The 576,716-nt window shown below is 44.1% G+C and overlaps 6 protein-coding genes and 1 long non-coding RNA gene across 9 annotated transcripts; 4 read left to right on the top strand and 3 right to left on the bottom strand.

Annotated features, from left to right (window-relative positions):
• The first annotated feature begins 108,471 nt into the window (after positions 1-108,471).
• On the top strand, positions 108,472-114,110 carry LOC137351456 (procathepsin L-like). The gene is made up of 6 exons (XM_068015904.1): positions 108,472-108,551; positions 108,652-108,733; positions 109,129-109,350; positions 112,699-112,864; positions 113,342-113,444; positions 114,014-114,110. The coding sequence occupies exons 1-6, from the start codon at positions 108,472-108,474 to the stop codon at positions 114,108-114,110; spliced, it is 750 nt and encodes a 249-aa protein (XP_067872005.1).
• Positions 114,111-119,941: 5,831 nt separating this feature from the next.
• On the bottom strand, positions 119,942-126,418 carry LOC137351407 (cathepsin K-like). The gene is made up of 7 exons (XM_068015854.1): positions 126,296-126,418; positions 125,287-125,409; positions 124,865-125,044; positions 123,528-123,749; positions 122,598-122,766; positions 121,036-121,141; positions 119,942-120,038 (listed from the first exon to the last, which is right to left on the bottom strand). Exons 1-7 carry the CDS (start codon positions 126,416-126,418, stop codon positions 119,942-119,944), a joined length of 1,020 nt encoding a protein of 339 aa, XP_067871955.1.
• A 43,763-nt stretch (positions 126,419-170,181) lies between these two features.
• LOC137351406 (cathepsin K-like) lies at positions 170,182-176,980 on the bottom strand. The gene is made up of 7 exons (XM_068015852.1): positions 176,858-176,980; positions 175,849-175,971; positions 175,427-175,606; positions 174,091-174,312; positions 172,809-172,977; positions 171,275-171,380; positions 170,182-170,278 (listed from the first exon to the last, which is right to left on the bottom strand). Exons 1-7 carry the CDS (start codon positions 176,978-176,980, stop codon positions 170,182-170,184), a joined length of 1,020 nt encoding a protein of 339 aa, XP_067871953.1.
• Positions 176,981-199,916: 22,936 nt separating this feature from the next.
• On the top strand, positions 199,917-219,508 carry yju2 (YJU2 splicing factor homolog). Its single transcript, XM_068016565.1, has 8 exons — positions 199,917-200,001; positions 201,496-201,596; positions 208,680-208,824; positions 211,444-211,578; positions 212,769-212,950; positions 213,951-214,077; positions 215,178-215,355; positions 218,590-219,508. Exons 1-8 carry the CDS (start codon positions 199,978-199,980, stop codon positions 218,736-218,738), a joined length of 1,041 nt encoding a protein of 346 aa, XP_067872666.1. The 5' UTR covers positions 199,917-199,977; the 3' UTR covers positions 218,739-219,508.
• Positions 219,509-257,020: 37,512 nt separating this feature from the next.
• On the top strand, positions 257,021-519,908 carry LOC137351758 (SH2 domain-containing adapter protein F-like). Of its 2 annotated transcripts, none has more exons than XM_068016564.1 (7): positions 257,021-257,142; positions 257,965-258,328; positions 347,067-347,196; positions 399,234-399,449; positions 438,327-438,504; positions 460,568-460,687; positions 518,740-519,908. In XM_068016564.1, exons 2-7 carry the CDS (start codon positions 257,996-257,998, stop codon positions 518,924-518,926), a joined length of 1,164 nt encoding a protein of 387 aa, XP_067872665.1. In that variant the 5' UTR covers positions 257,021-257,142; positions 257,965-257,995; the 3' UTR covers positions 518,927-519,908. The 2 variants fall into 2 exon arrangements, with proteins under 2 accessions (XP_067872665.1, XP_067872664.1); XM_068016563.1 differs by lacking the exon at positions 257,021-257,142 and adding an exon at positions 257,375-257,609 and having other exon boundaries at positions 518,740-519,907.
• Positions 519,909-536,513: 16,605 nt separating this feature from the next.
• Positions 536,514-576,473, bottom strand: LOC137351404 (cytotoxic T-lymphocyte protein 4-like). Of its 2 annotated transcripts, none has more exons than XM_068015850.1 (5): positions 576,319-576,473; positions 550,444-550,800; positions 549,718-549,762; positions 540,927-541,031; positions 536,514-537,685 (listed from the first exon to the last, which is right to left on the bottom strand). In XM_068015850.1, exons 1-5 carry the CDS (start codon positions 576,365-576,367, stop codon positions 537,537-537,539), a joined length of 705 nt encoding a protein of 234 aa, XP_067871951.1. In that variant the 5' UTR covers positions 576,368-576,473; the 3' UTR covers positions 536,514-537,536. The 2 variants fall into 2 exon arrangements, with proteins under 2 accessions (XP_067871951.1, XP_067871952.1); XM_068015851.1 differs by having other exon boundaries at positions 540,927-541,028.
• LOC137351405 (uncharacterized) lies at positions 550,457-551,936 on the top strand. Its single transcript, XR_010969503.1, has 3 exons — positions 550,457-550,640; positions 550,753-550,931; positions 551,317-551,936. It is a non-coding gene; the product is annotated as an uncharacterized lncRNA (long non-coding RNA).
• Positions 576,474-576,716: the final 243 nt, after the last annotated feature.

Here is a 576,716-nt window from a genome sequence, read left to right as displayed (position 1 = left end):
GACCAAATGCGGTCTGTGTCTAAAATGGCAGCCCATTGAGGGAGCAGGGATGAAGGTTGCATCTCACAAGTCATCAATGAAAGCACAAGCCATTTACAGCAATGATTCTGACCTCCATTTATTACCAGAGTGGCAGCAACTAATGCAAAGGTCATAATTAATACACCCATGAAACCCCAAGTACATCTAGGAGCTCTTCTTTATACGCTTTCGTGTGCTTCTACCCGGTGCAACCCCTGCACTGGCAGCTGAGTGGAGGCAAGTTGCTGATCTGGCTGTACCTTGGCCTGGGATGACTGGCGGACATCCTCTGGTTGGCTGAGGCCTGGAGGGCCCCAGCTGGCTGAGGGGTTCCTGCAAAGAGAGCTGGGATAATAAAAGCAAAATACTGCAGATGCTGGAAATCTGAAATAACTGAAAGTGCAATAAATACTCAGCAGGTCAGGCAGCATCTGTGGAGAGAGAAACAGAGTTAACGTTTCAGGTCTGTGACCTTTCATCAGAGCCAGTTCTGAACAGAGCTGGGGTCACTGGCAGAGGGGCTGAGGAGCCGCTGTCCACACACGGAGCGCACTAAGGGGTGTCCCCAAATGTGGAAAGCAGACTCTCATCCTCACTTTTAAGGCTTTCTTAAATCTCCAAGCTGACCACAGAAAGATGACGACATGACTTGCAGCAACGGTACCCACTTCCGGTACCACCGCCGAGACCTGCAACAGGCTGACAAAATTCAACCCCGCCATGTCCAGAAACCTCCACCCACTCCCCATGTCCAGAAACCTCCACCCACTCCCCATGTCCAGAAACCTCCGCCCACTCCCCATGACCAGAAACCTCCACCCACTCCCCATGTCCAGAAACCTCCGCTCACTCCCCATGTCCAGAAACCTCCACCCACTCCCCATGTCCAGAAACCTCCTCCCACTCCCCGTGGTCAGAAACCTCCACCCACTCCCCATGTCCAGAAACCTTCGCTCACTCCCCATGTCCAGAAACCTCCTCCCACTCCCTGTGGTCAGAAACCTCGTCCCACTCCCCGTGTCCAGAAACCTCCGCTCACTCCCCATGTCCAGAAACCTCCGCTCACTCCCCATGTCCAGAAACCACCTCCCACTCCCTGTGGTCAGAAACCTCCTCCCACTCCAAGTGGTCAGAAACCTCCAGCCACTCCCCATGTCCAGAAACCTCCTCTCACTCCCCATGTCCAGAAACCTCCACCCACTCCCCATGTCCAGAAACCTCCGCTCACTCCCCATGTCCAGAAACCTCCACCCACTCCCCATGTCCAGAAACCTCCTCCCACTCCCCGTGGTCAGAAACCTCCACCCACTCCCCATGTCCTAAAACCTCCTCCCACTCCCCATGTCCAGAACCCTCCTCCCACTCCCCGTGTCCAGAAACCTCCACCCACTCCCCATGTCCTAAAGCCTCCTCCCACTCCCCGTGTCCAGAAACCTCCACCCAAGCCCCATGTCCTTAAACCTCCACCCACTCCCCATGTCCTAAAACCTCCTCCCACTCCCCATGTTCTAAAACCTCCACTCACTCCCCATGTCCAGAAACCTCCACCAACTTCCCATGTCCAGAAACCTCCACCCACTCCCCGTGTCCTAAAACCTCCACCCACTCCCCATGTCCTAAAACCTCCACTCACTCCCCATGTCCAGAAACCTCCACCCACTCCCCATGTCCTAAAACCTCCACCCACTCCCCATGTCCAGAAACCTCCACCCACTCCCCATGTCCAAAAACCTCCACCAACTCTCTGTGTCCAGAAACCTCCACCCACTCCGCATGGTCAGAAACCTCCTCCCACTCCCCGTGGTCAGAAACCTCCTCCCACTCCCCGTGTCCAGACACCTCCACCCACTCCCTGTGGATAGAAACCTCCTCCCTCTCTCTGTGTCCAGAAACCTCCACTCAACCCCCATGTCCTAAAACCTCCTCACATTCCCCATGTCCAGAAACCTCCACTCACTCCCCATGTCCTAAAACCTCCACCCACTCCCCATGTCCGAAAAACTCCTCCCACACCCCATGTCCAGAATACTCCTCCCACTCCCCGTGTCCAGAAACCTCCTCCCACTCCTCGTGTCCAGAAACCTCCACCCACTCCCCATGTCCTAATACCTGCTCCCACTCCCCATGTCCAGAAACCTCCTCCCACTCCCGGTGTCCAGAAACCTCCGCTCACTCCCCATGTCCAGAAACCTCCTCCCACTCCCCGTGTCCAGAAACCTCCGCTCACTCCCCATGTCCAGAAACCTCCACTCACTCCCCATGCCCTAAAACCTCCACCCACTCCCCATGTCCTAAAACCTCCACCCACTCCCCATGTCCTAAAACCTCCTCCCACTCCCCATGTCCAGAAACCTCCTCCCACTCCCCGTGTCCAGAAACCTCCTCCCACTCCCCATGTCCTAAAGCCTCCTCCCACTCCCCGTGTCCAGAAACCTCCACCCAAGCCCCATGTCCTTAAACCTCCACCCACTCCCCATGTCCTAAAACCTCCACCCACTCCCCATGTCCTAAAACCTCCACTCACTCCCCATGTCCAGAAAACTCCACCCACTCCCCATGTCCTAAAACCTCCACCCACTCCCCATGTCCAAAAACCTCCACCCACTCTCTGTGTCCAGAAACCTCCACCCACTCCCCATGGTCAGAAACCTCCTCCCACTCCCCGTGGTCAGAAACCTCCTCCCACTCCCCGTGTCCAGAAACCTCCACCCACTCCCTGTGGATAGAAACCTCCTCCCACTCCCTGTGTCCAGAAACCTCCACCCACTCCCCATGTCCTAAAACCTCCTCCCACTCCCCGTGTCCAGAAACCTCCACCCACTCCCCATGTCCAAAAACCTCCACCCACTCTCTGTGTCCAGAAACCTCCACGCACTCCCCGTGGTCAGAAACCTCCTCCCACTCCCCGTGTCCAGAAACCTCCACCCACCTCCCATGTCCTAAAACCTCCACCCACTCCCCATGTCCTAAAACCTCCGCCCACTCGCTGTGTCCAGAAACCTCCACCCACTCCCCATGTCCTAAAACCTCCACCCACTCCCCGTGGTCAGAAACCTCCACCCACTCCCCGTGTCGAGAAAACTCCACCATCTCCCCATGTCCTAAAACCTCCACCCACTCCCCATGTCCTAAAATCTCCACACACTCCCCATGTCCTAAAACCTCCTCCCACTCCCCATGTCCAGAAACCTCCACCCACTTCCCATATCCTAAAACCTCCACCCACTCCCCATGTCCTAAAACCTCCTCCCACTCCCCATGTCCAGACACCTCCTCCCACTCCCCGTGTCCAGAAACCGCCTCCCACTCCCCGTGTCCAGAAACCTCCACCCAATCCCCATGTCCTTAAACCTCCACCCACTCCCCATGTCCTAAAACCTCCTCCCACTCGCCATGTTCTAAAACCTCCACCCACTCCCCATGTCCAGAAACCTCCACCCACTTCCCATGTCCAGAAAACTCCACCCACTCCCCATGTCCTAAAACCTCCACCCACCTCCCATGTCCTAAAACCTCCACTCACTCCCCAAGTCCAGAAATCTCCACCCACTCCCCATGTCCTAAAACCTCCACCCACTCCCCATGTCCAGAAACCTCCACCCACTCCCCATGTCCAGAAACCTCCACCCACTCCCCATGGTCAGAAACCTCCTCCCACTCTCCGTGGTCAGAAACCTCCTCCCACTCCCCGTCTCCAGAAACCTCCACCCACTCCCTGTGGACAGAAACCTCCTCCCACTCCCTGTGTCCAGAAACCTCCACCCACTCCCCATGTCCTAAAACCTCCTCCCACTCCCCATGTCCAAAAACCTGCACCCACTCCCCGTGTCCAGAAACCTCCACCCACTTCCCATGTCCTAAAACCTCCACCCACTCTCTGTGTCCAGAAACCTCCACCCACTCCCCATGTCCAAAAACCTCCACCCACTCCCCGTGTCCAGAAACCTCCACCCACTTCCCATGTCCTAAAACCTCCACCCACTTCCCATGTCCTAAAACCTCCACCCACTCCCCGTGGTCAGAAACCTCCACCCTCTCCCCGTGTCGAGAAATCTCCCCCATCTCCCCATGTCCTAAAACCTCCACCCACTACCCATGTCCTAAAACCTCCACCCACTCCCCATGTCCTCAAACCTCCTCCCACTCCCCATGTCCAGAAACCTCCTCCCAATCCCTGTGTCCAGAAACCTCCTCCCACTCCCCGTGTCCAGAAACCTCCACCCACTCCCCATGTCCTAAAACCTCCTCCCACTCCCCATGTCCAGAACCCTCCTCCCACTCCCCGTGTCCAGAAACCTCCACCCAATCCCCATGTCCTAAAACCTCCACCCACTCCCCATGTCCTAAAACCTCCTGCCACTGCCCATGTCCGAAAACCTCCACCCACTCCCCGTGTCCAGAAACCTCCACCCACTTCCCATGTCCAGAAACCTCCACCCACTCCCCATGTCCTAAAACCTCCTGCCACTGCCCATGTCCGAAAACCTCCACCCACTCCCCGTGTCCAGAAACCTCCACCCACTTCCCATGTCCAGAAACCTCCACCCACTCCCCATGTCCTAAAACCTCCACTCACTCCCCATTTCCAGTAACCTCCACCCACTCCCCATGTCCAAAAACCTCCACCCACTCTCTGTGTCCAGAAACCTCCACCCACATCCCACGGTCAGAAACCTCCTCCCACTCCCCGTGGTCAGAAACCTCCTCCCACTCCCCGTGTCGAGAAACCTCCACCCACTCCCTGTGGTCAGAAACCTCCTCCCACTACCCGTGTCCAGAAACCTCCACCCACTCCCCATGTCCAAAAACCTCCACCCACTCTCTGTGTCCAGAAACCTCCACCCACTCCCCGTGGTCCGAAACCTCCTCCCACTCCCCGTGTCCAGAAACCTCCACCCACTTCCCATGTCCAGAAACCTCCACCCACTCCCCATGTCCAGAACCCTCCTCACACTCCCCGTGTCCAGAAAGCTCCTCCCTCTCCCCGTGGTCAGAAACCTCCTCCCACTCCCCATGTCCAGAAACCTCCTCCCACTCCTTGTTTCCAGAAACCTCCACCCACTCCCCATGTCCAGAAACCTCCACCCACTCCCCATGTCCAAAAACCTCCACCCACTCTCTGTGTCCAGAAACTTCCACCCACCCCCCGTTTTCAGAAACCTCCTCCCACTCCCCGTGCTCAGAAACCTCCTCCCACTCCCCATGTCCAAAAACCTCCACCCACTTCCCAAGTCCCAAAACATTCGCCCACTCCCCGTCCAGAAACCCCTGACCACTCCCTGTGTCCAGAAACCTCCACCCATCCCCCATTTCCCAAAATCTCCACCCACTCCCTGTGTCCTAAAACCTCCACCCACTCCCCATGTCCTAAAACCTCCTCCCACTCCCTGTGTCCAGAAACCTCCACCCATTCCCCGTGTCTCAAAACCTCCACCCACTCCCCATGTCTTAAAACCTCCTCCCACTCCCTGTGTCCAGAAACCTCCACCCATTCCCCATGTCCCAAAACCTCTGCCCACCCCCCATGTCCCAAAACCTCCACCCACTCCCCATGTCCTAAAACCTCCTCCCACTCCCCATGTCCAGAAACCTCCTCCCACTCCCCGTGTCCAGTAACCTCCACCCACACCCCATGTCCTAAAACCTCCACCCACTCCCCATGTCCTAAAACCTCCTCCCACTCCCTGTGTCCAGAAACCTCCTCCCACTCCCCATGTCCTAAAACCTCACCCACTCCCCATGTCCAAAAACCTCCACCCACTCTCTGTGTCCAGAAACCTCCACCCACTCCCCATGGTCAGAAACCTCCTCCCACTCCCCGTGTCCAGAAACATCCACCCACTTCCCATGTCCTAAAACCTCCACCCACTCCCCATGTCCTAAAACCTCGACCCACTCCCCATGTCCTAAAACCTCCTCCCACTCCCCGTGGTCAGAAACCTCCTCCCACTCCCCATGTCCCAAAACCTCCACCCACTCCATATGTCCTTAATGCCCCTCCCACTCCCTGTGTCCAGAACCCTCCTCCCACTTCCCATGTCCCAAAACCTCCACCCACTCCCCATGTCCAGAACCCTCCACCCACTCCCCATGTCCCAAAACCTCCACCCACTCCCCATTTCCAGAAACCTCCTCCCACTCCCCGTGGCCAGAAACCTCCACCCACTCCCCAGTCCTAAAACCTCCTCCCACTCCCTGTGTCCAGAAACCTCCTCCCACTCCCCATGTCCTAAAACCTCCTCCCACTCCCCATGTCCTAAAACCTCATCCCGCTCCCCATGTCCAGAAACCTCCTCCCACTCCCCGTGTCCAGAAACCTCCACCCACTCCCTGTGGTCAGAAACCTCCTCCCACTCCCCGTGTCCAGAAACCTCCACCCACTCCCTGTGTCCAGAAACCTCCTCCCACTCCCCATGTCCTAAAACCTCCTCCCACTCCCCGTGTCCAGAAACCTCCACCTACTCCCCTTGTCCAAAAGCCTCCACCCACTCCCCGTGTCCAGAAACCTCCACCCACTCCCTGTGGTCAGAAACCTCCACCCACTCCCCATGTCCAAAAACCTCCACCCACTCTCTGTGTCCAGAAACCTCCACCCACTCCCCATGGTCAGAAACCTCCTCCCACTCCCCGTGTCCAGAAACCTCCACCCACTTCCCATGTCCTAAAACCTCCACCCACTCCCCATGTCCTAAAACCTCCACCCACTCCCCATGTCCTAAAACCTCCTCCCACTCCCCGTGATCAGAAACCTCCTCCCACTCTCCATGTCCTAAAACCTCCACCCACTCCATATGTCCTAAAAGCTCCTCCCACTCCCTGTGTCCAGAAACCTCCACCCACTCCCCATGTCCCAAAACCTCCACCCACTCCCCTTGTCCAGAAACCTCCTCCCACTCCCCGTGTCCAGAAACCTCCACCCACTCCCCATGTCCAGAAACCTCCACCCACTCCCCATATCCTAAAACCTCCTCCCACTCCCCGTGGTCAGAAACCTCCTCCCACTCCCCATGTCCTAAAACCTCCACCCACTCCATATGTCCTAAAAGCTCCTCCCGCTCCCTGTGTCCAGAAACCTCCACCCACTCCACATGTCCAGAAACCTCCTCCCACTCCCCGTGTCCAGAAACCTCCTCCCACTCCCCATGGTCAGAAACCTCCTCCCACTCCCCATGTCCAGAAACCTCCTCCCACTCCCTGTGTCCAGAAACCTCCACCCACTCCCCTTGTCCAGAAACCTCCTCCCACACCCCGTGTCCAGAAACCTCCACCCACTCCCCATGTCCAAAAACCTCCACCCACTCTCTGTGTCCAGAAACCTCCACCCACTCCCCGTGGTCAGAAACCTCCTCCCACTCCCCGTGGTCAGAAACCTCCACCCATTCCCCGTGTCTCAAAACCTCCTCCCACTCCCCATGTCTTAAAACCTCCTCCCACTCCCTGTGTCCAGAAACCTCCACCCATTCCCCATGTCCCAAAACCTCTGCCCACCCCCCATGTCCCAAAACCCCCACCCACTCCCCATGTCCTAAAACCTCCTCCCACTCCCCATGTCCAGAAACCTCCTCCCACTCCCCGTGGTCAGAAACCTCCTCCCACTCCCCATGTCCAGAAACCTCCACCCACTCCCCATGTCCAAAAACCTCCACCCACTCCCCGTGTCCAGAAACCTCCACCCACTTCCCATGTCCTAAAACCTCCACCCACTTCCCATGTCCTAAAACCTCCACCCACTCCCCGTGGTCAGAAACCTCCACCCTCTCCCCGTGTCGAGAAATCTCCCCCATCTCCCCATGTCCTAAAACCTCCACCCACTACCCATGTCCTAAAACCTCCTCGCACTCCCCATGTCCAGAAACCTCCACCCACTTCCCATGTCCTAAAACCTCCACCCACTCCCCATGTCCTCAAACCTCCTCCCACTCCCCATGTCCAGAAACCTCCTCCCAATCCCTGTGTCCAGAAACCTCCTCCCACTCCCCGTGTCCAGAAACCTCCACCCACTTCCCATGTCCTAAAACCTCCTCCCACTCCCCATGTCCAGAACCCTCCTCCCACTCCCCGTGTCCAGAAACCTCCACCCAATCCCCATGTCCTAAAACCTCCACCCACTCCCCATGTCCTAAAACCTCCTGCCACTGCCCATGTCCGAAAACCTCCACCCACTCCCCGTGTCCAGAAACCTCCACCCACTTCCCATGTCCAGAAACCTCCACCCACTCCCCATGTCCTAAAACCTCCTGCCACTGCCCATGTCCGAAAACCTCCACCCACTCCCCGTGTCCAGAAACCTCCACCCACTTCCCATGTCCAGAAACCTCCACCCACTCCCCATGTCCTAAAACCTCCACTCACTCCCCATTTCCAGTAACCTCCACCCACTCCCCATGTCCAAAAACCTCCACCCACTCTCTGTGTCCAGAAACCTCCACCCACATCCCACGGTCAGAAACCTCCTCCCACTCCCCGTGGTCAGAAACCTCCTCCCACTCCCCGTGTCGAGAAACCTCCACCCACTCCCTGTGGTCAGAAACCTCCTCCCACTCCCTGTGTCCAGCAACCTCCACCCACTCCCCATGTCCTCAAACCTCCTGCCACTCCCCGTGTCCCGAAACCTCCACCCACTCCCTGTGGTCAGAAACCTCCTCCCACTACCCGTGTCCAGAAACCTCCACCCACTCCCCATGTCCAAAAACCTCCACCCACTCTCTGTGTCCAGAAACCTCCACCCACTCCCCGTGGTCCGAAACCTCCTCCCACTCCCCGTGTCCAGAAACCTCCACCCACTTCCCATGTCCAGAAACCTCCACCCACTCCCCGTCCTAAAACCTCCACCCACTCCCCATGTCCTAAAACCTCCACCCACTCCATATGTCCTAAAAGCTCCTCCCACTCCCCGTGGTCAGAAACCTCCTCCCACTCCCCATGTCCTAAAACCTCCACCCACTCCATATGTCCTAAAAGCTCCTCTCACTCCCTGTGTCCAGAAACCTCCACCCACTCCCCATGTCCCAAAACCTCCACCCACTCCCCATGTCCAGAACCCTCCTCACACTCCCCGTGTCCAGAAACCTCCTCCCACTCCCCGTGGTCAGAAACCTCCTCCCACTCCCCATGTCCAGAAACCTCCTCCCACTCCTTGTTTCCAGAAACCTCCACCCACTCCCCATGTCCAGAAACCTCCACCCACTCCCCATGTCCAAAAACCTCCACCCACTCTCTGTGTCCAGAAACTTCCACCCACTCCCCGTTTTCAGAAACCTCCTCCCACTCCCCGTGCTCAGAAACCTCCTCCCACTCCCCATGTCCAAAAACCTCCACCCACTTCCCAAGTCCCAAAACATTCGCCCACTCCCCGTCCAGAAACCCCTGACCACTCCCTGTGTCCAGAAACCTCCACCCATTCCCCGTGTCTCAAAACCTCCACCCACTCCCCATGTCTTAAAACCTCCTCCCACTCCCTGTGTCCAGAAACCTCCACCCATTCCCCATGTCCCAAAACCTCTGCCCACCCCCCATGTCCCAAAACCTCCACCCACTCCCCATGTCCTAAAACCTCCTCCCACTCCCCATGTCCAGAAACCTCCTCCCACTCCCCGTGTCCAGAAACCTCCACCCACACCCCATGTCCTAAAACCTCCACCCACTCCCCATGTCCTAAAACCTCCTCCCACTCCCTGTGTCCAGAAACCTCCTCCCACTCCCCATGTCCTAAAACCTCACCCACTCCCCATGTCCAAAAACCTCCACCCACTCTCTGTGTCCAGAAACCTCCACCCACTCCCCATGGTCAGAAACCTCCTCCCACTCCCCGTGTCCAGAAACATCCACCCACTTCCCATGTCCTAAAACCTCCACCCACTCCCCATGTCCTAAAACCTCGACCCACTCCCCATGTCCTAAAACCTCCTCCCACTCCCCGTGGTCAGAAACCTCCTCCCACTCCCCATGTCCCAAAACCTCCACCCACTCCATATGTCCTTAATGCCCCTCCCACTCCCTGTGTCCAGAACCCTCCTCCCACTTCCCATGTCCCAAAACCTCCACCCACTCCCCATGTCCAGAACCCTCCACCCACTCCCCATGTCCCAAAACCTCCACCCACTCCCCATTTCCAGAAACCTCCTCCCACTCCCCATGGTCAGAAACCTCCTCCCACTCCCCATCCAGAAACCTCCACCCACTCCCCGTGTCCAGAAACCTCCACCCACTCCCCAGTCCTAAAACCTCCTCCCACTCCCTGTGTCCAGAAACCTCCTCCCACTCCCCATGTCCTAAAACCTCCTCCCACTCCCCATGTCCTAAAACCTCATCCCGCTCCCCATGTCCAGAAACCTCCTCCCACTCCCCGTGTCCAGAAACCTCCACCCACTCCCTGTGGTCAGAAACCTCCTCCCACTCCCCGTGTCTCAAAACCTCCACCCACTCCCCATGTCTTAAAACCTCCTCCCACTCCCTGTGTCCAGAAACCTCCACCCATTCCCCATGTCCCAAAACCTCTGCCCACCCCCCATGTCCCAAAACCTCCACCCACTCCCCATGTCCTAAAACCTCCTCCCACTCCCCATGTCCAGAAACCTCCTCACACTCCCCGTGTCCAGAAACCTCCACCCACACCCCATGTCCTAAAACCTCCACCCACTCCCCATGTCCTAAAACCTCCTCCCACTCCCTGTGTCCAGAAACCTCCTCCCACTCCCCATGTCCTAAAACCTCACCCACTCCCCATGTCCAAAAACCTCCACCCACTCTCTCTGTCCAGAAACCTCCACCCACTCCCCATGGTCAGAAACCTCCTCCCACTCCCCGTGTCCAGAAACATCCACCCACTTCCCATGTCCTAAAACCTCCACCCACTCCCCATGTCCGAAAACCTCGACCCACTCCCCATGTCCTAAAACCTCCTCCCACTCCCCGTGGTCAGAAACCTCCTCCCACTCCCCATGTCCCAAAACCTCCACCCACTCCATATGTCCTTAATGCCCCTCCCACTCCCTGTGTCCAGAACCCTCCTCCCACTTCCCATGTCCCAAAACCTCCACCCACTCCCCATGTCCAGAACCCTCCACCCACTCCCCATGTCCCAAAACCTCCACCCACTCCCCATTTCCAGAAACCTCCTCCCACTCCCCATGGTCAGAAACCTCCTCCCACTCCCCATCCAGAAACCTCCACCCACTCCCCGTGTCCAGAAACCTCCACCCACTCCCCAGTCCTAAAACCTCCTCCCACTCCCTGTGTCCAGAAACCTCCTCCCACTCCCCATGTCCTAAAACCTCCTCCCACTCCCCATGTCCTAAAACCTCATCCCGCTCCCCATGTCCAGAAACCTCCTCCCACTCCCCGTGTCCAGAAACCTCCACCCACTCCCTGTGGTCAGAAACCTCCTCCCACTCCCAGTGTCCAGAAACCTCCACCCACTCCCTGTGTCCAGAAACCTCCTCCCACTCCCCATGTCCTAAAACCCCCTCCCACTCCCCGTGTCCAGAAACCTCCACCTACTCCCCTTGTCCAAAAGCCTCCACCCACTCCCCGTGTCCAGAAACCTCCACCCACTCCCTGTGGTCAGAAACCTCCACCCACTCCCCATGTCCAAAAACCTCCACCCACTCTCTGTGTCCAGAAACCTCCACCCACTCCCCATGGTCAGAAACCTCCTCCCACTCCCCGTGTCCAGAAACCTCCACCCACTTCCCATGTCCTAAAACCTCCACCCACTCCCCATGTCCTAAAACCTCCACCCACTCCCCATGTCCTAAAACCTCCTCCCACTCCCCGTGATCAGAAACCTCCTCCCACTCTCCATGTCCTAAAACCTCCACCCACTCCATATGTCCTAAAAGCTCCTCCCACTCCCTGTGTCCAGAAACCTCCACCCACTCCCCATGTCTCAAAACCTCCACCCACTCCCCTTGTCCAGAAACCTCCTCCCACTCCCCGTGTCCAGAAACCTCCACCCACTCCCCATGTCCAGAAACCTCCACCCACTCCCCATATCCTAAAACCTCCTCCCACTCCCCGTGGTCAGAAACCTCCTCCCACTCCCCATGTCCTAAAACCTCCACCCACTCCATATGTCCTAAAAGCTCCTCCCACTCCCTGTGTCCAGAAACCTCCACCCACTCCACATGTCCAGAAACCTCCTCCCACTCCCCGTGTCCAGAAACCTCCTCCCACTCCCCATGGTCAGAAACCTCCTCCCACTCCCCATGTCCAGAAACCTCCTCCCACTCCCTGTGTCCAGAAACCTCCACCCACTCCCCTTGTCCAGAAACCTCCTCCCACACCCCGTGTCCAGAAACCTCCACCCACTCCCCATGTCCAAAAACCTCCACCCACTCTCTGTGTCCAGAAACCTCCACCCACTCCCCGTGGTCAGAAACCTCCTCCCACTCCCCGTGGTCAGAAACCTCCACCCATTCCCCGTGTCTCAAAACCTCCTCCCACTCCCCATGTCTTAAAACCTCCTCCCACTCCCTGTGTCCAGAAACCTCCACCCATTCCCCATGTCCCAAAACCTCTGCCCACCCCCCATGTCCCAAAACCCCCACCCACTCCCCATGTCCTAAAACCTCCTCCCACTCCCCATGTCCAGAAACCTCCTCCCACTCCCCGTGTCCAGAAACCTCCACCCACACCCCATGTCCTAAAACCTCCACCCACTCCCCATGTCCTAAAACCTCCTCCCACTCCCTGTGTCCAGAAACCTCCACCCACACCCCATGTCCTAAAACCTCCACCCACTCCCCATGTCCTAAAACCTCCTCCCACTCCCTGTGTCCAGAAACCTCCTCCCACTCCCCATGTCCTAAAACCTCCTCCCACTCCCCATGTCCAAAAACCTCCACCCACTCTCTGTGTCCAGAAACCTCCACCCACTCCCCATGGTCAGAAACCTCCTCCCACTCCCCGTGTCCAGAAACCTCCACCCACTTCCCATGTCCTAAAACCTCCACCCACTCCCCATGTCCTAAAACCTCGACCCACTCCCCATGTCCTAAAACCTCCTCCCACTCCCCGTGGTCAGAAACCTCCTCCCACTCCCCATGTTCCAAATCCTCCACCCACTCCATATGTCCTTAATGCCCCTCCCACTCCCTGTGTCCACAACCCTCCACCCACTCCCCATGTCCCAAAACCTCCACCCACTCCCCATGTCCAGAAACCTCCTCCCACTCCCCGTGTCCAGAAACCTCCACCCACTCCCCATTTCCAGAAACCTCCTCCCACTCCCTGTGGTCAGAAACCTCCTCCCACTCCCCATCCAGAAACCTCCACCCACTCCCCATCCAGAAACCTCCACCCACTCCCCGTGTCCAGAACCCTCCACCCACTCCCCATGTCCCAAAACCTCCACCCACTCCCCATGTCCAGAAACCTCCTCCCACTCCCCGTGTCCAGAAACCTCCACCCACTCCCCATTTCCAGAAACCTCCTCCCACTCCCCATGGTCAGAAACCTCCTCCCACTCCCCATCCAGAAACCTCCACCCACTCCCCATGTCCTAAAACCTCCACCCACTCCCCATGTCCTAAAACCTCCTCCCACTCCCTGTGTCCAGAAACCTCCACCCATTCCCCATGTCCCAAAACCTCTGCCCACCCCCCATGTCCCAAAACCTCCACCCACTCCCCATGTCCCAAAACCTCCACCCACTCCCGGTGACCATAAACCCCTTCCCACCCCCCATGTCCCAAAACCTCCACCCACTCCCGGTGACCATAAACCTCCTCCCACTCCCATGTCCAGAAACCTCCGCCCACACCCTCTGTCCAGAAACGTTCGTCCACTCCTCGTGTAACAAGATCTCCCCCCACTCTGCATGTTCCAAAACCTCCACCCACACCCGATGACCTGAAAGCTCTGTCCCATTCTCAGTGACTATTACTCCATTCAGTTTAGCAGACTGAAGGACGATAACAGAGCATCCACCGTCGCCAGATATGTGTGGCTAGCGAGTGAGGCTTCCTTCAACTTCAACCAACAGCACCAGTCATTCATCTCCTTGTTGGTATTTGTGGGATCTTGTTGTGCACAAATTGGGAAGTGCATTTCCATCCATTGACTGCACTTCAAAAGTACCTCATTGCTGTATAGCACTTCTGAAGGTCGTGAAAGGCGCTATATAAATGCAAGTTTTTCTTTGTTTCATTTAGGGGAGGGGCTGAGGACAACAAGGGTGGGTTGGGTGTCGGGGAGGCAATGACTCGTGTGGACTATAACGGGGAGAGGCGATGGTTGTTAATTTCTGGGGTGGAAGCAATGGATTGGCTAACATCTGCATATTGTGAGCTCCGCCTCTCTGCTCTGGTCCATTGCTTTGTCCCTTTTTATTCTTCCCTCCTCTTCTTTAGATCCCCTCATCGCCCATGATTCTACGAGCCTTCCCCTGCATGAGTGACAATGTGTGTGAAGCTGCAATGAGAGAAACCAGAGATTATTCTAGATGGTAGAAGTCAGACGGATCTAGCAACTTTCCTCATTCATATTTATCTCGCAATCTCAGGAACACTGCAGCAACTTGTTTCTTCTCCTCATTAATTCTGATCCTAATTCCCATCACACTGTGCCTGCTGTTGCTATGGATCTTTCTAATCTACTTATCACACTATCACTGCTGGTTATCACCGTGTGCTTTATCTCCCCCTCCCTGCATCCAGCCAAACAACTGCCTTAACCAGGATTCAATCACGACAGGACTGAGTGCTTTCTTCAGTGCAAATCAGGCGTGGGACAGCTGAAATGCTCTAATGAAGAGTCTGAAATATTTTGATGCTAAATGATCTGCTGAGTGTTTCCAGCTTTTGGTTCAGTTTGTGTCTGTAATGGTCCTTGTGGTGTAGATACCCAGGGTCAGGGTCCATTGGACAACAGGTCAGGGTTGAGTAGTCAATAGTACAGTGTGGATGAAAATTCCATGTTTTGTTTGGTTATGTTTAAGCATGAGGGTCTCTGTTACATAGAATTACATCAAGTCTACAGCACAGAAACAGGCCATTCGGCCCAACTGGTCTATGCTGGCATTTATGCTCCACACGAGCCTCCTCCCATCCCTCTTCAGCTAACTCCATGAACATGTCCTTCTATTTCTTTCTCCCTTCATGTACGTATCCAACTTCCCCTTAAATGCATCTACGCTATTCACCTCAACTATTGTTTGTTGAGTTCCACATTCTCACCACTCTGGCTAAAGACCTTTATGCAGGACTTTCCCTCAGGATGCTAAATAGGCAGAGTAGAGTCCATATATATCAATTGTGGAAGGAGTAGGTTTATGGACTAAGTGGACTTTCCTCAATCTGGCCTTTCTTATGTTCCAATTTCTCAGACTTCTCTCTCCTCTCCACAATGGACTCTGCTTCCCAGTCCAGTTAAACACAACTTTCCACTCGGTTTGATCGTCATCCATCCAAAGGATGATAGGGTGAAATTTCAACCTCTTAGAAACATCTCAATCTTCACTGCTCTGGCTGTAATTATATAGCTAAAGATGGCAGCCATTTTGCACATAGCAAGATCCCACAATTAGGTCAACATCCACTTCATTTGTTTTTGACGGTATTAGATGCCCAGGAGATCGCCCGTCCCTTCTTTCCTTCCAGTCGTACCAAAGGATTTTTGACATCTACCTAAACCAACAGGTCAGGCCCAACATTTAACTTCTCACCCTAACGACAGTACCTCTGACAATGCAGCTCTCACTGAGTCTTTGACTGAATTGCCAGCCTAGATTATGTGTACAAATCCATAACAGCACCTGAACTTCCAACCTCTTGACTCAGAAACGAGTGCTTTCAGCAGAGCCAGCTAATGCTTGGTAATGTTTGGAAACTACATTGCACAGTTTGCCTGCTGTGAAACTAATCTAGCCAATGACAAAGACATCATTTACAGTCGTTCTCTTTTTTTGTCAAGGGCCATAAGTCTATCCAATGTCTTGCCTGAAGGCCTCCCTGCAAGAATGATTCAACCTTCATCATCAAGGAATGACAGAGCATTGGTCTGAGATTCCCCAACCTTGAGGGTAGTTTTCAATTGCAAGCTATGCACTTTCCCACAAGAAGAGAAAACAAAAAACTGGAGGATCAACAGCTTTAATTTAATGGGGCCATTTTGTTTGTTCATGGAGGCTAGGATAACCCTGCCTCCCAATAGCATTCCTTGCCAACCTTGCTGGAAGAATCCCAGTTCGCTCAACATCCTACATCTGGGCAGGCCATGAAGAGGAGGACAGAGCCAAATGGAGTAGTATACCGAGGGCCAGAGGTGACCAGAATGTCCCAGGGTTCCATTCCCACTCTGTCCAGAGTTGGCTGACTAAAGCCAGGGTGACGGCAAAGGCAAAGGTCCCAGCGGACTGAAATACCACAAATGTAACACCTCTGTTTAAGAAAGGAGGAAACTGGAGGCCAGTTAGCCTGGGACATTCTGGTCTGGTCAGAATTAAAGCTACATTGGACTGTGCTTTCATCCAGTAAGCCCACAAGGCTAACAATGAGGGATGGGTGGGGGACTGGCTTCCCCGAAAGGAGACAGTACTCTTTGGGATTCCCATGGATAGGGGTGGGTGGGGCACCAATAAATACAATGCTGTGGAACTATTCAATAGTGTTCCTGGGAAATCTCCTGATTCTCCATGTGGATAGACCCCTCTCTTTGGAGATCCTCCCTCTTTATACCATTCTGACTAATAGCTTGCATCCTATATCCTCAACACATAAGCCACTGTCTACAGCCGGCCCCAGCAGGGAAACGTCAGAAACAGCTGATTTCTGAATTATAGACCGCACCGACAATTAAAACACCAACACCATTTCAACCTGGTACTTACTGAAGGATCACAAGTGCAACACGGCATTTGCCCGTCCTTGACTCTTGCATTGGGAAAATGCTGGAATCCATTATTAAGGAAGTAGTAGCAGGGCATTTAGAAATACATAATACGATTAAGCAGAGTCAATATGGTTTTGTGAAAGGAAAATTATGTTTGACAAATTTATTAGAGATTTTTGAGGATGTAACAAGCAGTGTGAATAAAAGGGAACCAGTGGATGTGGTGTATCTGGGATTTCCAAAAGGCGTTCTATAAGGTGTCACATAAAAGGTTAATACATAAGATAAAAGCTCATGGTGTTGGGGTAATATATTAGTATAGATAGAGGATTGGCTAACTAACATGAAACTGAAGAGTTGGGATAAATGGGGCATTTTCAGGTTGGCAAAATGTAACTAGTGGAGTGCTGCATGGATCAGTGCTGGGGCATCAACTATTTACGATCAATATTAATGACTTGGATGAAGGGACCAACTGTATTGTAGCCAAATTTGCAGACGATACAAAGATAGGTAGGAAAAACTAGTTGTAAGGACACAATATGTCTTCAAAGAGATTTAGATAGGTTAAGTGAGTGAGCAAAAATTTGGTAGATGGAGTATAATGTGGGAAAATGTGAGGTTGTCCACTTTGGTGAGAACAACAGAAAAGCAGATTATTTAAATGTAGAGAGACTGCAGAATGCTGTGGTACAGAGGGATCTGGGCATCCTCGTACATGAATCACAAAATGTTAGCATGCAGGTACAGCAAGTAATTAGAAAGGCAAATGGAATGTTGCCATTTATTGCAAGGAGAATAGAGTATAAAAGTAAGGAAGTCTTGCTACAACTTTACAGGGCATTGGTGAGATCACACCTAGAGTACTGCGTATATTTTTGGTCTCCTTACTTAAGGAGGGATAGACTTGCATTGGCACAGTTAAGAGAAGGTTCACTAAGTTGATTCCTGGGATGAACGGGGTTGTCTTATGAGGAAAGGTTGAACAGGTCAGACCTCTACACATTGGAGTTTAGAAAAAGAGAGGCGATCTTATTGAAACACATAAGATTCTGAGGGGGCTTGACAGGGTAGATGCTGAGAGGGGGAATCTAGAACTGGGGGGGCACAGTTTCAAAATAAGGGGTCTCCCATTTAAGATGGAGATGAGGAGGAATTTCTTCTCTCAGAGAGTCGTTAATCTTTGGAATTTTCTTCCCCAGAGAGCAGTGGAGGCTGAATCATTGAGTATATTCAAGGCTGAGTTACACAGATATTTGATCTACAAGGAGTCAAGGGTTATGAGGGGCCAGCAGGAAAGTGAAGTTAAGGCCACAATCAAATCAGCCATGATCTTATTGAATGGTAGAGCAGACTTGAGGGGCCAAATGGCCCAGTCCTGCTCTTATTTCTTGTGTCCTTATGATTAACCCTCTCCTCGGCAATGGGAAAACTGTCTTGGGTCTTTACTCTTGATGGGTGTCTGGTGACAATGGCAGAATGTGGAATGGGATTGTCAATTGGCCCTACAACATATCAAAGAAGGGCAGGGGAGTTAACTCTGGCATTCTGGCCAATATTTAATCCCTCAATCATTACAAAAATGGATTACCTGGTCATTATCACATTGCTGTTTGTGGGAGCTTGCTGTGTACAAATTGGCTGCTGTGTTTCCAACATCACAGAAGTGCTTACAATCCTAAAGGACTTCATTGGCTGAAAAGCATTTTGGGACATCCTGAGGATCTGAAAGGTGCTATATAAATGCAAGTTTTTTTTGTTGATGGTAATAATGATATTAATGATTTCCTTTGGGGAACTGATCCTGAAATTCCTCGGGTTGTGATGTCGGTGGTTACCTTGGGATGGTGCCCACTGGTGCCCGCTCGCAATGATGCTGCTGAAGTTTACAAGTTCAGGAAAGGACTCCTAATTTAGCATGGGCACAAAAATGCCTCTAGACTTCAGTCCCATGCCCATGGAATGGTTGTCTTTGGTATTCTCTGGGAAGGAATGGGGGTGATGATCATCCAGCCTCCCCATTCACACAACACTTCCCTAAAGTCCCTGAAAAGGGGCCATTCTGCACACCTTTTCAAATAAAACTCTGCACTCTTCAGAGGTCCAGGCCTAGTGTTGCCAACCCTTCAGCACTGTCCTGGAGTCTCCAGGAATGAAAGATTAATCTCTTGGACACTGGTGTGAGCAAAACCTGGGAGACAAATCATGTAGGAATTCAGAAAAAATACATTTTTATTTCATTTTCTTTGAATGCTTGTTCATTCATTATAAAAGTATTGGAGATGTAGATAAAAGGCTGGTTGTTTGGGTGGGGCAGCTGGAGATAGAAGGTCAGATAATGAAACCTCCAGGAATACGTCCAATCAGAGTTGGCGACTCCATCCATGCTGTACACCTGACTTGGACCCTCCTAGTTTTCATTGGTCTTTATGGATGGAAACCCAGGTAAAACCAGGATATCATTGGCATTAAACCAAGGAAACTCCCAGATCAAACCATCCAGACAACCTGCAAATACAACAACAACTTGCATTTATATTGCACGTTTAACCTAGTAAAACATCCCAGAAGATTCACAGGAGTGTAAATTAGACAGAATTTGACACTGAGCTATATAAAGAGATATTAGGACAGCTTCATCAAGGAGGTAGTTTTTAAGGAGCAACCTAAAGGAGGAGAGAGACATGTAGAGGTGGAGAGGTTGAAGGAGGAAATTCCAGGGCTTGGGACTTCAGCAGCTGAAGTCACAGCCACCAATGGTGCAGCAAAGAAAATCGGGAATGCGCAAGAGGCCAGAATTGGAGGGGTGCTATTATCGCGGCGGGTTGTAGGATTGGAGGTTAGGGAAGTGTGAGGCCATGGAGGGATTTGAAAACAAAGCTGCCAGTTTTAAAATTGAGGCATTGCTGGGCCAGGCAGGTCAGTGAGCGCAGAGATGATGGGTGAATGGGAATAAGGTGTGAGCTAGGATATGAGCAGCAGAGTTCTAGACAAGCTCAAGTTGATGGAGGGTGGAATGTGGAAGGCCAGCCAGGAGAGGAATGGAATAGTCAGACCTAATTCAACAGTTGTATTGTCATAGCATGTAACATCCATCATGATCAAACTGCACATCCTGCGAGTAACTACGATCAATGATGCATGGGAGCCGTTAGTTCCATATGAGAATGTGTCTGTCCATTGTAGTGTTTTTCTATTATTTGTTGGCATCTGAAAGAAAGACTTGCATTTATATAGCGCTTTTCACGATCACCAAATGTTTCAAAGCACTTTACAGCCAATGGAGTACTTTTGAAATGCAATCACTGTTGTAATGTAGGAAATACAGCAGCTCATTTGTCCACTCCCACTAACAGCAATAAGATAACAACCAGATAATTTTTTTTTTGTGATGTTGGTTGAAGGATAAAAATTGTCCAGGATACTAGGAATAATTCCCTTGCTCATGGGACCTTTTACATCCATCCCAGCAGGCAGATGGCACCTTGGTTTAACATCTCATCTGAATGGTGGATTCTCCAACAATGCAGCACTCCCTCAGTACTACACTGGAGTGTCAGCCTTGATCTTCGTGCTCAAGCCCTGGAGAGGGAATTGAACCTGGAAACATGTGACTCAGACACAAGAGTGCTATCAATAGAGCCACAGCTAAAACAGAATCTTGTGCCATGTGCAAATTGGCATAAGATCAAGTAGATTAGAGACTGAAATGTATGGCTCAAAGAGTGGTGTGGGAAGAAGGGGTTTTGATTCATGGGGCATTGGGGAAAGAGGGTACAGTCCCATAGGAATGGGCTCCACTTAAACTGGGCTGGGATCAGCATCCTGGCAAATCATATAACCAAGGCTGTGGATTGGGCTTTAAACTAAAACAGTGGGGGAAAGGATCAGGTGAATGGAAATTTAGAAATATAAAGAAAAAGGTCGAGGCAACAGAGCATTGCAGCAATTTGGGTCAAGACAATCAGAGTGGGGCAGCAAGAACAGAGAATTTGATGGTAATAGTGCATCAGCAAAAATGATCCTTGCAAAAAATAGTGGTAAAGAATAAAATTCAAAGCTCTTTATCTGAGTGCATGAAGCATTCATAATAAGATAGATCAACTAGCGGCACAAATAGAGATAAATGGTTTCGATCTAATCACCATTACAGAGACATACTTTCAAGGTGACCAGGGTTGTGAAATAAATATTCCGGGATACTCAACATTTCGATAATACAGACAGAATGGAAAAGGAGGAGGAGGAGGAGCCCTAATAGGAAAGGATGATAGAAAGACAGCAGTGAGAAAAGATCTTGGCTCAGAGGATCAGAGAGTAGAATCAGTATAGGTGGAGATTAGGAATAACAAGGATCAGAAAACACTGGTGGGAGTTTATAGGCCCCCTAATTGCAGTTATACCATTGGACAGAGCATTAAGCAAGGAATAGTTGGAGCTTGTAATAAAGGCAATGTAATAATCGTGGGGAGTTTAATCTTTATATCGACTGGACAAATCAAATTGGCAAAGGTGGTCTGGAACATGAGTTTGCAGAATGCTTTTGTAACTATTTCCTGGAACAATACGTGCGTGGAACCAACTAAGGATAAAGCTATGTCAGAATCTAGAACTGTATAATGAGGCAGGTTAATTTGGTAATCTCAAAAGTAAAATATCCTCTCGGAAAAAGTGATCATAGTACAATTGAATTCCATATTAAGAAGAGCAGGAGAGTTACCCCTTGTGTCCTGGCCAATATTTATCCCTCAATCAACATCACAAAAAACAGATAATTTGGTCATCATCAAAAGGCTTTTTATGGGAGTTTGCTGTGCGCATACTAGCTGCAATGCTTCCTACATTACAACAATGATTACATTTAAAAAAAAACATACTCCATTGGCTGTAAAGCATGTTGAAATGTCAGATAGTCATGAAAGGTGCTATATAAATGCAAGTCTTTCTTTCTTTTAAGTTTGAGAACATGCTTGGTCCAAAACAAAAACCTTGAACTTAAACAAAGCCAATTTCATAGGTATGAGGGGAGAGCTGGCTAAGGTGTATTGGGTAAATAGAGAGAAAGGTTTAGTGGTAAATAAACAGTGGGAAACAGTTAAAGAAATTATTCAAAATGTTCAACAAAAATACATTGCGTTAAAAAAAAATGAAAGCTCAGCGAGGAAGATCCACCATGGCTTATTAGGGAAGTTAAGGATTCTATTAGATTAAAAGAAGAGGCTTATAATGTTGCAAATAATAGTAGTAAGCTTGAGGATTGGGAGTGTTTTAGAAACCAGCAAATGGCAACCAAAAAGTTGATATGAAGGGGAAAAAAAGGCTATGAAAATAAAATATCCAGGAATATAAAAAGAGATTATGAGAGCGTTTCCAAGTATATAAAAAAGTGAAGGGTAGCTAATGTAAATGTTGATCCCTTACAGGCAGAGACTGGAAAAATTATCATGGGGAATGAAGAAATGGCAGAGACATTGAACAAATATTTTGTGCCTGTCTTCGCAGTAGAAGACACAAATTATATACCAGAAACAGAGGGTAACCAAGGGGCTAATGAGTGAGGATCTTACAGTAACTAATATCAGCAGAGAAAAAGTATTAGAGAGACTTAAGGGGCTATAGGTCAACAAATCCCAAGGACCTGATGGCCTACATCCAAGGGTTCTAAAAATGGTAGCTGCTGAGATAGTGGATGAACTGGAGATTATGATTTTCCTAGATTCTAGAATGGTCCCAGTATATTGAAAGTTAGCAAATGTAACATTGCTATTCAAGAAAGGACAGAGAGAGAAAACAAGGAACTACAGACCAGTTAGCCTGACATCAGTCATCAGAAAAATGCTGGAATCTATTATTCAGCAAATCTTAACAATGCACTTAGAAAATCATAGCATGATCAAACGAAGTCAACATGGTTTTATGAAAAGTAAATAGTGTTTGACAAATGTATTAGTTTTTTGAGGATGAAACTACTAGGGTAGATAAAGGGGAGCCAGTAGATGTAGTATACATGGATTTGCAAAAGGCATTTGATAAGATGCCATACAAAATGTTAATACACAAGTTAAGAGCTTATAGAGTTGGGGGTAATATTCCAGCATGGATGGAGGGTTTGGTAAATGGACAGGAAGCAGAGAGTAGGAATAAAAGGGATATTTTCAAGTTGGCAGGCTGTAACTAGTGGTGTGCCACAAGGATTAGTGCTGAGGCCCCAGCTATTTACAATCTACATTAATAACTTAGACGAAGAGAGTGAGAGTAATGCATCTAAGTTTGCTGATTATATAAAGCTAAGTGGGAATGTAAGCTGTGAGGAGGACACAAAGAGGCTGCAAAGAGATAGAAACAGGTTAAGCGAGTGGACACCAAGGTGGCAGATGGAGTATAATGTGGGGAAGTGTGAAGTTATTCACTTTGGTAGTAAGAATAGAAAAGCAAATTATTTTTAAAAGATGTGAAACTTCTAAATGTTGATAAAAGCAAAATACTGCGGATGCTGGAACTCCGAAATAAAAACAGAAAGTGTTGGAAATATTCAGCAGGTTTGGCAGCATCTGTGGAGAGAGAAACAGAGTTAACATTTCAGGTCTGCGATCCTTCATCAGGACTGGCAAAAGATAGAAATGTAACAGTCTTTGAGCAAGCGAGAGTGGGTAGGGGGGAAGTAGAACAAGAAGGAAAGACTGTGATAGGACAGAGGGGGGAGAGATTAAATGACAGATGTTATGGAACAGAATGCAAATGGAGTGCTAAATAGTTGTAGCAAAAGACAAAGTGTGAGCCCAGAGAGAGTGCTAATGGCAGAATAACGAACGTGTGAAAGCAAAATCATGAAAAATAAGTTTAAGACTAGCACATGGTTAATAAATAACATTAAGAAAGAATATATATATAAACAAGTAAAAATAATAAATAAACAAAAATTATTGGGGTTCATGGTCTGAAATTATTGAACTCAATGTTAAGTCCAGCAGGCTGCACCTTGCCTAATCGGAAAATGAGGCGTTATTCCTCGAGCTTGCGTTGATGTTCACTGGACCCCAAGGTTGGGGGGGGGGAGGTCACCAATAACGGGGTGCTTGGTTCCCTGATCTCTTCACAACAGGGGCATCCTCAAAGACATCAGGAAAGATCAGTGCTTCCTGATGAATGAACTATGCGCTGACCCAGGGTGTCTTGTATTCACCTGGGTCAAGGGTGACATCACAAAATATCTAGCCATTGATAGAACACAACAGCTTGTGATTCATATACGCACACATCTTTCTCAAGCAGCTCTAAGTGCAGATAAAGCCAAGAACTCTAGTCCATCTAGCTGAATTACTGCTCTGCCTCATAAAATTACATTTGCGTCCTGAGATATACACTTATGAACAGTAAACTGGCTAATGCTACTCAGCTCATTTGGAAGGAAACAATAGCAGCAACAACAACTCATATGTATACGGTACCTAATGTTGTCTCTAAGCTGAGCAGTCACCCAGCAACTGGAAAGTTCCCACGCAGGCCAAGGATGTGCCATCCGCTTTATGATACTGCAAGTGCACAGTCACACAAAGAATTTAAAGACCGCTGCACTTAAACAAATCAGCCATGCACTACATAAAATAATTATTTGGTATGTTGAGAACACCTTTAACATAGTAAAATGTCCAAAAGTGCTTCACAGGAAAGTTATCAAACAAAATTTGACACTTAGCCACATAAGAAGATATTGGCCAGATGACCAAAAGCTTGGTCAAAGTTGTTTCTAAGGAGTGTCTTAAAGGAAAGAAAATCATTGCAGTTGATTTTCTGGCTACCATTGGACAGATGAGAACGGAATTTGTTTGAACTCAAGGGTGCCATGACATTGACTTCCACAGATAGAGCAGGGTCTTTTTGGGAATGTGGCTGAAGTTTACTTACAACTTTTCACATAGTTCCCTTATCACATCTTTGAGGAATCGCAGGTGATGTAGGCACTGTTCCTGAGTTAGATTCTCAAAGCATCGCATCTTTAGGCACAGTCAGGAACAGAGATCAATGTAGTCCCGGAGGAAGCTTGAATGCAGTGTCATTCAAGAGTTAGCATCGATTTCTTCTCTACATTTTACCCATTTTTGGGCACCCGTTGGGAGTGGGCCAAAGAAAAATCAGCTCTTCTACTTTTAATCCTGTCACAACCATCAGGTTTGCTTGTCCCTGAACAAATTGCAAAATCATCCATCTTGTTTAAAGGAGAAGAATCACTTTCTGGAAGCCACGGATGAATCACACAAATTTGAACTAAAATGATCCATTCATTGTGGAGACTGCAATTTGAGCCTCCTTTAATATGAATTGATAGGTATTTGGTAATTTGACAATATTTGTGTTGTGAATGTTGACTGCATATTTAAACTTGCAAATTATTTGTACAAGGTAGAAATGCACAGGTTTCTTTTGGAATGTTTCACCTTTTTATCAATTCTCTCCCTCACGTTTGGATCCTTCTCCTCATTCGTAACTTGTACCCAGATGTCTGCCAATGCTATTTTATAACCAGCCTCTGGTAGGTACATGAGTGGCTCCATGCAACTCAACCACTGATTTCCCTCACGTTCTGTGGGAAGCAGGCAATCTGCACTGAGTAAAGGAGCTCAATTGGTGCAGGACATTCTAATCACTGGCCTTTTGCCTAAGAATTCCAAATTTTAATCCAGTCCCTACTATGCATTGTGCATGCAGCATAAACATACATATTGATCTCTCGGATGGATGTCCTATTTGTGAAGCTCTAGCAGAATGAAAAAATTCCAAGTGACCTTAGAAACGCCATAATGATCGCAATCTTCAAGAAAGGAGACAAGTTAAACTGTAGCAACGACAACGGCATAGCATTGCTCTCAACTATTGACAAAGTCCTAGCTGGGATACTTCTTAATTGCCTCTCGCCAATTGCAGAGGAGGTCCTTCCAGAGTCCCAGAGCTGCTTCCCACCCACCCGAGGAACAACCGACATGACTCCACGGCAGGCCAACGTCAGGAAAAGTGCAGAGAGCAGAATATCCCTTTGTACATGGCTTTCTTCGTTCTCACAAAAGCCTCTGACTCAGTAAATTGAACTGTCCTTTGGAAGGTGCCAAAGCGATATGGATGCCTAGCTAAGTTCACAAACATCAACCATCTCCAACATGACGATGCAGATAACAGTAGTATGCAATGGCTCCACTACAGACACCTTCCCTGTCAAATCAGGCATCAAACTGGGGTGTGTCATTTCACAAACAGTTTTGTCAATCTTTCTTGCAGCAACGCAACTGTTTATTACTGACAGGCTCCCCCCCAGGTGTGGTAATAACTTATCGTACTGCTGGTAAATGCTTCAACCTCAACCGGCTAAAGACCATCACCAAGACAACAACCACTTTTGTAATAGAACTACAGTATGCTGACGACGCACAAGTTCCTACTCACTCTGAAGAAGAACAACAGATAGCGGACATATTCACCAAAGCCTACGAGAGCATGAGACTTGCCCTGAACACCAGGAAGATTAAAGTCCTCTAACCAAAATATCAAATCCAATGCCTTCAATTGAAATTCTTGGTGAAGTGTTGGAAAATGTCCCTCACTTTCATATCTTGGATGCTTTCTATCCCAAAAAGTTGACATTGATGGTGAGATACACCACCAAATCTAATGTGCTGACTCAGCCTATGGTAAATTAGGTACTGAAGTTTGACAATCATGATATCAAACCCGATACTAAACTCAAAGCTTATCGAGCAGTGGTTCTCCCCAAGCTTCTCTATGGTGCTGAAGCTTGGACAACTTATAGAAAACATATCAAGGTCCCAGAACAACATCATCAACGCTGACTTAAAAGGATCTTGTGAATCAAGTGGGAGGACAGGCATGCCAAGTATAGAAGCCATGATAATGCAACGTGAATGTGAGGAAGAACTTTTTTGTGCAGCAAATGATAATGACCTGGAACTTGCTGGTGGAAGATGAGACAATCAATGATTTCAAAAGGAAATTGGATAGGCACTTGAAGGAAATAAAATTGTAGGGCTACAGGGGTCGAGCGGGGAAGTGGGACTCACTAGATTGCGCCGCGGAGAGCCAGCATGGACTCAATGGGTCCAATGGCCTCCTTCTATGCCTTAAAATACTCCAGGACTCTAATCACACATCAGCTGTGATGGATGGGACATGTCATCAGAATGTCTGACTCAGACTGTCTAAACAGGTGCTCTACACAGAGCTACGCCAGGGAGCCCCTTTATCACAAGAGCCAAAGGAAATTTTAAAGTCAATCTCAAGGCCTCTGTGAAGGTCTGTTCATATCAACACATCGAAGCAGATACCCAATCGTGACCAAAATACGATCTATCATCAAAAGTGATGTCAAAACCTTCCAATCAACAAGAGCAGCACCAAACGAGAACAGTGATGTGTGATTGCCTTTAAGAGTAATGTACCTTTAAGATCTTAGTATGCTAACGAGCCAAGTGTCAGGTTGCATTCATGTGACTACATGCCGCTCTCACTCTGTAACTGTAACACCAAGAGGCAAGACCTGCAAATAGATAGCTCTGTACGGTACGTAGTTGTTAGCTGTTTAATAAACCTGTTTTGAGATCTTCAACTACCTGAACTCCACACATCTCATATATGTTGCACCAGACAACAGAAAAGAAGTATCTCATTGCAGGTGAAGGAGAAGGAAAGAGAGGGCAGCTGCTCAAGCCAACAATCCACCACCAACTCTACTAGCCGACAACTGATGTCCTCACTGTGGGAGAGCCTGCAAGGCTAAGATAGAACTTATAATCCATTTGCAGACCCACAGCTAACACTGACATCTCGCTTCCACCCGCCATCTGCAAGGAAGGATCATCCTCGAAAAGAAGGATTGTCGATAATGTTGATGCAGCATAAAACTGCCATTAATCCGCAAAATCATTCAGAGAGACCTAGGTTTTTCAATTCTGGTTGGATGTAATTCTGAAGGTTTCATCACATGACCTCCTCCCTCCAGATGCCCTGCCCCTAACTTCCCCAATTTGTTCTCCAACATGTCCATTCTCATGGGGCATTCACATGCCAATTGGAAAGCAAACGGACTCTTCATTACTGGATTAACTGTCAGTCAAATAGCCTTTACTTTTCCAACTCCAGCACTTTTATAACTAACGAACAGAAGTGTTGAAGGAAATTTGTTTTTAATTCCCATATGAGTTTTCTCCTGGATTTCTCCCAGTCGTGTCTGAAAAACATAAAATTATAGAATAATACAACACAGAAGGAGGCCATTCAGCCTAATAAGGCTTTTCCTGCTCTTTGATAGAGCTATCCAACTAGTCCCAGCTTCCGGCTCTTTCCCCATAGCCCTTCAATTAATCTGCTTCCATCACCCTTTCAGGCAGTGCATTCCAGACCACAACTCAACTGTGTAAAAAAAAATGTTTCCTCATGCCACTTCTGCTTCTTTTACCAATCACCTTAAATTTGTGTCTTCTGCTTATCAAGTGATCTGCCACTGGAAACCACTTCTCCTTATTTACTCCATCAAAACCTTTATGATTTTGAACACCTCTATCAAATCTCCTGTAAGCCATGTCTGCTCTCAGGAGAACAACCCCAGATTCTCCAGTTTCACCACATAACTGAAGTCCCTCGTCCCGAGGACCATTCGAGGAAATCTCTTCTGCACCCTCTCTGTGGCCTTGACATCCTTCCTAAGATGGGGTGCCTAGAATTGAACACAATACTCCAGCTGAGGCCTAGCCAGTGTTTTATGAAGGTAATCTTCAATTCCTGAAGAGTCCAGGGCTATCCTAGAGGGTTAGCAACCCTTTGAAGCCCTTGCTTCACTGTCTGACAAATGGGAAAATGCCACATTGAGATTGGACATGGAGTAAAGGAAAATTTATTCAACATCCAACTGGAGTTTTTTCAGAGCAGGGAGCCAGTAACAATATAGCATGAGTAATTCTAGATGTTTTGTTACTTTGGCAAATATGTCCATTTGAGTATGTCATTTGGAGAGATTCCTGTAACAATCAGTATCTGACAATGTTATAATTAAGCAACTGGTTTCGGGAAAATTGCCCCAGACAGAGCATTGAAGACAGAGCTGAACTGCTGATTTATAGGACATTTTAAAATTCAAAATAAAATTATTCATTTAGACTTGCATTACAAAGAACCCAAAAACAAGTTCAAAATGAGAATTTTAATATGTTGTCACTGGATGCCTGCAATAGGAAAGTGTTCCATTGCCCTGCAATTCACAGGATGAGCACATAAAGCAGAGAACATAAAGGCTGGCCACTCAGCAGGAGGTACATTGAGAGAACAGTCCAAAGGAAGGAGCTCTTCAAAGATGAGAAAGGAAGGATGGATGCAAGGTAAATTTATATTTCACCTTTCACAACCTCAGGATTACCATAGGAATCAAGGCAGCCAAAATGTTCACAGCAAGGCAACAAAAACAAGAATGAAATAATGACCAAATGATCTGTTTGATTGAAATAAAAACAGGAAATGCTGGAAATACGCAGCAGGCCAACTATTTTATGGATGTTAGTTGAGAGATAAGTATTGGCTGTAATGAGTTCTTTTATGTTGTTTGATACAACATAAATGAGATGCATGGAGTCCAGTTGGTTGAAGATCTCAAAACAGGTTTATTAACAGCTAAGCTAGTATGTACAGTACAGAGCTAAATATTTACAGAACCTTACTCTGAGTGTTCGAGTTGCAGAGTGCCTCTGGCTCTGAGTCACATGACTGCATCCTGCTACTTAAGTCATTAGCATACTAAGATCTTAAAGGGACATCACTCTTCAAGGCAATCATTCAATATCTCCTTTCTTTCCAAAGATAAATCTTGTATGCTAAACGTAAAAATGCATGAACTCAGATAACATCAAAATTATTTACACATGGATAGAAATTGTGAAATTTACAAATATAGAGGCTTAAGGGTCCATATATCGTTTTAGTGGTTTGACAACTCTTACTTGAAGAATTTGAGTCTCAGCTGTTGCTGTTTTTTCTGAGGTTTTTCTCTTTCTGCATTCAGTTTCTGTTGCTCTGCCTTCAGCCTTTTAACATACCAGTAACTCACCTCCTGACTCCCCAAAGCCTGTCCACCATCTACAAGGCACAAGTCAGGAGTGTGATGGAATACTCTTCACTTGCCTGAATGGGTGCAGCTCTAACAACACTTAAGAATCTCGACACCATCCAGGGCAAAGCAGTGTGCTTGATTGGCACTCCATTCACTAACATTCACTCCATCCACCACCGACGCACAGTGGCAGCAGTGTGGACAATTTACAAGATGCACTGCAGCAATACACCAAGCCTCCTTAGACAGCACCTTCCAAACCCACAACCTCTACCACCTAGAAGGACAAGGGCAGCAGATGCATGGGAACATCACCACCTGCAAGTTCACCTCCAAGCCACACACCATCCTGACTTGGAACTATATCACCGTTCCACTGTCGTTGGGTCAAAATCCTGGAACTCCCTTCCTAACAGCACTGTGGGTGTACCAACCCAACATGGACTGCAGCGGTTCAAGAAGGCATCTCACCACCACCTACTCAAGGGCAATTAGGGATGGGCAATAAATGCTGGTCTGGCCAGCGATGTCCACATCACCATAAATGAATAAAAAAACTTTGTTGCTTTTCTCAAGATGACCACCTTTGAGGCCTTGTCATTTTTGGAAAGTTCTGGCACCTCATCTCGAAGAGACAACAGACAATGTTTCAACTCATTCCTCCTCTGCCTTTTCGGGACATTGAGTGTCCTTTGCCTGTCCTCATGCTTTGCATCTGAAGGCCTGGGACTCCAGGTTGAGGACTTGTTGGGGGAAGAGTACTTGGTCTCATGGAAATACCTGTCCATTCTGGCTTGTTGTGGTGCTGGCAGTTCTCTGGAGAGCAGAAGTGAAGGCACAGCATTGTTGTGCTGTTGCTGGGTTTCCAGACTGCACCATTTGATGCTGGTCAGAGTCTGCAAGCAGGTTCTGGTCCTTGGAGATTTCTCCTTAGTCTCTTCTGCTGTAATGGATACATTGGTGACTTCATGGATAGTTATGATGTTGAGGTCCTTACATGCTGGTAGTCTGCCACTTCTGGTCTGCTCATGTCTACTAGGTAGAAAGTTTGTGGTTTCTATGCTGACTTACCATAACTGCATTGCATGGTTAGTGTGCCACTGCAAGGGATGGGTGGCCCGTTATGTGCAGATAACTTGGCAGTTGTCAGTTGTATCATTGATTTCCAATGACTCCGGTACATACCTTTGAGGATTCGGCCTGGTAGAATATTTGCACTAGTGCTGGTGTCAATCTTGACCCTGATTGTATGCTTGCCAGCTTTCCTTGGGCTTATGATGTTCATAGTGGCAAAAGCTTCCAGTTGTTTGACTTCATCAACATGATGTGTCAGGTTCATAATGTGGAACTGTTATTCATCTTCTGTCTGAGAACTACTTCTCTCTGAGTCTTGTCTCAGGTCTGTTTGGCTGTTGACTTTGTGCTTCGGCTTGCATTTACACAGGTTTCTGTTGCTTTCCTTGTTGCTGTTGCCCTGTTGCTGTGCCAGTTTGCTGTTTGGCTGTGTCCTGTTGTGGCTTCTGGCTGCGTCTTTGGAGCCAGATTTCTTGTATAGGTAGGCCCAGTGTCCTTTTGCACCGCATGCCTTCCACAGGTCTCGAAATGCACGGCAACCTCACCGTGAGTCGGACAAACCACAGTTAACACACAGCTTGCTTGCTCTTATTGAACTGGTCATCATTTCAATAATGTTTGCTGCACCTATTGCCTGCAGGTGCTGTTGTCCAGCTACAATTGCTTCATATTTCCTGCCTTCTTCCAGCAGTGCATCAATGCTGTGACCTTTCTTTTTCCCCCAAGAGGTCTTTCTGAAACGCTTCAATGGGTGTTGATACAATCACCAAATCCATTATTCAATCTGACAGTTCAGCTTCTGAGAAGTTGCATTCATTGCCCTTACTACATCATCTACTAATGAACTGGTTTATTGATTCCTGTGGCTGTTGCCTGTAGGACATCAATTCCAGGCGGTAAATTCTAAAATTCACTCTTAATTAGAGTTGATCTTCCAGCACTTTCCATATCTTTGCAGGATCTTTCTGGTCCTCTTCCAATCATCCAGAGGTGTTGATTCTGTGCAATCCCTCATTTCCAATTACTATTAGTATTTTCACAACCTGTTTTTCTGGTTCTACAATTACTTGGTCTGTGAAGCATATCTGCATTCTTTGTTTTACAGTTGGAATTCAGATAGGATATCCAAGGCCTTCCAGTTCATGCTGGGAAATTTGGTATCCATCTTTCTGCTTTTCTTTTGCTTTAAAATTTGTTCTATGACTCTGCACTGTTTCTCATTTAAGAAACTTCTCTGTTATTTCGACTAGCTACTTTGATTGACAGGAGTAGGTGTTTGCTAGCGCTGTGTGTTTATCTTGCTTCCAACACATAAGCCTGTTCTGTTTGCACAGCTGCTTTTTTTAGGGTTTGTTTATGTTGTTCACACTTGAGTGGTTTTAATGGTTACTTTTACTGTGGCTTCATAAATGGAAGCTCTTATTTATGCTTGAGTGGTTTAATGGGTTTTTTAAACTTTGGCTGCATGGATGAAAGCTCTGCAGTGATCGTGTTTTCCCGTGCTTTTTCTAATGTATGCCTCCTTTAATGGCACCGATCTCAATCAGCCTGAGAGGGGAGTCAGGTCTTCTCCATTTTTTCAACAAGCTCTTGAGAAATCAGGAATCAACTTTTTGAGGACTTCAAAGTTTTTATTAAGCCAGTATCCCTCGACTGCAGCCAGTTGTTCTGTGCTCTGTCTTCTACAGCTTGAGATACGTTCCTTTTGTTCTGCACTGTTTGAGCCAGTATTTTTTGAACTTTCTCTCTAGTGGCTGTAGGAAAGTCGTTTTCAGAGCTGTTTTACCTGTGGTTTTCAACGTAGACTTTTTCCTCACCGCAGCAATCATCAGATAATGAGTTCTTTTATGTTGTCTGTTGCAACATAAATGACATGCGTGGAGTCCAGTTGGTTGAAGATCTCAAAACCGGTTTATTAACAGCTGAACTATTATGTACAGTACAGAGCTAACTATTTACAGAACCTTACTCTGGGTGCTACAGTTGCAGAGTGCCTTTAGCTCCAAGTCACATGACTGTATCCTGGCACTTAGCTCATTAGCATACTAAGATCTTAAAGGATCATCACTCTTAAAGGCAACCATACAACATTGGCCATGACACTGGGGTGAAATCACTTGCTCTTCTTCGAATAGTACCATGGGATCTTTTGCATCCACCTGAGAGGGCAGACAGGGATTCGGTGTAACATGTCAACTGAAATACAACAACAAAAATAACAACAACGTATATTTATATTGCTCCTTTAACGTAGTAAGATGTCCCAAGGCACATTACAGGAGTGTTACCAAACAAAATTTGAGTTACATAAGGAGATATTAGGGCAGATGACCAAAAGCCTTGTCAAAGAACTAGGTTTTAAGGAGCATCTTAAAGGAGGAAAGTGTGGAAGAGAGGTGGATGAGGTTTAGGGAGAGAATTCCAGAAGCTAGGGCCTAGGTAGCTGATGGTGAAGCAATTAAATTCAAGGATGCTCAAGAGGCCAGAATTAGAGGAGCACCGGTATCTTGGAGGGTTGTAGGGCTGGAGGAGATTGCAGAGATAGGGAGGGGTAAGGCCATGGAGGGATTTGAAAACGAGAATGAGAATTTTAAAATTGAGGTATTACTTGGCCAGGAGCCGATGTAGGTTACTGAGCACAGGCATGATGGATGAACAGAAGTTGGTGTGATTTAGAACATGGGGCAGCAGAATTTTGTATGACCTCAAATTTACAGAGGGTTTAAGGTGGGAGGCTGACCAGGATTACATTGAAATAGTCAAATCTAGAGATAACAAAGGCATGGTTGAGAGTTTCAACAGCAGATGAGCTGAAGCAGGGGCAGACTCAGGTGATATTATGTGGAAAAAGTAAGTATTAGTGATGGTCCAGATATGGGATCAGAAGCTAGGCAATGACAATCTCCAAATGGACCAGCTACATAAATACTGTGGCTACAAGCACAGGTCAGAGGCTGGGAACTCTGCCATCACCTCTTAACTCCTCCAAGCCTCTGCACCATTTACAAGGTACAAGTCAGGAACGTGATGAAATACTTTCCACGTGCCTGGATGAGTGCAGCTCCAGCAACACTCAAGAGGCTTGACACTATCCAGGACAAAGCAGCCTGCTAAATTAGCACTCTATCCACCAGCTTAAATATTCACTCCCTCCACCACCAACACACAGTGGCAGCAGTGTGTATCATCTACAAGATGTATTGCAGCAACTCGCCAAAGCTTCTTCAACAGTACCTTCCAAACACGTGACCTCTACCACCGAGAAGAACAAGTGCAGCAAGCACATGGGAACACCTCCACCTGCAAGTTCTCCTCCAAGTCACCTGTCATCCTGACTTGGAACTGTATTGCTGTTCCTTCACTGTCGCTAGCTCAACATTCTGGAACTCCCTCCCTAACAGCACTATGGATGTACCTACACCACACGATCAGTAACAATTCAAGAAGGCATCTCACCACCACCTTCTCAAGAGCAATTAGGGATGGGCAATAAATGGTCTTGCGAGCGACACCCACATCCCATGAAAAAATAATAATAAAAAAAGCTCATCCCGGGACAAATATGACACCAAGGTTGCAAACAGTCTGGTTCAGCCTCAGACTATTGTCCAGGGAACAGAGTTTGTGGTGGGGACTGAAAACAATGGCTTTGGTCTTCCCAATATTTAATTGGAGGAAATTTCTGCTGATCCAGTACTAGATATAGGACAAGCAGTCTGACAATTTAGAGGCAGCGGAGGGGTTGAGGAAGGTGATGATCAGGTAAAGCTGAGTGTCGTCAGCGTACATTTGGAAACTGATGCTGTGTTTTCCAATGATTTCACTGGGGGCAGCATGTAGCTGAGAAATAGGAGGGCCACCTCTGATCGGGCAGCACTCCATTGAAGTGTCAGCCTAGATTTTGTGCTTAAGTTTCTGGAGTGGGACTTGAGCCCTCAGCCTGCTGAGAGACTGAGTCACAATTGGCACCTAGGTGTGTCTTCAGGGCAGTGAATGTACAGTTTTCACAAGAAAATTGTTTGAATCACTGAATGTGGTCCCAAGAATACACTGCCAAAAATCTCAGCATCCCAAGTAATAAAGAAAGAAATTTGACTTTATTCAGTCACTTTAAGCCAATGACATTGTATATCATCAGCAGTAGGTTCCACACCACTGACAAACATCTACTGTGGTGACTGATCCCATGACCTGATTCTTATAATGTGTTGCCTCATCATTGAAGACAAAGTCATCAATATGCCTTTCCTGCTTCTCCAAAAAGCACTGAATCATAGATGACCTGCTAGCTGACAGTATAAATCGTTGGAAAATAATAAAACGAGGTGATAAAGAATGTAACAGGCTATTTAAAGTATGCTGATATCATGAAAAAATAAAGCATTGATGCCTGCTGACTTTGTCTGCGATGCCTCATAGTCCGATCAATTCTGAATGGTTAGTTATGTGAAGGGATCCTCATATAAATGTGTCACGCACAAGTAAAAAATATGAATCCAATGAATTATAGCCATATAACCACCAGTGCAGATCATTAGAAAAGCAAGGAGGTTATGATGAACCTTTATAAAATGTTGGTTCAGCCTCAACTGGTGCATTGTGCCCAATTCTGCACACTACACTTTAGGAAGGATGTTAAGGCATTAGAGAGGGTGTAGAAAAGATTTACGAGAATGGTTCCAGGGTTGATGGATTTCAGTTAAATGGATAGATTGGCGAAGCTGGGGCTGTTCTTCGTAGAAAAGAGGAAGTCTGAAAGGAGATTTGATAGAGGTGTTCAAAATCATGAGGGGTCTGGACAGAGTAGATAGGAAGAAACTATTTCCATTAGCGCAAGGGTTGAGAACCAGAGGACACTAATTTAAGCTGATTAGCAAAAGGATCAACAGCAACGTGAGAAAATAGTTTTTGATGCAGCAAGGGGTTAGGATCTGGAATGCACTGCCTGAGACTATGGTGGAGGAAGATTCAAACTGGGGCTTTCAAAGATAATTGGATAATTAGGTGAATAGAAAAAAATTGCAGGGCTATGGAGAAAAGGCATTGGAGTGAGACTAGCTGAGTCACTCTTGCAGAGAACCAGTATGGACATGATAGGCCAAATGGCCTCCTTCTGTGCTGTAACCATTCGATGATTAGGTGGGAGAAAAAGTGTATTGTAGTTTCAGGGCCTAACAGCAAATTCTTGCAGTTTGTTGGCCCCAGCAAGGTAACCTGGTCACCAACACTACATTGTTGGTGCATTGTCTCAGCATGACTCACTTTGTTAATTTAAGCATCAACTTAGCTTGCTTGATAGCACACGCACCTCTGTGTCACAGGGTTATGTTTTCAGGGCCCCACTCTGACTTAAGCACAAATTCTCGTTCACATTTCTGTGCAGTAGTGAGGGAGTGTTGCATTAATGGAAATGCTGAGATGTTGAACTGAGGCCCCATCTGGTGGTTCTCAATGTTGTCAAAGGGCACATTCACACCACAACTGTGCATAGTGTCAGCATCAAGTGCTTGGGCCTTGTACCAACACAGCAATTGCAGTATAAATGCAGCACGAAAGCCATTCAGAAAATGGCATGTTTATAGGGTTTCTAACTCTGGTTAAACATATTCGTAGAGGCATCATCACATGACCTCCTGCCTCCAACTATCCCACTCCCACCTCCTAAGATTTACTGAGTGATGCCCAGTTACAATGGTCCGTACATGGCCTTTGCTGTATGCCGACAGCAGTCTGTTTCAAATGATATCTCCCTTTACTATGAGTTCCAACGCCCTCTGCCCTCATGAATTTATTCATGTCAGCAGACACTGGCAAAAATATCCAAAATGTTTGTGCTTACAAAATGCCATCTATCTTTATTTAAATGGGCATTCTTTATTGCATTTGTGTTTTGCATGAATACAATTAACTTCGTGTACATTCTATCACTCTGATGCAAAATGCACTTTGCAAATTAAATGGACCTCCTTTACGCATAACCAGCCCACACAAGAATACTTCATCAAATCAAAAAATGTAATTAGTCTGACAAAGCCATCTTCCATTCTCTCTAACTACATGACTTGTGGTGCAAATTGGAATTAACTGCTAATGGAAACAGCAAGGAAAGCAAACAGGATAAATATAAAAGCTCACAGGCCTGAAACGTTAACTCTGCTTCTCTCTCCACAGATGCTGCCTGACATGCTGAGTATTTCCAGAATTTTCCGTTTTTATTTCAGATTTCCACCATCTGCAGTATTTTGCTTTTATATTAGGATAAATATCAGCTTGGCTCATTTTGGTAGCGCTTCTGTCCATGAGTTGGAAGCTTGTGGGTGCCAAGTCCTACTGCGGGTGTGAGCACATGATCAGGCTGATGCTTCAGTGCAGTGCCAAGTGTACCTTTGTTTTTGCTGTGTTTGGGATGGGACTGTAAGCTGACTCTCTGCTGCTCAGGAGAATGTAAAAGATCCCCTGACACTATTCAATGAGGAAGAGGGAGTTCCCAGTGTACTGGTCAATATTCCTTCTTCAATCAATCTTGAAGTCATATTGTGGTGGTTACTTATTCACTTGCTGTCCGTAGAGCCATGCTTTGTCAAACTGGCATCTGTGTTTGCCTACAACAATGACTTTACTTCAAAAGTAACTCACTAGTCGTGAGAATTTTGGATTGTCTTGAGAATGTAATGAGACTTATATAAAAGTAGGTTCATCTTCCTACAAACTCTGTCCCCTGTTAGGACTCCATCCTTTGCTTCCCATTTCTCCAGCTCTGTCATATTTGCTCTGAAGACTCCTTTTTTCATCCCAGAGCTTCTGAAACCTCCTTTTTCCTCAGCCAAAGTTTCTCCCTCCCCAGTGATCAAAGGACCCTAAACCATGTTTGCTCTATTTCTTGGGCCTCCTCCACTCCCCCTCTCACATCACCAATGTTCCCCTTATTCTCACCAACCATTTCACCATTGTTTGCATTTCCCTGATCATCTTCCACCATTTCCACCACTTAGAAAATAGTCCCACATTTCAAGAATATTTTGCCTCCCTCCTGAGCCTTTCAGAGGTTTGATCCTTGCGACAGTACACTTGTTCATTGTTCCATCACCCCTACTTCCAGCTGACCTTCCCTGGCACCTTCCTGTGTAATGACAGGATATGCAAAGCTTATCCATTTTCTCCCTCCCGTGACATTATCCAGAGCCTCAATCACTCCTTCCAACTGAGACAGCAGTTCACATGTACTTGCTCCAATACTGCAATCACTGTGTGGGCTTCCCTACATGAGAATCTTCAGCAACGTTGAAGCAACGTAACAGCAAGTGGACGTGAACTGGCAACTTCCCGTTGGAGCTTAAAAACATAGAGCAAAATATAGCTTTAGGAACAGACATCCATTCATATTAATGAAGGCCAACATAAACATATTTATCAAGCAGACAGGCCTAAAATCAGAATACATAAACAATTTCCATTAATTATTTGATTGGGGTTGATACTGGATAAATGCCTCATTCAATGCATTCTAATGTATACATCCATGTAGACAGCATATAAGGTTGCTTTCCATAAACATGGACTGCAGTGGTTCAAGAAGACAGTTCACCACCACCTTCTCAAGCCCAATTAGGGATGGACAATAAATGCTGTCCTATCCAATGATGCCCACATCCCATGAATGAATAAAAAAAATTATTCTGGCAATCATTGCTGAGGGCTTAAAGCAGAATGTTCCTATGATAAATATTGGCAGGACACAGGGAGAACTCTCCAACTCTTTGAATAGTACCATGGAATCCACCTGACAGGATAGACGGGACCTCAACTATAAAATCTGGAATTGAAAGCTAGTCTCAGTAATGGTGCTATGAAACTATCATTGATTGCCATAAAAATCCATCTGGTTCACTAATGTCCTTTAGGGAAGGAAATCTGCTGTCATTACCTGGTCTGGCCTACATGTGACTCCAGACCCACAGCAATAGTGGTTGACTCATAAATGCCCTCTGAAATGGCCTGGCAAGCCATTCAATTGTCAAGGACAATTAGGGATGGGCAACAAATGCTGGCCTTGCCAGTGACGTCCACATCCCTTGAAATAATTTTTGAAAATGAACTCAAAGAGATGAGAGAGGAAAGCCACAAAATTTGACCATATAGTGCCCATATTTTTGCCCTTATGGGTGCCGTTTCAGATTCAAAATGGCATCTGCATCACGTGCACACACTTCTGATGCGGGCCATGCCGGATGCCATTTTAGTGAGATCATTAGCATGGGCACTGGGACCACGCGCCAGAAATATGCAGCGCAGGCAGATCATGACATCAGTCAGCTTCTAATGCTGATTTGATACCAGCGGTGCCATTATGACCTCAACACCTTACCTGATGCCCTGTCTTAAGCTCACACTGCTGAATGCAGGAAGGATCCCCCCACCAGGACTATTTAAAAGGGATCATCAACCACTCTCAGATTAGTTGCTCATTGATTCCTTCTGGCTGTTGCTGATTTAGGGCAGTAGTTCACAAACTGTTTTGGTTGAAGAACCCCTTTTCAAATGGGTCAGCAATCATGGACCCCCATCTAAATTATAATAGTATAGAATACTCATAATATGCACACATTGCATGTAAAGTGTGTTTTAATAGTGCTTTTAATAAAACAGACATTTACTTACAAACTGCAGAAGTGGTTAGCTACTCAACCAGAAGAAGCCAAGCTTAGTTTGATGAAAATGACACGGAAGTCCAAGAGCTTCTTTAAAAGAAACACTCCTGATACAATAGATTACTTGCATGCCCTGAAGACCAGGCTACAAAAGTTGCATTTAGGGAAGCCTGCAGCCTTCTGCAAAGCAACGTCTGACTCATCCAAAACAACTGGTGGACAGCACTCACTGTGGGGAGGCAGTGGCATAGTGATAATGTCACTGGACTAGTAATCCAGAGCCCAGCCTAATGCTCTGGGGACATGGTTTTGAGTCCCACCACAGCAGAGTACAATGGTAACCATGAAACCACTGTTGATTGTTGTAAAAATCCACTTGGTTCACTAATGTCCTTTAGAGAAGGAAATCTGCTGTCCTTACCTGGTCCGGCCTACATGTGACTCCAGCCCCACAGCAATGTGGTTGAATGCCCTCTGAAATGGCCTAGCAAGTCACTCAGTTGCATCAAACCGCTAGCACTGTTGGTGTACCGACATCCCAAGGACTGCAGCAGTTCATGAAGGCAGCTCATCACGACCTTCTCAAGGACAATTAGAGATGGGCTTAGCCAGCGTACAAAGCCTTGAGATCTGTCTAAGGACCTTCCCACCAGATGCAGGTACCACTAAAGTCTTCAGATGGCCCAATGCTGCTCGTTGATAAAAAATCCATCTTGCTCCAATGATCAGAAGACTTTGAAAGCCTATTTGGTGACCAGCATATAGTGCAGGAGACATCCATCACAAAGGTCTCCCAGAGGGAAGTGATATTTGAGCTGGATGAAGCACCGACACCTGATGAGATCCAGATCACTGCAGCACAATTAAAATCAAACAAAGCCCCCGGAATAGAGGGGATGCCAGCTGAGGTCTGCAAATAGGGAGATATAATCCTTCATGGGCTTACAGATCTGTCTACAGCAATGCTAGGAGAAAGGGTCAGTGCCTCAGGACCTTGGAGATGCAGTGATTGTCTCCCTCTCCAAAAACAAGGGACAGAAGTCTGACTGGTCAAACTACAGAAGTATCACTTTACCCTCCATTGCAGGCAAAGGTTTGGCCAGAGTGCTTCAAAAGAGACTTCTTCTGACAATAGCTGAAGAAAGCCACTCTGAAAGGCTGTGTGATTTAGACCCAATAGGGGGACCTACAGGCATGGTTTTGTGCTGAGACAGATCCTGGTGAAGTGTAAAGAACAAAACATGGGCCTGTACGCTACTTTTGTAAATTTCACCAAGGTGATCAATACAGTCAGATAAGACGGACTTTGGAAGATGCTATCTAGATTGGGGTTCCCTCCAAGGTTTCTCATCATTCTCCATCAACTACACGAAGGCCAGAAAGGTCAGATCAAGAAGAATGGAGCCCTCTCAGACTGGTTCCCTATCTCCAGTGGTGTTAAGAAAAGGTGTTATTGTGTTATTGATTTCTCAGCACAAACATACCAAACATTCTGAGGATGAATGCTATGTTGAAACAGCGGCAACAGAGCGAGAGAGATAGAACAGGACAAGCAGGTAGTTCAAAACAGCGACGCAGAGAGTGAGGGAGAGAGCAGGATCGGCAGGCACTTCAAAACAGCCATCCTGTTCAGGCCACCAGAGTGGAGTGACCTCGTTCTGAGGAGAGAGAACAAAATAATCAAAGTGTGATGTCACAGGAAAACTGGTAAGTAATTGGTTGGTCAGTTTTTTATCATTTATCTTTCAAAACTTGGGTAATGATACAAATTGTAAGGTTTTATTTACTAATACTAGTTACGCTTAGTAGATTGGGTAACAGCGAGAGAGTTAATTAAGGAAGTACGTAAATTAACTAATAGCATAAGTAACAATGGCAGGATAGGTGTTCTGTTGCAGTTGTGGTATGTAGGAGCCTTTGGATGCCAAGGCAATCCAGGACAAACACATCTGCAGAAAGTGTAAGCAGCTAGAAGAATTCCGGATCAGGGTTATTGATCTGGAAGCCGAACTGCAAACATTGTGCAACATAAGGGAAGGGGAGAAATACCTGGACACTTTGTTCCAGAAGATGGTCACTCCTCTTAGAACAGGGTCATCTGTTTTGGTCAGCAGTGAGGGACAGGAGGATGTGATCGTAAGTGAGGCAGGTAAAGGGACCGAACAGACAGTAGTGCAGGAACCTCAGATATTGCAGTTGTCAAACAGGTTTGAGGTGCTCTCAACCTGTGTGGACGATTGCAAAGTCTGCAGGGTGAATGAGCAGACTGGCCATGGCATTGTGGTACAGGAAGCTATTCAAGTGGGGGGAGCAAAAAGGAATGTAGTAGTAGGGGATAGTATAGTGAGGGGGATTAACACTGTGCTGTGCAGCTGAGAGCGAGAGTCCAGAAGGCTGTGTTGCTTACCCAGTGCCAGGGTTCAGGACATCTACTCAGGGCTGAGCAGGAACATGGAGTGGCAGGGGGAGGATCCAGTTTTCGTGGTCCATGTAGGTACCAACGACATAGCTAGGACTAGGAAAGAGGTTCTGCTTAGACAGGATTAGGAGCTAGGCACCAAACTGAAGAGCAGAACCTCAAGGGTAATAACCTCTGAATTATTACCTGAACCATGTTCCAATTGGTAGAGGGCACATAAGATTAGTTAAATGAATACTGGCTCAAAGAAGTGGGTTTCTGTTTGTGGGGCACTGGCATCAGTACTGGGGAAAATGGAGGTTGTACTGTTGGGATGGTCTGCACCTGAACTGTGCGGGGACCAGTGTTCCAGGAAACCGTATAACTAGGGGGGTAGAGAGGGCTTTAAACTAAACAAGGGGGAGTGAAGGATCAAGCCTGGGTAGATGTAGCAAATCAAGGGGTAGAGTCAAGGCAGCAGAGCAGAATAGTAATATGGGAAATGAAGGTCAGAGAATGGCAGGAAACACAGACAGAAAAAACCTAAGACCACACCAACAGTCAAGGCTAGATGTTACAAAGATAACAAAAAGACAAACCTAAAGGTTCTGTATCTGAATGCATGTAGCATTCATAACAAAGTAGATAAACTGATAGCGCACATTGAAGTAAACAAATATGATATGATAGCCATTACGGAGATGTGGCTGCAGGATGACAAGGATTGGGTCCTGAATATTGAGGGGTATAAGGCATTCAAAAAGAATAGGAAACGAGGTAAAGGTGGAGAGGTAGCACTGTTAATAAAGGATGGCACTGGTACAATAGTTAGAGATGACCTCGGTTCAGGAGATCAACATGTAGAATTGGTTTGGGTGGAGAGAGAAAATAGTAGGGGAAAGAAGTCACTGGTGGGAGTGGTCTACAGGCCCCCTAACAGTAACCCCAATGTAGGACGAAGTATACAAGAAGAAATATTGGGTAAAGGTCTGGACGGGTCTGCAAATGAAACCCAACTCGAGCCCAATAGAACCACATCCGACCCAACCCGACCACTGGAATGTTCAGTTAACCTTGCTCCCATTTTTCACTTTTTAAGCTTGTGCAGCTAAGCAACAAAAACTGTCACTGGTCTTGAAAGGGTGTTTAAAAAGTACATTAAGATTGGAGCCACATACGGTGGTGGTGATAGAGTGTGTCCAACCCAGCCCGACCCGACCCAAGCCCAAATGCCGGACCCGGAAGATCAACCCGACCCGACCCAAACCCGACAGATATCATCAGGTCCTGTCGGGTTCGGGTTGGGTAGCTGTGCTCTAATATTGGGTGCTTGTGATAAAGGGACAGCAATAATCATGGGTCATTTTAATCTACATATAAACTGGAAAAATCAAATTGGTAATAGTAGCCTGGATGAGGAGTTCATAGAATGGTCTTGAGATAGCTTCTTACAGCAGCACGTTCTGGAGCCAACCAGAGAGCGGGTTATATTAGACTTGGTTTTGTGTAATGTGACAGAAATAATTAATGACCTCAGAGTAAAGGTACCTGTAGGTCACAGTGACCACAATATGATTGAATTTTACATCCAGTTTGAAAGAGAGAAGAGTGGGTCTAAGACTAGTATTTTAAACTTAAATAAGGGCAACTATGTGCACATGACAGCTGAGCTATCTGAAGTGAACTGGGTTACTAAGCTAGGAGATAGATCAATAGAGAAGCAGTGGCAGAAATATAAGGGGATATTTCAGCATACTCAGGTTAAACATATTCCTACTACAAAGAAAAATTCTATGGGGGGCCCACCATCCGTAGTTAACTAAAGAAGTTAAGGAAAGGATCAAACGTAAGGAAAAAACAAATAATTGCGCAACGATGAGTGGCAGGTCAGATGATTGCTCAGAATACAAAGAACGGCAGAGAAGGACTGAAAGGTTAATCATGAGAAAGAAATTAAGTATGAGAGGAAGCTAGCTAGAAATGTAAAAATGGATAGTAAGAGTTTTTACAGGTATTTAAAAAAGAAAAGGGTAAGTAAAGTGAATATTGGTCTAGAGAGTGAGAATGGGGAGTTAATAGTACATAAGAAGGAAATGGCAGATGAAATGAACAAATATTTTGCTTCTGTCTTCACTATGGAGGATACAAAAAACATTCCAGTAATAGCTGTAAATCAGGAGGTGGAAGGAAGAGAGGATCTTGGTGAAATTACAATCACCAGGGAAACGGTACTGAGCAAACTGATGGAGCTGCGGGCTGACAAGTCCCCGGGTCCTGATGGGCTTCATCCGAGGGTCTTAAAAGAGGTGGCTAATGAGGTAGTAGATGCTTTGGTGTTAATTTTTCAAAATTTGCTAAATTCTGGAAAGGTTCCATCAGACTGGAAAGTAGCAAATATAACCTATCTATTGAAGAAGTGGGGGGGTGGGGGGGGGGTGCAGGGGTGGTAGGTAGAAAACAGATAACTATAGGCCAGTTAGCTTGACGTCAAAGCTTGACACCAAAGCATCTACTACCTCATTAGCCACCTCTTTTAAGACCCTAGGATGAAGCCCATCAGGACCCGGGGACTTGTCAGCCCGCAGCTCCATCAGTTTGCTCAGTACCGTTTCCCTGGTGATTGTAATTTCACCAAGATCCTCTCTTCCTTCCACCTCCTGATTTACAGCTATTACTGGAATGTTTTTTGTATCCTCCATAGTGAAGACAGAAGCAAAATATTTGTTCATTTCATCTGCCATTTCCTTCTTATGTACTATTAACTCCCCATTCTCACTCTCTGGACCAATATTCACTTTACTTACCCTTTTCTTTTTTAAATACCTGTAAAAACTCTTGCTATCCATTTATACATTTGTAGCTAGCTTCCTCTCATACTTCTGTGCCTCAGAAGGTGGTGGAGGCGGGGTCATTGAATATTTTTAAGGCAGAAGTAGATAGATTCTTGTCAGGCAAGGAAATCAAAGGCTATCAGGGGTAGATAGAAGTGTGGAATTCGAGACACAAACAGATCAGCAATGATCTTGTTGAATGGTGGATCAGGCTAGAGGGGCCTAATGGCCGACTTCCACTCTTAATTTGCATGTTCATATGTTGAATGAAGGGTTCTTTATTACAAAATAACAGAATTACATGAGAGCTCTAAGATACACGTGCTGACTTTTGACTAACACTGCTCCAACTATTATATCATATGTTGACTTGCATCACTTCCTGTAATGACGTATACCAAACTATTTATATGTTTAATAGTATGTTAACTAGTATTCTAGTAGTTAAACAGTATCACAACATTCCCCTTTCCTTAAATGGAAATTTCATAAATTATATGCTTTGAACATAATGAAATAAGATAATTGTGAATAATATTTGCACATGTATTGACTCTCACAGTCATCAATCAAGTGTCTCTGAAACGTACAGGTGGTTTATTGATTCGACATGATCTTGTAACTGAAACTTTGCTGAGGTCTGGAATTGTCAATTCTTTTCTCTTGTCTCGTAGGTTTGGACTGACAATTATCTTGTACTTGAGTGTTGTACAAGTAATTTTTCTGAACTTCATTCTTGGACTGGAATGTGAATGCGTTCTTGATGCTACAGAAGTGTCAGGTATCATGCTGTTGGATAATTCTCTCAGCTGATATCTGTTCCTTCTCAATGTCACACCATTCGGGGTGGTTACTTCATATGGTCATGGTTCATTACAGATCTTGGACACTTCCGCAGGGAACCATGTCTTCTTTTGTGGGTGGATTACTCTGACCTTTTGTCTCATCTGTCGACGAGCTAACTCCATGCCTGCATGCTGATCATGTGTGACTTTCATTTTTCTTGTCTCGCCAATAATTTATCTTGCATTGATGATGATTAGGTCAAGTGATGACTCAGAAAAGTTGTCCTTACATGCCTTCTGAGCATGATCTCTGCTGGGGATGGTAATTATGTGTCTAATGGTATTGCTCGTAGGTGCAACATGGCTACCTGGATATCCTGATTAATTCTGAAATGTAGAAAAACCAACCGCATGCTCCTTTCTGCCAGACCATTCGATCTTGGATAATGTGGAGATGATGGAACATGATTTACTGCCCACTTTGTACATATGTCTTGAAATGGTTTATCAGTGTACTGTGTACTGTGGACTGTTATCCAACACTATCTCCTCCAGGGAACCAAAACGACTAAAAGTTGCACTTACCATGTTTGCTATCGATGAGCTTGATGTATCCCTCAATTGGCGAATCATGAAAAACTTGGAGAAGTAGTTGGTAATCAATAGAAAATTGTCACCTTTAACAATAAACTGGTCAGTTACTATTCTTGGACATGGATGTGACGGAATATTATTAGGATGAAGTGGCTGTCAGTGTTGGCTCAGTTGATACTCTTAGCGCGCATTGCCCCTCCTCACTGCTCGCTCTATATCACTGTTGATTCCTGGCCAATAAGCGCTCACATGCAAATCATTTTGACTTTTCTATGTCCATGTGACCTTGATGAAGTTGTGTAAGGATATCTTGATGAAGTGCTTTGGAATCAACACTTGTCTTCCTTTAAGAATGACCCCACTAGGTATTCCTAATTTGTCACGATATGGCCAAAATGTTCTGAGGTCTGTGGGAACCTTTTGCATTGTATCAGGCCAACCATTAATGATCAGCTGCTATAATGCTTTAGGGCAGGATCTTTGGAAGTCTCTTTTTAGAGCCCTTCCCGTTTTTTCTGTCCAATTGCATTCGGTCAATATTGTCTTCTTTTGGGCCTCCTTATCTCGAGAGACAATGGATACGCGCCTGGAGGTGGTCAGTGGTTTGTGAAGCAGCGCCTGGAGTGGCTATAAAGGCCAATTCTGGAGTGACAGGCTCTTCCACAGGTGCTGCAGAGAAATTTGTTTGTTGGGGCTGTTGCACAGTTGGCTCTCCCCTTGCGCCTCTGTCTTTTTTCCTGCCAACTACTAAGTCTCTTCGACTCGCCACAATTTAGCCCTGTCTTTATGGCTGCCCGCCAGCTCTGGCGAATGCTGGCAACTGACTCCCACGACTTGTGATCAATGTCACACGATTTCATGTCGCGTTTGCAGACGTCTTTATAACGGAGACATGGACGGCCGGTGGGTCTGATACCAGTGGCGAGCTTGCTGTACAATGTGTCTTTGGGGATCCTGCCATCTTCCATGCGGCTCACATGGCCAAGCCATCTCAAGCGCCGCTGACTCAGTAGTGTGTATAAGCTGGGGATGTTGGCCGCTTCAAGGACTTCTGTGTTGGAGATATAGTCCTGCCACCTGATGCCAAGTATTCTCCGAAGGCAGCGAAGATGGAATGAATTGAGACGTCGCTCTTGGCTGGCATACGTTGTCCAGGCCTCGCTGCCGTAGAGCAAGGTACTGAGGACACAGGCCTGATACACTCGGACTTTTGTGTTCCGTGTCAGTGCGCCATTTTCCCACACTCTCTTGGCCAGTCTGAACATAGCAGTGGAAGCCTTACCCATGCGCTTGTTGATTTCTGCATCTAGAGACAGGTTACTGGTGATAGTTGAGCCTAGGTAGGTGAACTCTTGAACCACTTCCAGAGCGTGGTCGCCAATATTGATGGATGGAGCATTTCTGACATCCTGCCCCATGATGTTCGTTTTCTTGAGGCTGATGGTTAGGCCAAATTCATTGCAGGCAGACGCAAACCTGTCGATGAGACTCTGCAGGCATTCTTCAGTGTGAGATGTTAAAGCAGCATCGTCAGCAAAGAGGAGTTCTCTGATGAGGACTTTCCGTACTTTGGACTTCGCTCTTAGACGGGCAAGGTTGAACAACCTGCCCCCTGATCTTGTGTGGAGGAAAATTCCTTCTTCAGAGGATTTGAACGCATGTGAAAGCAGCAGGGAGAAGAAAATCCCAAAAAGTGTGGGTGCGAGAACACAGCCCTGTTTCACACCACTCAGGATAGGAAAGGGCTCTGATGAGGAGCCACCATGTTGAATTGTGCCTTTCATATTGTCATGGAATGAGGTGATGATACTTAGTAGCTTTGGTGGACATCCGATCTTTTCTAGTAGTCTGAAGAGACCACGTCTGCTGACGAGGTCAAAGGCTTTGGTGAGATCAATGAAAGCAATGTAGAGGGGCATCTGTTGTTCACGGCATTTCTCCTGTATCTGACGAAGGGAGAACAGCATGTCAATAGTCGATCTCTCTGCACGAAAGCCACACTGTGCCTCAGGGTAGACGCGCTCGGCCAGCTTCTGGAGCCTGTTCAGAGCGACTCGAGCAAAGACTTTCCCCACTATGCTGAGCAGGGAGATTCCACGGTAGTTGTTGCAGTCACCGCGGTCACCTTTGTTTTTATAGAGGGTGATGATGTTGGCATCGCGCATGTCCTGGGGTACTGCTCCCTCGTCCCAGCACAGGCATAGCAGTTCATGTAGTGCTGAGAGTATAGCAGGCTTGGCACTCTTGATTATTTCAGGGGTAATGCTGTCCTTCCCAGGGGCTTTTCCGCTGGCTAGGGAATCAATGGCATCACTGAGTTCCGATTTGGTTGGCTGTATGTCCAGCTCATCCATGACTGGTAGAGGCTGGGCTGCATTGAGGGCAGTCTCAGTGACAGCATTCTCCCTGGAGTACAGTTCTAGGTAGTGCTCAACCCAGCGGTCCATCTGTTTGCGTTGGTCAGTGATTATGTCCCCCGATTTAGATTTGAGGGGGGTGATCTTCTTGATGGTTGGTCCAAGAGCTCTCTTCATGCCATCATACATTCCTCTGATGTTTCCGGTGTCTGAGGCCAGCTGAATATGACTGCATAGGTGTTGCCAGTAGTCGTTTGCGCAACGCCTAGCTGTTCTTTGTGCAGTACTTCTGGCTGCTTTAAGTGCTGCGGATGTTAAATCGCTGGGGGCTTTCTTGTAGTTCAAAAGTGCAATGCGCTTAGCGGCTATGACAGGTTCCAGCTCTTCATTATGAGATTGAAACCAGTCTGCATTTCTCTTCGCACTTTTGCCGTAGGTGGTCAAAGCTGACTCATAGATGGCGTCTCTGATGTGGGCCCACTTGGTCTCAGCATCCCCTGTGGGAGTGTTTTGAAGGGCTGTTACAAGTAAATTTAGAAATTTTTGTAACAGCTGTGGGTGAGAAATTCTGCTCGTGTTGATGCGCGGGTGGCCCTTCTGCTTGGAATGATGCAACTTCTTTGGTCTGAGTCTAACCTTGCTGCACACCAGGGAGTGGTCGGTGTCGCAGTCCGCACTGGTCAATATTGTACACATCTTAAAACTCTACATCCATTTTGTCTACTTCCATATCTAGTGAAATGTCTTCTCGTTTCTTGGAATTGGGCACTTTGCTCAATGTGTCAGACATGAGGTTACCATGTTTATATCAAACCTCACAATTGTGCCCCTGTATCTTAGTGAATAGCCTTTGTAGTCGAGGTGGTGTGCTGGTGAGTGGTTTATGCTGAATCATTGCCAACGGCTTGTGATCAGTCTTGACAATAAAGCATTTGTCAAATAGATATGCATGAAATCTGGCAATGCTGAATACTAATGTTTATGTTTCATGCGCCATGTTTGAATAGTTCGCCTGACTGGGTGACAAACCTTTGAAACCGGATATAATTGGTCTATTTTTCTGCTCTGAAAACCTATTGTGAAACATCCACCTCAAGTGTAGTTTCTTCCTTGGATTGAAATATTGAAAACATGCTTCTGCCAAAAAATGATTGCTTTAGTGAATCAAATGCACACTGATGATTTTCGTGCCACAGGCATGGTATATCTTTCTTGAGATGTTCACCCACTTTTCTTTTATTCTTTCTTGGGATGTGGGTGATTGCTAGCAAGGCCAGATTTGTTGCCTATTGCTAATTGCCCTGGGTGGCTTAGTAGGCAATTTCAGAGGACAGCTAAGAGTCAACCACATTGCTGTGGGTCTGGAGTCACATATAGGCCAGATGAGGTCAGGATGACAGATTTCCTTCTCTAAAGAATATTACTGAACCAAATGGGTTTTTACAACAATTGATGATAGTTTCGTGGCACCAATACTGAGACTAGCTTTCAATTTCGGATTTTCATTAATTGAATTCACATTCCACCAGCTGTTAAGGCGGGATTTGAACCCATGTCCCCAGGGCATTAGCTCAGGCCTATGGATTACTAGTCCAGTGGCATAACCACAATGCCACCGTCTCCCCCACTGATGCTGTCTTAGAGAAATTTGAGATATAGGATGCTAAAAAGTTAAACAAACCCCCAACATCTCTGTAAATCTTCCTTGTCTTGAGGAGTAGGCATTGATTGTACATCCTCAACTTCACTGGGATCCAGATGTATTCCAGTGTCAAAGTAAATTGAGCAAAAAAAGCTGATGTGATTCACATTGATAGTACATGTTTTGCTATTAAACACAAAGACCTTCTTTTCTAGCCATCTCCATTCAGATGTGAAGATTCTTGTCATGTTCTTCCTTGGTACTTCCCATGACTGCTATGTAATCCGCAATGCAAACATATCCAGGAAAACTCTCATTTTTTTATTCATTCATGGGATATGGATGTCGCTGACAAGACCAGCATTTATTGCCCATCCCTAATTGTCCTTGAGAAGATGGTGGTGAGCTGCCTTCTTGAACCGCTGCAGTCCATGTGGGGTAGATACACCTAGTGCTGTTAGTGATGCGATCCATAAGCTGTTGGAACAGATCTTGACTTACCGACAGACCAAATGGTAACCGTAAAAATCAATATCTTCTAAACCATGTTCTGAAAGTTATTACCTTCTGTGAGCCTTCAGAAAGATGGACTCACCAGTATCCATGTTTCACTCCCAACTTCGAGAAAAAATTAACTCTCATGAACCTTGGATTTTGCTCATCCAAAGTCAGAATTTTATGAGGACATCTTTTGAGTACTCGATTCAGTTCTTCTAGGATCTAGACATACTCATAACAGTACCATCTTTCTTGATTACAGTGGTTATAGAACTAAACCGCTCAGTGTGTTGCTAAACACAGGGAATGATCCCTTGTTGTTCCATCATGTCAAGCTTGGCTTTTAGCTTGCCCTTTTTGTGGACACTGCATTTCCATGGTGGATTTTTGGAGGGAACTGCATCGTCTTTTTAAATGAAGAACATCATCTCCTACAAAACTGCCCAGAGTGTCAAATCTGTCTGGGTACTTCTGTTGGAAATCCTAAATTGACTCAATGGGGTCACATTTGACTTGATTGTCTAGCATTGGCACTTCAATGAAGCTGTGAATTGTCGTGATCAGAATCTCACTGCATGACCCATTACTGCTGGATCATTGGTCTCAACTACGTAGAAGACTTGCGGTGACCATGCAGAATTTCCATATCTGCACTCGAATGTCAAATCTCTCATGCAGCATATTGGTGCATCATTATACGCAGTGAGTCTAGCTCTTGTTGGCTGCAACATAGACAAGCGCCTCACTAATACATATCCTTCAGCATCTGCAGTAGTAAAATGTTGGTGCTTGCTGCAGTGTCCATCTTCAGTCGTAGTTTGTGCTTGCTACTCTTGTTCAGACATATGACTTCAATTGCAGTGAAGGCTTCCAATGGTGTGATTGTGTCCATGTACTGTGTGACAGTCGTTGTGTTAAAACTTTGTCCACTTTCAATATCTTCTTTGCTGTCCAGGTCTTTGCCTACCTCAGGGGCCTGCCTATGCTTAAACTGGTGCTTGGTGAATTTTTTTGTTCTTGCTTCTAGGTGGTGTCTGTTCCTTTTTGAACTGTGGCTTGCTGTGGGTCCTGACTGCTTCTTCACTGCCAGATTTTCTGCACAGTCTTGCCCAGTGTCCCTTTAGACACACACCTTGCAGGTGTCTTTGAATGAAGGACTGTTATGTAGTTGATGCTTGAGATCGCACTTGCCAGCCACCTTACCTATGTGCTGGCTACCTCACCTATGGTTGCTGTTGCTCCAAGTGTTTGTATGTGTTTTCTGCTTGCAGCTATGGCTTTGTCCTTTTTACCATACCTGAGGATACTTGTTGATGTCATATCCTTGTCAAGCACACTTTTTTGGAATGCCTCTAACGGAGTTGATGCGATTACCAGTTCCATTATTCTCTGCGTCTGAAAAATCACTGTTTCCCTCTTTACCGGCACCTACTGATAAACTGGGGTCAATAATTTCTTTGGGCTGTTGTCTAAAAGCTGTCAACTCCAGTCGATGGATCCTGAAGTTGGCTTGACATTCAGTTGGTCTTCTAACGTCGTCCAGGGGTTTGATGGATCTTTCTGGTCGGCTTCTGACAGTCCAGAAGCGTTGATGCAATGGTCACCTTGTTTGCTGATTGTAATCTCTATCTTAATTGTTTGCTTGTCCAGTTCTGTGACTGCAAGATCTAAAAAGAATTAGCTCTATATGCTGCCTAAAAAGTTGGAACTCATGGAGGATACCTGGAACCTTCCAGTTCATCGCTGTATATTTTGTGATCATGTTGTCAGAAATACTTGCTTACAAGAGTTCTTCTGCCAGAACTTTCCCCTTTAATTATTCTCTTTTAGTAATTTTCCTCAAAGGAAAAAGCAATGCAGGTCTGCTGTGTCCGCAGCATTGAACCCCTGCCATGCCCTGAGCACTGTGGCTGCAGCGCAGGCTTTCAGCCTTGGCTGGTGAGACTCCGCCCACGAAGCACTTATGGTGGGAAAACCTCAACGCTTAATGGCCCAGCATATCAGTGCAAAAGACAAGGCTGAAGCATTTACATCTATCTTCAGCCAGAAGAGCTGAATGGATGAGTGGGCCTCCTCCTGGGGTCCCCAGCATAGAAACATAGAAAATAGGAGCAGGAGTAGGCCATTCGGCCCTTCGAGCCTGCTTCGCCATTCATTATGATCATGGCTGATCATCCAACTCAGTAACCTGTTCTGGCTTTCGCCCCATATTAGCCTTTGATCCCTTTAGACCCAAGAGCTATATCTAGCTCCTTCTTGAAAACATACAATGTTTTGGCCTCAGCTGCTTTCTGTGGCAGCAAATTCCACAGGCTCACCACTCTCTGGGTTAAGAAATTTCTCCTCATCTCAGTCCTGAAAGGTTTGCCCCATATCCTGAAACTATGACCCCTGGTTCTGGACTACCCCACCATCGGGAACATCCTTCCTGCATCTACCCTGTCAAGTCCTGTTAGAATTTTATAGGTTTCTATGAGATCCCCTCTCACTCTTCAGAACTCCAGCGTATATAATCCTAACCGACTCAATCTCTCCTCATACGTCAGTCTCACCATCCCAGGAATCAGTCTGGTAAACCTTCACTGCACTCCCTCTATAGCAAGAACATCCTTCCTCAGATAAGGAGACCAAAACTGCACACAATATTCCAGGTATGGCCTCACCAAGACCTGTATAATTGCAGCAAGGCATCCCTGCTCCTGTTCTCGAATCCTCTTGCTATGAAGGCCAACATACCAGTTGCCTTTTTTACCACCTGTTGCACCTGCATGTTTACCTTCAGCGACTGGTGTACAAGAACACCCAGGTCTCGCTGCATATTCCCCTCTCTCAGTTTATAGCCGTTCAGATAATAATCTGCCTTCCTGTTTTTGCTACCAAGGTGGATAACCTCACATTTATCCAATTTATCACTGTTGCCAGTCTTCAGCCTATCTGATTCACTCCACATGATATCAAGAAATGGCTGAAAGCATTAGATACTGCAAAGGCTGTGGGCCTTGACAGCATTCCGGCAATAGTACTGAAGACTTGTGCTCCCGAACTAGCCGTGCCCCAAGCCAAGCTGTTCCAGCACAGCTACAACACTGACATCTACCCGGCAATGTGGAAAATTGCCCAAGTATGTCCTGTACACAAAAAGCAGGACAAATCCAACCTGGCCAAATACCGCCCTATCAGTCTACTCACAATCATCAGCAAAGTGATGGAAGGCGTTGTCACTATCAAGTGACACTTGCTAAGCAATAACCTGCTCGCTGACGCTCAGTTTGGGTTCCGCCAGGGTCACTAAGCTCCTGACCTCATTACAGCCTTGGTCCAAGCATGAACAAAAGAGCAAAACTCAAGAGGTGAGATGATGGTGACTGTCCTTGACATCAAGGCAGCATTTGACCGAGTATGGCATCAACTAGCCCTAGCAAAACTGGAGTCAATGGGAATGGGGGAAATCTCTCCGCTGGTTGGAAGCATACCAAGCACAAAGGAAGATGTTGTTGGAGGTCAATCATCTCAGTCCCAGGACATCACTGCAGAAATTCCTCAGAGTAGTGTCCTCGGCTGAACCATCTTCAGCTGCTTCATCAATGACCTTCTCTCCATCATAAGGACAGAAGTGGGGATGTTCACGGATGATTGCACAGTGTTCAGCACCATTCACGACTCCTCAGCCAATGAAGCAGTCCTTGTCCAAATACAGCAAGACCTGGACAACATCCAGGCTTGGGCTGATAAGTGGCAAGTAATTTTTACACCACACAAGTGCCAAGCAATGACCATCTCAAACGTGAGAGAATCTAACCATCTCCCCTTGATGTTCAATGGTATTACCATCACTGAATCCCCCACTTCCTCCTTCAGACTTTCTTTCACTATGGGGGGGCTACCACCTTCAGCCCTGCCAGATCATTACCTAGGAGCAGGTCAACCCCGTCTACGGGAAAACTAGGGACAATCCCTACAGTTACCGGTCCCAAAACTAGGTTGCACTCCAGGTGCACCCGGTGTACAGGTACAAACATATACTGCCCTCCAATACCATTCACCACCATTCTGGTGTTCACTGCACTCTCTGGGGAAAAGGTCAGGCTTTTTCCCAGTGAAAGGGATCCAGCCGCCCATGTGTACCTGAGAATTACAATGGGCTTCCTGGCCCCACTCGAGGGGTATGGGGTTACTTTCCTTTCAGACACAAAACCCTGATAACCTTCAGAAGTCCTATAAAATTTTCCTACACTTGCAGCCGTAAGCTTCCTGGGTCTCACTCTTACTGCAGATAAAGCCACAGCTTGCTCTGCTGCGTTTTCCATTCGGTTCCAGTCTTCACTGAGCGGGTGTGCCCTGATTAACACTACCGGTTTTCCCTTTAGTTTCCAGCAGTCAGGTTTTAGATGACCTGCCTTATTACAATGGAAGCACACAGGTCTCTGGGTCTCACTCCTGCTCACAGCACCTTCCTTTTTGACTAGAGGAAGGCCCCCTGTGTCTCCTGCTTTTCTCTCTCTCCCAGAACTGCTTGGGCTCCTATCACCTTCCCACCCTTTGTCCTTTTTGGATTTGTGGGGGTGACTAGGAAAGCTTTTCCCCTAGGAAACCGACTTATAAATTAAAGCAAACTCATCGGCCAGAACGTCTGCTTGCCGGGCTTTCTGAACCCGCTGCTCCTCGGCATGAATCTTTATGGAGAGCGGGAGAGAGCTTTTAAATTCCTCTAACAGAATTAGTTTAGTTTAGTTTAGAGATACAGCACTGAAACAGGCCCTTTGGCCCACCGAGTCTGTGCCGACCATCAACCACCCATTTATACTAATCCTGTATTCCTACCACATCCCCACCTGTCCCTATATTTCCCTACCACCTACCTATACTAGGGGCAATTTATAATGGCCAATTAACCTATCACCCTGCAAGTCTTTGGCATGTGGGAGGAAACCGGAGCACCCAGAGGAAACCCACGCAGACACAGGGAGAACTTGCACACTCCACACAGGCAGTACCCAGAATTGAACCCGGGTCGCTGGAGCTGTGAGGCTGCGGTGCTAACCACTGCGCCACTGTGCTGCCCAAACTTACTTCTCTGAGATTCTCAAAACTGAGCTGTACTTTAAGAGCCCTCAGCCACTGGTCAAAAGCCAGCTGCTTACTTCTTTCAAACTCCAGATATGTTTGATCAACTTGCTTCTTGAGGGTTCTAAACCTTTGGCGATAGGTTTCAGGTACTAATTCATATGCCCCGAGGATAGCATTTTTTTCTCAGTTCATAATTTGATGAACTCTCATCTGGCAACAGGGAATAAGCCTCATGGGCTTTTCTGGTTAGCTTGCTTTATAATTTTAAAAAAAGGCCAAGTCTCAGCTGGCCATTTTAGCTGCCTTTCCAGTTTCTCAAAAGACACAAAAAATTCTTCTACATCTCCCTCATTGAATTTTGGGATTAGTTGAGCTAGTTTTAACAATTCTGCACCCAGCCCTGAATTACGCTCCTCCATATTGGCCATGCTTTCATTGGGGTTGCTCTGTCGTTCCCTAGTTAACTCAAGCCCCTTCAGCTCTCGTTCTTCGCATTCTTTCTGGACGTTTCTTTCTCTCTCTCCTGTCTCTCTCTTTCTCTCTCCTGTTTCTTCTCCTGTCTTTCTTTTTCTTCACTTTCCTTCAGGAAGTCTCTTTCTTTCTCCCTGTCCTGCCGCTCTCTTTCTTTTTCCCTTTCTTCAAATTCAAGTTTCCTCTGTTCCAATTGTATCTTTGCTAACAATATCCTGTCGGAGTCTGCTTCTAGCCCTGTCACTGCTTCTTCAGATTCAAGGAAAAAATGGTTGGCCACTAGCCTTAGGAGTTCAGAATTCCTAGCCTTGCCATGTACAGTGATCCCACAGTGCTCAGCCATTTTCCTCCACTCCTCCATAGACAGTGTTTTTAACTTATCCCAAGTTACTTCACCCTGGCTTGGGGAGCTACTCGCTTCAGTTGCAGACATATTAGTATTCAAGTACACACACCACAAGAAAACCTGTATTGAAATCTTGCTCTCTTTTTGATTGGGAACAATTTGGCTTCCCACTTCCAATTTCTCTCATTTGTCTGTGGGTAAAATTCAAGATGGTAGCCCCCAAATTTCTGTTACGACCCGGTGAGAAATTGATCTAGGGTTCCCTCTTAGCTTTCACCTGGGTCTTATCATAACGGGGTTTAATTTTAAACACCGTGTTTTTAGCTCCCCCTTGGCGAACCCTTGTTCACCACTTTCCATTTGTAAGACAAAGAAACCAGCACAAACAGATTTTCTTAGGTTTAAAGAAGAAAGGTTGAACTTTATTAAACTTAAACTCTAATTTGGAAAATGCCTATGGATGTACGACGCACCCACGCTAGCTTGCATACGCAATAAATACATATGCAGTTAGAGACAGAAAAGAGCAGAAGAAATAAAGTGGAAAGGTTTGAGGCAATATCTGAAGATGGTTTTGGTTACTGTTCTTCGAGCTTGCTGTAGAATCCTTGATTGTAGCTAGATCTTGCTTTTCTTCGGGGCCCAGTATTCTTCTTAAACTTTGTTCGATGTAGGAGACTTTTTTCTCTTGAGGTTCATGTCTTCAGTGGATTTGGAGTTCCGTGAGAAAGAGATGGGAGCAGACAGGAGAGGTCTTCTCAGTCCAGGAGCAAACAGTCTTTTTGAGTTCAAACTCTCTGTGGCTAGTTCAAAAAAAAACCCTGGACCAGCCAGTTAGTCATGTGACCAGCTGGTTTAACCAGTCCTGGCTTTTGTGGATTGTATCATCTTGTCAGTCTCTGGAATGCTCTTCCTTACGCCTTCAATGTCTGGTGATCAAAATCCATTGTGAGTTAAGTGGACCAGGGATTAGCCCTTTGTCTCCACAAGCACTGTCTGTTCGTATGCAAATGCCCTTCCAGCCAAGTGTCTGGTGATTTTTTTAACAAGTCCTTTCTTCACTCCAGCAACAGTTTAAAATCAATGTTCATATGACAAAATCAATATGCCTCATTCTTGGCAGGTGGGGGCCTGCATGACACCCTATGTTGCACTCCGCTGCTTCCTCCAATTATCTACAGTGTTTTCCCAGTCTTTATGGCTTTCCACAGGGGAAACCGTCATCCTTGATGTCATTCTTGAGATCTCTGTCCTGCGTCGAACACTGTACTCAGGAGGCTGAGTCCCTCTGTATTGCTGCTACTATGTCATGTTCTGCTGCCATCATGTTGTGCTATTGAGTTCTCAATACAAACATACCAAACAATCTGAGGATTAATGGTAAGTTGAATGAAGGATTCTTTATTACAAAATAACAGAATTACACGAGAGCTCTAAGATACGTGTGCTGACTGTTGACAAACACTGCTCCAACTATTATATCACATGTTGGCTTGAATCACTTCCTGTGATGATGTATACCAAACTATTTACATATTCAACAGTATGTTAATTAGTACTCTAACAGTTAAGGCAATATCACAAAAGGTGTGTTCTGACACTGACCCTTTTCTCTACTTTCTTTGGTACGATGCTTGAAGAGGCAAAGGCAGACTTGACAGAGGGCATATACATCCACTTCCGAACAAACGGCAGTCTCTTCAACCTGTGACTATAGATGCACATACCAAAACCACAGAGAAGATTATCATGGAGCTTCTGTTTGCTGATGATTGCACCTTTCAGGCACACATGGAGAAGGCAATGCAGCTCATTGTAAACTGTTTCTCTGAAGCAGCAAATGCCTTTGGTCTAACTATTTGCCTAAAGAAAACAAAAGTGCTGCACCAACCATGGCTCTGGGGAAATTACAATCCACTGCAGATCAGCATTGATAGCAGAAACTTCAATGCAATAGAACAGTTTACTTATCTAGGTGATATTATGTGGGCGGCACAGTGGTTAGCACTGCAGCCTCACAGCTCCAGCAACTCAGGTTCAGTTCTGGGTACTGCCTGTGCAGAGTTTGCAAGTTCTCCCTGTGAACGTGTGGGTCCCCTCTGGGTACTCTGGTTTCCTCCCACATGCCAAAGACTTGTGGGTTGATAGGTAAATTGGCCATTGTAAAAATTGCCCCTAGTGTAGGTAGGAGGTAGGAGATTTGAGGGAAGGTGGGGATGGAAGAGGAAAAAATGGGATTAGTATAAATAGGTGGTTGATGGTCAGCATGGACTCAGTGGGCCAAAGGGTCTGTTTTGGTGCTGTATCTCTCTATGATTCTATCTTAAATTATATCACTGTCAACAAGGATATAGAAAATCGACTGCCCAATGCTCTTAAAGTGAATTAGGCGAAACCATTCACTATGTATTGGTATGACCGACCGCTCCTGTCAAAGCCCCCAATCCAAATATACGATTCTGATTGTGGTGGGGCCCCTTTTACCTCCGACAATGGATCCTGTTTAGCCATTGCTCGGGTAACTACACACGCAGGAAATATTCTCGGAAATTGCTCCTGTAATTGCTCTTTTTCCTTAATTTCACATGTTTTCTCTGTAACCATAGGAGAAACTGATATTTTTGATCCAGCCAAATCAATTCCTAGGAGTAGATCAATTCCCTTTACTGATAAACTGTGGACAACACCTACAGTTACTTCCCCAGTTATTGAGTCACTCTCTAGGCATACTTTATACAAAGGTAAACACCCTGCCAATTCCATTAACTAAAACTTTAGCATTCAAGGCGCTCTCTGGTGGAAACTGCATAATTTTCCCCAGCAAGGGTGTTTGGGTTGCTCCTGTGTCCCTGAGTATAATGATAGGTTTTCCTGCCTCACTTGCAGGATACGGAGTTACTCTCCCCTTTGACAAAAAATCATTATAAATCTCAGGTATTTTGCTCTTAACCTTTACACTCCTCTTAGTTTTAGTTTCTGGTTTCACATTCATAGCTATCATTAACGCTATAGCCCGGTCTGCTACTCTCAGTCAGAGTCTTTTCCTCTGCACGAACTTTGCATACCCCAACAAGTCCTATGAGTTTACCTCGCAATTTCCAGCATGACCTGTTTTGTTGCAATGATAACACTTTGGCTTGCAAACCTCACTTCTACCTTCCTTTCTAACCGGAGGAGGTGATCCTGGGGCACACCCAGCTGTTCCTTCTTGTCCCCGGCTACTTGCCTTCCTTTCACTCTCCCACTTTCTATCCTTCTCAGGTTTATGGGGATGATGGACAAAATAGGTTGGCTTATTCACAGTCATCAGCAATCTCCGTTGCTTGCCTGGCTTTCAAAACTTTCAGGTTGTCTATATGAGTTCTCACTACTGAATGAATGGAGTTTTTAAACTCTTCTAAAAGAATCAATTCTGGAAAGTTCTCATCTATGGTTTCTATCTTTAATGCCCGTATCCAACAGTCAAAATTCATTTGCTTCACCCTCTCAAATTCTAAATATGTCTGCCCAGTCAATCTCTGTAAGCTTCTAAACTTCTGACAGTAAGCTTCAGGGACTAACTCATACGCAGCAAGAATAGCCTTTTTTGCCATCTCATAATTTTTAGTTTAGTTTAGAGATACAGCACTGAAACAGGCCCTTCGGCCCACCGAGTCTGTGCCAACCATCAGCCACCCATTTATACTAATCCTACACTAATCCCATATTCATACCACATCCCCACAATTCCCCTACCTATACTAGGGGCAACTTATAATGGCCAATTTACCTATCAACCTGCAAGTCTTTGGCTGTGGCAGGAAACTGGAGCACCCAGCGAAAGCCCACGCAGTCACAGGGAGAACTTGCAAACTCCGCACAGGCAGTACCCAGAATTGAACCCGGGTCGCTGGAGCTGTGAGGCTGCGGTGCTAACCATTGCACCGCTGTGTTGCCAAAAGATTTGAAAAATGCCTCTACATCCCTTTCCTTGAACTTAGGAAGATCCTGTATAAATTTAAACAACTTCTCACTGGGTCCTGATCTAAATCAGATTCTTCCTGACCCGAATTTTCCTTGGATTCAAGACTATCCTTTTGTCTTAGTTCCATCTCTTTTAACTTAAATTCCCTTTCATCTCTTTCACTTTCTCCCCAAAATGCTCTCTCTTTCTCTCTTTCTGCTTTTTTCCAATTCAAGTTTTCTGAATTCTTTTTCTGCCTCAAGTTTTTTTGTTTCTTTTTCCTGCTGAAGCTCCAGTTTTTTCATTTCTAAATGAATCATAGTCAATTCCACGCACCAATCTCGGACCTATTACCTTTATGTCTCTCATATTCCCTTTCTTGTTCCTTGTATTACCCTTCATCTGTATTATCATCATCATCATCATCACCTTCTACTAATTCCAGATGTTTGGCTATTATTTCAATTATCTCTGCTGTTTTGGTACCTGATTTCAATTCCAACCTCAATTTCGTTGCCAATTCTTTTAGTTTGTTCTTAGTTAAAGTTATCACTCAGGCACTCAGGGAAACATTCTGCTTTCCCAAAAACTCTGCTACAACCACTAATGCCATTACAATGGTATAGACTGCACCTTATTCTACAAGAGACCTGGTTCTTTTAATTTCTTTGTAATTGGTGTCAGATTTAGATTCCAAAAATCAAGTTTCCAATTGATAAGATCCCAGACTCAAGAGAAATTAAATATGATGCTAAACGCAAGACCCCAATTTCAATATGTTATCCCAGAGACGGGTAATTACTATGATTCCAAATGTGAGCCCTCCAGATTAGTCTGATTCTGATCCCAAATATGAGCCACTGAATTAAATATGATTCAACTTTGAGCGAGCCCCCAATTAAGATATGATTCAAATCCAGAAACCCAATTAATATGTGATTCAAATCTTGAATGAGCCCCCAGTAAATATGTTATGACTGACTGCTCCTGTCAAAGCCCCCAATCAAAATATACGATTCTGATTGTGGTGGGACCAACGCACTGTTAATTCAATCCATTCACTCCACAGATCGGCTAACATATCATTTAAAACTTTTCAAATGAAAGAAAGACCCAGTCAAATTGTACCATCTATTAATCCCCTGAATGAGGCTAACCAAACCAGGTGTCTTTAAATCAACAAATTAATTCTTTAATTAAAAGAACTTAGTTCTTAAACACTATAAAGATATAAACAACATTTAAAATAGAAAAAATTAGAGTCCTTGCAAATTTACAGTCCAATATTGCTTGACGTCCTCACACAATGTTGCTTGAAGTCCTCATGGAATGTTGCTTCCTTCTCCAGCGAATTTCAACAATTAACGACTTGCAAACTCTTTCAATGGAATCAATCCATTAGAGTTTTTGAGGGATAAAAGATTGTCACAATCTAACTTCCCTTTCTTCAATTTAAATTACCAAAGATCTCTGTTTTGGCTTGACTTTTTTAGAACTTTGAGAGATAATAATTAAACAGACTAAATTCCTATTCCTTCAGTTTAAATGGTTGAGAGCTCTTTCTTCAGGTGCCAACACCAGCTGTGCCTGTATGTCTCTGTGTCTGTGTGTTCTGTTAGAACAAACTGTCTTCAACTAAAAGCCAGTTCAAAACTGAATTGTAACAAATGTATCACATGAGACTCACTCCCAGTGGCTGTTTCTATGGTATCGAGACAGTACCCTTTGAATCGCAGTCTCCAAATGGCTGTTTCTAAGGCAACGAAAATGCACCTTTCTATAACTCCTGAGGCTTGCTGGTTTTTAAAGCAATACTGATCCCTTGCAAGCCTTAAAGGCAAACTGCATATTCTGGAAAACAAACTACAGGACCATGACAGTATTTCTACCAAAATTCAAGTATGCAGAGCAGTTGTCATCACCACCTTCTTGTATGAGTCAGAATCATGGGTTCTGCATAGAACAAATGCGACTGCTGGAATGCTTCCATCAATGTTGTCTCTGATCCATCATGAATATCAGATGGCAGGTCTACATCATAAACAATGAAGTCTTCATCAGAGCCAATCAGCCCAGCATTAAATGCATTCTCTTACAATGCCATTTGCGCTGCGCAGGACATGTTGCACACATGGAAGATTTGAGAATGCCAAAAGCAGTACTTTATGGAGAATTATGCTCCAGTAAGCAAAATCAAGGTGCAACTGATAAACGCTTCAAAGACCAGCTTTACTGACAGCTCTCTCTGGCTGACGTTGGCCAAAGGGTGTGGGAGCAGGAGGCTGCCAACTGTGACAGCTAGCTCAAAGCAACCAAGAAAGAAACCTACATGTTCAAAACAAACTGATGCGAGTCTGCTGAAGAAATGCACAGTCAACGGAAGGAATCTGCTTATACCAGAGCCCCTCCAAACCAGGAGTTCTTGTGCCCCAACTGCTCAAGAGCCTCAAAATCAAGAATTGGCCTCTTCAGTCACCAATGATCATGCCACCAACCGGAGACATAAGCCTTCCCATGATATTCTACAATTGAGAATCTGGCTGAATATAGAAAGTTCAGAGGGGAAGTAAAGAAAGAAATGAGAAGCAAAGAGAGAGTATGAAAAGAGACTGGCAGCTAACATAAAAGGGAGCCCAAAAGACTTCTTTGGCTTATAAATAGTAAAAGGGTGGTAAAAGTAGGAGTGGGGTGATTAGGGACCAAAAAGGGGATTTATGCGTGAAAGCAGGGGCATGGCTGAGATATTAATTGAATACTTTGCATCTGTCTTTACCAAGGAAGAAGATGCTGCTCAAGTCATAGTGAAAAAGGAGGTAGTTGATAAACTGGATTATCTAAAAATTGATTAAGAAGAGGTACTGAATAGGTTGGCTGTGCTTAAAGCTGATAAGTCACCAGGACTGGATAAGATATATCCAAGGATATTGTAGAAAGTAATGGTGGCGATTGCGGAGGCACTGGTGATAACTTTCTGATCCTACTGAGGTACAGGAGTGGCAACAGAGGCCTGGAGAATTGCAAATGTGACAACTTTGTCAGCATAAACCTAGAAAATACTGGCCAGTCAGTGGTGGAAAAGCTTTGAGAAATGATAATTCAAGACAAAATTAACAGTTACTTGGACAAATGTGGATTAATTAAGGAAAGTCAGCATGGATTTGTTAAGGACAAATCATGTTTAGTTAACTTGCTTGAGTTTTTTGATGAAGGAACAGAGAGGTTGATGAGGGTCCATGAGGTACATGGACTTCCAAAAGGTATTTGATAAAGTGACACATAACAGGCTTATCAGAAAAGTTAAAGCCCATGGAATAGAAGAGAGTGGCAGCATAGATACCAAGTTGACTGAGTGACAGAAAATAGGGAGCAGCGGTGAACAGTTGTTTATCGGACTGGAGGAAAATATAGGGCTGCATTTTACATTCCCGCTGCCGAAATGGGCGAAAACAATGGTGGCTGCCCATGTGGGCCGCACATCGTGGATCCACCGCAATCCTAAGTACAATCCTAAGGCTGGGCCCTCCCGGCGTTGGGGTGCGTGGCAGCCCTCTCCGGAAGCATTTTCCGGCTCCCTCACTGGTGTTGGAGGGTCTGTACAATTCAGCCCATATAGTAGGGTTCCTCAGGGGCTACTGTTAGGACCACTGTTTTTCTTGATCTGTATTAATGACCTAGAATTTGCTGTACAGGGCACAATTTCAAAATTGTGAATGACACAAAACCTGGAAGTATTGTGAACTGTGAGCAGGATAATGATAAACTTCAAGAGGACTTAGGCTGGTGGAATGGGCGGACAAGTGGCAGATGAAATTAAATACACAAAAGTGTGAAGTGATTCATTTTGGCAGGAAGAATGAGGAGAGGCAATATAAAATAAAGGGTACAATTCAAAGGTGGTGCAGGAGCAGAAGGACCTTGGGGCATCTGTTCACAAATCACTGAGGGTGGCAGGCAGGAATGGACACCGGCAAGTTGCACCATGGATCTTTGACAAAATTATTGACTCAGCTATGGACATGGGGGCAATTAATCTGTATATAAAGTGTATAGCCAAACTAATGCCATCAAAACACAATCCAATTTAAAACACCTATAAATAAAGTAGCTAAGCATACAAACATCAATGGAGAGCAGCTCAATTTTATTAGCTAGCTAGCACGCAAAATTCTATGTAATGCCCATGTGAATTAATTTGTTGACAGAATAGAGTTAGCTACATCATGGGTGGTAGATGGGCTTTATTGGATGACCTCTGTGGATTCATACTGTGCCAGGAGTGCAAATTCATCCAATAAAGCATGCAACTCAAGTCATAGAGTTATACAGCACAGAAACAGGCCCTTCGGCCCATCGTGTCTGTGCTGGCCATCAAGCACCTAACTATTCTAATCCCATTTTCCAGCACTTGGCCCGTAGCCTTGTATGCTATGACATTTCATGTGCTCATCTAAATACTTCTTAAATGTTGAGAGGGTTCCAGCCTCTACCACCTCCTCAGGCGGTACGTTCCAGATTCCAACCACCCTCTGCGTGAAATTTTATTTCCTCAAATCCCCTCTAAACCTCCTTCTCCGTTGCCCTAAATCTATGCCCCCTTGTTATTGACCCCTCCACTAAGGGAAAAAGTTTCTTCCTATCTAACCTATCAATGCCCCTCATAATTTTATAAACCTCAATCAGGTTCCCCTTCAGCCTTCTTTGCTCCAAGGAAAACAACCCGAGCCTTTTCAGTCTCTCTTCAGAGCTGAAATGCTCCAGCCCAGGCAACATCCTAATGAATCTCCTTTGCACCCACTCCAGTGCAATCACATCCTTCCTATAGTGTGGTGCCCAGAACTGCACATAGTATTCCAGATGTGGTCTAACTAGCGTTTTATACAGCTCCATCATAACCTCCATGTTCTTATATTCTATGCCTTGGCTGATAAAGGCAAGTATCCCATATGCCTTCCTAACCACCTTATCTACCTGTGCTGCTGCCTTCAGTGAGCTATAGACAAGTACACCAAGATCCCTCTGACCTGCTGTACTTCCTAGGGCCATACCATCCATTGTATATTCCCTTGCCTTGTTAGTTCACCCAAAATGCACCACCTCACTCTTCTCAGGACTAAATTCCATTTGCCACTGCTCCACCCATCTTTCCAGCCCATCTATATCGTCCTGTAATCTAAGGCATTCCTCCTCACTATTTACGACACCACCAGTTTTCATGTCATCTGCGAACTTACTGATCATACCTCCTATATTCATGCCTAAATCATTAAAGTACACTACAAACAGCAACGTTCCCAGCACCGATCCCTGCGGTACACCACTGGTCACTGTCTTCCGCTCACAAAAACAACCCTCAACCATCACCCTCTGTCGCCTGCCACTAAGCCAATTTTGGATCCAATTTGCCAAATTGCCCTGGATCCCATGGGCTCTTACCTTCTTGACCAATCTCCCATGTGAGACCTTATCAAAAGCCTTACTGAAGTCCATGTAGACAACATCAACTGCTTTACCCTCATCTACACATCTAGTCACCGCCTTGAAAAATCCAATCAAGCTTGTTGGACACAATCTCCCCCTGACAAAGTCATGCTGACTATCCTTGATTAATCCCTGCCTCTCCAAGTGGAGATTAATCCTGTCCCTCAGAATTTTTTCCAATAGTTTCCCTACCACTGATGTTAGACTCACCAGCCTGTAATTACCTGGTTTGTCCCTGCTACCCTTCTTGAATAATGGTACCACATTTGCTGTCCTCCAATCCTCTGGTGCCTCTCCTGTTGCCAGAGAGGATTTGAAAATTTGTGTCAGAGCCCCTGTTATCTCCTCCCTTGCTGCACATAACAGCCTGGGATACATCTCATCTGCGCCTGGCGATTTATCCACTTTTAAGCCCGCTAAAACAGCTAATTCTTCCCCCCCTTTCAATGCTAATATGTTCAAGTTTATCACAATCCCCCTCCCTGATCTCTACACCTACATCGTCCTTCTCTATAGTGAACACAGGTGAAAAGTAATCATTTAAAATCTCACCTATGTCCTCTGGCTCCACACACAGATTGCCACTTCGATCCTTAATGGGCCTTACTCTTTCCCTGGTTATCCTTTTGCCCATCATATACTTATAAAACGCCTTGGGATTTTCCTTTATCTTGCCCACCAGTGTTTTTTCATGTCCCCTCTTCGCTCTCCTAGTTTTTTTTAATCACCCCCCTACACGTTCTATACTCTTCTAGTGCCTCCGCTGTTTTCAGTGCTCTGAATCTGCCGTAAGCCTCCTTTTTTTTCCTTATCCAATCCTCTATATCCCTTGACAACCAGGGTTCCCTGGACTTATTGGTCCTACCCTTCACCTGTTGGCTCTGAACTCTCAATATTTCCTCTTTGAATAACTCCCACTGGTCCGATTCAGACTTTCCTACAAGTAGGAGATCCCAGTCCACTTTGGCCAGATCCTGTTTTATCATATTGAAATCGGCCTTCCCCCAATTCAGTACCTTTATTTCCGGTCCATCTTTGTCCTTTTCCATAACTATCTTAAATCTTACAGAGTTATGGTCATTATCCTCGAAATGCTCCCCCACTGACACTTCTACCACTTGTCTGGCTTCATTCCCTAGGATTAGGTTCAGTACTGCCCCTTCTCTTGTAGGACTTTCTACATGCTGGCTCAAAAAGCTCTCCTCTATGCATTTTAAGAATTCTGCCCCCTTTAAGCCTTTTGCACCAAGAGTATCCCAGATGATATTGGAGAAGTTGAAATCCCCTACTATTATTACCCTATTATTTTTACACCTCTCTGAGATTTGCCTACATATCTGCTCCTCTATCTCTCCCTGACTGTTTGGAGGCCGGTAGTACACTCTGAGCCAAGTTATTGCTGCCCTTTTTGTTTTTAAGTTCTACCCATGTGGCCTCATTTGAGGAACCTTCTCAGATATCATCCCTCCTTACTGCAGTAATTGACTCCTTGATCAACAGTGCAATGCCACCTCCTCTTTTACCCCCTTCCCTGTCATGCCTGAAGATTCTATACCCTGGAATATTGAGCTGCCAGTCCTGCCCCTCAAAGAAAGGATTGTTATTGTGGTCATTGAGGTGAGGCAGTAGAAAAGTCAGCAATAGGAAGATAGACCATTTCTCACACTGCTGTTGTCACAAGACAATTTAACCTGTATTGGTCTCTGTTTTTGCAACTTCTCCACCTGCTTGTAATATATGTTTGAAGACGATGCAGCCAACAAAAGGTCAGTGATCTCCAAATCTGGATAATTTTACAGGGTGAAGAAGATAGTACTTCAGAAGGTTCATGTAGAACAGCAAAGCAGAGTGGGACACGAAGGAACGGAGAGATTAACAGTAGGTAGCCAAGACTAGTTTATTCACTTTGACAGGCTGCTAAACCGGTTCCTGGATTCTAAAATACAGTAACAACAGCATCTCTCATGGACAAAATGTCATTTACTCACCAAAGCAAGTGACATAATTAGACAAACACAATTACAAATAAACAGCACCCTTCAGTTCCTCCAATAAAGTGATTCTCTTAAATTCACGTATGTCTATATCTCAGTCTATCACTGTCAATTCTGATTCAACTCTGACAGGATAATTATTAACAAAAAGTTTTTCTGCAAATGTTGAGCGGATGTTCCTGCATGTATTATTCAGTTGCAAAATGTTTAGTTGCTATTTGTAAGATTGTGCTCCAGACTAGCCAATTTATGTGCAAGCCAAATCTATCACCTGTTAGCAAAGGTGCACTTTTAACAGAATGTAATTATATGATACAAGAACTTCCATGTTCTTATATTCTATGCCTTGGCTAATAAAGGCAAGTATCCCATATGCCTTCCTAACCACCTTATCTACCTGTGCTGCTCCCTTCAGTGATCTATGGACAAGTACACCAAAATCCCTCTGACCCTCTGTACTTCCTAGGGTCCTACCAACCATTGTATATTCCCTTGCCTTGTTAGTCCACCCAAAATGCATCACCTCACACTTTTCAGGATTCAATTCCATTTGCCACTGCTCTGCTTATCTTACTAGCCCATCTATATTGTCCTGTATTTTAAAATAACCTAATGCTAGGTTATTTTAAAACGCAAGATAAGAATCTTGAAGCAGGGATGTCCAACCTTTGCGCATGGGGGGCCACATTACAATTTTTATCTAACATAGGGGGCCAGAGAGATTATTTCGGAAAGATAAAGACATTAAAAATGTATCTTACTATTAATCAAAACAAAAACAAATGTGCATTTTTGTCAAGAATCTTTAAATGAGAAGATTAATTTATTGGCTTACTTTCTCATCACTATGTTGGACATTGATTTAGTGAGATACCTGACATTTATTTGCTTGCACAAATAGTCAGTGTTTGCCCACACACTTGTTGAAGCAATGTGGAGTATTCTAGATAAGCATCCATCTGTGAAGAGTGATCTTGATCGCTCTCTCTCCCTCCTCTCTCTCTCTCACTCTATCTCTCTCTCACTCTGTGTCTTGCTCTCTCTCCCCTTCCCTCTCTGTCCTCCTCTCAGTGTTCATCCTCTGTGGTCCCCCTCCCAGTGGGCCCCTTCTCTGTGGTCCCCCCCCTCCCTGTGTCATTCCCCCCTCTCTCTGCCCCACTCTGCCCCCCTCTTTCTCTCTCTCTCTCCTTCTCTGCCCCCTCTTTCTCTCTGCCACTCTCTGTCTCTCACTGACCCTTTCTCTCTCTTCCCTCCCTTTCTCTCTGCCCCCTCTCTTTCTGCCCCTCTCTCTCACCTCTGTCTCTCTGCCCCTTCTTTCTCTGCCCCTCTCTCTGTCTGCACCTCCTCTACTGTTCTCTACCCCCTCACACTCTATGCCTCACTCTTTCTCTGCCCCCTCGACCTCTCTGCCTTCTCTCTCTATCTCTCTGCCCCCTCTCTCTTTCTGCCACCCTCTCTCCCTGCCTCCCTCTATCTGCCCCCCCCCCCACTCTCTGGCCCCTCTGTCTCACTCTGTCTCTTCTCTCTGCCCCTTCTCTCTCTCTCTGCCACCCTTTCTCTCTCCCCCCCTCTCTCTCTTTGCTCCCTCTCTCTCTCCCTCCCCCACCTTCTCTCTACCCTCCCCACCCTGTCTGTCCCCCCTCTCTCTCTGACAATTGCAGAGAGCAGGAGCTCTCAGCTGAGCAGGGTTGTAGTTGGTAATTTTGTTTAAATTCACAGCCGCCAGTTTCACAGCTGACAGGTGCTTAGAGCAGAGACAGCGCTTCCGAACCTCGGTCAAGTTTGTTGTTTTCCGGCAGGCTTTTAAAAAAAAATCTGAAACTGCCAGAAAACCATGAACTTGTCCAAAATTTTGAAGCACTGTCTCTACTCACAGCACCTGTCAGCTGTAAAAAAAATTGCAGCCATCAGTTTCAAAGTCAGACTGGTCAGAAAGGAAAAGCCAATAGGAAATTTCACACCCTTGAAATTATCAGTCACGGACCTCAAAATGTTTTTTACCACGGACACTGGTGTCCTTGTACAGACACGTTGTTGACCCCTGATAGCAGGGCAGGTTGAGAAAGCAGTTAATGAAGCATATGGGATCCTGGGCTTTATAAATAGAGGCATAGAGTATAAAAGCAAGGAAGCTTTGCTGGATCTGTATAGGACTCTGGTTCGGCCTCAACTAGAGTATTGTGTTAAATTCTGGACACCACACATTAGGAAGGATGGGAAGGCATTAAAGAGAGTGCAGCAAAGATTTGTGAGAACCTTCAATTACGTGTATAAATTTGAGAAGCTGGGGCTGTTCTATTTGGAGAAGAGGAGATTTGGCAGAGATGTTCAAAATCATGAGGTACCTGGACCGAGTAGATAGAGAGAAACTGTTCCCATTGGCACAAGGATTGAGAACGAGAAGACATTGATTTAAGATAATTGACAAAAAAAGCAATGACGACATGAGGAAAAACTTTTTTATGCAGCGATTGGTTAGGACCTGGAATACACTGTCTGAGAGTTTGGTGGAGGCAGATTCAGTTGTGACATTCAAAAGAGAATTGGACAATTACCTGAAGCGAAAAAGTTTGCAGGGCTACGGGGCAAAGGCAAGGGAGTAGGACTAGGTGAGTTGCGCTGCCAGACAGCTGGCATGGACTTGACGGGTTGAATGGCCTCCTTCTGTGCCATAACCATTCTAGGATTCTCTGATCTTCGTCTGTGATGAATCTGCCATCATCATCATTTATTTACAGTTATCATTGTGCTTGGAGGGCCTGCTTTTCACTGCATTTGTTTCATGTTTCACAATGGCACACATCAATAATTCTCCATTTGCAGACAGGACATGTACTTTATCTTCATTTTGGATACCGGAGAAAATAATGTTTCACAAATGTATGTTGTTGGGAAAGGTAGGAACATTTCAATTGCTTCTTTTACCAAATTTGGGTACACGGCAGCAACAAATGGGGAAAACTTGGAATGTGTTTGTTCCTGAACCTTAATTTTCAGTGAGTAGTCACAGGACAGTTCCACTATAATCTTCTGTTTTTCCATTCTAATTATGAATTTAAATGTACTGATATAGGATTTCTGAAATATGAGTAGGAGAACTTTTAATGACCATTTGAATTAGGAAGCAATTGTGCCACTGATAACTAACAAAAAGGACTGTGTTCAGAAAGATTAAAGTAGTGGCTGAGATTTATTGCGACTCATAAATCCAGCACCATCGAACCAGCAACGTGTGAAAGCAGGGTCTTGGGGTGCAGAAGGACTTTGTCAATATTTATTTTTATTTATTTAGAAATACAGCACTGAAACAGGCCCATCGGCCCACCGAGTCTGTGCCGACCAAGAACCACCCATTTATACTAACCCTACAGTAATCCCATATTCTCTACCACCTACCTACACTAGGGGCAATTTACAATGGCCAATTTACCTATCACCTGCAAGTCTTTGGCAGTGGGAGGAAACCAGAGTACCGAGCAAAAACCCACGCCGACACAGGGAGAACTTACAAACTCCGCACAGGCAGTACCCAGAATTGAACCCGGGTCCCAGGAGCTGTGAGGCTGCGGTGCTAACCACTGCACCACTGTGCCGCCCTAAATTTGCTGTGGACAGTGCTTGGAGACAGCTCTGGGATATCAGTTCCCACAGATCATTGTCCGGCCCTACAGAGATGTGGCAGTGATAGAGGAGGCTGATGTGTGACCCAACAGCTTCTGTGTGCGCCAAGGAACATGTGACTGCTCTAGGAAGGGAGGAAAGGAGGGAGCGAGAGGGTATTGTTTTTTTTTTGCTATTTTGATGTAAACTGAAGCTGCAAAAAGCAGCTCCAGAACTTTCAGCCTGAATACTGCAGCCTCTATTCACAGTATCTGCGGCTGCAATCTCTACCTCCTGACTTTCCTCACAGTCTAACACTCACCCAAACCATCAGAGGCCGTCAAGCACGCTCTGACCTGGCTCCCAGGACATCCACATGACCCGACTCCAGCTACCACTCGCTAGTCCAGTTACCAGCAGGCCCTGTTACTGGGGCATTTTGCCTTCAGGACCGAGTTAGTAAGCACTTTCATGTTATTTCACTGATCACCTATAAAGGCTCAACAGACCCCCAGAAGTCTGTGGGCAAAGTTTGAGAACCACTGAGTTAGTAAAATTGTTTGGATCTTTGCACTGTTATTTAAAATTGCTGAAATGTACGGGGAGTGGTATGGCACATGGTAAAGGCCTTGGTTCTCACTTCAACAGTTCTGCTCACAGCACTTGTTCCCAGTTGTGGGTGCGGCAATACAGGGAGAATGAGCAGAGGCGACACAGAGGAGTACAAGCTGCTTAAAAAGGGAGGAGGAGGAGGTGGAGAAGGGCTCTCAGCAGGAGGCCTTATGCAGCCAGTGTATTCAGGGAGCTTTTCTCTTATCTCAAACTAAGCCAGGAACTGCGTGTGCAACATCTTCACTAAGTAGGTGCTCAGTGAAATCTGCCACCTCTTGCAGATAAGTCAACCTCAGAACAGGGTGAGGACGGCTGTCATGCTCCAACCAGCCAAGAATGAGGCACGTCAATTTTGTCATGAACATTGATCTTTAACTGTTGTTGGAGCAAGGAAATGTCACTGACCCGAAGCGTTGGCTCTGCTTCTCTTTCCACAGATGCTGCCAGACCTGCTGAGTGGTTCCAGCATTTCTTGTTTTTATTATAAATGACTTCTTAAGCAGATCAACTGTGGCTGGAAAAACAAATTACATACTAACAGGCATCAAAGGTGAGGAAGCACATTCCAGGGCCTGATAAGGAGGATGCAATCCACAAGTGCTAGGACTGGTTAGACCAGCTGGTCACATGACTACCTAGTTGTTCCAGGATTTTCTTTTGAACTGGCCACAGAGTTTGAAGGCAGAAAGTCTGTTTGCTCCTGGACTGAGAGGATCTCTCCTGTCTGCTCCCATCTTTTTCTCGCAAGCCTCTGAATCCACTGAAGACACATGAACCCCAAGAGAGAAAAGTCTCTTACAGCTGCTGACCAAGGCCCAAATACTGGGCCCCAATGAAAAGCAAGATCTACCTACAATCAGGGACTCTACAGCGAGGTGCAGGGATGGCCCATTGGAGGATGGGGGCTGGTGATGAGGAGCCGATAGTGCCAGCAGCTGAGACGAGCGCAGTTGCTGGTACCATATTTAAAGCATTGCCATCCCTGCTTGAACTGCTTGTGGAGTTTGACGTTGGTTTGCCTTTGTGCTGCCATGCTATTATGGTGCTGACTGTAGACTCTGTGCTGCTGTGCTGCTGCTCCCCAACCTCCCCACCCCCCGGCTGAAATCTCTGTGCTGCTGACCAAAGCCTCATAAGGCCAGGATCTGACCAGGAGCCAAGAGGGATCATGTCTGGTGGAAGACACTGGGTGGCCCCATGGTTTAGCGATGCCTCCCTCCGGATTCTCCTCCAGCTGTAAGCGAAAAGCAGGAGCGCCTCTTATAGGAGACAGCAGGAACAGACCCTCACCCCTGACCAAGCAAGCCTGGACAGGGATCGCAGTGGAGGTCAGCAGCCGTGGAGTCACCATCCGAAACTGGGTCCAGTGGTGCAAGAGGGTCAACGACCTCCTTCGTTCTACCAAGATGAGTCCTCCATACCCATTCCATCTTTGGGGCTTGCGTGTGGTCACACGGAAGGGCACATGACATGGTCATGGAGTGGCTGCAAAGTGGGTGGTAAGAAGCTGAGGCAACAGCAGATCATGTCAGATGCATGGCTGCATCTCCAAGACAGCCGACCTTCTGTTCTAGCTTGACCCCCCGCCGACCCCGCACCCCTCCGTGCATCCCTTCACAGCAGACATGAGGAGGAGGCATTCGGGAGCCCTCATCAGGGGCCAAAAAGCTGACACCAGAACAAGTGTCCTGTTGGTCTCTGTGGGAAGACCATAGTGTCGCCTTTTCTGCCTAAAGGAGATAAAGGCCCACAACACTAGGGAAAGGGCGAAGACTAGAGGCGGGATCCCAGACATCCGAGAACTGACCCCGGCAGAGGAGGAGGACCTGGAACTAGCGGGCTCCCACGGTAGCCATTCCATAGCAAATGGAGAGACTGGAGTGTCCTCTCAAGAGATGGAGGAGGCATTGTGTTAATGTACCCACCACTGCCCTTCTAGAGAACCACATCACGCATGGCAGGCATGGGCAGAGCCATGCAGCAGAACCCCTAAATGTTTGTGTTTTCCCATGCAGGTCATGGAACCTCGGAGGGAAGGTTGTCTGCTGACGCCGCTGGAATCCTGTCTTCCTCTGAGAAGGAGGAGGAAAAATCTTCAGACAGTGCACCAAAATACTATTCCTCTGCACCCTCCACCAGCGCAGAAACTCTCACCTCAGTGTGTATGCGCTCAGGCGTAGATTCAGGGTCACAAGCGGGTGAGAGCACCACACACATGTCTGAGCAGCTGACAGAGGCTGTGACAGGCGAGGTCACTGACAGTCAAGGACTGTGGGAGCCCTGGCCCATACTGAGACCCTGGCTGAAGATGAGCTTCTGATGTTGGCAGCACAGAATGTTGGAGTTCCAGAGAGAGATAAGGCAACATGGGAATTGCCAGAGGCCATGTGCAGTCATGCATGACAATAGAGGAGTTCATCTATGCCATGAGTGCTCTCATGTCTCAGGCGTTTGACTGCATGCCTTCCTCCATTGAGAGATTAATGAGCTTCCTGAACAGCCTGGTCCCAGAGATGCATGCAGACCTGCATACATTTGCCTTGGCAATGAGCTCAATGCAATGATGACAAGGTGAGAGGTGGGAATAAGGCACCCATTGTCTACTTCAGGTCCTTATTCGTCTGTGGTCAACAGGGAAGTTCAAGTCAGCATGGAAAGGGAGGCACATAGGAGCAGGACTAGGCCATTCAGCCCATCGAGCCTGCTCCACCATTCAATATGACTGTGGCTGATCATTCACTTCAATGCCTTTTTCCCACATTATCCCCATATCATCTTATGTCATTTGTATTTAGAAATCTGTTAATCTCTGCTTTAAACATACTCAATGACTGAGCTTACACAGCCCTCTGGGGTAGAGAATTCCAAAAATTCACAACCCTCTGAGAAAAGAAATTTTTCCTCATCTCAGTCCTAAGTGGCATCCCCCTTATTTTGAAATAGCGACCCCTGGTTCTAGACTCCCCAACCAGGGGAAACATCTTACCTGCATCTACCCTGTCTATCTCTTTAAGTATTTTGTAAGTTTCAATGAGATCACCTCTCATTCTGCGAAACGCTAGAGATTACAGGCACAGTTTCCCAATTTCTCTTCATAGGACAGTCCCGCCATCCCGGGAACAAGTCTGGTGAACCTTCATTGCACTCCCTCTATGGCAATAATATCCTTCCTAAGGTAAGGCGACCAAAACTGCACACAGTACTCCAATTGCAGTCTAACCAAGGTTCTATACAATTGAAGCAAGACTTCACTACTCCTGTACTCAAATCCTCTTATAATAAAGGCTAACGTACCATTAATCTTCCTAATTGCTTGCTGCATGTTAGCTTTCAGTGACTTATTGACAAGGACACCCAGGTCCCTTTGTATATCTACACTTTCTAATCTTTTACCATTTAAGAAATACTCTACTTATCTGTTCCTCCTACCAAAGTGGATAACCTCACATTTTTCCACATTATATTCCACCTGCCACGTTCTTGCCCACTCACTAAGTCAGTCCAAATCCCCTTGAAGCCGCTTTGCACCTTCCTCACAACACACATTCCCACCATGTCATCCGTGAACTTGGAAATATTACATTTGGTCCCCACATCCAAATCATTGATATATATTGTGAACAGCTGGGGCCCAAGCACTGATCCCTGTGGTACCCCACTAGTCACAGCCTGCCAACGTGAAAATGACCTGTTTATTCCTATTCTCTGCTTTCTGCCGGTTAATCAATCCTTAATCCATGCCAGTATATTACCCCCTATCCCAGGTGCTTTAATTTGCTAACCAATCTCCTGTGGGGGACTTTATCAAAAGCCTTCTGAAAATCCAAGTATACCATGTCCACCGACTCCCCTTTATCAATTCTGTTAGTAACATCCTCAAAAAACTCCAACAGGTTTGTCAAACACGATTTCCCATTCATAAATCCATGTTGACTATGCCCAATCAGATCATTATTATCCAAGTGTCCAGAGAGCCTGGCCTTCACATCTAGGGGGACTCCCATCAGGGCGCACTGAGTGTGGATAGTGGCTCCTCAGCCCCTCCACCAATGACCCCAGCTCCAGTAGCATCGAGGACTGAGGAGACTCCTGCACCTGTGCAGGACCCCTTCAACCAGCCAGGGCCCTTCAGGCCTCAGGCAGCCAGAGGACGCCCGCTAAAGTCATCCCAGGCCACAGGGGAGTGCGTTCAGCAGCTTGCCTCCACCTCAGCTGCCAACGCAGGCGAGCACTTCATCCAACCTCATGGAAGTGTGTGAGGAAGAGCACCTAGACACACTTAGAATTTCAAAATTGAGTGCAACTTAGTCTTCTTATTGGGTATTGTGAATGTTTAAATAAATGGAGGTCACTTTCATTGTTGAGAATCTCTCATGCTTTCCCTGCTGTCCTCTCAGATGCCACCTTCACCCTTGCTTCCCTCAATGGGCTACGAGTGCAGGGGCAGGCTTTTTTTTTATTCGTTCCTTGGATGTGGGCATTGTTCGCTAGGCCAACATTTATTGCCCATCCCTAATTGCTGTTCAGAAGGTGGTGGTGAGCTGCCTTCTTGAACTGATGCAGTTCTTGGGGTGGAGGTACACCAACAGTGGTGCTAGAAAGGGAGTTCCAGGATTTCGACCCAGCGATAGTGAAGGAACAGCAATATAGTCTATGTCAGGATGGTGTGTGACTTGGAGGGGAACTTGCAGGTGGTGGTGTTTCCATGCAACTGCTGCCCTTGTCCTTCTAGGTGGTAGAGGTCGTGGGTTTGGAAGGTGTTGTCGAAGGAGTCTTGGTGAGTTACTGCAGTGCATCCTGTATATGGTACACACTGCTGCCACTGTGTGCATCGGTGGTGAAGGGAGTAAATGTTGAAGGTGATGGATGGATGCTAATCAGGTGGACTGCTTTGTCCTGGATAGGGTTGAGCTTCTTGAGTGTTGTTGAAGCTGCACCCATCCAGGCAAGAGAAGAGTATTCCATCACACTCCTGACTTTTGTCTTGTAGATCGTATTGGGGAGTCAGGAGGGGAGTTACTCGCCACAGAATTCCCAGCTTCTGACCTGCTCTTGTAGCCACAGAATTTATGTGGCTGGTCCAGTTCAGTTTCTAGTCAATGGTCACCCCCAGGATCTTGATAGTGGGGAGTTCAGTGATGGTAATGCCATTGAACATCAAGGGAAGATGGTTAGATTCTATCTTGTTTGAGATGGTCATCGCCTGGCACTTGTGTGGCGAAAATTCTCCTTGCCACTTATCAGCCCAAGCCTGGATGTTGTCCAGGTCTTGTTGTATCTGGACACAGGCTGCTTCTTTTTCTGAGGAGTCACAAATGGTACTGAACATTGTGCAATCATCAGCGAACATCCCCATTTCTGACCTTATGATGGAGAAAAGGTCATTGATGAAGATGGTTGGGCCTAGGACACTACCCTGACAAACTTTTATTTTAAAAGTCGATTTTGCAACTGTGAAAAGGCAATGAACAATTTTGTAAGAGATGAACTTCAACCTTGAAGGCCTGAAGATGTCTGTCAGAAATCCAATTTGAAATTTATAACATTGCTTTAATTGGAGTTCCAGTTTAAAATCTGTTCTTGTTTTTTTTGCAGTTTAAATTAAATCATGTCTTATTGTCTTTTTAAGTAGCAAATGTCAGGAATTGGATATTGGTTTAAATAAAGGAGTTATGGGAAAGATTGGAATGTTTCAAGTTTGTGTAAGAAGCTGGTGTTAAATCTTTTGTTTTAAGAATGTTAAATAACTTTTCTTTTAATTTTTGGTTGTATTACAGTCATTTAAAAAGACGCCTGAAGAAAGAACAAGAAAAAAATGATGTAATGTACCTTTTCTTGAAAAAAAGCATGTGCTATTCTGTTCTGTGTGTAGTTAATAAGTATTATAAGTTAATAAGTCTGAATTAAGTTTGTGCTATTAAGGTTAACTAACCTGTTAAATTGATGAAAACTGGAATTTCATTGGTGGCCACAATAAACTTTCAAGTTTATAATGTCAAGTTTTGAGGGAGTCTTTAATTCCGGACACAAGTCTCACTCATGAAATATTGGCAGTTTTGATTTTTAAATGTTAATTGCCATGAATTGCAATTTGGAATCATCGTTGTTGTATGAAAAAAAAATCCTGGGATTAGAAACCTCTTACAAAAGATACTAAAAGTTTGGAAACAATTGGAGTTTAATCTAAAATGCTGTCTTCTCTAATGGAGATGCTTTCCTTTGAAGTGGATAATGGTGGCAATTATTTTTTTATGTTTTAAAACTCTAAGGATACCAAATGGAATTTAAAAAAAAAAGTTTAAAATGGAGTTTTGTTCTTTTTCAATCGGGAAAGTTTTTTCAAAGAAGTTGCATAAAGTGACGCATCTGAGAATGTTTGGCTCTGCCCCCCGACAAGCAAAGAAATTAACCTTGCTGCAGATGTTGTTTTTCCATTTAATTCACCTCACAATTTTTGCATTGCTGAGATTTTTTTTTAATTGGACATTATTAAATTTTAAATTTTGAAATTGAGGGATATAATTGGACAAATTAACCCATTGGGCTCAGGAGCAGAGCCACAATGGATTCTTTGTGTTTTTTTAAGCAGGCAATGATAGTTTCCAAGGCCACATGAGAGCTGATACCACAGCAAGAGATCCAGCGGCTTTAAGAATTTAAGATAACAAATGTCACAGCAGAACCACAATTTGGACTAAAGGCTTTTCCTTTTCAAAAACTTTTATTTGTTATCTTCTGAGACAAAGTGCTCGAGAAGGAGAGATAATTCCAAGCACTTCTGTCTTTAATGTAAAATAAACCATGCAATACCACCAAGCCCTGGCATAAGAAATTGGAATCGCTAAAATTAAATTGATATGAGTGGTTATTTAAAGCACTCAAATGGCAATTTATTTGACATTTAAGGGGATAGTCAAAATTTAATTTAACAAAAAATGATGAAAATGCTGTCTAGGTGGCTCCTCAGCATAATAAAAACAGTAAGTTTCTTTTAGGGAGAAATTAAATGGAACACTAACAAAACCTGTCACCCCACAAATACTGTTGTTTGAATTTGGAATAATTTGAGATGTTGAAAATTCAGTGCAAGTTACTTTTAAGAAATTAAAATGTTATCTAAGATAGAGGAGAAAATAAACAAACAACCAAAATATAGTAATGCCTGGAATCAAATGGGAATGTTTGATTTCTGTTTTAAAGAATTATGAATACTGGACTGTAAAGTTTCTCCAGGGGGCTCAAAATGAAATAGTTATAATTAATGGGAAGTGGCAATTATATTTGGCTGATGCAAGGGCAAATAAAGGAATTTTTGGGACATAAAATGGTGAAATTAGAATTCAAACCATTAAATTAATATAATGCAGAACTTCCAAGAAGTCTAGAATTTTCCAGAGAAAGTCAGGAAAGTGTAAATAAGACTGGTAATTTGATAGTTTTCTCTTGGAGATATTTGTATTCTTGCCTATGAGTTTTTTTTAAGAGAGTTACATTAGATAGTTTGGCTACAACCCAGGACATCAGAATCATGCAGGGAGAGGTAAGCAAAGATCTCAGACAGACACCACCAGTAACCCCCCCACCACCCCCCCAACAACCACCCCCCCCCCCACCCCCACCGGCCTTTTGATCTTTTGATAAGATCGCCTGAGAGTCGAGAACATGTGGCATGATATCGGCATACTTACACATATGGTGTAAGTGTGCAGATGTGATTTTTTACCTGTAAAGCAATTAACATGCAAAATGCATGCTGAAATGCACTAAAAAATGGGTCGCAAACATGTTTACCTACTTGACAAACAGCATGGCGTGAAATGGTTAATGTGACCAGTAGAGTGAGACAACATTTTACGTTATCAATGCATTGACACATACTCCACAGAGAAAATGACTTTTATTCCAATCAGGATAAATTAAATACATTGGTAATGATCAGAGGGAGTAAAATTAAAGTTCAGAAAAGTAGTTGAAGGGCTGGGAAAATAATAATATTTAGTAAGAACTATCCACAAGATGGATACAGGCAAAGAGAGAGCTGGAGGATCTTTTAAGTCCATGCATGATTGTCATGCTGGGCCCCCACCTGCCAAGAATGAGGCATATTAATTTCGCCATATGGACATTAAATTTCAAATTGTTGCTGGGAAGAAGAGAAGGCCTGTTACAAGGGCTGCCAGACTTGGATGGAGAACATTTGCATACCAATAGGGACAAGAGAGGTTACTTCCCTTATCCGCTTACTCTAAAATGGACTTTGATCACCAGGTATTATACGTAAGAGGCGCATTCCAGAGACTGCTAAGATGATACAATCCACAAACCGGTTAAACCAGCTGGTCACATGACTAACTGGCTGGTCCAGGGTTTTTTGAACTAGCCACAGAGTTTGAACTCAGAGTGTCTGTTTGCTCCTGGACTGAAAAAACCTCTCCTGGCTGGCTCACCACAGCCTCTCCTGTCTGCTCCCATCTCTTTATCATGGAACTCCAAATCCACTAAAGACACATGAACCCCAAGAGACAAAAGTCTCCTACAGCGAACAGGGTTTAAGAAGAATACTGGGCCCCAACAAAGAGCAAGATGTACCTGCAATCAAGGACTCTATAGTGAGCTTGAAGAACTGTAACAAAAACCCTCTTCAGAGATTGCCTCAAACTTTTCCACTTTAGTTTTCTTCTGCTCTTGTCTGTCTCTATCTGCACGTGTGTATCGTGTATGCATGCTAGTGTGGGCGCATCGTGTATCCATAGGCGTTAAACGAATTAGAGTTTAAGGTTAATAAATTTCAACCCTTCTTCTTTAAACCTAAGAAAACCTGTTTGTGCTGGTTTCTTTGCCTTATAATTGGAAAGTGGTGAACAAGGATTCACCAAGGGGGAGCTAAAAACAATGTTTTTAAAAAATTAAATCCTGTTATGGTAAGACCAGGTGGAGGCTGGGAGAAAACCCTTGATACTTTCTCACCTGGTCATAGCAATGATGAAAGTATCGTGATATTGTAATGAATGTAACATGGCATTTTTGTCATTTGTAATTGTGATTGGGCCGTAGATCCATGGATGTTGCCACCACGATTTGTAAAAATGATGCAGAACAATGACCATAGAAAGCAGGAAATACAACGGCTAGGCGACCACCAATGGTGGGAGACTGTATATAATGTAAGTCAACTCCCATGGGTCCGGACTCTGTCCATGTTTGTGATACTAACCCAGGCCATAGTGTTAGCAGTAGGACTCTTCATGCTTTGCTATTTGAGGTGCCTTGGGCGACAAATGCATTACAAGACATGAAGATTATAGCTTGCAGCTTTTCGTGAAAATAGTAAAATTAATTAATGAGGGGTCGATAAGGATATCTCCCCCTCAATCGGGAGAATGTAAGATTATTAGGTTGCTGAAAGATAATAACCAGTATACTAATTGTTAAAATCTAGCTATTGTAAACTAACAAGTGACTTGTTATTATAAATTAACATTTAGCTTTATTAGAATCCTTCTTTGTAGTATGGTAAAGTGGATAAATTAGGAAATAAGGTATAGTATGGACAAGCTGTCAAGGCAGAGGGATTCTGGGAGATTATGTCAAGTTTTAAAATGCTTACTTGTAGCAAAAAGTGTTAGACCGTGAGAACAGGCAATGCTGCATAGTTTTGTCTCATAGTGAGATAAGGCATCCAAAGAAAATTACAAGCATTGAGATAGCGTGGTTAACACAAAGACTTTTTCTATGTATTAATTGCATAAATGCAGAAGTTTGGCAACCATCACAAAACGATCCTTGATTGGTTTAGAAAGATATCCTTTAATACAAGACTAATCACTGATTGGTATGGGGGGGAAGGTTAACTGTAAAGCTGCCAGGATAAATTGAATCCTGACTTTTGAATTTGAACAACAAAAAGAAACTACGAGAGAAAGAGAGAGAGAGAGCCAAACGCTTGAAGACCACAAGCTGCAAGAAAAAGAGTCATGCGCTCTGTCATCCAGTCTCTAGTACGGGTGAGACTGTTAATTACTGCCTGAGTTTGTGACTATGGTTTATCTGAGAACTTAACAAACTTGTCCTTACCTTTATTTCAGAAAAGTCGATTCACAACAAGCAGTTTGCTGCCAAGTCTGTTCCTACCTTAGAAGAGGATATAAAACATCCTTATCTTATCAAAAGTCTTACAACGTTTTTTTAGCTCTGTAAATAGAATCTCAGACCAGCGCTGAGTAGCCTTATTGTCCATTTCATCGAAGTCATGTCTGCCTCGCTTCATCATACTTCTCTACCTCATCACATGGTTTCATCGATTGATCATAGATGTTCGACATGTCACGATACAGTCATCTTATTAAACATTTTGCAACCTCAGATTACCGACACTTTGCATAGTTTTATTCTGAACTTTGTGATAAAATTAAAAGATTGATTTTTGAAAAACTTAGATGCTCCATGTAAAAACATGGACTATGATTGTTGTTGATGTAGTCTCTTGTATTTTGCATTGTTTTACATAATAGGTAATGACACTTTATTGAATGCTTACATCTTAGACATTACTTAGTTGAAACAACCTATCTTCGTTGTTCGCCTTTATACTGGTCAAGAGGGGGTCTGATGAAACATAGGTATCGTCGGCTTAATTAGGTAGAATTTAGATATAGTTAATATATTATATCTTTTAGAATTAAAGATTGAATAAATGGTCAATTTTCAAGATTCACTGACATTCCCCCTTAAGAAGGTAGAGTTAGAAATTTCAAGGTCTTTCAAGATCCCTGTTACATTAGAATGTGAACCAGAAACACCTTTTAAGTTGGGAAATCCGTTTCAGCATTTCTGTTGCCAGTGAATTGGAGGATAAACACACATTGAAACATCCTGTGTGATATCAGTAAGAGGTAGCAATAAACTTGTTGGTAAAATGTAGACAGATTGACTCAAAAGGTTGCTGCAAGGTACCATAAGAAAAATAATTATAGATAATAAAATAATAAATGGAATAGTACTTACAGGAACAGATGCCAAGTAAACACAATTATAAACATTTTGACCAGATAAATGCTCACAACTTCAAGAGCAAGGGAATTCCAGCAGAACATTTAGTGGAGATGATAGTTAATGATATTACCACATATGGATCTCAAAAGCAGGAAAAACACACACAGAAATGTAACACCTATATGCTAAAAGGTCAGATGATACCATATAAACAGTATAAACATGAGAGTTTCTGAAGCAAAAAGTAGAAGTGTTGAATTCCTCATCAATACTTGTTACCCTATTGCTTACTCGGGAAATTTAAGTAAGGTTTACTTTAAATTTTGATCGATATTCTAAGATATTTTGCTGTGATAATAGCAGGGTTGATCTTTTGGATTCTATTTTTAGAAATAAGATTATGTGTTACATCTCTTAGTGATATTTGATATTGTGATATACTTATCCAGTTAAAAGTGTATTGCATGTTCAGTTCTTTAATAAATATATAAAAGTTAATAAATCGTCTCATGTAGCATTCTATACACAGCTACAAGAACCCCCTCTCTGTGTCTCTTTAAGTGGAGAGATATGTATTGAAGAGAGTTTCCCAGACCCTTATAACATCTGGGATATTTATGACTTAGCCATAATCATTTTTAAAATAGGCTATCCAAAAGATGGTAACAATATCTGTTAGCTTTCTTTCTTTGAGGGAAATCTAGTTCAATTCTTTGGACCCAAATAAGTGTCTATAAGAATTTGTCTAGTTTGAACTTAGTTAGAGGAGATTCATAGGGATGTACGCCTGATTTGGTTTAGTCCCCATAAGGGGCTAAAGTCATAAATCCCTTCACTTCATGATGATATGCCAGCTGTGATCCTTAGCAATGGATCCATTACATACCCCTTTGAGGTTAAGTCAGGAGTTAAACAAGGTTGTGTCCTTGTCCCTACTCCTTTTTTTGATCTTCTTAGCAGCCATGCTCTGTCTGACTAGAGACGAGCTCCCTGCTGCTTATTTATCAAAACTATAAAATGGTAAACTATATCATCTCAGGTGACTCCAATCAAAAACTAAGACCACCCCAACTTTGGTCATTGAGCACCAATATGCTGATGACGCTGCGGTAAGTGCTGTGTTAGAAATGGATCTTCAGAGAATCATTGACATATTTACTGAGGCATATGAGAGGTTGGGACTTATACTGAACATTCAGAAGACCAAAGTCCTCCATCAGCAAGCTCCAAATGCACATGCCCCAGCCCCATTGATTAGGATTCATGATGAGTGCCTGGAAAATATGGAACACTTCCAGTATCTTGGAAGTTATCCTTCACAGAAGGCTGACATTGATGAAGAAATCCAGCATTGCCTGAAATCTGCTGGTTGCAGCCTTTGGCCACCTGAGGAAACGAGTGTCTGAAACCAAGCTCATGGTCTACCATGCAGTCGTGATCCCTACCTTACAGTACGGGGCTGAAACATGGACAATGTATAGGAGGTATCTCAAAGCACTGGAGTCATTTCATCAATGCTACCTGCGGAAGATCCTACATATCAAGTGGGAGGACAGGCGCACCAACAAAAGTGTCCTCTGACAACCGGGCACCACAAGCATCAAGGCTACGATTATCCGCCATCAGCTTCGTTGGGCTGGTCATATAGTTCGGATGTCAGATACCAGGCTCCTAAAGCAGGTCTTCTTCTCCCAGCTCAGTCAGGGCAAGACCACCAGAGGAGGACCAAAGCAACACTTCAAGGATGTGCTGAAAGCCAACATGAAGAAATGCAACATTGACCGACAACTCCTGGGAGACCATCACCCTGGACTGAACCAGATGGAGGCAGAGTCTGTGGGAAGGATCTCCGCCGTTTGAGACTCAACGTCGACAAAATGAAAAGGAAAAGCGAGAGCGGCAAAAAGAGCAAGCTAGGACCAAAACTAATAATACGCAACCAGACATCCCACTTGACAACATATGCCCTACATGCCACGAGGTCTGTAGATGCCAAATCGGCCTTCACAGCCTTCTTCGGACACACGGAAGATAATCATCCTTGCCTGCGGGGGACAGCCAATAACATAAAAATCAAAGCCAGGCCATTCAGTAGAGAAATTACAAAATGCATTTTCACCCAACAAAAGCTAGCTTAATTAATAATTTTAAATCTGATTGATAGATTTTTGCTAGCCAAGGTATTAAAGGATGTGGAGGCAAGGTGGGCGGATGAGTTAGGATACAGATCAGCCATGATTGCATTAAATGGTGGAATAGGCTTGAGAGAATGACCTACTCCTGTTCTTATGATCAAATACACTCAATCTTCAATCTTTAGCCTCCTTATCTCGAGAGACAATAGATACGCGCCTGGAGGTGGTCAGTGGTTTGTGAAGCAGCGCCTGGAGTGGCTATAAAGGCCAATTCTAGAGTAACAGGCTCTTCCACAGGTGCTGCAGAGAAATTTGTTTCTCGGGGCTGTTGCACAGTTGGCTCTCCCCTTGCGCCTCTGTCTTTTTTCCTGCCAACTACTAAGTCTCTTCGACTCGCCACATTTTAGCCCCGTCTTTATGGCTGCCCGCTTGACCTACTCCTGTTCTTATGATCAAATACACTACACTACTCAAATACACAAACTCTGCTTTCCTCCAAATCTGGTCGTTTGTGCACCGTCACCTTCCTTCCCCCCACCATTGGCAGCCGTACCTTCAGCTGTCAAGGGCCCAACCTCTGGAATTCCCTTAGCAAATGCCTCCAGCTCTCTGTCCTCCTTTACGATTCTCCTTAAAGTCTACCTGTTTAACCAAGCTTTTGCTCACCCTTCCTGATGTTTCTTTCTTTGACTCAGTATCAATTTTGTCCAACTACTGTCTCGTGATGCACCTTTGGCCATTTTACTACTTTAAAGCAACTATATAAATGCAAGTTGGTGTTGTTATAACTACCTGAATTTCAATATACTTTTTCTTTCCATCCCAAGTGTTTAATGAGCAATGTTGCCAGGAATGCACGCAGCCTCATCCTGCTTTGAATGACGTTAGACCTTAGGCCACTTTGATCATTCCATACAGCAGTGGGATATCAGACATCATTGCCGAGGTGAAGAAGGGAATGAGAATAAAATACCTTTCTCTAACACATCAGAAAATGCTAAAATAAAAGCAAAATACTGCAGATGCTGGAAATCTTAAATAAAAACAAGAAATGCTGGAAATACTCAGCAGGTCTGGCAGCACCTGTGGAGGGAGAAGCAAAGTTAACGTTTCAGGTCAGTTTCAGAACAGTTCTGATAAAGGGTCATTGACCTAAAATGTTAACTCTGCTTCTCTCTCCACAGATGCTGCCAGATCTGCTGAGTATTTCCAGCATTTCTTGTTTTTACATCAGTAAATGCATTGCACCTGAGCATACAAAGGATCCCACTCTTTGTAATAGAATAGCTATCTATTGTGAGATAAAGTCTACACTGGTGTAACTAACTATCCTCGCAGACATGGCTGGCTGAACATAGACATGATTTAGAAAAAAACGAGCTGCCAACAAGTCAGTTCTGAACACCAGGGTATTTGAGGAGTTTTATAGGCCAGGCTGCAGTATAATGAAATTGATTGCATCCATTCCAAATGAACCGCAGCAGGAAAGTGTGAAAGGGTCTTCAGGATCATCTGAATATTTGATATACAATCTTCTGTCTTCTTCTCTGATTAAACAAGAAGGCGTAACATTAGGGTCAGAAAGAAAATCTGAGCCAGTTTTCTGTTTAAATTGCTGTTAAGTGTCCAGCAATGTTATATAATGGGTGTTAAATTGCCTTCCAAAGCAGCTGATGGGTTTAATCTCTGGTCATCTAATTAGCAGCTTTTTAACCACAGAAAGTACCTGTTTTCAAATTAAAATTGAATTTTAGCAATTGGATCGGATTACTGTTAAAAGGTGCCTTTTGTAAATAAGGAGATTAGAGAGAATTAAGGTTAAAAAAACAACAAAATCTTTACTGGATTTACCCATTAAAATAATTCACATCAAGAGATCTGTTTGAGTTCTGCTGCCTTCCAAACAGTTGACCTAGGTTAAGTTCCCACCCATTGTATTGAAAGCCTTTATCATTTTTATACATTCAAATCTGCTTTTGATCAATTTAGGATTGGAGAATTGGATGCTATAGTCATTGAATGCTAAAGCACAGAAATAGGCCTTATGGCCCACTAAGTTATCCCCATTTTGTAGTGCATTCCACTCCCTTGCTCTTTAACCCCACTATAGATCTCAGTAAGACACTCCAGCACAGTATTGAGGACAAGTTGCATTGTCAGAGAAGATACTAAGTAGCAGCCACATCCACCTGCTTAAGTGAACCTATAAGATCCACGACCCTTTTCAAAGTAGAACAGGAGTTATCCGAATGTCCTGGTCAACATTCATCCCTCAACCAACTTCACAAAAGAAATCCAGCCCTTCATTTTTGAGAGCTTGCTATACATAAATTAGTTGCTGTGATTATTTACAAAAGAACAATGACTGCTTTCAAAAGTAATCAATTGGATGTAAATTTGGGATGCCCTGAGGATGTGATTTGCTGCTATACTGATGCAAGCTCTTCATTTTAATATTTCTCTTTTTCATGCACCTATCTATTTCCCTTTTAAAAGAAGTTCTGTTTCAGTAATGATTTGTGGTGGCAATTCTAACATTCTAACCACACTTTGTTAAGAAAATGTCCCTATAAATTACTTCTCTGATTATCTTTACTTTCTGCCAACTCATAACTGTTTCATTGACGAATGTAAAGGAATAATCATTAAAGCGTATTTATTCTTCTCTGCTTCATTCCTTATGTAAATTTCAATAAACAAAATCCTAAGATGGATGAAGAAATACCAACCCCATCGTTTCGCCATTGCATTATCCAGTTGCTTTTTAAATATGTCCAGTGTGCTATTGGTTGACCTTGTAACCCTTTTTCTTTCCGTTTTCACTTTAACTTTTGGTCCCAATTTTTAGACTTAGAGCGAAGCATACTCTTTATTTATTTGATTATTTCTTGAATGGTTCAGGTGGCTGTTTCAGTCCTGATATTGATTTCTCTTTTGGTGACACAAAATTCCCAACAGAGACGCGCCACCCCCCCACCCCATAAAGACTCAATCCCTTCCTTCCAGTTTCTCCACCTCTGAGGACTCGGCTTTCCATCCCAGGGATTGTGAAATCTCCTTTTTATTAAAATTGTTGTTTTACCTTACATTGGTATGCTTGTGAATTGTCCTGATGAGCGCAAGACGAAATGCTTCGACAACATGTCTCTATTTTCAGCAATCTCCTTTTTCCTTGGCCAAAGCTTTTCCCTCTTCAGTAGTTTAGGACCATCAACCATGTCTGCTCCATTTCCTGTGCTTTCTCTAAACTCTGTTTGTTCTCACATCAACAGCAGGATTCCCATTATCTTACCTTCCACCTGACCTGTATCTGCATTCCCCAGATTATCTTCCATCATGTCCACTACCGACAAAACTACTGCACAATCGAGTAGATTTTCCTTCTCTGTCTTTCAGAGGGGCTGATCCTTACACATTGATCTTGACTATTCTACCATCCCTACTTCCATATTTCCTTCCCCTGGCAATCGACCAATTACCCCACTTGCAGGTATCTGTTTCTTGGACTTAACAGCGTTTTTTATGAGCCACTGAATTCTTGTTGCAAGGTGGAGATCACCACAAAGGCAGGAGTGAGCCTTTGGTTTAGTGATAACATTCTTGCTTTTGACTGAGAACCCTGCTTCAGACACTCTTGGTAAGTGGAGACTGGATCTCTGGGTCTGAATGTTGTGTTTCCATCCAGTGGTGTGATACTGGCGAACATGGTAGACCTCCCTCCCTCATCTTATGGGTTGTGGGAGACAATGAAACCCTCTGCTAGGACACCTCAGCTGGTATAAACATGGATATGGTCAGGGAGGACATATTGGCAATGTGGCTTGTCAGTCTACGAATCCTTCCCCTATTTTCCAAGGGAAAAGTATAATATGAAAACACAGAAACCACACAGACCAGTGGCTTGCACATAAAAAAAGTATGTATATTAGACTATAACAGGGAACATATAAATGTTGCTAATGTTAAAAGCATAAGACATACTGTCTAAATGTGTGTACAATGAGAAAGTTTTTAATGGGTTAAATTACCCTTCATAACGGCATTTATGCATGGAATAAAGAAGTGCCTTAGATTCCTATTTTTTGATATGGTGAATTCTCTCAGTTTTGTCTTATCCTGGAACATTCTGAAAAAGGACAATGGATCATATAGAGAGTGAAATAAAGCTTGGACAGTTGTTTTCGTACTCATTTGTGGGATGTGAGCATCATTGGCTAGGCTAGCATTTATTGCCCATCCCTAATTGCCCTTGAATTGATTGGCTTGCTAAGCCATTTCAGAGTCAACCACGTTGTTGTGGGTCTGGAATCACATATATGCTAGCAGACTTCCTTCCTGAAAGGACATTAGTAAACCAGGTGGGTTTTTGTAATAACTGGCAATGTTTTCATAGCCACCATTAGGCTAACTTTTAATTCCAGATTTGATTAATTGAATTCAAATTTCACCTTCTGCTGTGGTGGGATTCAAACTCATGTTCCCAGGGCATTAGCCCAGACTCTGGATACTTGCCCAGTGACATGCCCACTACACCATTGCCTTCCCTTGGCAAACCCGCTAACATGGTTCCAATTTCCTGTTAAGGTGTTAAGCCCAATGCTTCTATTGGCTCTTTTGAAGTAAGAGATTTCCAGACAAACCTAACAATGCATCATCTATAAAATATTTAAATACAAACATGGAACTATATAGAATTCATACCATACAACAGAAATAATTACTATCAAGATATAAACACAATTCCCCAGACCAATAAGGGCGCAAGTAAGCAGATCAAGTTCTTTCAAAAAGCAGACCTTTGAGTCACAGGACTCTTCCATGAATTAAATCAATGAAACAAACCAGTATGATATTTTTAATCAAAAGATATAATCTGATCTTTAATTGAATGAAACAAGCAATTGACACTGCGACGTTTGGGTTTAGGTGCTTCAAGGAAGCACAAATATCCACCAGCATCTCAATATCTACCAGCATGCTACTAATTTGAGGTGTTACATATCTGTAAATGTATTAGAGGTTAATTACAATAGACATCCAGTCTGATTAATTGCTTACAGGATATATTATATTGCAGAAGAAATTTTCCTGGAGGCAAAGTGCATGCCAAAGTCAATGGAAATAACATTTGGGAGAGATGTAAAACTGCTGCCGACTCACTATCATCTGTTTTACACTATCGCATGGTCAAGATCTACCCAATTGTCAGAGGCGAGATCCGGGGAGTGAGGCCTGGTTCCAATGACCATTAAATGGCACAACTTGTAGCAGAAAATGTAGGTTAATACTCTTCTCTGCTGAAAAGCAGGTTAGCTGGCCATTCAGCCCAATTAGACAGCTGCCCTGTTTGTGTTATAACAGTCATTGTAACTATACATGAAGCTGTTTTTTTCTCAATTTACTAGCTGGTCTCGCTTTGCATAATTTTTTTTTTAAATCCCCAGCTCATTCGCACAAGAAAGGACATGAAATTAAAAACTCAGAAGGTCAGCTGCTTGATGTTGCCCATTTTGCAGTTGTGTGATTTTATTGGTTGGAAGGCTTTGGTTTGTTACGGATAAGTTCAGCCTGAAGTATGTCGGGAAGAGATCCTGAGTATGTCGCAAAGTCCCCAAAAGAACAACACTGAATGATTTTAGTTCTACTTATTCCCCTTACATGAACAACTGGAACTTCCTGGAGGACTTACTTCCTTGACTTGTCATTAAAGAGAATCTGCTGTTCTCGCTGCAGCACCTCCAGCACTTCATCCCCCAGGCAAGGGTGGATTTTATGGAAGATCTGTGGGGTGCGGTGCACTTACCATATTATCTTAAGCCAAACCACTTGCACTCTGCTGCGAGCAGTGGTTGTGAGAGTTTGCTTCCATATTAATCTCCATCCCTCCCATACTATCGTATGGCCGAAGACTCATTCTCAAACTTCCCCCTCAGTCTTCCATAGAACCATAGAAAAATTACAGCACAGAAGGAGGCCATTTAGCCCATCGCGTCCGTGCCAGCCAAAACAAAAACTAGCCGCCCAATCTAATCCCACTTTCCAGCACCTGATCCATAGCCTTGCCGGTTACAGCACTTCAGGTGCATGTCCAGGTACCTTTTAAACGAATTGAGGGTTTCTGCCTCCACCACCATTCCTGGCAATGAATTCCAGACACCCACCATCCTCTGGGTGAAAAAGTTTTTCCTCATGTCCCCTCTAATCCTTCTACCAATCACCTAACTCTGTGCCCCCTGGTAATTGACCTCTCCATTAGGGGAAACAGGTCCTTTCTGGCAACTCTATCTAGGCCCCTCATAATTTTGTACACCTCAATTAAGTCACTCTTCAGCCTCCTCTGTTCTAAGGAAAACAACCCTAGCCTATCCAATCTTTCCTCATAGCTGCAATTTTCGAACCCTGGCAACATTCTTGTAAATCTCCTCTGTACTCTCTCCAGAACAATTATGTCCTTTCTGTAATGTGGTGACCAGAACTGTACGCAATATTCCATCTGTGGCCTAACCAGTGTTTTATACAGTTCCAAAGAACAAAGAACAAAGAAAATTACAGCACAGGAACAGGCCCTTCGGCCCTCCAAGCCTGCGCCGATCCAGATCCTCTTTCTAAACCTGTCGCCTATTTTCTAAAGGTCTGTATCTCTTTGCTTCCTGCCCATTCATGTATCTGTCTAGATACATCTTAAAAGACGCTATCGTGCCCGCGTCTACCACCTCCGCTGGCAACGCATTCCAGGCACCCACCACCCTCTGCGTGAAGAACTTTCCACGCATATCCCCCCTAAACTTTACCCCTCTCACTTTGAACTCGTGACCCCTAGTAATTGAATCCCCCACTCTGGGAAAAAAATTCTTGCTATCCACCCTGTCTATACCTCTCATGATTTTGTACAAAATCCAGCATTACATCCCTGCTTTTGAATTCTATACCTCGACCAATAAAGGAAAGCATTCCATATGCCTTCTTCACTACTCTATCTACCTATCCTGCCACCTTCAGGGACCTGTGGATATGCACTCCAAGGTCTCTCACTTCTTCTACCCTTCTCAATATCCTCCTGTTTTTGTGTATTCCCTTGCTTTACGCGCCCTCCCCAAATGCATTACCTCACACTTATCTGAATTGAATTCCATTTGCCACTTTTCCGCCCACTCAACCAAACCATTAATATCTTTCTGGAGTCTACAGTTGTCCTCTTCACTACATGGCCAATTTTTGTGTCATCAGCAAATTTCCCCATCATGCCTCCCACATTTAAGTCCAAATCATTAATATATACCACAAACAGCAAGGGACCCAACACTGAGCACTGTGGAACGCCACTGGAAACAACTTACCATTCACAAAAACATCCGTTGACTACTACCCTTTGTTTCCTGGCCCTGAGCCAATTCTGGATCCAACCTGCCACATTCCCCTGTATCTCATGGGATTTCATTTTACTGACCAGTCTGCCATATGGGACCTTGTCAAATACCTTACTAAAATCCATTTAGACCACATCCACTGTACTTCCCTCATCAATCCTTCTTGTCACTTCCTCAAAAAACTCAGTTAATTTAGTAAGACATGACCTTCTCTTAACAAATCCATGCTGACTATCCTTGATTAATCCGTGCCTTTCTAAGTGGCAGTTCATCCTGTCCCTCAAAATAGATTCTAACAATTTACCCACCACCAAGGTCAGACTGACCAGCCTATCCCTCACACCCTTTTTAAACAATGGTACAACGTTCGCAGACCTCCAATCCTCTGGCACCTCGCCTGTATCCAGTGAGGATTTGAAGATGATCCTCAGCACATCTGCTATTTCCTCCCTGGCTTCCTTTAACAACCTGGGATGTAATCCATCCGGCCCTGACGATTTATCCACTTTCAAAGATGTCAGACCCTCTAGTACTTCCTCTCTCATTGTGCTTATCGTATCTAATATTTCACACTCCTCCTCTTTAAGTACAATGTAAACATCAACCCTCTGCTTTGTGAAGACACCAACAAAAAACTCATTAAGAACCCTGCCCACATCTTCTGCATCCAGACATAAGATTCCTTGTACATCTCTGATAGGCCCTACCCTTTCCTTAGTTATCCTCTTGCTCTTAATATACTGAGAAAACATCTTTGGGTTTTCTTTGATTTTACCTGCCAATAATTTTTCATACCCTCTCTCTGCTTTTCTAATTTCCTTTTTTACTTCACCTCTGCACTTTCTATACTCCTCTAGGCTTTCTAAAGTATTAAGATTTTTGTGATCATCATAAGCTTTCTTTTTCTGCTTTAACTTACCCTGTAGGCTTTTAGTTAACCAGGGGGCTCTAGATTTGTCAATATAACCCTTTATCTTTGTGAGGACATACCCACACTGTGCCTGTAGAATCTCGCTTTTGAATGCCTCCCACTGGTTTGCTACTGATTTTCCTTCAAGTATCTGTAACCAGTTCACTTTTGCCAGGTCACCTCTCAGCTTCTTAAAATTTGCCTTCCCCCAATTTAGAACTCCTACTAAAATAAAAGCAAAATACTGCGGATGCTGGAAATCTGAAACAAAAACAAGAAATGCTGGATTCACTCAGCAGGTCTGGCAGATGCTGCCAGACCTGCTGAGTGAATCCAGCATTTCTTGTTTTTGTTTTAGAACTCCTACTCTTGTTTTATCTTTGTCCTTTTCCATGATTATGCTAAAACTAACTGTTCTATGATCACTAACTCCAAAATGATCACCCACTGTTACTTCATCCACTTGCCCAGCTTCATTACTGAAGGCTAAATCTAGAATTGCGCCCCCTCTCATTGGGCTTGTTACGTGCTGGCTAAAAAAATTCACTTGAATGCAGTTCAAGAATTTTGTCCCCTCTGTGCCCTTCACACTGTTCGTGTCCCAGTTGATATTGGGGTAGTTGAAATCCCCAACTATTATTGCCCTATAATTTTTGCACTCATCAATTTGCCTACATATTGTTGTTCTACCTCCCTCTCAGTATTTGGGGATCTATAGTACACTCCTAGTAGTGTGGCTGCCCCTTTTTTATTTCTGAGCTCCACCCATATGGCCTCATTTGGTGATTCCCACATTGACTTTTGGACATAGAGGAAAGTGTTTGCAGGTGACTGTTTGGGAAGGGACAGAGCCTGGGGATGGGATTGGGGAAAGTGGTCAGTTCTTATTGGAGCTTTGGCAGCATGCACAGTTGTGCTGAAAAAATGTTTCATTTGATGGCAGTGGTACTGGTTATACAGAGAAGAGGTGGAATTTGTATGCCAGCTGGTGGAAGGAGTTAATCTAACCTATCTTAGTGATACCTTCTTATTCTAGATCTGGAATCCAGCCTTGCTAAATGTCTTTGGGTGGTTTCCATCACACCAGATTGGGGAGAGGGGGCAATAGGTCCAACAAGATTTTTGAGACATTTCTGGATCTCTGCTACTTCCTCTTGAAGGTTTGTGAAGGGCTGGTTGCGTAGGATGTTTTGTTTTGGAGGCCATGGACTCCAAGCCCAGTAGTGTGGCTAAGTTCTATCCTTTAATTCCCTGGAGTTAGCAGGTGGAGGGTATTCCCCCTCAGACCCACAACTCTAGGGAAAGGGATTACTGAGCCCGGTCTAGTTTCCAGCCCCTCCAGGAGACCCTTGCCATAGTTACAGTGAAACAGATTGCAAAAATTGGGTGTTTTCAGGTACTTAACCAACAGAGTGAGGTAGATGACCTCAGACAGTATTCAGGTGGTTGGCCAGCAGAGCGGGTCAGCTGAATATCTGATGTTTCTGGTGGGGAGGCGGTCCTTGTCCATTGTGAGGACCAACCTTGTGATACACAGCAGTACTATTTTCTATTTTCATTGCACCTATTTAACCAGCTCTCTTGTTAGCTCCAGAAACCCTGGAGAAGTTGCTGCTTTTGGCGGTTTAGGCTGGATTGCCTGGGGTCCTGTTGATCGTCCCCCAGAGAGTCCTGACCAAAGTTCCAGACGAGAAATTTAAAAAGCTGTCAGATTTGTGGTAAGAGGGGCTATTGAGTGAAAATGGAATTGCCTGTTAATGAATAGGCAACTTAAACTGTGGAGCTTGTGCAGTATGATACATGGTTAACAAGCTATTAATGGTGCACTCGAGAAGGATTCACCCTGAATAATCACAACACTGCAAACAAAAGTGTAGGTGTAAAAATATATGCCATTTGACAAACTTCATCAAATAATTTCTAAAACCTCTTTCTATTTCTTTTTGGCAACCACCTCCACCCTTCCCCCACTCCCACACCCCAGAACCTCTAGACTACTTCTGAGCAATGCTACGTGTGATCCGTTAACATCAGGAAAACATTTTTACTCAAAGAGTGATGATAACTTAGCAGAACTGCCAATAAAGTTGATAAATCAAAGGTTTAAAGGGAACTCAAGGTGCAGTTGGATGCTAGGCTAGGTGAGTTGGACTACTAGAGACGTCAGCCTCGATGGGCCCAATGGACTTGTCATACCCTTGAATTTTCTTATGCTTCTAAAATGAAAAGGAAAGCAACGAAGCAGAATTATAAAACAAATCCGATTATTTGTACTGGAGATGGCATAAGGAAGTGAAAATGAGAATTGTAAAAATTATGCCAATGATCTATTAACTGATTAAGGGATTAACTCACAGACCAGGGACAGTCAACTGTTGACATCTTCCTGGGGATCAGGACTGGATAATCCAACTCCAGGCTTGGCGTACAAAGGTTCAGATAGTGTCCATGCCCAAGACTGGAAGGATTTGCATTGACTTTATTTCTCCAGATTTGTCACAGGACTATCAGGTGTTACCATCTGCCTAATTAGAAGTGATGAGACACCAACCTTCTTTACTGCAATCCTGCCTGGAACCCAGTGATCCCTATTAATGGATAAACAATGTAATTAGAAGTTTATTTTGGTTTACTTATGGATGCCTGAGGTAGTTTAATCCATAGCATCAATCCTGTCCTAGTGTCAAGGGTTAATGGTTTTGCAAGCACATAGCACAGCTTAGGTACAGTTTAAGAAGATTAGAGTTTCGCATAATGTGGCACAAAAATTCAAACATGAATACACAGAAAAGCAATTTGTATCATGGTGTTAAGCTCAGTTGATATCAGAGATGGTGGGATGTTGCAGAGAAGGAAGAGACAGGTGCAATTCTGGAGATGGAGAATGGAGAGGCTCCAAGGGAAGTTATCAATATGGTCAATATTTGGCCAACGCTAGCTCTATTCTTGAGGAGGCAGAAGTACTTTCCACGCTTCTATAAATAAGGCAGAGAGGTTGAATGCTCTATTTGAACAACAACAACTTGCATTTATACAGCACTTTTAACTTTGGAAAACATGTCAAGGCACATCACAGGACCATAATCAGATAAAAGTTGACACTGAATCAAGGAAAGAGATATTAGGTGGGTGATGAAAACCTTGGTTAAATAGGTAGGTTTTAAAGATGATCTTAAAAGAAAACAGTGCCTTTAAGGAATGTTTTAAAGAAGGAAAGCGAGGTAGAGAGGCGGAGAGGTTTAAGGAGGGAATTTCCAATGCTGAAAGCATGGCCATCAATGGCAACGCAAAGAGAATTGGGTATGCAAACGAGGCCAAGTTAGAGGTATGCAGAGATGTACAGTGATCTCGCTGGGTTGTTGGGCTGGAACATGTTACAGAGATTGGGAGAAATTTGAACACGAATATGAGAATTTTAAATTTGAGGTATTGCCAGACTGTGAGCCAATGTCAGGGACTTGATGCAATTTAGGATTTGATGTTAGAGAGGTGTAAGTAGTCGGACCTGATGAATGAGCAGATATGGGGTTGAAAGTTATACACAATTAGGAGGCCAAGGTTGCAAACAGTCTGCTTCAACTTGAGACAGTAGGGAGGGAAGGGCTGAACTTGGTGACGTGGGAACAGAGTTTGTGGCGAGGCCCAAAGGTAATGGCTTTGGTCTTCCCACAGTTTACTTGGACGCAATTGCAACTTATCCAGGAGTTGATGTCAGAGAATCAGGCTGACAACAAAGAAGCAGTGCAGGAGTCGAGAAACATAATGGTGATGTACTGCTGGGTAGTGTCAGTGTATATTTGGAACCTGATATCAAGTGATCAGATGAGATCACCAAGTGTCACCATGTGGATGAGAAACAGGAGGAGGCCAAGAAAGCCTTGGGGAATTCCCGAAGTTATGTTGCACAGATAGGAAGAGATGCTGTTGCAGGAGTAGAGGCATTTGAGTGGATATTCTTAGTGACTAAGAAAGCCATAAGCTCATCACACTTATTGGAGATATGGGTGGAAAGGGCAGGAGAGATGGGTTTAAAGGTACGATTGGTACTGGCTAAAAGAAACCAGGGCTTACCTTTGAATTGCAGGATTATCCTGGAATAGTGAGCAGTTTTGGCAGAGAAAAACAAATCAGATAGTGCATGAAGTGGGCCTGCCAGATTTGGTGACGAACAGCTGAACCTATTGTCTGTCATAAATGTTAAAGTTTGAAGTCTGCAAGTCTGCATCCCTTGGACTTAAGAGAGTGGAAATGGGACTATACCAGGGGAAGACCAAGGTGAGAGAGTAAAGATTTTACTGGACACAGAGACATCAAAGACAGAGGCAAGGGTGTGATTGAGCAAATCAATAGCTGCAGAAGTATATAAACGAATGGACAGCCATTGGCTAGATATTTGGGTGTTTGAAAGCACTATGTTAAGTGACTTAGGTCATAGAGTCATAGAGAGATACAGCACTGAAACAGGCTGTTTGGCCCACCGAGTCCGTGCCGACCATCAACTACCCATTTATACTAATCCTACATTAATCCCATATTCCCCACCACATCCCCACCTTCCCTCAATTCTCCTACCACCTACCTACACTAGGGGCAATTTACAATGGCCAATTTACCTATCAACCTGCAAGTCTTTTGGCTGTGGGAGGAAACCGGAGCACCAAGCAGAAACCCACGCAGTCACAGGGAGAACTTGCAAACTCTGCACAGGCAGTACCCAGAACCGAACCCGGGTCACTGGAGCTGTGAGGCTGCAGTGCTAACCACTGCGCCACTATGCCGCCCCACAGTGAGAGAATATTTCTAGGGTGGATGCATAAGGAAGTGGGTGGGAGGGGTAAGTGGATGTGAGTGGTGAGGGATGCAAGGACTTTTCTGTGATTGAGATAATAGGTGGTGGCCATTAGTATAGGTAGGAGGGCTTATGTAGTTAAAGGAGGATAGGAAGGCAGTAAGCTCAGAGCAGAGAGGACAAGGTGAGTTGAGATGGAGGCTGAAATTATTGAAGAAGACTTATTGCTCAGTGCAGAGGCTGAGGGAGGAAAAGTGAGGAAATCTCAGTGAGAAACTTGGAGTGGGGCGAGGGGTGCATTGCAGAATGAGGATTAGAAAGGAGAGGTGAGAGGGGTGGAACAAGATGCTCAAAGGAGAGCAAGGTAGCAGAGGTGTAAGATGGAGACCAGACTGATAATTGGTACTACGGGCCACAACCATAACAGTTTAGGTGGGCTGTTGAAAGGTATGGCCAGATGAGCAGGCTTGAGTAAGGGACAAGATGTCATCACATGAGAGTCAAATTTCTGGCAATGTCATATTTTCAATGTAATCATCCATAATAAGGTCATGGATGGCAAGGGGGAACAAATTTACCTTGCTGTCAATCACATTAACCCCAGTTAGTGGACGTTAATCCAACATCTTAACCACAGCTCTTTGGTCAACGATTTGATTTTGGAGCAAGTCAGTTAACGAATGATGATGAAGAGATAGCACATTTGATGAACAGGATGAGTTAATATCAGCAGCCCTGAATACTTCAATACAATAATGACACCTTTGCCCAATAGAAGGGCTGCTATAAATAGAGGAACTGCATCCAGCAAGAATCGCAGTCTCATGACAGGAGAGAATAACAACATATGCAGTACCTCAGAGGACGCACACAACGGATGACAGTAAATAGAAAACAATCATCCTTTTGTTGAGATTAGTTAACTGGATTGATAGGCACACAAACTCAATTCTTCACCATGTGAAAGAACAATGAATTTAAAATATTAGGCCAAATTAAAAGTATGCGCAGTAAGAATGATGACTTCACATCAGTGAGTCGCTGTTATTTCAATTGATAAGGGATCAAAAGACAAAGGTGCTGTATGGTTTGAGGGCACAACTTCACCCATTGATCATATGTAAATGCAGACATTGAGGGCACACTGATGGAAGCTCTTATTACCAAAACTAGGCACAAGCTGTTTGCGATTTTCCCTCCATTATAATGAAATTACCAAAAAAATCATGGACGCCTTCTGCCTGATTTTGCAATAATGACTTTTCTCCAGCAATCTCTCACATGCTGGCATGAGAAGAAAAACTTACTCCAGCCTATCAACAGGCCTAGTAACTCTGGAGAAAATCAGAGTCTAGCCCAATCTTGACTTCACCCAACTGGCATACCTTTTGACAGAAGATACCGAGCAATGCTTGTGGAATCCATTGGCGTATCTTCGTGGGCAGCTTTCGCACACTCAGTAATTACAGTAAAATTGCAGAGATTGTAGACTTACGATATTTCCAGTTACCCAATATTTATTAAACGCACCAGCATGTATCAAAATTTTCAATCAAGAACATTGTGTGTTTGTCATAGACTACAGCTTCACATGATTTTGATATTATTGGTCCAGAAATCATGAGATCCCACGGTGTGGATCTTGCAGATGCTGCCCCCAGCTGGAAGCAGTAGATTGCAGAATCAGCCCAATCGATTTTATAGATCACAAATAAAATTGACTTTCGAGACTTTTCACAGTAAGTTTGTTGCTTAATTTCCATCCAATGGCTTCCCCTCTATCCAGAAGTGCTGATGATATTACATAGGCAACAGTCACTTACTTAACATTCCGATCAGGAAGCTGGGGAGATTGGCTGTGATGCCAGTTTCACACCCTGTTCGATCTTACTCTCCATTGAAGTCAATGAGTGATATTGGGCAGGGTGTACTACACAACTGAGGCATCAGGGGAAATTGCTGCTAAACTTTCCTGATCCTGCCTGTAACAATATTGGATGCAAAGCATCTATGATCTTAGTGAATGGCAGAGCTGGCTTGAGGGGCAAAGTGGCCTACTGCTGGTCCTATTTATTACGTTAATCAAGAAATATGGTGCAGTAATATTAATTCCATGAGTAATCAACGGCTAAATAAAAGTTGGAATTTGAGCAAATTTACTGCTCCTCCCCATTCATTTCCATCAAAAACAAAACCAATTAGAGCTGATTTGATATCTTTCTGGAAAGCTCAGATCCTCCTCCCCAAGATGGAATCCAATCCTCCGTATGGGAATGGACTGAGATGAACAAGTCAGGTATTTCCACAATGCAGCAGACCCCAACCTTCGCAATAATTAGCTAAGAGAAGGATGCAAATTGTCCAGTAATTAAATAAAAAATACTTTGCAATTTCCATCAACTAACATTTACAATGGAACCCTCATAGGAACACAAAACAGGAGAAGGCCATTGTGATTCTTGAGCCTGTTCCACTATTCAATTAGAGCATGAAGGTTAGACAAAGGTTGGCGGGAGAACTGATTCGAACATACGAATTAAAAGCAGGAGTAGGCCACTCAGCCCTTCGAGCCTGCTCCGCCATTCAATAAGTTCATGGCTGAACTGATTTCTCCACATTACCACCTACCCCTGATAATCTTTCACCCCCTTGCTTATCAAGAATCTGTCTAATGCTGCCTTGAACAAAGACTCTGCTTCCTCTGCCTTTTGAGGAAGAGAATTCCAAAGACTCATGACCCTCTGAGAGAAAAAATGTCTCCTCATTTCTGTCTTAAATGGGCGACGCCTTATTTTTAAACAGTGATCCCGGTTCTAGATTCTCCCACAAGAGGAAACATCCTTTCCACATCCACCCTGCCAAGACCCTTCAGGATCTTATATATTTCAATCAAGTTGCCTCTTGCTCTTCTAAACACCAGCGGATACAAGCCTATCCTGTCCACTCTTTCCTCATAAGATAGCCCAGCCATTCCAGGTATCAGTCTGGTAAACCTTCTTTGAACTGCTTCCAACACATTTACATCCTTCCTTAAATAAAGAGACCAATACTGTACACAGTACTCCAGATGTGGTCTCATCAATGCCCTGTATAGCTGAAGCATAACCACCCTACTTTTGTATTTAATTCCCCTTGCGATAAACGATAACATTCTGTTAGCTTTCCTAATTACATGCTGTACCTGCAACTAACCTTTTGTAATTCATGCACTCGGACACCCAGATCCCTCTGCATCTCAGAGCTCCTCAATCGCTCACCATTTAGATAATATGTTTCTTTGTTATTCTTCCTGCCAAAATGGACAACTTCACATTTTCCCCACATTAAACTCCATTTGCAGATTTTTGCTCACTCACTTAACAATCTATATCCCTTTGTAGCCCCCTTATGTCCTCTTCACAAGTTACTTTCCTACCTATCTTTATGTCATCAGCAAATTTAGCAACCATACCTTTGGTCACTTCATCTAAGTCATTTATATAAATTGTAAAAGTTGAGGCCTGAGCACAGATCCCTGTGGCACACCACTCGTTACATCTTGCCAACCAGAAAATGACCCATTTATGCCTACTCTCAGTTTCCTGTTAGCTAGCCAATCTTCTATCCATGCCAATATGTTACCCCCTACACCATGAGCTTTTATTTTCTGCAATAACCTTTGATGTTGCACCTTATCAAATGCCTTCTGGAAATCTAAGTACAATACATCCACCAGTTCCCCTTCATCCACAGCACATGTAACTCCCTCAAAGAACTCCAATAAAATGGTTAAACATGATTTCCCTTTAACAAAACCATGTTGACTCTGCCTGATTACCTTGAATTTTTCTAAGTGCCCTACTATAACATCTTTAATAATAGTTTCTAGCATTTTCCCTAAGACAGACATTAAGCTAACTGGCCTATAGTTTCTGCTTTCTGTCTGCCTCCCTTGTTGAATAAAGGAGTGACATTCACTATTTCCAGTCTAGCGGAACCTTCCCTGAATCTAGGGAATTTTGGAAAATTAAAACTAACACATCAGCTATCTCACCAGCCATTTCTTTTAAGACCCTAGGATGAAGGCCAGCAGGACCCGGGGACTTGTCAGCCCGCAGCTCCAACAATTTATTTAGTACCACTTCCCTGGTGATTGTAATTTTCTTGAGTTCCTCCCTCCCTTTCATATTCTGACTTATAGCGAATTCTGGGATGTTATTTGTATCCTCTGGAGTGAGGACTGATGCAAAATACCTGTTCAGTTCATCTGCCATCTCCTTATTATCCATTATTAATTCCCCAGACTCACTTTCTAGAGGACCAACATTCACTTTGTGAACTCTTTTCTTTTTAAAATATCTATAGAAACTCTTACTATCTGTCTTTATATTTCTAGCTAGCTTTCTCCCATACTCTAATTTTACCTTCCTTATCAATCTTTTTGTTAATCTTTGCTCTTTGTTATACTCTGTCCAATCTTCTGATCTGTCACCCATCTTTGCGCAATTATATGCTTTTTCTTTAAGTTTGATACTATCTTTAACAGTTTTAGTTAACCATGGATGGTGGGTCCCACCCTTGGAATTTTTCTTTCTCATTGGAATGCAACTATTCTGTGTATTCTGAAATATCTCCATAAATGTCTGCCACTGCATCATTACTGACCTATCCCTTAACTTAATTTGCTAGTTTACTTTAGCTAGCTCTGTTCTCATGCCTTCATAATTGCCCTTATTCAAGTTTAAAATACTGACCTTGGACTCACTCTTCTCTCTCTCATATTAAATGTAAAATTCAATCATATTATGCTCACTGCTACCTAGGGGCACCTTAATTATGAGGTCATTAATTAATCCTATCTCGTTGCACAATACCAGGTCTAAAATAGCCTGTTCTCTTGGTTGGCTGTACTGTTCCAAGAAATTATCCTGAAAACATTCTATGTACTGAGAATTTAAATGTTATGATTATACCAGGTTGGAACTTTAAGTCTTAATTTATGAATTGTTTTGGAGACAGAAATGTAAAATTGTACAAATGCACACTCCCTGTAAAGAGGTTAACAGTAGAGTATATTGGAAATTTAGGGTATATTATTGGATCGGATTGTCTAATTTTGATGCTTGTTTATATCCCTTGATTTGTATAAAAAAGTCATTATTTTAGAACTGTGTTTTGATATTCCACCACGTGACTGAAAAGATAATACAAGTCAAAATAACTGACAGTGAGCTGATTATTAAGACTAGACTGACTGTTAGCCCGAAGAATTGCAAACCCTGCAAGGGAAAGATCTTGAACAGCTTCCAGATGACAGGAGGCAGAATGCCATTGATGTGAATGAAGCCATTGACAGAAAAGATGGTGCTGGGGAAAAAATCATAATACCGATATTACAATCATTACCTGAGAGGCTTGTAGAAAAATAACATTCAATAAAGATAAGCAACCCAAACTACAGCCTATTGGAGTACAGAGTTATAATGTTGCCAGGATTCTATCACACTGAGGTTGATTCCAGAGGCTGGGTATAAATTATGCCTCCAGCGAGTTGTACAACTTATGTACCAAGCATCTGCTCCAAATAAGGTGAATGACAGGAAATTAAAAAAGGAGCTTTCACAACCCTGTTTGTTGAGAAATTTCCTATGCTGAAAGTAGCAGAAGATGGATGCTTCCTTTGAGCCTGCATCAAATACTGCACCATGTTCAATGTCAATGAGTTACCCTAAAACATAACCAGCTCTCTGCAGAAGAGTTTCACAGAGAAAGACATGCAATCGACTACTGTACAATTAAAGCAACGTTACACATCATCTGATTAGCTTTAAAGAACAGGTTATGTACAGAAGTAGAGGCACGTTAATGTGATGTGGGGTCACCAGTGTTGATTGATGGCACAGCCCATAAGACAAATTAGATCAATGGGTGGATACAGAAGAGGATAATTGTGGGGCTTAAAACCCTATCCTGCAATTGATGCAATTTACAGCATAATTATGAAGTTTTTTTTTGCATCTTCCAAGGGTATATAATGCAACTCCAAACTTCAAGTCCAACACAGAACAACTCAAGTAACTTGCTTGGTCCTGCAAGCAATATCTTCAGAAGGTGAGTTCAATGTTAATTTTCATCATTGGAACCTAGCAAAAGCTCATTGTGTGGTCTGATATAGGGTAAAATTACTGTGTAATACTTCTGTATGAATGTGGGCACATCCACAACAAACTTTAATGGAAATGGTAACTGGAATGTTTCCATTAAAATGATGAACAAAGGAATTTGAAATGAACTTAGTAAGGGTTTGTGTCACATAGTAAATCTGTATGATATGGAAAGGTAGGATTGAGAACTATAATATTGGCAGTACTGTCAGTACAAATTCACAGGAGCCATAGTTTGCTTCAGATTTCTGTGAACTGTCTAATACTGATTTTGGAACTGAACTCAGAATAACTCAAACCTGAAGTTACAGACAGGTTTTCATTATTCTGAGTCTGCCTTCAGGTTTCACATGGCCAAGGAACGTTGTAGTCCCTGAAAATGTATGAGCTATGCAATTGTACAGATTTTGGGAATTCATTAAAACTGTCCCTTTAAAACAATGAAAGGATTAGCATCAGTCAATGGGGATAGACTATTTGAGTTAGATGGGTTAGGGAGGATCAGGGGCTATGAGCATAAATTACACAAGCACAGTCCTAGATTAGATGTCAGAGAGGTATTTCTTTTCACAGAGAGTTGTTGATCTATGGAATAAGTTGCTGGCTCATGTAGTGAGTATGGATTTATCACTGAAAGCATTCAAAAGAGAACTAGCTGAAGTGATGAGTTTTGGCGAACATAACTGCATACAGAAGACAGGTGGACCTTGGAGAAAGTGTATTGAAGTTATCATGGTCCCCTGGAACTTCAACATTTAGAGAAGAATTTCCCAGAATTTTAAATTAACCTGATTATTTTTCTCTGTTGTTCTGCCTTTCCTAGGAGATTGTGTGACTGGTGGGCAGAGGAAGGGTGGACAGGGGTCATTGCGTGCATAAGTTACACCATGATAGTATGGGACAGACTCAATGGACCAGTTGCTCTTTTCCTGTTCTTTGTTTTCCGATGGTGGGAACACTTTCAGAGTTGTTACAGCAATTGCATATTAAGGAAAAGCAATCATCAGGTGATCACTATCTTACTCAAGTTCACTCTTCAATCAGAGTGAAGTGTGCATGGCACAGGTCACACAGGAATATTGGTTGTTAACAGGGAATCTTAATAATGAGGGTAAGAATGTGACATTCTTAACTTACATCATTTTTTCACGTTCTTTTCATTTTACTGCCCACAGCTTTTACAAAGACAAGTTTGATCAGTTGGATACTTCACCATGGAGCGTTCCATCTTTGTGATGTGCATCCTGGCTGTTGTTTCCATGGCCTCGGCTAACCCGGTAAGACATGAGAGTGGGGAAACCTGGAAGGAGACTTAGGAGAAGGACTTCTCTGGTGTGGTAAGAAATCCAGGCCCAGAGAAACTCCATACAAGAAAAAAATTCCTCAAATGGTTCCAAACAAAGTTAGTGGTTCCAGAGTGTAGTGTAGTTGATCTACACCAACATGGAGGCAAGTTGAGTGGTGCCTGTACATATCCGACGATAAGGTTCATCTCCAAATTTAGAATATTCACTGAAACATTCAAAACACTCAAAAAGAGCCAGGGAGGAGATGAAGAGATCTTCTTTTTAAATGCAGTGAGTTGCTATGATATGGAATGCACAGTCTGAAAGGGTGATGGAAACAGATTGATTCGCATCTTTCAAAATGGAAAAATTTGGAGGACGATGGTGGAAGAGCAGGAGACTGGGATTAATTGCAAACCTCTTTCATAGGCACAATGGGCTAAATAGCCAGCTTCTGTGCCAGAAGATTCTATGACGTTATGATTAGAGTGGAAATTTCAACATCATTTTAAAAGATTCTTTCAAATTTTAAAGGGTAAAAGAACTAATGAGTATCTCCCCATTCCCAAAATGAGAAAATTGGCCTCAAATTTACTCTCTAAAAGCTACACTATTTAAATATTTTTGGATGGGAAAACAAAAACCTCATTACTATGCAGGTTAAAGAAAGAAAATATACATTTAAACTGGCCTTTGATCAATTTGCCTGGTGGGCGAGTGAGGCAATTGCAACTGGATGTTTTTTCCTGATTTAAAACTGGACATAATGGAAAGTAACTCTAGAATGGTTAAGTAAACCAGTCTATGACACCTGGAACAGGCAGAGTCATTACTTCGTCCATGGACCTGGATTGTCAACTCAACTAGTTTATTGTGCAAAAACAATTCCCATGAATAATGAGAACAGTTTAGTAGAATGGATGGTGGTTATTTGGACAGATTTGTTTTTACTTTATAGAAATATACATTACTTGATTGTGCATCACTTTTTCCTCAGATATTCCAGGAGCTTGGCCAATTGTTGAGTGAAGAGGTTGCGAACAAAGTGCCAAAAACTGTGAAGAGGGTTCTGCCAGAGTTCAGACTAGAGGCGCTTCCAGACAGCGTGGATTGGCGTGACGAAGGCATTGTTACTGATGTGAAGGACCAGGTGCTCATCACTTTTCACAATGTCATTTACAACTTCAGTATGTAAACTGTTATTTAAATGGCTTTAAATCCTATGAGCTGACGTAAATACCAACAGAAATAGTCTGTGCTTTGCTGTTGGCACAATCCAATTGGAGGTGATTTTCATTGTTGGAAAGAAATACAGATGCCGATTTTTTGCCGATTCTCTTCCCTCTCTCCAGAAAGCACTGACAATCTCAGAGCAGCTCCCCAGTACACCAAGCATAAATAATCAGTCATTGCCCATGAAGTCACATTGCTGATGTTGCAAAGTTATTTGATTGCTGGGGGTGTTAGTGCTGAATCTGATCCTGTCATTTACTAAAGTCCCTACACACACTGGGCTGCATTTTTGATTTCCGCGGGGTAAAAAGTGGAGGCCAGCATGGACAGGCCACCCGCTGCCACACCCTTAAGCCCATTAGAATATGTAGGGCAGCCTCCCCCCAGCCCCCGCAATCATGTGGCAAGGATGGCCTTGGCAGCGCTATGAACAGCATCAACTGCCTTTGCACAGGTGCTGGCGCCATTTTTAAAGGGCTGTTAGCTCTGCTCAGAGGATGTAATGTATTCCCTGTCCCCCCCCCCCACTTCACTGCAAGTAAATGTTTTCCCGTTGCCCCCCACCCCACTGCACTAAAATTGCAGAGTTGACCCTTTCTCCCCTGAATTGCACTAAGTGCAGAGTTGACATCATTCCCCCTCCCACCGGCACCAAGTGCAGAGTTTACCCCATCTCCCCTCCCCCTGCACCCCCCCTCCTCCCACTACTCTACAGATGATGGGTTGCCCACCTCAGTGGCACCAGCTTCCCTGGACAGGAAAGTGAAGGTGTGTGAGTGCCGCCCGTTGCACTGAAAATCTGGAACCGAAGGTAAGGTCGCGGGTAATTCAATTTAAATGAATGCAGAGAGTTAATTTAAATATTTGAACCAGAGTCCCATCGCAGAGCATCGGAGGACCCGCCACAGAGTCTCCCCGCCGCCGGGAGGATCGGGCCCCGTAATCCCAGCATCGGGTTCTGTGGTGGACTGCTGCCATTCCAATTTGACCCATGAAAATATAATAAAACATATCCACTGTTTTATAATAATATTGACATTGCTAACATTGTGTGATGAGAAAATTGTTACAGTAAGTAAGTTTGACACGGATAGAAAGTGCACACGTTGGCCGGAATTTTGTCAGGGTAGCAGGAACCCCGACAACGGACTCGATAGCCGATGGCAACCCCGCATCAGCTGTTTGTGGGACCACCGCAGCAGTTGCCATGGGAGTCCCTTTAAAAGAATGGACGCCCAGCCCCGGAGGGTCGGCAAATCAGCAGGCTCAGCAGTGCCACCGGGAACGGTGGCTGATGTTGGACTGCGGCTAGAAGAGAGCACAACATGGGAGCAGGCCACCCTCCCATCCAGGTCAATGAGGTCTGGGGGCGCCAGGATCGGTCAGGCCAGTCCCAGAAAGTCAAGTGAGGGTGGCGGTTGCCGTGGGAACTGCCATTGCCCCCAAGGGCCCCACTGTGGGCCAGAGCATGCCTGAATACGAGGGCCTCCCTCCTGAGCCCACAGGGTTCACCAGGCAGTCTCCCCACGCGATGGAGGGCCCACCCCTTACTCGTACAATGCCAGTGGCAGTGGGAAGAAGCCCTTGGTTGGCCACTTAAGTGACTCAATTGGCCTCTGGGCGGCACGGTCATCTACTGCCTTTCGTGCCGCTGGCAAAATGTCATGGTGGCGGGAGGACAACGGGCACTCCACCTGCCTCCCCACCGTCCCCTGACCCCCACCACCTTCTCTCGCCATTTTACAGTCCCCTCCCACCTCCAAGCCTATCCCCAGACAACTGGTTAAAATTTAGCCTTATATGCAAGACTTTTACACATTTTGAGGAGTGTCCACAGAACGGGTTCTTAATAATCAGGTATCTGAATAATGAAATTCACATATAGGTAATTAACGTTTCAAACTATTAGTTTTCATTTAAAATGATAAATGTTCCAGAGAAAGAGTTTCGACATGTTAGTATTTTCAATGTTTTATGAATAGGGTTCGTGCGCATCCTGCTGGGCATTTACTGCAGCTGCAACAGTGGAAGGACGACTGGCCAAAAACTCGCAACAACTCACCTCACTCAGTGAGCAAAACCTCGTGGACTGTGCAAAGAGCTATCAAGATGAAGGGTGCAACGCAGGATGGGTGAATGAAGCATATAAATACATAAAGGAAAATGGAATTGAATCTAGTAGTACGTACCCCTACAAGGCAAAGGTATGCTTTAATGCCTTACTGTTCCCATTTTCACACAGTGTACAGTGGTTGTGCACTATCAATTTGGAAATATATTCTGGTTTGAGGTATCTGCATGTACAGTAGCAAAAAAATTACATTCTGAAATAAGCAGTAAGGAAATACTTAATTCAGAATTTGTATCAGTGCAGCGAATTTCCCATTCTCCTTCCCCAAAAGACCCTCTTCCTCAGTGATCAATTCTGAACTATAATGTATTTCATTAATACTCATTTATTAATTTTCATATATTCGCATTCTTCCCTTGGAAAATAGCAGAAGGACTCACAGGCTGGTTAAGAGTCTGATAGACCTTCCATGGCTGAAACGATCTTTACAACTTATGATTCCCTAGAATCCATACAACAATACGAGAGAGGCGGGGGAGGGGGCCCCCACCAGTTGCAAACATCCCACTGGATGTCAATTCAAAAACAAAGCTCTGATCACTAAACACTGGGATTGTCTTGAGTGGAGTGCAAACATACAAACATATGAATTAGGAGCAGGGGTAGGCCACTCGGCTCTTCGAGCCTGCTCCGCCATTCAGTACGTTCATGGCTGAACTGATTACATCACATTTCCACCTACCCCCGATAACCTCCCACCCCCTTGCTTTTCAAGAATCTATCTACCTCTGCCTTAAAAATATTCAAAGACTCTGCTTCCACCGCCTTTTGAGGAAGAAAATTCCAAAGACTCACGACCCTCTGAGAGAAAAAATTTCTCCTCATCTCTGTCTTAAATGGGCAACCCCCTATTTTTAAACAGTGGCCCCTAGTTCTAGATTCTCCCACAAGAGGAAACATCCTTTCCACATCCAACCTGTCAAGACCCCTCAGCATCTTATATGTTTCAATCAAGTCGCCTGTTACTCTTCTAAATTCCAGCGAATTCAAGCCTAGCCTGTCCAATTTTTCCTCATAAGACAGCCCCCCATTTCAGTTATTAATCTAATAAACCTTCTCTGTACTGCCTCCAATGCATTTACATCCTTCCTTAAATAAGGAGACCAATAGCGTACACAGTACTTCAGATGTGGTCTCACCAATGCCCTGTATAGCTGAAGCATAACCTCCCTACTTTTATATTCAATTCCCCTCACGATAAACAATAACATTCTATTAGCTTTCCTAATTACATGCTGTACCTGCATACTAACCTTTTGTGATTCATGCACTAGGACACCCAGATCCCTCTGCATCTCAGAGCTCTGCAATCTATCACCATTTAGATAATATGCTTCCTTTTTATTCTTCCTGCCAAAGTGGACAATTTCACACTTTCCCACATTATACTCCATTTGTCAGGTCTTTGTCCACTCACTTAACCTAACTATATCCCTTTGTAGTCCCCTTATGTCCACTTCACAAGTTACTGTCCTACCTATCTTTGTGTCATCAGCAAATTTAGCAACAATAACTTCGGTCCCTTCATCTAAGTCATTTATATCAATTGTAAAAAGTTGACGCCCCGCACAGATCCCTGTGGCACACCACTCGTTACATCTTGCCAACCAGAAAATGACCCATTTATGCCTACTCTCTATTTCCTGTGAGCTAGCCAATCTTCTATCCATGCCAATATGTTACCCCTACACCATGAGCTTTTATTTTCTGCAATAACCTTTGATGTGATACCTTATCAAATGCCTTCTGGAAATCTAAGTACAATACATCCACCGGTTCCCCTTTATCCACAGCACATGTAACTCCCTCAAAGAACTCCAATAAATTAGTTAAACATGATTTCCCTTTCACAAAACCATGTTGACTCTGCCTGATTACCTTGAATTTTTCCAAATGCCCTGCTATAACGTCTTTAATAATAGTTTCTAACATTTTCCCTAAGACAGACATAAAGCTAACTGGCCTGTAGTTTCTGCTTTCTGTCTCACTCCCTTTTTGAATAAAGGAGTTACATTCGCTATTTTCCAATCTAACGGAACCTTCCCTGAATCTAGGGAATTTTGGAAAATTAAAACTAACACATCAACTATCTCACCAGCCACTTCTTTTAAGACCCTCGGATGAAGTTCATCAGGACACGGAGATTTGTCAGCCCGCAACTGCAACAATTTATTCAGTACCACTTCCCTAGTGATCGTAATTTTCTTGAGCTCCTCCTTCCCTTCCATTTCCTGACTTACAGATAATATTGGGTGTTACTTCTATCCTCAATAGTGAAGACCGATGCAAAATATCTGTTCAATTCATCTGCCATCTCCTATTATCCATTATTAATTCCCGAGACTCACTTTCTATAGGACCAACGTTCACTTTGTGAACTCTTTTCTTTTTTAAATATCTCTTACTATCTGTCTTTATATTTCTAGCTAGCTTTCTCTCGTACTCTAATTTTACCTTCCTTATCAATATTTTCATCATTCTTTGCTGTTTTTTATATTCTGTCCAATCTTCTGACCTGTCTCCCATCTTTGCGCAATTATATGCTTTTTCTTTAAGTTTGATACTATCTTTAACTATTTTAGTTAACCACGGATGGCAGGTCCATCGGGGCGTCTCAACTATGAGGTCATTAATTAATCCCATATCATTGCACAATACCAGGTCTAGTATAGCCTGCTCTCTGGTTGGCTCCCGAACGTATTGTTCCAAGAAATTATTCTGAAAACATTCTATGTACTCCTCATCTAGGCTACCTCTACCCATCTGACTTTTCCAGCCTATATGTAGGTTAAAATGCCCATAATTATCGCTGTACCTTTCTGACAAGCTGCCATTATTTCATCCTTTATACTCTGTCATACAGTGTGGTTAATGTTAGGTGGCCTGTACACCACTCCCACAAGTGACTTCTTGCCTTTATGATTTCTCATCTCTACCCAGACTGCTTCTACATCCTGGTCTTCTGCACCTTCTCACTCAGAGGCAGGAATGCTACCACTAAGACAAAGGCTTAACTGGAAAATTCTTATTTGCTCAAGTGATCTTTCTTCACGATTGAAGTCTTGACCCTGGTCCTGGTAGGCCCTTTGATATTGGAGAGCATCACAACCAAGCTTGATAGTGATCATGGGTGGGAATGCAGAATGACTGGTTCCCTCCCTGAGCCAGTTGTAGTGTTTCTATAGCTGCTCTATTGAGATCAACTAACTTGATAAAAGATCTGGGATAATGTTTGGGGCTTTCCTGAACTGCATGCCTCAGCTCCTCACTGAGTGAATATGCTGACCCGCTCAGGAAAGATCCTCTTTTTGCATTTTATATAATTTCAGAAGTTAGTAAATAATTCAGAAACAAAATTCTGGAAATCACTATCCTACTATTTTGATTTTAAGAAATGCTTCTTTTCTCCTCCAACCTGCAGAAAGAGAGTTGCAAATTCAATCAACAAGATTCTGTTGGCACAATCAGTTCATACAAGTCCTCTTGGTCAGCAACCGAGGAAGAAATGATGACGTTAGTGGCAGATCATGGACCAATTTCTGTCTATGTTTTCATGTCAAAAGCATTCATGGAGTTTAAAGGCAGTGGTAAGCTAATTCCTACTCTGCAATGCTCTTCACTCTGTAGTTTGTAACATATCTTGCAATCTACTGCACTGGGCACCTGTTTCACAATCTCCATTCGGACTCAACAAATCATTTCATTTAAATGGTAACCACACTTTTTGCACTCGCAAGATCCGGTGTAAAACTCCCACTACACTGTCCCATCAAATACATCCAAGTAAGGTACAGCACGTTAGATGCAGAGTAAAGCTCCCTCTGCACTGTCCCATCAGACACATACAGGTGTGGAAAAAGATGAAATATTGTTAATAAGTAAATGTGGTTTTTAATAGAAAGTTAATTTTTTTTTAAAAAGCATATTACAACTTGACAAATTTAAAATTGAAGTGTACCTTTTGGATGAACTTCAGTGAAAATGTGCATTAGTCAACACCGTCACCTCTTTATATTCTAAAATTTGGGCTTGAAATGATGTGCTCATACTAAGTTCCTTTACAGGTATCTTTGATGATTCTAATTGCAATAAGGATGTTAACCATGCTGTGACAGTGGTGGGTTATGTGAACAATGCAAATGAAAGTTATTGGATCATTAAAAACAGGTAAGTGATAAAGATTGCGGCCGAAGAGTCAAAAAAGTGGGGAATGCTTGAGACTTTAACCGGTGAAAGATACTCAGGCTAACTGCTCATGACGAAAAGCTAAGGAAGTTGGCTTGCTTCCTTTTGAAGCAAGAAAACTTGGAATGGTACCTTTAAAGTAGAAAACACCTGCAAATGCTTCAGAGAAAATGGATGCCAAGCTTTCACAGAAGGGTGACTGAAAGTATGGTTGAAGAAAGAAGTGTTGAAAGTGAGGAGAGGAAAATCAAGGCAGAGAGGTTGAGGGACAGATGTTCAAAGTGTAGGACAAGAGCTGTCACTGAATAGATTGGAGGGGGTGATGCGTTGGAGGTGAGAACCAGATGGGCAGAAAGCATGAGGTGGAACGTGGAGTGCAGAGAAGTGTAGAGATGGGTCAGGTCCTTGCAGCAGGATCTGAATTCTACCAATTTTAGAATATGTAGGTCTCAATGTTATAAAGAAACAATTGTATAGGGACTCTTGCCATCTTTACTTTGGTTGTGACAAGAGCTATTTTGTATATTAACAAATATTCTTTATTATTCTAGCTTTGGAAAAGGCTGGGGTGATAATGGCTACATGAAGATGATTATGTTCAAGAACATGTGTAGCATAACCACCCATATCCACTATTTAACAGCCTAAGGATGTGGGCTTCAAAAGATAAAACTAACACTCTGGAGAAACTGATTCTGGAGAACTCCAACATTTAACTGTTTTGAGTGCATTGCTTGAAGGGTCTGTGGGCTAAATGTTTTCTGTAGCTGAGTGTGAACTCCTGGCGACTGCATTGTGTGTATATTAAATTCCATTAAGCTTCTTGAGTGCAAACAAGTTTGCAGGAAGAACCAATAATCGATGTATTCACTGTGTTGTCAATTGCCATTAGGAAATGACCTCTTGTACGGTGAATGTTTGCATGTCAAAATCTTTTACCTTTGGTGTCTTTCTATTCCATTATATAATATACAAAAAGCAAAGCAATAAAAATGACTGAATGTACACAACTTGGTGTTTCTGTACACAATGTGTGGGGCTCGTGTTAGGATATGGTTCATTCACAGAGAACATAGTACAGGTACAATGGAAAGCTTAGTAGTGTTATGAATCCATAGACTTTTATAACATTTTACAATTCAGAAGGAGGTTATTCAGCTGAGTACACCTAAGCCTGCCCTCTAAATTATTATGTATTTTTCTTCCCCTACTGGTTCACGGTGTCAATATAATAAATAAATAAGCAATTAGATATTAATTCACCTTACCTTTGTTTATTGGGTGCTGATCTTAAATTTATATCCTCACGGGAAATAATTTTCTTTAATCACCTGGCAAAAACTTCAAATAAAAACACTGCAATAATGACCAAATAATCTGTTCTAGTGTTGGTAGTTAGACAATAAATATTGATCAGGACACAGAGGAGAATTCCTCTCTTCTCTTTCCCATAGTGCAGTTGGATATTTTATATCCTGAGCAGGTAGAGAGTGCCTCGGTTTAATGTTTCATCCAAAAGAGAGCACTTCTGGAAGTGCAGTCCTCCCTCAGTACTGCACTCGAATGTCAGCCTACACATTGTGCTCTAGTTTCTGGTGTAGGGTAGAACTCACAACTTTCTGACTCTGAAGCAAGAGTGCAGGGTTCATATCAGCTCTCACTTGATGCGAGGTCTGATGATGCCCAAGTGGGAGAAAAGGGAAGAATTTCCCAGCAGAAACCTGGGAACTCCCCCTGACATGCTGCCTGCATAGGCAGGGAATGGTGGAGATTGATCCATGACCATGTACTCCCCCATCCACCACAAAACAATTTCAAGCCAATAACCAGACATTGGGTTCTGGCCATAGGAGGTTATCCACCCACTGGATCCAGACTGGAATTTCAGTGCCTTTAACTGCACGGTCCTGACACTGTTGGCAAGGCAACTGTTGTCAGCTACAGAGACTGAGTTCAACTGCATCTTAGATACTGCATCGCCCAGTGAGATTGAGGTCACCACTATCCTCAATTGTTCTACCTTGCTGACATACTAGCCACAGAGTTATCAAACAGACAACTGATAAGGTGGTCGACAATTGCATTTTGTGTCTCATAATAGCCACAGGAGAGTGATATCATTGCCCACTTTCATCACACTGCTGCATTTAATGTGACTAGATAACAGAGTTAAGGTTTCAAGCTCTCTATCAGTACATAACCCGTGCTAACACTCCAGTGCAGTCAACCTCTCTTTTCCTCTTTAAGACATTCCTTAAAACCTACCTCTTTGTCTAAGCTTTTAGCCTTCTGCCCTTGGCTTCCCTGGCTCAGTGTCAAATTTTGCTTCATTTTACTATAATAAATGTGCCATATGAAGACAAGGTATTGTTGCTGTTGTCAGAGGTGCCATCCTTTAGACGAAATGTTAAACTCAATCACTGTCTCCCTGTTCAGGTGGATAATAAAGATCCCAAAGCATTATCAAAAGAATAGGACAATTTCTCAGCATCTTAGCATTCCTCCCTTAACTAACATCATCAAAAACAGATTATCCAATCATTCACCTCATTGCTGCCAATGGGATATCTTGCAGTGTGAAAAATGGCTGATATGCTTGCCTACATAACAACAATCAATACACCTCAAAGTATAGGAAGAGAATTGTGATGTTTTAACTCCTGGTCAAGTTCGAAATCCCTTCATCTTTGTCCGAAACATGAATCTATCATTTATCAGATGCTAAGCATAAAAGCTTACAACATTTTATGGTTTAATTAACTAATTAGTTAAATTTTTGCACTGAAGTGTATTCTTTTAAAGGAATGCATATCTAGTTAAAGTAGGGAGCCTGGGTTGAAATGCTTTACTTCTTAAACTCTCAAACCCTCTACACCATCTACAAGGTTGGACTCATGATTGTGATAGAACAATTATCATTCACTTTGTCACGACCAGGTGAGGAAGGGATCTCAGGCTCCCCTCTTGCCTCTTCTCTGCTTTGGCCATAACAGGGTTTATCTTTTAAACACAGTGATTTTAGCTCATCACCTCAGTGAGCCCATACTCATTGTTACAAATGAACCAATCAGACAGGTTTTCTTGAGTTTAAACAAGAAAGGTGTAAGTTCATTAACCTTATCACTCTAAACCGGTTAAAGTTACTAAAATATGCAACGCATCCATGCTCATATGCATACGAGACACACACACACACACACAAATAGATACAGAGGGAAAGAAAGAGTCAGGAGGTTGCACTAAAGTTGGCAATAAAGGGGTCGCCCATTTAAGACAGAGATGAGGAGAAATTTTTGCTCTCAGAGAGCCGTGAGTCTTTGGAATTCTCTTCCTCAAAAGGCAGTGGAATCAGAGTCTTTGAATATTTTTAAGTAGAGGTAGATAGATTCTTGACAAGCAAGGGGTGGAAGGTTATCGGGGGCAGGTGGAAATGTGGAGTAATCAGTTCAGCCATGAACTTATTTTGAATGGCGGAGAAGGCTAGAAGAGCCGAGTGGCCTACTCCTGCTCCTAATTCCTATGTTTGTATGCAAAGCCTTGGAGTCCTCGCTGGGGCCACGTGCACAATTTCAGCCTTGCTTCTCTGGTTCCAGTAAGCCAAAGGGAGGTTTCAATTGTCTTCTTGCTGGTCGCCTTTAATGTTTTGTAGTCTTTAGGGTTAGAAACTGCCACTGTGGTTTCCCTGGGACTTTGCTGGAGAGAGAGACACAGAGAGAGATCCTTTCTCCTGAAGTTCAGTTGCAGTCTCTTGTTCACTCTGAGGCACAATTCAAAAACCTCAGTCTTACCCAAGCAGGTGGGTCATATGGCCATCTCTTCATCTGAAACAACAGTTCCGGGACCGTTGTTGGGATTTAAGAGTCTTTCAGACATACTCGGTGGGAGGGTGGAGTTTGGCTTTTACAAAGTCAAAGGGGCGTTGATGTCCTTTGATTACCCCCTATTGGCAAAACCAATCTAGCTAATTGAATCAGGGAGTACCTACATTGTTCCAGCTAGATTGGTAATTTGCTTCTGTCTCTCAGCAGAATCTTTGTCTCCTCAAAATACAAATGTGTTTGGCCATATTTTAACTGTTCAGTTCTGCTTTTTAAAAAGTTATCTGCAATGTTCAGTAAAAGGCTTCAAGCAGTGTTCCATATGATGAAATTAATAGTTCCATTTGACGATGATTTTCGCCAGAACTTTGTCACACTCACCCAGGAAGCAATTATGAACTATAAACATGAACTGAAGAACTAAACTCCAAAAAATGGACACACTTTTGCTGCAGACAAGATGGAGTAAGAGGTCAGGTGACCTCTCCTGTGCTGCAAATATACATAGTGAATGTTGGAGACTAAATCATCATCACGTCTGGACTAGTCCTGGGGAAATCGCATTAAATGCTAAACAGCACATTCAATGCTAAATGGTTCCTATCCTCAAGAATTAGGTTGGCAAATGCCTTCACAGACAGGGAGACGCTGGATTCAAAGCAAAGATAACAGATGGGACATAACACCACTTCATCAAGATGAGCCACATTCAAACCCCAATGTGTAATAACTGTCATATATTCAAAGACATTGTATGAACACAACAGGGTGTATGGTCACCTGACCGAAACCAAACCTGATAAGGTATTTCCTTAAAAAAGAGACTTCTCTAAAAGATTGAGAGAAAACCTGTCAGTCTGGAAGCTGATAGATACATTCCAGCCAAGAAGAAGACCCTTGAACATCTTTGAACCACAGAGGCAGAGACTACAAGGTAACCTTGAAAAGTCCCCACATGATAAATTGTAACAGAGCTCATGCCACGGACTTTGACTGAGTCTGAACCAAAGGAGTCAGCAATACTTCAGTGAGCCAAGAACAGGAAGAGCAGGCCTGCACCGCTGTTAAAAAAAATCTTCCTAGTAAACCAAGGAGGTATCAAAGTGAATTCTTTTTATAACAATCAGACTTAAATGCGTGATATCTTCTAATCTCTATCTCTTCTTGTGTGTGTGTATATGAACGTGCATGTGAGAGTGGGTGAGGTTGCAAATATTTTCGGGTATTGTTGAATAAATATTTATCTTTCTTGTTTCCCTATGAGAAAACCTGTTGCTCGTCTGTTTATTTGACCTTTAAAATACATGGGGACTAAAATCATCTATGGTCAGTTTAGAGGTTTAGAGATACAGCACTGAAACAGGCCCTTCGGCCCACCGAGTCTGTGCCGACCATCGACCACCCATTTATACTAATCTTACACTAATTCCATATCCCTACCACATCCCCACCTGTCCCTATATTTCCCTACCACCTACCTATACTAGGGGCAATTTATAATGGCCAATTTACCTACCAACCTGCAAGTCTTTTGGCTTGTGGGAGGAAACCGGAGCACCCGGAGGAAACCCACGCAGACACAGGGAGAACTTGCAAACTCCACACAGGCAGCGCCTGGAATTGAACCCGGGTCGCTGGAGCTGTGAGGCGGCGGTGCTAACCACTGCGCCACTGTGCCGCCCTGGGTGAAAAGCAGAAGTCATCCACATGATCTCCCACCTATCCATAACAATTTTAATACGTGCAGCACTCAAGAAGCTAGACACCATCCACAACAGATCAGAACTCCTGATCTCAATATCCACCAGTCAATTGTGGCAGCAGCTAACTTGGAGATGCATGGCAACTCCAGTTGACTTCAAAAGCACCTCCCAGCCCCATGACCTCTACCACTGAGAAGGACTAGAGCAGGAACATCATGGGAACACCATCCCCTCCAATTCACACACCATCTTGACATGGAAATATAGCACCATACCTTCACCATTGCTGGGTCAAAATGCTGGAGATCATGCGAAAGTCATCAGGCAGATATTATCAGTGCAAGGTCGACATTGATTCAAGAAGACATACCACTACCGTCTCATGACAACTAAGCATGGGCAATAATGTGGCCTTACCAGCATTGCTCTCATCAGGGGAATAAATTTATAAGGGTAAAGTAGAGCAAAGTGAATTTTGAAAGGTGTAGCAGAATCATCAAATTTTGCAGCCTGAAAACAGGCCATTCAGCCCAACAAAATAGTTTCCTCCATTTAAGCCACCTAGTATCCTCCCACTCCCACTCACATGATCACTCCCTGTGCTCTTTATAATTCTCTTATTCAAGCACCTAGCTCATTCTCTCACCAGAATTACACAATTCTATGAAACATTCTTTTATTGATTACAAGAAGCACCATTCAAACAACCCACCAATAAAACAACAACAAAATACACTTCACATTGTGAACAAAAATTTGCAAAATAAACTTGAAACTAGGGGAGGTTGAATGTAATGTAGTCAGTTTCGTACTGCATCTAGAGTCAATAGAGTAGAATTGGTCAAGAACCAGGCAGCTCAGTTCCAATATCATTCACACAGAATAGTTGCTAAGTACATAATGTCATCTAATATAATTTCATTGGAATGATTGCTTTTGTTATTGAAGTTGAAAGTCTTCAGATTATAGGGTACGAAGCACAATAGTTAATCCCACACATGTTCTTGCCCTTAACCATGCGCATGTAGCCATCCTCACCCCAGGATGTTCCCCAGCTAGAAAAGCAAGAATATTTGTTAGTATTCAATACCAATCTAATCACATCCAAAATTAACACAGAAAGGAACCTTGCCAGATTCCTTCTGTAATTCTACAAATCTTTCATTTGGCTTGAAAGTACTTTGCTTTAATTTATATTATGTTGTTATCAGTAGGACTTCAGGTTCAGTTTACCAATTTACATCTGGAGATGTGAAAATCCATCTAGAAAAATGATTAGGACAATTAGGTGGAATACCAGATGGAAGTACATTTGTGTACTCTTGCATATCAGATTAGCTTGGAGATAATGAGGAGTCATTGAGTGCAGTCCATAGCAGTTTGCACCCCTAATGCAAGGATGGTTATTCAATGTGCACAGCAGAGGATTTGACTAATCAGACAATATACTGAGCTTCCACGTCCAGTGAAGCGGAGTGGGATATTCAGTCAAGGTGAAAACAGTGATTGGCAACTGGGCAGGGCAATCCCCAATACATAGAGTTGAGGGAAAGAACAAAATCAGCTTTTGCCTCTATCGTCTTTTCCTGGAGAAGTCAATTTAACGCAGCCAGAGAGACAAAGCGGTTCACTTTCCCGTTCTACTCAACCAAAGCAAGGCTGAGAGACTCCAGGTGAAGGAAGAAGCAAACATAGTCTGTGAGAATAATGGGAAGTGCCAGTTAGTTGAGACACTGCAATGTTGCCAATGCATTTACACAAAAATGAGGCAGGGTTAAGTATTCTCATTGTATTTATCATACAAGATGCAATGGGAAATAAATGAAATTGGATTGTGCTCATTCATATCTTTTATTGCCTTGGTTCATAATTGGCCTCATTTTCATGATCTTGAAAGCTTCAGGAAGGCCAGCTCAAGCCATGTTCCTTAATTCTTCCTCATCATCAGAAAATTGAATCCCAGGCCTTCTTTACCAGCATCTCTGTATAATCTCTAGGATTCAAAAGATTTCCATACTACCTGGAAGTTCTTAACTTGTAGATATTACTTACCTGTTTTTAATGATCCAGTAGCCTTCTGGATGCTCATCCACATACCCCACCAAGACCACTGCATGGTCAATATTATCAATGTTGCACTTAACATTGTCAAAGATACCTGTAAAAGAGAGGACAGTACTGTAGATTCAAACAATTCCAAACTCACATCTCAAATAACATGATATAGGATTGGGAAGACCAGAGCAACAAGATTTGCATTCATACAACATCCTCCACAAAGCAAATTGTCCCAAGGACACCAAACAGGAAGTTGTTAGAGAAATGACTGAAGGACTGATCAAAGAGCGAAATTTCAAAGCAAAATTGCAAAAGAGAGAAGGAGCAAAGAAGCTGTATCGGCAGATAATTGCAAAGAGCAGGGGTGTTGTGGTGGCAGACTCTGTCTCTGAAGGTGGAATGTTATCCCATTGGTCCTCTTACAATTTGACTGTAAAAGACATCAATGTGAGATAGAGGGCTAAATTGAACTCGCACAGTAGAAGTCACACTACCGGAGCCGAAAGCGGGAGGTGAAACCACTTCAGCTGGCGGAGAGACCCAGGGAGGTGGGGACCTGACCACACCCCCACCCCTAAGAGTTGCCGATCCAATTAGAGGGCTGGCAGCTCAGCAGCCTCAGCATCATCATCGCTAACGGTGGCCATTGCTGAGGCTGCAGCTGCAGGGAGCAGGCTCTTTAATCGCAGGTGCACTCAAAGAGGGGTAAGGGTGGTTGAGGAATGCCAGTGCCAGGTGTCATTAAGTACTGGCGATGCCCTTGCCACAGTAGCTGTTATCACTGAGAGCCACTCCATGGGCTGCGCAGTGCACAAAATGGGGGGCTGTCCCAGAACCTATTAGGAGGACGCCAAGTTTCATTGGGTGGTCTCCCCACATGACAGTGGGCACCCCAACTCAGAAAATACCCACAGAAGAGGGAGGCAGCCGAAATGGCCACATAAGTGGCTCAATAGGCCTCCCTGTCGGCAACCAATCTGCCAACTTTCCCACCACTGGCAAAATGGCATTGCAGCACAAAGATGTCAGGCACACACACCACACCCTACTGCGCACATCCCCCCCCCCACTGCCCCAACCCCCCCACCCTAACCCCCACCCCCCCAACCTGATGCGTCCTTGTGTCTTTTGTCAACCTTCCTGCCTCCCGGCCTGCCCCCAGAACATTCCAGCTACAATCTGGGCGGCACAGTGGCGCAGTGGTTAGCACCACAGCCTCACAGCTCCAGCGACCCGGGTTCAATTCTGGGTACTGCCTGTGTCTGCGTGGGTTTTCTCCGGGTGCTCCAGTTTCCTCCCACAAGCCAAAAGACTTGCAGGTTGGCAGGTAAATTGGCCATTATAAATTGCCCCTAGTATAGGTAGGTGGTAGGGAAATATCGGGAAATGTGGGGGATGTGGTAGGAATATGGGATTAGTGTAGGATTCGTGTATATGGGTGGTTGATGGTCGGCACAGACTCGGTGGGCCGAAGGGCCTGTTTCAGTGCTGTATTTCTAAACAAATAAACAAAATCTGAACCACAGAGCACGAATAAAAGGTTAGGATATTCTTACCTGACTTGTAAAATATCCAGGAATCAAGTGATGAATGAACAAGTACAGAAATTGGTCCAACGCTTGCCACCATTTGAGTTAATTGTTTCTCAGTATTGTGCTTAAACCTTTTGAATGTGTTAATTTTGGTGATACTCTTAGAGCTACTGAATAAGCACTTGCTGTTTTTCTGTAATTAAACAGTAAGTCTGTTTAGAAATTGACATAATATTTTCCATAAACTTCAACTTTCACATCATAACACACACAAAATCCAACTCGCTGAATGGTTCAGCATGCTTATTCACTGAGCATCTTTGCTGGACAAGGCAACAGGTCTCAGTTTAATTCCTACTATATGCTAAGTTAACTGATCTTAGCTGGGGTAGTACTAGGAGATGTTACAATTTGGCTTCAGTGCCCAGTATATAAGGGGCAGAACTCCAGTCAGGGTTTCCTCTCCTGATCACTATCTACAATCCCTAGTGGAAGATCTTTTCCATAGGTAATAAATGAGGAAAGTGTCAAACTTAGTAATGCTGACCCTGACTTAGAGGTTACTTGCAATCAAGGCTTCATACTTAACAATTTTTTTTAACAAATTATCTCTTCCTAGTTCAGATCGTCATTTGATCCTAAAAGAGTGAGCATCGTTGAAAGATGTTATAATTCAGAAATGATCACTGGGGGAAGACCAGTTCTGCTGAAGAACAATAGAATATTCACTCCACTAACGCACTTTAGGAATGAAGGACATCCTTACTGCTGATACTCAAAATGTCATTTCTTTGCCACTATATATGAGGAAACTCAGATCCAGGCAGCTTCTCTAAACACAATTTGTAAATGTTAAATGTAAAGCTGTGCCTTAGAGCAGAAAATCTTTCAGTACTGATAATTGACATCTATGTTTAACTGTGTGCAATGGAGGCAGTCAGGCAGTAAATGTACCTTTGCTTGGTAGGGGTACGATTGATCAGATTCAATGCCATTGTCACGTATGTATTCAAAAGCACGATATGGCAAGCCTCCATTGCACCCATAATTGTTATATTCATCTGAACAGTCAATGATGTTTTGTACACTCAGGTCCACATATTGCTTCCATTTCTTGGCCAGTTGACCTTCCAGAGCTCCGGCTGCAGCAAACGCATAGCAGGACAAACACCAGCCCTGAAGCAAAAGCAGATAAATTGGCAAACACCAAAATGTCAAAACCTTTTCCTCATAATCTTCCCTAGTTTGATTGAAAACCAATAGAGTTCAAATGATTGATTATACTTTTGCCTCAACTATGATTTCCAAGAACTACTCCACGGAGACAGAATGCAAATGAAATCTGTTCTGCAAAATATTTAATTCCAGGCTACTGCCTGAGTATCCATTCATTTTGGGGTTTCCAAACCTCAACATGTGGCCCATATGCTGTCTGGGTGGCTCAACACAGCACTCCAGTCCCTCTCACCATGATTTCTGTACAGCAGCACAGCTGCGCACATCTCAGAGGCTGCATTCAATGAGCTTGTGAATCAAGAACTGGGTGAATTACAGTGTGCTGGTGAGGAGGGAAAAGGGCAGTGGCCAAGGAGCATAGATGGCCACAAGGTTTCTATACATGTCTCCTCTGTACTTTCTCAAGTTCAGCAATGTGGTGAAATTGTGTAAGTCATATCATGCTTCTATTCAGGGGAACTCCAAGCTCCAATTCCAATTGTTCAAGATATTCAAGGTTACACACTTTACACAAGAACACTCTAGCTCCTATTCATTGCTTTTTGAAGCATGCGATTCTGTCACATAAAAGTGCTAGAAGTCCACTTGTAAATCAACTTTGATTATGTTTCATCTAGACCATCAGGAATGAGCCAGGCACTCAAAGTGTTAGATGAGAACATTGACACTGGAAAATTCTGAAGACCCTGAATTTAGATGTACCTTTATTAAAGTTCAAATATCTAACAAGAAACTATATTTCTAAGTAGTCTATTTGAATCAATCAATAATCAATAACCCAATTGCCTGCAACAGCTCTCAGGATCTCTATCTAGTAGCTCTGAGGGGAACAGCACCTATGAATCATTCCTCACGCTGCTCATTTGACACAGCTCCAACTTCTGTCAAAACAAGGCAGTTAAAATGTTAAAAGTTAGAAATTAGCGCTTACAGAAATGAACAAGCCTTGGACTTAAAATATTAAACAAGAATCATTCGACAGCCTCAAGAAACTCGAGCATATCAACAGACCTGCACAGAGGCATTGAATAGACATTGTGAAAAGTAGCCGCTACCTGGTTCTTTACTTGTCTAACATAGCCCATTCGACGCCAGTCCACCTCTTTGGGAAGATTACCGACTTCCTCAACTTCTTCCAGTTCCTCCAGTTCAACATCTGATAATGTATTGTCTGTGTAATTTGTCATTTCATACATCTTTACATCAGTGTAGAATTGAACAAACTCCACAGGTGTCTGAAAGAAATAATTGCATAATACCTAATATGAGGCTATTTCCACAAAGCATGCAAAGCCAAAATCTATTTGTTTATGCCATTGTAACTCCACATTGTTCCATTAAGTTAATAATTCACAGAAACATTTTATGTAAAAGATATTTTGATTATAACAGGTTTGCTTAATTGGGCTCAAGTTATTTGCCATCACGCCCAGTACCAAACCAGCAAATCTGACCCTGTAGCAGTTACATCACTCACCAAGTCTCCAAATTGATTCATGGCCATTTCATACGTAGAAATTCCTTGACGATACTGAGCATTGTGAGCTGCAATCTTCTCCATGTTTTCCAACCATATCGCTCTCCTGGCCATATCTTCCTGCTGCATAAAGAAGATTGAGTTACTGCAATGCACTGTCAACAGCACCCAATGCCCTATGTTGTTGCTTGCCTTCAAGTAAAAGGAAGATAGCGGAGGCTAAGTTGCAAATGGCATGTCTATTCCATGAGTCATGGCAAGTGAATGTTCAAGTTGTGGGTGACAACACTTGATGTCAGCCGCACTAGTAGAACAGATTAGAGCAACAGAAGGAGATTCTTTGCCAAGGTCATCAAAATTAGATTTGGAGGAGAGAAGCAAACCCAAAGCTGAGACTTCTCTTTAGATCAGACGAGCATTCGAACCACCAGCAGCAAAGAAATGAAAGGGGAAACCAAAAAAGTTTCAAGAGATGGTTTTGGAACGAATTAGAAGGAACCATAGGCTAGCAAGACAATTGTCTCGACTCATTTCGATAAAGACGAGGACTTCAGTCTTCCCAATATTTAATTGGTGGAAACAGGAGAAAAATACCATTATTTGTCTTTTACAAATTTGACTGGAAGAAATGGCCAAAAGCTACCATGTCATTGGTTGGTGGTAAATATGTAAATCACCACGAAAGGAGATTTTGTGGGAAACCCTGCTCTTCATTTACAGCTCTGTGATATCTTACGTCCAACTGAACAACAAAAACAAATATTTACATAGCACCTTTAAGAGAATAAAACGCCCTATGGTGCTTTACAGGAACATTGAGAAACAAAGTGTGACACTGAGCTAGATAAGGTGGTGTTAGGTCAAATGACCAATAGCTTGGTCAAAGCAGTAGATTTTAAGGAGTGTCTTAAAGGAACAACATTAACAGATAGATGGGGGTCACAGTTTATACTGAACTTCCTAAACAAGCCCTCAGTGCTCTACTAGAACATCAGCCTAAATTTCTTACCACACTTGGGTAGCTCTTTCCATAAGCCTGCTTCCAGATTTCCCATTCCTCATCTATGATGGGATTTGCCGAGGCCGTGGACGTAACAGTCAGGATGCACATCACAAAGAGGGAAAGCTCCATGGTGAAGTGTCGAATACGTCAAACCTGTCACAGGGTCAATGTCTTTGTGAAAATCTGTGGTCAATAAAGTTAGAAGAACGTGGAGAAATGGTGCAAGTCCATAATCTCACATTGTTACCCTCGTAGTTAAGATTCCCTGTTAACAAACCAATATCCTTTGTGTGACTCGTCACTGTTTCCTCTGCATTTCAGTTCCTTTACTAGCACATGATTGCAGCCATTCTCTAGGCTCCAGGTGTTGTTTCATGACAGTTCCCCACAGGGCAGGGTCCCAATCCCTGCTGTCCCATTGAGGAGGAGCTAAATACCTGTCAGCTGAATCTCTGGTTAGGTACAGGGAAGAATGGCAGGTGAATGGACACAGCCCACTTTGTACATCTCCTAATGGGAATCAGAGAATAAAAAGGTAGAAGAGCTGAGATCAGACCAGCTACCTACTCTCTGCAGGGGAATACTATCAGAGTGGGACAAAGGTGTAGCATTTAGCCTTAAATTGTTTCAACTAACAATTGTAAAACAAAGTTTGTCACCAATCATTATTCCTTCAGAAGAGGAAACAGTTAGTGAAATTTTCGATGCCTCTTTCCATTGCATGCAGGAAAATGTTTAATTTGCAGATTCCCAATAATTTAAATTGCCCTGGAGACACAGTTTCAGGGATTGGAAACCTGAAGATAGACTCAGGATGAGACACAGCTGCCTGTAGCTTAGGATTTGACTTCCTTGATGTTCCCAATCAGTAACACATTTATCCCGGGAATCTGTCATTCCCATTGAATTTGTCCTGATAATAAATCTCAAGTTTAGAAAATACTGTTGATTGTGTGACATTCCTCTGTCTGCTTTTTATATGAAGTGTTAACCTATTTACTTTACATTGTTTGACAGCTTTCAATCTAATTTCCTTGCTACTTAGCATTTGGCTACAATGTACAGTGTTATAGTGCAGACATTCCACCAATCAAAGCAATTTTCTTTGCTGTGTCACACTGTTCAATCACACAATCTTATTTCAATGTATTGGTTGCACATTAGTATCAGCTACTCAATCGATCACAATAGATGTAAAAAAAATGATATTGTACTCACCTCACAAAGTACCTCTGTTGGATCAACCACACAAACCACTTGGGACCAAGTTGTGTTGAACTGGCGTCTGTGTTGGGATTTATATACCCTTAGAAGATACAAAGTAAACAAATTGCCTCCTAGTTCAAGGGGCCTGAAGGCCCAGCATTATCTTTGTTCCTTTTGATCTAAAATAATCTGCCACCTGTTTGTTCCAACCATCAAGCATCACTGGTCACCCAAATCACACGTGGTGTTAATAAGCTAGTCTTAGAAGATAATGTGGTGATGCTAATCTTATTTTCATAATGGAAGTTGCTGGTTTCTTGGTAGAAAATTCAATTTGCTTCTGTGGATTATCGGCTCTGCATTTTGTCATGGTGTCTTCATGCCCCAGGACTGCATCCATGACAATTATTCAATTTCCACTCGCCTCGGCGGGTGCGATTCTTCAGCTAACAGGTGAATCTGGATTCCGCGATCACTGTGAGCCCATAATGTGATGACAGGCACCTGAAGTACCTCCACACCAGGACTGCATCATCAGCCCCTTGTGTGTGTACCAGCACCATAGTTTCTTTTTGGAAAATCAGTTCATTTCTAGTGATAAACATCTTCTTTTACAACATGTTTCTCATTTGCTCAATGAAATCCTCGGCAACCGATTTGCAATCTCATGAGAACCAGGACAATTCTTAACTTGGCGTTGCATATATTTCATGGACTCTCTCAGTCTGGAATTTTCTGTGTATTTGGACCTGGAGACACATGCGATTGGAGCAAAAGTGAGTGTTGCACTGTTGCAAGTGCTGTCTATTTGATGAGACATTAAACCAAGGCCCCATCTGTCCTCCCATGTCAACATAAAAGGTTGCATGACTCTATTTTCAAGAGGATCTGGATAGTCCTGCTATTTCTCAACCAATACCGAAAACAGGTGATCTGGTCACTATCACATTGCTCTCTGGGGAGTCTTACAGTGCACAAATTAGTTGCTGCATTTTCTACATTACAAGAGTAATTACTCTTCAAAAAGTACGTCATTTGACTGTAAATTGCTTTATCATATCTTGAGGTCATAAACGCACTTTTTGTACATTCAAGACTTTCTTTCAAACCGATTGAGCAGTATAGAGCGAGCCAGGGTCTTGGGTTCATCCTCCAACTTCACCATCCCACTACCTCTATGCTCACCCTATCATTGATTTGCAAGGGATCCTGCAAGAATGAGAACAAATGTTTATTCCCGGATTCACTTTGATCAGTACATGAATGTTCCTCAATATTATTCATGGTCGAATGACATCAGTATCACAAAGTATCAGAGCAGGGCCTGTGCCAATGATGCACCTTCACATATCAACAGCCAGTCCTCTTTCAGCCACCACTCTGTGTTGCAAGTAAGGTGTTTCCTCCCCTGCCACTCATTGCAATTCCCCACACATTGGTCCCTACTGAAGGCAAAGGAAGAGTGGCCTAGAATCTCCTGGAATCTGTTGTTATAACTACAGCATAAGGTCAAAGTCGCATCATTTTTTCCAAGGAGATGTACATCTAAATCATTGACACCGAAACATTACTAACCAACTTTCCTCGATCGCTTGCACCATTCCAGGGTCAGATTAGGTCCTTCTTCTTTCTGCCTCTCACTGTGCATGAGGTACGTTCTAAATACAGTCAGAAAGAATTCTACTGTTTTCAAGCCAAATTACAAAGCCAGAGACAGATTTTCCTCTGTCATTCTGTCTAATTTTGGGTGAATGGGGGTGAAGCAAGAAAGTGATGTCAGGCAGGGACTCAATGCACCAACTACCTGCCATCCAGTGTCAGTTTCACAATCTGCCAACAGTTACATCAGGTGTACAGTACACCTGCCCAAACATGGTGGGATAATGTAATGATGCACAAATAATGCCTGATATTTGCCTTCTCCAACCCAGGAACCAATTGCAGCACCTCAACTGACATCACACCATGCCAATGTTTTCTTCCACGTGGGTCACCACAAGTCTAGTTCTTCTCTCCTGCCTGCTAACTAACTCAGACCACACCAGACAGCTAAAAAGGGATTCCTTTCTAAGAACTCCCAGGCCATAGGTTTTACTTCCAGCACACCCCAGGAAGGGCAAGAAGGGCAACTATGATTCCCCCCCCCACCCCACTCCTCACTTGGCCATAACAAGTGCAACTAGAGTAGACAATAAATGCTGTCATTGCAATCAATGCCCATATCCCGAAAGTGAATTTTATAAAAGTAAAAGTTAGGGACTCAGTTACAGGGTAGGACCTTTACCCTTATAAGTACAGTACATGATATTAGCACATAACAATTATCACTAAAATCGATCATTGCAACTAAAGCATTTTTGTATTGCATTTGACCTCCAGTAGCTCTTATTCTTGTCAACGAACTACAGTGATGCACAATCGGGCTAATTTTACCAGCTTGCCCTGTTGACTTGGAGTTTCTCTAATGATAAATACGGGTCAGGAAATTGGGGCTTTAGATGTTAAAATCCTATTTCCAACCACACTCAGGGCTAGCTGGGAAGATTCGTAAAATTTCCCATTGGTCCTGAATTCCCTCATTGTCTTTACTATTTGTAGAATGAAAGAACCTGCATTAATATAGTGCAATTATCAATCTCAGGATGTCTGAATCTGCTTTACAGCCAATGAAGTACTTTACGCATTACTTAATTAAATACTTAAAAATACTCATCAGTGCTGTGGTAGACTCTGATATTTGAACTCTAACCCCAGGTTGACCTTTATTGAATGCCTTGGATCAAATTCTCTGATCCAGTTGGAATTTGTTCCCTGCATTGAATTTTTAATCTTGCAGATTCAAGGAGTCATCACCTCTCATGTCAATCACAGCCAGAGAAGTTGTAGAATATGGAAAATTGGAGAAACAAATTGACTGAAACCTTTCATATTTTCTGGTGTGTTTACTAACTATTCTCATTTTACTGTAATTAATAAGTAACCGATGTTCGTGTGGGAGATGTGTCAGTGGATTCGATGATGGAAGGTCATACAAAATAGAGGAGATTTTCCACTTTGGTGGAATGGTGCAAACTCAAGGGCTGGGGTGCCCAAATCCCAAAGAAATGTTCCCAATGTTCACTAGAAGACCAAAGTGGAAACATTTCCCATATATTTTCTTGCTCTGAGCTCCTTTACCAAATCAATTTGCAGTCTCTCATTGGAATCAAGTTATGTCTGTGACTGCGACTGATTTTCGTTTGACTAAATATTTCAAAGCTGTAGTTAAATACAGCTTATCCAATACACCACCACTTACATCTGATTTACAAATCCCTGCACAGCTTTATCCCTCTACTCTGTTATTTCCCTCACTCTTTCTAAAAGCCTCCTCAAAGCTAAAAAAAAATTTAGATCATGCCTTGAGTTACCATCCCTAATGATTCCTCTATTAGTGCTCAATGTTCCATTTAGCCTCCTTGAATCCATGTAACATATTGAGATTTTTACATATTTGATTATAAAAGGATTTCGGTTGAATTGATATCATGCTGTTGGTGCAAGATCTACCCCCAGAGATACACAAAAATATTTAGGATTTTGATCAGGTGAAATACCAGACAGAAAGATCATCAAATTGTGTATTTTTCATATAATGTTAGTTTGAGACAATGGGATGCCGTTGAGCACATCCCAGTGCAGTTTACACTCTGGGATTAGACTGGCTCTTCATTCAAATGCCTAGGAAAAGTGAGAAATAGCTGATAAGACAATGCAGTTCCCAGGAGGTCCCATCCCAAAGGAGAGGGGGGTGGGGTGCGGGGGTTCAAATTCAACGTGATAACTTTGATTGGCAGCTTGAAAACCCAATCCTCAACACATAGAAATGAGGAAAAGGTTAGAGGTCAGTCCTTTTCTCTGATGCTCACGAGAATGGACAATCTCTGAAACATTGGGAGTCACAAAGAGAGGTCTCAATTTCTAGTCATTCAGATAGTACGACTGAGAGGCTTCAGGCTGAAATATGAGCATATATAACATGTGTGAGAAAATATTAGAGCCGGCTCATTCAAGAAATGTTCACATGTGAGTGAGTTTAGCCTGTCATAGGAACAGGGTCACATCTGAGCTGAGATAAAAAAAAGATGATTTTGCTGTGAAAGCAGTCATATATTGCATTTAAAACAAACCATTTTGTTGGTTCCTAATGGTCACAAAAGAGTGCTTTTCACTCCACCATCAGTAAAGAGAGGAAACTGCGTGTTTTGGCAACTGCAAGATAATAGCATCCAATGACAAAATGTCTCCATTCCTCAGCCATCACACTGAGAGTATCGCAAGTTGATCAACTTGCTCTGCAGCAATGTTAATACAGAGGGGCATAGATCACATGTAAAGTAGTTTCTGTTCAGCTGGTAGAGGAAGATTTTAAGGGAAGCGACAGTTTTTTCCCCCTTTTGAGTAAGTCACAAAAAATGACTGGGAAAAAGACTGGGAGAGCCATAGTGATAGGAGATTCAATTGTAAGGGGAACAGACAGGCGTTTCTGTGGCCGCAAACGAGACTGCAGGATGGTATGTTGCCTCCCTGGTGCTAGGTCAAGGATGTGCAGGACATTCTGAAGGGGGAGGGTGAACAGCCAGTGGTCATGGTACATGTCGATATCAACGACATAGGCAGAGTATTCGCAATAAGGTAGCCAAATTAACCGCACAACTAGATGTAAATGATTACGGAGACATGATCAAGGATGGGAACTGAACATCCAAGGGTATTCAATAGTTAGGAATGACAGGCAAAAAGGGAAAGGAGATGGAGTAGCGTTGTTAGTAAAAGAGGAAATCAAAACAATAGTGAGGAAGGATATTAGCTCAGAGAATCCTGATGTGGAATCTGTATGGGTAGAGCTAAAAAACACCAAGGGGCAGAAAACATTGGTGGGGGTTGTATAATAGACCCCCAAACAGCAGTGGTGATGTAGAGGATGGCATTAAACAGGAAAATAGAGGCGCATGCAATAAGGCTGCAACAGTAATTATGGATTACTTTAATCTACATATAGATTGGGCAAACCAAATTAGTGATAATACTGTAGTGGAGGAATTCCTGGACTGCGTATGTGATGATTTTTCGGACCAATACGTTGAGGAACCAACTAGAGAATAGGCCATCCTAGACTGGGTATTGTGTAATGAGAAAGGATTAGTTAACAATCTTGTTGTGCAGGGTCCCTTCGGGAAGAGCGACCATAACATGCTGGAATTCTTCATTAAGATGGAGAGCGAGAGAGTTGATTCTGAGACGAGGGTCCTGAATCTAAAAATAAAGAAAATTATGAAGGTATGAGGTGCGAGTTAGCTATGATAGATTGGGTAACAGTACTTAAAGGGTTGACAGTGGATAGGCAATGGCTAGCATTTAAAGAGCGCATGGATGAATTACAACAATTGTTCATTCCTGCCTGGTGCAAAAATAAAACAGGAAGGGTGGCTCAACCGTGGCTTACAAAAGAAATTAGGGATAGTATTAGATCCAAGGAGGAGAAATATAAAATGGCCAGAACAAGCAGCAAACCTGAGGATTAGGAGCAGTTTAGAATTCAGCAAAGTAGGACAAAGGGATTGATTAAGAAGGGGAAAATATAGAAAATAACTTACAGAGAACATAAAAACTGACTGTAAAAGCTTCGATAGATATGTGAAGAGAAAAAGAATAGTGAAGACAAATGTGGGTCCCTTACAGTCAGAAATGGGGCAAGTTATAATGGGGAACAAAGAAATGGCTGACCAATTAACTACATACTTTGGTTCTGTCTTCACAAAGGAGGACACAAGTTACCTCCCAGAAATGTTGGGGAACATAGGGTCTAGTGAGAAGGAGGAACTGTATGAAATTAGCATTAGTAGGGAAATGGTATTAGGGAAATTGATGGGATTGAGGACTGATAAATCCCCAGGGCCTGATAATCAACATCCCAGAGTATTTAAGGAAGTGGCCCTAGAAATAGTACATGCATTGCTGGTCATTTTTCAAAATTCTATAGACTCTGGAGGTAAAGGGAAAATAGGGAATTATAGACTGGTTAGCCTGACATTAGTAGTGAGGAAAATGCTAGAGTCCATTATAAAAGAAGTAATAGCAGAGCACTTGGAAAACAGTGACAGGATCGGACAAAGTCAACATGGATTTATGAAAGGGAAATCATACTTGACAGGTCTACTGGAATTTTTTGAGGATGTAACCAGTAGAATAGATAAGGGAGAACCAGTGGATGTGGTGTATTTCGACTTTCAGAAAATTTTCGATAAGGTACCACATAAAAGATTAACATGCAAAATTAAAGCACATCGGATTGGGGGTAAGGTACTGACATGGGTAGAGAACTGGTTGGCAGACTGGAAACAAAGAGTAGGAATAAATGGGTCTTATTCCAAGTGGCAGGCAGTGACTAGTGGGGTACCACAGGGATCAGTGCTAGGACCCCAGCTATTCACAATATATATTAATGATATAGATGAGGGAATTAAATATAATAGATCCAAGTTTGCAGATGATACAAAGCTGGGTGGGAGTGTAAGCTGTGAGGAGGACGCAGAGAAGCTCCAGTGTGATTTGGACAGGTTGAGTGAGTGGACAAATACATGGCAGATGCAGGATAATGTGGATAAATGTGAGGTTATCCACTTTGATAGCAAAAACAGAAAGGCAGATTATTTATCTGAATGGCGATAGATTGGGAAAGGGGGAGGTGCAGGAAGACCTGGGTGCCCTTGTGCACCAGTCGCTGAAAGTAAGCATGCAGGTGCAGCAGGCAGTTAAGAAGGCAAATGGTATGTTGGCCTTCATAGTGAGAGGATTCGAGTACAGGAGCAAGGATGTCTTGCTACAATTATACAAAGCCTTGGTGAGACCACATCTGGAGTATTGTGTGCAGTTTTGGTCTCCTTATCTGAGGAAGGATGTTTTGCTATGGAGAGAGCGCAGCGAAGGTTCACCAAACTGTTTCCTGGGATGGCAGGACTGACGTATGAAGAGAGATTGGGTCGATTAGGCTTGTATTCGCTAGAGTTTAGAAGTATGGTAGGGGATCTCATAGAAACCTACAAAATTCTAATGGGGCTGGACAGACTAGATGCAGGAAGGATGTTCCCGATGGCAGGGGAGTGCAGGACCAAGGGTCACAGTCTAAGGATAAGGGGTAAGCCATTTAGGACTGAGATGAAGAGAGATTTCTTCACCCAGAATGTGGTGAACCTGTGGAATTCTGTACCACGGAAAGCAGTTGAGGCCAAATCATTAAATATATTCAAGAAAGAGTAAGATATAGTTCTTATGGCTAATGGGATCAAGGGATACGGGGAGAAAGCGGGAACAGGTTACTGAGTTTGGATGATTAGCCATGATCATATTGAATGGCGGTGCAGTCTCGAAGGGCTGAATGGCCTACTCCTGCGCCTATTTTTTCTATGTTTCTATGAACAAGTCACATGCAAACAGAGAGAAACAGAATGAGCTCCAAATATTGAGGAGATGCACAGAGTTAAACCTGTTTTCCTTAACACTGAGTAATTGTGGTTTTAAGCAGGTTAGCTGGTCTGTATAGAAAGGATCCAGGAACATTATCCCTCATTAAGTAACTGTCATGCAGGCCCCCACCTGCCAAGCATGAGGCATATTAATTTCGCCACATGGATATTACATTTCAAACTGTTGTTGAAGTGAAGAAGGGAATTGCTTTTAAAAAATTGCCAGATCTTGGCTGGAAAGACATTTGCAGATTAACAGACAGTGCTTGGAAGGATAAAGCAGCCGTTCCTTGACACATTCAACCCACAGTAGACTTTTGAACACCAGACGTTGAAGGTGGGGGAGCTCGCATTCCAGGTTGACTGCTAAGATGGCCGAATACACAAATGGACATTGTCAAACCAGCTAATCACATGACTAACCTGCTGGGCAACCTGAGTTTTTTGAACTTATACAAACAATTTGGGCAGAAAGCAGAAAGCTCCTGGACCGAGAAGACCTCTCCTGGCTGGCTCGCCACAGCCTCTCTTGTCTGTCTGCTCCCATCTCTTTCTCACAAGCCTCTGAATCCACTGAAGATACATGAACCCCAAGAGAGAAAAGTCTCTTACAATGAACAAGGTTTAAGGATCTTACTGGGTCCCAACAAAAAGCAAGATCGACCTACGATCAAGGACTCTACAGTGAGCTCGAAGACCCGTAAAATAAACTCTTCAGATATTGCCTCAAACTTTTCCACTTTATTTTTCTTCTGCTCTTTTCTGTCTCTATTTGCATATGTGTATCGCAAATGCATGCTAGCGTGAGCACATCGTGTATCTGCAGGCGTCAACCGAATTAGAGTTTAAGTTTAATAAATGTCAACTTTTCTTCTTTAAACCAAAGAAAACCTGTTTGTGCTGGTTTCTTTGCCTTACAAATGGAAAGCAATGAACAAGGATTCACCAAGGGGGAGCTAAAAACGTGGTGTGTTTAAAATTAAACCCTGTTACGGAAAGGCCAGGTGAAGGCTGAGAGCGACCCCGAGACACCTTTCTCACCTGGTCGTAACAGAAAGTTGGGTGCTAGAATCCAGAATTGACCCACAGACAAACAAGAGAAATTGGAAGTGGTTGTGTGTGCTTGAATATTAACATGTCTGCAACTGAAGCTAGTAGCTCCCCAAGCCAGGGTGAAGTACCGGGATAAGTTAAAAGCACTGTCGATGTAGGAGTTGAGGAAAATGGCTGAGCAGTGTGGGATCACTGTATGTGGCAAAGCTAGGAAGTCTAAACGCCTAAGGCTAGTGGCCAGCCTTTTTTCCCTTGAATCTGAAGAAGCAGAAACAGGGTGAGAAGCAGACTCTGACAGAGTATTGTTAGGAAAAACACAATTGAAACAGAGGCAACTTGTGGAGAGGGAGAGAGAAAGAATGTTCAGAAGGAATGCAAAGAAAGAGAGTTGAAGAGATTTGAGTTAACTAGGGGGCAACAGAGTAACCCCAGTGAAAGCATGGCCAATATGGAGGAGCATAATTCAGGCATGGGTACAGAATTGTTAAAACTAGCACAACTAATTCCAAGATTCAATGAAGAGGATGTAGAAGATTTGTTGTGTCCTTTGAGAAACTGGCAAAGAGCTAAAATGGTCAGCTGGTCCTGGCCTCTTTTACTGCAAAGCAAGCTAACCAGAAAAGCCCATGACGTTTATTCCCTGTTGCCAGATTAGAGTTCATCAAATTATGAACTGACCAAAAAGACTATCTTCGGAGGAATATGAATTAGTACCTGAAGCCTATCGCCAAACGTTCAGAACCCTCAAGAAGCAAGCTACTCAAACTTATCCGGAGTTTGAAAGAAGTAAGCAGCTGGCTTTTGACCAGTGGCTGAGAGCTCTTAAAGTACAGCTCAGCTATGTGAATCTCAGAGAAGTAATTCTGTTACAGGAATTTAAACACTCCCTCCCACTTTCCATAAAGACCCATGTAGAGGAGCAGTAGGTCCAGAGAGCCCGGCAAGCGGCTGTTCTGGCTGATGAGTTTGCTTTAATTTATAAGTCGGTTTCCCAGGGAGAATCTTTCCTAGTCACCCCCACAAATCTGAAAGGGACAAAGGGTGGGAATGTGATAGGAGCCCAGGCAGTTCTGGGAGAGAAAGGAAAGCAGGAGACACAGATAGCCCTCCTCTAGCCAAAAAGGAAGGCGCTGTGAGCAAGAGTGCGACCTGGAGACCTGTGTGCTTCCATTGTAATAAAGCAGGGCATTTAAAAGTTGACTGCTGGAAACTAAAGGAAAAACCTGTAGGGTTAATCAGGGCACACCTGCTCAGTGAAGAAGTGAACCTGATGGAAAGCACAGCAGAATAAGCTGTAGCTTTAACTGCAGTAAGAGTGAGACCCAGAACATGGACTACTGAAAGTGCAGGAAAAGTTAGTAGGATTCCTGAAGGTTATCAGGATTTTGTGTCTGAAGGGAAAGTAACCTCATACCCCTTGAGTGGGGCAAGCAAGCCCATAGTAATTCTCAGGGACACATGGGCCACTAGATCCCTTTTACCAGTAAAAGGCCTGAACTTTCCCCCAGAGAGTGCAGTGAACACTAAAATAGTTTGTGAGTGATATTGGAGGGCAGTGTATGCCTGTACCTGTACACTGGGTGCACCTGGAGTGCGACCTAGTTTTGGGACCGGTGATATAGGGATTGTCCCTAGTTTGCTGTGGACGGGGTTGACCCTCTCCTAGGTAATGATCTGGTGGGGGTGAATGTGGTAGCCCTCCCAGTAGTGAAAGAAAGACCACAGGAGGTCAGAGAGACAGGGCCTTGGCACGAGGCAGACCCTTGCAGTTTCCCTGAATGTGTAGTGGACCAGGCCATGATCAAATCAGCTCCCTCAGAGGAGACTGAATTAGCACTGCAGGCAGATGACCAGGTCTGTCTGTCTGAGACTTTCTTTGGAAAGTTAGGAGACCCAGGGAGTGAATGAAATGGATTTTCCCTAGCTGAGGCTCAGCAAGCCGACCCAGTATTGCAAGAGTTAACACAGTCTGCCCAGTCTGAAAGTGAAGCAGAAGGAGTCCCTGATTGCTACTTCAATTTTGCTATTGCTCGTCCTCACCAATCTGCCTGCCGCAGATGCATCTGTCCAGGACAGTATTGGTAGGAGTGACCATCACACAGTCCGTGTGGAGACAAAGTCCCGTCTTTACATTGAGGATACCCTCCATCGTGCTGTATGGCACTACCACTGTGCTAAATGGGATAGATTTCGAACAGATCTAGCAATGTTCTGTGGGCATATCCCCCACTCTACCATTACCATCAAGCCGGGGAATCAACCCTGGTTCAATGAAGAGTACAGGAGGGCATGCTTACATCGCAAGCAGCATGCGATAGACAGAGCTAAGCGATCCCATAACCAACGGATCAGATCTAAGCTCTGCAGTCCTGCCACATCGAGTTGTGAATGGTGGTGTAAAATTAAACAACTAACAGAAGGAGGTGGTTCCACAAATATCCCCATTCTCAATGATGAGGGAGCCGAGCACATAAATGCAAAAAATAAGGCTGAAGCATTTGCAAATATCTTGAGCCAGAAGTGCCGAATTGATGATCCGATTCAATTGAAGTCCCCAGCATCACAGATACCAGTCTTCAGCCAATTCAATTCACTCCACGTGATATCAAGAAACGACTGAAGGACTGGATACTGCAAAAGCTATGGGCCCTGACAATATTCTGCCAATAGTACTGGAGACGTGTGCTCCAGAAGTAATATTTGCGTCACATAATTGCCAGGGAATGACCATCTCCGACAAGAGAGAATCTAACCATCTCCCCTTGACATTCAATGGCATTACCATCGCTGAATCCCCCACTATCAACATTCTGGGGGGTTACCATTGACCAGAAATTGAACGGCAGTAGCCATATAAATACCGTGACTACAAAAACAGGTCAGAGGCTAGGAATCCTGTGGCGAGTAACTCACCTCTTGACTTCTCAAAGCCTGTCCACCATCTACAAGGCACAAGTCAGGAATATGATGGAATATTCCCTCCACCACCGACACAGTGGCAGCAATGTGCAGCAACGCACCAAGGCTCCTGAGACAGCACCTTCCAAACCCGTGACCTCTATCAGCTAGATGGACAAAGGCAGTAGATCCATGGGAACACAACCACCTGCAAGTTCCCCTCCAAGCCACACACCATCATGACTTGGAAATATATCGCAGTTCCTTCACTATCACTGAGTCAAAATCCTGGAACTCCCTTCCTAACAGCACTGTGGGTGTTCCTACCCACATGGACTGCAGTGGTTCAAGAAGGCAGCTCACCACCACCTTCTCAAGGGCAATTAGGGATGAGCAATAAATGCTAGCCTAGCCAGTGAGCCCCACATCCCACAAACAAATAAAATAAATACAGAACACAGACAGAGTGAAGTATAGAATCCAATCATGGAACTAGTTAGATTTTGTCTGCAGTGACCATCTGAACGTTCCACTGGCTGCCCATTCCAATATACTCTCCCATCTGCTCTGTACCTCCAACAATCATCATCTATTCACTTTGTTTCTTGAACATTCCTCTTGTTCCTGTCCTCGCAATTCATGCTCCTCTCTGACCCAAGATGATCAACAACAACTTGCATTTATATCGTACTTTTAATGTAGTAAAATATCACAAGGCCATTCACAAGAGCATTATCCAACCAAATTGGAGACTGAGCCAGGTAACGAGACATTCGGGAAGGTGACAAAAAGTTTGGTCCAAGAGATAGGTTTTAGGAGTGTATTAAAGGTGGAAAGAGAGGTAGGGGAGGCAGAGAGGTTTAGGGATGAAATTCCAGAGCTGAGGGCCTGAAAGTGGTAGTGGGCATTCTTGAAGTTTGATACAACATAATGGCTTCCTAGACCACCTCACAGGGCAATTAAGAGTTGCTGACATTGATGTGGGACAGCAAACACATTGAGGCCAGGCCAGGTAGGACAGTAGGTTCCCTTTCCTAAGGACATTAGTGAACCAGCTGAATTTTTATGACATTTTCACAGCCTTTTGGCCATTTTTACTGATCCCAACATTTAAAAAAAAACTGAATTCAAATTCTCAAACTGCCAGGGCAGAATATAAATTCACATTCATCTGGATTATTTGTCTGGTGTTATGAATGCTGGACTTTGTAGTATATTTTAAAAACTGTGATCTTTAATGCAATGTAATTTCTCCCAGAGAGAAGCCAGGGATCTTGGTTACCAGGAGAACAAGGAACCCAGATCATAGACACTTTCAGCAGGGTGCAAGGTTTGTAAAAATGCAGATTCAAGTTGCAATTTTTAACACCTGGAAACAAAGGAAGGCCCAAGTTGTTTTGCTATGTTCAGACTTACGGACTCTGCGAATTGTAAAAAGAAAACGACTATTGACTTTTGATCTGAATAAATTCAACGGGCTTTCCTAGGACAGGCAGGCTGTAAAGAAGAAAGGTAGACAAGCAAGCAGTCAGCAACTGCTCACAAGAGAGAGAGAGAGACAAAAACGCTGTGCCCTGATCACTGATACAGCAAAAGGTTGTTAAGACTTGAAGCCGATTCGAAAGATGAGATTTGCAGAGGAGAAAAGACCAATGGGGTCACCAGAGATTGCCTTATTAATGGAAGACCAGTCGAATGTGATCAGGAGAAGTGAGCAAAGAGGATGTTGCTTTTAGTGAAGGACACTGGGAGATCCAACCCATTGCAACTGAGAGAAGTTTGGGACTTTTAACTGCAAGGATACCTTTTTCGCTGCGAACACAGTGAAACGTATAAATGTGGTGTGGGGGTTTTCAAATGTGTTACGTTAATGGGAAATACCTTTTTCTGTAATGTAGTGTATTAGCTACCTACTAAGTACTGTTTAGTTAATGTTGATTTTGAGTTTATTTGTTATAGTAAAAGCATTAAAACATGAAATCTTGTCATGTAAATCTTTAATTGGTCTTGGGAGTTCATACCTCTTGTTTTAAAGTTAACGGTCTCTACTGTGGTCATAACATTAGTAACATAACCACTAAACCTTCTCTCTCTGTCTCTTAGGCAATCCCATGGGATCAAGGATGACTTGCTTCCACTCCGGTTCGATGGATTCTGAGATGGCTGATAAGTCCAATGTGTGATCTGCAGGCTCTGGCACATGAGTGGCAGATGGTGCGTGAGGGTTAAGGTGGGTAAGTAGTTTGGAGGTTTGTGCGCTCCCTCCCACTCCTCGATTTCACCTTCGCATGTTCCCGTCAAGCCACTAAACCATATAGAGGAGCGGACCAGAGTACATATTTTCAGACAGTCTTCAAAAAGTCGCCTTTGAAGGGTAAATTCAATGACCCCATGCGCCCTGCAGGGAACCTCACTGAAAGGCAGAGTGGCTTTCTGAGATAAAGTTACAACACTGGAGTGGAAATTCTCCCTTTCTGCAGCTGTAGTATTGGTGAATTTATCCATTAATGTAAGATGAGCTTTTAAATAGATTGGCAGGGAACACATTGGCATGGCATGGAACATATTGAATAGAACAAATTGGCAAGGAGCAGTTCGCAAATATGACTACACAGACAACTTAGTAGCTGTTTTGTAATAACAGAGAACGGTTAGTGAAATCTGGATTAAGCTCGTCATTACAAACTACCTCCACTTCCTAGGCATTTGAGTTAGTTTTACAGCCTGTATCTCCATTCTAAGATGAAAAACTATATTGACATTATTAATACCAAGCTCCATGTTTATACTGTATTATACCTTGTAGTCATTGCTTTCTCATTAAAGAATTCCCTTTGAAAATGTTTCATTCAATTTTGCTGTTGCATCCTTTATATTCAGATCAGGGAGAAACTCATTGAGCTGTTGCTATCTGTGGTCTTATTTTTAGTTCAGAAAAGCATAAATTCTATTTACACAAAGAAAAACTACAGGTGAATATCTTCAAACAAGATTGATAGATAGGTGAATCAAACCAAGTAAAGAACAGTGAAATAAAATTGTAAAAGTGAATCCATTCACCTGTTCAGGAGGCAGGATGAAGAAATGAAAATGGGAATTGTAGAAATTATCCAAATAAGCTGTAAGGAATTTAGAAATGAACTCACAGGGCAGAGATATTTAATATCGGACATCTTCCTGAGGATAAGGACAGGATAATCCAACCTCAGGCTTAGTGTACAAAGTTTTCAATAATTCCCATGCCTAGGATTGAAGGGGCATGTAGTAAATTATTGCTCCATAGAGTTATGAAATGCTATTGACTGCCAGGTTAAAATTCATGAAACACACATCTTTGTTATTGTCAGTCCTGCCTGGAAGCCTGTCATCCTTATCAGTGGATAAACAGTGTAATTAGTCTTGAGAATTGGGTTAGTTTTGGACGTCTGAGATATTTTAACCCAGGGCATCAATCTCATTTTAGTGTCAATTGTTGATGCTTTTGTAAGCACGTAGGTTAAGCAGATTAGAGATGTGTCTCAACAATGAAGTGTTAACCTGTTTCTTCTTTGCCAGATTGTTGGACCTGTTGTGTACTTGCAACCTTTTCTGTTTTTACTGGGAGAGATTAGAGTACGGTTAAGCAAGGTCCAGACTCTCTAACACAATAAAAAAATGAAGTAACTTGTTTCGAAGCCATTTAGGCTGAAGTATGGATGTTGCCCGAGATGGTGATGGGACTCTCAGGGTTGGAGGAGAGACAAGATCGTTGATTTGGGTGTGGATGTGGGAGTCCTGTAAATACCTAGTGTCTGGGAAGCCTTGGTATTATTGAGATTCATGAAGGTACAGAGCAGACATAGGGATTTTAGAAGACACAGGAACAGAATGGCCTCACTACTTCCATCGTTTTGATCTCAGATAAGGCCGGCAATGATCACTCCCTTGTATCACACTCCACCCAGATCACCCTTCCCGCACACAATCCTATTTCCTTCTGTGTCCTTCCCCATGCCCCACCGGGGAAAAAAATGCTCTCTCCAAATTCGCTTACAACTTCATTTTTAAAATCCAACCGGAAATAAAGGTACTGAATTGAGGAAAGGCCGATTTCAATATGATAAAACAGGATCTGGCCAGAGTGGACTGGGAGCAACTACTTGTAGGAAAGCCTACATCAGATCAGTGGGAGTCATTCAAAGAGGAAATAGTGAGAGTTCAGATCCAACATGTACCTGTTAAGGTGAAGGATAGGACTAACAAGTCCAGGGAACCCTGGATGTCAAGGGATTTAGAGGATTGGATAAGGGGAAAAAAGGAGGTTTATGGCAGATTCAGAGTGCTGAAAATAGCGGAGGCACTAGAGGAGTATAGAAAGTGTACGGGGGTACTAAAAAAATTAATTAGGAGAGCGAAGAGGGGACATGAAAAAACACTGGCAGGCAAAATAAAGGAAAATCCTAAGGTGTTTTATAAGTTTATTAAGGGCAAGAGGACAACCAGGGAAAGATTGGGGCCCATTAAGGATCAAAGTGGCAATCTGTGTGTGGAGCCGGAGGACATAGGTGAGGTTTTAAATGATTACTTTGCATCTGTGTTCACTGTGGAGAAGGACGATGTAGGTGTAGAGATCAGGGAGGGGGATTGTGATATACTTGAACATATTAGCATTGAAAGGGAGGAAGTATTAGCTGTTTTAGTGGGCTTAGAAGTAGATAAACCCACAGGCCCAGATGAGATGTATCCCAGGCTGTTATGTGAGGCAAGGGAGGAGATAACAGGGGCTTTGACACAAATTTTCAAATCCTCTCTGGCCACAGGAGAGGTACCAGAGGACTGGAGGAAAACAAATGTGGTGCTATTATTCAAGAAGGGTAGCAGGGATAAACCAGGTAATTACAGGCCAGTGAATCTAACATCAGTGGTTGGGAAAATATTGGAAAAAGTTCTGAGGGACAGGATTAATCTCCACTTGTAGAGGCGGGGATTAATCAGGGACAGTCAGCATGACTTTGTCAGGGGGAGATCATGTCTAACTAACTTGCTTGAATTTTTCGAGGTGGTGACTAGATGTGTAGATGAGGGCAAAGCAGTTGATGTTGTCTACATGGACTTCGGCAAGGCTTTTAATAAGGTCCCACATGGTAGATTGGTTAAGAAGGTAAGAGCCCCTGGGATCCAGGGCAATTTGGCAAAGTGGATCCAAAATTGGCTTAGTGGCAGGAGGCAGAGGGTGATGGTTGAGGGTTGTTTTTGTGAGTGGAAGACAGTGACCAGTGGTGTACTGCAGGGATACGGTGCTGGGACCTTTGCTGTTTGTAGTGTACATTAATAATTTAGACGTGAATATAGGAGGTATGATAAGTAAGTTTGCAGATGACACTAAAATTGGTGGTGTTGTAAATAGTGAGGAGGAAAACCTTAGATTACAGGACGATATAGATGGGCTGGTAAGATGGGCAGAGCAGTGGCAGAACAATGAAATTTAATCCTGAGAAGTGTGAGGTGATGCACTTTAGGAGGACAAAAAAGGCAAGGGAATATACAATGGATGGTATGACCCTAGGAAGTACAGCAGGTCAGAGGGATCTTGATGTACTTGTCTATAGCTCACTGAAGGCAGCAACACAGGTAGATAAGGTGGTTAGGAAGGCATATGGGATACCTGCCTTTATCAGCCAAGGCATAGAATATAAGAACATGGAGGTTATGATGGAGCTGTATAAAACGCTAGTTAGACCACAGCTGGAGTACTGTGTACAGTTCTGGGCACCACACTATAGGAAGGCTGTGATTGCACTGGAGAGGGTGCAGAGGAGGTTCACCAGGATGATGCCTGGGCTGGAACATTTCAGCTATGAAGAGACTGAAAAGGCTCGGGTTGTTTCCATACAGCAGAGAAGGTTGAGGGGGGTCATGATTGAGGTATACAAAATTATGAGGGGCATTGATAGGTTAGATAGGAAGAAACTTTTTCCCTTAGCAGAGGGGTCAATAACTAGGGGGCATAAATTTAAGGTAAGGGGCAGGAGGTTTAGAGGGGATTTGACGAAAAAAAATTTCACCCAGAGGGTGGTTGGAATCTGGAATGCACTGCCTGAAGAGGTGGTAGAGGCAGGAACCCTCACAACATTTAAGAAGTATTTAGACGCGCACTTGAAACGCCATAGCATACAAGGCTATGGGCCAAGTGCTGGAAAATGGGATTAGAATAGTTAGGTGCTTGATGGCCGGGATAGACACGATGGGCCAAAGGGCCTGTTTCTGAGCTGTATAACTCTATGATTCTAAGAACCTGGCAGCTCAGTTCCAATATCATTCACACAGAATAGTTGCTAAGTACATAATGTCATCTAATACAATTTAATTGGAGTGATTGCTTTTGTTATTGAAGTCGAAAGTCTTCAGATTATAGGGTACAAAGCACAATAGTTAATCCCACACATGTTCTTGCCCTTAACCATGCGCATGTAGCCATCCTCACCCCAGGATGTTCCCCAGCTAGAAAAGCAAGAATATTTGTTAATATTCAATACCAATCTAATCACATCCAAAATTAGCACAGAAAGGAACCTTGCCAGATTCCTTCTGTAATTCTACAAAGCTTTCATTTGGCATGAATGTATTTTGGTTTAATTTAGATTATTAGGTTATCAGCAGGACGTCAGGTCCTGCTTACCAATTTACTTCTGGAAATGTGCAAATCCATCTAGAAAAATCATTAGGACAATTAGGTGGAATACCAGATGGAAGAGCCAAGATATTTGTGTACTTTTGCATATCAGATTAGCTTGGAGATAATGAGGAGTCATTGACTCTATGGCTCTAAGCAACTACTTTTGGCACTCCCTTCACCATGGTGTTCCTGTAACTACCAACCTGCTCAAGCTCACTCTTACCTCCAACTGACTAGTCCCTATTAAAACCATCACTCTGACTCACCCTGGCCGTTCCCTCTGCTTTGTCACTATTCTCCGCTCCCTTAAGTCCAAGGGATGCTAACTTGAATGGATATTGCAAATAACAGACTTCGCTATTCACTGCCGAATCTGGCTGGGCCACTTAGAATCATAGAGTCATAATATGGTTACAGCACAGAAGGAGGTCATTTGGTGCGTCACGTTCACGCTGGCTTCCTGCAAGAGAAACTGAGCTGCTCCCACTCTCCTGTAGGTTCTCTATAGCCGTGCAATTTTTTTTCTCTTCAGGTGATTATTCAATTCCCTTTAAAAGCCACTATTGAATCTGCTTCCACCATGGTCTTAGGCAGTGCATTCCAGATCCTAACCACTGACTGTGTAAATAGGTGTCCTCTGGTTCATGGCCCTTCTGCCAATGGGACCAGTTTCTTATTATCTACTCTGTCTAGAGCCCTCATGATTTTGAACACTTTTATCAAATCTCCTCTTAATCTTCTCTCGGGAAATCAGCCCCAGCTTCTCCAATCTATCCACGGATCTGAAGTCTCTCATCCCGGAAACATTCTCGTGAATCTTTTCTGGACCCTCTTCAAAGCCTTCAAATCCTTTCTAAAGTGGGGTGCCCAGAATTGGATAGATACTACAGTTGAAGTCAAGCCAGTGTTTTATAAAGGTTCATCATACCTTCAAAGTTAACATTTCAGGTCAGTGACCCTTCTTCAGAACTCAGAAGTTCTTAAGAAGGGTCACTGACCTGAAACATTAACTCTGCTTCTCTCTCCACAGATGCTGCCAGACCTGCTGAGTATTTACAGCATTTCTTGTTTTTATTTCAGATTTCCAGCATCCACAGTATTTTGCTTTTATTCATTACACCTTCCCTGCTTTTGTACTCTGTGGTCAGAATTTTTCATGACCCAGCAGGGATGCAGAGGTGCAAGCAGAAGTGGGTGGTGAAGGCCCTCCTGCTCCGACCTCTATTTACAGATTGACGGCCAGTAGACGGATTTGCCACCCATGCAGCTTTCGCAGGCGGGCCTTGAGGTGGTAGCTGATGAGGAAGGAAGTGCTGGCGGCATGTTTAAAGGGCTGCCAGCCTCTGAGCTCTGTATTAAACTGTGGCCAGCAGGAAGACTGTGATCAGCGACCACCCGCTTCACGCAGCAACCAGACTCCTACAGCCTGAGACCACCCGGTTCAGCCAGTAACCAGACCCCTTCAACCTCCAGCTAAGGAGCCTCATTAGCCTCCAGCCAAGGCTCCCAATCAGCCTCCAGCCAAGGAACCCCATCAGACTGCACGTTGCCCATGCAGCCTGGGCACTGCCACTATAACAAGGGCACCCTTCCAATGGGTGGTGAAATGCTACCCAGCTCACCCCCCACTCCCCTCAGGCCCTCTCCAGCAAACCTCCGACAGGAGGAATAACTCCTCAAGGGGGCCTTGACCCCAAATAAATGGTCACCCTACTGCTTCCTGGCAATGAAGGTGAAACACCTCATTGCACGGCTGCCAAGTGCAGCATCTCCAACAGCTGTCATTCCGTTGCTGCCCTTTAAAAGCTGCTGAGGCTCTGTCCTCCTGTGTACCCGTGCGTAACTTGAAAAATTTGGAGCAGCCTGTAAAGTCAGTGTCAATTGCCTCCTTAGTGAGTTAACTTACCTTTTAATTGTGTAGTATAAGGACATGTAAAAGTTAATGTTGGAGACAGTGAGAGCAACCCCTCCCACTGTAGAGATGATGATGTGATAGTCACATGGTAATGGGCTTTTGAAAGGAGAGAGTAGCAGCATGAAGGATGCTACATAAGGGGGCTTGAGGAGAGTGTAAATAGTAATGTATATATAATAAAGAGTTATTAGTTGACCTAATCTAGACTCTTAGACTTTACCTACAATGCCCTGGCCAAATAGAAACATAGATAATAGGAGCAGGAGTAGGCCATACGGCCCTTCGAGCCTGCTCTGCTGTTCGTTATGATTACGCTGATCATCCAACTCAGTAACCTGTTCCTGCTTTCGCCCTATACCCTTTGATCCCTTTAGACCCAAGAGCTATATCTAACTCCTTCTTGAAAACATACAATGTTTTGGCCTCAACTGCTTTCTGTGGTAGCAAATTCCACAGGCTCACCACTCTCTGGGTGAAGAAATTTCTCCTCATCTCAGTCCTGAAAGGTTTACCCCGTATCCTGAGACTATGAGTCCTGGTTCTGGACTCCCCCACCATCGGGAACATCCTTCCTGCATCTACCCTGTCAAGTCCTGTTAGAATTTTAGAGGTTTCCGTGAGATCCCCCCTCACTCTTCTGAACTCCAGCAAATATAATCCTAACTGACTCAATCTCTCCCCATATGTCAATCCCGCCATGCCAGGAATAAGTCTGACAAACCTTTGCTGCACTCCCTCTATAGCAAGAACATCCTTCCTCAGATAAACAGACCAAAACTGCACACAATATTCCAGGTGTGGCCTCACCAAGCCCTGTATAATTGCAGCAAGACATCCCTGCTTCTGTACTCGAATCCTCTCGCTATGAAGGCCAACATACCATTTGCCTTTTTTACCGCCTGTTGGACCTACGTGCTTACCTTCAGCGACTGGTGTATGAGAACACCCAGGTCTCGCTGCATATTCCCCTCTCTCAGTTTATAGCCGTTCAGATAATAATCTGCCTTCCTGTTTTTGCTACCAAAGTGGATAACCTCACATTTATCTACATTGTACTGCATCTGCCATGCATTAGCCCACTGACTCTACACTAGGCTACAAAAACCATTACAACCACAGCACGCAACATGGTGAAACCAGTTAAAACGACCAGAAAATATTGTAAATCACCTGACCCCGTGAAGTTATGCCAGGAGAACAGCAGACTTAACCAGGGGACTGCTATGAGCTCCAGAGCTGCTCCGCAGCCAAAGAAGATACAGACGATTGGTAAGTCAGCTGTACAGGCATTCAGGCTACACCACAGAACCGTGGTGGTCTGCAATGAAACACCCAGGTCCAGCAATCGGGTTCCATGTCTCAGCACCGGACAACGGTCCAATATTGGATGAGAGAATTTCAAAAGGGCCATTCTTGGCTCGCAGCGCATAGGGTTGAAAAAAGAGGGGAGAAAGGTTGATCAGGTGAAAGGCGATTCGGGCGTTGGGCGGATACGGCAGCCATTACTCAACCAGACCATGGAGAGAAAGCACGGGAAACCTCAGAAAGTGTGAGAAAACCCCAGAGAGAGTACGAACACCTCCATTAAAGCCTGTACAATTTAAAAAGAAAGGGGAACACCCTAAAAAGCCAACAAAGCCAAGAAAATAGAATTGATTTGGAATTCAGAATGCCCAAAAACATCCACAATTAGGAAGGACCCAATCAGTTATAAAATTGGTCCTTATGGAGGAAAAGATTCCTAAAATTTAGGATTGCTTCCCAATTCTATACTAAATCAGAAACAGATCAAGTAAGTACCTTTTTATATTCTATGGGTTCAATCACAGATGACGTGATTGTGAGGCAAGGGATAAATGAGGCTGTTGATAAATTTGAAGATGTGCTACAAGCCTTCAACAAATATTTCAAATTACACAGTAACAAAATTCTGGAAGAGCAAAATTTTACAAACGAGCCCAGAATCGGTGAATCCGTAGATTCTTTTATAAAGGATCTGTACAGATTGGCAGAGGGATGTGAATATGCAGAATTAGAAATGTGAAATGTGAAGTGATTCATTTTGCTATGAAGAATACGGAGAGACAATGTAGAATAAAGGGTACAATTCCAAATGGGATGCAGGAGCAGATGGTGTATATGTGCATAAGTCATTGAAGGTAGCAGGACAGGCTGAGAGAGCAGTTAATAAAGCACACAGTATCTTGGGCTTTATTAATAGGGGCATAGAGTACAAGAGCAAGGAAGTTATGTTGAACTTGTATAAGACACTCGTTCGGCCTCAGCTGGTGTATTGCGTCCAATTCTGGGCACCGCACTTGAGGAAAGACGTGAGGTCATTGGAGAGAATATAGAAAAGATTCAGGAGAATGGTTCCAGGAATGAAGAATTTCAGTTATGAAGATAGATTGGCGAAGTTAGGACTATTTTCCTTGGAGAAGAGAAGGCTGAGAGGTGATTTGATAGAGGTATTCAAAGTCATGAGGGGTCTGGACAGAGTAGATAAAGAGAAACTGTCCCCACTTGTGAAAGGATTGAGAATGAGAGGGCACAGATTTAAAGTATTTGATAAGAGAAGCAAAAGTGGCATGAGGAAAAACTTTTTCATGCAGCGAGTTGTTAAGGTCTGGAATGTACAGCCTGAGAACGTGGTGGAGGAAGGTTCAATTGAAGCATTCAAAAGGGAATTAGACAGTTATATGAAACGGAAGAATGTACAGGGTTATAGGGAGAAGGCAGGGGAATGGAACTGAGGAAGTTGCTCTTTCAGAGATCTGGTGCAGACATGATGGGCCGAATGGCCTCATTCAGCACTGTAACGATTCTGTGATTCTGTAAGGGACTGAATAGTTAGCAATATAGCTGAAGAATCTCTGTCAGATCTCTTGTAGTCGAAAGATGAGCTTACACTTGAGAAGGCAAATCAGATTGTATGACAGGCGGGAGTACAAAGATAAAACAAAGCCTTTCTGCGGGCTGTAGAGTGGCCTTGGATTAGAAGAAATCCAATGACTGTTCAGTTCTTGAAGCCAAAGACAGAGAGACAATCTGTCGGGAAGAAGGCACACACAGGTGAGAAGGTGCATGACACTGGGAAACCGTAGTAGTGCTAGGGAGCCAGGAAGACCCAAAGATAGGAACAGTGTCCTGCAGTAAAGCTGAATATTTCAACTGTAAAAAGACTGGGCATTATGGGAAAATGTGCCAGAGCAAGACCTCTTTGCTTGAAGTCATAAAGCAGAAGGCATTCACACAGAGAGTGGTGAATGAAAAGCATCAACTTCCAGCAGAAGAGGAACCAGGAGATTTCCTAGGAGAGGTTAAAGACCCAAATCAAGGATTTTGGATGGCAGATATCTACGTAAATGGGCACCTAACAAATTTTAAACTGGACAAAGGTAGTTGTATCACAGTTCTGTCAGACAAAGAGCCATGGTTGATGAGACATTGCCTACAACCAGCAGACACACAGTTGCATGGTCCAGGTGGGACCAACTGAAATTGAAGGGTAAGCTTCAACCAACTCTCCAATATAGAGGGAGACAAATTATGGAAACCTTATAAGTCTTGCAAAACCAGGAATTTTCCCTCCTAAGATGAAGAACATGCTTAGACCTGCATCTGATCAAGAAGATTGAGGAAGTCAACAGCCACAGGCAAACAGTAGCTTCCAAGCAGACTACCCAAAACTTTTCACAGGACTCGGATGACTCAAGACAGAGTCTTAAGGACAATGCCAGGCCAGCGACTATCTTTACACCTAGAAAGATACCTCACCATTGATAAACCAAGTTCAAGACCAGTAGGAAGAGATGACCAGGTTGGGAGTCATTTCTCCGGTTACACAGATGGAGTGGTGTTCAGCCATGGTTCCTGTCCCAAAACAAAATGGAACTCAAAGTATTTGTGTGGATTTAATGCAGCTTTACAAAGTAATGACACACGAGATTCACCCAATGTCCACAATGGATGACAGCTTTGCGAATTTGTCTCAAAGTACCATCTTTACCAACTCAACACCAATAGTGGGTTTTGGCAGGTACCCTTAGATGAGACTTCATATTACTAACCACATTTATAACACCTTTTGGGAGATTTTGTTTCAATTGGTTACCATTTGGAATAACTTCCGCACCAGAGATCTTCCAAAGGTCTATGTCTAACATCTTTAAAGGGCTCAAAAGAGTTATTTGTCATATGGATGACATCCTGATACATGGGCCGTCAGTAGAGGAACATGACCAAAGAATCCGAGCAGTTCTACAACAACCTCAAGAAGCAGGACTAACTGAACAAGAAGTATCAATTTTCCAAGACTTCAATTCGTTTCTTGGGACACATAGTAAGCAGTAAAGGTATGGCAGACCCACAGAAGACATGAGCCATTACAGAATTCCCTACTCCTACTTCCATTCAGCAATTGCAAAGATTCATGGGAATGACTTTTTTGGGCTTGACAAATTTCTTGCTATTTCTGCATGATTGCTGGTCAATCTTGTGCGGTCTACTGCAAATATGGCTCTATTGCATGGACACAACTCACATCTTGTTTTGTCTGATGGTCTACCATCACTCTTGATAGGGCACAGCAGACATTTGCATCTTTCCCTGGACATATAATGTCTCATATGTATTTCTCATCAATCTTAAACAAATTCTTTGGATTCTTGGAGGCATTTTTGCAATCTCCTTTTCATCCAACAAAGATACCAAAGCTTTATGGTCTGTCTCCATGACAACTCTCAATCCAACAATATAATCAAAAAATTTCTTACAGGCCCACGGGACAGCAAGTGCTTCTTTTTTCAGTTACCACATAACTCGTCTCTGTGTCAGACAAAGCACTAGATGCATAGTATATTGGCCTACGAGAACCATCAGGTTGCTCCTGGAAAAGCCCAGTTCAGAAGTCTTCTGCCACTATCATTGTTGATAGTGTAGTGTTATAGTGTGCCAAGATGTCCGGTGATATAAGCATATCTTGAATTGTCCGGGATGCTTGTTTTTAATGTGAACTCCAACACCATGCTTGCTCTTTTCTGAGATGGTATCTTAGCGGTTCTGTTACCTATGCTAAATGAGGTATAAACAATTTTTAAACTGTACACAGGTGCTAGTGTCATAGTTCTGTCAGGCCAAGAGCCAGGGTGATGAGACATTGTCTACAACCAGCGATGAAGCATGTATTTGCATAAGACAGAATTGCACACAAGGGTGGCCACAAGCTTGTGGGAAAATGATGAAAACTTTCTATGAAAATAAAAATACTTCACAATTATTGACAATTTGCTAGTTTATAATGACAGAATAGTCATTCCTAGCTCACTGAGATTGGAGATCTTAAAACATCTACATCAAGGCCATAGGGGAATAATGAAGTGTAGTGGCCAGGAATATCCAAGGACATCAAAAATATGATTCAGAACTGTCAGATCTGTGCAATACAAAGACCAGAACAGTGTGAACCTCTGTTAACTACTCAATTTCCAACCAGACCTCGGCAACGTCTAAGTATGTATTTGTTCACGTTTAACAGAACATTCTACATCATCATCATTTATTACTTCTCAAGGTGGATAGAAGTTAGAAGGTTATATTCAACTACAACCGAAGCAGTTACCAGAGTTCCACAAGATATCTTTGCGACATGTGGTATCCCTGATGAAGTATTGTCTGACAACGGACCACAGTTTGCAAATGAATGTTTCACATAGTTTGCAACAAGAATGGGCTTTCAATATCTCAAGAGTTCACCACAGAATCCACAGTCGAATGGTGAAGCAGAAAGAGATGCAAGAACCATAAAGTCCTTATTGAAGAAGAATGAAGGTCTTCCAACCTCACTTCTAATTTATCAATCTTCACCGTTAATGTGTGAACTATCGCCTGCAGAGTTACAGATAAGCAGGAAGATAAGAACGTAACTTCCTGCTTTGCCTAAAATATTGCTTCCAGGATTGAATGTACAGGACTACGAGAGAGTAAGAGACCCAGAAAATTCTTACAGAAGGCAACAATCTCAAACTTACAGCAGAAGAGTTTGTGTCAGAGACTTATCGAATGAAGGCCAAAGAGTGGTGCTGCAATCCACAGAGATGAAAACTATCAGAGATCATATGTGATACACACAACTGAAGAAAACATACATCAAAATAGGGGAAACATTATCCCAATTCCCCAGAAGCAACAGTCAATCATTCACTTGGAAGACCCAGATGAAGTTGATAAAACCCAAAGTAAACAAAATACTACAATCCTTAATAGAAATAAACCAAGTCAGCAATCCAGACTTAGAAGGAAGACTGCTGATCATCCCACTCAGACTAGAATAAGATCAGGGAGAGCCATGAAACCTCCGAGCAGACTAAATCTGTGAAGTCAGATACTTGTGGGGGACAAAGGGTAGTAGGTTAAGTCAAGAATGTATATATGTTTAAAGAAAATGTTGAATCAAGACTTGGGGGGTTTTGTTGTATAAGGACATGTAAGGGTTAATGTTGGAGACAGTGAGAGCAGCCCCGCCCAGTGTAGAGATAATGATGTAATAGTCACATGGTACTGAGTTTTTGGAAGGAGAAAGTAGCAGCATGAAGGATGCTAGATAAGGAGGCTTGAGGAGAGTGTAAATAGCAATGTAAATATAATAAAGAGTTATTAGTTGACCTAATCTAGACTCCTAGACTTTATCTATAATGCCCTAGCTATGCTACAACAACTACTACAACAACAACATGCAACAAATTTCTCGTTATCAAAACGTGAGTGGAGTCCCCATGCGACTTGCCATCCGTCGCTCGTGAAATTGCATTCCGGCATGATATAGTCAGGAACCTGACCTGACGCCATCTCACGTGATCTTATGTCTCCCCCCTCACCCCGCCGCCCGCCTCCATTGCCGCCCGCTTTTTTCCCTGTAAAATCCCGGCCTGTGCCTCTATTTATAAAGCCCAGGATCCTGTCTGGCTTTTCAACCACTTTCTCAACATGCCCTGCCACCTGCAACAATTTGTGCAAATATACCCCCAGGTCTCTCTGTTCCCACAGTGCTGTTAGGAAGGGAGTTCCAGGATTTTGGCCCAGTGACAGTGAAGGAACAGCGATATAGTTCCAAGTCAGGATGGTGTGCGGCTTGGAGGGGAACTTGCAGGTCGTGTGATCCCATGCGTCTGCTGCCCTTGATCTTCTAAGTGATAGAGGTCACAGGTTTGGAAGCTGTTATTGAAGGATCCTTGGCAAGTTGCTGCAGAACATCTTGTAGATGATACTTCCACTTAGATTGAGACCATTGAGATCAGCTTCCCTCCCTTCCCCTGGCCCACCAGACCAGACTTCCTCTAAGGTTCCCACTGTCCTAGAATCTTCTTCTAGTTTCTCTCCTTACCTCCCCTCATGCCCTCTCCAAGCTCACCTTGTCCATGAGACCCAGCTTCTGCTCCCTTGACCTATTCCCACTAAACTGCTGATCACACAACTTTCTTTCTTGTTCCATGTTAGCTGATATTGTTAGAAGTTCTCTCTTCTCAAATACTGTCCCTATTTCCTTCAAAGCTACAATCATCACCCCCTCACCTCAATAAAACAGCACTTGCCAGTTCCTTCTTGCAAACCACCACCTCATCTCCCAAACTTTGTTTAATAAAGGTTCCTGTGAAGCACATGAGATCTATTTCTACATTAAAGACACTATTTAAATACAAGTCGTTGTATTTATGTTGAAAACAGAAATGACCCCTTAATTATCCTTGTTAATCGTAGCTCCATTTAGTTGTTTTAAAAGTTTTGCCTTAATTCGACAACAGATTGTACCTCAGGCTACAGGTAATTTCTATATAAATCATTGTTTTGTAGTACTGAACTTAAGAATTGCTGAATATAGAAACATGTTGCCAAATCTCTCTGTCTTGCACTCATTAGGATAATATGCAAGAATAACCGATGTAATGGAAAACAACAACTTATACTGTATGAGAAGAGAGTACTGATTGGTTAGCAAGTGAACTCTGATAGGTAGAGGCATTGCCATGGAGAATGTACTAGTTTATGGTGACTGACAGTTAGCTGCCAAGCTTTGTTTGAATTTTAAAGCAGGCATCTTGACTTTGAGTAGTCAAGGTATTGCCCTGAGGAATGAACCGGTGAATAGCTGTCATTTATTTTGTTCAGCTGAAACAGGCGCAATGTGTGTACATGTTCTTTCTGTCTGCAAAGAACAGGGCCCTGTGTATTAATATATGTAGCTTCTATTACGCACAAATGTGCCACACTGTGAGCCCTACTGCGAGGAGTAGGGTAGAGCAGTGGCGAGGTCTGGAGCGAGAGGCTGTGGCGGGGGAAAAGGCCGGTGGCGAAGAGTAGGGGAGAAAGGGTTGAGGGCGGGAGCAATGGCTGAGAGGGGGGAAGTGGGGAGGCCTGAGGTGAGTAGCCAAGGGGTAGAATGGCGAGTGGGGCGGGAGCGAGTAGCCGAGGGCAGGGGGATGCGGGTGAGGGGAAAGAGTGGCTGAGGGAAGGCAGCGGCGTGGCGGGGATCGAGCAGGTTGAAGCGATGATTGAAGCAGGGATGATGGGAGGGAGCGTGGTATAGTTAGGGTGAATGGAGACAGCTATTGAGGAGTGAGGACGTCATTGTCACTGGCGCATTCACACTGGCATTCACACTGGCAGGCTGGCAAATGTTGGCGCGCATTAATGACATCCGCAATCACTCTGTGCATGCTCTGCATTGTCAGGAGTCACTTTGAAATATCAAAGGCATGAAATTCAGTTGCTATGAAGGACTACCTCAGGTTTCCATGTGAGAGATGTGCCACTGGCTGCTTCCTGTGTGGCCCAGGCCACATTATTGAAGTGGAATGGTGTGTCACTATGCACGCCCAAAGACCTTGAATGGATGCTATCATGACAGCAGTAACTGAAATAAGCTGATGCAACGCATGTGCTGGTAGCATCTTCATTAATCACTGCCAGAATAACAAGCGTTTGAAGAAAAATGGACCCTATTCTTGGGATATTTAAGGGTCAACGCAAGTTGCAACTGAGATGGTTTTGACTTAATTTTGCAAAGACAAAGTTTGTGGAAGAACTGTTTTGAGCTGCTGGAGCCATTTGGAGATATTTGTTGAACATAGGAAGGGAGGAAAGACTTACATAGCTATGGGGACAGTTGTTCCTGTGCCACCTGCTCTGCACATGAGCAGTACCTGGAGAGGAGTTGGCAGAGAAAGGAAACTCTGCAAGGAGGGAGGAGAAGGAGGGCTCTCCATTGAAGGCCATAATCACAAAGGGTCTTCCAGGAGTACCACTCTGTTGTGTATTGTTGTAGCGTAGATTGAGTATTGTTTCAAGAAGTCTCGGGTTATTTGTCGGGCTAAAGAATAAATTGTTTAATATATACAAATAATTATTTACACTCGCCACAAGCCTGTCAAGCCAGCATACTTCCTGCTGCTTCTGGTTTTTTCCCTGCCTAATACCCATGTGACTATTACATCATCATCACTACAGAGGGAGGGGTTTACTCTCACTGTCTCAAATATTAACCCTTTCAGACCCTTAGACTACATCTCTCCACTCCCCCAAAGTCTTTGTCCCTATCTATTTTTAATATATTTGGCCTCCTTATCTCGAGAGACAATGGGTAAGCGCCTGGAGGTGGTCAGTGGTGTGTGGAGCAGCACCTGGAGTGGCTATAAAGGCCAATTCTAGAGTGACAGGCTCTTCCACAGGTGCTGCAGAAAAATTTGTTTGTCGGGGCTGTTACACAGTTGGCTCTCCCTTTGCGCCTCTGTCTTTTTTCCTGCCAACTACTAAGTCTCTTCGACTCGCCACACTTTAGCCCCGCCTTTATGGCTGCCCGCCAGCTCTGGCGAACGCTGGCAACTGACTCCCACGACTTGTGATCAATGTCACAGGATTTCATGTCGCTTTTGCAGACGTCTTTAAAGCGGAGACATGGACGGCCGGTGGGTCTGATACCAGTGGCGAGCTCGCTGTACAATGTGTCTTTGGGGATCCTGCCATCTGCCATGCGGCTCACATGGCCAAGCCATCTCAAACGCCGCTGACTCAGTAGTGTGTATAAGCTGGGGATGTTGGCCGCCTCGAGGACTTCTGTGTTGGAGATACGGTCCTGCCACCTGATGTCAAGTATTCTCGGGAGGCAGTGAAGATGGAATGAATTGAGATGCCGCTCTTGGCTGACATACGTTGTCCAGGCCTCGCTGACGTAGAGCAAGGTACTGAGGACACAGGCCTGATACACTCGGACTTTTGTGTTCTGTGTCAGTGCGCCATTTTCCCACACTCTCTTGGCCAGTCTGGACATAGCAGTGGAAGCCTTTCCCATGCGCTTGTTGATTTCTGCATCTAGAGACAGGTTACTGGTGATAGTTGAGCCTAGGTAGGTGAACTCTTGAACCACTTACAGAGCGTGGTCGCCAATATTGATGGATGGAGCATTTCTGACATCCTGCCCCATGATGTTCGCTTTCTTGAGGCTGATGGTTAGGCCAAATTCATTGCAGGCAGCCGCAAACCTGTCGATGAGACTCTGCAGGCACTCTTCAGTGTGAGATGTTAAAGCAGCATCGTCAGCAAAGAGGAGTTCCCTTATGAGGACTTTCCGTACTTTGGACTTCGCTCTTAGACGAGCAAAGTTGAACAACCTGCCCCCTGATCTTGTGTGGAGGAAAATTCCTTCTTCAGAGGACTTGAACGCATGTGAAAGCAGCAGGGAGAAGAAAATACCAAAAAGTGTGGGTGCGAGAACACAGCCCTGTTTCACGCCACTCAGGATAGGAAAGGGGTCTGATGAGGAGCCACCATGTTGAATTGTGCCTTTCATATTGTCATGGAATGAGGTGATGATACTTAGTAGCTTTGGTGGGCATCCAATCTTTTCTAGTAGGCTGAAGAGACCACATCTGCTGACGAGGTCAAAGGCTTTGGTGAGATATATTACATTTATTGATTTTGACTTTACATGCTACACCATCTCCCACCAAGTCTCTGTACGTCACAGATTCAGCCTATCTTCACAACTCTCGCTGATAGTGTTCTTGTCAGGGTCAGAAGATCGGTAGTCTTGCTTGAAAGTCTTTTTGGATGACTAAGATGGCCTTGACCAATGTTTGCAGTATCCTAAAATAAGAGCAAAATAAAAAGAATTGCTATGGGTACCCATATGGGTCCTAGTTATGCCTGTCTTTTTGTGGGATATGTCAAACATTCCTTGTTTCAGTCCTACTCAGGCCCCCTCCCCCAACTCTTTTTCTGACACATTGATGATTGTATCGGTGCCACTTCCTGCTCTCGCCCCAAACTGGAAAACTTCATCAACTTTGCTTCCAATTTCCACCCTTCCATCACCTTCACATGGTCCATCTCAGACACTTCCCTTCCCTTTCTCGACTTCTCTGTCTCCATTTCTGGGGTAGGCTGTCCACTAGTATTTATTATAAGCCCACCAATTCCCACAGCTACCTCGACTACACTTCCTCCTGTAAGGATTCCATTCCATTCTCCCAGTTTCTCCGTCTCCAACGCATCTGTTCTGATGATGCAACCTTCCAAAACAACGCCTCTGATATATCTTCCTTTATCCTCAACTGAGCATTCCCCGCACTCTAGTTGACAGGGCCCTCGACCGTGTCTTACCCATTTCACGCATTTCTGCCCCGTTGTTGTTGAGTTCAACCTTTTCACTTCAATCCATAGCGAGAAATAATTGATCACAATTATATTGGAATTTCCATTGTACATAAATAAATCTATCCCTAACTGTCCCCATAGTTAGAAATGTTGTTGTAATCAGGGGTTCTTTCTCTTCCAGTCTATGTATTGCACATGCATGGCAGTTCAGGACCATGTTTCTTTGTCGTTGGATATTCCTGGCAACCACACGGATAACTGAGCCCATGCTCTTCACTTCGTTATGCTCATGTGGCCCTGATGTAGACGTTCCAAGATATCCAATCTGAATGAGTTTGAAATGGCTAGTCTATCATTATACACCAGCAAATCATCGATGATTGTGAAGTGTTTTCTGAATTCATCGAATGTTTTCATCATCTTGCCACCAGGACAGCTTGATGCCAACCCTGTGTGCAATATTGACGTCTGCCAGTACAAACTCCATCCTGCTCTTGGGACTGATGACTTTCTTGAAGTTTTTATATACTTGCCAGCCAATATAGTGACTACGACTCTATCTCATCCACAAAGTTCATGTCCTGCTGAGTTAGATGGTCTACCATTGCTCTTGATAGCACATCAGTGGAAGTTTGCATCCTTTCCTGAACATATATTGTGTTGCATGTGTATCACATCAATCATAACTGGAACCTCTGAATTCTTGGATGCATTTTTGCAATCTCCTTCTCATCCAGTAAAGAAACTAACAGTTGGTGGTCTGTCTCAATGACGACTTTCAGTCCCATAATGTAATCAGAGAACATCTCATAAGCTCACGTGAATGCAAGTGCTTCTTTTTCAATTACCGCATATCTCGTCTCTGTTTCGGACAAAGCTCTGATGTAGATTGGACTTCAATGAGCATCAGGCTGTTCTTGGAAAAGGACTGCCCATAATCCTGTGGATGAGGCATCTGCAGCGATCGTTGTTGATAGTGTAGGGTTATAGTGTGCTAAGATGTCAGGTGAAATGAGCATTTCTTGAATCGTTCAGAATGCTTGCTCTTGATGTGAACTCCCACACTACGCTTGATCTTTTTTCAAGAGTTGTCTTAATGGCTTGGTTACCTGTGCTAGATGAGGTAAAATGTGGTTCATTGATTCACCATTCCAAGAAATCTTTGGAGCTGTTGGACAGAAGTTGGAGCTGGAAACTCATTCATGGCTCTCGTCTTTTGTGGGTCTGCCATTATGCTGTTGTTACTTACTATGTGACCCAAGAAACAAAGTGACATCTTGGAGAATTCACACTTGTCGTTAAGCATGAGCCCTTCTTCCTGAAGATGACTTAAAACTGCATTTAATCTCTGGTCATGTTCTTCGATGGAAGCTCCCTGCATCAGGATGTCATCCATGTGACATATCACCCCTTTGAGGCCTTGCAGAATGTTGGACATGATCCTTTGGAAGATTTCAGGTGCAGATGTTATACCAAATGGTAAACAATTGAAGCAAAATCTTTCAAATGGTGTGATAAGTGTTGTGAATAATCTTGACTGCTCATCCAATGGAACCTGCCAAAAGCCACTGTTTGTGTTGAGTTTAATGCACATTATGCTTTTGGATAGCTTCACTAGGCTTTCATCTACCAAAAACATAGGATAAATTTCTCTTTTCACTGCTTTGTTAAGTTGCGTTAAATCCACAAAGATACAAAGATTGCCATCTGGTTTCAGAACTGGAACCATAGGCGAACACCACTCTGTTAGTTTTGTGGCAGGAAAATGACTCCTATTCTGCTCATCCCTTCCAGCTGATTTTATACTTGGTTCTTCAATGCATGTGGTATCTTTCTGGGTATGAAGATACATACCAGACTGGCATCTTCTTTTAGCTTAAATCTATACTCGGCCTTCAGCCTTCCTAAACCCGAAAACAGTTTGGGATAGTCTGCTTGAAAGTGACTGTTTGACTCTAACTGTTTGACTTCATCCACCTTTTTGAGTAGATGTAGGTCTAAGCACACTTTTCCGCTTAACAGAGAAAATTCTTGGTTTTTCAAAACATGTAGGGTTTTCATAATCTGTCTTCCTTTATATTGGAGAGTTGCTTGAAGCTTACCCTTCACCTCCAGTTGGATCCCTCCTGGACCTTATAACTGTGTGTCCGCTGGTTGTAAGCCATATCTCATCAACCATGGCTCTTGGTCTGACAGAACTGTAACACTTGCACCTGTGTCCAATTTGAAATTAGTAATATGTCCATTGAAGTCTCCTGGTTTATCTTCCACTGGAAGTTGTTCCACCTTATTCACCGCTCTATGTGTGAAGGCTTTTTGTTGTGTAAATTTGAGAGACGAGGTCTTGTTCTGGCACATTTTTCTGCCAGTGGCCTGTCTTTTTGCAATTAAAGCATTCCGCTTTATTAGCTGGACACTGATAACGTCTGTGGGTCTTTCTGGCTTCAATGCACTGGCACAGTTTCACAGGGTCTTGCACCCTTTCACCTGTGTGTACCTTCTTATCCGAAGATAGCTTTTTCATCCCGAGCTTCAGGAACTGAACCGTCATTGGATTTTTTCTGATCAGGCCACAGAATGGCTCCGTTTTGACTTCGGACTTCTGTCTGTCACACCATCTGAATCGATTTCTCGAGTATGAAGTCATCTTTGGTCTGTGTTACAACCAGGTGAGAAGGGGTCTAGGGTTCCCTCTCAGCCTTCACCTGGACTTTCTGTAACAGGGTTTAATTTTAAACACACCATGTTGCAGCTCCCCCTTGGTGAATCCTTGTTCACTGCTTTCCAATTGTAAGGCAAAGAAACCAGCCAAACAGGTTTTCTTAGGTTTAAAGAAGAAAGGTTGGGCTTTATTAAATTTAAACTCTAATTCAGTTAATGCCTACAGATATGTGACGTGCCCACGCAAGCATACATACATGATACATACATGCAGATAGAAACAGAAAAGAGCAGAAGAAATAAAGTGGAAGCGTTTGAGACACTTTCTGAAGATGGTTTTGGTTACTGTTCTTCAAGTTTGCTGTAAAGTCCTTGATTGTAGGTAGGTCTTGCTTTTCATTAGGGCCCAGTATTCTTCTTAAAAATTGTTCGACGTAGGAGACTTTTCTTTCTTGAGGTTTACATGCCGTCAGTGGGTCCAGAAGCTTGTGAGAAAGAGATGAGAGCAGACAGGAGAGGTCTTCTCAGTCCAGGAGCAAACAGTCTTTTCAAGTTCAAACCGTCTGTGGCTAGTTCAAAAAAACCTGGACCAGCCAGTTAGTCATGTGACCCACTGGTTTAACCAGTCCTGGCTTTGTGGATTGCATCACCTTAGCAGTCTCTGGATTGCTCTTCCTTACACCTTCAATGTCTGGTGATCAAAATCCGTTTGGGTTAATTGGAGCAGGGCATAGTCCTTTGTCTCCACAAGCAGCATCTTTTAGTATGCAAATGTCCTTCCAACCACATGTCTGGTGATTTTTTAACAAGTAATTTCTTCACTCCAGCAACAGTTTAAAATCAATGTTCATATGACAAAATTAATATGCCTAATTCTTGGCAGGTGGGGGTCTGCATGACAACTGCAAGAAGTCTTACAAGGACTCGTCAGCTATTCCCATTACTAGTCAGTCCCTGATCAACTCAGACTTCAGTTCTCTGTACTTGCAGCCCTCTGCCAATCTGTACAAATCATTAATGAAAGCATCCACAGATTCGCCTCTCTTCTGGACTCTCATTAAATTTTGCTCTTTCCAGGATCTTATTACTTCTCAAATTAAAATATTTGTCACATTTGTAACACGTCTTTAAATTTGTCTGAAGCTTCATTTACACCTTGCTTTACGATCACGCCATCAGCAATGGCACCCACAGAGTATGAAAGAGTATTAACTTGCTCAGCCTCTGATTTACCCTGTAGCTGAGAAGCTATTCTAAATATTAGAAATCTTGGAAATCTTTTTGTTCACATTGACCAATTCTCTATCTGTTTGGGTCCTTCCCAATTCTGGAAACTTTCAGGCATCATATGATTCAAATCCATTCTCTGCTAGATTTTATTTAAAGTGCTCCTCTTTATTTAAGAATTCCTTTTTTTAGGCTTGCTTGCTTTAATGGAGGTTTCCCCACTCTTTTCAGTAGTTCCCGTACTTTTCAGGGGTGTCCTGCTCTTCGCCCTCGTGGACAGCCCGAGTAGATGATTTGTTTTATTTTCTGTGCTCCAATATTGTCTCCTTCTGCATTTCACAAGAAAGGCTTACGTGCTGATCAGGGAGTTTTCTATCTGAGAGATGGCCACTGAGTGGCAGCACTGCTCCATGTTACGAGAAGGTTAATGGGAAATCCTCACTCAAAAAGTTTTAAGATTTACAGCTTATTTTATTGGTTTCTGTCTTCACTTTATATCTTCAAATCTGTATTGTGAACCTCTAGTATCGATCATTTAATTAAGCAATATATTGATTGTTCACTATTTATTTACTCAGCAGATTGGAGGATAAAGTCTTAAGCGAGGTATCAAAACAAAAATGTTTCCTCCCTCAATGATAAACCTACAGATTTTTTTTTATTATTTGTATATAATTGTTGCTTTCTTTTCTTCACGCTCTTCCCTTGGAGAATAGTGGAAGGACTCAAAGCCTGGTTAACAGCCTGACAGGCCATGAAATGAATACTCCTTCAATGGCCACAACCAAATTTATACCAGGTGTAGTGTGGTTTGTTTTATACAGTGGGAGCATTTTATGGGCTCTCACAACACATGCAATGACCACAAGGGCCACCCACACACAGCAGCCAACAATATCTTGCTGCATGTCAACCAGAATTCAGTAACAAAGCTCTGATTTGAACCCTGTACTTTCTTACTCAGAGGCAGAAATGAACAAAGAACAAAGAACAGTACAGCACAGGAATAGGCCATTCAGCCCTCCAAGCCTGCGCCGATCTTGATGCCTGCCTAAACTAAAACCTTCTGCACTTCTGGGGTCCATATCCCTCTATTCGCATCCTATTCATGTATTTGTCAAGATGCCTCTTAAACGTCGCTATCGTATCTGCTTCCACCATCTCCCCCGGCAGCAAGTTCCAGACACTCACCGCCCTCTGTGTAAAGAACTTGTCTCGCACATACCCACTAAACTTTGCCCCTCTCACCTTAAACCTATGTCCCCTAGTAACTGACTCTTCCACCCTGGGAAAAAGCTTCTGACTATCCACTCTGTCCATGCCACTCATAACTTTGTAAACCTCTATCATGTCGCCCCTCCACCTCCGTCGTTCCAGGGAAAACAATCCAAGTTTATCCAACCTCGCCTCATAGCTAATGCCCTCCAGACCAGGCAACATCCTGGTAAACCTCTTCTGTACCCTCTCCAAAGCCTCCACGTCCTTCTGGTAGTGTGGCAACCAGAATTGCACGCAATATTCTAAGTGTGGCCGAACTAAAGTTCTGTACAGCTGCAGCATGACTTGCCAATTTTTACACTCTATGCCCCAACCGATGAAGGCAAGCATGCCGTGTGCCTTCTTGACTACCTTATCCACCTGCGTTTCCACTTTCAGTGACCTGTGGACCTGTACGCCCAGATCTCTCTGCCTATCAATACTCCTAAGGCTTCTGCCATTTACTGTATACTTCCCACCTGCATTAGACCTTCCAAAATGCATTACCTCACATTTGTCCGGATTAAACTCCATCTACCATTTCTCCACCCAAGTCTCCAACCGATCTATATCCTGCTATATCCTCTGACAATCCTCATCACTGTCCGCGACTCCACCAACCTTTGTGTCGTCCGCAAACTTACTAATCAGACCAGCTACATTTTCCTCCAAATCATTTATATATACTACAAACAGCAAAGGTCCCAGCATTGATCCCTGCGGAACACCACTAGTCACATCCCTCCATTCAGAAAAGCACCCTTCCACTGATACCCTCTGTCTTCTATGACCGAGCCAGTTCTGTATCCATCTTGCCAGCTCACCTCTGATCCAGTGTGACTTCACCTTTTGTACCAGTCTGCCATGAGGGACCTTGTCAATGGCTTTACTGAAGTCCACATAGATAACATCCACTGCCCTTCCTTCATCAATCGTCTTTGTCACTTCCTCAAAAAACTCAATCAAATTAGTGAGACACGACCTCCCCTTCACAAAACCATGTTGCCTCTCGCTCATAAGTTCGTTTGTTTCCAAATGGGAGTAAAGCCTGTCCCGAAGAATCCTCTCCAATAATTTCCCTACCACTGACGTAAGGCTCACCAGCCTATAATTTCCTGGATTATCCTTGCTACCCTTCTTAAACAAAGGAATAACATTGGCTATTCTCCAGTCCTCTGGGACCTCACCTGCAGCCAATGAGGATGCAAAGATGCTGCCACTAAACTGGAAAATCCTTACTTGTTGAAGTGGTCTTTCTTCACAGTTGAAGCCTAGACCCTGACTGCTGGTAGATACTTTGATATTGGATGTCCTCACAGCCAAGCACAATAATGATCAGTTGTGAAAACCAAGAATGATGGTTCTCCTCCCAAACCCAGGGGGTCTGAGGCCAATTGTAGTGTTCCTAAAGCTGAATTCCGGTTGAGATCAACTAACTTGATGACAGATCAGGGATAGTGGCTGAAGCCTTCCTGTGCTGCATGGCTCGACTCATCAGAAGAATGCTGATGGAAGTTAAAATAAAGTGTTTGGTGCAATGGGAAACCTGCCAGGAAGATGTGGTCAATGTCAAGCAGCATGGAGGACTCCAGTACTAACTTGGCACAGGGCTTTGCCCAGAGCTTGGACCCATCCTTTCCAGCATGATACTGGTGGCTAACTCCATCAGCACAATTGTGGACCCAACTACGGTGACTTTCTGATGGAGCTGGCTCAACTTCCATTGCAGTGCAAGCAGCAGCCATGCAATAACTGGGTCCTGCAGTGGAAGCTCAGATTGCTGTCATTGTGGCTGTGGATTACAGTGTGCAAAGGGGCTTGCAAGTAGTCACAGTAGTCCAGCGATCGGCCCTCCAACATATTACTAGGTTTTCAGATGCTCCGCCCTGGGGCAGGGACAATAACTCCATGAAGCACAAGCCTGCTGTCCTCTATCAGGTAGACAGCATTCGTCCTCCCACCCCTGTCACACTGCCAGTTCCCTTGCCATTGTCCATCAGCCAGCCATTCTAGACTGCTTCTGTCATGCTGAGATGATGCAGTCCACATCCGGGCCTTCTAGGAGCCCACAGCTGCTCAAAGTCATCCTCCAAGGTCATCTGCACTCTCCTCCACCGAATGTCAGCCACCATGCTGCATCCACTGGGGTTACAGCAGGACAGATAAAGACACATGAAAGACAAATGGCAAGTTCAAAAAAATCGGCAGGCTGCACGCCAAAGAGCCACTGTGATCTTAAGCACAGTGGCTCATTTAAATAGCCAGGGAGGCCCGCACCACCACGCTACCCCCCGCACCCCCCAATCCCCCTATCACATCCCTGGCAATAGCGCCAGCTGCCTGTGCACAGACGTTGGTGCCATTTTTAAAGGGCAGCCAGCCCTGCCGGCATATTTAAATTTTTAAAGAAAGATCCCCCCAGATGTAAATAAATACATTTTTTATCCTCCTTTCCCACCCCCCAGTAATGATTAAAGCATTTGCCCTTTCCCCACCCCACCAAAACACTTACCTTTTACATCTGACCTTTACCCCCCAAACGGCACAAAGTTTAAGGTTCCATCCTTTCCACAATCCCCTCCACCCATTACATCTATTTGACCCCACCCACACATTGATAAACCTCCCCTCCCATCCCCACCAGCGTGTTGCCTTGTTTCCCTGGTCGGGCATCTGAAGGTGTGGGCGAGCCAGCCGCCGGGCTGAAATTCGCGGCGGGCCCTCAAGATTGCAGGTAAATTTGTTTAAATGTATTCATTTTATTGATTTGAACATGTCAATTGTGGTCCTGTCGCCCAGTGATGGGGGGTGGGGGCCGCCATGGAGCCTCGCTGCTGCCAGGAGAATCGGGCAGGACCCTGCCAGTGTCGAGATCCGTGGCGGGCCTCATTCAGAGCCACCTTCAGGCATACCCCAACCCCCCCGCCCGCCTCCCACCTGCCCCACCCCCACCGCCACCATGGATCACGATGGCAAGGGCTTCTTAAAATCCAGCCCAATGTGTGGGACTGTTGGTGAATGGGAAACTGAACTTGCAGTTGCTGATATAGCATTCGGATGAGTTCTACACAGCCCATCTAGAAAGGGGCTGGCTAGCTTGTCGCCTCTCTTCTTCTTTGCCCTTCCTCACACTCCTGTTCCTCAGGTGCTTGCCATATAGCTCGTGGCAAGGACTCTTCCCTCATGATGGCAAAGTTGTGCAGCATGTAAAAGACTAGCCATGAATCTTGACAGCCATTCAGCCATGTACTGCAGAGCTCCTCCAGAGCGGTCCAGGCAGTGGGAGTGTTGTTTCAGTTCACCAATGGTCTGCTCTATCACACTTCATGTGGCAGCATGGCTTTAAGTGTATGCACCAGTGTATGTTTCTGCACCAGAATTATCAGTCAATGTGGTTGGTGGACAGCCCTTGTCACCCAGTCGCCACCCTTTAATTTTCCGTGGTGGCTCAAATGCAACTGCCACAGCCGACTGTCACAGAATGAATGCATGATGACTATTCTCATACGGGCATTGACCTGTATGATTCACTGCCTATGCTCATGCACCAGCTGGATGTTGAGGGGGCAGAATTCATTTCGGTTCCCATGAATGACAGAACTTTCATGCAGCCCCCCTGCAATGCAATGCGCATGCACTCAATGGCATCCTGCACCATGGGAAACCTGCAGTCCTAGCGAAGCCATGTGTTCACTCCACCTGCTTGTCTCTGACAAGAGAGAATGAAATGTAGTTGGCTGTCATTGCGTAGAGAGCTTCAATGACTTCCGTCACGTAACAGTAGGAAGCAAACAGCTCCAACCTGGAAGGAGCCAGACACCATAAAACTTCCTCACTATGATTGCCTTCATAGCCACTGGCAATGAAGTCCTTGCCCTGCACTGAGGTTGCAAATGTTGCTGCAAAGGTGGCAGATTTTAGTGAGGACGTCCTTACTAAGGTGCAGGTGTCTTTGCAATTTTGCAAAATTAGTAATTGGGCTGATCACTGCTGAGATACTCACCAATATGGTGTCCAGCAACATTCATGTCAAAATAGTGCACTTGTACCGTGGACACCTGTTTGGAACTCTGAGGGCACTTATAGCATCCAAAAGAGGATGCAAACAATCCCAATTTGTCACAAATCTGCTCAGGTGATGTACGTTCAGCAATAAATATTGACCAGCACACTGTGGGGAACTCCCCTGATCTTTGAATAGTGCCGTGCGACGTTTTACACCCATCTGAGAGGACAGAAGGTGTTTTGCTTTAAGCTCTCACTCTAAAGATGCTACTTCCAACACTGCAACTTTCCATCAGTACTGCACTGCCACGTCAGCTTAGATTTTGTGTTCAGCTCTCTGGAATGGGACTTGAACCCTGACCTTCTGAGTCAGAGGTGAGAGTGCAGGGCTCATATCACCTCTTACCTAGGGAGTGGTTTGATGAGCCCCAAATGATAGTAAAGGGAGGAATTTCCCAGAGGAAAGCTGGGAATTCCCCCGATATGCAGCTCGACATGGGTGTGCTATGGTGGAGATTAATTCATCCTTTAACTAACATCACCAAAAACAGATTATCCAGTCGTTCATCTCATTGCTGTCAGTGGGGGATCTGGCTATGTGGGAAATGGCTGATCTGCTTGCCTATATAACCATCGTTGATACTTCTCAAAGTATCTGAAGAGAATTGACATTTTGCAAGACATCATAAAGTTGTAAGTCCCTTCATCTTTATCTGAAACATGAATTTACCTTTATCAGATGCTAAACAAATATGCTTAAGGCATTTTATGGTTTCAGTAAAAAATGAGTTTAGTTGTTGTTGCACTGAATTCTATTCTTTTAAATGATTATGTATCTAGTTAAAGTAAGGAGTTTGGTTCAAATAGCTCACCTCTTGACCCCTCAAACACTCTCCACCATCGACAAGGTTCTACACATGAGGGTGATAGAACACTCATCATTCAAGTCCACAACAGCACTCAAAAAACTTGACACCATCTACAATAGAGCAGCTACTTGAAAAGCAATTTCTGTTCAATATCCACCAGTCAATTGTGGCAGCAACTAACTTAGAGAGACACTGACTTCAATAACACCTCCCAGCCTCACAACCTCTATCACCGAAGAGGACAAGAGCAGGAACATCATGGGAACAACACCTCCAATTCACACACCGTCCTGACATGGAAATATACCACCGTACCATGACCATTGCTGGGTCAAAATGCAGGAATTCATCCCTGAACATCCTCTTGGGAACACCATAACCGCAAGGACTGGAATGTTTCAAGAAGACCCATTACTACCCTCTCAAGGCAATGAGGGATAGTCACCAGCCTTTTCTCATCCTGGGAATAAATTTATAAAGGTAAACTGGAGCAAAGTGAATTTTGAAAGTTGTTGCACAATCATCGAATGTTGCAGCCTGAAAACAGGCCATTCAGCCCTTCGAACTAGTTTTCTCCACTTGAGCCACCTAGTTTCCTCCCACTCACATGATCACTCCCTGTGCTCTTTATAATTCCCTTATTCAAGCACCTAGCTCATTCTCTCACTAAAATTATACAATGACAGTCAGATTCTTTGAAACATTCTTTTATTGATTACAAGAAGCACCATTCAAACAACCCACCAATAAAACAACAACAAAATACACTTCACATTGTGAACAAAAATTTGCAAAATAAACTTGAAACTAGGGGAGGTTGAATGTAATGTAGTCAGTTTCATGCTGCATCCAGAGTCAATAGAGTATTACACAATTGGTCAAGAACCTGGCAGCTCAGTTCCAATATCATTCACACAAAATAGTTGCTAAATACATAATGTCATCTAATATAATTTCATTGGAGTGATTGCTTTTGCTATTGAAGTTAAAAGTCTTCAGATTATAGGGTACGACGCACAATAGTTAATCCCACACATGTTCTTGCCCTTAACCATGCGCATGTAGCCGTTCTCACCCCAGGATGTTCCCCAGCTAGAAAAGGAAGAATTTGTTAATATTCAATACCAATCTAATCACATCCAAAATTAACACAGAAAGGAACCTTGCCAGATTCCTTCTGTAATTCTACAAAGCTTTCATTTGGCATGAATGTATTTTGGTTTAATTTAGATTATGTTATCAGCAGGACTTCAGGTTCAGTTTACCAGTTGACTTCTGGAGATGTGCAAATCCATCGAGAAAAATGATTAGGACAATTAGGTGGAATACCAGATGGAAGTACATTTGTGTACTCTTGCATATCAGATTAGCTTGGAGATAATGAGGAGTCACTAAGTGCAGTCTATAGCAGTTTGCACCCCTAATGCAAGGATAGTTATCATTCAATGTGCACAGCAGAGGATTTGACTAATCAGACAATATACTGAGCTTCCACGTCCAGTGAAGCGGAGTGGGATATTCAGTCAAGGTGAAAACAGTGATTGGCAACTGGGCAGGGCAATCCCCAATACATAGAGTTGAGGGAAGGAACAAAGATCAGCTTTTGCCTCTATCGTCTTTTCCTGGAGAAGTCAATTTAACGCAGCCAGAGAGACAAAGCGGTTCACTTTCCCGTTCTACTCAACCAAAGCAAGGCTGAGAGACTCCAGGTGAAGGGAGAAACAAACATAGTCTGTGAGAATAATGGGAAGTGCCAGTTAGTTGAGACACTGCAATGTTGCCAATGCATTTACACAAAAATGAGGCAGGGTTAAGTATTCTCATTGTATTTATCATACAAGATGCAATGGGAAATAAATGAAATTGGATTGTGCTCATTCATATCTTTTATTGCCTTGGTTCATAATTGGCCTCATTTTCATGATCTTGAAAGCTTTAGGAAGGCCAGCTCAAGCCATGTTCCTTAATTCTTCCTCATCATCAGAAAATTGAATCCCAGGCCTTCTTTACCAGCATCTCTGTATAATCTCTAGGATTCAAAAGATTTCCATACTACCTGGAAGTTCTTAACTTGTAGATATTACTTACCTGTTTTTAATGATCCAGTAGCCTTCTGGATGCTCATCCACATACCCCACCAAGACCACTGCATGGTCAATATTATCAATGTTGCACTTAACATTGTCAAAGATACCTGTAAAAGAGAGGACAGTACTGTAGATTCAAACAATTCCAAACTCACATCTCAAATAACATGATATAAGATTGGGAAGACCAAAGCAACAAGATTTGCATTCATACAACATCCTCCACAAAGCAAATTGTCCCAAGGACACCAAACAGGAAGTTGTTAGAGAAATGACTGAAGGACTGATCAAAGAGGGAAATTTCAAAGCAAAATTGCAAAAGAGAGAAGGAGCAATGAAGCTGTATCGGCAGATAATTGCAAAGAGCAGGGGTGTTGTGGTGGCAGACTCTGTCTTTGAAGGTGGAATGTTATCCCATTGGTCCTCTTACAATTTGACTGTAAAAGACATCAATGTGAGATAGAGGGCTAAATTTTACTCGCACAGTAGAAGTCACACTACCGGAGCCGAAAGCGGGAGGTGAAACCACTTCAGCTGGCGGAGAGACCCAGGGAGGTGGGGACCTGACCACACCCCCACCCCTAAGAGTTGCCGATCCAATTAGAGGGCTGGCAGCTCAGCAGCCTCAGCATCATCATCGCTAACGGTGGCCATTGCTGAGGCTGCAGCTGCAGGGAGCAGGCTCTTTAATCGCAGGTGCACTCAAAGAGGGGTAAGGGTGGTTGAGGAATGCCAGTGCCAGGTGTCATTAAGTACTGGCGATGCTCTTGCCACAGTAGCCGTTATCACTGAGAGCCACTCCATGGGCTGCGCAGTGCACAAAATGGGGGGCTGTCCCAGAACCTATTAGGAGGACGCCAAGTTTCATTGGGTGGTCTCCCCACATAGCAGTGGGCACCCCAACTCAGAAAATACCCACAGAAGAGGGAGGCAGCCGAAATGGCCACATAAGTGGCTCAATAGGCCTCCCTGTCGGCAACCAATCTGCCAACTTTCCCACCACTGGCAAAATGGCATTGCAGCACAAAGATGTCAGGCACACACACCACACCCTACTGCGCACATCCCCCCCCCCCACTGCCCCAACCCCCCCACCCTAACCCCCCCCCACAACCTGATGCGTCCTTGTGTCTTTTGTCAAACTTCCTGCCTCCCGGCCTGGGCGGCACAGTGGCGCAGTGGTTAGCACCACAGCCTCACAGCTCCAGCGACCCGGGTTCAATTCTGGGTACTGCCTGTGTCTGCGTGGGTTTTCTCCGGGTGCTCCAGTTTCCTCCCACAAGCCAAAAGACTTGCAGGTTGGCAGGTAAATTGGCCATTATAAATTGCCCCTAGTATAGGTAGGTGGTAGGGAAATATCGGGACATGTGGGGGATGTGGTAGGAATATGGGATTAGTGTAGGATTCGTGTATATGGGTGGTTGATGGTCGGCACAGACTCGGTGGGCCGAAGGGCCTGTTTCAGTGCTGTATTTCTGAACAAATAAACAAAATCTGAACCACAGAGCACGAATAAAAGGTTAGGATATTCTTACCTGACTTGTAAAATATCCAGGAATCAAGTGATGAATGAACAAGTACAGAAATTGGTCCAACGCTTGCCACCATTTGAGTTAATTGTTTCTCAGTATTGTGCTTAAACCTTTTGAATGTGTTAATTTTGGTGATACTCTTAGAGCTACTGAATAAGCACTTGCTGTTTTTCTGTAATTAAACAGTAAGAGTCTGTTTAGAAATTCATTTCATTTTTCATTTTCATTTTAGAGATACAGCACTGAAACAGGCCCTTCGGCCCACCGAGTCTGTGCCGAGCATCAACCACCCATTTATACTAATCCTACATTAATCCCATATCCCTACCAAACATCCCCACCTGTCGCTGTATTTCCCTACCACCTACCTATACTAGTGACAATTTATAATGGCCAATTTACCTACCAACCTGCAAGTCTTTTGGCTTGTGGGAGGAAACCGGAGCACCCGGAGAAAACCCACGCAGACACAGGGAGAACTTGCAAACTCCACACAGGCAGTACCCAGAATCGAACCCGGGTCCCTGGAGCTGTGAGGCTGCGGTGCTAACCACTTGACATAATATTTTCCATAAACTTCAACTTTCACATCATAACACACACAAAATCCAACTCGCTGAATGGTTCAGCATGCTTATTCACTGAGCATCTTTGCTGGACAAGGCAACAGGTCTCAGTTTAATTCCTACTATATGCTAAGTTAACTGATCTTAGCTGGGGTAGTACTAGGAGATGTTACAATTTGGCTTCAGTGCCCAGTATATAAGGGGCAGAACTCCAGTCAGGGTTTCCTCTCCTGATCACTATCTACAATCCCTAGTGGAAGATCTTTTCCATAGGTAATAAATGAGGAAAGTGTCAAACTTAGTAATGCTGACCCTGACTTAGAGGTTACTTGCAATCAAGGCTTCATACTTAACAATTTTTTTTAACAAATTATCTCTTCCTAGTTCAGATCGTCATTTGATCCTAAAAGAGTGAGCATCGTTGAAAGATGTTATAATTCAGAAATGATCACTAGGGGAAGACCAGTTCTGCTGAAGAACAATAGAATATTCACTCCACCAATGCACTTTAGGAATGAAGGACATCCTTACTGCTGATACTCAAAATGTCATTTCTTTGCCACTATATATGAGGAAACTCAGATCCAGGCAGCTTCTCTAAACACAATTTGTAAATGTTAAATGTAAAGCTGTGCCTTAGAGCAGAAAATCTTTCAGTACTGATAATTGACATCTATGTTTAACTGTGTGCAATGGAGGCAGTCAGGCAGTAAATGTACCTTTGCTTGGTAGGGGTACGATTGATCAGATTCAATGCCATTGTCACGTATGTATTCAAAAGCACGATATGGCAAGCCTCCATTGCACCCATAATTGTTATATTCATCTGAACAGTCAATGATGTTTTGTACACTCAGGTCCACATATTGCTTCCATTTCTTGGCCAGTTGACCTTCCAGAGCTCCGGCTGCAGCAAACGCATAGCAGGACAAACACCAGCCCTGAAGCAAAAGCAGATAAATTGGCAAACACCAAAATGTCAAAACCTTTTCCTCATAATCTTCCCTAGTTTGATTGAAAACCAATAGAGTTCAAATGATTGATTATACTTTTGCCTCAACTATGATTTCCAAGAACTACTCCACGGAGACAGAATGCAAATGAAATCTGTTCTGCAAAATATTTAATTCCAGGCTACTGCCTGAGTATCCATTCATTTTGGGGTTTCCAAACCTCAACATGTGGCCCATATGCTGTCTGGGTGGCTCAACACAGCACTCCAGTCCCTCTCACCATGATTTCTGTACAGCAGCACAGCTGCGCACATCTCAGAGGCTGCATTCAATGAGCTTGTGAATCAAGAACTGGGTGAATTACAGTGTGCTGGTGAGGAGGGAAAAGGGCAGTGGCCAAGGAGCATAGATGGCCACAAGGTTTCTATACATGTCTCCTCTGTACTTTCTCAAGTTCAGCAATGTGGTGAAATTGTGTAAGTCATATCATGCTTCTATTCAGGGAACTCCAAGCTCCAATTCCAATTGTTCAAGATATTCAAGGTTACACACTTTACACAAGAACACTCTAGCTCCTATTCATTGCTTTTTGAAGCATGCGATTCTGTCACATAAAAGTGCTAGAAGTCCACTTGTAAATCAACTTTGATTATGTTTCATCTAGACCATCAGGAATGAGCCAGGCACTCAAAGTGTTAGATGAGAACATTGACACTGGAAAATTCTGAAGACCCTGAATTTAGATGTACCTTTATTAAAGTTCAAATATCTAACAAGAAACTATATTTCTAAGTAGTCTATTTGAATCAATCAATAATCAATAACCCAATTGCCTGCAACAGCTCTCAGGATCTCTATCTAGTAGCTCTGAGGGGAACAGCACCTATGAATCATTCCTCACGCTGCTCATTTGACACAGCTCCAACTTCTGTCAAAACAAGGCAGTTAAAATGTTAAAAGTTAGAAATTAGCGCTTACAGAAATGAACAAGCCTTGGACTTAAAATATTAAACAAGAATCATTCGACAGCCTCAAGAAACTCGAGCATATCAACAGACCTGCACAGAGGCATTGAATAGACATTGTGAAAAGTAGCCGCTACCTGGTTCTTTACTTGTCTAACATAGCCCATTCGACGCCAGTCCACCTCTTTGGGAAGATTACCGACTTCCTCAACTTCTTCCAGTTCCTCCAGTTCAACATCTGATAATGTATTGTCTGTGTAATTTGTCATTTCATACATCTTTACATCAGTGTAGAATTGAACAAACTCCACAGGTGTCTGAAAGAAATAATTGCATAATACCTAATATGAGGCTATTTCCACAAAGCATGCAAAGCCAAAATCTATTTGTTTATGCCATTGTAACTCCACATTGTTCCATTAAGTTAATAATTCACAGAAACATTTTATGTAAAAGATATTTTGATTATAACAGGTTTGCTTAATTGGGCTCAAGTTATTTGCCATCACGCCCAGTACCAAACCAGCAAATCTGACCCTGTAGCAGTTACATCACTCACCAAGTCTCCAAATTGATTCATGGCCATTTCATACGTAGAAATTCCTTGACGATACTGAGCATTGTGAGCTGCAATCTTCTCCATGTTTTCCAACCATATCGCTCTCCTGGCCATATCTTCCTGCTGCATAAAGAAGATTGAGTTACTGCAATGCACTGTCAACAGCACCCAATGCCCTATGTTGTTGCTTGCCTTCAAGTAAAAGGAAGATAGCGGAGGCTAAGTTGCAAATGGCATGTCTATTCCATGAGTCATGGCAAGTGAATGTTCAAGTTGTGGGTGACAACACTTGATGTCAGCCGCACTAGTAGAACAGATTAGAGCAACAGAAGGAGATTCTTTGCCAAGGTCATCAAAATTAGATTTGGAGGAGAGAAGCAAACCCAAAGCTGAGACTTCTCTTTAGATCAGACGAGCATTCGAACCACCAGCAGCAAAGAAATGAAAGGGGAAACCAAAAAAGTTTCAAGAGATGGTTTTGGAACGAATTAGAAGGAACCATAGGCTAGCAAGACAATTGTCTCGACTCATTTCGATAAAGACGAGGACTTCAGTCTTCCCAATATTTAATTGGTGGAAACAGGAGAAAAATACCATTATTTGTCTTTTACAAATTTGACTGGAAGAAATGGCCAAAAGCTACCATGTCATTGGTTGGTGGTAAATATGTAAATCACCACGAAAGGAGAGTTTGTGGGAAACCCTGCTCTTCAATTACAGCTCTGTGATATCTTACGTCCAACTGAACAACAAAAACAAATATTTACATAGCACCTTTAAGAGAATAAAACGCCCTATGGTGCTTTACAGGAACATTGAGAAACAAAGTGTGACACTGAGCTAGATAAGGTGGTGTTAGGTCAAATGACCAATAGCTTGGTCAAAGCAGTAGATTTTAAGGAGTATCTTAAAGGAACAACATTAACAGATAGATGGGGGTCACAGTTTATACTGAACTTCCTAAACAAGCCCTCAGTGCTCTACTGGAACATCAGCCTAAATTTCTTACCACACTTGGGTAGCTCTTTCCATAAGCCTGCTTCCAGATTTCCCATTCCTCATCTATGATGGGATTTGCCGAGGCCGTGGACGTAACAGTCAGGATGCACATCACAAAGAGGGAAAGCTCCATGGTGAAGTGTCGAATACGTCAAACCTGTCACAGGGTCAATGTCTTTGTGAAAATCTGTGGTCAATAAAGTTAGAAGAACGTGGAGAAATGGTGCAAGTCCATAATCTCACATTGTTACCCTCGTAGTTAAGATTCCCTGTTAACAAACCAATATCCTTTGTGTGACTCGTCACTGTTTCCTCTGCATTTCAGTTCCTTTACTAGCACATGATTGCAGCCATTCTCTAGGCTCCAGGTGTTGTTTCATGACAGTTCCCCACAGGGCAGGGTCCCAATCCCTGCTGTCCCATTGAGGAGGAGCTAAATACCTGTCAGCTGAATCTCTGGTTAGGTACAGGGAAGAATGGCAGGTGAATGGACACAGCCCACTTTGTACATCTCCTAATGGGAATCAGAGAATAAAAAGGTAGAAGAGCTGAGATCAGACCAGCTACCTACTCTCTGCAGGGGAATACTATCAGAGTGGGACAAAGGTGTAGCATTTAGCCTTAAATTGTTTCAACTAACAATTGTAAAACAAAGTTTGTCACCAATCATTATTCCTTCAGAAGAGGAAACAGTTAGTGAAATTTTCGATGCCTCTTTCCATTGCATGCAGGAAAATGTTTAATTTGCAGATTCCCAATAATTTAAATTGCCCTGGAGACACAGTTTCAGGGATTGGAAACCTGAAGATAGACTCAGGATGAGACACAGCTGCCTGTAGCTTAGGATTTGACTTCCTTGATGTTCCCAATCAGTAACACATTTATCCCGGGAATCTGTCATTCCCATTGAATTTGTCCTGATAATAAATCTCAAGTTTAGAAAATACTGTTGATTGTGTGACATTCCTCTGTCTGCTTTTTATATGAAGTGTTAACCTATTTACTTTACATTGTTTGACAGCTTTCAATCTAATTTCCTTGCTACTTAGCATTTGGCTACAATGTACAGTGTTATAGTGCAGACATTCCACCAATCAAAGCAATTTTCTTTGCTGTGTCACACTGTTCAATCACACAATCTTATTTCAATGTATTGGTTGCACATTAGTATCAGCTACTCAATCGATCACAATAGATGTAAAAAAAATGATATTGTACTCACCTCACAAAGTACCTCTGTTGGATCAACCACACAAACCACTTGGGACCAAGTTGTGTTGAACTGGCGTCTGTGTTGGGATTTATATACCCTTAGAAGATACAAAGTAAACAAATTGCCTCCTAGTTCAAGGGGCCTGAAGGCCCAGCATTATCTTTGTTCCTTTTGATCTAAAATAATCTGCCACCTGTTTGTTCCAACCATCAAGCATCACTGGTCACCCAAATCACACGTGGTGTTAATAAGCTAGTCTTAGAAGATAATGTGGTGATGCTAATCTTATTTTCATAATGGAAGTTGCTGGTTTCTTGGTAGAAAATTCAATTTGCTTCTGTGGATTATCGGCTCTGCATTTTGTCATGGTGTCTTCATGCCCCAGGACTGCATCCATGACAATTATCCAATTTCCACTCGCCTCGGCGGGTGCGATTCTTCAGCTAGCAGGTGAATCTGGATTCTGCGATCACTGTGAGCCCACAATGTGATGACAGGCACCTGAAGTACCTCCACACCAGGACTGCATCATCAGCCCCTTGTGTGTGTACCAGCACCATAGTTTCTTTTTGGAAAATCAGTTCATTTCTAGTGATAAACATCTTCTTTTACAACATGTTTCTCATTTGTTAAATGAAATCCTCGGCAACCGATTTGCAATCTCATGAGAACCAGGACAATTCTTAACTTGGAGTTGCATATATTTCATGGACTCTCTCAGTCTGGAATTTCCTGTGTATTTTCATCTGGAGTAACACATGCAATCAGGGCAAAAGTGAGTGTTGCACTGTTGCAAATGCTGACTATCTGATGAGACTTTAAATCAAGGCCCCATCTGTCCTCCCATGTGAACATAAAAGATCCCATGACTCTATTTTCAAGAGCATCTGGAGAATCTGTGTCCTGCTATTCCTCAACCAATATGGAGAACAGGTGATCTGGTCACTATCATGTTGCTCTTTGGGGAATCTTACTGTGCGCAAATTAGTTGCTGCATTTCCTACATTACAAGAGTAATTACTCTTCAAAAAGTACGTCATTTGACTGTAAAATGCTTTATGATATCTTGAGGTCATGAACGCACTTTTTGTACATTCAAGACTTTCTTTCTAACTGATTGAGCAGTATGGAGTGAGCCAGGGCCTTGGGTTCATCCTCCAACTTCACCATCCCACTATCTCTATGCTCACGCTGTCATTGATTTGCAAGGGATCCTGCAAGAATGAGAACAAAGAATGTTTATTCCAGGATTCACTTTGTTCAGTACATGAATGTTCCTCAATTTTATTCATGGTCGAATGAGATCAGTATCACAAAGTATCAGAGCAGGGCCTGTGCCAATGATGCACCTTCACATATCAACAGCCAGTCCTCTTTCAGCCACTACTCTGTGTTGCAAGTAAGGTATTTCCTCCACTGCCACTCATTGCAATTCCCCAGACATTGGTGCCTGCTGAAGGCAAAGGAAGAGTGGAATGGAATCTCCTGGAATATTTTAGTATAACTACAGCATAAGGGCAAAGCCACACCATTTTTCCAAAGAAAATTTATACGTAACTGATTTATAACCAAACATTACTCCCCGAAATAAAACCAAGAAATGCTGGAACCACTCAGCAGGTCTGGCAGCATCTGTGGAAAGAGAAGCAGAGTTAACGTTTCGGGTCAGTGACCCTTCTTCGGAACTCCCTGACTTCCCTTGATCGCTTGCATCATTCCAGGGTCAAATTAGATCCTTCTTCTTTCTTCCTCGCACTGTGCATTACGTACGTTCAGAACAGTCAGAAAGGATTCTGCCGATTTCCGGTCAAATTATAAACCCAGGGACAAATTTTTCTTTATCATTCTGTCCAGTTTTGGGTGAATGGCTTGAAACGAGAAAGTGAAGTCAGGTGGGGAGTCAAAGCATCAACTACCTGCCATCCAGTGTCAGCTCCACAATTTTCCACCAGTTGCATCAGATGTACAATACACATGTCCAAACATGGTGGGATGACATAATGCTGCACAAATGATGCCTGATTTTTGCCTTCTCCAACCCAGGAACCAATTGTAGCACCTCAACTAACTTCACACCTATGCCATGTTTTCCTCTTGCTAACTAACCCAGTCCATACCAGACAGCTGGAATTGGATTCCTTTTTAAGAACTCCCAGACCATAGGTTGTACTTCCATCACACCCCAGCCCATGACCTGCAACATCAAGAAGGACAAGGACAGCAGATGCATTACCTCCAAGTTGTCCTTCAAGTCACACACCACTCCAACTTGGACATACATCACCGTTCATTCATCGTCACTGGTTCAAAATACTGGAAGTCCTACCTGGCAGCATTGTGGGGGTAGTTTTACCACCACCTTAGGGTAGACAATAAATGCTGATATTGCAATCAACACTGATATCCTGAGAAGGAATTTTTTTAAAAAGTCAAACTATAATTTAGGGTCTCAGTTAGAGAGTATGTCCTTTGCCCTTATAAGTACGCTATGTGATATTAGCACATAAATGCCTATCACTGAAATTAAAACACTTTTCTAACACACTGACCTCAGAATCTCTTAGTTTTGTCAATGAGCAACAGTGATACACAATTAGGGCTAATTCAACAAGCTTGCCCTGTTGACTTGGAAGCTCTCTAATGGTAAATACGCTTCAGAAAATTGGGGCTGTGGATGTTAAAGTCCTACCTTCAACCGTGCTTCCATCTAGCAGGGGAGCTTCATAAAATTGCCCATTGGTCCTGAATTTCCTCATTGTCTTCACTACTTGTAGAATGAAAGAACTTGCATTTATGTAGTCCAATTCTCAATCTCAGTGGGTCTGAATCTGCTTTACAACCAAGAAAGTACTTTCTAAATTACTTAATTAAATTCTTAAAAATACCCATAGGTGCTGTGGTAGACTCTGATTCTGAACTCTAACCCCAGGTTAACCTTCATTTAATGCCTTGGATCAAATACCCTGATCCAGTTGGAATTTGCTCCTGACACTGAATTTTTAATTTTGCAGCTTCAAAAATTCATCACCTCATCATGTCAATCACCGCCAGAGAAATTGTAGAATATGGAAATTGGAGAAAAAATTGACTATAACCTTTCATGTCATCTGGGGTGTCTAATAACCATTTGATAACTGGTACACCCACTCTAATTTTACTGTAATTAATGAGTAAACAATGTTAGTGTGGAAGATACGTCGGTGGATTCTATGATGAAAGGTCATACAATATAGAGGACATTTTCCACTTTGGTGGAACAACGCGACCTCAGGGGTGCCCAAATCCCAATATCTATTCCCAATGTTTACTGGGAGACCAAAGTGGAAAATCTTTTCTTATAATTCCTTGCTCTGAGCTCCTTTAAAATTAATTCACAGTCTCTCATTGGAGTGAATTTATGTTTGTGACTGTGACAGATTCTATTTAACTATATGTATCAAAGTAGTAGTTAAATTCAGTTTGTCCAATATGGCACCACTTGCATCCTATCCTACACCTGATTCCATTGCCCAGATCATCCCACTCTTAGTGATCTCCATTGGCTCCCTATCCCCAAATGCATTAAATGCAAGATTATTTACCTGATTTACCTTCCTCGCTTTTTATGAAAAAATTTCTTCGAAACCTATTTTTTCATATCATGTCTTGAGTTACCATCTGTAATGATTCTCCTATTACTGTTCAATATCCCTTTTTGCCTGTATGTATCCATATAACACATTGAGACTTCTATCTGCTTGCTGTTAAAGACATTTTGGTTAAATTGATTTTATGCTGGTAATGTAAGGTCAACTCCCAGAGATGCACAAGACATTTAAGATGTTGATTAGGTGAAGTACCAGACATAAAGGCCATCAAATTGTGTACCTTTGAATATAACATTAGTTTGAGACAATGTGAAGTCATTGAGCACATCCCAGAGTGGCTTGTACTCTGAGATTAGAATGGCTCTTCATTCAAATGCCCAGGGAAAAGGGAGGCTAGCTGATCAGACAATGCAGTTGCCAAAAGCTCCACCTCAAAGGAGGATTGGGGTAGTTTAATTAAATGTGACAACTTTGATTGGTAGCTTGGAAAGCCAATCATCAAAACATACAAATGAGGAAAAGGTCCTTTTGTCTATCACTGTCTAGAGAGGACAATATCTGGATCAATGGGAGACATAGAGAAAGGTCTCAATTTCTAGTCATTTAGAGGATGACTGAGAGACTCCAAGCTGAAATATGAACACATATAACACGTGTGAGAAAATATTGGTACCAGCTCATTCAAGGAATGTTCATGTGTGGGTGAGTTTAGCCTGTGATAGGAGCAATGTTACATATGAGCTGAGATAGAAAATAGATGAATCTTGCTGTGAAAGTAGTCATATATTTCATTTCAAATAAACCAATTTGTTGGTTCCTAATTGTCTCAAAAGTGTGTTTTTTCACTCCACCATCAGAAAAGATAGGAAACTACAAGTTTCATTAAGTACAAGATCAGAGCATCCAATGATAAAATGATTCCATTCCTCAGCCATCACAAGTTCACCAATTCAATTGCAGCAATGTTAATACAGAGGGGCATAGATTACATCTAAAGTAATTTCGGTTCAGCCAGTAAAGGAAGATTTAAAGGAAAACAACAGTTTTTTTTTTCCAGCTTTTGAACAGGACACAAAGAAAGAACAAGACACATGCAAACAGACAGAAGGAGAACGGGCTCCAAATATTAAGGAGATGCGCAGAGTTAAACCTGTTTTCCTTAGCATTGAGAGGCGGCTTTAAGCAGGCTAGCAAGTCTATGTAGAAAGGCTCCAGGACCATCTTTCCTCATCAAGTAATGATGTGAAGCAGACTCAAAGCAGAGGCAATTGTTGCAATATCGATTAATCTCCATGAGTAAGCATACAATTAGGAAGGGGACTGAGATTTAGGGGGGTACATTTTGAGTGAGGTAATCAAATAATTTAAAGGACATGATGCAATGGTTCCTGTGCTGTTTAAGTTAAAATGGGGCTATCTATGGAGGACATCTGCTTAGGTACAATGGTAAGAACAGATGATGTCAGTCATTGGACAGTGTACATCCTGCCTGTCGAAGCCGTGTGCTTAGATTTTGTCTGCCATAAGCATCTCAATTTTCCTCTTGTTGCCCACTCACGTATTCTCCCATCTGCTCTGTACTTCCAACACTCATCTTCTATTCACTTTGTCTCTTTAAAATTCCTCTCACTTGTGTCTCACAATCCATGTTCCTCTTTGGTCGAGGATGATCCCATTCTGTTCCTCTGTTATTAAATTCCTATGTCTGCCCTGTATCTCCAAGAATCTCTCTATATCCAAGGCTTTCCAGACCGTTAGGTTTTTACGGGATTTCTCCCATCTACGCCCAACACTACGATCTCGTCTCTCTCCTCCATCTCTGAGAGTCCCACAACCATAATGGGCATCAACCCCACATCAGCCTAACTGGCCTTGACACTAGTTACTTTGTCTTTTTATGTGTTAGAGAATTTGGACCTTGTTTAACGGTACTGTAAACTCTCCAAGCAAAAATAGAAAAGGTTGAAAGTACACAGCAGGTCCAACAGTCTGGGGAAGAAGAAACAGGTTAACACTTCTTGTTGAGACAATTAGCTCTAATCTGCTTAACCTACGTGCTTACAAAAGCAATAACAATTGACAGTAGGATGAGATTGATGCCCTGGGTTAAAACATCTCAGACATCCATAACTAACCCAATTCTAATGCCTAATTACACTGTTTATCCATTAATATGGATGACAGGCTTCCAGGCCGTGGCCGTGGTGGATGTTACAATTCGATACGAGGACGACTACGGAGCACTGGATAAAGCTTGGGAGGAGAAGAAACTAAAGTACCAGTGCGTGAACGAAGAGATCAGGAAGCTAACAGGTGGTTCGGAGCCTAGGTACTTCGGCTTCGTGATCGGGGCGAGAGGGAAATGGCATGAAAAGAACAACAGTCTCATGCGCTTCCTCAAAATCCAAAAATATAAAACATTCGCCCAAGACACTTCTAGATTGACCATCGCGCTGACACTAGATATGTTGCAAATCTTTAGTGACAGATGACAATGGTATACCATCAATCCAAACCCAGCTTCATGCGGTAACAAAAATGTGTGTTTCATGAATTTCATAGCATTTTATAACTCTATGGAGCAATAATTTACTAAATGCCCCTTCAATCCTGGGCATGGGAATTAATCGAAAGCTTTGTTCGCCAAGCCTGAGGTTGGATTATCCTGTCTTCATCTTCAGGAAATTGTCTGCTATTAAATATAACTACCCCGAGAGTTGATCCTTTAAGTGGTTTACAGCTCATCTGGATAATTTCTACAATTCACGTTTTCATTTCTTTATCCTGCCTCCTGAACAGGTGAACGGATTCACTTTTGCAAGTTCATTTCATTGTTCCGCATTTAGTTTGATTCACACATCTATCAGTCCTTTTAGTAGCTTTGACTTTTGTGTAAATAGAATTTGTGCTTCTCCGAACAAGTGACAGAGCCACAGTTAGTATTAGCTTCTCTCTGATCTCAGTATAAAGGACAGAACAGCAAATGCAATTTAGTTTTAGTTTTTTAGATACAGCACTGAAACAGGCCCTTCGGCCCACCGAGTCTGTGCCGACCATCAACCACCCATTTATACTAATCCTACACTAATCCCATATTCCTACCATATCCCCACCTGTCCCTATATTTCCCTACCACCTACCTATACTAGGGGCAATTTATAATGGCCAATTAACCTACCAACCTGCAAGTCTTTGGCATGTGGGAGGAAACCGGAGCACCCGGAGGAAACCCACACAGACACAGGGAGAACTTGCAAACTCCACACAGGCAGTACCCAGAATTGAACCCGGGTCGCTGGAGCTGTGAGGCTGCGGTGCTAACCACTGCGCCACTGTGCCGCCCTAATCTTGATGACAAACTAATTGCCACAAGGCATAATATAGAATAACATGGAACTCAATATTGATAAAACTGTCAATATAGATTTTCATCTGAGAATTGAGTGCCACATTGTAAAGCTAACTCAAATGCCAGAAAAACAACAACAACAAAAGGAAAAAAATTTTACACAGCAAGTGGTTAGGATGTAGAATGCACTGCCGGAGAATGTGGTGGAGGCAGATTCAATCATGGCTTTCAAAAGGGATTTGGATAAGCACCTGAAGAGAAAGAAGTTGCAGCGCTACAGGGAAAGGGCAGTGGTGGGGGGAGTAAAAACAAGAAATGCTGGAACCACTCAGCAGGTCTGGCAGCATCTGTGGAAAGAGAAGCAAAGTTAACGTTTCGGGTCAGTGACCCTTCTTCGGAACTGGTGGAGGGAGGGTGGGTGGGACTAGCTGAGTTGCTGTTGCAGAGAGCCGTCGTGGACATGATGAGCCAAATGGCTTCCTTCTGTGCTATAACCATTCTATGATATGTGATTCCAGTCGCACATCAACATGTTTGACTCTTAACTGTTATCTCAGGTGGTCTAGCAAGCCATTCAGTTGTATCAGACTTCAAGAAGAAGGCACACTACCACCTTTTCAGAATCACTGGAGATTGGCAACAAATGACGGCCCGGCCAGCAATGTCCATATGCTGAGAATGATGTGCCTTCGATCTCCTGTGGATTAGTTGGAGGCGCATTCAGAAAATGGAAATTCTGTCTCCTGGCCATGACCCTAACAGCAGTGGAGACAAAGGATGGTAACATTTGGATCTGGAAAAAATTTTAGCTTCCTCACCAACCACCATCGCCCCCCACCCCCACCACCACCAGCACCCCCTCCCCACCCCCCCGCCACCCCCCAATCATCCCCCCGCCACCTGATGTAGTCTCTTGTTCATTTGAGGTCACCATACATGTTTGGTGGAGCATGCACAGATCTGTTGCTGTGTGGAAACTGATGAGCATGTCACTTTCTCCAGATATGACACAGAACAGAGCATTCGTTCTGGTGTCTTTAAATGCAACTGGCCTTTCAAAAGTTTGTTACTGTTGTACTCCTCTTGCAGCTGAGGATATCGTGGTGAACACATCAGATGTTCAAATCCACATTTTCTTGTAAATTGTGTGAAGTATTCATCTGCGAGCTGTGGTCCATTGTCTGGCACGACTTCATCAGGAATACCATGTGTCGCAAAGATCTCCTGCAAATTTCAGATATCAGATTCTGTTATTGTTGAGTACAACCTTTTAACTTCAATCCATCATGAGAAATAAACAATCACAATTATATAGGATTTTCTGTTGTTCATATATAAACCCATCCCTAGCCGTTCCCAGGGTTCTGGTTGGAAATGTTGTTGTAATCAGAGGTTCTCTCTGCTCCGGTCTAGGTATTGCACGTACTTGGCAGTTCAGGACCATGTTTCTATGTCTTTGGATATTCCTGGTCACCATACTAATGACCGAGCCCGTGCTCTGCACTTCATTATGCCCATGTGGCCCTGATGTAGACGTTCCAAGCTATCCAATCTGAGTGAACTCGGAATGACTAGTCTGTCATTATACACCAGCAAATCATCGATGATTGTGAGATGTTTTCTGAATTCATAGAAAGTTTTCATGATCTTACCACCAGGACATTCTTGAAGCTAACCCTGTGTGAAGTATTGATGTGTACGAGTACATTCTTCATCCTGCTTTCGGGAGTAACAAATTTCTTGCAGTTTCTGTATACTTGCAAGCCACTGATATGCAGTGTATTGTGAATATGACTCTATCTTGTTCACAAAGTTCAAACCCTGTTGAATCGGATGGTCTACTGTTTCTCTTGATAGTGCATCAGTGGATGTTCGCATCTTTCCCTGAACATATACAGTCTAATACGTATAGTCTGCTTGAAGGCAACTGTTTGACTCTGACTCTTTGACTTCATCCACCTTTTTCAGTAAATGCAAGTCTAAGCACGCTTTTCTGCTTAACAGGGAAAATTCTTGGTTTTTCAAAACGTATAGGGTTTTCATAATGTGTCTTCCCTTATATTGGAGAGTTGCTTGAATCTTACCCCTCACCTTAAGTTGGATCCCTCCTGGACCATACAACTATGTGTCCGCTGGTTGTAAGCAATGTCTCTTGGTCTGACAGAACTGTGACACTTGCACCTGTGTCCAATTTGAAATTGGTAATATGTCCATTGACATAGATGTCTGCCGTCCAAAATACTTGATTGGGGTCGTTAATTTCCCCTAGGACGTCTCCTGGTCTATCTTCCACTGGAAATTGTTCCACCTCATTCATCGCTCTGTGTATGAAGGCTTTTTGTTTTGTACATTTTGAGAGAAGACATCTTGCTCTGGCACACCTTTCCAAAGTGGCCTGTCTTTTTGCAATTAAAGCATTCGCTTTATTAGCAGGACATTGATCACGTCTACTGGTCTTTCTGGCTCCACCGCGCTGGCAGCGGTTCCCAGTATCTTGCACCCTCTTACATGTGTGTAACTTTTTTATTTCAAAAATATACTTTATTCATAAAATTTACAAAAATACATTACAAAACAGTTCAAATTTCACATTTCGGAAAACATAATAGAGATCAGATTTCTTCGATACAGAAACATGAGGTACCTCACAACTCTTGCCATTCCATTTTATATGCATTGTGCATTGGCATTACATAGCAAAAAACATTTTGGTTCATACAGCCCAAGGGGTTTTACACAGGTTCCAGACCCTCGGCATACTTTGGCAGGCCAACCTTAACAGTGACCTTTCCCCATTGAGCCTTTGCAACGGCTGCCCAAACTTTAGTGCAGCCCTCAGCACGCAGTCCTGGACCTTGGAATGTGCCAGTCTGCAACACTCGGTCATGGACAACTCTTTGCGCTGGAAGACCAGCAAGTTTCGAGCAGACCAAAATGCGTCCTTCACTGAGTTGATGGTCCTCCAGCAACAGTTGATGTTTATCTTGGTGTGCATCCCGGGAAACAGCCAGTAGATCACAGAATCCTGTGTTACGGAGCTGCTCAGCATGAACTTCGACAAAAACCACTGCATTTCTTGCCACACCTTCTTTGCAAAGGCACATTCCAGAAGAAGATAGGCAACAGGCTCTGCCCCACCAAAGCCACCTCAAGGGCAGCATGCAGAGGAGGTGAGAGACCGGGCGTGCAGGAAGGATCTGACAGGCAAGGCCCTTCTAACCACCACCAAGCTACGTCTTGGTGCTTGTTTCAAAGTACTGGCGATGAGGCATTCTGCCTTTTACAGTCTGCTCAGGGAACCATCCAAAAGGATCCACCACTTCCTTTTCCCGTAGGGCCCTGAGGGCATTCTGTGCAGACTACTGCCTGATGGATTGGTGGTCAAAGGTGTTTTTCTACACAAACTTTTCCACAAGGAAAGGTGGTATGGCACGGTCCAACTGAATGGAGCGTTTCGCGGCAATTTGGCCAGACCCATCCTTTGCAACACCGAGGACAGCCAGAACCTGAGCACGTAGTGACACTTGGTGTTTGTGTACTGGGGTTCTACGCACAGCTTGATTCAGCCGCACACAAAAGTGGCCGTCAGGATGAGGGCAACGTTGGGTACATTTTTTCTCCCTTTATTCAGAGGTTTGAACATGTGTCCCTGCAGACACGGTCCATTTTGGATCTCCAGATAAAGCGGAAGATGGTTCGAGTGACCGCCATGGTGCAGAAGTGGGGTATGGGCCAGACCTGCGCCACATACAGTAACAACGTGAACGCCTCGTACCTGATGACCAGGTTTTTACCCACTATGGAGAGAGAAAGCTGCTCCCACCTGCCCAGTTTATGGTGTACCATGGCTACTCGCTCCTTCCAGTTTTTGGCACACGCCTTGGCCTCTCCAAACCACATCCCAGCACCCTCAGGTAGTCTGACTTGACGGTGAAGGGGACAAAGGATTGGTCAGCCCAGTTCCCAAAGAACATGGCCTCGCTCTTGCTGCGATTTACTTTGGCTCCCGAGACCAGGTCGAACTGGTTGCAGATGCTCATCAGTCTGCGAACGGACAGCGGATCTGAGCAGAAGACAGCGACGTCATCCATGTACAGGGAGGCTTTGACCTGAGTGCCTCCACTGCCTGGGATTGTCACCCCTCTTATGCTCGCATCCTTCCTAATGGACTCAGCAAATGGTTCGATACAGCAAACAAACATGACAGGGGAGAGAGGACAGCCTTGTTTGATGCCAGATTTGATCAGGAAATTTCTGATTCCCACCCATTGATTGAGACTGCGCTACTGATGCTTGTGTAGAGCAGTTTGATTCAATTGCGGATTCCCTCCCCAAACCTTATTTTGGACAGCACATCCATCATGTAGGTTTGCGATATCCCATCCAAAGCCATCTCCTGGTCCGAGCTGATGAGGCAGGTGTCCACCCTCCTGTCCTGTACATAGGCGATCGTATCCCTGAGTAGTGCAAGGCTATCAGATATCTTCCTGCCGGGTACAGTACAGGTCTGATCAGGGTGAATCACCAACTCCAGAGCAGACTCGACTCGACTGGCTATGACTTTGGACAGAATCTTGTAGTCTACAATTGAGCAGTGAGATGGGCCGCCAATTTCTGGTATACACCCTTCCCCCTTCCGCTTGTAAATGAGGGTGATGATGCCTTTCCTCATGGATTCTGACATGCTGCCGACCAGAAGCATACTCTCGTATACTTCCAGCAGGTGTGGGCCAATCCACTCCCACAGAGTCGAATACAACTCGACCGATAAGCCAGCACTTCCAGGAGTTTTACTCGTCTCAAAGGACCTGACAGCCTTTGTCAGCTTTTCTAGAATTAGTGGTTTGTCCAGTCTCTCCCACGTAGTGTCATCTAAGACCTCTGTGATAGTTGACAGGAAGGACTGGGAGGCCGTGCTGTCCATGGGCTTCACGTCGTACAGCCCAACATAAACGGATTTGCTGATCTTTAGTAAGTCAGACTGCGAAGACGTTACCGAGCTGTCTTTTTCCTTCAGGCTGCTGATCACAGAGCTCTCTCTGTGTACTTTTTGGAAGAAGAAACACGAGCACATCTCATCCTGCTCAATGCAGTGGACTCTGGACCGGAAGATGATCCTGGAGGCCTCCATGGCAAAGAGCAAGGCATGCTGGCTCTTCACCTCTTGGAGATCCTCCTTGACCTCGACCCCCCCATTGACTGCAGCCAGAGCAGATTCTGCATTCTTTTCTGGAGTTGGCACATTTCCCTCTTTCTCTCTCACCCTCTTAACACCTTTGAGGATGATGAACCTCTTGATGTTCGCCTTGATTGTTTCCCACCAGTACACTGGAGACTGAAAGAAGGGTTTCACGGTTCTCCAACCTTCGTAATCTCTTTTGGGTTCCTCAATGTTCTCTGGGCTCAGCAGTTTTACCTTCAGTTCCATGTTCCCCTGCCAACCCGCTGGTCATCCTGTAAGTGACAGACAGCCAGTAGGAGGCAGTGGTCAGAAAGAACATCGGCTTGACGTTGGTGGATCTGACCGTGAAAGCACAGGGCACAAACAGGAAGTCATTCCTGGAACGGGCAGACCCGTACTGTCTTGACCAGGTGTATCTACGCTGTGCTCCGTCTACAGGGTTGCTGAAGATGTTGTGCAGCTTGGCATCTTTTACTGTTTCCATCAGGAATCTGGACGTAGTGTCCAGTTTGCTGTTTTCACTGCCGGATCGTCCAGCTGCATTAATGATGCAGTTGAAGTCCAACTGGATGGAGCATTTCACCACTAGAGCCATCCTTCGCAACACCGAGGGCAGATAAACTCTCAGCACGTAGTGTGTACCTTCTTATCCGGGGATAGCTTTTCCATCCTGGGCTTCAGGAACTGAACAGTCATTGGATTTTTTTCTTAGAGCTTAGAAGCTTAGAAAATATGAACTGGAGTAGGCCATTCGGCCCTTTGAACCTACACCGCCATTCAATACAATCATGGCTGATCGTCCAAACTCAGTACCCGGTTCCCGCTTTCTCCCCCATCCCATGATTCCTTTAGTCCTTAGAACTATATCTAACACTTTCTTGAATATATTTATAATGATTTGGCCTCAACTGCTTTCTGTGGTAGAGAATTCCACAGGTTCACCACTCTCTGGGTGGAGAAACCCCTCCTCATCTCAGTCCTAAATGGCTTGCCCCTTATCCTTAGATTGTGACCTCTCGTCCTGGACTCCCCCGCCATCAGAAACGTCCTTCCTGCATCCAGTCTGTCCAGCCCTGTTCGAATTTTGTAGGTTTCTATGAGAACCCCTCTCATTCTCCTAAACTCTAGTGAATACAAGCTTAATCGACCCAATCTCTCTTCATACCTCAGTCCTGCCGCCCCAGGAATCAATCTGGTGAACCTTCGCTGCACTCCCTCCATGGCAAGAACATCCTTCCTCAGATAAGGAGACCAAAACTGCACACAATACTCCAGATGTGGTCTCACCAAGGCCTTGTATAATTGCAGCAAAACATCCTTGCTCCTGTTCTTGAATCCTCTCGCTATGAAGGCCAACATACCATTTGCCTTCTTAACTGCCTGCTGCACCTGCATGCTTACTTTCAGCGACTGGTGCACAAGGACACCCAGGTCTTGCTGCACCTCCCCCTGTCCCGGTCTATCGCCGTTCAGATAAATAATCTGCCTTTCTGTTTTTGCTACCAAAGTGGATAACCTCACATTAATCCACATTATCCTGCATCTGCCATCTATTTGTCCACTCCCTCAAACTGTCCAAATCACACTGGAGCTTCTCTGCAACCTCCTCATAGCTCACACTCCCCCCAGCTTTGTGTCATCTGCAAACTTGGATATATTATGGGCGGCACAGTGGCGCAGTGGTTAGCACCGCAGCCTCACAGCTCCAGGGACCCGGGTCCGATTCTGGGTACTTCCTGTGCGGAGTTTCCAAGTTCTCCCTGTGTCTGCGTGGGTTTTCGCCAGGTGCTCCGGTTTCCTCCCACATCCAAAAGACTTGCAGGTGATAGGTAAATTGGCCATTGTAAATTGCCCCTAGTGTAGGGAGGTGATAGGGAATATGGGATTACTGTAGGGTTAGTATAAATGGGTGGTTGTTGGTCGGCACAGACTCGGTGGGCCGAAGGGCCTGTTTCAGTGCTGTATCTCTAAAAAAAAAATATTACATTTAATTCCCTCATCTATATCATTAATTCTATATCATCATTCCTGCGGTACCCCACTAATCACTGCCTGCCACTCGGAAAAAGATCAGTTTATTCCTACTCTTTGTTTCCTGACTGCCAACCAGTTCTCTATCCATGTCAGTACCTTACCCCTAATCCCATGTGCTTTAACTTTTGCATGTTAATCTCTAATGTGGGACCTTATCGAAAGCCTTCTGAAAGTCCAAAAACACCACATCCACTGGTTCTCCCTTATCTATACGAAATTCGAGTAGATTTGTCAAGCATGATTTCCTTTCGTAAATCCATGTTGACTTTGTCTGATCATGTCATTATTTTCCAAGTGCTCTACTATTACATCTTTTATAATGGACTCTAGCATTTTCCCCACTACTGATGTCAGGCTAACCGATCTATAATTCCCTGTTTTCTCTCTGCCTCCTTTTTTAAATAGTGGGGTTACATTAGCTACCCTCCAATCCATTGGAACTGTTCCAGAGTCTATAGAATTTTGAAAAATGCATCTATTATTTCAAGAGCCACTTCCTTAAGTACTCTGGGATGTAGATGATCAGGCCCTGGGGATTTATCGGCCTTCAATCCCATCAATTTCCCTAATACCATTTCCCTACTAATACTGATTTCATACAGTTCCTCCTTCTCACTAGACCCTATGTTCCCCAACATTTCTGGGAGGTAATTTGTGTCCTCCTTTGTGAATACAGAACCAAAGTATGTAATTAATTGGTCAGCCATTTTTTTGTTCCCCATTATAAATTCCCCCGTTTCTGACTGTAAGGGACCCACATTTGTCTTCACTAATCGTTTTCTCTTCACATAGCTACAGAAGCTTTTACAGTCAGTTTTTACATTCTCTGTAAGCTTACTCTCATACTCTATTTTCCCCTTCTTAATCAATCCCTTTGTCCTTCTTTGCTGAATTCTAAACTGCTCCCAATCCTCAGGTTTGCTGCTTGTTCTAGCCATTTTATATTTCTCTTCCTTGAATCTAATACTATTCCTAATTTCTTTTGTAAGCCACGGTTCAGCTACCCTTCCTGTTTTCTGATCCAAGGTGTCTCTTCAGGTCTCAGAGTAGTTCCGTTTTGTCTTTGGACCTCTGCCTGTCGCACCATCTGAATTGCTTTCTCGCGCGTGAGGTCACTTTTGGAGTGCAAGAGGTCTGACAAGGACTCGTCAGCTATTCCCACCACTATTCAGTCCCTGATCAACTCAGGTTTCAGTTCTCCGTACTCGCATTTCTCAGCCAATGTGTAGAAATCATTAATGAAAGCATCCACAGATTCGCCTGTCTTCTGTAGACTTTCTTATTAAATTTTGCTCTTTCCAGAATCTTATTACTTCTCAAATTAAAAGATTTGTCGAATGCTTGTAAAAATTCTTCAAATTTGTCTGAAGCTTCATTTATGTCTTGCCTCATGATCAGGCCATCAGCAATGGCACCCACAGAGTATAAAAGAGTATTAACTTGCTCTGTGTAACTGAAAAGTTATTCTAAATCTTAGTAAGCTTTTTCTCCACACTGACTAATTCTGCATCTGATTGGGTCCTTCCCAATTCTGGAAGCTTTCGGGCATCATATGTTTCGAATCCATTCTTTGCTAGACTTTTTTTTATTTAACGTGTTCCCCTTTCTTTAAGAAATTTTGTTTTTTCTTTTTGGCTTGCTTCCTTTAATGGAGGGGCCCCGCACTTCTCAGGAGTTCCAGCCCTGTTCGGTGATTTCCCACTCTTTTTAAGTTCCTGCACTTTTCGGGGGTTTCCCGCTCTTCTCAGGATTTCCCACGTTTTTCAGGGGTTTTCCACTTTTCGCTCTCGCATTCAGCCATTGTGCACAATGCCATTAGAAAATTACTTCAACCTTTCAAAAGGCCTCTTACCCGATCCCCAACCATCAATACTGTGACTCGCGATCGCTGGATTCGTCTTGCAGTCCAACATGCTTCTGTGATGCAGCCTGTATTTCTGTGCACTCACTCCCCAACCATCTGTGTCAGAGCAGCTCCAGAGTACTTCATAGCCTGTTCTGCAGGTAAGCAGTTTTCTGTCTTCAGGCTCTACTGTACCAGCAAGTATTTTTCTTTAAATTTTTTGGTTATTTACCACTGCCACCATGTTGTAGTGCATTTATTTATTGATATAGCACTGAAACAGACCCTTCAGCCCACCGAGTCTGTGCCAACCAACAACCACCCATTTATAGTAATCCTACATTAATCCCCATATTCCCTACCACATCCCCACCATTCTCCTACCACCTACCTACACTAGGAGCAATTTACAATGGCCAATTTACCTATCAACCTGCAAGTCTTTGACTGTGGGAAGAAACCGGAGCACTTGGCAGAAACCCACGCGGTCACAGGAAGAATTTGCAAACTCCACACAGGCAGTACCCAGAACCGAACCCAGGTCGCTGGAGCTGTGAGGCTGCGGTGCTAACCACTGCGCCACTGTGCCACTCTAGAGCGACTGTTGTCTAAAGAAGTCTCAGGTTCTTTGTAGGGCTAAAGAATAACTCATTTATTGTATTATTTACACTCTCCACAAGTCTGTCTAGCCAGCAAAACCTCACCCTGCTTCTAGCTTCTTCTCAGCCTAATACCCATGCGACTATTACTTCATCATCATTACAGTGGAAGGGATTTATCTATCTCAAACATTAATCCTTACAGGCCCTCATGCTACAGGATGGAGAAAGGGAATATGGATGAGGAGTAATACAAGGATATGATCAGAGATTGCCTTATCAGTGACAGTAACGATGAGAGTAGTAAAGCCATGTGAGATAACAAGATCATGGGAGTGGCTATGCCTATGGGTAGGAAAGTTTATATGATGGTTGAGGGAGGAAATGAGGGCAGTGAACTGAGAGGAGAGAGAGCAAGAACAGTTGATATGGAGGTTGAAATTACTGAGAATGAGAAGTTGCTTGGTGCAAAGGCTGAGGGAGGAAAGCAGTGAAACGTCTGATATTTGGGTGGGTGGTACAGATTAAAGGCCTGCTCGGGTCTGCAAAAAAAAAACCCGACCCGAGCCCGACAGAACCACATCTGACCCGAGCCCGACCCGGCCCAAATCCTTCCATTTTTTTCCCGCGCCTGACCTGACCCAACCCAACCATCATTTAACTTACCTTCCGTTTTTCACTTAGCTGTGATAGAGCGTGTCCGACCCGGCCTGACCCGAGCCCGAATGCCAGACCCGCAAGTGCAAACTGACCCGACCCGACCCGAACCTGACACATGTCGTTGGGTCCCATTGGGTTCGGGTTGGGTAGCAGGCCTTTAGTACAGATCAAAGTTTTTAAATGAGAGGCGTGAGAGGTGGATCAAGGTGAGATGCTCAAAGGAGGTGATGTTGCCAGAGGAATAAGGATACAGGTCAAAGTGTGATTTACAGATAAGAGCTACACCACTACCACCACAGTTTGAATGGGACAATGATGGAAAGTGTAGCTGGAGGGAGGGAAGCTTCATTAAGGGGAAGGTGTCATCACCCCTCAGCCATGTCTCAGTTAAGGCCATGATGTCAATGAGATCATCCACAATAAGCTCATGGATGGCAAGTGCCTTGTTCACAAGTGAACATACATTCTGGAGGGAGATGTAGAGAGGGGCAGTGATAGGCGATACAGCAGCAGAGTCCACAGGGTCAGAGCTGGGAGCGATAAGACAGACTGGAAAGAGTTTGGCAAGATTAGTCCCTGGCAGGCACACAGGACAGGGAGAGAGTAGAATGGGGCAATTTGGGTTGCTGCTCATTCGGAGGGAGAGACCTGTGCCTCACTGGGCTTTTTGGAGGATGCCAAGAGAAGCACAGAGGGAAGCTGTAGTATTATTTAAGAGGGAGTCAAGCCTGGGACTGCAACAGGAAAGTGGGGAAATCAATGAATGCTGAAGAATTGGCTTTAAAAGGGTAGGTTCCCGGGGACATAGAAAAGAAAGGAGGCAAGGTGGCAGGAGGGGCAGAGAGAAAAGAGGAAAAATGGGAGATAAAAGAAGAAATAGACATGATGGGCTCCAGTCCAGACTGGCAGCCAAAACACTCACATGGATGGAAACGGGGAAACTGAGTTACATAGGCAGCATGTTAACATGCTAGATCAAGATAGCTGTGTTTTAAAATGCACAGGGAGGAGAGAGGAGACAACACATAGAAAAGACAAAAATTAAATTTGAAGATTGATAAAGTTGATGTTGGTTGAGTGAAATTAACAATGAACTAATGTCCACGAGAGTGAGACCAGAGGCTAGTTGACGGGCTGAACATTGAGGTGTGTAATTCCCAATAATGTAAATATTTCCTGTGGCCGTATTGAAACAGCCATTGCTGGTATCTAGACTTCCACTTGAAGACAAGCCAGCCTCTGGTGCCTGTGGATGGATCCCCCAGGAATCACTGCTGATAAATTTAAAAGTCGAAATAACAAAATGTTATGAAATAACCAACCATCAAAACTGAGAATCAAGAATCATTTTATTAATTAAGATGAATAATTTCCTAATAATTTGAAATTAATTTTAAAAAACAGTAAGTTATATGATTCTGAGTAAATTAATTCCCCAGTTGCCACTGAACCATAGAACCATAGAAACCATGTTGGTAGATTAAATGCCACAGTGAGAAATCACCATTGCATCCACTGTTGCTCCAATCGCCAGCTGTGTTTGGACAAGTGAAGCAGCCTGGGGCTGTGAAGCCATTTCTTCTGTACTGCCCAGCCTTCAAATAAGGGTCACTGACCCAAAACGTTAACTCTGCTTCTCTTTTCACAGATGCTGCCAGATCTGCTGAGTGGTTCCAGCATTTCTTGTTTTCATTTCAAATAAAAGTGGATGGATTTGGGAAGAAATCATCTCGGGTGAAATGCTAATTTCGGGTGAAATGCTAATTTCAAGTCTCTTTCAGCACCAGCATCCAAGATGACTGCTCCTGAAATTTAAATAAAGCAAATGTTTAAAAACAAGCAATATTACACTAAAAATTATTCTCAAATTATCTGACACTTTTCCTCCTTTTTCATTTCTCAGCAACTTCTCCAAATTAGGAGTGCTAATGTTTTTTTTCATAACTGACAAGATTGAGTTAACAGACTTCTCCTTCACAGCCCTCGTCCTTCAGCTCCCAGGTCTCTATCTGGTCACTTCAATGAAATCAGGCACTCATAATTTGTTCACACAAAAACATTTTGAGAGCTTTGAATTTTTTCACCCCCAATGTTGTCTCCAGATATGTTTGAGGGTCTTTACTGCTATGTCACAGCTGACTTCAATGTGTACAATATGTGACACTGTACTGCCATGTTTCAAGGGATATGGGTACAGGTTGGGCAAAATGGAGTTGATATAGGAGTTCAGCTATGATCTTATTGACTGGTGGAGCAGGCTCCAGGGGCAGTATGGCCGACTCCTGCTCCTATTTCCTATGTTCTTCTGGCATCTTGAGCAGCAATGTGATCAGCTGACCTTACAATGAACATCCCATAGTTCCTTCAACAGTGACTATGCTTCAAAAGTACTTCATTAGCTGTAAAACATTTTGGGTTGGTCCTGAGGTTGTGAAAGACACAATATAAATGCAGGTCTTTCTTTTTCTTTTCTCATCTTCCTCCTTGCCATTGGAATCCTCACCAGATGAGTAGCCCGATGTGGCTTTTTCCTCCTGCATCTCTAGTTCTCACTGCTGTGCCATGTTGTATGGAAAACAGAACACCTTGACTACCCTGGAGATCCTCACTGGGGGATACTGAAAGGTGCCTTCAGACTTGTCCTAAAGCACAACTTCGGGATGTTGGTGACTTGCTCAATGACACATCTGGTTACCACGTGGCTCATGTTGTAATGCTCCTGGGGCTCATTGTTGGGGTTCCTCAGTTTTGTCATCAGCCAGGTTTGGAAGGAGTATTACTTGTCACTTAGCAGCTACCCTGTATCATTCCAGGTCAGCACATGGTAGGGATGTTGGACTGCTGCAATGTGAAAGCAGAAAATCTGGTGCAGCCCTGAATGAACCTTTTTTGTAGTTTCACCCTAGCTGCGTATTGATGGACTGAAATCCATTGTGGTGGAAAAATGCTCCTGGTTGGTTGTGGGGATTGGTGGCAGATTGGGGGGGGGGGGGTGCGGTGCTCTGATGGCCACATGTATCCAATCGATGACTTGCATCTATGGGAAGCCAGCGAATGATGCAAATCCCAGTGCCTGGTCATTCTGGCTATTGGCATTCCAGGGGAAGTTTAGACATCCCTCAGACCTAGCAAACAATCCATCTGTCACTTACCTATGTATTTATGTGCAGCCGACTGCAAGACTCTCACTTGGAGACTGCCTGTGCCTGCGACCACCTGACCTGACAATCTCAGCATTTGGAAGCACTGCTCCTCCAAAAGGTCAAAGAAACTAAGCCTCTGTCTGTCAGGCCTGTTAGAGGACTAGGGCCTTCAGCAAGCTCGTCCCCTCTATCATTCCCTTATCTCCTGGCCACCTGCAGCTCCATCCACAGCACACTCCTTGCTGAGTTGATCCTCATTCTCCTAATCTTCCTCAGTTCCAGCCAGAGCAGCTTCAAAACTATCGAAATAACTCTTTCACACCAAGTATTCTCACCAAGTTGTGTCCCACAGGGAACTGAGAAAGTACCTGTGAGCACTGAACCTTTACTAACATCAGACCTTTTGACCATTAACCGCCCGAATAAAGGGGCGAACAATCTTGCTCTCATTTCCCTGGTACCTTCCCAACCTTCATGAAGCCTAAGCTGTGTCAGTTAATTTCAATATGTGCTCCAAATGACATTAGAGGAGTCTGGTTTAAATATGTTAAGAAACACATTCCTCTGCATGGCGGGACATCAGATGCCCCAATAATGGCTGTCGCAAAACTGCCAGCGAGCTCAGACAGATTGAGTGGGTTCTGTACATTTGGGGCTGAGTTTTACAGCAGGCTTCAGACCCCAATTTTTTTAAATTCATTTTTTTATGGGGATGTGAGCGTCGCTGGCTAGGCCAGCATTTATTACCCATCCCTAATTGCCCATGAGAAGGTGGTGGTGAGCTGCCTTCTTTAACCGCTGCAGTCCATGTGGGGTTTAGGTACACCAACAGTGCTGTTAGGAAGGGAGTTCCAGGATTTTGATCCAGCGATAGTGAAGGAACAGCGATATAGTTCCAAGTTAGGATGGTGTGTGGCTGGAGGGGAACTTGCAAGTGGTAGTGTTCCCATGCAACTGCTGCCTTTGTCTTTCTAGGTGGTAGAGGTCATGGTTTTGGAAGGTGCTGTTGAAGGAGCTTTGCTCGGTTCAAAAAGCAGTTCCTGAGCCCGCACTTTGTGGCAGCGGTGATTTTACAACTAAGGATAGTGGGCAGGTTCCTGATGGTGCCAACCCAATCAGAGGGTTGGCAGATTTGAAGCCTCAATACCACAACCAGAAGAGGTGGCCACTGCTGAGACAGTTAGGGTAAAATTCAGCCCTTGACATTTTCAGCCCCGATCCTGTCGTGGTGGGGGGAAAATGTCGAGGCCAATGTTTCCACCTCAGCAATTGTCCTTAATCATTAGAGACCGGAACGGAAAACCGAACTGCCGTTGTCCAGTCGGGCATAGAATTACTGCGGTTTCCGGACACAACCTCACCTGATGGCGGGCGGCGCGGTTGATTGACAGGAATTTGAACCAATAGAAAACCCGTGAACGGGAAAAGGCCGTGATGTTATCCAATGGGCGCTGGGCGGAGGCGGGGTTTGATGCTGCGGTTTGGTTGAAGCAGAGCGGGTGGCTGGGAGCTGTTGAAAGATGTCGGAGCGGAAGGTGTTGAATGTAAGTGGCGATTCTAAAGGGATTTTATTGCCGCTCCTTGCGGGGCGAGACCGAGAGAGGCCTGAGCCTTCGGGTATAAAATAGGCGCTTGCCCCTCTCTGGGCTCGGTAACCCGGGCTTGAGTCTCAGCAGCTCCTTTGAGCTCAGCTGTTATCGCTCGGCCTCGGTGTATGAAGAATCAAGTCTGGCTCCAGGACTTGAGCACCTAATCCTGGCTGGTAGTCCAGTACTGAGGGACTGCTGAGTTATCTTTCAGCCCAAGACCCGTTAAAGCTCTAATCAGTATAAGAAGTGTCAGGAGTTCTCTTGGTCACTCTTACTCCCTGAATTATTAGTGCCAAAACAGAATAAATGATCATTCATCGCATTTGTTGTTTATTTACTTTGTTATGGCCTAATTCCCTACGTAACAACAGTGACTACATTTTCGAAAGTGCTTCATGTAAGAGGCTGTATAAATGTCAGTTCTTTCTAATTGCAGATACTTACATTCAGTAACAGGGTTTGCATTTGTGTGTGCTTGGTTGTTCTGGAAGTACAGACATTGCAGTCAAATGATCCCTTGAGTTTACTGCTCCATTCAATAAGGTCATGGTTGATCTTTTATATCAATTCCACTTTTCCACGCTATCCCCGTATCTCTTGATTCCCTTCAATGCACAATATTCTGTCTGGAAAATACTTAATGGCTGTGAATCAATCTCCTGTGGGGTAGAGCATTTCAAAGATTCACAGCCATCTGAGCAAAGAAACTTCTCATTTTAGTCATAAATGGATGACCCATTATGTTCAGTAATTCTGGTGAAATCTGTCAAGTATTTGCCCAGTGGGACAGGGGGCATTATTTTGACTTCACCTACACATACTTACAGTAAAGGTTGCTGAGGCACTGTGCTGCAGACCCAGTCAATAACACACCACATATTTGAGATCAGAACTGAGACATTTTGGCCTGTTTGGCTTGTCTATAAACTATTTCAAACTAATGACAAGATCTATTTGTGCTCGTGGTAACATATAACCTGCACTGTGGTTGAACTTTACTACTGAATTGAGTTTGACAAATCTAGTTATTGCCCTTGCCAGTGAATAGCCAAGGTTCAAAATTCATATGCAAGGCTAACTAGCTGGTGCTGTGGATTAGATACGGTCATTTCACCTCTGGAATCTGAGCTCAAATCCAGTCCAAACCAATAAATGTCTACTGGCTGGAAGTGGAATAAGTTTAGGCAGTCTCAGTCCAGTTCCTAATATATGTTGACCTACTGCACAAAACTGCAATTAATTTGGTACTAATTGGCAGAGTCACTCAGACAGGCCAAAAGGATGGGAATGGTAATGTGGGGATGCTGTTCTGAGATTTGGACAGAGTGGAGGCTTGATGCTGTCACTGGGTTCTAACATCCGTTACCTTGTTGAGCATACAAAAAAAATTGGGAACAGTTTCGTTCCTGAAATGTTCCCCATTTAGTGTTTTTCTCTTCTTTTCCCCAGAAATACTACCCACCGGACTTTGATCCGTCAAAGATTCCAAAACTCAAACTACCCAAAGATCGACAGTATGTGGTCCGATTAATGGCACCTTTCAACATGAGGTAGGTACTAGCAGCTTATCAACATTTCATCTGCTAACCAGTTTATAACTCATTTTCTGCTTCCAAAAACATGTTTGCAACTACATCAGTGTGATTAGTGAGAGTCTTTAATAATGGAAAATGAAGCATATAATTAACAATCGGGGCTGATTGCCTGATGTAATGTCTCCACTCAGATATTGTGTCCCACAATCTGTCCCAGTATCCTGAGGTGGTTGCCAGACTCTATTTTAATTCTCTCACTCTGAGGAGAGATTTTAGTCAGGTATCTGGCCTCTCCCTCCCCAGCTTTCAATTTCTCCACTCTTTGACCCAGTTCTTTCTTCTCACAATTATTCATTCTTTCAGCTACATAACAGTCACTGCACTTCAAAGTAATTCAATGCTTTGAGAGGTTGCAGAGAGATGTGATGGGGTGATATATAAATGCTTTTATCTTCTGTTATTTAAAAGCTATGGAACTCTTCATCTCCCTTAGTATTTCTTTCCCTCTACAATCAACAGACTTTTCAAACCCAAGCTTGCTGTCACCTAACCACGACCTCTGGATTGGGTGCTTTTCAGCATGCATCAAACAGAGTTTTTGATGAAGCAATGCACGGTTCTAAGTGCCTTCCCACTATCTTATTTCAGACTTGTCATTTACATGTCAATTGAAGCAATTGTCAGCAGTAGTCATGTTTGTTCCCAGCCTGCACTGCACCTAAATGTACACCTGTCCTCCAAAATCAATACAAAAGCCTAAAAGCAGGAGAGTGATCCTGTACCATATCAACTGACAGTAACACTCGCCATCTGCTTTAAGCAGGAAATGGTAATCCTGACTTTGTGCACCCAACTAGCTTTTGAAAACAAAACTTATCATTGATAGTTTAGCCATCAATAATAACATTGGTGCTTTCCCTCATCACTGGCAATCTAACTCATCACAGCCAACCTCGGGCTTGATGAGGGGCTTCTTATAGACGGCGTAAACAAAGTCAGACCGACCTTTCTCTTCGCATTCCCCTTTGTACTTGAGTGTCAAACACAGACCCTTTGTATATTCTATTCCTCATAAAGGCAACAAAGAATCTCTGCCAGAGAGAAGCAATTTTTAAAGTATCACAGTGCTAGACAGAGCTACACATTCCAATTTCTTTTGGGCCTCCTTATCTCGAGAGACAATGGATACGCGCCTGGAGGTGGTCAGTGGTTTGTGAAGCAGCGCCTGGAGTGGCTATAAAGGCCAATTCTGGAGTGACAGGCTCTTCCACAGGTGCTGCAGAGAAATTTGTTTGTTGGGGCTGTTGCACAGTTGGCTCTCCCCTTGCGCCTCTGTCTTTTTTCCTGCCAACTACTAAGTCTCTTCGACTCGCCACAATTTAGCCCTGTCTTTATGGCTGCCCGCCAGCTCTGGCGAATGCTGGCAACTGACTCCCACGACTTGTGATCAATGTCACACGATTTCATGTCGCGTTTGCAGACGTCTTTATAACGGAGACATGGACGGCCGGTGGGTCTGATACCAGTGGCGAGCTCGCTGTACAATGTGTCTTTGGGGATCCTGCCATCTTCCATGCGGCTCACATGGCCAAGCCATCTCAAGCGCCGCTGACTCAGTAGTGTGTATAAGCTGGGGGTGTTGGCCGCTTCAAGGACTTCTGTGTTGGAGATATAGTCCTGCCACCTGATGCCAAGTATTCTCCGAAGGCAGCGAAGATGGAATGAATTGAGACGTCGCTCTTGGCTGGCATACGTTGTCCAGGCCTCGCTGCCGTAGAGCAAGGTACTGAGGACACAGGCCTGATACACTCGGACTTTTGTGTTCCGTGTCAGTGCGCCATTTTCCCACACTCTCTTGGCCAGTCTGGACATAGCAGTGGAAGCCTTACCCATGCGCTTGTTGATTTCTGCATCTAGAGACAGGTTACTGGTGATAGTTGAGCCTAGGTAGGTGAACTCTTGAACCACTTCCAGAGCGTGGTCGCCAATATTGATGGATGGAGCATTTCTGACATCCTGCCCCATGATGTTCGTTTTCTTGAGGCTGATGGTTAGGCCAAATTCATTGCAGGCAGACGCAAACCTGTCGATGAGACTCTGCAGGCATTCTTCAGTGTGAGATGTTAAAGCAGCATCGTCAGCAAAGAGGAGTTCTCTGATGAGGACTTTCCGTACTTTGGACTTCGCTCTTAGACGGGCAAGGTTGAACAACCTGCCCCCTGATCTTGTGTGGAGGAAAATTCCTTCTTCAGAGGATTTGAACGCATGTGAAAGCAGCAGGGAGAAGAAAATCCCAAAAAGTGTGGGTGCGAGAACACAGCCCTGTTTCACACCACTCAGGATAGGAAAGGGCTCTGATGAGGAGCCACCATGTTGAATTGTGCCTTTCATATTGTCATGGAATGAAGTGATGATACTTAGTAGCTTTGGTGGACATCCGATCTTTTCTAGTAGTCTGAAGAGACCACGTCTGCTGACGAGGTCAAAGGCTTTGGTGAGATCAATGAAAGCAATGTAGAGGGGCATCTGTTGTTCACGGCATTTCTCCTGTATCTGACGAAGGGAGAACAGCATGTCAATAGTCGATCTCTCTGCACGAAAGCCACACTGTGCCTCAGGGTAGACGCGCTCGGCCAGCTTCTGGAGCCTGTTCAGAGCGACTCGAGCAAAGACTTTCCCCACTATGCTGAGCAGGGAGATTCCACGGTAGTTGTTGCAGTCACCGCGGTCACCTTTGTTTTTATAGAGGGTGATGATATTGGCATCGCGCATGTCCTGGGGTACTGCTCCCTCGTCCCAGCACAGGCATAGCAGTTCATGTAGTGCTGAGAGTATAGCAGGCTTGGCACTCTTGATTATTTCAGGGGTAATGCTGTCCTTCCCAGGGGCTTTTCCGCTGGCTAGGGAATCAATGGCATCACTGAGTTCCGATTTGGTTGGCTGTATGTCCAGCTCATCCATGACTGGTAGAGGCTGGGCTGCATTGAGGGCAGTCTCAGTGACAGCATTCTCCCTGGAGTACAGTTCTAGGTAGTGCTCAACCCAGCGGTCCATCTGTTTGCGTTGGTCAGTGATTATGTCCCCCGATTTAGATTTGAGGGGGGTGATCTTCTTGATGGTTGGCCCAAGAGCTCTCTTCATGCCATCATACATTCCTCTGATGTTTCCGGTGTCTGAGGCCAGCTGAATATGACTGCATAGGTGTTGCCAGTAGTCGTTTGCGCAACGCCTAGCTGTTCTTTGTGCAGTACTTCTGGCTGCTTTAAGTGCTGCGGATGTTAAATCGCTGGGGGCTTTCTTGTAGTTCAAAAGTGCAATGCGCTTAGCGGCTATGACAGGTTCCAGCTCTTCATTATGAGATTGAAACCAGTCTGCATTTCTCTTCGCACTTTTGCCGTAGGTGGTCAAAGCTGACTCATAGATGGCGTCTCTGATGTGGGCCCATTTGGTCTCAGCATCCCCTGTGGGAGTGTTTTGAAGGGCTGTTACAAGTGAATTTAGAAATTTTTGTAACAGCTGTGGGTGAGAAATTCTGCTCGTGTTGATGCGCGGGTGGCCCTTCTGCTTGGAATGATGCAACTTCTTTGGTCTGAGTCTAACCTTGCTGCACACCAGGGAGTGGTCGGTGTCGCAGTCCGCACTGTGGAAGCTGCGTGTGATTTGAACACTGTTTAAGGCGGCTCGCCTTGTGACAATGAGGTCTAGCTGGTGCCAACGACGTGATCTTGGGTGCCTCCATGAAACCTGGTGACAGGGTTTAGTGTGAAAGAACGAGTTGGTGATGCAGAGGTTATGATAGGTACACAACTCAAGCAGTCTCTGTCCGTTCTCATTCATCCTTCCAACGCCATAGCGCCCAAGGCAGGAGGGCCATGAGTCATGGTCGGCCCCAACCCTGGCATTAAAGTCCCCCAGCAGGAATAGGTGTTCGGTGTTGGGGATGCTGCTAATGATGTTATGGAGTTGTTCATAGAACTGGTCTTTAGCTTCAGGTGCGGAACAGAGTGTTGGAGCATAGATGCTGAGTAGGTGTACTGGACCAGAGGTGGTGAGCAGTCGGATGGACAGTATGCGTTCCGAGCCATTTGAGGGAGGCTCTATCATGCTGAGCAAGGAGTTTCTGATGGCGAAGCCCACTCCATGCTGTCTTGGTTCTTCAGGATCCCTGCCCTGCCAGAAGAAGGTGTAGTCTTGCTCTGCTAGAGAGCCACTCGCGGGGAGGCGAGTCTCCTGAAGTGCTGCAATGTCCACATTGAGTCTACTGAGCTCGTTGTTAATGATGGCGGTCTTCCGAGAATCGTTGATTTGTGTAAGGTCTTCCGACAGGCCAGGACACATAGTTCTGACGTTCCAGCTTGCAAAGCGAAGGGCTGGTACCTTCTTTCCTTTTTTCATGTTGTTTGGTGCGGTGTATCAGTCCACCTTTCGGGCAATGACCCTGAGCTCCAAGCACCCATTGAAGCAGGCAGACTGTGGCGGGACAGAACCTTATTGACCGGGGGCTGCCCGGTTTGAGGCGGGCGGTAGCTGTCCAGTGAGGTGCAATGACCTCTCCCACCGACAAAGGCAACCCGTGGCGCCCAGTTTCTACGCCAATTTATCTGGACTTATAACCCGTAACTGCTGCCTTCCGTGTTGTTTCAGTCGCTGTGAGGCAACTATGGAGTGACCTCTCCATGGCGCATGCCTGGGCAAATTTATGGAGGTTGAGAGTTGCCCAGTCGTCAAAACCCCCCTCTCGGCCTTTCTGGTGGGGTCCAAAGGAGTGCAGGACACGACGTTTGGCACCAGTATGGCTGCAGGAACTGCCGGAAACATGCCAAAGGTGACACATGACCGCCTACGGGGTTCCGCTCCGGATTTTCTGTTAGGGTTTACTCCCTTAGCCTTGGTCTCTCCCGAGACGCCCACAAGGCAGTGGGGTTGTTGGGGCCCCTACACAGGTGTAGGATGGTGCCGGTGGGAGGAGGGGATGCAAGGGGGAGGGGTAGAGGGAGGGGGTGGGGGGGGGTGCAGGGGAAGGGGGTGCGGGGTGAAGATGGTGCGAGGGGGGGGCGGGCTGGGACGGGGTTGTGAGGGGGTGAGCTGAGAGGGTGGAGCAGGGAAGGGGACGGGGGTGGGGGGGGTGGAAGGGGGGTAAAGGGGGGGGGAGGGGGGGGGTGGAATCTGGTGCAGGTAATAAGCCATTTCCTCAGTGCCCACCATCGACGTCCGGAAAGCTCATCCACGTCCTTCGGGAGGTGAAGCATCATTTGGCAGACTTAGAGGTGATTACATTTGCTAAGGGTTTTTTTTTTTGCAGTGGTTTAAATAAAGGCATGCAGCATTGCCGACAGTGCGCTGCAGATGCTCTCCGAGCCATCTCCCGCGGGCGCTTTGAAGTTGCGGCCGGGGGGGCCGTTCGTGGATGTTTTGGGTGTTCGGGGCACCTTTTCACAGGACTTCTCTCGGGTCCCGCAGCTCCTTCTTCACCTCAATGGACTTACCGCACGCCGTGGCTGCAGACACTCTGGACTGTGAAGACAGCAGGATCGGAGATTAAAGTATCGGCAGCTGTGCTCGTCAGTTTCATCCGGATCAATTTCATTGAGAAAACAAAGAGCAGGTGTGGCTGGGGGAGGGCAGTGGGCCCAGGTAACATACACTAAACTAACTGTTAACTTTTAGATAGGGCTAAAATGAACTGATTTAAAGAGCCAGGGGAATTTAAACAGTTTAAGAGGGCAGATTGGGGGAGAAAACGTTAGGGATGGGAGCAGATGGCCATGGATAGAGTTGAACAGCAAGGGAGCTTCCTAGGGAGCTTATTCCAATTATAAATGCATAATCTGGAGATTATAATCTAAATCAGAATGGATTCCATGGGTGAATCGCCATGTAAACCTGAGGCCCCTTCTACCCACACAGGTAAATGTAAAATATCCTTGGCATTATTTACAGAAGAGCAAGGAGCTCCCCCACTATCCTGGCCAACATTCTACCCTCAACTAACACAAAAATCAGATTCACGTTGTCATTCATCTCATTTGCTGTTTACACCTTGCTGATGCGGGATAGCTGCCACATTTACTGCCATAACAGCAGGCACTGCACTTTAACGTAATGAGACATGAAATAACTACTATTATTAATGACATTCATGCCTATTTAATTATATTTTGTGATGGAGCTTGTGATTGCACCTGTTTCCCACTACCTCCAGGGGCCTGACTTTTCTGGAACAGGGATCCCACTGCCAAACATTAGCTGCTGATTGGCTAAAAAGACTTCCAACAGTTGTTTTTTTCCAACCAATCAAGGGCCAGTATATTATACTCTGACCAGCCCACACTATTGAAATGCCCAGGTCAAACCCCAGATTTGTTCCATGCTCGATATCAGACACTGCAGCCTCTTGACAAGATCGCTTGGCAGTGATGGTTGGCTCGGCAATGAGATGTCACCTGTTTGGTGTCTGAAGGGTTAATAATATTTCTGCAGATTTGCTTCTTTCATTAAATGCAAGAAAATTACTTTTCACAACAGGAAGGAATTTAACTGTTTGTGTTTTAAAAAGCATAGACTCTGGGGCAGTTTGATTGAGGTTTATCAAATAATGAAGTGACAGGATTGTGTTTAAGTAGACCAGTTATTTCAACTGGATTAGATGAGGAGGACCGGGGTCAAGATTACAAGATATGTAAGGGCAAAATTAGATTGGATGTTAGGTTATTCTTTTCCCAGAGAGTAGTGGAGCTGTGGAATAGGTTGCCTGCTCGTGGTGAAAGCTGATTCACTATTCCTTTAAGAGAAAGCTGGACCTGTTTGTCGTTGGGTGAAGATCACCTTGTGCAAGAGTTAGGTATCCTGTAACATAAATCTTGGCCAGCGTGGTCTCTGGGAATAGTTTTGATTGCCTACAGGGTTTGGGGAAGAATTTTCCAGATTTTCCCAAACTGACCTGTGTTTTTATCTGATTTTTCACCACTCCCAGGAGATTACATGGCTCTTGGTGTCTGTATCGTGATGCATGGTGCATCACAACTGTATGGGATCGACTAGATAGATCAGTGGGTATTTTCTTGTTTGTCATTTTCATGTGTTCTTGTGTTACGCCAGGTGTAAGACATGTGGAGAGTACATATACAAAGGCAAGAAGTTCAACGCACGAAAGGAAACTGTACAGAATGAAGTCTACCTGGGACTGCCCATCTTCCGCTTCTACATCAAGTGTACCAGGTGTCTGGCAGAAATCACATTTAAAGTAAATATTACCATGTTCCTTCACTTCATTCATGTATGGTTCCCTCACCACAGCTTATATCTGCACTGGGTTACTTCAACCAGGACAGTTGGGGATGTAACTTTCTCAAAGACAACAGTGAATGTTGTGCCATATTATCCCTGCCCCCACCCGCCATCTTCTCCCCTCCTCCCCTGCTGGCATTGATTCTGGCTGGAATATGTATCCACAGATAAAGACCATAAAATGCCTCATTTCGGTGGCACTTCTTCACATGAGCCTAGATAGCAGGAGTTGTCAGAATATTTGACTGCTAATGCATATCACGGCCGAGTCTGATCCTGTACGAATACAAAGGCAAAATATTGCAGATGTTGGAGATCTGAAATAAAAAAAACTGCTCAGCAAGTCGGACAGCATTTGTGGAGAGAGAAACAAATAACCTTTCAGGTTTGTGATCCCTCATCAGAACGGATCTAAAACGTTTACTCTGTCTCTTTCTACAGATGCTGCTTGACCAGCATTTTCTGTTTTTATTTCTGATCCTGTGCTAGTCATGTGCCAGTGTGAGTCATTGGGTAATCAGGAGCAGAAACACCTGGCTGATTGGTTTTCATTCCCTCCTACAAGGTGACGAGGCCAGTGGCAGCATTCAAACTGCTCTCTGGCTGTAATTATGTGATTTAACGGAGATTCAACTCAGTATCACACTGGATGTATATTTATCCAGTGAATGGACAAGGATGGCTGATTGTGGGAAGTGGTAAATATTGTACTTGTGCACTAGGCTTTACAATGCTGAGATGAAGATTAAGGCACATTGTTGGAGATGATTAGAGGGAGCTTTACCCTGAATCTAGTCCATACCTTACCTAAACTGGGAGTGATTGGTGAGTCAGTGTAGAGGGAGTCTCACTCTGTGTCTAGCTTGTACTTTACCTGAACTGGCTGCTTGATGAGAACAGCCTGGTCAAGAAAAATGTTGCGCACTCATATATTTTGACCCTGAAAGCAAATTTCTTCTGCACAACCAGAAAGGATCAGCTATTACATCCTCTTGATCCTCCTGGATTTCAGCTTGTACAGTGTGTCTAGCTAGCTGTTAACTAGACAATACTTAAGCTAATTAAATTCTGTATCCAAAGCTGCAGTTGTTTAGTGGCTTCTAATGTACAAGGAAACTGGGACTTTGGAGAGCAGGGGCAAGCGTGATGGGGGTGATGGTGTGAGTTTTTTTCAGCTCAATGTTTGGTGCTATTACCACCAGTATCACGGGAGAGAGATACGTGCAGCTTTGGCTTTGATCTGAGCTCCTTTAGGATGTTGTAGAGTCTTGTAGGGGGCAGATGGGGGGGAAACCCTGAGAGAGCTGCATTTCCAAACTCGCTATTCACTTGCAGGGCATGTCAGTATCACTGTCTACAAGTTTAAATGTTCTGTGTGAATTCCAAACATTGGCAGGTGTGGGGAAAGTGGAGGATGGATCTTAATTGGACTTGAGTCACAGATGGATGGTCCATAAATATTTGGCAGTGCCAGATGCAAGGACCATTGTGGGTTTGGAGCAAGCCTTGTGCCAACCCTCAGCTCCTGTAGTGTCATGCCCAGAAGACAAAAGAAAAGGGGACCTAAAGATAACAGAAGTTCTCTCCGAAATCCCAGAAAAGGAAAGCCATCCTGTCAATGAGGTGTTAACTCCTACAGTGTGGTTTTGCAGAAACCTGCAGTCTACTCTTGATAATTCAGTCATTGTTTTGCGCTAAGAAACATTTGAATCATCTATTAACTTTTATTAAGCCGTGTCAATAATACAGCAAAGTGGGAATTTAATGCTAAAGAAAATTGAATTATCAGATAATTTGAATTAAGCAACATTGAAGTAGGATGAGTAGCTGGTAGTGTAACGATGGTGTTACTACATTAGTAATCTAGAGGCCTGGCTGAATCCAGAGAATGGGAGTTCAAATCCCAACATGGCAGTTTGAAAAACTGAATTCAATTTTCAGTAAAAGTGATCATACAGCTGCCTTGAAAACCCAACTGGCTCACTAACATCCTTTAGGGAAGGAAACCTGTTGTCATTACCCAGTCTGGCCTATGTGTGACTCCAGTCTCACTGCAATATGGCCTAGCAAGCTACTTAAGTGTAATTAGGGATGGGCAGTAAATACCAGCCTTAGCTAGCGATGCCCACTGCATGAAAATTAATTTTAAAAAAAGGCTAATTCCCCAAGTTAACTATCTTCTGGTGTAAGCCTTGATGGTAAATGTCATTGTTCAACTATCGACAGCATTAAAGCCGGGGTGTACTGAGGCTATTTGTAGGAACATTAATAGTGCCCTTGGGACTGACTAACTAGCTCCGTGGAGAGTTGGCATGGACTCGATGGGCTGAATTACTACCTCCTGTGCCATAAATAACTGACTATATCTGCAGATCCCAGGGTTCAAGCCTGCAATCTCCCTGTGCTGTACGGCTTATTTTTTTTACCATCTAGTGTTTACATTCAGTACTACCTAATACCTTCAGAAAAAGTTTTTTTAAAAATGCTCTTCGCAGGATTCTCTTCCTGTTGACCAGGGATATGAATTTTGCTTGACAGATGCCCATTTATTCATTGCTGCTGTCTAACTTTGTAGACTGACCCTGAGAACACAGACTATGTGATGGAGCACGGAGCGACGCGGAACTTCCAAGCGGAGAAGCTGCTGGAGGAACAGGAGAAACAGATTCAGAAAGAGCGAGAGGATGAAGAACTGAACAACCCGATGAAGGTATTGCTAACTATTTACTGCACAGAGGTGGGCCATTCTGCCCAGCAGACCCATCCCAGTGTTTATGATCCACATGGGCCTCCTCCCACCCTTCATCTCACCTTATCAACATATCCTTTTATTCCTTTCTACCTCATGTGCTGATCTCAGTGGGTTATCATGGTTCAGTGTGCGCAGACTGGGTGGGGGTTTTAGAACCAAATTAAAATTTTGCAGTTAAAGTTTCTCTTGGATGAAGATTTGAAAGGAATGCATGTTGTAAATAGTTGCCCTACTTTTCAAGCAGATTTTGTAACAATCCAGTCACCATGTGAAGGTTTTATTGTTCAGGGTGAAGTGCTAAAGGAGTTGAAGGGATATGATAAAGGCTGCTGAGGTGGGGGTTGTGGGGGGAGGTGGGTGGGCCAGGACGCATGTGATGATTAGAATTATTTGTTTGCGTGAAGGGCAAACACCAACATGGACTTGGCTGGCGGGCCTTTTCTGCTTGAGGCACAGCAATGAGGACATATACCAGATATGTTTAGGAACTAGTGTAGACCACTACTGTAGGCCCCTCGAGCCTGTTCAGTTAGATTATTGCTGATCTACAGCTTAACTCCATCTACCTACCTTGGTTCTGTAACCCTTAATATCCTTGCCTAACAAAAATCTAGCTATCTCATTTTTCAATTACCCTAGCCTCAACAGCTTTTGGGGGAGGGAGTTCCAGATTTTCACTACACTTTGTGTGAAGGAGTTCTTCCTGACATCATCCCTGAATGACTCAGATCTAAATTTAATGTCGCTTCATTTTGGACTCCTAACAATGGTGTTATATAATTGCAAGTATTTCTTTCTTCCACCAGAGAAAATAGTTTTTCTCTCTCTACCCTATCAAATCCTTCAGTCATCTTAACCTCAATTAGATCATTCTTAATCTCCTATACTCACCATCGATGGAGTAAGGCTGGCGAACCAATCATTCAGCATCATGTACACACTATCCTGTAGAGGTCATTGGATAGTGTTCAGGAGCGAGGAACCTGGTTGACTGACTATTCCGTTGTAGCAGCTCAATTGTACACATTGAGAGATCAACATATATTAGGGAGAGCAGATGACTCCTTCTGGGTCTGTGCAACTTGGTAGCTGCAGGCTTTCAGTGATCCCAGTACTCATAGTCTTCTGTATGTTTATCCTTTTTAAAGGTTCTGGAGAACAGGACTAAAGACTCCAAGATGGAAATGGAAGTCTTGGAAAACCTGCAGGAGCTGAAGGAGTTGAACCAGCGACAGGCTAATGTGGACTTCGAGGGCATGTTACAGGAATATCAGAAATATGAGGAAGACCTGAAACGACAGCAGGAAGAGGATGATGAGCGAGAGATGAAGTAGGTTAAACTCTCAAAATGCAGAATTATTCCATTTCGAGAATTGATGGCCACGAGCATTAAGACACTAAAAAGAAGAAAGGATTCGGAGGAAAACTTCTTGCTGAGTTAGGTGGCCACAGTCAGAGTGGTGGTAGGAGTATTCTAGTTAGGGTCAGTCCCCTAAGGCTGAACTAGAGAGTCGGGGAAAATAAATCAAGGTTCACTTTCCAATCACGATTCAGCTGTTTTTCTTTTAGAATTTGCAATAGAACTGGGCTCGGATGTGATGCCCTTCACAATGGAATAGCCTACCAACACTTGCTGTCTAGATACACACAAGGAACGGCTATTTCCACAAAGTACCGGGATGGAATGATGCCCTAGTTTGAGATGCAGGAGAGAAAAGGACGACAGCCATTATTTTCTTTCTACTTCCAAAGAGTTCTCGATCAGGTTTTTCTTCCATTACTTTAAAATGCAACATACAACCTTCTTGGAGAGATTACTTTTTTAAAACCTGGTGATCTATATCAGTAACATCCACACAATGATTTAGCACCAGCTGCTGGTTTGTGTGGGTTTCATGTTCTGGTTCCTCTATTACAACGCCTAGTGTATTATACTGGTGTGTTCCAGTAGAACTGAAGTGCTGCAGTCACACTGTGTCCCTGCTTTCCCTACAGTGCAAACAGAAGCCATTCATCAGCATTTGAGTAAATCTGAAAATTAAGAAACAATGGGATAGTATTTAGAACAAGCTTGAGATCTCTCTCCTTGAGGCCTTTGCAACTAATTACACTGCATGCTTTGCTACTATGTTGTTTCCTGAGATTTGGAAGCCCTGGACCCAGTCAAAATTTTGGTTTCTCCACACTCTCCTCTTCCCCTTCGACCCTGCCTTCTCTTCCTCGTCCCTTTCCCAACCAAGCATACGTATTGGTAAGTTTCTCTGTGGAGAGTTTACTTGCCAGGGATAGGTTCCTGTGTAGATTTTTCTCATGTGTTTCTATCCTGAAAGGTCCATGCTGGAAAGTGCCCATGTAAAGAGAATTCTAGAAGACTCGGACTCTGACGAGGAGCCTTTTAAACCACCTTGCAAACTGAAATCACAAGTCCCTCGCAAGCCCACAGATATACTCAATGAGGTAGGAGTCTGATTCCTTTTCAAGTGTTTGAAAACTAAGAAATGGACTTCATGCATTTTCACAGGCAAATACATGTCAGGAAGACCATTCAGCCCATCTTGGCTCAGGACATCCAGGAAAAAATCTCCAGTTTTCCCAATTTGACCCTTTATGCTGTTGTTGCGGCTTGCTTTGAAGTGGATTTACCTTTTCAAACAGTTTCTAAATTACCTCTGTGAGGTCTTCTCTCAGTCATCACCTTTTAAGGATGAACAACGTCTTTACATATATGACGCGCTCCTCTGACCTCCGAGACTAGCCTTATGACCCTGCGCTGCTTCCAGAGATTTATTTCTAGAATGATACAGGTTTCAAGTAACAATTGAATAATCCGACGATTTACTCAGCTCCATGTGACAGTTGCGGCTCTCTGAATGCACATAATGATTAGATAATGCCGAACTTACAGTGTGTGGCTGAGCCAGACTGAGCAACTCCTAGGTCCATCTCCTGTTTGCGCTCTCAGCCATGGCACGTGTAGAGTGGCTGTGACTGGCCTCAGGACCCCTTGGTTAGAGAAAGAAAACAATCAGTCATCGTTCCTATTCCTGATTGGCATCCAGAAATCCCAACTGGAAGTATGCACACAGGAGTAAGGGCAGGGTTACATTTAGTTGTGTTAGAGTAGCCTGCCAACACTCGCCATCAAAGCACACATGTGAATGATGGTGACATGAGCAAGTACCAGAAGGCTGAAATAAATACTGGAAATACTCAACGGCAGCATCTGTGGAGAGGGATACAGAGTTAATGTTTCAGGTTGATAACCTTTCATCAAACTTTCGTCTTGGCCAATTGTTTGTCCCTCAAGCAACATCACTAAAACTGAAATTGTCTAACCTGTAAATTCCTGATTAGTCCAGCAAAGGAGCAGCAGAGTAGAGGGCTTGCTCATGTTACCAGCACTGCACTTGATATGTTGAAGTGTGCACAGGCTGCACCACTAACAAAACCATTTTTTTGGCTTTGAGAAGTTGCAGCCCATGTGCAAGTTAATACGGTATTTGTCATTGTCCTTTTTATTTCTCGTTGTAGTTTAAATTTGTGTTTCTTTGCAACAGAATACTGATCATCAGAGTAAGAAACTGAGGCCGGAACGTTGGGAGAGGAGTGTAGGAAAGCTCAATGGAAATCCTCATCTCTCTGGGTTGGTGGTGAAGAAAACACAGACCAAGAAAGCAGATTCATCGAACCTTGTGAAAGGAGCCAGTATACAGAAGGACTGTCTGACAAGCAATGGTGAGTATTGGGTGCAAGATATAGAGAATTTTTTTTTCCATTTTACACAGAATTGAGCATGTGGTTTATTACGAAAGTCCTGTGGTTAATTTAATCTGCAGGTACTGTATGGCTCACCAGTGAATATACCCATCAATAGCCCTCCCTTGATTTTGATGTTGAAGAATGTGTCTGATCTTTAATGCCGCACAACCAAAGAACAGTACAGCACAGGAACAGGCCATTCGGCCCTCCAAGCCTGCGCCGATCTTGATGCCTGTCTAAACTAAAACCTTCTGCACTTCCGGGGACCGTATCCCTCTATTCCCGTCCTATTCATGTATTTGTCAAGATGCCTCTTAAACGTCGCTATCGTACCTGCTTCCACCACCTCCCCCGGCAGCAAGTTCCAGACACTCACCACCCTCTGTGTAAAGAACTTGCCTCGCACATCCCCTCTAAACTTTGCCCCTCGCATCTTAAACCTATGTTCCCTAGTAACTGACTCTTCCACCCTGGGAAAAAGCTTCTGACTATCCACTCTGTCCATGCCACTCATAACTTTGTAAACCTCTATCATGTCGCCCCTCCACCTCCGTCGTTCCAATGAAAACAATCCGAATTTATCCAACCTCTCCTCATAGCTAATGCCCTCCAGACCAGGCTACATCCTGGTAAACCTCTTCTGTACCCTCTCCAAAGCCTCCACATCCTTCTGGTACTGTGGTGACCAGAATTGCACGCAGTATTCTAATTGTGGCCTAACTAAAGTTCTGTACAGCTGCAGCATGACTTGCCAAATTTTATACTCTGTCCCGACCGATGAAGGCAAGCATGCCGTATGTCTTCTTGACTACCTTATCCACCTGCGTTGCCACTTTCAGTGACCTGTGGACCTGTACGCCCAGATCTCTCTGCCTGTCAATACTCCTAAGGTTTCTGCCATTTACTGTATAATACACCTAAGGGTTCTGCCATTTACTGTATACCCTGACAGTCTTCATGCCTATGACATTTGATATGCTGAGGAACCTCAGTAGGTAGCTCTCTCACTCAAAGTCAGAAGGTCATGGATTCAGGACCCACCCGAGAGACTTGAGGACAAATCTAGGCTGACACCCTAATGCTGCACTGTCAGAGGTGCCGTCCTTCGGATGTGACATTAAACCAAGTTCCGGTGTCCCCCTCTCAGATGGACACAAAAGATCCCAGGCCATATTCAAAGGAAAGCAAAGGAGTTTTCCCTGGTGTCTGTCTATATTTATCCCTCAGCCAACATCACTAAAATATTATTTGGTCATTATCTTATTGCTTGTTTGTGGGAGCTTGCTGTGCACGACTTGGCTATCGTTTTCCTACAATCCAACAGTGACTACACTTCAAAAGTATTTAATTGGCTGTGAAGCATTTTGGAACATCTTGAGGTTGTGAAAGATGCTTTATAGAATGCAAGTCTTTTTAATCAGCTTAAGATTCAGAGCAGTTCTGAACCTTACTTGGGGTTCTTGGGCAAGCCAAAACAATTGCAGACAATAGCTTTGATGCAACAATTAATGGATTTATTAAGTAACAAAGTTTTACATAATAGCCAGGTGATAGTTTACAAGTCGCGCATGGTCTTTACGTCCCGCAGTTGGACACAGATGACCCTGGTTCTGGCCTCTTACTACTTGTTTTCCTTTCTTCACTTCTTCCCTAGTAAATCTGTGTGCCAAAGCTACTGTGCATTAACATTTAACCCTTTGCTGTAGGTTTACACCCCCCAACTGAATGACCCTCCCCAGTTCTTTTGATTGGTCTCGTGCATGTGGTCACTTTCTTATTGGTTTCTTAAAGTGACAGACAGCTAGGGCAGTACAGTTCCTTTGTCCTCTAAGGGATCCTGTGTTTTACAGGAATTAGGGTCATGTGGTTTCTAGGAATCCTACCTTATCACTAAAATTCAAGGAACCACGTGATTTCCAGGAATCTGAACATGGTTTTCAGGAAAGTGTCTACACTTCTTATATTGTCTTATAAATGAAATTATTAGGGGTGAATAATGTTTTCAACCATGACAAAACGCAAGAATGTACATAATCTCAAGATTAGTACAAAACTAAAACTAGTCCATGTGACTACTAGGATGTATAACTGGAGTGTATAAAATACTAATGTATAAAAATATGGTGTATAAAATATGGCAGCAAGATTTCAAAATACACTTGATTGATACATGTGTACGGATAAATGAATTGGAACATAGTTCATATTCTTACAAGCTGTCAATTTTTGTAAAGCTGCTCCCACCTCAAAAATAAAGGCTGAAGAAATACAGGCATGAGAAAGGTTCGCATTTCTTCCACTGCTCAAGTCTCTACCTGTGCTGTGTTGGGTGATCTCGGCTGGAGTAGCAGCACCTACGATGTCCTAAGTGCTGATGGGCCTATAGAGGAGAAGTGGGGGAGGGGGTGGAATTAAAGTGTCCACTGGGATTCCTCCTGATCACTACGCTGATCCCCTGCTGTTAAAGGATCCTGTGCAAATGCGGGCATGAGGATGGAATTGGGCTGTGGTGTGATGCCCTCATGGTAAAGTAGCTTAATCACACGAGAGGGTGGGGTACAACAGGGTACTAGGAATCCATGAAACTATACCCCAGCATGAATCAGAAGAGGTGGGGGGGTGGAGAGAAACCTTTGTCTATCAAAAGGAGAAAGAACTTGCAGTTATGTAATGTTTACTGCATCCTTAGGCCGTACAAAAGTTCTTTACATTTAACAAATAACTTTTGAATTCAATAATATTAGTTAAAGCTGATAGCCATTGTGTGCAGAAGATCCCAATAATGAGTGCCCATTTAATTTTTAAGTGATGTTGATTTGAAAGAAGAATGTAGGGTTCTTGTATAATTCCATTGGATCTTTTCTGCCCACGTAAAGGGGCAACAGGGGTTGCATTTTAACATCAGCATCTCTGGCAGTGCAGCCCTTGCTCCATATTGCTTTGGAATGCCAGCCTCGGTTATATCTTCATGTACTGAAGTGGGACTTTATCCCAGTTTTCTGAACTATTGGTGAGAATGCTGCCACTTAGCTGTGACTACTGGAACTGCCAATCTGGGACAGGTACACAAATGTGTGCACTTTATCAAACTTATTAGTGTCATCAAGAGACAGAGATCAATTTGTACACCAGAAGAGTTACTCAGGCAAGTCACTTAACAAATCTTTGACTCTTAAATAAGTGTGCTACATTTTTATTTTCATGTACTAGGTCCCAGTGATTGGAATTCTGTGCCATCGCCTGCTTCAGTAGTGTTATCGGTGCCATGCTCACAAGCACAGCAAGCATCAGCAGCCTGCAATTCCTCCTTGAGCCTTCTGGGGGCATACTCTGACAGCGAAGGAAGCAACAGCGATTAAGCATTGTGATCACTTCAGCCGACAGTGCAGTTGTTTCAAGAGATGGACAATTCTAACTAATAACTTGAGGGTTTTTGTCTGTACTCCTGTAAATAGTTGCAGGTGTGGGAATTACCTCTGTTGGTTTAAAAATGGAGTTACATCTGAATCTTTCCCTAAGGTCCAATGATCCCTTTTTCACATAGTGAGGGTTGAAATTCCTTAGTTAACAATAACAAATGGGAGAATGCTCTGTTTTTTTAAACAAATCACAAGTTTCCACAATCTCTCAACATGGATACAGGTGAAGACGGCTGCTTGCTTCATGATACAGGAATTCCAGAACTGACTTAGGCCATTGATCGTCACACCTGTGCCAGTGTAAGTGAATCTATCTGTTCGAATGCCAGTCGCCTGTCTAAGCTCATACATCTAGAAAAATGTTGCTGTCCCCTTGTCACGGTAAATGATTCCTGGGATTTTTGATCCTGTTCCCTAATGCAGAAGGTCACTATACCTGAAGAGCTTTCTGACTTTAATCTCATTTTAAATCCTGCGGACCTCTCCCTTCCACCTTGCTTGACCGCCCCCACCCCCACATTGTTGATGGGCTATCCAAACAGAATTCAGGTTACAGGTAATCTCCCACATTTAAAACAAAATGGAATTTCAACCCAACTGTGCATTTTCTCTTGTGCATATTTTGTTGAGATGTTATATTTTTAATTATATATATAAAATATATATAAAGTGCTGTATTTACTAACCTAAAATAAAGGTTTTTTTCCTGTTTTGATGGTGCAAAAGTTAATTTATGTTGTTTTTATATATATTTATATATATATATATATATATATATATATATGATTATGACCTGTGAAATATGTAATAAACATGTAAATATGTAATATTGAAATATCTACATATTAAATCCAATGCATAGGGTATGTGCTTCATTGAAAATTTATAAGTAGCTGTTACTCCTGTAGGTGATGCTGTAATAGGTCTTTTCAGTATAAAATTTGTCGCATTGTAGGACACATTTTGTGCTATTTTATGGCGAGGCTAAGTGCAACCACAGGGTGAGAATCTTGCCACTGGGTTCCCATTGATTTTTTTTTCGTCATCCATTTATATCTCTAACTGAACTATCTTTTGTGTCTTTTTGACATCTTTTTACCTGAAAACCTCTCCCAAAAGCCTGAGTTTGGATCTGATTTTTTTTCTCCAGAGCTGTGACTGGAGCTGAATTTGGATTGTTCTAACTAAGCATATGTAATGTGCTTAATTTGCATTAGTAACATTTTGTCAGATTGACTGATATATTAGAGGTTTGATGTGGGGAGGGGGCACAATCAGAGGATAGGATATCCTTAGTTATTTCAATTTTTAAATAAAAAGTTACTTGAATTTTGAAGCCAACCTGTGTTGATAGTGAGAAAGAAAAATCTAATCTAATTGTTTATACCTGTCAGATATATTGTAGTTTCTAACAGCTGCAAGACAGAGGGAGAGAAAGGCAAATGGGCAGTTCTGTTCCCCTCATTCTGAATGATTGATTGTTTTCAAAATTCAAATTTTAAGACATCAAAGCTCCTTTGAGGGAAACATAAAAATGGACAGTAAGACAGATGGTGAGCAGAGCTACTTGGCAGCCACCCAGGGTTTGATAGAGGGCTATGCATGAGTTGAGGTACAGTGGAGGGGAGTGTATATTGGATTGTTGTTTGTCCTTTGAGATGAAGATGACCATGTCCGTCATCTGGGGTGTTTGGTAGGATTCCAGTGGGTACGTAAGTGCAGATCTATGCTCTGAAGGTTCTGCTGCAAATAAGAACAGGATGCCGCAGACAACTGAGTTTTGGACGAGCTGCTGGCTCGGGATTTCCTCTCCTTGCGTTTTCTCTCTGCCTTTGATACGTGCTTGCTTTTGAACAAGGCTGCACATTTTTTTATTTGGTTGTGCCAGGAGTAAGCTTTCATAGAAAGGTGGTGATAGGGGTAAGAGGATGGTGGGAAGGTGATGGGGTAGGACATGAAGGTGTGGAAAGTATGAGTGATTGAGGGAGGGGCTGAAACGGCAGCTGTGGAGGGCCATGTTTTCTGATTGGTCTCCACTGAAATGCAGGCTACAGCTGTTGATCGGCTGCTTTCCGTGCTACAGCTTGCCATATCACCCACCTGAAAGGAATAGAGAAGGACAGAGAAACTGAAAATAGAGTTCTAGGCAGAGAAAAGCGAGACAAGAATGGCCTCACCAAGCCATCAATAAAGAACTGACTAAGTTTTGGTATGCAACATCATTTATAGACATACATAATTGAAATGTGTAATTATGCATATAATTGGAATATACATAATTGATGTATGTAATTAGCATATACACAACTAATAAGTATAATACTTCACACAAAGTTTATAAATGGTATTGCACACCCTGGCTATGACAAAAGTCTAAGGATATGAGGAATGTATACTTTTGGGAAAAGCATTTCAGAGGTAATTTTAATTTTTAAGGCTGCAGGAAAATCACTCAAAGATTCAATATTAAACTCCAGGATAAGAGGACATGGATCCAAACTTTACCGGAGTACTGTTAAAATATATCACTATATGGTAAAACATGTGAAATGGCCATCACAGGGAGGCAGAGAAGTAGAGGACCTTATTTCTTAAGATGATGTCATTTTATGTCCAGTGATGCACCATGAGTAGCCACTGTCTTCTGAAGCCTTTTTGTTTGCCCTGGGAAGTTGAGAAGGAATTTTCTGGAGGTTTTCCTGAAATTGGCAGTTTTTTTTTCATTCCCTTATCCCAGAAGCTAGCATTACCAGTGGTTGAGAGGAGGTGCAAGTGTTTAAACTGTCTTGTGGGTAGAGTAAGCATAGATAGGCCTGATGGACTTCAAAAAGTTTGTATGCTTCATGATAGTACAGCAGAGACCTATGCCATCACCTAAAACAGAATACTGCACCTTTGTAGTACTGTCCTGAAGGTGCAGAGTTCCCTTGGGAGATGGTTCCATTGGTACTGGCTTTGTCCAAGTAGCTATTCTTCACTTGCAAGTCCAGATGGTAAGTCAGCAGGCTATTCTGTCAAGAAAGTCACTGCAGCAGGGCCTGACGCCACTTTTGCAGAGGTCACGCGATAGCATTCCAAATTAGGAGCACTAGCTCAGGGGTCCTGAGACCAATTGTGTAACCCCTCCCAGTTAAGATCAGCTTACACAGCACAGACCAAGAATTAAATCAGGGATCTTTCAGTGTATATAGCACAGTTCCCATTGGACAGTGGCTGAAACGGATTCAAATCTGGTACAGGAAATTAATAGCTTTTCCATAACAGCTACTTATATTTATATAGCACCTTTAACATAATAAAATGTCCCAGGATGCTTCACAGGAGCATTTTAAAACAAACCATGACACTGAGCCTCATAAAGAGATATTAGGTCAGATGACCAAAAACTTGGTCAAAGATGTAGGCTTTAAGGAGTGTCTTAAAGGAGTAAAGTGAGGCAGAGAGGTGTAGGGAGGGTATTCCAGAGCTTCAGGCGTAGGCAACTGAAAGCACAGTCACCAATGGTGGAGTGATTAAAATCAGGTCTGCTCAAGGGGCCAGAATTAGAAGAGTGCAGAGATAGGGAGGCGTGAGACCATGGAGGGATTTGAGCACGAGTGATAGGGGAACAGAAATTGGTGCGAGTTAAGACATGGGTAACAGAGTTTTGAATTACCTCAAGTTTACGGAGGGTAGAATGTGTTGGAATAGTCAAGTCTAGAGGTAATGAAGGCATGAATGTGGATTTCAGCTTTAGATGAGCTGAAACAAGGGTGAAGTCGGGCGATGTAAGGGATGTGGAAATAAGCAGTCTTAGTGATGGGTGTGAATATGAGGTCAGAGGTGTGACGAGGGGTTTTGAGGAAAAAAAATTTCACCCAGAGAGTAGTTGGAATCTGGAACACACTGCCTGAAGGGGTGGTAGAGGCAGGAGCCCTCACAACATTTAAGGAGTATTTAGATGAGCAGTTGAAATGCCACAGCATACAAGGCTATGGGCAAAGTGCTGGAAAATGGGATTAGAATAGATAGGCTTGATGGCCAGTGCAGACACAGTGTGCCGAAGGGCCTGTTTCTGTGCTGTATAACTCTATGACTCGATGACTCAATTTCCTTTGTTCTAAGAACAGCCCCAGCTTTTGCATCCCTGGAACATTCTGGTAAATTTCTTCTACCCCCTCTCAAGGGCCCTCACATCCTTCCTAAAATGTGGTGACCAGAACTGGATGCAATACTCCAGTTGGAGCTAACCAGAGCTTTATAAAGGTTCAGCATAACTTCCCTGCTTTTGTACTCAATGTCCCTATTTATGAAGTCCAAGATCCCATCTGCTTTACTATCCACTCTCTCAATATATCCTGACACCTTCAAAGATTGATGCATATGCACACCCAGGTCCCTCTGTTCCTGTACACTCTTTCGAACTGTGCCATTAAGAATACATTGCCTCTCCATATTCCTGCTGCCAAAATGCATCACCTCACATTTGTCAGTATTAAATTCCATCTGCCAAGTGTCTGCTCATTCTGCTAGTCTATGTCCTGTTGCAGGCAGTTCATATCATCCTCACTGTTTGCCGCACCTCCAAGTTTGGTGTCGTCAGCAAATTTTGAGATTCTACTCTGTATTCCAAGATCTAAGTCATTTACATGTACTAAAAAAAGCAGTGGTCCCAGCACTGACCCGAGGGGAACACCACTGTCTATCATCCTCCCGTCTTGAAAAGCAACCATTTACTATGACTTGCTTTTTTATTTCCTTAAGCCAAATTTTTTTTATCGATTTGGACACTGACTCTCGATTTTAATAGGCTCAATTTTGTTAAGCAGCCTTTTATGTGGTACCTTATCAAATGCTTTCATAAAATCCATATAGACAACATCCACCACATTCCGTTCATCAACCTTCACTGTTACTTCATCAAAAAATTCAATTAGATTAGTCAAGCATGATCTGCCTTTTACAAATCCATGCTGACTATCCTTAATTAACTCAAACCTCTCTAAGTGTCCGTTGATATTGTCCCTGATTATTTTTTCAAAAACCTTACCCACCACTGATGTTAAGCTAACTGACCAGTAGTTGCTAGGACTGTCCTTACACCCTTTCTTGAATCAGGGTGTCACATTTGCTAATCTGCAGTCCTCTGACACCTCCCCGTATCCAAGGAAAATTGGAAGATTATGGCAGGCCCTTCCGCTATCTCCATCCCTACTTCCTTTAGCAACCTAGGATGCAAGTCATCCAGATGACAGGCCTGCTACCAGACCCGAAACCAACGGGACCCGACAACATGTGCCAGTTTCAGGTTGGGTCAGGTCGCTCTGCTGGGTCCAGCTTTCGGGCTCGGGTCGGTTCGGGCTGGGTCCAGGTTGGGCCGGGTCTAGGTCGGACACACACAGTTGGACTTGAAATGTTTAAAAAGATGAAATTGGAGCCACGAAGTCAGTGATTGTCTGGTCACATACAGTACAGTACTGTATGTGTGTAGACTAGAGTCCTGACAGTGATTATTTTATATTTTTTTATATAAATACTGTACATTTTATAATAATTAATCACTCAGGTCCTTCCTGGTCTCTGCATCTCAGCTGCTCACTGGATAAACTTGCAGCAAGTATTTCAACCTATAAAGTAGGAGTCTGGGTAATGTATAATGATATTTTCTGAGCCTTCGGGCAATTGCTTTGTTTATTTTAAACAATACAGATACTGGTACAGTGTGGCACAACCTTCTCGGCACAACTCCATGGGTTTCTGTTTAACTCGTGACCAAACAATCACTGACTTTGTGGCTCAAATTTCATCTTTTTAAACAACCTTTCAAGTCCAATTACAGATTTTGTTGCTTATTTGCACAAACTGAAAAAGTGAAAAAACGGATTTGGAATCGGAAGGTAGATAAAGTGACATTCCGGTGGTCAGGTCGGGCTTGGGTCAGGCTCGGGTCGGGTCGGGCTCAAGTCGGCTCAGGACGGGTCGGGCTCGGGTCCGACGTGGTTCTGTCGAGTTTCTTTTTCCTGACCTGAGCAGGCCTTTAATCCGGACTAGGTGACTTATCTAGCTTAAGCATAGCCAGCCTTTTTAGTACCTCACCCTCTCAATTTTTATCCTATCCATTGCCTCTACTCTATCTGCTTCTACTGATATTTTATCAGCCTCCATTTCCTTAGTGAACTCTGATACAAAGTATTCATTAAGTATATTAACCTTGCCCCGTGCCTTTAAGCATATATTACCCTCTCTGTCCCTAAGAGGCCCCACTCCTATCTTACTACTTGCTTACTATCATTGGTTAAATGTAGCTCCCAGGTGACGGGTTCTGGGTACTGCCTGTGCGGAGTTTGCAAGTTCTCCCTGCGACCGCATGGGTTTCCATCGGGTGCTCCGGTTTCCTCCCACAGCCAAAGACTTGCAGGTTGATAGGTAAATTGGCCATTGTAAATTGCCCCTAGTGTAGGTAGGTGGTAGGAGAATTGAGGGAAGGTGGGGATGTGGTAGGGAATATGGGATTAATGTAGGATTAGTATAAGAGGGTGGTTGTTGGTTGGCACAGACTCGGTGGGCCGAAGGACCTGTTTCGGTGCTGTATGACTCTATGACTTCCTGATCTGTTTTCACATTGGGTTCCTGTTTAGACCAGCCAGATGATTAGAACTCATTAGACTTTCTTAATTAGTTGTCTTTTTTCGCCTCTGTTCCTCCTGCGAAGCTGTTGATTGCTGCTTAGGTACAATTCAGCAGGAGCTGGGCACTGGTACTATATCAGAGAAGAGGTCAGCAAGCCAGACATCCCAAGGAAACTAATACTGAATCAGGGTCAGAGACTCACCCAAATTAACGTAAGCAAAATAACAGGAATAAAGAAAATAATGGCATTAAAGAGTGACAAATCCCCAGAACCAGATAGATTCCATCCCAGGGTTTTAAAGGAAGTAAGTGAGAACAATATAATCTTCCAAAGTTCTCTCAATTCAGGGAAATTGCAAATGTGAGAGAGAGAAACCAAGGAATTATAAACCAGTTAGCCTGACATCTGTTGTCAGGAAATTACTAAAGTCTATAATTCAGGATAGGGTGCCTGAATACCTTACAAATTTTCAGCTGATCAGAAAGAGCCAGTATAGATTTATGAAGGGTAGATCATGCCTGACTAATCTGATTGAATTTTTTGAAGAGATGATTAAATTAGTGGACAGGGAATCTATGAATATTATTTATAAAGACATCCAGGAGGCATTGGATAAAGTGCCTCATAAGAGACTGTTGGCTAAAGTTGAAACGCATAGAATCGATGGCAAATTATTGACCTGGTTAGGAAATTGGCTGTGTGGAAGGAGACAGAGAGTAGGGATAATGGGCATTATTGGCATAATGTGACCAGTGGTGTCCCACAAGGATCTGTGTTGGGGCCTCAAATATTCAATGTATTTGTTATTGACTTGCATGATGGAATAGAAAGCTAGATATCAAATTTGCAAATGACACAAAGATAGGTGTAGATGGAAGTGTAACATTACAAAGAGATATTGGTAGATTAAGTGAATGGGCAAAACTGTGGCAAATAGATTTCAGTGAGGTCATCCACTTTGGACATAAAAAGGTTAGAACAGAGTACTTTCTAAATGGTGAAAAACTAGAAACAGTGGAGGTCCAAAGAGTCTTGTGGGATCAGGTCCATAAATCATTAAAGTGTCATGAATGGGTAAAGAAAATAATCAAAAAGGCTAATGGAACATAGGGTTTTATATCTAACATCATGCTTCAGCTATACAGAGCCTTGGTTAGACCACACCTGGAGTATTGTCAGCAGTTCTATGCACTACATATTAGGAAGGAGGTATTGGCCTTGGAGGAAGTGTAGTGTAGATTTATCAGAATAATACCTGGTCTCCAAGGGTTAGATTACCAGGAGAGATTACCAATGTTGCCTCTAAGCCACACGGCCACACACCACCCAAGAGTCCCCATGCAGGCTCCCTTAAATTACCACATGTGCATAGCTGAGCTGCACAAAAAATTTAAAGGGCCACACACTAAAATAAATAGCTTGTGCACTCCAAAAAAAATTAGAGGGAACGTTGGAGATTACACAAACTAGAAATTTAGAAGATTAAAAGGTGAATTGATCTAAATTTTCAAGTTATTAAGGGGAGCAGATAGGGTAGATAGAGATCATTTCCACTGGTTGGACAATCTAGGACTAGGAGGCATAGTTTAAAAATTAGAGCTTTCAGGAGTGAAATTAGGAAACACTTCTACATGCAAAAGGTGGTAGAAATTTGGAACTCTCTTCTGCTAATGGCAATTGATGTTAGATCAATTACTAAATTTAAATCTGTGGTTGATGGATGTATTAAGGGATATGGGGAAAAGGCAGAGATATGGGATTGGTTCGCAGATCAGCCATGATCTCAATGAATGGCGCAACAGGCTCAATGGGCTAAATGGCCTACTTCTGTTCCTATGTTACTTGGGCTGACCAATTGTAGATCCCAAACTATTGTCCTTAGATAAAGACATCCAATTTGAGACAGACTGTGGATCAAATTTGGGCCCTTCTTGATCTGTATGACAGAACCTTCTCATTGCCTTGGTTAAAATAAATGTTTACAGGCTCTGCTGATCCCCTTCAAGCAGCTGGGTAGAAAAAGACTAAAGGTGAATGTATAAGAACATTTGAAGGTTATGTCAAGAAATTATGCTATGCCAAATGAGGATTTTTAATTCATCGTTTGGAAACCTACATTAAACTTTTAAAAAGGAAAGCTGGGGTCCTACATTTAACCTTAAAAAAACTGGCAATTAAGATGACCACTGCAATTTACATTGAAATAGCTCACATTCCAACACAGAATTGGAGATGTATGTCTCACGAGGTCCCATCCAGGACATTGGCTTGGATCACTGAATCGATTATCCAGTATCACTCTCTTAGAGAGACAGTCAAAGCCATCTTGCAGCATTCATGAGTGCAAATGTGCCTCCAGGGGACAAACATTAAAACAATGAAACCAAAGAGAGATTGGGAATTCCTGGACTTTAATCTAATTAAATTGCAAACGAGGACACTGGACAATCATGTGACCGCCTCCTCATTTATGAAAAACTAACAGTTTTTTGAGCAGACAAGCTTCGAGTGCTAACCAGACATGACCGCAGTGGGGCTGTCACCCTCTCTCTCTCCCGTTAACATCGCAAGTTTGAAACATGCCTGCAATGCGGAACATCCAAGTCTACCATTGCTACAGACAGAGACCCCAGGGAAGAAAGCCACCTACATCACTGTCTCCAAGAAAAGCCCAAACCAGGTGAGCCAGCTGCAAAGTACTTCTACCAGCCAGAGACTTCGGAACCACTACTTCAGCCGGAAGACCACTGACTTACCAGACCCACAGACTATTTTATTTTTACTAGTTCTGGACTCTAATCCAAACCAAACTATTTCTCATCACTCTGTAACCTATTTGTGTGTGTGAGTGAAAGTGTCGCATAGTTTTATTATATTACTTAGGTCAGGTTTAGATTTTAAGTGCAATAAACCTTTTTCTTGTTTAAACTCAAGAAAACCTGTCCAATTGGTTCTTTTATGATCACAACAAAAGGTAAAGGATTAAACACTCACCGAATTGGTAAGCACATCCACTGTTTAAAAGGAAAAGACCCTGTTGCAGTCAAACAAGGAGAAGGGCAAGAGGGGAGACTTGTGACCTCTCCTCACTTGTTCATAAGTTATTTATCTGTGTGGGTGGCTAGGGCATCCGCTAAAATGCTATCTGGATAATTCTACACAGTCAGTAGGTATGTCGGCATTATATGTTAGCAGTGTTTTTTCTTTAAGTGGGCCTTGGCTTTTGTCTAGCTCTCAAAATGCAGGATCATCAATGTTAAGAATAGGAGAGAAGACCAGCTTAATCAGTAAGGTAATAGTGGTCAAAGTGTCAGTCATGGCTTTGATTCAGGCTGTTTCAATATTGTGGCAGGGGCAGAAATCTGATTAGAGAGATGTAAACAGGAGGAGGGGAGAAGGGGTATCAATTTTTAAAATTTATTCCCAAGATATGGACACCATTAGCAAGGTTCTATTTCTTGCCATGAGAAGGTAGTGGTAGGATCACCTTCTTGAACCACTGCAGTTCTTGTGTTGATAGTGTTCCTGCATTGGTGCGAAGTGGAACTTCCAGGATAATGGCCCAGTAAGGATGAAGGAATGGTGATGGTAAGTGTCCAAGCCTAGAAAGTACTGCATTTGTCAAAATGAATAAGATCATTTTAGTGGTTGTGTTTGTTGGAGGTCAATCATCTCCTTCCCAGGACATCACTGCAGGAGTTGCTCAGGGTAGTGTCTGAGGCCCAACCATCTTCAGCTGCTTCATCAATGACCTTTCTGCCATCATAAGGTCAGAAGTGGGGATGTTTGCTGATGATTGCACAATGTTCAGTACTATTCACGACTCCTCAGATACTGATGCAGCCCATGTCCAGATGCAGCAAGACCTGGATAATATACAGGCTTGGGCTGATAAGTGGCAAATAACATTCACACCACACATGTGCCAGGCAATGACCATCTCAAACAAGAGAGAATCTAACCATTTCCCCTTGACGTACAATGACATTACCATCCTTGAATCCCCCACTATCAACATCCTGGGGGTTACCATTGACCACAAACTGAACTGGACCAACAACATAAATGCTGTGGTTGCAAAAACAGGTCAGAGGCTGGGAATTCTGCGACGAGTAACTCATCTCCTGTCTCCTATCTACAAAGGCACAAGTAGGAGTATGATGAAATACTCTCCACTTGCCTGGATGGGTGCAGTTCCAACAACACTCCAAAAACTCGACACCATCCAAGACATAGCAGCCTGCTTGATTGGCACCCCATCCATCACTTTCAACATTCACTCCCTTGCCACCAATGCACAGTGGCAGCAGTGTGTACCATCTACAAGATGCACTGCAGGAACTCACCAAGGCTCCTTCGACAGCACCTTTCAAACCCGCAACCTCTACCACCTAGAAGGACAAGGGCAGCAGATACATGGGAATACCACCACCTGCAAGTTGCCCTCCGAACAGCACTGTTCGTGCACCTACGCACCAAGGACTGTAGCTCACCACAACCTTCTTAAGGGGAATTGGGGATGGGCAATAAATGCTCGCTTAGCCAGCAATGACCACATCCTATGAATGAATTTTTTTAAATCTTGACATAGTGAGGCTGAGATCAGCCAGCTGACTCATTGAGTCAACCTAACTCACAGGGCAGGATACACACAGGACTGCGGAGAGAATTCTCATTTTAGTCTCCAACCAATATTATTTTCCAATGACTTCAATGGAGTTTAAACTGGAACGGGTTTAAAATTAGCAATGCCCCCGATCCAATCAGTTTCCTGATGGGGAGTTTGGTTAAAATTACCCCCATTATTTTGAGTTGCAGTGTCATACACACATTCTACAAACTTGGCTACCCAGATTTAATACACATATCCCCACAACTCCCTTTGTGTCTCCATCTTCCGACTATTTGTTGTAATTTTTGTGGTACACGTTAGACCAAGAGCATTTCCATGGCATAATGGTCAGAAATCCCAAAACATGGGAACTCAACAGTATGCCTAATGTTGTTGAAGTGGACCTATATTTAAGGGGGTCTGTCCCTTTAAAAGTGCAAACTCAAATTGCAGTAAAACCTGAGGTCAATTAGAGGTTAATTGATGTCAGCAATAGAGGTTTGCAGATTGGTTGGTGCTTGTAAATTGCTAGCTCAGGCCAGAAGAAACCAGCATAAAATAAATCCAGCACCTTAACAAAAAATTTCTTCTTTTCCTTTCAGGTGTTAAGGATCACAAGCTCCAACAATTAGCAACGCCCTTCCAGATATTTCTTCCCCTTCGACTCCATCCCTTCTTCAAATCTCACCCCTCACCATCTTTCTTTTGGGCCTCCTTATCTCGAGAGACAATGGATACACGCCTGGAGGTGGTCAGTGGAGTGACCTCTCCATGGCGCATGCCTGGGCAAATTTATGGAGGTTGAGAGTTGCCCAGTCGTCAAAACCCCCCTCTCGGCCTTTCTGGTGGGGTCCAAAGGAGTGCAGGACACGACGTTTGGCACCAGTATGGCTGCAGGAACTGCCGGAAACATGCCAAAGGTGACACACGTTCACAATATCCTCTGACCCTGAATGATCTGTCCTTAACGAAGGCCTCAGCTTAATCACTTCACACCTCCACCTCAGTGAATTTGGTACAACGTAGAGCTCTTCCTCTGTCACCTCCATATCCGCACCCACTTTTTTGGCCAGGAGTCCTCCTCCTGCAAGGCTGACCCTTTTACGTTTCGCCAGTATTCTCCCTGCACCTCAACCCCACCCTCTGGTCTCTAATGCATCACTCAGTCACTCTAAACTATCTCCCTCTGAACTTGCTGCACTCCATATTAGAGAAACTTCCAAGCCTGTTTGTGAAGATGACACTGGGATGCTTTGGTGGATACTGTTTCCCATAAAGCTTACCTCCCCACTCCTAACAACACACAGCCAGTGCTGGCTGGCTCTTTAATATATATATATATATATCTGAGTACAATTAATTAATCAACACCCAACACCTGTTCACCCTATTTACCTTCAAGTACTAGGTATTTAACATCCATTTATAGAACTTATTAGACACTAACAGATACCCCTCTTTTCTTTAAATTAAATATATATATATATACACACACATATATATGTACATACATAAAATGAAAAAGAGACAAAATAATGATACATTTTTCTGTATCTTACATTATTATACCATTCACCTCCAACAGCACCAGCCATTAACATATTGTATATTACCCTTTTTAAAAGAATAACTTGTTTAAAGAATTACAAAGCAATCTTAACATAAAAAAAATTTCTACATTTTTCTAACTCATCATAGCACAAGACGGCCCTCTTCGAGGACATCCAACAATTTCTTTAAACAAGCACCTCTCTTCGTAAAACAATCCGACAACTGATGACTTGCATCGACCCATTTTATTTTGGAAATTTCTTTTCTTTCCAACATTTCTTTTACACTCGCGGGATCAATCCTCAACCTCTTTTCCGTGACACATTTGTCAAATGGACATTGTCCCATAGAGAATAGTTATCTATATAGCATTCTATCGGAATACTTTTCTTCAATTGTCCCTTATGTGAGAGTGCTTTTAAAATACTTGATAAATACATACCCATATCTATCGCTTCTATCAGTGCAAGTGTCTCAGCAGCTAAGGTGCTTTTAACTATCCTGTTTATTTTCTTTGATTCCTTGCTAATGGACAACATTTATCATTTCTTCCCACAAAAATATAATGAACCCTGCTGTGCTCGAATAACCATCGGGAAGATTAGTGTGTGAGGTGTCACTAAAAATGACTAATTTCATTTCTTCTGGGTCACCCAATGCTGGAAACTTGTGTACATATGTCTAAACTCAATTTCTTCAATGTATTATTTGCTTTCAGCACTTCCCCAACAGTAGCTTGTTTCAGCATGGTGCTCAATTCTAATACATCATAGCAAGCATCCGTCTAGCTTGTGTGCACAACCAGTTCAGCTGCCCGATTAAGCTCCTTAACTGGTCTGCTTTCTTGGTTGCAGTCTTCCTTTTGTGATGGTGTTTTTTTAATTCTTTTATGGGATGTGGGCGTCACTGGCTAGGCCAGCACTTATTGCCCATCCCTAATTGCCCTTGCCTTAAATCATGTGGTCTGATTTATTGGGATCCTATTAACATTCTCTAGGTAAGACTGTTGATTTAGGGTTACCCCCAACTTAGTCTGCCTAATGTTCAACCCTATATATTTAAAAGCTCCGGAAGCCTGACTTCCAATTTTAAATTCCTGTAGAACTTCATCGATTACAAATTTCTCAAATGTCGCAGATCCACCCCACAGAAAATCATTCACATGCATCAAGAAAATGCCTGCTAGTTTTTTCTTCATGTTACCAATAAAACATGACCGCAATTGTTGACAACGCGACCGGTAGGTGGTGCTGTTTTGGCACATGCGCAAATCCAGCATGTGCCACGAAAACGTCACAGCTTGCGACTGTAGCAGCTGCCAGGACTAAAGATGGCGCTGCTCAAAGAACCACAGAGATGAAACCTGACAAACACGTGGCAGAATACAATGGCCGGAGTGAGAGAGTGGAGCGCGCCGGGGAGAGCAGCGCAGGGGGCCGGGAGAGCAGCGCAGGGGCCGGGGAGAGCAGCGCGGGGAGAGCAGCGGTAGCGGTGCCGGGCGGGGGAGAGAAAGAGGGGGAGTGAAAGAGGGAGAGGGAGGGGGGGAGAAAGAGGGAGGGGGGAGAAAGAGGGAGGGGGAGAGGGAGGGGGGGAGAAAGAGAGGGAGGGGGGAGAAAGAGGGAGGGGGGGGAGAAAGAGGGAGGGGGGGAGAAAGAGGGAGGGGGGAGAAAGAGAGGGAGAGGGAGGGGAGGAGAAAGAGAGAGAGGGAGGGGGGGAGAAAGAGGGAGAGGGAGGGGGGGAGAAAGGGAGAGGGAGGGGGGGAGAAAGAGAGGGAGGGGGGAGAAAGAGGGAGGGGAGGGGGGAGAAAGAGGGAGAGGGAGGGGGGGAGAAGGGGGAGAGGGGGGGAGAAAGAGGGAGAGGGAGGGGGGGGAGAAAGAAGGAGAGGGAGGGGGAGAAAGAGGGAGAGGGAGGAGAAAGAGGGAGAGGGAGGAGAAAGAGGGAGAGGGAGGAGAAAGAGGGAGGGGGGGAGAAAGAGGGAGAGGGAGGGGGGAGAAAGAGGGAGAGGGAGGGGGGGAGAAAGAGGGAGAGGGAGGGGGGAGAAAGAGGGAGAGGGAGGGGGGAGAAAGAGGGAGGGGGGAGGAAGAGGGAGGGGGAGAAAGAGGGAGTGGGAGGGGGGAGAAAGAGGGAGGGGGGGAGAAAGAGGGAGAGGGAGGGGGGGGAGAAAGAGGGAGAGGGAGGGGGGGAGAAAGAGAGGGAGGGGGGGAGAAAGAGAGGGAGGGGGGAGAAAAAGGGAGAGGGAGGGGGGGGAGAAAGAGGGAGAGGGAGGGGGGGAGAAAGAGGGAGAGGGAGGGGGGAGAAAGAGGGAGGTCTTCGCACGCTCGCTCCCCACGGCTCTCTATGGCCTCTCGCTTCCGGCCCTCTCCATTCAGCCGTTCCCTCCAGCTGCGGATGCCCAATCCAGTTGCTTTCTCCCCTTCTCCACAGTACTTCAGGCATTGCAACTGTCTGGTCCCTGCATTTTGCATGCTCCCTCTCCCCACCCCTCCCTGCTCTCCCCACCCCTCCCCCTCTTCACCCACCCCTCCCCCTCTTCACCCACCCCTCCCTCTACCCCCCTACCTCCACCCCTCCACCATAGTTGAATATCTGAAGTGCAGTTGCAAAGTCGGGGAAATAGCATGCAAAACAAAACCTCAACAATTCTGGGTTTAATTATTGAAAAGTTTTATTAAGTTCATTAAGCATCCCGAGGAACTGCTGTGCATGGATACATGAGTGTTGTGTCCAGCATTCCCATGAGACAGAGAGGCCGAGTCTCTGCTATGCACAGCTAAAGAGATTGTTCCTGGAGAGCCTGGTGGTGAATGAATGCTTGGCTCTCTATTCCACTACTGTATTGTCCATGTGAAGAAGGCAAAGTCACAAGAGTCTGAGCTCAGTCTATTCTTGGTGAATGTTCCCCAAGCGCATCCCAATGTGCATTCCCAATTCATCCATAAGTGCAATGTTCCTTTCCACATCGTGATGAGCTCCGCAGCATGATCCAGTTGCCTTCGTTGCTTGAATGCTGACCTTCAGTCTCGAGGATTGTTTTCTCGACGGCATGTTTTACATGAAAAGAAGAAAAGCAAATCAGAGTCAGAGCTTGCCTCCCTCCATCCACTGAAATTACTGTTGCGCACACCTTTTTAAGTTCTGCAGTGAAGGCACCAATTGATAACGTCGCCAATGAATCACTTATTACCCACCTCAGATGCAGGAATCATCACATCCTTGTGTCATCTCCTGCACTGCCTCCTTTGCTGGAATGCCGTCCTTAAGTGTCAAGGATTGTTTTCTCAAGGGCACATTTTACATGAAAGGAAATAATGAAAGAACATCAGTGTCAGAGCTTCCCTCCCTCCAATGAAATTACTGTTGCGCATGCTTTATGCTCTGCAGTATAGGCCAATGAATCACTTAGTACCCTCCTCAGCTGTAGGAGTCAGGATGATGTAACTGCCCCTATCTCGTGATGGTTCAATGCTGCTCTCAGGGAAAACATGAATGATGTGAGGGTGCTGGAAAAAGAAGCACATTTCTTTTGGACTATGAACATAAAGCTGGCCATTTAGCCCAGCTGTTCCCTGCTAGTGGTTATGCTACTCGTGCGTCTTCCCATCCATTCCCATTTAATCCTACCTACTACTATCAGCATCATCTTCCATTTCTTTCACTCTTATCTACCTTTGCCTTAAAGCAACACTGAGGATGGAGAATGGTGTGGCTGCACTCCCACCTCACCAGTTGTGTACGCAGCAAGAGCATTCACATTTGTGCTACCACTGGACACGGCATGCTTGTTTCTTTTAGTGCTCAATCTCTTCTTGCTGAATGTTCCCCAAGTGCTTGGCCCCTTTGGACGCCTTCTCTGCTTGACAGGCAGCAACTGGCAATTGCGGAGTCTCACAAGGCTCTGCATGGTTGTTTCAAGGGCGGATGGGGAAACATGTGGCTGTGTGTCCACGTGCACTGCTTGGATGGGTGCAGGAACAGGTAACTGTGTGTCCATGTGCACTGCTTGGATGGGTGCAGGAACAGGTGACTGTGTAACTGAACAGCAAGGAGAGGGTACCGCAGGTGGGGGAAGTGGAGCTTTGAACAGGCAGGCGTATGTATGGTCCATCAGATCATTAGGCCAGGGGGTGAAACGCTCAGGATCCATGAATTGTGGCACGCGACTGATGTCCAGCGCATGGCCACCTCCATCCGAAGGTGCTTCTGGGCAATTGTTGGGCAAATTAATTGGCTCCATCTCATCAGCCAGTCCTTGTGTTTATGGCGCATGCACAGAAAAAGGCACTCCCCTTCCGCTCCGCTGCTCCCCCCCGACCTCCCTTCCCCCCTCCCTCCCGACCTCCCCCCCGTCCCTCCCTGCATGCGCAGAGGGCCTGAGATCGTGTGCGCATGTGCGCACCGCGGCGCATCCTGATGATGTAGCGTTGTCATCAATCACTTTGATAAAACATTGCCAGATCCACTTTTAGCTGAATACAATCAACTTTTAGTAGGACGGACCTAACTGAAAAATACCACACTCTGCATGTATCGTTTAGCCCATAAACACACTTGCTTAGCTTCCATAATTTCCCCTAAAATACTTCCCTTTGAAATTTCTCCCTTTGTAAAAATGTTGCTTTGATGTCAATGGACATACATTACCATAAATATGTCATTAAAGGGGCTACGAAAATTCTCAAACTTGCTTTTCCTGCTGTTGGGGAGTCTCCTCTAACTTCTTGGTCACCTAGTCATTCCTCAAATCTCAGAGCTACAAGTCTGGCCTTAGTTTTATACGTACCATCGGGAAGTACTTTCTCTGTACAGATCCATCTACGGGACAATGCCGCTTGTCCTCTATCTGGCACCGCCGTGTATACGCCAAATTCTCTCTAACTGTCATGCTCTTTTTGCTTTGCATCCTTTACCGACTTACCATGTAACTTGTTAATAGCCACTAGAGCTTCTCTATCGTAAGGGCTCCTACGTTTTGTGGCATCCCTGGCCTGTTCCCTGCTCCTTGCTCTTGTGAAACCACATTCCCTATTAAATTTCTATCCATTTCTGGACTGCCACTACTCGAACTGTTCTCCTATGACCAGACTTCCTTTCACAAGTTCGTGACCTTTTCCTTGGACTATGATCATCTTTAGGTTCACTGTCTGAACTTGTACTATGTTTTCTGGCCTTCCACATTTTCACTTCCTTCTGCCAATCTATAGGTCTGATATCTTGTCCCTTGTCTTGCACATTCAGCCAATGTTTGTATTTCCCTGAGGCCTTTCCTGCCCTTCCTATAATGGTGGCTTCCCTCCATTCACTTGTCCCTTCTGGCATATATGTCACTCTAGTCCCAACTTTCGGTAGTTGACCTTTGGGATAAATGGCCTTATCTGGATCTTCACTATCACTTGGTCCACTCCTAGTCAGCCCATTATCTGCACAATCTGTTGCTCGCAAAGGTCCGACATACTTGTATGCGAAGTACATGGTGCATTATCATTGACAGAATCTGAACAAATGATGGACAATGTATAATCAGTGCCAATAAGCCACACAGAATGTACTCTAATGGTTTGGTTGCCATGTTGCAAAATCACCATTTTGCCATCATTGCCTATTACCTTTCCTGGGCGTTTCCATTCTTTCTGCCATTCTCTTTTGTAATACATCATGTTCTGTGTATTAAAATTCTTTTCTTATGGCCTGATCCGATAACTCAAGGCCCTCTTGATTTTTTCTGAAACCTTCACCTTAATAAATGTTCTTCTCCCTGCATGCATGGCATTCAATTGTTCCACAAAAATTGAACTAATTGTAGTCCCCTCTAAAGCTGGGGTGATCCCACATTACTGAAGGTATTTTTGGATTCCTGTCATAAACTAATTGATATGGGCAGTAGCCCCCAACCATTTGAAGCGTGTTTTTTGCATGTTCTGCCCACACCAGAGCAGTAGTCAATTTACAATTTGGTTGGTCGGCTAAAATTTTTCAGAGCATTTTGTCAATCATGGCGTGATTTCTCTCACAAATCCCATTACTAAAAGGACTTTCTGCTGTCATGTGCATTGCTACAATATTCATATTGTTACGACCAGGTGAGAAGGGGTCTAAGGTTCCCTCTCAGCCTTCACCTGGTCTTACTGTAACAGGGTTTAATTTTAAACACACTGTTTTTTTAGCTCCCCCTTAGTGAATCCTTGTTCACTGCTTTCCAATTGTAAGGCAAAGAAACCAGCCAAACAGGTTTTCTTAGGTTTAAAGAAGAAAGGTTGAAATTTATTGAACTTAAACTCGAACTTGGTTAACACCTGTGGATACACGACACGCCCATGCTAGCATGCATATGTGCTAAACACACATGCTGATAGAGACAGAAAAGAGCAGAATAAATAAAGTGGAAAAGTTTGAGGCAATATCTGAAGATGATTTTTGGCTACTGTTCTTTGAGCTTGCTATAGAGTCCTTGATTGTAGGTAGATCTTGCTTTTCATTGGGGCCCAGTATTCTTCTTAAACCTTGTTCAATGTAGGAGACTTTTCTCTCTTGGGGTTCACGTATCTTCAGTGGATTTGGAGTTCCATGAGAAAGAGATGGGAGGAGACAGGAGAGGCTGTGGCGAGGCAGCCAGGAGAGGTCTTTACAGTCCAGGAGCAAACAATCTCTCCCTCTCAAGCTCTTAGTACAATTCAGAAAATCGCAGGTTGCCAAGCAGGTTAGTCATGTGACTAGCTGGTCCGACCATGTCTGTTTGTGGATTCGGCCATCGTAGCAGTCATCCTAGAATGTAAGTTCCCTCACCTTCAATGTCTGGTGCTCAAAGTCCATTGTGGGTTAAATTGGAGCAGGGAATAGCCCTTTGTCCCTGCAAGCACTATCTGTTACTATGCAAATGTTTTTCAGCTAAGTGTCTGGTGATTTTTTAACTGGTCCTTTCTTCACTCCAGCACCAGTTTAAAATCAATGTTCATATGACAAAATTAATATGCCTCATTCTTGGCAGATGGGGGTCTGCATGATAATATTTTCACACATACTCTCGAACTTATCATTATCAAATTCTCCTCCATTATCAGTTAGAAATCTAGCCGGTGCTCCCAGTCCCATTCCTATCCATTTTCCATTATCTTGTCCACATTACTTTTTTGTCTTTACTATAAATTACCATTGACTAAAGTCCCTTGCTAATGGGAGACTCACCATGGGTCACGATGGCATCCTCCTGTATTTTTATTTTACAGATATCACATTTTTCACTGATATCCTTGATAAAGTTTAGTGTAGTCATCATCTATTACCCCTGCATCTTTTAACAGAATCTTCAACCTATGACAAGATGGATGTGCAGACTGTCAATGTAGTTTTGAAATAATTTGCCTTTTCTTCTTTAAATCCCTACCCCGGGTGTCATTCATAACTCTTGAACATCCTGCTTAGAGATGTTAGGTCTCGCTAAAGGAATACAATGATGTCCCGACTGTGTAAATTGCAAAGCTACAGATTTAACAAAGAACCATTCATCATGTTTCATATCCGATTTCATCTGAGCCATTTTCATAGATGGTTTATTTAACAGCAAAGGTATTTCACTGGATATTACATCTGAAGTAACAAAATGGTTTACTCCAGATATTTTACCCGGAATTACCACTCTTTTTAGTGATTTCAATGTGTTGTCATCCCCAAACCTGAAACTGGGAGAACTGTCATAATTCTTTGACCTTACTTCGGTCTTTCTTACTTAAAGAATTGATGTAACACCTTAACCAGTCAACTCCACATACTGTGGATGTACACTTATTGTCTATTACTGCACAATTGAACAAATCTGAATCTAGGATGCTCATTACTGAACTGAAGCTTCTTGTGAGCAGTACAATTCTTTTTGATTGATCAGTAGCATCATCCTTGCCTTCCAAACCTTCCACGTCATGTGTCATCTCAAAAACAGTTATTTATTTTTGGGCAATGCAACACATAATGATACTTTGAGTCACATCGGAAACACCTGTTGACCACCCTTTGGTTATTCCTGGGGTTCATCCTTCTGTCATAATTACCCAGCTCCTGCCGTCTGCTATAACTGCCAAAAGGGTCTCCCATCCTTATTCATTTTGTGTGTGATTCTCCTATCGGACTGCCGTTTGGGCCCCATATTTGAAAAGCCTTGAAATGCTGCTAGCATTGTATCCTCCACCTTCAGTGTCACGGCTAAAGAGCCCATCTACGCCATGAAAGTGGCTGGAAAGGAATGTTTCCCCCCAAAAAATTTTCAGAGTGTTAGACATCTGATCAAAAAGCATATCTCTTTCTTTGAATCTAACTCCGGTTAATACCAAGAGCCTATCCATGTTCAATATCCTAGCACAATCCAACAACTTGAAGGCAAGTACTGATGTAGGAATTTCCAAGTAGAATCACTGCAACCTTGCATATAGTCAGTTAAACTCCATAATATATTCTTCAATGGGAAAACCATTCATTTTTCTAATTTTATTAAAGTCTGACCATGCCTCATAGGCACTCAATAAGTCATCTTTCATATAAATTTTATTCATAAATTTTAAGAGATTGTCCAAACCTTCCTCAATGTCCAAATAATGAGCCTTAAGCTCCGAGAATGCTTGGATCCTGATCTTGCTTTTGGCAGGAAGTGCAGGTGCAAGGGCTATTCCTTGCTTCCTTTTTGGTAAAGACGTAACCCATGTCCATATATCAACTTCATTTTTCCATTGATCGTAAGGTTTGGCTTCACAAAACAGTGGTGGAAAATTATATCCCAACACCTTACTCCTGGTTTCAGTCATCTTTCTTCAAAAAAAAAATTAAACTACAGCCTTCTAAATAAAAACTCCAATTCTAATCTCCTGTCTGAAAACAAATCTTAATCTCCAACCTTCGCTTTCAGGCAACCATCCTCTGCTACCCATGTTAGAGAAACTTCCAAGCCTGTTTGTGAAAAAGACACTGAGACTGGGATGCTTTGGTGGAGACTGTTTATTGTTTGCCACAGAGCTTACTACTCCACTCTGAACAAAACCCAGCCAATGCTGGCTGGCTCTTCTTTATATATACATCTGAGTACAATTAATTAATCAACACCCAACACTGTTCACCCATTACCTTCAACTACTAGGTAATTAACATCCATTAACAGAACTTATTAGACACTAACACTCTATTCTCTCAGGTCCCACCCTAACATTGTTATCAAACTTGCTGACAAGCACGGTGCTGTTGTTGTGTGTTGAACTGGCCTCTAGCAAGCAGAGGCTGAACGCCAACTCTCCAACACTTCCTCCTACCTCCCCCAGATCATGATCCCACCACTGAACATTAAACCATTGTTTCCAGGACTGTCATTGACCTCACCTCCTCTGGAGATCTTCTTTCCATGGCCTCCAACCTCATAGTCCCTCAACCCTGAACAGCCCACTTCTATCTGTTTCCCAAGATCCACAAACAAAACTTCCCTGGTAGACCCATTGTTTCAGCCTCTTCCTGCCCTACTGAACAGATTTCTTCCTATTGTTATGGTACAACCGCTCAAGACAAAGCCCCCAATCAATATATATACAATTCTGACTTCGGTGGGAGCAACGCACGGTCAATTCACTCCTGCCGCTCCACTCGTTGCATCATACATATCTTTAAACTTTCCAAATCAAAGAAAGCAGCAGCTGAATTGAAACAATCTAGTAACCCCCGAATGAGGCGAACCAAACTGGGTATCTTTAGATCTCAACAAATTAACTATTTATTAAAAAAATTAAAATCTTAAACACTACCAGACGGAGTAGTAGGCGCAGGCAGGTAGTGCAGGAGTCCCCTGTGGCCATCCCCCTCTCAAACAGATATACCGCTTTGGATACTGTTGTGGGGGATGACCTCCCAGGGGAAAGAAGCAACAGCCAAGTTCATGGCACCACGGAGGACTCTGCTGCACAGCAGGGGAGGAAAAGGGTTGGAAGAGCTATAGTGATAGGGGATTCTATTGTAAGGGGTGCAGATAGGCACTTCTGTGGCCACAAACAAGACTCCAGGATGGTATGTTGCCTCCCTGGTGCTAGGGTCAAGGATGTCTTGGAGCGGCTGCAGAACATTCTGAAAGGGGAGGGTGAGCAGCCAGAGGTCATGGTCCATATTGGTACTGACATTGGCAGGAAGAGAGATGAGGTCCTTCAAAGTGAATATAGGGAGTTAGGCAGAAGGTTGAAAAGCGGGACCTCTAGGGTTGTAATCTCAGGATTACTCCCTGTGCCATGTGCTAGTGAGGATAGGAATAGGAGGATTAGGCAAATGAATGCGTGGCTGAAGAGCTGGTGTAGGCGGGAGGGCTTCAGCTACTTGGATCATTGGGATCTCTTCTGGTGCAGAGGTGACCTGTACAAGAAGGACGGGTTGCATCTAAACTGAAGGGGGACCAATATCCTTGTGGGGAGGTTTGCTCGTACTACTCAGGAGGGTTTAAACTAGTCTTGCAGTGGGGTGGGACCCAAAGTAGTAGTCTCTCAGATGAGATAGTTGAGGTAAATGTAGAGGTTAAAGCAAGCAAGTCCAGTAGGCAGGCCGGGCAGGGGCAGGACAGGGAGCGTGGAAGGTCTGGTAGGCTAAACTGCATTTGCTTTAATGCAAGAAGCCTTACAGGTAAGGCAGATGAACTCAGAGCATGGATCGGTACATTGGATTGTGATATTATAGCTATTACGGAAACGTGGTTGAGGGATGGGCGGGACTGGCAGCTCAATGTTCCGGGGTACCGATCCTTCCGGCGTGACAGAGGTGGAGGTAAGAGAGGAGGGGGAGTTGCACTATTGATTAGGGAGGACATCACGGCAGTACTTAGAGAGGATATCCCGGGGGGAATGTCCAGCGAGGCCATATGGGTAGAACTTAGAAATAAGAAAGGGGTGATCACTTTGATGGGATTATACTATAAGCTCCCCAATATTCAGAGGGAAGTGGAGGAGCATATCTGTTGGGAAATCACAGATAGGTGTAGGAATTATAGGGTTGTAATAGTAGGTGATTTTAACTTCCCTAATATTGACTGGGACTGCCTTAGTGCTAAGGGATCAGATGGGGAAGAATTTGTTAAGTGTGTCCAGGATAGTTTTCTGAAGCAGTATGTGGATGGCCCTACTAGAGAAGTGGCTACACTCGACCTCCTCTTAGGAAATGAGGATGGGCAGGTGGTTGATGTGTCAGTGGGGGAGCACTTTGGGACCAGTGATCATAACTCTATTAGCTTCAAGATAGTTATGGAAAAGGATAGGACTGGTCCTTAGGTTGAAGTCCTAAATTGGGGGAAGGCTAATTTCGATGGCATCAGACAGGAATTCTCAAAAGTTGAATGGGAGAGACTGTTTACAGGTAAAGGAATGTCTGGCAAGTGGGAGGCTTTTAAAAGTGAGATAGGAAGAGTTCAAGGCTGGCATGTTCCTGTTAGATGGAAGGGCAAGGCTGACAAGTTTAGGGAATCTTGGTTGATGAGGGATTTTGAGGGTCTGGTCAGGACAAAGAAGGAGGCATATGTCAGGTATAGGCAGCTGGGATCGAGCGAGTCCCTCGAGGAATATAGGGGATGTAGGACTACACTTAAGAAGGAAATTAGGAGGGCAAAAAGGGGCTATGAGATTTCCCTGGCAGATAAGATAAAGGAGAATCCTAAAAGATTCTATAATTATATTAAGAGTAAAAAGGTAGCTAGGGAGAGAGTAGGTCCCCTAAGGATCAATGTGGCAATCTATGTGTGGAGCCACAGGAAATGGGCGAGGTCTTAAATGAATATTTCTCATCCGTATTTACCATGGAGAAGGTCATGGAAGCTAGTGAGTTCAAGGGAGGGAACACCAATATCCTGGAGCATATCAACATTACAAAAGGAGGAAGTGTTGGAGGTTTTGAAGCGCATTAAGGTGGATAAATCCCCAGGGCCTGACCAGGTGTATCCTAGGATGCTATGGGAAGCAAGGGAGGAGATTGCTGGGGCCCTGGCAGAGATTTTTGTATCATCGCTACCAACAGGTGAGGTACCAGAAGACTGGAGGATAGCTAATGTTGTGCCTTTATTTAAGAAGGGCAGCAGGGATAAGCCAGGGAACTACAGGCCGGTGAGCCTTACATCAGTGGTGGGAAAGTTATTGGAAGGGATTCTGAGAGACAGGATTTATATGCATCTGGAAAGGCATGGTCTGATTAGGGATAGTCAGCATGGCTTTGTGCGTGGGAAATCATGTCTCACAAATTTGATTGAGTTTTTTGAGGAGGTGACCAAGAGGATTGACGAGGCAGGGCGATGGACATTGTCTACATGGACTTTAACAAAGCCTTTGACAAGGTCCCGCATGGTACGCTGGTCCAGAAGGTTCGAACACATGGGATCCAGGGTGAGCTAGCAAATTGGATACAAAATTGGCTTGGTGATAGGAGGCAGAGGGTGGTAGTGGAGGGTTGTTTTTCAGATTGGAGGCCGGTGACCAGTGGTGTGCCACAGGGATTGGTGCTGGGCCCTCTGTTGTTTGTCATATATATTAATGACTTGAATGTGAATGTAAGGAGCATGATTAGTAAGTTTGCAGATGACACCAAAATTGGTGGTATAGTGGACAGTGAAGAAGGTTGTCTAAGGTTACAACAGGATATAGATCAACTGGGAAAGTGGGCAAGGGATTGGCAAATGGAATTTAACACAGACAAGTGCAAAGTGATGCATTTTGGGAAGTTAAACCAGGGCAGGACATATACAGTGAATTGCAGGGCCCTGGGGAGTGTTGTTGAGCAGAGAGACCTTGGGGTGCAAGTACATAGTTCCCTGAAAGTGGCAACACAGGTAGACAGGGTGGTGAAGAAGGCATATGGCATGCTTGCCTTCATCGGCCGAGGCATTGAGTACAAGAGTTGGGACGTCATGTTACAGTTGTACATAACGGCGGTTAGGCCGCATTTGGAGTACTGTGTGCAGTTCTGGTCGCCGCACTACAGGAAAGATGTGATTAAGCTGGAGAGGGTGCAGAAAAGATTCACAAGGATGTTGCCTGGTTTGGAGTCTGTTTTCCCTGGAGCGAAGGAGGCTGAAAGGGGACATAATAGAGGTATATAAAATTATGAGAGGCATAGATAGGGTAGATAGCCAGAGTCTGTTTCTCATGGTAGGGGTGACTAAAACTAGAGGGCAGTGATTTAAGGTGGGAGGGAGGAGGTTTTAAGAGGATCAAAGGAGTAAATTTTTCATACAAAGAATAGTGGGTATCTGGAATGAGCTGCCTGAGGAGGTGGTGGAGGCAGGAACAGTAGTGACATTTAAGAGGCATCTGGACAGGTACTTGAATGAGCAAGGCATAGAGGGATATGGAATTAATGCAGGCAGGTGGGATTAGTATAGATAGGCATTATGGGCAGCATGGAAGCGGTGGGCCGAAGGGCCTGTTTCTATGCTGTACGACTCTATGACTCTACTATGACTCTATGACTACTAAGATAAACCAATATCTAAAGACCTTATAACTTATTTAAAGAATCTAACTCCCGCATTCACATACATATACCCAAACTAACGATAGTTTGCTGTTTCATTAGCTGCCCAAGAAAATAGAAATAACAATAAAGTCTTTGCAGATTACACTTCCTGATGAACGGTCCTCTGATACAAAGTCCAGTTGCAGTCTTCCAAGGCCTGATGAGGAAAGCATTCATTCAGAGATAGAAATGCAGCAGTTCAGTTCAGCATTTGAAGCATCAAACTCTTCATCTTTCCAGCGATGAATATAGATCAATAATTTGTTTTTTTTTAAAGAAATTAATCTGGCATGACTTCTTAGAATTTTGAAAGAGAATAATAAACTAACTTCTCTTCCTTCAGTTTAAATGGTCTGAGAACTCTTCTTTCTCCCTTCAGGTGCTAGCATGCAGTTGTGTTAACTGTCTGTCTCTGCCAGCCAATTTCAAAGTCAAATGGCAACATTGTATTTCATCTCTTCTCATTTGTAGAGCTAGTTGTAGCTTCTCATAGTTGTAGCTAAGCAACCAGAATGTACTTTCACTCAGCCTCTGGAACTTGCTGCCTTAAAGATATACTGATCTCTTACAGCCTTAAAGGCGCACTGCTTATTTCCCAAGGAGAAAAATAAAACAGGATCGTGACACTATCTTGACTGTTTTTTTCTCCCCGTTTTCATTCTCTCCCCACCTACATCTGTGACTTTACTGAGGCCCTCCATCACTTGAACAGTTTCAAATTTCCTGGTCCTAACTGTCTTCTCTACACCACCATCCCCCTCCAGGATGGTCTGACAGCTCTCTGCTTCTTTCTTGATTGGAGGCTCAACCAGTCCCCATCCACCACCACCCTCCTCTGCCTGGCTGAACTTGTTCTCACATTGAACAACTTCTCCTTTAACTCATCTCACTTCCTCCAAATAAAAGGTGTTGCTATGGGTACCTGCATGGGTCCTACTCAGGCCCTCTCCTTCACCTCTTCTTACGGTACATTGATAACTGTATCGGTGTTGCTTCCTGCTGTCACCGTGAACTGGAAAATTTCATTGACTTTGTTTCCAATTTCTACCCTTCTCCCACATTCACTTGATCCATCTCTGAATCTTCCCTTCTCTTCCTTGACTTCTCTATCCCCATTTCTGAGGATAGCCGATCAATTAATATTTACTATCAGTCCACTGACTCCCACAACTATCTCGACTACACTTTCTCACGCCCTGCTTCCTGTAAGGACTCCATTCCATTCTCCCAGTTTCTCCGTCTCCGTCACATCTGTTCTCATGATGTAACCTTTCACACCAGCATTTCTGATATGTTTTCCGTTTTCCTCAACCGAGGATTCACCCCCATCGTGGTTGGCAGGGTCCTTGACCATGTCCAACCCATTGCCTACACTTCTGCCCTCAGCCCTTCTCCTCCCTCCCAGAATCACAATAGGGTTCCCCTTGTCCTCACCTTCCATCCCACCAGCCTCTGTATTCAATGGATCATCCTCCACCACCTCCAGCGTGATGCTGCCACCAAACACATCTTTCCCTCCCCTCCGTTTCACCATTTCAAAGGGACCATTCCCTCCGACGCACTCTGGTCCACTCCTCAATCACCCTCAACTCTCCATCCCCTTCCCACAGCACCTTTCCATGCAACCGCAGGAGATGCAACACCTGCCCTCTTGTTTAAATGATTTTGATATGTTGAAATATGACATATGGAATTATGACACTATTGCACTGATGCAAGGCCTACATTTAGATTATTTATCAGCATATAGTCACAACCCAAATTTGTGCTTTGCCCCACAGAAAAAATTGCAAACAGGCTGCAAAACTCTGCTTCACATTTGAAAGTGCAACAAGTAAATATGGTAGGCTCTGAAAATAGAAAATGCTGGAAATACTCAGCAGGTCTGGCAGCATCTGTGGAGAGAGAGACAGAGTTAATGTTTCAGGTCGATGACATTTTTATCAGAGCTAGAAAAAGTTAAGAATGTAACAGATTTTAAGAAAATATGGTGGGTAGATATTTTGATAGAATACCACTAAATGCACATGGAGACCTGCTATTTTGGGCTTCCTCCCTTCTATTGCTGTGACGATGTTACAAAGTAGGGACTATGGGTGTTCCAAAGCACCTCAATTCACATTAATGGAGGTTCACACATTGGAGGACCCTGAGGACAGACCCGGAGCCCACACAATGCCAACACTCACGGCTTCATAATGAGAGACACAATTTCTCAGTCAAATTCAGTCACGATCTCGCAAGAGGGCTCTGAAATCTCGGGATATTTCTGCTGCTGACATTTGCTCAGTTGCTGACGCTCTGTTTGCTGATCGGTCACTTGATTACAGGGAGCAGCACTGAAAGGCCCTGAAGATGCTGCTGGCTTGTTTTTGTATTGCACCTAACCTCCAACCGCTTCCTATAAAACGACACTCATCACTTTTAAAGAGGTAAGTATCTCACTGTTGTTTGAAGCTCAGCACACACAAATCATATAAACAACAGGAGCATTGCACTTACTGAGCAGTTTATAAATTCTCCTACACTGAACTTTGCATTAAATATGCATAATATGACAGCAAATGTTACATTCACATTAAAGAAAAGCACATAAAATAGAATAAATTTTATGTCATAGATCAATTTATAATCGATTTCTTTCAATGAAGTTCATTCAATTAGACTTCTATAGTTTAATATGGTAAAATACTGAAGATGATTTTCCGACCAAAATATTCATGGAAACACAAGGAAACTCATGATTTTAGTGCACAGATGATTAAATGCTGAAACATGGTCATGTCAATGTTATTTCCATCTGCTTATATGGTTACTAGGATGGTGTTTTTTGATAGGGATGGAGTGCCATTGATGCCATTTTCATATAAGTGAACCATAGTCTGGAGACCCAATAGACTGGAGACCTGATGCTGTCATCAGGTCTCCATTTACAACTAAATGCTTTTATATTTGGACAGGTGTGAAGGAGATGGAGAGGTGTAATGGAGGGGAGACAACGGTGAGCCAGGGCAGTGGGGGCAGTATGTGTGTGTGGCTGAGAGTGTCGGGTAAACACAGACTACCTTGGTTCTAGCATGGAGACAGTAGAGGAGGTAAAACTCCTGTGCTCTGAGGCCCTTTTTACCGGCGGCCAGGGCTTGGAGTCTGTGTTCAATACAAATGTATCATTAATTCCTATATTACAACAGCAACAACACATCAAAAAGTATTTAATTGGCTGCAAAGCACTTTCGGGCACCTGGTGGCTGTGAAAAGTGCGATATAAATGCAAATCTTTCTTCGTTTTTAATACACTGACCTTGATAAACAGAGCTTCATCACATCAAAACATATGGAAATTTCTAGAAAAGGGCTTTGCGGTCATAAGTATAAAATCCACCACCCCCCGCCCCTCCCTCCACAACCCCCATCACCATGCCTTCTTTGGTTTCCATGGCTCCGTCGTTGCCTTGGTACCATATCACTCTAATGATGATGAGCCCTCTCCCCTCCCTGCCTAGCATCCAGCAGCTGTGAGGCCTGAATTCTCCATCCACTTCTGCTGCAGACTTACTTTGAGAAGGAAATGTGACATTGGACCCCTCCCCCTCAGGTGGAGTCGTAATCATACCCAGAACAGGTAGGATTTTTAAAAAGTTTTTTGTAAATCATTTTCAGTTGCAGTTATATAGTTTTTACACTGAGCTCTGATTGCTACAGATTAAATAACCCACTAATGATATTTATAAAGAAACTATCAGTCTATTTTGGTTTATGTTTGAAAAAAACAGCTACTCAGGACTTTTATAACAAATCTCTTGATTTTTAAGAATTTGTCTCGTGACTTATGAGGCGGTGGGGTCCACATGTCTGGGAGCCAACCATCATAGAAAAAAAACACTATTAGTTTGTTACCACCAACACACTGAGCTGGTGCGGATCTCTCAGCAATCAGGTGGCTGCAGATCTGCTGTCAGGTCTGCCATAGGTGGTGACCCCAAGTGGTGGATGGAGGTATTCCTGAAAATACACAGTCACTCCAGGCAACATTTTCCTCCCTCACCGCCCTGTACCCAGCCTCTGTCTGATAATAGAATAATATATTTGTCAAATATTATTGTGTTCCCCCATTGAGTCTGTTGGTAAAGATAGTGTCAGGTGTATACAGAGCAGGAAGAGATCAGGAAGGTTCAATCACTGGTCTGTGCTGAAGTGCCTGATCTCTGTCAGGGTGGCAGCACATATGCCACAATTGGCTTCAGGGTTCTTTGGCTAAAGTGGGGTGGAGATGGAGATGGGCGGCAAGTCAGCCAGGGTTCCTGTCCCTGATTATTATCTAATCACCCTTTCAGGAATGGACATTAGTCGAGAGCGGGATAGGGCTCTGCTATGATGTTCACTGTGGTTGAACAATCTGCTGGTTTTCCTTGCCTAGGGAAAAAAAAAGATGCATTTATCTAGCACCTTTCATATCCTGAAATTCTCCAAAGTGCTTCACACCCAATGAAATACTTCTAAAGTGTCGTCGCCAAGGTAACATCGGCCAACATCTGAAGAATAGCCGCAAAGGATGGTCACGACCCTAACAACAGTCAGCGTTTCAGAAGAGGGGTGAAAATCGAAACTAAAAAAAAAACTAGCCTGAAAAGACCGACCAAGTTCAGTTCTGCCTCCCAGGTGCTGCAGCGAGCAGAGGGAGTGACTGAGCACAATAAAAATGTAAGGGAGCAGCAAACAGCAGCCTGTCAGTGAATGGATTATTCCTGTGAATAAAATGGTCATTCCAATCACTATAATTTCATTCCTTCAGGAAAATGGAATGAAATCACATCGACCCTTCAGAGCTCAAAGAAAATACAGGGCTGCGAAGCTGAAATCACAATGTTTAAATGGTACTTTTCTTACAATATTACAAATTGTGACACTAATACTGAAGGACCCAACATGACATCCTTAGCTCAGTTGACATAGATTTCTACTCCCTTGTGCAATCTTTGCTCCTCTAACAGAACTGAACATGCATATATATTGTTTTTTTGGCAAGGAGACAGCAGATTCCTTTACCCTGTTATGTTTTGAATTCAGTGACTTTTTTTTTATTAAATTACAAATCATTATAATTTCAGGCTGTCACACACTTGCAAACCTACATTGAATCAACATTTTTCTTTTGGAAATTGTATTAAGTGAATGATTATGAGATTACCAGAAGGGAGAGTGGAACCAAATTGAGAAAATGGAATGGAAAAATGTCAACAAAATTCTGTGTTGTCCTCTATTATAGATTTAAGTGATTTACTCTTTCAATCTTCAGGTTGACAACCCAATTTCTAACAGGGCCGTGGAGTGTAACTGAATCTGGCAATATTATAAATCAACCTGCTCGCCGTGACCACATTCAGTAGAGTCATGGAGGCAAAACTGGGTGACATTTTTTTTCACAAGTCTTCATCTTTCTGCCTGTGTTGAAATAGAGGAACTTGGATTCACCCCTCATCCCCACACCACAGCCCCGCCCCCTACATCGCATCCCCTCCCCCCACTGCCATCCCCCATAATGGATCAGTGAGTTTATCCAATGATTAGCAGACTCTTGGTGATCAGAAAGATTTTGGATCACCTCCAACTTAGCCTGATCTCAGCCTGGGCATAAGGGGCACTATAGTTGGTCACAGACACGCCTAAGATAAGGAACGGAGAGATCAGGCTAAGTTGCTGCTCCTGATTACAGTCTAGTGACTACTACTGAAAAATGTGTGTCTGTGTTTGTGTGTGTTTGTGTCGGGTGTGTGTGCGTTTGTATGGGGGTGTGTGTCGGTGTGAGTGCGTGTTGGTGTCTGTGTGTGTGTGTCGGGGGGGTGTCTTTGTGTGTATTTGTGTGCGTGTCAGGGGTGTGTGTGTGTGTCATGGGTGTGTGTGTTTGTGTGTGTGTGTCGTGTGTGTGTGTATGTGTGAGTGTCGAGGGTGAGTGTCAGGGTGTGTTTGTGTTGGGGGGTGTGTGTGTGCATTTGGATGTGAGTGTGTGTGTCAGGATGTGTGTGTGTTGGGGTGTGTGTGTGTGTGTATGTGTGAGTGTCGGGGGTGAGTGTCAGGATGTGTGTTTGTGTTGGGGTGTGTGTGTGTGCATTTGGATGTGAGTGTGTGTGTCAGGATGTGTGTGTGAGTGTAGGTTGGTTGGTTAAAGATAAGATCAGGTTCAACTGGGATTGATTACTTCCCAGTAAAATAGACTGTTGATATTCACTGTCATGGAAATGGTCACTAAGTCAAGGTGCTGGAGGGTAACTCGTGCCCATCCTACCAAGAACAAAACTAGAGGTCATCAATAATATAGTCCTTGAGAAATGAAATAGGGATTTTAGAAGAAACCCCTTTACCCCGAGAGTGGTGAGAATGTGGAATTATTTACCACAGGGAATAGTTGAGGTGGATCGTGTAGATTTAAGGGGGAGCTAGATAAGCATATGTAGGAGAAAGTAATTCAGGGTTATGTTGATACAGGAAGAATGGGACGAAGCTTAAGAAGCATAAATGCCAGTACAGAATAGTTGGGCCAAATGGCCTGTTTCTGTACGGTACAGAGGGGGTCAACACTTTCAGTGTGTGCAGGGGAGTGGGATGAGGGAAGTACAATGTATTCCAGCTTGCACCGCCCTGAGTTGGCTCAGTACCTATTACAGTGGTACAATGTCAGAGAGTCCGATTAGTCTCCACTACCTCCTGCAAAAGGCCATTACCTGTGAGAGCAGCGTGTTCATCCAGAGAGGGGGCATCACAGCCGAACCTGGCATCTGTGCTCAAACACTACGAGGCGGGGGAGGTGGTTCGGTCACTGAGAGCAGATTTAATTCCGCCTCTAGGCTGCCTTAACGGACCACAGCTGAGGTGGCAGCAAGAGCATCACAGTTGGTGTGAGACCCTACGTGGCTCAGTACCTGACAGAGAGAATTAGGAGCAAGTAGATCCTCAGATCTGCCACTAACCTGCCCCTGTGCCTACGCCAATAATTCAACCCCAGAACCTGCTAATGGTGGAATCATGCAGCTGCCTGTAAACTCCCTTTGCAGAATCTAGAAAACCAAGTTTAACCTCTCCCTGCACCCTCACTGGGGAATAAGGACAGGGATTCGCCATTTATCCCATCAAGCCTTCTCCACCGCGTCAACCATTGCATGTTTTTTCTCTTTTCAATCACATTCCTCACATTTTCTCCATCCCTGCTAACACACTTCCTTCATAGGGATGTATCAGCCTCATCAACACCTTTTTGAATTGTGCTATTCTTGGCCAGTGTTTCCCACAGTATATGACATTTTGTGTGGAAAAGCTTTTTCCTACATTCAGTTTTAACTGCCTTTGCTCAAATGTTAATATTCTCCCCCTCCCTTTGTTCATTCACTCACAGCATGTGGGTGTCACTGACAAGGCCAGCATTTTTTGCCCACTCCTAATTGCACCTTCTTGAACTGAATATTTTGCTGAGCCATTTCAGAGGGCAGTTCAGAGTCAACCACTTTGCTGAGGGTCTGGAGTCACATGTAAGCCAGACCAGGTAAGGACAACAGGTTTTCTTCAAGGCTTTTCTGAATCAGATAGGTTTTTATACAATAATCCAATAGTCACCATTACTAACAGTGGCTTTTTAAATTCCAGATTTATTTAATTGAAATTAAATTCTCTAGCTGCCACAGTGAGATTTGATCTTACGTCCCCACATTACTAGTCCAGTAAGATAACCATTATGTTACCATGCTCGTGCTACCATACCGTTCCCTTACTGGGGGAGTCATTCGCTATCTACACCCTCTGTTCCATTCATTATTTGAAACTATATTAACATGGAGACTTATCAAATCACACGTTCCCAGGGTCTTAAAACTCTGGAACTTCTTACTGCTCTCATTATCCTCTTCTGAAAGGTTTTAAAACTCAAACTTAGCGTCTTTAAAACACCACATTTATCTTACCATCTGTCCTACACTGTTCAAACTTGGTGGTGTCCTGCATTGTGGATATTGGGCCGTCACTTCAATTTTTCAATAGAGGAGGACAATCAGAAACTGTTAGAAAGCTGCCGACTATGTAGATAATACGCATCAGAAAACACTTTTAACCTGGCGCTTCCTATTGGGACAATCGGTCAAGGCCACTATCTTGTGGTTTATCCTGGGGAAAAATAGAATTGAGGAATGCAATCCCTAAAACACAGGGAAACACCATAATCTCACATGATGAAAACTGAGGCTGGGTCAATTGAAAATTTCCAAACTGAGGTCAATAGATTTTTGTTAGGTAAGGGTATTAAGGGCTATGGAACCAAGGCAGGCAGATAGAGTTAAGCTGTGACCTAACTGAATGGCAGAGCAGGCTTGAGGGGCTCAATGGCCTCCTCCTACGCCTGTGAATTTTTCTTATTCAATGATTCGCATCTTGGTATTCATTCCTAAATAGAGCAGCAGGTGGTGCTGTCTTCTTGGGAAGCTCAGAGTTCCAACTATCCTGGACTCCAGGTTTCCACAGCAAGCCCTCCAGGCACTGATTCAATTTCGGTTCCAGATGATGTGTTGATAATTTTACAGAATGTTTCTGCAGGATAGAAGGCAGGCGTTGTACCCGTGCTCTGCCGCAGCTGTTCTCATTAAAGGAGCTTATTAGCGTGAAAGAACCAGGGACAGCCCACAATGCAACTGGGAGGGGAGCTGGGGTTAGTTAGAACTTTGAGGTTTTTTTTTCTATTACTGGGGGAATCTCCCAGCCGCATTATCTCCACTGCTGTTTTTCTTTATCCTGCACGTTCCTCTCCCAGAGCTGCTGCCTTACGCCAGGGTCTGGTTCCAAGGGCAGTAGCAGCCCACCTGTACCTTTCCCAAGTGACCATTCGTCATGTGTCAGCACAGTGAGTGCCAGTTGGCAATTCGAACATGGGGGGCATCACAGTTAGACCCAATCCACTCTCTTCCCCACCCCACCACTTTTATAAATATGGGTTTTCCAGAAGGAGGCTGGGGTAGTTATCAAGAGCAAGAATCCAGGGGTATTTTATTCCTCTTCTCCTTCCCCAGCCTCAGAGCACTGGGGCAAATAATAGCATAGGCCCTGCTGAAATCAGCCAACTCAGCACAGACCAGACATCTGTGGATTTCAGTTCCACTCTGGTCAGCTCCATGTAAAACCTTGAGCTCTCCACCCAGAGCTACAACTCGATGCAATGAAGTCATCAGACAGCTGCAGCTGCTTGTTTACAAATGAGACTTGCATTAATTCTTCCCACCCACCACCCCACCCCCCCCAAGGTGACCCCACTCCTTTAAACAATGAAACCTCTTTCTGTTTAAAACATCAAAGGCCTCTGAATGATTCTTCTTGCGATGCTTCACATTGAATATTCTTCAAATCAATCAATCATTTTTTCCCCTTTCCTTTCATACCTCATTTGGAATAAAGGGAAGCTGAAATTAAAACAAAAAATACTGGAAACACTCAACAGATCTGGTAGCATCGGTAGAGAGAGAGACACACAGAATTGACATTTCAGCCCGATGACCTTTCATCAGAACTGGAAGAAGAAGCACTGATGTGGAAGGTCCCATTGCCAGAACAGAAGTGCTGGTGTCTGAGAACCAGGGAGAATGAATTGGTGCCAATTTTTAGGACTTTAGGAAAGTTTGTTAGCCTGTGGTTTGAAAATAATGTGCCATCCGTGCCGGGTGTATCACAATGAGCTGAGGAACAGAGAATGGAAATGACTCTTCTTGCAGTCTCCTTGTACAAAGTGAGGGAGTTTCTAACATTAGGCTCTCTATAATAAAATATTCTACTGTCTCACGAGCCAGACTTTTGTCCTTCAGATACGACATTAAAACTGAGGCCCTGTTTGTCTCTCCCAGTGGTTTGTCTCATCCCATTGCTCTGTTTGAAGAAGAGCAGGGGTGGATTTTCCCCAGTCCCCCAGCCAGCATTCTTCCTACAAGTAACATTACCCTGAAAAGGGAGCAGATTAACTGCTCATTCATCTCAATGCTGTTCCTGGCATTCTGCTGGCCACAAATGGCTACCACATTTGTCCATATATGAAAGCTACTGCTCTTCACTGTAACCATCAGGTGGGAAATGCTTTGAGACTTTTCTGAGGGTCATGAGATACTATACGAACACAAGTCAAGCCCCTGACTCACCCTCTATGTTTATGTGTTCCATCAAATGCTGGTGCCCTAACTGAGGAAATCTGCTATTTGGAGTTTAGACACAGAGGACTGACTCCCTGGTTTAGAGCAACAGGAGGCCCTAACCCGAATGCAGATTGGTGGATACCTCTTTTTAGGGGTCCTCAATGCCATTGATTCCAGTTACGTCAAGGTGTTGATAGTAAGCAGGGCTGCTGATAGTGAGAGCTACAGTTGGCTGCACTCCTGTGATGTAATAGTGCCTATTGAGTGGGCACTGCCCCCAGTCACAGAGTGTCTCATGGAGCTGGGTCACAATTTCAGTGAAAAGAGCATTTCTCTTATTGACCTGTTACACTAATAAAGGGTTTTGATAAAGTAGAGACAAGCTGTTTCCAATAGCAGGACGGTCAGTAACCAGATCAGTAACAAATCAAAGGTAATTGGCAAAAGAGCCAGAGAGGAGATGAGGAGAACTTTTTTTGCAAAGTGAGTTGTTACAGTCTGCAATGTCTGGAAAGTCTGTAAGGGCAGTGGAAGCAGATACAACAGTAACTTTCTAAAGGAAATTGGATAAATACTTGAAGGGGAAAGCTTTTCCTGGCTATGGGAAAAGAGGGGAGTGGGACTAATTGGCTAGTTCTTTCAAAGAACAAACACAGGCATGATGGGTTGAATGGCCTCCTTCTGTGCTGAATATTATTAAATTACTATCACCCAGCACCCTCACTCACCTTTTGCTCTTATAAAGTTGCCTTTGATGATGACAACAACAACTTGCATTTATATAGCACCTTTAACAATATTTTTAAAAATCCCAAGGCTCATCACAGGAGTGTTATCAAACAAAAATTGACACCGATAAAAGGGAACAGGTGACCAACTGCTTGGTTAAAGATGTAGGTTTGCAGGAGCGACTTAAAGGAAGAGAGAGATGAAGAGGTGAAGAGATTTAGGGTGTGAATTCCACAGATTATGTCCTAGACGGCTGAAGGCAGAGCCACCAATCGTGGTGCAAAGGAAATGGGAGATGGACAAGAGAGCAGAGTTGGAGGAGGGTTGTAAGGAAACTCAGCAGTGACCCATAATAAACATCAGCTAACCATAACAAACTCGGCAGTGATAGTTGTACCCTTCCACCCCCAGCTGAATAGTCGATTGTCCATTAACGCTAGCCTCTGCAACAAGGTACCGCCTGGGTCCTTGGGAGGAATGGGGGGCGGGGGCCGGGGGTGGGTGGGTACTAGACCATTATTGCTATAATATTAAATGGTGAAACATTTTTATTTATAAAGGAAGCAGAGAGCAGATACTGTATTTACAAAAAATGGCCTTTTTCAAATGTTAACTTCAGGATGTATTTAAGAATTTAGAAAGGCTACTTTACTTCTAACGTTCTTTCTAACGGACTATTTACAAATATGGACTGCTATAGCACCTTTCCAAAATATCTCAAAACATGAGAGCTTTTTTTGAAGGGCAGTTACTATTGTTGTGTGGGTGAGTGTAGTAGCTGTGCTGTGTACAGCAAGATCCCACAGACAGCAATGGGATGAGCAATCAGTTAACCGGTTTGTGGTGGTGATAGGTTGAGGGAGGAGTGTTGGCCAGGAGACCCGGGAGGGGTGTGTTGCGGGGAGCTCTCTGCTCTTCTTGCGATAGTGGTACCTGATCTTAAACACCCGCCAGAACAAGGGGGCTGGGCTCTGCTTTAACACCAATCTGAATGCTGGCACCTCTGCGGCACCCGGTTAGCAAGGCACAGATTTGCCAGCCTAGATCAGACACTCAAGTCCGTGTCTGTCTGTCTACTAAACAGCAGACGCCTGAAGCTCCTCGACACATTTCAATGTGATAATTAATATGATATTGAGCATTTATTATAAATTTTGCAGATACTGGAAATCTGAAATGGGAAATACCCAGCAGGTGAGAGAAACAGAATTAAACGTTTCAGATCGTTTTTAAAAATGTTGTTCAAACTACCAAATTGCAAATTTATTTTCAAAAATGCCTTCCCTCCTTGTCAGTGAATGCAAGTGGCGAACTGCTGGGGAAGGGGCTCTGTCACTGGCTTTTGTTCCCCTCGTGTTGCTGAAGTTTATTTTTGTGTCGGCCAATATAGCCATCTGCCCAAAGGAGCGGGTGTTCTTCCCCTTTAATGAGAAGAGAAAGCATGGGGCTGCGAGCTGTTGCTGGATGCTTCACACCTTGGAGCTACACAGAGAAAGACAGTTGCTCCTGAAACCAGCCCCTAGAGTCCTTCCCTCAGCCACTTCAAACTGCAGTCTGCTTAAATCTCCCAAACAGTGCATTCGACTTTCTGAATTTCAGTGGGAGTAGACAGCAAAGCGAGGCGACGAGCTTGATGCAAACCCTCACATTACAACAAACAGGTAACCAACTCAATCTTAGGGCGATCTTGACTGGACACAGTAGCGATTCTGGGTTTGTTTTAACACATAACACACAGACAAATTTTATTTGCCTTCATTATTTGTGGCAACCTTGAGGATGCCGATTGAAACTTTTAAAAAGAAATATTCAATTGGAAGTTAAAATAGAGACTTGGACTGATTTGGGGAATCTGGAAGATTTTTAATTGAGCTGTTTATTTTTTTTTATAGATCACCATTGACAGTAGGATTGTATCTGATGTGTTTGCCCCGGGTTTTTAGTAAGGCGATCGCCGGAAACTCCGCGGGTCGGTTTCTCCTGAAATTAACACAATTTTTTTTCTCTGTGTGTTAGTCAATTTCAAAGCGAATCTCCGGCGCCAGAAATGGCCAAGTGGTTAAAGGATTATTTGAGTTTCGGGAGCCGCCGGGTCCCTCCTCAGCCTCCCAAACCCGACTACAGCGAGAGTGAGATTCTGAAAGCTTACCGAGCACAGAGGAACCTGGATTTCGAGGATCCGTACGAGGAAAGTGAGAGCAGAGGCAGGGCTTCAGAGAGCGAGTATCCGCTTGGACTTTCCTCCCAGCACCAGAAACCAGCTTCCCCCGACATCAAGTATGTTTCCCCCAAACACCGGCTCATCAAAGTCGACAGCACCGACCTGGGCAGCAGGGCAAAGATCCTGGGTACAGAGGAGACGAAGGGCAAACCGGACACTGTGAGTAGCAACTATCCCCACTCCCCAGTGTACACATTTCAATTTCCCCCGGGGACTTTTTATTGCTGTGTTTGTTTGTCTGTGTGAAACTTCTGGACACTGTCGGACATCACATGGTTAACAGTTAAGGTCACGGGGGGCAGATTTTTCTCAGCCCTTGTCAATGCTGAGGCACCTTCCAACATGCCTGGGAAGTGGCTTCCACCTGATGAGTTGGAGGTTGATCCACACCAAGGAAGGTTCCACTTCAATGTTACCTTACTCTATCCCTCTGGCCCGCCTTGCTCTCCCCCCTTTTCCCACCATGCTCTCCCCCTTTTCCCACCTTGCTCTCCCCCTTTTCCCGTCCTGCTCTCCCCCCTTTTCCCGTCCCGCTCTCCCCCCTTTTCCCGTCCCGCTCTCCCCCCTTTTCCCGCCCCGCTCTCCCCCCTTTTCCCGCCCCGCTCTCCCCCCTTTTCCCGCCTCGCTCTCTCCCCCCTTGCTCTCTCCCCCTTCCCCCTCCTTGCTCTCTCCCACCTTCCCCCTCCTTGCTCTCTCCCCCCTTCCCCCTCCTTGCTCTCTCCCCCATTGCTCTCTCCCCCTTCCCCCTCCTTGCTCTCTCCCCCATTGCTCTCTCCCCCCTTCCCCCTCCTTGCTCTCCTCCCTTCTCCCTCCTCGCTCTCTCCCCCATTTTCCCACCTCGCGCTCTTCCTCCCTTTGCCCACCTCGTTCTCCCCCTTTTCCTGCCTTGCTCTCTCCCCCCTTTTCCTGCCTTGCTCTCTCCTCCCATTTCCTGCCTTGCTCTCTCCCTCCTTTTTCCACCTCACTCTCCCTCCTTTTCCCGCCTTGCTCTCCCCCCCCTTTTCCCGCCTTGCTCTCCCCCCCTTTTCCCGCCTTGCTCTCCCCCCCCTTTTCCCGCCTTGCTCTCCCCCCCCCTTTTCCCGCCTTGCTCTCCCCCCCTTTTCCCGCCTCGCTCTCCCCCCCCTTTTCCCGCCTCGCTCTCCCCCCCCTTTTCCCGCCTCGCTCTCTCCTCCCCTTTTCCCGCCTCGCTCTCTCCTCCCCTTTTCCCGCCTCGCTCTCTCCTCCCCTTTTCCCGCCTCGCTCTCGCCCCCCCTTTTCCCGCCTCGCTCTCGCCCCCCCTTTTCCCGCCTCGCTCTCGCCCCCCCTTTCCCACCTCGCTCTCGCCCCCCCTTTTCCCACCTCGCTCTCCCTCCTTTTCCCACCTCGCTCTCTCCCCCCTTCTCCCTCACTCTCACCCACCTTCTCCCGCCTTGCTCTCTCCCCCCTTTTCCCGCCTCGCGCTCTCTCCCCTTTTCCCGCCTCGCGCTCTTCCCTTCTTTTCCCACCCCGCTCTCCCCCCTTTTCCCGCCTCGCTCTCTTCCCTCTTTTTCCCCCTTCTCCCTCACTCCCCCCCTTCTTGCTCTCTTCCCCCCTTCTTCCCCCCTTCTCCCCCCCTTCTCCCCCTCTTCTCCCCCTCTTCTCCCCCTCTTCTCCCCCCTCGTTCTCTCCCCCCCTTCTCCCTCCTCCTTCCTCGATCTCCCCCCCCTTCTCCCCCCCCTTTTCCCACCTCGCTCACTCCCTCCCCTTCTCCCTCCTCGCACTCTTGCTCCCTTCTCCCTCCTCATGCTCTCCCTCCCTTCTCCCTCCTCGCTCTCTCCCCCCTCCCCCCCTCTCCCCCTCCCCCCTTCTCCCTTCCCGCGCTCTCCCTCCCTTCTCCCTCTCTCCCCCTCCCCCCTTCTCCCTCCTCACGCTCTCCCGCGCTTCTCCCACCTCACTCTCTCCCCCCCTTTTCCAGCCTCGCTCTCTCCCCCCTTCTCTCTCCTCGTGCTCTCCCTCCCTTCTCTCTCCTCGCTCTCTCCCCCCACCCTTTGCCTGCATCACCCCCCCTTCCCTGCCCGCCTCTCTGTCTCCTTTTCCTCCTCTCTGCCCCCTCCCCCATCACAATCTCCGTCCCTATCCATGCCACGTAAATTGTTCTCAGCTGGGGCGATGGTCTGGACCCATTTCAATTGGCATCAGGTCCCTAACTTTCAGAGTTGAAAAGCGAGTAGCATTTCTGCTGCTGATTGTGAACCCTACCAGCAAGAAGGGGATGAAAGAAAAATTTCTTGTGATGTACAAACCTTGTAACTGAGAGCAGGGAGGGAGAGTCAAGGCTGCTGTTCAATTTCAAGGTTCTGCAAGCATTCATAAATCGTCAGTTTAACATCCTCCATCGCCTGTTTGAATGACAATCTCGTAACTGTCTGTCTGCCTATTGTATATTTCACATGTCACTTATGGGTTTGTAATGCATTAAATCTTCACACAGCTGAACTATTGCAGCCCTATTAATTCTCTGTGATTTAACCAAATGCTGACCTGGAGCCCTGATAATATTGAGGTATCACACTTAGAAAAGCAGTTCATGAATATATTTTTTTGTGTATTTGCCCTGTAATTGTACGTTAGAGCTCTTCAGAAGGCTGCATTTGACCTCGTAGTAATAGTTACCTTGGATTAGTATCATTGCCTTTTGCTGATAGCTCCATGCAGCCTACAAGACTGCACGTTAATTGACAGAGTGATGTTAAATGTTCTCTGACTGGGTACCTCAGCCCCGGGCTCATTAATTTCCATCACATGATAAAGCCTTTCTACATGTTTTATGTCTTCCCCACCCCCCCATTCCAATTTTTTGCCCCTCCTCTTCTGAAGTTGCTGAGTCTTGCAGGAGTGCAGTTCCTTAAGGGCAGCTACACTGATACCTAGGTTTTCCTCCAGGGTGCGCAGCTGTGCAATAATCTGTACCATGTAGTGCAATAAATAGGCTGCGAGCAACAAAGAAATATTAGAGGGAGCGTTGTTGCTAATTCTGGCTGGGCGTATCCTGGAGACTTCATCACCTGACCTCCTGCCTTGGACCAACCCAGCCTCACACTTCCGCCATTCGTGCATCCTCTGGGTGCACTGCCTTCCCACAGCCAGTTGGGAAAGAAACAGACTCTTAGTTACCCAATTGGATTAATCTTGACTGTGGGTGAAACAGCCATTTGTCCCATTTCCAGTATTTATTTTATAACTAATAAAAGAAAGTGTTCAAAGAAAATGCAAAATAACTCAATTTTAAAAAATATATTTCTCCTGGGTTGTTTGCTCTAGTGTCCTGGAGAGCTGGTAACCCTCATGCAGGGTTCTTCAGTGACAAGCCTAGGTTATGAGTGTCAGCAGGTTATTCATGTGCTGTGGGGAGATGCAGAACCACATCTGTTCCTGCCTTCCACTGATATCTACACATGCACACCTGCAGCAACCCCACAGGATAGTGATCAGGAGCAAGACCCCACCTGACCTTTCCCCACCTGTGGCCGAGACCAATTGTAGCACCGCAGCTGCCAGCTTGGCTGAGATCAGCTGTTGCAACACAGGCTGGGAACTGAACCTGGGCCTCCTGTTCCTTGCAGCTGAGTACTACACGAGGCAACTGGGCCTTCGAGGGAAAGTTTAAAATGGATGGCCGCTCCTGAAAATGAGTCCTTACCCTGATGATCAATTGTCACATTACTCTATTTATCATAGTGATTGCACCGCGAGGAAAATCATTTATCAGTTATATTTCCTTTCATTGTTTCTGTTTCATGGAACAATGATTGGCGAAGAGCATGTCTACATTAAATTTCTCTAGTTGGATTTAGAGAGTGAGATGGATTCTTGTATTTAGTGCTTCTCAATTGTATTTTTCCCTCTGGCTCTGATTTGCAATAGCATTTCACGTTGCAGGTTTCTCTCAAGTGGACATTAGATTGTCTGTCTGTATTTTAGAAATCCAGGTCAAAGCTTACAGGTCAAAGCTTAAAGGTCACAGCGCAGGACATCACTGATTGAAGAGTAGGAGAGAGGATGCGATAAATTGAACAACAGATTAGATGATCGAGAAATCTCCAAGCCTGTTTTTGAAGAAGACACTGAGACTAGGATGCTTTGGTGCAGATTGTTTATTGCTTGTCACAGAGCTTACTTCTGCTCTCTAAACACAACCAGTCAATGCTGGCTGACTCTTGAGATATACAATTAACTAATTAACACCCAACACCTGTTCATCCTATTACCTTGAACTACCAGGTATTTATCATCCATTAACAGAACTTCAGACCCTAACAGATTCCCCATTTTTTCTTTAAATTAAATACATATAGATAAAAAAATAAATAATGATGTTTTTCTTTACATTATTTATCATTAACTTTCAACAGCACCAGCCATTAACATGCTATATATTCCCCCTCCTTAAAAAAAATTGTTTAAAGAAAATGCAATCTTATCGTTAAAAAAGTTTCCACATTTTCCTGACTTATAACACAAGATGGCCCTCTTCGAGGACATCCAACAATATTTTCGAATAAGCACCTCTTAGTAAGACAATCCGACAACTCAGAACTTGTGTCAGCCCATTTTAGTTTGGAAATTTCATTTCTTTCCAACATTTTTCATACTCGCGAGATTAATCATTAATCTCTTTTCTGCAACACTTTTTGTCGAATGGACATTGTCCCAGAGAGAGTGGTTGTCTGTATATAGGAAAACTCTTCTCAGATTGCCCCTCGTAAAGAGTCCTTTTAAAATACTTGATAAATACATACACATATCTATCGCTTCTATCAGTGCAAGTGTCTGAGCAGCTAAAGGTGCCTTTTATAATTTCTTCCCACCAAAAATGTAATGAACCCTGCTGTGCTCGAATAACCAATCGGGAAGATTAGCGTGTGAGGCGTCACTAAAAATGACTAATTTTATTTCCTCTGAGTCACCCAGGGCTGGAAACTTGTGTACATTTATCAAAACTCAATTTCTTCAATGTCTTATTTGCTTTCAGCACCTCCCCAACAGTAGCATGTTTCAGCACGGTGCTCAATTCTAATACATCATAGCAAGCATCCGGCCTAGTTTGTGTGCACAACCAGTTCACTGCCCATTCAGCTCTTTAACTGGTCAACTTCTTCCTTGGTTGCAGAGTATCCTTTTGAGGGGATCTGGCCCGATTATTGAAATCCTATTAACATTCTCTAGGTAAGACTGTTGATTTAGGGTTACCCCCAACTTAGTCTGCCTAATGTTCAACCCTATATATTTAAAAGCTCCGGAAGCCTGACTTCCAATTTTAAATTCCTGTAGAACTTTATCTACCACAAATTTCTCAAATGCCTCAGATCCTCCCCACAGAAAATCGTCCACATGCACCAAGAAAATGCCTGCTAGTTTTTCTTCATAGTACCAATGAAATATTGTCAGATCTATCTTTAGTGGAATACAACCAGCTTTTAATAGGACGGACCTTAAAGCCTGGCTTGGGTATAAAATTAAAACCCGACCTGGGCCCAACCCAACAACCACCAATCCGACCCGGGCCGGAGTCCTTTAATTTTTTTAAATGCCTGACCTGACCCAAAAATAACATTTTTGAAACAGAAAAAGATCATAGACTAAAATAAAAATACAAAACAAAACAAAAAACAGCATAGTACAGCCCGGCCCGACCCGACCCGAGCCCAAATGCTGGATGCTGAAGACAGACCCGACCCAACCCGAACCCAACACATGTAGTCAGGTTTGGTCTGGGTCGGGTAGCCAGGGTTTACTAGACATAACTGAAAAATACCACACCCTGGATGCATCATTTAACCCATAAACACACTTGTTCAGCTTCCATAATTTCCCTTCTATCTCTCCAGCTTCCTTTGGTGGTTTTAAAATTTTTAAATTTCTCCCCTTGCAAAAATGCTGCTTTGTCGTCAATGGACTTGCATTCCCACGAATGTGTCACTAAAAGGGTTAGGAAAATCCTCAAACTTGCTTTTCCTGCTGTTGGGGAGTCCACTCTAACTTCCTGGTCACCTAGTCATTCCTCAAATCCCCGAGCTACAAGTCTGGCCTTCGCTTTATACATACCATCAGGAAATACTTTCTCTGTACCAATCCATCTATGGGACAATGCTGGTTGTCCTCTATCTGGCACCTCCATGTATACACCAAACTCTCTCCAACTGTTAAGGTCTATTTGCTTGGCATCCTTTATCAATTTACCATCTAACTTGTTAGTAGCCACTAGAGCTTCTCTAGCATAAGGGCTCCTACTACTTGTCGTGCCCCTTGCCTGCTTTCTGGTCCTTGCTCTAGTGAAACCGCGTCCCCCACTAGAGTTCCTATCCCTTTCTGGACTACTACTACATGACCTGTCCCTCCTACAACCAGACTTCCTTTCACAAGTTCGTGACCTTTTCCTTACACTATGATCATGTTCAGATTCACTGTCTGAACTTGTACTATGTTTTCTGGCCTTCCATATTTTCACTTCCTTCTGCCAATCTATAGGTCTGATATCTTGTCCCTTGTCTTGCGCATTCAGCCAATGTTTGTATTTCCCTGTGGCCTTTTCTGCCCTTCCTATAATGGTGGCTTCCCTCCATTCACTTGTCCCTTCTGGCATATATGTCACTCTAGTCCCAACTTTCGGTAGTTGACCTTTGGGATAAATGGCCTTATCTGGATCTTCACTATCACTTGGTCCACTCCTAGTCAGCCCATTATCTGCACAATCTGTTGCTCGCAAAAGGTCCGACATATGTGCATGCGAAGTACATGGTGCATCATCAGTGTCCATCATTTGTTCAGATTTTGTCAATGTATAATCAATGCCAATAAGCCACGTGGAATGTACTCTTAACAGTTTGGTTGCCATGTTGCAAAATCACCATTTTGCCATCAGTACCTATAACTTTTCTTGGGCCTCTCCATTCTTTCTGCCCTTCTCTTTTGTTATACACCACATCCCTGGTATTAAAATTCTTTTCTGATGGCCTGATCCAATACTTCAAAGCTCTCCTGATTTTTTCCTGAAACTTCTGCCTTAATAAATGTTCTTCTCCCTGCATGCACGGCATTCAAATGTTCCGCAAAAATTGAACTAATTGTAGTCCCCTCTAAAGCTGGGGGATGATCCCATGTTTCCAAAGGTATTTTTGGATTCCTGCCATAAACTAATTGATGTGGGCTGTAGCCCCCAACCATTTGAATCATGTTTTTTTGCATGTACTGCCCAGCCCAGAGCAGTAGTCAATTTACAATTTGGCTGGGCTGCTAAAATCTTTCAGAGCATTTCGTCAATCACGGCACAATTCCTCTCACAAATCCCATTACTAAAAGGACTTTCTGCTGCCGTGTGCATTGCTCCAATATTCATATTTTCACATACTCCTGAATTCATGATTGGCAAATTCTCCTCCATTGTCAGTTAGAAACCTAGCCAGTGCTCCCAGTCCTGTTCCTATCCACCTTTCCATTATCTTGTCCTTTTTTTAAACTACCGCAAAGCTACAGATCATGTCCCATATCCAATTTCATCAGAACCTTTCTCAGACTGTTTACTTAAGAGCAAAGGTATCTCACCGGATACTACATCTGTACTAATAAACTGGTTTACCCCTGCTATTTTACACAGAATTACCACTTTTTTTTTTAGTGGTTTCAACATATTGTCATCCCTAAAGCTGAAACAGGTAGAACAGTCATAATTCGTTGACCTTATTTCAGTCTTTCTTACTTAAAGAATCCATGCAACACCTTAACCAGTCCACTCCACAAACTGTGGTCGTACATCCACTGTCTACTACTGCACAATTGAATGAATCTGCGACTAGGACACTCATTACCGGACTGAAGCTTCTCATGACCAGTCCAATTCCTTCTGATTTATCAGTAGCATCATCCGAACCTTCCAGGTCATGTGTCATCTCAAAAACCCTGTTATTTCTTTTTGGACAATGCAACACATAATGATACTTTGAGTCACATCAGAAACACCCATTGACCACCCTTTGGTTATTCCTGGGGTTCATCCTTCAGCCATAATTACCCAGCTCCTGCTGTCTGTTATAGCTGCCAAAAGGGTCTCTATTCTCATTCGTTTTGTGTGTATTTCTCCTTTCGTACTGATGTCTGGGCCCCATACTTGAATGGCCTCTAAATGCTGCTAGTGTTGTTTCCTCCACCTTCAGCATCACCACTAAAGAGCCCATCTGCACCATGAAAGTGGCCAGAAAGGAATGGTTCACCCCAAAATTTTTTAGGGCGTCAGACATCTGATCAAACAGCTTATCTTTTTCATTGATAATAGCTCCGGTTAATACCAAGCACCTATCCATGTTCAATATCCTAGCACAATCCAACAATTTGAAGGCAAGTATTGATCTAGGAATTTCCAACCAGAATCACTGTAACCTTACATATAGTTGGTTAAACTCCAGAATATATTCTTCAATGGAAGAACCATTCATTTTTCTAAAAATTTATCAAAGTCCAACCACATCTCATAGGTACTCAATAGGTTATCTTTCATATAAATTTTATCTATATATTTCAAGAGTTTGTCCAAACCTTCCTCATTGCCCAAATGATGAGCTTCTAGCTCAGAGAACACTTTGCCCCTGATCTTTCTTCTGGCAGGAAACAAAAGTGCAAGGGCCATTCCTTACTTCCTTTTAGCTAAAGACATAACCCGTGTCCATGTATCAGCTTCATTCTTCCATTGATCGTAAAGCTCAGCTTCACAAAACAGCAGTGGAAAATCATATCCCAACACCTTACACTTGATTTCAGTTATCTTTCTTCAAAAAAAAAACTGCAATTCAAATCTCCTGTCTGAAAACAAATCTTAGTCTCCAATCTTCACTTTCAGGCTACCAATGTTAGAGAAATCTCCAAGCTTGTTTTTGAAGAAGACACTGAGGCTAGGATACTTTGTAAATTGCTTGTCACAAAGCTTACTTCTGCTCTCTAAACAACACCACCAGTCAATGCTGGCTGACTCTTGAGATATACACGCTTGAATACAATTAACTAATTAACACCCAACACCTGTTCACCCCATTATCTTGAACTACCAGGTATTTACCATCCATTAACAGAACTTCAGACCCCAACAGATGATACCAAGGCTGAGTTTTTAAAACGTGTAGGAGGAAGGGAACATAGAGGTAAGGAGTTCCACAGTTCGAAGGGGAAAAAATAAATTGGAGTAAGAGACAATCTTGAATTCAACAATGAGGATCCAGGAGAAGTACTAGAGTGTAAGATGGTGTATTTGAAACTTGGGGAAAACAGTAAAGAAAGGTTGACTGGACCAATGACCATTTCTATCAGACCAGAAAGGCTGCAATGGGGAAAAAGTTTGGAAGCTACATCTGGAAAAAATATCAGGCAACAAGTTTTTCTTGTGATTTGTTTAAGAATGCTAGGGTGATGTTACCTTGTCATATATGGGAGTAGCTGTTGTATCTTGCATAGGGCTTCAGCTTTACAGGATTTAACAGATTGGGACTGTTCAGACAGAATAACATTGGACCCTTCTGTGTCCAAAAGAGGAGACTCCTTTCAGTGCCAGAGAAGATAGTGCTTCTAAACCAGCCAGTCTGGTAGTGTCTTGATAGTATGAGCATACTGCTGACAGCAGCCGAGTGCTGCCGATGGTGGGCACCATCAAAAAGGCGATTTTGCCTTGCACGGTGTCACTTCCTGCAGCATGTACGTGAAACAGCTTTTTGACAGATGTTACTATGCTAAATGGCCAAAGCAATCCAATGCCTAAAGAGCCCTGACCCTGAGCAAGCGGTTGTTGTAGCTTTAAGACACCAGTGCTGGCATTATTCTGCAAATGGAAGGCGAAAGCAACATTATTAAAAGGACAAATACAAAAGCAAAATGCAGTGGATCTGGAAATCTGAAATAAAAAAGGAAAATCCTAGAAATACTCAGCAGGTCTGGCAGCATTTGTGGAGAGAGAAACAGAGTTAGCATTACAGGGCTATGACTTGTGATGGCAATCTCACCTGCCAAATGGAAACATATTAATTTTGTCATAGGGAACACTACTTGAACCTTTTTTGCTGGACATTGCACATAACGTTAAAAAAAACAGTAGAGCTAACCAGCTGAAAACATGGCTACACATTTGCATTCTGAGAGACAGCTGCATAGAGAGACAACGGGAGTACTCCGATTCAATTAGCAAGATGGGTTTTGTCAAAAGTGATGATCAAAAGACATTGAGAGCCATTGACTTTGTAAGAGACAAATCTCCACCCCCACTGTGCCCCCCAACTGAGTGTCTGGAAGACTCTGAAGTCCAGCAACCCTCCATGAAATTGCTATTTCAAACAAAGATGGTCACATGACTTACCTGCTGGTCAGACTGGGGATTGTTTGAATTGTGCTTCATAGAAAGGTAACAGACTGCAAGTTGAGAAACAAGAAGCAAGGTATCCGTTCTCTCCTCTCTCTCAAGCAAGGTCCCAGGGACCCACGGTAGCAGCTTAAGCCTCAAGACAGAGCACCTCTTCAGTCTTCTGGTACCAAAGAAGTAAGTCAGAAATTGTGCCTCAGTGAGAACTCCAAGACCATAATTTTAATTGAGGATATTGTATCAAGGACATAACCATCCAGTAACTGAATTCTATTCATTGCCAACCCTACTTCAACACCATCCCCCACAATTCTTTCTTCCCCTCTGTAACTATTTGTGTGTGTTTCTCTCGTGTGCATGCTAGCGTGGTTGTGTTGCATATTTTAGTAATTTTTAACCGAGTTAGAGTGATAAGGCTAATAAACTAGCATCTTTCTAGTTTAAACCTAAGAAAATCTATTTGATTGGTTTATTTGCAATTACAATTAGAGTGTAGTGAGCAAAGGACTCACTGAGGGGATAAGCTAAAACCACTGTGTTTGAAAAGATAAACCCTGTTACAGCCAAACCAAGAAAGGGGCAAGAGGGGAGCCTGAGACCCCTTCCTGAACCAGTTGTAACAGACTCTTAATCAGAACTCCATCTTCCATCTTTGGCCTCCTTGTCTCGAGAGACAATGGGTAAGTGCCTAGAGGTGGTCAGTGGTTTGTAAAACAGCGCCTGGAGTGGCTATAAAGGCCAACTCTAGAATGACAGACTCTTCCACAGGCGCTGCAGATAAAATTTGTTGTCGGGGCTATTTCGCAGTTGGCGCTCTCCTTGCACTTCTGTCTTTTTTCCTGCCAACTGTTGAGTCTCTTCGAGTCACCACTCTTTAGCCCCACTTTTATGGCTGTCCGCCAGCTCTGGCGATCACTGGCAACTGACTCCCACGACTTGTGGTCAATGCCACAGGACTTCATGTTGCGCTTGCAGACGTCTTTAAAGCGGAGACATGGATGGCCTGTGGGTCTGATATCAGTGACGAGTTCGCTGTACAATGTGTCCTTGGGGATCCTGCCATCTTCCATGTGCCTCACATGGCCAAGCCATCTCAAGCGCCGTTGGCTCAGTAGGGTGTATATTCTGGGGATGTTAGCCGCCTCGAGGACTTCTGCGTTGGAGATACCGTCCTGCCACCTGATGCCAAGGATTCTCCGGAGGTAACAAAGATGAATGAGTTGAGACGTCGTTCTTGGCTGACATACGTTGTCCAGGCCTCGCTGCCGTAGAGCAAGGTACTGAGGACACAGGCTTGAAACACTCGGACTTTTGTGTTCCGTGCCAGTGCACCATTTTCCCACGCCCTCTTGGCCAGTCTGGACATAGCAGTGGACACCTTTCCCATGCGCTTGTTGATTTCTGCATCTAGAGACAGGTTACTGGTGATAGTTGAGCCTAGGTAGGTGAACTCTTGAACCACTTCCAGAGCGTGGTCGCCAATATTGATGGATGGAGCATTTCTGGTGTCCTGTCCCATGATGTTCGTTTTCTTGAGGCTGATGGTTAGGCCAATTTGTTGCAGGCAGCCGCAATCCTGTTGATGAGTCTCTGCAGACACTCTTCAGTGTGAGATGTTAATACAGCATCGCCAGCAAAGAGGAGTTCCCTGATGAGGACTTTCCGTACTTTGGTCTTCGCTCTAAGACGGGCAAGGTTGAACAACCTGCGATCTGATCTTGTGTGGAGGAAAATTCCGTCTTCTGAAGACTTGAACGCATGTGAGAGCAGCAGTGCGAAGAAGATCCCAAACAGTGTAGGTGCGAGAACACAGCCCTGTTTCATGCCACTCAGGATAGGGGTCTGATGAGGCACCGCTATGCTGAATTGTGCCTTTCATATTGTCATGAAATGAGGTGATGATACTTAGTAGCTTTGGTGGACATCCGATCTTTGCTAGTAGTCTGAAGAAACCACGTCTGCTGACAAGGTCAATGGCTTTGGTGAGATCAATAAAAGCAACGTAGAGGGGCACCTGAAATAAAAACAAGAAATGCTGGAGATACTCAGCAGGTCTGGCAGCATCTGTGGAAAGAGAAGCAGAGTTAACGTTTCGGGTCAGTGACCCTTCTTCCGGACTGACAAATATTAGAAATGTCAAAGGTTCTAAGCAAGTGAGGTGGGGATGGGGTAAGAGATAACAAAGGAGAAGGTGTCGATTGGACAAGGCCACACAGCTGACCAAAAGGTCATGGAGCAAAGGCAAACAATATGTTAATGATGTGTTGAAAGACAAAGCATTAGTACAGATAGGGTGTTAACGGACTGAAGATTGAACAGCAGCAGGTACAAACATGAAAAAAAACAGTGGGTAAGCAAACTGAACAAACTAAGATGAAGTGAAATAAACATACAAAAAAAATTGTAAAAAATGTAAAAAAGAAAAAAATAACTGAAAATAAAAGTAAAATGGGGGGCCCGTCATGCTCTGAAATTATTGAACTCAATATTCAGTCCGGCAGGCTGTAGTGTGCCTAATCGGTAAATGAGATGCTGTTCCTCGAGCTTGCGTTGTTGTTCACTGGAACACTGCAGCAAGCCCAGAATAGAGATGTGAGCATGAGAGCAGGGGGGAGTGTTGAATATCTCCAGCATTTCTTGTTTTTATTTCAGATTTCCAGCATCCGCAGTATTTTGCTTTTATTATAGTAGAGGGGCATCTGTTGTTCGCGGCATTTCTCCTGTAGCTGGCGAAGGGAGAACAGCATGTCAATGGTGAATCTCTCTGCTCGAAAGCCACACTGTGCCTCAGGGTAGATACGCTCAGCCAGCTTCCGGAGTCTGTTTAAAATGTCTCAAGTGACGACTTTCCCCACTGTGCTGAGCAGGGAGATTCCACGGTAGTTGTTGCAGTCACCGCAATCACCCTTGTTCTTACAGAGGGTGATGATATTGGCATTGCGCATGTCTTGTGGTACTGCTCCCTCATCCAGCACAGGCAAAGCAGTTCATGGAGTGCTGAGAGTATAGCAGGCTTGGCACTCTTGATTATTTCAGGGGTAATGCCGTCCTTTCCAGGGGCTTTTCCACTGGCTAGAGAATCAATGGCATCACTGAGTTCCGATTCTGTTGGCTCTTCATCCAGCTCATCCATGACTGGCAGAGACTGGGCTGCATTGAGGGCGGTCTCAGTGACAACATTTTCCCTGGAGTACAGTTCTAGGTAGAGCTCCACACAGCGCTCCACTTGCTTGCTTTGGTCAATGCTAGACATTATTAAAAAGGTATTTTGTTTCCACCCATCACCAATTAAATCTGGAAATAAAAAGTTGGTTTTAGTAAAAGTGACCATGAACCTGTTGACTTGTTGTGGAAATCCAGCTGGTTCATTAACGTTCTTTTAGGGAAGGAAACTTGCTATTCGTACCTGGTCTGGCCTGTATGTGACTGTTCTTTTGGGCCTCCTTATCTCGAGAGACAATGGATACACGCCTGGAGGTGGTCAGTGGTTTGTGAAGCAGCGCCTGGAGTGGCTATAAAGGCCAATTCTGGAGTGACAGGCTCTTCCACAGGTGCTGCAGAGAAATTTGTTTGTTGGGGCTGTTGCACAGTTGGCTCTCCCCTTGCGCCTCTGTCTTTTTTCCTGCCAACTACTAAGTCTCTTCGACTCGCCACAATTTAGCCCTGTCTTTATGGCTGCCCGCCAGCTCTGGCGAATGCTGGCAACTGACTCCCACGACTTGTGATCAATGTCACACGATTTCATGTCGCGTTTGCAGACGTCTTTATAACGGAGACATGGACGGCCGGTGGGTCTGAGGCTGATGGTTAGGCCAAATGTGACTGTAGCCCCACACCAAGATGGTGGACTCTTAACTAGTGGCCTAGTGAGCATCAAATTTTTCCAGAGCAATTAGTGATGGATAATAAATGCTGGCTTTGTCAGCAATTTATTCCTAAGAATAGGATGGGGTTGGAAATTCCCTCCCTCTCCTGAAAGTGAGATCCACTAGATGCTTTCCATGGTAAATCTATAGATATCTATCTATACAATCTCTCGCACTGTTTGCTGCAGCAGATTGATTCCCTTCAGTTGGTGTCTGTTGTGTTGCACAGAGATTTGGTTGCCCATGTTTATCAAATGGGCTGGAATTTTTCTGACTGTCGTCAAAGGAGAAAGTCTGTCATCAAAACATCAGTGTTTGGGACTGGTAAGCTATTGAAAGAAAGACTTGCATTTCCAATGGACCATTCACCAGAATGTCCCAAAGCACTTTATAACCAACAAACTACTTTTGAAGTGTAATCACTGTGATAATGTAGAAATATGGCATCTAATTTTCACACAACAAGGTCCTGGAAATAGCAAAGAGATAAATGACCAGAAACTCTGTTTTAGTTGTTGGTTAAGGTCTCCAGGAGAACTCCCCTGCTCCTGTTTGAATAGAGTTGTGGGATCTTTTATGTCTCATCCAAAAGATGGCAACTCTGGCAATGTGGCGCTCACTCAGTGCTGCGCTCAAGTGTCAGCTTATGCACTCAAGTTCTTTAGAGCAGAACTTGAACCCATAATTTTCTGATTCACAGGCAAGTCAGGGCATGCATGGTTGTGTTTGTGTTAGTCGTCTTGCCCTCCTGAATTTATAGAAGCGTCTTGTCACATATCTCAAAAACATCTCAAAGGGCCAAAGTTCAATTTGAAGCATGGGGACTGTCATCATGTGGTTGAATTTGGCAGCCATTCGGTGTATTAAAACATTCTACAAACATCAATAAGGCTAATCTGTTTCTGGTGATATTGGTTGGTTGATGAATGTATGCTAGGTTACCAGGAGAGCTCCTTGTTTATCTTCAAATAATGCCATGGAATCTTTGACAACCACTTGAACTGCCAGAACAGGCAGATGGGACCTCAGTTCAATACCTTACCCGAAAACAGCAATTTCTGACCCCGCACCAATTCCTTCGTGCTACACTGAAGTGTCTGCCATGTTTGTGTCCTGTCTGGACTGATGCAGAAGGGGGAGCAAAGGCCGAAGTTGTTCTGCAATATAATGGTGTATAGACCTTTCTTTCCACTGTCACCTCAGCTTTAGAAGAAGCATCTCTGCAGCGACCTCCTGATATGCCTCTGTCCATTTATGTTCCTATCCAGCTCCGCACTTCATAAGCTGCCAGTTTTGAGCAGAGGCCTATCTCTTCATGTGTGCCAGTTGATGACCTAATTTTGCTGAACCCAAATATTTTCATCAAGCAGCTTTGACCCACAGTGATCACTTGTGATAACTGTGCACTTGGCAGCCGATGATTCTGGTGGCAGTTTACGAGACCCACAGAAAATAGGCTCTTTGTAGCCATCAAAGGGGGAAGGGAATGCAGGCATTTCAAATCTCAAGTGCAGCTGATAAGAGAGTCGGGTGTTTACCATCAGCTGAATACAAACATTGGATTAAGACTAAGCACATCTAGTCCCAGTCCCCAGCTCTTCCAACGCTGCTTTGTTTCAGCTGGGTTAGATTGGATGGTTTTTGGGTAAGCTCTTGGATGAAGATGAGGCGGTACAGCTTGTGGGAGGGGAGAGAGTAAAGTTGATTGAAAGGGAACTAGCCCATTTCTGAAACTGCGTCTTCCACTGAAATGATGAGGTCCATAGCTGAGATTGTTGCTCGTGGCTGGACATGGTGCAGTCATGACACATCAGTTATGGAATATTATCCAGAGGCGATTCCAATGCTGTCCTTTCACCTTCGGGATTCGAGCTTTGAATCCAGCCCAGGCTGGCAATAAGTGACAGCTGTGGACACGTCCTGCATCGCAGCAATTTAATGCTGTATTTGCACTGATTCTGCAAAGTTGCCACAGGGACCAAAGTCCAGAGCAGCTAGCATGACAGAAGAATGAATGCCTGTACTATTGCTTTGATGTCACAATTTGACTGTGCCTGGCTGTTGTACCTTCACCATTGAGTGGGGAAGGTCTGCAAAGCAGCAAGTGAAAACCGTCTTGCCAGCCTGCTTCTCTGACATTCAGATATGAATGAGCCATAATTTCCTCCGATTAAACATTAGGAAGACTGAAGTTGCCAATCACTCTGCTTTCACGCCACCGATTCAGCCCCCTCCCTGGCCACTATCTTGGGCTGAACAAGGCTGTTTGCAAGCTCGGTGTTCTATTTGATCCCAGGCTGAGCTTCTCACCCGAAATCCTCTCCATCACAAAGTCTGTCTACTTCCACCTTGGTAATATTAACCCTGTGCTTACTGACCTAAATTTGGCTCCAGATCCACCAGCGCCTTGATTTTCAAATTTTCTTCACGTTCAAGTGCCTCTGTGGCCTCGTCCCTCTCTATCACTATCTCTATAACCTCTTCCAGCCCTACAAACCTCTGCAATCCTTCAACTCTGACCTCTGGTGCGTCTCCGCTCTCTTCACCCCACCATTGGTGGCTGTCCCTTCAACGATCTAGGCCCTAAGCTTTAGAATTCCTTCCCTAAACCCCTCTCCCTCACTCTCCTTTTAAAGTGCTTCTCAAAGCCTACCTCTTTCTCCAAACCTTTAGTCATGTCTCCTAATGTCTCCTTCTCAGTGTCAATTATTGTCTCATTAAGGTCTTATGAAGTGCCTTGGGATATATAACTAAGTTAAAGGCACTATATGAATGCCAATTACTTTAAGAAGTGTTAGTCTCAATCTCCGAATGGCATCTTAAGCATTGTCATCAAAAGCTTCTCTGGAAATCATGTCTTACAGTGGGCTTCAGATCCTCCCAGGACAGCAGCCTGTTGACTGTTTTGAACGGGATGCAAATTCAATCCTCAATATCTATTTTATGCCAATTTCATTAGTCACTTGGCACAGTGGTTCAATCTTATGTGTTACTATGTTAAGCTACCAATTTGGTAGTTTATTTTGGCATAGTCAATAAGAGTATTGACCTTAATTTTATTCCACCAACCCAGATGATCTCCCTGGTGACTCTTTAGTATCTGACTCAAATGGAATTCTTTAATGTGTGAATAGTGAAGCAGCTCAACTGTGAGAGACATCACAGCTGCAACAAGTCCTGTCCTCATCTGGCGTTAACACATTCCAGGAGGGGGGACACTGGATAGCAATCAGCAGTTAGCACCCTGGCTGATTGCCCTGCCCCTAGGGTGTTGTGTCCAGTTGTTCCAGCCCTTATAGCAGCCCCAATTGAGATCAGCTAACTCGACAGTCTAGGGATTGAGTGATGAACTTTTTTGATTGGTGTTTTGAAAGGGAATCAGCCCTTTTATAGAAAGTGCTTATAAGCTGCAGCACTGAACTTTTCCAAAGCCAAGTTACTTTATTTCTTCAGCACAAAACTAAATTGGTGTGGGTGGGGGAGGGGTGGGTGGCGGGGGTTGCAGTTGTAGAAAGGAACTTGTGCTTTTCTATAGACGTGGCTGTAACAGTATATTCTGACCAGTTTTGATGAACACTTCCTGTCCTGACAGCTCTAACTCATTCTTTGAGGATTCTTGGCCAGTCCTCGATGTTTCCTTGAATTTTTTCCCCCAACTAAAACAGTCAAATAACAAGTGAAAGTGATCAGGAGGCTCTCTGACCACAAGCTGCCTAGACTCTTTAGTCATGTCTGAATATCACGACGGCCTTTTACTGGCCCCTGACTTTGACACGCACTTGGCTAAAAATTCATGCTTTAATTCAGCAGTATATCACATCTAGCACACTTTGCAATAACGGGCTGACCTTGCAAGCTGTGCAATGAATTGAAATCCAAAGAGGTAGAATTTCCAGTCAGTGTTTTAGGAAAAAGATTTTGCTTGAACTTAACACAAGTAAATATGCAACTGTTTTAATTATGATGTATTGCATCCCTCTTCCCCACCTCCTCTTCTGCCACAACCCTTCCCCCACCCCAGCAATGCTTCGACTGAGGGCACCGCAGTCAAAGTTGATTCTGGCCTCGCCTGATGTCAAGACATGTGAACTTGGCAGCAGGAGTCACCAGCTAGCATTCAGGAACGAGGTGTCCAGACGCACGGCCATCGCCTGCTTTTATACTGCCATAGTTCTATCCAGGGCAGTCAGCTCTGGTTGGACGTATTCCTGGAGATTTCATTAAATGATCTCGCACTTTCAACTGCTGTACCCAGTCAAACAACCTTTTTCCCATCTCCAATATTTGCACAACTAATAAACTAAAGTGCTGAAAGAAAACGAAACAAGGAAACACCTGTTATAACGCGCCAATAATTTTTCTCCCAGGTTTTGCTCGCAGCGGCATCCAGGAGATAAATCCTTAATTTTTGGAGACTCCAGGACAATCCCAGCGACTTGGCAACACTACTGCTGGCACCCAACTTGTGCTTGGCAGCAACATCATAGTAAATGTTCCATTTTTTTTAAGGCCAGTGACCAGAAAGACTGGGAAATGGATTAAAAATAAAACCTCTCTTTGCTTTGCCATTGATGAAACAGTGAAGGACTTGGCTGGCAGTTGCTGGTTCTGGGTCTCTAGTTAGCAGGAACCCAGGGGCTGAGATCTGTTGCAATGACTGCATAAGAACACTAGATTTTGTACTAAGAATTTTTATATTAACTGCAGGGGGTTGTGGCTTGGAAAAGTAGCTTTACTGATGTTGCAATATCTGTAATTTTAAGTGCCTGAGGTTCTCATTTTCTGTGAAGCAATGTTGGACTCCCAGCGTTAGTCATCCAGAAACAATTGTCAGCCTCTAAGAGCAGGGTTAGTTCATCTGTGCAACAAAGCAGCTTGTAAGGCTATTTACTTCTACAGGGTCTCAGTCTTCACCATGTTTCTCATAACAGGGTAAAACAATCCTGAAACATTCCTATTATAACTAGTATATTGTTCAACAGGCTGAGTTTAACTCCTCGTAGGTTGCCACTTTTGCTGACGGAGCCCTATACCCAATGGGGAGCGGGATGGGGGCTCGTTCGCAGGTGGGACGAGGGGATGGGATCCTGGCTGGAATTCTGATATTTGTTTTGCTGCCAATGAAAGTTAATTGAAAACTTGAGTAAGTTATTCCACCACATCACTAAGACAGGGAAAGAAAACTGGAGGAGCTGTGTGCAGTTTAATTCTGAAAGGGTGACAATCCCCCAGAACCAGTGCTTCTGATCAGAAAGCCATCAAGCTCCACTTATATTATAGCTTTGACAGTGAATATCAAAAGAGAAGGAAAATCTAGGGCAGCATGTTTCGGTTTAAAATACTCATCCCAACTCCATCTGGAGGAGAGAAAAGCTGAGATGAATTGCAGCTGATCCCAGGCTCCCAGTGGGAAGAGCGCTGCCTGAGACCACAAGCCATGGTTTTGCCCGCTATTAAAATGAAAGGCTACATTGCTGTGACATTCTCCCTGGGACTGCAAAGTGAGTGATCTGCCACTGATATTTCCATTCTTCTGTCTTCCCCCACTCTGCCCCTCATCCTTCGAACTGCACCCCCATTAACTGTTCAACTGGAAAGTAAAGATCCCAGGTTTTCCCCGCGTCCTCCTGGCCAGTGTCCCTCCCTCAATCACCTCCCACCAAGAAATGGATTAATTCAGCTCATTGCTTTTTTTTTGTGGGATCTTGCTGTGCATAAATTGCCTGTTGAGTTTGCATATGTAACAATTGAGGAACGAATTGTACCTGAAAAGTTTTTAAGGCCTTTCTGAGCAAACTCTAAAACTCCATATCAATGCAAGTCTGTCTGTGAAGGTATTTGCTCAATAACTCTCCATTGCGACTTAGATACAAAGTTGTCATGTGGTCAATCGCTGATTCAGACCCATTTACTTTTGTTCCATTACCACAATGCACTGACACCAACATGCTCTTCCGCCTGCATGTTGCTGTACTTCAAAGGTCAGTCCGGTGCTAATGTTAAGAGTGGGAATCATACACTAGTCTCCTAGCTTTCCTTTACTGGGGAAAGCTGGGTGAAAGCCAACAGTACAACGCACCACACAGTAGGAGAGAAGATAATGTAAATCAAGGTTCAGTAACACGAGACTCTGTTTAAAAGGCTGTATATTGTAAGAGGAAGAGAAAGAGCTCCACCATTTTAAAGTCCTGGGAAAGAAGCAGTTGGAATGAGAGATGTGACTTGGGAAAACAGCCTTCAGCTTTTTAACTACTTACTTCTTCCTTCCCATTCCCTCTTCACCCTCTTCATCATCTGTTTTGGGATTGGAAGTACTGCTGCAGTACCACAAGGGTTAAGTAAATTAAGAAGAGGATTTGCAGTCACACACAAATCTGCGGTGGAGAATGCTGCGCTATATTCACAATAATTAAATAGGACAGCATTAAGGATTTCAATGGAACATTACAGTCCCTATGTGAATTGCACCAAAGCTCTGTCAGGAGATTGCAATTCTTTTATGTTTTGACCACTGTCAATCGGTGGCAAACAGGTCATTGACATTGTCCTATTCTCTGGCATACAAAGCTGGGGAAATGGTGGGTGGTTGCCATGAATCCCTGACGTTTATGTGGGTGGACACATGCAGCTCCCCCCACCCCCCTCAGCCTGCAGCATTTTCCAGCAGTTGATACCTTGCCAACGCAGAAACTACTTCCCAATAGAGCAGGGAGTTGTCTGCTTGGGTTGACTCCATGTGGTTTAATGATGGATTGCCTTTCATGTTGATTGACTTATTTAACTTTCCTCTGCTTTTAAAGGGATTGTTGTCAGATGCCTCTGGTTTCGTACCACACTGAAAGGAAAGAACTTGCATTTATAAAGGACCTACCACATCCTCCCAACCATCAAATGAGATAACTGATCAATAAGTCAGGACAGGGAGATCACCTTACTCTCTGAATAATGCCATGGTCAGCTGGGGCCTCAATTTAACATTTCAACCCAAAGACTGCACCTCTTACAATGCAGCATGCCCTTTGTCCTGCACTGAAGTTTTGGCCTAGATTATCTTAAATCCTGGAATGTTACTTGACCCGACAACACGTTGAATCAGTGTTGGCACTGCTACCAATTCAGTCAAGCTGACACTAATGAAAGACTTGCATTTATATAGCACCTTTCATGACCTCAGGAGTGTAGTCACTGTTGTAATGTAGGAAACACAGCAGCCACTTTGAGCCCAGCAAGCACTCAGCAATGTGCTAATGACCAGATATTCTGTTTTAGTGATGTTATTGAGGGATAAATATTGGCTAGGACACAAGGGAGAACACCCCTGCTCTTTGAATAGTGACATGGGATCTTTTACATCCACCTGAGAGGGCAGACAGGACCTCTGTTTAATACCTCATCAGAAAGATGTCACCTCCAACAGTGCCACACGTCCTCAGCACAGCACTGGAGTGTCAGCCAAGATTATGTGCTCAAGTCTCTGGAGTGAGGCTTGACCCCCAAGGCTTGTTGATTCATGAGGGTGCGGCCAACTGTGTCAAGCTGACATAAACCATTGGAACAAGATCAGGAATGTATTTTCATCTGTTATCATGGACTGTTGGCAGCTGAAGTTATGACTCCTACGTCCCTAGGGGAGGGGTTAAAGTTAGGTTCGTGAGGAAAATTGCAGATGGCTCTGTGGAGTGAAAGAGAGGCAGAAGGTGATGTTCTGTTGCAGTTGGGGGAGTGTATCATTGTTACAGGTTATTACTAAATATATTCTGTTCTATATGCAAAACTGCTTGGAGTTTCATGGAGGAGATGGAAAACTATGTGATCCAGGGCTTATGTGGGTATTCACAAGGTCGTGGCCAGAGTTGGCCTGGAAACAACTTCCTTCTCTTCACCACTGCCCCCACCCACTACTTGCTCTCCTGTTTACCATGCACACACCCTGCTTCTGGGTGTTTACCAAGACTGTTTTATAACTGTTGGCGAGGAAGAGGGATCCAACAGCAGCACAAGGTGAATCTCCCTCCCTCAACATTGGGAAGTTGCCTGCCTCCCTTACAGGGAACTCACTGAGTATGGACATCACTGATGCAGGTTCTGTCCATCAGGCTGCCAACACTTGAATATGGAGAATAGCTACATCCGTGAGGTGCCAAAGAGCATCCCCAACCTGTGGCACAAAATCCCAGCAGGAGTCTGCACCCTCAGGAAAGAACAAAAGAAATTGTTTTCCGAATGTCTGATTTGTGTCACCAGCAGTAATTTGCTTGAAGCAGCAGGGCCTTGACAAAGATAGTGATGGATGCATAGTGTCTACTACAACTTCACAATGAGCAACATTGGAATGGCTTTAATTACAGGATCTATGTACAACCATGTCTGAGTATCAGTTACTGATCTGATAGACATGATCAAAATTAAGAGGGGTTTTGATCAGATAAATAAGGAAAAGTAATTTCCACTGCTCAGTAAATTAGCAACAAGGCACTTGTAATTTAAAATAATCACTGCAAGAACAAAGGAGGCAGTCGAGAGGCCTTTTTATGGAGAAGACTGTCAGGCTGTGGAAATCCCTGCCAGAAACAGTGGTGGAAAGAGGATCCATAATAGCTTTAGAAGGGTAGAGTATAAGTATATACAAGTGCGTGCAGACACAGGCCTTCACTTGAATGGCCTGTAAGATGCTTAAATGGAAATCAGGAGATGGTTAATTGATGAAGTGATACTAACATAAAATAATGTGAGAAATTAAGGACATTTACAAGACAAAGAGAGGATGTAAATATCTGTGGCGATGGAAGGTGTGAGGGGAACTGGACAGAAATGGAAACAGGAAAACCTGGCAAAGCAGTCCAGAAACCTAAGACGAAAAGGGCAGGTTGACACCAAGGGTACAGAGTATCCCACCACTGTGTGTGTTGAGATGGGGCCCACCCCAGTGCCAACCTTGTCCCTCCAATATAATGTTGAGCTACATAGCCAGCATAGTAGAATACAAGTCAGAGAAAGTCCTAAATTGTATAGTACTCTGTTCAGACCACACCTTAAGTACTATGTCCAGTTTTGGTTAATGAGACACTCAAGTGTTGGAGGCTATGCAATGAATAGGCTGATCCCTTATGTCAAAGGTTTGAGTTATGAGGAGAAATTTGTGTCTTTCAGCTTGGAAAGGAGGCATCTGATAGGTGATCTCTTATTACATTTAATAATAAAAGGGAATAGAAGTTGGCACGCACTGTCTGATGTGCAAAGCAGCTACTCCAATGGTACTTTAATATCTTAGATAGTTGAAGGAATAGAGTGGGTAGCTCTGGAATATTAATTCAAATTAAATTTGCAAGAGTAGGCCAGTAAAAGTTCAAATTAGTAAAAGGCAAATTGATAACCAATGTCAGGAAATACTTCCACCCTGGGTGGTCAACAGAATTCACGTTCTTGTGAAATAGACCCTCATTTCTCCCACATTCCTACTTTTGCCCCTTCCCCATTCTGATATTTTGGGAACTTGTATACTTACACCAATAAAACTTCTGATTTTATTCATAAGGAAATTCTACTTCTTTACAATCCTAAGTCATTCCTGAATTTGGTGCGGTTTTTTTTAAATTACTCCTCCAAAAGTGAATGCAATTGATCCACCTGGAAGGTTCTTCCACCTTTATTGGACCTTACCTCAGTACTGACACTCCAGTCAGAAGGTCATGGGTTCAAGACCCACTCTCAGACTGGAGTACAAAAGTCTAGGGTGACACTCTAATGCAGTACTGAGGGAGTGCTGCACTGTCGAAGGTGCTGCCTTTTGGATGAGACATTTGAACCCAGGCCCCGTCTGCCCTCTCAAATGGATATAAAAGATCCCATGGGCCTATTTCGAAGAAGAGCAGGGGAGTTATCCCCAGTATCCTGGTCAATATTTATCCCTCAATCAACATCACAAAAGCAGCAAAGGAAAGCTGTTTGTGAGAGTTAACTGTACAAATTGGCTGCCACATTTCCTAAACTACAACAGTGACTACAATTCCCCCCAAAAAATTCATTGGTTGTAAAGTGCTTTGGAACATCCTGTGGTTGTTAAAGGCACTATATAAATGCAAATCTTTCTTTTACTAACTGGCCTCCAATACCCATCTTGGTTGTGTTTGGTCCCTTAGTGGCTGTTCACCATCTGTTTGCACCTGACAAGAGATGACTGCCCTAACCATTCAGAGCACAAATCCATGGATCCATTTTAATTAATATGTGTTAGATGTTCTGCCCTGTGCCTGTGCTAATACATCGTTACTGGTATATCACCTGCAGCTGAGGGAGTCAAAGGATTAAACTCCACAGTGATATCGGTGCCTTGGGATTTAAGAGTAATCCTCTGTATATCTAAAAGGATGAGGCATACTGTGCAAAAAAATATTTAACCCTTAATTAATCTTTTATACCTCACACTGGATTTCCCATGGACAATATAAAACCTTTTATCTATTTCATAACCAATGGGAACTGATCAAGTTGCAAAAGCTTTGTAAAATCGGGGTGTTTTTTTTAACTAAAAAGACTAGATTAAATGCCCAGGCTCAGAGCGCTGGACATCACCAAGGTTGAAAGAAAGTCGATAAGTAGAAATGAGTCGGTGTAGATACATTTTAAACACCTGTAGATTGTAGAAGGGAAGATAGGAAGAACACTGAGAGACAATATAAAATAAAGGGTACAATTCTAAAGGGGCTGCAGGAGCAGAGGGACCTGGGTGTATATGAGCATAAATCATTGAAGGTGGCAGGACAGGTCGAGAGCGTGGTTAATAGAGCATACAGCATCCTAGGCTTTATTAATAAGGGCATAGAGTACCAAAGCAAGGAAGTAATGATAACCTTGTATAGAACACTTGTTGGCAGCAACTGGAGTATTGTGTCCAGTTCTGGGCACTGCACTTTAGGAACAATTTGAAGGCATTAGAGAGAGTGCAGAAAAGATTCACAAGAATGATTCCAGGGATGAGGAACTTCAGTTATATAGATAGATTGGAGAAGTCAGGACTGTTTTCCTTGGAGAAGGTTGAGAGGAGGTTTGATAGAGGTAGTCAAAATCATGAGGGGTCTGGACAGAGTAAATAGGGAAAAACTGTTCCCATTGGTGGAAGGATCGAGAACAAGAGGGCACAGATTTAAGATAATTGACAAAAGAAACAATGGCGACATGCAGAACAACTTTTTCATGCAGCAAGTGGTTAGGATCTGGAATGTACTGCCAGAGGGTATGGAGGAGACAGATTCAATTGAGAAATTAAGAGGGAATTGGATTGTTATCTGAAAAGGGGAAATGTGCAGGGCTATGGGGAGAAGGCGGGAGTGGCCCTAGGTAAGTTGCTCCTTTGGCGAGTCAGCGCAAACATGACGGGCCGAATGGCCTCATTCTGTGCTGTAACAGTTCTGTGATTCTGTGAGGTGGATTTAGGAGAAGATGCAAGGAGAAGGAAATGTAAGATGAGGTATTGAAACTTGGGAGGAACAAGAGAGGAAAATTTACAAGAGCAATCACCCTACCCATAGAATGGATAGGAAAGGTTTTGGAGTGATGTGTGTGTGTGTGTGTCCATGTATATATAGAACTGAGCGAAAGATCATCCATCAGGTAATAGTTTCCTCTTGTACCTATGCTGGAGTATTCAACAGTCATATCAGAGCTGCTTTTATATTCTAATTCTGATTCACTCCTGGTGTTTCTGCTGTTCAATCACGTTCCTACAGTAAATTTGTTGCCCAGTGTCAGGAATTGACTTTATGCTATGAGTGCCAAACATCTCGGAATCCAGATTAAAACAGTGGCAGCATTTTTTTAAAAGAAAAACAAGAAAATATTGAAAAGGTACAGCAGGTCAGCATCTGTAGATCTGATATTCCAGGTGTCTAACCTTTATCAATTCTGATGAAGGGTTGCACAGCTGAAAAATCAAACCTGTCTCCTCTTTATAGTTGCTCACTGACCCGCTGTATATTTTCTGCTTTTATTTCAGCATTTGCAGTTTTTCCCTTTTTCTTTTAATATAAAAGCACATTCAGATCTCATGATCAGTCGGCCCTCAGCTCAGAACTTAAGTCACAGCTTCAAAGCAGCCGGAAACTAAGAGAGCAGCTCGATACAATCACTGAGAACCATTCTGATTGAATATCTGGCAGGGCACCTTTAGTGAAATGTTTGAAATGACTTTCACCTCACACGAGTAAAGATGAAAAGGAAAAATCTATAAATGCTGGAAATGCACAGCAAGTGAGTAAGTATCTAAATGAGGTAACCAGGTTTGTGTAATGGGTATAGCTGTTCATCAGAACTGAAAACATTAATCCCATTTCATTCTTCAGATGCTGGTGATCAGCTTTGCATTTCTGGCATTGTCTGTTTTTATTTCAACTCACTGCAGCCACATTGATTTATTTTTTCCAAAGGTTTCTAGTTGATTTGGGAAGCAATGCTCTGTATTTATCTTTTCTCCCCCCTTCCTCCCCCAACAGTTCTCCCCTGTTGATAGCTGGTGACTCTGCACACAATTCCAGTGATATAAATTAGAATTGTGCAGCTCAAAGTTCCAATCTGGTGCCAGGGCAGAGAGCTGACAGATTGTCCAATGGGTGCCAGAACCCAGTGCCACCAGGATTCCACATTGTGCAAACTGGTGGGTATATTGTTGGGGTGAGCAGGAAAATGTCCTCTTCCCCAATTCATCAGAGTGTCTGGAGAGATTCCCAAGCTACACCAAGAATTCCATCCAATAGGCTCTTGGGAGGCCTCAATGGAGCTTAAGCTGAGAGCTCATTTGAGGCCCTTGGGAAGGCCCCTAAAGTTTCTCAAAAGAGGGGAACAATTAATGTTTAAATGTACGTCTCCCTTAGGAGCTGAAGAAATGTTTGCATTTCACCTCCACATTGGCAGCAGAAGAACACAACTGTTCGGACATTGTCTTTTTAGTCTCATTTTTACCAGTATTAGCTCAGCTCAGTTAGCAACACTTTCACCTCAGGGTTTTGGGACAAGGCCCATGCAATACCATGTGAATGCTGCATTGCAAGGTACTAATGAGGAAATAAACTAAGGCCCTGTCTGCCTGTTCTAAAGGACATTAAAAATCCCATAGTACTATTCCTCCCTTGGCCAAATTCTGGTTGTGGGATCCTGCCATCCAAGTCACATTTTCCTATGACAACAGTGAAGGAAAGAACTTGCATTTATTCAGCACCTTTCTCGACCTCTGGATATCTCCAAGTACTTTAGAAGTGTAATGACTATTGTAATACAATTGAAGGCAAATTATTGACCTGATTAGGAAATTGGCTGAGTGATGGAGACAGAAGAAATAATGGGCAGGTACTCTAATTGGCAGGACGTGACTAGTTGTGCATGGAAGGATCTGTGCTGGGCTCTTGTTAATGGCTTAGATGATGGGTTAGAAAGCTACATATCCATGTTTGCTGATGACATAAAGATTGGCAGCATTGTAAGCAGTGTAGATGGAAACATAAAATTGCAAAGAGATATTAATAGAGTAAATGAATGGGCAAAACTGTGGCAAATAGATTTCAATGTAGGCAAATGTGAGGTCATCCATTTTGGACCTAAAAAGCATAGAGCAGGGTAATTTCTAAATGGTGAAAAAGCTAGAAATAGTGCAGGTCCAAAGGTACAGGTACATAGATCATTAAAATGTCATGAACAGGTAGAGAAAATAATCTAAAAGGTTAATGGAATGCTGGCCTCTATATCCAGAGGACTAGAATGCAAGGAGGTAACAGCTATGCTCCAGCTATACAAAGCTCTGGTTAGATCACACCTGGAATAGTGTGATCAGTTCTGGGCATCATACCTTAGGAAGGATATATTGGCCTTGGTGGGAGTGCAATGTAGATTTACCAGAGTGCTAGCTGGACTCAAGGGGTTAAATTATGAGGACAGATTACACAAACTAGGAATTTAGAAGGTTAAGGGGTGATTTGATAGAAGTCTTCAAGATATTAAAGAGAACAGATAAGGCGAGGTAGAGAGAAACGATTTCTGCTGGTTAGGAAGTCTAGGGCATTGTCGAAAAATTAGAGTTGGACCTTTATTTATTTTATTTAGAGATACAGCACTGAAACAGGCCCTTCGGCCCACCGAGTCTGTGCCGACCGAGAACCACCCATTTATACTAACCCTACAGTAATCCCATATTCCTTACCACCTACCTACACTAGGGGCAATTTACAATGGCCAATTTACCTATCACCTGCAAGTCTTTGGCAGTGGGAGGAAACCGGAGCACCCGACGAAAACCCACGCAGTCACAGGGAGAACTTGCAAACTCCGCACAGGCAGTACCCAGAGGAGTGAAATTAGGAAGCATGTCTAAACACAAAGAATGGTGAAAATTTGGAACTCTCTTCCCCAAATGAAAATTGATTGTCGATCAGTTATTAATTTGAAATCTGAGATTGATAGACTTTTGTTAACCAGAAGTATTAAGGGATATGGGCAAAATTGGGTGAATGGAGTTAGGTTGCAGATCAGCCATGTTCTCAATGAATATGAGGCTAAAGTCCTACTGCTGTTCCTATGCAATGCAAGAAATGCAACACTTAAATTTGTACATTGCAAGGTCCAGCAAACAACAATTACATAAATGACCAGATAATTTTTTTTAGGTGTTGGTTGAGCAATATATATTTGCCAGGACACTAGGTAAATGCCCCTGCTCTTCTTTGATTAGTGCCATGTGTTACGATCTTGGTTGAGATTATTAACCAAAACAACAAGAGAATGAACTCCCCAGACCAATTAATGAATTACACAACAAGATTTTACCTTTTAAGACTTTTACTATTACACAACTAAACTAAAAACCAACATTAACTACATAGTACTTTGGTAGCTCATACACTAAATTACAGAGAAAGGTATTTCCCTTTAACTTATTAACACACTCAAAAACGCCACACCACATTTATATGTTACACAGTGTTCTCAGTAAAACGGTATCCTTGTAGTTGAAAGTCCCAAACTCTTCTCAGTTACAATGGGTTGGATTTCTGTGTCCTTAACAAAAATCAATGTCCTTTTTGCTCACTTACTCCGAGCACATTTGACTGATCTTCTGTTAATAAGGCGATCTCTGGTTACCCTGTTGGGCTTTTCTCCTCTGCAAACCATGGGCCTTTGAGCTGGGTTCAAATCTCAGCAGCCTTTCGCTGTATCAGTGCTCTGAGAGCAGTTGTTTTCTCTCTCTCTCTCTTCTGAGGCTGTCACTGCTGGTCTTCATGCCTTCCTTTCTCCCTTACAGCCTGTCATACTTAGAAAAACCTGTACAATTTATCCAGAACTAAAGTCAATAGTCGTTTTCATTTTACAATATTCAGAGTCCAAAATTTGGCCATATCAAAACCACCTGGGCTTTCCTTTGTTTTCTGGTATTAGCAATTGTAACTCAGATTTGCATTTTCAGAGCTCCTGGCTCCCTGTTTGCGATCTGATAGTCTGGGCGAGTAAAACCCATTGTCCTTCAGGTGTTACAACCTTGTACTCTGCTTTCAAAAGGGTCTTTGATCTGGTTTCCTTGTTTACATGGTAACCAAGTCCCCTGACTTGATTTAAGGTCAAATGTCTCCTCTGTACCCTTTTTACACTCCATTAAAATCACAGTTTTTAAAACATAATCATACTACAAAGTTCAGCGTTCATAGCATGTGGGATGCTTTACATCCACCTGAGAGGGCAGACAAGAGCTCAATTTAACATCTCATCTGAAAGGTGGCACCACAGAGTCTGTAGCACTCCCTCAGTGCTGCACAGAATTATGTATTCTAGTCTCTGGAGAGGGGCTTGAACCTGTGACCTTCTGACTCTCGGGTAATTGTACTTTTACTGAACAAAGGCTGATGTGAAAAGGTTAACTCATTATATAGAAATACTTTGGGATGTCCTGAGACATAATGAAGTGCTTGGCTAAGTTTGTTCTTATTTGCAGCTAATGATCCAATTTTGTAAAGTATAGATCCATGCATCACAGAGGAGGCATTTACTGAATAGCTGGTTTCCGAGTCCTTTCTCCTGATGGACAATGATGCGATCAGACTTTTCACAAATTAGCTCAGGCAGCTGTCCTGAGGCAGTAACAGATTTCAAGTATAATTGTTTGAAAGGTGGTCAGCTCATAACATGGCATGAGTTCACTTGAGTGTGTGCTGAAAAAGAGGCACTTGACTTAGTCTCCAGCAAGGCCCATGTGGCACAAAGCAGTGATGAAAACAAGTCGAAGGGTATAGCTTTATCCTCTCCAGAGATACGCAGACATAGATGGCACATTTGTTCACAACCTCATACCACTTATTTCCTTACAGAGAGGTCTCGCAGTTGGGTTTCACATCATTGCCCTATACCAAGGTTATTCAAACTGGTCCATCTTCGATGGCAGCACAAGTGTGTATAATAGGGGATCATATTTAAGTTGCAATCCATGCTCCCATTAATTTGCAAACATCATAGGTTCTGTTCTGATTTCGAATTTATTCACCAATGAGACAACGGAGCTAGGAGCAGCCCTTTCCAAACCCCCAGGCCCACAGACTTTGAACAGCACAAAGCAACACATAAAAAATAACAACTTGCCTTTATATAGTGCTTTTAACATAGAAACACATCCTAAGATGCTTCACACAGGCCTAACTAGGCAAAAACAGACATCAACAAAACATTGGTCAAAAACAGCAGATTTTAAGGGAGGTCTTAAAAGAGGAGAGAGGTGGTAGACTGGAAATTCTGGATGGCTGAAGGCACAGTGACAAATGGTGGGACAAAGGGAGGGAAATGCAGGAGAGGCCAGAGTCTGAAGAATGGAGAATTTGAGAAGGGTGTATGGTTGGAGGAGGTTGCAAAGATGGGGAAGAGTGAAGCCATGGATGGATTTAAAGACAAGGATTGGAATTTTAAATTTGAGCTCTGTGACACTGGGAGCCAGTGCAAGTCAGTAGTTATTGTTGAGTAAGTGGGACTTGCTGTGAAGATTGGGTATGCAGAGTTTTGTATGAGTTAAATTTACAGAGGGTGGAGGATGAGTGTGACCAGGAAAGCATTGGAACAGTTGAGTCTGGAGTTTCAGTAGCTGATGGGCTGGGCTTGGGTAGTAGGTGGGTGATGTTGGAGGTGAAAGTCGGCATTTTTATGATGGTGAACATACAGGGATAAAAAGATCAACTTACGGTCAAATAGGATGTCGAGGTTGCAAACAGTCTGGTTCAGCCTGTGACAGTGGCCAATGGTTTTACTCTTCCCAATGTTTCTTCAGCTGGAGAAAAGTGTGGCTTATCCAAGATGGATGTCAGATAAGGAATTTCACAGCCCTGGGGCAGTGGAGGCATTTCGAGATGTGGTAGAGGAGTAGAGCTGGACATCATCATCAGCATATGTGTGGAAACTGACTCCATTGACAGGATTTTTCTTCTAGGGGCGGGAAAAGGACGTCGGCATCATTTCTAGCTGCCAATCCCACCCCCGGGGGGGTTAAGGTCACCAGCCCCATTTTCATGAGGTGCCACATTAATTGTCTTGGAGACTGGTTTGGTGGCCAATTAGCAGCTGCAGTGGTGGGAACAGGGACAGGACTGTGCAAGTTTTGGCCCGATTTAACCACACCACAGTAGCCAATACTGTTCCTGCCATTTCATTGCATTACCTGGTGTTGGAAAGATGCCTCAGAAAAGGTAGAGGCCTTGCTGCCTTCCTTGTGTTTGGGTGGCCACCTAATTGTGTTCAGCAGCCTTGCCCCCTCCTCTTATGGACCCACAATGCCAGCAGGGTGGTGACCCCCTGCACTGCCCAAGCATTTACTGACCACCTCCCTGCAACCTGTGCTGACTCGATGACAGCTGTGTGCCAATGGTTGAATCCCCCTCTGCGCTGTTCACTCTTTCATGCGGCCCCCCGAATTCCCCACAGTGTGTCCACCTCCATGCACTTGGTCTGCCCAAGACAGCATATGCAGCCTGTGCACCCCAATCGAAATGAGCTCTTTATCAATCCTAATTGCTGTGTTTAATGGATCAGGTGGGATTGCGGGGCCACACGATGAGACAGACGATGGAATAGGGGGTTGTGGAGCGGGATAATGGGGAATAGGGGCTTGGAGCAAGGGAGACTCGAGAGTGGGGATCCTGCAAATGGGGTGTACTTGGGCGTAGGGACCAGCATTTCCTGCAGTACCACCATGGTGAGTGAGACCAGCACTGGGAGAGGAGCAACTGGTGAAGGGGTGAGTGAAAAGTAGAAACATTTATGGCACAGAAGGAGGCCATTTGGGTCAACATGTCCATGCTGACCAGAAAAGAGCTCTTCAGTCTAATCCCATCTACTAGCTCTTGGTCCGTAGCCCTGTAGGTTGCAGCACTTCAAGTGCATATCCAAGTGTTTTTTAAATGCTATGAGAGTTTCTGCCTCTACCATTCTTTCAGGCAGTGAGCTCCAGACCCCCACCACCCTCTGGGTGAAAAAATTACTCCTCAACTGCCCTCTAATCCTTATATCAATTTCTTTATATCTATGCCCCTGGTTATTGACCTTTCTACTCATGGAAATAGGTCCTCCCTATCCACGCTAGCTAGGCCCCTCATAATTTTATACACCTCAATTAAATCTCCCCTCAGCCTCCTCTGTTCCAAAGGAAACAAGCCCAGCCTATTCAATCTTTCCTCATAGCTAAAATGCTCCATTCCTGACATCCTTGTAAATCTCCTCTGTATCTGCTCTAGTGCAATCACATCTTTCCTGCAATGCAGTGACCAGAACTATGCACAGTATTCTGGCTATGGTCTGACTCATGTTTTACACAGTTCTAGCATAACATCCCAGCTCTAGGCCTTTGCCAATAAAGGGAAGTATCCTAATATCCCAAAATATTCCAGATGGTGGAAATCTGAAATAAAAACAAGAAATGCTGGAAATACTCAGCAGTCTGGCAGTAGAGAGAAGCAGAGTTAACATTTCAGGACAGTGACCCTTCATCAGAAGGGAAGTATCCTGTATGCCTTCTTGACTGCCTTATCTACCTATCCAATGATTATCTCACCACTGATGTTAGGCTGACTGACCTGTAATTACTCGGACTATCCCTTCCTCCATTTTTATACGATGGTACATGTTAGCAGTCCTCCACTCCTCTGGCTTCATGCCTGTATCCAGATAGGTTTGGAAAATACTGATCAGAGCTTCTACTGTTTCTTCTCTTGCTTCCCCGAGCATTTCATCCAGTCCTGGGGATTTATCACATTCAAGGATGTCAAAAACCTTAATATTTCCTCCCTCACTATCTTAACCCATCGATTATTTCACACTCCTCCTCCTTAGCTACAATGTGTCCTTTATCCCTCTCTTTTGTGAAAACAGAGGCAAAGTGTTCATTAAGAACCACACTCACATCTTCTGCCTCCACACACATTACCTTCTTGTTTCCTCTTTGTTTTGGGATGGTGAGGGTGTAGTTTGTGGATGGGAGGTTGATACGAAGCAGAAATGCTGTTTCATCTGTATCTTTTTCTCCAATATTCTCCCTTCTTCTCCTGACAGTTTTTTTCATTTCTCTGGAAATGAGCATAATTTTTAAAGCCAGCAGTTATTGTCCATCCCTAGTTGCCCATGAGAAGGCAGTGGTGAGATTTCTTCTTGAAGTTCTGGAGTCTGTATAGTGATGCTAATCTCACAATGCTGCAATGTAGAGAGTTCCAGGAGATTCACCCAGCAACGATGAAGGAATCAATCTATGTCCAAGTTGGCGCTTGGAAGGGAACTTGGAAATGTTGGTGCTTCAACATTGTTGTATTTTCTGTCCTTGTCATTCTAGCTGTTGGGGTTTTTAAGGAGGTGCTGCTGAAGAAACCTTGGTGACTTGCTGCATTGATATCTGCACCTCCAGCCTGTGATGGAGGGCATCGATGTTTAAGCAGGTGAACGGGGTGCTAGATTACTTTGTCCGGGAAGGTGTTGTGCTTCTTGTGTGGCGTGTTGTTGGAGCGGCACTAATCCAGGCAGGTGGAGAGAATTCCATTACACTCCTGACTTGTGTCTTGGAAGTCGTGGAGAGACTCTGGGGAGTCAGGAGGTGAGCGACCCACCACAGAATACCCAGTTTATGATATGCTCTTGTCACCATAGCAATAATGTAGCTGCTCCAGTTGAGATTATGGTCGGTGGTGACCCGCCCCCCTCCCCCTCACCAAATATTGATGGTGTCGGATTTAGTGATGGAGCCTTTTACTTTTGTTTTCTTGCTCATCCCCAACACTTTTACTGGCACCAATAGGTTTCCCAGTGGAAATCCCACTCACCCAAGTTATTTAGAATTAGAACATTACATCGCAGTACAGGCCCTTCGGCCCTCGATGTTGCGCCGACCTGTGAAACTATCTGACCTACACTATTCCATTCTCATCCATATGTCTATCCAATGACCACTTAAATGCCCTTAAAGTTGGCGAGTCTACTACTGTTGCAGGCAGGGCGTTCCACGCCCCTACTACTCTCTGAGTAAAGAAACTACCTCTGACATCTGTCCTATATCTATCACCCCTCAACTTAAAGCTATGTCCCCTCGTGTTTGCCATCCTCATCCGAGGAAAAAGACCCTCACTATCCACCCTATCTAACCCTCTGATTATCTTATGTCTCTATTAAGTCACCTCTCCTCCTCCTTCTCTCCAACGAAAACAACCTCAAGTCCCTCAGCCTTTCCTCGTAAGACCTTCCCTCCATACCCGGCAACATCCTAGTAAATCTCCTCTGCACCCTTTCCATAGCTTCCACATCCTTCCTATAATGCGGTGACCAGAACTGCACGCAATACTCCAGGTGCGGTCTCACCAGAGTTTTGTACAGCTGCAGCATGACCTCGTGGCTCCGAAACTCGATCCCCCTATTAATAAAAGCTAACACACCATATGCCTTCTTAACAGCCCTATTAACCTGGGTAGCAACCTTCAGGGATTTATGTACCTGGACACCAAGATCTCTCTGTTCATCTACACTACCAAGAATCTTCCCATTAGCCCAGTACTCTGCATTCCTGTTACTCCTTCCAAAGTGAATCACCTCGCACTTTTCCGCATTAAACTCCATTTGCCATCTCTCAGCCCAGCTCTGCAGCCTATCTATGTCCCTCTGTACCCTACAACATCCTTCGGCACTATCCACAACTCCATCGACCTTAGTGTCATCCGCAAATTTACTAACCCACCCTTCTACACACTCTTCCAGGTCATTTATAAAAATGACAAACAGCAGTGGCCCCAAAACAGATCCTTGCGGTACACCACTAGTAACTAAACTCCAGGATGAACATTTGCCATCAACCACCACCCTCTGTCTTCTTTCAGCTAGCCAATTTCTGATCCAAAGCTCTAAATCACCTTCAACCCCATACTTCCGTATTTTCTGCAATAGCCTACCATGGGGAACCTTATCAAACGCCTTACTGAAATCCATATACACCACATCCACTGCTTTACCCTCATCCACCTGTTTGGTCACCTTCTCGAAAAACTCAATAAGGTTTGTGAGGCACGACCTACCCGTCACAAAACCGTGCTGACTATCGCTAATGAACTTATTCTTTTCAAGATGATTATAAATCCTGTCTCTTATAACCTTTTCCAACATTTTACCCACAACCGAAGTAAGGCATAGAAGAAGAGAAGGCCCTAGGCAGGAATGCCAGGCAGGGCAGGCTGCACAATTGATGCTTTGTGCCCAGTTGCCAGTACCCTCATACCCACATCTGCAGTCAATGGCAGTAGCTCTCAGCTGTGGCCTATGATTTGGCTGAACCACTTGCTGCAATGCTGACGTCAAAGACATGGTACCAAAGGCCTCCCTCCTCACAAGCACCACATCCAGTATCATTTCCATTTCTATAGCTCCCTCTTGGTGGCCTAGTTTCTTCATGACTCAGTCTTGTATAGATAGTGTCCCCAGAATAGGGAAACTGGGTTGAGGTCTGCGTGGTGCCGAAACCCTGGCCCGACTCTCTACTCGCAAAAGGAAGGAAATCCATCACACTGTCTTCAGGAAAGGAGGTCGAGAATTAGTGAGCAAAAAATATTAAACTGTTCGTTCCAGCAAACTTCTTATTTGGCTGTTCCCTAATTAAAATCTGTGTAGCCCGAGTCTTTGAGTATTTTACGCTGATTCTGGTTAATTTCTTCAGGGACGGCCTAAAACACAAGCCATCTGTTGTATCTTGGCACCAGTCTGATGCCAACTGACTCCTTTATAAGCAATCATGGTTTCCTTCTGTTCAGTGCAGCATTGTATAAAAGCATTTGCCTTTGAGGTTTAATGGAATGAGAATTGCTTTTATAGAATACTGAAATATCGAACACTTGTGGGGGTGGGCAGCGGGTGCAGAAGGGTTAAACCAGCCAAAATTGAACAATAAATTGGGTGTTTTCTCCTTCCCTATGTTGCAATGAGGGCCAATTCTGTGCTCTAGTTTTTCAGGGAAAACCACACATGGTAGAAAATTGCAAACTGCCCACGATTTCTTGTCAAGGACTCCCTGTAACTGGGATCCCAGCCTCTGGCTGGCTGGCTCTGGGGGTTTCATGGACATTACTACCCACCTTGCTACTATTCACATGTGTACCAAGTGAGTGAGCTAGCTAGAAGTGGCTATTCCCTCATGAGGGCTGCTGCAGTCAAGCTTGAGCCTCTTCTCCTTATTCATCAAACATTCCAGCAGGGGTCTGCACCAGGATCTCCGATCAACTCCAAAGAGAGTAAAAGTATTTAGAGATGCCTTAACAGTTAAAATTGGTATTCAGACAAAAGTCCGCTTAAGATTGGTTCTAAGTTTAGGTATGTTAAAAGCCTTGTTACAGTGCATTGCATAGTCCTGATGTTTGAGATACAATACAGTGTGTGGGTGGCTTTTAGTTTCCTCATTCTGTTCTCGTAACACTAGTCCAATAATGAGTTGTCACCCCCATTAAAACAGGCCCATGTTACCAGGCAATGAACTGAATGCACCTTTCTTCTGATGAAGGGTGAATAATTAGGAATAATATGAGTTTCATAAATAATCCAGGAGCAAAGTGTTGTCATTTCGTGAAAAGGAAAGGTGTTCAGTAAAGCACAAGGACAGAACTGTAGGTTCCTAGTGAGCGCATAACACAGCATAAGAGCGAGAGTCACTGGATGGCAGGAGAGTACTGCCGAAGGGTTGGGAGGAGCTGTACAATTGCACGGAATGGATTATCATGAGACCTGGTAATACTTTACAGTAGCTGGTACTATTGAACAGTTTTTTATTGTGTAGAGAGCGTTCAAACACAAAAGTAGGACAAGGAGCCTGGGGTTAAACTAGTGATTCTTCACATAAAGAGTGATCAATACATGAATGGATTTCTGGGTAGGGTAGTGGAATCATTTAAAAAACAGTTGGATGTCCTGGTGAGCAGGCTGCAGGCTCTTTCTAGATGGATGAGCTAAGATCAGTCAAATGGCCTTCCTGCAGGGCTATAGAGAAAGAGCAAAGGAATGTGACTAGCTGGATAGCTCTTTCAAAGAGCTGACACAGCTGATGGGCCAATTGGCCTCCTGGATGTAAGATTCTATGATTCATCTATATCTATTTTGTGATATTTTGTGTTTTTGTTTGACATCTCAAGGATGAAATTTGAGAGGAGTGATATATAAAGTGTCTCAAGTACGGAAAGATGTCTCAGCACATTAGAGATTTTAGGAAGCTTTTGAAAGAAGGCTGTGGCATGTGAAAGGGTTTTAAGGATGGTGTTCCAGGGGAAGGAAGTGGGAAATGAGTTAATTGGAATTGGAGGGGTGGAGTTTGCAAGTAGGGATGTACAGTGGGAGGAGAATGTTGAGGTAGGGTAGGACTTGGCTGTATTTGAAAGTTAGGGTAAGGATCTTGAAATCAATCCACTGAGGCCTTGTGGAGCTTGCTAAGGACCTGGCTGGTGAAAGGGCAAACTTTGTGAGGCTGATGATGACAGGGCCGGGTTTGTAATTTGCAAGATCATACAGAGGCATGTAGTCTCGATCTGTAAATTCCCATTCCGTCTTTTGATTGAGACATTAAACCAAGGCACCATATGCCCACTCAGGTGGCAGTGTCTAGAGAAGAGCAGGGGAGCTCTCCCCAGTGTCCTGACCAATGTTTATCCCTCCATCAATATCACTTAAAAAATGATCTGGTTATTATCTCCTTTCTGTTTGTGGGACCTTGTTGTACACATTTTGGCTGTCACTTTTCCTACATTACAACAGTGACTCTGCTTCACATGTACTTCATTTTCTGTAAAGTGCTTTGGGATATCCTGAGGTCATGAAAGGTGCTATATAAATTCACATTGTTTCTTTCATAATAGGCAACAATTTATTGAAATCAATAGGAATCAAGGGGGAAAACTCTCCCTGGCGCAAAGGAAGATGGTTGTAGTTGTTGGAGGCCAAACTTCTCAGCCCAGGTCATCTGTGCAGGTGTTTCTCAGAGTAGTATGCTAGGCCCAACCATCTTCAGCTGCTTCATCAATGAACTGCCCTCCATTATAAGGTCAGAAGTGGGGATGTTTGCTGATGATTGCACAATGTTGAGTTCCATTCATAGCTCCTCAGATACCGAAGCAGTCCGTGCCCTCATGCAGCAAGACCTGGAAAACATTCAGGTTTGGGCTGATGAGTAGCAAGAAACATTTGCACCACACAAGTGCCAGGCAATGACCATCTCCGACAAGAGAGAATCTCATCATCTCCCCTTGACATTTAACATCATCATCATCGAATCCCCCACCATCGACATCCTCCCAAATCCGTGACCTCTACCACCCTAAAAGGACAAGCGCAATGGGAGCATGGGAACACCACAACCTCCAAGTTCCCCTCTAAGTGTCTCACTATCCTGACAATGGAAGAACATCACTGTTCTTTCATTGTCACTGGGTCAAAATCCTGAAACTCCCCACCTAAAAGCATTGTGAGCATACCTTCACTGTCCAGACTACAGCAGTTCAAGAAGGCGGCTCACCGCCACCTTCTCAAGGGAAATTGGGGAAGGGCAATACCTTACCTCCCGGGAGCGGAGCGGACCTGCGGGGAGAACGCCGAGCGAGGAGCCGATGAATAGAGCCCGAGGAGCACGGCCTTTACTTACCTTCCGGGAGTGGAGTGGAGAACAGTCCAGGCAAGCTGGAGTTTTGAAAAAAGAAGGGAAAAAAGTCAACAGTGACATCTGAGGAAAGCTGCAAGGTGATTGGTTGGTGAGTAACTGCTGTTAGGGAATAATTCTAAATAGCTGTGTAAGTAAACAAAGTAAAGAGAAAGGTCTACAGATTTTTTTTTAATATAGTAGGTAGGTTTTTTTAGGGAATCAAGGTCCCTAGTGTAAATAGTCTAATCTTTGGGTAATTTAAGGGAGTAAATTAAGGGTAAGTCATGGCAGGGCAGTTCAGCAGCATGGAGTGCTCCTCCTGTGCAGTGTGGGAAGTCAAGGACACTTCCAGTGTCCAGGGTGAACACGTGTGCAGGAAATGTCTCCCACTACAGCTACTTAAAATCCGCGCTTCAGATCTGGAGCGGCAGCTGGAGACACTGCGGAGCATCCACGAGGCTGAGATCATCGTGGATAGCACGTACAGGGAAGTGGTCACAACTCGGGTACAGACTGCTCAGGCAGAAAGGGAATGGGTGACCACCAAGCAGAGTAGAAGAGCTAGGCAGGTAGTGCAGGAGTCCCTTGGGTCCATCTTCCTATCTAACAGATTTTCCGCTTTTTGGATACTGTTGAGGGAGATAGATTCTCAGGGGAATGCAGCAAGAGCCAAGTCTGTGGCACCACAGGTGGCTCAGCTGCACAGGAGGAGAGGAAAAAGAGTGGGAGAGCTATAGTGATAGGGGATTCTATCGTGAGGGGTACAGATAGGCGTTTCTGTGGCCGCGAACATGACACCAGGATGGTATGTTGCCTCCCTGGTGCTAGGGTTAAGGATGTCTCGGAGTGGCTGTAGGACATTCTGAAGGGGGAGGGTGAACAGTCAGAGGTCGTGGTTGACATGGGAACCAACGACATAGATAGAAAGTGGGATGAAGTCCTGCAACAAGAATTTAGGGAGCTAGGTAGCAGATTAAAAAGCAGGACCTCAAAGGTTGAAATCTCTGGATTACTCTCAGTGCCACGTGCTAGTGAGTATAGGGATAGAAGGATAGAGCAGATGAATGCGTGGCTGAAGAGATGGTGCAGGAGGAAGGGCTTTAGTTTCCTGGATCACTGGGTTTGTGTCTGGCGAAGGTGGGAACTGGACAAGTTAGACGGGTTGCACCTGAACTGTAACGGGACCAACTTCCTTGCTGGGAGGTTTGCTAGTGCTGTTGCGGGAGTGGGGGTTTAAATTAATTTGTCAGGTGGATGGGATACAGAGTGGAGGTACAGTAAGGGGTGATGCACAGTCAAATATAGAAGAGAAAAACTAAGTCAGTTTGGAAGGCAAAGCAAATATAGACCTGTTAAGGCGCAAGCAAATAATAGAAGGCTGGATTGCATCTATTTTAACGCAAGGAGTCTTGCTAGTAAGTCAGATGAATTGAGGGCATTGATTAACACATGGGAATATGATATTATTGCTATGACAGAGACATGGTTGAGGGAAGGGCAGGACTGGCAGCTCAATATTCCAGGGTATAGAATTTTCAGGCGTGACACTTCTTTGGCCTCCTTATCTCGAGAGACAATGGATACGCGCCTGGAGGTGGTCAGTGGTTTGTGAAGCAGCGCCTGGAGTGGCTATAAAGGCCAATTCTAGAGTGACAGGCTCTTCCACAGTTGCTGCAGAGAAATTTGTTTGTCGGGGCTGTTGCACAGTTGGCTCTCCCCTTGCGCCTCTGTCTTTTTTCCTGCCAACTACTAAGTCTCTTCGACTCGCCACATTTTAGCCCCGTCTTTATGGCTGCCCGCCAGCTCTGGCGAACGCTGGCAACTGACTCCCACGACTTGTGACCAATGTCACAGGATTTCATGTCACGTTTGCAGACGTCTTTAAAGCGGAGACATGGACGGCCGGTGGGTCTGATACCAGTGGCGAGCTCGCTGTACAATGTGTCTTTGGGGATCCTGCCATCTTCCATGCGGCTCACATGGCCAAGCCATCTCAAGCGCCGCTGACTCAGTAGTGTGTACAAGCTGGGGATGTTGGCCGCCTCGAGGACTTCTGTGTTGGAGATACGGTCCTGCCACCTGATGCCAAGTATTCTCCGGAGGCAGCGAAGATGGAATGAATTGAGACGTCGCTCTTGACTGACATACGTTGTCCAGGCCTCGCTGCCATAGAGCAAGGTACTGAGGACACAGGCCTGATACACTCGGACTTTTGTGTTCCATGTCAGTGCGCCATTTTCCCACACTCTCTTGGCCAGTCTGGACATAGCAGTGGAAGCCTTTCCCATGCGCTTGTTGATTTCTGCATCTAGAGACAGGTTACTGGTGATAGTTGAGCCTAGGTAGGTGAACTCTTGAACCACTTCCAGAGCGTGGTCACCAATATTGATGGATGGAGCATTTCTGACGTCCTGCCCCATGATGTTCGTTTTCTTGAGGCTGATGGTTAGGCCAAATTGCACTGTTGATCAAGGAGTCAATTACTGTAGTAAGGAGGGATGATATCTGAGAAGGTTCCTCAAATGAGGCCATATGGGTAATCACTTGGCTGGGAGTGTACTACAAGCCTCCAAATAGTCAGGGAGAGATAGAGGAGCAGATGTGTAGGCAAATCTCAGAGAGGTGTAAAAATAATAGGGTAATAATAGTAGGGGATTTCAACTTCCCCAGTATTAACTGGGATAGTCTTAGTGCAAAAGGCTTAAAGGGGGCAGAATTCTTAAAGTGTGTACAGGAGAGCTTTTTGAGCCAGTACGTAGAAAGTCCTACAGGAGAAGGGGTGGTACTGGATCTAATCCTAGGGAATGAAGCCAGACAAGTGGTAGAAGTGTCAGTGGGGGAGCATTTTGGGGATAGTGACCATTACTCTGTAAGATTTAAGGTAGTTATGGAAAAAGACAAAGAGGGACCAGAAATAAGAGTACTGAATTGGGGGAAGGCCAATTTCAATAGGATAAAACAGGATCTGGCAAAAGTGGACTGAGAGCTGCTACTTGTAAGAAAGTCTACATCAGACCAGTAGGAGTCATTCAAAAAGGAAATAGTGAGCGTTCAGGGCCAAAATGTTCCCGTAAAGGTGAAGGGTAGGTCCAATAAGTCCAGGGAACCTTGGATGTCAAGGGATATAGAGGATTGGATCAGGAAAAAAAAGGAGGCTTATGGCAGATTCAGAGCGCTGAAAACAGCAGAGGCACTGGAAGAGTATAGAAAGTGTGGGGGGGTACTTAAAAAAGTAATTAGGAGAGTGAAGAGGGGACGTGAAATAACACTGGCGGGCAAGATAAAGGAAAATCCCAAGGCGTTTTATATGTATATTAAGGGCAAGAAGATAACCAAGGAAAGAGTAGGGCCCATTAGGGACCAAAGTGGCAATCTGTGTGTGGAGCCGGAGGACATAGGTGAGGTTTTAAATGATTACTTTTCATCTGTGTTCACTATGGAGAAGGACGATGTTGATGTAAAGATCAGGGAGGGGGATTGTGATATACTTGAACAAAATAGCATTGAAAGGGAGGAAGTATTAGCTGTTTTAGCAGGCTTAAAAGTGGATAAATCCCAAGGCCCAGATGAAATGTATCCCAGGCTGTTATGTGAGGCAAGGGAGGAAATTGCAGGGGCTCTGACAAAATTTTCAAATCCTCTCTGGCCACAGGAGAGGTACCAGAGGGCTGGAGGATAGCGAATGTGGTACCATTATTCAAGAAGGGTAGCAGGGATAAACCAGGTAATTACAGGTCTGTGAGTCTAACATCAGTGGTAGGGAAACTATTGGAAAAAATTCTGAGGGACAGGATTAATCTCCACTTGGAGAGGGAAGGATTAATCAAGGATAGTCAGGATGGCTTTGTCAGGGAGAGATCGTGTCTAACAACCTTAATTGAATTTTTCGAGGAGGTGACTAGATGTGTGGATGAGGGTAAAGCAGTTGATGTAGTCTACATGGACTTCAGTAAGGCTTTTGATAAGGTCCCGCATGGGAGATTGGTTAAGAAGGTAAGAGCCCATGGGATCCAGGGCAATTTGGCAAATTGGATCCAAAATTGGCTTAGTGGCAGGAGGCAGAGGGTGATGGTTGAGGGTTGTTTTTGCGAGTGGAAGTTGCAGGGTGTACCGCAGGGATTTGTGCTGGGACCTTTGCTGTTTGTCGTGTACATTAATGATTTAGACATGAATATAGGAGGTATGATCAGTAAGTTCGCAGATGACCTGAAATTTGGTGGTGTCATAAGTAGTGAGGAAGAAAGCCTTAGATTACAGGACAATATAGATGGGTTGGTAAGATGGGCGGAGCAGTGGCAAATGGAATTTAATCCTGAGAAGTGTGAGGTGATGCATTTTGGGAGGAATAACAAGGCAGGGAATATACAATGGATGGTAGGACCCTTGTAAGTATAAAGGGTCAGAGGGACCTTGTTGTACTTGTCCATAGATCATTGAAGGCAGCAGCACAGGTAGATAAGGTGGTTAGGAAGGCATATGGGATACTTGCCTTTATTAGCCGAGGCATAAAATATAAGAGCAGGGAGGTTATGATGGAGCTGTATAAAATGCTAATTAGGCCACAGCTGGAGTACTGTGTACAGTTCTGGTCACCACACTATAGGAAGGATGTGATTGCACTGGAGAGGGTGCAGAGGAGATTCACCAGGATGTTGCCTGGGCTGGAGCATTTCAGCTATGAAGAGAGACTGGATGGGCTAGGGTTGTTTTCCTTAGAGCAGAGAACGCCAAGAAGGTACCTGATTGAGGTATATGAAATTATGAGGGGCATTGATAGGATAGATAGGAAGAAACTTTTTCCCTTAGCAGAGGTGTCAATAACCAGGGGGTTATTTAGGGTAAGGGGCAGGAGGTTTAGAGGGGATTTGAGGAAAAATGTTTTCACCCAGAGGGTGGTTAGAATCTAGAACACACTGCCTGAAGGGGTGGTAAAGGCAGGAATCCTCTCAACATTTAAGAAGTATTTAGATGAGCACTTGAAATGCCATAGCATACAAGGCTACGGGTCAAGTGCTGGAAAATGGGATTAGAATAGATAGGTGCGTGGCCGGCACAGACACAATGGGCCGAAGGGCCTGTTTCTGTGCTCTACAATTCTATGACTCTAAATGCTGGCTTTGTCAATGATGCCCATATCCTGTGAATTAATTTTTTAAAAAAGTGAAATCTGTATCGGCATGCCTGGAAGAGAAAGTTGAGAGTTCACCCTGCACACTCGCACATAAGCACAAAAAAGTGACTGGGCATCCAAGACTGTCCCAAACAAGCATAAGTGGCTATCTCCTGTGTGCTCTTGACATGGTCCAAGAGTTGTTTTTGGGGTTCCAATTTTCCTTTTTATATTAAAGGACTGAAGGGGGTGATGGAACATAAACCTAGCATTGTTTGTGGTTTTAGCAAACGACTTGATAGAAGTAAATGCAATTTCAAACTGTTCCTTTAGAATTGTTGTTTTTGCCATATACCTCCCAATCCCATCATGCATTTCCCAGCCCCACAGGCTGGATTTGTGACCTATTCCAAGGTTAACATGTAAAATGGCTGCCAGGATGGCCCTTGAGAATTGACTGTAGAGATTTGTCTGACTTCCTTTTACAAATAACCTGGCAACTCTCCAAAACAGTGCTGGACGAAAACTACTGAATTTGTTTGCTCAATTTTGTTTTGTTTCCCTTCTTTGCCTGTGGTGCGGAAGTGCCACCCTGCACCTCGTGGTGAAGTATCTGTGCTTTGCCAAATTGCCAGTGCAGTAACTTTTGCCTGCACAGTCACTTTCTACTCAGCAACTCATTATAGGCTTTTTTTATCTTCACATCTGAACTACTTAGAGTGACTTCGAATTTACAACACAGAAACAGGCTATTTGATCCAACTGGTCTATTCTGGTGTTCATGCTCCACATTCTTCTTCCTTCCACCCTACTTCCTCATCAGCATAACCTTCTATTCCTTTCTCCCCAATGTACTTATCTAGCTTTCCCTTTAAATGCATCTGTGCTATTGACATCAAATACTCCGTGTGGTAATGAGTTCCATATTCTTAGCACTCTCTGAGTAGATAGGTTTTTCATGAATTCTTTACTGGATTTATTAGTGCCTATCTTATATTTATGGCCACTAATTTTGGAGAGAGAAACAGAGTTAAGGTTTCAGGTTTCTGACCTTTCATCAGAGCTGGCAAATGTTAGAAATTTAATAAGTTTTGAGCAATTGAAAGAGGGGGAGGGGGCGGTGAAGGAGACCAAAAGGGAAGGTCTGTGATAGGGTGGAGGGCAAGAGAGATTAAATGACAAAGATATCATGGAACAAAAGACAACGGGAGTGGTAATAGTTATAGTGAAAGACTTTTACTACAACTATTGCCACTCCCGTTGTCTTTTGGTCTATGGTTAGGATCTGGAATGCTCCACCTGAAAGTGTGATGGAGGCGGATTCAATCTGGGTCTCCAACAGAGAATTGGATAATTATCTGAAGAGAAAAGATTTGCGGGGCCATGGGGAAAAAGCTGGAGAGTGGGACTAGGTGAGTTTCTCTTGGAGAAAACCAGCACAAACACGATGGGCCGAATGGCCTCCTTCTGTGCTGTAGACATTCTATGATTCTATTACATTTTTATCATTTAATCTCTTCAGCCTTCCACCCTATCACAAACCTTCTCTTTTGTCCTTCTTTCCCTTCCCACCCCTTCACTTGCTCAAAATCTATTTCATTTCTAACCTTTGCCAGTTCTGAAACATTAACTGTTTCTCTCTCCACAGATGCTGCCAGACCTGCTGACTATTTCCAGCATCACCTGTTTTTATTTCAGATTTCCAGCATCCGCAGTATTTTGTTTTTATATGATAAGGCTAGTTTTGGATCCTGTTTCTGTGCGTTGTTCTCCGGCTTTTATGTTCAGAGAAGGGGGCCAGATTTTCACAGATCTCCTTTTAAAGGAAGTCCTGTAGCCAGCATGTGTGGGTGGCTGCTCACATATTACTGTTAAAAATGGCTTCATTATGGTGACATTTTAATCATAGATGTCCATCTTCCAATGCTGGATGGATAAGAAAGCTGGGCTTGTTCAAACTACAGCAGGACGGCTAATGGAGGGAGGACCATTAAGGGTAGCTGTGCCAGACTCCACTAATCCGACAGCGAGCCCCACTTGACGGAAACACGGGTCAGAGGTTGGGCTACACCACAACAGAGTCTGCTTGGCAACCTTGCAGACTGTCCAAGGAAGTTTCACATTGGAATCAAAATGTGAAATGTATAGAGATGTTTTAATGTGATGATCTATTATATAAATGCAAGCTTAACATTGTAACCATGCCTTAATGCTTCTACTAAGCTGTAAATTAGAATTAGTATTTTTGCAAACATAACACAGTCCAAGAGCAAAGTACAGAGCTTATTTTTGCCCAAAAAATTCATTTATTTTTATTTTTAATGACCTATTAAATCACTGACATTTCTACCTCCAGTTCTCTTCTTTCTTTATGTGGTACGGTGCTATAGGCAGGGGTTGCCCTTCACAACCTTGTTCAAATAACCGTTGCTCATGTGTACGCCAATACATTGAATCCTAAACCTGATCCTGACCATTCATGTGCTAGGGAGGCCACTGACAGAGCTCAAGAATACAGGACATTCCTCTGCCAACCCCCATCTGTCTGTCTCCCAGAGTGCAGCCCCTTTAATGTTGACAGGCTGACTCTTTACTCTGCCCCCTGTGATGTAAACCAGGGTGGGACCTGTGCCGGGTTCAGGTTGCTAAGGGTGGAGCTTCTCTTGGGCTTGGAGCAGGGTGGCAATGGTGACACAGGGGCCAGGGTCCAGACAGGTAAAGGCCAGGGATTCATCAGTAATGTTGGGAATCACACACACTGAGCTCATGTTATGGGGGATAATCACACATTTCAACGAGGATAAACAACGGTTTTTCTTAGAGTCATTTCAAAATAAAAATACCAGACATAAAGGTACCAGACGGGACAGACCAGCTGAAAACCAGACTGTCTGGTATAAACCAGACGAATGGCCACCCTATCTTGTGCACCTCCACTGGATAACAATAGGGAGTAGAAGCCTGGCAGATATTTATCCCCACTTATCCCAGGAACACTGAGGCAAAATCCCAAATCAATCAACTAACCCATAGACCAAGGTTGAATCCTGAGCTGTTCTGGTCTTTATGGCTCAGAGCTTGTGAGAAAATGAATCCTACCGCAGATTCCGAGGACATCAGGTGAACAAATTTGTCCTACCAAGGCCCAGGAAATTTAGTGCTATTTTTAGCACTGTTGCCTCATTGATGGATAAGTCCAAAACCAAAGAATAAAATCTGTCAGCATCAGCAATTTGAGAGATCTGCAAACTAATGGGACCATTGATTTAAATTTTGTACAGAATCTTACAGCATGAAAGGTGGCCATTCAGCCCATTGTGTCTCTGCCAGCTGTTTGAAAGAGCTATCTAATTAGTTCCACTCCACGGCTGTTTCCCCATAGTCCTACAAATTTCTTTTCAAGTATATATCCAATTTCGCTGCTACAAAGACATAACTCGTGCTTCACGTGTGACAAATACTTGAGCATGGTGTCTTAGGGTGAGCAGGAGTTGGTGCCCAGAGTACCATTACCTCACCAGATGCTGGAGTTCTTGGGTGATGAGGATAGCAAATTAAAAGAGAAAACAAATTTTTTCTCTTAAAAAGCAGTATGTAGACATGCACTGTTAATGAAAACTGCAATCATTAGCAGAGAGACTTAATGCACAGAGAGTTAAAACAGCTGATCCTTTGTGCCATCTGACATGTGTGATTCAAACCACCTTTGTGCCAGCAGATTTATAAATCCTTGGCTCCATTTGTATTTTTTTTTAAAAGCTGTTTGCACTCAGGACTGTCCTTAGTATTCAAAAGCAGGATGGTTATCTTACGTTCTCTGTAATTACCAGAAGCTGAAAGCATAATAACCTTTCATTTCAATTTCAATGATTTGGGGCCATGTTCTGTAGAGAAACTATTAAGGAGAATCAGGCTGCAGCTTTTAACATTTTTTTCCTTATTCGTTAATGGTAGCCTACGTGCTGTAGGGTGGGCAGTAATGATGCGTGTGTCATGTGCATTGTCTTGTTAAATTGAATGGGGGGCTAGGCAATCGGGAATGGTTGAACCTGAAGGTTAGGCAATCATTCACTCGCTTGTCTGCTGTTTGACTCATGGCTACTACTCAGTTCTGGTTGTTGGATTAGAGCTTTGCTTGGCTATGTCAGTATTTCTCTTCCATCCTTAAATGTGAATGTGAGTTTTGACCTTTGGGTTAGAGATTAGTAATCCAGTATTTTCAAAACTGGGTGTAACAGTAGACGCCAGCAATGTTGACTACAGATGCAACAATAACAACAACTTGCATTTAATAGCCTGGAGTTTTCTGGAAAGTTTTGGTGTAACTCCAGCGTAAGACAGAAGGAAATTGGCACATAACAGCGTTACATAGGTTTAATGGTAAAACATCGCTATGTGCAAATACCTCATCTGTGCCATTCCAGAGTTATGTCCATTGAGACCCAACCTAGCGGCACAGTGGCGCAGTGGTTAGCACCGCAGCCTCACAGCTCCAGGGACCCGGGTTCGATTCCAGGTACTGCCTGTGTGGAGTTTGCAAGTTCTCCCTGTGTTTGCGTGGGTTTTCTCCGGGTGCTCCGGTTTCCTCCCACAAGCCAAAAGACTTGCAGGTTGATAGGTAAATTGGCCATTATAAATTGTCACTAGTGTAGGTAGGTGGTAGGGAAATATAGGGACAGGTGGGGATGTTTGGTAGGAATATGGGATTAGTGTAGGATTAGTATAAATGGGTGGTTGATGTTCGGCACAGACTCGGTGGGCCGAAGGGCCTGTTTCAGTGCTGTATCTCTAATCTAATCTAATCTAATCTAGCACATTAAGTTTCCTTCACTTACACCAAGAAAATCTTTCACAATCTAATTTTCGTAAAGTGCTGTGCTTAATGTACATAAATGGTTTGATGGCTTCAAATTTTAGTTATCATAGCATCGATAAGATAAATAGGGGCTTAAAGAAGATAAATGATGTATGTTCTACACCTTCCTTGGGCTTCAATGGTTTATGCTGATTACCACTTGTTTTCACCAGTTTTTATATTCTCAGGGAATTGCCATCATCAAGATTGGTTCAGCAACTAGTGTAAGTTTCAGAGTAATTTGGATCTAGCCCAATATTTTACTGTTCTAAGGCACTTCAAAGAGGCATGAAGGAAAACATGAATTGCCATGGGGTGACTAAAAGCTTGGTCAAAGCAGTGGGTTTCAAAGAGGGTCTTAAAAGATAACATCGAGATGGAGAGGGAATTGTAGAGAGTGTAGCCTATGGTGCTGAAAGTACAGTCACCAATGGTGGGACAAAGGGGGATGCACAAGAGACGATCAGAGGAATGGAGATTATTTTTTGGAGGGGTGGGAAAATTTAGTGAAGAGCTGAAGGAAGTTACAGGGATGGGCTGTGGAGGATTTAAGCACAAGAATGCAAAATTTGTGGACTTGAAGGATGAGGCAACAATGTAGATCAGTGAGGACAGAGTGATTAGTGAGCAGCACTTGAAGTGGGATAGGATATGGGCAGCAGAGGGCCTGAAATTAATGGGATGTTAACTGGGGGAGATTTGGAGTAGTCGCATCTAATTGTGACAGAGTGAGGGCTTCATGGGTAGATGGGCTGAGGTAGAGATGGAGGGGAACATTGTTCAAGAGGTGGAGGTAGGCTGTTTTTCTGGCACCTGCCTGTGGTTTGCACTAAGCCGTTTGTCTGATGTCTCCAAGATCTTTTTTCTTAGTTTGTAAACTTCAGTCCCTCCCCCAACTTTCTTTCTTTCACATATTGATCGGAAATCTCATTACAAGTAAATTGACTCCCCTCCCCCTCTCGGGCGCAATCACTTTACATTACTGTGAAATATGACTGAGAGATTGCTTTTCATGAGACTTGCTCATAGGTCTTGTATTGCAGCTGACTTGTGTGTGACAGGGGCTCTGATTGAGGTCAGTGTGGGAGACAGCGCAGATGTACAGCTCATTGCCAGCGCTGTGTCGAATCAATGGATAGCAATCAATCTGAAGGTTTGTGTGTGTGCTGCAACCCACCGAGCCTTCAGGAAGAGAGGAATCCCTGTCCAAAGTCTCTGCTGCCTCATAGGGTGAATGCATCGCCTGTTGTGGTAGAGTGGTGTAGGATAGTATATCGTAGGCTCAATGCCTGCTATGATTACGGAATAGGTTTCGGCTGTGGTTCAGGGGCAGTACTCTCCCCTCTGAGTCAGAAGACTGTTTAAGTCCCACTCCAGAGACCCACTCTCGGCTGGCAGTACTGACAGAATGCTGTATGGGCGGAGGTGCTATCTTTCAGATGAGATGTTCAAATCAGGATCCCGGGTGCCCCCTCAACTGCACACAACAATTCCATGCTGCTGCTTGAAGAAAGGGGCAGTTATCACCAGTGTCCAGGCCAGTATTTATCCCTCATGCGACAGATTATATGATTATCTCATTGCTGTTTGTGGGAGCTTGCTGTGTGCAAAATGGCTGCCGCATTTTTTTTTTAATTCATTCATGGGATGTGGGCATCACTGGCCAGGCCAGCATTTATTGCTTATACCTCATTGCCCTTGAGAAGGTGGTGGTAAGCTGCTTTCTTGAACCGCTGCAGTCCATTTGGGGTAGGTATACCCACAGTGCTGTTAGGAAGGGAGTTCCAGGATTTTGACCCAGCGACAGTGAAGGAACGGCGATATAGTTCCAAGTCAGGATGGTGTGTGACTTGGAAGGGAACTTGCAGGTGGTGGTGTTCCCATGTATTTACTGCCCTTGTCCTTCTAGTTGGTAGAGGTCGTGGGTTTGGAAGGTGCTGTCTAAGGAGCCGTGGTCCATTGCTGTAGTGCATCTTGTAGATGGTACACACTGTTGCCACTGTGCGTCAGTGGTGCAGGGAGTGAATGTTTGTAGATGGGGTGCCAATCAAGTGGGATGCTTTGTCCTGGATAGTGTCGAGCTTCTTGAGTGTTGTTGGAGCTGCACCCATCCAGGCAAGTGGAGAGTATTCCATCACAGTCCTGACTTGTGCCTTGTAGACGGTGGACAGGCTTTGGGGAGTCAGGAGGTGAGTTACTCGCCTCAGGATTCCTAGCCTCTGATCTGCTCTTGTAGCCACGGTATTTATATGGCTACTCCAGTTCAGTTTCTGGTCAATGGTAACCCCTAGGATGTTGATAGTGGGGCATTCAGCGATGGTAATGCCGTTGAATGTCAAGGGGAGATGGTTAGATTCTCTCTTGTTGGAGATGGTCATTGCCTGGCACTTGTGTGGCGCGAATGTTACTTGCCACTTATCAGCCCAAGCCTGGATACTGTCCAGGTCTTGCTGCATTTCTACACAGACTGCTTCAGTATCTGAGGTGTCACGAATGGTGCTGAACATTGTGCTATCATCCGCGAACATCCCCACTTCTGACCTTATGATTGAAGGAAGGTCATTGATGAAGCAGCTGAAGATGGTTGGGCCTAGGACACTACCCTGAGGAACTCTTGCAGTGATGTCTTGGAGCTCAGATGATTGACCTCCAACAACCACAACCATCTTCCTTTGTGCTAGATATGACTCCAGCCAGCGTAGGGTTTTCCCCCTGATTGACCTCAGTTTTGCGAGGGCTCCTTGATGCCATACTCGGTCAAATGCTGCCTTGATGTCAAGGGCAGTCACTCTCACCTCACCTCTTGAGTTCAGGCCTTTTGTCCATGTTTGAACCAAGGCTGTAATGAGGTCAGGAGCTGAGTGGCCCTGGCGGAACCCAAACTGAGCGTCACTGAGCAGGTTATTGCTAAGCAAGTGCCACTTGATGGCACTGTTGATGACACCTTCCATCACTTTACTGATGATAGAGAGTAGGCTGATGGGGCAGTAATTGGTTGGGTTGGATTTGTCTAGCTTTTTGTGTACAGGACATACCTGGGCAATTTTCCACATTGCAGGGTAGATGCCAGTGTTGTAGCTGTACTTGAACAGCTTGGCTAGTGGCGCGGCAAGTTCCGGAGCACACGTCTTCAGTACTATTGACGGAACATTGTCAGCGCCCAGAGCTTTTGCAGTATCCAGGGCCTTCAGTCGTTTCTTGATATCACGCGGAGTGAATCGAATTGGCTGAAGTCTGGCATCTGTGATGCTGGGGACTTCAGGAGGAGGCCAAGATGAATCATCAACTCGGCACTTCTGGCTAAAGATTGTTGCAAATGCTTCAGCCTCATCTTTCGCACTGATGTGCTGGGCTCCCCCATCATTGAGAATGGGGATATTTGTGGAGCCACCTCCTCCAGTTAGTTATTTAATTGTCCACCACCATTCACAGCTAGGCGCTGCACAAATGACTACTGGCAACACCTATGCAGTCATATTCAGCTGGCCTCTGACACCGGAAACATCAGAGGAATGTATGATGGCATTAAGAGAGCTTTTGGGACAACCATCAAGAAGATCGCCCCCCTCAAATCTAAATCAGGGGACACAATCACTGACCAACGCAAGCAAATGGACCGCTGGGTGGAGCACTACCTAGAACTGTACTCCAGGGAAAATGTCACTGAGACCGCCCTCAATGCAGCCCAGTCTCTGCCAGTCATGGACGAGCTGGACTTACAGCCAACAAAATCGGAACTCAGTGATGCCATTGATTCTCTAGCCAGTGGAAAAGCCCCTGGGAAGGACGGCATTACCCCTGAAATAATCAACAGTGCCAAGCCTGCTATACTTTCAGCACTACATGAACTGCTTTGCCTGTGCTGGGACAAGGGAGCAGTACCACAGGACATGCGCGATGCCAATATCATCACCCTCTATCAGAACAAGGGTGACCGCGGTGACTACAACAACTACCGTGGAATCTCCCTGCTCAGCATAGTGGGGAAAGTCTTCGCTCGAGTCGCTTTAAACAGGCTTCAGAAGCTGGCTGAGCGCGTCTACCCTGAGGCACAGTGTGGCTTTCGAGCAGAGAGATCCACCATTGACATGCTGTTCTCCCTTCACCAGCTACAGGAGAAATGCCGGGAATAACACATGCCACTCTACGTTGCTTTCATTGATCTTACCAAAGCCTTTGACCTCGTCAGCAGACGTGGTCTCTTCAGACTACTAGAAAAGATCGGATGTCCAACAAAGCTACTCAGTATCATCACCTCATTCCATGACAATATGAAAGGCACAATTCAGCATAGCGGCGCCTCATCAGACCCCTTTGCTATCCTGAGTGGTGTGAAACAGGGCTGTGTTCTCGCACCTACACTGTTTGGGATCTACTTCTCCCTGCTGCTCTCACATGCGTTCAAGTCTTCAGAAGAAGGAATTTTCCTCCACACAAGATCAGATCGCAGGTTGTTCAACCTTGCCCGTCTTAGAGCGAAGACCAAAGTACGGAAAGTCCTCATCAGGGAACTCCTCTTTGCTGACGATGCTGCATTAACATCCTACACTGAAGAGTGTCTGCAGAGTCTCATCGACAGGTTTGCGGCTGCCTGCAACGAATTTGGCCTGGCCATCAGCCTCAAGAAAACGAACATGGGACAGGACATCAGAAATGCTCCATTCATTAATATTGGCGACCACGCTCTGGAAGTGGTTCAAGAGTTCACCTACCTAGGCTCAACTATCACCAATAACCTGTCTCTCGATGCAGAAATCAACAAGCGCATTGGAAAGGCTTCCACTGCTATGTCCAGACTGGCCAAGAGAGTGTGGGAAAATGGCGCACTGACACGGAACACAAAAGTCCGAGTATATCAAGCCTGTGTCCTCAGTACCTTGCTCTACGGCAGCGAGGCCTGGACAACGTATGTCAGTCAAGAGCGACATCTCAATTCATTCCATCTTTGCTGCCTCCGGAGAATCCTTGGCATCAGGTGGCAGGACCGTATCTCCAACACAGAAGTCCTCGAGGCGGCCAACATCCCCAGCATATACACCCTACTGAGCCAGCGGCGCTTGAGATGGCTTGGCCATGTGAGCCGCATGGAAGATGACAGGATCCCCAAGGACACATTGTACAGCAAGCTCGTCACTGGTATCAGACCCGCCGGCCGTCCATGTCTCCGCTTTAAAGACGTCTGCAAACATGACATGAAGTCCTGTGACATTGATCACAAGTCGTGGGAGTCAGTTACCAGCGATCGTCAGAGCTGGCGGGCAGCCATAAAGGCGGGGCTAAAGCGTGGCGAGTCAAAGAGACTTCGCAGTTGGCAGAAGCGCAAGGGGAGAGCCAACTGTGTAACAGCCCTGACAACCAATTTTTTCTGCAGCACCTGTAGAAGAGTCTGTCACTCTCTAGAATTGGCCTTTATAGCCACTCCAGGCACTGCTTCACAAACCACTGACAACCTGCAGGCGCTTACTCATTGTCTCTCGAGACAAGGAGGTCAAAGAGGAAGAAGGAGATTCACGGCTGGATGTGACAGGATCGTTGGTTTTGGGATCGCTTAGCTCTGTCTATCGCATGCTGCATTTCCTACATTAAAAGAATGGATACACTTCAAAAGTACCTCATTTAACTATAATGCACTTTGGGGCATCCTGAAGTTATGGAAGACACTATATAAATTCAAATCTTTGTTTCCTTTCTTTTTAACCTGTCTTAATTTATTTGATCTTAGCCAGTCGGGACACTACTAATAGCCCCAGTGCCTCTGGGCGAGGGAGCAGAGAGAAAAAAAACACAACCAGGGTTCCTGTCCCTGATCACTATCCAATTTACACTGACAGGGTGGATGATTTTGTGGAGATGACTGGACTCAGTTGTGATGCCCGGTGCAGTCACAGCCCACTGTAGCTTGCTGTCTAGTCTCACACATGAAGATGGTCATTTGGCTGGAGTCTTCAGGGCTGTCGTCCAGCTCAGGGCAACGTCTTTTGAAGAGGATGGGGGAGACCTTGAAGGGAAAATGCAAATCAATTTACGGTTGGGGCTAGAAGTGAGCTTCACTTGACTAGTCTCTTATTTAAAATGATGGCATTCCCCAGATATGGAAGCATATGCAACTTATTCTACACTCATTTCAACAAACAAATGGCAGCTCACAGCAATTTTTAAACAGGAATGGGCGCATAGTGGTTATGTTATGGGACTAGTAATCCAGAAACCCAGACTACTGATCTGGAGGTATGAGTTCCAGCCCCACCACTGCATTTGGGTGAATTTGAATTGTCAATTAAATAAATCTAGAAATAAAAAGCTAATATCAATAATAGTGACCATGAAATGTTAGATTGTCATTTTTTTAAAAATCTGGCTCACTAAAGCACTTTGGGAAAGGAATCTGCTGTCCTTACCTGATCTGGCCTGTATGTGACTCCAGACCCACACTAATGTGGTTGACTCTTAGAACATAGAACAGTACAGAACAGTACAGGCCCTTTGGCCCACGATGTTGTGCCGAACCTTTAACCTACTCTAAGATCAAACTAACTACCTACCCTTCATTCTGCTATCATCCATGTACCTATCCAAGAGTCGCTTAAATGTCTCTAATGTATCTGCTTCTACTACCACCACTGGCAGCGCATTCCACGCACCCACCACTCTCTGTGTAAAGAACCTACCTCTGACATCTCCCCAAAACCTTCCTCCAATCACCTTAAAATTATGCGCCCTGGTGATAGCCCTTTCCACCCTGGGAAAAAGTCTCTGGCTATCCGCTCTATCTATGCCTCTCATCATCTTGTACCTTCCTTAATTGTCTGTCTGAAATGGCCTAGCAAGCCACTCACTTGTCAAGAAGGTGGCTCATCACCACCTTCTCAAGGGCAATTAGGGATGGATAATAAATGCTAGCTTTGCCAGCGACTCCCACATCCTGTGAATGAATAAAAAAAAATGTTCAGTGCTGGTTCTTGGTAATTTTCTGTGCCCAGCCTCCATTGAGGAACTGTATACAGCAGGAGCACATATTGAAAATTCCAGCATGCACTGCCCAAGCATCTTCAATAGGAGAACCGCGCCGAGATTTCTGATCCGCATTTTTAGAGGGCAAGGCATGGTTGGCATCCTTCCATACATCAAAGAAAATAGACATGCAACAAACAATTCATTTAGGTGGGGTGTCTTCGCTTGGTGCACCTCTGCTGATGGCTGTGAAGGCCAATCCTTGAGAGGCAGGTTCTGCCACTAGTGCCGCACGTGAAGCTGCCAAGCGATGCTGAGTTGCTTTCAGTGTTGGTGCCTGTTGCCAAGTTGCTGTCGCCACTAGTCATCATGGTAGTGCATGCCAGTCCACAGGATGTGTCGCCATTTCCCTCTTTCACGAGGTAGTGACTCCCAGGTGCGATAGTAAACATTTAGGGCCTTCATGTCATGCTTAAAAGCATCCTTGAAGCGGAGCTTTGGGGCCCTACTGGCATCCTTCGTCGGCAGATGATGGCTAACATGGGTTTTAAAAGCTGTTAGATTGTTGGAGGAAGGGGAGGCTGAGGTAGAGGTCCAGAGGTTTGAGATGCTGGCTGGAAGTTGACCTTGGGGAAGATAAGGCATTGTTCCAGATCAGATGTGATTGATGTTGGTTTAATTGTGTATAGGAACATAAAAGGAAGTTGGGTGCACTTTATCACAGGTCTACATAAAGAGCTATTGTACAATGGGAACTTTCCAACAGCACTGCTGATAGTCTTTATATTGAGATTCCAATGGTAGACAGAGACTGAAGTAGCAGATACTTGCAATATTCAAAATGTTCTGCCTGCATAAGAGTGACTATACTTCAAAAGTAATTAATCAAAGGTGAAGCACTTAAAGTGCTACACAAATCCAAGTTCTCTCGCTTTCTTTCTCTCTGTCTCTCCTTGCTTTCTTTCCATTTTCCCTCCTTTTTTAATCTTGCCTCTTTTTTTCTTTTGTTTCTTGGCTCATAACCAACTATCCTGAGTACCCACCATGATTATGAGGCTGTTCTCCTGGTGGTGTGGTGCCGATCTTACAGACTAGGTACCTCTTCGGTTTGATCTATGTTGAGTTAATTGATCTCGGGCGGGCCAGCAGCTGGAATGTTACAATTGGCCTCAGCATCTTCTGACTAGAAAGCCTGTCCTGCACTGTCTCACTTGTTCACTTCCACTGTCCTTTCTGATCTACGTTGGTTCCCTTCTCTCAATGGATTATATTTAGAAAACTCAGCCCTTTTCTTAAGTCAATCTATGGTCTCAACCAACTTACCTGTGCTGTGCCCTCCTCTATATTCCCTCCCACATCTTGTCCTCTAATTAAGCATTTTGTGGTTCCCCCACACCGCTTTCCTTCTCCCCACTATTAATGTCAGTTTTCCATTGCCTCTGCCTTACTCTCTGTTGAAATCTGTCCATAAATCCTCTTGATCTCCTCTATTCTGCTCTCTCTCTACCTTTAAAAACCTTTTTCAAAACTCATCTTTTCAACCATGCTATCAGTGACACTCCCTGTTCTGTTATCTATTTTTATTTGTGAAGATCCTTGGGTTTTGTTTTCTCTATTGAAAGTGCTTCATAACAGCATTGCTGTGGTCACTAACCAGTGGCTCCTGTTGCAAAGTGCAGTCTTTGGGTAGGGAGGAGAGGGGGCTCAGCTGTGATTCCTCCCATGGTCCTATAACCCACTGATACTCACTGTCCCGGCTTATGAAGGGTGAAGTGGGAGGAGTGCTGCCAGGGATGCAGCATATGGATCAGTGGAGAGTATGGAAGGAAATTAGAAGAAGGAATAAAATAACATTCGCCCACGAAAGAATGTTTGGCGAGGGTGGGAGTATAAATTCAGATCATCCAAATTGCAACGATGAACAACTTTACCCTGAAATTTAATCTTCGTTTCTAATCAAACATGACACGGCTTCAGCTTCCTCCTCTTGACAGTTCATCAGATGTGACGGCATTGTCTGCTGCATCATCATATCATCGCGTTGCTAATGGCTGCACTGTCATGTCTCAATGCTTCAGTTTGATGCCAACTGACCAGGAAAATATGAGTGAGCACAAAAATTATTAGAAACAAGAGGAAGGCTGTTTAGCCCAACAAATTCCCTTTTATTTTTTGATTTCAACCCCACCTTCTCATCATATTCTTCAATTTCTTCCATCTTCAGAAACATGTCCAATTGCTTCTTATGTTGTCCATTTCAGAGACCTTGTGTGGTAACTCATTCGATGATAATCTTCTCTGATTTTCTTACTTTCACCCATGTCCCTCCAGTATTTGGACATTTCACCATAGTGAAGAATTTGTCTGCACCAGTTGTATCATTTGACTTCATAATGCATTAGTCCGCCCTTTTCTTTTCCAAAGAAAATAAGCCAAAATTATTTAACTGTTCTTTGTAACTGGAATTCCTGACATTCAGATCATCATAGTTAACCATCTCTGCATTCTCTCAAGGGGAAAATAACACCCTTTCAATGAGTAGCTGACCAAAACTGAAGCCGCACAGCTCAGGAAGTTCCTTGGTTTGATCCCCGGTCTATTGCCGTGATCGCTGATGTCAACCAGTGAGACTGCAGGGGTTCTATATTGCCCCCAAAGTGCTTGAGCCAGGAAAGAGAAAATGAGTTCTCACTCCTGATTGCTTCTTAATGACTCTTCCTGAAAAGTGAGTGTGAATTTCACCCTAGGACAGGATCAGGCCAAGCTGTGAATCTTCCATATTTAAATATCCTGCCATTACTGTCTAATATCACAGACAAAACAAGTTACTGAAAGCATGCCAGTATGTGTTAGTGACCCCAACAACAACTTTGATTTATATCGTGCCTTTTAATGCAGGGAAACCTTCCAAGGCACTTCACAGAATAGACATTAATTGACACTGCCAGGAAATACCAGGATGGACAACTAAAAGCTTGGTCAAAGCAGTAGCCTTAAGGAGGGCCTTAAAGAAGGAGAGAGAAGTGTAGAGGCAGAGAGCTTTAGGGAGCTTAGGGCCTAGATGGCTGATGGTACAGCCGCCAGTGGTGGAAAAGGAAGAGGGAAAACTTGAAAAAGTGTTGCGGTTTATGGAGCTCGTGTAAAGGACAGTGGCCTTTTCAAAGGTATGTCTGTTTATTTTTGGTGAAGTTAATCAGCTGTGGTGCAGGCAGCGTGCATCCCTTCCCTTTGGATTTGGATTTTCTATTGATAGCTTTAGCCTGCAGTAACATGTCTTTTCCTCTGTGGAGCAAATGAACTTTGAAATCTGTCATTGTTGCTTGGTGCTCAGCTAAGGTTTGTAACATCTCTGAACAATATTCAGGTAGCCCTTTGTGACCCTTGGAATCAACACCTGAAAACTTGCCAGATGTCCCCCTACATGAGTCAATCTTTAAAACTTCATTCTGTTGAACTTAAGGACGTGTTTATACTGAGGAAGCAGTTTCCACAATGTGCATTCACAAGGTGTATGTCAAAACACCATGGAGATACAGAAGGTGTTGTGTACCTTACCTGCTGTGGGGGAGGAAGACCTGTTCAGAGCAACTTCTCTGCACAAACATCGAGCAATACATGGAACAGATTTTCAGGTAGAGTAATGCCTAGAATTGCTTGACGTCAAAAGGCATAATGCTGGGTCTTTCTGCATGTTCAGTTGAGATGAGCCAAATGGCCGCCCTCATCTGTACCTTGTGACCGGCTCAGTTGGTAGTGCTGTAATCTCCGAGTCATAAAATTGTGGCTTCAAGTTCTGCTGCAGAGACTACAGCATAAAATCTAGACTGATACTCCCTCGCATTACTGAGGGAGTGCTGCACTGTCAGAGGTGCTGTCTTCCAGATGAAATGCGTAAAATGTTAAAGTCCTGTTTTCCTTCTCAGGTGCACATAAAAGATCCCATGGAACTATTTCAAAGTAGAACAGGGAGCAATATTTATATTTATCCCTCATCACAAAAAGATGATCGGGTCATTATCACATTGCTGTTTGTGGGACCTCGCTATGTGTAAAGTAGTTACTGCGTTTCCTACGTTAAAAAGTAACTACACTTCCAAAAGAACTTCATTGGGAGGTCTTGATTTCATGAAAGATCTCAGAAATCCAATTATTTCTTTGAATTGAGTTTTGTCTGGCTTGAGATGAGATTGCCTCTCGTAGTGCCAATGCCCATTTCAGGGGCCAAGTTTAATCAAGACTATGAGTTTGTCAAGTCCCTTTTTTCTTTCTTGACTGAATCTCTGGACAGCTATGTTGAAGCCATCTCCAAGTGCCTCTCCCTCAGTATTTATTGTAATTGATCTGCATTTTGAGGACTTTCTGATAAAAGATATAGCACATTTATCAGTTGTCAGGTCTAAAACTGGAAAGGAGTTGAATAAAGGGTGGGGTCATATCCCATAGAGAGCCAGCTTTTTTGGGCGGGATAGAGGTGGGAAACATCCACAGTGAATGAGCACCTTCGGGGAGGAACAGCATAGGAGTGTGACCAAATCCTGCAGTGAGCCAACAGCTATAGGGGAGGGATTGGATGGAATGGGATGGGGTGGGGTGGGACCATTTCCCATCAAAAGCCAACACCTTTGGGGGAGGAGAAAATTGGAAGATTCATAGGATCATAGGAAATATGAGTAAGAGTAGGCCATTCGGCCCGTCGAGCCTGCTCTGCCATTCAAACAGATTATGGCTGATCATCTACCTCGATGCCATTTTTCCCCACTATCTCCATATCCTTTGATGTCTTTCATATCCAGAAATCTATTGTCTTGAACATGCTCAATAATTGAGCTTTCACAGCCCTCTGGGGTAGAGAATTCCACAGATTCATCATCCTCTGAATGAAGAAATTCCTCCTCATCTCAGTCTTAAATGGCCTTCCCCTGGTTCTAGACTCACCAGCTGGAGAAAACATCCTATCTACATATGCCCTGTAAGAATTTTGTAAGTTTCAATGAGATCACCTCTCATTCTTCGAAACTCTAGTGCATACAGGCCCAGTTTCTTCAATCTCCCCTCATAGGACAATCCCACCATCCCAGGGATTTCTGTGTGAACCTCAGTTACACTCCCTCTTTGGCAAGTATATCCTTCCATAGATAAGGAGACCAAAACTGTACACAATACACCAGGTCTCACCAAGGCTTTATACAATTGCAGCAAGACATCTTTACTCCTGTACTCAAATCCCCTTGCAATGAAGGTCAACATATCATTTGCCTTCTTAATTGCTTGCTGCACCTGAAAACTAGCTTTTAGTGACTCATAAACAAGGACACCGAGGTCTCTTTGGACATCAACACTTCCCAACCTCTTACCATTTAAGAAATACTCTGCCTTTCTGGTTTTTCTACCAAAGTGGATCACTTCACACTTATTCACATTATATACCATCTGCCATGTTTTTGCCCATTCACTTAGCCTGTCCAAATCCCCTTGAAGCCTCCTTGCATCCTCCTCATAGCTTATATTCCCTACTAGTTTTGTGTCATCAGCAAATTTGGAAATATTACAATTAGTCCCCCATATCCAAATCATTTATACAGATTGTGAACAGCTGTGTCCCAAGCACTGATCCTTGCGGTAGAGCATGGCTACCCCACCCGAACCCAACGACGTGTCGAGTTCGGGTTGGTGGGTCAGGTCGCTGTTCCGGGTCTGGCCTTCAGGCTCGGGCTGGGTCGGTCACAGTGACAGCCAGGACGTCAAGGCGGGAAACATTCCGTACTAGTCTGCAGTGAGCGATTCCATCCAAGATAGAGCACAACCTCTTCAATAAAGTTTATTATATTCCGGTAGTCGGGTCGGTTTTGGCGCGGGAAAAAATGAAAGGACGCGGGCCGGGTCAGGCTTGGGTTGAACATGGTTCTGTCGGGCTCGGGTCGGGTTTCATTTGCTGACCTGAGCCGGCCTTTACCTTGCGATACCCCACTAGTAACAGCCTGCCATCCTGAGAATGACCCATCCTATCCTACTCTCTGCTTTCTGCCTCTTAACCAATTCTCAATCCATTGCAGTATATGACCCCCAATCCTATGTGCTCTAATTTTGTTTACTAACCTCCTGTGTGGGACCTTATCAAAAGCCTTCTGAAAATCCAAATACACCACATCCACTGATTCTCCTTTATCTGTGCTACAAGTGACATCTTCAAAAGAAAATACAAAAACAAATTCGGGATATTTGGTTTAGCATTTTCAAATTATTGGCTGTCACTTAAAATTTAGGCTTTCTAGTTCAAACACAGATGGATGACAGTCCTAGATGTAAAACTGATTAAAATATAGACTGTACCTTGTCATAGTGCATATTAAAAAGATTTCTGGCTATCTACTGTGCCCCATGATTAAGGTAACCGTGCAGTTTACAAACAAACCAGCTTGACGAGCATTTGTGACCATTTTAAGCAAATTGCTGCTTAGGTTACCAGGAATGGAGGCAGTGGGGAATAGCAAGAAGCTCCATTGGGACGTCTCCCCATTGCTGTCCCAATGCTGGGGAAGTTTCCCAGTGGTGAGTCACTCCATGGCGGCGAGCAGCCGATTTGTATAATTAAGGGCCCAATTATGGCCATTTTATGAGGTCGTCGGCATTTTACCAATGACAGGGCAGCTCCCTGCTGCATGGGGAAGCCACCATCCTCATGGAGACAGCCGCCCTGTGGCAGCCTAGTGAGTGGCAGCCATCGTGGCCCCAACGATGCCCCTTTCTCCCATGGGACCTACCATCCTCAGCCCCCTAAATTTAAATTTTGACCTATCTGTCTGAGGGTGTCTCCATTTTGATTATTGCAATGTAGGCAATGGTAGCCATTTTATGTTTGGTAAGATCACACAAAATGCAATGAGATGGATGGCCCGTTTTTCTTTGTTGGTGATGAGGCAATTGGCCAAATTCCTCCTTTAATAAATGCCATCTAAAGATAAATTAACTGGTATTTGTAGTGGGATGTTGCCAGTGCAGTATGACTTATTGTCTTACATATTAACAGTCACTGCCCTAATAATGCATTATGGTGAAGCACTTTGGACCATGTTGAAATGGCAAAGTGCTGTATAAAGAGAAGCAAGAACTCCCATTATAAGCACCTTTGATGTTCTCAAAGTTTCAAAAGCCCAGAGAGCTTCACAGGGAATGAATTACTTTTGAAGTGCAGTCAGTATTGTTATGCCAGCAAATGTGACTATCAAATAGCATGCATCAAGATCCCATAGACAGCAAACGATTACCCATTTTTGAACCGTTTATTTAAGGGAGTAACATTGGCCAGAAAACACCCTGCTCTTTGAATTATTCCACAGGATCTTTTCACATCCACCCAGACAGGCAGACGGGGAAATCCTTTGGTTTAACGGCTTATCTGAAAGAAAATCTCCTTCAAGGCAGCACTCCTTCAGTCCTGTACTGGGGTGTCTGTTCAGATTAGGCACATAAATCCTGGAGTGGGGTTTGAACACATACCATTTGGTTCAAAGAGGTAAAACTGGTGGAAGAGGTAAAGAGGCCAAGCTGACATTTATTATGATTATAGTCACTAATTATGGGAGAATTGGAGGCTGCTGTTTGTCTTTACAACATTTCCTGGTCCACAAAAAATCCTTAGGCAAGAGCTGAAATAAAAAGCACAAATCTTAAAAGTTAAATCAATTAATTGAAAGAAAATGGTCTCTGTTCTATAAATGAGTAAAAAAGAGAGGTTGAGAACAGGTGAGGTGAGATTAATGCATTAACTCAATAGAGTCTATTCAAATGCTAATGTTTGCGTGAGACACTTTGTCATGCTAATTGAAACCATTTATGCCTAGGGTAAATGTGAAGAGATTAGTTCAATTCAGCTTCTTTGTATCTTAATAAGATGCCTCTGACCAAGAAATAATTGTGACTTTCAAACAGTGTCTATTAAAATGGGGTTTGGCTTCACAGCAATTAATTTTAAAAAATGTTGGGGGAGGGAAGAAAATTATATTTCTCTTCTGTTGAGTAGAATTTGAGCTTTTGATAAGAGTGCCTTGCTTCTCTTCATCGTTTTGTCTCAGGGACCAGATCCATCAACTCCTCCATTGGGTACTGAATGTCTTGGGCACTTTTACCTATGGACGAGGAGCAAAGCTCAAATGATTGCTATATGTTGCCCCTGCCCTGGGTTACATTAGGATCACTCTATCTGTAGGCCTGTTGAAGGCACATTCATAAAACTGAAACAGAATATCACCACACAATTTTGCGTTATACGTCATGATGCATCTAGCCTTTGAGCTGACTGACAGCTGGTTGTATCATAACACCTTGTTTCTGTGGTACACGCCACAGGGATTGTGACTTTTGAACACCTGCCTTAGCATCTATTCTTGTGTTGACACCAGTTTTGTGAATTCTGTCCCATAATGTAAATGGTGCTAATTACAAACTCTGGCTGCCTTTATCAAGATACCATCAGAAACTCAAGTGAACTAAGAAATTTGAGTGGACCTGCAGCGAAACAGATAGTTGCAACTCATCCATGAAGACTACAAAAATATAAGAACACAGGGCACAAGAAAGAAAACCATTGGACTCATTATTTCCACTACTTCCACAACTTGTACAATCTTTCTATTGTGGACATTACCCCAGCCAGTCTCTCTCAACTTTCTGTTTGATTCAAATATTCGGAAGAGAAGTCACCTGCTATTTCATGCAAAAGCACTTAAATTATGACATCAAAGCATGCCGACTCAGTCGCTGCTCCCCAACTCAATCAATGGGTACTATGTGCACTGCACACAGGGTACAGAACAGTGCTCAGCTAGTACACAAGATGGCTCTGTTCTCAAAGTCAGTATTTAAGTTCATTGGTTCAGTCCAATGATTTACCTGAGAAGCTCCTCATAAATACCAGGATTAAGGATAACTAACTTGATGTTCTCCAGTGGCTCAAACACTGAAGAGAAAAACATGTGGTACGGCACTATACCATTACCAACCTCAATCTTAACTGGGCTTGTGCGAGGAATGAACAGCCAAGTTTACCACTCCTGTTTGTGACATGGTGACAAACCACTAAAATAAAAGCAAAATACTGCAGATGCTGGAAATCTGAAATAAAAACAAGAAATGTTGGAAATACTCAGCAGGTCTGGCAGCATCAGTGGAGGGAGAAGCAGAGTTAATGTTTCAGGTCAGTGACCCTTCATCATTATTGGTGACAAACCACCACAACTTCATATGTGTGGATATCAGGTGAGGACTATATTGGCCTCATCCCCCCCATGATGCCTAATGTCCCTAATGCCATTAAAGAATATTTACTTTTGCTTGGTGTTGGGCACTGCACCCAGTTTACACAATGACTTGTGCTATATACATATAGAGATTGAGGTAATTGCTCAGCCTGTACACCAGTTACTGCTTCACCAGTGCAATTCACTTTGCTGTCAAACCAACTCCAACTTGAGTCAGTATCTCCAGGAAGCAGGAGAGAAGGTTAGTCAGAGATAGTCCAATTTCCTCTCCAGTGTTTGAGCCCATTCAGTGCACGGAAACAGAGTAGGAATGCGTGGCTGAAACTACATATAAGCACTCACGTAGCCTGTGTTCAAAAGTAAGCTACATCACCTCTGGGAACTCTCCTCCGCTTGGATGTTCCTTGTGGGTTTAATCCCTGAGACGAATGTAGTACTGAACCAAATTTAGACCTCTCTGTCTGCCTTGTCTCCTGAGGATCATTTTCCACGCAAGCATCTTATGTGATTTAGCAGTACAAGTGAGTGTGCCACAGGGGCTGTACAGCAACGAACTGATGATTCTGCACTGTTCTGTGAAAAGAATCTATCAACGAGTGAAATGTTCAGAGTGAAACAGTCCAATTCAAAATCTTTTTCACCTCCTTTCCTCAAGGCTAAGTTACCATTCCCTGGCTGCTAACAACTGTCCAATACCTCCTTCCAGTGCCCATTCTTCATTTATGAACCTAGACAGTGAATGCATTAGACTGTGGTGAGTGTCACAGATGAGCCTGATCCAGTTCTCACCTGACATCTAGCCGTGCACACACTTTCAAGCCGGGAATGGGGTTAATCATTGATCAGGAGCAGGAAAGATATTTGATGGTTCAATCTCCTTGCCTCGTGTACTGAGGCCAATTCTAACACTCCTACTGCGGCCCCAGATGAGTTGAGAGTGGGAACCTTCCAATCTCTGCAGCTTTATACCCACCAGATGGTGAACTTAGCAGAGAAAACGTGTTGAAGTATAATTTTAAAAATGCTAAAAATGCTGAAAATACTCAGCAGGTCTAGCAGCATCAGTGGAGAGAGAAACCGAGTTGATGGCTGAAATATTACACCTCTGAGGGAGCAGGCTGGGAGGCAGGAGGAGCAGGGGTGTAAAATCAGTTGGGATGCCATGCCTGTCACCTACCTGCCCCTGCTGATATCTTACCAGCAGCAAGGGGAGGTGGCAGGCGGCCCGCTCGCCCTTAGGCCATTTAAAGCCCTTAAATAGCCAATTAATGGCCACTTGAGGGCCTCTTCCTGCCACTGCTGGTAGTTTACCAGTAGCGGATGAGCACTTCATCACTTGGGGAGACTGTCCAGTAATACCTGGGGGCCACCCTGCAGGCTGGGGGGCTGGGGGTCCTCCTGAACAGACACCCTGTGCCCCACACGGGGCCCCCCGCAACTGCACCGGCTGCCCCCACTGGAACAACCCCACCCTCTTGATCGACATTCCCCCCACCCACCAGGGCCTAACCAATTGGCCCTGACCACACTTATCTTTTTCTCCGGTCTCTATTGCTGGCTGTATTTGGGGCTTGCTGCTGTCCCAGCAGTAGCCATAAATCCCGGTGTTGCTACTGGTGATGAAGAGCTGCTAGCCCTCTGGCTGGAAGCTCTTGGACACGAGGCATCCTGCCTCAATGGCGGAAGCCACATCCTCAGGCAATTAATTGCCTGAGATACGCAAAATAGTGTCATGGCTTCCAGGGCCAGCGCAGGCAGGCTCACCCCTGGCTTTCCAACAGGTGAATGGGGCCACCTCTTTCTCATGAAATTCCGGCCAACATTTCTGTTTGACGACCTTTCATCAGAACGGGAAAACGTTAGAGATGTAGCGGTTTTAAGGAAGTAAAGAGACAAGGAGAGGGGAGGAAGGACCAAAAAGTAAGGTCTGTGATAGGGTGAACATCAGGAGTGATTAAATGAGCAGCATAATTATTACCAGCACCTGCAGTCTAAAGAAATGCAAGCAGTGGTTATGATCTGAAACTGTTGGACTCAATGTTGAGTTGATGGTTGTAAAGTGTCTATTCAAAAGATGAGGTGCTGTTCCTCAAGATTCCATTAAGCTTCGTTGAAACAGTGTAAGAGGCAGAAAAGACAAAGGAGTGGGGTGGGGATTAAAAGTGGTAAGTGACCATGAAGTGATTTATGACTTTAACCCCTTATAGGGATTAAACCAAATCAGGAGTACATCCCTATGAATCTCCTTTAATTAAATTCAAGATAGACAAATTCTTATACACAACTTATTTGGGTCCAAATAATTGGGGCGCAGTGGTTAGCACCGCAGCCTCACAGCTCCAGGGACCCGGGTTCGATTCTGGGTACTGCCTGTGTGGAGTTTGCAAGTTCTCCCTGTGTTTGTGTGGGTTTCCTCCCACATGCCAAAGACTTGCAGGTTGATAGGTTAATTGGCCATCATAAATTGCCCCTAGTATAGGTAGGTGGTAGGGAAATATATAGGAACAGGTGGGGATGTAATAGGAATACGGGATTAGTGTAGGATTAGTATAAATGGGTTGTTGATGGTCGGCACAGACTCGGTGGGCCGAAGGGCCTGTTTCAGTGCTGTATCTCTAAACTAAACTAAACTAAATTGAACTAGTTTTCCCTCAAACAATGAAAACTAACAGAGAATATTACCATCTTTTGGATAGCCTATTTTTAATAATTATGGCTAAGTCACAAATATCCCAGATACTATAGGGGTCTGGGAAACTCTCTTCAATACATATCTCTTCACTTAACAAGAAACAGAGAGGGGGTTCTTGTAGTTGTATACAGAATACCACATGAGATGATTTATGAACTTTTTATATTTATTTAAGAATTTAACATGCAATACACTTTTAACTGGATAGGTATATCACAATATCAGATATTACTAAGAGATGTTACACATAATCTTATTTCTAACATAGAATCCAAAAAATTAACCTTGCTAATGTTACAGCAAAATATCTTAGAATATCCCTCAAAATTTAAAGTAAACTTTTACCTTAAATTCCCCGAGTAAACCATTGGATGATAAATATTGTTTGAGGAATTCAACACTTCTAATATTTGCTTCAGAAACCCTCATGTTTATACTGTATCTAAGGTATCATGCAACCTTTTAGCATATAGGTGTTACTTTTCTGTGTGTTTTTCTTGCTTTCAAGATCCATATATGGGAATATCATTAACTAACATCTTCACTTAATGTTGTGCTGGAATTTCCCTGCTCTTGAAGTTATGAGCATTTATCTGGTCAAAATGTTTATAATTGTGTTTACTTGACATCTGTTTTTGTAAGCACTTTTAAAATGTATTATTTTATTATGTATAATTGTGTTTTTATGGTACTTGCAAGCAACCTTTTGAGCTGATCTGTCTACATCACCAATCAACACTATCAATTAAGTAAATTTATGGCTACCTTTTACTGATGTCACACAGGATATTTCAATGTGTGTGTTTATCCTCCAAGGCCCTGGCAACAGATATACTGAAATGGATTTCCCAACTTAAAAGTTGTTTCTGGTTCATATTCTGTTGTAACAGGGACCTTGAAGGACCTTGAAATTTCTAACTCTACCTTCTTAAAAGGGAATGTCAGTGAGTCTTGAAAACTGACCATTTATTTAATCTCTAATTCTAAAAGGTATAGGATTAACTATATCTAAATTCTATGTAATTAAGCCTATTATACCTATATTCCATCACAACCAAAAGCTCACGGTCACACTTGCAGACTGAATGGAGGTGTTCAGCAAAGTGATCACCCAATGTAGAGGCGACTGCATCATGAGCAATGAATCCAGTATATGAAAATGAAAGAAGTACAATTAGATTGCTGTTTAGCCTGGAAAAAGTGTTTGGGGCCCTGGACAATGGAAAGGGAGGAAGTGAAAGGGCAGGTGTTGCATCTACTGCAATTGCAGGGGAAGGTTTGGTGGGAAGGGAGCGAGTGTTGAGGGTGAACTCAGTAGCTTGCGCTTTATTTAATCACTATTACCTTACTGTTGCTGCAATGCAGACTGTGATTGAGACTCCACTTCAATTGAGGGATTGGTGCTTTTCCATTTAGCTGTCTGAAAGCTGTTACGAGCTCACAAGACACCAGTCTGGTGTGTACTGAGTCTTTATTGAAACTGCTTGCAATGGCTGCCTGCAGTCAGGGTCCCTCATGGTAGAGGTCACATGACTATGGCAAGCCAGGAGGCACATTGCTACAGTATTGCATTTCTATCCCAAACAAACTCTATCTCAGCTGTCTCCCTACTTCTTAAATGGGCAGTGAGATTCAAGGGATAAAAAATACGGCTATTCTGATAGTTCAAGGGAACAAAACAATGGACAATATTAAGCCATCCGGACTGGTAGGTGCAAATTTGATCCAGATATGTGCTGAATTAGTTGCTTTCAGCTAGAGGCACTGCCTCAGACCTCCTGTACCAAGTTGAGGAGAAATCAGCCAGCGATCACTGTCCTGATTACTACTGAGTGATCCTGCCACAAGGTTTCCATGTTCAGAGACATTGAGGGTAATTTTTAGTTAATGCAGGGGACGGGAAATCCACGGGCGGGACGCCTGTTTTATACCCTGCCCAACATTTTCCACTGACTTCAGTGTAAATTTGGGTGCGATGTAAAATCCCTTCAGTTTCCCATTGGGTGGGTTGGGTAAATATTGCCCCCATTGAGTGGGGACAGGATGTGGGATGGCTGTGATGCCACCCAAACCACTGAATAGCCAGGCCTAGATTTTCTGCTCATTTGATCATCAGCGGTAACCCATGATGCCAGTGGGATAACCTGTACTCACCCGGTAAGACTGGTCATATGGGCAGGGCACAGGGGATTGTGGAACCCCTACACCAGTAAAAGTCAGCAACATCAGGAGAGGAGAGGCGTGAGAAGAAATCTAACAAAGCTGGTAGCTTTCTCTATCATTGTTTGGTGTCTGTATTACACTAGTTTATTAAGATTCAGTGCTAACTTAATTATTCTATATTATTTCAAGTGTTTTTCCTGCTCAGAAAACAATTCATTTGTATTGTTCATTAAAATGGCTACTAATAGCTTTCAATCTGCTGCATTTTTGCAATCACCATGTGTTCTTTTGACCTGGTGTTTTGATTTATTTCTAGACTCTTCTCCAGCTGTCTGTCTGTCTGTCTCTCTCTTTTTCTCTCTGTCTCTCCATATTGTGATTTCTCTCCCTTCACCCCCAACCTTGTGTTCTCTTTATGGACAATCTGAAAGAAGTGCTTGCATTTGCCTAGCACCTTATCACAGAGACTGTCATTACGTGGGCAAATGTGGGTGCTGTAATGGGACCACCTTAAGAGGCTGTAAGTGAAGATCACCGGAGGAAGTGATGTCTCGTCACACGTGACCAGAGAGTTGTGGGTGTAGCCCAACAGAGTAAGACGTGTGTAGGTGTGCTTGTGCAGTGCCTGTTTGCATATGTATGTTCCAAATAGTCGTTTGGTAGTACAGAACATGAATATTGCTGAAAACAGTCATTTTGTCAAAGCTTTTCATCTTGCAGTCATCAGGACAAATCGCAAGAATACCAATGTAAGGGAAGCAATAAATTTATACTATATGAGAGTGCTGATTGGTTGGCAAGTGGACTCTGATTGTTAGAGGCATTGCGATGGACAATGCATAAGTTTATGGTGACTGACAGTTAACTGCAAAGCTTGCTTGAAATTTAAACCAGGAGCTTGACTCTGGTCAAGGCATTGCCCTGAAGAATGAACCAGTGAATGGCTGTCACTTATTTTGTTTATCTGAAACAGGCACAATGTGTGTACATGTTCTTTCTGTCTGCAAAGAACAGGGCCCTGTGTATTGATATATGTAGCTTCCAGTACGTGCAAATGCGCCACACAACGAGCCCAACTGATGATGTTAAATTGGTTGACAGCGGAATTCTTAGCACACGGAGGATTATTTAGCAAATGTTGTCCAATCACGGAATCACATCTAATGTTGGACACTGTGTTTTGAATTTTGCAAGCACGGATGGTTGGGTACGGTCTGTACCTTGCCCATTGTAAACAGCAGAAGGGACATGTTGTTTGATACAATCCGCCAGTCTTTGGGATGTTCATCCCAGCATCATCTTATATATAGTATAAATTTGTTGCTTACATTGGTATTCTTGCGAGTTGTCCTGATGAGTGCAAGATGAAAAGATGTGGGTTTTTATTATATTACTTGTAGTCCTGTGAGACTTACAATAGTTCACCTACCAAAGGAACAAGTAATATTATAGGTGCCATTGCGTGCGTAGCATGATCCTACAAACAGCAAATGAGGTACAGACCATTGACTCTGTTTTTGTGGTAATATTGGTTGGGGAATGAATTTTGAGTAAGACACCAGGAAAATCCCCTACTCTTGGTGCTGTGGGATCTTTAACTTCCTCCTGAACCATCTGAATAGGCAGACAGGGCCTGCATTTAACATCTCATCTAAAGATGAATTGTAAATCGGAGATGTTTTAGTATTTTTCAATATTTGGTCTTCACATCCAGGCTGACTGTGGTGTTAGCACCAGGGATAGGCACTGGCATGTTGCATCATGGACATTTGACAAAATTATTGGTTCAGCCACGGACATGGGGGCAATTAATTTGCATATGAAGTATATAGCCAATCTAATGCCATCAAAACACAGTCTGATTTAAAACACATTTCTCCCTACAAAAAAAGTAGCTAAGCATACAAACATCAATGGAGAGCAGCATAACTGTATTGGTTAGCTAGCACACAAAATAGTATGCAAGTCAATACAAATTACTTTTGGTGATAGAATCGAGCTAGCTACACCATGTCACAGGGTGGTAGTTGGGCTTTATCAGATGACATCTGTGGATTCACATTGTGTCGGGAGTGCAAATTCATCCAATGAAACTGGAGAGGATTGTTATTCTGGTAATTAAGGTGAGGCAGTGGAGAAATCAGCAATAGGAAGACGGATTATTTCTCACACTGCTGCTGTCACAAGACAATTTAACCCATGATGGTCAATGTTTGTGCAACTTCTCCACCTGCATATATATGTGTCTGAAGACAGGGCAGCCAACAAAAGGGCAGTGATCTCCAAATCAGGAGAATTTTATAGGATGGAGCAGATAGTACGTCGAAAGAGTCATATAAAACAGAACAGCAGAGTGGGACAGGAAGAGACAGAGAAATTAACGGTAGATAACCAAGACTAGTTTATTCATTTGAACGCCACTAGGTCCTAGATCGTAAAATACAGAAACAACAGCATCTTTCATGGACAAAATGTAATTTACTCCCAAAACTGGTGACAAAATTAGAGAAACACAATTATGAATAAAGAATTATGAATCAACAATCTGTAAGATTGTACTCCAGACTAACCAACTTATGTCCAAGCCAAATCTCTTGCCTGTAAGCAAAGATGCACTTTTAACATAATGTAATTATATGATACAGACAGCTTTCAAATGATATTGGCCACTCAGGTTATCTGCCCTCAAACTGGATAGTAAATGATTCACATTGCAGTTACTGATCTTTGACATGCTTCTGAACTTGTCCTTTAATCCAATTTGCTGCAAAAAAAAATCAGTTAATGACTTTCTAACATGGTCATTGAAACATAATTTTTTTGTTATGTCTTCCCTGACAATTTTTAAAACTACAGATGCAGCATGGGTTTTGTTACGGAATCATAGACAGTTCATCATAGATAAAGGTTTATTAAATCTATCCATCATTGTACTTACTATTGTATCTGGTCAACAGCATCCTGTTTTTGCAAATATCACTCAGCCCCATTACACCATCCTCTGAGGAACTTACAGTGCTGAATTCTGGAGATTCCTTGATTTTCTTGCCTGTTTTCCCCTCAATACAAGTTCTGGAACAATGTGATTTCAAATGGATAACAGCAGAACTGCAACATTTATATAGAAGTAAAAGTCCAGCAACCTTCCACATGTTACTGAGCTAATTTCCCAAATGAAAGTAATGTGTATCAGAGCGTAGAAATCAAGACCTTCCCTAAGTGACTTGCCATTTTAAAATGAGTTTACATAACACAAGCCTTTAAACTCTTTAAACTTGTGTTTTAAAATAACCTAGCTGCAAAAATTGGCTATGTAGTTGATAGCAAAGAGGTTAGCTGTAGACTCCAGAATGATATCAATGGTTTGGTTGAGTGGGCGGAAAAGTGGAAAATGTAATTCAATCTGGAGAAATGTGAGGTAATGCATTTGGGGAGGGCAAACAAACAAGGGAATATACAATAAACGGGAGGATATTGAGAGGGATAGAGGAAGTGAGAGACCTTGGAGTGCATGTCCATAAGTCCCTGAAGGTGGCAGGACAGTTGGATAAAGTGGTGAAGAAGGCATATGGAATGCTTTCCTTTATTAGCTGAGGTATAGAATACAAAAGCAGGGATGTAATGCTGGAACTGTATAAAATGTTGGTTAGGCCACAGCTGGAGTATTGCGTACAGTTAAGTCACCACATACAGGAAGGTCATAATTGCTTTGGAGAGAGTACAGAGGAACAAGAATGTTGCCAGGGCTTGAAAATTGCAGCTATGAGGAAAGATTGGATAGGCTAGGGTTATTTTCCTTAGAACAGAGGAGGTTGAGGTGTACAAAATTATGAGGGGCCTAGAGTAGACAGGAAGGACCTGTTTCCCGTAGCAGAAAGGTTAATTACCAGGGGGCATAGATTTAAGGTGATTGGTAGAAGGATTAGAGGGGACATGAGGAAAAACTTTCTCACCCAGAGGGTGGTGGATGTCTGGAATTCACTGCCTGGATCGGTGGTGGAGGCAAAAACCCTCAACTCACTTAAAAGGTTCCTGGACATGCATCTGAAGTGCTGTAATCTACAAGGTTACGGTCCAGGTGCTGGAAGGTGGGATTAGATTAGGCAGCTAGTTTTTACAGCCGGCGCCGACATGATGGGCTGAATGGCCTCTTTCTGTACTGTAACTTCTCTATGGAGCATGGGTGTCCAATCTTTTTGCATGGGTGGGCGGGGGAGGTCACAGTACAATTTTTTCCTTACATAGGGGGCCAATGAGACAATTTTGGAAAGATAAAGGCACTGAAAATCTATCTTACTATGTATCAAAACAACAACAAATATGCATTTTTGTGAAGAACCTTTAAATGCGAAGACTAATATATTGACTTACTTTCTCATCACTATGTTGGACACTGATTTAGTGAGATACCTGGCATTTCTTTTTGCTTGCACAAGTAGTTAATGTCTGTCCGCACCCTGGTTATAGCGATACGGAGTATTCTGGATAGATGTCAATTGGTCATGAGGGATCTTGATCGCGCTCTCCCTCTGTCTGTCTCCCTCTCTGTATCCCCCTGCCCCTCTGTTCCCATCCAGCATGTCATCCCCCCTTCTCTGTGGCGTCCCCCCTTCTCTGTACCATTCCCCCCATGCCGTCCACCCTTCTCAGTGTCATTCCCCTCCCATGCCGTTCCCCCCCCCCATACTGGTTCCCCCCATACTGCTCCCCCCGTGCCATCCTCCCCCCATGCCGTCCTCCTCCTAGTGCCATTACGCCCGTGCCATTGCCCCTCCATGCCATTCCCCCCTTGCCATTTCCCCCATCCTGTGCCATTGTCCCCCGAGCCATGTCCCTCCCCGTGCCATTCCCTCTGTACCGTTCCCTCCTCATGCTTTCTGCCCCACCGTGCTATTCTGCCCACCCCCCCTCCTGTGGTCTGACTCCCCCGAGGTCTGCCATCCCCCCGCCCCATCATCTCCCTCCCGACTTCCCCCTTCTTCCGTCATCCCCGCCTTCATCCCTCCTTTCCATCGTCCTTCCCCCATCATCTGTCCGCCCATCATTCCCCCCCCCCACCCCCGTCGTCATCCCTATCGTCCACCCCCCCACCATGTCGTCCACCCTTTCTGTTGTCCTACCCTCCCGTCGTCGTCCCACACCCGTCGTTCCCCCCCCCTTCGCTACCGTCGTCCACCCCCCCCCTCTCTCTCTGTCCCCTCTCTCTCTGTCCCCTCTCTCTCTCTCTCCCCTCTCTCTTTCTGTCCCTCTCTCTCTCTCTGCCCCTGCTCGCTCCCTCTCTCTATCCCCTTTCTCGTTCTTTGTCTCTGTCTCTGACTCTGTCTGTCTCTCTCTCTCTCTCTCTCTCTCATCTGTCTGAAGTTCGGAAGCCACTGTTCCTGCTCTCTGCACCTGTCAGCTGTGAAAGTGACACTTGAGATTTTCTTTTAAAGCCGGTCTGAAGTAGCCAATGGGAAATTTCTCATGCCTGAAATTACCTCAAATTGTTTCCACATACAGACACTGGTGCCCGTGCATGGACACGTGAAGGTCCCAGATTTGTACAGAGTCAGCTGCAAGTGGTAGCTGGAGTTCATAATTTCAATCCCATGCCCTTAGGGGACAAGATAAAAAAGAAAGGCTTGCATTTATAGAGCACCTTTCACGGCCTCAAGATGTCCCAAAGTGCTTTACATCTAATGAAGCACTTTTTTGAAGTTTAGACGCTGTTAAATGTAGGAAATGTGACAGTCAATGTATCACAGAGAAAGGTCCAGCAAACAGTAATGTGTTAATGGATAGATAATCTGTTTCCAGGTGTTGCTTGAGGGATAAATATTGGTCAGGACACTGGAAAGACAATTCCCATGTTTAAGACCACAATCCTGTTCCATCCACCTGAGAGAGAAGACAGGACCTTGGTTTGATGTCTCATCTGGAAGTCAGCACCTTCAATAATGCAGTTTTCTCTTGAGTACTGCACCATGGTGTTAACCTAGATTACATGCTTGTAGAATCATGCAGAAGAAGGCCATGCACTCACCAAGTTTATATCAGCTTTTTCAGAGAGCTCCACTCCCCCCGCCCATATCCCTGCAATTGGTTTCCTTTAAAATATTTAACCAATTTCCTTTTGATAGGGTGATGGATAGAGATTCAATAGTAACTACCAGGCAGTGCATTCCAAATCCGAAGCGCACATGTTTCTGGAGTGGGGCTTGTATCCAGTGAATGTCTGGAATTCTCTACCCCAGAGAGTGTGGAGGCTAGATTACAGAAAGTATTTAAAGAGGAGGTAGATAGATTTTTGAAATATCGAGGAGTTGAGGACTATGAGGAGCTGGCACGAAAAAAGAGTTGAGGTCTGGGGCAGATCAGCCATGATCTTGTTGAATGGCAGGGCAGGCTTGAGGGGCCGAATGGTCCACCCCAGCTCCTATTTCTTATGGTCTTCTGTTCTTCTGACTCAGAAATAAGAATGCTGCCAACAGAGCCACAGCTGACACACGAGGAAGGACAAAAGCAAGGCAGGGCTTCCGCACCCGGTCACTATTCAGTCACCCACCTCTGCCATAAAGTGGACATCAGGGTTCAGACTAAGTCAGTTATCGAGAGACAGGCAGTCATGTGGATCCTTACTCCCAGCATGAGTCAGCATTTCATAAAAAGAAGGAGGGAAATTAAAAGGTACGGGAAGGGGAAAGGGCCAAGCCATTTGAATAAAGCACGAGCTCTGTTAACTTGAAGTGCAGAGTTTTTATGAGGTAGAGTGGATGTTGCTGTGTGTCACTCAGGGTAATATGTGTGCCTTTCATGTCTGAAACAGAAGGATGGTGGGAGCTGTCTAATATAAAGACACTTATTAACTATCGACAGAAGGTGAGGGGGTGGAGTGTTGCTGTGGGGCTCTGCTGAAAAAAGCATTAGTTACAATATGCTCATGTTCATTGACTGTGAGGGTATTTGACAGGCTGACATTGCAAATAGATAATCCTTCACTTTGTTCGTTCTGAGGGCTGGACTGTTCATGTTTTACAAGAGTGAGAACGCACTATCCATCCCTGATTTGAGGAAGATCGACCAACCATGAAGTGGCTGAGTTGCACACTTCCCCATCAGCTGTTGTAAAAGTGTACAGTCCAGTTTAAAGTCTGTATCTGCTGTCAAGCTGCTCTGTTCACCACCAGGTCTCCCCAGCGGTTAATCTTAGCAAACCAAACAGGTGGTTACTAGGTGCCAGAGACTCATGCATCAGGTACTGGTGGTGCAAGCACCCTCCCAAGACCAATGCAAAAGTAGTTTATTAGGACTTCTTAACAAATTGAGGGTTTAGAAATTAGTATCAGGAATGTGATCATTCAACTAGTTAATGCAATGGATTAGTTTAGTTTAGTTTAGAGATACAGCACTGAAACAGGCCCTTCGGCCCACCGAGACTGTGCCGACCATCAACCACGCATTTTTACTCATCCTACACTAATCCCATATTCCTACCACACCCCCACCTGTTCCTATATTTCCCTACCACCTACCTATACTAGGGGCAATTTATAATGGTCAATTTACCTACCAACCTGCAAGTCTTTTGGCTTGTGGGAGGAAACCGGAGCACCCGGAGAAAACCCACGCAGACACAGGGAGAACTTGCAAACTCCACACAGGCAGTACCCAGAATTGAACCCGGGTCGCTGGAGCTGTGAGGCTGCGGTGCTAACCACTGCGCCACTGTGCCGCCCTTTAAATGAGCACAATGCATGTTCTTCTGTCTCTGCCGTTTTCACGGATATGTTAACCTCTCTGGGGGCACCTATTGATAATTTAGAAAGAACTAACTCCTCATTGCCACATGTGTAAACACACTGTCCTAAGGCCCCAAGTTCAATCACTGGTCTGTGCAGTTCAAATCAGCTGAGTTGTCAGGAAGTTTACAAAATCTGCCTCTTTGTGCCTGGGCGAGAAAACAAAACTTGCATTAATATTGAATCTTTCATGACCTCAGGACATCCCAAAGCACTTTACAGCCAATGAAGCGTAGTCACTATTGTAGTGTAGGACACACAACAACTAGTTAGAGTTTCCAAATCCTGATGGCTTTCCAGTGACTCCTGTGTTTGACTTGATTGTACTGCCTCTCCCACACTGTTCAAAACTTAACAGATTGTTTTAACTCTTTTCTCTCTTAACTCTATCTCAAAGCTGTCCTGGTCCACAGTTTCATTTCATCCTTCGCCTCATCCAATTCTTTAACAAAAAACTTTTTATCTTCTTTTCAGGTGTGAAGGATCGCAAGCTTCAACAATTCATGGGTACCAACACCCCTCTGGATCCTTCTTCCCCTTCCCTCTGATCCCATCTCTTCTTTGAATCTCACCTCTTGCTTTGTATTCACGATACCCTCTGACCTTTCCCTCTCTGACTCTGAAGAATCTGTCCTTAGTAAAGGCCTCAACTTCATCCTCTTACCCGCCCCTCCACCTCAATGAATTTCAAGCTCGGTACAACACTGAGCTCTTCTTCTGTCACCTCCACCTCTGCGCCCATTTCTTTGGCCAGGAGTCATCCCACCCCTCAGCGGACCCTCTTACTCGTCTCCAATATTCTCCCTCCACCTGGACCCCTACCTCTGGCCTCTTACCCTCCCTCGATCTTTTCATTGAGACCTGCCGGAGTGACATCAGCCATTTCAATAACCCTGCTCCCCGCACTCTGTTTTCTCAAGTCCAACCCAATCATCATCAAACCTGCTGACCAGGGTGGTACCATTGTTGTCTGGCACACCGACCTCTACCTAGTAGGGGCTGAATGCCAACTCTCAGACACTTCCGCCTAACTCCCCTGGACCATGACCCCACCATTGAACATCAAGCTATTGTATCCAGGACTGTCACCTCACCTCCTCTGGAGATCTCCCCTCTGCGGCCTCCAACCTCATAGTTCCGCAACCCCGGACAGCCTGCTTCTACCTCCTTCCCAAGATCCATAAACAAGACTCCCTGGTAGACCCATTGCTTCAGCCTGTTCCTGCCCCACTGAACTGATTTCTTCCTATCTCGACTCGATTTTATCTCCCCTTGTCCAGTCTCTTCCCAACAACATCCGTGACTCTTCCAATGTCACTTCAACAGTTTCTGGTTTCCTGGCTTGCACCGTCTCCTATTCACCATGGATGTCCAATCCATCTACACCTCCACCCCCCACTAGGATGGTCTGAGAGCTCTCCACTTCTTCCCAGAAGGGAGGCCCAACCAGTCCCAATCCACCACCACCCTCCTCCGCCTGGCTGAACTTGTTCTCATGTTGAACAACCTCTCCTTCAGCCTCACTCACTTGCTATAGGTCCCCGCAAGGGTCCAAGTTATGCCTGCCTTTTTGTGAGATATGTGGAACATTCCTTGTTCCTGTCCTACTCTGGCCCCCCTCCAACAGCTCTTCTTCTGGTACATTGATGACTGTTATTGGTGCTGCTTCCTGTTCTCGCCCTGAACTGGAAAATTTCATTGACTTGGTTTCCAATTTCCACCCCTCTCTCACCTTCACACGGTCCATCTCCTACTCTTGCCTTCTCTTCCCTTCCCCGACTTCTCAGCATATCCCCAGAATAATGCAGACAATCAACCAATATTCACTATAAGCTCACAGACTCCCACAGCTACCTGGACTACACTTCCTCACACCCCACTCCTTACAAGGACTCGATTCCATTCTCCCAGTTTCTCCATCACTGTCGCATCTGTTCAGATGATGCAACCTCCCATTCTAGCGCTTTCGATATATCTTCCTTTTTCATCAACTGAGGATTCCCCCTGCCCCCAACTATGTTCAATCTATTTCACACATTTCTGCTTTCATCCCTTTCCCTCCCCCCATCCCAGAATTACGATAGGGTTCCCCTTGCCCTCACCTTTTACCCCACCATCCTCTGCATTCAACGGATCATCCTCTGCCATTTCCACCACCTCCAGCATGATGCCACCACCAAACGCATCTTCCCCTCTTCACCCCTTTCAGCATCCCAAAGGGACTGTTCCCTCCGTGACACCCTGGTCCACTCCTCAGTTGCCCCCAACACATCCTCCCTTTCCTATGGCACCTTTCCTTGCGAGTGCAGGAGATACAACACTGCCCTTTTACCTCCTCTCTGCTCACCATTCAAGGCCACTAAACACTCCATCCAAGTGAAACAGTGATTCACTTGTACTTCTTTCAATTTAGTATACTATATCCGTTGCTCATAATGTGGTCTCCGCTACAATGGGGGGACTAAAGGCAGACTGGGTGACTGTTTTGCAGAACACCTCCATTTTGTCCAGAAATGTGACCCTGTACTTCCTGTCGCTTGTCATTTTAATTCTCCACCTTGCTCTCACTCTGTCCTTGACCTGCCACAGTGTTCCAGTGAAGCTCAATGCAAGCTTCATGAACGGCACTTCATCTTTCGACTGGGCACTTTACAGCTTTCCAGAGTTCAACAGTTTTAGATCATAACCTCTGCCCCCACGTTTTTCCTTTTCTTGTGGGTTTTTTTTCGGAGTGCCTCCTGACAATGCAGAGCATGCGCAGAGCGATTGCCAACTTCGTCAGTGCATTCGAACATTTGCCAGCTTGCCGGTATGAATCCACGCATGCGTCACGTAATGACATCAGACGTAATGACGTACGGGCATTGCCTCACCCCTCAATGGATGTGATCGCCGCCTCCAGCAACCACCCCCCCCCCCACCCCCCAGCAGTACCCTCCTCCTCCCTGCGATCGCTGCCTCAATCGCTGCATCCAGTACCCCATTCCGCCAACCCCCCCCACCCCCCCGAGATCACCACTTCTCGTCGCCGTCACCTCCCGACTGCTCGCCACACCATCGCGCCTCGCCGCTTGCCCCCCTTTCTGCTTACTCCCCGCCCCGCTGCTTCCTTCATTCACTCCCTGCCTCGCTTCTTCCTGCCTCGCCAGGGTGGTGCGGCGGAGCTAGCAGTGAGCAGTCAGGAGCGGCAAGAGGGAACAGCGAGCAGACAGGCGCGGGAGAGAACAGCAAGCAGGCGGGCACGAGTGGGAGCGGTGAAGAGAAGCGGCAGGGCAGGAGGGAGCAGGGAACTGTTGGGGGGATGGAGATGGCAATCATGGCCATTGAGGGGTGAGGATGTTTGGGTTCAATTCGCTTTTTTTGTGTCAAATTGAGCAGCGCCATCTTTATTACTGGCAGCTGCCTGAGACGCTGCAGACAGTGACATTTCAGTAGGTGAAGCTGCATTTGCACATGTGCCAATACTACACCACCTAGTGGCTCCATTGTCAGCAAATGCACCCTTTTTTTGCTGGTTTTCCTCTCCCCCACCACCGTGCCCCACCCCGCCACTTTGTTTCTTTCTGAAACCCTTTACTTTGCATTCAGACGGCTGCCATACTGCTATCTGCACCTCATCCAGACACATCTTTTGTTGTTTTACTTGGCTTTATACCATGAATCCTTTTGTCATTTAATCTCTCCTACCCTCCACCTTACCACAGACCTTCCCTTTTGTTCTTCTACCTACCACCGCCCCCCTCATCTTCCACTTGCTCAAAACCTATTACATTTCTAACATTTGCCAATTCTGATGAAAGGTCATCGATCTGAAATATTAACTGTTTCTCTCTCCACAGATGCTGCCTGATCTGCTGAGTATTTCCAGCATTTTCTGTTTTTGTTTTGGATTTTCAGCATCTGCAGTATTTTGCTTTTGTAATTATAACACAACTTGCGAGATAGTCATAGAGTCAAAGAGAGATACAGCACTGAAACGGGCGCTTCGGCCTACTGAGTCTGTGCCGACCATCAACCACCCATTTATACTAATCCTACATTAATCCCATATTCCCTACCACATCCCCACCTTCCCTCAATTCTCCTACCAGCTACCTACACTAGGGGCAATTTTACAATGGCCAATTTACCTATCAACCTGCAAGTCTTTGGCTTGCTAGTGCAAACAATGATATTACCCCCTGTCAGATATTACTTTCCACTTACTTGAAGTGACAATAAAATTGCATGGCGTGTTAATCCAACATTGTACTCAATTCCATTAGTATCCCGACAGGCTAGTTAGATTAAAATTACTCCTTTCGTGTCAAAGCTCATGTGAAGAATGTCCTCTGCGGTGAGGTATCAGAGAACACACATTACCAATGCAACCATACCCTAGTGTGAGAGGAGAGAAGAGGGGAGTAAACAGCAGGGCAAACTTGTAAAATGATCCACCCAAATTATTCATTGTTTTGATCATTCACATTGTGAACCTACAACAGAAGGAATGAGTTTGTTTGCGGAATTTGTTGTGTTGGGTTTCAAATTATATTAGATTTCAATCTTTTAATAGGAGTTTTAACAATCACTTAAGGGCTTAATGGAGATTTAATTCACTCATTTAAAATCCCAGTACACTGGTTTGGCAGCGTCTTTGCAGAATGTGTCTCACTGGCTATCCCACAACAACAACAACTTGTATTTATGTAGCACAATTAACATGGAAATAAACAGCCCAAGGCACATTACAGAGGTGTAATCAGACAAAAATGGATGCCGAGACAAAGCAGGGGATATTAGGAGGGGTGACCCAAAGCTTGGTCAGAAAGGCATAGGCAGGAAGAGTGACGAGGTCCTGCAGGGGGAGTTCAGAGAGTTAGGTAGTAAGCTTAAAAAAAACAGGACCTCCAGGTTTGTAATCTCGGGATTACTCCCTGTGCCACGTGCCATTTAGGCTAGAAATAGGAAGATAGTGCAGCTAAATACGTGGCTAAACAGCTGGTGTAGGAGGGAGGGTTTCAGATATCTGGATCATTGGGATCTCTTCCGGGACAGGTGGGACCTGTACAAGAAGGACGGGTTGCATCTAAACTGGAAGGGCACAACTATCCTGGCTGCGAGGTTTGCTAGCGTCACTCGGGAGGGTTTAAACTAGTGTGGCCGGAGGGTGGGAACCAGAGCAGTAGGTCAGCAGGTGAAATAACTGAGGGTGAACTCGTGAATAAGGCCAGTAAGACTGAGAGGAAGAGCAGGCAGGGAGATGTTGCTGAGCACAGCGGGACTGGTGGTCTGAAGTGCATTTGTTTCAATGCGAGAAGTATAACAGGTAAGGCAGATGAACATAGAACTAGGATTAATACTTGGAACTATGATGTTGTTGCTATTACAGAGACTTAGTTGAGGGAAGGACAGGAATGGCGGGATAGAGGGGGATGTAAAAGGGGTGGGGGAGTTGCATTACTGGTTAAGGAGAATATCACAGCTGCACTGCGGGAGGACACCTCGAAGGGGTCATGCAGCGAGGCAATATGGGTAGAGCTCAGGAATAGGAAGGGTGCAGTCACAATGTTGGGGGTTTACTACAGGCCTCCCAACAGCCAATGGGAGATAGAGGAGCAGATATGTGGACAGAATTTGGAAAGATGTAAAAGCAACACGGTTGTTGTGGTAGGTGATTTTAACTTCCCCTATATTGACTGGGACTCACTTCATGCTAGGGGCTTGGATGGGGCAGAATTTGTGAGGAGCATCCAGGAGGGCTTCTTGAAACAATATGTAGATAGTCCAACTAGGGATGGGGCCGTACTGGACCTGGTATTGGGGAATGAGCCCGGCCAGGTGGTCAAAGTTTCAGTAGGGGAGCATTTCGGGAACAGTGACCATAATTCCATAAGTTTTAAGGTACTTGTGGATAAGGATAAAAGTAGTCCTCGGGTGAAGGTGCTAAATTGGGGGAAGGCTAATTATAACAATATTAGGCAGGAACTGAAGAATTTAGATTGGGGGTGGCTGTTTGAGGGTAAATCAACATCTGACATGTGGGAGTCTTTCAAACGTCAGTTGATTAGAATCCAGGACCGGCATGTTCCTGTGAGGATGAAGGATAAGTTTGGCAAGTTTCGGGAACCTCGGATAATGAGGGATATTGTGAGCCAAGTCAAAAAGAAAAAGGAAGCATTCGTAAGGGCTGGAAGGCTGGGAACAGACGAAGCCCTTGAGGAATATAAAGAAAGTAGGAAGGAGCTTAAGCAAGGAGTTAGGAGGGCTAAAAGGGGTCATGAAAAGTCATTGGCAAACAGAATTAAGGAGAATCCGAAGGCTTTTTATACGTATATAAAGAGCAAGAGGGTAGCCAGGGAAGGGGTTGGCCCACTCAAGGACAGAGGAGGGAATCTATGCGTGGAGCCAGAAGAAATGGGCGAGGTACTAAATGAGTACTTTGCATCAGTATTCACCCAAGAGAAGGACTTAGTGGATGAAGAGTCTAGGGAAAGGAGTGTAGATAGTCTGGGTCATGTCGATATCAAAAAGGAGGAGGTGTTGGGCGTCTTGAAAAACATTAAGGTAGATAAGTTCCCAGGGCCTAATGGGATCTAGCCCAGAATACTGAAGGAGGCAAGGGAAGAAATTGCTGGGGCCTTGACAGAAATCTTTGTATCCTCATTGGCTACAGGTGAGGTCCCAGAGGACTGGAGAATAGCCAATGTTGTTCCTTTGTTTAAGAAGGGTAACAAGGATAATCCAGGAAATTACAGGCCGGTGAGCCTTACATCAGTGGTAGGGAAATTATTGGACAGGATTCTTCGGGACAGGATTTACTCCCATTTGGAAACAAATGGACTTATTAGCGAGAGGCAACATGGTTTTGTGAAGGAGAGGTTGTGTCTCACTAACTTGATCGAGTTTTTTGAGGAAGTGACAAAGATGATTGACGAAGGAAGGGCAGTGGATGTTGTCTACATGGACTTCAGTAAAGCCTTTGACAAGGTCCCTCATGGCAGACTGGTACAAAAGGTGAAGTTACACGGGATCAGAGGTGAGCTGGCAAGATGGGTACAGAACTGGCTCGGTCATAGAAGACAGAGGGTAGCAATGGAAGGGTGCTTTTCTGAATGGAGGGATGTGACTAGTGGTGTTCCGCAGGGATCAGTGCTGGGTCCTTTGCTGTTTGTAGTATATATAAATGATTTGGAGGAAAATGTAGCTGGTCTGATTGGTAAGTTTGCAGACAACACAAAGGTTGGTGGAGTTGCAGATAGTGATGAGGATTGTCAGAGGATACAGCAGGATATAGATTGGTTGGAGACTTGGGCGGAGAAATGGCAGATGGATTTTATTCCGGACAAATGTGAGGTAATGCATTTTAGAAGGTCTAATGCAGGTGGGAAGTATACAGTAAATGGCAGAATCCTTAGGAGTATTGACAGACAGAGAGATCTGGGCGTATAGGTCCACAGGTCACTGAAAGTGGCAACGCAGGTGGATAAGGTAGCCAAGAAGGCATATGGCATGCTTACCTTCATCGGTCGGGGCACTGAGTATAAAAATTGGCAAGTCATGTTGCAGCTGTACAGAACCTTAGTTAGGCCACACTTGGAATATTGCGTATAATTCTGGTCGCCACACTACCAGAAGGATGTGAAGGTTTTGGAGAGGGTACAGAAGAGGTTTACCAGGACGTTGCCTGGTCTGGAGGGTATTAGCTATGAGGAGAGATTGGATAAACTCGGATTGTTTTCACTGGAACGACAGAGGTGGAAGGGCGACGTGATAGAGGTTTACAAAGTTATGAGTGGCATGGACAGAGTGGATAGTCAGAAGCTTTTTCCCAGGGTGGAAGAGTCAGTTACTCGGGGATATAGGTTTAAGGTGTGAGGGGCAAAGTTTAGACGGGATGTGCGAGGCAAGTTTTTTACACAGAGGGTGGTGAGTGCCTGGAACTTGCTGCCGGGGGAGGTGGTGGAAGCAGATACGATAGCGACATTTAAGAGGCATCTTGACAAATACATGAATAGGATGGGAATAGAGGGATATGGGCCCCGGAAGTGCAGAAGGTTTTAGTTTAGACAGGCATCAAGATCGGCGCAGGCTTGGAGGGCCTAATGGCCTGTTCCTGTGCTGTACTGTTCTTTGTTCTTTGTTGATCTTTGTTCTAGGTGGTGAGGCTGATGGGTTTTGGGGAGTGATTTCCAGAGCATGGAGCCTTGTCATTTGAAGGCAGTGCCACCAAGGTGGGGGTGGGGAAGAGATGCAGAAAAACCAAGAGTACGAGGAATGAAAAATTTTGCGGGGGGTAGAGGAGTGTAGAGCTGGAGGAGGTTATCTATGGAGAGGGAAAGACCATGAATGGATATAAAGATGTGGTGTGAGTTTTAAATGTGAGGCATTGGAGAACTGGAGCCATTGTATGTCAGCAAGATCAGGGGTGATGGATGAGTCGGATTTGCTGAAGGATAGGATACAGTCAGCAGAGATTTGGATGGGCTGAAGTTTATGGAGGATGGGAAACCAGCCAGGAAAGCATTGGAATAGTCGGGTCTGGAAGTGACATCGGCATGGATGAGGGTTTCAACAGTAGATGATCGGAGGCAGTTAATGATACTGAGGTGAAAAGTGAGCAGTCTTTGTGATGGAGAGGATATGGGTTGGAAGTTCAGGACAGGATAGAATAGGATGTGGAGATTGTGAACAATCCAGTTTAAGCTGAGGCAATGGCCGGGATCGGTGATGAGGGAAAGAAATTTGTGGTGGGGGCCAAAGACAATGGCTTTAGTCTTCCCAGTGTTTAACTGAAGTTAATTGTGGTCGATCCAGGAATGGATAGTGGGCAACATGTGACCGTTCCACTGTCTTTGAGAGAAGATGGAAAGGAACAATTGGGTGTCATCGACATACATATAGACGTTGACCCATGTTGGAAGAGAAAATAAAATCAGCCAGGGTTTCTGCTCTGATTGCTACCCTGTGGCCACTGTGGTGGGAGGGGAAGGGATGAGTGTGCCTGTGTGTGAGTTTGTACCACAGGACTGGGCTCAGTTGTAACATCACCCAAAGTTACATAGAATCATAGAGTTTTACAGCACAGAAACAGGCCCTTCGGCCCAACGCACCTGCGCCCACCATCAAGCACCCGTCCTAACTAATCCCATTTCCCCGCACTTGGCCCGTCGCCTTAACCTCTTGGCACTTACTGACAAGGCTCATACACAAGCAATGACTACTGGGTAAGATTCCAGAAGGCTGGTAGACCCATGTAAACATAGTGGAGAAAGAGAGAAATCACTTTAATAAAACACACGCACATATCTATTTTTAACAATCAGCCTGCAGATATAGAACAATTGATAAATCCATGGCTAATTATAAAGTCTGAGCATGGAAATCCAATGCACCAAATTACTTCGTATCATTATTCAATTACAGTATGGGCCTAACAACTGTATAATCCTAATCAAAGCATAACTGATCATCCAATATTCTGCCCTACTCCTCAGCACACTGAATAACATAAGACCAGCGCTAACTGGTCATTGTGCATACTAGACTCTTCTTGTTCTTCAAAAAAATCAGTTAATTCAAGGGGATGGAAAGTCTGCAGAGGCAAAGGATTCTCCCAGTTTATACAAGAAGATTAGAGTGTCAACATGAATTAATTTTTTTTTACAACTTCAATTCCTGCCAATATAGTGAGGCCTTTGGGTAGGATCTCTAACACCGGTTGCCCATTTCATTTATCTAACTGAAAGGGAGCATCCTAGAGCCATACCACAGGAATATGAGACCCACCTCAGGGCCACCTGGGTCTGGGAAACCAAGCTTGGGATTAGGTCCACGGAGTGGTTTTCTGGGGCTAACAGCCACAAGGCAAAGTGTGCCATTCATAAGGAGCTGCCCAAGGATACGCAGGGATGTTCCTCATAACTGAGGTAGCAGAAAGGTTGACTCTCTGAGGTCTACATTTTAAAGGGCTCATAAAGAAATACCAAAACAATCTTTTTTTTCTTGTAACGAGAACAAAAATACTCCACCGCTGAGCTTCTTTCCTTTTTTTTTTAGAAAACGCTCCCTTGATAAATGTATTTAAATGCATTGCCCAAAGCTATATTGAGGATCGAGAATGAGAGAGAAAAGATTTAAAGTATTTGGTAAGAGAAGCAAAAGTGATATGAGGAAAACCTTTTTCATGCAGCGAGTAGGTTTGGAATGTGCTGCCTGAGAACGTGGTGGGGGCAGGTTCAATTGAAGCATTCAAAAGGGAATTAGACCGTTATATGAAAAGGAAGAATGTGCAGGGTTATAGGGAGAAGGCAGGGGAATAGAACTGAGGGAATTGCTCATTCGGAGAGCCAGTGCGGACAAGATGGGCCAAATGGCCTCGTTCTGCACTGTAGCGATTTCTGTGATTCTGTCAAGACGACTCCAGATTCAGTCTCTGCCTGTGTTAGTTGACGTTAGTTGTGAGGGCAGAAAGGCCACTATGATCAGCCTCGTTGCTCCCTGGCTGTCAGACCAAGTTTACTCCTGACTCCTGTGTGGATGTCGGGTGATTGGTATGAGCAGTGATGCCTCCCATAGTGAAATAGTCTGTTGGCACTCAGCATCTACACTCGACCGTGAAGAATGGCATTATAGATGGGGTATCATGAGTTAAGTTGGACCCAAACACTCAAGGAGATTGAAAATTTGTTGGGCATCGTCCATATGTAATATGTTGAATCACTCATTAATATACTTTCTTTATCCAGACTCTGGCTGATGATGATTATTCCGACCCATTTGATATCCGGCACGAATCCAGAGGAGAGATAAATGACAAAGAAGAAGTTGAGAACAATGGCTACATGGAGCCATACGAAGCACAGAGAGTTATAGCAGGTGAGCCCAGTACATATTTTAAGGTAATTGACAAAAGAACCAGAGGAGAGATTTATGCAGCAAGTTATGATTTGTCCGTAAGGCACAGATTTTTAATCTGAGGGTTGAGGTTTCAAGTTCCTATTCGGGCACTGCTTTGAGTGGAAAAGCTGGGATTTTCTCCGTGGAGCAGAGAAAGTTAAGGGGAGATTTTAACGAGATTGTTCAAACTTCTGAGGCATTTTGATAGAATTTTTCTACACAGAGTTGTTATAACCTGGAATGCATTGCCTGAAAGTGTGGTGGAAGCAGATTCGATAGTATATTTCAAAGCAAATTGGCTATATACTTGAAAAGGAAACATTTGAAAGGCTATGGGGAAGGAGCAGAGGAGTGGGCCTAATTGTTATGATCTTTCAAAGAGTCAGCACAGCAGGATGGATCAAATGCCCTCTTTTTGTGCTGTATCACTCTGTGATTCCAAGATGTACCGAGGCAGCATTTTCTGACTGTCATCATATGGGGCAGGGAGCAGAGCTGAATGTTTTGCTGAACCTATTGGCAGTCGTAGTTTATATTGACTTCTTTCTCGATGCTCTGTTAAGGTTTCTAATTGAGGCTCTTCATTAAAGATTACCAATCCTTTCAACGTCATAAATAATTGCTTACAAGGACTGTCATGGCAGCTTGAATTGCATTCTAGGAATCAGACAGCATCCATGCACTTGGGAGTTCTGATACCTCCCCCCGATCTGTAGTTTCACAGAAGGCAGCATTGACCTGCCAATCTCTGCAAGGGATGAGGCAATGCAAAGTGATTGCTAACCCTTTCAATACCTTTCGCAAAATATTTTCCAAGCTATTTTCCTTGTCACCTCGCAAATGAAATGGAAGAGGTTTTTTTGAATTTAAAAGGCTGTCTATTCATGACACAATTTGCAGGTTGTGTGGTGCTCTGTGTCATGCAGTCTGTTCATCTTCCATTACCTCTTGATTTACGTCTTCTCTCCTGCCCTGTTCACAATCTGCACGATATTCTTTTTTGCCTACGTTTCAACTGGACTGTACAATTCAAGAGCATTTAATTAACTGTAAAGCACATTGGGACATCACAAGGATGTGAAAGGCACTACATAAATGCAAGTTCTGTCTCATAATTAAAGAGAGCATTGGATGTTGGTTATAAGTCAGGGTGACTAAAACACAATAGAACTTAGCATATTAGCACCTCAGCAAATTCATATATATTTCACTCAGAGGCTTTTTGGTATGGTTTCAGTGCTATAATCAAGGCCATTGGATTTTGTTTTTCACAAGAAGATAGACATCATTCCAGAATATGATCCTAAAAATCCCCTTAATCCCATGCCCTATAAATGGAATCTGACTCAATCCTTCATCATAAACCAATGGTTCTGCCCATAGACATTATTGTGTAGTAATGGATTGGTGTATCATGTGATTTTCTGAGCTTCTGAACTAATTTTGAATGGATTATACTGAAGTGATTTGTGTTATTGTACCAGTATTAAGTTCAATGGCAGTGTTTAGTACTAGGATCTGTCACATAGTATTGCTTGCTGTCATTCTACCCTTTAACTATGAGCTTAATTGTTTTGTAATGACTCCTGGAAATACCTACCACCAATCATTGATGCCTACTAGAAAATCTACTACTTGTTATTTAACTGCATTCAAAATCAGCCAATTAGTGTCACTAAATCTCTTCAGTAAATGAAGAGTCAAATCTGGGGCATGATCTTAAAATGTCAGTGAATAAAAATAGGATATTCCCAAAATGCCAAGTATGGTAAAAGCAGCTTACATATGAATTGGAAGGCTGAGAGAGACAGAGAGAATTAAAACCACTTTATAAAATCAAATCAAATGGGGCTTCCTTTTTTAAATTGACACCCACACAAGAACGTTTTTACTTTAACCATACCTTTTGGAGTAATAAGTCCTCTTTCGCAACTCCGTTATTTACAAAACAAATCTTGAACCTGGGAAGCTTGTAAATTCCTTTTCTTTTCAAATGTTCGGTTCTGGTTGTAATGCTGATGTCGGCATGACTTATTTGGTAGCACTCATTCTCTAGGTCAGCAGGTTTGTGGGGTTCAAGCCCCAGTCCAGGGTTTGAAGCCACAATCTAGGCTGGCACTCCCACAGAACACTTGGGGAGTGCTGCATTGCCAGAAACATCATCTTTCAGACAAGATATTGAACCAAGGTCCCAACTGTTCAATAGATTCCAAGACACCATTTGAAAAAGAGCAGGGAGTTCTTCTGGTATCTTAACCAGTGTTCTGCCAGCCGATACCAATATTAAAACATTATGCCATGAACTTATTGAATGGCGGAGCAGGCTCGAGGGGCCGAGTGGCCTACTCCTGCTCCTAATTTGTATGTTCGTCTCTTTGCTGCTTGTTAGCCATTGCATGCAGAGAAGGGACCATTATGTTTGCTCACACATTAGTATCACTGCAAAATGATTTCATTGTGCGAAGCCTATTAAGCCTATTAGCTGTTGAGCAAATGGAATCATCAATTAATATCATGTCACCGAAGTTATTAGACAATTGTCATCAGAATTTCTCCTTGTGTCCAACCAAACCATTTCTGTCACTAGGAGTTCAGTGATAGATATGTTAAAGTTGTAAAAAACAGCCAGCCACCTCTGTGTACTGCTTGCCTCCCAATGGCCTTCCCTCCTGCAATACTCAGAATCGAGAACAGAGACTGACAGATAATGGCTACAAGAAAAAGGATTGGCTTTTGGAGGGAAACGGAGAGCCAGAAGCACCCCCATGGGTTTGTGATACGCTCAGGGCCATAGGAGTGTATACAAGGATGTATATTATCTAGTTGTATCACAGAGGGTGTACAATATCTCGGTGTACATGTTGTCCTTTATATTGCATGGTGTATATTGCCTCAGTTATATTACAGGGGTGTACATTACCTTTTATATTTCAGGATAGCCTCTGAAGGAAGAACTGGAATATAAAGTGAATAGCAATCAAGGATGTTCATGTTCTGTATCCAGCACTAAATTCAAGCTACCCTGGTCAGATTTGAAGTAGGATAATGTGCCTTTGACTCAACCCCAATCTTTTAATTCACACCAACTGTTCTCTCTCTAACCATTTTTATATGGGCATTTGCTTAATTCGGGGGACCGCAATCCATGCAGCAGCCTTATCAAGTTTGAGTCACTAAATCTGTCCCCCTTATCCCTGTGGCAGGTTTGTTAGGGGCCTATGATTCTGACACCAGATTATGCAAACTGGATTTGATAGTCTAAACTCAGGGATCCAACTTGCTGGAATCTGGACTACTAAGCAAGTGCCAGTTGATAAACTGGTTAATTTTGGGTTACAATACTTTGGAATCCTAATTTGCGCTTATTGGAAATTTGAAAGAAATTGTTACAAATTCCTTGTATTTAGGACCCTTGTACCCTATGGTTACAATTGTCTGGAGCTCACTTAGCTCCCAAACAACCTCCATTTCCCCAAGTGTCTGTTGTTTTGCTGTGATTTTCCCACTGTTGCTACAAATTGAGAGAATCCATTTTGCACTGATCGAGGATGAATTTACTCATGCTGCTCAGCAGGAGTGAAATTGCTCTGTGATTTATAGTGACTGTAGAGTGATTTCATTCTTGCTTATAAGTAGGGACAGCACAGGCACGATGGGCTGAATGGCCTCATTCTGTGCTGTATCATTGTCTGTTTCTAATTTCTGCCTCCATCTATAATACATAGAAAATCTTCGATCTGCATACACTTCCTATCATTTTGTTTTATTATAAATGCCTCTGTCCAGATTTGTAATGGAAACTATCCATGCAAACACTGGTGAGTAAAATTAATTTCAGTTTATGTAGACAGATTTCATAATTAATGTGGACATAGGAATTAATAATATATTAAAACAAAGACAGAATATATAACTTTAATATGGGGACTGAATTACATCTGCATATCCTGGTCCACTGCCCTTCAGCCTCTCTCCACCTGAAGGCTGCACTTGGGGTTGGATTCCTAAATAATATATTGACTCCTGTGTGGAACACCATAGGAGATCAGCCACTTAGTAAGAAAGAATTCTTCATAAAAGACTGACCAACCCTTCTACTGAATTCAACTGTTTTAACAGCCTGTATTTAGATAGTATGACAAAGTGTCTCAAGGTGCTTCACAGATAAGCATAGGCAAAGCACCCAACTAGTCTTGAAGGAAGCAATAGGGGAGGCACTGAAAGCTAGATTGAAGAGATTGTTCTCAAGTGGTTTTTAAAAGCGCAGAGACAGACGGAGGTTTAGTTCCAAAGAGTTAGGTCCAAGGTCGCTGAAAGCTCTGCCATTGATGGTGGGCTGAAGGGAGCATGGATACATTACTGGAGTATTGCATCCAGTTCTGGTCACCACACTTTAGGAAGGATGTGAGGGTCCTTGAGAGGGTGCAGAGGAGATCTACCAGAATGGATCCAGGGATGGGGGATTTTAGTTACAAGGTTAGGTTGGAAAAGCTGGGTTGCTCTCCTTAGAGCAAAGGAGATTGAAGGATGATTTAATAGAGGTGTACAAGATTATGACAGGTTTAGACAAGTTAGACAAGGAAAAACTGTTCCCACTAAGTAATGGTACAAGGTCTAGGGGACACAAATTGAAGGTTTTGGGCAAGAGACGCAGGGGGAATATGAGGAAGAATTTTTTTACACAGCGGGTGGTAATGATCTGGAACTCGCTGGCCACAAGGGTGGTGGAAGTGGAGATAATCAATGATGTCAAAAGGAAATTGGGTAGCCACATGAAGGAAATAAACTTGCAGGCCCAGGCGATTGAGCGAGAAAGCGGGAATGACTGGTAACTCTGTGGAGAGCTGGCCTGGACTCAATGGGCTGAATGGCCTCCTTCTGTGCCATAAATAAATGCCTGTATGAAAAGGATGGCACATGTATAGGGCTTGAAGGAAACTACTGTATGAGAGGTTCTGGCCAGGGCCTTTAGTGCAGGATGAAATATGTCATAATGTGCTTTCCACGGGTTAATAAGATTGGTTGGCTTTAGGGGTATTATAGATAATGGTTTCAGAGGAAAATTGAAAGAGGGTCTGGTCAGTGTCCATATTGTGTGTTTTTCCTGCTTCCGATTGGACCAGACTTAATCTGTTAGCCCAAACTAGCGTCTGCAGCCCTGCTAAATATTTCAAACTATATAGGCAGACATCTGCCCTTGTGTTCCACAATCAATTATAAATGTACATTTGTCTTATCCTGGAGCACTATAGCTGTCATCTAATCCCATCATGACTAAGAATGGTGCATTAATGTGCAGTTGTACTGCAGTGTCATTAAACTGCTGAGCATAGAGTCTCCCCTTTGTGTATAACAAGATACAAATTGTCATGTCACTCTCTTGTCTTTCCCCTGCCCCTTACATTTTTTTTCCCTTTCACAAACCACAATCAATAGGTGCTGTTACATTACGGTGGTATAGCTGACAGCAGACAGCCCAGTCTCTCTCTCCACACTCCTCAGTATAGACAACCTATCTGCAGGTGATGTAAACATGAAGACGCTTTGATATTTGCCACCTCTGTAGTTCATATCATAGAACTGTATCATGTATGTGCCAACAACCATCTTCCCCCTCCGGCTAAGACTGGCTCCCTTACAATTACAGAGTCACACAAATATGAGTCTACAAAACTGCTGTTGGATTTAGGGTGCCTGTTCAACATCGATTCATGGGGTTGATGGGAACAATTTCTTGTGCACAGCAAGCTGTTATAGTCTGGAATGCACTGCCTGAAATGGGGTGGTAGCAGATTCAAGAGTAACTTTCAAAGGGAAATGGATATATACTTGAAAAAGAAAAAATGCAGCGCTATGGGGAAAGAACAGGGGGAATGGGACTAATCGAGTAACTCTTACAAAGATCCAGTACGGGCACAATGGCTTCCTGTGTGTTTGATACTATGACTCTCATTTTTATTGTGCCTTTTAATGTAATAAAATGTTGAAAAGTGCTGCACAGAGGAAAATACAAATGCCACATGGTTCAGTCCAGGAACTGCAGGGAGCTAAAGAAAGGATCATGACAAATGAAGCACCTTGCTTTCTGCTCCAACACACTGCCTCTGAGCAACTCCGACCAGGAAAGGTCCCAGATTCCATCCCTCCTTGGTGCTATGTTAAATCACCTGAGGCAACAGCAGGGGATGCTACAATTAACAGGCACAGTCCTGGCTCGAAGAAAAGACAATTGGCACTGGTTCCCAGTGGAGAGTGTACAGCACTCAGTGAGGAATCAATATCTTCAAATGATGAGGGGAAGAAATTTGAAGAAAATAAAATTAGCGCACGCCGTCAGCCAGATTCTATTGGTTTTCATTCTAATGATACTTACTTTATTGATCTCCAGCTGGGATGCTGACTTTCTCTTATGTTTTATATCCACTCATGTGCAGAAAATATAATTAATTCAAGATCTCAAACCTGAGACTGTTTTAAAAGGAACCTTGATGGCACGTGGAGAGAGATTTTGAATTTAAGACTCCCCCGTGCAACGTTTAATATTTTTTATTGCTTGGGTTCTGAATGGAAATGGAGCCCAGCATTGATTAAAGGAAACTCTGTGTTGCAGTGTGTCATCTCCAGTAATTTCTTCATCTTTATTTGATTCTCAAGTAGATCAACAACAACTTGGATTTATATAACACCTTTAATGTAATAAAACGGCCTAAGGCACTTCACAGGAGCATTATAAAACAAAATATGACACTGAGCCACATAAGGGGTAGGTTTTAATGAGTGTTTTAGGAGGAAAGTGAAGTGGAGAGGTATAAAAGTATTGGAAGGTATTCCAGCGTTTTGGGCCTAGGCAACTTAAGACACAGCCACCAATGGTGGAGCGATTAAAATCTAGGATCCTCAAGAGGCCAGAATTAGAGGAGTGCAGATATCTGAGGGGTATGGGGCTGGAGAAGATTAGAGAGATAGGGAGGGGTGTGGCCATGGAGGGATTTGAAAACAAAGATGAGAATTTTAAAATGAATATGTTGCTTGATTGGGAGCCAGTGTATGTCAGCAAGCATAGGGGTGATAGGGGCATGGGACTTGGTGCGAATTAAGACATGGGCAGCAGAATTTTGGATGACCGCAAGTTTACGGAAAGTGGAATGTGGGACACTGGTCAGGGATGAGTTTGAATAGTCAAGTCTAGAGGTAATAAAGGCAAGAATGTTTCAGCAGCAGATGAGCTGAGACGGGGGAAAAGTCGGGCGATGTTACGGAGGTGGACATAGTGAAGGCAGAATATAAGGTCGGAAACTCAACTCGGGTTCAAATGTGGCGCCAATGTTGCGAACAGACTGGCTTAATCTCAGACTGTTGCCAGGGAGAGGGATGGAGTCAATAGCTGGGGAATGGAGATTGGAGCAGGAACCAAAAACGATGGCTTCAGTCTTCCCAACATTTAATAGGAGGAGATTTCTGCTCATCCAGTACTGGATGTTGGATAAGCAGCCTGATAATTTAGCAACAGTGGAGGAGTTGAGAGAGGTGGTGCTGAGGTAGAGCTGAGTATCATCAGCATACACGTGAAAACTAATTCTGTGCTTTTGGATGACGTCACTAAGGGGCAGCATGTAGATGAGAAATAGGAGGGGGGCCAAGGATAGATCCTTGGGGACAGCAGAGGTAACAGCATGTGAGCAGGAAGAGAAGCCATTGAAAGTGATTCTCCGGCTATGATTAGATAGATAAGAATGGAACCAGGCGAAAGCAGTCCCAACCAGCTAGTGGCATTTCAAAATGGATGAACAGTTCCAAATTCACCAAGCGGGAGGGGGGGAAATGTGAAATTACTCCTATTCATAATTGTAGGGGAAAAGTCATGGTGAGTACAAAGTAGGAATTCTTATGATCCATTTATATTCAAGGAATAATTCTGTAGTATAGCCCGAGGCTGCTTTTGGTGTGAAATCCAATCCTTTTAAGGCTCTGTTATGTTTGAAGAGTGGAACTGACAGCGAACACACAGTTCTTCTACTATCAGATTGACTTGGGAACAGAAATGAGCCAGCTTTTATCTATCTGGGAGTAAAGAAAAAAGATAGACTTGCATTTATATAGTGCCTTTCACAACCTCAGGACATCCCAAAATGCTTTACAGCCAATGAAGTATTTTTGAAGTGTAGTCATTGTTGTAATGTAGGAAGCATTGCTGCAATTTGCACAGAGCCCACAAACAGCAACTTGATAATGACAGGATACTCTGTTTTTGTGACGTTGGTTGAGGGATAAATATTGCCCTGGACATTGGTGAGAACCCCCCTACTCTTCTTCAAAATAGTGCTATGGTATCTTTTACATTCACCTGAGAGGGCAGATGGGGCCTCGGTTTAAAGCTTCATCCAAAAGATGATACCTTTGACAGTGCAGCACTCTCTCTGTATTGCACTGGAGTGTGTCTAGCTTTTGTGCTCAAGTCTCTGGAGTGGGACTTGAACCCACAACCTTATGTATGGACCCCACTACTTCATGAATCCTGTGAACTGCCAATGAATCAGCAGCCCTACATCCATCCCACTAAATTGAGTAAGACTTTAAGCTGAGGGGTGGATATTAAAGGTCCCATGACACTTATTAAAAGACGAGTTAGTTGTTTACAAAGTATCCTGACCATATTCCTCCTTCAACCAGCACCACCAAAAGAAATAGATGAACTAGTCATTCATTAGAGTCGCCATTTTTGGAATCTTGCTCTGCTCAAATTGGCTGCTGCATTTTGTTACGACCGAGGTGGGAGTAATGCACTGTCAGTTCAGTCCCATTACTCCACAGGTCACGGCATATGATTAAAGTTTCCTACCTACTGGAAATTCGCCAAATTAAACACTTTATTAACCCCCAGAATAAAACACACCAAACCAGGTATCTTTAAACAACAAATTAACTATTTATTAATAAATTAAATCTCAAACAATAATCAATACTGAGATACATCTATATCTGAAAATACTTTATAATTTCTTATTCCTCCTAACCCTCAAGTATGCACACATACATTCAAAAACCAACAGTTAACTGGTTCTAAAATGATGTTTTAAGTTAGAGCTGTTTCTTAGGAATAATAAAACAACTGGGTTGTAAGTCCTGTTTGGTTACTTTCCCGGATCAGTGAGGTGTTCCAGAATCTTATAGTCAGATGCCACTCGAAGTCTCCAGGCGACTTGATGAACAGTCTGTAATGGATAGGTGTTCAAGCACTGCAGCGGCAGTAGTTGTCATACAGATCTTTCAGCAAGGAATATAACAACCAGCTGAATTTTACACCACACTGATGAGTGGGATGGTGGCAGTGGGGTGGCGTAAAATGGACAGGGAGGCTCCGGGAGGCCTTCCTGACCCGCTCCTGCCACCACTTTACGTAGGACTGCAGGGGCGAGAAACGGCCCACACACCCCAGGCCAATCAAGGCACTTAAGTGGCCACTTAACGGCCACTTAAGGCCCTTCGCCTGTCTCCACGCCGATGGCTGGTTGGGCAGCCAAGGACCAAAGAAGCCATCTGGAAAAACCAGGCGGCTTCAGAGCACCCGGGGTGGGCCTCGTGATAGGGCACCCTGTGCCCGATGGAGGCCGCCCCCGCCAACCCTACCCTTGCCTTGCCGGGGCCCAACCAGTTACCCCCGACGAAGCAACCAAAACCTACCTGTCCTCCCGGTTCCCAGGCATCTTCCCTTCATGCTGGGCTGCAGTCCCAGCAATGGCCACCGCTACTAGTGACGATGCTGGGACTCTATTAGCCGGGACCTCCTACTTCAATCAGGTGGAAGTCAGACCTCACACCAATTGAAGCTCAGGGACCCGCAAAATACGTGTTGGATCCTCGGGTGAAGCGGATGTGGGTTCACCACCAACTTTTCAGTTGGTGGCCGGCTCCCATCAGCCTACCGTAAAATTCCAGCCAATGGGTCTATTTAGATTTTGAATTAGCAGTCTGTCAGTAGGAACTTTACTGTGTTTCCAGAATTCCCAGAAACACAAAAGGCAACAGAAAGTCACTCCTGAGGTAGAGAATTCTTAGAGACTGGAAGAAAAAGGAATTTGCTACCTCCAATAATGCAAAGATTCCTTTCCAGGGATCGTTTCCTCTTTCAGCTAAATGCAGCCCATAGGCCAATGTAGGTTTTCTGCTGAGAGAGAGACAAAATCCTTCCTTCAAGGAGAGCACACTTCGCTGGTCTGCCAGATCAAACCAATTCTAGCCAGTCTTTACACACAGTCAAACTGATACAATATGGCATGTGACCACATTTCTCTTGCTGTTGCTTAGGAACAGGCTTGTAGCTCATACACTCTGTTCACAGAGAATATAAAAACCTTTCTCGGTCTTAAAGGCACACAGACGCCCCCTTCATTTTTAAACAGAAAACAAAAACACTTCCGTGGCAATTTGCCTACAAATCAATGGTGACTACCATGCAAAGTAATTAATTGTATATAAAGAGGTTTGAAATGTCTCAATACATAAATGGAAGTCTTTGTTAAACATGTGGATTTGTTCAATGGTGCCTGGCATTGTGACTCCAGCTATATCACAACTGCTCAATTTGAATGCTCTGATTGTTTAATAACAAGACCCCATTTCAATCATTTTATGCCAACAAACAGGTCCAATTATTTCCAACCAGTTCCTACGGGCCTACAAAGAGTGGACTGGGTGATCGATAGGGATAGAGAGGAACCCCGAGATCAGAATAAAACCCCTTCCTTTTTACAGAATGAAGATTAACTCACCTATATTGAAAATTTGCTTTTAAAACCCAAACTTAGGACTATCTATCTAATCACAACTTGTTCATGTTCCTTACCTACTCGTCTACCTGTTTGTTTCAAAATTGAAGCTGTCCCCATGTCGTGGACCCTGGCCCTTCTCCATTTTAGGAGAAAAGGCAGGCCTCTGGGTTTCTCGGTACTTTACAAATCTCATTTACTTGTCCTTGACCGATCTGTAATGTGTAGAATTCAGCTTTATTTTTATAGCAGTTATAAATTGGAGGAGAGCATTTATTGATTTCCCATTCCATTTGTAAATGACAGCTGCCCCCTCTCAGCAGGGTGCTTTCCCATCATTTACTCTGATCAATCGCACTCTGCTGCTATATATGATATCCACTGTATTTGTGCTGCCTCTGACTCCTTTGTTAGATAGTTACAGGATACATTTTACATTCTAAATCTTCTTGCCATCTTGTTTATGCTAGACATATCAAGTCAACATTAGTCATTCTTGGACAACTCCAAATCCTCAGCTCAGCTCTCCTGTGATTTCCTCATAACATTACCATCACAAAATCGACAGGGCGAGTATTACAATCCCTTGCATAGTAACATTTCTTCCTCTGGAGGGGAGTAGGTGACGTAATGTTCGGGCAAATAAACAAGAGCTAATGATCAGGAATGCTTTTGTGTTATGAGTGACAAGAGGCGTATCCCCTCTTGCAATGGAATCACTCTGGTTTGGCCCTTTCCCTGTAACATTCTCCAATTGTAGCTCAACATCCTCTCGGTTTTGTTAATTCCACAAAGCTCAATCCAAGTCACACAGGCTCTCATGTTATACCTTTGTGGAGCATTTCTATCTTTTCCACCAATTACTCATACCAACAGTCAACCCCCACCACCAACTTGTTCATCTTCCAAAAGTGTGGATTCATGCTAAGCCAAAGTCCATCATCAATCCTACATTGCCGCATCCATTCTTTTTGGGTGAGCCCAAATTTGAGCATCAGCAGGTTATTTGACCATGGGGACTACACGTACACTTTTCAGGTGGGGGATATGGAAGGAAGTTATTGGATAGATTTAGAAGTGGAAATTGTACTTGATTGTGCTCCTCTTCTCTCCTCCCACTTTATATATTGAGTCTCAGCTGATTCAACCCAGACTAAGGATTGAACCAGGCCCTTCCTGGTCTGTTTGACTCAGCACCAGGTCACATGGTATATTCCCATTCCGGCATCAGTGTAGCCTGCTATGCTCATCCCCTTGCCACTTGGCAATGCGAGACATTTTACTCTTCTTCCTGTAGCCCAAAATGTATTACGTTAATTAGACAGGGATGAAAACGACCAGGCCATCCATCAGAGAGGACCAGTACTGTCCATCAACACATCAACTTGTTAGTTAAATGATTCCTGGGGTTTTGCCTCAACCTCACCCAGAAGCCCATTCCCACTCCACTTTGTGCTGTACATAGGTTGAGATCCACACTTAAGAATTAGTCTGGATATTGTAATTGCTTCACTCTGTCTGAGGCAGAATCTGATGCATAAAAAAGATATTAATTAGATTCCTCTCAATCACAATACATAATAAAGCGTGCCCAGTTGTCATGCCAATTTACCAGAGCTGAGGTTGATGAAAGGATGACATTAATTTATTGCACAGTGATTTACACACTATCCTATGGTGCTTAACCCTTTAAGTATTGACAGACCTTTTCAGCTCGCATGCATTCAATTTATCTGACATCTGGAAACATCTTCTTGGTTTCTAGTGTTGTAAAGCTGCAAAGGTCTTGCATGCATTAACTTACAGGACCTAAAGATAACACAATTAAGTCACCACAAACTAAATAAGAAACCCACTTTTGGTTTAATTGAGAAAACCTTGCCTTTTGTCCTTCTTCTGACCTCCCCTCCCCTGACCTTTTTTACCCCTCTTAGTCTCTATAAAGTAGCGAGTTACTCTAGGGGATCATTCCATGCGGGCTGCCTTCTGATACTTCAATCCAGTGCCCATTCTTAGCCTCGACTGTAAGTGTCCGCAAGCTATTTGAGTGCCAAACCTGTCCTCATGATGTTAACACATACGAATGCTCCAGAAGGGGTTAGTGGATGCTGATAAGGAGCGGGAACACTGGTTCATTATTTCCTCCTCCAGCTGAGGCCAATTGTCACAACCATAATAGCACTCTAGCAGGGATCAAGTGACTCTGTACAGACCTGAGGGAATTGAGCATGGGTCATTCCACGCTCTAAGTGCTATACCCGGATATTGCTTTTACCAACGAAATCACGGGTGAAAGGGAGTGGAACTGTCCTAGCCCGGCTCTGCAACTGCTACATCCTGATATCGATGGAAAGATTGTTTTGAAACTCCCTGAGGGTTCTGCCTTCTCCACTACTCCAGATTGGGACCCTGACCTGAATCTGACTGTGCTCTTTACAAACCGGATTGTAACCCTAGTGCTGACTGTTTCTTGCAATCGGACCAGAATAAAGGCCTTTAAAATGTGTAATTGTACAAATCAGAGCCTGTTATAACTGGAGGCCCTGGATTGCAATGACCCCAAGACCTGGCCTACTGCTCCTTTCAGTCTTGGTAATAGAAGGTGAAGGGTCTGTTTTCCATTATGAATAGGTAATCAGTTCAATAAAGGGAATATTGTTTCTTTCAGTTAAATGGGAAGTCAATTGAGAATTTGGATTCTTTTAATTGGGCCGCATGGAATTCCTGTCTTTGTACACTTATTGAGAGGTTCTGAAAGGGCTTTTCTGTGTCCATCCCTCAGTATGTGATCTGATCACAGCCCCAGAACACTGTCCAACACAGCAGTTTGTTTTACTGCATTAAATATTTGTAAGAAGTCTCATCATCCATCTTCCATTTTAAAACTCAATATAACATTGAAGAGCAGCCCAGACCCAAAGGCCTCGGTTTGTTCCCCAGCCTATGCCGAGTTAGCTGGTCTTAGCCAGGTTGCATTAGGAGGCTTACAGTGGTTCTGTGGTAGGAAGGAGAAATGTCTGCGGGTTCCTGATCACTGTCCAGCGAGTCCTGCTGGAAAATGCTTGTATGTGGATGTCAAAGACTTGCATTTATGTAGCACCTTTCATAATCTCAGGATGTCCCAAAGTGCTTTACAGCCAATGAAGGACTTTTGAAGCATGGTCTCTTAATGTAGGAAACATGCCAGCCAATTTGCACACAGCAAGATTCCAGAAACAGCAAATGTGATAATAACCAGATAATCTGTTTTAGTGATGTTGGTTGAGGGGTAAATATTGGCCAGGACACTGACAAATTGGCTGGCAGCATGACAACAGACCATTGGTTGTGAAGCACTTTGGGACAACATGAGGTCATGAAAGGTGCTGCAAAAATGCAAGTTTTCTGTTCAGCTTCCAAAACTCAAAGCATTACCTTGACCGTGTTCCAATTCCATCCCTCCAATTTCCTTCCCTCCTTTCCTGGAAAAGTCACCTCCTTCCTGGGTTATGACCACCCTTTGATACAAGCAGTCCTTTGGTTAAATGGTAGCATTCCTGTCTCTGAGTCAGAAAATGCTGCGCTCAAACAGTGGAGCTCCGACTCTGCATTCTGGGTTGACATCCATCAAGAAACCTGCATGCATTGGGTGTGGTTGAGCCCATACTCAACCGAACCCCTCCCCCTGTCTGGATGGGTTATGGGAGTCCATATAACCCTCCTTCCATATTGGGCTAATTGCCCGATTCGCTAATAGAAAGATGGTTACAGGCATCGAAAGAGCATTCACGTTTCAGCGTGATGATGTGAATCATCTCACTACTTCACACCATTCTCCAAGGGAAGAGCATGAAGATACAAAAACAACAACCCTCTGATACTTTGCCCAATTTGATAAATCTTTGTACATGAACTGAGATGGTGAGTCACTTCGAGCAGGGATCACTGAATTGCGATAGGGAAAGAATCAGCTATTTTTCCCTACCTTAACCCAAAGGATCCAGGTGAATTTAACTAACTCAGCACAGGCAGAGAATGGAATTATTGGCCCATTCTCTATGTGTCACACTGGATGGTGCATTACTCTACAGGATGTTATGGAGCTTGGTTTTACCCTTGTAAGTTTAGTAACAGGAGAGGAAAGCATTTGCCGCCTCTGAAATTTGATATATTTCAGCTTTCTGAAGTACACAGCTATTTCTCATCCTTCCCCATCTCTCTCGCTCCCTTTTTCCTTTCCTAGCCCTCTTTCTCCATTCCTCTCTTTCGCTCCTCTTCTCTCACTCCCTCAATAAAATTGAGCACAGTGGGGGTATGGCTACAGTAATTCCTTTTATCCAGTCACATTGATGGTTTCACTGAGACCAATAATCTGTCACAGATATAGGACAATAATATTTTGCTTTTGGACGTTACCTGAGAGACTAATCACAGCAACTCCTAGAATATCGGATAGACAGACAATCCAATATGTTTAAGGAATGGGTTTTTACAAAAATATTCCCTTCTGAATATTCCTGTAAACTGTATTTAACATATTACTAAAGGGTTCTGCTTGAACAAGCATGTTTAAAAATGTAATAGATTTTATTAAGAACCTCTCTCTAAACTTGAAGGATAGTGAAATCTTTCTAGAATTTTTCATTGTTGAATTGACCCTGTAGAAAAGAGGTATGGCCAATAAAATATGGCATAGACCTGATTGTGGTGTCTCAAAGTGCAATATTTCACATATCCCATATGTTCAGTAAAGAAATAGACCTGCTTTAGCTCCATTCATTTACCACCACATTTTTGCAAAAGCCATATCCGATTAAATTCATTCCTGCTTAGCCCTATGCCTGACGCATTCCTTATTAGCTCAAATAATTCCACTTCATTTCACTTCTCTATAGCAAGCACTGATTATTGGTTCATTTCCCTTGGTATCCCATATTTCTACTCAAATTAAGTTGGACTTGCCTAGAGATTAATCAGCTTTACTAGAACCAGTACTGACATTACTACACCTCTCCAATTTAGTTTTTCTTAACCCTTTTCAGTATTGAAAGTTTGGCTCAGTGGTAGTACTTTTGCCTCTGAGTAAGAAGGTCGCAGGTTCAAATTCTGATCCATCACTATAGTGTACAATTTAGGATGGCACTCCTTCAGGACTGAAGAATTGCTACCTTCTCGGAAAAACTGGGGTGGAAATTAGTTATGGTCTATAACCAATGGAGTGCATGTAGTCCGCATCCCAACCAGAAGGCCCGAGGCTCACCTGAAATGGGTTATCAGGCCTAATTTGTTTGAGGGATTTTGCAGTGCACAAAGTGGCTGCCGTGTTTTCTACATTACAACAGTGACTACTGTATTGAGTTCTTTTTATGTTGTCTGAATGCAACATAAATGAGATGTTTAGTTTAGAGATACAGCACTGAAACAGGCCCTTCAGCCCACCGAGTCTGTGCCGACCATCAACCACCCATTTATACTAATCCTACATTCCTACCAAACATCCCCACCTGTCCCTATATTTCCCTACCACCTACCTATACTAGTGGCAATTTATAATGGCCAATTTACCTACCAACTTGCAAGTCTTTTGGCTTGTGGGAGGAAACCGGAGCACCCGGAGAAAACCCACGCAGACACAGGGAGAACTTGCAAACTCCACACAGGCAGTACCCAGAATTGAACCCGGGTCGCTGGAGCTGTGAGGCTGCGGTGCTAACCACTGCGCCACTGTGCTGCAGATAAGATCATCTGAAAGTCCAAGAATGTGTGGAGTCCAGTTGTTTGAAGATCTCAAACAGGTTTGTTACAGCTAAACTATTATACATTACAGAACTAACTACTGACAGAACCTTACTCTAGGTGTTAGTTACAGTGTGGCTCTGGCTCTGAGTCACATGACTCTCTCCTGGTGCTTACCTCATTAGCATAGTAAGATCTTAAAGGGACATCACTCTTAAAGACAATCACACAACATCCCCTTTCTTTCCAAAGGTAAGTCCTGTATGCTAAAAGTAAAAATATCTAAAATTAGATAACATCAAAATTATTTACACATGGATAGAGATTGTCAAATTTACTAATGTAGAGGCTCAAAAGTCCATAAGTTATTTTGGTGTTTTGACAACTCTTGCTCAGGAGTTTGCATCTCATCTGTTGCTGTTCTTTCTGAAGTTTCTCCCTCTCTGTATTCAGTTTCTGTTGCTCTACGGTCAGCCTGCTAACATACTCTTGTTTTTCCCAGGATGACCACTTTTGGGGCCTGGTTTTTCTTTAAAGTTCCAGCACCTTATCTCAAAGAGCCAATAGACAGTCCTTCAACTCATTGCTCCTCTGCCTCCTGAGGACATTGCTTGTCCTTCGCCTCTCCTTAACCTCCGCGCCTGAAGGATTGGGGCTCAAGCTTGAGGACTTGTTGGCGGAAGAGTACTTGGTCTCATGGAGATACCTGTCCGTTCAGGCTCGTTGTGGTACTTGGGTTCTCTAGAGAGCAGAAGTGAAGACGCAGCATAGTTGTGCTGTTGCTGGGTTTCCAAGTTGTGCCATTTGATGTTGGCCAGAGTCTGTGAGCAGGTTCCGGTTCTTGGAAGTTTCCCCTTAGCAATGCTCTTGCGGATAGTTATGATCTTGAGGTCCTTACACGCTGCTAGTCCTGCCGCTGCTGGTCCGCTCTTGTCTACTAGTTAGAATATTTGTGGGTTTCCATGCCGACTTGCCATAGCTGCATTGCCTTATCAGTGTGCCGCTGCACGGAATGGGTGGCCCGTTGTATGCAGATAACATGGCAGTTGTCGGTTGTATCATTGATTTCCAATGACCCTGATATATATCGTTGAGGATTCGGACTGGTAGGATATTTGCACAAGCACTGGTGTCAATCTTAACCCTTAGTGTATGTTTGCCAGCTTTCTTTGGGCACGTGATGTTAATAGTGGGCGAAAGCTTCCAGTTGTTTGACTTCATCAACATGATGTATTGGGTTTGCAATGTGGAACGCCTGTTTGTCTTCTGACTGAAAATTACTTCTCTCTGGGTCTTGTCTCAGGACTGTTTTGCTGTGGACCTCATGTATTCTCTTGCACTTGCGCAGGTTTCTGAAGCTCTCATTGCTGCTGTTACCCTGTTTTCTGTTTGCTTATGTTCTACCGTGACTTCTGGCTGCGTCTTTGGAGCCAGATTTCTTGCATAGGCGGCCCCAAGTTCCTTTTGCACCTCACACCTTGCACAGGTCTTGAAATGCAGGACAATTTTGCGTTGATTGGGACAAACCACACCTATCTCATAGCTTGCTTGCTCTTTTCGACCTGGTTATTGTGCGATACTGTTGGCTGTGCCTCGTGCTTGCAAGTGCTGTTGTCCAGCTACAATGGCTTTCTATTTCTTGCCATTTTCCTCCATTGCATCAATGCTGTGACCCTCTTTTTCCCCAACAAGACTTACTGGAAAGTTTCAATGGGTCTGATGCAATCACCAGCTCCATTATTCAGTCCGACAGCTCAGTTTTCTGAGATGTTGCATTCATTGCTCTTACTACGGCATCTGCTGATGAACTAGTCTATTGATTCCTGTGGCTGTTGCCTGTAGGATATCAATTCCAGGTGGTGAATTCTAAAATTTACTCAATCGGTGTTGATCTTCCAGCATTTTCCATATCTTTGTGGGATTTTTTTAGATTTAGATTTAGAGATACAGCACTGAAACAGGCCCTTCAGCCCACCGAGTCTGTGCCGACCATCAACCACCCATTTATACTAATCCTACACTAATCCCATATTCCTACCACATCCCCACCCGTCCCTATATTTCCCTACCACCTACCTATACTAGGGGCAATTTATAATGGCCAATTTACCTACCAACCTGCAAGTCTTTTGGCCTGTGGGAGGAAACCGGTGCACCCGGAGAAAACCCACGCAGACACAGGGAGAACTTGCAAACTCCACACAGGCAGTACCCAGAATTGAACCCGGGTCACTGGAGCTGTGAGGCTGCGGTGCTAACCACTGCACCACTGTGCCACCCACAGTGTCCTCTTGTCCTCTTCAGATATGCCTGAGGTATTGGTTCTGTGTAATCCCTCATTTCCAATTGCTATCATTATTTTTACAGCCTGTTTCTTCTGGTTCTGTAATCATTTGGTCTGTAAAGCATAATTGCATTCTTTGTCAGAATGTTTTGAACTGAGATAGAATATCCATGGCCTTTCAGTTCATGCTGGTAAATTTGGTATCCATTTTTCTGTTGTTCGTTTGCTTAAAACTTGCTTAAAGACTTATGCTCTGACTCTGTACTGCTTTCTCTTTTTAAAAAAACTCTCTTAGCTGCTTTGATTGACAGAACCAGGTGTTTAGCAGTACTTGTCTGTTTATCTAGCTTCCAGCAGTCTAATCTGTCTGTTTGCACAGCACTGCAAGAGGCATTTCAAGGGCTTTTTTTCTCTGCTAGAGTTTGTTTACACAGCCGTTCAATAGGCAATTCTTCACACTTGAGTGGTCTTATGGTTTTTTTTTACTTTGGCTGAGTGAATGAAAGCTCTTCATGGTTGAGTGGTTTTAATGCGTTTTTTAAAGCTTTAGCTGTGGGCTGCATGAATGGAGGATTCCCGCACCTTTGCTGTCAGGTGCCTCCTGTAATGGTGCAGACCTTGATCAGCATGGGGGGAATCTTTGAAAACAATCAATCAGCCTGAGATAGGGATTGAGTTTTCCCTGTGTTTTTCTTTTACTGAGCCTTTTTTAAAAAAAATCAACTTTACAAGCACCTCAAAACTTTTTTTCCCAAAAGGGATTCCTAGACCATCGGGACAATGACTCACCCAATCATAGTTATTGATTTGAAGCCTGTCGTTCAGTGTGTGTCTTCTATAGCTTGAAGTGTTTTCTTCTTTCCCTGTTTGGGCCAGTATTTCTTTTTAACTTTCTCTCTTTTAGCTGTAGGAAGGTAGTTTTTAAAGCTATTTTTGTTGTTTTATTTTTTTTAATTCTATTTTTATTTTATTTTATTTTTATTTTTATTTTATTTATTTATTTATTTTTTTATTTTATTTATTTTTGTTTTTTTAAATTTTATTTTTAAATCTTCAATCTTGGATTCTGTCTTCTCACCACAGCTTCCATCATGTGATGAGTTCTTTTATGTTGTCTGATGCAACATAAATGAGATAGAATCATAGAAAGAGGCCACTTGGCCCTTCGTGTCTGTGCCAGCTGAAAAATTTCCACCTATTCTAAACCCAGATGTGTGGAGTCCAGTTGGTTGAAGATCTCAAAAAGGTTTATTACAGCTAAATTATTATATGGTACAGAACTAACTTTTTACAGAACCTCACTGTAGGTGTTATAGTTACAGAGTGACTCTGACTCTGAATCATGGGAATACGTCCTGGTACTTAGCTCATTTGCATTCTAAGATCTTAAAGGAACATCACTCTTAAAGGCAATCACACAACAACTACACTTCAAAAAGTAGTTCATTGGCTGTAAAACACTTTGGGACATCTTGAGGTTGTGAAAGGCAAGTATAAATGCAAGTCTTCCTTTTTTTTAAAGTTCTTTCTTGTTTTCCTACTGTTAACCAGGTATCAGCTATTGTTTACATCATTAGAGGTGTCTTCCCTCTGCTTCCTCTACTGATTGATGAAGTATAAGTACTGAATCTTATAGTATTAAAGCTATATGGCCAGGTCCAATCCTCAGTCTATGGTGTGGTTGGATGGGTCAGTGCAATAGTCAGTCTGAGGCTAAGCAGAGGTACAGTCAATCAGGATCCTCCCACTTGATGCTATACTTCTTGCAACCCCCCACCCCACCCCACCCCATTGCAAAAGGGAGAAGTGTGGATATTGTGTGAGGACAGATCAAATCCCCTGTTGACTATCCAGCAATGGCCACTTGGGTAGGTTGCTGACGCTCAAGGAACTATATTCTCCCCCTCCCCCAAGGGTCAATGTCTTCAGCAGATGGAGAAACATGAACCATTGAATTATAATGAGCACTGTGCTGCAGCTTTAAACAAGTCTTTAAGCAATTGATTGAGGCGTTAAAATGTCTCCCTCCTACCAAGGAAGGGGCTGCTTTATTACAAATACACCAGAATCACACTCCTCATTCCCTTTAATACAGAAAGTTAATTGTAGTGAAGCTGCTTCATGTTGCGAGGTGAGACAAAATTAATTGGTGCCTGTCAGAAGATTTTAACTGAAATCAATGAGCAAGCAGCCTGCACAGCAGTGTCTGGTTTAAGGAAGTGTTCAGCTGTGAATAATTTACTGCTTAATGTAGATACAGAGCATTATACCATTGTCACTGTAGGTCACTATTTGAGGTAACACACTGCTATTTTACCATCAAGAGAAACTTATTGCCTAGAAATGACTGCAGTGATACTCAAAGACAAACATTTTACTCATGTGTCCAACATTCCTTGTTCCAATACTTTATCAGAGTCCTGGAGCCATTCAAATTAGACAATTTAACGTTGCGCAGAAGTATTAAGTGTTTGGTGGAAAATATCACCAATAATAACTTTTGGCTTTGTTTTTAAAACCTCTCACTTTTCTCCCTTCTTGGTTTGAGAGTACTAACTTATGCAGCGTTCCATTTCCATCGTCACTGCCAAATCCTTCAAGTAGCATATAATGAACCCAGGCAGTGTGTACCAGCAAGCTATTTGACCATGAGGAGCACACTCCTGACACAAACACACACATACAATTCCAGTAGGAGCTACTGGATAGTAATTCAGAATTAGGGTTCAGATCCAGGATGGAATGAAAGTCTCCTTTGGCTGCTCAATCTTATGTGAAATAAGTTGGGCAGTCTTAGCCCAGTTTCCAGTGGACCCATGGCACTTATTTAGCTCTAAGTTGGCAATCTCACTGGCATGGGGACAGAATGGCTGGTGTGGGTAATGGACAGCTTCCATGATGGGGCAGCAGAGGAACCCTCTTCTGAGGCTTGGACAGAGGAACTTTACTTTGCCTTGGGGTGGGGGGCTGGGGTGGGTGGGTAGTGAAAGGTGTTTGATACTGTAACTGGGTGCCTGAAATAGATATTTGCAAACATTAACATCCCTCACCTTGATGAGCACAGAACTGTGGACATAAAACAAGAAATATCACTAATAGTCGTTTGAATATTGTTGAAAATAGAGACATGTGTCAAAGCTTTTCATCTTGCACTCATCAGGACAATCTGAAAGAATACCAATATAAGGGAAAACAAAAACTTTTTACTGTATGAGAAGGGAGTGCTGATTGGTTAGCAAGTGAACTCTGATTGGTAGAGGCATTGCCATAGAGAATGCAGCAGTTTATGGTGACTGGCAAGCTTTGTTTGAAATTTAAATCAGGCAGCTTGACTCTGATTGGTCAAGGCATTGTCCTGCGGAATGAACCAGCGAATGGCTGTTGCTTATTTCATTTAGCTGAAACAGGTGCAATGTTTGTACATGTTCTTTCTGTCTGCAAAGAACAGGGTCCTGTGTATTAATATATGTAGCTTCCAGTACACGCAAATGCTCCACACTGCAATCCCTATTGATAATCTTAAATTGGTTCTTAGCATAATTCTTAGCACACTGAGGATTATTTAGCAAATGTTGTTCAATCGTGGAATCACATCTAATGTTGGACACTGTGTTTTGCAAAATGGGCTAGTTGGGTATAACCTGTACCTTGCTAACTGCAATATCACTAACTGCTGAGCAACAACAACAAAATATTGCATTTATGTAGGGCCTTTTGCATAGCAAAATGTCCCAAGGCACTTCACAGGAGTGTTATCAAATAAAATTTGATACTGAGCCACACAAGGAGATATTAGGACAGGTGCCCAAAAGCTTGGTCAAAGAAATAGGTTTTAAGGAGTGTCTTCAAGCAGGAAAGAGAGGCATAAAGGAAGGGAATTCCACAGCTTAGGGCCTAGACTGCACACCATACCACATTCCAACAATGAAGGGAAAATGTGATACACCAACAATTCCCAAATGGTGACAGCAGCTGGGATTTTAGAACATCTTGGTAATGCCAACAGGAGATACGGAATCTAATGAAAGAAAGAAATAAGTCTGAAGCTGGCAAGACTCGGAAATCCTGCTTCACATAAAACAGGAATCCCTAGTTAGGACTTCGCTGGACTGGAGATTGCCTGCTCCTGGAACCAAAGTAAACAACTGTAATAGTTCATTTCAGAAACAACCCTTGAGGCACATTACTGTGTTACAAATGATTGGCACAACTGAAATTTTACTCAAACCCCAGGACATTTGGGCAAATGTTTCCACGCTGTGCAAAGCTTATGCTTCCTCTCCTCCCCCTGTCCTTCTCAGACACCATCTTCAGCAGGAAGTGTCAAGTGGATGATCCATCTTGGCCTACTCCTGAGGTTTCCAGCATCATAAATGCCAGTCTTCAGCCAATCCAATTCACTCCAAGTGATATCAAGAAACGACTGAAGACACAGGATACTGCAAAGGCTATGAGCCCTGACAACATTCTGGCAATAGTACTGAAGACCTGTGCTTCAGAACTTGCCACGCCCCTAGCCAAGCTGTTCCAGTGGAGCTACAACACTGGCATCTACTGGAAATGTGGAAAATTGCCCAGGTATATCCTGTACACAGAAAGCAGGACAAGTCCAACCCAGCCGATTACTTCCCTCTCGATCATCAGTAAAGTGATGGAAAGCATCATCGACTATGCTATCAAGCTACACTTAGCAATAATCTGCTCGCTGATGCTCAGTTTGAGTTTTGCCAGGGCCGCTCAGCTTAAAGACCTGCTCAGGTCTGCAAAAGAAAAATCCAACCCGAGTCCAACAGAACCAGATCCAACCCGAGCCCGACCCAGCCCGAGTCCTTTCATTTTTTCCCGCGCCCGACCCGACCCGACCATCAGTTAACTTACCTTCCATTTTTCACTTTGTTGTTGATCTGCACAAGCTTAAAATAACTGTAAAAAGAAAAAACACCTTTCTCGTCAAAAAATTACATTAACAGTGGAGCCACTTATCTGTGATAGAGCGTGTCCGACCCGGCCTGACCTGAGCCCGAATGTCATTGGGTCCTGTCGGGTTCGGGTCAGGCAGCAGGCCTTTAACTCAGCTTCTGACCTCATTACAGCCTTTGTCCAAATATGGACAAAAAAGCAGAACTCCACAGGTGACGTGAGAGTCACCACCTTTGACATCAAGGCAGCATTTGACCGAGTGTGGCATCAAGGAGCTTTAGCAAAACTGGAGTCAATGGGAATCAGGGGTAAAACTCTCCACTGGTTGGAAGTCGTACCTAGCACAAAGGAAGATGGGTGTGGTTGTTGGAGGTCAATCATCTCTGTCCCAGGACGTCACTGCAGGGTAGTGTCCTAGGCCCAAACATCTTCAGCTGCCTCAGCAATGACCTTCCCTCCATCATAAGGTCAGAATTGAGAATGTTCACTGTTGACTGTACAATGTTCAGCACCATTTGTGACTCCTCAGATACTGAAGCGGTCTGTGTCCATGTGCAGCAAGACCTGGACAACATCCAGGTTTGGGCTAAGAAGTTCCAAGTTACAGTTGTGCCACATAAGTGCCAGGCAATGATAATCTCCAACAAGAGAGAATCTAACCATCTCCCCTTGACATTCAGTGGCATTACTGTCATGAATTCCCCACTATTGACATCCTGGGGGTCACCATTGACCAGGAACTGAACTGGACCAGCTATATAAGTACTGTGGCTACAAGAGCAGGTCAGAGGCTGAGAATTCTGCGGCAAGTAACTCACCTCTTGTCTCCCCAAAGCTTGTCCGCAATCTACAAGGCACAAGTCAGGAGTGTGATGGAATACTCTCCAATAGCCTGGATGAGTGCAGCTCCAACAACACTCAAGAAGCTCGACACCATCCAGGACAAAGCAGGCCACTTGATTGGTACCCCATCCACTACCTTTAACATTCACTCCCTTCACCATCGACGCACAGTGGCAGCAGTGTGTACCATCTACAAGATGCACTGTAGCAACTCACCAAGACTCCTTCAACAGCACCTTCCAAACCCGTGACCTCTACCACCTAGAAGGACAAGGGCAGCAGATGCATGGGATCACCACCACCTGCACAAGGGTAATTCAGGATGGGTAATAAATGCTGGCCGAGCCAGCGATGCCCACATCTCATGAAAAAATAAAATAAAAAGAAATACTGTCACTGAAACTAGCAAGTCTTAAAGTACCCACGATAAGTACCCAGTTTGTATAAATTGCTTTCTATTTGAATTTGATAAACTGTGATTGAAGGAACAGTTCTCATTAATTCAATCAGAGATAGGATTCAGCCACCACCTGGGTATTCCAGAAATAATCAGTAAATTGAGGAAAATGGAGATTGCACCATTGTGTGAGAGAAATTCACAGCAATAGCAATAAGCATGAAGTCAGCTTTGCCAATATTGGCAGTTTCCTCACAAGGGAATACTTGGATTGCGTTGCACTCTAACAAACCAGCAAACCTTATTTCCCTATCAAGAATGCAGAATATGATCTGAAATTGCACCTCACAATTGCACAGTTGGATGTCGAGAGCTATTTTCGGAACTCCATGTTAACTCCTGCCCTGAAATTACGCACAAGGTGTGTGAGTGGTTTCTGAAATTCCTTCCTCCACTGTGTTAGCAAAAGATAAATTTCAGGGCTTCAGTCTTGAGGGCTCTCACTAAGATGTAGAACTCCTTCACAAACACAAGTAATATCTTAGCTGCTGGGCAGTGCTGTGACTTAGGACTGTCCTTTTGCTCCTGGAGCTGAAATTGACATCCGAAACCTATTGGCCTCAGCTCCTGTGGGAATGGGATAAACCAGCTACTTGTTGCTATTCAGCACTGCTTGCTGGAATCTGCCACTGGGTGCATAGCAGGTAAGAACTGAATCAAATTCCTCTGTGATCATCTCCATCATCAAGTTGCCTGGCAATAGTCAATTTAGTGGGAGCAATTCTGCAATCTCATGCTTCCAGGAGGTCACAGGGAGTATTGGTCAGAAGATTAAAGCTACAAGTTTGTCACCTTGTCTCTGACCCACACTCCATGTGAACGCACTGGCTTACTGGGAGCGTCTGGGCACAGAATTGATTCTTACAAACTCACACTTGAAGAATGAACATCTGGGTAAGGTAGGGGATAACTGTGGAACTGTAGCCCAGGGCCCTCAGGAGGTGAGGTGGGCAGGGTGGGGAGAGGAAAAGAGAAAACAGTGAAAAAGAAGTGGTATAGTTCTGAATTTAAAAAAGGACTTCAGTCCTCAGCGGGATGAGGCAGATGTAAATTTGTATGGCTCAGTAGCTGTAAAAGCCATTAACTGCACTGCTGCTATTATTGTCAGTCTGTTGGTTTTAATAAACTGGGGAGGCGTAGCTGATCCTTGTTGGCCTCGGCAATGACAGCCTCAGTTGTGTACTTTAACCCTTGCGCACATGTCAGTGGTGTGAGGTAGAACCAGTTCCCCCTATTTCATTTCACCTCTCTATTGTCTCCTCTCTTTTCTTTGTCCTGAAACACTCTCATCCTTAAGGAACCCACAATAAGTACTCAGTTTGTATAAAGTGCTTTCTGTTTGAATTTAATTAATTGAAAGTTTCATTCTGAGGTACAGCTGCTCTGACACCTCACCCAGAGGCCCCTCTGTTTGCCTTGATCTTTTTCTCTGTTAATGTGTTCAGTGATTTAGCAGCACTAGTGAGTCTGTTCCGTAAGGAACCAAAGACTCTGCATTATTCTGCAAACACAGCCCATCAACAGTTGAAATATTAAGCAGTATAGAACTCCAATTTGTAATGCTTTGTTTTCTTTCCCCTCGTCTTTTTCTTCCCTTGACTCTTGTCAACCCTCCCCGCTAAATACTAGACACCATTGCATTGACATCAACAACAGTCTTCTCCCAACACATGTGTCTTGTGCACACAGCAAAAAAAGCAGCAGACCAAGTATTCTGCAAAACAAACAACCTTCATGCCTGGTGTGGATCAAATAGCTTGTCCACGATGAATAATTAGCTTGTTGTTATGTTCTTGGTTACTGGAAATGCATGGAGTTTCCACCCCTTTCTCCCAACTCCTCCAAAAAGCACAGTATGCCAAATCATCTAACCAATGTACATAGGTTAATGTTAATAGTTTTATTTACTGCACAATAATACACAGAAACACTGAGACACCACTGACTGAATGCTAAAACAAGGAGTCAAAGTGCACTTCTTAAAAATACCTTACCCAGCTTGTTAATTGACAGGATTTTTGGATGAAACAGTCTTATTTAGATCTTACGAACCCATGGAGGTCAAATCTTCTGATGGAACTAAGGAGCTATCTCAGTCTAGACCAGGGATTAAATCTGGGACCATCCTGGTCTGTGTGGCTGAGTTTCACTCTCATTGATACACTGACCTACGTCGCTATCAGGATAGCAGGAATTTAAATTTTCAAAGAATATTCTTTGGGAATCAAGAAAATTCCATGAAAATACTTTCTCTTGATTACATTTCCTGCATGGCAAATATCCTGCTGAGCAGCTCATTATTATAATCTAGAGAGATCAGGTGCTTCTGCAACTAAGCCAGTGTTTCTGATTAGTTTTGCGCCAGTGAGCTTATATTGTTAGTAACACAAATAAGGTAATCGGAGCTGAGGAAATGTGAGGTCTGCTTCCTGAACCAGAGAAATTAAATGAGGTCTTCGATATTACTTAAAGGGAATGTCACGAAATTATGAATTACATACCTTTTATGGGATCTATGAATAAATGTTGTCACTGACACAAAATCTTTTCAGGCCTCAGTAGAATGAAGGAATAAGAGACGCCTAGTTAGCCAGGCAAACTGTGTTCCTATAAAAGGACACAAAACATCATAGTGGTTTTCTACATTGATCTTCAATGAGGAATGTTAGCAATTTCACTAGCTTCAGGAGACTGGTATGCAAATTAGCTGGTGAGATGACAGATAGATTCCAGAAATAACATTTAAGCCTGGGCCTTCAGGCCTTCCCTGCACTGTTTTGTGATCATTACTATGGCCAAGCAGCTCTGAAATGGCCCTGGGGCTTCTGATGATGCGTTACCCAGACAGGAAAAGAATTCTGCGTATGCTCCAGAATAAGTTTTGATATTTGGTGTTAGTGGAGTGTTAGCACCCAAGTTCCTGAAGCGAGGGGTTTTCATGCAGTTGGTGGCAGTTCCCATATAAATCTGCTATATTCATCAGTGCCAATAACAATAAAGACATGTTTGATTTTTTTAACTGGTTCTTCCTGCCAGCCAGCTTCACAAATCTGCCAGGGATAAACTGGGATCGCCACTGGTTAAGCAAAAGGTATGTACCCAACTAAACCCAGTATAAAAGCACTTACAGAGAAAAACCTTACATTTATATAGCACCTTTCAAACTCTCAGGGCATCTCCAAGCCCTTTTACTTTTAAAATGTAGTCACGATTGTTACTGGGGCAAACAGAGCCACAAATTTATGTACAGAAAGGTTGATTAGTTAACCTACAATACCAAAAACAATATTAAGAGAGTGTGTTGGCTATTGGACTGCTTCCCTGTTCTATTTTGTTTCGTTACTTTAAACACAAACATCAGTTGTAACAACAGTAGAATCAGACGTTGATCTTTAACAAGCTCGTGTTACACAATCCAACATGAGCATTTGGTCAAATCATACAACACAGTTCCAGTATGATTATATGAGTTCATAATTCACTGTAACAACTCAGATACCACATATCATAATTCCAGCATGACGACAGCAAACAGTAGTTTACTCAAAATTCTTATACCAATTCTACCTTTTGATCTCTACATTCTATGCACACTAACAGTAAAGGCAGGATATTTAGGTTCCAACGAAGGCAGGAATGGAGGCAGCCGGGCAACCAAAATACCAGTGCCAACCAGCACACCAGTTTCCTAATGCTGTTCCTGATGCCAATCATGTTCACCAGGGCAAAGGGTGTGGGGGGAGGGGAGGAGTGGGGGGCGGTGGTATAGTGATCCTGCCCAATCCTTGATTAAGGTCAATTAAGCTGTTTAAGGAGCTCATTGAGAGCTTGTTATTGTGGAGGGTGGGGGGGGTGTTGCGATTTTTTCAGGGGTGCATGGGCTGCAAGTGCTTTCAGGGGCAGACTAGGTTAGGGGAAGCAGGTACGCAGTGGGGAGCCAGCCATTGCCACTCCAGGAAATTAGATGGGCAGCATAAAAAGATGAATGGTGCAGATGGGGACTGGGCCATTGACAAACAGGTGCCATCGGCGCAGAGCACATGGTGAGGAGAGTGGGCAGTAAGCATTTAGGCAGTGCAGGGGTTTCTCACCCCCTTGCATTGTAGGGGCATAAGAGCAGGAGCAAAAGCTGCCAAGGACAATTATGCGGCCACTTGAGCACAAAGAAGGCAGCAGCTATCAATGGGGGCACGACTCTGAGTTTGGGTCCCGGTGTGATAAAAAGCAACACCCTCTGCAGAAAAGGTGGAGCCGGGCAGCAGGAGGGCAGGGGCAAGGGGCAGTAAGGACACAGAGACCATACCCCCAGCATAGGATCTACCACCGAATTCAGACCTACCTGGGGATGACCGAGAACCAGTGCTGCGACTTTCTAGGCAGATGGTCACAGACATCTGTGCCCTCACCATCGAAGACCTCACTCCTTGCAGCACTGGTCGCCATGCCCTGCCAGTAGCCATCAAAGTCATTGTGGTCTTGAACTTCTTGGCTTCTGGCCCCTTCGAAGAATCAGCTGTGGACCTCAGTGGCATCTCGCAAACAGCTGCACACCACTGCATCCTCCTGGTCACTAATGTCCTATACACCACAGTTGGATAGTACATTTAGATGAAGCCTCGCAGGCACAGAGGGCAGTGAGTTTCGTCTCCATTCCTGGATTCCCCCAGGTGCATGGCATCATCAATTGCACCCATGTGGCCATCAAGGTACCCGGTGATTGCCCAATCAGATTCATCAATAGGAAGGGATCCACTCCCTCCATGTTTAGCTGGTCTGCGACCACAAAAAGAGTTTCCCCCATGTGTGCTTTCCTGGCAGCTGCCATGACTCCTTCATCCTCTGCCAGTCCAGGCTGCCTCAGATCTTCAATGCAACCCCCAAGGCCCATGGATGGACCCTAGGAGACAAGAAATATCCCTTGAAGACATGGCTAGTGATTCCTCTTCGAGAGCCCAGACAGAGACACGGAGGCAGTGCAACCAAAATCATCTGCTCACCGAGACTAACATTGAGCAGGCCATCGGGCTTGTAAAGATGCAATTCCGGTGCCTGGACCGGTTGGGTGCGTGCTGCAATACAAGGGTCACGGTCATTATGATGGTCTGCTGCACTCTGCCGAACATGGCCCTCCACAGAGGCGTGGACCATGGGAACGGTGAGGCCCTGGAACGTGGCAACCCATCAGAGGGAGAAGAAGAGCAGGAGGAAAAGGAGCTGGAACACAAGGAGGTGGCTGGATACTGTACAGGCCACATGAGCTCGTCAAGATGCCATGAATGTCAGGGATCATCAGATTCAGGAACATTTCAAATGAGCCCCTCTGACCATGGATAAATGGCATGGTATGAAACGTACTCTGAAGTGCCTTTACTAACATTTCCATTGAAGACACAGCCTGCGATATGTAAACTCTTACCACCAATGAAGGAAGCACATCGGCACAGAGGTTTAGCCATCACCGTTGAGGAACCCTTGATCTCCTTCACCACCTCATACCTCTTTCCTGCTATCAATAAAAGGATTCTCCCATGTCTGGCTTCAAGTGTTAATATTTACATTCTGCTCATTAAGGAAAACAGTGCACGATTACAGGAAGAAGACACCCCAGTGACCCATTCAGTGCTCTGCATGTTACGGTGGCCTCCGAGATCAGCAACATTTATGCTGTGATCCCCTGGTGGCCTCGGAGGAAGTGGAGACAGCCTGCTCATTGGTCTCAGCTTGTGACTGAGATGCACGTGGCAGTCATCCTCGTTGTGGAGGTGTCCGTGGGGCATCTCCAGAGGCTGCAGCACCTGAATCATTGCAGGGGCAGCCTCCATCACTGGGCTCTTCTGCACAAATGCTCTCACTGTCAGAGGACCCAACGAGGCAGAAGATGACAGTGGAGCCCATTGGGTGGTGACGCTCTCATCCTCCTTGGTGACATCCTCAGCTCTTGGCTGGCGCTCTGGATGGCTGGGGGGGGGGGGCACCAGTTGGGGCACAAATGGCATTCCCTCAAGACATCCCTGACCAGTCCAGGCTACATTGTGTGGCATGCATCCTGTGTACATTAGTGCACAGTTGCTACATGTACTCCAAGTGCTACTAACATATGGCTACACTCTCAATGGAGAAGCTCATGTGAGCCACCATGACTCAGGTTTTACACACATGAGCAGGACAGACTCTTCCGTTCTCTGTCCATGACCCCCGTCTGCCTCAGTGATCTCCGACATGCGGGAGCACATCTGCCTCCTTTCCCATGACTCCCGAGGTCCTGCGTCTGAGCTGGGCTGTGTCTGTCCTCCCTCCTCTGAGGGGGACTGTCCACAGCTGCCTGTGGTTCTCTCAACTCCTCCTGCTCACTAGTGGCGTGCTGCTCACCCAGTGCCACCCAATCTAAATGCACGTGAGGACAATATGAGGTATGTGTATCTGCGCTGGTGGATGGTGCGCTTGTAAGGAGTGATGATGCTTCTTCAAATTGGTCCAGTGATAGAGAAGGAGAAGGTCTCCTTTGGTGGGCATCTGCACCTGTGGGAGACACAAGAAGACATCAAGAGAACTAGCCTTGGAGAGCAGAAGCCTCTGCAGTGTTGTGGCTTCCCAATGGAATGCAGTGTTCGGTTTGCTGTCAGACGTGGTGGATTGCAATAAGTACATTGCCCTGTGCAATCACCATCTCCACCATGAGTGCCCATTTCGCCATTACTGATTTCCTCATGGTCAGCCATTCTAGCTATCTCCATCACTCTCCCCCACCCCCTCCATTGATGTGACAATGTGAAGGTAAGGTAAGCTTCCATCTGTCTGGGCCCTCTCTCAGGAATTATGTGCCCATTTCTTCTGCAAGGACAAAAGGGAGCAAGATAAGACACTGTTGTGCTGTGTGACCAATGGCAGCTGTTCTATTTCATTGGAGGGTGTGTATCAATGCTGGCATGTCCTCAGCAGCACTATGACTGTGAGCCTTACTAAGGGGTCAGTAAGTTCCCTGGATATACACCCTCCCATGTTCAGGGGCAGCAGCCTGAAGCTGCTCAGCTATACTGTCTGCTGTAGGGTGAATACTCAGAGGCCTGTTCTGAGGGTTGGGGGGACAATCAACTTGCCAGAGCGTATCAGGTCCTTGAAGCTTTTCCTGCACTGGTTCCAAGTTCTTCTGTTCACGCTTCTGCCACTGACAGTGACAGCGATGTCTATCCATGCCTGCTTAGTCTGGTTGGGTGGCCTCCTCCTGCCACCCCCCAGGCAGAGGAACTCCCTCCTCTCCCTCACTGCCTCCAGCATCACCTTCAGAGCCATGTCTGAAAATCTAGGGGAAGCCCTGGCCCAGGTTCCATGCCTCTGGCTCTGCTGAGACATTCTAAGTTCCTCACAACATAATTTCTTCCAAGCTGAAGATAGAGCACTCAAACAGCAGCCACAGTAATGACTGCCATGGTGAGTTTAAATCATGGCCACACTTGAGTTGGCCTGCCTCTGTTCGTACACCCGTGGCCATTAATTGACTGCCAAACCCATCTCCGTATCAATTAAGTGGTTGCCCCCATGAGTCAGACATCAGATATACGTGGAGCCAGGAAGATACCCTTCTATCATCTCAAACTCTCTAAATCATTCTGTTACCATGGTTATATGGTCCACTTACGCTCATCTATCACTTTATTACTATAAATAGTGAGCAAATAATGTGTCCCAAACCCTTAAGACCAATAGATGAATGACCTTCCCATTCCTTCAGCCCCTCAACCTTGCCTTAAGCCTGCTTTACAAAACAGCCCTGTTCAGCAGAATTGAAAGCTGTTTTTAACTCATCGTGTGCTGATCCCACAAACAACGAGGTACACGAGCAAGTGAATCCACCTGCCCACACTCCCCCGTTCTTTCTACCAGAGTTATCTGGGTAATATTTGTTCATTTTAGCCCACTTAACATCATTGTCCAGTTGAAATCCTTGTTTACAAACACGCCATCCATAGTAAATCCAAAATTTCCAGCCCACATAACTGAAACAACACCAGCATACGCATTGGGTGTATCATTGTGTTCATCAGCAGTAGCTGTCGGACTCCATCTGAATAATGACTCCCACCAGCTCACGTATCTAATCTGATCCAACGTCGTGCAGACGTTTTCAATTCAACCATGTGATGGTTAATGTCCACAACATTGGCCAGGGCAAATGGTAATTATGGATGAAGAAGGCTTATTCTGCCATCTTAGTTTATCCATCCACAATGACCCTGAAGTTCCCACAATGCAGCACATAATTGGTTCTGAGATGATTCCAGGGTTTTTAACCTCCCATAGTCAAACTGAGAGTTCAGTCGGGCATTGATCAGTCTTTGTGTGAAGACAAACTTCTTAATATCAATCCTAAATTGTCATTTACTAGCTTGAACCAGTGGTATATGCTTCCCAGAAGTCTAGGTACAAGATGTCATAAGGCTTTTTTCTGCTGTTAAAATTTGATTTGAAGTTTTTTTTAGGATTACCTTGTCAAATAACTTATTATCTTGTCTACCTCTATAAGATCACCTTTCAAAGCTGACAAGTATCTCCAGTTATTCCTTACAGTTCAGACCTCTAATACTAAGAAACAGTCTTAAACTCTTTTTTATACTGCCTCCATCGCTTGAACTTTTCCCTTGTGTCTCGATGATCAGGATTGGACACGGTGCTCAAGATGTGGTCCAACCAGAGCACTGTACAGTTTGATCATGACTTTGGACTTGTTTTAACTATGTAGTCACATTCTGTTGGCTTTGTTGATTTCTGTCCTGCATTGGCTGGACATATTGAGCCCAGAGTCCACTAAGACTCCTTGGTCTCTTTCAGCTTCACTCTCAGTTATTTCAACACCATTCACAGAGCGCATATGTTGCCATTTTTTATTCCAATAAGCAGTACTTTACAATTGTCTTTTTTTTAACCTGGCGATAATTCTGCCCACTTACACATTGTGTCATTCATTTTATAATTTCTGAGCTGCCTCCTTCAATTGCATTGCCCAACTTGGCTTAGTATCACCCACAAATTTGGCCAATTTTCATTGATACAAGATAGGAACAGGAGTACCCCTTCCTGGGGGAACTCCATTCAGTAATTTCCTCCAGTCATCTAACCAGTACCCAGTGTTTTCTGCAATTGGATCAATTTTTTATCTATATCCAAGATGTACCCTGAATTTCCACTGCTTAACTAATTGGCTTTTATGTGAATTTTATGCCACATGCTTTCTGGAGGTCTAGGTGTCATAAGGATTACTAGAACCCACTTGGGATGTCATTTCCTCAAAGAAGTCAAAGAGGATGGCCCATGTTCTACAATTTCAGGAAAAAGAATTCAGTATCATCTTGTTTCTGTTAATTTAACTCATCTGTTAATCAGGTCTTTCCTTTCTGAATCCACGCTGACTGCTGTTTATTGTTGTACAAATCATAGAAACTTATAGTACAGAAGGAGGCCATTTGGTCTGTCGTGCTTGTGCTGGCTCTTCGAAAAGCTTACTTCCACATCCCACTTATTGTCCATAATCCTGTAAATTCCTCACCCTCAAGTGCAAGATAAGGACTCATGGAGTTGGGGTTATATATTAGCATGGATAGAGGATTCATTAACGAACAGAAAGCAGAGTAGGGATAAATGGGGCATTTTAAATTTGGAAGGCTGTGACCAGTGGAGTGCTACAAGGATCAGTGTTGGGGCCTTGGCTATTTACAATCTATATTAATGACTTAGTCGAAGAGATCGAGAGCGATCTATCTAAGTTTGCCGATGATACAAAGCTAGGTGGAAATATAAACTGTGAGGAAGACAAAGAGGCTGCAAAGAGATGTAGACAAACAAAGTGAGTGGGCAACAAAGTGGCAGATAGAGTGTAATGTGGGGAAGTGTGAGGTTATTCACTTTGGTAGTAAGAATAGAAAATCAGAATATGTTTGTAAAAGGCTTTAAATTGTAAATGTTGATGTTCAGAGAGACTTGGGTGTGCTTGTACAAGGAACTCAAGGTTAGCATGCAGGTATAGCAAGCAATTAGGAAGTTAAATGGCATGTTGGCCTTTATTGCAAGTGGATTGCAAAGAATAATGAACTCTTGCTACAATTGTATAGGGCTTTGGTGAGACCACACCTGGAGTACTGTGCACAGTTTTGGCCTCCATATTTAAGGAAGGTATCATGAACCTGCCAAGAATAAGACTTATTAATTTCATCATATGAACATTAATTTTAAACTGTTGCTGGAATGAAGAAATTAATTGTTTAAAGAGATCAGCAGTGGCTGGAAAACATTTGCATACTAAGAGACAGTGCCTGGGGACCCTGATCCAATTAACCCAAATGGATTTTGATCACCAGATATTGAATGTGTAAGAAAGCCAGCATTCCAGGGTGTCTGCTAAGATGGAGAATCCACAAACGCAGGAGTTTGTTAAAACAGCTAGTCACATGACTAAGTGGCTGGTCCAGGTTTTGTTTGAACTGCTCACAGCACAGTTTGGGTCAGATTGCAACTGAACTTGGAAGAAGAGAGCCTCTCTCCTGGCTAGCTCGTTCTCTCTCTCACGAATCTCCAGATCCACAGAAGTAATTTAAACCTCAAGAAAGAAAAGTCTCCTACATCAAAACAAGTTTTAAAGCATGCACTGGGCCCCAGTGAAACGGCAAGACTTACCAGCAATCAAAGACTCTACGTCAAACTCAAACGACCGTAATTAAATCCTAGCTATTGCCTTGAACTTTTCCCTTTAGTCTCTCTACTTTTCTGTCTCTATCTGCATGTGTGTTTATCGCATATGCATGCTAGCGCAGTCGTGTCGTGTATTCGTAGTCGTAAACTGAATTAGAGTTTATGGTTAATAAACTTCCACCTTTCTTGTTTAAATCTAAGAAAACCTGTCTGGTTGATTTCTTTGCCTTACAATTGGAGAGCAGTGAACAAGGATTCACTGAGGGGGAGCTAAAAACACAGTGTTTTAAAAATTAAACCCTGTTACGGTCAAACCAGGCAAAGTCTGAGAGGGAACCCCTAGACCCCTTTCTCACCTGATCATAACAAAGGATATACTTGCATTGGAGGTGGTACAGCGAAGGTTCACTAGATTAGTTCCTGGGATTAGAGGGTTACCCTATAGTGAGAGGCTGAGTAAATTGGGCCTATATTCTTTGAAGTTTAGAAGAGTTAGAGGCAATCTCATTGAAACATACAAGATTCTGAAGAGGCTTGATAGGGTAGATACTGAGAGATTGTTTCTCCTGACTGGTGAATCTAAAACACGGGGGCACAGTCTCAGGAAAAGGGGCTGATCATTTACGACTGAGATGAGGAGAAAGTTCTTCGCTCAAAGGGTTGTGAATCTTCGGAATTTTCTACCCCAGTGGGTTGTGAATGCTCCATCGTTGTATATATTTAAGGCTGAGGTAGACATATTTTTGGTGTCTCAGGGCAGGAAAGTGGAGTTGAGGCTGAGGATCAACCATGATCATATTGAATGGTGGTGCAGGCCCGAGGGGCTGTGTGGTCTACTGCTCCTATTTCTTATGTTCTTATGTTATGTTCCTATCCTTTTAAAATTATTTCTGGAATAAGTTTCCACTATCTTATCAGGTAGAGAGTGCCAGATCCAGATAATTGAGTAAAAAAAAATTCTCCATCTCTCCTCTAGATCTCTATTACCAATGATTTTGAATTTACCCACTCACCAGAAGGAGTAGCTTTTCTCTATCTACTCTATCAATACCTCTCATCATCTTGTAATCTCTATTAGGTCATATCTTAACCTTCTCTGTTCCCAAGAAAAAGTTCTAACTTTTCTAACCTCACCTCATAACTGAAGTCGCTCATCCCTAGTAACCTCCTGGTAAACCCCATTATACCCTTTCTAAGGCCTTTAAAGCTTTCCTGAAGTTCCCAGGATTGTCCACAATCCAGCTGAGACCTAACCAGTGATTTATTAAGTTTTGGCATAATCTCTTTTCCTTTATATTTTATATTTTTATTTGTAAACCCAAGTAGCCTATATGCTTTTTTTTAACCATCTTATCAACTTGCCTTGCCACCTTTAAGGACTTGTGTATATGGATACCAACATCTCTCTGCTCATGTACACTTTTCAAACAGTTCTATTTATAGTATACTGTCTTTCCACATTGACCAATGCAAAGTGCATCATTTTGCACTTCTCCACATTGAAACCCATCTGCCATGCACCTGCTAATTTCACTATCTTGTCTATATTATCCTGAAGTCTACAACTGCCCTCATCGCCTATGCTATATTGACAAGTTTCAGATCACCTACAAACTTTATAATGCAGCTCCCTACACCCATGTCTTATAAAAAGAGTAATGGACACAAAACTGATTTTTTCAGAATCCCATTAAAAACTACCTCTCAGTCTGAGAAACATCCATCTACCACCACCCTCTGCTTCCTGTCACTGAGCCAATTCTGTAACCATTCACCACTTTCCCCTTAATTCCATGGGTTTCCATCTTCTTAAAAAGCCTCCCGTGTGACATTTTGTCGAATGCCTTCTGAAGGTGCATATACTACACTACCTTGATCAACCTTCTCTGTTACCTCCTCAAAGAATTCAATCATGTTAGTCAGAAACACTTTGCCTTTAACAAATCTATGCTGGCTCTTCTTGATTAACCCATGCCTATCCAAATGAAAGTTTATTTTGTCCCTGATAATGGTTTCCAGTAACTTCCCTAGCACTGATGTCAGGTTGACTGGCCTGTAGTTTCCTGGTTTATCCCTCTCCCCTTTCTTGAACAATAGTATAACATCAGCAACCCTCCAATCCTCCAGCACTACTCCTGTATCTAATGAGGATTGAAAGATTGTGACCAATGCCTATGATATTACCACCTTTCCTTTTTTCAGCAACTTAGGATGCATTCCATCTGGACCAGTTGACTTATCAACTTTCAGTAAAGCTAATCTTTTCAGCAAGTCTTCTCTATTACTACCCTGTTCATAACTTCTCTCTCTTTTAATTTAACCCGCATATTATTTGCATTCTTTGTGAATTTAATATTTTAGCCATGTCCTCTGCCTCTACATGAAGATGTCCCTTTGGATCCTTAATAGGCCCAACCTTTTCTCTAGCTAACCTTTTACAATTTGTATGTTGCTAAAATATTTTAGGGATCAATTTAATATTGCTTGCTAATCTTTTCTGTAACCTCTCCTTGCCTCTCGTATTAACTTTTTCAATCCTCACCTGTAGTTTCCATAATCTTTCTGGTTATTAACTGAATCTTAGTTTGTCATAAGTCTCAAGCTTACACTTGATAATCAATTCCATTAGGTTACACAGGGTTGAAGTAAGACCTGTGGTTTCTTCGCCCAATTTGTTATTCTCCTTGGCCTTATATTGGGCTGCTTCCAATTCACTGCGACCTTCTCTGTGACCAGTAACTTCCCACAGTGATTGTTAAAGTTCCCCTAATCACCAAGAAATAAATACAATCTGTTCCTGGGGATTATTAAGTCCTTTTCATTTATATCTAATTCTGTTTGGGTTATTTCTGTTTCAGGAGAAAATTTGCTCATGTCTTCTGTTGTAAACACTTGGAAGAAGTGATTATTCAGAACTTTTACTATCTTGTGCTTATCATGTTTCAAATAATTTGCCTATTTTAAGTAATCACTTCTTCTCTGACTGACCTCTTGCTACTGAAATACTAAACAAATATCTTACTGTTATGTTTGGCATCTACAACTGTGCCTTTAGATCTCTCTTTGCTCTTCCGATCGCCCTTTCAGTGGTGCTGCATGTTCTTGCATTCATCGAGATGTCTCACATCCCCTGCTCGATCTGTTAAAGTCATTTTTCATTTTCCTTTCATTATTTATTTGTTTGTAAATCCATTTACGGTCCCACCAGCAAGTTCAGATTAAACAGGTGTTAAGTATGCATTTATTTTTCATGTTCAGCCTAATGCCTTTAAAGGTGTTCCATTTGTTAGCTTGAAGTGTTTTTGAACACCCTCGAAGCACAATCTGCTGACTCAGAGGAGTTTGCGACCAAGTGAGCCAAGTTTGACATGGGGCTGATGGCAGTGGAGGCGTTTCGAAGCAGGGAAGCAGATCATGACATTTACTTGAGGAAAGTTCCCTGGCATAAATCCCAGGACTCTGAATGATCAGTGGGACAACAGGGAATGATGTTTCAGGGCAGACAAATGGTTATTGTGCCTGTTGGGAGGATAACAACCTGAGTAAAATGCTAGTTTGTTATTTTAAATCAAGTTCTGATTTTTGAAGCATTATCTAAATATATTAAGGTTCCTCTCAAACTGGCAAGTTGTGCCAGGGGTTCCAGCAGACAGGAAATCATTGCAAAGTAGAATATGATGCAGCTTTATCAAGATGGCAGCCAAGACGCTATATATACACAGCCTGGAGGTAGACAGGCACGGCCTAGACCTAATGCTGGACTTCTCCACACAGATGAGACAGCACATGAGTACTGCTGTCAGATATAGTCAAGGAAACATCGGGTAGCCACTCTGCAAATCCCTTCTGACACTAAACTACTTAACAAAAGCTCTGAAGACACCAGCAGCAGATAAATAAATGAGGTTTTCAACACACGTGAAGTCACTCACAATCAGGTCAGTTGGAGAGATGAGCAGCAGTTCCTGCTTGGATGGTTTTAAAAGCAGCAACATAATTAAACTATAACATCCCGAACACTGAAGGCAACAAATTCATTGTAGTTAGTGGGAGAGAGAGGGAAATGACTATCCCTGATGATGTTGCCAATTTTAGTAGCAGAACACTATTCCATAATGTATTTTCTATAGTACTACAGTCAATTGTCCCATCCCACTATAGCAATTTTTATCCCTTCTACTGAAGGTGGCTACTTGCTGTTGGCGTATGGGTCCATACTGGCCATCCACCAGCTCCACTCTCAGATGTGAATCTTGGTGGTGAGTACAGATTATGCTTTACAGCCATACAAAAGGTATCACTGGTAAGCTTAATCTAGGCTTTGCTTGGCTTACCCCACACATTCACTTTCCAGGGTTGGGGTTCGGGGCGGAGTGGGGGGCACAGGTTCATGCCAACGAATGGGAAAACCTGGCCAAGTTTCCAATCCCTAATTTGGGGCACTAAGGCCAATTGTAGTGCCAGATCCACTGACATTGTCACAGAGTGGGGATCAGAACCTGGCACCTTCTTGGCATTTATGGGCCAGCTATTCACTGGGTAAACTTACTGAGCAGCAAGTATTTTCATCCCACAGTATTTCAGTACAGACCCCGGGATTGAGGGCAGCAGACCTAACTTCAGTGTAGCTCCCTCCCCTCCATCAATGTTTTACTATGGATCCTAGACTGGGGAATGACAGAAAGACAAATAGCTGCATCAAAAGGGTAGATATTGTAAACTGAATCTGTCCAACCACATTTCCACAAACAGAACTGAAGGGAAACTTGATTCAATTTTCTTGTCAAAGCAAGAGTACTTTCAAGGTTTGCTGTTTAGTGTAATTTTATTTTTACCGATTCATTCCATCTGAACTGAAAATATATCCTGGGATAATGGATGTTGCTAGCCAGTGCAATAATACGCGAAGTGTCATTTCACAGGTCCTGAGTGCTCTTGTCAGGACTAGGCTTGACTCAAGGCAATTCTTCAACATCAGCCACTATCTCTGAAATCATTATGCTACATCCTGTTATAACAGCTGATGGTTAGCACTTGTGTACATACCATGCTGGGGTAACATCTCTGCCAGTGGGCATCATACTAGCTAGGCAGCAGTGAGCTGTTTTTTCTTCATTCACCTCTCTTCCCTATGGTATGGGTCACCCTTTGTGTATCCCACTGAAAAAGAAAATTTGTCACATGTGAGCCTTGATGGTGAGTGCCAGCCATTCAACTGTCAAGTAGGCATTACACCTTTATCTAGCAGGAGGCAAAGGGAAATCTAATTTTGTTGACCAGTCACTGAGAGGGGCTGCAATATTTCTCACTTTGTCGCAGGTAACCCTGATAACCAGTGCCCTAATAAGCGGAGTAGTCCTGGTTAGACAGGCTGTAGGTAGGTTACTGGGGCCATATGCTGGTGGTTATCATGGCCTTGGCTGGTTAAACTCTTCCAGTACCCCTGTGCACACATGTCAATCCCTACTCCTCAACTTTGACAACCTATGCCTAAACTCTCTCAAATTGGGCAAGTGGGATTGTTCTGACAGACAGAGTGTGTTCACTCAGGCAATCTCTACCTGTGTCAGTTCGGAGACTGTGACATAGTGGTGAATTTCTGACTGTGTCAGACAACTGGTTGACCAAACATAAAATGATTCTTCGGTTACACTTCATTATCATACTTTCCATTTGCCACTTCTAAGGTGCAGTGTGACAGCGAGTCAGCCTTGCGGTGTGGCCTGGCTTGTGAACCACCTTGGGACTGGCTCTGTGGAACAGTGGTATGCCACTGCAGGGGTGGTCAAGTTTGTTGTACCATATAGCCCAGGGCCACAAATAAAGGTAAACACACTGATTCCAACGCGAGCAGGGGCCCCACTCCAAAGGGGTGCAGGTTGAGAACACGGAGCTGTGATGTTGTAGCCTTATCTCTGAGTGCAGCTCCCCACTGCAAATGTAGGATCAGTGAATTTACCTATAAATTTTAAATCATTTTCTCACTTTGCACTTTCACAAGCAATGGGTATCATGTCCAACCCTTGTCCCATCCCCAACACCCATTTTCATATTCTTTATTCCCTGCCAGTTTTCTCTCATCCTTTCCTGAAGGTGGGAACTGTTGGACGGGCATGAGTTGTCATCTTGTAACTTGTCCTTGTGGCCATTACTTAAATGTGACCCATGATGGGCATTTATCCATCTGATGCGGGACCTGTCCCAGAGGGTGGGTGTACGAGATAATGGTCAGGAGTGGGAACACTGCATGACCTTCCCTAGCTCAATGGTGTTGATGCCAATTGGAGCAAATCAGGACTATCCTATTCTGTAGGCCCCAGCTGTTCACTGGGATAAACTCTAAGTATCAGGGAAACTCCCATTTGTAGCATGATGATAGAAGAAGGAGAACATCCACCCATAACTGCACAGAATCAGTTCCATGGAGCTGGGATTGTGCTCTGCCATTGACTTGGTTATAAATGGAGGATGTAACTGAGCCATGCAGACCTTGGGCTCTGGGTCCATTTCCAGGTCTGCACTGAGACAATTGATCTCCACTGATGATGGTAGCATGTTCCGGTGCAGAAACAGGCCATTCAACCCAGCGTGTCTGTGCTGGTGTTCTTCTCCACATGAACCATCAAATCCAATCCCACTGCTCTGTCACTCCCCAAACCCTTTAATATTCCTTTTCTAGCAACTATCTAATTTCTTTTTAAAGTACTTTATTGTAGGTTCTGTTTTAACAATGGTTTGTGGCAGAGAATTCCACATTCTAACCCTTCTAATCTCCCTGGGCCACCACCTAAAAAAACCAACTTGGTGGAAGAGGCCTGTTTTGGGGTTGAGAGAAGAGGGAATTTTCACGGTGCTTTTTGTGGGGAGGGATTTGGCTTTGGTCTCCCACTTTTCCTCTTGTGCAATCCAGAAGTGGAGGCAGAATTCTGGCAAATACTGAGCTGTTTATTTATCATAATCCTTTATAACCTCAAAGACCTCTGTCAGGTAACTCCTTAACCTCCTTGATTCTGGTGAAAAAAGCTTTAATTTCTTAACTCTTTTTATAACTGTAACCTCTCATCCCTCCAGCATCCCAGTGAACCTGCCTGCCCTCTTCTAATGCTTTCATATCACATTAGCGGCAATGCCAATGGTCTCAATGCACCTGAGTTAGGTCGAGGAATATCAAGCAGGTCCTACTGGAAAGTGTGTACAAGTGGACAATGGGTGAGAGTAGATTGATGCTTGGCTGTGATACCACTCATGGTGGAACAGCCTGTTGATGCTCATATTTGCAGGATAGTAATTTGGAAAGGTAACTGTACGTGTGGAAAATGCACCGCAACAAAAGGCATCACCTTGAGAAGAGAAGGGGGAAATTTGGGAGGGAGGGAAGAATTAAACTGGGCAATAAAAAAATGTTTGTTCCCGCAATGTGAGGGATGTGGAGCACAGTTTGATGGCAATATTTCGACCAAGGAGCTGAGATTTGGGGCAGAACTTGAGTCTGCTATGTTTACACTCCATGTAGTCGTCTTGTCCCCTGCCCCCACCCCGCCACTGTTCTGGGGTAACTTTGGGAGCATGTTGGAGGGAATCTTCCTGGGAAACTCTGCTAATCCAACCAATTTCCCCGCAATACAATTTATGCCTGCCAAGAGAAGGATTATTTATATCAGAGTGCTCCTCCATTGCTGAGGAGCATAAATTCAGATTTCTGTGGCCTTTTCTTCGGACCTCGAGCCTCCTACCAGTGCAGCAGGGTTCATCTCCAAATCCCGCCAGACTCCTCAGGGTGGCCGCCTCAGTTGCAACTCCACAGATATGTCGAGGTACCCATGCCACAAATATTTATATGACCCAGTCCCCGGGATTTCTGAAGGTGCCACCATGGGCTAAAGTGATAGGTGAAAGACCTGCCCTGCCACACTTCTGCCCATTGCAGAATATCCCAGCCTGCTGTATCTTTTTACATTTACGATCTGGGTAGCACAAGGTTAATTTAACTAGGTTAATCTCCATAACCTCACTGAAGAGGAGTGTGGGCCAGAAACCAGTTAATAACACTACCAGGTTGATTCTGGGACCCATGCTGTTGTCTAGTGAGGATCTATGGCTGAGCACAGCCTCATACACTGCCCCCCACCAACAACATCTCCAGTTTGTTTGTTGGTGATTCTACTCTTAACAACTGACACTTGGGCTAGCAGCTCCTTTAAAGCAGGGTTTCAAATTTTCTTGTTATCCCAAGGGATAACAAAAAAGGTTCTACTTCCAATAGGATACATGTTAGAGGCCAGAAATATCCAGGCAAATTCCTTTACAATGACATGACAATGAAATAAGGAAGTCCCTTTATTTAGCTATGACGGCTGAAGCCATTATGAGGGAATGTTTCACCCCAACGCCCACTCAAGAGATCTGAACACTCACATCTGTTAACTCTGTCAGTGACTTGGCTGATAAAATCAGTGTCATGAAGTCTGACCTTCAATCCTTCCTTTATGCTGAGTTAGCTAATCGTGCTACAATTGGGCTTGGTGCCATGGGCAAAAAGCAGACAAATTTAAGAAAACTCTTGCATCTAACCATTAGTAGAGAAGATTTGCACATGAATATATTACCCAAGACAACAGCTATTTTAAACCTAAGTGAAAGGTCAAGTTTGACAGTGTATAAAAGTAGAAAAGAGGAATAAGGTTTTGGGCAAGAGATGCGGGGGGAATGTGAGGAAGAACTTTTTTACTCAGCGAGTGGTAACGACCTGGAGCTTGTTGCCCATGAGGGTGTGATGGAAGCGGAGACAATCAATGATTTCAAAAGGAAATTGGATGGGCATTTGGAGGAAATAAACTTGCAGGGCCACGGAGATTGAGCAGGGGAGTGGGACTGACCGGGTTGCTCCGTGGGCCGAATGGCCTCCTTCGATTCCCTAAATGACTCTATGATAGCGCACCTTTCATGACCTCAGGACCTCTATACGTGCTTTACAGCCAATGAGTTGATGTGTACTCACTGCTTTAATGTAGGAAATATGGTCCAGGTGGACATTAAAAGAACTATGAGCACCATTTGTTGTCCTGGCGACCAATCTTCCCTCAGACAAAAACAATGGTCATTTGTCTTGCCGATGTTTGTGGGCTGCTGCATTTTCCTAAATATATAAATATATATATCAATGCAGCCTTTTCCTCATGAATCTTTATATTTCTGGGTGCGGACTTTGGTTAATAAAAGGACTGAACACATGTCTCGTGTTCTGGAGGAACTTGTGGTGCCTCGGATATGTTAAAACGTTAGCTCTAACGAGGGAGCTGTAATATAAATGAGGGAGTACGCTAACCCCAGAGAAACCCAAATCTAGCACAATGAAAGGTTGAAAATGCACCATTTTCTCCTCTCATTTTTAATTATATTTTCTTTGTCATGCCCTACTACCTTTAATGTAAAGAACACTTTGAGGAAAGAAAGGTTAGGGAGTGAATAAAGCCAAAATTTTGTTGTAGCCCACAATGGCTGCCCTTCACCTTGAGGTGGCAAAGCGGCTGATTGGTATACTTCTTGTCTCCATGGCAACCAGGGACCTTGGGGAACATTGGCAACAGGCCTGCAGCATGGAAATAATATGACAATGATGAGAATCATGAGTGATGTGGGTAGACTGACAGAGAACAATGGCAGTGCTGGCAGGCATTGCAGCTGAGCTTGGACTTAACCCCTTTGCTGCTTTAAGTGTCTAACCATTCAGCCAGTTCGTTTTCTTATCACTTCTTCTTCTCATTTCATGGTGTGCTGGGATACACTTCCAGAAGCACCAATAGCCTCAGTGCTTCACAAATTACCTGTTCTCCATGTGCAAGTCTATTGAATTTTGGAAGGTTATTCAACCATGAAACACCTCACAGCTAATCATGATCCTGTCCTCGCTGAACAGCCACAGGGGTCAATGGATAGTATGTAGGATCAGGAACTCTAGTCATGTTTTTCCCCTTACAAGCCAATTATAGCATACTGTTCTCTCAGTATCTAGAACATGGGGACAGTTATGGCAACCTGACTGCCAGTGATCAAACATGGGACCTTCCTGATCAGCATGGCTCAGTACAATACCAGGCAGTCTATTTACTGAATGTGTCACTGAGTCCTTTAATAGATCTCATTCACTGACCGGAAGTAATACACTTGGCCGTAGCAGCACCATCATCAAATCCTAATCATTACACCTTCAAAGAAACAGCACTCATTTTTATCATGTAAGTCTTGTTGTGTTACATTTTTTTTAAGCCAGAGAAAGTGCAGGAACACCACTCACTACCTCATTTTCATCAGTTTTCAAACCCTCCTCCAGGTCCGAATCATCCTCTCCTTTTATAGATGATTCGCAGTGAAGGGCTGAGGCTCACAGCGCAGGACACAGCAGAGGGAGAAGATGAGGTAAATGAAGAAAACAGTAATCAGATGATCCCAAGTTTGGATAGATTTTAGGAGGGAGGGAAGACAGAGGAAAGTGAGGAGTTCCACTGTTCTGAGGCCCTGGGAAAGAATGAGTTGAGAGTAGAAGACGGTGCAATGATTCTCAATATAGACACAACAGGGGTGTAGGGAAGAGGAAGAGTGTGCAGGACAGGATATTTGGAGCTTCTGAGAAACAAGGGTATTTGAATGCATTCATAATCTGGTGTGATAATGTTAATCTTTATCCTGATTGTCATAACAGTAGAATATTTCTGATTTATACTGTTACAAGTTTAGAGTTTTGCCTCAACTATTCTCTTGAGTGCAGTCAGTCCCATCTTATATTTAGAGGGGCACCCATACTACCCAATATCTAATGCTACAATAATGTAACCTAAGGGTATAACAACTTACCCCCAACCTTCATCTGAACTCAATATTAGTGTCCTTTACATATACCCTCACGTGCATCTCTCCAATCATCTTGAAGGTGAACCAAGAAAACACTTGATAAGATGAGGTTTGATAGCAATTGTTAAACTGTTTGATTTATTTAACAGAAGGTGAACATAAAGAGCAACATTTATGATCGGACCCGTTAAGTTCAATCAGTAAAATTTGTCTTCACATAATCATACAAATTAATGAAAGCATGACATCTCCCCACATCAGTGGGTCATCTTGCTTGACTTGAACAAAATAGCTTCTAACCACTTCTAAAGCATTCTAATTTTCTGAGTTCTAAGCCTGTCTTTGTGGATTTTTTGTATAAAAGCCTGACTATCGGTGGCTTGGTTTTTATCTTGTGCTCACAGTCCGAGAGGAAGGCTTTTCTACCCAATATCTTTTCCAGACAACCCCTGGAAAACAATCGGGATGAGGGGTCTCCCAATGCAATGGGTGTGAGAGCTAAGACAGTCTAGCCACTAGCTTGGTGCTTTCTTTTTAAAAACTTGTGCGAATATACTTTAAAATGCATCTAAATGGCACATTTTCCCAAATCCTTTCTGTGGAAAAATGATCAGGAAATCCCATAACCATAGTATACACCCTCCAGGGAGGTCCCAGGTTTGAAGCATAGTCTCAGCCAACTTAATCGATCTCAGCTGCAGCAGGAATTGTTGCCCCAGGCTAGGGAAGGAGAAGTTTACCCACCTCCCCATTTCATGTCCTGGTTACTGTTAGGTGACCTCTGCTTAAAATTGCATGTGTGTGTGTATTGCCCAACTGTACAATTATCAAGTCTATGCTTCCAAACTTGGATTGTGTCTGGAGAGAGCTTTTTGAATGTTGTAACACTGGAGTGAAGTACTGGTGGGTATATGTCTGTCACTGGTGGTAGCACTGAGTTCAATTCAGATGTATAAGAGTGTCACATAAGGAGTGCCTTGCAGAACATTAGTGTACATTGACTCAAAATGTAATGTTTAAAATGTATTGCTGAAAATAGAGATATTTCGTCAAAGCTTTTCGTCTTGCACTCATCAGGATAATGCACAAGAATACCAATGTAAGGGTAACAACACATTTATACTGTATGAGAAGGGAGTGCTGTTTGGTTGGCAAGTGGACTCTGGTAGAGGCGTTGCCATGAAGAATGCACCTGTTTATGGTGACTGACAGTTAACTGCCAAGCTTTGTTTGAAATTTAAACCAGGTATACCCAATATGCAGAAAGAAATGATCTAATCAGGGTAGCCATTGTCATGCAGGATGCCTTTGATTCACCCTATTTCAGCATCAAGCTTGCATGGTGAGCAAATGGCTTGCACCCTATTTATGAGGTGGCCGATAAGGTCAATCTTATAGCACGTGGAACTATAGGAATCCCAACGCCTGTATAGACCAGTGAAGGTAGACTTGCGGTAGACCATGGCAGAGAACCCCTTAGCAGATTTCTCAACTATTACGTCAAGGAAAGGGAGCTCATTTGACTGCTCCATTTCAAAGCTGTATATCCTGCAAACTTATGAATGGGCCGAAGGCCGTCATTTTCGGCCCTGAAAGGTGCCCAGTCTACCTCAGATTATCCTGAGCAATAGGTGAAGCTAGCTGTTTCACGCTGCTACTATGCAGTAGCAACACGTGTGATGTTCACTACTAACAGGATGCTGTTATTCATTCTGCCTATCACACAAATGAGTAATGTGATACATGAATTTCAATGCCAGTATGATGCTAGGTATGTCGGCCGTACGTCTCAAAGACTGGTGGATCGTATCAAACAACATGTCCCTTCTGCTGTTCGCAACGGACCGTAACCCAACCAGCCTGTGCCTGCAAAACTCAAAACACAGTGTCCAACATTAGATGCATTTATTTTAATGCAAAAAGCCTTACCGGTAATGCAGATGAACTCAGAGCATGGATCGGTACATGGGATTGTGGTATTATAGCTATTACGGAAACGTGGTTGAGGGATGGGCAGGACTGGCAGCTCAATGTTCCAGGGTACCGATCCTTCCGGCGTGACAGAGGTGGAGGTAAGAGAGGAGGGGGAGTTGCACTATTGATTAGGGAGGACATCACGGCAGTACTTAGAGAGGATATCCCGGGGGGAATGTCCAGCAAGGCCATATGGGTAGAACTTAGAAATAAGAAAGGGGTGATCACTTTGATGGGGTTATACTATAGGCCCCCCCAATAGTCAGAGGGAATTGGAGGAGCATATATGTAGGGAAATCACAGATAGGTGTAGGAATTATAGGGTTGTAATAGTAGGTGATTTTAACTTCCCTAAAATTGACTGGGACTGCTTTAGTGCGAAGGGATCAGATGGGGAAGAATTTGTTAAGTGTGGCCAGGATAGTTTTCTGAAGCAGTATGTGGATGGTCCTACTAGAGAAGTGGCTATGCTCGACCTCCTCTTAGGAAATGAGGATGGGCAGGTGGTTGATGTGTCAGTGGGGGAACACTTTGGGACCAGTGACCATAACTCTATTAGCTTCAAGATAGTTATGGAAAAGGATAGTACTGGTCCTCAGGTTGAAGTCCTAAATTGGGGGAAGGCTAATTTCGATGGCATCAGACAGGAACTCTCAAAAGTTGATTGGGAGAGGCTGTTTACAGGTAAAGGGACGTCTGGCAATTGGGAGGCTTTTAAAAGTGAGATAGGAAGAGTTCAGGGCTGGCATGTTCCTGTTAGATGGAAGGGCAAGGCTGACAAGTTTAGGGAATCTTGGTTGATGAGGGATATTGAGGGTCTGGTCAGGACAAAGAAGGAGGCATATGTCAGGTATAGGCAGCTGGGATCGAGCGAGTCCCTCGAGGAAAAAAGGGGATGTAGGACTACACTTAAGAAGGAAATTAGGAGGGTGAAAAGGGGCCATGAGATTTCCCTGGCAGATAAGATAAAGGAGAATCCTAAAAAATTCTATAAGTATATTAAGAGTAAAAGAGTAGCTAGGGAGAGAGTAGGTCCCCTTAAGGATCAGTGTGGCAATCTATGTGTGGAGCCACGGGAAATGGGCAAGGTCTTAAATGAATATTTCTCGTCAGTATTTACTGTGGAGAAGGTCATGGAAGCTAGTGAGTTCAAGGGACGGAACAGCGATATCCTGGAGCATATCAACGTTACAAAGGAGGATGTGTTGGAGGTTTTGGAGCACATTAAGGTGGATAAATCCCCAGGGCCTGACCAGGTGTATCCTAGGATGCTGTGGGAAGCAAGGGAGGAGATTGCTGGGGCCCTGGCAGAGATTTTTGTATCATCGTTAGCCACGGGTGAGGTACCGGAAGACTGGAGGATAGCTAATGTTGTGCCTTTATTTAAGAAGGGCAGCAGGGATAAGCCAGGGAACTACAGGCTGGTGAGCCTTACATCAGTGGTGGGAAAGTTATTGGAAGGGATTCTGAGAGACGGGGCGGCACAGTGGCGCAGTGGTTAGCACCGCAGCCTCACGCTCCAGCAACCCGGGTTCAGTTCTGGGTACTGCCTGTGCGGAGTTTGCAAGTTCTCCCTGTGACCGCGTGGGTTTCCGCCGAGTGCTCTGGTTTCCTCCCACAGCCAAAGACTTGCAGGTTGATGGGTAAATTGGTGATAGGAGGCAGAAGGTGGTAATGGAGGGTTGTTTCTCAGATTGGAGGCCGGTGACCAGTGGTGTGCCGCAGGGATCGGTGCTGGGCCCTCTGTTGTTTGTCATATATATTAATGACTTGGATGTGAATGTAGGGGGCATGATTAGTAAGTTTTCAGATGACACCAAAATTGGTGGTATCGTGGACAGTGAAGAAGGTTGTCTCAGGTTACAAAAGGATATAGATCAACTGGGAAAGTGGGCAAAGGATTGGCAAATGGAATTTAATGCAGACAAGTGCAAAGTGATGCATTTTGGGTGGTGAAGAAGGCATATGGCATGCTTGCCTTCATCGGCCGAGGCATTGAGTACAAGAGTTGGGATAGTGTACATAAAGTTGGTTAGGCCGCATTTGGAGTACTGTGTGCAGTTCTGGTCGCCGCACTACAGGAAAGATGTGATTAAGCTAGAGAGGGTGCAGAAAAGATTCACAAGGATGTTGCCTGGTTTAAAGGGCTTGAGTTATAAAGAGAGATTGGATAGGCTGGGTCTGTTTTCCCTGGAGCGGAGGAGGCTGAGAGGGGACATGATAGAGGTATATAAAATTATGAAAGGCATAGATAGGATAGATAGCCAGAATCTGTTTCCCATGGTAGGGGTGACTAAAACTAGAGGGTATAGATATAAGGTGAGAGGGAGGAGGTTTAAAGGGGATCAAAGGGACAAATTTTTCACACAAAGAATAGTGGGTATCTGGAATGAGCTGCTTGAGGAGGTGGTGGAGGCAGGAACAGTAGCATTTAAGAGGCATCTGGACAGGTACTTGACTGAGCAAGGCATAGAGGGATATGGAATTAATGCAGGCAGGTGGGATTAGTATAGATAGGTATTATGGTCGGCATGGACGCGGTGAGCCGAAGGGCCTTTTTATTTTTTTTATTTTGAGATACAGCAATGAAACAGGCCCTTCGGCCCACCGAGTCTGTGCCGACCAACAACCACCCATTTATACTAACCCTACAGTAATCCCATATTCCTTATCACCTCCCTACACTAGGAGCAATTTACAACGGCCAATTGACCTATCACCTGCAAGTCTTTGGATGTGGGAGGAAACCGGAGCACCCGGCGAAAACCCACGCAGACACAGGGAGAACTTGCAAACTCCGCACAGGCTGTACCCAGAATCGAACCCGAGTCCCTGGAGCTGTGAGGCTGCGGTGCTAACCACTGCGCCACTGTGCCTGTTTCTATGCTGTACGACTCTATGACTCTAGATGTGATTCCGCGATTGGATAACATTTGCTAAATAAGCTTCAGTGTGCTAAGAATTATGCTGACAACCATTTTAAGGTAGTCAATTGGGCTCACAGGGTGGTGCATTTGCGTGTACTGGAAGCTACATATATTAATACACAGGGCTCTGTTCTTTGCAGACAGAAAGAACATGTACACACATTGTGCCTGTTTCAGCTAAACAAAATAAGTAACTGCCATTTGCTGGTTCATTCCTCAGGGCAATGCCTTGCTTGACCAATCAGAGTCAAGCTGCCTGTTTGAATTTCAAACAAAGCTTGGCAGTTAAGTGTCAGTCACCATAAATTGATGCATTGTCCATGGCAACGCCTCTGCCAATAAAAGTCCACTTGCCAACCAATCAGCACTCTCTTATACAGTATAAATTTGTTGTTTCCCTTACAATGGCATTCTTGCGGATTGTCCTGATGAGTGCAAGATGAACAGCTTCGACAAAATGTCTCTATTTTCAACAATACTCACGTTCTGTACTACCAAATGACTATTTCTTTAAAATATAATGGAAACAATAAAAAACCCTATGAAAACAATTTTCATTTCCCATTTTTCATAACCATTTTCTTCTTTTCAAATCCCACTAGAGTTCCAGAGAAAAGGAGAAAAGAAACGCGGAAAGGGTCTCCAGCTCTACGACACTCCCTACGAGCCTCAGGAAAATGACACTGAGTCAGATGCGGAGAATGCAGCCAGTCAGAAGATTCGGGAGAGCCGGCTGCCTCAAGATGATGAGCGGCCTGCCGACGAGTATGACCAGCCCTGGGAATGGAAAAAGGACCATATCTCGAAGGCTTTTGCAGGTGCTTTTTAAAATCTGATTTGGTGCACATATACTTAACTCTTTCTCACGCTCTACAGGTCACTCAACAATTGATTCTATTGTTCCTTAACCTTTTAGTTCAGAGCAACCTCACAAGAGACTGCACATATATTCCACAGACTGATACCTGTCTTCCATGTATCTGCCTGCCCATGTATCCCACAGACTGATCTGTCTCCCCATCTATCCCACAAAATAAAGACAAAATGAGAAGCTCTTCATCTTCTTTCAAGAGACAGTTTAGTGTTTGTCCCAGAGGAGATGTGAATGATGATGAAGTGCTTAACCTTATTCAGTGTAATCACCCAATGTCTGTACGCACAGTTAAAGTGCTTGCTGATTGTGGCAGTTTCATCTTCACATGACAAAATTACAATTCTTAACATCAGTGATGAGACATGAGGAAAAGAGAACAGTGAAAAATGCATTAACCCGATTACAGTAATTCCTGGTCCTCTCCCAGTTTCTCTCCTCTCCTATTGTCTCCGAGTCATCCTGGGATATAGCTGCACAAACACTAGTAGCCGCTCAATGCTTTGCCAAAGCGACTGTTTTTCATTCATACACCTGGACAGTAATTGTTTGCTTGTGCTCAGTTCAGCCTGATTCTCGTCCTTGTGTGACATCCATGCATGCGCCTTCCAACAAGGATCACCGAATAGCAGCTGGGAGCCCTGGCTTTCTTACCTGTCTGAATCCCTGGGGTACAGAGGCCAGTTGGCCTGTCCTTCCATTACACTAGCTCAGCACAGACTAGGAACTGAACCTGGGTCTTCCTGGCTTATGTAGCTCAGTGACATGACACATGGTGCACTTGCAAACTGAGCTATCGGGGGCGTTTAACTTCTGTTGTTTCTAATCTCTGCTTGCTTCAGTCAAGTGTCAGCTTGGCTCAATTAGTTGTTCTTACATCAGAAGGCTACAGGTTGGAGCTTCACTTCAGTTCTTGAGCACATGATATCTAGCCTGGCCCTTTGTGCCATACTGAGAGAGTGCTACAGTGTCAGAGGTAGCTTCTATCAGACAGATATTAAAACTGAAGTCCTGCCGGTTTGTTCAGGTGCAAGTTGAATGGTGTTGGTAGAGTTGGTGGCCCGGAAGGATGAGATCTGAGCGGCTTCCTGATGTGAACCTGCAGAAAGTAGCCTACGACTTAAATAGTTAACGCTAATGGAAAGATTCTGTACTGAGTGCTGAGCGCTTACTTCAGGGACCTCTAATGTTCAAAGAATTGGGTTGAGGGAAAGGTTCACTGTTTCAATAATGACAAGTAGGGGAGTCATGAAAAAAAACAATGAGGCCTAACTGGCTGGAACTGGCATCTCAATTGAAGATAGATTCTGGGTTGCTCTCTCCAGAGATAAATTGCTTTTCCAAGCAGCTGTGGCCTACCTCTCATGCCTAATGTATTAACCCTTCAGGCGCTCGTATATCATAGGACTGCAGCCAATAGCAAGTCGCTGATTCTCCCATCTGTCAGCTACATTTCAGGAAACTGACGGGAGAACGTGGGCCTTTGAATTTGCTGTTTGGTTGAAAGTGCCTGCTATTGTAACATAAACCCAATGCACGGTCCCCAGCATTTGTATTTGAGTCTCCACATCACACAGAGGAGCCCAGAGATTGGCACCCTTCTTACTTGCTATGAAAGGGACTGGGAATAATTGGATAGCTCTTTCAAAGAGCCAGAAAAAGCATGTTGGGCCAAATGGCCTCTATCTTTCCTGTATTATTCTATGAAAAAGTAATAGAATTAAATTGACTGCTGACAGGTTCAGGAAAACTCTAGACAGTCTGGTATTTGTTTGCAGCTTACACATGATGAGATAGTCACTAATATTACTGTAATAAATCCACTGAAACAGCAGTAGTAGATTAAAACTGAGCTACTAAAATAAACAATAATTAGTTTTACATAAAAATATGCAACCCTTTGCCTAGTGCCATCCTTTCTTAGGTTCACTCTTGTTTCCTACCATTTCTCTGTATTTAATTTCACTTCTAGTGCATCAACATGTTGTTTTAAAGCTTATAAACACTCACCTTTATTCTTTTGCTTTACTGTTTCCAAGGATCGATTTTGGAGGCGGGTGCAAGTTTTTTTAAAAAGGAACTAATTTTGGTTGGAAGCTGCTGATTGACTTAATTATATCATTAGATGGAACCAGGTTAATCTATGATTTGTAAAATTGTGTCCAAACAGAATAGCTTCCATAGGCTAAAAGACAGCTCACCAGGCCTGACAGCGCTGGAATAGTAAACCCAACTGTGGCACCTGCAGAGTTAATAATGAGTGTGGGCTCAGGTTGATGTTCCCTTTAGTACTATTACCAAGCAATAGCTTCAATCCATGGTCTGTTCTGATTTAGTTCATCTCAGTCAAGCAGCTGCATTTTGGAATCTGCATCCCTGGGCTGAGAATTGGGACCAGAATTCCTTGATCGATGCCCAGTTAGCCCCCTGCAGGAAAATGCCCAAGTGTTAAATTGGGCAAGGAAAATGTTGAGATTTGCTGCGAGGGCTCTGTTGGTCGAATAGCTGACTGCCTTTCCCTGTCAGAGTGTACATGTGAAGAATGACTGCTTAGGTCAAGTACTGGAGGGCTGAGAGCACCCGAGAGACATTACCTCAGCAATCAGTGAAGGGGGTTGGGCTGTTGCTATTTTCCTAACACTGGATACAATAATGCATTAAAGCAAAACTTCTCTTAAAAGAAAGAGTTATACCTCTGTATCAGATCTCATGGGAATTATTAAATGAGCTCTTTCATCCAGAGTAATGGAAATCGATGTCAGGTTTAATTTATTTATGAATCTGACCTAGCTGTGACCTGGGGATTTTGAAAAGAACCATCTTATTATTTTAATGCGTCATCGAGATTAAAACAAAATTATTCTAAAAGATTAAGAGTTATCAGGGATCAGAGAATGCTTAGTATAACAGATTAATTGAACTCTCTTTCATGTCGATTGCCACAGCTTGCTTCCTTCTCCCTTGTGGTACAGCTTGGGATGTTGGCTATGGGCTCCTTCTTGTTGTGTGTCTTAGTGTACTAAAGTGGTGACAGGGTTAACAACCTGTCAGACTCCATCTTCAGTTACTTAAGGGCATGAGAAAAATGAGGGAAAAGATGAGGCCCATTTGGCCTATTGAAGCTCATTTCAGTGCCTAAACTTTCCCGTTGCAACTCACCCTCTATCATCCAAACTCTCCTATTGTAGCTTGTTCCTCTGGTAACCAAGTCCTACCATCACAGCTCATCTTCTATTAACCAAATTCTCCCATCGCAACATCCAGCTACATTTGAGAGACACAGGGATGGAATATATGTAGGCCTAATCCTGATCTGCTGCCTTAACTTCGGCAGAACGTTAACAGAAATTGTGGGGAAACAGCAGAGAATATGTTGATTCCACTGATGTTGCAGGGAGAGATCAGGAAAACCTGGTGGAAGTTTTACCAGCCTTCGTTGTCCTGTCTGGTAGATTTTACTAAACATTTGCCATTTTTCAAGTGATGAAGTTCTCACAGATCCAGATTTGTGTTTGTGATTAACTTAAATTCCTGTCCATCCCAGATACCACTGATCATTTTCTGAAGTGCAGTTTCTGTTACTATGTAGGTGTCTTCAATAGACATTTTGTGCACGTGATCAGTTAAATTGTCTCTTTCAGTATGGGCTGAGGGAGGAATTTTGGCCAGGACACCAGGAGAACTTCCTGTTCATTTTCAAATAGTGCCATGGGTCCTTTTATGCCCACTTGAAGAGGCAATCAGGGTTTTGGTTTAATGTGTCATCTGGGGGACAGTAACTCACAACAATGCAGTGGTCCCTTCAGCAATGAACTGCAGTATTGGCCTGGAATATATGCTGAGGTATCGGAGTGGGGCTCAAACCCATAACATCAGACTCAACGGCAAGAGTGTTACCACACCACCAACGTAATTAAGTTTCTATTTCTACAGAGCTCCTTGTGTGGAAAGACGCATTAACAACAACAACTTAGAATCATAGAATGATTACAGAACAGGAGGAGGCCATTCAGTCTGTCGAGCCCGTGCCAACTCTTTGCTAGAGCAAGTAACTCGACCCACTCCCCCGCCCTTTCCCTATAGCCCTCCAGATTTTTTCCCTTCAGCTACTTATCCAATTCCCTTTTGAAATCCATGATCTAATCTGCCTCCACCACACTTTCAGGCAGTGCATTCTAGATCCTAACCACTCACTGTGTAAAAAAAGTTTTTCCTCATGTCACATCTGGTTCTTTTGCCAATCACCTTAAATCTGTGTACTCTAGTTCTTAACTCTTCCAGCAATGGACACACTTTCTCCCTATTTACTCTGACTAGACATCTCATAATTTTGAACACCTCTATCAAATCTCCTAGCAAACCTTCTATTCTCTAAGGAGAACAATCCCAGCTTCTCCAATCTATCCACGTAGCTGAAGTCCCTCATCCCTGGAACCATTCTTGTAAATATATTCTGCCCCCTCTCTATTGCCTTCACATCCTTCCTAAAGTTCCCAGAATTGGACACAGTCAGGAAGAGATAGAGGAGCAGATATGTAGGCAAATCTCTGAGACGCGAGAAAATAATAGGGTAATAATAGTAGGGGATTTCAACTTCCCCTATATTAACTGGGAAAGTCTTAGTGCAAAAGGCTTAAAAGGGGCGGAATTCTTAAAATGCATACAGGAGAGCTTTTTGAGCCAGTATGTAGAAAGTCCTATAAGGGAAGGGGCAGTACTGGACCTAATCCTAGGGAATGAAGCCGGTCAAGTGGTAGAAGTGTCAGGTGGGGGAGCATTTCGGGGATGAAGATTTAAGGTAGTTATGGAAAAGGACAAAGATGGACCAAAAATAAAGGTACTGAATTGGGGGAAGGCCGATTTTCAATATGATAAAACAGGATCTGGCCAAAGTGGACTGGGAGCAGCTACTTGTAGGAAAGTCTACATCACATCAGTGGGAGTTATTCAAAGAGGAAATAGTGAGAGTTCAGAGCCAACATGTTAAGGTGAAGGGCAGGACTAACAGGCCCAGGGAACCCTGGATGTCAAGGGATGTAGAGGATTGGATCAGGAAAAAAAAGGAGGCTTACGGCAGATCCCAAGCGCTGAAAACAGCAGAGGCCCCAGAGGAGTATAGAAAATGTAGGGTGGCACTTAAAAAAGTAATTAGGAGAGCGAAGAGGGGGCATGAAAAAACACTGGCGGGCAAGATAAAGGAAAATTCCAAGGCATTTTATAAGTATATTAAGGGTAAGAGGATAACCAGGGAAAGAGTAGGGCCCATTAGGGACCAACGGAGCAATTTTTGTGTGGAGCCGGAGGATATAGGTGAGGTTTTAAATGATTACATCAGTGTTCACTATGGAGAAGGACGATGTAGGTGTAGAGATCAGGGAGCGGGATTGTGATATACTTGAACATATTAGCATTGAAAGGGAGGAAATATTAGCTGTTTTAGCGGGCTTAAAAGTGGATAAATCCTCAGGCCCAGATGAGATGTATCCCAGGCTGTTATGTGAGGCAAGGGAGGAGACACAAATTTTCAAATCCTCTCTAGCCACAGGAGAGGTACCAGAGGACTGAAGGACAGCGAATGTAGTACCATTGTTCAAGAAGGTTAGTAGGGATAAACCAGGTAATTACAGGCCAGTGAGTCTAACATCAGTGGTTGGGAAAATATTGGAAAAAATTCTGAGGGACAGGATTAATCTCCACTTGGAGAGGCAGGGATTAACCAGGGATAGTCAGCATGGCTTTGTCAGGGTGAGATCGTGTCTATCTAACTTGATTGAATTTTTCGAGGAGGTGGCTAGATGTGTCGATGAGGGTAAAGCAGTAGATGTAGTATACATGGATTTCAGTAAGGCTTTTGATAAGGTCCCGCATGGGAGATTGGTTAAGAAGGTAAGAGCCCATGGGATCCAGGGCAATCTGGCAAATTGGATCCAAAATTGTCTTAGTGGCAGGAGGCAGAGGGTAATGGTCGAGGGCTGTTTTTGCGAGTGGAAGCCTGTAATCAGTGGTGTACCACAGGGATCGGTGCTGGGACCCTTGCTGTTTGTAGTGTACATTAATGATTTAGATGTGAATATAGTAGGTATGATTAGTAAGTTCGCAAATGACATGAAAATTGGTGGTGTTGTAAATAATGAGGAGGAAATCCTTAGATTACAGGGAGATATAGATGGGCTGGTAAGATGGGCGGAGCAGTGGCAAATGGAACTTAATCCTGAAGAGTGTGAGGTAATGCATTTTGGGAGGACTAACAAGGCAAGGGAATATACAATGAATGGTAGGACCCTAGGAAGTACAGAAAGTCAGAAGGACCTTGGTGTACTTGTCCATAGATCACTGAAGGCAGCAGCACAGGTAGATAAGGTGGTTGGGAAGGCATATGGAATACTTGCCTTTATTAGCTGAGGCATAGAATATAAGAGCAGGGAGGTTATGATGGAGCTGTATAAAATGCTAGTTAGGTCACAGCTGGAGTACTGTGTACAGTTCTGGTCACCACACTATAGGAAGGATGTGATTCCACTGGAGAGGGTGCAGAGGTGATTCACCAGGATGATGCCTGGGCTGGAGCATTTCAGCTATGAAGAGAGACTGAAAAGGCTAGGGTTGTTTTCCTTGGAGCAGAGAAGGCTGAGGGGGGGACATGATTGCGGTGTACAAGGTTATGAGGGGCATTGATAGGTTAGATAGAAGAAAACTTTTTCCCTTAGCGGAGGGGGTCAAGAACCAGGGGCATAGATTTAGGGTAAGGGGCAGGAGGTTTAGGAGAGATTTGAGGAAACATTTTTTCACCCAGAGGGTGGTTGTAATCTGGAACGCACTGCCTGAAGGGGTGGTGGAGGCAGGAACCCTCACAACATTTAAGAAGTATTTAGATGAGCACTTGAAACACCATAACATACAGGGCTATGGGCCAGGTGCAGGAATATGGGATTAGAATAGTTGGGTGCTGTATGGCCGGCACAGACACGATAGGCCGAAGGGCCTGTTTCTATGCTGTATGACTCTATGACTCTAATACTTCAGTTGAGGCCAAAGCAGTTTTTTTCTATAAAGGCTCATCATAACATCCTTGCTTTTGTATTCTATGCCTCTATTTATAAAACCCAGGATCCAGTCTGCCTTTTTAACCGCTTTCTCAACCTGTCCTGCCACCTTCAATGATTTGTGCACATCCATTTATATGGCAATTTTATTGTAGATAGACATACCAAGGTGCTGCACAACTGCATAGTTTCATGGAAAACAAAGTTTCACAGGATGGAGAGAAAGAACTGAGCAGAAGGAAGAAAGGAAAAGAAAGATAGGAGCGAAACCAAAAAATATTGTTGAGCAGCATGTTGTTAGGACCTTTTTGAAAGCGGGAGAAAGGGGAGGTAAGGGTCTAGGGATTTAGGGAGAACTTCCAGAGCAAAGAGGCATAAAAAACTGAAAGAGGATCTTCCCCCACCCCTGTACTGCTTTATTTCTAGATTGAAACCTCCTCTAACACTTCATTGTAGCTGTCAAACAGACCACACTCATTCATTTGGCAAATGAGTACCATGTTTGCCATGCTTCTGTACCTTTTCAGGCTGTGTCTAGTTGTTGACAGTGCACAGTGTTGGTGGTGGGGAGGGAGGGGGGTTGGGTCAGGGTGTGCAGGACTAACAGCCTCCTGAGACTCCCAGAGCAAAAAGCAGATTCATAATTCATAGCTCCCTGACATAAATCAGCACACTTGCAGCCTACTGCAGAAAGACAGAAAGGGGCTGGAGGAGAAAAAGGAGAAGGAAAGAATTAAGCATGGCCACAAATGATCTTTTATTCTTTCGATCGCCAGTGTGTTCAAATCAAGACTCATCGCAACATCTCCAACTCCTAATTAACTTATTCCCAAGACTTCAAAACGGTGAGATTCCTCAGCTCGCGCAATCTTCCCTTCCTCCTACAAACTTTTAAAACTCAAGCTTGGTGACATCTCTTTTGTGATTTTCCTCATTGCCTCTCCTACCCTTTTCAGTCATGACTGTGTTCTACATGGTGAGCATTCCCAGTGTTGTTTTGGTTGCTAACTTTTATTGTGGGATAATGCCACCCAACAGTCAAGTGCTTGTTCTGCAGTGGTTTATAAAAAAAATGTTGTCAATGAGTCTGTGTCCTGAATTATTCTTCCCCCATCTCCATCACAACATAAAGATAGAACGGACAGAGGAATAAATTATAAAATGACCCATCCCTACCACCAAGCCGTCACTCCTTCCTCTCCTGACCGTGCTAATTCATCTTGGAATGCGGTTCTACAGGTGTCCAGCAACCATCTTCATGTTAAGCCTAAACAACGAGTGTCAGATGGCTGTTTAACCAAGGGAAGCATCACATCCAAGTCTGAAATGGTCCTTATCAAGGTCCAATCATTACTTTTCCAAGGATCACTCCTCCATTACAGCACCCAAATGTCTCTGGAGTGTCTCTGTAATGTTTGCCATCACTGCCCTACTGGGAAAGCCATTCCAGATATTAATCACTCTGATTGAGGTAATTATGCCTGACGTCAGCCCTGAATTTGCCTTTTTTACCAGTTTCTGGCTATGCCTCCTTGTCCTCATCCTACTTTAACTTTGAATAGTGCTCAGGGTAGTTTTTTTCTTCCTTTCAGAAAGTATAGAGCTGCGATAAATTAAGATGGGCTGAATGGCTTTCTTGATTTGTATTTACTTTCCAGCAGGGGTCACAGAATAATAGCAAAAGCAGGAAATCCTAGGTGACTTTTGCTTCTCTCTATAGGGACACTAACCCAGTTGTAAGGCCCTGTATAAACTGCAGATGAGTGGAGCTAACTCACCACAGATCAGGGACTGATTGTGCAATCTTCCTGCTCTGTTTGTCTGAGTATCACATTATTCAGTGCATGTACTGTCTGAGCCACCAAGGCGTTCTGCAGTGTATTGCTTTTATATAATAGAAAAGGTTTTTTTTTACTTCAATAATCCATTACTGTCATGCTGAGTTAATGCACAATCCATCTGTCACCTGGCCAGTTTATAAGCTAAAGACAAAGCTCGCCTTAGGGCTCAGTGTGTAAATGCACTATCTGGTCTGGTATTGAGCCACACAAGCCAAAAAAGTCACTAATTGTGTTCCCGATCCACAATCAGTTAATTTGTCTTGGCTAAGGGTGACCCTGCAATTGGGCTGAGAAACTCTTATGGGGGTGTACGGAGGGAGAAATGATTATTCTCTATCCCTGTCACAAAGCACGCATGTGCAGATATTGAGTGAGGACAGGACTGGGATCACATGTGATGCCCCATGCAGTTGAATAGGCCATGGACAGTCACTGTCTGGAATGGCAGTGGATAGTGGCTGAGGTAGTAGAGGTGCAAATGGCACCTCTTGATTCATAGGCCAGAAAGGAGGGGGAAAAAACAAAGGATCAAATTGACATTTCACCAATGGTGCTTTTAACATCAATGTCATCAGATAACGGAGAATGAGGCACGAGAGAGGATCTGAAATGGAAGGGTAAGTGCAGCACAGATTGATGACCACTCAATGCCGGGCTCCCTGCAGTGAGATCATCTCCTCGTTAATCATTACTTAAGGCAACGAGGTCCTGGGGAATTAAAGTGTTCTGTTTTGTTCCAAATTACAGATATTTTCAGTCTGAGATCTGACATGGGGGAATGGAACAAAAGCAGCCATAACACTTGAATTTTTCACAGAGAAACCAGACATCCCTATCAACTGATGTGTTCATTACAGCAACAACAGATAGCAGATAAGGACAGAATGGAAGGTTACCGCAACCTGAGCTTTGCCACACAACTGACACTATCTGAACAATGGAATTATAACAGTCCAATCTATGAGAGGACGGCCAGCCAGCAAGATAAATGGGCCTCTCTCCCAGCTGATGTTTCCCAGATAACCTACTTCTGCTTCATGCAGCTCTATCTTCCTTTTGCTCTGTTAGTTTTTATATTCGATCCACATTTCTCTATTTTAAGGCAATGCATCTGTGCTTCCATTGACTTCTAAGTTATCTCACTATCCATACAATATTTTACTCAACTGTCTTTGCTTATTTATTTTCCCAGCAATCTGTGTTCCCTTTGCAGTCATTGAAAACTCTGGACTAAAAATAACATTTCTCTTGCCTTATTCCCTCCAATTTCTTACCCACCTGTGCGGTGCTGGTGTATAGTTCCACCAAGCAACAACCTTTCCATACTTCACCTCATCTGTGTAATTATTCATCCTGCGTGTGCACAAACAGGGAGGCTATTTAGTCATGGGCCTTAACACCACCAAATTTGATAGTTTAAATATATCTCTACTTTCCTGCAGGGGTCACTGGAAAGTAGTCTGGTTAATCCTTCACTGCACCACCCCCACCACACCCCCACCCCCAGCCTGCTTGCCCTTCGCTCTTCTCCCAAGTCTAGTGAAGCTGAGGCTAATTATCGTCCTGACTACTTCAATTACTCTAGGCTAACTCCGATTGATCTCGGGATCGATCTCCAGGATTGTCCTGGAATTTCCAGGAATGAAAGATTAATCTGCAGGACCCTGCTGTGAGTAGCCCAGGGGAAAAGTAATTGGGACATTAAAAAAAAGTAGGTTTTAAAATTTTTTATTTGAATCCCTTTTTTTATTAGATGTATAAATATCAGACATGGGGGAGAAAAGGATGTTTAACTGACATCATCCAATTGTGTAATGAAGATTATACTTACTTTCTGATTGGTGGGGGAAGGTGGTGCGTTGCATGCATGGACATATTTTGGGTAACTGATGGCAGGTATGTGGGGGCAGGGCGATTGGAGGCAGGAGGTCACGTGATGATACCTCCAGGGATGTGTCCTATCAGAGTTGGCAACCCTATAGCAGGAGGGTTGCGGCAATTGGCTGCAGTGCCCCTGAGCTGGGAAAGAGAAAAAACAGCCAGGGATCCCACTCCCGACCATTGTGCAGTGATACCTGCCAGAAGGGTGTGTTGATGGAGAGCACTGGACTCGCATGTGATGCACACAGCAATCGACCAGCCAGTTGGCATTTGCAGTTTTAAGCACAAACACGATGGGCAGCATACAGTAGAACTGTACCCCCTGTACCCCAACAAGATTCCCCATATAGAGGGGATGGGGGGGGGGGGGGGTGTGTGGAATTCCCTCAGAATTTCTTCTGCTCCACTTCCCTCACCCCCTGTATGTTCCAACACATGTAAATGAGGATTCCACAGAGGTTATGCTGGAAGAGGGCAAGATGCTGCAACAAATTCGCCCCCAAAGGGCTTGTTGATGACTGCAGAATGCATTTATCAAAATAAGAGTGTTAGGGCTTAAGGAATTTCAAACAGTGCCAGTATGGTTCAGTGGGTAGTACTCTCGATTCTTAGTGAGGTCAACTCAGGCCTGAGTGCATAATCTAGGCTGACACTCCAATGCAGTGCTGAGGGAGTGCTGCTCTGTTGGAGGTGCAGTCTTTTGGATGAGATGTTGGTCTAGATACAACCACCCTTTCCCTGTTAATATTAAGGTTCTTTTGGTATATTACAAAGAATAGCAGAGCATTCTCTCAGCATCCTGGCCAACATTCCACCTCCAATTAACACTGCCAAAAACAAATGAACTGGCCATTCATTTGATGGCTGTGAGATGTTGCTTGTTTGCCTAATAGGAACAGTCAGCGCACTTTGAAATGTGTGTGTGTAGGATGTGAAAATCTTTGAGACCTTTCAATTTGATGAGGTGCTATATAAATATAAATGTTACTGTTGATTTTATGAGCCCTCTCTTTGTTATATGAAGTACCTGACATCCATGGAGACCAGCCTTTGAATAATGGGTCTGCTCTTTGTGAATGTTGCAGAAATACAGACCTGTGGAAGATTGGTTTATAACCTCTGAAATCATTGCAAAGCGACACTTGCCCTCGTTGGTTCATTGTAGAATCACAGCCTGGTGAAGGACTGCATTAGTTTCTCAGATTCATGTACACAATAAGGATTTGGGTGATCTTTTGAAATTGAGTGTCATTTTGAAACAAGTGTGCGCTATTTAGATGTGGCTTTACCACAATAATAATGAATAGGAAATAGGCCATTGTGATTTGGTACAATGGGTGTGTGGGGGACATTGGAATTTTATACAGTGGGAGTAATGGCTGAGCAGCTTAATCTACAGAGGGGTTTTATCCATTGGGATTCTATGCAGTGGGAGTGAGGAGGATGGGTATGGCCCACTGTAGTGGGAGTGAATGGGAAATCATACTTTTTCTAATTTTCTGTAAGCTCAATGAAACAGGTTTTGCATGGTCGAAGGTGATGGATTTTTGCAGCAGCCTCATGTTCAGGATTTTCGAGCTTTACTCAAAGCTAAATTGAATAAACGAGAAGAATTAATAATGAAAAGTTTCCAGGAGCTCAGGCTTATGAGTGTTCACCACAAAACCAGATGTTGGGGGAAGTCAAACCCGATGCTGCCTCAACCCAACCGCTGGCGCTAAGAATGAATTTGGACAATTTCTCGCTGGGTGACAGATGAAGCAGAGGCTGAGGAGAGCTGTGTGCATTTGCACCCCTTTAAAAACAGAAGGGGAGAAGTTCACTTAGCCTCTGCCTCAGGTTCCAAATCACAAGTGGCTTTTGTGCCAACAGATTCTTCGCAAATTGGCTCCTTTGTGTTTACTTTGCAAAGGAAGTGCTGAGAACAGCAGTTTTGATTGGAAAAAGGTTGTACTCATGCCAAATTGTGAACTTAATGGGCAACTTGTCAGTTCCCCTCCCCTCCTCTCCTGAATAAAATGTCTCAGTGCAGCAATGACACTTCATCTGTCGTCCCAGTGGGGAGCTGAACAAACTCGTTCCTGACATCAGCAGGTGGGCTGATATGACAGGCAGGGCCTGGGATTTGATCTGCCAAACATCTGGTTTAAGGCAGGTATCGTACGGTCTGCTGTATTGGCCATTTTAATTAGTTTCATCAGTTTAGCTCACGCAGGCCTAAAGAAATGGCATAATGGCTCTCTGCAGTAAATGTACAAGGCACAAATAATGTCTATCAGTGGGGGAAAAAAATAGTTGACCCTTGACGAAATTGGTAATTCTTAAAAGGATAACGGTAACAGAGAGGGCAGAAGCTGTTGTCTGTGTCTTGCCTGTGATTTATTATTAATTTGACATGGTTTTGCACTTTGCTGGACTGAATTATTTATGAACTGTGTGTCTCTGCTGTCTGACAGAATTACCTGCTTCCATTCCGAAGGAGCAAAGCCTAGTTAGAGAGTTTCCCTGTTGAAGGATTGTGAATTAGCTTTGGAAAATGAGATTTCTTCTCCAGCCTCGTCTTTGCCATCTGGGATTTATGAATATAACCTCCCATTTTTTTTCCATTAAGCATCCTCCCATCCACCGATACCCTCCCATCTCCCACTTATACAAGGCATTGGTAAGACCACATCTGGAGTACTGTGTACAGTATTGGTCTCCTTATTTAAGGAAGGATGTAAATGCTTTGGAAGCAGTTCAGAGAAGGTTTACTAGTCTAATACCTGGAATGGCCGAGCTGTCTTATGAAGAAAGATTGGACAGGCTGGGCTTGTATCTGCTGGAGTTTAGAAGAGTAAGAGGCGACTTGATTGAAACATATAAGATCCTGAGTGGTCTTGACATGGTGGATGTGGAAAGGATGTTTCCTCTTGTGGGAGAATCTACACCTAGGGGTCATTGTTTAAAAATAAGGGGTCGCCCATTTAAGACAGAGATGAGGAGAAATGTTTTCTCTCAGAGGGTTGTGAATCTTTGGAACAGTCTTCCTCAAAAGGGAGTGGAAGCAGAGTCTTTGAAAATTTTTAAGGCAGAGGTAGATAGATTCTTGATAAGCAAGGAGGTGAACGGTTATTGGGGGTAGGTGGGAATGTGGAATTGAGGTTACAATCAGATCAGCCATGATCTTATTGAATGGCAGAGCAGGCTTGAGGGGCCGAGTGGCCTACTCCTGCTCCTAATTTACATGTTCATATGTTCGTACTTGTCTTTCCTGACTCTCACTAGTTCAATGGACACCAGCAGCCCCTTGGTACCTCACTCACCTGTCCATTCATCACATGTGTGCCTGGACACTTATTGTTGGCAGGCCAGGTGCCCATGGTGGTGGGGTATTGACCCTCTTCTTTCCCAACATAGAATTGCCTTGAATTTACAGCCCAGAAACAGGCCATTCAGCCGTCCAAACTAGACATGCTGGTGTTCATGTTCCACGTGTGCCTTCTCCCAACCTAGTTCATCTCACCCTATCAGTATAACCTTCTGATCCTTTCTCCCTCACAGATTTATCTAGATTCTGCTTAAAGGCACCCATGCTATTCGCCTCAACTATTCCATGTGGTAGCGAGTTCCATATTCTCACCACTCTCTAGATAAAATTCTCCTGAATTCTTTATTGGATTTATTATCGATTTATCTTATATTTATCGCCTAGTTTTGGACTCCTCATGCACATTTTGCAGCAGGAATCACAGGATACTGGCTAAGAGCAGGAGCTCTCGCTAATATAATCTCTTCCTCCTTCCTGCCCAGGGCCTTGAGGCTAATTGTGGGACCTCAACCACTAACTGGACATCAAACCTGACCCATCGGTTTGTATAGTTCAGGCCTTCAGGCACTGAATTTAAACCTGAGATCCTGTGGGAAGCTCTATTCCTTTTTGCTTCTCAGTGTCTCAGGTCAGTTCCAGTAAAGCTGCCACTAAAATGATCACACACTCCCTATGATTGATTGGACAAGTCTCAAGTGTTATGTCTCTTTTTTTTTGTAAAAATATTGCCGTGGAAACCTTTCTGTGCTGGACCCAGCTCCATTCACATTTCCACTGACTGCAGTGAGGACCAACCTCAAACTGGACCACCCTTAACCACGTGAGGGCCCAGCGACTTTATCATCAGCCCAGGATAGCCGCTGAAGTGCATAGGGCCACATCTGCTAGAGAAGCAGTAGATAATGTTTAATGGAATCCCACTGTGATTTGATGGGTCTGTTGCTGTCTGCAGTGAACATGACGCTACATCAGCAGATAGTACCTCTGCACAGCAGTGTTCCCTGTCATTTCTGTCCCTGTTGAAAGCAAAAGAACGTGGATGACACTGAGGGGAGTGGGTAAATCTGTGCTCAATAACCTCCCAGCCCATGTACTCTTCAATCTGAGACCATTCATTAGGCTAGAAATGGCAGGTGCCAATATTTACAAATAAATGCTTAATGTGTTCATATGCCATCTGTCTCTTTTATAAAGATTCTACAGCACGGAAACAGGCCATTCGGCCCAAGTGGTCTATGCTGGTGTTTATGCTCCACATGAGCCTCCTCCCACTCCTCTTCCTCTAACTCTATCAACACACCTTTCTATTCCTTTTGCCCTATTATACTAATCTTGCTTCCCCTTAAATGCTTCAATGCTATTCATCTCAACCACTCCATATGGTAGCGAGTCTTCACTATTTTCGAATAGATATTAACCATTTAATTTGTTATGGTAGAGGGAGGATTGTTTGACAAACGCATTATGCTTTTGTTCAAAGGTTGTTTATTTCTGGCCTATTATCTGTATGGCAAGGGGTGCGCAACTCCTCTAGTGACCCAGTTAGTAACTGCGTTGACTCATTTGCTATGAGCTACACAGACTAGGAGGGCCTTCGGTTGACTTCCTAGCCTGGACTGCATTAGCTCTAATGTGGTAGAGGTTAGGGTTGCCAACTGTGGTTGGACATATTCCTGAAGGTGTTATCACATGACCTCCTGTCACCAACTGCTCCACTCTCACCCTCCTGCATTGGTTGTCCAACATGCCCAATCTTGCACTGCACTGCCTTCTCATGCCGACTGGAAAGCTAATAGACTCCTTATTACCCAATTGGATGAGTCTTGACCCTCAGTCAACAAGTCTTTTTCCCATTCTGATATTTTTATAACTGGTAAACAGAAGAATTTTTTTTAAAACACAATTTTTTAATACCCCGATGATTTTTCTCTCGGGTTGCTTGCAGCAGTCCCCTGGAGATTATCCTTAATTCGTGGAGACCCCTGAGCAATTCTGGAGGGTTGGCAACCCAAGTAGAAGTAGGTATGCCTCAGGTGGTGTTAGCTTCCCTCGGGTAGGAAGGGGGGAGAAAATCAATCTGATCCCTGCTGGAAAGTGAGCATATGGTGCATGGATTCCAGGTGAGGGCAGGATCAGACTTGGTTGAGATACCACAGGTGATATTATGGGGAAGGAGCACGTGGGTGAGGTGCCAGTGGCTGACCCTCAGTGGGAGTCAGCACCTTAAAAGAGAAAGTGGGAAGAACATTTAGGGGTGTACATGGAATGGAGGCATAAAGGCCCTGCGATTAGACTGGGCAACGGTGAGCATACAAACATTTAACACAGTCCCATGTCATTTTGTTGACTGCTATTTTAGAGGTGTTACATCACTGATAAAACAATGTAGAGAATTGCTTTTAAATGCATTAAGTGTTCACACCACCTTGCTTTGGTGATGTTGCTTGAGAGAGCAATGTTGGGCCAGAACACCAGCTGAGCTATCTGATAATCTTCAAGTAGCCCCATGTGATCTTTAGCATCCACCCAAGCGGCAGACGAGACCTGGGATTTAATGTCTCATCTGACAGCATGTCTGACATCTCACAGTACTGCACTGAATGAGCAGCTGACATTATGTGCTGAAGTTATGGAGTGAGGCTTGAACCCACAGAATTCTGACTCAGTGGCAAAAGTGATACTTAACTGGACCAAAGGAACAAATTCAGACCCCTCATATATTGTGGATACAGTCCCTCATTGAAAACCGTCTCTCAGAGCTAGCTCAACTCTCGGCAAATTACTAAATTTGGATCCAGTCCTTTCATCCTGTCACTTTCCTGGAATGTTCTGTCAGGCACAGGAGCAATTCATCATGGACTTGTCAGAATAAAGCTGTCATGCCGTGATTCTGATAATTTTCTGAATAGAGTTTTCTTTTGATGGGATTGCTTTTTTAAGCTGGACTGAAGAGCACAGGTTTGCACTTTTTGCCAGCGTGTCTCAGAAGGTTAGAGCAGCTGATTTCTATCTAAGTCCTTTCCTATTTTCAGGGGGCAAGTAAAAGCTTGCCTTCATATAGTTCAATGTTTAATGCAGCCAACCCTCCCAATGTGCTTTACATCCAGGGTCAGAGGTAGGAGGGTTGAGGGGAAGGTGATGCCCATGAGGTGGGTTTTAAGGAGAATTTTGAAAGTGGGAGGAGAGGTATTTTACTTAGAATATAGTGACACTGGCAAGATTATATTTTGCTCTTCTTCAAAATAACGTCATGAGATGTTTTGTATCCACCAGAAGGATGGCTCAACTGAAAGGTGGCACCACCTCTGACAGTGCAGCACTCCCTCAATACTGCACTGACGTATCAGCCTAGATTTTGAGCTCATCACTGGAATGGGACTTGAGCCCAAGAACTTGTAAACCGTGGCACGGAGTCAACTCCCCCTTGGCTCCTTTATTCCCTCACCCACTTGATCCTGGCCATCACGTGGGACTAAGTCCTCTTAATTCAGGCTTAGGCTGGGTGTTTGGGATATCGGGGTTACAGGAGAGCCACCCTCCACTTAATCCACTGGCTACGGTTAATGGCTTAGTACAAAGAGGAGGAAACTCAGTCCTTTCTTTAACTATCAATTTACTTTATTCATGTTGTTGTACAATGTAAGAATAAGGCTTATACACTTGGTTAGACAAAAGCATGCAACTCAAACTGGGTTATACAGTTAATAACAAAGCTAGCTAGAATCAATAAGCACACCCATTAGGTTCCTCTGACCTTTCCCTGACCTAGTCACAGAAAACAAAGGATAATACCCGAAAAAGGGGAGAGCTGATGCTGGCCAGGCGTTCCGTTCTCCTCTCTTTTACATCCCCGCTGCGTTGCTCACGCAGGGTCTTCCACTTCCGCGATGGTTGGTCTCCGGAGTTTCTCGCTGGCTCTATGCTCGAGATTCTCCATACTTATTCTCTTTCTTATCTCTTCAAAAATATACTGTTTCTTTCCGGTTGGTTTAGGCTTGCTCACCTCGTTCGTATCTTCTCCTTATTGGCCCAGGCCCAAAGACCCCGGTATCATACCATGTCCAAATAAGGCTCTATTCCTGTGATCTCTCTCCTTGTTTTGTCACATAAATTAATTAGTTCAAACTGGTTTTTACCAGCACAGGCCAGTGTCTGAGCTCCAGTTACTATAGTTCATGAACTATCCAGCAGTTTGTAACAGACTCTGTACTTCTTGCAGCCCCTGGCAACAAACTCCTGCTATCACTGAGCCACGGCTGACACCACATTGCGGTACTCCCACAATTGTGTTAGGTAGGAAATCCAGGATTTTGACCCAGTGACAATAAAGGAATGTGCTGTATGTCCATGTCAGGATGGTGTGTGACTTGGAGATAGTGTTCCTGCAGCATCACTGCTCTTGTTCATCATGGTGCTGCAGGTCACAGAAATGTTGCTGCATTGGGCCATGTAAATCTTACATACTGCAGCTGAGTGTACCAGTGTTGGAGGGATGGAGATGATGTTCAGTGGCAGGAGCTACAATCAAACAAAGTGCTCTGTCCTTGATGTTATTGAGCAGCTGCACCCAACCAGGCATGTGGAGCCAATTGCATCATAATTCCTGACTTCAGCCTGACAAAGCCTTAGGCTTTGAGGGGCATGAGGTAAGCCATGTTTGGAACAACTGTTGATATGACTGGTCTAGTTGAGCTTCAAGTCAATGGTGATCTCCATGAGGTTAATGGTGGTGCCACTGAAGGTCAGGAGGAGGTGGTTGGGCTTACTTTTGTTCCAGGTGACTCTTTCCAGGCACTTATGTGGTGCTAATGTTCCTGCCACTTGTCAGCTTAAGACTGCATGTTATCCAGATCCTGTGGTAGGCTGGCATGTGCCAAGTTATTGGGAAATGGCTAACTCTGATGCACAGGTCTTGAGAACTTAAACCAGGAAATTGTCAAATCTTTGCTGTGACCAATGCGCTCGGCCCCTTCTTATGCCTACCTCTACCCCATATAACATGGGGCTGGATTTTCTCTCAGCCCAATGTCGTGTTTCGTGATGGCGGGTGGGGATGCGGGGGTGCGGGGCAAGAGAAATGGAGCAGCAATAGTCACCACAGAGCCCAACACTGGGATTTCCAGGCCTGATCTTCCTGGCGGTGGCAGCATCTCCACCGCTGTATGACGAGACCCTACTTTAAATATTTTAAATATCTCTCTGCATAAATTTAAATTTAATTTGCCATGATCTTACCTTCAATTCCCAATCTTCAGCTCGTCATTGCGGCACTCACGTGGCTTCACTTGCCCGTCCAGGAGAAGCTGGCACCACCAATGTGGAGAAAGGGTCAACTCTGCATTATGTTGAACTATTTGCAGGGCTGGCAGCCTTTCAAAAATGGCACCAGCACCTGCTCCAGCATCAGGTGCCACCATGAACAGCATCACCAATGCTGCCCCTGCCACATGACTTGGGGGAGGGGCAATGCGTCAATATGTTAAGTGGCCGCCCGCCGTTTAATTGCGGCGTTGTGGCGGCGCGATTCCCGTGTGGGGAAGCCACCATTTTGTGAACACACTGCCGGTCCCGGTGACCGGACAACAAAATCCAGCCCAAGGTGTGGATTAAGCCCCATTAAGGGTTCTTTTTTGCTCTAAGTTTTTTGCCCCTTCGCCCCTTCCTTCTCTAAAGGTGCTGTCTGTTCCTGTGATTCAGATTCTGCTGACCCTGGATCTCTTCACCACTATTCTTCACATGCAAGTCTAGACAGTCAGTACTTTTGGGTTACTCAACTGCAGGGGTGTCACAGGCTGGCCTCAGCCAACATCCCCTCACATCTGCGCATAGTCATCTGTTGAACAGTGATCAGGAGCAGAAACCTGGGCCTGTTTCCTCCTTTATAATCTCGGGGCCCTGAGGCTAATTGCTGAGACCAGCCCAAGTAAGGGTGTAGATCTGGGATCTTCTGGGCCTATACGACTCAGCTACTCATTGACCACACTTGTTGAGCCATTGGTGGTAGCTTTCTGTTTCTGGCAACTTAATACAAAGGCTTTTGAAGTCAGCATCTGCTTGCCTAATCTTATTGAGGACTATTTTAGGAATATTCGGGGGTAGACAGGAAAGTAGTGTTGAGGCCACAATTAGATCAGCCATGATTTGATCAAAGGGCAGTGCAGTATTGAAGGGCTGAATGGCCTACTCCTACTCCAAATTCATCTGTTTGTATATTGAATCAAATGGCACATTTACTTTCATAACATTACCAGGTTTACCAGTTTTAACCCTTTCAGTGCCAGTCAGAAGATTGTGGGTTCAAGTCTCATTCTAGGGACTTGAGCACAAACTCTAGGTTGACACTCCAATGCAGTACTGTGGGAGTGCTGCGCTGTCTTTTGGATGATATGTTAAACTGCGGCCCCTTCTGCTCTCAGGTGGATATAAAAGATCCAATGGCACTGGGTCAAAGAAGAGCAGGGAGTCCTTGCCAATATTTATCCCTCAACCTAAAAACAGATTATCTCGTCATTAGTGCATTGCTGTTTATGGGACTTTGCTGTCTGCAAATTGGCTGCTGCTTTTCCTACATTACAATCATGACTACACTTCAAAAGTATTTAAAAACAAAATACTGCGGATGCTGGAAATCTGAAATAAAAACAAGAAATGCTGGAACCACTCAGCAGGTCTGGCAGCATCTGTGGAAAGAGAAGCAGAGTTAATGTTTCGGGTCAGTGACCCTTCATCGGAACTGAACATTAACTGAGTTCCGATGAAGGGTCACTGACCCGAAACGTTAACTCTGCTTCTCTTTCCACAGATGCTGCCAGACCTGCTGAGTGGTTCCAGCATTTCTTGTTTTTACTTCAAAAGTATTTCATTGACTGTAAAGCATTTTGGGAAGTCATGAGGTTTATAAAAGGCCATATCGAAATGCTAATCATCTTTCGGAGCTCCTGGGCAGCAGAGGCAAAAAATGAACATGCTACTTGGCAACTCTCCTCTCAGCATTTCAATCTAACATTTAGCACACCACACCCCCCTCCCCCACCCCCCACCCCCAGGCTAGGGAAGAGAAGAAAACTCAGCCAAAGTTACAACATAGTCCAGCTGCAGAGTCAAAATCTGTGGACAGCAAGTGAGAATCAGATCAGTTCAGGCTGTGATATCTTCCATAGGTTGAATCGCCTCCTGACATTCACTTTATGGCTACGTGAAGAGCAGCCACTTAGGTCAGGTATCAGATGACTGCCCATGTGACTATCCCACACACTGCCCCAAACCATACTTCAGAAAAAGTGGAGAGGAAAATTATATCTTTATAAGTGGAGTTGCACTACCCTGTTGGTATGATTGTATCAGTTGCAGAACAGTGTGGGCCTACTTGTTCTGTTGACTTGAGTGCAGTCATTTCAAATAGTTAACTTATTGTGTTCCATAGGATATACAGCACAGAAGCAGGCCATATCCTCCTCACAGTTCACAAGACTTCCAAGTTTTGTATCATCTGCAAACTTTGAAACTGTGCCCTGTACACCAAGGTCTAGATCATTAATATATATCAGGAAAAACAAGGGTCCCAACACTGATCCCTGGGGCACTCCACTACAAACCTTCCTCCAGCCCGAAAAACATCCATTAACCAGTACTCTTTGTTTCCTGTCGCAGCCAATTTCGTATCCATGTTGCTACCGTCCCTTTTATTCCATGACGATCTTAGATTGACGGCCTCTAGTTTTGCTCTTCCCCACAAGTGGAAACATTCTCTCTGTGTCCACTATCAAAACCCTTCATAATTTTAAAGACCTCTATTAGGTCATCCCTTTCCCTTGACCAAGACTGTTCATCCTCTCCTGATAAGTATACCCTTGTATTTCTGATATTCTTGTAAATCTTTTTTGCACCTTCTCCAGTACCACTCTATCTTTATTTATAACATCGTGACCAGAATTTTATGAAGTGCTCCAAGTGTGGTCTAACCAAGATGTGATACAAGTTTAGCATAACTTCTTTATTTTTTAATTCTATTCCCCTAGTAATAAACCCGAGCGCTTGGTTTTCTTTTTTATGGCTTTGTTAAACTGTGTCACTACTTTTAGTGATTTGTGTATTTGTATTCACAGGTCCCTTTGCTCCTTTACCCCATTTTGATTCTTATTTTCTAAGTAATACGCAGACTCTTTATTTTTCTTGCCGAAATGTAATACCTCATATTTATGAAATTCATTTGCAAATTATATACCCATTCTGTAAGATGGTTAATATCTTCTTGTAATTTGTTGCAATCTCCTCAGCATTGACTATTCCACCCAACTCCCCCACCCCCCAAAAACATTAGTGTTATCTGCAAATATAGAAATTGTGTTTTTGATTCCAAAGTATAAACCATTAATATAAATTGTGAGCAACAGTGGTCCCAGCATTGATCCTTTACGGAACACCACTTCACACTTTCTGCCACTCTGAATAACTCTACTCCAGAAAAGGTGTGATTGTAGTTAAATGTTAATGAAATCTAAAATATATGAGTTTATCTAAAAGTATCATCTCTGTTATATCATTACCCATGAAGAAACTCTCCTGTATGTGCCTAATGTGGCTCATCTTCCTTTCAATTATGGAATAGATTCCCTGTGCATTGGAGGCCTCGTGAATCTATTATGGAGGTAAATTAGGTGAGAGGGTGAGACACTTTGTAATCAGTGTAAGCTATATAAACTCTTCAGTGAAGAGATGTCGTTTTCTCTATGCTGGCAATTTTGCATTGTCAAGATATGCCGGTTCTAAAATAGTGGCTTGGGAGATCAACATATTAACCCCTAACTCAAATTAAAGCAAAATACTGCGGATGCTGGAAATCTGAAATAAAAACAAGAAATGCTGGAACCACTCAGCAGGTCTGGCAGCATCTGTGGAAAGAGAAGCAGAGTTAACGTTTCGGGTCAGTGCTGACCCGAAACGTTAACTCTGCTTCTCTTTCCACAGATGCTGCCCGACCTGCTGAGTGGTTCCAGCATTTCTTGTCTTTATTAACCCCTAACTCATTGGTCTGAAATCCCTTCTTCTGCTAATGTAGCAGAAATGCTAACCTGTTGTCTTGTTCTGCTTCTTGCCCCTGCTAAAATAGCAGAGATGGTCCTGTTTAAACACTAGCAACGATTTGGGACTAGTGCGTGTGTTTTAATAATAACAGGTAGCAATAATGCCAGCCGCCTCTGTCCTTTACAGAACCTTCTGGATTTTGCCTTGTACGGCCAACATACCCCTCCTCTTCCCTAGAAGTAAGAGGAGCCACAAGTCCAGCTTCCCACTGCCCAATCCCTCAAGATTGTTACAAGGCTATCACAGTCAAGACTGAACTTGTCCTCATCCAACTGGCCAGTAGGAGGCACTGGACAGCAGCTGAGAGCAGGAGACCTATCTGATCTTTTTGACTCCCTACCCCATCCAGCACAGTGGTGCTGAAGCCAATTATAGCACTTAACTACCACCCTGGCTATATCACAGAACTCAGGACAGTACTGGACAGGAGTCAAACCTAGGGGCAGTATCCCAATCAATGAGAATGCTTTTATGGGCAGGGGGGAATAGTGCATGATTTGAAAAGATAGATTTTTGCAAGGTAAGGATATTTAGAGATATGGGACTCAGAAAGGTCTATCGAGTTGAGATGCAGATCAGCCATAATCTAATTGAATGGTGGAATAGGCTCGAGGAGCTAAATGGCCTACTGCTACTCCTTTGTTTCTATTAAGGGCAGTGAAATGAAGTGAGCAGGCAAATGGTTTGTTGTATGCAATTATTATTTAGGTCTAGCATGACAGCTTAAAATTCCTGTAATTCGTGATGAAGTGAAGTTGTGGAGGAAGCTATTCATTCTACACAGGCTGCCAGTACCAGTGAATACCCAAGGGGCCAACTTCCTAGAAACATTCGCCATCTAATATTTTAGTCTGTGTTAGACTGCGGTAAATGAAATGCAATGTCACACCAGTTCTGGATTTGCATTCTTATCACATACAGTGCAAAAATGGAAATAAAAAGAACACAGCCCCTTAACATAATTTGTAAAGTTATGCATTTTAATGGGGGGAGGGGGAGGGTAAATCTTTTTTTTTCTTGCTAAAAAGTAGCCTCAGGATATGATGAGCAGCCTGCAATTATTGTAGTATGTGCAGTGCCGGCAGGAAAGGTAGGCCAGTAAATTACAATCTGGCACTTTAACGTAATGAAACTGCAGTGAGACAGCGCAATGATGTTCTATTCCTTCACTAAGTTGTCAGCAGCTGCTCTTGCCAATGAGGGATTGCTACCATTATGCAGAGAATTAAATCAGCAGTATCTCTGAATCGAGCATCAGGATCAGGGAAAGAATGCAGCTACCCCTGTTGCACGCAGACAGGCGCGCCAACCTAGAAAACTAGCAGGAGCTGGCAAGAACAACAACTTACATTTATATAGCACCTTTAATGCAGTAAAATGTTCTAAGGTGCTTCACAGGAGCATTCTCAGATCAGAATTTGATACTTAAGGCGATATTAGGACAGGTGGGCAACAGCTTGGTCACAAGGTAGGTTTTGAGGAGCCTTTTAAAAGAGGAAAGGGAAGTGGTGAGGTTTAGGGAGGGAATTCCAGAGCCTAGGGCCTTGACCGCCGAAGGCACGGCTGCCAATGGTGGGCTAAAGGAAGTGGGGAGTGCACAAGAGGCCAGAGTTGGAGCATAGAAGTCTCAGAGGATTGCAGGGTTGGAGGAAGTTACAGAGATAGGGCGGGGCAAGGTTATGGAGAGATTTGAACATGAGGCAACTGAATAACAACAAAGGCAAGGAAGTAGACTGACAGAGCAGTAAAGATATAGGCCTGACCCAGTTTAAGTTGCAGGTGTATGCTAACAAGGGTAATTCTGTGATCCCACATTACCAATCAGGAGTCTCATGTGAGGGAGAGCAGGATGGAGAATCAGATGCATTGTGCTGTATCACCATCTCCAAACTGGAGGACTGGATCATGGAATTGGTCAAATTGCAGGGAGAAAGTTAAAATACATAAAAGTGCACACTGTGAAAAGACATGTAGTTTACCGTGAAGTGAGATTTGGTAATATCCCTGTCTGAAAATGTTGATTTTTGACACCTTGTTGCCAACATTTTGGAACTTGCTATAATTTTGCCATCCTAGCCCAAAAATTATTTCTGAGATATTTTAAATATATAAATCAAAGTTGCTTCTCTCGGGAACCTAAACCCAGATAGACTGGGTCTGATTTTCGATCCTAAAACTCCCCATAAACCAGCACACATCAAATGAAATGGGTGAGATCATTGTTACTGTAACTCTCCCCACCCACCCCTGTATTTTGCATCTGCCAACCCTATCTATTTATGGTTTTGAGAGGCACTGGAACCTTCTACCCCTGTAGACAGGCATTTCATTAATGTAACAAGAGGTGATGGAAATGGGAGCATTTAAACATTGGTGCCATTTCCAGCCTTCACATTCGTAATTATGCCTGTCAAAATTGAGCCTCCAAGTTGCTGTCCTGTGCCTTTAACCAAGAAGAAATTTAAAGGGACAGCCAAGAAATATCAATAGTGATTCTAAATTGTATTTTTTACATTTTCTGTGATTGACTCAGTGGGTGAAGGGGGTTTGTAAGAGATCGCTCAGTGCATCCATATTTGAAATTAGCCGACACCTTATAAAGTGGGAATCTCACCTTATTTTTGTTCCATGATGATGAAAATGGAGACATGTAATACACTGGATTTAATGAAAAGGAAAAAATAGAATTTCTCTCACAACCTCAGGACATTCCAGAGTGTTTTACAGTCAATGAAATACTTTTGGAGTGTAGTCACTCTTGTAACATTGGAACACAGCAGCCAATTTGAGGACAAGGTCTGACAAACAGCACTGTGATAATCGGTTTTTGTGATGTTGTTTGAGGGATAAATATTGGCCAGGACACTATGGAGAACTCCCCTGCTCTTCGTTGAATAGTGCAGTGAAATTTTTAACATCCACCCAAGGGGCCACAGTTTAACCTCATCCAAAAGACAGCACCTTCGACAGTGCAACGCTCCCTCAGTACTGCATTGAAGTGTCAGCCTGAATTTTGTACTCAGTCCCTGGAGTGGGACTTGAACCCACAACCTGCTGACTCAGAGGTGTGAGTGCTACAAACTGAACTACAGCTGGCACAAGCAATTATACATTGTAGGTGGACTGTGCCCACCCACAATTACATATCCAACAGAAAATGTCCCTAAACTTGGCTGAGGACAATGTTGCAGCAGGCAGGCTGTGGCAGGGTTGGGTCCAATGTTCCCTCTAAGCTGTGCGGCAGTCGGGAATGTGTCGAGCAAGGAACGTTCTCTTTCAGATGCAAGCATGCGCGGCCATGTGTCTATATTAAAGGGACTGCACAGTGCAAGAAGCCAGCTGCACACAGCAAACAGATGTTAGAGGGAATAAGAGCAAAATACTGCAGATGCTGGAACTCTGAAATGCAAATAGAAAGTGCAGGAAATATTCAGCAGGTCAGGCAGCATCTGTGGAGAGAGAAACAGAGTTAACGTTTCAAGTCTGTGACACTTCATCAGAACTGGCAAAAGTTAGAAATGTAACAGTCTTTGAGCAAGTGGAAGGGGGGAGGGGGAAAGAAGAACAAAAAGGAAGGACTGTGATTGGACGGAGGGGGAGAGATTAAATGACAGATGTCATGGACCAGAATGCAAATGGAGTGCTGAATAGTTGTAGTGAAAGACAAAGCACGAGTCCAGAGAGAGCGCTAATGGCAGAATAATGAACAGGTCTGTACGAAAGCAAAAACATGAAAAATAAGTTTAAGACTAGCATATGGTTTCTTTAAGGGCATTTAAGTGGTCATTGGATAGACATATGGATGAAAATGGAATAGTGTAGGTCAGATGGTTTCACAGGTCGGCGCAACATCGAGGGCCGAAGGGCCTGTACTGTGCTGTAATGTTCTAATTCTAATTCTAAAAAAAAAAATTAAAATAATAAATAAACAAAAAATAATGGGCTCATGGTCTGAAATTATTGAACTCAATATTGAGTCCAGAAGCTGTAGAGTGCCCAATCAGAAGATCAGGTGCTGTTCCTTGAGCTTGCATTGATGTTCATGGGAACACAGCAGCAGGCCAAGGACAGAAATGTGGGCATGGGAACAAGGTGGTGAATTAAATTGATAAGAAACTGGAAGCTCGGGGTCCTGCTTGCAGACTGAGCAATCACCCAATCTGCATTTGGTCTCCCCTATGTAGAGGAGACCACACTGTGAGCAGTGAATACAGTATACTAAATTGAAAGAGGTACAAGTAAATCATTGCTTCACCTGGAAGGAGTGTTTGGGGCCATGGATGGTGAGGAGAGAGGAGGTAAAAGGGCAGGTATTACACCTCCTGCAATTGCATGGGAAGGTGCCATGGGAAAGGGACAAGGTGTCGGGGTGATGGAGGAGTGGACCAGGGTATCACTTCGGGATGCTGACAGGGGAGGGAAGGGGAAGATGTGTTTGGTGGTGGTAAATGGCAGAGGATAATCCTTTGAATGTGGAGGCTGTTGGGGTGGAAAGTGAGGACAAGGGGAACGCTGTTGCACTTCTGGGAGGGAGGGGAAGGGGTAAGGGCAGAAGTGCAGGAAATGGGTTGGACATGGTTGAGGGCCCTGTCAATCACAGTGCGGGGGAATTCTCAGTTAAGGCTAAAGGCAGATATATATGAGGCACTATTGTGGAAGGTTGCATCATCAGAACAGATGCGTCAGAGATGGAGAAACTGGGAGAATGGAATGGAGTTCTTACAGGATGCAGGGTGTGAGGAAGTGTAGTCAAGGTAGTCGTGGAAGTTGGTGGGCTTATAATAAATTCTAGTGAACAGCCTATCCCCAGAGACGGAGACAGCGAAGTCAAGGACGGGAAGGGCAGTGTCGGAGATGGACCATGTGAGGGTGAGAGAAGGGTGGAAATTGGAAGCAAAGTTGATGAGATTTTCCAGTTTGGGGCAAGAGCAGGAAGCGACACCAATATAATCATCAATGTACTGAAAAAAGAGTTGGGAAAGGGGGCCTGAGTAGGACTGGAACAAGGAATGTTCGACATATCCCACAAAAAGACAGGCATAACTAGGACCCATACGAGTACCCATAGCAACACCTTTTATTTGGAGGAAGTGTATGGAGTTGAAGGAGAAGTTGTTCAATGTGAGAACAAGTTCAGCCAGGCGGAGGAGGGTGGTGTTGGATGGGGACTGGTTGGGCCTCTGTTCAAGGAAGAAGCAGCGAGCCCTCAGACCATCTTGGTGGGGGATGGAGGTGTAGAGAGATGGATGTCCACAGTAAAGAGGAGGCAATTAGGGCCAAGAAACTGGAAACTGTTGAAATGGCGTAAGGTGTCAGAAGAATCACGGATGTAGGTGGGAAGAGACTCAACAAGGGGAGAAAAAATAGAATCAAGATAAGAGGAAATAAATTCAGTGGGGCAGGAACAGACTGAAATGATGGGTCTATTGGGACAGTCCTGTTTGTGGATTTGGGAAGAAGATAGAAGTGGGTTGTCCTGGGTTGCGGGTCTATGAGGTTGGAAGCTATAGAGGGAAGATCTCCAGAGGAGATGAGGTCAATGAGAGTTCTGGAGACAGTGGTTTGATGTTCGGGGGTGGGGTCATGGTCCAGGGGAGTTGGCGCTCAGCCTCAACAAGGCAGAGGTCAGTGCGCCAGACAACAACAACACCACCCTTGTCAGTGGAGTTGATCACAATATCACGGATAGACCTGAAAGAATGGAGTGCTGCAAGTTCAGAGGCAAGGAGGTTAGAGTGAGTGAGGGGGGCAGAGAAATTAAGATGGCTGATGTCACGCTGACAGTTTTCAATGAAAAGATCAAAATCGGGTAAGAGGCAGAGGGAGGGGTCCAGGTGGAGGGAGAATACAGGAGGTGGGTATGCTGGTTGGGGGGAGGACTTCTGGCCAAAGAAGTGAGCCCGGAGGCGGAGGCAACGGAAGGCAAGCTCACCATCATGTCGAGCGCGAAATTCATTGAGCTGGGGATGTAAGGGTATAAAACTGAGTCCTTTGCTAAGTACAGATCGTTCAGCATCAGAGAGGGGAAGGTCAGAGAGTTTTGTGAATACACGGCAAGGGGTGAGATTAGGAGAAGGGATGGGGTCAGAGGGAAGGGAAGGGGAAGAAAGCTCTGGAGGGGCGTTGATACCTATGAGTTGCTGCAGCTTTCTGAAAGGAAGAGAAAACATTTTTTGTTAATGCAAGTTAGAGGGAACATTGATTGGGTCTCATGAGCTGATCTGCAGCCAAACTCCAGAGCAAACACAGCATTGCCAGTGGCTTTAAAAGTCACTTCAGTCCTGAATGTTTCTGCTGCTTATTTTTATGCCACAGGGCCCATGAGTCAATCTGAGGGCTACAAATGTATTAAGCAGATGGCTAACGTGCTTTTCAGAGCAAATGGCTTCATTGTGAACCACAGGTAACAGCAATGGAAGACCCGAGGATTTTCTTTTCCAAAAGGCAGTATTCCTCAAAATTTAGGGTATCATCAATTGTACACATGCAGCCCCCCTTGTACCGCTGCACACAACAGTGGTGTATTCATGAACTGCGAGGACTTCCACTCGATCAACACGTAGCTCCTCCGTGGCTCTGGGTCAGACAGTTGTGGATTAAAAGCTATTTCCAGGACTTGAGCACATAATGTCAGCTGACTAGCCAGTTCAGCAATGAGGGAGTTTTACATTGCTGAAGGTGTTTTCTTTCAGATGAAAAATTAAACTGAGTTCCTCTCTGTAAGGTTCAGGTGGATGTTAAAGATCTCCTAATGCTATTTGAAAAAAAAAAGCAGTGAATTCTCCCTCAACCTGCCACCAAAAGCAGATTAATTACTCACATTTGTTGGATCTTGCTGTGCACATTCTTGCCTATGTAGCAGTACTGGCCGCACTTCAAAATGAATTGATTGGATTTGAAATACTTTATGACATCATAAAGTGCGATATAAATGCAAGTTCTTCCTTACTTAGTTTTGAATATTTGGAAAAGGCAGCCCTATGTTCAATTTTAAAAACCTGTTACTTATAGGGTCAAATAATTTGAACTTGACTATATATTGTCTCAGCATCCTCAGAATAGAACTGAGACTCATTGCACTGTCTCCTCATTCTTTCCTAGGATGTTAAGCGGCAGAGATTTTTTATCTCCCTTAGTTTTCTCTTCCTCCTGCAGTCTCTAGACTTTTAAAACCCAAGGTTGATGCAACCGAATGGTTGCTTCTTGATTTGTCCTACTCTTCTCTCGTACTCTTTTAAACCTCTGGTGTCCGACACTATAATCCTTCTTAGCTTGTCTTACTGCTTCCGATTATGAAGCTTTTTAAGTTAAGCTTGTTCAAGTGTCCACCCGGCAACAGATTGGCTTAAAAAAGCCAGTTTGGTGTAAAGCAAATTTGTGCACCCTAGAAAATGCTTCCCCTATGCCCTTTACCACAAAAGTGATAGTGGATGGGAGAGGGAGGAGGTGGGGAAATGCGAACAAGGAAATTTCCTCTGGTGGGGGAATCAAAAATGAAGGGACATAATCTTAAAATTAGAGCTCTGCCAACAACAATATAGTGGGCTTTCGCTTCGCCTGGGGATCCGTTTGGTATTTTACGGGTTCCCAGGCTTTAATTGATCCAAGGCGGGGCTTCCACCCGTTTGAGGTAGGAAGTCCTGCCTAAAAGAGCTGCCGGCCAATCAGAGGGCCGGCAGCTCTTCGTCCCAGCAGCGCCACTGGGAGCGGTGGCCACCGCTGGGACTACAGCCCAGCATGAAGACAGGATGCCTGGGAGTCGGGAAATAAGGTAAGTTTTGGTTGCCTCACCAGGGGTAATCGGTCGGGCCCCGGCGTGGCAAGAGTGGTCGTTTGGGGGGAAGGGGGGCATATTAGGTCTTGGGGGTGGTTGGGGAAGCGGGGGCAGCCCTCCATCGGGCACCCCGGGATGCTGAGAAGCCACCTGCTTTTCCCAGGCAGCTTTTCCCGGCTCCAGGACGCTCACTTGCCACGCGTGAAATTCGCATGGAGGCAGGCGAAGGCCCTTAAGTGGCTACTTAAGGGCCTTGTTTGGCCAGGGGCAGTTGGACCATTTTTTGCCCGCCCCCCCCCCCCCCCCACCCTACATAAAGGGAGACAGAGGTGGGAGCAGGTTGGGAAAGCCTCCCGGAGCTTCCCGCTTCATTTTACACCACCTTTCCACCACTCATTGGAGTGGCGTAAAATTCCGGCCAGCGTCTTTAACATAAAGTGTCCCAAGGTGCTTCACAGGAGCGTTATAAAGCATAATTAGACACCAAACCACATAAGGCAATATTAGGGCAGATGGCCAAAAGCTTCATCAAAGAGATAGGTTTTAAGGAGCATCTTAAAGGAGGAATGAGAAGTGGAGAGACAGAAAGGTTTAAGGAGGGAATTCCAGAGCTTAGGATCTTGGCAACTGAACGCACAGCCACCACAGGTGGAGTGATTAAAATTGGGATACTCAAGAGGCCCGTATTAGATGAGTGCAGCTATCTTGGAGGTTGTGGTGCTGGAGAAGGTTACAAAGATAGGAATGGCCGAGGGCATAGAGGGATTTGAAAATGAGGATGAGAATTTTAAAACCAAGGCATTGCTTGACTGTGAGCCGGTGTAAGTTAGTGTGCACATGGGTACGGGAGGGAAATCAGGAAGCACTTTTCACACACAGGGTAGTGGAAACCTGAAATTCTGTCCCTCAAAAGGCTGTGGATTCTGGAACAATTAGACCTGTCAAGACTGAGAATGATAAATTTGTGTAAGGTAAGGATATCAAAGGATATGGAGCTAAGGTGAGTAAATGGAGTTGAGGTACAGATCAGCAATGATCTGATTGAATGTCAGAGCAGACTCAAGGGGCTGAATAGCCTAATCCTGTTGCTATATAATAAATTATAACATTATTTCCCAAACCATCTCTCAGGCTTCTCTTGCTCCTATTGTCTAGAGGTTTTTGAAACCCAAGCTTGGTGTCTCCTGACCAGTACTTTTTGTTTTCTCAACTTCCCTCCTGATCATTTTAACCTTGGTGTCCAGCACTATGGGCTTAGTCCTGTCACCTGGTTTAACTATTTCTTGATACAGTGCAACTGAAAGAGGTAGTTCAATGGGCACCTTGAAAAAGAAATTGTGCTCCAATGCCAATTAAACATAGACCATGGTTATTTATTTCTGTGAATTCTGGACACAACTTAGTGCCCATCCATTTTAATGATGTGACAATCACGGGCTGGTACACACAGAAACAGAAAACCAAGGCCCAATCTTCCTATTGCAGATAGAGGAGGGTGTGGGGGAGGGGAGAGGGTAGAGAATGTGGCTTGTGTTCTGGTTGCTTTACAGAAAGAGGCTGAACTGTAATTTCAAAAATCCCTTTTGTATAAGATTTTTGAGTGTAAGTAGAATGGGATCTTACCTGGTCTTAACCATAGCAATTTAATATGCAAAAAATAGAGGTGGTTATGTGTGTAGAAAATGTTTGAACCCTCATGAAGAGACTAGATCTGATTGGAGTTGCTGTTTATGGTCTGAGCAAAGAGCAGAAAGGCGATTGGGTAAAAGTGTCCGTTAAGGTTTTCAACCAAGCACATGTCAGCTCGAAGACGTGAGAATGGATTAAATCACTAACTTGGCTAATTAATTAGCTCAGTCTCTTCTGAGCATTCTAACAATAAATTAATCGTAGGAAATTAAATTGAGACAAATTGAGATACATTGCAATTGTATAGCAGTAAATGTGTGTGTGTTTCTATATGTATGCATGTGTGTGTGTAAATGCAGACATGTATGCATTTATTCTTTTGAGCAGAAATGCATGCAAGTATGCATGTGATGTGTGCTTTTGTATGTCCGCTTACCCAACTCAAAGTGAGTTGTGTGATGAATAGGCCCAACCTTCACGTTTGCCCTTGATCATCCAGCCTTTCGACAGTTTGAAAGACAGTCCATATAGGTGACTATTGTTGTTTAATTCGAGGGCTTGTCTCACTCCTAGATGACTGCAGAAACACAACAAAGCGTAGGAGCATTGAGAACTTTTATTTTAACTGAGAAACCCAGGTAATGGGCAAATGACCACAGTGCAGGACACAAGGAAAAGGGGTTAAATAAATTGGGAAATACTTGCTGCCCTCTGCTCTCTATAAACGACATCTCTAGAATGCTGTACTCAAATCCTCTCTGACACAAAGAACCATCCTCCCATAATTCCGACTTTGGCAAAGCTTCAATAACCCAGTAGATCCGTGCCCATATGTTCAAATTCCCTCCACGTCCTTGTCTCACCTAACCTCTGTGTTCTTCTATAGCTAGATATCCCTGAATAAATCCTCTGTTCCTCAGACTCTAGATGCCTTGTTTCCATTATTGGCAATTGCTTCTTCATCTGCTATACCTTCACTCTCTCCAATACCCTCCAAAAACTCCTTCACCTCACTCCCTGCTCTCAAGAGCTTCCTTAAACCCCTTTCCATTGGTGCCCCCCTCACCTTTTCTCCTCTCCTACTTGTTTGACCTTATTATAAGACGCCCTGAGCCATTCCCTACATAAGGAATGCTTGGTACATGCAAGTTGCTGTTACTGCTCTGAGGTAACACCATGTTTGGATTTTAAAAGCCTTGAGATTTTAGGAGGGAAGAATGGCTGAGTACAGTTTCCACACTTTTAGAAGCCCTGTTAAAGAATAAATTAGAGGAGATAGTGTGCAACGAGCCTTGATTTCAAGCTATTGAGGATGAAGGAAGAAGGTTCAGAACAAGATTAATTCGGGCTCTGAAGATGCAATGAAATTGGTAGAACTTTGTATCACTGTCAAGTATGCCAAGTTCCCTGACTGTTCCCTCTGACCCAGAACTGTTCGCTTGATAGACAGCTACATGTCATTAGTTGACATGGATTAGCAATAAAGAGCACATGTTTTTAACTTTTGGAAATCTTTTACCAAATATAATAACAAAGGTATGGGAGCGTTAGTGGTGGGCATCTAATTAGCATGGGACTGTATGGAAGCAGGGGTGGGGGGACGGGGTTGAAGGGTGCCATTTTCTCTGCTTGTCATTTTGATGTATATATGACACTGGGTTAATTTTTAAAATCAACACTGAACAGAGAGATACTCTGTCTTCATTTGACCTTTCTCAGCTCTTTCTGTCCTTTTTCTCCTGCCTTTTTTCCCTCTTTTCCTGTCCATGATCATCATTGCAGTAGAGATTAAGGAAATTAAAGAACTCCCTTGGCCCCCTCCTGTTGGACAGCTAGACGATGACTCAGTGAGCGATGAAGGTGATTTGCTTGCTTTGCTTTTCCCATCCCCACTCTGCACAAGCTTGCTTGCATGGAATTGCCTCACATCCCATCATCCTTTGCCCTTCCTACACCTGTACCTTTCCACAGTCAATTGCCTGTTCCCAGGATATGTTTAATGTATCAGTTACTTTTATTTAAATATTAAATCTAAAATGTGATGCTTCAAAGACCATGGGTAGAATTTTCCCTTGGTTGAAATGAAGGGAGAATTCCACCTGTGTTTCATTTACTTGACCCTTTGAACTGTGACATCAAAATGGCTGACACAAGAATAATAATGGCTTCTTTTATTTATCAAAGTCAAAATTGTATGTGTCTTTTGGTGAACTTTATTTCTTGAGGTGAAATATCAAGTTGATAGACTATTTGAATCTGAGTACAGCCATTGTGAAATTACATTTTTTCCAATTTTAATTGTAATTGATAAGTTTCTCTTTTTTCTGTATTTTCATTCCACTTTTCTGCCTGCTAAGGCCCAGAACCTAGATGTTTGAAAACCACAGCTACTGCTATCTGTAGCCGGCTACTCAAAGATATCAGAGATCTATCCCCTCAGAGTTTTCTGCTTCTTGTGCTGGATATATATTTATCACTTTCCTGTTGGATGCTATTAAGAGGGAAGTGCACTTCAAGCCTACATCCATTCTTGCCCTACGACACTGTACATTAACAAGCTCTCACTGCTATTCCTGGGGAAGAGATAGCAGCATAACTTGGCCTAGGTTCAGGGACTCTGCTGATTACCCATTTAACATCACAGAGCTGCAATGGAGCATTGAGGACTTCAACACACAGGTGCACAGCAGATGAGCAAAGCAAACAGTTGTGCTTCACTGCTACTGTGGCCCAGTAGGATATGTTTTGAATACTCTTTTTCTTTGACTATTGAAGAACTTACTAAAATGATCCAGCAAGACATTGAGGAATTTTTTTTTAAAAGCACCGTATTTATATTTGAAATTCCTCCTTAGTCACAGCGAAGAGCTGGGATTACATAATGGCAGCTCGTGCCGATGATGTAGCCCGTCTGTTGTCTTCATGGCCTTCTGCAGGGCCTTGTCTTCATTTCCACCTGGAGTTACCAATTCCTGTTGATCAACGCAGAAGCTCGGATCATTTTTCAGTGAAGAATCTGCAGTTGTTGAGAGAAGAGTATTCCTTGCCAAATAAATCGTTCTCTAGATGAAAATGTCCCCAGCTACTGAGATAGATGGCACGGTTTTAAATTTCTATCATGGATCAAGCTTGTTGTCATCAGTTCTTTGGTCCTTCTTTGTAACATTTGGTACTCGTCACTGTGAGGGATGTTATTGCTAGGGAGGGCAACACTTTCCCAATCTCATCTCAGTATTAAGTGGGCTCAGTGACTCAGCTTAAGTTAGCGAGCAGCTGAGCAATAGAGACCAGGAAGGTTCTCAGGTTCAATCCTGGGTTAGCTGCTCCCAGCTAGCGTGGTGGGGAAAAAAACCCACTACAATTGTGAGGAAACACCAACCAAGGATCCCACTCCTGATCACTATCCAGAGGCCCACACTGGAGGCACTCCTGCGTGAACGGGTTGTGGACATGATCAGGCTTAGCTTTGATGCTCCCCATGATTAAGTAGCCTGCCAGCACCCTTTGATGGGTTTACACCTGAAAAGCAACAGGTGCCTACAAGGCAATATATAGCGAGAAGGAAATCAACAACTTGCATTTATATAGCACCTTTAACATAGGAAACCATCTCAAGGGGGAAATTCATTTCAAAAGGCAGCAAAATTAAACAATCCCAAGGTATAGTACAGGTTAGATGTAGAGTAGATGTTTCTCATTGTCCTAGCAAGGACTCTGAAGTCAAGTACAGCACATGTTTGTCACAACATAAAGGTTCTTCAGAACTGTTCCATGACCACCCCCAGGTCAGGTACAGCACCTCTGGATGTAGTGTAAAACTCCCTCTACTCTGCCCCATCTAGCACTCCCTTATCCTCTCCAAATAGTTTTAGCTCTACAAACCTGCCACACATATGACTCGGCCTTTATAGAGATGGAGGCCAGTATCAAAGAGCGAGTGTTTTATGGCCTTTATGTGCTACTTTTTTTGAATCAATTGACACAATAACAACTTATTGCATTTGCACAGCATCTCTAACATAATAAAATGTCCCAAAGTACTTCATGGAGGGAAAGACTGGGAAAGCACTGAATGGCAATAGATAAATTAGGAATGATGGCAGAAAGCACAGACACAGGGATAGGCTGTCAGGAGGCTTTTAAAGGTGGAAAAATGTGGAGTAGTTTAGGGAGAGAATGCTGGACAATAAGAATCATATAATAGAAGTGGTGTATGGCCTATTGAGGCACAGCCCACTAACTGAAGAGATGTTTTCATTCACTCCCTCCATGGACAAAGCACTTGCTGTAGGGTCTGTAAATTGTTGTCACTTGATCCCCTTGCTTTTAGATTCATCATTTTATTCCAATGCAGCAGGCTGAGAGTTTTTAAACATTTCTGACCTACAAAGGCCTTCTGACGTTGAAAGAAGTGATGGAAGCTATTCAGTAGCAACTGTGTGTGACTGTGTATCAGTGATGTTTAGAGATACAGCACTGAAACAGGCCCTTCGGCCCACCGAGTCTGAGCCAACCATCAACCACCCATTTATACTAATCCTACACTAATCCCATATTCCTACCACATCCCTATACTCCCCTACCACCTACCTATACTAGGGGCAATTTATAATGGCCAATTAACCTATCAACCTGCAAGTCTTTGGCATGTGGGAGGAAACCGGAGCACCCGGAGGAAACCCACGCAGACACAGGGAGAACTTGCAAACTCCACACAGGCAGTACCCAGAATTGAACCCGGGTCGCTGGAGCTGTGAGGCTGCGGTGCTAACCACTGCACCACTGTGCCGCCCCAGTGATGTGCAAGTGCACCATTTCAACTCAAAATGCAAGAGGTCCGATGACACTGCCTGATAAATAACATCACCCACTTTTAATGAGCTCCAGTTAGCTACTAAAGGTAGACACTTTTGTTTCAAATTCCTTTTAAACAGAATCCTCAATAGCAGCCCTTTCCCTGGCACCTGGTGTTCAATCCCTGCTGAGCAGCCCTGGGAAACAGGCAATTAAAATAGCCAAAACTGAAGGCCTGACAATTGAAATGAATAAAACCTTGAATGTACCACTATGACCTGTGAAAGCCTGTGCACTAAACATGAAAACCCTCGTTCAAAAACAAAGTGCTGGAAACACTCAGCAAATCAGGCAGCATCTGTGGAGAGCAGAGACAAGAGGGTTCAGCTATAAGCCCTTCATTAGTGAAAGTCCTAATTGGTAGTGTTAATTGTGAATTCTCAATGGGAATAATTACAGGGTCCTAATCCTCATCCACCTGGTTCCTTCTTATTTTTCTTGAGCCAGTGGTATACTTCAATCTTGAGGTCAAATGTGGTCTTCAACCTCGTGTAGGTCTCCTCAGCTGACTGACTGTTCCATCTGGCTCCATTCACACCCTGCCCAGCTGTGGGATCCTGACTAAGCTAGAATTCAAGGCCATTCCCTCTCCTTTTCTAACTCTCCACCAAGAATGCAATGAGAAGGCAAGGTCATTGCAGCTTCCATGCAGCAAGCAAAAAAGGGCCCATTAAATAAGTTGCTTTTCCCTCTCCTGTGGAGAGATCCCCAGCATCTCTAAGCAGCATGACTGAAATCAGAGACCACACTGTGTGGAGACTCAGAAATCCTTCCCCCTCCCCCTCCCTCTTCCCCCCTTTCCCCCATCACCCCCACCTTTCCCCCATCCCCCACCCTTCACCCCATTCCTCCACACCTTCTCTCCCCCCATTTCCCCACCCCCCCCCCCTCCCCCCAACTGAATCCCTCATCTGGGTCTTCCATTGCGTTGCAGTGAGCTTGAGACTAGCCTTCAAGACAGGCATAAAATGGGATTTTAGCATTCAAGGGAGTGATGCTTCGTTAAGGCCTTGGAGAAGGTGCAGAGGAGAGTTACCAGATTAATACCAGAGATGTGGGTCTTCACTTATGTGGAGAGACCTGGAGCTGTGATTTGTTCTCCTTAGAGCAGAGAAAGTTAAGGGAAAATTCAATGCAGGTGCTCAAACTTATGAAGGGTTTTGGTAGAGTGGGTAAGGAGAAACAGTTTATCTTTCCTGAAAGGGTGGTGTGGACGCAGATTCAATAATAACTTTCAAAACAGAATTGGATACATATTTGAAAAGGACAAATTTGCAGAAAAAAAGCAGGGGAGTGGGGCTAATTAGACAGCTTTTTCCAAGTGCCAGCACAGGCAAGATGGGGCAATTGACTTCCTTCTCTGCAATATGATTTGATGATTAATCTGTTGCTCTGTGTGTTTTTACAGTCCAGTTTGATGGCTGCGATTGGGACCGGTCGTCTCCTTCTACCAAAGATCGATTGAGGCAACAGAAACAGCTCAGCCCGCTGGCTGCAGGGTCAAAATACACCAAGCCACAGACTCCAGAGCACTGCTCCACACTGCCCGAGAGGGTGGACCCTGCTCTACCATTACAGAAACAAGTGTAAGTGTGAAATCATTCAAACTATTAGGTTCTGACCTATTCGGGCAGTCAAAAGTAGGGCCATAATTATAAGATAGGCACTAATAAATCCAATAAAGAACACAGGGAAAATATCTTTACCGAGAGAATGGTTAGAATGTGGAACTTGCTACCAAAGGGAGTAGTTGAGGCAAATAGCATAGATGCATGTAAGGAGACGCTAGGTAAGTAAATGAGGGAGAAATGAATAGAAAAATAGGCTGATAGGGTTAGATGAAGTCGAGAGCAGGAGGAGACTGTGTGGAACATAAACACCAGCACAGACCAGTTGGGCTGAATGGCCTATTTCTCTGCTGTAAATTCTGAGAGGACTAGGCTGCTTGTATTTAATAGGCCAAGCCCCCTTCACTTTAAGAAAAGCCTGTACCTGTTAATGCGAATGTGACTCTTACAGCAATGAAAATGTTCCAGCAAATGCTTTCTGCATTCTACTTTAATCTTCTTTGTCCATAGCTCAGATGATAATCCCCTTTTAGTATTAGCGATCACATCAAAACATCTCTTTGAACTGCTGTAAAGCTATGCATACACAAGACCTTGCTACCGGCAGGAATCTCTCCGTTCTTCGCCTGAAGGCACTGACTTCTACTGATGTACAGTTTCATTGCTGCCTGGCATGCTCTGGTACTGCACCCATATAGCCTAGGTATTGAGTTACGACATGCTATCTGATCAGTTTGATCTTATTCTTACCACGTGTGCGCACAAACACCTTCCTACAGGGGTCACTAGAATACAATGAGGAGTGGAAATGTCGGCTGACTTTATTTCCCTAGTTCTGGAATGTAGAGGCCAATTATTAATTATTACACACTTACAACCACCCCCTGTCAGCACAGACTGGAGAATGAATCTGGTTACCTTTCTAGTCTGCCTGGCTTAATTCCACACTTCACTGGGAATTTACCAACTAAACCATCGAGGTACCCAGATAAAGTTGGGGGATTAGTGTGACATCGACTATCTCTTCCCTTTGTGTCCATTTGTTGACTTTAGCCTGGCTCAGTTTGTAACGCTCTTGCCTCTAAGTCAGAAGGTTATGGGCTCAATTCCGCTCCAGGACTTGAGCACAAAAATCAAAAAGCTGAGAGTCCGCTGTAGTACCGAAGGAGTGCTGTACTATCAGAGGTGCTGTCTTTCGGATGAAGTGTTAAAACAGATTATCTGGTCGTTATCACTTGTGGGAGCTTGCTGTGTACAAACTGGCTGCCACATTTCCTACATTACAACAGTGACTACACTTCAAAAGTACTTCATTGGATGTAAAGTGTTTTGGGGCATCCGGCGGTCGTGAAAGGAGCTATAAAAATTTCTTAAATCTTTCTTTTTGAATCAATTTAATTTATATAGCAACCCTAATGTAGTAAAATGTTCCAAGATGCTTCATAGTTGGCCATCAGACCAGACCACTGGAGAAGGGGAGTTGGTGAGGTGACCAAAAATGCCAGTAGATTTTAAGGTGGCCAGAGATGTGTCAGGGAGGGGTTTAGGCAGAGAGTAGAAGTAAGATGTCTGAAAGCTCTGCCAGTGATGATAGAACAGAGGGGGAGGAATACACAGCAAAAGCATGTTGGAAGACGGAGGGGTTTGAGCAAGGTGAGGCTTTTGAAATCAATAACAAAAAATACCATTGGACTTTGAACAAGACTTTAGAAGCCACAGTAACCTCCATATCTAAATGGTAAGGAAGAGCCAATAAAGCCTGGTTTCTTTGGCAAGATTGACATTTTCCTTTGTTCCCAGGATGTGGGTGCTGCAAACAAAGTCGCATTTGTTGCCCATCCTTAGCTGCCTTGAGAGCATTAACAATCAAGTACTGTGCATTGAAGTCACATGTAGACAGGACCAGTTAAGGGCGGACAGTTATCTTCCCCAAATGATGATCCAGCAGTTTTCATTGTCTGGGAATCCTTCAAGGGGAGGTGGTGCGTAGTGGTAATATCACCAGACTAGTAATCCAGAGGCCTAGGCTAATACTCTGGGGACATGGGTTTGAATCCCACCACAGCAGATGGTGAAATTTTATTTCAATTAATAAATCTGGAATTAAAAAAGCTCATCTCGTGGTGATCATGAAACCATTGTTGATTGTTGAAAAAACCCATCTGGTTCACTAATGTCCTTTAGGGAAGGAAATCTGCCATCCTGACCTGGTCTGGCCTACATGTGACTCCAGACCCACAGCAATGTGGTTGACTCTTAAATGTCCTCTGAAATGGCCTAGCAAGCCACTCAGTTGTATCAAACGACTACAAAGTGTAAGAAAAGGAATGAAACTGGACGGACCACCCGGCATTGACCTAGGCACTGGAAACAACCACAGCAAATCCAGCCCTGTCGACCCTGCAAAGTCCTCCTTACTGGAGGCTTGTGCCAAAATTGGGAGAGCTGTCCCACAGACTAGTCAAGCAACAGCCTGACGTAGTCATACTCAGAGAATCATACGATACACCACCATCATCATCCCTGGGTATGTCCTGTCCCACCGGCAATACAGACCCAGCAGAGGTGGCAGCACAGTGGTATACAGTCAGGGGAGAATTGCCCTGGGAGTCCTCAACATTGACTCTGGACTCCATGAAGTCTGATGGCATCAGGTCAAGCATGGGCAAGTTCACCTCCTGCTGATTACCACCGACTGTCACCCCTCAGCTGATGAATCAGTACTTCTCCATGTTAAACACCAATTGGAAGAAGCACTGAGGGTGGCAAGGGCACAGAATGTACTCTAGGTGGGGGACTTCAATGTCCATCACCAAGAGTAGCTCAGTAGCACCACTACTTACCGAGCTGGCCAAGTCCCAAAGGACATAGCTGCTTGACTGGGCCTGTGGCAGGTGGTGAGGGAACCAACAAGAGGGAAAAACCTTCTTGACCTCATCCTCACCAATCTACCTGTTGCAGATACATCTGCCCATAGCAATATTGGTAGGAGTGACCACCGCACAGTCCTTATGGACACGAAGTCCCATCTTCACATAGAGGATACCTACCATCATGTTGTGTGGCACTACCACTGTGCTAAAAGGGATAGATTTCAAACAGATCTAGCAATGCAAAACTGGGCGCCCATCAGGCGCTGTGTGCCATCAGCAGCAGCAGAATTGTATTCAGCCACAATCTGTAACCTCATGGCCCACTCAAGCCAGGGGACCAACCCTGGTTCGATGAAGCGTGCAGGAGGACATGCCAGGAGCAGCACCAGGCAGACCAGAAAAGGAGGTGTCAGTCTGGTGAAGCTACAACACAGGACTACTTGCATGCCAAACAGCGGAAGATGCATACGATAGACAAGGCTAAACGATCCCACAACCAGCGGATCAGATCTAAACTCTGCAGTCCTGCCACATCCAGTTGTGAATGATGGTGGACAATTAAACAACTAACTGGAGGAGAAGGCTGCACAAATATCCCCATCTTCAACGATGGGGGAGCCCAGCACATCAATGCAAAAGACAAGGCTGAGTGGATGATCCATCTCGGTCTCATCCTGAGGTCCACAGCATCACAGATGCCAGTCTTCAGCCAATCCGATTCACTCCATATGATAACAAGAAATGGCTGAAGGCAGTAGATACTGCAAAGGCTATGGGCCCTGACAACATTCCGGCTATATACTGAAGACTTGTGCTCCAAAACTAGCCGCACCCCTAGCCAAACTCTTCCAGTACAGCCACAACACTGTCATCGACCCGGCAATGTGTAAAATTTCACAAGTATGTCCTGTACACAAAAAGCAGGACAAATCCAACCCAGCCAATTACTGCCCTATCAGTCTACTCTTGATCATCAGCAAAGTGATGGAAAGGGTCATCGACAGTGCTATCAAGCAGCACTTGCTCAGCATTAACCTGCTCACTGACGCTGATTTTGGCTTCCGCCAGGGCCACTCAGCTCCTGACCACATTACAGCCTTTGTCCAAACATGGACAAAAAAACTCCAGAGGTGAGGTGAGAGTGACTGCCCTTGATGTCAAGGCAGCATTTGACCGATTATGGCATTAAAGAGCCTTAGCAAATCTGGAGTCAATGGGAATCGGGTGAAAACTTTCCACTGGTTGGAATCATACATAGCACAAAAAAAGATGGTTGTGGTTGGAGGTCAATCATCTCAGTCCCAGGACATCACTGCAGGAGGTCCTCAGGGTACTGGCCTAGGCCCAACCATCTTCAGCTGCTTCATCAATTACCTTCCCTCCATCATAAGGTCAGAAGTGGGGATGTTCACTGATGCAAAATGTTCAGCACCATTCGCGACTCCTCAGATACTGAAGCAGATAATATCCAGATGTAACAAGATCAGGACAACATCCATGCTTGGGCTGATAAGTGGCAAGTAACATTCGCGCCACACAAGTGCCAGGCAATGACCATCTCAAACAAGAGAGAATCTAACCATCTCCCCTTGATGTTCAATGGCATTACCATCGCTGAATTCCCCACTATCAACATCTTGGGGGTTACCATTGACCAGAAACTGAACTGGAGTAGCCATATAAATACCGTGGCTACAAGAGCAGGTCATAGGCTAGGAATCCTGAGACGAGTAACTCACCTCCTAACTCCCCAAAGCCTGTCCACCATCTACAAGGCACAAGTCAGGAGTGTGATGGAATACTCTCCACTTGCCTGGATGGGTGCAGCTCCAACAACACTCAAGAAGCTCGACACCATCCAGGACAAAGCAGCCCGCTTGATTGACACCCCATCCATCAACTTCAACATTCACTCCCTTCACCACCGACACACAGTGGCAGCAGTGTGTACCATTTACAAGATGCACTGCAGCAACTCACCAAAGCTCCTTCGCTAGCACCTTACAAACCCGTGACCTCTACCACAAAGAAGGACAAGGGCAGCAGATTCATGGGAACACCATCATCTGCAAGTTTCCCTCCAAGCCACACACTATCCTGACTTGGAACTATATCGCCATTCCTTACAGTCGCTGGGTCAAAATCCTGAAACTCCCTTCCAGCAGCACTGTGAGTGTACCTACACCCCAAGGACTGCAGCAGTTCAAGAAGGAAGCTCACCACCACCTTCTCAAGACAATTAGGGATGGGCAATATATGCTGGCCTAGTCAGTGATGCCCAATCCCTTGAACGAGTAAAAAGAAATTCACTGGGGCTTTTAGACCTTGCAGAGTCCATGAAGATAAATAACCAACTTAGTAAAAAGGACAGGAATCTAAAGGAAATGGCGAGCAACAATAAACACAAGTAGGGAAAATAAAGGTTTATGCTTTAGATTTGAGGTAATCTGTCACTCTGGTTGATTTTAATTGATGCATAGTGGGGATGAAGCTGTTAACATGTTTATGCCCTTCACAGAAATTGACTCAAAGTGATTTTTAAAAAGCACATCTTCATTAAATAAGCATCCAGACACAGTCACCCACTACTAGAGCAATTTGGGAAGCAAAATTGAAGAGTGATACAGCCATTTCTCTGTGCCTGTAACATAAAGTGAAAAGTGAAGTAAGAAAGCTATTAACTTGGGACTGTGAGCCCAGAATTTGAGGGCAACAGTACAGAACTGACAAGCCATGAGCAAGGTAAGAGATTAAAAATTTATGACAGAATGGTGGCGATAAAGAATAAACAACTAGTTGCTTTGGATTCCCCATAGTGTGTGTATCCCCTCAAATCAGGCATTATCAGTGAAGTGTTGCAGTGGGTAGCATTTCTGTAGCCTCCCTCACAAAGGGAAATTTCACGGGTGCTTCACAGGATTTGAAGTGGCCATTAAGTAGGGAAATGTATAGGGGAGGCTGAAGGCAAAGTTGAAGAGTTGGACATTTAGGCAAATTTGAGGGATAGGAATGTAGGAACAGGGGGAGGCTATTCAATCCCTTGAGCCTGTTCTGTCACTTAATTAGATCATGGCTGTTCTGTACCTCAACTCCATTTACCCACCTTATCTCCATATCCCACGATACTCTTACTTAACAAAAATCTAACGATTGCAATCTTGGAAAACTCCAATTTTCCCAGCATTTACAGCTTTTAGGGGGGAGAGAGTTCCAGAGTTTCAGTACCCTTTGTGGGAAGTAGTGCTCCCTGATTTTCCTTCTCAATGGCCAAGCTCTAATTTTAAGATTAGGTCCCCTTGTTCTTGATTTCCAGCAGAGGTAATAGTTTCTCTGTATCTATCCGATTGAATCCTTTTAACATTTTTAACAGTCTGGGTTCGGGAAAGAATTTCAGAAAGGCAGGGAGAGTGGGGCTGTAACTATTACATCTGGTGGTTACCACATTCAGCTTGCCTTGGGCGTCCCTGATATCATAGGACGAGGCCAAGAAAAGATGGAGCTCACTTATTCTTTAAACTTTAAAATCATTGGCCTAAAAGGTCTGATGGGGCTGTACAGTTTTTTTGTGAGCGTTAAAGGCTGATGTTGTAAATTATTCATTATGGTGAGTGACATAAAATGTAGCTACACATGCAGAATAAATATGTATTTCAGTTAAGTGGAAAAAAAAACATTGTATTTGTCCTTTTTAAAGGAGCTGTTCCTCTTGGGTAGAGAGCGTGGATTGTCTATCTGCAGAGGTTCAATGATAACTTTTCTCCTCTTATTCGAGAGTAAGGTTGCACAGCCACCAGCCATCTATTTGTACCTCACCCAAGTGCCCATAATGATGGCTGTACATTCAACTGCAGAAGGCTTCACAGCCAAGCCCACTCCTTTTTCACTTAACTTCCCCACATATACTTTTTCTAACAGGGGCAATTGGATGACAAGAAGGAGTGGGGGGGGGGTGGGGGGTGGGGGTCCTTGACCAACATTCCACCCCCCCCCCCCCCACACCTATTGGTGCTGAGACCAGTTGCAGTACCACTACGGATATCCTAGTTGAGATCAGCTAACTCAGCATACAATAAGGACCAAACCTGGGTTTTCCTGGTCTGTACAGCAGTTACCCACCGACCAAACTCACTGAGCCATCAAGGAACCCCATATTTGTTATATTTTTTTAAAAACTCTCCCTTTTAACGAGACATTAAACTGAAAATGTCTGGTCAGGTGTATGTAAAAGATCCCATGGCACTATTCTTGAAAGGGCCGATCTCAAACTCCTGGCCAACATTCTGCTCTAATCAACACCATTAAAAACCGAATAATTGATCATTTGTTTAGTTGCAGTTTGTGGGATTTTGCTGTGTGCTGATTGGCTGCTACATTTGCCAGTATAACAACAGTGACCATTCTTCAAAAGTAATCCTTTGGCTGAAAAGTGCTTTGGAAAATTCTGAGAATATGATATTTCTTTTCCTATCCTGAAAGTTCTAACTTACACTGGGTAGGGCTACACTTCAGAGATGAATGACCTCAGATTGAATCTGGGAACCACGGGTCCTGAACCTAACATTGTCATAAAGGGATTAAGAGGATGGGTAGGGTTGACCTTCTGAAAGACAGATCAGCTCGTATGTAGCTCATCAGGCTTCTCGGCAAGACTTCAGTTTGAAGTAAAATGTTTGTTTTGCAGGCAAACTCCAGCAGCCCTTTTGTGCAAATAGTAATAAAATGAATGGCCACTTAATCTTACTTTTTAAGTGTTAGTTGAGGGAGGGATATTGGCTAGGCTAGCTCCCAGGCTCCTCTTCAAATAGTACTTTTGCATCCACCTGCAAGCAGTGCCTCATTTAAATATCTCAGCTGAAAGGCAGCACCTCTGACAAGTGTTCAAGTTTGGAATGAGACTCAAACTCTCAACTTTCTGACTGTGAGGCAGCAGTGCTACCAACTGAGCCAAGCAGAGATCGGCTGCTTTGTTTGGGTGTTTGTTCCACCTGAAGAATTGCCTGTTTGTAAGCCTGATATTCCATGTTCATTGTGCACCTTTTATGACTATGTGAGAACTGCCAATTGATTTGGACTCAACTGCTCCCCTCCTCCTAAATAGAACCACCGCTGTGTAACTGTAAATGAAAACTGATTGTGTTATTATAAAAACCCGCTCGATCATGCAAAAGCACAGTGCCTGCCTGAATATCTTAGCAACGCTTATCTGGCAGAGTGAGTCAAACATAACATTGGGCACTGCGAAGGATTTTGTTGGTCTTTCTAAGCCTGCACTTAATGATGACAACTGCCAGAGTTTTATGCGTTGAGGCAGATTAATAACAAACAGAAAAAAAATCCCTCAGCCAACTCTTGCAATTATTTCCAACTTCTCTTTCCTGACATCTCCGCTCCTGACAGCGTTCTCTCACCATGAGTCCATTTTTCTCAAATGTGATTGACACCGATGAGTTACATGACGGGGATTCATTTTTAAGCTATGTGCAAAAATATTTCTATTCTTTGTTCTCTTTATAAAAGACTTCCACTCACGCAACACCTTATTCTCAGAAATGCCTCATGTTGCCTCACACACACACACTGGCCTAGATTCTCCTCTACTATCCACCTCAAGTCAGTCTGGATAGCAGTATGAACAGCAGAGAAAATCAAGTGGATTGGCCTAACCACTGGTTTCGCACAGCAAACTTGCCCATCACGAAGCAAATGGTGGCAAGCAGTGGGTTCAGGTTTACAGCCCCTCCCCAGGACCACCCGGTGGCATCAGGACCAGGGTAGTGACAGAAACGGCCTACCAGAGACCATTGTGTCCTCCACCTTACTTGCTCGCTGGGGCATTCAGTGAAATCATTCTTCTAGTCTTTGAGACCTTGTGGTCCCTTTTCTTCCCATCTCCTCTGGTGCTACAGCAACACCTGGATCTTCCTGGGGGCCACAATTGGGTGCTGACTTTCGAGTGCGAATGCTACTGGGGGCCTGCCATGAATAGTTAATCACCCAACCCAAGAAACTGGACCAAGGTCATAGCAGGGTTGAGAAGGGGGAATGGCAGTGGAAATACTGTTCAACCCTGCAGGAGCAGGAAAAGGACATTCCACCCAGTGATAACTTCGACAGTTTCAGGCAAACATTTCAGCCATTTTTCACACTGCAAGATTCCACAAACATCAGTGCCATTAGTGGCCAGTACATTTAGAACATAGAACATAGAACATAGAATAGTACAGCACAGTACAGGCCCTTCGGCCCGCGATGTTGTGCCGACCCTTTAACCTACTCTAAGATCAAACTACCTACATACCCTTCATTCTACTATCATCCATGTACCTATCCAAGAGTCGCTTAAATGTCCCTAATGTATCTGCTTCTACTACCACCGCTGGCAGTGCATTCCACGCACCCACCACTCTCTGTGTAAAGAAACTACCTCTGACATCTCCCCTAAACCTTCCTCCAATCACCTTAAAATTATGCCCCCTGGTGATAGCCCTTTCCGTCCTGGGAAAAAGTCTCTGGCTATCCACTCTATCTATGCCTCTCATCATCTTGTACACCTCTATCAAGTCACCTCTCATCCTTCTTCGCTCCAATGCGAAAAGCCCTAGCTCCCTCAATCTTTCTTCATAAGACATGCCCTCCAGTCCAGGCAGCATCCTGGTAAATCTCCTCTGCACCCTCTCTAAAGCTTCCACATCCTTCCGATAATGAGGCGACCAGAACTGAACACAATATTCCAAGTGTGGTCTAACCAGGGCTTTATAGAGCTGCAGCATAACCTCGCGGCTCTTAAACTCAATCCCCCTGTTAATGAAAGCCAACACCCCATAACAACCCTATCAACTTGGGTGGCAACTTTGAGGGATCTATGGACGTGGACCCCAAGATCCCTCTGTTCCTCCACACTGCCAAGAATCCTGTCTTTAAGCCTGCATTCTGCATTCAAATTCGACCTTCCAAAATGAATCACTTCACACTTTTCCAGGTTGAACTCCATCTGCCACTTCTCAGCCCAGCTCTGCATCCTATCAATGTCCCGTTGCAACCTACAACAGCCCTCCACACTATCCACAACTCCAGCAACCTTTGTGTCATGGACAAACTTACTAACCCAGCCTTCCACTTCCTCATCCAAGTCATTTATAAAAATAACAAAGAGCAGAGGTCCCAGAACAGATCCCTGCGGAACACCACTGGTCACCGAGCTCCAGGCTGAATACTTTCCATCTACTACCACCCTCTGTCTTCTATGGGCCAGCCAATTCTGTATCCAGACAGCCAGATTTCCCTGTATCCCATGCCTTCTTACTTTCTGAATGAGCCTACCATGGGGAACCTGATCAAACGCCTTGCTAAAATCCATATACAGCACATCCACTGCTCTTCCTTCATCAATGTGTTTTGTCACATCCTCAAAGAATTCAATAAGGCTTGTGAGGCATGACCTGCCCCTCACAAAGCCATGCTGACTATCTCTAATCAAACTATGCTTTTCCAAATAATCATAAATCCTGTCTCTCAGAATTCTCTTCAATACTTTGCCCACCACCGACGGAAGACTGACTGGTCTATAATTCCAAGGGTTATCCCTATTCCCTTTCTTGAACAAGGGAATAACATTTGCCACCCTCCAACCATCTGGTACTACTCCAGTGGACAGTGAGGACTCAAAGATCATCGCCAAAGGCGCGGCAATCTCTTCCCTCGCTTCCCGTAATAACCTTGGGTATATCCCGTCTGGCCCCGGGGACTTATCTATCCTCATGTCTTTCAAAATTTCCAGCACATCCTCCTTCTTAACATCAACCTGTTCGAGCATATCAGCTTGTTTCATGCTGTCCTGACAAACGTCCAGGTCCCTCTCACTAGTGAATACTGAAGCAAAGTATTCATTAAGGACCTCCCCTACCTCCTCCGACTCCAGGCACAAGTTTCCTCCACTATCCCTGATTGGCCCTACCCTCACTCTGGCCATCCTCTTGTTCCTCACATAAGTGTAGAACGCCTTGGGATTTTCCTTAATCCTACCCGCCAAGACTTTTTCATGTCTCTAGCTCTTTTCTAGCTACTTGACTCTTAGCTGTGTCTGCATAGGTGAAAGGTCAGGTGAAGTTTTTAAGTGGCAGCTATTACTATAAACAACTGGGCTGCACACAGAGACTGAGCAGGTAAGCAGCTTTAAAACATTCCGTTTTTACAAACAGCCATTGTTTCCACACAATCTTTATGGAACATTTGCAAAATGTTACTGTAGCAGAGGTGACAAACAGTGGATTTCTGAAATCCTCGCATTGCAAACATTGTCACAAAAACTGGTCTTGAGACGCTGCAGAATTCCGAGGGCCCTAATTATAATTGATTCAAGTTTTGCTTTATGGTTTAGCTGGCTTGCTCGTGTCAGCTGTGGCTCAGTGATGACATGCTCGCCATCCAATCAGAATAATGTAGGTTTCAGCCCACTCCAGAAACTTCTAGCTCTCCTAAGTCCATTCTTCAGTTCCTTCCTGGCTACCTTGTAACCCTCTAGAGCCCTGTCTGATCCTTGCTTCCTCAACCTTAAGTAAGCTTCCTTCTTCCTCTTGACTAGCTGTTCCACATCTCTTGTCATCCAAGATTGCTTCACCCTACCATCCCTTCCTTGCCTCATCGGGACAACCCTATCCAGCAGTCGCAGCAAGTGCTCCCTACCAACCTCCACATTTCTGTCGTGCATTTCCCTGAGAACATTTGTTCCCAATTTAAGCTCCCCAGTTCCTGCCTAATAGCATTGTAATTCCCCCTCCCCCAATTAAATATTTTCCCATCCCGTCTGCTCCTATCCCTCTCCAAGACTATAGTAAAGGTCAGGGAGTTGTGATCACTATCACCGAAATGCTCTCCCACCGAAAGATCTGCCACCTGGCCTGGTTCGTTGCCAAGCACCAAATCCAATATAGCCTCCCCTCTAGTCGGCCTATCTCCATATTGAGTCAGGAAACCTTCCTGGACACACCTGACAAAAACTGCTCCATCCAAACTATTTGCACTAAGGAGGTTCCAATCAATATTAGGGAAGTTGAAATCACCCATGACAACAACCCTGTTACTTCTGCACCTTTCCAAAATCTGCCTCCCAATCTGTTCCTCCGTGTCTCTGTCGCTATTGGGGGGTCTATAGAAAACTCCCAATAAAGTGACTGCTCCTTTCCTGTTTCTGACTTCCACCCATAATGACTAAATAGACAAACCCTCCTCGACGACCTCCCTTTCTGCAGCTGTGATACTATCCCTGATTAGCAATGCCACTCCCCCATCTCTTTTACCTCCCTCCTTATTCCTTTTGAAACATCTAAACCCCGGAACATCCAACATCCATTTATGCCCCTGTGATATCCAAGTCTCCGTAATGGCCACAACATCGTAGCTCCAAGTACTGATCCATGCTCTAAGTTCATCACCCTTATTCCTGACACCTCTTGCGTTAAAATAGACACACTTCAACCCATCATACTGGCTGCAACTTTGCCCTGTCAACTGTCTAACCTTCCTTTGTTTCCTGATGCTGGTGTTTGAGGGGGAAATGTTTAGCATCCACTTGAGCCTCCAGCACAGGCATATTTTCTGACTGCAGGGCTGGTGTCCAGGTGGGTTTACACTAAAAGAAAGCAGCCAGTTGCAGACACATGAGGCAAATGCAGCAGCCATTTTGTACATAGAAAGATTCCACAGGCAGCAATGACATGAATGGCTAGCTAAAATGGCTAGCTACCTTAGCAAGTACAACAGCGCCTGTGCCAAATATCATTGTTGAAGCAGTGCCTCCTTGAATACGACAGCACTCCTCCCAACTTCCTTAGTCTGCCTCATAACAAAGGAAGCAGCAGGGCAGATTCCAATATTAGGCATCCCAACTTTTATTATTCCTTACGGTGTATGGTGCAGTTGTGTTCAGTTGTGGTAGCACAGGGTGCGTATCATCAACTTCTGCGTTTTTATTCTAATTGGTTTGAAAGAAGAAAAGGAAGAAGTACTGTTGAAATATGGATGTAGTTATAATGTAGGAGACACAGTAGCCAATTCGTGCCCAATAAGATCCCAAAATCTGCAATGAGACAAAAGGGAGGAGAAATTGAGGTGGACAGCTGTCTGGTGTCTGTGCCTCGAGATGGAGGTGACATTGCATCATCCTGTGTTAGTCAGTAGATAGCCCTGTACCTAAAGGTGACACAGGGATTAACAAGTGACTGCTGGGGCCTGTATGTTATGTGGCACATTTGCAGTTGTTTAAGCAGGGCAGTCAGGTGAAACAGTTCTGGCTTTCTCCTCACAGACATCAGCATCACCAGGGCCAGTTTCTGCAGTCTACCTGCTGTAGACAGTCTCTCAGTGTGGCAGCAGACAAGTGGGCAGCTGCATGTTCGCCAGAGCCCTGTCTTATCTAGTTGTCGCTCATGGTGCATGCAGAGAAGATTGGAGCCCAATGTCCATAACGCCCCAGTCATAGTTTCCATCAAGAAAGCCATGATTAAACTGGGACCTCAGCAAAGGAGATCTCTGTTGCAGTAAGCATCGAAGGGACTAAACTCTCCCTGGTGGTCTGCACATTGGTCAGATGGTCATGCAGCCTTAATGAACTCTGCCATAAATGCCCACAAACTGTTTTACTCACTCAGTTGAAAATCTGATGTTAAGTAGCCAAACTGTTTGTACACTGACCTTGTCAGCTCCGAGTCCCCTGCCACAGCAGCAGCTTTCTGCCTTTGAACTGTCCCTTCATCATGCAATTTACAGCTCCTCCTAATCTCCCTGCGATTGCCACTCGGTGCTACTCTGCACTTCACCAAGTGCTTCCTCCTGCAACTCAATAACTCTGCTCCCTAGCGTGGGTGTATATCTGGGCTGGCACTTGCCATTGTATGAGTGAGTGGCACAGCGAGGTGTGTGCAGTGGAGCATACATTGCCCTCTGGTGCCACCTCCTAACGGGGTCCTATAAGATCAGAAAAACATAAATGTCACAATGCTCCTAGCAAAACATCTATTTAAACACAGCGTACATGGCAAGATATTGTTTGTTTTGCTGCTGCAGGCCACTGTATGCCTGTGTTTCAATGGATAAATGAGTGAGCGATTCAGTGACAAAAAAAGGACAAAGTATGGTACTAGCCCTGAGCTGGGTGGTGGCCTTTGAATTCCTCACCCCTTGTTTCCTTTTGCTCCAATTGCCTCCAGGTAAATAATCTGAAAAGCTCTCTCCTCATGCAGCCTGCAGAGTCTTATACTTGTTGTGTCCTCTCCTGTCTGCAGTTGCTCATACTTATTATGTGCATTCTTCTACTGCAAGTAGATAGGATAGGGACCTGATCTGGACTGAGGATGATGAAAGGTTTGTTTTAGCCATGAATGTAAGCCAATGCCTACTTCATGCGAATCTGTGATGGCAGCATGTGTGCACTTTAGAATTTAGACATGGTAAATATTCAGGCATGGCAGCACCATACTCATATTTTTGTATGACAGATGTTACAACGAGGTGGGAGCAGACAGGAGAGAGATCTTCTAAGTCCAGCAACAAACAGACTTTTGCCCAAACTGTTTGTACAAGTTCAAAAAATCAGGTTGCCCAGCAGGTTAGTTATGTGACTAACTAGTTTGACCATGTCCATTTGCGTATTTGGCCATCTCAGCAGTCAACCTGGAATGCAAGCTCCCCACCTTCAATGTCTGGTGATCAAAAGTCCACTGTGGGTTGAATATTAAGGAATGGCTGCTTTGCCCTTCCAAACACTGTCTGTTAATATGCAATTGTCTTTTACAGCCACGGCTGATCAGTTCAACATGTCCTCCCCTCACTCCAGTAACAGTTTAAAATCAATGTTCATGACAAAATTAATGTGCCTCATTCTTGGCAGGTGGGGACCTAGCATGACACAGGAAAAGCTTATAAAATGGGATGTCTGGTTGGGCTAGCCATTCAATGGCCCCCTGAGATGCCTAGTGAAGAAATGAGGTGCCTCCCACAATGGGTCAGCACAATAAGAGTGGTCAACAAAAACACGGTAGCCCTTGCATTGGGAAATACATGAGTAGTTGCCCAAATGCTGATCATTCTCCCTCTCCGACGCTATATCAAGCTTACTTTGAGCACTGGACGGTTGCATTGTAAAATGTGGGAACTTGCGACGTATTCACTTTTCAGAGACTGGTAGCTTCCTCGTGCACCTGCTCTCACGGTCTCTGGATAGGTGAAACAGCACTGACCCTTTCTATCACTGCCACCTCCGCAGGTCTTGGTCTGCTTTTCATAGCAGCAGAAAGGGACCACCCTTCTGGTCAACAACTCCTGCCGCAGGACAGTCAGAGTTGCATGTTAAAATTGGCCCTATTGCAGCTATTTCTACCCCTCAGCAGCAGTACACCTTTAAGACAGCTAGCACTCTTTAAGAGATGTTGGTGCCAAGTAGCTCACCTCGAGACCACCTGCCCCTCCCCCCCCCCCCCCCCCCAACACGTTGCCCCCCTCCACTCCTCTATGTGTGATAATTAGCTGATGAATTGACCTTGCATTAGGGTGAAAGGTTGCTTTAACATTGCTAGAAGATCAAAGGCTATAGGGCAACTGCAAACCGACCTTTTTGTTCGCCTGGTATTCCAACAAGATCAAATTAGTCATGGATTCCTGTTACACAGGAGCACGAGAAACTCGCAGCAAACACTTGAAGAAATAACGGAACACAAACATTTTAGCTCAATCCATGTTTGCTGTACTACACATAGGGAAGGACACAAAATGGTCACCAAGGTGAACAGAGCCTGGGCACCAGCATGGTAGAATGGAATTTTCAGTCGAAACTGCACAGTCAGAATTTAAAATCAAGGTTATAACCTTCAGGCAGCAATCACCCTGATCACCGTCTCTTCGTCCTAGTAAGATGTCGGCTAATTAATTTGGTTCTCTGTATCATGCTGAAGACCCAGAAGTACAGACAGGTTCATTAATCACTGTTAGCTGCTTTTGACTGATTTGTTAATTAAGGAGATCTTGCCTTTGGAATATATTTAGAACCTACTAACAGATGTGTAAGATCTCATCTTTTGGAAGCTGTATTACCGTATTGACTTGGGGATAGACTGCACTTTTAAGGCAAAATAATGGTTTAAAATTGGCACAGAAACTTACTCTCCTATCACCTGATTTTTGCTGATCAACATTGGCTCCATATTCTCAAGTGCAGTGATTTCAATGTCCTCCTCCAGGACCTTACCCCATCTTACCTTGACATCCAAGTCTACAGCGCCCAGCCTCACATATTCAGATTATTATCTCTTAAATTACACAATTCCCCTTACACTGCACAACCATCATTACAGAGCCTTCAGTCACCTTACACCCCACACCCTGGAAGCCACTCCCTAGAACACAGGGGAACGAGTAGGCCATTTGGCCCATCCCTTCACACTTCTGAAACCCTTCTACTTTACAACACCCCTCCCCACTTACAAAAGTCTCCTTAAAACTCACTTCTCTGTCATGCCTTTGGCCACTTCCTCTAATGTGTGTCCCACTTCTGCTCAGGTCATGACCCTCAAACACTGAAGCACCATGGAAGGGTTTGCCATATTAAAACGAGCTATTATTGGAAGTGTACAATATATGAGAGCAAAGAGTAATTATCTTTCTGCCTAGGGGTTTTGGGAGCTGGAGGGCAGGGGTGCAGGACTGAGCTATCTTTGGAGTGCAGCCTACACACAGGGGGGCCTATATCCACCTAAATACAGTAACTGAAATGAATCATTTGTAGGAAGTGATTTTTTTTCTTTTTTTATGATATCTTGTTGTCCGAGGACCCTGGGCTGTGCTGAAGTGTGGATTCACTGGCCCAGGTGACCATTCCCCATGCATGGCCCAACACAGTGCATGGCAACAAGTCACTTCATCATGGGGTCTATCACAGCTAAGGCCGACTTTCCTCTCCACATGCACTTTTTAGCAAGAGTCACCAGGCAGCTAACAAGGTGCGGGAAATTAGGTCTATGATTTTTTCTATACCGAGCCCAGCAATGTTAAGGCCAGTTGTAGCACCTGAACTGTTGCCCAGAGGAGATCAGCACAAACCAGGAAAGGATCCTGGCACCTTCTTGGGGCAGTAACACACAGTGTATTTACCCACTGAGCTATTTGGACGATAACTGGATCAGGGCCAGGCTCGTTGCCCTCTGCAGAATAGGATGGCGATACTTACTGTCCAGGCCTACACCTGAAGATTGATCACTTTGGTGAGGCACCCAGAGAGTAGTTGTAATCCAGTCTGAAGCTACAACTTCCAGGGGGAAGGGAAGAGGGGATGTAATGGAGTCACATGTGGCACATATAGCAGGACCACACAGTCAAAGGATATGCTGTTTAAAAGAAATGAAGGAAGAACTTGCATTTATATAGCGCCTTTCATAACTTCAGGACATTCCAAAACACTTCACAACCAGTGTAATGTAAGGAATCCAACAGCCAATTTACGTACAGCAAGGTCCCACAACTGGCAATGAGATAAATGACCAAATAATCTGTTTTTAATGATGTTGTTTGAGGGATAAATGTTAGCCAGGACACCAGAAGAATTCCCATGGAATATGGAAAATGACATTCACTGTATTAAACACACTCACTCTCACCCTTTATTAGGCTGCCGTTCACTCTACTGCATCCATCATCTCTCTCGCTCACATCCTCCATTATCTCTCTCACTCATATCATCCATTATCCTTTGACTCCTTCTCTCACACTTTCTTGCTCTTTCTCGTATTGTATCTCATACGAACATACAAATTAGGAGCAGGAGTAGCCCACTCAGCCCTTCGAGCCTGCCCTGCCATTCAGTAAGTTCATGGCTGAACTGATTACTCCACATTTCCACCTATCCCCGATAAGCTTCCACCCCATTGCTTATCAAGAATCTATCTATCTCTGCCTTCAAAATATTCAAAGATTCTGCTTCCGCTGCCTTTTGAGAAAGAGAATTCCAAAGACTCGCAACCCTCTGAGAGAAAGAATTTCTCCTCATCTCTGTCTTAAATGGGCGACCCCTTATTTTTAAACAGTGACCCCTAGTTCTAGATTCTCCCACAAGAGGAAACATCCTTTCCACACCCACCCTGTCATGACCCCTATGGATCTTATATGTTTCAATCATGTCACCTCTTACTCTTCTAAATTCCAGTGGATTCAAGCCTATCCTGTCCAATCTTTCCTCGTAAGACAGCCCACCCATTCCAGGTATTAGTCTAGTAAACCTTCTCTGTACTGCCTCCAACGCATTTACATCCTTCCTTAAATAAGGAGACCATAACTGTACACAGTACTCCAGATGTGGTCTCACCAATGCCCTGTATAGCTGAAGCATAACCTCCCTACTTTTGTGTTCAATTCCCCTCATGATAAACGATAACATTCTATTAGCTTTCTGAATTACGTGTTGGACGTGTATACTAACCTTTGCAATTCATGCACTAGGACACCCAGATCCTTCTGCATCTCAGAGCTCTGCAATCTCTCACCATTTGGATAATATGCTTCTTTTTCATTCTTCCTGCCAAAATGGACAATTTCACACTTTCCCACATTATACTCCTTTGCCAGGTCTTTGCCCACTCACTTAACCTTTCTACATCCCTTTGTAGCCCCCTTATGTCCTCTTCACAAGTTACTTTCCTACCTATCTTTGTGTCATCAGCAAATTTAGCAACCATACCTTCGGTCCCTTCATCTATGTCATTTATATAAATTGTAAAATGTTGAGGCCCCAGCACAGATCCCTGTGGCACACCACTCGTTACAACCAGAAAATGACCCATTTATGCCTACTCTCTGTTTCCTATTAGCTAGCCAATCTTCTATCCATGCTAAAATGTTGTCCTCTACACCATGAACTTTTATTTTCTGCAATAACCTTTGATGTGGCACTTTATCAAATGCCTTCTGGAAATCTAAGTATAATATGACCACCGGTTCCCCTTTCTCCACAGCACATGTAACTCTCTGAAAGAAATCCAATAAATTGGTTAAACATGATTTCTCTTTCACAAAACCATGTTAACTCTGCCTGATTACCTTTAATGTTTCTAAATGCCCTGCTATAACGTCTTTAATAATAGCTTCTAGCATTTTCCTTAAGACAGATGTTAAGCTAACTGGCCTGTCATTTCCTGCTTTCTGTCTCCCTCCCTTTTTGAATAAAGGAGTTACATTTACTATTTTCCAATCCAATGGAACCTTCCCTGAGCCTAGGGAATTTTGGAAAATTAAAACTAACGCATCAATTAACTCACTAGCCACTTCTTTTAACATCCTAGGAGGATATCCATCAGGACCCGGGGACTTGTCAGCCTGCAGCTCCAGCAATTTGTTCAGTCCCACTTCCCTGATGATTGTAATTTTCTTGAGTTCCTCCCTTCCTTATATTTCCTGACTTACAGCTAATACTGGGATGTTACTTGTATGCTCTGGAGTGAAGACCAATGCAAAATATCTGTTCAGTTCATCTGCCATCTCCTTATTATCCATTATTAATTCCCCAGACTCACTTTCTGTAGGACCAGCGCTCACTTTGTTAACTCTTTTCTTTTTTAAATATCTATAGAAATTTACTATCTGTCTTCATATCTCTAGCTAGCTTTGTCTTGTACTCTAATTTTACCTTCCTTATCAATCTTTTAGTCATTCTTTGCTGTTTTTTATGCTCTGTCCAATCCTGACCTGCCTCCCATCTTTGCACAATTATAGGCTTTGATACTATCTTTAACTGTTTTAGTTAACCACGGATGGCGGGTCCCACCTTTGGAATTTTTCTTTCTCATTGAAATGTATCTATTCTGTGTATTCTGAAATATCCCCTTAAATGTCTGCCACGGCATCTCTATTGACCTATCCCGTAATCTGATTTGCCAGTTCATTTTAGCTAGCTCTGCTTTCATGCCCTCATAATTGCCCTTATTTAAGTTTAAAATACTAGTCTTGGACCCACTCTTCTCTCCCTCAAACTGAATGTAAAATCTAATCATATTATGATCGCTGGTACCTCGGGGCACCTTAACTATGAGATCATTAATTAATCCTATCTCGTTGCACAATACCAGGTCTGGTGTAGCCTGCTCTCTGGTTGGCTCCAGAACATATTGTTCCAAGAAATTAACCTAAAAACATTCTATGTACTCCTCACTGGGGCTACCTCTGCCCATCTGATTTTTCCAGTCTATATGTAGGTTAAAATCCCCCATAATTATCAGTGTACCTTTCTGACAAGCTGCCATTATTTCTTCCTTTATACCCTGTCCTACAGTGTGGTTAATGATAGGGGGCCTGTACACACCACTCCCACAAGTGGCTTCTTGCCTTTATGATTTCTCATCTCTACCCAAACTGCTTCTATATCCTGGTCTCCTGAACTTAGGTTATCCCTTTCTATTGTGCTAATACCATCATTAATTAACAGAGCTACCCCTCCAAATTTTCCTAGCCTCCTGTCCTTCCTAAATGCCATGTACCCTTCAATATTCAGGTCCCAATCCATGTCATCCTGCAGCCATGTCTCTGTAATGGCTATCAGATCGTACTTATTTATTTCCATTTGCGCACTGAGTTCATCTGTTTTGTTTTGAATGCTATATGCATTCAGATACAGAGCCTTTAGTTTTGTTCTTTTATTATTTTTGTGACCTTTATCCTTATCTGTTGATTTACTCTTGGGTTTATATGCTCTGTCCCTTCCTATCACTGTTTATCATTTCCCATATTAATACCTTTCTCTCTTGCCTTGTCTCTACTCTTTGATTTACCATATCTTCCCAAATTTGATCCCTTGCCCCCATTATTCAGTTTAAAATCCTCTCTACTTCTCTACTTATGCGGTTCACTAGAACACCAGCCCCAGCACAGTTCAGGTGTAGACCGTCCCAACGGTACAGCCACCACTTTCCCCAGTACTGGTGCCAGTGCCCCACGAACCAGAACCCATTTCTACCACACCAGTCTATGAGCCACACATTAATTTCTCTAATCTTATTTGCCCTATGCCAATTTTCACATGGCACAGATAATAATCCAGAGATTATTACCTTTGAGGTTCTGCTTCTTAATTTGCCGCCTAGTTCCTCATACTGACTATGCAGAAACTCTTTCCTTGTCCTGCCTATGCTGTTGGTACCTACATGGACCACGACAACTGGATCTGCCCCCTCCCACTGTAAGTTCCTCTCCAGCCCTGAGCAAATGTCCCGAACCATGGCACTGGGCAGGCAACACAGCTGTCTGGACTCTCGCTTTTTGCTGCAGAGAACAGTGTCAATCCCCCTAACTATACTGTTCCCTATTACTACTACATTCCTTTTTTCTCCCTCCACTTGAATGGCTTTCTGTACAATGGTGCTCTAGTCAGGTTGCTCATCCACCCTGCAGCCCCCACACTCATCCAAACAAGTTGAAAGAACTTCAAACCTGTTGGACAATCGCAAAGGCTGAGGCTCCTGCACTCCTGCCCTCTGGGTCCCCTTACCTGCCTCAGCTGCAGCCACATTCTACTGTCCCTGACCACTGACCAAATCAGAAGACCCTATCCTAAGGGGTGTGACCACCTCCTGGTACAAAATGTCCAGGTAACTTTCACCCTCCCTGATGTGTCGCAGTGTCTGCAGCTTAATGACTCCAGTTTAATGACTCTGAGCCGAAGCTCTTAGAGCCGCAAACACTTACTGCAGCCATGACACATCGTCTGTCCTGCCATCCTTAATGTGTCTTAATTAACTACTTAATTATTTTATTCAATTATTTATTTTTTTATAAATATTTTATTAAGCTTATCACTAGTTCCTTTACTATTTTAAACGTTAGGATTAGAGTGGACCTTAATCACTTCCCAGATACTCACCAAATAGGTAGCTTCTTCCCAAACCAATCACCAGACTGCTTGCCTGTGATGTTTGATGCTATGTTTGATTTAAATTAAATTAAGTTAAAAGCTTACCTGTAAACTCACCCCGGCGGCTCTCTGTTTCCCTGCTCTGATTGTTTCCCTGGATGATTGTGACATCACTCTGATGTCACTTTTCGATTTTTCCCTGCTCTGCTCCTGTTGCTCCTCTCTCTCGCTCTGTCTCCGATCTCACCTGATTGTGCTCTCGCTCTAACTTTCACACTCATTCTCTCTTGCTCTCTCAATCTTGTTTTTTTCCCTCTCTCTCTGTCAGGTGGTTCCATGGTGCTATCAGCCGAGCAGATGCTGAGAATTTGCTAATGCTGTGTAAGGAGTGCAGTTACCTGGTGCGGAACAGTGAGACCAGCCGGAATGACTACTCCCTGTCACTGAGGTAAGCCCTAATGTATGGCCTTTGGGGGAGCGACCACAAAATGTGTCTTTTCAAAGCAACTGTTTTTTCCTGGTTGAGGAAGAAATCAGGTTAATTAACGCATGCCCTGTTATATACCAGGAGTGAGTTCTCTGCTGCTCCTTTCCCTTTATTTTTTCCTCTTCTCCCTCTCCCCCTCCCCCTTTCCCCCTCCCCTTCCCCTCCCTCTTTCCCCACTTCCCCTCCTCCTTTCCCCTTCTCGTTCTTTCCCCCTCCCCATTCCCTCCTCCCCTACCCTCTCCCCATTCCCCCCCTCTTCCCCCATTCTCCTCCCTCTTTCTCCCTTCCCCCCTTCCCCTCCCTCTTCCCCACTCCCTCTTCCCCCTGCCCTCCCATTTCCCCTCCCCTGCTTCCACCCCAGCCTCCGACACTCCTGCCTCCCCTCGCACCCATCCTCTCTTCTTTCCTCTTCTCTCCCTCTCCCTTCCTCATCTTTCCTGCACTTTCTTCTCACCCATTTTTCTTTCCTCCTTTTTCTTATCCCCTCTCCTTTCTTCCCCTCTCCTCATCTCACCCCTCTTCCCCTCCAGTTGCCTCTTCTCCTCCCCTCCTCTTTGCTATATCCTCAGCTCTCCGACCATTCCATCTCACCTCTCCTGTTGCCTTTGCTCTCTCATCATCTTCTCTCCTTCCCTCCCATTCTCTCCCCTCCTCTCTCTCCCCACTTCCCATTCCCTTCCCTTTGCTCTCCAAGTGAACTGCCGTAGTCCTGGAGTTGTTGCTTTCTCTGTATGGTATTCCTTTGTCACGTGATCAGATTTGTACAAAATTTCAATTTGGACAAGGATTTAACGGTGAAGTTGGGTGATGGCACCGTGTCTGCCTGGCCGAGATTACACAGCAGCACAATGACACTGGATGTCTCTGTGCACACTACTCCAAGAGAAGACAGCATTCCTATTTTGGATTCCCTTGGTGACCCCAGCTCTTTCTTTTATGTTTCCACTTCACTGGTTGCAAACCTGTCGTTTTCCCTGATGAGCTCAGCCCGATATTCTGACACACATGGCAGCCTGTCTTAGAATCGCAAGGAGCCCTGCCGTCCAAGTTGCTGTGGCAACCGTTAACAAAACGGATGCCCTTTCTGACATGCAGTGCATGTTATCATCTGATAAGGAGATCAACGTGGTTGCTCATAGCAGCAGTGTAATCAGCACGTCTTCGTTCCATTATAAATGGGTTATTGGCAATTAAGAGAGGCCTGTTAGACATTGAATAGGGATAAAATGGCTATCCGAATTGGTAATTACAGTAACTGTCAGCAGCAGCTCCCTTTGTGAGTCTGTGGATTAAATTAGGTACCTGAACTCACTGAAATGCTTTGTACACAGCAGTCCATTTACACTTGTCTGCCTTATCACACAGTTGCCAACATCTACATAATGTACCTCTTTCTTGCTGGGCTATTTTAGCATAGGTCCTTGTTTTGTTCTGTTTGAATGAGCAGTGTTCCTTAATTGTTGTCAATCAATTGCAGTTCGATCAGTTATCAAAGGAGTTTGGCAGTGCTTAATGGTATATACTTCAATGCAAGGGGTTTGGTGAATAAGGCAAATGACCTGGAGGGCACAGATAGACACTTGGAAGTATGATATTATAGCTATTAGTAAAACATTGGCGCAGTGGTTAGCACCGCAGCCTCACAGCTCCAGCGACCCGGGTTCAGTTCTGGTACTGCCTGTGCGGAGTTTGCAAGTTCTCCCTGTGACCACGTGGGTTTCTGCCGGGTGCTCCAGTTTCCTCCCACAGCCAAAGACTTGCAGGTTGATAGGTAAATTGGCCATTGTAAATTGCCCCTAGTGTAGGTAGGTGGTAGGAGAATTGAGGGAAGGTGGGGATGTGGTAGGGAATATGGGATTAATGTCGGATTAGTATAAATGGGTGGTTGATGGTTGGCACAAACTGTTTCAGTGCTGTATCTCTCTATGACTCTATAGCTTAAAGAAGGGCAGGAATGGCAGCTCAGCATTCCTGGCTGCAGGGTTTTCAGATGAGATAGAGAGGAGGATTAAAAAAAAGAGGGGGGTTCGTAATATTGGTTAAAGAAATAATTACAGCTGTGAGGAGGGATGATTATACGAGACGGATCATCAAATGTGGCCTTTTGGGTTGAACTGAAGAACAAAAAAGGGGCAATCACACTGCTGAGAGTGTACTATAGACCCCCAAACAGTCAGAGGGAGATAGAAGAGCAAATATGCAGGCACATTTCTGAGAAGTGCAAAAACAATAGGGCAGTAATACTGGGGATTTCAACTACCCTAATATCAACTGGGATAGAATAGTTATAAAAGGTATAGAGGGTGCAGAATTCTTGAAATGCATTCAGCAGAAAGTTATTAGCCAGTATGTAGCAAGCCCAACAAGAGAAGGGGCAGTTCTGGACTTGGTTTGATGGAATAAAACAGGGCATGTGGAAAGGATATCAGTGGGAGAGTATTTTGTTGGTAGCGATCATAATTTAGTTACATTTAACATAATTGTAGAAAAGGACAAAGATAGACTCGAATACAAGTTCTCAGTTGGGGAAAAGTCAACTTTACTAAACTGAGATGCGATTTAGCAAAAGTGAACTGAAAATAACTATGTGAAAATAAACCTGTGTCACAGCAGTGGGAGATAGTAAGGGTTCAGAACAAATATGTTCTTGTATGGAAAATGGGTGGGAATCCCAAATCTCAAATCCTCTGGTTAAAGAGCATACAGGGTACGATAAGGCAAAAATGGAAATGTATGTCAGGCACTGAGAGCTCAATATTGCTCAAAGTCTAGAGAAGTATACCAAGTGTAGGAGTGAAATTTGAAACAAAATTAGGAAAGCAAGGAGAGGACATGAAAAAATATTGGCAAGGAAACTCAAGGAAAACCCAAAGATGTTTTATAAATACATAAAGAGCAAGAGGCTAACTAAGGAAAGAGTAGGGCTGATTAGGGACCAAAAAGGGAGCCTGTGTGTGGAGGTGGAAGACGTGGACATGGTTCTTAATGAATATTTTGCATATGTCTTCACAAAAGTGAGGGGCAATGCAGACACTGTGGTTAAGGAGGTGGAGTGTGAAATATTAGATGGGATAATCAATAGTGAGAGAGTAAATATTAAGGGGTTTATGACCTTGGAAAGTAGATAAATCACCAGGGCCGGATGAAAGGTATCCCAGACTGTTAAAAGAAGCAAGGGAGGAAATAGTGAAGGCTTTGGCCATCATTTTCCAATCCTCTCTGGTTGCAGGCATGGTGCTGGAGGCCTAGAGGACTGCTAACATTGTACCATTGTTTATAAAAATGAAAGGGATAGACCCACAAATCAGAAAAGTAAAAGCTCATGGGATCCAAGGGAAAGTGGCAAGTTGGATCCAAAATTGGCTCAGTGGTGGAAAGCTAGGGTAATGGTCGGTGGGTGTTTTTGTGACTGAGAGGCTGTTTCCAGTGGGATTCCACAGGGCTCAGTAGTAGATCCCTTGATTTTCATGGTATATATCAATGATTTAGACTTATATGTAGGGGGCATGATTAAGAAGTTTGCGGATGATAAAAAATTGGCCATGTGATTGATAGGAAGAAAGCTGTAGACTGCAGGAATGTGTCAAGTGGGCAGAAAATTGGCAAATCAAATTCAATCCAGAGAAGTGTGAGGTAATGCATTTGTGGAGAGGGAATACACAATAAATGGTAGGATACTGAGAAGTGTAGAGAACCGAGACACCTTAGAGTGCATGTCCACTGATCCCTGAAGGTAACAGGACAAGTAGATAAGGTGGTTAAGAAGGCATACAGGATACTTTCCTTTATTAGCTGAGGCATAGAATATAAGAACAGGGAGGTTATGCTAGAACAGTATAAAACACCAGTTTGGCCACAGCTCGAGTACTGCATACACTTCTGGTCACCACATTACAGGAAGGATGTGATTACACTAGAGAGGCTATGGAGGAGATTTACTAGGATGCTGCCAGGACTGGAGAATTTTAGCTATGAGGAAAGATTCAATAGGCTGGGATTGTTTTCTTTGAAACTGAGGAGGCTGAAGGAAGATTTAGTTCAGGTGGGTAAAACCAAAAGAGGCTGAGATAGAGTGGATAGGAAGGACCCATTTCCCTTAGCAGAGAGGCCAATAACCGGGGGCATAGATTTAAAGTACATGGCAGAAGAATTAGAGAGGAGTTGAAGGTAAATATTTTTCATCCAGAGGGTGGTGGTGGAACTCACTGACTGAAAGGGTGGTAGAAGCAGAAATCCTCATCACATTTTAAAATTATTTCGATATACAATTGACGTGCCATATCCTACAAGATTATGGACCAAAAGCTGGAAAGTGGGATAAGCTGGATAGCTCTTTTTTGGCCAGTGTAGACACAGTGGGTCAAATGGCTGCTTTCTGTGCTGTAAATTTCTATTACTAAATGATCTATTTAACAAGTTAGCCAGTAACTGTTGCCGGAAGGGGCTGGGGAATGCGTATGTGGCAACTCTGCATGGAAGTATTGCTAGAGGTTTGAGGACATCAACTTTCACCAGGTGACACTAGCAAATTACACGGTAGTTGCGTATCTTTCCTTGTGCTTTCACACCAGCAGCTGTGGTGCGAAAAGTTCCGAGAATCAGCAGGCCACATGTTACCACAGGCACACAGGCACAAACCACAGCTGTGAACTGCAAATGCAAAGCACAAGCTGTACTTTATTCCTGGGTTTGCTGTCAGCAGGACCTGTGAGATTAATGAGACTCCCAGACAATTCAGGAGGGTGACCAATCCCAGCAGAAACAGAATTCTCTGTCATCATATCAGGGAGGCTCTCACACAAAAACATCAGGCTCCCTGACTTGCCCTGATAAGTAGTTTTAAAAGGTAAGGGTGACTGAGGTACCAGTAATGTATGTGGGCACCTCCCTTTTATATGTCTCTGCCCAGACCTGAGCTGCGAATGTAGGTGAGTGGCTTACTGGTGTCTTCAGCACAGTGCAAAGTAAGTTATGCTCACCTTACCTGCCTGTTATTGAGCCGTTAGCACACATTGATTCTGTTTGCAATCCACTTACATGCATCATTGATGCCACTTTTGTACTTAAGTGCATTAGGTAAAGTATGGACATGGAGCAAGCTAAAGGCTGAATCTGCCTCTCCTTTGGAGGGTGTGACATCAGCACTGGGTGAACTGGCATATTTTCAACCCCAGCCCGAGGCTGCCAGCACTGGGCCATGTTGTGATGCGGGAACACTACAAGAGAGGACCGTTCTTCCAGGACCAACAGTGCCCAGTGCACCTCAGCCGCCATGGCACCTTAGAAAATGTGGCGAGTCTCAACGCAACACCGGATTTCATGGTTGCAGGCTCGACTGCGCCCCCCGCAAGTCCTCTGGCCACTTCCAGTACTTTAAGCATTTTCTGAACTTACATCTTGAGAGAGCTTTACAGGCATGGCGTCACATCAGCTCCAGATTTGAATGAGACCTTGTGACATCATGGGAACGGGGGTGGGGTGAGGTGGAGGGTGCTGCTGCAACGAAAAATTTTAAGGCATTGTAAAGGGAGCTTTACTCTCTCTCTCTCTAGCCCACACTGTACCTGACCTGGAATTGAAGGAATATCGAAACTGAGTAGCAAAGTCCCCAATCATTGGCACAGCTCATCGCAGCAAGCATAACATTCATCCAAACTCTTCTTAAAATTTTGTTTACTGGATTTTTTCAATTGACTATAAAAATGTTTGAAGTATTGAAAAAGTTATATTTTGCAACGCAGGTTAATTTTTGGACTTTACAGTCCTGGCCTGGCTCATCCACAGGCAGCACGCATCTGAAACGCATGGTTGATTGTCCAACCACTTTTTAAATTAATAGTCAGAAAATTGAGCACAGTGCACCTGAATTTCCAGCTAAGCTTCAGATGCTGGAGGCTCTTTGGTAAGAACACAGAGCCAGAAACATCCCGATAAAATAAAACCAGGAAACAGCAGAAATACTTAGCAGGTCTGGCAGGAGCTGTGGAGAGAAGGTGGTAGGGTTAACGCCTCAGGTTGATGACCTTTTGTCACCAGCAGGAGATATCACAGGAACAGAGCCAGGCAAAATTGTCAGGGAGAAAAAAAATAGAATGATTAGGTGGCAGACAAGAAATAACACTGGTGCGAGAACAGGAGGTTCCAGTTTTTATATGGAGAAAAACCGAACATTAGATTGGATCTGGTCAGTACCTTCTCCCTTTTTTTTCAATAAACATTCTTGCTCTATGTGTGCATAGAGTTAGTACTGGCGCTGAGAAATGGTTTGGACTGGTTCATTTGGATTTAGCATGGGGTGAGTGCAATAGACGGGGCATGGGGGTAGATTCAGTGCAGGGAAGCGATGATGGATGATCTGATTGTGGCCTTAACTCCATTTTCTTGCCTGCTACCATAACCCTTGACTCCCTTGTAGAGCAAACTTCTGTCTAATACAGCCTTGAATATATTCAATGACGCAGTCTCTACTGCTGTCTGGGGAAGAGAATTCCAAAGATTAATGCCCTCTGAGGGAACAAATTCCTCCTCATCTCTGTCTTAAATGGGAGACTCTCTAGTTCCAGATTCCCCCACAAGGGGAAACATCCTCTCAGCAACTACCCTCTCAAATATCCTCAAAATCTTATATGTTTCAAAAGATCATCTCTCATTCTTCTAAATTCCAATGAGTATAGGCCAAACCTGCTCAATCTTTTTTCATAAGACAACCTCTTCATCCCAGGAGTCAGCCCAGTGAACCTACTCTGAACTGTTTTCAATGCAAGTATATGCCTCCTTAAGTAAGGAGACCAAAACTGTGCATAGTACTCTAGGTGCGGTCTCACCAATGCCCTGAACAGCTGTAGCAAGACTTCCCTAGTTTTATACTCCATCCCCCTTGCAATAAATGTGAACATTTCATTTGCCTTCCTAATTACTTGCTGTACCTGCATGCTAATATTTTTTACGATTCATGTACAAGGACACCCAGATCCCTCTGTCCCGCAGCATTCTTCAGTCTCTGTCCACGCAAATAATATTCTGATTTTCTATTCTTCCTACCAAAGTGGACAACCGCACATTTTCCCACATTATACTTCATCTGCCAAATTTTTTCCCACTCACTTAACCTATCTAAATCCCTCTGCAGATACTTTGGCAGGGATTTTACAGGCCCCACCCCCACCCCCGAGGCAGGATCGGAAGCTGGAAGCAAGGAGAATCGCGGTGGGTGGCACAGGAGGTGGCAGGATGGAGGGCCTTTCACCTGCCCATCGCCCAGAGATCTTCCCAGGGACAGGATAGGCCAACGACGGCCTTCCCACCTAGAGGCAAATTGAGGCCCTTAAGTGGCTCTTAAGGGCCTCTTTCCACTGCCACTGGGATCTTACCAGCGGCGGGGTGGGGGGGGGGGCACACCTAGTAACATGAGGCACCCTCCGTGTGGGCTTGGAGACGACCCTCCCTTGTGGGCAATTTGTGGTCCACGGAGGACCCCCACCAAGAACCAATTCAGTCCTTGGGACCCCCTCCCCATGGACGGCAAGACCACCCCCCCACCCCACCGCAGGGCCTTCTGGACTGGCCCCAGCAACCCCGCTTCATCTACCTTTTCTCCAGGGTTCCAGCATAGGTCCAAGTCCTCTGCAGTACCGGCAGTGGCCACCGCTCCTGCTGCCGATACTGTTGAGCTGCTGGCCCCGTGATTGGCCGGCAGCTCTTGAAGGTGGGATCCCTTTAAATTCTTTAAAGGGACAGGGATCCTGCCTCCTAAAACTTTGACAAGAAAAGACCAAAGGATCGCTCCAGGTGGGGGCAGCTGGGGGACGGTAGAAGTGGGGCTCCCCCACCCCCCCCCCCCCCCCCACACCCCGCTTTTCAGCCCGGCACTGGGAGCCCCACCTCCAGCACAAAATCCAGCCCTTTGTGTCCTCCTCACAACTTTCTTTCCTACTTATTTTTGTATCATTCACAAACTTGGCTGGAATACACACGGTCCCTTCGTCAAGTTAATAATATAGATCATAAATATTTGAGGGCCCAGCACTGATCCTTGTGACACTCCACTACTTACAGTTTGCAAACCTGAAAATGCCCCAGTGGGGGAAAATCCTCAGTTGAGGAAAAAGGAAGACATGTCAGAAGCGTTGTTGTTGGAAGGTTGCATCATCAGAACGGATATGTTAGAGGTGGAGAAACTGGGAGAATGGGATGGAGTCCTTATAGGAAACTGGGTGTGAGGAAATGTAGTCAAGGTAGCCCATGGGAGTTGGTGCTTATAATGAATCCATGCTAATATATTACCTCCAATACCATGAGCTCTTATCTTGTGTGGTAACCTTTTATGTGGCATCTTATCAAATGCCATTTTGGAAATCCAAATACACTGCACCTATTGGTTCCCCTTGTTACATCCATAAAGAACTGTAATAAAGTTGTCAAACACGATTTCCCTTTCATAAAACCATGTTGACTGGCCTGATTGCATTATGATTTACTAAATGTCCTTCTACTTAATAATGGATTCTAGCATTTTCCCTATGACAGATGTTAGACTAACTGGCCTATAGTTTCCTGCTTTCTGTCGCCCCCCTTTCTTGAATCAAGGTGTTATATTTGCGGTTTTCCAATCTGTTGGGACCTTTTCAGAATCTAGGGAATTTTGGAAGATTACAACCAATGCAACCACTATCTCTGCAGTCACTTCTTTTAAGACTCTAGGATGCAGACCATCAGGTCCAGGGGGACTTGACAGCCTTTAGTCCCAATAGTTCTCCTAACACTTTTACTCTCGTAATGGTGATTGTTTTAAGTTCATCCCTTCCTTCTGCCTCTTGATTTTCTGCTATTCTTGGGATGCTTTTTGTATCTTCTACTGGGAAGACAGATATAAAATACTTGTTCAAAGTCTCTGCCATTTCCTTGTTTCCCATTATTAATTCCCCTAGTCTCATCTTCTAAGGGACCAACACTTACTTTAGCTACTCTCTTCCTTTTTATATACCTGTAGAAGCTTTTATTGTCTGTTTTTATATTTGTTGCTAGTTTACTCTCATACTCTAATTTCTCCCTCTTTTTTAGTCATCTTCTGCTTGTTTTTAAAATTTTCCCATTCTTCTGGCCTACCACTAAGCTTTGCAGTACCCTACGCCTTTTCTTTCAATTTAACACCATCCTTAACTTGCATAGTTATCCACAGATGGTGCATCCTTCTCATAGAGCTTTTCTTTCTCAATGAAATATATCTTTGTTGAGAGTTATGAAATATCTCCTTAAATGTCAGCCACTGTTTCTCTATTATTTTACCTTTTAACTTATTTTCCCAGTCCACTTTAGCCAACTCTGTTTTCATACCCATGTACCTTTGTAATTGCCTTTATTTAAGTCTAAGACACTAGTTTCCAACCCAAACTTCTCACCTTCAAACTGAATGTGAAATTCTATCATGTTATGATCACTCTTGCCTGGAGGATCCTTTACTATGAGATCATTTATTAATCCTGTCGCATTACACATTACCATGTCTAAAATAGTCTGTTCCTAGGTTGGTTCCAGAACATATTGTTCCAAGAAATTGTCCCTAATAGACTCTATGAACTCATCCTCCAGGCTTTCTTTGCCAATCTGATTAGTCTGATCTATATGAAGATTAAAATCGCCCACAATTTTTGCAGTACCTTTCCTACAAGCCCCCATTATTTCTTGAGTTATATTTTATCCAACAGAATAGCGACTGTTAGGAGGCCTAAACTACTCCCCCAGTGACTTCTTTCCTTTGTTATTTCTTATCTCCACCCAAACTGATTCTACATCTTGATCTTCTGAACCAAGATCATTTCTCACTACTGTACTAATCATCCTTTATTAACAGAGCTACCCCACCTCCTTTTCCTTTCTTCTGATGCTTACACAAGGTCAAATACCCTTGAATATTTAGTTTCAAGCCTTGGTAACCTTACAACCCATTTATTTCTATTTGTACTATCAATTCATCCATACTGTTACGAATGCTGTGTGCATTCTGATAAAGAGCCTTTAACTCAGTCTTTTTACCATCTTTCCTTACTCTGGCCTTATTTGCTGGTATACTGTTATGTTTGTATGCACTGTCCCTTCCTGTCATACTCTGGTTATCATTACCTGTATCGCTCCCCTACTCGATTGCCTGTCTTTGCTCGTTAACTTTCCAAATTACCCCTCACCTTTTCCTCCCTATTAAAGTCCTCTCTACAGCCCTAGTTATATGATTTGCCAGGTCCAAGTGCGATTTAAGTGAAGGCCATCTCAATAATACATCTCCCTGTTTCCCCATTACTGGTGCCTGTGCCTCATGAATCAGAATCCATTTCTCCCTCACCAATCTTTGAACCACACAATCAACTCTCTGATCTTATTTACCCTATGCCAATTTGCTTGTGGCTCAGGTAGTAATCAGAGATTATTACCTTTGTGGTTCTGCTTTTTAATTTTGTCCTGGCTACTCATACGCTCTCAGCAGAACCCCTTAGTCCTACCTATGTCATTGGTACCCATATAGACCACCACAACTGGATCCTACAACCCCTCCCACTCCAAATTATTGCCCAGTTTAGAAAGGGTAAAAAGCCCTATAGCTCACAAACCAATCACCTACCTGCTCAACTAATTAATGCCTCTGAGCTTCAGCTCTCAGGTCACACTGTCTCCGGCTCCCTCGCTCAGATCACTGCTTGTTCAGTAAACAACCAGAACAGCACCTTCTCCCTCGCTGCACCATATTCCCACACTCTGTCTTGCAGGACTCAGTCGAACTGAACTTCGTGCCTCTTACTGCCACTTTGGCCTCACTAGGAGCCCATTGGAAATCACAGGGAAGGGGGTCATTGGAATAATCAGGAAGGATGACCCATGAACTCCAGAGGTACAGGCAGTGAAAGACCCTGAAAGGTCAAGGAATTCTCAAAAGAAAAGAAGAGGTCCAATAGTATTGCATTATGCGACCATTCTGTGGAACACTTAGGAATTCTCCTGATTTCCCACATGGCCATTATGCCCCTGTCGAGGCACAACAGAATTGCCCATTGTGGCACCAAAATCTTGGAGCAGCACCTGGCCACTCCAGGAGGGGAAATCCTGCAAGCCTATCAGCCAAAGGTGGAGATCAGTAAAGCATATTTTGTCCCACAGAAGGCTCAGGCCAGCATGTTTTGTAGGCCCGCAACAGAACCCAGGCGTGTTCTTAGACAGTGTGGGATCTGCTGGACAGCAGAGACGTGTAATAGTAGGAATTCCCAGGGGAGCCTAACATGTGTCCAAAGTACTTCTGGGTCAACCAACCCCCTCCCTGCTAAGGTTGTTAACCCTCCAGGATTGGAATCTCCAATATTTAATTAATCTCGCGGACACAGCTGTGCGCAAGAGAAACATCAGATTCACATTAAAGAAAACAAATAATAAATACAAAAAGTGCTGTAAAATACTCAGCAGGTCTGGCAGCATCTGTGGAGAGAGAAGCAAAGTTAGCGTTTCAGGTCTGTGACCTTTCTTCACTGACCTGAAACGTTAACTTTGCCTCTCTCTCCACAGATGCTGCCAGACCTGCTGAGTATTTTACAGCACTTTTTGTTTTTATTTCAGATTTCCAGCATCTTGCAGCATTTTGCTTTTATTTCATTAAAGAAAACAAAGTTTCCTTGAAAACTTTTATATAAAAATATTCGAGATGGTGACGAAAGGCTGCTTGACTGGGTGAGGCAATTGGAGAGGTGACCATGTGATGAAACTTCCAGGGATATGTCCAACCAGAGTTAGTATCCCTATCCCAACCCCTGGTTAGAATTTGTAAGTTAGGTGACATGGGGCAGAAAGCCAGGAGGTCCGAGATCCACTCTACATTCAAACCCCTACCTAGCCTATCACAACTGTGTGAATTCCAGCCGAGTGGAATTTCCAGAGGTATTGTTTTAATTCCAGCTTGCCCTCTGCACTGTAACGCTTCAAATTAAAATAAAAATGGTTTTCAGTTCAGCCTGTAGGAGCTCAGTCACATTACTTGGAACTGACCGGCTGCTTCTGTTATATCTATATTTTTCTTTGTCTGATTGTGTGAAGATAGATGGGCAGACGGAACAAAAATCCATACTGCGTTCCTGGTTGAATTGCTGCAAGCCATTGCAGTCAAGACAGATCTATTAAAAACAAAGTAGTATAGAAAACCCTTTCATCACTTGCCTATCTATTTGTTAACAGGAATACAGGGCTGGATTTTGCTCGGAAGCTGCAGGTCTTGGGATGGGAAGTGGGTGCAGCTTCCATTTGGGTCATGAGCAATCAAGCAGTGGCTGGCCAATTAAGTGTAATGAGGCGTGGGGCCATCTAATTAAGAGGACAGTGACTGCAACATCAGCTGACACTGTGGTAGGTACTGGCACCATATTTAAAGGACTGCCAGCCCTGATATATGATTTTCAACTGCGAGGATTTCTTCAAGGAAGAGAGGAAACACACCATGGCAGAAGGAAGACCCTGGATGGCATCACAGATTATCGATGCCTTCCTCCAGGTTCTTCTGCAAGCTACAAGGAAAAGACTGTAGATCCTCTTTCCCAGGGATGGGATGAGACAACCAGCCAGCCTGCCTGACCAAGCAAGCCTGCCTGGAGATAACGGAGAAGCTCAACAGCTGTGGGGCCACACTAAGGGCCTGGACTCAGCACTGCAAGGGCTCAATGACCTCATCCGGGCCACTGAAGTGAGCACCTCGTAAACCCTTGACCTTTTGGGCCTTGCATGTGTCAGCGCGGGAGGGTGAGTTGGATGGAAAGGAAGTGCCAATCAGTCATGGGAAAAGGGTCAGGGTGTAAAGACACACTGATTGTGGCATGGCTAAATGGTGCTGAAAGGCTCTCATCTGTCATTGAAGATCCCACAAAATCCCTGGAAAGAGGCTGCATGCAGGAGGCATCTGTGTGCCCCCATCATTGAGCGCTGGACTGTCACCAGCATACGTCTTGGGCTTGGCGCCACTGGGAGACCAACAACATTCATCTTTGTGTCTGCAGGCTGCAGGAGAAGATAGCACACATTCGCAGAGCGTGAGCAAAGACCGGCGGTAGACTGCTATATCTCCATGTACTGAGCCCGATGGAGGACGAGGCCATGGAGCTGGCACGGTCTCACGGCAGATACTCCGTAGCGGACGGAGAGACAGGCGCCTTCCCAAGACGATGAGTAAGGATGTCATGGGGCACAAGGATGCACCTGCAGGCTCGTGATGTGCCTTTGGTTTTGCCAGCACCATGGGAATTGCTGCAGCGAGAGGTCGAGAGGTCAGTCAGATTCCAGCAGAGATACCAGAGGCAATGCGGCCCAAGCGTGGATGATCCATGTGGCAGTATCATATTACAGCTATTACAGAAACATGACTTTAAGAGGGACAGGAATGGCAGCTCAACGTTCCCAGTTACAGGGTTTTCAGGCGCGGTAGGGAGGGGGATAAGAAAGGAGGGTGAGTGGCAATTTTGGTCAAGGACGCTGTTACAGCTGTGAGGAGGGATGATATATTGGAAGGTTCATCAAATAAGACCATATGGATTGAGCTAAGGAACAAAAAAGGGACAATCATACTGCTGGAGTGTACTATAGACCCCCAAACAGTCAGAGGGAGATAGAAGAGCAGATATGTAGGCAAATCTCTGAGAAGTGCAAGAACAATTGGGCAATAATAGTAGGGGATTTTAACTACCCCAATATTAACTGGGATAGTTTTAGTGTGAAAGGAATTTAGGGAGCAGAATTCTTGAGGTGCATTCAGGAGAACTTTTTTGGCCAGTATGTAGCAAGTCCAACAAGAGAGGGCGCAGTTTTAGACTTTTAGGAAATGAAGATGGGCAGGTGGAAGGACTGGCAGTGGGAGAGCATTTTGGTGGTAGTGATCATAATTCAGTCAATTTTAACATAATTATGGAAAAGGACAGAGACAGAGCAGGAGTTAGAGTTCTCAACTGGGGCAAGGCCAACTTTACTAAACTGAGGAGTGATTTAGTGAAAGTGGACTGGAACCAGCTACTTGAACTTGAGTTTGCACTGGAGTGCTGACTTGGGTTGTATTAGAGTGCTATAGTGGAAGTTTGGTAACTGAGGATAATTAAGGGTTAATATTATCTTAAATCTAATCTGTCTTTTATTTAGGAGATTAATTTGACAGTTGCTGTTAGGGTTGGAGAAGGTGAGTTTTAGATCAGGTTTAAACAGGGTTCACTCAGGCTCTGCTTGCAGCTGCACTTTGTTAATTAGAGAATTGGCTTAAACCAGTTTTCAGGGGGCCAGAGTGAGTCAGTATAAAAGTGAGCCATCTTACAGTGCTGACTTTGTTTGCATTGGAGTGCTGACTTGGGTTGCATTAGAGTGCTACAGTGGAAGTTTGGTAACTGAGGATGTTCAGTGAGGAGGGAGTGAGGAGCTCCTTTCATTTCCTACCTGTCCTCAGAGTGAGGGGAGCTGAGAGCTTCCAAAGAGCACAGCTGACTGGGAGAAGACTCGGAGGGCAGAGTTCCGGACCGGTAAGTATAAAAAACTTACCTTGGGGTTTTGTGGCCTGCATCCAGGGAGAAGACTTGGAGGGCGGAGTTCCAGACCGGTAAGTATAAAAAACGTACCTCTGGTAAAAAAAACACTGAAAGTGATATCACAGGAAAGCTGTGACCTGATTGGCTGGTCGGGAATTTTTACTGAATTTGGAAATAAAACATTGATAAAAATTGATTAAAACCTTAATTAACTAATTAATAAGTAGAGTAACTAAACCAGAGGAAGAAGATTACTGTATTTAGTTAGCATTTAATATTTATAGTAGGCATCTTGCTCTAGGGACCATATAGTTAATTATAACAATTTAGTAAGGATTTAATAAGTATTTATTTATTTATTTTAAATTAATTTATTAATTAGTGCTAGAAATGTCAGGTAGAGGGGTGAAGTGCTTCACCTGTGAGATGTGGGAGGACCGTGACGCTTCCAGCGTTCCGTCGACTACATCTGCAGAAAGTGTACCCAGTTGCAGCTCCTCACAGACCGCATGGATCGGTTGGATGCACTTAGGAGCATGCAGGTGGCACAAAGCATCATAGACAGGAGTTTTAGAGAAGTGGTTACACCCAAGGTGCAGGCAGATAGATGGGTGACCACTAGAAGAGGAAGGCAGTCAGTGCAGGAATCCCCTGTGGCTATCCCCCTCTCTAACAAGTATACCGTTTTGGATACTGTTGTGGGGGATGGCCTATCAGGGGAAAACAGCAGCAGCCAGAGCAGTGGCACCACAGCTGGCACTGTTGTTCAGCAGGGAGGGACAAAGCGCAGAAGAGCAATAGTTATAGGGGACTCTATAGTCAGGGGCACAGATAGGCGCTTCTGTGGGCGTGAAAGAGACTCCAGGATGGTATGTTGCCTCCCTGGTGCCAGGGTCAAGGATGTCTCTGAACGGACAGGGGGCATTCTGAAGGGGCAGGGTGAACAGCCAGAGGTTGTGGTACACATCGGTACCAACGACATAGGCAGGAAGAGTGACGAGGTCCTGCAGGAGGAGTTTAGGGAGTTAGGTAGAAAGTTAAAAGACAGGACCTCTCGGGTTGTAATCTCGGGATTACTCCCTGTGCCACGTGCCAGTGAGGCTAGAAATAGGAAGATAGTGCAGCTAAACACGTGGCTGAACAGCTGGTGTAGAAGGGAGGGTTTCAGATATCTGGGCCATTGGGATCTCTTCAGGGATAGATGGGACCTGTACAAGAAGGACGGGTTGCATCTAAACTGGAGGGGCACAAATATCCTGGCTGCGAGGTTTGCTAGCGTCACTCGGGAGGGTTTAAACTAGTGTGGCAGGGGGGTGGGAACCAGAGCAGTAGGACAGCAAGTGAAATAAATGAGGGGGAACTAGTAAATAAGGCCAGTAAGACTAAGAGGAAGAGCAGGCAGGGAGATGTTGCGGAGCACAGCGGGACTGGTGGTCTGAAGTGCATTTGTTTCAATGCGAGAAGTATAACAGGTAAGGCAGATGAACTTAGAGCTTGGATTAGTACTTGGAACTATGATGTTGTTGCTATTACAGAGTTGAGGTTGAGGGAAGGACAGGATTGGCAGCTAAATGTTCCAGGATTTAGAAGCTCAGGCGGGATAGAGGGGGGATGTAAAAGGGGTGGGGGAGTTGCATTACTGGTTAAGGAGAATATCACAGCTGTACTGCGGGAGGACACCTCGGAGGGGTCATGCAGCGAGGCAATATGGGTGGAGCTCAGGAATAGGAAGGGTGCAGTCACGATTTTGGGGGTTTTCTACAGGCCTCCCAACAACCAGCGGGAGGTAGAGGAGCAGATATGTAGACAGATTTTGGAAAGATGTAAAAGCAACAGGGTTGTAGTGGTGGGTAATTTTAACTTCCCCTATATTGACTGGGACTCACTTAGTGCGAGGGTCTTGGATGGGGCAGAATTTGTAAGGAGCATCCAGGAGGCTTCTTGAAACAATATGTAGATAGTCCAACTAGGGATGGGGCCATACTGGACCTGGTATTGGGGAATGAGCCCGGCCAGGTGGTCAAAGTTTCAGTAGGGGAGCATTTCGGGAACAGTGACCATAATTCCATAAGTTTTAAGGTACTTGTGGATAAGGATAAGAGTAGTCCTCGGGTGAAGGTGCTAAATTGGGGGAAGGCTAATTATAACAATATTAGGCAGGAACTACAGAATTTAGATTGGGGGTGGCTGTTTGAGGGTAAATCAACATCTGACATGTGGGAGTCTTTCAAACGTCAGTTGATTAGAATCCAGGACCGGCATTTTCCTGTGAGGAAGAAGGATAAGTTTGGCAAGTTTTGGGAACCTTGGATAATGCGGGATATTGAGTCAAAAAGAAAAAGGAAGCATTCGTAAGGGCTGGAAGGCTAGGAACGGACGAATCCCTTGAGGAATATAAAGACAGTAAGAAGGAACTTAAGCAAGGAGTCAGGAGGGCTAAAAGGGGTCATGAAAAGTCATTGGCAAACAGGATTAAGGAAAATCCCAAGGCTTTTTATACGTATATAAAGAGCAAGTGGGTAACTAGGGAAAGGGTTGGCCCACTCAAGGACAGAGAAGGGAATCTATGTGTGGAGCCAGAGGAAATGGGCGAGGTACTAAATGAGTACTTTGCATCAGTATTCACCAAAGAGAAGGACTTGGTGGATGATGAGCCTAGGGAAGGGAGTGTAGATCGTCTCAGTCATCTCATTATCAAAAAGGAGGAGGTATTGGGTGTCTTGCAAAGCATTAAAGATAAGTCCCCAGGGCCTGATGGGATCTACCCCAGAATACTGAGGGAGGCAAGGGAAGAAATTGCTGGGGCCTTGACAGAAATCTTTACATCCTCATTGGCTACAGGTGAGGTCCCAGAGGACTGGAGAATAGCCAATGTTGGTCCTTTGTTTAAGAAGGGTAGCAAGGATAATCCAGAGCCTTACGTCAGTGGTAGGGAAATTATTAGAGAGGATTCTTCGGGACAGGATTTACTCCCATTTGGAAACAAATGAACTTATTAGCGAGAGGCAGCATGGTTTTGTGAAGGGGAGGTCGTGTCTCACTAATTTGATTGAGTTTTTTGAGGAAGTGACGAAGATGATTGATGAAGGAAGGGCAGTGGATGTTATCTATCTGGACTTCAGTAAAGCCTTTGACAAGGTCCCTCATGGCAGACTGGTACAAAAGGTGAAGTCACACGGGATCAGAGGTGAGCTGGCAAGATGGATACAGAACTGGCTCTGTCATAGAAGACAGAGGGTAGCAGTGGAAGGGTGCTTTTCTGAACGGAGGGATGTGACTAGTGATGTTCCGCAGGGATCAGTGCTGGGACCTTTGCTGTTTGTAGTATATATAAATGATTTGGAGGAAAATGTAGCTGGTCTGATCAGTAAGTTTGCGGACGAAACAAAGGTTGGTGGAGTTGCGGACAGTGATGAGGATTGTCAGAGGATACAGCAGGATATAGATCGGTTGGAGACTTGGGCGGAGAAATGGCAGATGGAGTTTAATCCGGACAAATGTGAGGTAATGCATTTTGGAAGGTCTAATGCAGGTGGGAAGTATACAGTAAATGGCAGAACCCTTAGGAGTATTGACAGGCAGAGAGATCCGGGCGTACAGGTCCACAGGTTACTGAAAGTGGCAACATAGGTGGATAAGGTAGTCAAGAAGGCATATGGCATGCTTGCCTTCACCGGTCGGGGCATAGAGAATAAAAATTGGCAAGTCATGCTGCAGCTGTACAGAACTTTAGTTCGGCCACACTTAGAATATTGCGTGCAATTCTGGTCGCCACACTACCAGAAGGATGTGGAGGCTTTGGAGAGGGTACAGAAGAGCTTTACCAGGATGTTGCCTGGTCTGGAGGGCATTAGCTATGAGGAGAGGTTGGATAAACTCGATTGTTTTCACTGGAATGACGGAGGTGGAGGGGCGACACGATAGAGGTTTACAAAGTTATGAGCGGCATGGACAGAGTGGATAGTCAGAAGCTTTTTCCAAGGGTGGAAGAGTCAGTTACTGAGGGACATTGGTTTAAGGTGAGAGGGGCAAAGTTTAGAGGGGATGTGCGAGGCAAGTTCTTTACACAGAGGGTGGTGAGTGCCTGGAACTTGCTGCCAGGGGAGGTGGGGCAAGCAGGTACGATAGCGACGTTTAAGAGGCATCTTGACAAATACATGAATAGGATGGGAATAGAGGGTTACGGTCCCCGGAAGTGCAGAAGGTTTTAGTTTAGGCAGGCATCAAGATCGGCACAGGCTTGGAGGGCCAAATGGCTTGTTCCTGTGCTGTACTGTTCTTTGTTCTTTGTTGAATGTAAATCAGTGTCAGGGCAGTGGGAGGTATTCAAAGGGGAGATTCAAGGGGTTCAGAGTAAACATGTTCCCACAAAGAAAAAGGGTGAGACGGCCAAATCTAGAGCCCCATAGATGTCAAGGAGCTTATAGGATAAGATAAAGCAGAAAAGGAAAGCTTATGTCCGACACCGAGAACTCAATACTTCAGAAAGCCAAGAGGAGTATAGAAATTGGAGGGGTGAAATCAAAAAGGCAATTAGGAAAGCTAAGAAAGGGCATGAAAGAATATTGGCAAACAAAATCAAGGTGAACCCAAAGATGTTTTATCAATACATTAAGAGTAAGAGGATAACTGAGGAGAGAGTAGGACCCAAAAAAGACCAAAAAGGTAACCTATGTGTCGGAGCAGAAGATGTTGGTATGGTTCTTAATGAATACTTTGTGTCTGTCTTCACGAAAGAGGTGGATGATGCAGATATTGTAGTTCAGGAGGAGGAATGTGAAGTATTGGATGTGATAAACATAGGAAGAGAGGAAGTATTAATGGGATTAGCATCCTTGAAAGTTGATAAATCACCAGGGCCGGATGGAATGTACCCTCGGCTGTTTAAAGAAGCAAGAGAGGAAATAGCAGAAGGTCCGACCATCATTTTCCATTCCTTACTGGATACAGGTGTGGTGCGGAAGGTTTGGAGAACTGCTGACGTTGTACCTCTGTTTAAAAAGGGAGCGAGGGATAGACCAAATAGGCCAATAAGTCTAACCTCAGTAGTGGGAAAATTACTGAAATCTATTCTGAGACACAGGATAACCTGTCACTTAGAAAGGCACAGGTTAATCAAGGATAGTCAGCGTGGATAAGTTAAGGGAAGATCTTGTTTGACCAACTTGATTGAATTTTTTGAAGAAGTAACAAGGAGGATAGATGAGGGTAGTGCAGTTGATGTGGTCTACATGGATTTTAGCAAGGCTTTTGATAAGGTCCCACATGGCAGACTGGTTAAAAAAATAAAATCCCATGGGATCCAGGTAATTGCAGCAAGATGGATACAAAATTGGCTCAGTGGCAGGAAACAAAGGGTAATTGTAGACAGGTGTTTTAGCGACTGGAAGACTGTTTCTAGTGGCGTTCCACAGGTCTCAGTACTAGGTCCCCTGCTTTTTGTGGTGTATATCAATGATTTGCACGTAAATGTAGGGGGCATGATCAAGACGACACACTGATTGGCCGTGTGGCAGGTAGCAAGGTGGATAGCTGTCGGCTGCAGGAAGATATTGATGGTCTGGTCAGATGGACAGAAAGTAGCAAATAGAATTCAACCTGGAGAAGTGTGAGGTGATGCATTTGGGGAGGTCAACAAGGCAAAGGAATACACGACAGATGAGAAAATGCTGAGAAGTGTAGAGGAAGTGAGGGACCTTGGAGTGAATGTCCGCAGATCCCTGAAGGTAGCAGGACAAGTCGATAAGTTGGTTAAGAAAGCATATGGAACCTTTTCCTTTATTAGCCAAGGTATAGAATATAAAAGCAGGGAGGTTATGCTGGAACTGTATAACTCATTGGTTAGGCCACAACTTGTGTACTGTGTGCAGTTCTGGTCACCTCATTACAGAAAGGATGTAATTACACCACAGAGGGTACAGAGGAGATTTACAAGGATGTTGCCAGGACTGGAAAAATGCAGCTATGGGGAAAGATTGGATAGGCTGGGGTTGTTCTCCTTGAAACAAAGAAGGCTGAGGGCTATCTGATTGAAATGTACAAAATTTTGAGGGGCCTGGATAGAGTGGAGGTGAAGGGTCTATTCACCTTAGCAGAGAGGTCAGTAAATAGGGGGCATAGATTTAAAGTGATTGGTAGAAAGATTAGAGGGGATATGAGGAAAATCTTTTCCACCCAGATGGTGGTGGGGGTCTGGAACTCACTGCCTGAAAGGGTAGTTGAGGCAGAAATCCTCAACTCATTCAAAGGGAGTCTGGATATGCGCCTGAAATGCCGTAATCTGCAGGGCTACGAATCAAATGCTCGAAGGTGGGATTAGAATAGGTGGATCGTTTTTCGTCTGGCACGAACACGATCAACCAAGTGGCCTCTTCCTGTGCCTTAAACTTTCTATGATTCTATCCAGGCCTTGAGTGCTGCAATATCTCTGACTAGTGTACAAGTGGCGTCCTCCGTTGAGAGATTGGCGGCACTCCTGGAGAGTCACATCCAGCAGAGCACTCAGTATCTGCAGGAAATTCGTGCAGACCTGTATACCCTCGACTTGACCACGAGCTCAAGGCAGCAGTGCCAAGGCAAGAGGGGGACGGGGAACCTGGAGTCAGGTCAGCAGAGAGGTACAGGTTTACCTTACAAAGGAGGAGGAGCGGCTGCTTCCCACAGCTGGGGGCTCCACGCAGGGTGCTCCTGGTGTGGGCAGCAGTTCCTCAGCCCCTCTGCTAGTGTCGCCAGATGCTCCTTCATTCCTGACAGAGGCTCTGCAGGCCTCAGGCTTCCAGAGGATGACTGCCAGGTCATCCGTAGCCAAGGGACAGCAAGGTCTGCAACCTGCGTCCACGTCAGCTGACTGCGCAGGGGCCACACCATGTAAGAGTGCATGCAAAAGAATAAAGAAAAGCACCAAGAAGCATAGGCATTCACAGGTGATTGTTTAATGTAAATAGAAAGGGTAGTATTTCTTGTCAGGGATAATAAAGAAAAGCTTCTATCTCAAGATCTCCTTCTCCTTGTTTATGGCCTTTTGGTCTTCATTTTAACCCTGTCTCTGTCAAAGGGCTCAAGGTGCGGGATCATGCTCTGAGGGGGTCAAGTCTTGAGCCTTGCCAAATGTGCACAGTGCACCTGTGCGCTGGGCGATGGATTGCAAAAGCTAAGGCTTTATTGGTCAACATAAAGCTGGTGTTAAGGATCATTAGAAATGTAAATGTATAAGGGCATTGTGAGCCTCCCTTGCACGTATCTCCTGCCGTCTTTCCTGTTGTCCCTGGAGTCCTTTATCTGCCAATGCTTGGCCTACTCCGCATCCTCTTCATCGGAGGAGGTATCAAGCTCCTCAATATCCTCACTGGCCAACATCTCTCCTCCCCTCTGTAGCACCCGGTTGAGCAGTGTGCAGCAGATTACCACGATACGCAAGACTCTCGCCAGGACATACTGAAGGGCTCTACTGGACCAACCTAGACACCTGAATCTCATCTTGAGTAGAACAATGGCCTGCTGTATGGTCACTCGCATTGTCCCATGGCAGATCTTGTGCCTCTTCTCTGCATCTTTTTTTTTATTCATTCATGGGATGTGGGCGTCTCTGGCCAGGCCAGCATTTATTGCCCATCCCTAATTGCCCTTGAGAAGGTGGTGGTGAGCTGCCTTCTTGAACCGCTACAGTCCATTTGGGGTAGGTATACCCACAGTGCTGTTAGGAAGGGAGTTCCAGGATTTTGACCCAGCGACAGTGAAGGAACGGCAATATAGTTCCAAGTCAGGATGGCCTTGACCAGTAGACCCTCTCTGGAGGGTAGCATCTTCTGAGTGGAAGAGGGTGCTGACTTTCTCCTCTGTGCGCTTCTCCATCATCAGGAGGCCAATGTTGACCAGGTCAGTTCTGTGCTGCTTCTGGTGCCTGGACCTCTCTCCTGCTCTGCTGCACCTCCTCCTCAGAGGGTCCCCTAAGCCTGGATGAATGAGACTCATAATGGGTTGCCTCTCCCTAAGTGCAAGGCCTTCACTGCCAATGCACCCCCCCCCCCCTTTTTCCTCACTTGTTACTTCTAACGAGGAGGCACTTGCCCAATGCCCCCTGGTATGGCTCCCGTGCAGTGCTGGCACCTTTGCCCCCACTCCTCAGGTGATTCCTGATGCACTCCCTTCTCCACCCTGCCTGGCCAATTGATGCTGCCTCTCATGATGGCCTCCCTTTGTAGCCAGCGCGGAGCTCTCCTACCTCCATGTCGTCTCCTTGAGCCAGGTGAGGCTGTGAAGCCCCGTGGTTCCCATACACCATTAGTAAGTTTGAAAATGGAGCATAAAATCTCTGTTAATAGGCCTCTTAATGACTTAATTGCCTGCCTGCCTCATCAATGTCACATCTCTGCCCTCCATGTTTGCCGCCATCGATAAGATCAGGATGGGCTGTCATGACGTCTGACTTCTGGTCCGACATCTCCCCTCCCAGTTTTGCAATGAGAAGTTTTTTTTATGTTGTCTGATGCAACATAAATGAGATGCATGGAGTTCTGATGAAGGGTCGTTGACCTGAAACGTTAACTCTGCTTCTCTCTCCACAGATGCTGCCAGACATGCTGAGTATTTCCAGCATTTCTTGTTTTTATTTCAGATTTCCAGCATCTGCAGTATTTTGCTTTTATTATATGCATGGAGTTCAGGTTGTTTGAAGATCTCAAACAGGTTTATTAACAGTTAGCTATTACAGAACTTGCCTCTTGGTGTTACAGTAGCAGAGTGAGACTGGCATGTAGTCACATGACTGCATCTGGGCACTCAGTTCATTAGCATGCTTAGATCTTAAAGGTACATTATTCTTAAAGGCAATCACACAACAAGTTTTATACCCTCCCCGCCTCTGTTCTGTCTCCAAGGGTCAAATGAAATGCAGTTGGATGGACGGTGCATTGTACACTGACCTTTCCGTTCTGGAACCGGAGTTTAAATGCAGTACAAGTGGATGGGATGAAAGATTTAACTGTGAATTAAAAAGAGCTTGTATTTATACCCCGCTTAAACATGCCTCAAGGTGCTTCATATCGAATGAATTACTTCTAAGATGCAATCACTGCCTTTATGTAGGCAAACATCACAGCCATTTTCCACGTAGCCTGCTCCCCAAACAGCAAACACGATGAATGGCTTGTTAATGTATTTTTATGTAGATAAGTAGAGATACAGCACTGAAACAGGCCCTTCGGCCCACCGAGTCTGTGCCGACCATCAACCACCCATTTTTATACTAATCCTACACTAATTCCATATTCCTACCACATCCCCACCTGTCCCTATATATTTCCCTACCACCTACCTGTCCTCGGGGCAATTTATAATGGCCAATTAACCTATCAACCAGCAAGTCTTTGGCATGTGGGAGGAAACCGGAGCACCCGGAGGAAACCCATGCAGACACAGGGAGAACTTGCAAACTCCACACAGACAGTACCCAGAATTGAACCCGGGTCGCTGGAGCTGTGAGGCTGCAGTGCTAACCACTGCACCACTGTTGAGGCTTGTTGAGGGAGTAATATTGGCCAGGACACCAAGTGCACGCTCTATCTTCAAATAATGCAATAGGATCTCTTGTATCCACCTGAGCAGGTAAGAATGGCCTTTGTCTAACATCTCATCCGAAAGACGACATCTCTGACAGTGTAGCACTGCACATAAGTGTCAGCCTAGATTACATGCTCCAGTTTCTAGAGTAGGGTTTGAATCCACAACCTTCTAAATCTAAGACAAGAGAAGTACAAATTGATCAAAGTTGATATTGTTGACTACAATGATGCCTTTATATAACAGGACAACAATGATGGGTCTCCCCCCGCCACTTCCATTGACTGTACCCCTTACTGGAACACCCCAGGCTTGGAGACAGATGCTCTTGTAAACCTATGGAAATGTGAGCCTACAGATATGCTGTTGGATTAAGGGACCTGGATTTCAGAAGGCAGACCCAGTAACAAGGAGCTAGATATTCAGCCCCCTCCGAGGCTGGGATTGGAAGCAGGCGGGTGCTAAAATGGGCCAAACCGGATGGTGTGCTGGTTCCCCGGCTGCATACCAGCCCTGGGCCATTTTTGCGGAGACAGGATGGTGGGGGGAAGGTGTGACAGGGATACCTATCCGCATGCAATTGGCAGCCAACATGGCTCATTAAGAGCCTATTGAGGCCCATTAAAAGAGGCCGACTGGGAATTTCCAGTCAGCCTCCAGGTCCCCGCAGGTGGCAGGCGCCAGTTTAACTGCCTGGAGACGATCTCTCTGCGGTAGACCGGGTGAGGCCAGTGCTCCAGGCAGGCTTAGAGGCCCTCCCTGCCTGTGTGGGTGCAGGAACAACTACAGGCCGTCCTGTAGAGGGGCTTCCCACCACCCCACTAACACTTGTGGTCTGGCTGCAAGATCCATTTTTTAATTTAAGTTTTAAAAAGTTGGAGAGGGCCACTCCATTTTGAAGCACCCACTCCCTTACTCTCCTTTCAAGCTGGAAGGCATCTGATGACACTCCAGCTTCGGGAGCCCACCCACCATCCTTAATTGGAAATCAGGGCCAATGACTGTTTCTCCCCCCGGGATGGGTTCTGAATCTGGAAATTATCCAGCCCCCAGAGGGAAAATCCTGCCCGAGCTCAGTGCATTATGCAATTTTACAGATCCTGGAAATTTGAAAATAAAAATGTAACAAGCAGGAAATGCACAGCAGGGTCAGGCATCATCTGTGGGGAAAAATAGCAATCAATATTTCAGGCCTTAGGCCCTTCCTCAAGTGAAGTGAGATCTTTAAACAATCACCTGAATTACCAGGATAGATCAACGAGGCTTCAATTTAATGCCTCATCTGAAAGACGGCACCTCTGACAATATTGGCACTTCCCCTGTACTCCACTGGAGTATCAATCAAGCTAATGTGCTGGAATGGAATTTGAGCCCACAAATTTCCGACTTCAAGGTGCAAGTGCATCCAATTAAAGTCAAAATAACATTGTAGTGTGGAAGCACCTTAAATGGAATACCAGATTCATCACATCCCAGCACTGTTATCTTATGCAGCTTCCTGACTGTATCTCAGCACATCGTTATGTATTGCACTCATTACCGAATGCAGCTCCTAATCCTGACTAATTAGAGTAGATTAGCCAAAGGCCAGTGTACTGCTCTCCTGCTGCAGCCTTTTGTGCACAATGCAGCATCAGCCTTTATGCTGCTACATTTTTCTTCATCATGTATAAAGCATCCTAACTGTGCATAATTGGCAAAATTGCCAGCCTCTAACCACAAAGCCCCTAAAATGAATTTGGTGCAATGTAAGTGGATTACTATATAACAGGGCTTTGACGTGAGGTATTGAATAGACAGCCCTGCCCTTCTAGCTCTGGGGTTTTGCTCTGTGGCCTCTCCAGAGAATGTGAAACTCAGTTAAAATCCAGCTAATAAGGTCTCTGTAAACACAGGCAGCTCTTGTTTTAGTCAAAAAGGGATTTTGAATTATTCAGATTCCATGTTGTTAATGTATCACTGGGCTTCTCTGTCTCACCATCGCCCCACCTCTCCTGTGGACCAATAGGAATACAAACTTGTTGGAGAATGACAATCCCCCTTTTTAATGGATTTATAGAGGCTGTAAGAGGAAAGAATGAAAATCTATGAAAGATTTGATATGCCAAGCCTGTTCAGAGAGGGCAAAGATCCCTGTTTCAATAACTAACCCCGCCAAAGGATGTTGTACTGTTATGTTCTTGTGGCTCCCTCATACATTCATTGGGTTAAGGTGCTGTCAGGCAGTTCCATGTTTGGTCCCCACTCCTTGCTGAGTTAGTTGATCTCAGCATTCTTGGCCTAAGGAGGTAACAAAGTCCAGCCAACATTCTCACTTTTGATTACCATCCAGTGATCCTAGCAGGGTTGGCAAATGGATGATGCTGTTGACGAGCTCAGCTGCTTCAGTCCAATCCCTTGTCTAGGTTTCTTGCATGAAGAGTGGCTGCTTGGGGAAAATACCTGAAGCAATTGCAAATCTCTATGGAATGGTACCCCAGCAAGAGTCAGCACCCTTAGGAGGGGGGAAAGGGTTTATAAATTGGATTCCACAGTACAATAAGCCCCACCCTAACCCACGACAACTAAAGAGTGAGAACAATAGTTGCAGGGATACCTCAGTGAAGGGGATAGAATTTGTCTCCTTCAGTTTTTTCTCTCAAAGCTGATTTTCAGTACCTCATCCCAAGTGGGATATATAAGCCTACCCAGGGAGTGTCAGCAGGCTACTTGACTATCGAGTTGCCAACTTCAGTTGGACGTATTTCTGGAGGTTTCATCACATGACCTCCTACCTCCAGCCGTCTCATCCCCCTGCTCTCACCAGTGGTGGCGCAAAGCATCCATCCCGTACACCACCTTCCCCTGCCAATTGGAAAACAAACAGACGCTTTGTTACCCATTGAATGCTTCTTAACTCAGTCAAAATTCTCATCTCCAATATTTTTATAATAATAAGCAAAAGTGATCAAAGAAAATGAATCATTTTCAAGGTCCCGATGATTTGTCTCCCGGCTTCTCACAGCAGTGTCCAGGAGATTGCTGCTCAATTCCTGGAGGCTCTGGATAGTCCTGGAGGGTTGGCAACCCGACTCGTTTGTAGGGAAGAGGGACACCGCAGTTGAGTTTGACATCCATACCTGTGCACTTTCCAACGGATCATGCTCAGGAACAGGAATCCTCTCCCTAATCCATCCATGGTGGGGAAATTGGATGAAATTCTTCAGTTTATTCTCTTCTGCATAGTGTTGAGAAAGTAAAGCACTCTGACTTTATCCTCCAGCCCTGGGGAACCATTTTGCTTGCCTTCCTTAATGCCTGATGACATTTCAACATTTGCTTTCAAAGCTCCTGCGGTCCTAATGAGAACATCCCAGAGAAAATACAGGCAGAAGGTAATGAGATTATCCAGGGTAGAGAATAATCTGAGCATTGAGACGCACAGATAGACACACCATGACTGCTAACTGGATTAGGTAACCCTACTTAAAAGGGATCCTGACACATTAGATCTACTTGTTTTGATATATTTTAATATTCTCATGTGCATTTGAGGGAACAGCCTCCTCACCAGAGGTAATGTGCATTGTGTTTAACAGCTGGATCTGTGACAGAGACCACAGAGGACAGCAAAGTGATTTTAAGATATTTTTCTAGTCCCTTTTCCATCTTCTTTTCTACATCTTTCTCTTTTTTTCTTCTTTCTCTGTTATTGTTTAATTGAAGGCTTTCGCTGCTGTGATAAATGCTAGAAGACTCCTTCCATTTCATTTACCTACATAACAACAGTGATTACACTATATGTAATCTCTTTTTGATGTGAAGCACTTTGATATATCCTAATGATGATAGAAGGTGTTTAAAGTGAAGCAAATTCTTTCTTTCTCTTGTTTTCTCCAGGAAGAGCAATGCTGGGGATCACTAATTGCAGTTTGTACATGCACGTGGTCTTGACCCCAAGGCAGGAGAGAGAGATAGGAGTCTGACCAAATGTCAGGGAGTTGGCAGGCCTTTGAGCACATTGAAATTTTCTCTTTTGCCAGTGTAAGCCCATTGTACAGACACTGTAAAGACAGAGATGGTGATAGGGAATCTTTTTCCAGGCCATTGCTTAAGTCAAATGTGTCAAAATAAAGTCTGCCTGTGGGTGAAAGAAGTAGTTTGAGATTTAAAGCATCTAAGCCTCATTAACCAATGCATATGACGTTCAAATTTGTGATTTGTGGCACTGTCCAAATTGTTTTTTTTTGGTCAAATGTTTTGTTTTTAAGAATACTGTGGGGTTGATTTTCAAAGCTTTCACTACAGGCAGTTTAATTTCGCCATCACCTTGTAGGTGCACCTTGTGTTAAAAATGCAATCTGTGAGTTTCTCCACTGTGGTTCAGTAGGTAAACCACTGCCCAGAATGGCACAGAACCATATAGTTTAGGAGGATTTGAGACTAGGTTAACCAGAGTGGCAGTAGAGATGCTGCAATTGGCCTCGACATTCGTGGATTTGAGAGAGGCAAAATGAAACAATGTTTTGTTTTCCCACATAACAGCAATTGCGGCTCTTCAGAATGGATCACTGTGACTGAAGCACTTTAAGACATTACTGCAAGATGTGACAAAGCATTATATAAAAGCTAACCTTTCCTTGTTCTGATCACTAGCTAATGGACGCTGCTAGTAAGTAGGTGTCCATGGAGTTGTTTTGAAGTGTAGTTACTGTTATAATGTTGGGAAATATGGCTGCCAATTTGTGCATGCAGACAGACAGATCATCTATGTTAGTGATGTTACTGTAAGATTTGGTTTGGGGAGTCACAGATTACCTAAAAAGGGGGTCGAAGACATAGGTGGTTTTAAAGTTGTTTATTGAGAAGCAGCAGTTTAAATATGATAAAGACATATGACCTGTAACAGGATGAATGGTTTACCAATCCGAGATCATATGGTGGGGGAGAATGGTGGTGGCTGTCTTTCCGATAGATGAGGCAGGGGAGGTCTTGGTGGTCTCTTCGGTCCTCGGGGTCCCCAGTCTTGAGCTAACCAACATGTTAAGCTGAAGCCAGCATAGGTTCCACTTTGGGAAGCTCTCCTCTCCAAAAAAAGACTGAGGACTTCCCTCCGAACATCTGTTTATATACCTTCTAGAGGATTTTGGGTATCCCATGTCAATCACTTGTTCGATCCCATTTGCTCAGTTGCCAAGGGACAGGTACCCAAAGTAAACCCCTGCTCTGCCCATCACTCTGCCCTCAAGTTACTTTCCAGTCTATCTTGTGCTTAGTACTATTTGTTCACTTTTGCCAGACACTTTTCTAAAGAGGGTATGAGGCTTCATCTTATCAGCTTTAGGAATGTCTTGTTTCAGAGTCTGTGTTGGAGTCATGTCCTTGACAGAGATAATAGGCCTATGCTGTCCTGTGTCTGGCTGCCTGGCTACATGCTATAGATTCCTTCTTAATAACAGAGTTATTTCTATAATCAATTAATTTTCTTAAGATTTTATAAGGGTATTTGACAGCCATTTCTTGCAGATCTCCCCACCTTCAGAAGGAAATGTCTTTAGAGACTTCTCACAATTGGCTCCTGACTAACCTTGTTATTTCTAAGTTAGATGCTTGTTTTCCTAACTTCTTAATCAGACACCTTAGGTACCAAAATTATCAGAATCAACACAAATCCTTGAGGGGACAACAAGAATAAATGTAAAAACTTTTCCAGTAAAATGTGATCAATATCATCCGAGATTGGTACCCCCCAACTGCAGACCATCTCACTATATTCTAAATTATTGATATGTCATAAATACATATGTTTCCAACAAATGATTAGGCATGGACTTTAAAAAAAATTCTCAAGTTCTCTGTTCGCCTGCATTCACCTTGTGGATTGTTCTTGCTAAGTATTAGACCTAGCCCTCAATTTTCTTAATCCAGATTCCATATCCTTCTTTACATTAATTTTACTCTGTCTGACAGGTATGTTTAATTCTATGCTGATTATTTTAAAGTCAGCTTCTCTATGGAGTATGTGTCAATGCTTTGATTAAAACTGTTGTCTCACTCTACTGGCCACAATAACCATCTCATGTCCTGTTGTCAAGTAGTTGAGCATTTCTGAGACCCATTTTCATTGCAGATTCACCATGCATTTTCGCATGTTAGTTGCTTCACATGCAACAAATCACATTTTCACACTCACACCGGTATCCCAATATCAAACCACACAGGTGCCCTTTGGTAGAAGCCATTCTTGGACTTTCAGATGATCTTATCTGCGGCACAGTGGCGCAGTGGTTAGCACCGCAGCCTCACAGCTCCAGCGACCTGAGTTCAATTCTGGGTACTGCCTGTGTTGGGTTTGCAAGTTCTCCCTGTGTCTGCGTGGGTTTTCTCCGGGTGCTCCGGTTTCCTCCCACAAGCCAAAAGACTTGCAGGTTGATAGGTAAATTGGCCATTATAAATTGCCCCTAGTATAGGTAGGTGAATATAGGGACAGGTGGGGATGTGGTAGGAATATGGGATTAGTGTAGGATTAGTATAAATGAGAGGTTGATGGTCGGCACAGACTCGGTGGGCCGAAGGGCCTGTTTCAGTGCTGTATCTATAAATAAATAGTCCTGATACCTCAGGTAGTGGCCAGACTATCAATTGCAGTTTTCTTGCCAAGTTCATAGGCAAGGATACAAATATCTCCAAGAAAAAGCTATCAATTTACAAGTCGCATCGACACTTTCCTTACTTTTACTAGAATATACAAGGATTCCAGATTAATATATTCCATTGAACCGCACACAAAGTGAGTTATTCCAATTCCCATTTGGTGGTGTGTTTTTCCTGACTCTTTGGGCTGAAATTCATGCGTAAATAATAGCGGCCCGCACGCATGGGCCCAGCTTCGCTGTGCCGCCGCGATATTCAGCTTGGCAGCTCATTTAAATGGCCGGGCAGACCACCCCTTCCCCCAATGACATGAAGGGGGCAGGCAGTCCGTCCCTGACAATGGCGCCATTGAGCAGGCACTGACACGATTTTTAAAGGGCTTCGCTCCCTTCGATTTTGTTAAAATATTTAAAGACATAGGCCTTTTAAATTTTATTTTAAAAATTTAATTAATGTTTCTAGCCCCTCTCCCACCTCCCCAATAACCATATAATTCATTCCTTGCCCTCTCCCCACCCCCCATAATACTTACCTTGTGTACGTGACCTCCCCCCACTGCCCCCCCCAAAGTTTATGAATTTTTCACTTCAATGGGCGGCACAGTGGCGCAGTGGTTAGCACTGCAGCCTCACAGCTCCAGGGACCCGGGTTCGATTCTGGGTACTGCCTGTGTGGAGTTTGCAAGTTCTCCCTGTGTCTGCGTGGGTTTTCTCCGGGTGCTCCGGTTTCCTCCCACAAGCCAAAAGACTTGCAGGTTGGTAGGTAAATTGGCCATTATAAATTGTCACTAGTATAGGTAGGTGGTAGGGAAATATAGGGACAGGTGGCGATGTTTGGTAGGAATATGGGATTAGTGTAGGATTAGTATAAATGGGTGGTTGATGGTCGGCACAGACTCGGTGGGCCGAAGGGCCTGTTTCAGTGCTGTATCTCTAATCTAATCTAATCTAATCTAATCCCTTCCCACCATCCCCTACACCAATCAGATTGCTTTGACCCTGCTCCCCACCCCCTGCTTTGAAATACTTAACTGCTCCCCCTCCCCATCAGTGTCCTGCATCGGATCTCCAGACGGAGATCCAAAGGCGCGTAAGTGCCAGCCACTGGCACCAATATCAGAGCAGGACAGAGAGCAAGAGCGGGTCAGTGATTAATTCCTTAATTTGTATGTTTTTAAATATTTAAATTCTGCTCCCATTGCCAAGTGGCAGGGGTGCCACTACAAGGCCTTGCCACCGCCGGCAATATGGGGCTGGGCTTCCCGGCATCGCGGCCCATGGCGGACCTCTCTCGGAGGCATTTTCCGCACCCCCCCCCCCCCCCCCCACCATGACCCCTGACACTGGGGTTCAGTAAAATTCGCCCCTCTATCTCTTACTCTAAGTTGGGCATCCCATTAATTACCATTCTATCTCATTCATGAGCTCTGGAGGAACTTTACTGTACAATATATAATACCTTTAGAACAAAAATCATACATTCCCAAGTGGTTCCAGTTATTACCACATTTGTTTGTTCTTTGTTTTAGATGACCTTTATTGATTCAAAAACTTCAAAGCTATCCTAAATTCAAATAGCAGTGTTGTTGGGCTGACAGGTTTTGTCAATGTTCAGTTTATTTCTTCCCAAACAAAACTTGATTTCTTGATACTCGGGAACCACGTAGACTACTTTTCTATCAATTTTTTTGTTAAATGAATATTTGATTATCCCCTTAAATTGCAGGTAAATTTTCCCCTTGCATGCTTCAAATAGTTACTAAATCAATTTTATTTTATCAATTCCAATCTCAAAAAGAATGAGGTCTAGTCTTGGTTGTTTTACATCAGCGACAAAGATGTTCGTGACTAATTATGAGGTGGCTTCCATCTCTCCCCTTCTCAAGCACTTTGGCTTGGAATCTAACAAATGAGTTAGAGCCGAATCTTTAAAAGGCAAAGTCTTTAGTTCAAATCATCACCATGCTGTGACATTTAATGTCAACAGTTAAGTTCTTAAATTCGCGACTAGATCTTTTGCTGTGGGTATCAGTACTCAAGTGACCCTGGAAACCATCATCACCTGTTAAACATAAAGTTTAATAATGCCCCATTATATAAATTTACACTTGGCAATACAAAAGTTTTTGTGTCGTGAACAAATAAAGCAACTGTTATGGAAAGGGTTAACTTCTCTGCTTGTTTGCAAAAGGGTGGAGCAAACATCCTCAAATGCATGCATTTGCACCACTTTAAGTAACTTTTTTTCTTCCTGATCGAAAGCAAACCAAACATCACTTTAAATTGTTTTCCCATGACTTGATAGCTTTTTAAACTTGTACAAGTTTTTTTTTAATCTTAGTAATTGAGAACACCAAAAATCAGTAGTAACATTATCAACTTCAAAGGAAAAAAATTTCATCGGGGAAGAGAGCATTTTAGGTTAAACTGCAATTGTTTCCAAACTTATTAGCTTATTCCTCAAACCGATTTTTCAATTTCTGATGTTTGCAAACAACACCCTGCTTTAACAATGACTTGGCAGTGGCTCAAATATACACTATACTCTCAATTGCATTAGAGCACTGCTACATGGGAGTATGTAACGGTCTGCTAATATCTTCGAGTTTGGGCATGTTTCCACAATCCCATTAATGGGTTGCAAATACACCTGGAACAGACTCGAGAACCACCTGTACCCTCGGGATTATCAGAGGTAGCTGATCCGTATTTCTCTGCACAGCCTAATAAAACTTGGGGAATGCCCTTCATAGGGTCGGAGCAGAGATTATCAATGATGGTGATGTAGGAGTCAAACTCAACTGATGCTAATTGTTGACAGCCTCTCGTTTCAACAGTGCAGACTACTGGTCTCCCACTACCATAGTATCATAGAACAGCAGCCACCTCTTTGTTGGAGGCCTGCTGAAGTCACAGGGTGTCTTGAGTTACTTGCCCCCTGATGCTCTGCAGCAACCGGCTAAGCTTTGATACTAATTCACATGGCCTGTATTGCTGCTTCCATTCTCTCTAGCTGCTGCTCAACAGGGTCGGAACTCAACTGTACAGGAGTAGGGGGAAGGCAGGGCTCATTATTACTGTCCACAATGTACCTATAGCAGCAGTCATGGACATAGTGAACCAAGCTGTTACAATTAAAACAGCACACCGGTGTGTCCCTTCTTGGCACTGAGTTTCTGGGTGGCCCTGATCTCTGGCTAGGCAATGGGCCTTCAACAACTGCTACCTTAACCTTAGCGGATGCTCGGGGAATGTTATCATGAATTTATTTCCAGGCTGTACATGAAATGGTGTGCAGCTCTTCCCAGGTTCTTGTTTTAGTATTATAAACTCCCGGTGTGCTGCAGATTAATGGCTAGAGACTATTCAAAAAGAGGCTTTTGAAACTCAGGAAATCAAAATGTGTGGTTGTGATGGTGGCCTCACCCTCGTCCTCAGTGGACATGGATGGTTGTTTGCTGTCCCTTTTATTCCCTTCAGTCTTGGGCCTAGCCTGTCCCTTGGCCTTGTCTCGGGAGACCAACAGACACTGCTATGTTCCTGTCTGTCTTGTATGGGACAGGTGGAGCAGAGAGGTGAGGTTGTCAGTGATATTGTCCCAACAAGGGCTGGAGTTATCTGCTCTGGTTTTGGATACGACAGCCAATACTGCCTACTGTTGGCCGATTTGTGCCTGAAGCTGTTCGACTTTAGCTAAATATGGTGTGTGATCTGCTTCAGGGGAGACAACAGTTTGTTGCCGAATTAACTCCCTCAAAGCCTCCCTTGCATCTTCTAACTCTTCACTTAGACTGGTATTTTCTGCCTGTAATTCAATATTTTGTTCCAGTATCTGCCCTAGTTATTTCCTTGTACAACGCGCTCTGTCATGTGCTTCTTGTTCCCAGTGTAACTGTGTAGGATGGCAATGCAGTCCTGCCTACCTTCACTTTCTTTTTGCAACTTATCCACTTGCTCTCTTAGTTTTTGGTTTTTCCTATTTAGCTGTGAGCCAGAAAAATGTGCCCCATAGGCCAACTTATCCCGGCCCTTTTTCAACTGAGTTTGCATATCTGAACCTTCTCAGAGAGCCTACCAAGAATGCACTCGTAATCCCCATCGCACTCCTCGAAAATTCTCAGGATATCTTTCGCCCCGGGTGCATCTGTTTTCTTGGCCAGGCTATCCATCAACTGTTCCATGTGAAATGCCAACATCATTGTACTCCTGTCTTTGCTTGGCGAAAACTCTTCTGAGGTTTTCTACTAATCTCAGCAATATTCGCATGCATTTAACTAAGCTATTGCTTCTTGCAACTCAAGGCTATGATTCCGACTACTGTGAATCCCACTTCTGACACCATTGTAAGGCTTTGTTCAGGAGTCCAAGTCACAAGTGGTTTTAAAATAGTTTATTAAGCAGCAGTTTAAATATGATAATGCATAAGCTAAATAGACAGAAAAGATATACAACCCTTAACAGGTTGAACGGATTACCGATTCCACATCATACGGTGGGACAGAACGGTGCTGGCAGCCTCTCCGATGGATGAGGCAAGCGAGGTGTTGGTGGTCTCTTTGGTCCTCGGGGTCCCAAGCCTTCTTGAGCTAGCCAGCATGTTAAGCAGAATCTATCGTAGTTTCTACTTCGGGAAGCTTTCCTCCTATCTTTCCATCCAAAACAGACTGAAAACTTCCCTCTAGACCTATCTTACTTCTAGAGGCTAGTGGATATCCCATGTCAATCACTTGTTCGATCCCATTTTCCCAATCACCAAGGACAGGGACCCAAAGTGAACACCTCCTCTGCTCATCACTCTGCCCTGAAGTCACCTTCCAGTTTATCTCGTGCTTGGTACTATTCGTTAACTTCTGCCAGACACTTTTCTAGAGAGGGTTCAAGGCTTCATCTTATCAGCTTTAGGAATGTCTTGTTTCAGGGCCTGTGCTAGAATCATGTCCTTGGCAGAGATAACAGGCCTATGCTGTCCTGTGTCCGGTAGCCTGCTATAGATTGCAAGCTATTTCTATAATTAATTAATTTCTTAGGATTTTATAATGTTACTGGACAGCCATTTCTTACATAGTTGAGGGATAAATATTGGCCAGGACACCGGGGAATCTGCCCTGCTCTTCAAAATAGTTTCATGGGATCTATCACATCCACCTGAGAGGGCAGGTGGGGCCTCAGTTTGATAGCTTGTCCAAAAAAACAGCACCTCCAACCGTGCAGCTCTCCCTCAGTACTGCACTGGAGTGTCAATCTAGATGAAGTCTCTGGAATGGGACTTGAACCCACAACATTCTGACTCAGAGGCAAGAGTGCTAGCACTGAGATATGGCTGACATGGGATCTAACATCCCGCTGATCTGTTTAGCTCAGTAGAATTCAGAGTGGTGTCCTTACCCATTGAGCCATTGCACAGTCTAATGAATAGCTTTTATTGAATGACTAACTGGGACTGTTAGAAGGTGCTTTGCAAAGTGGGTGGTTCACTACTTCTACAGTTGATCCAAGTGCAACATTTCTTCGTTAAGTCAGGACTTACTGAGCTGTTTGGCCCCTTCCTCATGCCAAACCGTTTGAACATTTTGCTTCGGCCTCTCAAACTCCAGGGAGGGTCAGACCCATTCGGTCAGTTATCATTTATCTGAAAACAGTTTGCTCACTTCGAAGCAAGTGAAGTTGGCTGGGCCTTTCCAGAAGCCATATTGTTGCTAGGGCAACCAGCTGGCAAACACCTGTGTGTGGTGTAAGAAAATATTGCAATTCATTACTTTAATCAATAGGTTAGTAAAGATGGTGATATGGCAGGAAGATTCATCCACTCAAGAAAATTGAGCTGTATCTATTAACATAACATTTCAAAGCCCTATAACAGTTAATTAGGAGGCAGCATGTACTTATAACATATCAGCAGCATATCCCTTGGGTAGCTCATCTGTGTTGCCTTGAGGGTGAATGAACCATATGAGATCAGAAGCATTTTAGCATCCATCTGCTAAGCATTTCAAGGTTAATATATGATACAGATTTACAAATGAATATGAAGAGATTAGGTCATTGCACAGTCACCTATATCTAGGGCTCTAACTGTCCCAGTGATCAATGAAGATGGATCATGGATAACTCACAGGGCCTATGCATCACTCTCCTTGTCCATTAGAAAATGAACGTCTATTTCTCCCTTCTCACCCATCCTCCACTTTTTTTCCCTTCTGTTATTGGGTATGATTCCACTGGTGCTTGCTGCTCTTTGCCCAAGAGAGATTGCAGACAGTTCTACAATACTGGAATGTATTATACAAGCTAGTCACATAGTTTTCCTAATGTTGGCTGCTCTCCCTAGTTTAAATGGCCTAATGTATAAGGAATTGATGATGTTGCTGACTCAAAATGTGGGCGTGTAAAGTCTGCTGTAAGGTTCCATTTTTGGTATTGGGGTTTTTGATTTTTTTTTGGTGCTGATCTTCATTACCTTTTTTTTGGTGTATTTTTGGAGTCAGGATTTAATGTCCTGTTTTGTGGCGTCCAGTTTACATTTTTAGAAATTCCAGGCAACTCATTCACAACCAAGTCTATCAGGGCCGATTCTGGCCTAGCATTCCAAGAGAAGGTGGACGCTTAAGAGTCTGTGGAATATTTCATCTTTACATCATTCAGCTTAATCTATATTGCTGCTAGTTGTAATGGCTGCCTTTTGATGGATGTGAGAACTTGTCGAATCAGCACCGATGGATTATTGACAAAGCAATTTTGTGCAATATTCCACTTCTGTAGTGTTGCCAACTCTCCAGCATTGACTTGGAGTCTCCAGAAATTGCAGATTAGGCTCCAGAACACTCCTGCGAGCAATCCTAGAGAAATAGCTTGAGGGCATTAAATAAACAGCGCATTTTCTTTTTCATTTTCTTTGAACGCTTCTGTTTGTTAGTAATAAAAATACTGCAGATTGGTGGAAAATGACTTTGAGAGTCAAGACTCATCCAATGAGTCTTTTTGCTTTCCAATCAGTGTTGGGTGGTGGGTTGGGTGAGAGAGGATGGGCCTGTCAGGCAACTAATGGCAGAAGCGAGGCAAGTGGCGATTGGAGGTCATGTGCTGAAATCTTCCAAAAAATATCCAACTACAGTTGGCAACCCTACGCCCCGAGAGCAGTTACTGGAAAACCTTTTGTTCATTGTTTTAAAATTCCTTTCCCCTTAAACCTGAGATCAGTAGTTGCTCAAATACTTAGCATGAATCATTTACAATAATGATGTGAAGATGTTAAAAAGTCAAAAACCAGAAGGTTAAAGGAGTTCCCCTTAAAACGTCAGCAAGACTAAAGGTGCTTTGAAGGTTCCTTTTATTTGCCTCAATCTGGGGAAAGTGACCGTCATTGGCTGAGCTTGCCCATTTATATTACCAAGTATTTATATTGTCAAATCATTGAAGGTGGCGGGGCAGGTTGAGAAAGTGGTTAAAGAGGCATCTGGGATCTTGGGCTTTGTTAATAGAAGCATAGAGTACAAAATCAAGGAAGTTATGATGAACCTTTATAAAACACTGGTTCAGCCTCAACTAGAGTATTGTCCAATTCTGGGCACCGCACTTTAGGAAGGATGTGAAGGCTTTAGAGAGTGTACAGAAAAGATTTACGAGAATGATTCCAGGGATGAGGGACTTCAATTAAATAGATAGATTGGGGAAGCTGGGGTTGTTCTCCTTAGAGAAGAGAAGTTTGAGAGGAAATTTGATAGAGGTGTTCAAAATCATGAGGGGTCTAGATAAAGTAGATAGAGGGAAACAGTTCCCATTGGTGGAAGGGCTGAGAACTAGAGTACACAAATTTAAAATGATTGGCGAAAGAACCAAAAGTGAGGAAAAGCTTTTTTACACAGCGAGTGGTCAGGATCTGGAATGCACTGCCTGAGAGTGTGGTGGAGGCAGATTCAATCACGGCTTTCAAAAGGAAATTGATAAGCACCTGAAGGAAAAAATATTTGCAAGGCTACAGGGAAAGGGTAGGGATTGGAAGTCGCTAAATTGCTCTTGCAGAGAGCTGGAACAGGCTAGATAGGCTGAATGGCTGCCTTCTGTTTTGTAATTCTATGATTCTGTAAGTAGTTCTGCTCTCTGTGTACCCTCGTTAAGGATCGATTTAGGTGGAAAGCCTGCAATCATCTCATAAAGCTACAGTGGCATGCGTCAGGAGGGCCAGCTAGTTTCACACTTAGTCAATCATTGCTGATGGCATGATAGCCTCTAGGGCTGGCCTGGTGGCCCATTGTGAGGGTTGTCAACTCTGATTGGACATATTCCTCGAGATTTCATCAGATGACCCCCTGTCTGCAACCTCACACCCACTCTCCCAGTCAGTACCACCAAGACCCGCCATCTCCATTACTTTTATAACTAATAAATGAAAATGTTCAGAGAAAATGAACCATGATGACTTTTGATGGATCCTATGACTCTTCTTCCAGAGTTGATGGCAGCAGTGCCCATGAGATTAATCTTTAATTCCTGCAGGCTCCAGGAAACACTGGAGGGTTGGCAACCCGACCTGCAGTGGTCTTTTTATCAGTATTGTACTCTGCATATCTGTGCTCCTAACGCTAATGCACTGAATGTGCCTGCAGCAGTGAAGATCCATGAAAAGCCAAACCTTTTCTGGCTTTGGCCAAATGGAGGTTTGGTTGTTGACACTTGAGTGCTGATGACTGCTTGAAGCCCACCTGTTGGCAGTCAGCTGTGTTTCAATAAATAAAAGCACCTTCCTGTTCCTCATGGTTACCCCCTTTCCACCCTCAGTTTTCTTCACTCTCTCCAGATAACCCTGACTCATGCTGGGATGCAGTTACAACCTTTTTCCAACAAGAGTCTCCGGATAATGATCAGGAGTGGGAATCCAGGCTGAATTCTCCCCCTTCCCTGAAGCAGGGAGTGTCAAAGCGGTTCTTCGAGTGCTGTCGAAACTGGGCCGAGCCAACTCAACACAGACCAAAGGACTGATCCCCGGGTCTAAAAGGTTCAGTCCGACACTTGCCGGTTCACTTATCAACTGAGTTTATGGGTGTCCTTAACCTGTTTTGTTTTTCCTGTGCTCATGACTGCTTGCAATGGTTCTGAAACTGTCAGCATCAATGGCTTTTACTGCCTGAATCTGAAAAGGAAGCAGGGTATAGGCCCTGAAATAAAACAGCTGCTGTTAAAAAAAAACATTAATAAGGATTGGGTTCATCAGAGCGAAGCGTTTGTTTATTTTGCAGTTGATGTCGACAGGCAGCAGCGGGAGAGACAAAAGGAATTTATTTTCTGTGATTTGCATAATAAAGCACACTGTAAAAAAAAAACACAAGTGAAGCAAGCAGTAAGCAATTAGTGACGTAAAAACAGAAAATGCTGGAAATACTCAGCATCTGTGAAGAGAGAAACAGAGTAAACATTTCAGGTCTATGGTAGTGAACCTCTCGACGCATCTTTTGTTTTTTTACTAGTTCCATTACCACTCCTTTTGGCCTTGCACCATTAACTCTGTCTTTTAATCTCTCCTGTCCTCCAACCTATCACAGACATTCTGTTTTGTCCTTTTTCCCACCTTCCCCCTTTCCCTTGCTCAAACCGTGATGAAAGGTCATCAACCTGAAACGTTTCTCTCACCGCAGATGCTGCCAGACCTGTTGAGTATTTCCAGCACTTTCTGTGCTTATTATGGATCTCTATGTATGTAAATTGGCCTTTTCAATGCTTTATAATATAGAATATTTATTTTAATTTATTTTTGTGGAATATTAGGATAGATTTTCTCCAGTATAGTCCCCGTCACTGACTTTGTGCTTATAATGGGCCGCTTCCTGTATCAGACAAATGGTGCTAACTGTTGCCATCAACATTAGAAATAGATGATTTTTCAGTTTTACACTGTGAATTTGCTCTGAAAAGAGCAGTTGTTTCCTTGAAAGAGGAGTTCTTAGAAGAACTGGCAGGCCTTGATGTTTCAGGCAGCATACTCTGCCCATCATCTAGAGGAATAACTGGAATGGGTGGAAACAATGGATTTATATGTGGTGGAGAATAGGAATGTGGGCGGAATCTTACTGCCGATCGGTCATTACATGTTCTTGTTTTGATATTGGTCAGCTAATTGTGTTCTGTAATGGGTTGGTACATGCTATTTTTCTTGCTGCAGATATTGTGTCTCGTGGTAAGTTGATACATACTATTGATCTTGTCAAGCTATGTTTGCTTTACAGCAGGTGGTGATGTGTTTCTTGAGTAGGGGTAGCCAGATAGCTGATGAGCAGGCCACTGTCTTGGGGGAAGGTGTGGTGTTGATAGATCTCCAGAGCCTCCCTGACACGTCTTGTAGGCTAGTACGTAATGGATGAGATGAGGTTGGAATTGGACAATTCAATGTGATGGTGAGTGCGTGATAGCTGGCTTGCCCATTCACTGTGTTGAAGCATACTTGGTGTTCCTTGAATCTAATGTATAGGCTGCAACCTGTTTCTCTGATGTAGAGGAGTCCACTGTCACATGGTATGCTGTAAATTCCTGGTTTGTTGTGAGATGATTTTTTGCCTTTTTGAGTATGAAGGATGGAGTGGAGCATCTTGGATGACTTATATTGGACGTCTATATCCACTAACTTGAGTATGCGTTGTAGTCTGTGTGAGATAGAGCCGATGTATGGAAGGCTGACTGTTGTCTTGGTTGAGGTAGTTGTTGCAGTGTGAGTAACAGGTAGATGTGTGTCCATGTTATGGGTAGGAAATCCATGGAGTTGAAGTGTAAACTTGATATGGCATAATTCATGTTGTAGATGTTTCTTATCACCAATGGAGTTGGCTCTTCTGATGAGGGTATTGGAGACCAATTGAAGAGTGGAGGGATGATGAAAAGAACAGTAAGTCAGGTATCTAACAGTATGAGTGGGCTAGCTAGTATCCTGGTTTGCCATTATGAGCCTTGTTAATGAGAACATCAAGGAATGGTATGGAAAGTTATTGTCAAGGGTGAAATCGATATTTGGATATTAATTATTAAGTTAATGTAGAAAATTATGAAGATCTCTCCTATCATGTTCCCATATGACAAATGTGTCATCAACATATCGGAGTTTAGGTTGAATCGTCTTACTCAGAGTTACCACTCTCACTGTGATTCAAACAACTTTTAACGTTAGAAATTAGAAACACATATGATATCTTAATTGTGCTAACTATTTTGGGCAGTTCTTCACATCTCATTAACAGTATGTGTGGTGTTTGATTTTTATCCCCGTAAAGAAAGACTTGCTTTTATGTAGCAACTTTCATGACCTCAGCATATCTCAAAGAGCTTTACAACCAATGAAGGACTTATGAAATGTAGCTATTGTTGTATTATAGGAAACAGGGCAGACATTTTGCACACAGCAAGCTCCCACAAACAGCAATTAAATAGATGACCATATAACCTGTTTGCGATGTTGGTCGAGGGATAAATATTGGCCAGGACACTGGGGAGAACTCCCCTGCTCTATTTTGTGCCATGAGATCTTTTACATCTGCCTGAGAGGACAGGTAGGGCCTCGGTTTGATGTCTCATCAAAAGACTCCAGGTAGCATCAATGCCGTCATGTGTCCCCCACGGTTCGCTCTTTGTTGGAAGACTTGCTTTTTTAGTTGGCACTTCTCAAGGATCAGTCCAGGAACTGAATGCAAGTTGCGTCTGACACCAGTCCATATTTCAGTGACCAGTAGAGCCCACAGGGATCTTGGCAGGTGGCAATTGGGGTTTTACCATCCACTGTTTATAGTGGATAAATTACATTAAGACTGGCATGCCTGATATGACTGGTGGTGACTTTGGTAATTTTATCCCATTTTTTGCTTAATCTACCAGCCTTATCCTGGCAGCTAAGAGAGCCTGGTTGGGAGTGGGGGTGGTTCCCATTGTAATAACAGTTATGCCTCAGGGAAATAGATGGTGTCATTATTGCTAGAAAGAGGCAATGGTGGGAAGGAATCAGTCTGGAATGAAATTGCAATTGGGTTTGAATTTCTGCCAATTATAGAACGTTTCCCCCCCCCCCCCCCCACCCCCTGCCCCCATTGGCACTTTTATATCTGGCACTTCTGTAGCTCAAATCGAGCAGTGCCAGATTTACTAATGCAAATATAGGTGGCCTGCCCCCAGGCCACTGCTGGTGTCTCATGTAGCACAACTACCAGGGGATGCCAGGGATTAGGTTGTGAACTCTGGTTGGGTATATTCCAGGAGATATCATCACATTAGTCACCCAATGTGTCTGTACTAGCAGTGCACCACATCCCCATGTCAATTGGAAAGCAAATCGACTCTTCATTACCCGATGGGACGATTCTTGTCCATCAGTCAAGCAGCCTTTTTTCCCCAGGACCAATATTTTTGTAACTAATTAATAAAAGTGTTCAAAGAAAGTTTAAAGAAACACATTTTTAATGCCCCTATCGTTTTTCTCCGGGGGCTGGCTCGCAGTAGTGTCCTGGAGATTAATTATTAATTCCTGGAGACTACCGGGTAATCCTGCAGGGTTGGTAACACTAGCCAGGGATCACCCAGCCATGACTCTCCACTCTCACTTTCCCACTCTGTACCAAAGGACAGCGTTCCTTTTCACTTTGATGTGGCTCTGTTAGGAAAGAGGGCATCAAAGTACATTCATCAGTGCCCCCCCCCCCCCTGCTCTGTGGCCCTGAGTGGTAGTGTTAATGAATGTAGGTTCACAGAGTGGATATGTGGGCAAAATGGGTAAGGATAACGGAAGAATCAAGACCCAGTAAGAGTCAACACCTCCAGGAAGGAAAGGAATTAAAAATAGAAGAAACAAACAGCATTGATAGATCGCAGAGATTGTGGGCATGATTCCCATGCTTCCTTTTATACGGAGTGGTTAACTTCAGCCTGTGCCCTTTCAGAGCAGCTAAAGTCAAAGTAGATATTATAAATGCTTCATCACATATGTCAAATTTTCATTCCAGTAAGATTTTTAATGATTTTTTTTCCCCAAGGAACAGTGGCTGCATTTCAAAAATAGTTCATTTGTAAAGCACTTTGGGATGCCCTGAGGATATGATAAGAAGCTATATAAAATCTTTCGTGCTGTACTGGCAGTGCGTGTCCCCATCAGGCCCATGGGTTCTAGTTGCAAGCCCCCTCTGGAGGAAACAGTAACTAAAAGGCCAATATGGTTTCATGCTACATGGTGTTCTACAGACTAGCTGATTCGCTTTAGCTTTTACCAGTCGCCACTCGGGCCCTGATGTCAGCTGATGGTGGTTTATGGAGGATGTCCACATGAAAGGCACTAACATGGAGACCATTCTGTTCCCCTGCTGTTGATCGCAAAGATTAAAGCCTTCTGAAACTCCAGCTCATGAATAATACATGAAGCTGCTAATAGCACATGCCTCCTAGTCAGCTCACTTCTGTCTGCTGCTGACATAAATGCTGGGCCTTTCTTCAGGGAATTCTTTTAGCCAGTTTACAACACACATTTAAGTAATATGCAGCAACTCCTTTTATTTGTGGTGCCAAGTTATCGCCTTCCTACCTTACCCCAGTGGCTTTGCCTCATACTGGAACAACTTTTCCATGGCCTCCAGTCATTCAGTTGCCCCGTCGATGTGTTTCCATCCCTTGTGTGTGAGTGTGAACAGCCTCTTGTGTAACTTGTTCATTCTTAAAGCCACCATTTGGCATCATTCCAGCTGTAATAACAGCAATCAGGAAAGCAGCAGATGGTATCATTAGTGCTGGCAGAAGTAATGGTAAGAAAGATCCAGTTGTAAGCATTGGGTTTGAATTTCTGCCAATTCTAGTACCACTCCCCGCTCCCTTCCCACCACCCCCCCCCCCCCCCCCCACCCCCACCCCCTCACCCCCATGGCACTTTTACATCTGGCATTCTGTAGCTCAGATTGGGCAGAGCCTGTTTACCAATGTAAACATAGGTAGCGGTGATCCAGGTATAAAATGTTGAAGTGCCTCCTGTCTGATATCTTGGAGTTCTTGCATCATCTTTACCATGCAAAGTGGCTCCAACTCGAAGGCATTTTACAATGTGTTTCAGCTCCTGGTGCTCTTCCCCTATAGATGCTCAGAAGGACAAAGCAGCTGGAATGTCCTTCCCAGTAGGGTTGTTAACTCTAGTTTGATGTATTCTTGGAGGTTTCATCAAATGGCCTCTCACTTCCAACCAGCCCACTTGGTCAAACAGTTTTTCTCCCCCATCTCTGTGATTTTTTTTATAAACAATAAAAGTGCTTAAAGAAAATTAAAATCATTTTTTCTAATGCCCGTATGGTTTTTCTTCTCGATTGCTTGCAGCAGTGTCACCTACCTGTCCTACCCCACCCACTTCCACTTACCACTGCAAAAAAACTCATTGGAATTAATGGGAAGAATGGCGCTGCTTTTGATGAGACATCAATGAGGTGATGTCTGGTTCCAAGCTGGAGAGATTCAGTCTCATGTTGGCCTTCACATTCAGCCAGTTCCTCCTCTTTGTTTTCAGCCCCACAAGTGTTGAAAATCTGATCTCGCGTTCAATTTGCACAAAAATTTACCACTGTCGAAGCATAGTCAAAAACCAAAACATAGACTAAACAGTTTAACACGGCCAACTGAAACCGCCAATGCTGTGAGCATGCTTGGACACATTGTCCGAGCCTTGGCGAGGCCATATGAGAGAATAGGTTGGACTCCTCGATCAGTGATAGCACACAACCTGACCGGCTATAGCGTAGAAGCTTATGGAAACTATAAATACTTCACTGATTTTTGCTGCTAAATATAATCAATTTATATGCATTATTTTTATATTAAATATAAGTAAATTATTAATTCATACCAGAAACAGGGAGGTGGTGGCGTAGTGGTATTGCCACTGGACTAGTAACCCAGAGACCCAGGCTATTGCTCTGGGGACATGGGTTCAAATCCCACCACAGCAGAAAGTGGAATTTGAATTCAATAAATAAATCTGGAATTAAAAGCTAGTCTAATGATGGCCATGAAACCATTGTCGATTGTTATAAAAACCCATCTGGATCACTAATGTCCTTTAGGGAAGGAAATCTGCTGTCCTTACCTGGTCTGGCCGACATGTGGTTGACTCTTACATGCCCTCGAAATGGCCTAGCAAGCCACTCAGTTCAAGGGCAATTAGGGATGGGCAATAAATGCTGGCCTGGCCTGTGACACCCACATCCCATAAAAGAATAAAAAAATAAACATTAATACTGCAAGATCAGATGTTTAATTGAAAGATTCTGTGTTATAAAATCATCACAATAATCTTCTGAGAAACAAATACTTATCTTAAATCTATATTAATCAAACAAAATCAACTGTAACATAAATCTTGCTTTTAAAACTACATTGTTGCTAGTGCTTATGACGACTCGAGTGCCATGCACGCGGGAGATGGTCTGGTTGTGTGATGTCACGTAAGTGGTGGGGCCTGTTCTCTCAATTGGCCTCAGTTGTGGCGTTGCACATCAGTGATTTGCACTTTGGACCAGCCTGCGGACCGCCAGGAGGATCCTGGTCTGCGGAGATGGTGGTATAGTGGTACTGTCACTAAACTAGTAATCCAGACACCTAGGCTAATGCCCTGGGGACAAGGGTTCGAATACCACCATGGCAGCTGGTGGAATTTAAATTCAATTAATTAATGAATTCAGTTTTTAAAAATCTGGAATTGAAAGCTAGTCTCAGTAATGGTGCCATGAAACTATCATCAATTGTCATAAAAAGCCCATCTGGTTCACTCCTGTACTTTAGGGAAGGAAATCTGCCGTTGTTACCTGGTCTGGCCAACATGTGACTCCCAACCCACAGCAATATGGTTGACTCTTAACTACCGTCTGAAATGGCCTAGCAAGCCATTTAGTTCAAGGGCAATTAGGGATTGACAACAAATGCCAGCCTTGCCAGTGATGCCCACATCCCATGAAAGAATACAAAAAAAAGACTACACTTTGAGAACCACTGGTTTAGGTAATCGATCTTTAATTTCTGGAGATTCCCGGACAACGCTGGAGCATCGGCAACCCAATGGCCATAGCCCTGTTCTGCATAATAATGAAAGCGTAAGAGGCGTAACAAAGGCAAGAGGAACTTAGAGTAAGGCATCACGGCAGAAGACAGCAAACATCTTTTTATACTTGTGTTATTACCGTATTGATGTCTCTGGATTTGCACGGTCTTGCATTGTTTTTTACATTCTGACGTGGGAAAATGCGTCTGCAGGAAATTTGGGATAAGTTCCTGTCAACAAGATTGGCATAGAACCCAGTTTAATTTTCGGTGTAATTTCAGCATAAATGGCATTGAGGAAATCCCAGGTCACTGTACAATTTCCGTTGCAACAATCCCGTGTTCAGGTTCCCTCATGAGGCTACACCTTCCATCTTCATGAATTTAGTGAGCTTACACTGATGGGAGTTAAGAGGAAGTCCGTTAGACTGTCATTCGCTCCTCGAAATGGCTCCAGAGCTGAATGCTTCACATGATGTGGTGCTAAAAGCAGTACAGGTTCAATTCCTGACTGCTGTTCACTGCTGTCAGCCTGTGCAGTTATTAGGTGTGTTGCAATTAGTATCAGTACCTCCAAGCTAGGGAAAGGAACAAAATAAATCAGGGTCCCTGCTCCTAATGTCTGTCAGGTAACCCCGGCTAGCACATGAGAGTTTTTAGATATTGGGTGAGGAGGTGACCTGGCTTGGCTATGCAATATCCTTAGAATTGGTTCTCAGTAAGAGTCAGTGCGGTCAAGAGAGTGACAAATAAAAGCATCAAAATATTAAGCCAAACAAGCCCGACCCTTTTTGATAGATCAATTCCTTCTCACCACACTTCCCAATCTCACCCCCCTCTATTCCTCCCAAGGGTAATAATAACCCTTCAGGGTTACATCAGTGCACTAATTAGGATATGAGTTGGGGGAGGTAAGTAGAGAGAGTGCAGATGTTTTGTTTATTTTTATCAAAGGATTAATGATTAAAAGTGTACACGTGGGGGACTGTGTGGAATCTAATTATATACTGAATTATAGGATACTCAATGAGTTAGTTCCGTGCCAACAATTGATGTTAGTTCGGCTCCAAAGCCTCTGTATCCAGATACAGTCAGTACCTTGTACCTGAACATTTTAACCTCAGTGTTAGGCTCAGGCACAGCTAATGTCTCCACAATGGTCCTTTACACTGTAGCTTATTTGTTGTTGTTAGTGACTCAACTTCTTCGATATTCCACCTGGGTCATGTGGTTGGTTTGCATCCTTCCATCTACCAAAAATGATGGACACACAGCAAACAATCCATTTAGGTGGGGTGTCTTCTCTTGGTGCACCTTTGCTGATGGCTGTGAAGGCCAATCCTTGAGAGACAGGTTCTGCCACAAGTGCCGCACGTGAAGCTGCCAAGTGACGCTGTGAGTTGTTTTTGATGTTGGTGCCTGTTGCCAAGCTGCTGTAGCAACTGGTCATGGTGGTAGTGTACACAGTCCGCAGGATGTATTGCCATTTCCCACTATCACTAGCTAGTGCGATAGTTGACATTTAGGGCCTTCATGTCACACTTGCAAACATCCTTGAAGCAGAGCTTTGGGCGCCCCACTGGTCAACTGGTCCTGGCTACCTCACCATACAGAAGGTCCTTGGGCATGCGACCGTCTTCCATCTTGCAGACATGTCTGATCCACCGTAACTGCCTCTGTTTGATTAGTGCCAAAACACTTGGGAGCTCTGCCTTTGAGAGGACTGCCGCATTTGTGATTTTGTCCTGCCCGGAAATACCCATATTGTGCCTCAGACAGGCAAATATGGAAATTATTGAGCTTCTTTTCCTGGTATCTGCAAGTTGCCCATGTTTCACAGCCATAGAGCAAGGTGCTGAGAGCACAGGCCTGATACACCATCAGCTTGGCCCTAAGGGTCAGCTTGGTGGTATCCCATACACATTTCATGAGTTGGCCAAAGGTGGTAGCTGCTTTCCCTATTCATGTCATAAAAGACTATAGTATCTCTTCTCATCTTCCCAACCATCATTCTTTGCCGAGGTGTAGGGACCACAGGCATCAACAGCCCTTTGGTTCCACACCCTGTAAGCTATTCTTCATGAATGAGGCAAGGTTTGTGTTGCATCGGTATTCGAGGCTCAGCTGTCCGCACGGCCACTATTCCGATCATCAGTGGAGCACATGCTTCTGTTTTCAATTGTTTTTTTACTGATTGTCACTATCAAAGGTCTCCTGAGCACTGGTGACTCTCTGCTACCTCACCAAGGGCAACAATAATGGCCCTAGCTGAGAACCACCCATTCAGCACTGACCAGGAATCAAATTGGAGCCTTCCTGGTCTGTATGGTATATGTATCAACCTGAAAAAACGACTTGTATTTATATAACGCCTTTCTTAATTTCAGAATGCCCCAAAATGTTTTACAGCCAATGAAATACCATTTTTTGAAGTGTAAGTCACTATTGTAATGTAGGAAATATAGCATCCAAATTACACACAGCAAGCTCCCACATACAGCAATGTGATAATGATCAGATAATCTGGGTTTTTGTCTGCTGATTTGAGTGATAAGTATTGGCCAGGGCACTGGGGAGAACGCCCCTACTTTTCTTCTAAATAGTATCACCACATCTTTTAGGTCCAGCTGAAAGGGCAGGAGGGGCCTTGGTGTAATGTCGCATCTGAAGGACGGCACTTCTGAGAATTATCAAAAGCTGACCAACAGACTGAAAAAACCTAACAGGTCAAAAGGAATCCTTGAATAAAAGCATATGACATGTAAAAACAAAATAATTATGCTGAAAGTTCAGTGGGGTCCAAGCTTGTTATGTAAGCTGTAGATTTTAAATATTCCCAATGTTCATTCACTTTAAGTACATGAAAAGCTGAAGAGGTGCAAGTATTGAATGTACAAGACTTATTTTGTTCTGGTATCTGGGCATGCTTTGCTCTCAGCCCCAAATGCTGTTCTTTCTCTGCCTCTCCTGTGTTGATTGCGTTCCATAAATGCAGACAGGGTTCCAAGAACACTTGACCAGCTGTGTCAAATGCAGATCGTTGGCATGTGTGAGAGGGTATGTTTGACAGCGAGTGCTGTAACTAATCATGCAGCCATGGATAAAAAACAGAGTTTATATTTCTTAATTTTAAACTAAAGTCAGAAATTTGCAGAGCGAGTCCAGGGAGCGACAGAATTCAGATTCATATCATGCATGACACTTCCCTGTCAAAGAAAGAGTCATGTTTTTAAAATGTATTTTTTACTCTCCTGCATATCAAGATTTTATATTCTATGTTTTTCCTGATAAATCGATCAACTTCTGTTTTCATTTCCTCAACTTACTCCAAGAAACTTCTTTGGGTCAGATCCCTGTGCTGCAGCATTGGAATGCTCTCCAAGCACGGCTCTTTTATGGATCATGGTTAACAAGTGTTGGATGGGTAGTGAATTCATGATTGAGCTGTCAACAGCAACAGGACTCCGCATCGATTGAGTAATAATCATAACAAACCAATTCAAGGAAAATAATGTGGCTGAGGAAAGCTGATACTGAGAATGTTATCCCTGGACATTATGTAGCTGAATGATTCAGAATAGCTTGGAGCCACTGTCATAAATTTGGATTTGAACAGCGCACTTTACACTTACTCGTTCAACTGATTCAGTTTCTGGCCAGCAGCTTAAAACTGTTTGAGAATGCAAATAACTGAACAGTGCATCCAATTTATACCTCGCCGTTTGCAAGGGAATAACTCTAGGTCCGTTTCTCCTTGTGTAGTCTGGACAGTAAGTGTCGGGGTGTTGCAGCACTAACAAACCCTGCCCTCAGATGTGTTTTTCTGCAGGAATTGGCACAGAGCAGTCAGGGGCCTGGCTGATATTTTTGTTCCCTCTTCCTAATCCAGGGTTCTTAAACTATTATAACACTCACAACCATTCCTCCCCCTGAGATCAGCTAACGTGGCACAAAGCAGGGGCTCAAAAACCAATGCATACCCCAAACAGGCTGTGCAATAATCTATTAGGCCACTGAGGGAGCTTAGTAATATGAGCAAGATACTGCGGGAAATCTGAAATAAAAACAGAAAGTGCTGGTAATGCTCAGAAAGTCTGGACGCATTTGTGAAGAGAGAAACAGAGTTAACGTTTCAGGTCTGTGACCTTTCATCAGAGGGAGCTTAGTGTGTGTTTTTAGCATTATCTTCCAATGCAATGGGGAGAATTTATAGACAAGTGAGAGAGTTAGCTTTAATTTCCAATAACATTTTGATTTAGTGATATGCTGCAAAGCATATATAGAAATGGCCCATGAACAATGGCTCTAGCTTGAGAGTGTTTGATACATCTATTCTGAGCACTCCTGACCAACATTCCCGACCTTCTGTGCATCCTTCTGTTTCTACAATTATTGATTCAATTTACTATTGAGCATAGAACTATACACGGTTAAAAGAAAGGACTTGCATTTATATGGTGCCTTTCATGACCTCAGTTCGTCCCAAAGACATTTGCAATCAATGCAGCACCACTGAGGAATTGCAGCCCATCGTTGTAATATAGGAAATGGGGCAGCAACTTTGCACGCAGTAAGCTCGCACAAACAGGAATTAAATAGATGATCAGATAATCTAAGTGATTGAGGGATAAGTATTGGCCAGGACTCAAGGGAAAGCGTCACTTCTTTGAAATATTGTCATAGGATCTTTTATACAAACCTGAGAGGGCAGATGGGGTTTTGATTCAACGTATCATTCGACAGACAGAACCACTGACACTGCAGTGCTTCCTTAAGTGTCTGGAATGGAACATAAACCCACAACCTACTAGCTCAGAGGCAAGAGTGCTACTAACTGAGCTAGAGCTGACATGAAGGGAGAATGCTACAGCACAGAAAGTTATTTGGCCTATCTAGTCTTTACTGGTTCTTGGCTACAGCAATCCAAACTAGTCCCATCATCATACTTTCTCCCCTAGATCACTATATCTTCTTCTTTATCCAACGTTTCCTTCAATACTGCAGGGACCTCTGTCTCAACTCTTTGCATAACAAAAACCCTCTGCTCACACTCTTAATTGTAATTTTAAATTGACAACCCTCACCACTGTCCCCGCCCAACCAGAGGAAATATTTTAGACCATTTCCTTCACTGTCACTGGGTCAAAATCCTGGAACTCCCTTCCTAACAGCACTGTGGGTATACCTACCCCAAATGGACTGCAGCGGTTCAAGAAGGCAGCTCACCACCACCTTCTCAAGGGCAATTAGGGATGGGCAACAAATGCTGGCCTAGCCAGCGTCGCCCACATCCCATGAATGAATAAAAAAAAATCAAAACCCTTCATCATTTTTATTTGTCTCATCCTCTTATCAAATTCAAAATGTAAATATATTTTCTCTGATAATTAAGAGTCAATTCTCCCAGATATTAAAATTGCAGATAACTGATATAACTTGCAATCAATGAAGTCCATGTACAAATTCATTATCTACTCCCACTACATTCCCTGTGTGCTGATTTAGACAGGCATTAACAGATTTATTTGGAATAAATCTCCAAATCCCTGCTTGTTACTAATCCCTTATCAGACATCCTGTGAACCCTCGCTGAACTGTCTACGGCAGACTAATACTTAATTTAACGCAAGATGTGGTGCGTAATTATAGAATCTATAAATATATATTTCATAGAATGGAATTATAGAATGCTTACAGCACAGAAGGAGGCCATCCGGCCCATCGCGTCTGTACTGGCTCTCTGAAGGAGCAAATTACTTAGTGCCACTCCCCTACCTTCTCCCTGTAGCCCTGCACATTCTTCCTTTTCAGATAACAATTCAATTCCTTCTTGAATGCCTCGATTGAATCTGCCTCCACCACACTCTCAGGCAGTGCATTCCAAATCCTAACCACTCGCTGCATGAAAAAGTTTTTCCTCATGTCGCCATTGCTTCTTTTGTCAGTTACTTTAAATCTGTGCTCTCTTGTTCTCGATCCTTCCACCAATGGGAACAATTTTTCCCTATCTACTCTGTTCAGACCCCTCATGATTTTGAACACCTCTATCAAATCTCTCAACCTTCTCTTCTCCAAGGAAAACAGTCCCAACTTCTCCGAAATATTCATGTAAATGACTTTCTAATTCCTGGAATCATTTTCAAGAATCTTTTCTGCACTGTCTCTAACAATTTCACATCCTTTCTAAAGTGCAGTGCCGAGAACTGGGTGCAATACTCCAGTTGAGGTCAAACCAGTGTTTTACAAAAGTTTAACATAACTTTCTTGATTTTGTGCTCTATGCACCTATTGATAAAGCCTAGGATGCTATACGCTTTATTAATTGCTCTTTCAACTTCTCCTGCCACTTCAGTGATTAATGCACATATACACTCAGGTCCCTCTGCTCCTGCACCCACTTTAGAATTGTATCCTTTATTTTACATTGTCTCTCCACATTCTTTCTACCAAAATAAATTACTTCACACTTCTCTACATTAAATTTCATCTGCCATTTGTCCACCCATTCCACCAACCTATCTATGTCCCTTTGAAGTTCTACATTATCCTCCTCCCAGTTCACAATACTTCCAAGTTTTCTATCGTCTGCAAATTTTGAAATTGTGCCCTGTACACCAGGTTCAAGGTCACTAATATATATCAAGAAGAGTAGGGCTCCTAACATGACCCCTGGGGAACTCCACGACAAACTTTCCTCCAATCCAAAAAACAAACATTAACCACTACTCTCTGTTTCTTGTCAATCAACCAATTATGTATCCATATTGCTACTGTTCCTTTTATTCCATGAGCTCTAACTTTGCTCACAAGTCTGTTGTGTGGCACTTTATGAAATGCCTTTTGGAAGTCCGTGCACACCACATCAACAGCATTACCCTCATCAACCCTCTTTGTTTCCTCATTGAGAAACTTCAGCAAGTTAGTTAAAACACGTTTTGCCCTTAATTAACCGGCATTTGTCCAATTGACTATTAATTTTGTCGCAAATTATCGTTTCTAGAAGCAACCCCACCACTGACGTTAAACTAACTGACCTGTAGCTGCTGGGCTTATCTTTACACACTTTATTACAAGTGTGTAACACATACAATTCTCCAGGCCTCTGGCACCACCCCTGAGTTTAAGGAAGATTGGAAAATTATGACCAGTGCCTCTGCAGTTCTCACTCTCACTTCCCTCAGTATCCTTGGATGCATCTCATCCAGTCCTGGTGCTTTATCAACTTTAAGTACAGACAGCTTATTTAATACCACCTCCTTATCAATTTCAAACCATTCAAGTGTCTGAACTACCTCCTCTTTCACCATGACCTGTGCAGCATCTTCTTCCTTGGTAAAGACAGATGCAAAGTATTCATTTAATACCTCAGCTATGCCCCCTGCCTCCATGTGTAAATCCCCTTTTTGGTCCCTAAATGTCCCCACTCCTCCTTTTACCACCCTTCTACTATTTATATACCTATAGAAAACTTCAGGATTCCTTTTTACGTTAGCTGCCAGTCTCTTTTCATAGTCTCTCTTTACTTCTCTATTTGCTTTTTCAATTCCCCACTGAACCTTCTATATCCAGCCTGATTCTCAGTTGTATTGTCCACTTGACATCTGTCATATGAAAATTTTTTCTTCTTCATCTTAATCATCTTTTGTCATCCAGGGAGCTCTGGATTTGTTTGCCCTACCGTTCCCCTTCATGGGAATATACCTTGCCTGTGCCTGAACTATCTCTTCTTTAAAAGCAGCCCATTGTTCAATTACAGTTTTTGCTCGCCAATCTTTGATTCCAATTTTTCTGGGTCAAATCCATTCTTACCCCAGTTAATTATTCTTACTCTGAATTGTTCATTGTCCTTTTCCACAGCCAACTTAAACCTTATGACAAAATGATCACTATTCTCTAAATATTCCCCTACTTGATAATCCACTCGACCATCCTGAAGCATTAATTTTCTAATTACACTTCATTTCCTTCCTTTCGACCAACGTCATTCCCCCTTTTCCTGAACCCACTGTTTCATGTCAGGTTATGGTTCCAGAGCTGATAACTTCCCTATGGTAAGCTCACCCAAGGGCCCATTCTTGAAGTGTGAGCCTATACAGTGAGTGCTGGCAGGCTGTTTGATCTTGGAGCAGATAATGCCCATGCCCAGTCCTATCTTCAAGTAATCTACACACTCTTGTGCTACAATCTCCAACTCAAGAATTGGAATCCAGACTAATTTTACACCTCTGTTACCCAGGAATACTTAAGTGAATTATAGCCCCCTTCCTTTGAGGAGTAGAGGGGTCTTTTTTCAGAAAATAATTGGGAAGTAGTCAGAATTCTCTAGAATTGAAATATTTTGTATTGAGAAATCCAGGTGAAGAATACCATGTCCACAGTACAGTCTGTCATCAAGGGTGAAAAGATTGGAAGAGAAAGCCGGGTGAAGAAGGAAGCAGTGGTGAATGCCAGTAGGAGATAAGGCGATGAATACTGTCATCTGCTGGTACTAATTTCTTCCTCTCATTTCTATAAAATTAGTGCATGAGATGCACAAGAGCAGTTGGAATAACTCCGGTTGGATTGGCGCTGGTTGGATTGGCTCCATTCCCCAACAGCCCAGGATCAGGCACTCACAGAGGGAAAGGTTTCCACTTAGTGCTATTTATAGTGAAGTCATAACCACACTCTTTACAAGTAGTTGCAATTTAACTACAGATACCATGTAGAGCCAATCACCCCTTCACTACATGTACTATATAGAGATCATCTTTCACCACACATACCATGTACAGCGGATCACCCCTTCACTACAGATTCCATTGTAGAGGAGATCACCCTTGACCAACCACAGCAGAGAGCTATTTACACAAGCTTGGGTCCCACTACATAGTAGGTGGGGCCTAACACAGTATTTCTCCATTATGTTTCCATTTTCATTTTTTTTTAGTTTATCTTTGTGCCTGAATAAACATCTATTAAGTTTCAGTTGATACAGTGGTAACCCTTCCAGCCTCGTGGGCTAGTTTATCTGCCAAGCCAGTATTGTACCAAGGGACCCTCAAGCTATTCTACGTAGAGGAAAACATGTCAAAAGCTGACAGGGTCACGCCACAATCTGACCTTGTCAATCTTCAGGGCTTCATTGTTTGATTCATGGAAAGAAACTCCTGTATAACCAGTTTTCAAGCAAACACACGGCAATTTTGTAAACTCACTCCCACCTCCAAAATGAATGGTGGCTGCAGGAAGGTACCAGAAACAATTTGCTTTGGGGTCAGGCAGGTGTCTGACACTTGTGGAAACCCACTATCATGTTCATGAGTTTCTAAATCAAACTACTAAATAAAACTTCCATGATAGGGACTGTGCATTGCAGCACCATTGAAATTAATGGAATGACAATTGGCCGGGTTCTACAGCGCGTGGGCAATCCACTCCATTAAATCACTGCCCAGGCGGTGGCAGGGCAGTTGCTATGGAAACCCCTGACCAATTGTAGGCTGTACAGTAAAGCTCTGAATCTGGTTGCTTGTTGTGATGGCCCTCAGTGATAAGGCGTCTAATGATAAACAGAACTTTAGGATTGATCATTTGTGACTGAAATTCAATTACTTTCACACAGAATTAGTTAGGACTATTGATGATTTAAATCCCTATGCTAAAGAATAGTGGGGAAACACTATTGTGCACTTTTGTTTAAACTCAATTTTTTTTTTACTTAATTGGAGTCGCACATAAGCAGAGGTGGCTCTGTACTAAAGCTACTAATGGAAACAGGAGCTCAGACCTGGTTACACAGCTATCCGGGGCCATTCTCCACATGTGACATCAGTCAGTGAGGGGTAATTTTAACTCTGGACAATGGACAATGTCGAACTAGCTTCCCATTATACAGCCTGCCGAATTCTCCTTTTCTTTGGCTTCAATCAAGCAGCGCATCTAACAGGCAGCAAATTTGAAATCGCCCATTTGACACCATTGCTATAAGTTAAAATGGCCCACAGCAAGTGTTGACAGGCTTATTGAATGACAGGAATTTCTATAAGGAGCCTAATCTCGTCCCCACCTCGTGTCCAAACAAGTGCACTTTCCAGCAGGCGGTCACTGGCTAGTGATCAGGAGAACCCTAGCTACCCAGCTAAATGTCTTTTTCTTTTTCTGTCAAAAAAATTCTCTTTTTTAAAAAAATTCAAATGCTTCATCCCATTTTCCTTCTTCTCCTACTATCCATTTGCTTCCGTTGCCAACAAAAACTTCAGAAAGCAGAGAAATGATATTGTGGCACCCTAGTGCTGACCCGGGACATTCAGATGAGCTTTTACTTGGTAAAACAATGTGCCAACAAGCTGATCCTCTTGCCTGTAACAAAGGAAGCAAGAACACACAGGCACTCATCCATGGTGTCCTCACGGTTTTAAGAGGGAAGTTCTGGGTTACTGGCATTGGAAGAGTTAACAGAGTAGTCATGACTGCAGTCTAATGTGTGGACATTGACCTGAGCGTGTTATACTGTGTTTGAGTTTTATGTCTTTATCTTGTTAGGTGGTAGTGGGGGGAAAGACACCCTGTAATTCTGCCTCAAGCACCATAACCCTGCCTGGAAGGTAGTTTCTTAGATGTCAACAATAGCATTAGCTATTATATTACCAGCAGCTAAGGTTAAAAAGCTGCCTCTGATATCCCTTTTATCTGGTCTGCTATCTTGGCTCTGACTACAGATGGATTGAGCCTTCAGAAACAGAGCAAGAGCATAAGCATTCTGACTGCCATCAGCTGCAGCTTGTGAGGAGCAGCCCTGATGTGTGCAGGACAGAGAACGATGAGCCTGTGGAGGTTGCGGGGTCATTTTTTTCCTGACTTGAGCTCCCAGTGGCTGCATTCCATACGGAATGCCCAAGTGTAGAATCAGCCAGTAGTTTCCCATTGTTGCCTCTTAGGAACCCTCATCCCCCTCCCCAAGCCCTGCCAGCGAAATCAGGAAGGCTCCTGGCCAAACATGGTAACTGCTCACATACAACTTGTCCTGTTTTGTAATATACTCAGGATAAATTCATTCCCAATTCCAGGTGCACTGTAACAATGGTGAATACAAATTGTGTGTAAGTCTGTTTAATGCTCCTGGGTTTTAAATTCAGTTTGTAAAAGGAGAAGGATGTAGATTTTCCTTGTTAGGCTCATTCTATTCCCCACCGCCCCTCCTCCCCCACCCCCCACCCCCCCCCCACCCCCTATCAGTTGCAACCTTGTACCTCATCCTTTTTTTTGCTATCTCTCTTTCTCTCAACAGAAGCAGCCAAGGATATATGCACATGAAATTCAGCAGAACAAAAGACTGCAAGTACATTCTCGGCCAGAACAGCCCACCGTTTGACAGTATTCCAGAGGTCATAAACCACTACACAAGCCACAAGCTGCCAATTAAAGGGGCTGAACATCTCTCTTTGCTGTTTCCTGTGACGGTGCAAACACTGTGATTGGAGCACAGGCAGCTAACTGAAGCACGGCAGTCGAAAGGAAAGAGAATCTGCGGGGGAAAGAAAAGGAGACTTATCTTAATGGACATAGAATGTCAACAAGAATTTCAGTCACCTGGGTTATGATACAGCGACTGTAGTTCGATTGAATACAGGGCAGAGGTCCATGTCTGGGTTGTGATATAATTGCAGGCCAAAACTGTTGACTATCTCATTTCCAGGGCTTTTGTTTGAAAAGTTGTGGTGAATTGGATCATGAATGTTGCTGAACTCATTTGTAAGGATTCGGTTACTCATTTACTGGGAATATATGGAATGTCTTTTATTTCTCCTATGATCCGCCACCCCTCTCCTCCTGAATATATTAACATGGGCACCTAACATCCTCCGGTGATTCACCCGCGTGGTCATGTGTGCGAACCACATCACTGCATGTTGGCTGGCTGTCTCATCATGAGAGCATCACAGCCAGGCTCAGTCATGGCTTCATCCGACATCCAGCACACACGCCTTTCCAGCAGGGGTGGGGATCTGTGGCTTGTCATCTGGAGCAGGATATCCCTGATTGACCTTCCTTCACCCATCTCCTGACATAATGGACATTGAGGTCAATTATCACATCCTACCCTGACTGAGCTTAGCAGTGTTAGCACGAACCAGGGATCAAACCTGGGACATTCCTGCTCTGTGAGACCACTCAGTGCAGTGCTACAACCAACTGAAGTATTGGGAGGGGAAGAGGAAGGGGATTGACATGGAATGTCTCAAGGTTCCAGTGTAATATGTGTTTTCTATTTTCAATAATATTTTCTGTAAATATCTAACAATTTTTATAAAATATGCTTGGAAGAAATGTCTGAATGCATAACTCACAAATGAGACTGAGTACAGAGTGTTCCGTGCAAAGGTTTAAGAAATTATGGCAATCACAGCAATTATTAGGAGAGCAAAGTGAGTAATGAGGTCATTGTTTAAAGCATCTCATGCTGTTTTGGTGACAGAACATATACAAATCCCTATTTATTTTTGGTAACTCAACCTTTGCAGTGTGGCCATTGGTGGCACATACTAATAGTGTTTTCTTGCATATTCAATCTTTTCTACCTCTCTCCCTAGGTCTGCTTTGTGCCTTTCTAACTGTTCTCTCTGCATATGCCTCTCCCACCCTCTGTCTTCTTCTGCCCATCCATGCATCCGCCCTCCTTCATTTTCTCTAACCCTCATTGTTTGCCTGTCTGGCTCTCCTTCCCTCGATCTGTTTTTCCTTCCTTCTGCCTGTGAATCATTCCCTTCAGCTATCTCTCCTTGTCCTGACTCTCTGCAGCTTCTGTGTCTCTCACTCTCTCAGCATCTTACTCATTAAACAACCCAAAACTAAGACAGGCCTCATGTCTGAGATTTAACAGAGCACCTGACACAGTGGCTGCACTTATTCCAAGCTGGAGTCCTTTACTATAGACTCCCTGAACAATGCTGTGATGACAGTAATCCCCTCACAACTCCATCAACATCACAGTCATAACCTGATTTGAACAGAGCCATTTGTTGTAATCATACCACTAACGGTGCCATGATAAATGAGCAATTTGTAATTACATCCCACATAACAGAGATTTTATGTTGTCACGGTAGAATAATGACACAGAATATTTCTGGGCTTCATATAAAATATTACCATGAGGAAATTAACATTAACAACTGTAATTACGCTATTTTTTGTTCATTTTCTCCTATCTTCAAGGTACTGACTCTCCTGGGCTGTGGTTCCACAGGTGCCATTCATGTTTCAGTACTTCACCCAAGTGGCCACTCTTCGGGATGGATTTTCCCAAGCCTATGATGTCAGGCTCCCTGGCGGCGTGGGCCAAAAAATGATTCTGGCAGTGGCCCGCCATGGAGGCCAATGTCGGGAGGGCCTGGCCCGATCCTCCCAGTGGAGGCGAGGCTCCGTGACGGTCTCCCCGCCGCTGGGCGACAGGACCCGGATTTAAATATGGAAATTAACTGAATGAATACATTATAATACACTTACCTGGGATCCTGCAGGCCTGCCGCGATCTTCACAGTGGCAGCCGGCACTCCCATGCCTTCAATTCCCCATCTGGGGAAAGCTGGCGTGACACTGGTGTGGAGGGGGGATGAGTTAAGATTTTCAGTGTGGTGGGGGGGTAACAGGGACAAATAAACGTAATGGGTGTAGGGGATAGTGGGAAGGGGTGAACTTTAAACTTTGTGCAGTCTGGGGCAGGGAGAAGGTCAGATTTAAAAGGTAAATGTTTTTGGGGGAGAAAGGGCAAATAGTTATTGTAATTGTTACTGGGGGGTGGGAAAGGGGCGTTAGAAATTTATTTCATAAATTTTGGAGGAATACTTCTTTAAAACTGTAAATTGACCGGCAGGGCACTGGCAGCTGACCCCATTGCGGGGGGGTGAACAGCCTATGTTATGGGGGGTGAGGGGGTGTGTGGGCTTCCCCAGCTATTTAAATGAGCCGCCATGCGGGAGATCATGGTGACTCTTTGGTCTGTGGCCCGCATGGGCGGGCCACCATTTTTTCAGCTCGCCGCCAAGATCGGCAGTAGGCTCTTCAAATCTGGCCCTTCATGTTTGGGACGGCATAGTAGCGCAGTGGTTAGCACCGCAGCCTCACAGCTCCAGAGACCCGGGTTCGATTCTGGGTACTGCCTGTGCAGAATTTGCAAGTTCTCCCTGTGACCGCGTGGGTTTTCGTCGGGTGCTCCGGTTTCCTCCCACAGCCAAAGACTTGCAGGTTGATAGGTAAATTGGCCATTGTAAATTGCCCCTCGTGTAGGTAGGTGATAGGGAATATGGGATTGCTGTAGGGTTAGTATAAATGGGTGGTTGTTGGTCAGCACAGACTCGGTGGGCCAAAGGGCTTGTTTCAGTGCTGTATCTCTAAATATAAATATGTGTGAAGGCAGCCTAAGTGTCGACAGTCTTCTCCACCATCTGGCCCACCACAGTAAATGAGTCTGGTGCTGTCCACTTACTCTGTCCACACCAGTGGATTGTCCAACAGGGGTTACCGGGTAGTAATCAGGAGTGTGAACCATAGCCGATTGCAGCCCATGCAGCTCAAGTGCTCTGCCACGCCAACTGAGCCCTGACTTAGGCCAGAGAGTTGAGCACAGACCAGGGGATCAAAGCTGGAAATTTCTGGTCTGTATGGCTCATTTGCACAATCTCTTTAAGAGAACCATCTGGGTTATATTCAGTGGAAATGAACAATTTTCTGTCCATATCAGAAAGTTATCCCGAGTATGGAAACGCCAGCTGCACTTGATCTGCCACCAGGAACCTTATTTTGAAGTGTCAGTTTGACTCGGTGCTAGCACTCTTCGCTGAGCTCAGAGGTTGTATGTTCAAGCCCCAGCCCAGAATTTGAACCCATAGCCTCGGCTCACACTTCAATGCAGTCCTGAGGGAGTGCTGCATTGTCAGAGGCGCTGTTTTTCAGGTTAGACATGAAATGCAGGCCTGTTCAGAGGGCAGTAAAAGATCCCATGGCACTATTTTGAAGAAGATCAGCAAAGATCTCCAGCGGCTCTGGTCAATGCTTATCCCTCAACCAACACCACTTCAAATCAGATTAACTGGTCATTTATCTTATTTTTGCTTGTGTCACATTTTCCCATCTAACAACTGTGACTACACTTCAAAATTAATTAATTGAAATGCCTGTGAAGTGCTTTGGGACCTGGAAAAGCTTTTTCTTTTAACGCGAGGTTCTGACTCTCTCTGTGGTGCCGTGAGTAATCCGTCGCAACCTTATTCAGAAATAGATCAGATCCCATTGGCCGAAGGATCTGGAAACAGAGGACACCGCTTTAAGGTGATTGGCAAATGATGCAACAACGACATGAGGAAAAACCCTTTTAATGCAGCAAGTGGTTAGGATCTAGAATGCACTGCCTGAAAGTGTGGTGGAGGCAGATTCAATCGAGGCCTTCCAAAGAGAACTGAATAATTATCTGAAGAAAAAAGATTTATAGGGCTGTGGGGAAAAGGCAGGGGAGTGGGACTAGTGAATTGCTCTTGCAGAGAGCCAGCACGGACACGACAGGCCGAATGGCCTCCTTCTGTGCTGTAATACTTCTATGATTCTATGAAAAGCCCCTTGTTCAGTCACATAAGCACCATAGCTTGTAAATGTACAATGGGGTCTGCTTCACCAGAACTGAGGGCTTTGCCAGGTTAGCCAAGTTGAGATTAGAGTACTGCACCCCTCCCATTCCCCCTCTGTCTTTTGCACGATTTCTGGCAGCAGTCCTCACAGCCACTGCCGTCAGTGGAAAATTCTCCTTCACATTTTGAGGAACTGAAGTAGGCAAATGATTATGGTGAAATGGTCGTGAAAGAATTTAGCTCTTTGTGCTCAAGTGGGATTTATAATTCAGGCTCAAAATCAACATGTGAGTCAATACAAAACCCAGTCGTGATGGCCCAAATCAGATAATGTGAATAATAAACTGGAATTCAATGTAATCTCACTGCAAAGATTTGTACATCTGAAAGCTGCTAAATTGACGTTTTTTTAACCCGCAGCTGATCTGTTAGACATATTTTTTCTCCTTGTTTTTGGATGTTGTGAAAGGGGCTATATAAATGCAAACCTTTCCTTCTCGTTTACTGTTTTTGACATTGATTTCCACCAGTAGTATCGACTGTCTCACCCACCTAGTTATTCCTCGGTTGAGCCTTGTGAGTGTTGAAGATGCAGTTGGGTTCACCTTATCTCACCTATCTTCTTAAGCTACAAGTCTTCTCTTCCAGTTTTGGATTACAATTCACTGCCTGCTCTCTTCACCCCATTATTGGAGGGTAATTTTTCAACCCATTGTGCCCTGCTTTCCAGAACCTCCTTGCTGCCTTCAAAAGCCTCCTTAAAAACTCCTTGGCTATGCATTTGGGTTCCTTTCCCTTCTCCTGGTAGGCAACCCTCTTGACAAGTGCTGTGAGATATTCTTTTGTGTCATGGGTGCGCTATAGATGTAAGTGACTGTTGGGTTCCTAGGATGGAGCAGTTCGCCGAGCATAGGGATGAGCTTCGGCCAGTCAAGGGGCCTTTTGATGTCTTTGACTTTTCACATGCAGTTATCTTCAACCATGGAAGCCTGATTCAGTCCCCAACCGAGATCCAGAAGGGGTTTACTGAGCAGTGATCGAGAACAGGAAACTTGCCTGCTTCGCTGCATACAATAAGCCACACTCATTTATCACTCCTCACTAAACTCCACTGATTCCCTCTTCCCCGTGCTCCAAATTCAGAGTCCTTGCCCTTGTTTATGAATCTGGCCTACAATCTTCTAACCCTAACCTCCCATCCAACCTATCCTCCCAGCATTCCTCACTCTATGTCACAGCCTTCAGATGTCCCATTGGGCCAACATCAGCTCTTTGAAAGAGCTATTCAATTAGTCCCACTCCCCTGCTCTTTCCCCATAGCCATGCAGAATATTCCTTTTTAATTATATATATATTTCCTTTCTGAAAATTACTATTGAATCTGCTTCCCCCATCCTTTCAGGCAATGCATTTCAGACCATAATGCGCTGCATAAAAAAATTCTCATCTCCCCTGGTTCTTTTGCCAATTACCTTAAATCTGCATCCTTTGGTTACCGAGCCTCCTCTCACTGAAAAAGGTTTCTCCTTATTTGCTCTATCGAAACTCCTCATAATTTTGAACATCTCTATTAAATCTCCCTGTGCTAAGGAGAACAACCTCAGCTTCTCTAGTTCCTCCACATATGGTTTCTTAGAAATTTGCCACTAATGCTTTTTTAGTGATGACTCTCCAATTTTTGCTGCCTTCAAATGTGGCTCCCCACTGGGACCACAGGATTCGTACATTTAACACATAAGCAAAATACTGTGGATGCTGGAAATATGAAATAAAAACAGAAAATGCTGGAAATACGTCTGGCAGCATCTGTGGAGAGAGAAACAGAGCTAGCATTTCAGTTCAATGACCTTTCATCAGAATCTTGATTGTATTTAGTGTATTTAACCTTGTAGATGTAAATGGAAAGGATTTAAAGAAAGATTTGCATTTATATAGTACCTTTCACAACACCAGGTGACGCAATGCACTTTATCGCCAGTGATGTACTTTTGAAGTGTAGTCACTGGTGTAAAAAGCACAGCAGTTGATTTGTGCACAGCAAATTCCAACAAACAGTAGTATGATAATGACCAGATAATCTGTTTTAGTGATGCTGGTTGAGTGATGTGATAAATATTGGCGAGTTGTGCCATGGGATCATTTACGTCTGTCTAATAAGGGCAGAGACCTCCAGCATTGCAGCACTCCCTCAATATTGCACTGATGTGTTAGTTTTTTTATTTGTTCATTGGATGTGGGCATCGCTGGCTAGGGCAGCATTTATCGCCCATCCCTAATTGCCCTTGAGAAGGTGATGGTGAGCTGCCTTCTTGAGCCACTGCAGTCCTTGGGGTGTAGGACACCAACAATGCTGTTCGGAAGGGAGTTCCAGGATTGTGACCCAGTGACAGTGAAGGAACGGCGAGTTCCAAGTCAGGATGTTGTGTGGCTTGGAGGGGAACTTGCGGGTGATGGTATTCCCGTGCATCTGCTGCCCTTGTCCTTCTAGTTAGTAGAGGTCGTGGGTTTGGAAAGTGCTGTCAAAGGAGCCTTGGTGAGTTACTGCACCACATCTTGTAGATGATACACACTGTTGCCACTGTGTGTCGATGGTGAAGGGAGTGAATGTTGAAGGTGGTGGATGGTGTGCCAATCAAGCGGGCTGCTTTGCCCTGGATGGTGTCGAGCTTCTTGAGTGTTGTTAGAGCTGCACCCATCCAGGCAAGTGGAGAGTATTCCATCACACTCCTTGCTTCAGATTATGCACTCAAGTCTGTGGATTGAGGCTTGAACCCACAACCTTCTGACTCAATATTCCACCACTAAGCCACAGTTGACACTTTTTCAGTCATCGTAGAATTGCTTTCAGTGTGAGCAATTCCTCGATTTAACTGCTTAAATTTTGGAGAAGCACATTGTTTAAGAATTTGATCTATACTTGCAATCAGGATAATAACCAAACCAGTGCTTTTTAATGGCATGAGAGCACCCCCTGGTGGTTATGAATAACATTTCAACAGCTATGAGTATCTGACCAATATCAGAAACCTTGAAAATTGCAAAATGTGAAAGAATATAAACCTCATTAACAACCTCATCAAGAAACTGCATGCATTTATATGGTGTCTTCTCATGTTTTCAGGTTCATGTCCAGTGGGTTACTTCTAAAGTAGAATCACTGTAGTCATGCAGGCAGATACAACAGGCAAGGTCCCACAAACAGCAATGAGACGAATGAATGATTAATCTGTTTTTGGTGTTGCTGTTAAGGGAGACTGTTGGCCAGGACACTGGGAGAAATCACTGCTTTTCAAACAATACTGACACTTCTGCCACTGGGCACAACAGTATCAGCTGTAGAAATTGGCCCCATTTGCTTGTCTGTTATGAAAACATATTCAACTTGTTGTATTAAAGAAATCTGACCCATTTAAAAAATTCAAAGTTATCATATACTTGGAAACACAATCCTTTTCTGAGTTATGTCATTGTGAACTCCTCAGGAGCCAAATCAGCATCTCCCCTCCTGTCCTGCTGGAATTCAGTTTAACAGGCACTGTGGGGACCCACACAGCGGTCTTTAAAACTTACATCTTTGACCAAGATTTTGGTCATCTGACCCAATATTTCCTCATGCAGTTCAATGTCAAATTTTCTTTTGATGATATTCATGTGAAGCACCTTGGGACATTTTACTATGTTAAAGGCATTATATAAATGCAAGTTGTTGTTGTGGGTCAGAAGATTGTCGACCATGGAGGGTATCACAGTTAAGCTCAATCCTATCATCACATGTCATGTATTTGCGTACAATTTCCTGCAGGGGTCACTGGATAGCAGTCAGGGTAAGTACACTGCCTGCTCTTTCTGCTGAGCCAATTCCCAAGCCCAACTATTTCCCCAGGTGAGATCCACTAACTCAACACAGTCCTTGGGACCAAGTCTTCTTGGGCTGCAAGACTCAGTTCCACACTGGGCAGTGCATTTACTGAAGAAGCCACCATAGGGCTAATTAAAGCTGCTTTCATGTTGTGCTCAGACTCATGCTGGTGACTAAAGTAAAAGCAAAATACTGCAGATGTTGGAAATCTGAAATAAAAATAAGAAATGCTGGAAATACTCAGACAGGTCTAGCAGCATCTGTGCAGAGAGAAGCAGAGTTAACGTTTCAGGTTTCAGATCTGAAGAAGGGTCACTGACCTGAAACGCTAACTCTGCTTCTCTCTGCACAGATGCTGCCAGACCAGCTGAGTATTTCCAGCATTTCTTGTTTTTATTTCATGCTGGTTACTGTAGCTTCCAGGTCACCAACATAAAGTAAACTTGCCTCGATTCGGTACAGCCAGCAGTAAAGCACATATACTAATAACCAGGCTTCCTGGCAATGACAATGGCCACAGAAGCAACAGGTATGGCCTCATCAGGAGATGTGCTACCTCCCCCCATGTGTATGTTGGTCAGCATCTGAGAGAGAAAGATAGGTTAACAGTTTGGGTGGAGTCCATTCACCTGGTTACGCCTCTTCAGATGAGATATTATAACTGAGGTGCAGTCTGGCAGTTCAGATAAATGTTAGAAGCCATAATTGAAAGATGGTGGTGCTCTGGGAGCTTCCTTCAAAATTATTTTGTAAGATGTCAACTTGTCTTTTCTGTTTTTTAGGTGTGTTGTGCATTTCCAGCATGTTAGGGTCAGCTTTAATCCAGAGCTGTTTTCAGATGGGTGGGGTTGGGTTGAGGGTAAAACTTACTCACTGGCCTAAATTCCCGGCTGGGTGGATTTTAACTCCCGGAGGTCTTGTTGACACGGTTACATCAGAGATGGGAAGCCTCTCCATCCCGGTCTATTTTCTGGTGGGCCTCCAGAGACCTATTTCTTAAAGGGAGGTTACAATCACTTTACTGACATCGCTGTTTCCTGGTGATGCAAGCTGGAAGATGAGTTAGAAGCAGGCTCCACCGCCCTCCCCTTCCCACCACCACCACCCCAACCCCCTCCCAAGCTCCTCCCAATCTCCCCGGAGGTCATGGTGGAAGAGATAAGGGCATGAAGGGAAGTTTTTTTCAAGAATGGCAGGAAGATACCAAAAATCGTTGTTCAACAGGCCTGGAGAGGGGTGCTGAGATCATCAGCGCCAGGAGCACCACCCCCACTATCTCACCTCAATGCAGGGAATGGCTCAATGGCCTGGCAAAACGAGCTAAGGGTAAGTACAGCCTTTCACTACCCATCTCCCTCAATAATACCAAGCCACAATCCCTCGCCCCCTTCTGCAACACACTGAACAATTCCCTCCCTGCATCACATCCTTTATCATCCATCACATGGACACACTGCACAACCTCATTCTCAGTCCAAACGCACACACTCACATCTTGCTTGTTGCCTTCACAGCGGCCATTTATAACATTCTCTTCTCACAGTGTAATGATTGTACAGCAAGGAACTCCACTCATGACTCCTTCCTCATGTCACACTCCAGCCACTTGTTTTGCATTCAACAGCTCCCCCATCCTGCTTCCATCTTTTCCCTCTCAGTACATACAGAAGCCCTACACATGTGCACTCTCCTTTACAGTAGCCACTCACCTGCCCTCTATTTCTGTAGGAGAAAACAGCATACAACACAAGGGAAAGAAATAAGTCCTGGAAAGAAGATCCAGCCTCACAATCCTCTCTGAGCTGGAACAGCAAACTAGCAACATCAAAGGCCTTTCAGAAAGACATGTCCATTTTCTCTTTCCTCCAAATTCCTTCTCAGCAATGACAGGGTCCAGAAGAACACACCTCAAAGAAGGGCAATCCTTCTCAGGGGGCACCATAATGCACTCTTTTTCTCCCAAGCACCAGCACAGAGCTTGAGACTCAGCTGGTTTGGACAGTGGTCTGCACATGGTTATGCAGCCAACATGAACGAGCAGGAAAAGGTAGTCCAATAGCTGTCTCATTCAGGGAATATTCCTCCCCCATGTCTGTTCAGGTGGTCAGAGATCCAGACTTCAAGGGCCCTACCATGAAAAGAAAACAGCTTGCCTCACACGAGAAAGGGACACTGTGGTAGCAGTAATGTCACTCAACTAGTAATCCAGAGGTCCAGGCTAATGCCCTGGGGACACAGGTTCAAATCCCACCATGGCAACTGGTGGAATTTAAATTCAATTAAAAAATGTAATTCATTAATAATAATTTGGAATTGAAAGCTCAGTAATGGTGCTATGAAACAATCATCAATTGTCATAAAAACACATCTGGTTCACTAACGTCCTTTAGAGAAGGAAATCTGCCATCTTTACCTGGTCTGGCCTATTGTGACACCAGACCTACAGCAATGTGGCTGAATCTTAACTGTCCACTGAAATAGCCTAGCAAGCCATTCAGTTGCCAAGGGGAATTAGGGTTGGGCAACAAATGCTAGCCTTGCTCGTGATGCCCACATCCCATGCAAGAATAAAACATATTGGAAGGCCTGTCAAGGGTTCATGTGGCATCACCACTTGACAGTCTACTGTGGACCATGAAGCCACCTCGAGGGACACTGCTGCCAGACACTCACAGCAGGAGTCAATGTTGCCAGCCTTTGTATCAGTGGAAGCTCAACAGCTGTCATCTAGCCTCTGAACTCCAACTGGGAGTGACCAGTGGACTGTAAAGCTGGGATTTTCAAAGCATCATTTATATCCTACAGTAAGCCCTCCCACAGGACTGAGGAGTCTTAGCCCCATGGGAGTGTCAGTGGCGCAAAGAGAGAAGTAAGTGTTGGCCCTTTCTCTGGATGTCAACGTGACTGCTCCTTTTCCATTCCCTCAACTAATAGCCACCCTGGTGTCAGAAAGCCAGCTGGACTATACTACCATGGCAGAAGTCAAAATGCTGCAGTCTGCAACCAGGACCTCACAGGCTTGCGCTCCCAAAAATTGCTGGCTGTAAGCACCTCAAGGATGCCAACATGAGAAAAAGCATCCTCCCACCAGCTTTGCTGCAGCCCTTGGGGGAACACATCATTGCAGTAGCAGAGATAGTAAAACTTCTTTTAAGAAAGACACTATGGGTTAACACTTTGGTGGATCGGTTTAAGGCAACTCTTGTGTTAGGCCTTAACATAATCACCTTTACCACATTTGGCACTTTAGTCTGCAGTGCCTTTTCATAGTAGCTACAGAAACTACATTGTCAGAATGCTGTTCATCTAAAAGTTGGCTGAATAGTTTCAATGTTCTTTAATGCAGGATTAAGGAAGTGGTGAAGGAGGGGGTAACAAAGATTGTTCATGCAAGGAATGTTTGGTTACTTTTCAGGGAAGAGGAATGAGCAGCTGAGATTGAGTGTTGAAGAGCTGTTTACAAGAACTACGGCCACATGAATGGTTAGAACTGCTAAAAGCTGCTAAAAGCCACAGGAAGCCACAGAAAAGTAACAAAAAAAGCAGCTGAAAGCACAGGGTAAGACAAAATGTCTGCAAATTTTCATCTGCCTGCACCAGTCACAATGAAAGGTGATATGAAACAGAACTGGCAGTTTTTCCACTCGCAATGGCAAAATTATAAAGTTGCGACAGATCTAATTAACAAACCAGAGCAGCTGCGAGTAGCTACACTTTTATCATTGTTGGGAAGAGACTGTTACAAAGTGTATTCCACCCTAAATCTCTCTGAAGAATAAACAAAATGAACAGCAGAAATTTTGAAAGCCTTGAAGGCATGCTTTAAACCCCAACTGAACGTCACCTATGAACGGTATGTGTTCAATGTTAGGGCCCAAGGTAAAAAAGAGTTATTGATCAATATGTGACTGCAGTAACACAGCTCGTAGAATCCTATGAATTTGCGCAACTAAATGATGATCTAATTAAAGACAGGATTATATTAGGCATAAGATATCTCGCAGTGAGAGCACATCCACTGAGAGAGGAGAAACTTACTCTCAGGAAAGCAATTGACATGTGCAGAAGTGCTAAGTTGTAAAACAGCGGCTTGAGCATATTCATGGCAGAACAGACCAGACCTTGCATTATGTTGATAGCCGTTCCAGGCCAAAAGGGCAGAAAGAACGCAGACAAAGGGCAGGATGCACATACTGCGGAGGACATCACGCACAGGAAAAGAAGGCATGCCCTGTGTGGGGAGAGCAGTGTTCTCACTACAAGAAGCTGAATCATTCTCCACACAGGTGTTTGGCTAGCAGGAAGCACAACATGCAGATACAGATGGTCTCTGGAGAGATGTCAGCTGAAGGTTCTGATGACTCACTATACACCATACAACAGGTTGGTTCAGTCAGGTCAATTGGTGATAAATGGTTTGTGAATGTTTGAATGATGACTGCAGAAGGAGAATATCAAGTCAACATAAAGTGCCAGATAGACACCGGTGCGTCATGCAACATCATGACCTTCACAGACCTGTGCAAAGTGGCTCAACATGGCGATCCAAAAATGAAGCCCTCAAAAGTAAGGTTGAGGCTATATGAAGGCACCATACTAGTGCCAAGTGGACAAATTACTCTGAGAGCCCAATGCAATGACAAGAACAAAGATCTGGAATTCCAGATCATAGACAGCAAGCAAAAGCCAGTCATCTCAGCTGGAGCAATTCTAAGGTATGGACTGGTAATCTGCAACGTGCAAGAAAAAATTTGCAACATGTCACAGCGCACTAAACCATTGACCACGGAACAGATCCTAGAGGAGTACAACAATGTGTTTACAGGTTTAGGATGTCTTCCTGGAGAATATATCGAAGTAGATGAGAGGGTCAGATCAATTCAGCATCTGCCGAGGAAAGTTCCAGCTGCCCTCAAGGCCAGCCTGAAAGACAAAATAGAAGAGCTGGAAAAGAAGGGAGTAATCTAGAAAGTGACAACCCCTACAGAATGGATTAACAGCATGGTAGCAGTGAAACAACCTGGAAAGCTGAGAGTATACATCAACCCAAAGGATCTAAATAAAGCTCTGAAGAGATCTCACTACCCCATGCCAACCATCAAAGGAATTTTGTCATAACTTGCAAAGGCAAAAATCTTCATTATCCTGGATGTGAAGGATGGTTACTGGCAAGTGAAGCTGGATGAAAGCAGCAGCTTTCTAACCACATTCTGGAGGCCGTTCTGGAGGTACAGATGGTTGTGCGATGTGGTGTCCAACAGATGTAAAAGCAGTGTTCTGATTTTTTGGATTCATCAACTATTTAGTAAAATTCTTGCCCAATTTGTCGTCGGAGTGTGAACCATTACACTAACTCACTGCCAAGGATGTGCAATGGTATTGGGGCACAGAACAAGAAGCAGCATTCACTAAAATCAAGCAACTAGTTACAGCAATGCCAGTGCTGAAATACTATGACGTAAATGATGAAGTCACCCTGCACTGAGACAGGACTTGGAGCAACCCTAATGCAGCAAGAACAACTGGTTGCATTTGCATCCAGGGCATTAATGTAAACGGAATGACACTATGCTCAGATTGAGAAAGATGCCTGGCCATTGCCTTTGCTAGTGAACATTTTCATCAATACCTACTTAAAGAGACAAAGTGACAGTCGAGTCCGACCTCAAGTCATTTCAAAGAATTTTTCTCAAGCCTCTATATCTGCTCCAAAGCATCTGCAAAGGATGTTACTCCGGCTACAGAGATATCATCTGGATGTGACATACAAGTAAGGGAAACAGACGTACATCACTGACATGCTGTCGAGAGCTGCACTCCCTGTGAAGAAAGTAGAGGATTCTACGACAGAGTGTGAAATCCTCCAGATCCAACGTGAAGCTGCAGCTCGACATGCTCTGGAAATCATCAACCCAGCAGAGACATTGAATCTGACTGACACGCATCTTGCTCAAATCAAGTAAACTACCTAACAAGATCCAACTCTCCAAGTGTTACAAGAAGTAGTGATGAAAGGATGGCCTGACAGCATCAAGGACACTCCTGTTGTCTCTAGAGCGTATTGGGCTTACAGAGATGAATTAACAGCCCAAGATGGCATTGTATACAAAGGAAATAGAGTCATCATCCCTACGGAGTTGACAGGAGAGATGCTAAAGCGCATCCATGCAATCACCAAGGAATTGACACGAGTCTGAGGAAGGCAAGAGAAGTGCTGTACTGGTCAAATATGAGCAATAAAATCAAAGACAACATCAGCCAGTGCAGTGCGTGTAACGAGTACCAAGCTAAGCAAGCGAAAGAGCCGCTGATGACATGACATCCCAGACAGACCATGGATGAAGCTGGGAGTAGACCTCTTCACTCTTGCAGGAATTGATTCTTTTGTCACCATTGACTACTATTCTGACTACTGGGAGGTAGACCAGCTGACCTCAATGACTACCGGTGAGATTGTAGAATGGCTGAAAGCACACTTCGGTCGTTACGGCATTCCAGACATTGTGATGACTGACAACACAAGCAAAGAATTCAGCTGCTTCATAAAGGATTGGGAAATTCAACACCATATATCATCCCTGCACTATCCCCAGTCCAATGGGAAGGCTGAGGCGGCAATGAAAATCGTTAAAGGAATCATAAAGAAATCGAGCAAATCTGGCACAGATGTATTCAAGGCAATCCTCAAGTGGAGAAACACACCTACCGAAGGCATGGAAAGTAGTCCGGAACAAAAACTAATGTCACGCCACACCTAAACTACTCTTCCAACTGCAAAAAAACTCGTGAAGCCAGAAGTAGTAACAGGCGTGAGTGACAAAATCAAGGTGAAACGGCAGAAAGCCAAAGTTCACTTTGACAAAACTGCCAAACCATTACCAGAATTGAGCCTTGGAGAGCCAGTCAGGGTACAAACCTTCAATGCTCTCAACAAGAGTCAGTCCAAGTGGCAACTTGGGACCTGCATGGAGCAGTTGTCACCTCGATCGTATGCGGTAGAAGTGAACGACCAGAGATACTATCAAAATCACGGACACATACGCACAAATGTTTCATCACAGCAGGCAGCCAATCGGGAAGATAAAAACTCACCAACTGCACACACCACAAAACAACTATCAGCCTCAGAGATCCACAGCACCTCAACAACGGAAATGGAACAACTGTTACCGCAGCAACAAGTGACATGGGAACGACACTCGCCAAGGAAGGAAAATCAACCAAATGAACAACCAACGACAATGTGTATGCACACCATTAAGAGACTGGCACAATTTAATGACTATATGTGCAATGCATGTGCAGAGACTGACAAGAATGACGAACTACTAATGCATGAGAACAGTTGTGTGCATAGTGGGTAACTTGGGCAATTCACAGTGTAAATGATAATTCATGCAGATTTATTTTTGTGGGGGGGTTGTATGAAAAGGGGATATTTGGGATAGAAATGCAATACTGTACCAATGTGCCACCTGGCTTGGTGTAGCCATGTGACCTCTACCATGAGGTACTCTGACTGCAGGCCGTCATTCCAATTAGTTTCGTCAAAGACTCAGTATACACCAGACTGGTGTATGTGAGCTCGTAACAGCTTCAATATTGTATTCAATATTTCTGGTGGTCCCATAGGTGTGATTGTACCTGAGCTTGTCAGGTTTGGTGGGATTGTGGAGCGTGTCATTGGCCAGGAGAGCATGGGGTAGCTCTTGCCCCTAAGCAGAAATCCTCTTACATTCCTGTAAGGCTGTAATAGTGGGGGATGGATAAGTGTCACAGGATGGAAGCTGCCTGTGAAATTGTCCCACCCTTGCATAATCCTCCTGCAGTGCAAAAAAGGCACAAACAAGGAACTGTGAGAGCTTCAGCAGGGTGACGAGGTCAAAATAAAGGCAGAAATAAGTAATCTCTAAGCTCAAAAATCCCTTGGAAATCCACGAAGCAGAATAACACAAACATTCCTAGAATCTGAGTGCCTGCAGCCAAGTGTCCCTTTAAATAATATTTCCAGTGAATCAGTCAGTGCCTGAAGCCAATCTTGGTGTGTTGGCCAGTGGGCATCATTTCTGACACACACAGTTAAAATCATGTTGGGGTCCTAATCACATCATAGAATCTCAATTTACATAGATTGATGAAGGGCCCACTTGCTTCCAGCAGGCACCTCAGCCACCTACATGAAGAGAGCTGTTAAAAAGGTGTCCAGAGGATATGCACAACCAAAGACTTCTAACAACCCTTCCCCCTCATTCACATCATATGTGATAGTTCAGATCTACTGTGTTCTGCTTGTTATTTTACTCACCATTGTAACTAATGTTAATGCAAGGTAATGGAATGCATCGGGTACCTATGTCAGCATTAGGATCAGGTACCACACGTCTCCCCGTACTCTGCCCCAGCACTACACCTCAACCCCAGAAGAGTGCCCCCAAACCAGCGTGACTTTGCAATGCTACTGGGTCTGACTGAGATTGCCAGTTTAGTATCAATTAAGGAACTTGCCATCATGTACAGCTTCGAGAGCACTTCCATCAGCACTGCCTCTGCAGCATCCTCAAGATCTGCTGGCAGGACCGCATCACAAACATTGAAGTCCTGGAAACAGCCAACATCACCAGCATCGAGGCCATCTTCCTGCAAAGTTGGGTGGGTCACATTGCCCGGACGGATGACAGTTGTCTGCCCAAGATCACGTTGTATGGAGAGCTGTCCACAGGTAAAAGGAACAGAGGGCCTCCATGCAAACATTTCAAGGACATCCTGAAGAAGTTCCTCTCTATGTGCCACATCGACCATCGCCAGTGGGAAGGCACAGGCCAGAGATTGTGATGCCTGGAGATGCTTCAGCAGGAGGGCTACAGACACCTTTGAGACTGAGCAAAGAACCAGAATTAAAGAGTAAAGGAGGAGAAGGATGAACACATTTGCCCCCAGCAGTGACTACGCCTTCATTTGCACCCGCTGTGGGAAAATCTGCCGGTCATGGATAGGCCTGACTAGCCACCAGTGGGCCTGCAACCGATGAGTACAACCATCCCACAATCTTCCTCAGCAAAGAAATGCCAAGGGAGAAGGAACTTGCCCAGTAGAAACTCAATTCAGACTGTTCCAGCAGCCAAAGAGAAGAGACTTTCAGCAACTCTGTCTGGGCCAGTTGAACCCATATCCGAGAGATAAAATGTAATTGTCTAACTCACTGCACCACCCAATTCCACTACTCCTTTCCATTTTTTGGTGAAGATTTGTGGCCTTTGAATCTCGAGAAAACATTGCCTGTGATTCTGAGTTTTGTGCTCCCACTGATGGACTGGGACTGCTGATGGGTGGGCTTTGTATTGTATTATTGATATGATTTATGTATCTAAAGGAAATGTATCGATGTAATTTGTATTTGTTCTTGTTCTGTGTGATGTCTGTATCCAGTGCCCTGAAAATTGTTTTTTAAATTTTGAAACAAATACAGAGAGATTGCCTCAAAGGAGGAATCATCATTCTATATAAAGCTGATCAAATGTCACTGAAATTGCTGCGTGTTGTTGTATTAGTAGTATTGCAGGGTGTTCTAGAGAAAGGCTCAGGTAAAGGTTAACTCAGAACTGTTTATTTGCATTACACTATATACACACTCCACAAGCCACCTAAGCTGGCATCCTCTGTGCTGCTTCTTCTTCTCCAACCTAGCTCATGTGACTGTTACATCATCACTCACAGTGGGAGGAGTCTCTCTCACTGGCTTCTGTATTAACCCTTTACATCCTTATACTATAGAAATAGTCCTTACTTCAAGTCAAACTATCTAGTTTTTCCGTTAATGCTGTGGACTTTTTCTTGCTTGCTTCCACATTGCACTTGCCTGGAATGGAAATTTGCAGCAAGCAGCTCAGCATGTGAGGTATTGTCACCACAGATGTGTGTCTAACCATTCCAAGGTGCAGTATTCCTAAAAGAAAGCCTCATGTTAGGTTCTGTATGAGGTTGTAGCCCACAACAATTTGGGTCTGCACTTTAACCCAGCCCAATGTATTCCCATATGCGAAGAACCAATTGTCTCTTTGTCAGTAGGGGCCACCACACAGAAGGAAGGTTCATTGATAGTTTAATCTTTCAGATTTTTTTATTTTTTTTATTTTTTAGAGATACAGCACTGAAACAGGCCCTTCGGCCCACCGAGTCTGTGCCGACCATCAACCGCCCATTTATACTAATCCTACACTAATTCCATATTCCTACCACATCCCCATCTGTCCCTATATTACCCTACCACCTACCTACACTAGGGGCAATTTATAATGGCCAATTTACCGATCAACCTGCAAGTCTTTGGCATGTGGGAGGAAACCGGAGCACCCGGAGGAAACCCACGCAGACACAGGGAGAACTTGCAAACTCCACACAAGTAGTACCCAGAATTGAACCCGGGTCGCTGGAGCTGTGAGGCTGCGGTGCTAACCACTGCGCCACTGTGCCGCCCATAGATCATTGTTCAAAAATGCAGGGTCAGTTATTGGCCAGTGCACCTTCAGTGGACAGACTCAAAACCTGACTGTTTTCCAATATCTTGAATATCTCAGACGACGTCAGCTCTGGTCATTCAAAGGTTAGTCATTTCAAAGCTGCAACGCTGTGACATTTCAGTTCAACAGTCTTCAGATCTCCACAACTACTTGAGACTGTATATTTCTTTGCTTCTGTAGACCAATAGTTCTGACCAGCTTTATTTCTATATTTCACATTGACGTACATGGGTTCCTCTGTAAAAAAAAAAGTAAAAGATGCAGATCATTGTAGTTCTGACATAAGGAAATACAATTCAGCTTCTTCCTGACAAGTTGTATAAGATTGGCTTTGTTCAATTGAAGCCTCTGTGAAGGACTATGACCTATCATGCAGGATGCCACCAAGGTTCAAAAGAGTGAGAGAGAAAATGAGTTTAATAATGGTTATGTGACACCAAGTTTCGATCTTAAAAGCCTGGAGATTGTAGGAAGGACATACTGAGGGAGTTTTGGAAGAAAATGAGTAAGAATAGAAGGTGATGAATTTCATCAATACATTGGAAACATAGGGAGGAGGAAAAGTGTGTTGGACAGTATCATTGGAGCTGAGGAAGAAGAACAAAAGGAAGTTATTTAAGTGTTGGCTGTGGCTCAGTGGTTAGCAGTCTCACCTCGGAGTGGGTTATCTCCCACTCAAAAGACTTGAGCACAAATTCTAGGCTGACACTCCAGTGCACTACTGAGGGAGTGCTGCACTGTCAAATGTGTTGCCTTTTGAATGAGATGTTAAACCAAGGCCCCATCTGCCCTCTCAGATGGACGTAAAGGATCCCCTAGCACTATTTCAAAGAAGAGCAGGGGAGTTATCCCCGGTGTCCTGGCCAATATTTATCCCTCAATCAACATCACAAAACAGATTATCTGGTCATTATCACATTGCTGTTCATGGGAGCTCGCTACGTGCTGTGTTTCCAACATTACAACAGTGACTAAACTTCAAAAAGTACTTCATTGGCTGTAAAGCATTTTGACAACCTGTGATCATGAAAGGCGCTATATAAATGCGGGTCTTTCTTTCTTTACATTAAGACCGATGAAATTGAAAGACAGGTTGGAAACCAGAAGAAAGAGAAGCACTGCCTAACAGATGCAAAGATTCTTCATGTATGATGTCTAGGAGTTTAGGAGATGCATTAGAAAAGCTCTTCAGTTATGGCAGCCTTGGAGAAATGGGCTTTACAGTAGGTTAGAATTTTTAAGATCAATGAGCATCAATTAGGTTTGCTTTGGTGTTGATGAAAATTCATCAGAAAGCTGAATATCTTCCATAACAAACTCTTCCACATCATGAGAGAAAGTCATTATGAAACTGGGAAAAAATTAGACATTTTAAAAATTAAGCTTTTGATATAATGCTTTTCATGTCCTTGCAATTTCCCAAAGTATTTTCCTACCCTATTGTTGTTATGTAGGGAAATGTAGTGGCCAATTTGTAAGGTCCCACAAACGGCAAAAGGCCTAATAATCTGGTTTTGGTGGAAGGAGAAATGAATGCCATGACATCTTTTTCATCCACCTGATCAGGCTGACAGGGCAACAATTTTGTATCTTATCTGGAGATTCCATCATATTTATTATCTTATAAATTTCCATAATGTGCCTCAGATGCCTCCTTTCCAGTCTGAAAAGCCCAAGTCTTTCCAGTCCTTCTTCAGAATTCCAAGCCATGACACTCGGAAATCTTATGGTTCTTCTCTGTACAGCCTCCAGCACTTGAATGTTTCACTTGTGTTTTGGCAATCAGAGCCAGGCACAATACTAGTCTGATCAGAATACTATAGAGGTTGATCCCAACTGCCTCTGAATGGTAATCAATTGTTTTAGCTGTGTAGATTAACATTTGATTGTTTTTTTAATTGCTTCTCTGCATTGTTTGGATGTGTTCAGCATTAAGTCTACCAAGATTCCTAGGTCTGTTTCCAATTCATCATTCATTATTTCAACGGTGTTCACAGAGTGTATATGTTGCTTATTTTTCTGTCCTACTGCAGTACTTTGCACTTGTCTTTCTTAAATTTCATCTGCCATTGTTCTGCCCACATAATTATTTCAGCCAACTCACTCCAATTTTTAAGCTGCTTCTGACAATCACACTTCTGCTTCCAGTTTGGTATTATCTGAAAAGCTGACCACTTTGCAATGCGTTTCTGAGTCTTGGTCGTTTATATAAATAAGCAGAGCCCTGGGACTCCATTCCTCTACAACCCAAAATATCTCCTTTCCTGACTATTCATTGTTTTCTACCCTCCAGTCTATTATTTATCCATTCCTAGGGTTTGTCCAGAATAGGATTTCATGCAAGATGTTGTTAATTTTGAAAGTCGAGGTATTCCACGAAGTATGGCTCTCCACAGTCCACTTGTGATATCACTTCACCAAAGTCATCAAGGAGGTTGGCCAGGGATGATCTTCCCCTTCTGAATCCCTGCTGGCTACTGTTTACTGTGGTATTATTGTAGAGCTACATCTTCTTGATTTTAAAAATAAAGGCATAGAGTAAAAATAAGGAAGTTATACTAAACCTTTGTAAAACACTGTTTAGGGGCCAGCTGGAGTATTGTGGCCATTTCTGCGTACCACACTTTAGGAAGGATGTCAAGGCCTTAGAGCTGGTGAAATGGAGATTTACTAGAATGGTAACAAGAATGAGAGACTTCAGTTACTTGGAGAGACTAGAGAAATGGGTTGTTCTCCTCAGAGCAGTGAAAATTAAGGGAGATTTGATAGAGGTGTCATGAACGGTTTTGGTGGAGTAAATAAGGAGAAACTGTTTCCAGTGGCAGAAAGGTCAGTTACCAGAGGATACAGAACTAAGGTGATTAGCAAAAGACCCAGAGGTGACATGAAGAAAAAAAAATTATGAGCGAGTTGTTATGATTCGGAGGGCACTATCTGAAAGAGTGGCGGAAGCAGATTCAATAACTTTCAAATGGAAATTGGATAAATAATTGAAGGGAAAATTTTGCAGGATATGGAGAAAGAGCCAGGGAGTAGGACTATTTGGATAGCTGTTTTAAAGAGCTGGCATAGACAGGATGGATCAAATGACCTCCTTCTGTGCTGTATCAATCTTTGTTTCCTCAACTACACTCCTGTTAGGTGATTCAATTATTGTCACATAGAATGAAGGTCAAATTAATGGATTTGTAGTTGCCTGAATCTAGTTTGTCGCCCTTTTTCAATATAGACATCACATTGGCTTATTTCCAATCTACTGGTATCTCCCCATTGCCCCAGTGACATTCCTGTAACGATTATCAGCACCTCATAAATCTCCTCCCTACTTTCTTTCAGGATCCTGGAATAAATAAATCTATCCCTGATGATTTGTTTGCTTTGAGCCTTTTAGTCTTTCTAGTACATCCATCTCACTTGCATTGATGTTACCAGTTTATTTTGGTTATCTCTGTTTTAACATAACCCAGATCCTCCTTACCTTTTTTCAATTTAATTAATCTTCTGGCCAAAAAGAAAGTGGTGACTGTAACAATCAATGCGATGGACGATACACAGCTAATCAGGATCCATCTTGTTGAATCTGCTAAACAGAACAAAGTAATCAGGTCACCATACATTGCTGTCATTCATCGATGGAGTTATTGTGTGTCCCATGTGGGGTGGAGAGTGCGTATAATGTGATACACAAGGTAACACAGTTGTGTGGGACAGGTTAAATGGTCCAGAGAGTCTTCACCTGTCCGTCATTGTTGGTACATTATTTTGCGCATTTTCTCCACTCTTTTCGAGCCATTGGATCATGCTGGGATACAGTTCCACAGGCACAAGCAATCCTCTAGGACTTCACCTATTATCATTCAGCATGTGTGAGCCTCAACACCAAATAAATTCAATCATTCGATTCTGTGAGCTGCTTGCACCTGACAAGTCATCCCATCTTATGGAAAGGATGGGTACATACACTGGACTGGATTTTACAGACCCCCAAAGTCGGGGTTTGTGGCGGGGGTGGGGGGGGGGGGGGCTGGAAAATGTCTCCGGGAGAGGGCCACCACGCACCCCAACGCCAGGAGGGCCCAGCCTGGCCACTCGGCAACGTGGCCCCCATTTACATATTTAACTAAATAGTAATGAATGCATATATCATTGCTTATGCCATTGCCTTCTGTCCCACTGCAATTTTCCTGCCACTGGCTGGCACTCTAGTGCCTTCGGATCCCCGTCTGGGGAAACGAGGCGGAACACGAGGAGGTAAGTTTCTCCGTGCGGGAGGGGGGGCTAGTGGGGTCAAAGTTACATCATTGGTCTAGGGGATGGTGGGAAGGGTTTTAGGTTAACGTTTATGCACTTTGTGGTGGGAGGGTGGAGATCAAGTGGACAAGGTAAGTGTTTTGGGGGGTGGGGAGAGGGCAAGCCATTATTTTAATTGTTATTGGTGAGTTTGAGAGGGGCAAAATAAAAGTATTAATTTTTTTCCATTCACTTTAGCTCCAAGTATTTAAAATTAACAGTAGGGCTCAAAGCTCTTTAAAAGTGGCGCAGTGCCTGCGCACAGGCAGCTGACGCCATTGCCTAGGATGGACAGCCGCCCCCTCCATGTGATCGGGGAGGGTGGTCCACCCCGGCTATTTGAATGAGCCACCGTGCTTAGGATAGCGGCAGCTCCGCGACGTGCGGCTCGCACGGGTGGGCCACCATTGTTTTCGCCTGCCGCCGATTTCGGCTGCATGATTGCAAAATTCAGCCCATTATGTATATAGAATTACATAGAATTTCCAACACAGTGTTACGACCAGGTGACAAAGGTGTCTAGGGGTCTTTTACTGTCTTCATCTGGTTTTATTGTAACAGGGTTTAATTTTGTGCTCCCCCTTTGGTGAATCCTTGTTCTCCACTTTCCAATTATAAGGTAAAGAAATTAGTATAAACAGGCTTTCTTAGGTTTAAAGAAGAAAAGTGAAATTTATTAAAACCTTAAAGTTAAACTCTAATATGGTTAACACCTATGGATACACGACGCGCCCACGCTAGCATACATATGCGATACACACATGCAAATAGGGACAGAAAAGAGCAGAAGAAAAATAAAATGGAGAGGTTTGAAGCAATGTCAGAAGAGTTTCTTGTTTACTGTGCTTCAAGCTCACTGTAGTCCTTTAGTAAGTGGTCTTGCTTTTTGCTGGTTCCAGTATTCTAATTAAACCTTGTTCACTGTAGGAGACTTTTCTCTCTTGGGGTTCATGTGTTTTCAATGGTTTCCAAAGCTGCTGAGAGTGAGATGAGAGCAGACAGGAGAGGCTGTGGCAAGCTAGCCAGGAGAGGTCTTTTCCAGTCCAGGAGCAAACAGCTTTATGATTTTAAATTCCCTGTTGGAAGTTCAAATTCAAAAAACTCTAACAGTCAGCTAGTCATGTGACCAAACTGGTCTGACCACTTCCTCTGTGTATTGTCGAAGCAAGGGCTGGGTCCCTTGTTCCAACACTGTCTTTTACTATGCAAATGTCTTTCCAGTCAGGGGCTCCAATTGTTTTTTAAAGCAGGTTCTTTCTTCACCAACAATAGTTTAAAATCAATGTTCATGTCTGACAACAGAAATAGGCCATTCAATCCTATGCTACAACTTATGCTCCACACCGGCCTCCTCCCACCTTACTTCATCTCACCCTATCAACATATATACATATTTATATAATATATATATATTGTGGTGGCTTTAGGTATATATATATATACATACATTATCATGAAAACCCCACCTGCAAAGAATGAGACATATTAATTTTGTCATATGAAACACTAATTTTAAACTGTTGCTGGACTGAAAAGATGACTTGTTTAAAGAGATCACAGCAGTGGCTGGAAACATTTGCATTCTAAGAGACAGTTGCCTGGAGAAGACAATGGAACTGCTCCCTGATCCAATTAGCCAAAATGGAAATTGATCACCAGACACTGAATGTGTAAAAAGCCAGCATTCCATTCCCCCCATGCACTGAGGGTGTCTGCTAAGATGGATAATCCACAAAAATGCAGGAGAGTTTGTTTAAAAAAAAGCTGTTCATATGACTAACATGCTAGCCCAGGTTTGGTTTTGAATTGTGTTCACAAACCAGTTTGAGTCAGGCTGCAATTTGAAGACAACAGAGAAGGAAAGTCTCTCTCTCTCTCCCTCTCACACAAAGACAGGGACCCACAGAAGGAAACTAAGCCTCAAGACAGCAAACCACCGAAACAAGTTTGAAAGTGCACTGGGCCCCAATGAGACAACAAGATTAAACTGCAATCAAAGACATTACATCAAACTCAAAAGACAGTAAATGAACTCCAGCTATTGCCTCAAACCTTTCCCCTTGATTCCTTTTCCTTTTCTGTCTCTATCTGCATGTGTGTTTATCGCGTTTGCATGCTAGTGTGGTCGCATCGCATATTCACACATTTGTAGCAGTTTTAACCAAATTAGAGTTTAAGGTTAATAAACCCACACCTTTTTGTTAAATCTAAGAAAACCTGTCTGGTAGATTTCTTAGCCTTGTAATTGGAGAGCAGTGAACAGGATTCACTGAGGGGAAGCTAAAACAAGGTGTTTTAAAAATTAAACCCTGTTACGGTCAACAAGAAAAGGCTGAGATGGAACCCCTAGACCTCTTTCTTATCTGGTCATAACAACATATATATAATATATGCCACAACTGTCTATTACCACATTATGGATATTTGTTATCACCTCAGCTCGAAAGGCTTAATGTTCATTCGCATTACACTATCTAAGAGATCCTCTATGTCTCAATCTGCAAAGCAGGATTCACGATATATAATGCATTGGGCATTTTGACTAAGTCATTGCTATTCTACAGCTGGCTGAATGAAATATTCACCATTTATGCTGGTTACATGGCAGTTTAAGCATTTGAGAAGTGTAAAAGCAGCATTACTGAAGCGGAGTCTTGGTTGACAAGAGCCCCTTCCCTTACTGATACACATTGTGCCTCTATTTTTGATGTATTGGCCTGAATCACATTCCCTTCCCTCCACCTTACACTCCTTTTACTCAATGAAATCCAAATTTGCTTTGATAACCTCCCCACAACTTTAGAATTCTGGAATCTTCCTTGTCCCTCTTCAAACACAGAAAGAAAAGAGTAAATTTGTGATGATCCCCTCTTGACATGGGAACCGTACCGAACATGGGCTTGCATGGCTTCAGACTTCAACCTGATGACTTACGTAGGCCAGCCTGTGAACTGGACTTGTGTTATCGCCCTTTCTCTGACCTACATGCCTGTCTAATGAGGCTCCACATCAGGAGAGATGTCTCAAAAATTACTTCTGAAGAAGCTATTGCCATCATTCATTTTTTAAGTTCTTAGATGTGGCAAAGGTTTGGGCATAACCAATTATAAGTCCTAAATACAGCAAAATTCTTTGAATATAACATACCATGTTGGTTATGATACAATCTTGGTTTTCAAAACACACAGCTGTCGAGTTGGGACTAAATTCTAAGGCAAAGACCAATTACACAGTGAATAATTCTGTCCTTGTTGGATAAAGGAACATCTGAGAATAATTATTAGAATATGTAACTGTTACCTGATATGCACAATGAAAGTGGCCCTATCTATTGTGATATGTCAGATTGCAGGGCTACCAGGACCCAGATAACCTTCCATAGCAACAATCCAGTTTCTCATATGAAAATATTCGGTAGTATTCTATACATCATGGAACAGTGAAAGGTCAGGTTTGAGGCAAAGCAACTCTCGATCTAAGTTTAAGGCCATGCTGGCCAAGATTAGAGTTTGAATCTTTGTAGGTCCAGGTTGAAGTCTGAGCCCATGAAGGCACTGGAAGTAGTCTGGACCAACACAGACCACCAGGTTGGAGTTTCAGACTGCGCAGGCCCAGCTCAGAGTCTAAAGATCGGCACCTTCCTGATCTATAACACAGTTCTGCACTTAGCAGCACAGTTACTTGGAAGAATGAGAGGAAACATCAGCAAATACTTTTTCTTTGCATGAAATAACAAGAGCTTCTGGCCTTTCTCCCAAGATACATAAGAGTGTGCAGTAGCTTGAGGGCTAACGACTGCACTGGATCAACTAAAGTTCCAATAAAATCCTGAGATAGTGTTGGCCCTGACTGTGTCAATTACAGGCTTGTAACAGCATCTCTGAAATATTTACAAGGTGCTCAGATGGAATGAAATTAACATGGACAGTCTCTCAATCCAGTTCCCACCAGATGAGAATGCAGCATAGAGATACTTTCAAATGCAGCACATTCTGGTACTAGTAGGCTAACTCAGTTAGCCTGACATCAGTAGTAGAGAAATTGTTAGAATCTATTATTAAGGACATGGTAACAGGCCACTTGGAAAATCACAATACAATTAGGCAGAATTAATAAAATTTTATGAAAATCTATTTTTGAGGATGTAACTAGCAGGGTATACATAGGGAACCAGCTGATGCAGTACATTTAGATCTTTAGAAGGTATTCGACAAAGCGCCATTTTCTTATTCGATTGTGGGATGTGGGCATCACTGGCTAGGCCAGCATTTATTGCCCATCCATAATTGCCCTTGAACTCAGAGGACATTTTAAGAGTCAACCACATTTCTGTGGGTCTGGAGTCACATGTAGGTCAGACCAGGTAAGGATGGCAGATTGCCTTCCCTAAAGGACATTAGTGAACCAGATGGGCTTATACAACAAATGACAATGGTTTCATGGTCATCATTCGACGAGCTTTTGAATTCCAGATTTATTTATTGAATTCAAATTTCACCATCTGCCATGGTGGGATTCGAACCCATGTCCCCAGAGAATTAGCCTGGCTTCTGGATTACTAGTCCAGTGACATTACCATTATGCCACCTCCCCTTCCCTTGCTGTTGACCCCCCTACAACCCCTCCCTCGCAACCCCCACCCCGTGAGACCCCTCCTGCCCTGACCTACCTGCAGCCTGGGTCCAGCGCCGCTCTGAGGCCTCGGGCAGTTGCTCCATTGGCAGCAGCCACCGCTTCCGCGTGGCGCTGCCTAGTTAAAGAGCTACTGGCCTCTGATTGGCCGGCAGCTCACAGAGGGCGGGACTTCTGTCACTGGGGTCCTCCTTGATCCTGTGGAAGGCCCACCGCTGTCCAGTTAAGTGCCTAATTGGCACTTGATTCAGCGGGCCTTACACAGAAAGGGTGATGCAGGGTTCTCAGCAGCACACTTGCTGGAGGTTGAGACCCTCGTTGCCCGGTTAAAATCCCTGCTATTCAGTGTAATGGGCCTATATTCTCTGGAGTTCAGAAGAATGAGAGGTGGTCTCATTGAAATTTATAAAATTCTTGGAAGGCATGACAGGGTAGATGCTGAGAGATAGTTTCCTCTGGATGGAGAGTTTAGAGGTAGGGGCCATAGTCTTAGGATATGGATCAGCTATTTAACACAGAGTTGAGAAGAAATGTCTTCATTCAGAGGGTTGTGAATCTTTGGAATTCTTAAACATACGCAGCTGAACAAACATTCAGAAGCAGACAGCCGCCCACTAGCACTATTTAAAGAGATCACCAATTACTTTTAGGTTAGTTGCTGATAGATTTCTACTGCTGTGATTGTAGAAGTGTTTTGGTTGGTGGTTTCTAGAGTTCCTTAAAGTTGCTAAAATCTACAGGAATTGATTGTGCAGGTGCTGAAGATTTTGTCTTAACTTCAAGGATTCTGCACAAACCATTTGCCCTCAGACATGGGTACAGTTGTAGGCAATCCCCTTGGAATATATCATGACTGGGACAATGAGCAGAGGCAACACAGAGTAGTACAAGCTGATGGAAGAGAGTGGAGGAGGATGTGGAGAAGAGCTCTCAACAGGAGTCCATATATGCCCACAGTGTTCAGGGAGTGATTCTCCACCCTGTACCTCAGCAAGGAACAGTGTATCAGACGTCTGGGCTTCAGTAAGGACGTCCTCACTGAAATCTGCTACCTACTGTCGTCACAACTGCAACCTTACAGCAGGGTAAGGATGGCATTGTCAGTGGCTCTGAAGGTGACTTTTATGCACAGGCTCCTTCCAGGCTGGAGCAGGTGATATTTGCAACATGTTCCAGTTATCCGGTTGTATAAGGGAAATCACTGAAGCTCTCTGTTTCAAGAGAGCGGAATACATTTCATACTCCCTTGCCAGAGAGAAGCTGGTGGAGCGAGCATGTATCTTTACAAGGATTACATGTTGCCGGGTGCCATTGACTTGCACACATATCGCTTTCTGGGCAACGCACGTTTGTTCTGAGATGTTCTGCAAATGAAAGGGACTCCACTCCCTCAATCTCCAGCTAGTATGCAATCGTATGCAACATAACATGCAGGTCAATGCCTCGTATCCTAACAGCAGTTATGATGTCTTCATTCTAGGGTAGTCTGCTGTGCCATCTGCTTTTGTGCCAACATGACTAACCTTGGGTGTTTACTGAGCAACAAGGGCTATCCTTTGATGACATGGCTCCAGTACGCAACCCATGCATATGTGGCTGCATGCACATAACGAATGCTATGCTGCCCACATATGAAAAGTGATAGAGAAAACCATTGGGGTGCTCAGACAATGCTTTTGCTGCCTGGACTGCTCTGGAGGAGCCCTGCAGTTCTCAGCAGAGCACGTGTCAATATTTGTGCTGATCTGTTGCATGCTGCACATCCTCACCATCATGTGGGGACTGCCACCAGCTATACAGCGAGCAGCATGAGGAGAAGAAAGGAGATAACTAATACAATTCCTACCTGGCCAGGCTGACCAAGATCGACTAATCTGACTGCAATACCAGTGAACACAACGCCCAATTCTCCATTCACCAACAGTCCCACACCTTCCTTCCTTCAGTTACTGAACATCACAGTGAATCGCAATCCTGCACCCAAAAAACACAATATCTGGCCTCCAGGATCAGTTCCCTGAGGGACATTAGTCAACATTAAGGCTAATTTTGTTATATGAAAACCTTCAGGCTTTCTTTTTTTCTGGTGCCAAATTATCAGATTTATTGGCCAGGATCTTACAAAGATCCCAATGTCAGGCTCCATGGCAGAGTTGGGGTGCCGGGTAGAGGGCGGGGGGGGCGAGTGCCAGAAGATTGTTCTGGCAGTGGCCCGCCATGGAACCCAACACCAGGAGGGCTGGGCCCAATCTTCCTGGCGGCAGCGAGGCTCCGTGGCAGCCTTCCCGCTGCTGGGTGACGGGACCTGGGTTAAAATATCCACATTAGCAGAATGCATACATTTAAATAAAATTGACACCAATCTGACTGTCGGGCGTAATCTTCTGAGCAACTGCCTTCATTTTTCCATCTGGGGAAAGCAGGCACCGCAGTGGTGGGGAAGTGGGGAACTTAAGACTTTTAGTGTGGGGGAGGGGAACGGGGTGAAATTTACTTCATTACCATAGGGGATGGTGGGAAAGGGTGACCTGTTTTGGGGGGGAAGGTCAAGTGTGGAAGATAAGTGCTTTTGGGGGGAGAGGGCAAATAATTAATTTTACTGTTATTGGAGGGTAGGAAAGGGGCAACAGCTTTAAATCAGTATAATGGGGGAAGTATAGCTTTAAAAATTTTAATTAGTTGGCAGGGCTTTAAAAATGGCACCAGCGCCTGGGCACAGGCAACTGACACCATTGCCAGCATTGTGATTGTGTGGGCGGGGGAGGGGTGGGCCCGACCAGCATATTATTGTGGGCTGCCACGAGGAAGATCGCGGTGGCATGGCAGCGCACAATCTGCACGTGCGGGGCGCCATTTTCTCACCCTCCGCCACTCCCAGCGGCGAGTGCATAAAATCTAGCCCATTGAATTTAGTTTCACAACTTGCTATGGTGGAATTGAACTTATGACCTCTGGGTACAATAACCACTACCAGACCTGTAAAAGTAGACCTAATGCCCAAACCTTGCCCATATCTTAGCTTCAAAAAATGAAAACAGTATATATTTGGTATGCTGTGCATTGCCCTTGTAAGGACGGTGAGGGGTGGACATCACAGTTGAGTCAAAACCTCTTACACTTGCACATGCACTTTCTAGCAGGAGTCACTGGGTAGCAATCAGGAGCAGAAGCCAGTGCTGGTATTTACTACGCTGTTTCACAGCTAAGAGGCCTACTGAGGCTAATTGTAGCATCATGATGCAAACAAGCTTTTGGCCTGTAACTTGCAAGGCATCCAGAAGAGATCAAAATACAGGATTAAAAAAGCGCTACGGCTTTGTAATTGTGATCAGTAAGATGTCACTTACCAGTTGCACTGTCATTTGAAGATGCTGCAATTTCTTTGCTGACAACTGAAATAATAAATACATGTATTATTAAATTTGCTACAATAATGAAACTTAGAGCAGTCAAACTAGACTGTTTTCCAATTTAAATTTTTTTCAGTAGGGAAGTACTTTGAACAAGGACTACTAAGTGAGAATAATGGACCTGTGGAAGAGGTTGTCGGCTCGTACAGGCAATGCACTGTTTTTCTTAACGCAAGAGTTGGAGCGGTTTCTGGTTGGGGTGGAGATCACCTTGTACGAGAGGTCAGTATCCTAACATATAAATCAGGAAATTGGATAGACACATACAGAACTACGTGATTAGAGCCGGGGAATGCGAATGATTGGATTGCTCTAGAGAGAGCCAGCATGGACTGGAGGAGCTGAATGGCCTCCTTCTGTGCCGTTATGATTCTACGGTCTGCTGGACTAGTTTCAATCACCGAAAATGCTTGGAGAGGAATTTTCAAGATATTTGCCCCCTAATTGGCCTGGGGTATTCTCTGTTTTTTCTCCAAGGAAATTCCATGCTGGGTAGGGAGTGTCTGTATCATGATGCATTGAGAATCAGAGAATTGCAACTTTCTGGGATAGGCGAGATGGGCCAGTGGGTCTTTTCCTATCATTTTCCCATCATTTTCTTATCTATGCAACTTGGTTGAATTTTATCAGCCAAAACACAATCATTTACTCAGTAATACGTACCTTGGACCTGCAGATTAGTCCCATTCCCAGACTTTCTGTACACCGGTGGAGGAATCTCAATTAATACTTCACACAAGTACACCCCGGTGTCGTTCAGGTTTATGTGGGAGATAGACAGAGTGCTAACTGTGTCATTGAGGAAATGTTTTGTCCTTTTGGTGTAATTCGAGCCAAACCTGGTTGTGTTCCCTTTGCAGGTGAGCACTATTGTCTTTTGCTCTGGTAAGATTTTAATCCATTCTATTCTCCGGTCCTTACTTGAGTTATTAATCCAACAAGTCATTGTTACTGTGTCTCCTTCCATTGCAGATACATCAGTTGGAGATTGTATAACTGTCAGGATCACATCATTCCCAGCTGTAAGGAAAAAAATGCATATGGATTTTAAAAATCACTCTTTTGACTTGCAATAAGAATCTTTAGGATATCAAACCCATTCTTTCCAATAATTCATGCAACTGAAATGCTCCAAACAAACAAATGATCAGGTAAAGAATTTACATGGTATTGGCTGCAGAAAGGATGTTTGCCAGTGTAGGCCTGAGGCCTGCAGCCACTAGTTTTTGCATTTTACTTCTGCCTTGCTTTTGCTTTGCTTTTGACTTTTAAAGCAAACCTGTATTAAACCTATAGTGAATTTTTAAAGGTTACTTTGTAGACATTGATTTAAAACTAAGTGTGATTGTACTCAGATTAAATCAAGTAATTAATCAATTATGTAATTAATGGCAATCAATAGTATTAACTTGTTTTTTCCTTAGAACTTTTTCCTTTTGCTTTCATGCTGGTCAGGCCATGCACTGCTGTTGTTTTGTCTGAACTACTGTCTTTTTTCTTCTTAAAAATAACAGTTGTCTCCCATTATTTAAACAGAAATCATTTCGTATGGTATTCAATGACCCTTGAACTACAAGCCAGGACAATGGATAACCTTGCACATGGGGTGGTTCATTTTGGGGTGGTATCAGACGATGGAGTTTTTTAATAATGACAGGTGAGAGACACCATCAAAGTACCTGTCAACAGCCTGAACGGCCACGTAGTGCCTGTGAGAAGAATTTGATAAGGACTCATGGTTGCCGGACGTTTGTTTTGAGAAAGTCTGAATGGAAACCTCGGAAATCAGGAATGGAGCCAGAAATTGGACTTAAAGGGGCACTGCATCCAATGTTCGGGACTGCAGCCGGAGTGGACTAGTCATCCACTGAAGGCTACGGAGGAAGGGACACCAATGGAGTAACTGACTGGAGAGTCCACCCCCATGCAAGGTTGTCCGGTGACTTGGTAATGTATGTACCAAGGGGGAAGGTACCATTTTAGGGAGCTGTTGTGAACAGACTAATTTGGTGTTATAGCAGTTGCATTATAAGTTTTTTTTGTCTTTCTATACTCTTTTCCTTTCTTTTTAATAAAATTATCTTTCTTTCCTCTTTTTTATCATTAATAATTGTTTAATAATTGCTTAATAAAATTACTGTTTCAACACATTATTTGGTGTTGAGCTACTCATTCCTGTTACATCTAGAGTACAGCTCCGAACCTAAGTGAGACTCCGCCGGGGACTCTCAAGCCCTACACCAGCACAACTCCATGTTCACCTTCAAATCATATCATGGGATCTTTAACATCCTCCTGAACAATGAGAACTGACAGACAGGATCTCTTTTCATCATCTCATCCAAAAGACAGAACCACTGGCAATGGAGCATCCCTTCTTTACTGCACTGGAGTGTTAACCTAGACCTCTTTACTGCACTGGAGTGTTAACCTAGACCTCTTTACTGCACTGGAGTGTTAACCTAGACCTCTTTACTGCACTGGAGTGTTAACCTAGATTATGAGCTTAAAGCTGGTACGGGGCTTGAACCAACAATTTTCTAACCCAGTGATGAGAATCCTATTAACTAAGCCAACCTGACAAGCTTGATAATTTGCATCCCATCCACCCATTCTTTCATTATATTCTTCAGTCTCTTCTCTCTCCAGCAATATTCTCTGCCTCTCAAGCTTACTCTCTAGATACAGATTATTACAGACTGTCTACCACTGTTCACTACTACTGACTTTCAGTTGCTTATCACTGAGGGGTGCAGAATCCTCTATTTTTATGTCTTACTTTCCAGGGGCGATCTCCCTACAGTCACTTAACCGATCAGGATGACACTGGTGCCAGATGGTTTTGCCCCACTTCTGCCTATAAAACCTGAATCCTGTGGCTGCCATTGAGTCACTAGAACATGACTTTATCTCCAGCAAGACGAGGGCAAGATTTTAAAACCCATCCATTTACTTAGAGTTAAAATCAGACCCTCTAAAATTTGTGTCTATGATTATTGGAACCTTCCCTATCAGTCTTGCATGTCTCAAGAGTTTTTTTGTAAACTCACACCTTCCTGGTAGAATTAACCTAGAGATTTTATCGCTTTAATTAGTTTATGGCCTTTGACTAAAAAGCTTTTAATGTCCAAATTATCTGGGGAACTCAATGGACAAAAGTCTTGGTGATGATTTGAACTAGCTGAGAACCTGTCTTAGTTAAAAGCCTTTTACCAGCATTCAGTTTGGCAACTGAGCTGCATTTTGTGTGGTCAGCTTTCAAACTAAAGTTACTTTTTAGGGCATTTCCTTCACGAGTTTCGAAGACACCCTTTGAAGTAATTTGCAGGGCCCTGATCCTACAGGGTTACCGTGATCACACATCAAACCTACATAGAGTAACTCAGAGCATTTGATGCAAGTCCTCTCATGACTATATTGTTATTCAGTCTTCAATTTGCAGTTCATTTTAAAGCTTCTAGGAGTAAATTCTATGAATCATCACTTCCAGAGCAGAGATTCACAACAGAGCATACTGGAAATTCAGGCACTGAGATCAGCAGGCCCAATTTCTGGCTGTATGATTTTCCATTCATTCTATGCTCAAATATGAATTCCCACCCATTGAGGTGAATGAAAAATCTCTCCGGGCCATAAATTAGTTGAGCGGACCCTCAGCTCTGAATTCCCAATGTGCATTCCTGTCATGCGATGGTCTGCACTGATTCGTAAAACCTACCCTCTAATCCCAAGCAGGAGAAACCATTACTTAAATTGTTGACAATTGGAGTTTTGCCAATTAAAGAACTAATTCTTTAAAAAGACTATTCATCCTTGACAGAACATACGAGCATATACACGAGCATATAAATTAGAAGCTCCTCGAGCCTTCTCCGCCATTTGATAAGATCATGGCTGATCTGAATGTGGCCTCAATTCCACTTTCCCTTCTGCCCCCCACCCACCCCCCCCACCCCATAACATTTGATTCCCTTGTCTATCAAGAATATGTCTAACTCAGGCTTGAATATATTCACTGACCCAGTCTCTACTGATCTCTGAGGAAGCGAATTCCACAGACTAACGACCCTCTGAGAGAAACGAATTTCTCCTCATCTCCATCTTAAAGGGGAGACCCCTTATTTTTAAACTGTATCCCCTAGTTCTAGTCTCGCCCATAAGTGGAAGCATCCTTCTGGCATCCACCCTGTCAAGTCCCCTCAGGATCTTATATGCTTTAGTAAGATCATCTCTCATTCTTCTAAACTTCCAATGGTTTAGGCCCATCCTGCTCAACCTACTTCATCCCAGGAATCAGTCAAGTGAACTTTCTCTGAACTGCTTCTAATGCAATTTTATCCCTTTTTAAGTGAGGAGACCAAAACTGATCACAGTACTCCAGATAGGATCTCACTAAGGCCCTGTACAGCTGCAGCAAAACTTCATTACTTTTAAATTCGATTCCCATGCAACAATAACATCATTCCATTTTCCTTCCTAATCACTTGCTGCACCTGCATGCAAACTTTTTGTGATTCATTTACCAGGACAACCAGATCCCTCTGTACCACAGAGTTCTGCATTCTCTCTCCATTAAATAATATTCTGTTTTTCTGTTCTCCCCAAGTAAGCAAGTTCAGATTTTCCCACATAATACTCCATCAGCCAAATTTTTGCCCACTCACTTATCCTATCTGTATCCCTTTGTAGACTCTTTATATCCTCTTGCCAACTGACCTTCCTTTCTATCTTTGTGTCATCTGCAATTTTAGCAACCATACATTCGGTCCCTTCATTCAAGTCATTGATGTAGATTGTAAATAGTTGAGGCTCCAAGATCTTTGCGGTACTCCACTAGTCACATCCTGCCAACCCGAAAATGACCAGTTTATCCCTGTTCTCTAATTCCTGTTAGCTAACCAATCCTTATCCATGCAAATATATTACATAGAGGTTAGTTGTTAGAAAAATCATGGCCACCGTATTCCTTTAATGGATGAATGAACTTACAAAAGAACTAATTCACTTAAGTCAATTTAGCGTTTGATTGCATCTCTCGGAAATGTCTCAAACTACTTCACACACAGTGGGTGGTATTTTATGCTGTCCCCTGTGGCAAGTTTGGTGGTAGGAAGACATTTAATTGGGCGAGATGGTAGCACATAGGGACCCCGCCACCTTCCCACCTTTACCCCAATTAGGTCAGCGGCAGGAAGGCCCGCCAATTGAGGGCCTTTAGTTGCAATTAATGCCCAATAAGGGCCTCTTCCGGCTGCTGCAGGTATTAACCCAGTGGCGGGCGAGCCTGTCTCCATGCATGCAAATCCTTGTGGGGTTGCCTGTGGTCTCCAGGGGGAGGGAGGGTGGTGGGGTTCCCTCAGTCTAAGGCACTCCGTGCCTGTTCGAGGTACCTGGCATCGGGAAAGGGGGCCCTCTGAGAGCCATCCCATCCACCCTTACTGCCGATCCCCATACACCCACTCCCTTGTGACCCCTCCCACCATCACTTACCTCTGGCCTGGGTCACTCTGCAATCCTGGGCCTCCAGTGGGCGTTGTTCCACCAGCAGCCACCGCCTTCCCGGTTGTGTTGCTGAACAAAAGAGCTGCCGGCCTCGGATTGGCCACCAGTTCTCGACAGACGGGACTTCCCACCCCCAGGGTTCTGATTCCAGAAAAGACCCGCTGGTATTCTGTTAATTGCCTGATTGGCCGTCATACAGCAGGCCTTCCCCAAAGGACGCAATTGGGGTCTCTCAGTGGTTCTCCAGCAGGTGGACAAGAGCCCCGTCACCTCCATAAAATTCCCCCCAAAGAATTATTTTACAGAGCAGTGACTGTTATCAGGCTGGTAAACATAGCTGACATTTTGCACATACTTTTAAGACATTTTAATATCTTGTCACACTGTCCTTCACATGCCTATTGTCCACAAGAATTCTATTTGCAGGGGTTTCTTGATGGTTCCGTTGGTAAGTACACTGTCCACTAGAACTGAACCATACTGACCAGGAAGGTTTTAGGTTTGATTCATTGGTCTTAGCTGTTAGCCAATCACCAGTAGAGGTACAACAATTTACCTCAGCACCCTTGGACTAGGGAGAAGGAAAAAAATCAACTCGTGTTTCTGCTCCATTGAGGGTACTTTTCAACTTCACTACATGGGTGGTAACCTGGAGGAGTGGAACAATGTGATGAAAATTGGGCTGATTCTACAATGGGAATGGGATTCATTAATTGAATTATACAATCACAGAATGATACAGCATAGGAGGAGGCCATTCAGCCCATCACACCTGTGCTGGCTCTTTGAAAGGGCTATCCAATTTTATCCCTGGTGTCCTGGCCAATATTTATACCTTCAACTAACATCACAATAATAGATTATCTGGTCATTATCACATTACTGTTTGTGGGAGTTTGCTGTGCACAAATTGGCTGCCACATTTCCTACATTACAACAGTACTTTACTGGCTGTAAAACAGTTTGGGACAATCTAAGGTTGTGAAAGGCATTATATAGATATCAGGCTGTCTTTCTTTCTTCTGCTCTTTCACCATGGCCCTGCAATTTTTTTCCCTTCAAGTATTTTTCCAATCCCCTTTTAAAAGTTACTCTTAGGCAGAGCATTCCAGATCATAACAACTCGCTGCATTAAAAAAACACTCTCATGTCGCCTCTAACTCTCTTGTCTAACACTTTAAATGTGTATTGTCTGGTTACTGACCCTTCATAGAATCACAGGAAACTTACACGACAGAAAGAGGCCATTCAGCCTGTTGTGCCAGTGCTAGCTCTTTGAAAGACCAGTCGTGGTTAGTCCCGCCCCATCCACCCCCAACTTTTGTCTGTAAACCTGTAAGTTCCTCACCCTTGATCATGTGATTGATAGCAATGAAGACTGCAGGAAGATATCAATGGACTGGTCAGGTGGACAGAAAAGTGGCAAATGGAATTCAATCAAGATAAGTGTGAGGTAATGCAATTGGAGAGAGAAAATAAGGCAATGGAATACACAATGAGTGGATACTGAAAAGTGTAGAGGAGCAAAGAGACCTTTGAGTACATGATCACAGATCCCTGAAGCTAGCAGGACAGATAGAAAAGATGGTCAAGAAGGCATATGGGATACTTTCTTTTATTAGCCGAGGCATAGAGTAGAGGAGCAGGGAGGTTCTGCTGGAACTGTATAAAACACTAGTTAGGCCACAGCTAGAGTACTGCATACAGTTCTGGTTACCGCATGACAGGAAGGATGTGATCACATTTGAGAGGGTATAGAGGATATTTGTGAGGATGTTTCCAGGATTGGAGAATTTTAGCTGTGAAGAAAGATTGGATAGGCTGGGGTTGTTTTCTTGAGATAATGTAATGGAGTCCATACAGGAAGCAGGGTGGGAAGAAGTGTAATCAAGGTAGCTTCAGGGTCCAGTGAGCTTATAGTACATCAATACAAAAACAAAATACTGCCAGTGCTGGAAATCTGAAATAAAAACAGTAGGTCAGGCAGCATCTGTGGAGAGAGAAACAGAGCTAATGTTTTCAGGTCGATGACCCTTCATCAGATGTTCATCAGTTCTGATGAAATGTCATCGACCTGAAATATGGGGCTGAATTTTTAGGCCCGAATGGGGCTGGGCATGGAGATGGGTGGGCACAGAATTTCATGCTGCTAGCCGGCATGCCAGTTCCCTGGTTCCATCCCACCACAGACCGTTTTCCCAGAGGAGTGATAGGTGTGGGGGAGGTGGTGGAAGGGGGGAGGGTGAGGACAGCAGGGCTACCCATCCACAAGCGGCATGTAGCTAATTGAATTAATTAAAGGCCTATTAAAGCCTAATGTCAGAGGCCAACTGGGATTTTCCAGTCGGCCTCCAGATCCCCAGAGGCAGCAGGGAACAGTGTAGCTGCCTGGAGGCAGCATCCCAGCTGCAGACTGTGGGGGGCGTGGGGGTGGGGGGCGGGCAGAGCTTCAGGCAGGCCTAGAGGCCCTCCCTGCCTGCCTGGCTTCAGCTGCAGCCACAGGCTGTCCTGTGGAGGGGTTCCCCCTCACAATGGTGGTCACACTGGCTGTCCTGTGGAGGGGTTCCCCCTCACAATGGTGGTCACACTGGCCATCCTGTGGAGGGGATTCCCCTCACAATGGTGGTCACACAGGCTGTCCTGTGGAGGGGATTCCCCTCACAATGGTGGTCACACTGGCCATCCTGTGGAGGGGATTCCCCTCACAATGGTGGTCACACAGGCTGTCCTGTGGAGGGGATTCCCCTCACAATGGTGGTCACACTGGCTGTCCTGTGGAAGGGTTCCCCCTCACAATGGTGGTCACACAGGCTGTCCTGTGGAGGGGATTCCCCTCACAATGGTGGTCACACTGGCCATCTTGTGGAGGGGATTCTCCTCACAATGGTGGTCACACAGGCTGTCCTGTGGAAGGGTTCCCCCTCACAATGGTGGTCACACAGGCTGTCCTGTGGAAGGGTTCCCCCTCCCAATGGTTGTCACACAGGCTGTCCTGCGGAGGGGATTCCCCTCACAATGGTGGTCACACAGGCTGTCCTGTGGAAGGGTTCCCCCTCCCAATGGTGGTCACACTGGCTGTCCTGCGGAGGGGATTCCCCTCACAATGGTGGTCACACAGGCTGTCCTGTGGAAGGGTTCCCCCTCCCAATGGTTGTCACACAGGCTGTCCTGCGGAGGGGATTCCCCTCACAATGGTGGTCACACTGGCCATCCTGTGGAGGGGATTCCCCTCACAATGGTGGTCACACAGGCTGTCCTGCGGAGGGGATTCCCCTCACAATGGTGGTCACACAGGCTGTCCTGTGGAAGGGTTCCCCCTCCCAATGGTGGTCACACTGGCTGTCCTGCGGAGGGGATTCCCCTCACAATGGTGGTCACACAGGCTGTCCTGTGGAAGGGTTCCCCCTCCCAATGGTTGTCACACAGGCTGTCCTGCGGAGGGGTTCCCCCTCACAATGGTGGTCACACTGGCTATCCTGTGGAGGGGTTTCCCCTCACAATGGTGGTCACACAGGCTGTCCCTTGGAGGGGTTCCCGCTCACAATGGTTGTTACACAGGCTGTCCTGTGGAGGGGTTCCCCCTCTCAATGGTGGTCACACTGGCTGTCCTGTGGAGGGGACCCCCTCACAATGTTGGTCACACTGGCCATCCTGTGGAGGGGATTCCCCTCAGAATGCTGGTCACACAGGCTGTCCTGTGGAGGGGTTCCCCCTCTCAATGGTGGTCACACTGGCTGTCCTGTGGAGGGGACCCCCTCACAATGTTGGTCATACTGGCCATCCTGTGGAGGGGATTCACCTCACAATGCTGGTCTCACAGGCTGTCCTGCGGAGGGGTTCCCCCTCACAATGGTGGTCACACTGGCCATCCTGTGGAGGGATTCCCCTCACAATGGTGGTCACACAGGCTGTCCCTTGGAGGGGTTCCCCCTCACAATGGTGGTCACACAGGCTGTCCTGTGGAGGGATTCCCCTCACAATGGTGGTCACACAGGCTGTCCTGTGGAGGGGATTCCCCTCACAATGGTGGTCACACTGGCTGTTCTGTGGAGGGGGTTCCCCTCACAGTGGTGGTCACACTGGCTGTCCCTTGGAGGGGTTCCACCTCACAATGGTTGTTACACAGGCTGTCCTGTGGAGGGGTTACCCCTCACAGTGGTGGTCACACTGGCTGTCCCTTGGAGGGGTTTACCCTCACAATGGTTGTTACACAGGCTGTCCTGTGGAGGGGGTTCCCCTCACAGTGGTGGTCACACTGGCTGTCCCTTGGAGGGGTTCCCCCTCACAATGGTTGTCACACAGGCTGTCCTGTGGAGGGGTTCCCCCTCACAATGGTGGTCACACTGGCCGTCCTGTGGAGGGGTTTCCCCCCCCCCCCTCCTCACAGTGGTGGTCAGGCTGCTGATTCTATTTTTTATTTAAAATTTGAAAAAGTTGTAGAGAGGATGCCTCCATTTTAGGGCATCCTGTACCTACCTGCAATGCCATCCTGATGTTTCTTCAATGCTGGAGGGCCTCCTTTGATCCTCCAGCTTGGAGAGCCTGCCCGCTGTTCTTAATTGGACGGTGAGCCCGCCTCTGGCCACTAATTGGCCAACTTGGGAAAAATCATAGAGACTGTTCGGTACACAGTGCAGGTCTCTGATCCCGATTTGATAGTCCAGAAGCCCGCGGAGAAAATCCTGCCTGTTAACTCTGTTTCTCTATCCACAGATGCTGCCTGACCCTCTGTGCATATACTGCATATTGGTCGATAGCCTATCCCCAGAAACAGAGATAGAAAAGTCAATGAAGGGAAGGGAGGAGTTGGAGGTGGACTGTGAAGGTGCTCTTAAACTTCTCTGTTCTAAGAACAGCCCCAGTTTCTCCAACCTCTCCACGTAACTGAAGTCCCTCACCCCGTACCGCTCTAATAAACCTCTTCTGTATCCTCCCTAAGGCCTTGACATCCTTCCTAAAGTGTGATGCCAAGAATTGAACACAATACTCCAGCTAGGGCCTACCTAGTGTTTTATATAGGTTTAGCAAAACTTCCTTGCTTTTGTATTCTATGAATAAAACCAAGTAGCTCATATGGTTTTTAACAGCCTTCTCAACTTGACCTGCCAGCTTCCTAGATTTGTGCACATGTACCCGCAGGTCTCTATGTTCTTGCACCCCCTCTAAAATTGTGTAATTTAGTTTATATTGTCTCTCCTCATTCTTCCTACCTTCAAGAATCACGTCACACTTCTGCCATGTATCTGCCCAGTTCGCCAGCCTGTCTATGCCCACCTGGAGTCTGTTACTATTCTCCCCATCGTTTACTACATTTCGTGTCATCTGCAAACTTTGTAATATATTGCCTTGTGTACCCAACTCCAGGTCATGAATTTATATTAAAAAGAGCGGTGGTCCTAAAACCGAACTCTGGGGAATATCACTACATCCTTCCCTCCAGTCTGAAAAGCAACTGTTCACCACTGCTATCTACTTTCTGTCCTTTAGGCAATTTTGTATCCACAATGCCACTGTTCCTTTAATCTCATGGGTTTTAATTTTGCTTAAAAGTTTATGTAAGGTCACAGCCCAGGTGTTGGATGTTGAAAATTACCCAGTGACCTGTGATTAAATGCATATGTTTGCAGAGGAGGGTGGGTGACAGAATTCGGCTTGTTTCCGATGCACTCCACATGACAGAACAGTCTAACAACACTCACCAAGGAGAGTTCTACAATCCTTGATCGTAGTCCCAATTCCCTGATCATACTCCCTTTGAATTCAGTTCCTCTCTAGCAGTGTGGGATCTTACTGTCTCAGCATAATGTTGAAGTATTATTCATTACATATTCTGTGATAGTACAGTCCTGTTTTATGCATTTTAAGCAACATTTTGCTTTATTTTCTTTAACCCAATAATTGCATTAGTTTGTTTTCATCTTTTTTCCATGCAACATCTTCATCACAAAACCCTCAATCAGGGATAGAACAAACTCCTTCAGAAGGAAGTGCATTTATGACCTACTGCAGGATTGAGCACATAATGTAGGCTGACATTTCAGGGCACTACTGATGCACTGATGCAGGTACCATCTCTTGGATGAGATGTTAAATTGACGCCCTGTCTGCCCTCTCAGGTGAATATAATAGATCCCTTTGCATTATCAGTGAAGAACAACAGAGTTTTCCTAGTGTCTTGAAAATATTTATCCCTCAACTAACACCACCAAAACTGACGTAACTGCTCATTAATCTCATTGCTGTCTGTGGGATCTTTCTGTGTGCAGAATGGCTGCTGTGATTGTCTACCTAACTTCAAAGTAATGGATGAGATGTGAAGTCCTTTGGAACACCCCAAGGATGTGAAATGCTCTATAAAAAGGCAATTTTCTTTCTTTCTATTTTGTTGCTTAACCCTTTGAAATTTTGTGGGGATGTCCTACTCAATGGGCTTTTGGGTTTCTCGTTTTCTTTTAATGCATTTGAACAGCATTTTAATTCTCCACACTTGCCTTATGGTCTCACAGAATAATACAACCTGTTTAGTGCCAAGTTCTGGGTAGTTTTTGTGCTGTTTCTGTGTTGACATGGTCCATGTACTTTTTGATCCACCGACAATTGGTTTATTTTTATTAAGAAATTTATGACATACTTTCCTTAAGTGTAATATGTTTTGATTTATTTTAATACTTTTTACTTCATAAATTTTTAATCCAGAAGTGCTATGGAAAATGGTTGATATTTGGGTTTATCCTATATTAAATAAAGCAATCAGACCATTATTTCCCCCAAAGATTCCCTCAATTGTTAACAGCAGTACTATGCCATCTCATTCCCTTACTTCACTCTGGCACTTTCCATCCCCTCTTGCCCCCAACCCCCCACCCAGTTCATGTGGGTGCCCTTCGCTACTCTACCCCTCAGTTCGTCTTGACACTCTCCTCCAGCCTCCATCCTCAGCCCTGCTCCAAGAGATGGAAGGTTACTGTCGAGGGGAATTCTCATAAAACTATTGTAGGAATTGCTACCCACAGCGGTATTCAATATCCCCCGCCCCCGGTCCCACCAACAATGCCCCACCCCCAGAGAATAGGAGGTTGGCACTAGAGCAATACTGGCAATTGGACTGGTTAAACATTCTCCTGGCCAATGTTTATCCTTCAACCAACATCACTAAACCAGATTGGCTAGTCATTTATCTCATTGCTGTTTGTGGGAGCTTGCTGTTCACACATTAGCTGCCACATTTCCAACAATACAACACTGACTACACTCAATTAAATATTTAATTGGCTGCAAAGCACTTTGGGATGCCCCAAGGTTGTGAAAAGTGCTCTTTAAATGCAAGTTCTTTGTTACTGGGAAGTAGAATCAGGCCTCTACATTCATTTTCACAGCCTGAGGAAATGAAAAAGTCTCATGAGTGCTTAGCTATGAGGTCTTGGTAAAGAATGAGGCAGATTAGGAGACATTCATTTCAATACAGTTATGCATAAAGCAGGATTCCATTTTTCTTCACTCACTGCACTAAAAGGTGCTGCTCATCTTCACTCGGTGATCATAGTCAGTTAAGCCACGTATATTGTTGTTTAAAGGTTTTCTTTTTTGACGAGCAGTGAAGGGCTTCAGGTGGTACCAAGAATAAGCATATAATTCACAGCTAAGTTTACTTAAGGGGCCTCCATAGCACAAAAGTGAATCCGAACAGAGAACTCTTTGAGGTGTAAGTTTGAAGCTGTGTTACTAAACCACACAGCATACTGAAACCCTCGGATGCAAGAAATAAGTACCATTGCAGGAAGGAATAGGCGAACTCTCAATGTTTCAATTGCAAATGAAAGAAGCAGCTGCATTGGCTCAGTGAGGTTATACTGACCAGAAAGGTTCCAGGTTGAATCCACAATCTATGCTGAATTATCTGATATCAGCCACAATGGCACGACAGGCACTTGAATAAGAGAGGAGAAAATCTGACAAGGTTCCCACTCCAGATCACTATCCACTGAGAGTGTGAGTCTATCGGCATCTGGTAGAACAGGATTGGATTTAGCTCTGACGCGTCCATTGTTACAGAAGTAGAGATGTTTTCCCTCTCCCAGTAGATTACATGGCTGCAAGGGGGGTAGGAAATCTCTACACGTAATGCTGCAGATATCACAAGTGTGGGGCAGGCTTGATGGAGCAGCTGGTCACTTCCTGTCCATCATTTTCATATGTTTGTATGAATGCTTATGGGTGGATAACAAAGAACGAGTTTGTATCAGGTCCTGCCGAATTTATTGGCAGGAGTTGATTACCATTTTTGAAACCTGTTTCATGGCCGCAGCCAGCCAGATTGGGCGCTGTCAGGTGGGTAGTCCTGAGACACCAAGTTGCTGCCAGAGAGTGTAGAGGAGGGAGGAAGTGATCGGGGGAGTGGGCATCAGTTGGAGCCTGGAGAGATGGAGGGTCAGGGGTGAACATCAAAGGGGTGCTCAGAGGGATCAGGGATTGAGCAGGAGTCACTGATGGGGGAGCTTGGAGAGATCCAGAGTTCGGGTGTGTAGAGGATATCGATGGGGGAGCCTGGAAGAAGATCATGGAGGGGCTGGAGAGATCAGGAAAGGAGAAAAGATCGCAGATGGCCAGAGAGATTGAGGGAAGATGGAACAAGATCGTAGCGGGCCCGTGGACGACATGGAAGGGGTCAGGAGGAGGTCATGGGCATGGAGGACATCAGGAGGGCATCGGATCACACTGGTGCAGAGTAGCGGTCTAATTAGTGGGAAGGTTAACGGATTTGATTAGTGGTCCAGGGGAAAGCACTCCTGCTCCTTTTGGCCCACAAGCAGTGCTGGAAATGCACTTATCTCTTCCATGTAGCTGCCCCCACCTCCCTTTAGCTGCCAGGGTTCCCGAGGCCCAGGAAACCCAGCCAACCAGGGTTAAAGCTGGAACAAAAGAAAAAATCTGAGGCACACAGCCTCATTAAAGTATTTAAAGGGGGGGGAAAACCACATCCTGGGAGTGGGTTGGTTGCCCACACTCCTATCCCATCTCTGTTAAAACCAGAATTGGGTGAGTTCTAGGCAGGTGGGTTTCGGGTTTGAAATTTTTTTCCGTTTAACTTTCTAACCAACCCAAACCCATCCATTTTTAAAGGTTAAAGTTCCACGCTATTAGTCTATAAATGGGACCTATGTTTCTCTATCTAGCTATGTGTTAATTAATGTACACCAAGTAACATTTGCCCCATGCAAGATGGTGTTCAAAGCTATGGAGGTACCCTTTTAGATCAGAGGATCTGTAAAGTGGCAGCCAGTAACTTTCTCTCACCACTGGCAAGACTTTTTAATTCTTGAGTGGGTGAAGCTGAACTGCGGTGCAAGGGTGGAAGTTATCAGCTGTTGTTTCTGACAGCAGTCCCCCACTGCCCCTCCAACCCAAAGAAAATCTGGAAATTGCACTGTTGCAGCCCTTTCAGGCCCACAGGAGTGCACAAATTCCCCCCCTTTGATTCAAAATGAGTGCCATTTCCCATGGGGTAGTCCTGCCCAGTATTTGCCCAACATATTTTAAATAAATTATCTAAGAAATATGGCCAGATTCTGCTGAGTCCATATCAGTCACATATGAAAAACACACCTCCAAACTTACCCTGAGGTAGAGGCAAAGGAAAGTCAACCCCCAGTTCTCCACATGGAGTAACTGAGCAGCGACAACAAATGAACTCACCAAGTTATGCACAGCTCCAACTTAGCAGCTAACCACAGCATCTGTGCTGTAGACTAAAGACGATCCACACGTAATGCCAAGGGAAATCTGGAGGCAGATGTTAAAATATGGACAGTGCCATAAAATTTCAATGCTAGTCTTAAATTAATACACATATGATCAGAACAGTTCTTTCTCAAAAGACGGGAATTTGTAGGGCTATGGGGAAAAGGTGGGGGAGTGGGACTAGATGAGTTGCTCTTGCAGAGAGCCAGCACAGACATGATGGGCTGAATGGCCTCCTTCTGTGCTGTAACCATTCTATGATACTGTGATTCTAGGATTACGTGCAATAAACCAGTGGAGCTGAGAAATGGCTATTGCTAATACTATCAGCTTGGCTCAGTTCTTGGCACTCTCATCTCCGACTCAGATGATTTTGAGTGTCAAGCCCGGGACTTGAGCACATATTCTAAGCTGACGCGCCAATGCAACACTGAGAAAGGTGCTGTCTTTCAGAAGGGATGTTAAACCAATTCCTTGTCTACCTGCACAGGCTAGAGATGAAGAGGTCCCATAGCACTATTTGAAGAAGAGCAGGGCGTTCTCTTGGTGTCCTGGCTAACATTCCCCCCTCAACCAACATCAGAAAAACAAAACCCAATTTAACTGGTCATTCATCAAATATTCTGTTTGTGGGACCTTGCAATGTACAAATTGGCTGCCTGCATAACACCAGTAACCCGTTGAAAGTGAAGTACTTTGGGCTGTCCTGAAGGTATAATCAGGCACAAATTAAATGCAAATTTTCTTTGCAGATAAATGTTTAACACATTTGTATGACATTCCTTTAGTCAGCTAGTTTAGCAGAGGGATTGCTCATTTACAATAAACAACATTGCTGAAAACAGGGGGACATAGGAATGTAACATAAGATCACAAATGTTGGTCCACTTTTATCACCAACAGTAATTTAGAGGATTAGATTGTTCTATGGTAAAATGGAAAATGTAATTTTATTCAGTAACAACCAATCAAGGCCTTGACTTCCCTCGAAGTCCAGGACACACTCCTGAGAGAAGAGGAGCAAGACTCAACAGGGCAGGCCAGGCAATGGGGCCAGGTCGCAGTAACGCCAGGTCTCCACCCTGAAGAATTTTCCTCTGGAGCAGGCACAGGACAGCATGTCATCTGCTGGAACTCCCACTGGCCTTGTCTCCTGTACACCAGCGGTCGGTACATCACAGTGCTGGTGATGGGGCCCCCAAGAGTGTTCCGGGTTGGAAAGCAACCCCAAAGTCAGCACACTTACAGAAAAAAGGTCAAAAGTTGAAGGGATTCTTTACTTGTGCCAGACCAGCCATTTTGCAGATAAACAGCAATCTATTGCCACATTCTCTGAAACTGTGTGAGCACCAAAGCTGCATGAGTGTCTTCCTACACTACACAAGCTGCCTGCTCTGGGGAACTCTGGCAAGGTCAGGCACTTGGGTCAATGGTAGGAGCTGATACCCACTCTTCCAAAGTTACAGTGACAGAGCATGATTGTGGATGAAACAAAATAGTTGCAGTTTTCCTTTTAATTCTCTAGAACATTTTACTTTATAATACTGTGGCAGGGTCCTTTTATTCTCGATTTTTCTTTAGAGTCATACAGTCATAGAGTTTTACAGCATAGAAATAGGCCCTTCGGCCCATCGTGTCTGTGCTGGCCATCAAACACCTAACTGTGGAATGGAATAGTGTAGGTCAGATGGTTTCACAGGTCGGCGCAACATTGAGGACCGAAGGGCCTGTACTGCGCTGTAATGTTCTAATTTAAAAAAGAAAAAAAAATGTTCTAATCCCATTTTCCAGCACTTGGCCCGTAGCCTTGTATGCTGTGGTGTTTCAAGTGCTCATCTAAATATTTAAATGTTGTGAGGGTTCCTGCCTCTGCCTTTGTTATTTTTTTTATTTAATAAGCACTCAGAAATGAGGTCAAGCTGCCTAAATCAAATCCTCACCCAGGACAAGTAGCAAGGTGGTTACATGCAGGTTACCGGAACGCACACAAATACTTGCATTACTAAAGTATGAAAAGAATTCTGTGGTCTTCATTGCAATGAGAATGTAACTGAAACCAGTCATTGCCATCCCCACAGTTAATGGAGATGCTCAAACTCCTTCAGCACGGGGGGTTTTAGCTGTTGTTTGCCCAGACCAAACATTTCACTTGCTTTCCACCCACACACCTGCAAAGCTTTGGTTGCAAATCACATGGCAGTAGCAGTACAGCTTTTTTTTTAAGCAACATGTATCTCAGTAAAATTAGAACAACAGCAACAAAATGATAGCACAGGAGGCGGGTAGTGGCTGGCAGCAGCTCCTTCTAACTCCACACAGGGGTCAGTAAAAGAATTTGTCTCACCTTTCTGGTTAGCACCCTCGAACATTCTCTTTAATGACCGATAATTTTTGCTGCTGGGTGCCTGAGAAAACTGACCACAGCGAACATGACACAAAACAATTTTTGGAAAGGGGCCTAAAATAGCTGCTAGGCCGCTGATTTGCATAGGACACCCTAACCAATATGGTGTGTGACACATACCTGATGTGGAACGAGCACGCACATGACGTATTAAAGTCATTCATCACCCATTCTTTTCATGAGAAACAAACACCGCACACCTTTTATCTTTCCAGGTACTTGTTTTTGCAGAAACAATATTATAAATAATTGTTCATCACACCTTTTGAGAAGTTAAGCATTGCACAGATGTCAGCCATGGCTCAGTCGGTAGCACTCTGGCCTGTGTGTCAGAAGGTTGTGCATTCTAAGCCAGACTCCGAGCTCATCAATCCATAAAGAAACTACAGACCCCCATCACAGCACCAACTGTTTCTTATGCTGCACTTACAACTGCAGTTTAAGATTAGTGGGAAAAGAAATGGATTCCCTGGAGGAAATAGACTAATACTGCTTCACCATGTGGAGGGTAAATCCAGTGTGAGGTGAGATCTGGTTTACAAACTGCTCAGGGGTCTGCTGGACCACCTGGATACTTTGTATACCTACTTGGTCTTATCTTAGTAATTAGAGAACAGACATTCTCCTATTCCCCCTCTCTAAACATATAGGACTCCATTTTCGTATGCCTTCCGCCCCATTTACATTGACAATTTAAATTAAGAGTCCTATCTCTGGCTGCCCGACTTAATTTGTCCTTACAATGGTTGGTCATGCTCCTTCCCAAAACAGTAAGGCAGCCTTATTAAAATATTTAAATCAGGGTCCTACACTAGGTCCAATGTGGGCCAATGAACGTGGGACGCTCTCTGTGTTGGGTCCTGGCATGGAGCGGTATAACCAGCAGTACTTAAAGGGACCACTGCTGAACATTCTAAAACCAGAAAACCTAGAGCCCAGCTCGCTAACAGTCCCTGCATGCCACCCACCCCTTGCCATAATGTCAGCCAACTCGGCATAGGAGTCAGTTAATTCCCTGCAATCCTCAACCAATGAACTACCTCTGAGCACCTGGTCAGTACTCACAGCTTCTGGTCACGTGCTATTGAGACGCAACCACCAAGAATGGTTCAGACCTCTCAGTTCTGCGATCAGGTGGGTAGTGCCACCCACTCAGCAAGCCAAACCTGCTCCTTTAATTTCTGTTAGAAGAGACTCTTGCCTGTGTTTGTATCCAGTAAGGCACGAAGACTCCGAGGTCTCTATTAGCTTTATCTTTAGTTAATTCAGCATCATTTATGGTGTATATATGGCAGAATTTTACATTTGTCTGCACTAAATTTCATCTGTCATTGTTCTGCCCACTCACATTTCTTGTCCAGCTCATTCTGTAATTACTGAGCTACCTCTTATGACTCAATTGCCCCTTCTAGTTAGATATCATCAGCAAATTTCACCCACTTTGCATTGAGTTTCTGATCCAGGTCCTTTGTATATAGAAACAGCATTGTTTCCGGCAAAGAGCTCTGAGGCACTCAGAGTATATACACCCTCACCCCAACATAACTCGTGCCACACGCTGCTGACCACAGCTGCAGTAAAATAAGACAGATTAACACATGGCTAAGAAATGGTACAGCAGGGATGACTGTAGATTCCTGGAACATTGGAACCAATTCTGGAGCAAGAGGAACCTGTAAAAGATGGACGGGTTTCACTTCAACAGGGTTGGGAACCAATGTCCTGATTAGAAGGTTAACGAGAGCTCTGAGGAGGAGGGTTTGGATGAATTTGGCAGGATGAGAGGGGGTGCAACAAGATAAAGCATTAGAGAGGTCAGGCAAGGTTCACAGAGAACTAGGAAAGACACACAGCTCTAGAGTAAAAAATAGTTCAGAAATAGGGGTGATCAGATCGGGGAAAAATACGAGACAGACCATTATGAGTTTAGAGTACATGTGTGTAAATGCATGGAGTGTGGTAAATAAGGTTGGTGAGCTGCAGGCACAAGTAGATGTGAAAAGACTCAACTGGAAGGGGGATAATTTCAATGAGCTGAATAGGGGTCTGGCCTAGGTGGATAAGAATCAAAGTTTGTGAGGTAAAACAGTAGGTAAGCAATAGGAAGGAAGCCTTCAAAGAGGAGATCGTTCAGGTACAGACTAGACTCATTCCCATGAGGGGAAATGGAGGGGAACCAAAGTTGGTGCTTGGTAGATAATTAAAAAATATAGAGATTAAAATAAAACAGAAAAGGAGGCTTATGATAAAGGTCAAATCCATGATTCAGTAGAGAATCATGTTGAAGACAAAAAGTACAGGGAAAACTGAAAAAAGACATATCAGGACAAAGAGAGAGTATGAGAATAGATTAGCAGGTAACATAAAAAGGAACTCAAAAGTCTTTTATAAACATATACGATGTAAAAAGATATTCAAAAGAAGGTTGGAATTGATTAGGAACCAAAAAGGAGATGTTCTTCTAGAAGCAGAGGGCGTGGTTGAGGTATTAAATGAGTGCTTTGCATCTGTCTTTACTAAAGACGAAGATACTGCCAATGTCACAGTAAAGAGGTAGTAGAAAATTGTATAGGATAAAAAAGTAAAAGAGGGGGTACTAAGATGATTGGCAGTGCTCAAAGTAGAAAAGTCGCTCAGTCCTGATGGACTGCATCCCAGGTTGCTGAGAGAAGTAAGGTTGGAAATTGTGGAAAGTCTGCCACTATCTCCGAAACCTCCTTAAAAATGCGAGCAGTGCCAGGACTGAAAGAAAGGGGAGTAGGCAACTACAGCCTAATGTCAATGGTGGGAAAACTGTCAAGAGACATTTCTGGGACAAAATTAATTGTCACTTGTTTAAATATAGACTAATAGTTGAAAGCTGGCAAGAATTTCTTCAAGGCAAGTCATGTTTGACTAACTTAATTGAGTTCTTTGGTAAAGTAACGGAGAGGGTTAATGTGAGTAGTCTGGTTGATTGTGTGCATACGGATCTTCAAAAGGCCATGGGATTAAAGAGGCAGTGTCTGTGTGGATACAAAATTGGATAAGGAGCCATGTCAATGGTTGCAAATAGGTTGAGAAGGATGAGTAAGGATAGCAGAGAGTAGAGGTTAAAGGTTGTTTTTCAAACTGGAGGGAAGTGTGCAGTAGTGCTCCCCAGAGGTCGGCATTGGCAATACTGTTCTATTTGATGCATATTGAAGACCTGGAATTGGGTATCCAGGGCGTAATTTTAAAATTTCCTGATGATGCAAAACTTAGCAAATTTAGAACATTTAGCGAACACGGGGGAAGAGAGTAATAAACTTCAAGAGGACAAACTGGTGAAATTAGCAGGCATATGACAGGTGAAATTTAATGTAGGGAAGTATGAAGTGATTCATTTTGGTAGGAAGAATGACAAGAGGCAATATAAATTAACTGGTACAATTTTAAAGGGGGTGCAGGAAAAGAGAGACCTGAAGGTGTATGTACACAAGTCTTTGAAGGTGGCAGGACAAGTTGAGAAGGCTCTTAAAAAGGCATAAGGGATCCTTGGCTAGTTTCTTATCCACTCCCAGGATTTCTCATGAAGCTCCACTGCTTTGAGTTTTCTTCATAGCCTTTCAAGAAGTCAAGAGGTTGGTCATGTAGGGCTTTCCCCTTCTTAGACCATGTTGGCTGTAGTTTATCCAGATTACTGCTGTACAGATGGTCTTCAAGTTTACTCCTGATAATCAGTTTTATTATTTACATAAAATGGAAGTAAAGCTAATGGTTCAGTAGTTGCCTCTATCTCCTTTGTCCCCCTTTTTGAATAGTGCACCACGTTAACCGATTATCAAACTTCTGGTATCTCTCCCCTGTCCAATAGCTCCCTCATAATGATTGCTAGTGCTTCATAACTGTCTTCCATCGTCACTTTCAGCACTTTGAAATAAATATCATCTAGCCCATGGAATTTCTTTACTTTGTGTCCGACTTGTCCCGATCTTCCATTTAATTTATAACATTCATAGATTTTACCTGGGGTATCTTTGGAAAGAATTTGTTGCTTGTGTCTTCCTTTGTGAATACTTGGAGGAAGCAACCATTCAGAGTACTCTTCAGTTTCAAGTCAATTCGTATATATTATAGTTTTCAGCTCTTCTCTGACTATCCTCTTGCTGTTGTGATACTGAAAGAATATTTTATTGTTATCTGTAGTCTCAGCTTCTATACCTTTTCCCAAATCTCTGATCACCTTTTTAACATGTTTCTGTGTGTTTTTTGGTTTCAAGCCACTTCTCCTTTCCCCTGTAGGATTTGTATAATGCTATTTTTCCTCTATATCTCATTTAGGATCATGTTTGTTTAGTCTGAACTTGGTTTTGGGGATGCATTTATCCTGCATGCTCAGCATGATATGATTAGATTAGATTAGAGATACAGCACTGAAACAGGCTCTTCGGCCCACCGAGTCTGTGCCGAACATCAACCACCCATTTATACTAATCCTGCACTAATCCCATATTCATATTCCTACCAAACATCCCCACCTGTCCCTATATTTCCCTACCACCTACCTATACTAGTGACAATTTATAATGGCCAATTTACCTATCAACCTGCAAGTCTTTTGGCTTGTGGGAGGAAACCGGAGCACCCGGAGAAAACCCACGCAGACACAGGGAGAACTTGCAAACTCCACACAGGCAGTACCCAGAATCGAACCCGGGTCCCTGGAGCTGTGAGGCTGTGGTGCTAACCACTGCGCCACTGTGCCACCCTTTCTTTCGAAGCGTTCTACTTGCCTTCTTCCGAAGTGTTTTTGAATAACCTCCTACAGTCTATTTGCATCTGTTTTTTCCCTCATTTTACTGGATATAGCCCTTCTAAAATTACATACCTTGCTCTTGCTGTTAAGTATTTCTGGCTCCCAAGATCATGTTAAACTTTATTATTCTGTGGTCATTCTAGGAGACAGCTGCTATGTATTCTGTTTCCTGTACATCTTCTAAGTAATTTACCAATACCAGATGAAGATGTTTGCCTTGTGGCTTCCTTGACATATAACCCTCAACAAGGGTTAAGAAATGGTCATGCACTAATCCAAGGAGCCAGAGCTTTCTGGTAGGAACTGGAAGATGGTAGACAGTGGTGTTCAGAATGGAGAGTGGTAGACAGTGATATTCTCCAAGTTTCAGTGCTAGAACCACTGCTTTTTTGATATATATAAATATTTTGGATATTGCAATACAGAGTAAAATTTCAAAATTTGCCAATGATACCAAACCTGGAGGTGCGGCAGACATTAAGATGATACAAATTGACTGCAACAGGACATAAAGATAGGCCATCTGAATGGGCAGACAGGTGCAGAGGAGATTTACCAGAATGTTTCCAGAAATGAGGGACATTAGCTACAAGTTTAGGTGGAGAAGCTGGGGTTGTTCTCCTTACAGCAAAGGAGATTGAGGGGGGATTTAGTAGATGGGAGATTTAAAAGAAGTGTACAAGATTATGACAGGCTTAGATGAGTTGATAGAGGTGGCAGGTTTAGATAAGGTAGACAAAGAAAAACTGTTCCCATTAACTGATGGTACAAGGAGTAAGGGACACAGATTAAAGGTTTTGGGCAAGAGCTTAAGGGGGAATGTGAGGAAGAATATTTTTGCACAGCAAGTGCTAATGACGTGAAACTCACTGTCTATGAGGGTGGTGGAAGCAGAGACAATCAATGATTGCAAAAGAAAATTAGATGGGCACTTGTGGGAAATAATCTTGTAAGGTTACAGGGATAAAGTTGAGGAATGGGACTGACTGGATTGCTCTACAGCAAGCCTGCATGGATTAGATGGGATGAATGGCCTTGTTCTGTGTCATAATGACTTTATGACTCTTATGACTTTATGACATTCTGTGAAAGAGAAAGAAAGCAAGGAGGAAAAAGAGAAAAATTTCAGAATGAATGGCAGAACAAGATCGAGAAAAAGGAGAGAAAAAAAGAATAAAAAGAAAAAATATATTAAGAAACAATGATAATAACAACTTAAAACAACAACAACTTGCACGTTTAACATAGTAAAGCCATCCCAAGGCACTTCACAGGAGCATTATCAAATAAACAGTTTATCACATTCTCAGTACATCCCTAGTACTATACAACCAATAGATTACATTGGTGTGCAGTTACCATTGTCATGTAGGAAACCTTGGCAGTCAATTTGCACATAGCATTGTCTCTCAAAAGAAAAAATGAATGTATTTGTTTTTGGCAGCATTGAATATTGACAACAAAACAGGAAGAACTCTGCACTTCTTTGAATAGCGCCGTAGGATCTTTTATATTCATCTTAACAAACAAATGGAGCTTCGGTTTAACATGTCATTTGAGAGCCAAAACCCCCGACAATGCTTGCTTCCTCAATACTTGACGAAAGTGTGAGTCTCAATTAAGTGCTCTATCCTGAAGCAGGGTTTCTAACTACAAGTCCTGTTCCCCTCTCCTTCAAATCTGCCGTCATCACCCCTTTCCTCAAAAAAAAAGCCTCGACCCCACTGTCCTTGCAAAATACTGCCCATCTCCAACTTTCCTTTCCCTGCTAAAGACCTTGAATGTGTTGTCACCTCCCAAATCCGTGCCCATCTTTCTCAGAACTTCATGTTTGAATCCATCCAATCAGGTTTCCAACCCTGCCATAGCATCAAAATGGCTCTTACAAAAGTCACAAATGACATCCTATGTGGCTTTGACAAAGGTAAACTTTCCCGCCTTGTCCTTCTCAACCTGTCTGCAGCACTTAACATGGTTGGCTATGAAACTCTGCTCCAATGCCTCTCCACCATCATCCAGCTAGGTGGGACTACACTCACCTGATTTCAGTCTTATCTATATTGTCATAGCCAGAGAATCACCTGCAGTGGCTTCTCTTCCCGCTCCTGCACTGTTACCTCTAGCATCCCCCAAGGATCTATCCTTGGCCTGTTTCTCATCTACATGCTGCCCCTTGACGACATCATCCAAAAACACAGCATCAGTTTCTACATGAACGCTGACAATACGCAGCTCTTGACCCCTCCACTGTCTCTGAACTATCAGACTGCTTGTTTGACATTCAGTACTGGATGAGCAGAAATGTCCTCCAATTAAATGTTAGGAAAGCAGAAGCCATTGGCTTCAGACCCATCACAAACTCCATTCCCTTGCCACTGATTCCATCCCTCTCCCTGGCAAATGTCTGATGCTGAATCAGCTTGTTCACATACTTGGTATTATATTGGACCCTGAGATGAACTTCCTACCACACCATCGGCACCATCACTTCCACCTCAGTAACATTACTCGACTTATCAATGCCTTTGTCACCTCTGGATCACCTCGAAATCTTAATAAGCTGTGTGTGACCTCCTCAGATTGCAATTGCATTACCAAGTGGTTTCCACTTAACACCAACACTGAACCTACAGCGTAAATTCAAAATGATTCTAAGCCAAAACAAAGCGAGACTATCACGCCACTTGGGTTGGGCATTACATGATGGTAAATCCAGTGTGTGAGACCAAAGCTGATTTACAAACTGCTCTGGAGATTTGTTAGGTCTAACAGGCGCAAGTCATTAAGTCCTAACATACAGACCTCCACTAGCTCTGAGGATAGAATAGCACAAATACAGCATTATGCTGCTAACTCACATTACTCTGACCAGCAGGAAGAATCGTGTAGCTTTCACTTATATTCTGCACAGGACATGAAAAGTCCTTTTCATGGTTAAAGCCCAAATTTTTGATCTTCTTTTCAGAGGCAGCACATCAAGGGTATATGGGGATAGTGCAGAAAAATGGTGTTGAAGTAGAAAATCAGCCAAGGTCTCATTGAATGGCAGAGCAGGCTCGAAGAGCTGAATCGCCTACTCCTGCTCCTATTTCTTATGTTCTTATATCATGGTCTAAGTTAATACCTCACAACTTTGTGCCATTACACACACCAGAGAGGCAACACACAAAAAATCTAATTCTGTTACTAGGACAAGAATTTGATTCTACCTCAGTAAACAGGCACATCTAGGATTTTCCTAATCGGATTTGCAGCTGTTAGTTAAATTTACATCATTCCTTAAAATTTGTTTTACAGCTGAAGTTACATTACCTGCTTAGGGACATCTAAGAACCGAAGTTTATTTAACAAATGCTTCCTGATATGGACAATTATTAGCTAGAATTAAGTTGTGTTGGAACATTTTTCTCTTAAATTGAAATGAGCTTTACGTTAGTTATTCACAAATAATTTGTGAAATGTGTTAGTTCTTCCTTTATTGGTACTGTATCAGTCACTGGGACTTAGTTTGATGACGGAGATGTAGCTATCTATTAGCAAACAACATGTGAGAACCAAGGCTCCAGTTAGTATACGAGTAAACTAGATAATGGATTCCTTAGCTGCAGGTGCTCACGATACAAGGGTATTGCAACTCTTGTCTGTGCTTCCAGCTCTATAAGTGCAGTTAATGTATTATAGATTGAGAAGTCACTGATGAGGGATCATCAAGTTAATATTGTTATAAACAGAGTGAGGAGAGAGATTAGAAGAAATGTGTTTATGCAAAAGAGTTATTAAGTATGCAAAGCTTTGCCATAAAGAATAATTGAGGCAGAGAGCATTGATTTTTTTTAAAAGGCAAAGTAGAAAAGCATTTGAAACAGAAAATATACACGGCTCTGGACAACAGCAGGGCAGTGGGATTAGTTTTGAAATGATCTTGGCTAAATGCATGGTTTAGTGGTCTATTTCAAAAGAACATTTTGGCATCTGCATTTACACCAACCATATATTAGTTACATTGGAACAATGAATCTTAGTATAATCAGGGTTGAAAAATGGTCCAGAGTTACACTGGGGCGCCTACCCTTTCCAAATAAATTGTTTAGCACTTTACAATCATTGAGGGACTTACCTATGGACAGCAGGAACTGGAATGTGAGCATCTTGCTGAAAAAATCCATTGAGATGGATTACCTTCTATTTACCACCCTCTCCAGAAAGAAATTGAAAATAGGTGTTTTCTAATTAATATACATGAGTTTACTGCATTGCGCTCCAATAGACAGTATTACCTTCTGTAAGAAATGACCCTTTTCTGATGCATCTGACGTTATTAGAATCTGCAGTTTCCTGCCACAAGGTTCCGCTGAGATGTCTGGTGGTTTTCAGGCATACAAGGAAGATATTGTCATCTGGTGGTTGCTATGGCATTTAATTTTTTTTTTGTGTGCATGCAATTCATACAGGATTGCAGACATCCTAACATCCTGCCTTCCAGTAATGCAGAAGAATTGGACACAAAGGAGAATT

The sequence above is a fragment of the Heterodontus francisci genome, chromosome 36, assembly GCF_036365525.1.
Source record: "Heterodontus francisci isolate sHetFra1 chromosome 36, sHetFra1.hap1, whole genome shotgun sequence".
NCBI classification, from domain to species: Eukaryota; Metazoa; Chordata; class Chondrichthyes; order Heterodontiformes; family Heterodontidae; genus Heterodontus; species Heterodontus francisci.
This window is presented reverse-complemented; position numbering and strand designations above follow the sequence as displayed.

What these genes read in the sequence shown, in the direction of transcription:
- LOC137351456 (XM_068015904.1), top strand. Translation starts at nt 108,472, where the DNA reads ATGGGAGCAGGCCACCCTCCCATCCAGGTCAATGAGGTCTGGGGGCGC. An exon ending in GGCCAGTCCCAGAAAGTCAA is followed by an intron (nt 108,552 to 108,651) that starts GTGAGGGTGGCG and finishes CTGAGCCCACAG; the next exon opens with GGTTCACCAGGCAGTCTCCC. An exon ending in CATGGAGTTTAAAGGCAGTG is followed by an intron (nt 112,865 to 113,341) that starts GTAAGCTAATTC and finishes GTTCCTTTACAG; the next exon opens with GTATCTTTGATGATTCTAAT.
- LOC137351407 (XM_068015854.1), bottom strand. Translation starts at nt 126,418, where the DNA reads ATGGAGCTTTCCCTCTTTGTGATGTGCATCCTGACTGTTACGTCCACG. An exon ending in CTGGATATTTTACAAGTCAG is followed by an intron (nt 121,142 to 122,597) that starts GTAAGAATATCC and finishes TCTCTTTTACAG; the next exon opens with GTATCTTTGACAATGTTAAG. An exon ending in TACTGGATCATTAAAAACAG is followed by an intron (nt 120,039 to 121,035) that starts GTAAGTAATATC and finishes TTGCTTTTCTAG; the next exon opens with CTGGGGAACATCCTGGGGTG.
- LOC137351406 (XM_068015852.1), bottom strand. Translation starts at nt 176,980, where the DNA reads ATGGAGCTTTCCCTCTTTGTGATGTGCATCCTGACTGTTACGTCCACG. An exon ending in GAAAGAGCTACCCAAGTGTG is followed by an intron (nt 175,972 to 176,857) that starts GTAAGAAATTTA and finishes TTCTTTATGCAG; the next exon opens with CAGGAAGATATGGCCAGGAG. An exon ending in TGAATCAATTTGGAGACTTG is followed by an intron (nt 175,607 to 175,848) that starts GTGAGTGATGTA and finishes TATTTCTTTCAG; the next exon opens with ACACCTGTGGAGTTTGTTCA.
- yju2 (XM_068016565.1), top strand. Translation starts at nt 199,978, where the DNA reads ATGTCGGAGCGGAAGGTGTTGAAT. An exon ending in TGGCAGAAATCACATTTAAA is followed by an intron (nt 208,825 to 211,443) that starts GTAAATATTACC and finishes CTAACTTTGTAG; the next exon opens with ACTGACCCTGAGAACACAGA. An exon ending in GATGATGAGCGAGAGATGAA is followed by an intron (nt 212,951 to 213,950) that starts GTAGGTTAAACT and finishes CTATCCTGAAAG; the next exon opens with GTCCATGCTGGAAAGTGCCC.
- LOC137351758 (XM_068016564.1), top strand. Translation starts at nt 257,996, where the DNA reads ATGGCCAAGTGGTTAAAGGATTATTTGAGTTTCGGGAGCCGCCGGGTC. An exon ending in AGCACAGAGAGTTATAGCAG is followed by an intron (nt 347,197 to 399,233) that starts GTGAGCCCAGTA and finishes AAATCCCACTAG; the next exon opens with AGTTCCAGAGAAAAGGAGAA. An exon ending in GACTACTCCCTGTCACTGAG is followed by an intron (nt 460,688 to 518,739) that starts GTAAGCCCTAAT and finishes TTCTCTCAACAG; the next exon opens with AAGCAGCCAAGGATATATGC.
- LOC137351404 (XM_068015850.1), bottom strand. Translation starts at nt 576,367, where the DNA reads ATGGATTTTTTCAGCAAGATGCTCACATTCCAGTTCCTGCTGTCCATA. An exon ending in CCAGTTCCTGCTGTCCATAG is followed by an intron (nt 550,801 to 576,318) that starts GTAAGTCCCTCA and finishes TTTTCCTTACAG; the next exon opens with CTGGGAATGATGTGATCCTG. An exon ending in ATTAATTAAATTGAAAAAAG is followed by an intron (nt 537,686 to 540,926) that starts GTAAGGAGGATC and finishes TTTTTTTTACAG; the next exon opens with AGGAACCCATGTACGTCAAT.